Source organism: Narcine bancroftii, chromosome 7, assembly GCF_036971445.1.
Source record: "Narcine bancroftii isolate sNarBan1 chromosome 7, sNarBan1.hap1, whole genome shotgun sequence".
Lineage (NCBI taxonomy): Eukaryota > Metazoa > Chordata > Chondrichthyes > Torpediniformes > Narcinidae > Narcine > Narcine bancroftii.
In genome coordinates, this window is record NC_091475.1 from 78,046,528 (window position 1) to 78,502,557 (window position 456,030).

General features: G+C 45.8%; 4 protein-coding genes across 9 annotated transcripts; 2 read left to right on the plus strand and 2 right to left on the minus strand.

The window, feature by feature from the left end:
- Nucleotides 1–30,097: 30,097 nt before the first annotated feature.
- Nucleotides 30,098–43,977, plus strand: LOC138740017 (ras-related protein Rab-20-like). Its single transcript, XM_069892468.1, is given in 4 exon segments — nt 30,098–30,113; nt 31,278–31,518; nt 31,520–31,575; nt 42,985–43,977. Coding segments are annotated over 4 exon segments (780 nt in total). The 3' UTR covers nt 43,452–43,977.
- A 2,049-nt stretch (nt 43,978–46,026) lies between these two features.
- Nucleotides 46,027–217,868, minus strand: LOC138739043 (collagen alpha-2(IV) chain-like). 5 transcript variants are annotated; one of them, XM_069890422.1, is made up of 48 exons: nt 217,640–217,868; nt 194,390–194,484; nt 193,918–193,972; nt 171,570–171,650; nt 135,147–135,281; nt 134,032–134,076; nt 133,130–133,246; nt 130,013–130,081; nt 129,485–129,520; nt 128,233–128,295; nt 128,073–128,108; nt 126,619–126,660; nt 125,865–125,954; nt 117,676–117,729; nt 116,159–116,221; nt 116,029–116,073; nt 114,123–114,176; nt 113,205–113,268; nt 111,751–111,861; nt 109,426–109,581; nt 109,261–109,332; nt 108,228–108,382; nt 107,155–107,236; nt 105,790–105,896; nt 104,914–105,106; nt 93,816–93,878; nt 91,077–91,133; nt 90,888–90,989; nt 87,916–88,137; nt 84,517–84,678; nt 83,512–83,682; nt 82,728–82,871; nt 81,888–82,013; nt 75,682–75,863; nt 73,714–73,777; nt 72,604–72,678; nt 72,417–72,524; nt 69,597–69,704; nt 62,345–62,416; nt 61,330–61,455; nt 61,073–61,189; nt 60,185–60,346; nt 56,004–56,102; nt 54,148–54,294; nt 53,210–53,326; nt 51,464–51,655; nt 49,576–49,862; nt 46,027–48,624 (listed from the first exon to the last, which is right to left on the minus strand). In XM_069890422.1, the coding sequence occupies exons 2-48, from the start codon at nt 194,392–194,394 to the stop codon at nt 48,364–48,366; spliced, it is 5,094 nt and encodes a 1,697-aa protein (XP_069746523.1). In that variant the 5' UTR covers nt 194,395–194,484; nt 217,640–217,868; the 3' UTR covers nt 46,027–48,363. The 5 variants fall into 5 exon arrangements, with proteins under 5 accessions (XP_069746523.1, XP_069746524.1, XP_069746525.1 ...); XM_069890423.1 differs by lacking the exon at nt 217,640–217,868 and adding an exon at nt 217,312–217,403; XM_069890424.1 differs by lacking the exons at nt 193,918–193,972; nt 194,390–194,484; nt 217,640–217,868 and adding an exon at nt 172,574–172,654.
- Nucleotides 217,869–218,372: 504 nt separating this feature from the next.
- LOC138739044 (collagen alpha-1(IV) chain-like) lies at nt 218,373–381,772 on the plus strand. The gene is made up of 52 exons (XM_069890427.1): nt 218,373–218,596; nt 286,001–286,060; nt 286,959–287,048; nt 287,132–287,176; nt 289,144–289,188; nt 289,283–289,345; nt 289,759–289,812; nt 289,912–289,938; nt 292,780–292,854; nt 292,938–293,000; nt 293,689–293,724; nt 293,812–293,853; nt 294,886–294,975; nt 296,326–296,379; nt 301,536–301,595; nt 302,058–302,102; nt 302,663–302,716; nt 303,210–303,251; nt 304,165–304,258; nt 304,353–304,388; nt 306,692–306,847; nt 318,785–318,868; nt 319,483–319,566; nt 320,412–320,482; nt 322,157–322,348; nt 324,172–324,340; nt 327,289–327,372; nt 328,687–328,791; nt 330,718–330,815; nt 331,559–331,709; nt 332,457–332,570; nt 334,070–334,237; nt 336,683–336,772; nt 336,864–337,016; nt 338,000–338,098; nt 339,089–339,178; nt 341,761–341,900; nt 343,143–343,269; nt 343,355–343,435; nt 344,616–344,714; nt 353,561–353,611; nt 356,136–356,321; nt 359,531–359,664; nt 360,770–360,842; nt 363,816–363,887; nt 364,003–364,131; nt 365,655–365,753; nt 368,538–368,750; nt 369,266–369,443; nt 370,766–370,880; nt 377,867–378,039; nt 379,581–381,772. The coding sequence occupies exons 1-52, from the start codon at nt 218,525–218,527 to the stop codon at nt 379,660–379,662; spliced, it is 5,007 nt and encodes a 1,668-aa protein (XP_069746528.1). The 5' UTR covers nt 218,373–218,524; the 3' UTR covers nt 379,663–381,772.
- Nucleotides 381,773–384,367: 2,595 nt separating this feature from the next.
- LOC138739045 (growth arrest-specific protein 6-like) lies at nt 384,368–440,697 on the minus strand. Of its 2 annotated transcripts, none has more exons than XM_069890430.1 (15): nt 440,570–440,697; nt 440,014–440,171; nt 437,667–437,691; nt 431,528–431,590; nt 423,341–423,463; nt 420,299–420,421; nt 419,091–419,216; nt 409,659–409,780; nt 404,901–405,019; nt 402,025–402,217; nt 400,184–400,345; nt 399,628–399,793; nt 397,996–398,147; nt 386,957–387,188; nt 384,368–385,008 (listed from the first exon to the last, which is right to left on the minus strand). In XM_069890430.1, exons 1-15 carry the CDS (start codon nt 440,655–440,657, stop codon nt 384,857–384,859), a joined length of 2,004 nt encoding a protein of 667 aa, XP_069746531.1. In that variant the 5' UTR covers nt 440,658–440,697; the 3' UTR covers nt 384,368–384,856. The 2 variants fall into 2 exon arrangements, with proteins under 2 accessions (XP_069746531.1, XP_069746530.1); XM_069890429.1 differs by having other exon boundaries at nt 397,987–398,147.
- Between the last annotated feature and the right edge of the window lie 15,333 nt (nt 440,698–456,030).

A 456,030-nucleotide genomic window follows, 5' to 3' on the forward strand; every position in this document is an offset into this window, starting at 1 on the left:
TCTCATCCTCACCATCAAACCTGCAGATAAGGGTGGTGCTGTTGTGGTCTGCTGCACTGACCTCTATCTGGCTGAAGTCAGAAGACAACTCTCAGGACACTTCTTACTCCCCACAACAGGACCCCATCAACAATCATCAAGCCACCGTATCACACATCATCTCTTAACTCATCATTTCTGGTCACCTCCCAGCACAGTCTTCAACCTTATAGTTTCCTAAACCTGTTTCTACCTCCTATCTAAGACTCACAAACCCAAATGTCCCAGCAGACCCATCATGTTCACGTACTAATGCCCCACTTACCTTGACTCCATTTTGTCCCCCCTCATCCAGTTCCTCTCCATCTATATCCAGGATACTTCACACACCATCCACCTCTTCTGCAACTTCCAGTCCCTGAACATGGTCACCTCATGTTTTCCATGGACATCCAATCACTACACACCTCCATCCCCCATGCTGAAGGTCTCAAAGCACCTCATTTCTTTCAAGATCCAATCAGCACCCTCCTCCAGCTGGCAGAACTTGTCCTCGCCTTCAATAACTTCTCCTTTGCTCATCCCACTTTCTCCAGGTCATACATGCATAGGCATATGGGTACACGCATAGGCCCCAGCTACACTTGTCTTTTTGTTGTCTACATGGAGCTATCCATGCCATAGGTAAGGACCCTCACCTCTTCCTCTGCTACATTGATGACTATTTTTGTGCAGGTCCATGCACTCATAATAAGCTCGTCAACCTCATCACTGCCAAATTCACCCCAACCTCAAATTGATCTATCTCTAGCAACAATCTTCCTTTCCTTAATTTCTCTGTCTCCATTTCGAGGAACAAACTCTCAACAGCCATCTACAAACTCACCAACTCCCACAGCTACCTCAACTACACCTCTTCACATCTTCTCCCCTGTAAGAATGAATTCAATTCCTATCCTTCTATTCCTCCATCTCTGTTGCATCTGCACCCAGGATGAGGACTTCCATGCTAGGTCATCAGAGAGGTCCTCCTTCAAACAACATGGCTTTCCTTCTACAAGCAACAATTCAAACCTCACCTCTATAACCTCCATTACCCACACATCTGGCCTGGCCCCTTCCGCCCCCGTGCACAATGACAGGATTCCCCCTGATATTACCTACCACCCCACCAACCTCCATGACCAGCGTATCTTCCACCACCTATTACGTGATCCCACCACTGGGCATGTATTCACCTCTCCTACTTCCACAGGGACTGCTCCCTCCGTGACTCCCTTCTCCACTCCTCCCTCCCCACCAATCGTCTCCTTCGCACTTCCCCCTATGACTGCAGGAGATGCTCCATGCTCCCACACCTCCTCCCTCACCACCCTTCGGGGCCCCAAACAGTCCTTCCAAGTGAAGCAACACTTCACTTGTGAATCTTCAGGGGTCATCTCCTTCATCCAATGCTCTCGTTGTGGTTTCTTCTACATCGCAGAGACTGGACTGAGAGTGGCTTTGTTGAGCACCTCAACTCTGTCCATCGCAATAGCATAGATCTCCCAGTGGCCACCTTTTTCAATTCCTCGTCCCATTCCCTTGCTGACATGCCTCTCCGTGGTCTTATGCACTGCCAGAATGAGACCACCGGCAAAGAAGGAACAACACCTCAATATCCATCTGTGCACCCTCCAACAAGATGGCATTAATGTTGACTTCTCTGTGGTCTGTTAATACCACTCCCCCACCACCACCCCCCCACTACTGTCTCCTTTCCCCAGCTCTGTCTCTAGCCCCTTTCACACTTGCATCTCAGTAAATTGGTCATTCATTGTCCCAGGAAAGACAAAACAGAAATATTATGAACTAGGAGAAAAAACGCACAAAATTCTACATGGCAGCTTAAGACAGAACAAACTAAGAGAATGGTATTGGCATCAAGGAAAAAAGACAAACAAATCACATATAATCCAATGGAGATTAATGAAAACTTAAGAGAATTCTACGAACAATTATACCAAACTGAAAACGAAGGGAAAGAAGACAAAATAGATGAATTTTTAACTAAAATTGAACTACCAAAATTACAAATAGAGAACAAAATAAATTAACAGAACCATTTGAAATAGTAGAAATACAAGAGATAATAAAAAAACTACCGAATAATAAAACACCAGGAGAGGATGGATTCCCAATAGAATTCTATAAAACATTTAAAGATTTATTAATTCCTCCCCTCCTGGAAGTAATCAACCAGATTGATAAAACACAAAGCTTACCAGATTCATGCAAAACAGCAATAATTACAGTAATACCAAAGGCAGGGAAAGATCCACTCGCACCAGCGTCATATAGACCAATATCTTTACTTAACACAGATTATAAGATCTTTTCTTTGGCTTGGCTTCGCGGACGAAGATTTATGGAGGGGGTAAATGTCCACGTCAGCTGCAGGCTCGTTTGTGGCTGACAAGTCCGATGCGGGACAGGCAGACACGGTTGCAGCGGTTGCAGGGGAAAATTGGTTGGTTGAGGTTGGGTGTTGGGTTTTTCCTCCTTTGCCTTTTGTCAGTGAGGTGGGCTCTGCAGTCTTCTTCAAAGGAGGTTGCTGCCCGCCAAACTGTGAGGCGCCAAGATGCACGGTTTGAGGCGATATCAGCCCACTGGCAGTGGTCAATGTGGCAGGCACCAAGAGATTTCTTTAGGCAGTCCTTGTATCTTTTCTTTGGTGCACCTCTGTCACAGTGGCCAGTGGAGAGCTCGCCATATAACACGATCTTGGGAAGGCGATGGTCCTCCATTCTGGCGACGTGACCCACCCAGCGCAGCTGGATCTTCAGCAGGGTGGACTCGATGCTGTCGACCTCTGCCATCTCGAGTACTTCGACGTTAGGGATGAAAGCGCTCCAATGATTGTTGAGGATGGAGCGGAGACAACGCTGGTGGAAGCGTTCTAGGAGCCGTAGGTGATGCCGGTAGAGGACCCATGATTCGGAGCCGAACAGGAGTGTGGGTATGACAACGGCTCTGTATACGCTTATCTTTGTGAGGTTTTTCAGTTGGTTGTTTTTCCAGACTCTTTTGTGTAGTCTTCCAAAGGCGCTATTTGCCTTGGCGAGTCTGTTGTCTATCTCGTTGTCGATCCTTGCATCTGATGAAATGGTGCAGCCGAGATAGGTAAACTCGTTGACCGTTTTGAGTTTTGTGTGCCCGATGGAGATGTGGGGGGGCTGGTAATCATGGTGGGGAGCTGGCTGATGTGATGGAGGACCTCAGTTTTCTTCAGGCTGACTTCCAGGCCAAATATTTTGGCAGTTTCCGCAAAACAGGACGTCAAGCGCTGAAGAGCTGGCTCTGAATGGGCAACTAAAGCGGCATCATCTGCAAAGAATAGTTCACGGACAAGTTTCTCTTGTGTCTTGATGTGAGCTTGCAGGCGCCTCAGATTGAAGAGACTGCCATCCATGCGGTACCGGATGTAAACAGCGTCTTCATTGTTGAGGTCTTTCATGGCTTGGTTCAGCATCATGCTGAAGAAGATTGAAAAGAGGATTGGTGCGAGAACACAGCCTTGCTTCACGCCATTGTTAATGGAGAAGGGTTCAGAGAGGTCATTGCTGTATCTGACCCGACCTTGTTGGTTTTCGTGCAGTTGGATAATCATGTTGAGGAACTTTGGGGGGCATCCGATGCGCTCTAGTATTTGCCAAAGCCCTTTCCTGCTCACGGTGTCGAAGGCTTTGGTGAGGTCAACAAAGGTGATGTAGAGTCCTTTGTTTTGTTCTCTGCACTTTTCTTGGAGCTGTCTGAGGGCAAAGACCATGTCAGTAGTTCCTCTGTTTGCGCGAAAGCCGCACTGTGATTCTGGGAGAATATTCTCGGCGACACGAGGTATTATTCTATTTAGGAGAATCCTAGCGAAGATTTTGCTAATAGCTAAATAATATATAAATAATAGCTAAAGTATTAGCAAACAGATTAGCCGACTATGTACCAAATATAGTAAATCTAGACCAAACTGGATTTGTTAAAAAATGACGAACAACAGACAATATTTGTAAATTTATTAACTTAATTCATGCAGTAGAAGGAAATAAAGCTCCAACAGTAGCGGTTGCTTCAGACGCAGAGAAGGCCTTTGACAGAGTAGAATGGAATTATTTATTCAAAGTACTACAAAAATTCAGTTTACCAGAGAAATATATTAATTGGATTAAAGCATTATATAAGGGGCTATTGGCAAAAGTGACAGTAAATGGATATATATCAAAACAATTTAACTTAAGCATATCAACAAGGCAGGGATGCCCACTATCGCCCTTATTGTTCGCGTTAGCCATAGAACCACTAGCAGAACTGATAAGAACAGAAAATAAAATAAAAGGGATAAAAATAAAAGACAAGGAATATAAAATCAGTTTATTTGCAGATGACGTTATAGTATACTTAACAGAACCAGAAATATCAATAAAAGAATTACATAAGAAATTGAAGGAATATGGAGAAGTGTCGGGATATAAGATTAACGCAAATAAAAGTGAAGCAATGCCAATGAATAATGCGGATTTCTCAAAATTTAAGAAAGAATCACCATTCAGATGGCAAATGCAAGCAATAAGATACCTAGGTATACAAATAAATAAAAACCTCGGCCATCTATATAAACTCAATTATTATCCACTAATGAAAAAATTACAGGACGACTTAGAGCATTGGAAAGACTTACCACTAACACTAATAGGAAGGATAAACTGTATTAAAATGAACATTTTCCCAAGGATACAATACCTATTTCAGGCATTGCCAGTACACTTGACGGAGAAATTCTTCAAGGAGTTAAAGAAAATAATAAGGAAATTTTTATGGAAAGGGGGGAAACCGAGGATAGCACTAGATAAATTAACAGAATGGTATAAACAAGGAGGCTTGCAACTGCCAAACTTTAAAAATTATTATAGAGCCACACAATTAAGATACCTATCAGATTTTTATCAAACAAGGGAAAAGCCAGATTGGACTAGATTAGAACTAGATAAAATAGGGGAGAAGATACCCGAACATATATTATATAAATGGGATGAAAAATTGGTATAACGTAGGAATTCTCCAGTATTACATCATTTGCTCAATATTTGGAAGAAGATTCATGTAGAAAGGAATAAAACAAATTACCAACTACCAAAACTAATACTGATGCAAAATCAGCTAATCCCTTTTACAATAGATAACCTTTCCTTTACAGAATGGGAGAAAAAAGGGAATCAAAAGAATAGAAAATTGCTTTTCAGGAAATAAATTATTATCCTTTGAACAAATGAAGGATAAATATAATATAACTCACGATTCAGTGTTGACATACTACCAACTGAAATCCTACTTGAAGGACAAATTGGGAAGCAGTCTGAGGTTACCAGAGGGAAGTAATTTTGAATATGTGATTACAGACACAATGATAATCAAAAAATTTATAACAAACATGTATATTAAACTGCAAGAAAAGGAGAATGAGGAAACAAATGGTAAAACTAAACAAAAATGGGAACAAGATCTAAACATAAAGATAAAGAAGAAAACATGGGAGAAGTTATGCTCAGGAACTATGAGAAATACAATAAATACGAGGTTACGTATGATACAATATAACTGGATACACAGGCTATATATTACACCTCAAAAGTTAAATAAATGGGACCCAACAGTATCTGACAGATGTTTTCGCTGTAAAAAGGAAATGGGAACAACAATTCATGCAATCTGGACATGTGAGAAAGTGAAAAAATTTTGGGAAGATCTAAACCAGATATTAAATAAAATCACAAAAAGCAATATACCAAAAAACCCAGAGATCTTCCTCCTAAGTAACATAAAAAAACAAAGAATTTGGACTTGATTTGGATGGTGCACAAAAAAGATTTGTTAGGATAGCCCTAGCTGTAGCAAAAAAATGTATTATGTCAGCCTGGAAATTAGAAGATAACTTGAGAATACAACAATGGTATATAGAAATGAATAAATGTATTCCATTAGAAAAAATAACATATAATTTAAGAAATAATATTACAATATTTGAACAAATATGGGAGCCATACATGAAACACATTAGAGAAAACCTACCGGGGACATCTTCCACCTAAAATGACAGAAGGAGAAGGGAATGAAAAGAATTGACTCAGTGGAATTTCTTGTTTATTTTTATTGAGTGACAACATTGTTTGACGGGTTTAATGTATCTTAGATTCTGAACTTTAAATGAATGGGAGGGGAGGTAGGGAGGGTGGGAGAAAACGACACTGTATATATTTGAAAAGGAAAATGTATGTATCTTGATCAATGTGGTTTATAGTGTGAAAAATAAAAAAATTTTTAAAAATCTAAAAAAATCAGTGTCCCAGGAATAGGAATGGCCTTTCACACTAGACCATTTATAACCGAGACACTGAACGCTTTCACATTTGCAAGGATTTATTCCCGGCATTTGGTCTGTTCTATCTTTAATAGGAAGTGCCTGCAATGTTGTTTCTCATTTCACACTTGTCCAATCTCAACGCTGGCATCTGCAGAAACCAGGGATTGTACTAGGGGTCGAGGCCAGTAATCCCCGGCGTGATATGACGTCATCTCACACCGGCGTTGAGCAGATTTTGCTTTCACAGTTGCCACTTTTAAGGCCAATTAGCTTTTGATTCCTGGGATCACTGGCAAATGTGAAAGGGGCTTCTCTCTCTCTCTCTCTCACTTCCCTTTTCCCTCGGCCTCCTTTCACAGAGCCATAATCAATTCTCACCTCTCATCATGTTCAACTAACACCTCTTGTTGGTCTGGATTCCTCCCTCTGCAAGTCGTCTTCAGTCTTTATTCTGGCACCTTCCTGTTCTTTTCTTTTACCTTGAGGAAGGGCTCAGGCCCGATATATCGGTCATATCTTTATGGACGCTGCCATTTCTGTGTGGTTTTACTATAATCTCAGCGTCTGCAGCCTTCAGTGTTTCACTCCAACTCATTTTGCAGGAGACCTTCAGGAACCTAAAGTTTTGCCCCCACATAATCTGCAATAGCAACAAGTTCTCCGATAACAATCTGGTTTAATCTTCCAATGGTTTACACAAAGGAGCAAGTGTACTGAAGCCAAGATTACAAGGAATAGGTGGAGGTGGGGGAGGCAAGCTGTTTACAGGGAGGTTGTGGGCAGGCGATACATTGACAAATAGAATATGGGAAAGTTGTTCATTTTAGATGAAGTGAATAATTATATAAATGGTGAAAGCTGCAGCCCCTGGGGATTGGAAGATGCTTCATGAAACAGAAACTGGTATGCAGGTCCAGTCAGTCATAGTCACACAGAACAGAACAAGCCCTATGGCCCATCTTGTCCATGCAGACCAAGGTCCCATTTGCCTGTATTTGGTCCATATCCTTCCAGGCCTGCCAATCCATAATTCTGTCAAAACATCTTTTGAATGGGTGATGGGAATTTGACACAAACAATGGCTCTGTGCCATCAATCAAAATCAGCCTCCATGGCCACAGTAATGCCCCAGTCCCCACCTGACAAGCCAATGTACTCTTGCTGTCTGTACCAGCCTTTACCATCACAACTGCCCTCTCCTCCCAATAGTTATCATCTCATCTGCCATTGCTGCAACCATGACCAACTGGCATGCAGTGCTATGTTTGAGTATGTCCCACCTGTATTATAGCTTGATAGGAAACTTTACAAGACACTGTCCTTTTGTGTACAGGCCTGGTTGCCACAGTACAGGAAGGTCCTGACCTGACCTCCCACTCCACACTCCCAGCTCTCAGCCCAAATGTCCCACTCCACACACCCCGGCCTCACACTGACACCTCCACTCCACACATGCCTCACTCCGAATGCACACACAACTCACACTTCAGATCCTGGCCCGCACCAGATTAAGGGGTGATCCAGATGCCGAGTGATTAGGATTTATGGAAAGAATAGCTATCAGATTATCGCTTTGCTCTGGAGGGAGATTCTTCAGGCTGGTTCCCAGGATTACAGATCTGACATGTGTGGAGAGATTATGGAAGAAGTTTGCCGGGTTTGACCTGGATTAGAAGGGATAGGGAAGACTGGATAAACCTGGATTGTTTACTTTGAAGCATCAGAGGCTGAGGGAAGTCCTGACTGAGGTTCATAAAATTATGAGAGCCATTGATGGGATGGATAGCCTGAATCTTTTTCCCTGGCTAAAAATGTCACACACTACACAGCATGTACTTAATGTGGGGTGGGGGAAATTTCAGAGACCAAATGTATTCACACAGAGAGCAGTAGGTGCCAGGAATAGGTTGCCAAGGTAGCGGTGGAAGCAGGTACAATTGTAGTGTTTAAGAGGCTTCTTGATGAATATCTGAATACACAAGGAATAGAGGGATGCAGTATGTATAGTTTTTATTTTAAGGTAAACACATGGCTGGAGAAGCTCTGGATCAGACAGCATCACATGATGGGACTAAGATGGGGAGAAATTGGTTCAGTTAGAGGAGATTGATGTTCTCTCCTGGGAGGCTGTGACACCTCAGTGTTTCTATTCAAGCAGTGGCAGAATGGCTGAATGATTGAGATGTTAAAATAATTGAATACCAAAGCAGGGTCAAGGGATTGAATGACCTACTCATGCACCAGTTCTTTTTGTTCTTATGTGAATGAAGTGAACACTGCACAATCTTGTCAAAATAAATGTCATCCCTCAATGTTTTGCTGCAATTTGACCAAGGGCTGAATTGGTAGTGATGTTAAACTTGGTGCATTGTACTTCCTTAAACCAAATTCTTCAACAGAGCATCAGCTGTCTGTGTTCCAGAAGAGGAAAGGTTGAACAGTAGTGTCAGGGATCAGTGCCAGTTCCTATCAGAATGAACTCATGTGAAGGACATTCACACATTTGCTCCCCCAAGGACACTGTATAAAGAGAAACGAAGTAAAAGCAGAAAGTGTTGGAGCTACTCAGCAGTGAAACAGCGGAGAGAAAAGTGAGTTGAGGTACATGACCCTCAGCGTAAGAGGATCACAGTGAAAGAGCATAGGTCAGAGTTACGTCCGCTCTCAATACCAGGCAGACGGGGAAATGGGCAATCTTGCCTGAATCCCTACTGGATGAGGGCATTTCTGCCCATTAATTTGGAGAGCACTACTGGTGTCCATGAGAAGAGTTGTGTCGGATTCCCTCCCTAAAATCCCGTTTTGGATAAAAATCTATTATGTACATCTGCGATACCCCGTCAAAGCCTTTTCCTGATCCCTCTTGACCTGCCATATGTCCATCCCTGTAGAAATGGATTGTATTTGTGAGTATTCGCTTGTCAAAGATTCTCCAAATTGGGGAGGGTGGGGGGTGGGGGGGAGGAGGTGGGGTGGGGAATGCAAGTTTGGACCTGGTGTCCCAGAGCAGATGTAACTTGATTGGCAATGACTTTGGATAGAATCTTGTTATCCAGGTAATTCCCGAGATGGGTGGCCATTTCCTGACTTCCACCCTCTCCCCCTTCTGCATGTAGATGAGCTATTGATGACCTTTCTAATATGCTGCCAGTTGGAAGCATGACATTGTACACTTTCAGCAGGTCTGGTCCCATCCAATCCCACTGAGCCAAGTGCAGCTTGACCAGCAGGTGTCGCACTTGGGAGTCTTACTTGACCAAGCATCTCCTGCTGATATCACCTAAAACCTCCATGACAGAGGACAAGGTTCTGTGTCACTGGGCTGAGGGCCATTATTCAGGTTGGCAGAGAAAAATTTGAGATCCTTAATGTATCAAGGACATTACTGAGCTCTTTAAGACTGTGGGTCACAAATCTCATTCTGTGAATCTTTTGAAAGAAAGATGGTCTCGAAGGATCCCAAAATAAGGAGTGACTCACTGGCTCCTTACCTCTTGGGTATTCTATTCTACACCCACTTTCATTGACCATAGAAGGAGTAGATTACACACTTTAAATGCCTCCCTCTTTATCTCTCTTCCTTTCTGTTCACTGTTGAGGGTGAACCTCTTCACACTTTCTTCTCACTAGTTCATTGGGGAATCCAAAAGGGCTTCTATCTTGCACAGTCCCTCCAGAGTTCCTGTTTTCGATGTTCAGTTTCCCTATCCCTCTGCCAGTCCTGGTCTCCCAGCAAGAGGCAGTGGACGGTGCCATCTGGTAGAAGGCATGATATAACTTTCAGTCGAGATTTTGGATTTGGGAGTGAGTTTATCAACATGCCTTCTAGTCACAAATTAGACCAGGAGGAGATCAGCAGTCTTTCATTCCTTGGAGCTGGAGCAGGCACATCTCAAAGTGCATCGGAGCATGGAAACACAGTGTAAAGAGCAGGAGAAAATGACCTCTTAAACTAGCACCCTCCCCATCTTCCCCATGCAACCCCATTTGCTGCAAAGTCTATGGAGCCAATATTGGCCTCATAATTCACAAAACCAAAGTGAAGCATTCCAAGTTATAACCTAAGACAATAGGTCCAAAATGTGCATTTTCCTTAATTGCAAATTCCACCATTAGTGTTCTCAAAACCCTGTATGGATCCATGGTTCAGAAGATGGAACCTCCCTGTGTTACTTGCTGCTTAGTGCTGGGGATGTAACGACCCATTCATCTACAATCACTTTATCCCTGTGAGCCCAGTGCATCAGCCTTTCAGGCGGCACGATTGGTGTAGCGGTTAGTATGACTTCTTTATAGCGCCCGCAATTGGGACCAGGGTTCAAATCCCTCACTGTATGTAAGGAGTTTGTACGTTCTCCCTGAGCCTGCGTGGGTTCCCCCCCCCCCCCCCCAACAAAGGGCTCCAGTTTCTTCCCACCATTCAAAACATACCGGGGGTTGAGCCAGCACCGCCATTTATCCAATCATGGGCTGATCTTTCTCTTTCAATAACCAATCCCAGCCTTATCCTTATACTTCTTAACTCCCCTGCCCAGAAGAGCCTTATCCAACTCTCTCTTAAATCTATCTAGCGAATCCACCCCCACTACCCTTTTTGGCAATGCATTCTACAGATCCACAACTCTCTGGGTAAAAAAAAAATTCTCCTCATTTCTGTCTTAAATGGCCTTCCCTGTCTTCTTAAACTATGCCCTCTAGTCCTTGTCTTTCCCATCATTGGGAACATGTACTCTGATTTCACCCTGTCAAGCCCTTTGATAATCCTAAATACCTCAATCATGTCTCCTCTCATCCTTCTCAACTCCATCGCATATAATCCCAGTCTTTCTAACCTATCCGCATATGACAATCCTGCCATCCCGGGAACTAACCTTGTAAATCTGCGGTACACTCCCTCTATAGCAAGTATGTCCTTTCTTAAATATGGGGACCAGAACTGGACACAATACTCCAGGTGAGGTTTCACCAGGGCCCTGTACAATTGTAGATTAATTGGGGGTAAATTGGGTGGCATGGACTCGTGAGCTGAAATGACTTGTTACCATGCTGTATAGCTAAATTTAAACTGTGGATATCTTCTTAAAATTACATGGACTGTTTTAGCTGAAGACACCTGGTGGAATGTGAGATTTGTAAGATCACAAAGCATTACAATGTTGTGGTAATTTCACTGAATATATTTCAGATTATTTCATATTGATGTCAACAAGACAAACATGCCCACTATCACCTTTCCATAACCATATAACCACTTACAGCACAGAACTAGTCCATGCCGTAGCAAATCCCCACCCTCCTCGTCCCACTGACCAGCACCCGGTCCATACCCCTCCAGTCCTCTCCTATCCATGTAACTATCCAGTCTTTCCTTAAATGTAACCAATGATCCCGCCTCGACCACGTCTGTCGGAAGCTCATTCCAGATCCCTACCACCCTTTGCGTAAAGAAATTTCCCCTCATGTTCCCCTTATAATTTTCCCCCTTCAATCTTAAACCATGCCCTCTAGTTTGAATCTCCCTGACTCTTAATCCACGTTTACTCTGTCTGTCCCTTTTAAAATCTTAAACACCTCTAAGTCCCCTCTCAATCTTCTACGCTCCAGAGAAAAAAGCCCCAGTCTGCACAACCTTTCCCTGTAACTCAAACCTTGAAATCCTGTCAACATTCTCGTGAACCTTCTCTGCACTCTCTCTATTTTGTTTATATATTTCCTACAATTTGGTGACCAAAACTGTACACAGTACTCCAAATTTGGCCTCACCAATGCCTTGTTCAATTTCATCATAACCTCCCTACTCTTGAATTCAATACTCCGATTTATGAAGGCCAACATTCCAAATGCCTTCTTCACCACACCATCTACCTGAGTATCAGCCTTGAGGGTACTATTTACCATAACTCCTAAATCCCTTTGTTGCTCTGCACATCTCAATAGCCTACCATTTAATGCATATGACCTATTTAGATTTGCCTTTCCAAAATGTAACACCTCACACTTATCTGTATTAAATTCCATCAGCCATTTTTCAGCCCACACATCCAGCCTTCCTAAATCACCTTTTAATCTTCGGTAATCTTCCTCACTGTCCACAACACCACCAATCTTTGTATCATCCGCAAACTTGCTTATCCAATTCTCCACCCCTACTTCCAGATCGTTAATATATATAACAAACAATAGTGGACCGAGAACCGATCCCTGAGGAACTCCACTAGTCACCGGCCTCCAATTGGACAAACAATTTTCTACCACTACTCTCTGACACCTCCCATCCAACCATTGCTGAATCCATTTCACTACCTCCTCATTTATACCTAATGCCTCCACCTTTTTTCCTAACCTCCTGTGAGGAACTTTGTCAAAAGCTTTACTAAAATCAAAATAGACAACATCCACAGCTTTCCTTTCATCAACCTTTTTTGTAACCCCCTCAAAAAACTCAATCAGGTTTGTCAAGCATGATCTACCCCTGACAAAACCATGCTGATTACTCCCTAGCAATCCCTGTACCTCCAAATCCCTGTCCCTCAGAACACTTTCTATCAACTTGCCCACCACAGACGTCAGACTCACGGGCCTATAATTCCCAGGTTTACATTTAGACCCTTTCTTAAACAGCGAAACCACATGCGCCACCCTCCAATCCTTTGGCACTAACCCGGTGGCCAGTGACATCCTAAATATCTCTGTTAATGGCCCCACTATCTGTCCACTAGCCTCCCTGAGTGTCCTTGGGAATATTTTGTCTGGTCCCGGAGATTTATCCACCTTTATCTTTTTCAACACAGCCATCACTACATTATTTTTTTCCCTAGTGAATACCAGGGCAAAGAAATCATTCAAAATTTCCCCCATTTCCTCTGACTTCTCACTCAGCCTACCCTCACTATCTACAAGGGGTCCAATTTTATCCCTCACTAATCTTTTACTTCTAATGTACTTATAGAAACCCTTTGGATTTATTTTTACTCTGTCTGCCAAAGCCTCTTCGTGCCTTTTTTTGGCCTTTCTAATTTCTTTCTTAAGATTCCTTCTACACTCCTTGTAGTCCTCCTTCAAATTGTCAGCTCCTTGTTCTTTATACCTCTTGTACACCTCCCTTTTTCTCCTAACCAAATTTCCAATATTCCTCGAAAACCAAGCCTCCCTATGACTTCCAGCCTTTCCTTTGATCCTCATTGGGACATAACTACTCTGTACCCTCAAAATTTCTTTTTTGAATATCCTCCATTTTTCATTTACACCCTCACCTGAAAATATCCTGTCCCACTCAATACTCCCCAAATCCCTTCTTATTCCTTCGAAATTTGCTCTTCTCCAATCCAGAACCTCAACTTTAGGCCCCTCCTTGCTCTTCCCTAAAACTATCTTAAAACTAACAGAATTATGATCACTAGACCCAATTGGATCTCCAACATTAATGTCTGATACCTGACCTAGCTCATTCCCTAACAGGAGATCCAGTATTACACTGTCCCAAGTCGGTTCTTCTACTAATTGATTCAGAAAACAATCTTGAACACATTTAACGAACTCTAGCCCATCCAACCCTCTAACTGTATGGGTATCCCAATCAATGTGAGGGAAGTTAAAATCTCCCATGATCACTACCTTATGATTCTCACACATATACACTATCTCTCTACACATTTGTTCCTCTAGTTTTCTTGACCCATTTGGTGGTCTGTAATACACCCCTATTAGCACCCTCATGCCTCCTTCACCCCTCAGTTCCACCCAAACATCCTCACTGGATGATCCCTCTAGACCATCTTGCCACCTCACGGCAGTAATGTCCTCCTTAACAAGCAGAGCAACTCCTCCCCCTTTTTTACCCCCTGATCTATCACATCTAAAACAAATGTATCCTGGAACGTTAAGTTGCCAGTCCTGCCCCTCTTGTAGCCAGGTCTCACTAATTGCCACAATATCGTGACCCCAAGTATCTGTCCATGCTCTAAGCTCATCTACCTTGTTCACTATACTTCTTGCATTAAAATATATGCATTTCAGAGAATGACCCTCATATACATTCTCTTTTCTACCTTCTACCCTAATCTCCATCCTACCTTTGTTATCATTTTTATTCTTATCTAGGTGTCCATGCTTCCTTGACACTGCTCTCACACTCTGTTCCCCACCCTCCTGCCAAACTAGTTTAAACCTTCCCCCACAGCTTTAGCAAATCTGCTTGCCAGCACATTGGTCCCCCTTCAGTTCAAGTGGAGTCCATCCCTTTTGTACAGGTCCGACCTTCCCCAGAAGAGATCTCAATGATCCAGAAATCTTATCCTTTTCCCCCTGCACCATCTCTTTAGCCACGCATTCATCCTCCACATCCTCCTATTTCTACCCTCACTAGCGCGTGGCACCGGGAGCAATCCAGAGATTACTACCTTGGAGGTCCTGTTTTTTAACTTCCTACCTAATTCCATATAATCCTGTTTCAGGACCTCATCCCCACTTCTAGCTAAGTCATTGGTCCCCACATGGACCACGACTTCTGGCTGTTCTCCTTCCCCTTGCAGAATGCTATGCACTCGATCAGAGATATCCCTGACCCTGGCACCAGGGAGGCAACATACCAACCTGGATCCCCGATCTCGTCCCACAAACCTTCTATCTGTCCCTCTGACTAACGAGTCTCCAACTACAAGTATCCTGTTCTTATCCCTCCTTCCCTTCTGAATCCCAGGGGCAGCCCCCGTGCCAGAGACCTGACCCCTACGACTCGTCCCTGATAGGCTGTTCCCCCCAGCAGTATCCAATGCAGAATACATGTTGCTGAGTGGCACTTCCACAGGGGTACTCTGCACTGGCACTCTCCCTCCTTTCCTCACAGTCACCCAATTCCCTGACTCCTGCCTTCTAGGGGTGACTGTCTCCCTGTAACTCCTCTCTATCACTGCCTCTGCTTCCCTTATGATCCTCAGTTCATCCAACTGCAGCTCAAGCTCCTTAACAGTCACTCATGAAATGCAATTGGATGCACCTTTTGCACCTTTTTGCCTTGGCAATAGAACCATTGGCAGAATTGATAAGAACAGACAGAATGATAAAGGGAATAAGGATTAAAGAGGAATAATTTAAAAATAGTTTATTTGCGAATGACATTATAGTATATTTAACCCATCCCGAAGAATCAATAAAGAGGTTACCTACCAAATTGAAAGAATATGGGGTGATTTCGGGGTACAAAGTTAACACTGATAAAAGTGAAATGATGCCAATGAATACAACAATGTAAAAAAGAACCCCCTTTTAAACGGCAGGTTCAGGCAATACATTATTTAGGCATCAGAATAAATAATAATTTAAATCATTTGTTTAAATTAAACTAACTGCTGTTAATGAAAAAAATACAGGAAGATTTAGAGAAATGGAAAGACTTGCTGATAACTCTAAAAGGGAGAGTAAACTGTATCAGAATGAATATATTTCCACGGTTACAATATTTATTTCAAACACTACCTATTCCTGTCACAGGGAATTTTTTCAAAAATTGAATAAATTGATAAGGAAATTTCTATGGAAAGATAAGAAATCAAGAATAGTCTTGGAAAAACTGTTGGGGACGTATAAACAAAGGGAATTGCAGTGGCCATATTTTAAAAACTACCATAGGGCTGCCCAATTAAGATTCTTGTCGGATTTTTATAACATTGGAGAAAAGCCAGCCTGGCTTAGGATGGAACTGTATAAACTTGGGGAAAGTGTGTTCAGAACATGTACTTTACAAGTGGAATGAGAAGTTAGTGCAACATCACAGTTTACCAAGACTACACCATATATTAAAAATAAGGAGTAGGATACATTTAGAATGAAAGTTAATAAACTATCAAATACCAAATATGTTTCTGCAACAAAACCAATTAATGCCTTTCACAATGAATAACATTTTTTTTTTAAGGAATGGTCAAGAAAAGGAATAGCAAGAATAAACAAAAACTTTTCTGGGCAATAACCTACTGACATTCGAACAGCTGAAAGATAAATATGGAATATCACATGGTTCAATATTTTCATATTATCAATTAAAACATACTTAGAATAAAAGCTGGGAAGTGATCTAAAGTTGCCGGAGGGTAGTAGCCTTGAATATATAATGACAAACACTATGATAATTAAAAAGTTTATTACAAATATGTATATTAAATTACAAGACAAAGGAAAAGATCAGGCAATATATGGACCCAAACGCTGTTGGGAAAATGATTTAAACATACAAATAAATAATGAAACCTGGAAGGAATTATGTGCGGGCACCATGACAAATACAATAAGTGCCCGGTATCAAATGATACAATTGATGGCAACTAGCATCAAATCACACGAAGCAGAGTGCTGGTAAAACGCTAGTTTTAATAGGCTAATATATACAGCTAGGTGTTTGAAGACTTGCCTCTGTGTAAGCCTAGGCCAGAATGAGGGGGATGGGTCTCCATCGGTTTATATATGCAAGGTCACCAGGAGAGCCACCTGGTGACCTTTTTTCTTTGGCTTGGCTTCGTGGACGAAGATTTATGGAGGGGTAATGTCCACGTCAGCTGCAGGCTCGTTTGTGGCTGACAAGTTCGATGCGGGACAGGCAGATACGGTTGCAGCGGTTGCAAGGGAAAATTGATTGGTTGGGGTTGGGTGTTGGGTTTTTCCTCCTTTATCTTTTGTCAGTGAGGTGGGCTCTGCGGTCTTCTTCAAAGGAGGTTGCTGCCCGCCGAACTGTGAGGAGCCAAGATGCACGGTTTGAGGCGATAACAGCCCACTGGCAATAGTCAATGTGGCAGGCACTAAGAGCTTTCTTTAGGCAGTCCTTGTACCTCTTCTTTGGTGCACCTCTGTCTCGGTGGCCAGTAGAGAGCTCACCATAAAACACGATCTTGGGAAGGCGATGGTCCTCCATTCTGGAGACGTGACCTACCCAGCGCAGTTTGATCTTCAGCAGCATGGATTCGATGCTGTTGGCCTCTGCCATCTCGAGTACTTCGATGTTGGAGATGAAGTCGCTCCAATGAATGTTGAGGATGGAGCGGAGACAATGCTGGTGGAAGCGTTCTAGGAGCCATAGGTGATGCCGGTAAAGGATCCATGATTCGGAGTCGAACAGGAGTGTGGGTATGACAACGGCTCTGTATACGCTAATCTTTGTGAGGTTTTTCAGTTGGTTGTTTTTCCAGACTCTTTTGTGTAGTCTTCCAAAGGCGCTATTTGCCTTGGCGAGTCTGTTGTCTATCTCATTGACGATCCTTGCATCCGATGAAATGGTGCAGCCAAGATAGGTAAACTGGTTGACTGTTTTGAGTTTTGTGTGCCCGATGGAGATGTGGGGGGGCTGGTAGTCATGGTGGGGAGCTGGCTGATGGAGGACCTCAGTTTTCTTCAGGCTGACTTCCAGGCCAAACATTTTGGCAGTTTCCGCAAAACAGGACGTCAAGCGCTGAAGAGCTGGCTCTGAATGGGCAACTAAAGCGGCATCGTCTGCAAAGAGTAGTTCACGGAAAAGTTGCTCTTGTGTCTTGGTGTGAGCTTGCAGGCGCCTCAGATTGAAGAGACTGCCATACGTGCGGTACTGGATGTAAACAGCGTCTAGTGGTGTAATAACATACCACCACAACAATATAATTAGCTTCTCACACACACACACACACACACACACACACACACACACACACACACACACACACACACACACACACACACACACACACACACACACACACACACACACTAAAAGAATGGAACCTGACATTATCTGACAAATGGTTCCACAGTAAACAAGAAATTGGTACATTGGTACATTCAATTTGGACATGTGCAAAGTGCAAAGGATTTAAATTCAATACTAGATCAAATTACAAAAAAAACAAGATACCAAAAGACCCAGAAATTTTTCTGTTAAGCAATATAAAAGACAAAAAGTTAAAATTAAATTTAAACAGATTAGCTGAAAAATGCATAACTTGGAAAATGGAAACATCACTGAGAATACAGTGGTGGCTCACAGAAACTAACAAGTGGATTCCATTAGAGAAAAATCACTTATAATTTAAGAGACAATTATACACAATATGAACAAATTTGGGACCCATATATAAACTTTACTGGTAACTGCAATCTTGGGCCTCCAGCTCTTTGTAAGGAAAAATGTGAATCACACAATATTTAAATGACCCACTCCCTTTTCTTATTTTTAAAATTTTCTTTACTCTTTCAGTTGTTTTTTTCTTCTCTATAGTTATTAGGGAGGTGGAAAGGAGGGGGGGGGGGGGCTGGGGAGAAAATGGAAAAAGTTAGTATATTGTTACAAGCCCAGAGGACCCATAAATCCAGCAATAGATATTCACCAAGACAAATGGTTAATAAAACAAAAGTTGATTTTAATGATCTTAACATGAAAACAGGATCAAACTTTAATCTAACTTAACCCCATTCTAATTCTAAGCACACGTGTATGTAATGTGTGTGTAAGTTCAGTAAAGTTCTTTGGTTCACAGTCCAATCTCACTGCTCATTCTTCCAAGTTCACTGGTTGCAGGCAATTCTTATACTATGCACAGAATTTAACATTTATAAAATCCACCAGGCTTTGGTGCTTGAAAGGTAAATGGTTACCACTCAGGAAGGTTCTTGATGGCTTTCAGAGAGAGATTTGTTGTTCCTTTTTAATCAGCCACTTCAGTGTCTTGCCAAAGAAACTTGCCCATCAGGGTTCTCCAGATGATAACCTCTTTCTTTCAGATCACCACAGAGTTCTTTCTTGTTTCCCTTATTCCAAATGAAACATTAGACAGACAGTCCTCTCCTCTTGCATGAACCACAAGGGCTTTGACCAGGCTGTCTTCAAAAATGGTGTTTTCCACAAGCTTGCCAGCTCATCCTGTTCCATTCCCAGCTACTTCTGCTGGTTGTAATACTGTGGAAGTGATCTCTGTATGCATCTCTCTCTCTCTGAGAGAAAGCCTGTTTGACTCTCTCTGCTTGAAAAACTACACATAATCCTCTTAGAACATCTCCAGACAGAAGGTGGCTCTGACAAGATCTTTCCTCTGTTGCTTTTAGTAAACAACAATCCATTAGTGAAGTCCCTTGAGCACTCTCCCAAGTTCTTGCAAAAGCTGTGGAGCTGATATATCTAGCATGGGACAGAGCTCCAGTATTTCAAATAAGATCTGTTTTAAAGTGTATTCTAACAAACCTTTCCCAATTTATCTCCCAAAAACATATCCATATCCAAACACAGATATCACAGGGTCATCAGCTTCTGCAAGGAATTTCATTAGTACCATAAAAGATGCAAAGAGGTGGAAGAGCCTGAAATCTTCAGTAACTTCATGCTCAGTAATAAATGAATGACCTGCAAATTTCTCACTGCTGGGGGTGAACAGAGAGAAAAGTGGAATATGCAGAGAGGAGCTGATCCACTTTTTTTTTGGCCAGAGGAACAATCAACCTTTCATTTCTGGAGTCAATCAAATTTATAATATATACATACAAAGTTTGTGTAAATATTGTTAGAGATTGGTTATATTGTGATGTAATAAACTTTAAAAAAATTTAAAAAGTGGTAGTGCATAATTTTAAAAAGGTACAGAGCATAGTGTTGCAGAGAAAAAAGGTTAAATTAATACAAGTGCAGCACCACTTCACTAATGAGAGCTCAGAATCAGAATTTATTGCCATGAACATGTCATGAAATTCAGTATTTTATGACAGCATTACAAGTGCAAATATTACTATACATTACATTTTAAAAATAAATAAATGCAAAAAGAAAAGAAAGTGAGGTAGCGTTTCTGTGCTTCATTGTCCATTCAGAAATCTGATGGAGGAGCTGTTTTGTGCCCCTGGGTCTTCGAGTGCTTGTACCTCCTTCCAGATGGTGTGAAGAAGGTATGGCCTGGGTGGTGAGGGTTTCTGAGGATAGAGGTTGCTTTCTTAAGACATAAATGTCCTTGATGGAGTGAAGACTGATGCCCATGATGGTGTAGTCTTTTCCTAGCTTGTGCATTGGCACTTCCACATCAGACAAATATGTATATTAAATTACAAGACTAAGGACAGTGTTGCTACTGATCAGAATGCTCTCCATGGAACATGTGTGGAAAGTCACAAGAGTAACCGCAAACTCCTCACAAAGAATAGCCATTGACCAGCCTGTTTTGTGATTGCATAGATAACGGAGGTCCCAGGACAGATCTTCAGAGATGTTGACACACAGGAATTTGAAGTTTTTAACCTTTTTCACTGCTGACCCCTTGATGAAGACTGCTTTGTGTTCTCCTGATTTCCTCCTCCTGAAGTCCACAATCAGTTCCTTAGTTTTGCTAACATTGTGTGCAGGGATGTTGTTTTGACACCACTCAACTCGCTGATCTGTCTCCCTCCTGTACGCTTCTTCATTGCTGCTTGCCAACAACCACGGTGTCGTTAGAAAATTTGTAGATAGCATTTGAATCATGCCTGGCCACACAGTCATGAGTGAAGTGAGAGTAGAGCAGTGGGCTAAGCACTCATTTTTGAGGCATGCCTGAGTCGATTGTCCATGAGGAGGAGACATTGTTTCCAATTTGCACTGATGATGATCTCCCGATGAGGAAGTCAAGGATCCAGTTGCAGAGGAGGAGGATGCAGATGCCCAGGTTTTTGAGCTTGTTGACCAACACTGAGGGCTTAATGGTGTTGAAAGCCGAGCTGTAGTTGATGAAGAGAAGCCTGATGTACTTGTTGCTGAGTGGAGTGCTAGTGATATTGTGTCCTGCTGTGGAGCAATTGTGATGGTAGCCAAATTGCAGTGGGTCCAGATCTTTATTAGGTATGGGTTAATTCTGGGCACAACTGACCTCTGAAAGCATTTCATCACAGTAGATGTGAGTAGTACTTGGTGATATTCATGGAGGTAGCTCACTCTTCGTGGGCACCAGATGATTGATGCCCTTTTGAAGCAGATGGTAACCTCCAAATGCAGTGATGAGAGATTGAAGATGCCTTGAACACTCTGGCTAGTTGGATGGCACAGATTTTCAGTTCCTCCCAGATACACCATCAAGGCCTGATGCCTTGCGAGGATTCACATTCTTTTAAAAAATTTTTATAATTTTTTATTTTTCACACTATAAACCATATCAACCAAAATATGTACAAAAGCTTCTCATTAAATTTACACAGTGGTCTTTTCTCCCTTTTTTTCCCCTTTCTCTCCTTCCCCTCTACCCACCCCCCTCCAAAATCCATAAATATTCAACATATACAATACAATAAAACCATAAAACAATATCTTCACACAAAGGAAAATAAACAAGAAAATTGTGTCATCTACTTTTACACACTGGATCAAGTCGTTTTGTCTTCTTATCATTTTAAACATATCAATCCTTGAGTAAGTTTTGTGCTGACTCGAATAATATGAAAATTCCTTCTCTCTTGGGTGTTGCCTCCTCCACATATCCATAAGTTTCATTTCCTGCATTGATTTAACCATAAATTTGGCTACTTTCTTCTTTTTACTTGTCTTTTGGAGGATTCACCCTCTTGAAGGATGTTCTGACGTTGGCCTCAGACACAGATATCACAGGGTCATCAGCTTCTGCAAGGAATTTCATTAGTACCATGGAGTTCTCCTTTTCAAAGTGAGCATAAAAGATGCAGAGAGGTGGAAGAGCCTGAAATCTTCAGTAACTTCATGCTCAGTAATAAATGAATGACCTGCAAATTTCTCACTGCTGGGGGCGAACAGAGAGAAAAGTGGAATATGCAGAGAGGAGCTGATCCACTTTTTTTTTGGCCAGAGGAACAATTAACCTTTCATTTCTGGAGTCAATCAAATTTATAATTCTCTGCTTCTCTTTCAACTGCTGCAAGTCTGTAGGTTGATTCGGCAGAGGATGAGTTCACTCAGATCCCTTCTGAAAGTTGCTGAAGCTGTTGTTGTTTCCTTTATTTACTGATTCCTCCGATACAAACAGCTTGCCTCCCGCTGCACAAAACCTCCGTGTGGAAGGAGCCAGGTAGACTTCAAGGCATCAAAAGGCATGGGAAGAACGAAAAGATGTGGTACTGAGATGGAAGACTGAATCACAGATCAGGCTCTGACAGCTGCCATGTTATGTACATCAACACTGGGAGGGGCAGTAATGAGGCAGGGTCACACTGTGGGAGCGGCAGTGCAGAAGTTAGTCTGCACCGCGGGGAAGACGGAGAAAGAAAAGTGGTTTAAATGGCTGAAATGGGTTTTGAATTGAAAGGAGATTTTGTGTGTGTGGTGTGGAGTACTCGGGCAGACTCCTCTTTCAGAAGAAGTCTGCTGTCTCCAATAATGCAGTTCAAGGAATTAGCTGGCAGTTTGCCAGGGTGAATCTACTCCCCTGCAGAACCACTAACTTTCATCTGATATATTTGTTCAAAGTTTAACATCGGTGACTCCACCACTGATTAACTTGGAGGTCGGTTGTTGATGACTTTTTGATGGTGTCTCAAAGACCTGGGAGCTTCGGCCTCACCTTCAAGGAGTTCAGGAAACTTTGGCTACTTTGCCAGGGAGCCAGTTCATGAAGCATCTAGGGACTTCTGTTCATCGCTCGGCAATCTCATCATCCCGATAAAGGACTCGCATCACAAATTCTGGTTTCAATGTGGGGGATACGGGATGGTTGTCTCTGAGGAGGATTGAGTTTGCACGACTCCAATCAACGTGAGACTTGCCCTCTCCTGTTGTGGACTATTGTTTTATACAGTGGTCTAATTTGTTTGTCTTAAATATGCCAGATCCATTGTCTGAATGATCTGGACCCCACAGAGGTGGCCCTGGGCCAGCAACTTCAACATCCCCTGCAGCCAAGAATTCCTTTGCATCACTGGAAGACGAGAATGCAGTCATGATACTTGTCTCCAACTATCACAGTAGGAAAATGGCACCTTGACCATTACAGCAAATGTGAAAATGGATGGGAAATCTGTGATTTACCTATGAAACACAAAGGCAGTGGGCCTAATCATGGGTTGAGTCAATTCCTGGACTCACCAGTCATCTGTCACTTCAGCAGCTTGGTTGAGACCATGTTTCACGGAGATATGGAGTGTGAGAGGGAGCAACCCCTGTTTGCATGCTTGATCCTCAAGTCTGGCTGCATTTCAGCCCCACACTCATGATTTTTGGGCACCTGCTATGGAGAAGGGAATGTTGGTCGAGGGTTGTCCTCAATGGTCTGGTACTGGACCTGGCCAAGATAGCCATCCTTGGGTCAAGATAGTGGGCAGCTGAAGGTTCAGGTTACGTTGACTGCCTGCCCCTCTTCTGAGGACACCTGTGTATCCCTGCAGAAAGAGCTCTCAGTGATCATAGGCAGTTTGGAGGGTCCCCCGGTATGGTTGGCTCACCAAGGTTTTGATGGTATCAACAGAGATAATCATGCTTCTATTTGTAATGTTTTGTGTGAATAGCTGATCAGACTAATGCAGTACTTGTGATGTTCAGACGATGGACAATAAACAGGAGGTATTGATTTATTGCCAAAAAGGCAAAAAAGCTGTGCTGAGGGAGTGCTGCACCATGGGAGGGGCAGTACTACATCGTTAGGAAGGTACCAGCAGTAATGGGGGAGATGAACTGTAAGGGGGAAGGTTGCATCATTTGGAGTTCAGCCTGGACTCTTGTGTTTTTTTTAAAATTTTTTATTTTTCACACCATAAATCACATTATCCATGATATACACTATTTCTTTTTCACACATATACAGTGACTTTTTCTCCCCCCCACCCACTTCCTCCCAAGCCACCCCCCCCCCCCACTTCCCCCTCTCATCCATTTTAGGTATACAATCTAGGTTGCATTAAGCCAGTCAGACAATGTTGTCATTCAACAAAATTACACCAGAAATTCTACTGAGTCCATTCTTTTCTTTCCTTCTCCTTCCATCAACTTAGGTAATGTTTGTCCCCGGTAGGTTTTCGCTATTGTATTTAATGTAAGGCTCCTATACTTGTTCGAATATTTCAATATTATTTTTTAACCTATATGTTATTTTTTCTAATGGAATACATTTATTCATTTAAATTTAGTAGTTTCTTCCTTTTAATTTGGTTATGTATTCCATTAATATTTAAAGTCATATAGTTCAGCGTAGCCCTTTTATATTTTGTTTATCTTCTCTTTCCGTTTTTCCATCATTACCTTTCCTCCTTTTCCATTTCTGTTTTCTTATTTTCAACTCTTTATAAGACAACATTCCTACAACATCCAACATTTTCCTTATTCTCCTATTTCTATCTTATTTATCCCCAATCTCCCCTTCACCTCCTGAGTTGTCCTTTATCCCTTGTCGGACAACCACATCTCCCCTCTCCATTTGGATTTGCGAATCCACTCGCAAGCGTCAACTGATTTTGCAGTGACCGCTATTTCCCCCCACCCCGCCCCCCCCAGAAAAGATTTCACTTTTCATATGTCACAAAGGTCACTCTTTTAATTCCCTCCTTATTCTCTCTATTCCATTACCTTCCCTTATTAATTCTTGTCTATACTATCTATATTTTCCTCTAAGTACAGATACATTCACATATGCTCATTGTCTCTATTCACTCTTATACCTCTTTACCCGCATACATATCAATCGTGATCATTTTTACTCTCATTACCCGTCTTCATCCCTCAGTCTATTTTTGTCTTTACCCACATACATATCAATCGTGATCATTTTAACTCTCATTACCTGTCTTCCTCCCTCAGTCTATTTTTGTAATTGTTCTGCAAATTTTCGTGCTTCTTCTGGATCCGAGAATAGTCTGTTTTGTTGTCCTGGAATAAATATTTTCAATGCCGCTGGATGCTTTAGTATAAATTTATACCCTTTCTTCCATAAAATCGCCTTTGCTGTATTGAACTCTTTTCTCTTCTTTAGGAGTTCAAAACTTATATCTGGATAAATGAAGATTTTTTGCCCTTTATACTCCAGTGGTTTGTTGCCCTCTCTTACTTTTTCCATTGTCTTCTCCAGTACCTTTTCTCTTGTAGTATATCTTAGGAATTTTACTACAATAGATCTTGGTTTTTGTTGTGGTTGTGGTTTAGAGGCCAATCCTCTATGTGCCATTTCTATTTCCATTTCTTGCTGTAGTTCTGGACATCCTAGGATCTTAGGGATCCACTCTTTTATAAACTCCCTCATATTCTTACCTTCTTCATCTTCCTTAAGGCCCACTATCTTTATGTTATTTCTTCTGTTATGGTTTTCCATTGTATCTATTTTTTGAGCTAGTAGTCCTTGTGTCTCTTTAGTTTTTTTATTAGATTTCTCCAATTTCTTTTTTAAGTCTTCTACCTCCATTTCTGCTGCTACTGCCCGCTCTTCCATCTTGTCCATTTTCTTTCCCATTTCTGTTAAGGTCATCTCCATTTTATTTATTTTCTCTTCTGTGTTGTTTATTCTTTTTCTTAAATCCTTAAATTCCTGTGTTTCCCATTCTTTAAATGACTCCATGTATCCTTTAATAAGAGCAAGTATATCCTTTACCTTGCCTTTCTTTTCTTCTTCTATTTCACTGTACTCTTCCTCTTCCTCTTCTTCTTCCTCTGGGTATCTGTTGTTTCTTTGGTGCCCTTTCCTCCTCTTCTTTCTTGTTTCTATTGTCTTCTGTGGTCTCTTCTTGCTGCAGGTGTTCTGCAGCTGTCGTTGCCGGCTGTGGAGATCGACTCCCCAGCTGGTCCCCCCTCCCGTCGGTGTGTTTTTTTTCATTCGCATCGCACATGCGCGGTTGCGCACTTTTACTCGGCTCTGCGAGCCATTTTTGTAGTCCATTATTTACCGACCTGAGGGAGCGGGTTTCTCTCTCCGCAGCGGGCCTCTTCGGACAGGTAAGGCCTTCACCTTTTTCCTCCTTTGTCTTCTATTCCTCTCTTCTTACCGTTGCTTTCGATTTTTCTTTTTTTGTCGCCATCTTCTTTCCACCTTTATACTCACTTTTCTGTAACTTTTATTTCTGTGCCTTTGTGTTTTCCTTTGTTTTTCCTGACTTTTCTGGAGAGGGCTGGAGTTCACCGTCCGGCCACTACTCCATCACGTGACTCCTCAGCCTGGACTCTTGTGTGAGGGAGGATCGACTGCTTGTCTCTACCCAGAGCTGATGGGCACATTCCTTTGACCTCGGCCATGGGAGTCTGAAACAAAACAAAATGAGCACATTGCTTCATGTGTCAGTCACTTCCCTAAGCTGGAGTGAGAAGCAATAACCACAAACAGCTCGACGAGGGGAGGGAGGGAAAAGCTGTCCCCTTTTCTGGAGGTCACAATGAAGGAGGCAGAGGGAGAGAGGGGAGAGGGAGAGAGAGAGAGAGAGAGAGAGAGAGAGAGAGAGAGAGAGAGAGGGGAGAAGGGGAAAAGTTATGGAAGAGATAAGGAGGGGAAAGGAAGGAGAGAAGGAGGGACAATAAGAGGAGAGAGAGAGAAGGGAGGGAGGAGGAGGTTAGGGGGAAGTGACGGTAAAGAGTGAAGGGGTGGTGGGGAGAGTGAATCTAAGGAAAACACCGGCCGGCACAGTTAGGGTAGCATTTAGCAAAAAACTATTACAGCACCAGCGGATGGGACCGAAGCTTGAATGCCGTGCTGGCTGTAAAGAGTTTGTACAGGTTCTCCCCAAGTCTGCATGGTTTATCCCCCAGGGGTTCCTGTATCCTCCCACCCTTCAAAACATACCAGGGGTTGTCGGTCAATTGGGTATAATTGGGTGGCACATGCTCGTGGGCTGAAAGGGCCTGTTACTGTGCTAAATTTTTTTGAGCACCCGGCCAAGTACTAAAAACCCGCACTGACCAACTGGCCAATGTTCTCATTTGCACAGTGCATTATACCCACCGTTTCAAACAGACCTCAATTGTGCTGTTGCCCAGGAAGAAGGTAGTAACCTCCCTAAATGACTCGACCAGTGGCACTTACATCCACCATGCTGAAGTGTTTTGAAGCCGATCAGCTTGTGTCTGAGCAGCGACATGGATCCATTCCAATTTGCCTACATCAGCAACAAGTCTACAGCTGATGCTACCTTACTGGCTCTACACAAAGTCCTGGAACACCTAAGCAGCAAAGATGCTCTTTATTAACTACAGTTCAATAATCAACACCATCATCGTCTCAAAACTGATCAGCAAATTGGACTTTAATACCCCACTGTGTAATTGGATCCTGGATTTCCTCACCTCCAGACCCTAATTGGTATGGATTCGCAAGGATAGCTTCTCCTCAATCTCCATCAGTACAAGAGCACCACAGGCCTGTGTTCTTAATCCCCTGCTCTACTCACTTTACACCTATGAATGTTTTGCTTAGTATGACAAAAAACCCATTTACAAATTTGTTGACAGTAGTGGGCTGTATAAACAACAATGAGTCAGCATACAGGAGGGAGATTGAAATCTTGCCTGAAAGGTGTATGAACAACAACTTCTCACTCAATGTCACCAAGACCAAGCTTGTGGACCTTAGGAAGAGAGGACCAGAGGTGTAGGATCCAGGGATCATTAGGGGATCAGAGGCGGAGAGGGTGAGCAAATTCAAATTCCCGGGAGTCCCTATCTCGGAAGATGTTTCTTGGACCCAACACACTAATGGTATTGTGAGGGAACTGCATCAGTGCCTCTACTTTCTCAGGAGTTTGTGGAGGTTTGGTATGACATCAGAAACAGATGAGCAGTGGAAAGTGTGCTGAACAGCTGCATTATGGCCTGGTATGGGGGTACCAGTACCCCTGAGCAGAAAGCCCTGCAAATGATAGAGGACACCACCTAGTATATCACAGGCAAAACTCTCCCTACCATAGAGAAAATCTACATTGAACGCTGAAGTCGGAGAGCAGCAGCAATTACCAAGGGGAAAAGCTGTGGAAGAGATGAGGAGAGGAAAGGAAAGTGAGAGAGTAGAGAAGGGAGGGGTCTGGGTAAAAAGCAGTGAAAAGAGAGAGAAGGGGAGGGAAGGGGTAGAGGATGAGATTAGGGGTGATGGTAGAGGGTGCGGGGGTGGGAGGAGGAAAGTGAATTCAAGAGGGAGATGGGGTGGGAGGGGGAGAGTGAGGACAGAGTGCTCAACTGAGTACTGAAAACCTGTGCTGACCAACTGGCCAGTGTTTTCATGGATATCTTCAATATCTCACTCTGACAGGTCATGGTACCCATCTGTTTCAAACAGGACCCAATTGTCCCAGTGCTCAAGAAGACAGGGGTAATCTGCCTGAATGAATGCCAATCAGTGGCACTCACATCCACAGTGAAGATGTGTTTCGAGAGGCTGGTGTTGAAGCACATCAGCTCCTGCAATAAGGAAAGAGGTACAATAAGACTTGTACTACCAGGTTCAGGAACAGTTACTACCCTTCCACCATCAGAATTTAGACATACAGCACAGTACAGGCCATTTCGGCCCACGAGTCCATGCCACCCAATTTACACCCAATGTACTAGACCCCAGTACGTTTTGAATGGTGGGAGAAAACCCACATAGACACGGAGAGAACATAGAAACTCCTTACAGACAGCGCCAGATTAAAACCAGGTCCTGATCGCTGGTCCCTTAAAGGGTTGCACTAACCGCTACACCAAAAATGTGGCCCAAAATGTCTAAACAACAAACTCAATCAGTGACTCATTTAAAGACTCTTATTTTGCACATCATTTATTAGCGAATATTTTGCGGGGGTATTTGCACACTCAATTTGTTTATATTTCTTTCTTTACTTACAGTTGTCTCTTTTTGTACAAGAATCTTTTTTTTCCTGAAGAGTTTACACTGCCATCAAGTAGGAATTCTGCCTAGCCTGCAGGATCAAGAATCTCAGGGTTGTATGTGCTCTGACAATAAATTTAAACTTTGAACTTGGAAGACAGAGGAAGAAGTGAGGGGATGGGAGAAGGGAGAAGAAGGTCAGAGGTGAGGGAGAGAGTGGAAAGGAAAAGGAGTGGGAGAGACGAAGGGGAGGGGAAAAGTTGTAGGAGAAATAAGGAGGGGAAAGGAAAGGGAGGAGAGGGGAGCAAAAGGATGAAGGGAAAGAATGGGAGGGTGGGCAGAGGGTGAGGGAGAAGGGAAATGTTGGAGAGATAAGGAAAGAGAGAGGAGAGGTTAGAGGAGGAGGTTGCAACTTTTAGGTGAGGGGGGTGAGTGGGAGGAAAAGGAGACAGAGTGAGAGGACGTGAGGGGAGGGTGGGACAAGGAGAGGAGGAAGAGGGGAAGATGGGGAAGAAGAGGAGAGGGTGTGGAAGGATGAGGTAGGAGAAGGAGGGTAGGATGGGGAGAGGAGAGGAACAGGAGAGAGGGAGGGTGGGAAATGAGGAGGGAGGGTAGGTAGGAGGAAGAATGTGGGGAGGGGGGTGGGAGATTGGGCCAGGGAGGGGAGTGTGGGGAAGGGAAGTGGAGGGAATCAGGGTGGGAGAGGAGGAAGTGGGGCAAAGTAGAGGAGGGAGTTATGATGAGGGAAGTGGGGTAGGGGAGGTGGAGTGAGAGGGGAGGGAGGAGGAGGAAGGGGAGAGAGAGGGAGACGGAACTGAGGAAGGGAGGGGAGGAGAATGGGGAGGGAGGTTAGGGCCATGAGAAAGGAGGAAGGAGAGGGAGAGAGAGCGGGAGGGGTGGAAAAGGGGATGGGTGGGGGAGAGAGAAAAAGAGGGGAGGAACAGGGAGAGGGGGAGAAGGATGAGAGGGGAGGGGGTTGGTGAGGAAGGGAGAGAGGGATGTGTGGAGCAGGGGGAAGGAGAGGATGGGACAGCGGGAGGGTGAGGGAGGGAGGAAGAAGATGGGGAAGGTGGGGGAGGGGGTTGGGGAGGGTGGGGAAAAGTGAGGGAAAGGGATGAGGTGAGAGAAGGGGACAGGATGGGTGGAGAGGAGGAAGGGAGCTAGCAGGAATAGGAGAGAGTGAAAGGGAGGAAAGAGTCAGGATGGGGGAGGTTGGGGTGGGAGGGAAGATAAAGAGAAGGGAGGGAGCACCAGCAGGGAGAGGGGATGAGAATGGGGAGGGAGGGTGGGGGAGAGGTAGAGGGGAGGGAGGATAGAGAGGAGGGGAAGAGCTAGAGAGGAGAGGGGAAGAGGTAGAGGGGAGGGAGAAATAGAGAGGGGAGAGAGATGGGGAAGAGGTAGCGAAGGAGGGAGAGAGAGAGGGGTAGAGGGGAGGGGAGAGATAGAAAGGGAAGAGGTAGATTTGGGAAGGAAAGTTAGAGAGGGGAAGAGGTTGAGAGGGTAAGAGGTAGAGTTGGTATGGGAGAGAGAGAGGGGGGAAGAGGTAGAAATGGTGAGGGAGAGATAGATAGGAGGGGAAGAGGTAGGGGAGGGGAGAGATAGTGAGGAGGGGAAGAGTAGAGTGGGGGAGGGAGAGATAGTGAGGAGGGGAAGAGGTAGAGGGAGGGAGAGATAGTGAGGAGGGGAAGAGGTAGAGGGGAGGGAGAGATAGTGAGGAGGGGAAGAGGTAGAGAGGGGAGGGAGAGATAGTGAGGAGGGGAAGAGGTAGAGGGGAAGAGGTAGAGGGGAAGAGGTAGAGGGGGAGGGAGAGATAGTGAGGAGGGGAAGAGGTAGAGAGGGGAGGGAGAGATAGTGAGAGGGGAAGAGGTAGAGGGAAGAGGGTAGAGGGGAAGAGGTAGAGGGGGGAGGGAGAGATAGTGAGGAGGGGAAGAGGTAGATGGGAAGAGGTAGAGGGGAGGGAGAGATAGTGAGGAGGGGAAGAGGTAGAGAGGGGAGGGGATAGTGATGAGAGGAAGAAGTAGAGAGAGGAGGGAGAGATAGTGAGGAGGGAAGAGGTAGAGAGGGGAGGGAGAGATAGAGAGGGAGGGGAAGAGGTAGAGAGGGAGACACAGAGGGAGGGAGAGGAAATCGGGGAAGGAGCAAGAAAGCGGAGGGAGAGAAGGTGGGAGCAGAGAGGGGGAGGGGTGTGGCGACGGAGATATGAGTGGGCCGAAAATCGCGGAGAATTAGTTGCGAACTTTGGGAAGACTTTGTTCCGGCCTGTTTCCGTTTTTCTGACCACGGAAACTCGGCGAAGAGTGAGCAGCACCGATCCCGGACCGGGCGGCCGCACCATGATGAAGCGGACGGCAAGGTCGTAATCCTGGGCGCGGTGAACGTGGGCAAGAGCTCGCTGCTCCAGCGCTACATCGAGCGGCGCTTCCAAGACACCCTCAGCACAGTGGCGCCGCCTTCTTCTCAAGCACTGGGGCCCCCACAGCATCTCCATCTGGGATACGGCGGGTGAGTCGGGGTGGGGGGGTGCGGGCAGGTATTTGGAGAGCGAGGAGCTGCCCAAAGGGACATGTGAATATCCATCCAGCTCTAAATGTGTTCCATCCCCTTTTAGAAGCCCAGAACATGTTTCGGTCAGGTGCTATACAGATGCAATTTCTTAACACCCAAACAAGAGAAGAACACTTGGCCAATAAATGGGCCGCCACAAGACAGCAGAGAGTACCGACAGAACTACAGTGCTACATAAGGCACTCTGCCCCGTGTGGGATGAGTCCCACATCATCCTCTCTATGGTAGCTATCCCCACCACAGGAAATTCTCTCCCCCCCCTTCTTCCCTCCTCTCTCTATCCCCCTCTGCATCTCCCCTTTCTTCCCCCTCCCTCTCTTTCTCTCTTCCTTCCCCATCCCTCTCCCTCTGCATTTCCCACTCACTTTCTCCTTCTGCATCTTCCCCTCTTTCTCTCCCTTCCTTCCCCTCCCTCCCCTCTCTTTCTCCCTCTGCATCTCCACCTCTTTCTCTCCCTTCCTTCCCCCCCCCCCAACCTTAACTGCGATCTCTATCAGTGCCCTTTCATGGAACTTGACTCTCACCTTTGCTGATATTGGAAATGATAGTTTGAAAGCAAGTTGTGCAGTGCTTGGGAGGGCGAAGGGTCCTAACAAGAAACCCCTGCCTTGTACTGCAGCAAGTAGTGGTCACACCTTTGTTTAAGGTGATCTCTGTCCCTTTCAACCCTGTGCTGATGTCTGTGGTTGGAGTGGATGGGAGGAGTGCGGAGTTGGGCAGCAGGGTAACTTTTCATTGGGCCTATGCTCGACTGACTTCCCATGGCTGGAGTTGAAACGGTAAAAGTTTGCATAAGCCACTCTCCGTGATTGAAATGACTAAGCAAGTTTCCATTTGCTGCCCCACAAGTGACTTTGGCTGCTCACAACCACTTTTTGTAAATACATCTGATTTGGTTTTGAGTCATGGTTGAAAAGTTATTTTGCAATTTTCTGTCTAGTAGAGTGTGTGTTTATACGTTGTTTAAACGCTGTTTCTCCACCTTTGCACCAGTCACAAGACCTAGCTGGGCTGGCAGCATATTACAACATCTTCACAAGACGCCTGGTCCCATGTGGCTTCTTGCTAAAAAAAATAGTCCCCGCCCCCTATCATCACGGCCAGCAGAAATAAGCTGGGGAATGTGAACCCCAAAGCTTTAGAAATCATTCAGAAAGGAATAAGCCATGTATCAAGGGGCTGCAACACAGACGCTATAGCTCAGCAAAGGTGTGGTCAGTCCCAACTTGCCCCAGGCCCTCATCGCATGAGCCCCAATCCATGTCATCCTCTCTACTGCATTGCTGCCATTGAGGGCTCAAAGTGCTGCCATTGGCTGTCAGGAGAAAGGTACTGTCCAAATCATGCTGGATGTCGAACTGCTCAGCCTAGCAACGGACATGTCTCTACTGAACATGATGTCAAATCAAACTAAAACTGCTGCTCGCATCTGATTGACCTCCCTCCATCCCTTTCATATTCATGTCTAGAAGCCTCTTAAACTATACTGCTCCTGCTGGCAGCCTGTTCCAGGCACCCATTACTCTCTGTAAACATTTGGTCATACATCTCCCTCGAACTTCCCTCCTCTCACCACCCCCCCCCCCCCCCCCATCCACCTTAAACACGTCATCCAGTGTGTGTAATGCTTGGCCCTTGGAGAAATGATGCTGACTGCTCTGTCTTCCTTTCACCATGGATTGTCACTGCGTCGCTGTGTTGGCCATTTCTGGCAGACCAAGTCCTAACTCTGCCATTACGCCCGACTGATAATATGAAGGCACACTCCATTGACTCCTGGATCATCACCTGTCCTCTTACCACCTTGTGACTCCACTGTGGCTCTTGGTCTCATATTGTGCCACCATTTTGCACTCTCTGCCTCTGCCAGCATCAGCCTTCCTCCCATCTCACCTTGTTCTGCAGACGTCTCAGCTTTCGCTTTTCTGCTTCTTCATGGGTGCTAATCCTGCCATGAAGTCATAAAGGATGGGAAAGCCCCTTTGGCCCAAATTGCTCACCTACACTGGTCCCAACTGCCTGCATTTGGCCCATATCCTTCTAAACCCATTCTATCCATGTGTCCATCTAAATGTCTCTTAAACATTGGAATAGTTCCTGCCTCAACTACTCCTCCTACAGCTAGTCCCATATACCTACCACCCTCTGTGTAGAAAAGAAAAACTTCCCCTCAGGGTCCTGTGAAATCTCTCCCTCCTCACCTTAAACCGATGTCCTCTGGTTCTCAGTTCCCCTACTCTGTGCCTTCTCCCAATCTATTTTTCTCATTATTTTGTACTCGTGGAGATGATTGCTATCTTCACCGTGCTCTCTACGGTGGATACTGGAGCCATCAGCCTTATTCTGCAGTCTGTCATGAGGCTGGCAGAGTCTGAGAGCAGCCACAAGCCCTGTTTCACTGGGACCATTGTGAACATTTCATGGAGCTGTCACAGCCCAGTGCCATGATTCTTTGGAACACTCTCACTCTCTCCCAGTCACTTCGTGTCCACAAAACATGACGCTGGCCCATTATCACGAAAAATGGGCATCCACCTGTCCCCACAGCCAACCAATGGTTCTTCAAGTCCATGTGCCAGAGAGTTCCTCTACAGGGGTCCAACACCTCCTTGCTCCATCCACAGAGTGCTCAAGGTGTTTCCAATCTAGTACCTGGCCAATAGCAGACAGGCAGTGGAATCAGTGGGCAGGCTGGAACCAGTGGCTGCCAGGGCTCTGTTATTAAATCTTGTGACGTGCCAGTGAATTCACTCAACATCCACTTTCACTCTGCTAGATCTCTGTGGAGCTCAAGAAAAAGGAACCAGTCATCTGACCCATCAAGTCTGCTCTGCCATTCAATAAGAATGGTTGGTGGAGCAGTTAGCACAGTGCCAGCGATCGAGACCAGGGTTTGAATCCTGTGCTGTCTGTCAAGAGTTTGTATGCTCTCCTCATGTCTGCGTGGGTTTTCCCTGGGTGCTCCGGTTTCCTCCCATTGTTTGAAATGTACTGGGGGTATAAGTTAATAGGGTGCAAATTGGGACTCGTGGGCCGAAATGGCCTGTTACCGTGCTGTATGTCTAAATTTTAAAATAAATTTAAATTTAAGATCATGGCTGATCTGGTTGTGGACTTAGCTCCACTTACCTGCATTTCCTGTAACCTTTAATTCCCTTTCCATGCAAATATTGGTCTGTCTATCTCATCTCTAATGCATTTAATGAGGCAGATTCTATTGCTTCCTTGGGCAGATAATTCCAGATACACAACTCTCTGGGAAAAGCAGTTCCTTCTCATTCCCATCCTAAATCTCCTGAATCTTGAGGCCATGACCCCTTGTTCTAGACTCACCTGCCATTGGAAACACATTCCTGCCTCTATCTTATCTATCCTTTTCATAATTTTATATTTCTATAAGATGTCATCTCATTCTTCTGAATACCTACTAGTCCTGGGTGACTCAATCTCTCCTCATCAGCTGACTCCCCCCCCCCCCCCCACCTCATCTCTAGCATCAACCAAGTGAACCTTCTCTGCCTGCCTCCTAAGCCAGTTCATGCACAGGCACTCCCAAATCTCTCAGCAATTTTTCATTATGTAATTTATCATATGATTTCTATTTTTCCTTCCAAAGTGGATGATCTTGTATTTACCAACAGACTCAAGTTTTTTCTTTGGCTTGGCTTCGCGGACGAAGATTTATGGAGGGGATAAATGTCCACGTCAGCTGCAGGCTTGTTTGTGGCTGACAAGTCCGATGCGGGACAGGCAGACACGGTTGCAGCGGTTGCAGGGGAAAATTGGTTGGTTGGGGTTGGGTGTTGGGTTTTTCCTCCTTTGCCTTTTGTCAGTGAGGTGGGCTCTGCGGTCTTCTTCAAAGGAGGTTGCTGCCCGCCAAACTGTGAGGCGCCAAGATGCACGGTTTGAGGCGATATCAGCCCACTGGCGGTGGTCAATGTGGCAGGCACCAAGAGATTTCTTTAGGCAGTCCTTGTACCTCTTCTTTGGTGCACCTCTGTCACGGTGGCCAGTGGAGAGCTCGCCATATAACACGATCTTGGGAAGGCGATGGACCTCCATTCTGGCGACATGACCCACCCAGCGCAGCTGGATCTTCAGCAGCGTGGACTCGATGCTGTCGACCTCTGTCATCTCGAGTACTTCGACGTTAGGGATGAAAGCGCTCCAATGAATGTTGAGGATGGAGCGGAGACAACGCTGGTGGAAGCGTTCTAGGAGCCGTAGGTGATGCCGGTAGAGGACCCATGATTCGGAGCCGAACAGGAGTGTGGGTATGACAACGGCTCTGTATACGCTTATCTTTGTGAGGTTTTTCAGTTGGTTGTTTTTCCAGACTCTTTTGTGTAGTCTTCCAAAGGCGCTATTTGCCTTGGTGAGTCTGTTGTCTATCTCATTGTCTATCCTTGCATCTGATGAAATGGTGCAGCCAAGATAGGTAAACTGGTTGACTGTTTTGAGTTTTGTGTGCCCGATGGAGATGTGAGGGGGCTGGTAGTCATGGTGGGGAGCTGGCTGATGGAGGACCTCAGTTTTCTTCAGGCTGACTTCCAGGCCAAACATTTTGGCAGTTTTCGCAAAACAGGACATCAAGCGCTGAAGAGCTGGCTCTGAATGGGCAACTAAAGCGGCATCGTCTGCAAAGAGTAGTTCACGGACAAGTTTCTCTTGTGTCTTGGTGTGAGCTTGCAGGCGCCTCAGATTGAAGAGACTGCCATCCGTGCAGTACCAGATGTAAACAGCGTCTTCATTGTTGAGGTCTTTCATGGCTTGTTTCAGCATCATCCTGAAGAAGATTGAAAAGAGGGTTGGTGTGAAAACACAGCCTTGCTTCACGCCATTGTTAATGGAGAAGGGTTCAGAGAGGTCATTGCTGTATCTGACCCGACCTTGTTGGTTTTCGTGCAGTTGGATAATCATGTTGAGGAACTTTGGGGGGCATCCGATGCGCTCTAGTATTTGCCAAAGCCCTTTCCTGCTCACGGTGTCGAAGGCTTTGGTGAGGTCAACAAAGGTGATGTAGAGTCCTTTGTTTTGTTCTCTGCACTTTTCTTGGAGCTGTCTGAGGGCAAAGACCATGTCAGTAGTTCCTCTGTTTGCGCGAAAGCCGCACTGTGATTCTGGGAGAATATTCTCGGCGACACTAGTTATTATTTTATTTAGGAGAATCCTAGCGAAGATTTTGCCTGCAATGGAGAGCAGCGTGATTCCCCTGTAGTTTGAGCAGTCTGATTTCTCGCCTTTGTTTTTGTACAGGGTGATGGTGGTGGCATCACGAAGGTCCTGAGGCAGTTTTCCTTGGTCCCAACAAAGCTTGAAAAACTCATGCAGTGTGGCATGCAGAGTTTTGCCGCCAGCCTTCCAGACCTCTGGGGGGGATTCCATCCATACCTGCTGCTTTGCCACTTTTCAGTTGTTCGATTGCCTAATATGTCTCATCCTGGGTGAGGACCTCATCCAACTCTAGCCTTAGGGGCTGTTGAGGGAGCTGGAGCAGGGCGGAATCTTGGACTGAGCGGTTGGCACTGAAAAGAGATTGGAAGTGTTCTGACCATCGGTTGAGGATGGAGATCTTGTCGCTGAGGAGGACTTTGCCGTCTGACCTGCGCAGCGGGCTTTGGACTTGGGGTGAGGGGCCGTACACAGCCTTTAGAGCCTCGTAGAAACCCCTGAAGTCGCCAATGTCCACGCTGAGCTGGGTTCGTTTGGCGAGGCTAGTCCACCACTCATTTTGGATCTCCCGGAGTTTGCGCTGAAGATGGCTGCATGCGCGACGGAAGGCTTGTTTCTTCTCTGGACAGGACGGCTTTGTAAGGTGAGCCTGGTGGGCAGCTCACTTCTTTGCCAGCAGCTCCTGGATTTCCTGGCTGTTTTCGTCGAACCAGTCCTTGTTTTTCCTGGAGGAGGAGCCCAGTACCTCTTCAGTGGATTGCAGTATGGTAGTCTTCAACTGATCCCAGTGGGTTTCAGGGGACGGGTCCGTGAGGCGGATTGCATCGTCGAGCTTTGCTTTGAGGTTTGCCTGGAAGTTTCCTCTCGCTTCGTCTGACTGCAGGTTTCCAACATTGAACCTCTTTCTGGGGGCTTTACTGTTCCTGGGCTTTGGCTTGAAGTGAAGGTTGAGCTTGCAGCGAACCAGCCGGTGGTCAGTGTGGCATTCCGCGCTGGGCATGACCCTGGTGTGGAGCACATCTCGTTTGTCACTTTCTCGCACCAGGATGTAGTCCAGGAGGTGCCAGTGTTTGGATCGGGGATGCATCCAGGTAGTCTTAAGGCTGTCCCTCTGCTGAAAAAGGGTGTTTGTAATGACAAGCCGCTGTTCTGCGCAGAGCTCCAACAGGAGGCGCCCATTGTCGTTGCACTTGCCGACGCCATGCTTGCCCAGGATTCCTGGCCAGGTTTCTGAGTCTTTGCCGACGCGAGCGTTGAAGTCGCCAAGGATGACAACCTTGTCGGCTGTAGGGGTGCGTTGGATGAGGTTGCGCAGGTCAGTGTAGAACTTGTCCTTTTCTGCTGGTTCCGCCTGGAGGGTTGGAGCATAGACACTGATGAGGGTGATGCAACGCGTGTTTTGAAGGGGGAGTCGCATGGACATGATTCGGTCCGAGTGGCCTGTCGGAAGGTTTTCGAGTTTGGAGGCAATGAAGTTCTTGACCATGAAGCCTACACCAGATAGGCGTCGTTCATCCGAAGGCTTGCCAGACCAGTAGAGTGTGTAGCCCGCGCCGCGTTCTTGGAGGCTGCCTACATCTGCCAGGCAGACTTCACTGAGAGCGGCTATGTCGATGTCAAGTCTGAGGAGTTCATGTGCAATGAGGGCAGACCGACATTCAGGTCGGTGGCTGTCAGCCTTGTCTAGCATGGTTCTGATGTTCCAGCATGCTAGCTTGAGTTTGTGAGCATCTTTTGAGGAGAGGACATGGAGGGGGAGGACGTGGACCTGTCCTCGGGCCTGTGCAAAGGAGCTTTTAGGTGGAGTGCAGTGCGCGCAGTACTGGCCCCACCCTTTACACCCATGGTTCGTGTGCCGTGGCCAAGCAAGCTGGGACGTGGCAGCGAGGTCCTTGGGTCGTAGGTTTTATATCGGAGACAAGAACTGCACACAGTACTCCAGGTGCGGCCTCACCAGTGCCCTGTACAATTGCAGCAGAACCTTCCTACTCTTGAAATTCAATCCCTCCAGCAATGAAGGCCAACATCCTATTTGCCTTCTTGATAACCTGTTACACCTGCAAACCAACCTTTTGTAATTCATGCACAGGCACTCCCAAATCTCTCAGCAATTTTTCATTATGTAATTTATCATATGATTTCTATTTTTCCTTCCAAAGTGGATGATCTTGTATTTACCAACAGACTCAAGATCTTTGACCACTCCTTTCATATACCCATAATTCTCTGCAGATTGACATCCTCTGCACAATTGGTTCTCTTTCCCTCACACTCCAAACTGTTATGAGCCAAGAGGACCTCAAAACCCAGCAGCAATAGATATTCACCAAGACAAATGGTTACTTAAACAAAAGTTCCTTTTAATCATCTTTAAACATGGAAATGGAATCAAACTTTAACATCTCTATTCACTTACTTAACCGCCTTCTAATTCTCAGCACACGTGTGTGTAAGTTCAGAAAAGTTTTCTTTGGTTCACAGTCCAATCTCACTTCTCATTCTTCCAAGGCCTCTGGTTATAGGCAATCCTTATACTGTGCACAGAATTTAACATGTATAAAGTTCACCAGGCTTTGGTGCTCAAAAGGTAAATGGTTACTGCTCAGGAAGGTTCTTGTTGGTTTTTAGAGAGATATTTGTTGTTCCAGGCCATCCACAACTTCACTCCAGTGTCTTGCTGACAAAACTTGCCCCGTTGGGGTTCTCCAGATGATAATCTCTTTCTTTCAGGTCATCACAGAGTTCCTTCTTGTTTCCCTTATTCCAAGTGAAACATTAGACAGACAGTCCTCTCCTCTTGCATGAGCCACAAAGGCTTCGACCAGGCTGTCTTCCACAAGCTTGCCAGCTTGTCCTGTTTCAGTCCCAGCAACTTCTGCTGGCTGACACTGTCAAGTGATCGCTGCTTCTCTCTCTCTCTCTCTCACACACACACCGAGACTGAGAGAAAGGCTGTTTGACTCTCTCCGCTTACAAAACCATACGACCCTTTTACAACAGCGAATTCTCCTTTCAGACAGCATGCTCTTTCATCTGTTGCCTTGATAAACAATAATCCATTAGTAACGTCCTTTGAGCACTCTTCAAAACTCTTGCAAAAAGATGTGAGAAGCCACTGTCTCCAGTATTTCAAATAAGATCTGTTTTAAAATGTTTGCATGTGACCTACTCTAACAAACTTTTCCCAATCTATCTCCCAGAAGCAAATCCATCTATATATCTATATATATATATATATATATACTCTGTCACAGTACTGCCTTGCTGGTCCCTTGTCACAGGCCTTTTGACATGTTCTTTTGTAAGTTAGGTAGGGATGTTACAGCACTGAGCTTTCACTCAACTGATGGCAATGCCTATACAAAACCAATTCCTTAGCTACACAGCATTTAAAGTCCAACTTGTGGGACAATCGAGGCTTGAGGTGGTGCAGATTGTTCAGGAATGTTCACTTCTGAGGACTAGACTGCTTCACCTTGGGCTTGTAAGATTAAGGGTAGATCTGTAATGATTCATGGAGGCTGATGACATGATGGAGTAAAAACACAGAAATGCTGGTGTATTCGGGTGCAAAATGCCGGTAATATATCTTTACCTCGTATGGACACTGTGAGACCTTCTGTGTTCCTCCAACATTTCTGCATTTTTAACTACAATCAAAGCATCTGGAGACTTTTGTGTTTTATGCCTCCAGGAGAGAGGCTTGGAAAGGGGGAAGAGAACCTTCAAATTAGTGCCTGGACATTTAGGGGTGACTGGGACAAGGGGAAGTGGGATAATGGCAGTGTTAGGACTTAGTCTGCCAGAAATGGTCAACGCAGCAATGCAGTGACAATCCATGGTGAAAGGCAAATAGTGAAAGTCAGCATAATTTCTCTAAGCGCCAAGCACTTCTCCCCAACAAAGCTGTTGTTGTAATTCACAGGAGGCCATCCTGCCCATCGTGGTGGTGATGCAGATGATAAAAGAGCTGCCAGTTTATTCTTGGCTCCCAGCACTGGGTCTGCAGTCTGCAGTTCATGAATCATCAGGTTCTGTTTAAATGTGGAGAATATTTCTCCCTCTCCTGCCTGCCATCTGAGTGAGCGAGTTCTGGACACCAACACCTTTTGGTAAAACATTTTCTAACATCTCCTCTCTAATTCTTCTAATTCCTTAAAAGTTATGCCCACCAACCCCCCCCCCCCCCCCGGTCCTCACTTTCCTTCCATCACTAATTCTCCATCACTTCTACAAATGCAATCCTATTCTTCCCCTCTCCACCTGATCTGCTTTTCATGGGGGTGTCTCTCTGAGATTCCCTAGTCTGCTCTTCCCCTCCCACCCATCCTTCCATCCACCTTAGATACTTCCCATTGGAATTACAAAAAGTGCAAAACATCCCTACATCACTTCCATCCAGGACAACATAGATTGGGTGACCACTTTGCCAAACACCTACATGCTGAGACTGGGGATTCATTGGCAATATCAGAGCTAGGATTGCTGGACCTGGATTAAGGTTAAGAGATAGGGTGAGTGGGTGGTAATGGTACAGATTAGTCATGATGTCATTCTAGAGCACACATGTCAAACTCTGGCCCGTGGGCCAAATTTGGCCCGCGATATAATTATATTTGGCCAGCAAGATCATTTCAAAAATGTATTAGAGGTGGCCCACCCTGCAGCGAGAGCCGATGCTGTTTTTTGGTAATGTCACCCCCACCATCCTCCCCCTTCATTGCACATCCTTCCCCACCCCCTAACTATCCCCTCCCCCCTAAAACCACCCCCCTTAAAAGATGGCCAGAATATTCTCAAAAAGGAATCCAGAATGGTAAAGTTCCACAAACCTTCTGCTGGGAATCCTAACAACACCCAGGCATCAGATCCACGGGACGCGGAGGGAGCAAGAGTGTTGCAGGTTGACCGTGCAAACTTTGAGAATGGGGAAAACAAAATTGTAACACGAGAAGTCTGTCGATGTCATCAGCCGGCAAGCCAGTTGGAAGGCTCCCCGCACAACCAGTCACTTCTCCCACCTGTCGAGCGGTGCGGCGGATTGGCGAGCGCCTGTGATTTCCTGTCGGCGCGACGGACATGGCAGGCTGCGCACGGCTCCCACTGTTCCGCAAAGGCTGATCAGCAGCGCGCTGGGCCTGAGTGGGTGGGTAAGCAGGGGTGGGCAGAGGGTGTAGGTGAGGAGTAATGGGCAGGGGAAGTTATGGTGGTGCGAGGGGCAGTTAGAGGGAGGGATGAGTAGAAGGAGGGTTGGATAGGGAAGAGGTAAAAGGGGAGGGGCAGGGCGAGTAGGGGAGGGGTGATTAGAGGGTGAGAGACGGGTAGAGGGAGGAACAGGTTGAGGGGAGAGGCAGTAGAGGGGCGTGCATAGGATGGGGTGGGTAGAGGCAGAGCGAGTGGAGTGAGGGGTGAGTAGAGGTTGGGTAAAGAACTGGTCAGGTAGAGGGATGGTGGGTCGAGGGTGAATAGAGGCCTAGAGCCTGAGGAGTGAGCAGGAAATGCTGAGTCCTGATGCAGGCCAAAATGGACACAGCCTGTGAATGCTGACTACATCTCCACAGGAACCAAATATGTTTCCCTCAGGTCAAGCAAAGGGTGAACTTGAACTACCTACTCCTGACCTGTAACATTATCCTCCTAAAGTTATATCCTAAAGTTTAACGTTACATATGTTGAAAGAAGAGAAAACATGCAAATGTTGTTGAAAATTTTCAATAAATATTTAGTTCGGCCCTCGACTTAGTCCAAGTTTTTAATTTTGGCCCTCCGTGAATTTGAGTTTGACACCCCTGCCATAGAGGCTCCGGCTGAACCTGCATTTGACGGGTGCCCTCAGCAGATCTGGGGAGGAAGGGTTGCAGGCGCCCTGCATCCACCCAGAACATCAGGCATTGGTGAACCCGCAGTATGCGCGTGCACGGTTTGCTGTCCTTGTAGTAACGGGAGCGCGGACAGTGTGCACAACAAGATCCCAATGGAACGCTGAGCAGGTTATAGAGGTGACTCTTGCTCAGGGTACCGCCGGGACTCTTTCCGCTGCCGCCCCCCCCCCCCCCCCCCCTTTTCCGCCTAAAGACCCACTCTTCTCCTCCCCTCCGGCGGACTTGCGCTCCCATCCCTGCTGGGACTAATCCCTACTGCGTTAGCGGCACTAACGCTGGCTTCTTTCGCCAGGCCGAGAGGAGTACCACGGGCTCGGCTCCATGTACTGCCGGGGAGCGGCCGCCGTCATCCTCACCTACGACGTGACGAGCCGGCAGAGCCTGCGGGAGCTGGAGAACCGCTTCCTGACGTTGACCGACTCGGCGCAGCCCGACTGCATCTTCGCCGTGGCCGGCAATAAATGCGACCTGACCGACGAGTGCGCGCCGCCGCAGGCTGCAGCGCGGAGGGAAGACGCCATCCGCCTGTACGAACAGCTGGTTCGGTATCGGATGCTGGCGGAGCAGGAGGTGCCCGCCGCCGAGACCATGTGCTTCGAGACCAGCGCCAAGACCGGCCACAACGTTGACCTGCTGTTCGAGACCGTCCTGGAGCAGGTGGCGGCAGGGATCGCCAGGAACTCGAGGCAGCGGTCCCAGACCGTGGAGCTGAGGCACAGCGCCGAGCCGGAGCGGCCCCGAACGGCCTGCTGCACCTAGCGGGCATGGTCGGCAGGTGACCGCGGTGGGTGGGAGAGCGTGGCCAGAGGCGGGGGCTTGGTGAGCTGGGCGGGACGGTCCGGCCTCGCTGCGCAACATCGCAGGATGACGCGGACAAGTGGAACAGACCCGCTCTGGAATGCGATCTGGTGCAAGAGGCTGTGCCCTTGGGTGTTACGCGCTCCGGCCGCTTGCTGTGACCTGGTGTCCCGCTGACGGTGCTCTGGGACTCGTTGCCCAACCCAAAGGGTCCGAGGTTAATGTACGAACGCCCCTGTTGCTGCATGTGATTGTTTGCCCTGGGAGTGGATATGCATTGAATTTTTCCATCATGCGTTCAATGGGCAGATCATTTTAATTTATCAAAGTATCTTCCTGTAACTTAATTACTTTAAAATGAATGAAAACACAACTTTAATGTGATACTGTTAATGTGATGTTCCTTAACCGATTCCCAGCACATTTCTAAATCGTGTTTAAATGTCTGTACCAGAGCTGTGAGAATTAAATTCCTCTTTTGTGAAAACCAATGCTCACTCATCCTTGGTGTGTCAGACTGTAGTTTCTGAAAGCAACTTGTGCTCCTTTTCTCATTTATCATTTTTGGGACAGTTTCTGACATGTTTCTACCCATCCTGGAATACTCAGGAGACAAACTATTTGTCAACTCCCACATCTACTGGAACTACACCTCCTCCCACACTCTCTTGCAAGCCCCCCACCCCACACCTGTCTCTACTACATCTGTTCTCTAGGAGATGTTTTCCATTCAGAAAAAGGTAAAGATTCCATTACATGAAATTCTTTGACTTTTGTCTACAATAAGGTTGCAGAGGGTCAACACTTTATCCTCACGGAAACCTACAGCACCTGTGGTGCTCCAAGGTGGTCTCCCCTCCAAGTACTGACCAGGTCTGAGCCTGTTTAGCTTCCAAGATCGGACAATCTCATGCATATTCAGGCTTCTGCAAATGTCCTCCCATTTTTAACATCATTCCTGCACTGTGATATTTATCCAAGCACTGCTAAACTGAGGCTACCCACAAATTGGAGGGACATCTAATGGTCCATCTGGGTACTCTCCAACCAGACTGTATTAACATTGACTTCTCCTGTTTCCATTAAACCCCTCCCCCAAGTCTCCCTCTTTTCCCCATCCCTCAGTCTCCTTTCCTCCATTTCCCCACCCCCTTTCCTTCCATCTCCATTCAGAGAGCTACCCTCTCCCCCCCTCATATTTTTTTCTCATTTCTGTCCCTCCCATATCCACAGATTACCATTTATCTGTTGGACTATGTTCCTCTCCCTGCCCCTTCTCTCTCCTCCCCTCTTCCCCATGTTTTTATTCAGGCACCTGTCTGCTATTTGCCCAGGCCTAACTTTGGTAATTCTTTACTTCCTAAAGATGCTGCATGACCTGTTGATTCTCCAGCACTTTTGTGCCTTGCACTACAACCCCAGACTTTCCTGTTTATCTCCGCAACTTGCATCCCCTCCATTTCCCACATGTTTGCTCTCAGGAGGGAAGGGCAGTGCTGAAGATACTCGCTCCCCCAAAAAGAGTTCCTTCAGTCTTCACCTTTCACTCACCAGATTCTGCAGACAGCACTCCCTTCTTCAACATTTCCACCAGCTGCAATGTGATCCCACCATCAGTCACATCTTCCCTCTCCCACAGGAACCACTGTGTGATTTCCCCATCCCTCTCTGCCCTCAGGTATTTTAACCAGGTGTGACACCTCCTCCCTCCTAAACAGCCCTTTCCGTTGAGTGCACCTCCTCCAACCTTGTCTATGGCATTGCAATGCTCTCAATATGGCCTCCTTTCCAATGGTGAGTCCTAATACAGACTAGATGATTGCCTGAGCTCTGTCTACAATGGCCAACTTGAGCTCCCAGCTTCTGGTCATTTTAACTTACCTCCCTATTCTCACACCACCTTTCACCTTGTCCACCTGTGCATAAACTGAATGAATGCTCCATGTGCAAAGAAATAAACAATCTGCTGGAGGAACTCGGCAGGTCACGCAGCATCAGTGGGGATAAAAGAGGATAATGGGTGTGAGGTAGGGATGGTTTAGATTCTTGAGTCAGTTTTTATATAGGTTGGCACAATTGAGCTGTACTGCACTGTAATGTTCTATGTTCTATGTTTCAGGCCAAACCCATTAACCTCCCACTGATGCTGTTCAACCTCCTGAGTTTCTCCAGCAGATTTTTTTCCCCAGTAGCCGCAGTCTCTCTTGCGTGTGATTCACCTGAGCCAAAGTCAGACTTTGCCAAGGCGTGGACAATGCAGCTGGTACTGGGAATCTTCCTGAATTCAGAGCAGCTCCATTGGCCCTCCTATTGGCTGAATCTGTGGGGCCACAATTATAATGGAAGCTGCCTATGCAAATATAACATGCTGAGGCGATGCCTTTACTCCCTGTGGCAGTCAGAGAGTTTGAGGCAGTTTACCAATGGGGACAAGTTGGACATTATGTTTGGTGTAGATACATGAGCCCAGGGCCTGTTCTTGAGTTGCGCTGTTCCTGTGTATGTTCTGTGTTAAAACCACATGAAAGGAGTTACATCTGGTAAAATATTTTTAATTTGGATAATTACATCGATGGAGCCTCATGTCTTACAGCACAAATAAAAAAGGAGCATTTGTACAAATGTCTTTTGAACAAGCAGAGCTTCTATTTGGTTGTGACCTACAGGAAGACAGTTGTGTTGCTTTGCTGTCTAATATTGCAGAGTTTGCTGCAGTAAACCATTCAATTTATGAAGGTAGAAATCATTCCGACCAGGCTGCCAAATCTAGTGTTGAAAGGATTAGTCACTTCTAGTGAAGTGAATTTCAACTGTAGAAGCCCAGTGGTCCTACTCTAGCATTGTGCACTAGCACTGTGGCCCTACCCTGGTTGTGTGTGCAGGCAGTGCAGTGATCCCCTGGGCTGGCATTGCAACAGCGGCCCTGCAGTGACGCAGTACAGCAGTGGCCCACTGGAGCAGTGCAGTTGTGCCGCTCCCTGCCACTCACAGTGACCTTGCACTGGTATGATGCCACAGTGTCCCCACACTGCAACAGCAACCTTATTGGCATGGGGCAGATTTAACACCTGCTTTGGGACTCGTCTCTCTGTCCTTGCACCAAAATTTCTGGAAACCCTGCAGAACCCTTGACTGTGTTAGGCCTTTCAAATATCTGTGTTACACACTCATGCTTATTGCCTGATAGCAAATCATTTGTTAAACAGTCATAAATTAGTGGTGAGATATGTGGCACTGAGCACATTAAAGCAGCTAATAACCTGCACAGATTCAAGTACAAAAACAAGATGCACAATAAAGGAGCTCAGGGAGAGGATTTACATTTACATAGCACCATTTGACAATGCACTGTAGCCAGTAGGTTGGATTTGCAGTCATGTTCTACCACAGGTAAATCAAAATTTCCCTCTCCCAACAAAGCTGCCCAGAGGGAAATGATCTGTTCTGATTGGCGTAAGATTGAGAATGGAACATGGGCCAGGAGTAATGCTGTGCAACAGATATATGGAGACCTAGTTTTACTTTATTATCTGACAGCCCCAATCTGCTGAGATGAGCACCCTCAGCACCTGCCTCTCCCTCAGTACTACAGGATTGAACTCTATGTAATCAGAGTGAAACTTGATCAGAAACTTCCAGAAAGTAAATGCATTTCAGAACTAACATGTAGTTAATATTTTTAATCAACTTTAATGTGGAGGAAGAGAGCGGTGGCAGGAACTGTCCCATAAACCTCAGCCACAACTAATATTTTATTTCAGTAGAAAAGATACAATTTGGAAGAATTTGTCTGGGCTGTTATAGGCAAAAAAAATGAATTGCCTTTATTACAACAGCTCTTTGCTGTTATAGACATGGGTTCCTTGCCTGTAACATCAGAAGTTAAACAAGAGAGTCTGTAGATGGGGTAGGGGCAAACACATTTGTAAACTCACCCCAGCACCTACAGACTTTCTTGTTAACTCCATAATGTCAGGGGCCTGGTGTTCCCTAGTAGTCAAACCTTTTGTCCCAGTGATATAGTGTGTGTATTTATCTGGCCAGAATGTCCCAGTTAGAGAACATTGGGAGATCCTGACTATATTCACCCACAGTGTGATGATGTTCCTGAATTCTGGAATTGTGTGTCCTGTTATCAAATCTCAGACTGGGAGCTCTTAGTCCCACAAATCTTTCTCAAGGTCCAAGAGTTGCCAAACTCTGTTCAGGAGCAAGGATGCATCTTGAATTTCTGTAGCACCTTGTCCTCCTTTGGGGAACCTTCCAGGACTCAAGTCAATCTGCACACGGCAAGATCCCGCACACAAAGCAAAGGATGATCTTTGAAAAGTTATTGGTAATGAATAAATATTTTCTTTAGCTCGAGAGAACCTCATCCTCAGAGGGATCCTTGACTACAACCCAGCACAAAGGCCAACTATCCCTCAGTCTGGACTCCAAACTCCCCCTTGGCCATTGACCCTCCATCCTTCCTTGGGAAGTGTGATCCTCCCACACTGACCCTCCTTAGGCTATGACTCTCTCACTGACCCTCCCCAGGCACTATGACATTCCTTCATTGACCCTCCTCAGAGAGGATGACACTTTCTCAGCTTGGAGAGTGTGTTGAGGTGTCTGGGCTGGCGTGCAGTTGAAGAGCTGGGTGTGAGGGGAGTTGGTGCAGTGTGTGGGAGCAGTCCGAGGATACAGAACTGGATTACAACAGTGGGGGCTCACCAACAGGTGTGGAGGGTCAGGTGACAATGATCAGAGACTCTCCAGTGTATAGAGGCTCCCCAGGGTTTGGTGTTGAGTGGCAAGGTAAATCCAAGGACATCTGGTAGAGTACGCCTCACTGTGGTGGGCAGCTGGGAGTGGTTGACCTATGGCCTTGTTACAAATTCTTCATGCAGACCTGACAACGGCTCACTCGTGTCAGGAGTTGCCCGGCCTTCAGAGTGTCAGCTGCTGGCTGGTCCTCAAACTGCTGCTCCCGGTCAATGGTGGAGAGCCAGAAGCTGTGCTTGTTGGCAAAGTAGTGGCAGGTTCCCCGGGCCCCGTTGCACTCCACAAAGGGGCTGGTGCGGAAGTCTTCCAGGCAGCTCCCGGGTGAGACCAGCGACTGGCCACCTCCCTCACTGCCTGCTCCTGTGTGCTGAAGGAGAAAGCACCGAGAGTCAGGACCAAAACAATAATGACATAAAAACAGCTGCCCTGCCCCTGGAGAACCAATGGAGTTCTCAGCATCAAAGTACGGGCTGGCCAATTCTTAATCCAAACTCTCATTCGCCATGGATCCCATGCAACTTGTACCTTCTGGATCATATCATGAGGGACCTGGCCAAATGCCTTACTAAAGTCCATGTAGACAGCATCCAGCTCCCTATTCCCATCAACCTTTGATACCTCAGAAAGAGTTGGTAAGACATGACCAGCCCTGAACAAAGCTAGGAGACTGGCCCTAATTTGACCATGCCTTTCCAAATGTGCATAAATTCTACCTCTCCATCTGTTTCTCTACCACTGAAGTGAGGCTTGCTGGCCAAAATTTCTTGGATTATCACCATTTCCCCTTTTGAACAAAGGGACAACACTGGCTACTCTCCAGTTATCTGGGACCTTGCCTATTGAGGAGCAAAGATCTTCAAGTCCCTAGCCGCCTCCTCCCTTCCCTCTTTCAATAAAGAGATATATCCTATCAGGCCCTGCAGACTTATCTATCATAATGGTCTTCAAAAGAACCAACACCTTGATCTCAAAATGCCCCAACACATGAGCATTCTCCACACTCAGCTCCCTATCACTATCCTCCAGGTCCTTCCTTCTCCTTGGTGAATACCGATGCAAAGTACTCATTTAGTACCTCACCCTCTTCCTCTGAGACCAAGTATAAATTCCTTCATTGTTCTTTCATGATGCTATCTCTAATTATCCTCTTGTTCTTAATGTAGAAACAAATGCCTTAGGATGCTCCCAAGGACATATCATGAACACCTTTTGGCCATCCTGATGCATTGTTTGGGCTCTTTCCATGAAATAGCATGATCTCAAACACAAGAGAGAGAGAGAGAGAGGTACTGCTGCATTAAACATTCAGAATTATTACCATGAGGAATGAATAACCGATCCACAGGCTTCGCCAGCCCAGGGGACACATGGGGATGGTAATGTCCTGGCTGTGGACAGCCACAGCAAGAGAGGGAGCTTCGCACACTGAGCACCGGCTGATGTACTGCTTGATGTCTTCATCGGCAACCGGCATCATGGGGATGGGAGCGTTGGTGGACAGCCAATGGGATTTGTCGTTTCTGCTGGCGTAGTAGCACACCTCGTTGATGTTGCAGTAGATGAAGGGCATGGTGGTGAATCGAGGAATGCAGGAACCAGCTAATCCTGGGGCAGAAGACAATGCAGTCAGTGCAGCGGGCAACAGCTATCAACACACTCAGAGGTGGGTGGTTAGCCCCATGCACCCACCAATAGGTGGGCACCCCTTACAGGTGCAATACCCCCACAGGTGCTCCCACACCACCCCGTCCACAGCCATATTTGCACCATCTCTCCACATTTCTCATAGGACACGCAACATCACACTGGAGATCTGTGGGAGGGGCAGCATCTGTTGTAGGAGACAGAGGCACCAGCGTGGAAACAGGCCTTTTGGTCTAACTTTTCTATGCCTTCCAACAGCCCCACCCACATTTATTTTACCTGCCTGTGTTTGGCCCCTATCCCTTCAAATCCATCCAATTCTTTCTTAAACATTGCAATAGTATCTGCCTCAAGACCTCCACTGGCTGACCATTCCATACACCCACCACCCTCTGGGAAAAATCATCACCCTTCAGTTTCCTGTTAAATCTATTCACCCCCCCCCCAACCACACATTCACTTTAAACATATATTCTCCGGTTACTGATTTCCCTCTGGGCAAAATACTCTGGGTGTTCACCCAATCTATTCCTCTCATCATTTTGTATATCACCAAGAGAGTGCCACACTGTGTGTAGGGGGCAGTCCCAAGGGTGTATTGTGCTGCAGAAGGGGTGGTCCATTGGACTTTAAACTGAGGGCAAGTCACACTGACTCCATGCTTTATCCTTCCTGTTGCAAGTCATGACATTCCCATCATACTCTGGTTTGCTGGGTGAGGCTGTGGGTCCCACTTCCTGCCCCATACTGCCCCTCTCCAAAGTTGTGCACTAGGGCAGTGCATCAGTGCCCATGTGGAGGAGGAAGGGCCTCGTTTGGAAGCCACTGTTTATATTTGGTTTAAATCTCATTTTAATTTGCCTGTTGTGTTCATGTTAATGCCAAATTTTAGTAGGTTGTGATTAATCTTGTTACTGTTTTCTGTGAATTGCTCTTGTGGATCCAAAATATTTCGAGCTGCCTGGATGGCATGCTTTTCACCATATCTCTGTACTCGTGCCAATAAACTGTTCAGTATTCTCCTAAGATGCTCCCACAATCTGATTGTGACTCCAACCCTTTTACCATGCAGCAGCCACAAGTGGCTGGAGGGCATCCTGGGAGCCCTCAGGTGCTGTTGCCCATGAACCATGTGGTGGCCTAGGGAGTTTCTGAGATTTCAAGGCCTGTGTGTGAACACTGGGTGCAGGAGGAGAAGGAGCAGACTGGTGCTGGTGCCATGGATGAGGGGGTTGACCTGACAGGGGACCGACGGCCTTTGGCCCAGGTTGGACATCAGGTGCAGGAGGTGATCTCACTGGGAGATTCCAATTCTGAGGAGTGGAGGGAGTTCATTGATGGATCTGGATCTGGGAGCAAAGTTTGCATACAGGGTCCAACCTACAGGAGTAAGAGCAGGAATTCTTTCCTTTAGAGGTTGTAAATTTCTGGAATATTCTCTCCAGAATGGCAGAGACTTCAGGAGTTAAATGGCCTTCTCCTCCACCTTTCCCAGTGGGCTGGCTGTGAAATTAAGGATGGTATGTACTTGGCTCAAGAAACACACACAGGAACCAACGTACCCAGGTCTTGGTTGTGGGATTTTTCCTGTCCTTCCACATACAGGAGGCTGTATCCATCCCAGAGCTTGTTCATCCCCAAGGGACATGGTGGGACTTGTTCCGACTGGCTGTGCTTGACCAGGAGATATCCCACACTTACGCTGCGGCCCGGCATTCCCGACATGCCTCGGGCACCTGGCAGTCCTGAAGGTCCTGTGGAGCAAGGGGTGAAATCAGACCCATCCCACTGGTTATTGAGGAATGCAGCTTTTCAATAACATTGTACAAATTCAGAACAATTGCTGGAGCTTTTGTTGCTCAAAGTAGCAAATAACCTCATCAGAATCTCTCTACCCACATAGACAGAATCATACATTTATGCACTGAAAGACACTCAGTGAAACATGAAAGTCTACTGTAAAAACACACAGTGGCTACACTTTGTGAGGTGTCTTGAGGAGATTCAGTATGTCACCAAAAACTCTTTAAAAACTTCTACAGGTGTAGTGTGGAGAGCATTCTGGCTGGTTGCATCATTGTCTGGTACTGATGTGCCAATGCTCAGGACAGGAAAAAACTCCAGAGGGTTGTTAACTCAGCCTCAGGCACCAGACTTCACTCCATCGAGGACATCTACATGAGGCAGTGTCAAGAAAGCAACCTCTATCCTCAAGGACCCCCCACCACCCAGGCCATGCCCTCTTCACTCTGCTACCATCAGGAAAAAGGTACAGGAGCCTGAAGATGAGCATTCAGTGGCGCAAGGACAGCTTCTTCCCCGCTGCCATCGGATTCCTGAATGATCAATGAACCAAAGACACGGCCTGACTTTTTGTGCACTATTATTTTTACTTTTTATTTATAGTACTGTCGTAATGTGGCAGCGCACATAGTTTATGGTCGGGTGAACCGGCTCCACGTGTTACGTATGTGTTAGCGGAGCAGCCGCATCAAAGATGGTGCAGCACGATTCTTCTTTTCCAACAGAGGCTCGGGGGCCACTTGCACTTGTTTGCAACACGATGATGCATTTTCTGGTGCATGGGGAGGGGGGGGGGGGGGCAGGAGCTTTGAAGGCCTTAAAACGGTAGCACGCTAGACTCTAAACCTTGCTAGTTCTAATGAGTTAACTGACTGCTGGTCTCGTTTGTTCATTCAGTTAGGTCGCACGCTACAGTGAGATGATCTGAATGTTTGCTCCATGAGGCTGCTGTAAAACACCGAATCTCATGATTTGTTCATGACCATAAATTCTGATTCTCATATGCCAGAGGAACTCAGCCAGTCTTTTCAATGTCTATAGGAGACAGATATATTGCTGACATTTCAGGCCTGAGCCCTTCTTTATATTCCTTGAATAAAGGCTCAGGCCCAAAACGTTGGCAACATATCTTTGTCTCCTATAGACGCTGAAAAGACTGCCTGAGTTCCTCCAGCATTTCAGTGTGTTTTTACAGACACTCCCCCTACAGTCACAGGCACACACACACACACAGACACCCACCCACACACACCCACACACACACCCACACACACCCACACACACCCACACACACCCACACACACCCACACACACCCACACACACCCACACACACCCACACACACCCACACACACGTTCTCTCATAATTCTGAAAACTATTACCTGTTGTGTTTTGATTTTGTGTGGGTGTGTGTGTGTGCGTGTATAAGTAAGTGGGAGTCCAGGCTGGAGAGCTGAAGATGTGCTAATGGGAGAGGGGACTGTGTTGTTGGGGAGGTTTTATACCTTGAAATCCAAGAGGACCCCTTTGTCCCAGAAGACCTGGATCTCCTCGTGGGCCTGCCACGCCTGGTGTGTTGCTGTGGCCGGGGAGTCCTTTTTGACCCTTTGGGCCCTTGAGACCTGTTGGGAGAGACACACTGATGTCAGAGGGTGTTAAATAGAATCTCCAGCTGCGATACAGCCCAGCAGTGAGCGAGAGCTGTTACAAACGAGCAAAACCCTCCCCTCACATCTCAGCTAGTCTGCAGCCCACTTACAAGGGCTAGATTGCATTTTTATAGCACCATGCTCCAAAGCCAATTATTCCAGTGCTTCACAACCAAAGTCCTATGGTCACAGTTGCAGCCAATTTCTGATCAGGAAGATCCCAAAATGGCAATCTGAGAATTACCATCTGCTCCTCATGGTGGTTTTGGTTGACACCATCTGCTGCTCACGGTTGTGGTTGAGATGGCTGGGGCAAATTATCCTTCATTCTAGGAGCTCCATGAGGCAGCTGGATGGCAATCCCTGGCTAGAAGAGTAGGCCTTGTTTGTCTATGGTAAGACTTACTGGGAGCACAGGAGAATGTCTGACTGACCGTAGAGACAAGGCAGTGTGTGGTGCCACTGGATCGATTCTTGGGACATATTGAGGAGAGAGTGACTAAGGTTGGCAGATTCTGACCAAGGTTCAGGAGGGTGTGAGGTGATTCTGTGCCTCAGAAGTATAGTTTAACCTCTAGAACTGAGGGAAGGAATGTTTCTCATTGGGAATTATAACATTTTGGAATTTTTTCCACAGAAACCATCTATGGTGGGATTGGTTGGCTTGTGGACACAGATCAGAGCAGCTGTGGTGAGTCACTAATGCAGAAAGACCTCTGTATGCATATTTTTCTCTTTCTGCAATACCGTGCAAGTTCTCAACTCTTTGCAGAAAATTTAGTTAACAATCTCACCTGGATCACCACGAGATCCCTTCGGACCATGATCTCCAGGAGGACCACGGCGACCAGGGTTTCCGGGTAACCCCTGAGAACCTTCTGGACCCACGAAGTTTTGGGGACCAGGGACTGGGCCATGAGGACCTGGCAGTCCCACCAAACCTGCAACCCAACCAGAGGAGGACAGCATTGGGCAACAGGCAAAGCAATGGGAGCATCTATCTCATCTTTTCTCCTGCTAAGCTGGCCTTCTACCTCCTTCCCAACTCCATCCTCACCTCTACCATCACCCTTATCCCCACCTCCACTTTTATCCTCACCCCTTCTCAACTCCATCCCCACTCCCAGCCCAACTTCAACCTTACCTCCATCCTCACCCCCCCCATCCTCACCTCCATCATCACCTTCATCCCCACCTCCACCCAATCCTCACCTTCATCCCCGCCCATGGGTGCCCAGTGAGGGGTTGGACATTGTAATCTTTGGAATTAACCGAGAGACCCCTGAGCCATTGTGGGGATGTCAAGGATGGAGACAAATGGGAAATCAAACTTGCAAGCATGAAGGACACAACTGTCAAAATCCTTAATCCACATAGAGAATGGTCAAACTAAATTAGCTCTATTAAGCAAAAAGACATCCACTGGAAAACTCAGTGGGATTGAGCAGCATCAGTGGGAGAAAAAGAAGGGTTGATGTATCGAGCTGCAATCCCTAATCAAAAATGGATCCTGAAGCAGTATTTGATGAAAGGTTCTGTCCCAAAACAGCGACCCTTCTTTTTCTCCCACTATTGCTGCTCAACCCACTGAGCTCTCCGGAGGATGTGTTTTTGCTCCAGTTTCCAGCATCCATGGTTTCTTGTGAGTCCCTAAATTAACTATAATATTGTGGAGTGTGTATGTGACAGTGAAGCTGGAGATTCCAGAACTGGGGGGGGGGGTCACAACTTCAGGATATTTAGAACAGGTTATGAGACATTTCTGCACCCAGAGAGTGGTGAAGGTGGAGTTTTAATTTAATTTTTAAAATTTAATTTAAACATACAGCACAGTAACAGGCCCTTTCAGTCCACAAGTCCATGCCACCCAATTTACACCCAATCAACCTGCAACCCCCTGGTACATTTTGAAGGGTGGGAGGAAACTGGACCCCCCCAGAGAAAACCCATGCAGACATGGGGAGAACGTACAAACTCCTTATGGACAGCACAGGATTCAAATCCCAGTCCAAATTATTGGCTGACCATTACGCTAACTGTACCTCCCCAAGGCATCAACACAATTGTTACCTCTTCAAAAGGAATGGAGAGAAATGTATATGTACAGTCAGATGATAATGAACTTGAGAAGAAGGTGGGAATAGTCGGAAGGCAATGATCACCCATTGTGGTGTTGATGTGCAACAGGCTCAAAGTATTCAATAGGCTTCTCTCACTCTCTCTGCTTCGCTGAAAAAAAGAGGCCATTCAGTTCCTTGAGTCTATTCCCAAAGGCCAATTCATGGCATTGGTACAAACCTTCAGCTTTGTCTCTTGCCCTGCAGTGAAGTTTACTCAGGTCTTTCATGGGGATCCCAACATGTTATGTTCAGGATGTTCACCCAGGAGAACAGAGGAGAATGGTGCCCAAGGGAGCTCAGCAAAGCCTTGAGAGCCCATCCTCTTGCAGCACCCCGGGCCTGGTGAGGGCACAACTATCTCTGCCTGGGTGGAACCATTCGAAACCATGCTCCTCCCAGGGCTGGTGCTGTTCTTCTCAGCCAGTCTGGCACATTGATAAGGTCAGGGACATGGGAGCAAGTGGGAATACAGCATCCAGTGTTTATCACCCAGTGTGCATCAGAGGAACAGGAGAAGGTGTTTCACTCACCTGGCAGCCCCACAAATCCTTTTGCACCGGGCGCTCCCTGATCTCCAGGCTTGCCGCTACCTCCAGGGAAACCCATCATACCCTGTTCACCCTTTTGGCCTGTCAATGAATAAAGTGGTGACCAGTTACAACAGTTTTAGAAGTATAGCATTCAACTAGCACCCTAGGATATGACCGCCAGAATTAAATTAATTGGGAAAAGGGGGGGGGGGGGGATGAAAAGAGTGATTCCCTCACCCAGTGAGGCAACACCACTGGACAGTCCCACTATGAACAGTCCTGTCCCAGCACAGTCCCAATATTGGACATTCCTGTTACTGGAGAGTTCAGTCCATCACCAACTGACAGTCCCACCACTGGTCCGTTGCACCAGTGGACAGTCCTGTTGTTCCACATTCCCACTACTGGGTTGTCCTACCAATGTACTGGACATTCCCACTGTGTAATTATGCATGTAAACAAGAACTACATTTCCCAGCATGCAATGTGTGCTGTTGTCCAGAAACCGGAAGTGGTATGTGATGGGGATTGTCGGTTGAAGCAGCTAAGGGAAATAAAGTCAGTAAAGAGTTAAACCCATGTAAAGTCTTTCTTCTTGAAAGAACAAGCATAACATGGTGTCAGAAGTGTCTGAGTGAGAAAGCATAGATAAGTTATGTCCTCCACACTGATGCATTTTACTGGCAATCGAGCAGAAAATTGGAAACGCTTCAAACAGCGATTTAACATTTATTTAGAAGCTGGTGGAATGGGAGAGACCGATGGGAAATGGAAAGCGTCTGTTTCTGCATGTGATGGTTGAAGATGCCTTGGACCCCTATAACAGTTTTCAAATTGATGAGACAGCTTTCACGTTGAACACTCTGATGACAAAATTTGAGGAGTATTTTGTTCCAAGTAAAAACGTCACGTTTGGGAAATTTAAGTTTTTCTCCTGTGACCAGAAACAAGATGAGCTTTGACCAAAATTTAATTGAGCTTCACACACTGAGCAAGTCCTGTGAATTTGGAGATTTGAAAAATTCACTCATTAAACACAGAGCAGTTTGTGGAATGCCAGATAATGGACTTAAAGAAAGAATTTGAATGAAAAAGTTTAGACTTTGGAAAAGGCTATGGATATGTGTAGGGCAATAGAGACCACACGAGCACAAGCTAAGGAGCTGCACGGGATAGACACAACAGGGCATGCAATGAAAACAGAGAAACAGAGCACTAGGAGTTTCCCAAAGCAACAACAAAGCAATGTGGTCGGCTCAAACAGTAAATGCAGCAGGTGTGGAGGTCGACATATTCCAAAGATGTGTCCTGCCTATGGAAAGTCCTGCTATAAATGTGGGAAGAAGAATCAGTTTGCAGAGAGCTGCAAAGCAAAGGCAACCAAGAGAAAGGTGTATATTGTGGATGAAGAAGTGGAGGAATTCTTCATGGATTCACTACAGACTGATGGTGGCAAAAAGGAATGGATCGTTCCAATGACTGAATGAGACAATAATTCCATTTAAAATCAACATCAGAGCCCAGGTGAATCTGTTATCTATGGACAATTACAAGATCCTCACTGTAAAGAGCAAGATCTATCCTGTGAAATTAAAAGTGACAGGATACACTGGAGAGAACATTCTAGTAAAAGGGGGCTCTATGGCGACAACTACTGAAAGTAGTCACAATTATTGAAAGGAGAGTACAGCCAATATTAGGTCTGGGTACATGTAAAGAGCTCGACCTGGTGAAAAGAGCTTTTTTAGTGGCTTCACAGACCAAAGGTAAGCACACAACCCTCACAGGAGAAAGGATAACTACCTTGGAGAAGCGATGCCTTAATGTACTGAGAGAATCAACTTCATTACATGACATGAAAGACAAACTGGAAAAAGAGTTGGCAAATAAAGATGCCTTCTTACTCTAGCGAGAAGACAAAAATAGACAGTTACAGGAATGTCTGGAACTGGCTGAAATTGCCCAGTGAATTGGAGTTTTGACAAAGGCTGAAGAGCAGCCTGGCAGCATAGAAGAACGTTTGAGACACTTAGCGACTCAGCTTGACTCTAATGAGCGACTTCAGCTGCGTCTAAAAGAAAGAAAGAATGGCTGCATTAGAAGATAAGAATACATCAGACAAGAATCTGAACCCTTAAGAAAACACCTGAAGAGTCTTCTTGATAAGGAATTGGAAAATGCAAACCACCTTCTTTCAACTACAAAGCTTAAAGGAGCTTCCACCTCAGAAGAGGAACTGACAGCTACGTCACCCATTGCAGCAGCTGTGGCCAAGATGGTGAAGCCTAGAATGAAGCTCACAGAGTTGTATAATGGATATGTTGAAGCCCAAGATCAACTGCTATTGGCAAAACAGAACAATAAGAGAGTGAATAATCATTTGGATGAAATTGTGAAAGAAGTGGAGATGAAAGCTCTGCTTCTGAAGCCCCAGTGTGATGTGACAGAGTGTTTAGAGATGGTTTGGGAGGAATTGCTAGAGCAGCTTGAACACACACATTTTAAAACACTGAATTTTTGCAGAGTGCTTTTTTGCAAAAATGCAACAAAGTATTGACAGCAGCTTGCTTGGGAGAGCATGTGATTTTTGCAGACAGGGAGAACAGTTTTGATCTCAGAGAGGAAGGGAGTGAAACAGAGAGAGAGGAGACAGAAATCAGTTCTGACTGGCAAACTTTGGAAGGCTGCCTGGTCAAAGGAGAAGGCTGTCTGTCTGAAAGGTGACCTGAAAGAAAGAGGATCATCTGGAGAACCCTGAAGGGGGCAAGTTTCATCAGCAAGACTGATTGAGAAGGAATCAGGTGCGGATAGTCTGGAACAAAAGGAATTCCTCTCTGAAGACCAACAAGAACTCTCCTGAGTGGTAACTATTTGTCTGTTAAGCACCAAAGACTGGTGAACTTTGTTAATGCTAACTTCTGTACGCAGTACAAGAATTGCCTGCAACCAGTGAGATTGAACTGGATCCAAAGAACTTTTCTAATCTTAAATACACATTACACACACCTCCACTTAGTATTAGAGGGGGGATTAAATAGGTTAAATAATAAGTTAGTTTAATTTTGTTTTCTTGTTCAAATATAATTAAAAACTACTTTTGTTTAAATAACCCCGTGTTGTGGTGAATATCTCTTGCTGCTGGTTTTTGGGATCCTCTGGACTCTGTAACAGTGAAGAATATGAACATGTGCAAAAACCTGTGGCCAATCTCTCAGCTACATTAGAAGATGCCATGTAGGAAATTTGCCATTTACAAAAACGCACTGATCAGGCGAATAGGCGTGCTTCATTACTCAACAGGGAGAATCAGAGATACAAAATGCAAGTGTCAGATCTTTTACAACAGAATAGGGTGCTTTTGATGGAACTAGAAGATGCATGAGGAAATTATATTTTGCCTGAAGATGAAGAGTTCTGCTGACATGCAGTTCTTCTGAAGTGATTTCTCAGTATTTGGTGATCTATTGCAATGTTGAGGAACTGCTACTGCAAAATCAACAGCTACTGGTGACTGTTCGCAAATTTGCTGATAAACAGGAAAGGAACGAGCAGGAAAAGAAACCTCTTCATGGATTTCTGAACTTCAGTGAACCTTGCAGATGCCCTGAATGAACTTGAATGACTTCGTGAAACCAGAAGTCATCAGATGCAACTGGTGGAAAGAGACTGGTCACAGAATGTAGATAGTTTTGTTATGTAGACATAGCTCTGTGTTAGTGTTTTTTTTTTAAAAAGGTGAAAGATGTTATTATGCATGTAAATAAGAAGTAGATTTCCCAGGATGCAATGCGCTCAGTTGGGCAGAAACCGGAAGTGACATATGACAGGGTTGTCAGTTGGAAGTCGTCTGAAGCAGCTCAGTGAAAATAAAGTTGGTTAAGTGTTAAACACTTAAGTGTAAAAGTTGTTCTTCTTGTCAAAACAAGCATAACGCCCACCACCAGCTGTTTCTTTCATCGTTCTTTCATCGAACATTCCTGTCACTGGACGTGGATAATGGGCAGAGAAAACCCATCAAAGTCACCCCACAATCTCCTGGAATCCTGTGTTTTTAAGTGGGAATTGGCAAAGACAGTATTCATTGAGATGGTGGGGATATCCACCTGCTTGAATCACTGCAAGTCTGTATGCTGTTCCTATCCTGTGCGTTCTTAATACCACATCACTCTGTCATGACTTGCCTTTGTCGCCAGGAATACCATTGATCCCGGGAAGTCCAGGTAGTCCCTCATCACCCTTCTGTCCATGTAGTCCAGGAGGTCCTGGTATTCCTTGATCTCCTGTCTCACCCTTGAACCCTTGAATGCTTGATCTGCCAGATGGACCTGGTTGGCCACGATAGCCTGTGGTGATGCAAAGCACAATTATTCATCTCATTGCATACTGATTTTTTCCCAAGCCCCACTGTGTAAGACAGTCAGATGCATCTGTCCAAATCTGGAGACATGAGCAGTTCTCTACTGGCCATCCCAACACTAGTAACCATGGAGATGTGAATCATTGCTCAGCTGGCCATCCCAATGCAGGTAACCATGAAGATATGAGCAACCCTCAATTGGCCATTCCAACACTGGTAACCATGAGATGAGAGCAGTACTCAGATGGCCATCCAACACTGGGAATCACAGCCATCTATGAGCTGCAACAGATTTCATTGATTCCTGATGCACAATACACATGGTCAATGCTTTATGACCAATCACAATCACAGTCTGTCCTCTGACCAATCACAGCTGATTGATTTGACCTCTGAGGAATCGTAGCCAGTCAATCTGACTTCAGACCAATCACAGCCGGTCAGTATGACCTCTAACCTATCACAAGCAGTCAGTACGAACTCTGTCCAATCACAGGCAGTTAATACAATCTCTGAACAATCACAAGTTTAAAAAAAATGCTGGAAACACTCAGCACGTCAGAAAGCATCTGCGGTGAGAGAAAGTGTTCAATTTCAGCCTGATGATGTTTGATTGGACATTTCCATGACTAGTCAGGTCATTCGATGAGAAACCCAGAGCAGCTATGGTCACTCAGCAACAAGCAGCAGGGAGCAATGAGAACTCCTTTACCTTGGGCTCCATCCAACCCCCTTGCTCCAGGGTCGCCCGGTTTTCCTGGCTTGTCTGATGGGAACAGAGGCCCTGGAAGCCCTGGTGGTCCAGATGCACCAACAGAACCCTGTTGACCTAATGCAAATCGTACAGAAGAGCGTTAACATCTGGCTTTGGCAACATTAGGTTTATGCAGGGTTGAACGTGGCTGGGCTGGGGATGGGATTAAGGTGGCGTGGGCAAAGGTTAGTGTGGAATAGTGTGTGCTAATTTACCCATCTCGCCTCTGGGTCCAGGCTCCCCTGGAAGGCCAGGCTCTCCCAGCTGTGTGTTCGGTGCTCCCCTCACTCCTTTCTCACCCGCTTGGCCAGGATGGCCTTCAATTCCTTTCCCGCTCACGCCTGTTGGCAAAACAACATGGTCACCTCAGTCCATTGGGAAGTAACTGTCCATTCTTTAAAAAAAAATTTAAGACATATAGCACGGTAACAGGCCATTTTGGCCCACGTGTCCATGGTGCCCAAAGTTACACCAAATCAGCCAACACCCCCGGTACATATCGAGTGGTGGGAAGAAACCGGAGCCCCCAAGGAAAACCCACGCAGACATGGGAAGAACATACAAACTCCTGACAGACAGCGCAGGATTCAAACCCCGGCCCCGATCAGTGGCGCTGTAAAGGTGTCGCGCTAACTGGGACGCCAACTGCGCTGTTCATTCCCTGCCCCTTTGAAGATCGAGGTTTAACTAGGGGTGGAACTGTGAAGGAGCGCAGCATTGTTGGAGGAGCCACCTTTGACTGAGAGCTAAACGAAGGCTCATCTGCACTGAGCTTCAAAGACCCCATGGAATTTTGTGAAGGAGAGCAGCCTGTTGAATCTAGGGGAAGTTTGCCAGGATTTTGGGCTGCTGACCTTTCTAAACTCTCTAGCAAAGGGCGGAAGGGGAGTGGGTGGGGAGGGAGGGGAAGGAGGGGAATGTTCCTCTGTAGAGAGTCACTGTGATCTGGGTCTTGCTGTCTGAAAGGGCAGGTGACGAGGAGTCAACAGGAACTCAGCAGAGCTGATGAGAAACTTTCACAGAACCAGCAAAGGCACAGGGAGATGGGGGAGGGGGCTGTAACTGTCATTATTTGAACTCGACCCCTGACATTGAGGAGCACAGGACACCTAGTCCCTGCAGTGATGCCTACACTGTAGGAACGTGCTCAGTGACAGCCAGGATTAATCAATCAGTTGCTCAGTATTCCTTCTGATGGGGAAACGATTCAGTAAAACATCAGCACAATACCTGGAGATCCCACGAAACCTTTTGATCCTTTCAACCCATTCAATCCCGGCAAACCATCAGGGCCCCGGACACCTGTGGCGAGATTCACAATGAACATTGATTACTATGTTACCCAGAACCTGAAGCTTATGGAGGATGATAACCTTGATGAAGCTTGATCAGGATCAGCCCCTGTCCTGCTGCAGGGGAGCCTTGGAGAAGGATAAGACATCTTCAGAGACGTGGACCCTCGTCTCTGGGTGGGAGATTGGATGGAAGGACTCGCCTAGCCTGGGATTGGAGGATTCCCTCATCTCAGTAGAGTCTGGGGTCTCGGTTGTTTAGTCTAGAGGCCAAAATTTTTTATAACTTTTAAAGTGGTACCTTCCTTTGTCCCGAAAATATTTTTTGACAAGGTTGAATCTAAGATATATTTGGAATAATAAAAATCCTAGATTGAGCAAATCTTTATTGCAGAAATAAATGAAAGATGGAGGAATGACTCTCCTTTATTTTAGATTTTATTATTTGGCTATTAATATCTGATAGATTACCTTTTGGATTTATTATTCAGGCATATATGAATGTCCTTTATGGGTAGATTTGGAGAGGAATTCAGTTAGGGTGTACTTGTTGACTTCACTGCTGGGAGCTCCTTTACCCTTTGCATTATCAAAAATTAATAGACCAGATCTTAAGCCAGTTTTTAAGTATAGAATAAGGATTTGGTTCCAGTTTCGTAAATTTTTTGGGGTTTAATAATTTTGTTCTATCTAGTTAAATACATCATGCTTTCTTTTTTAAAGCATCAATGACTGATTGGACTTTTTCAATATGGAAAATTAAAGGAGTAATAACCTTTTCAGACCTATTTGCAGGAGACTGCTTGATTGTCTTTCAATCAGTTAGCAGACAAATATGATTTGAGCAAGGCACAATTTTTTAGGTATTTGCAAATTAGGGACTTTCTGTGTACTTGACTTCCAAACTATCCTTCTGCTACCCATCGTATGTGATGGACAACCTTTTTCAGGTGTATCCACTTCAAAAAGGGTAAATAGGTAAAATATATAATTTTAAAAAAATTTGTGGCTGATATCCAACGATAAAATTAAAGCTGCTTGGAAATTGAAATTCCAAGAATTGCTTCCATACAATCAATGTATTCAACTAATGAATACTTCATCATTTTGTGCCCGTCATTCCTTGATTCAGTTCAAGGTGGTACACCAGACACGCATGTCTAAAGACAAGTTAGCCTGTATTTTTCCCAATGTAAACCCTACTTGTGATAGGTGCAAAGTTGAAGAAGCTACTTTCACAAAGCTAGATAATGTCTGGAAAGGTGTCTTTGAAACCCTGACAGAAGTTCTCAGATTAGACTTACAACCAAATCTATTTTTAAAAAAATTTTTCACACTATGAACCATATCAACCAAATTATATACAAACATTTCTTATTAAATATTCACAGTGGCATTTTCTCCCTTTTTTCCCCCTACCCCCTTCCCACCCCCCTCCAAAACCAATAAATATTCAACATATACAATACAATAAAACCATAAAACAATGTCTTCACACAATGAAAAATAAACAAGAAAAATGTGTCATCTACTTTTACACACTGAATCAAGTCGTTTCGTCTTCTTATCATTTTAGGGGGTGGAGGTCCCAGGCAACTCCTCTCTGTTATGTTCCATGTATGGTTCCCAAATTTGTTCAAACAATGTGACTTTATTTTTTAAATTATATGTTATTTTTTCCAATCCTAGGTATTGGATTGCTTGTGCTTGCCATTTAAATGGTGATTCTTTTTTAAATTCTGTATAATCCACATTACTCATTGGCATCGCTTCACTTTTATTTGCATTAATCTTGTACCCCGATATTTCTCCATACTCCTTCAATTTCTTATGTAATTCTTTTATTGATATTTCTGATTCTGTTAGGTATTCTATGATGACATCTGCAAATAAGCTGATTTTATACTCCGTCTCCTTTATTTTTATCCCTTTTATCTTATTTTCTGTTCTTATCAGTTCTGCCAATGGTTCTATTGCTAAGGCGAACAATGAGGGGGAAAATGGACATCCCTGTCTAGTTGACCTACTTAATTTAAATTGGCTCGATACACATCCATTTACTGTTACCTTCGCCAACGGTCTATTATACAATGCTTTAATATAATTAATATATTTTTCTGGTAGATTGAACCTCTGTAATACTTTAAATAAATAGTTCCACTCTACTCTGTCAAAGGCTTTTTCTGCATCCAAATCAACAGCCACTGTTGGCTTCTTATTTCTTTGAACTGCATGAATTAGATTATTAAGTTTACAGACATTATCCACTGTTTGTCTTTTCTTAATAAATCCAGTTTGATCTTGTTTTACTATTTTTGGTACACAATCGGCCAATCTGTTTGCTAATAATTTCGCTATTATCTTATAGTCTGAGTTAAGTAGAGATATTGGTCTATATGATGCTGGTTTTAATGGATCCTTCCCCGTCTTTGGTATTATTGTAATTATTGCTATCTTACATGAATCTGGCAAGTTTTGTGTTTCTTTTATCTGGTTCATTACTTCCATGAGAGGAGGAATGAATAATTCTTGAAATGTTTTATAGAATTCTATTGGGAATCCATCCTCTCCTGGTGGTTTATTGTTCGGCAGCTTTTTAAATATATCCTGTACTTCCTGTATTTCAAATGGTTTTATCAGTTTGTTTTGTTCCTCTTCTTGCAATTTTGGCATTTCATTTTTAGCTAAAAACTCTTCTATTTTATCATCTTTCCCCTCGTTCTCAGTTTGGTATAATTGTTCATAAAATTCATTAAAGTTTTCATTAATCTCTTGGGTTATATGTAATTTGTTTGTCCTTTTTCCTTGATGCCAATACAGTTCTTTTAGCTTGTTCTGTTTTAAGTTGCCAGGCTAATATTTTATGATTTTTTCTCCCAGTTCGTAATACTTTTGCTTTGTTTTCATTATGTTCTTTTCCACATTGTACGTTTGTAATGTTTCGTATTTTATTTTTTTGTCCGCTAATTCTCTCTTTTCCGTTATAGCATCCCTTTTTACTAGTTATTTTTCTGTACTTACTATCTCCTTTTCCAAATGCTCCATTTCCCGATTGTAGTCCTTTTTCATCTTAGTTACATAACTTATTATCTGTCCTCTAATGAAGGCTTTCATTGCATCCCATAATATAAATTTGTCTTTCACTGATTCCATGTTTATTTCAAAAAATGTTTTAATTTGGAATTCAATAAACTCTCTAAATTCCTGCCTTTTAAGTAGCATGGAGTTTAACCTCCATCTATATGTTCTTGGTGGGATGTCCTCCAGTTCTGTTGCTAATAACAGGGGTGAATGATCAGACAGTAGTGTAGCTTTTTACTCAGTTTTCCTGACTCCCCCTTGAATATGGGACGACAACAAAAACATATCAATCCTTGAGTATGTTTTATGCCTACTCTCTTGGGTGCTGCCTCCTCCATATATCCTAAGTTTCATTTCCTGCACTGATTTAACCATAAATTTGGCTGCTTTATTCTTTTTGCTTGTCTTTTGTCCAGTTTTATCCAACATTGGATCCAAACTAAGGTTAATTAAGGTTAATCCTCCTCATTAGGTGTATATATATTGAGCAAATTCCAAAATTCTGAGTATATCTGATACTTTATCATTACATACCTCCCTGCTGGATCTATTATTTCTTCCTCTATTTTGATTGGTACATTTTTATTGATTAATATGGCTACAACTCTGGCTTTTGATTATATGATGCTGTCGCTACATGTCCTACCCTTTAATTTGTTATGTTCCACTTCAGTTTAGATGCGTTTCCTGCACAAATGCTATATCTATTTTTTTTCTTTTTTCAGTAAATTTAATAGCCTCTTCCTTTTAATTTGGTTATGTATTCCATTAATGTTAATAGTCATATAGCTCAACATGGCTATCTTATATCTTGTTTATACCTCATTTCCACTTCATCACCACCTCCATCCCCCTTTTCCCCATTTTCATCTCTCATTTTTTCCTTTTTAAACTCAATGTATGACAACACATTTAAAACATAAAATACTCCCAACAATTCCCACACCCAATATTACCTTAACCCCAAATACCCCACCTCCCTTTCTGAGTTGCCCCTTATCCCTTGCTGGACAACCACAAGTCCCCCTTCCATTTGGATTGCTATCTTGCTCGCAAGCGTCAACTGATTTTGCAGTGATGGTTATTCTCTCACCCCCCAACCCCCCCCCCAGAAAACAACTTTTTAATTTTTTTTTTTTTTTTTTTTTTTTTTTTTTTTTACACATATAACAAAGCTCTCCCTTTTTTTTATCCCCTTATTTCCTTCCTTCCCTATCTTTTCCCTCTTTAGTTCTTTACATATACATTGATTTTACATCTTAATATATACTTTATCACCATTCTTCATTCTTATTATATCTCTTCATCTCTCCTTCTGTCCTACAGATGTTCTGCAAATTCTTGTGCCTCCTCCGGATCTGAGAACAATCTGTTTTGCTCCCTGGGTATAAATATTTTAAGCATGGCTGGATGTCTTAACATGAATTTATAACCTTTTTTCCATAGGATCGATTTTGCTGTATTAAACTCCTTCCTCTTATTTAGGAGTTCAAAACTTATGTCTGGGTAAAAAAATATTTTTTGACCCTTGTATTCCAATGATTTATTATCTTCTCTAATTTTATTCCTTGCCTGCTCCAGTATATTTTCTCTTGCTGTATATCTCAAAAGTTTTACTAAGATGGATCTTGGTTTTTGATGTGTCTGTGCTTTTGGAGCTGGTGCTCTGTGTGCCCTTTCTATTTCCATTCCTTCTTGCATTTCTGTCATTCCCAGGACCTTTGGGATCCATTCTTTTATAAATTCCTTCATGTCTGTGCCTTCTTCATATTCCTTCAGGTCCACTATTTTTATGTTGTTTCGCCTACTATAATTTTCCAACATATCAATTTTCTGAGCTAACAACTCTTGTGTCTCTTTAATTTTTTTCTCATTTTCTTCCAATTTTACTCTTAAGTCGTTTACTTCCATTTCTATAGCCGTTTCTCGTTCTTCCACATTTTCTACTCTTTTCCCTATTTCTGTCATGACTAGTTCTAATCTTTGTATTTTATCTTCTGTTCTTTTCATTTTTCTTTTGATTGCACTAAATTCTAATGACAACCATTCTTTTAATGCTCTCGTTTTTTCTACAAAAAAAGCTTTATCTATATTCTGTTCATCAGTTTTACCTTCTATTTGTGAAGATCTTGGTCTTCTCCTACCTCCTCTTCTGTGTATGTACCTATGTTTGTGTCTTCTTTTTTTCTTCTTTGTATCTGTATCTATTCTGATTTTCCTGATGAGTTGCTTGTACCACTTTGTCGGGCCTCTTGCTGTTGGTCCTCCCCTTCTGGGCTGCTCATCTGTCAGGCTTCCTGTGCCTGCTCCTTCTTGCCATTTACCCCGTTGACTTTCTTCCTCGCCTGGTACCTCACTCCCTCTCCTGCTGCCTTCCTCATCTTCCAGCTGAGAGCCTTGGTGTCGGGCGTCCCTCAGTTGGTCATGCCATATTTGCCCGCTCCTTGGCTGATGCCCCCCCTCCCGTCGGTATTTTCTTTTACCTTTGATTATGCGTTGCTCATGCGCAACTCATCGCGCACTTTTGTTTGGCTTAGAGAGCCATTTTTGCAGTCCAGCAGTCAGGACTGCTCCAACCTTTGAGATCGGACGTTCTTCGCCACCACGGCTCCTTGTTCCTTCGTGCAGGTAAGGCCTTCTTTCTTTTCCGGTGACTTTTTTTTTTCCCCTTTTTACTTTTTCCTTCTCTGGTGCCATCTTCTTTCTCTTCTCTGCAACTTTATCTTCTATTTCTTATATTTTATATTTGTTGAACTTTGTCTTTTCTTGACTTTTTTTCTGGAGAAGGCTGGTTTTACCCTACCGGCCACTACTCCATCACGTGACTCCTCACAACCAAATCTAGTAACAGCTATTTTTGGAATCATACCAGGAGACTGGGCCTATGCCTGTCTCCACACAACAAATAGTTGCCTTTTCAACATTATGAGCGAGAAAAGCCATATTACTTAAATGGAAGGATCAAACCCACTGACTCTACTTCAATGGCTCTCTGCTGTCTTGTCACATTTAAGTTTGGAGAAAATGAGGAGTCTGACATTTGATACCTCTTAAATTTGAAGAAGTTTGGTGACCGCTTATTCAATATTTCCATATAGTGTAAGAATCATAATTTTATACTGGGATTCTCTCCGAGTTCCTTAGGGCAAATTTGGTTTTAACCAAGAAACCCTTTGTTTTCCCTCTTTACTCTCAGAATGGAAGTCCCAGTCCCGCTTTCATTTTTTTTCTGGATAAGTTAGAGGGGATTTTGTAATAAAAATTAATTTTTTTCTCTCCTTTTTCTTTTGGTTTAATAAAATGAGAAGAAATTTATGGTTAATATATATTTGTTAAATATTACTGTTCTTTTTCTTATACCCTTGTAAATACATGAGTGTACTGTAACTCTCCTCTTGTATATAAGTTCGACATAATTCATAAACAGTTTGGAAAAAGAAAGAAAAAGGATCCAGAGTGTACAGCATGCAGCTTGTGTATGCGTGATATTCATTGAATGCAGGTGTCTGACACTGCAACCTCAGCCACTGCACCTTCCCCTGTCCCAGCCCCAAACTAACCCCAGCTCGCTGATCCAGCCCTTGCCCCTGTTGTTACCCAAGGCCTCACTCTAACCTTCTCCCCTGCTCCAGCCCCTGCCCTGTCCCTGCTCACATCCCCGCCCCCACTCACGCACAAGGCATTGATCCAATCCTCTCCCCTGCTCCAGCTCCTTCCCCCACTTCCAGCCAAGGCCTTGATCCAACCCTCTCCCCTGCTCATATCCCTGCCCCCACTCCCACTCAAAGCCTTACTCCAACCCTCTCCCCTGGTCATATCCCTGCCCCCATTCCCACCCAAGGCCTTGCTCCAACCCTTTCCCCTGCTCACATCCCTATCCCCATTCCCACCCAAAGCCTTCCTTAAACCAGAGCCCTGGCTGAAGACCTACACTGCTCCACCGCAGCTCTTGCCCACTCCACACGTGCCCCAAGAAACATGCAGTGGGTAACAGGGGTGAGCAGCCAGTCTCTTTGCTGGTTTTCTGCTGCGCTTCCACCAGTTCCTGATCAGGACTGGGAGGAGGAATGCTGGGGGTGTCAGTCACCGTCACACACAGTCACTCATACCTTTTTCCCCTCGGTATCCTGGGAACCCTGGAAATCCCAGTGGTCCGGGAGAGCCTTTAGGACCTCGCAGTCCCTTGTCTCCTGGTGGGCCTGGCAATCCAGGAGAACCTACAGAGCAGAGGACAAACAAATCACCCAGATTCTGAATCAGTACACACACAAAACAAGGCTGCGGAGAAATAGCAGGGGAGTGTGGATTCAAGATTCCTTCACGTACATAAAACGCAACATTGGTTAACTTTTGCTTGCCATAAAGGCACACAAAGAGGCTTCACTGTCCTCCATCAGCAAGAGAAAGAGAAACAAAGGAGAATCCCTTCTGAGAGACTGAGTGCCTGGAAATGTTCTTCTTGTGCTCCTACGGCTGCATGGCCTCCTGTCTATTCCAGCAGTGAACGCTCCATTCACAAGATCATATGATCAGGAAGCTGCTAACAGCCAAGACCCTTTGGGAGCCCTTCTATGGGCTGTTTAATGCTTGTACGGGGCTGTTGGCATTGCAACTACGCAATAGGGCCCTGTGGAGGAGCACTGTACGTGTATGTCTCTCTCTCTCTCTGTGGTATACGACCACCAGCCTAATGCAGGGGGCGATCTCTTTACCTGCAGGAAGACCACCTAAGGGCTGACTCCACCTGGCCAGCTGTCAATCAGCCGACCCAAATATAGACCTGAGCTGGCCCTTCCTGAGCCAGTCACAACACGGGAACCACCGAAGCATGAACTGGTGTTCAGACTTTTACTGGAATAAAGCCTGTGGTACAGTCTTTGAGTGTTGTGCTTGCTCACTGCTACCTCAGTGCCCTGCTCACCAGGTCCACAACAGCAGCAGGGCTGCCAATACCTCAGTTCCAGCAGTGCCAAAGTTAACCAATGTACTGTTCCTCTCATTCACATCATAGTCCCATCTACTCAAGGTCAAAATCTCTTCACCAGACAGTCAACCAACAAAGTCCAACACAGGGCAGTGGGGAATGCTGCTGCCTCACAGCTCCAGTTCAATCCAGAGCTCTAGTCTGCCTTCTGGAGTCTGCAGCTTCTCCCTGTGACATTGGTGCTATGATTCCTTACCACGTCCAAAGGCCGATGGGTAATTTGTGCAGATGAGTGGTAAAATAATGAGGTGGGGTTGATAGGTAGGTGTGAGAGAGAATATGTTGGAGAGCGACAAGGAAAGAAGGAGAGGCAATTGGTCCTACCACATTATCAAAAGGTCTGGATAGAGTGGACGTGGAGAAGATGTTTCCAGCAATGGAAATGTGTAGGGCAAGGTCTCTGAATAAAAGGTTATCCATTTGGAACTGACATGACGAGAAAGAGGAGTGAAACAAGAAAGTCTGCACACACTGTGATTTTACTTAATAAGTAAAGGCGCTAGAGAAACACAGCAGGACCCACACCATCATTTGGAGGAAAGATATATAACAATTTCAGGCCAGATCTCTTCATCAAAGTATGTAACAAGGTGAAGTTTCCTTAGGCAGAGGGACCTGAATCTGTGGAATGCATTGCCACAGATGGCTGTGGAGGTCAAGTCATTGGGTACAATTAAAGTGGTTCCTGAGCGTCTCAGTTTATGGGGAGAAGGCAAGACAATGGGGTTGAAAGGGAATAATTCAGCTGAGATTTGTGTTTAGTTTGGTTACCATACTACAGGAAAGCAGTGTGGGCTGCCTCAAAAACTACCAGTAGCACTAACTTCTACTGTGATGAAATGCTTTGAGAGGCTGGGCATGGCCAGAATTAATATTTGCCTCTTGTCAAAATCGCTCCAGAGCAGATGCAATATTGCTGGCTCTCCACTCAGCCCTGGATCACCTCGAAAACAGCAACTCATACATATGGCGGCTCTTCATCGACTACAGCTTGGCCTTCAATACCACTAGTCCCTCAGTGCTGGTCAAGAAGCTACAAGCTCCAGGCCTCTGCACCCCACTCTGTCACTGGATCCTTGACTTACTGATCGGAAGACCACAGTCAGTATGAATTGGAAACAACGTCTCTTCCTCACTGTTTATCAATGCAGGTGCACCCCAAGGTTATGTTCTTAGCCCACTGCTCTACTCATTATACACCCATGACTGTGTGGCCAGGCACAATTCCAATGCTATCTACAAGTTTGCAGATGACGACACAGTTGTTGGCAGAATCACAAATGGCAATGAGGAAGCGTACAGGAGGGAGATAGATCAGCTCATTGAATGGTGTAACAAGAACAACCTTGAGCTCAGCATCAGCAAAACCAAGGAGATGATTGTGGACTTCAAGAGGAAGTTAGGGAAGCACAACCCAGTCCTCATCGTGGGGGTCAGTGGTGGAGAGGGTCAAGAACTTCAAATTCCTGGTTGTGAACATCTCCAAGGATCTGTCCTGGAGCCTCCATGTTGAAGAAGGCTCGCCAGCAGCTATACTTGGTGAGGTGTCTGAGGTGATTTGGTATGTCACTAAAAACTCTCGTAAACTTCTACTGGTGCACAGTGGAGGGGGGGGGGGGGGGGTTGCTACTTGCTGAGCTGTTGTTTATGTCTGGCCAATTCCCAGAGAACAGCTTTATGAAACACTGCAAGCAGCTTCTATTTCTGGAGACCCAGGAAGAGAGTGAGAGAAAGATCAAAGAGGGCAGATTGGTTGACCCAGGGGAATGTGTAACACTCCTCCCTCATTTATGAACCAGGGGAGAGTTTAACCCTTCTCGATCATGGGGTGTCCTAGAGGAGTGTATAACCTCCTCCTCAATGGGTGTTCCAGCTGAGTATATAATACCCCTACCCCATCACAGAGGTGCTATTGGCCACAGCCCCCTCCCCAAGGGGCACTTACCCTGCTGCCCTGACAGGCCATGGCTGCCCCTATTCCCTTTCATTCCTTCGATACCAGGATTTCCAGGTTCTCCAGGTTTTCCGTGTGGACCTGCCAGGCCTGGAGTGCCTGTAATGAAACACACAGTCAGTGGAGGCAATGATAGGTGTGGTTGGTGGAGTAGCTCGGCACATGATGGGCTGCTTACCTTTGACCCCTACTGATCCCCTTTCACCTGTGAATCCAGGGACTCCGAGCATGTTTATTGTGTTTCCCACTTCACCTGAAGGGTGGGCACAACAGCTGTTACTTGAAATCTGTCTATCCCACTGTTCCCAAAACACACAAATCTGTCCATCCCACTGTTCCCAAACCATGCACATCTGTCCACCCCACTGTTCCTAAAACACACACATCTGTCCATGCCACTGTTCCCAAAACATGCGCATCTGTCCATCTCACTGTTCCCAAAACACGCGCATCTGTCCATCTCACTGTTCCCAAAACACAAGCATCTGTCCATCTCACTGTTCCCAAAACACGCGCATCTGTCCATCTCACTGTTCCCAAACCATGCACATCTGTCCACCCCACTGTTCCTAAAACACACACATCTGTCCATGCCACTGTTCCCAAAACAGGCGCATCTGTCCATCTCACTGTTCCCAAAACACGCGCATCTGTCCATCTCACTGTTCCCAAAACACAAGCATCTGTCCATCCCACTGTTCCAAAAACACACACATCTGCCCATCTCACTGTTACTGAAACACACCCAAATCTATACTCCTGTTACCTAAAAAATCATTTGTTCATCCTACTCTTACCAGACGCACATCTGCCCATCTTGCTGTTAACAAAGCACAGATACTGTACCTGCCAATCTCCCTGCTGAACAGTCAATGCAAGGCAATGCAGTCCATGTAGACCACTGATTGACACAACCTGATTAAAATTTGTTCTGGTGTAGACCATCCCCATCTTTCAGTGAGGCCAGAATATCTAAATCCCATCTCCCACCATGTTCACTCATCCCATTCTCCCACCCAACAGAACGCTATCATTCTCAGTGTGCAACCTCAAGCTGACCCCTGACCTCATCCAATTTTGTGGTGGGACTCCAGAATTTTAGCATTCTGTGGGTGCTGAGGACCCTTGCTCTGGATTCTCTATCGGTCCCGCTTTCTCTATCCACCTTTCAAATTGTTCAGTGCTTGAAGTCAAACCTACAATGCTGACCCCCAACACACAGATGCCGCTCCCTCACTTTGTGCCAGGGAGTGGGCTTCAAGTCTCCCTGTGGCATGGTACTTCTCACCTTTAGATCCAATGGGTCCCCAGGGACCTAGGGGTCCTGGCAATCCTGGGACTCCCACTGGACCCTGCAAAGTAACAGGCAGACATTAGAAAGGATCCTTCCTCCACACACCTGGTGCCAGACATTCAATACCAAGGTAGCCTTGTGGTTCAGTCACAGTCTGCACAGGGAGACAAATTATGTATCGTAAGGTCCCAGAATCAGCACTTTCAATAAATCCTGGGGAGACTGTTCAACGGAGCCCACAAACTCAATAAAAACCCACAGCTCCTCACAGGACTCTTGGTACCTACACTTGCACCAGGGCAGTTTAACAGTACAGCACATAGAACATTGATCATAAAACACACCCTTCAGGCTACCATATCCGTGCAGAGCATGACACCATTCTCCCTGCATGGGGTCTGAATCATTCTATTCCTTGTCTGTTCATGTACCCATCTCAGAGTCAGAATTTATTGTCACGAACAAGTCACGAGATTTGTTATTTTGCAGCAGCGTCATATTTACATAAACCATCTTACAAAATAAATAAAAATAGTGCAAGAAAAAATCAAAGTAAGGCAGTGTCTGTGGTTTATTGATCATTCAGGCAATCTGAGGGCAGCACAAGCTGTCCTTGTGCCTCGACTTCAGGCTCCTGTACCCTTTTGAAGAGGGCATGGCCTGGGTGGTGAGGGACCCTGAGGATAGAAGGTGGTTTCTTATTATACCACCTCTTGTACATGTCCACGAAGGAGTGAAGACTGGTGCCTGTGAAGTCACAGGCCGAATTAACAACCCTCTGGTGTTTTTTTTTTCTTTGTCCTGGGCATTGGCATCTTCGTAGCAGACAGCGATGCAACCAGCATGAATGCTGTCCTCAGTACAACTGTAGGCATTTTCGAGAGTTTCGGTGACATACCAAATCTCCTCAGATTCCTTACAAAGTGTAGCCACCGGCGAACCTCCTTCATGATTGCATCGACATAGAGGCTCCCGGAGACACCCAGGAATTCTTGACCCTCTCCACTGCTAAGCCCTCGACGAGGACTGGGACTTCCTCCTGAAGCCCACAATCATTACTTTGGTTTTGCTAACATCGGGGAGAAGGTTGTTGGTGTGACACCACTCAACGAGCTGATCTATCCAAATGCCTTTTAAATGTTTTCACCACCTGCCCAGGGAGCTTGTTCTAGCCGCGTACCACTCTGAGTGAAAAAGCACATCCCACACATCTCCTTCAAACACTGTCCTCGCATGTTAAACTGCTGCCCTCCTGCTTTTGATATTTTGTCCCTGGGAGAAAGACTCTGTCCACCGTATTACAGCCTCTCATAATTTTATACTTCTATCTGGTCTCTCCTCAGCCCCTTTATTTTTTAAACAAAAATCATTTATTTCAACAAACAACATGACAAAACAAACTATATTCAGAACTATATCAAATAAACCACTTAAATTAATAGAGAGAAATTTTTTTTGCAATCGGCAGTAAATCAATACCATCCCTCTAATACATGCACTTCACATTTTAAATTAAAATCCTATTAATCTTATTAATGATGCCCCAAGGTGGCCCCCTCAGCCCCTGACATAACAGAGAAAACTATCCAGGTTTGTCCAACAGAGCCATAGCCCTCTAAAACAGACTAATTCCAGGTGATCATTTTCTACACCCTCTCCAAAGTCTCTACGTCCTGTTCCAAATTTGGCTGCACCCAAGTTTTACAGCTGCAATGTGACTTGCCAACTTCTATACTCATTTACGCTCAATGAAGGCAAGTATGTCCAACATCTTCTTTACCACACGATCCATTTGTGCTGCCCTTTGCAGGGAGCTATGGAGGTGCGTGTGGCCCTCCCTCAGTATGCTACCTTCCACAGGGCAACAGTCCCTCAGCCCCAGTCCAGCCTCTTGTCGAGCGAGGCAGAGCCTCTGGGCAGAGTGCTCCAGTTCACCGTAAGAATGTTTCTGGTCACACTCACCTTCTCACCAGTCATCCCAGGAAAGCCACTGATCCCTGGAGGGCCTGATGCCCCTGGCATTCCTTTGCTTCCAGGTTCTCCTGGGAATCCTGCTGGTCCTGATTTTCCTTTCTGTAGTCCTGGATTTCCGGGCAATCCAGGTTGCCCTCGCTGGCCTGGATAACCATGTATTCCTTTATCACCTGACAGAGGAAAGCAAATAAATGTTTCTCAACAACAGTCAGCTGCATTTATATAACTGCCTTCAGCTGGAAGAACCTCACTCCCATCAACTGCCCGAGTATTCCCACACCACACATGAAACCTCCTTTCAATTTAATTCATCTTATTTAAATCATCTATCCTTCTCCATCTTCCCAGTGGTGCAGACCATGACTCCTGCACCACTGTTCCCAGAGTGTGGCATTCCCTCAGTACTGCACCTCCCACAGCAGCAGTGTATGCTGCAATCGTCCAGTTCAGATAAGATTTTACCCGGGGAGAAACATTATACCTGAACATTCCACAGTTTCCTCCACTCCCTGCTCAGTGTGGTGGAATGGGGCACTTAGATCATAACCACTGAAAAGAAGGAACAAAATATTTCACTATTAGGTAGGAAAACTGGGAATGTTAGGCCAGATGACTTCAGATCAGTAATTAGGAAAAGATGGAATTAATTAAGAAAATGATAGCAGGTACTTAGAAAATATTAAAAGGAATATTGAACTGCACATTTCACAAACATTTCTACAACTGATTCCACCTGCATTGAATTCGTCCATCGTTATTGAATGAAGATCTACCGGGACCAATGCCTGAAGAGGGTGCACAAAATCAGTGAACCGGTGCGGACTCGAAAGGCTAACATGGTCTGTTTCCGCTCCGTAAATGGTTATATGGTTATATGGTTAACGAATGACTCGGAATGTCCCTCAATCCAAACCTCACTACTGGATCATATGAGAAGAACCTTCAGCTTTACCAATGGGCATGTTTTAGCACTTTCTGAAGTATTCCACTTATTGATTTATCTACAGTCTTTCAAAATGGCAAATTGTTTGAATCATCCCAGACGAGTAACATGAATCTGTGCTCATCTCTAACATATAGGATGTTCTCCACCATTGACCTGAGGTTGGCGTACCACCAACTCCCCCTTCGCCCTGGAGACCACCGGTATACCGTGTTCGAAGCGGATGGCAGGCTCTACCACTTCCTCCGGGTACCCTTCGGAGTCACCAATGGTGTCTCCGTATTTCAGACGGAAATGGATTGGATGATGGACAAGCACAAACTGATGGCCACGTTCCCCTACCTAGATATCGTCACCATCTGTGGCCACATCCAGCAGAGACACAACGTGAACCTTGCCGAATTTCTCCACATTGCTAAATACCTCAATCTGACCTACAACGAGGACAAGTGTGTGTTTAGCACAACTCGCCTGGCCCTCCTCGGATGCATCGTAGTACATGGTTTCATTGCCCCCTGACCCCGACTGCATGCGTCCCCTTACAGAACTCCTGATCCTGCACAACCTCAAGGGGTGAAAAAGGTGCCTGGGGATCTTTTCCTTATCCTATTATGTCCAGTGGGTGCCCAATCATGCCAATAAACTTACCCCCTGGTAAAATCTACAATCTTCCCCTTATTGGCAGAAGCCCAGGCATTCTTCACCCAGACCAAGGGAGACATCACCAAAGCCATGATGCATGCTATGGACGAATCCATTCTGTTCCAGGTGGAAAGCAATGCCTCAGATTTTGCGCTGGCCACCACTCTCAACCAGGCAGGCAGGCCAGTACCATTTTTTTCCCAATATCCTTCATGGTCCTGAGACATGGCACTCCTCTGTCGAGGAGGCGCAGGCCATCAAAGAGATTTACTCTGCTAATGAACCAACTAGCCATTGTGTTCATGTTCAATACCAAATTGTGGGGTAAGATCAAAAACGACAAAATCCTGAGGTGGAGAATCAAGCTCTCCATTTACAACTACGGTATCCTATACTGGCCGGGTAAGTTCAATGACCCCACCAGATTCCCAATCCTGGGGGACGTGACCAGCGTGCATCTTGGCTGTCTCCAGTCCCTCCACGATGACCTTTGCCGTCCCGGAGTCACAAGGTTGTTCCACTTCATGAAAGCCCGGAACCTTCCCTACTCCATCGAGGATGTTAGGTTGTTGAGCAGTCACTGTTGGGTCTGTACAGTGTGACAGATATTATCTTTTATATTGTATATAGATATGTTTTAAAGGAGATAAATTTGGCAAGGTTTTAGTGTAGGTCACATACAAACACTTCAAATGGTGGAGCTCTGCTCAAGCCAGTCTAGGCTCCAAGTGCTTTTGCAAAAACCACAGTGTTACAGCCAGCAGAAGTAGCTGGGACTGGAACAGGACAAGCTGGGAAGCTTGTGGAAAATCCCCATTTTGAAGATGGGTTGTGAGTTCTTAGTTCAGCCAGGTCAAAGCCCTTGTGATGGGGTAAGTTTCTTCGGCAATACACTGAAGTGGCTGATCAGAAGGAATTAGTTGTGGGTGTCCAACGAGCAACAAATCTCTCCCTGAAAACCAACAATAACCTTCCTGAGTGGTAACCATTTACCTTTCAAGCACTAAAGCCTGGTGAACTTTATAAACGTTAAATTCTGTCCAGAGTATAAGAATTGCCTGCAACCAGTTAACTTGGAGGAATGAGAAGTGAGATTGGACTGTTAATCAAATAACTTTTCTGAACTTATATACACATTACATACAGATGTGCTTAGAATTAGAAGGGAGTTAAGTTAGGATAAGTTAAGTTAAATAGTAGTAAGATAAAGTTTGATCCTGTTTTCATGTTTAAAGATAATTAAAATAAACTTTTGTTTAAATAACCATTTGTCTTGGTGAATTTCTATTGTTGCTTGGTTTTGGGGTCCTCTGGGCTCATAACAGTGGAATGTAAACCACAGTTCTTTCCGCCTGACAAGTTGCACCACATAAAGGCCACACGCCCCTTTGAATGACTCAGTATCGATTTCAAAGGGCCCCTGCCCTCGTCCCACATGAACATACACTTTCTGAATGTCATTGATGAGTACTCCAGGTTCCCTTTTGCCATCCCCTGTCCCAACATGATCTCAGCCACTGTCATAAAGGCACCCCTCAGCAATATTTCCCAAATTTGGGTTCCCAATTGGGGATCCTTTTCTATGAGTGATGAACTGTGGCAGTACCTGTTGGCTAGAGGCATTGCCACTAGTAGGACGACCAGTTACAACCTCCGGAAGAACGGCCAGGTAGAGAGTCAATACACCATAATTTGGAAAGCTGTCCTCCTGGCTCTTAAATCAAAAGGTCTGGCAGTGTCCTATTGGCAGGACATCCTGCCAGAAGCACTCCGTACCATCTGATCTCTGTTATGCTCTGCTACCAATGCAACCCCACATGAACTCATGTTTTCCATCCCCTGGCTCTTAACACCCAAGATGCGTCCTGCTGCAGAAACGTGAGGGGTCACAAGTCTGACCTGTTGGTCAAAGAGGTGCAACTCCTGCATACTAACCCTCAGTATGCCTTCATGGTGTACCCGGACGGCCAGGAGGACACAGTACCCCTCCGGTACCTGGCACGTGCCGGAGTTCCCTACCCACTCCCCACCTCCTTCAACCCAGGCCCTACATACACCCATATTTCTCCCATCAAGGATCAGTGACTCACCCCCACCCATACGCCATACACCCTGGACCCTTCTCCAGCTGCCACGACTGCCTCCACATACAACCAAGCCCCACCTCTGACGGAGCCAGCCCTCCCTCCCCAGCCTCAGGACACACAACTGGCAATGGAGTTGACCATTATACCACTGGCAGAACAGCGCCAGCCACAGAGGCAAAGGAGACCACCTGACCGACTGAACCTCTAGGACTTTTAACCCAGTGGGGTTTTTGTTTTAAAAGGAGCTGAATGTGGTGATACGACTATGTAACTGCCGATGGATAGCTGGCTCGGCTTCCACTGGTGACTCGCCTCCTGGTAACTCCTCCCCTTGTGACCTCCCTCTCCCTGTCTTCAGTCGAGCACGTGGAATCAGGCCAGCTACAAGTCTAAAGCCTATTGTTCCTCATTCCACAGCGTTGGAGTCATTGATAGAGCCTCTCATACTTTGATGTGATTTCCTGTTGAATCAACATCCACTGTCTTTGCAGTCAGTGACCAGATTGCACCGTTAAAACAAAACAACCTGTCCACCAGTGCGTGGAATGTGGTGGAAGCTCAAACCAAACAAAGGACAAGAGTTTTCATTGTTCAAACTTTAAAGGAACAAATCTGTGGAGTTCCTTGGTTTGCATATAATGGATGACCCACAACACCTCCTCATTAGTCAGGAATGCGTGTCAGCACCTACACTTCCTAAGGAGGTTGGGAAGGGCAAGGCTACCAGCTCCTGAACAGGAAACCGAGAAGATCACTGGGCTCTCCCTTTCCTCTATTGATGACATTCACCAGGAGCAATGCTCAAAGAATTATTGAGAGCCCTTTCCATCCAGCTCACAGGATCTTTGACCCTCTGCCATCAAGGAGGAGGTACAGGAGCATCAAAATCAGGACTGCCAGGCTGGGAAACAGGATCTCCCCACAGGCCGTGAGACTGATGAACAGTATCTTGTAACCGAGTAAATTATTCCAAAATATTTATATATATTTACTTTTTATTATATCTTTAGGTATATAGAGAAATGGATAGGAGGTCAATCCACAGTGGCAGAGAGAATCACTGGAGTCTCCTTCCCCCACCCCCCCCAACCACCCCAACCATTGACGTGATCTACTGGGATCGTTGTCTGAGAGGGTGCGCAAAATCATTGAGGACCCCTTCCACCCTGCACACAGCATCTTTCAGCTACTCCCGTCAAGGAAGAGATAAGGGAGTATCAGGGTCAGCTCCACCAGGCTGAGAAACAGCTTCTTCCCACTGTTCCCACTAACCATATGTACAAAACAATATCTATTTATTTATTTGTATAGATAAAATACTTGTCCTGCATATGTATTGTTTGTCTGTATGTGTATTATATCTGGTTGTGTGTCTGTATGTTTTGCACCAAGGACCAGAGAATGCTGTTTCATCAGGTTGTACTTGTACAATCAGATGACAATAAACTTGACTTAATTATATAGTAAAACATGTATGGTAAAACATGAAAGTCTGCAGACATCGTGCTTCATGTAAAAACATAATACTAGAGAAACTCAGCTGATCAAACAGTGTACTTTATGTAGCAAAGATAAAAATACATAACCAATGTTTCAGGCTTGAGTCTTTCATCAAAGTATGAAAAAAATGTGGGCAGGCACCCAAACAAAATGGTGGGGGGGGGGGGGGGAAAGGGGCAGGGGGAGGAGAACGGTCCTAAAGGCAGGTGGTAATAGGTGGAGAAGGGAGGGATGGCACAGCACCAAGCAGGAAGAGGAGGGATGGAGAGAGAAGGGAGTGGAGAGCTGGAGGAAAGAAGACAAAGGGAAAGGGAAGGAAGGGCTATCAGAAACTGGAGACGTCAATTTTAATGTCATCCAGTTGGAGGGTGCCCAGATGGAAAATCAAGTGTTGTTCCTCCAATTTATGGGTGGACTTGGTGGGACAGTACATGAGGTCATGGACAGACACATGATTATGGAAGGGGAACATGGAATTGCAGTGGTTGGCTACTGGGAGATCCTTGTCACTGATGTGGAGAGAGCAAAGGTGCTCAGCGAAGTGATCTCCCAATCTGTGTCCAGTCTCTCTGATGTAGAGAAGGCCACAAAGGGAACACCGGATCACTCTTCTCTTGAAAGGCCTGTTTGGGACCCAAATGGTGGTAAGGAAGGAGGTATGGGCACGCGTGGCCCTTTCTGCAACCAGAGGGGAAGGTGCCAAGGTGGAGGGTACAATTGATGGGGAGGGATGAGTGGACAAAAGAATCACGGAGGGACCGGTCCCTACAGAAGGCGGAGAGGGGATGATGTGTCTAGTGGTAGGATTTTGTTGTAGGTGGTGGAAATTAGAGAGAATAATGTGTTGTATGCGGAGACTAGTGGGATGATAGGTGATTGGTGAATGTGATTATTATGTGCTGTGCATTGTGTGTGTAAGTGTGCTGACTGTGATCTGGACAAATGCTGTTTCAGTCAGATGATAATGAACTTTCCCAAGCAATCTCATCAATTGCCATTGTCAAATTGACAAAACGTCTTACCTCTGGGGCCACTAAAGCCAGCATCACCAGAGGAGCCAACATCACCCTTGTCCCCCTTCACTTTCACCATCATGGCTGGTTCAATGGGAGGTGCTGGTCCAGGAGGCCCCTTCTCTCCTCGGTGTCCTGCCAGTATTAATAAAACACCGTCACTCTACAGATCACTGTCACAGCAGCAAATGTTGGTGTGGCCGGCAAAGACTTGCTTTTGTTACCCTTCCTGAATGATCCTTGCAGAGGTGAGCCGCATCCTGACTCACTTTAGTCCTTCAGATGAATGTGCTCCCACAGAACCGTGGGGATTGTGATCACATTATTTCCAGGTCCAGGTGGTGCGTGATTTGGAGGGGAACCTTCAGGTGGTGGTGATCCACCCCACCCCACCCCCCTTGTTCTTTCTGGAATTGCCTTGGACATTAACATGTCTGAATCCGACGATCAATCTGGTTTTACTCTTGGTTTTTAAGATTGAGGGTTTGAAACTGGAAGTCTTCCTGTCCATTCAGACCTTACTGTGTACTTGGACTTATAGATAACACAGACAAGGTCAGGCCAGTGATTGCACACCCTTCCAAAGGTATGAGGGTCACCACTGCCTTTTGTACCAGATTCTCTAGTCTGGTACACAGGAGGATTTGAACAGGAAATGGCCATTCAGCCCTTCAAGTCTGTACATTTAGATCATGGGTTTTTTTTGTTCTAACTCTAGATTCCACTGATAATTGTCAGGTATTTACATTGTACAAAGTATATTACAATAAACTCATTACTCAACAGTTTCTATCCTCGTGGGAGTCTCGCAGACACTGATGACAAGGAGGTGATAGTGCATCCACACACCTTTGAGCCCTGGCTCCCCTGGGAGACCTCTAATTCCTTTGAATCCAGGAAATCCTCTTTCCCCCTTCAGTCCTTTAATTCCAGGTTGTCCTTTGAAGCCGTTGACACCAGGGAATCCCGTGATTCCTTGAGAACCTTTCACACCTGCAGGGATAAATAGAAAGCACTTGGATCAGTTGACTACAAGGCAGAATTGCAGAATGCTAGGTGTGTGCTAATCATTGCTGGATGCACAGCTATAGCTCCAGAGGGGCATCGAATCCCCCTCACATGCTGGAGCACCTCCAAGAGACCAGATCTTGGGCACAATCACCTTCAGCTCATTAACTGCAATCTCCAACTGTGCAAACACCTCCCCCCTCCCCCCTCCCCGTTTGCTTCTCTATCTCTCCCATGCCTGCTCTCTCTCTCTCTTTCTCAGCCCCCCTCTCTCTGTCCCTCTCTCTCATGTTTCATCTTTCACTCCTCTCTCTCTCTCTCCCTCCCTCTCTCTCTCCCTCCCTCTCCCTCTCCCTCCCTCTCCCTCTCCCTCTCCCTCCCTCTCCCTCTCCCTCCCTCTCCCTCTCCCTCTCCCTCCCTCTCCCTCTCCCTCTCCCTCCCTCTCCCTCTCCCTCCCTCTCCCTCTCCCTCCCTCTCCCTCTCCCTCTCCCTCTCCCTCTCCCTCTCCCTCTCTCTCAGTTTCTCTCATTCCCTCGCTCTGCTGACCCTTTCTCAAATTGCCATGGCCCTGTTGAGGGCATATGTGTGTTTGGGAGTGCAAGGTGCATACAATTTATACACGTACCTTTCAAGCCATCGAGACCTGGCAGCCCGTCCACACCAGCAGGAGCACTTGGCCCAGGGAACCCTTGGTCTCCAGAGAGGCCCACCTCACCAGGAAACCCGGGCAGTCCTTTCATACCTGCCGGACCTGGGGGGCCGCGGTCACCATGAATTCCTTTGTTACCCTGACGACCTGAAACCAAACATCCAATCAGAATCAGGAGGGGAGAGAGGGTGAGGGATAGGTGAGAGGGCAGAGGGAGAGAGGGACAGGGTTGGGGTACAGTGGAGGATTAGAGGGAGAGAGAGAAGGATGAGCAGGAGAGAAGGAGGGATGAGTGGAAGTCGAGACAAAGATGAGGGGAACAGAGGGAGAGGGACGAGAGAGATAATTGGTTTGGAAAGGGAGAGATGAGGGGGAGAGGAGGAGGGATGAGGGGAGAGAAGGAGAGATAGGGAGAGAGGAGGGAGAGATGGGGAGGAAGGAAAGAAAATTAGGGAGAAGGGTGATGTGGAGGAGAAATGAGGAAGGGTGCGGCCATGGAGGGAGTGATGGGAGAGGAGGGCAAGGGTTAGGTGCACTGGTAGGGGGCAGATGAAGAGAGAGTGGAGGGTGATATAGGGCTCCAGCAGAATGAGGATCGAGTTTGGAGAACAGAACTCGTGACTAGGGGTGACCTGGATGAGATTGTAGGACCCAGAGAGAGAGAATGGAGCTCACTGCTTCCAACACTGAGCCCCTGAACAATAGGAAATAGACCAGTAGGTGGAACAGACCTTCCCCTCCCCACCCTGACACCAGCCCCGAGCCCATCTTCTGGATCCCAGGGCCTGATGTTTGGCCAGCTTGACTCTAAGCTTTGGGCTTGGGTCAGATTCGGAGTCAGGCAAGGGTTGGGGGTTAAGGTCAGATTGCAGTAGTTGGACACCAGTGCTTCCACAAGGACACAGGTCCAGGCATGTGCCCACTGCTGGAATCACTTCTTATTCACAGGGTCCAGAGTGAGAGCGAGGAGTTTCTGCTTACCTGTGGGTCCAGGGACTCCTGGATATCCTTGTTCTCCAGGCAGTCCTGGTCTCCCAACAGCTCCAGGCAGACCCTGAGGTCCGGAGAATCCTTTGGACCCGGGTGGGCCTGGCTGACCTTGCTCCCCTTGATGACCTGGTGCCCCTGGGACTCCGTCCACTCCTGAGAAAGATAAAACCCGTCACTCAAGAAACACCCCTTCACTGAGCGTCAGATTGGTGGGTCAGTCAGACCCACACCAGTGTCAGACTGGCCAGTCCCCCACCAATGGGTCAGTCAGTCCCACACCAGAGTCCCACACTGGCCAGTCCCCCTCCAGTGGGTCAGTCAGTCCCACACCATAGTCCCACACTGGCCAATCCCCCACCAGTGGGTTGGTTAGTCCCACACCAGTGTCCCACACAGGTCAATCCCACACTGGTCAGTCACACACCGGCCAGTCCCACACCAGTCAGCTTTTCCATTCCTGCCAATCCCACTCCAGTCAGCTTTTCCATTCCTGTCAATCACAAAAGTCTTTGAGTGGTGTCGAAAGGACCACTGTAAACAGGCTGAAGTGGTTTGCAAACAGCATCATGCCAAAGGAACACACGAGTACAATGTTGTAAATCATTTAGCAAATACACTGCAGGTGACGCCTGCTGCGTAGGAGTAGGTTGGAGTAATCTCATGTTTTCCCGAAGATGATCAACGTAACTAGCTGGATCAGAGAGCATTCTGCTTGGACTTGGATTCATAAACTTTCCTGACAAGGTTAACATAGTGCCATATAACAGTTCTGCCTCTGAACATGCCTTAACAGCAGTACACACGCCAAGGAGAACCATGGGCAAATGTTTGCTCCACATAGACGCATCACCACCTGCTGTTAATGCTGCCTTCAACTGTTGATGTAAATGCTCAATGAGGCCATTGGTCCATGTTAGGAAAGCCATAGTGTGAATATGGGTAGTGCCCGGAAGATCAGTGAGAGCTTGGAACAACACCGACTTGAACTGAGACCCTTGATCCATTGTAATAGTGACTGCAACCCCGAAAGATGGAATCCGACAATCCACAAAAGCCCTAGTAACTGTCTGCGCAGAGATATCAGTGATAGGAATGGCTTCCTACCACCTGGCAGTCCAGTCTGTACATGTAAACAGTTAAGAATATCCCTGAGATGGCGGAAGCAGGCCTGCCAAGTCTAGGTGCACATGCTGGAAACGGGAATCCGGAACAACAAAATTCCCCCAGCTTGGATTTTGTGTCTGGAGACTTTAGAGCATTAACACAGAAAGCAGGTCCTTGCCCATAATCCAACATCCCATTTAACATGAGGCCAGGTAAAATGTTCCGTAACTGGTATGATTGATGCTCTTCTACCAGGATGCGATAGATTGTGGAGAGAATCAAAAATCTCCCACCTCATAGTCACCAGCACAAAAGGCCTAGGGCTTCCTGCATAAAAACTGCAGACTAATTCTTCCACCCAATTCATCCAAGGTTACATCTTGAAGGTGCATACCAGAGTTGATCTGGTGTTACCAGATGAGATCAGGATCAATGAGCTGTGCACGAGCCATGGTGGTGAAATCGATGGCAGTAGTTGTATGTAAGGCATCAATGTCATGCCTGGACAGGGAGCCGGCCATGGTATTTGCTTTTCCTCAGATGTGCAGTATTCTGAAGAAACCTGGAAGGATAAAGTCCAAGTGCTGAATCTCTCTGGGCAAGTAGAGATGTTGCAGTATGCATAAGAGGCTGGTGATCTGTATAAATGGTGAAAGGACGACCTTCCGATAAAAAGCAGAAATGTTTCACAGCCAGATAGATGGCCAAGAGTCCTCGACTAAATGTACTATACTTTGCTTGAGCCGGTGACAGCTTGGCTAAAAAAAATGCCAGAGGTTCCAATTGCCCACAGGCTCGTTGCTCTAACACTGCTCCCACAGCACTGACAGTTGCATCTGTGGTAAGAGAGAGCAAAGCGTTGACATTTTGATGTACAAGCATCGTGGCATTCGCAAAAGCAGTCTTCACATTGTTGAAAGCACTTACGGCATCATCTCTCATAGTTAATGGTCTTTTGGACATGGGCTAATCAGATCCTTTTAGTAGTTCAGTTAGGGGTAATAGATATGTTGCAGTATTTGCCAGGAATCAGATAAAAATTCATCATGGTTAAAGAACGTCGCAACTGGCCAAATGTAATGGGTGTAGGAAATTCTCAAATCACTTGCATTTTCGATTCATCGGGCAAAATACCACGTTGTGTAAAAGTGTAAGATCAGCGGCACCAAACATACATTTACTGGGATTGATCACAATGCCAAACTCAACAGGTCTCTGAAACAATGAGATAAGGTGGCGTTTATGCTCCATGCGACCAGAATATTGTCATTGTAAACAAACACAAAATCGATGCCACTGAGTACGTGGTCCATAAACCGCTGGAAATTCTGAGCTGCATTCCATAGACCGAATGGCATTCGCAGAAACTCGAATGTGCTGAAGGGGGTATTACTCCCATCTTAGTGACATCATAAGGTTCAACTGGAATCTGATAGTAAGCACGTATTTGATCTATTTTTGCGAATACACATTTACCATGGAGGTTTGTTGAAAATCTTGTAAATTGGGGATGTTATAATGGTCAGACGTGTTCAAGGCCGCCAAACCCAGATTTTTTTGGAACCATATACAATGGTGAAGCCCAGCAGCCGTCAGATCTGCGGACTATGCCCAACCCATGTATGTGGTCGATTTTCAATTTTGTGATTTTTAAGGGGTCATCTATGAATCCATACTACTACTGGAGGACCCCGAGTCTCTATATGGTGGGTTACTGTATGTTTAATATCTGTATGATGATACGGTGAGATCACTAGGTGAGGGAAACATTTGAGCGAGATTCAGAAAGGGCAGGAGCCAGGTTGAAGGCTCGTCAGGTGGCTGATGTCGTTGGAGGGACAACAGATGCAGCTCACTTGCAATACAAAAGCTGTGGTCCATGACAACAATTTTTCAAATCCATCAACAAAGAACAATGTGACAAGTAACCCGCTCCCAAAATGGAATTGATACCGAAATCTAACGTGACTGACCTCTGGCCGTATGTTTGAAAATGAGAATCATTAATGGCAGATCTATAGTACGGCCGACCCTGAAGAAATTGTCAGCCTCTATAAGGAACCTACTCAAAATTTAATCCATGTTGATCCAGGGATACACATGCTCCCTCCTCCCAAGGCCTTCATACTCCAAATAAACCTCCCCTTAAGCTTCTCTGAGCTGAGGAAATCCCAGCCTTCCAACATCCAGATAGGGTTTAAATTATCCCCACACCTCTCTAGGGTTGAGACTTGGTGGGGGGAGGGGGTGTCCCAGAAATGAGTGACTGGCCTGGCTGGTTCTTACCTGGGAGTCCTGTCCCACCTTCATCTCCAGGACTTCCTTTGGCTCCAGGCTGTCCCCAGAGGCCTGGCTCACCCGGGGCTCCAGGCTGCGCTCCAATTGCTTTCCCAGGCCAACCTCTGGCACCGACAGGGCCTGGCTCTCCTGCCCTCCCCTGCAAACCTGCCACTCCAGGCTGCCCAGGCAATCCTCGAGCTCCCTTGCTGCCGCGGGGTCCGATGAAACCTGTGGGAGAGGGAGAAGTTCTTCAGCTCCGAATGGAGAGGTGGAGAAAAGGGATAGGGAAGAAGAGGGCACTGAAAGGAGAGGAGAGGGCAGTGGACGAGGGAGAAGCATAATTTCTAGCATGAAGGTCTTGCCACCTTCCCCTCTACATGGAGAGATGCACCAGACAGTCTGGCACTAACCTGGGGAGGGAGGGGAAATATTCTGGTCAGGAAGCGGGAGACTGAGAGAGAAAAATTGAGGGCAGTCTTAGTGCTTGGAAATGAGGGCAGAAAAATTGCACCTCAGAGACCTTGGAGGGACTGCAAGGGTTTGAGAATAAGGGATCACGGACTCATAGAGGTTGGAAGCAGGCCATTCAGCCCATTGTGTTCAGGCTGACCAGTGGGCATAAGTGAAACTTTATAATCTCCAGAGTCGGGCCTTGCATGTCTGGGCAGATACTACCACTGCCTCAGTCCCTGGGATATCAGAGCCTCGAACAGATCAAGACGGGGAGATGGAAGTCATTCAGTCTACAGGCTCATGGAGGGAGATTACATGGATCTTCATAATGTTGAATAGCCAGACTGTGTCAGGAGTGCATTGTCCTTGCAGGTTTTAAGGCATCTACCATCATCCCAGTACCAAAGAAGGCGACAGCAACAGGCTCGATGACCACTGCTCAGTGGCACTGACCTCCACCACTATGAAATGCTCTGAGCATCTGGTGATAGAACATATCAAAGTGCACATCCTAGAGATGCTGGACTCATTTCAATGCACCTATAGTCTGACCCATTCCACTAACGATGCTATAGCCTTGTCCCTCCACTCCATCCTGACCCACCTGGAGAACAAAGTCTCATCTGCCAGGCTTTACCTGTCCTCACTGGGACTCAACACCTTTTTCTGTAACTGGAAAGGCCACAGTCCATCTGGGTTGGCAGCAGAACATTTGAGCCCTGTCACGCTGAGGTATCTGTTGGACCTTGGGGGCTGCACACAACCCACTCCTGTTCATGCTACTGACACACAACGGCATCGCCAGCTCCAACAGTGTCATCAAGTTTGCAAGTGACACAACAAGTTTCTCATCAGCAACAACTATGATACAGAGAAGAGGTAGAAATAGCCATAAAATGGTGAGAGAATAACAACCTGAATCTCAATGCGCACAGAGGAAATGATCATGGGCTTCAGGAAGTCCAGAGACAAACACCTTGCCTACACATTAATGGTTCGGTAGTGGAGAGAGTGGAGAGCACCAAGTTGATCAGAGTCCACTTAAGAAATGATCTATCCTGGACGCACATCTCCTCATTTATCAGGAAGGCGCAACTGCGAATGCACTTCCTTAAGAAGGCTGAGGTGGGCAAGCCCATCGGCCACCATTATGTCAACTTTCTATAGGAGCTCTATCGAGTACGTCCTGACTGGCCTCATCACAGTGTGGTACAGTTGCTATAAAGCATTGGATTGGAGGTCAATCCACAGGACCATTAAAGTGACAGAGAGGATCACTTAGGACTCTCTCCTGCCACCTCCCATTGGTGTAATTTACTGGGATTGCTGTTTAAAGGGTGCTCACAAAATCTGTAAGAGCCCCTACATCTGCATACAGCATCTTCCAGCTACTCCTGTCAGGGAAGAGCCATATCCACCAGGCTGAGGAACAGCTTCTGCCCATGGGCAGGGAGACTGCTGAAGGACTGTTGAACTGCTAAAACAACTCCCCGTGACCCTAATTATTAATAATATTTATTTTTAAATACACGAATATAAGACATGATGATAGGTTCTGTGTATCTGTGTATATACTTGTGCAATAGTCAAGTTTTGGGGACCAATTTTTTTCGATCAAAATTGCAGGGGGTGGGGAGGGGGTCAACATTTACACAGATACTACTTTTGACTGCGGTAAGTATCTGCGTCGTTCAAGGCATTGGGAAATCGGATGTCCAGGACCAGATGGTAAGTCTGCGTTCAGGGTATTGGGAGCTCGGATGGGCAGGCGTCCAAGGTGAGAATCTGCAATCAGGGCATCGGGAGCTCAGATGGGCAGGAGATCGGGGCATCAGAAGCTTGGATGAGTGGGTGATCAGGGCATCAGAAGCTTGGATGGATTGGTAGCCAGGGTAAGGTTCTGTAGTTGAGAGGTTGGATGGGCAGATGGTTGGGCATCGGGAGCTCGGATGGGCAGGTGGCTAGGGTGAGAGTTTGCGATCGGGGCATTGAGAGCTTGGATGGGTAGGTTATCAGGGCCAAAAATAGGGGTGTTGACTTTTTCACAGGATATATGGAAACTACATGATTTTAGGACCAAAAAAAAAAGTGGGTTGACTTTGACATGTGATCAATTATTAAATGAATATATATAGTAAGTATAGTTTGTCTGTATATATGTTATGTTTATGTGTGTGTTTGCACTGTGGACTGAAGAACATTGTTTCATTAGATTGTACTGGTACGAATGGATGATAATTAAACGTGAACTTGAACTATCTCAGGATTGATCTGTTCAAATTAGGAGACTGTCTGGAGGTGCTGTTTAATCTAATTCTGCCCTACCCCATCATATACTAGGCCTGAGGGCATAACAGCTTCTGCTTGTCCCTATGTATCAGGGTGGAGAGGGGTTGAATGGCCTTCTCCAGTCCATGTGTATTGGACTGGAGAGAAGCTCAATAGCTTCCTCCTTTCCAGGACTATCAGACTGGAGAGGGGCTGAACAGTCTCCTGTGAGATGCAGCTATGCCAGAGAAACTTACCTGGTGGGCTGGGAATTCCTGGTCCTGGGGCTCCAATGGATCCTTTCCATCCTGGCACTCCTCTCCTGGACAATCCTGGAAATCCCTCCTGACCTTTAGGACCTGTAATGGGACAGTTTTAGATGAGGTGACCACAGAACGGCACTTACCGGGTTACGTCTTGGCTTCGCCGACAACAGGTAGTCATACCTGGCTCTCCTGGTGCTCCTGTTGCTCCTGGGGGCCCTCGGCTGCCACAGCGAACTCCTGTGAAGATTAACAAATGAAATAGTCAAGGACAAGGCAAATCTCCAGAAATAAAAGTTAGCCAAACATAAACATTTTAATGACTGCATCTGAGTTTTGTTCTCATCTCTGCATCAGGTGCAAGTCCAGCATCACTGCCCTCCCATAAATGCCCCTGAGGAGTCTTAGGGGGGTGGGGTGACCTGTCACCTTGACCCACTCCAGCCCTTCTGGGGAATGAGCTCCCACACTGGAATATAGACCCAGTGAAGGACTGCCAGCAAATTTCCAAGTGCAGAGGATTTGGCGAGGAAACCTTCAACTTAACACCTCCTTACTAGTCAGGAACATGCAGCATCGCCTGCACTTCCTGGGGAGAGAGAGGAGGGTGAGGCTATTAGCACTCACCTCAACAACATTTTATAGGAGTGGGACTGAGAGTGTCCTGTACGACTGCATCACTGTTGGGAAAGTAGATGCAAAGTGTGGGACTGGAAGCCTATATAGAAAATCACACAAATGGCTGAGAAGATTACTAGGGTCTCCATCTTCTCTTTTGACAATATTCACCCAGGAACATTACCAAGGAGCCTTTCTATCCAGCACACAGTATATTTGATCTGCTACCATCAGGAAGGATGTACAGGAGCATCAAAATCAGCCTGGGAAATAACTTCTTCCTTCAGTCTATGAGACTAATGAACTGTGACTGAATAAATTATCCCAAAATATTTATGTCTAATTACTTTAAATTTTATCTGAATATATGGGTATCTGTGTGATTAGTATGTGCTGCGTATTGTGTTTGTATATGTATGCACCGTAGTCCGGAGAAACGCTGTTTCATCTGGTTGTAAATGTACAGTCAGATGATAATAAACTTGAACAGGGTCTCAGAGTGACACAGCTTCCCTGCTCTTGCTGTCTTTGGTGGTACAGGTGGTAGGCTTGGAAGACAGTGTGGGGGTGGTCTGGGTGAGTAACCACATCTGGAGAGGGGGCACCCTCTCCATGGCCACAGAGCATTGGTGGTGGAGGGAGGGAATACTTGAGGTGGTGGACGGACTGCAGGATGCTGAGTTTCTTTAACACTGGGGCTCAGCTCATCCAGAGGATGTCCATCATACTCCTTGTCGATAGTGGAAAGTAGAGTCAGCCCCTGACCTGCTCGTCACCACATTGGCTCTTTGGCTGCACCTTCTGTTTGTGACCCTCAGGGCATTGACAGTGGGAGGTGGAGTCCTGGAGACCAGATTGACATTGGGGGTGGGGTCGAGACGCCATTGACAGTGGGAAGGGGTAGGGCTCTTGGTGACCCCAGGCCATTGATAGTGGGAGGGAGATTGTTGGTGACTCCATTGACAGTTGTGGGGGAAGGGGTGTTGATAACCCCAGGACATTGATTGTGGTGAACCTGGTTCCCCAAGGTCATTGACAGTGGGAGTTTGGTGACCCCAGGTCATGGGCTTGGAGTGGGGTTCTTGGCCACCAGGCAGTTCAGATTCCCTATGGACCATTGTTGCTGCAGAGGAGTCAGTCATAGTCAGTTTTTAGTTCAGTTCCATATGGAGTAGCTGTGGTGAGTTCGTGAGCTTCAGGCTAAGAAACAGAACAGGTACTGGGAGTCACAGTCTCAGATTCACCAGCTGTCATGCCCTACAAACCAACATCCTGCAAGGCTGGTGGTCCCGTCAGTCCCATAACTGCCCCCTTCATCCTGCGAAGAACATCTGGGGACATCAAAACTGCAGAAACTCACCACCCCAGTATGTTAAAATGCAGGAACCACTCAAAGTAGCGATGAATGCCTCACATATCAAACTCAACCAAGCAAGACATTGCCATGGGTAGAGCAGGTTGGATAATTTGGCCCATTTGCAATGAGGCTGTCTCTCTCAGCTCCATTAACCCCTTTTACATGTATTTTGTTTCTGCCTTTTCTGCTCCACCTCATCTATCAATAGTGTTTGATGTCCCCATGTCCTATAGGGAATTCTTTCCTGTTTCCAGTGAACAAATATGAAAGTGTTTCCCTTTCTCCTTCTCCCAGTGGGAATCCTTTCTGTCACCTTGTTACATTCTAGCCTGCCGATCTCTACATCTGTAAAACTACATGAATGTGAGATGAAATAGTTGGGGACAGGTACAGTTCCCAGGCACCTTATGAGTGAGTGAGCCCCTCGATGTAAGATAGTATGAGATAGCTGTAATGGAGTGGATGATTGATGAGCACACACCATTGGGTTGAGCATCTCTGAGAGACTGGTATAATCACAAGATAAACGAACAGAGGTCGGCCATTTGTCCCATTGAGTCTGCTCCACAACTCCACCCTAAGCTAAGCCGTTCGTAATTTGTTGCATCAGCTTCGGGGGAAGCCCTTGTGAAATGTTGATTTCTGATGCTCCAGGCAACAGCTGAGACTCAGACACAGTTGTGGGCACTTGCTCCCAAGCAGATTTTCTTAATGGAACTGCTCGCCTTTCTGAAGATTTTCCAACCATCATCTTTCTTTCCTTTGGGAACTGAGCCAAACTCTAGTTATGTCCTTGTAAGCCAGAACTTGGTTTCCTCTTCAAATCTGTTGATGTTGAAGGGTTTAATCTTTCCACATGAAAGATAACTTCCCATACATTCTAAGGTACAATGCGCTTGGATGTTCAACAGTGTTAGCTACAAAAGGCAAAGTCAATCCATCTCTACCTGCTGGGGAATCTCCACGGTCTCTTTCTCTCACCAATCCTTCATGCTGCTCGTTGCACACACCTGTCATTCAAACAGAAGGAGACTTTTTAAATATTTTATTTTGAAAGACTCAAGCAAAATATATATGAACAATATAAGACATTTTCTTTATCACACAATATTATATACAGGGTCCAGTATATATTTTACCTTTTCCCGGATATTAAATGAACTATATAAGTTAAAGGAACAAAAAAAAACAAAATAAAATTAAAAATTAAAACTAAAAATCAGAATGTACATCTTCTGTGCCAGAACCTTAATTCAGTCTCTTCTTTGTATCTGTCAGGATGGTTTATATCTTAATTTATTTTTCATTAAAGGGGCAGGGGGAGGGGGCTATAGATCATGTCTGCACACCTATGTGCATTAGGTACAGCTGCCACACTGTAATGAACGTGTCATGCTTCTTCCACAAGTTAGAAGTGATCCAGGGGAATGCAACTCTGCATTTCTGTATTCCATCTTGCAATGCTAAGTTGAGAGTCGACTTCTCCGCCACTGTGATACATTTCCTGGTTATCGACATAGCAACCTTCACAAATTGAATTTGGTGCTTGGATAGTCTAAACTGCCCTTCACCTATATCTCCCAGAAGGAACAATTCTGGATCTTGTGGAAAACCCACTTTTGTAATTTTTTTTTAGAATGTTCCTCGGGTCTACCCAGAAAGATTTCACTTTCATACATAGCCAGGTGGAGTGGATAAAGATTTCAACCTCTACACCGCATCTGAAATTTCTGACTGATTTTTATTTTTGTGGTGTGAGGTACAACTGATGCAGGAGATTGTACTGCACCAGCATGTATCTAACATTGACAATCCCTGTCATGCTGTTCAGACGTGTTTTCCCACCAATTTTCAATAATTGTTGTACCCAAGTCCGACTCCCATCTTTCCCTCAATCAGTGTAGTCCCGGCTTCAGGCCCTCACTCTGGAGTACGAAATACATTCTAGAAATATGTCATACTACACTCTGGCAGAGATATTGTTTGTCTTGTCTCTTAAGAAAGATCTCAATTATAGGAAGCAGAAGAATGTTCTATCAGATAACCCAAATTTAATCCTCATTTGTTCGAATAACATTAGTTGCCCTCATCATAACAATCCTTGATACTCCTGATCCCTTTCTGGCACCAGGTGTCCAGGATCCTGTTGCCCAGTGTCATGGGTATTAAATTATTCTGGGTCAAGGATGTATTAGGAGACAGCCCCACCTTCAATCCAATACATTGATGTATTTTTTGCTATGTTTGATATATATGTTTTAATATGGGGTTATCCATTTTTTGGTAATTAATTTGATGTTCCATTTGTATATAAACTCTCTTGCTATCCTTTCCCCTATCATGTGTAGTCTAATTTGTGCCCAGGAAGGGGCACCCCTCCCTCAAACAGTGAGGCGATAAACCTTGTCTGGGACCCCAATAATATTTTTTGAAATCTGGCAGTTTTAGACCCCTTAATTTATACTCCCATGTTAATTTTTCCATGGAGACTCTAGCCACCTCCCCACTCCACAAAAAGTTTCTGACACGTTCATTGAGCATCTTGAAGAAGCACTGGGGTAATGGAATGGGCAGCGTTTGAAAAAGATATTGCAGTCTTGGTGTCACCTTCATTCTTGTACAATTCACTCTGCCCACTAATGTTATGGGCAGAGCTCTCCATCTAACCAAGTCCTCCTCAATCTTCCAGAGCAAGGGGAGATAATTTAACATATACATTTCTTGTATTTTTCTACTCTTACCCCTAAATATATGATGCCTTCCAGTTCCCACTTAAATTGGCTTCCTTGTTGATAGGGTCTGTAGTCTCCTTTAGTCTCTTCTTTCTTTTCACTCCCTTTCCTGTTGCTTTCCTCTTCTTCCAGCTGAGAGCCCTGGTGTCGGGCATCCCTCAGCTGGTCACGTTGTGTTTGCCCGCTCCTCAGCTGAGTCCCCCTCCTGTCGGTGTTCTCCTTCTCCTTAGTAAGTGCACTTTTGTTTGGGTCAAAGAGCCATTTTTGCAGTCCAGCGGACAGGTGGTCGCAACTCTGCGGGGACGTCACCAACCTTGGAGAATGGGCTCTCTTCTCCACAATGGCTCCCTGTTTCTTCATGCAGGTAAGGCCTCTCCTTTCTCTTCCGGCGTCTTTTATTTTTTTCCCCATTGTTTTTACTTTTTCCTTCTTGGGTGCCATTTTCTTTCTTTTCTCTACAACTTTATCTTTTAGTGGTTATGTTTTGTATTTCTTGAACTTTGTATTTTCTTCACTTTATTTCTTCTTTTCTGGAGAGGGCTGGTATTCTCCTGCCAGCCACTACTCCATCACGTGACTCCTCCCCTAGTCTCTTTTAGTTAAAGGCATAATTTAACTTTTGTCTAAATTTATTTTAAATCCCAGACCATCCCATAATCTTCCAATGTTGTCTTTAGCCTGGTCAACAACACCCCCCACCCCCCCCCCCCCCCCCACCACTGGCTGTCAAATACATTAACACATCATCAGCAAATAGATTGATGTGTTTCACCTGGTCCACCTTGTACCCCTTACATCTGGATCTCATCCAATGGTTTCTGCCAGTGACTCAATGGCCAACAGAGCTAGTGACGAAGGACAGCTCTGTCTACTAGATCTACTCAACAGAAATATCAGAAATATTTGTCCATTTGTGATCATTTTAGCTTGGGGTTTATCATACAATGTCTTCACCCTATTTATAAATGTTTGTCCCAATCCAAATTTCTCCAGTACCTTAAACAAGGAGTCCCATTCCAATCTATCAAAGGCATTCTCCGCATCTAGAGATACAGCCACCCCCATGTCCACCCTTGACTGTGCCAGATGTATTATATTAAATAATCTAGCTACCTTATCTGCAGTTTGCCTTTCTTTTTAAAATGAAGCCAACTTAATCTGGATTTGTCAATTTTGGAAAATATTTTGTCAACATACTGGCCAACACTTTTCTATAATTTTATAATCTGCGTTCAATAGTGATATAGGCCTATAGGAGGTGGGTTTCAATGGATCCCTAAATTTTTTGGGATCACCCACAACAATTGCTGTCAAAAAAGACTTCAGGAGAGGAGTCACGTGATGGAGTAGTGGCCGGACAGTGAACTCCAGCCCTCTCCAGAAAAGTCGGGAAAAACAAAGGAAAACACAAAGGCACAGAAATAAAAGTGAAAAAAAAGTGAGTATAAAGGTGGAAAGAAGATGGCGACAAAAAAAGAAAAATCGAAAGCAACGGTAAGAAGAGAGGAAGAGAAGACAACGGAGGAAGAAGGTGAAGGCCTTACCTGTTCGAAGAGGCCCGTGGTGGAGAGAGAAATCCGCTCCCTCAGGTCGGTAGATAATGGACTACAAAAATGGCGATGCGCATGAAAAAAAACACACCGACGGGAGGGGGGACCAGCTGGGGAGTCGATCTCCACAGCCGGCAACGACAGCTGCAGAACACCTGCAGCAAGAAGAGACCACAGAAGACAATGGAAACAAGAAAGAAGAGAAGAAAAGGACAACAAAGAAACAACAGATGGCCAACCCAGAGGAAGAAGAAGAGGAAGAGTACAGTGAAATAGAAGAAGAAGAGAAAGGCAAGATAAAGGAGGTACTTTCTCTTATTAAAGGATACATGGAGTCATTTAAAGAATGGCAAACACAGGAATTTAATGATTTAAGAAAAAGAATAAACAACATAGAAGAGAAAATGAATAAAATAGATATGACCTTAACAGAAATGGGAAAGAAAATGGACAAGATGGAAGAGCGGGCAGTAGCAGCAGAAATGGAGGTAGAAGACTTAAAAAAGAAATTGGAGGAATCTAATAAAAAAGCGATAGAGACATAAGAACTGTTAGCTCAAAAAATAGATATAATGGAAAATTATAACAGAAGAAATAACATAAAGATAGTGGGCCTTAAGGAAGATGAAGAAGGCAAGAATATGAGGGAGTTTATAAAAGATTGGATCCCTAAGACCCTAGGATGTCCAGAACTACAGCAAAAAATGGAAATAGAAAGGGCACATAGAGCATTGGCCTCTAAACCACAACCACAACAAAAACCAAGATCTATTGTAGTAAAATTCCTAAGATATACTACAAGAGAAAAGGTACTGGAGAAGACAATGGAAAAAGTAAGAGAGGGCAACAAACCACTGGAGTATAAAGGGCAAAAAATCTTCATTTATCCAGATATAAGTTTTGAACTCCTAAAGAAGAGAAAAGAGTTCAATACAGCAAAGGCGATTTTATGGAAGAAAGGGTATAAATTTATACTAAAGCATCCAGCGGTATTGAAAATATTTATTCCAGGACAACAAAACAGACTATTCTCGGACCCAGAAGAAGCACGAAAATTTGCAGAACAATTACAAAAATAGACTGAGGGATGAAGACGGGTAATGAGAGTAAAAATGATCACGATTGATATGTATGTGGGTAAAGAGGTATAAGAGTGAATAGATAAAATGTGCATATGTGAAGGTATCTGTACTTCGAGGAAAATATAGATAGTATAGACAAGAATGAATAAGGGAAGGAAATGGAATAGAGAGAATAAGGAGGGAATTAAAAGAGTGACCTTTGTTACATATGAAAAGTGAAATCTTTTCTGGGGAGGGCTGGGTGGGGAGAAATAGCGGTCACTGCAAAATCAGTTGATGCTAGCGAGTGAATTCGCAAAGCAAAATGGAGAGGGGAGATGTGGTTGTCCGACAAGGGATAAAGGACAACTCAGGAGGGGAAGGGGAGATTGGGGATAAAGAAGATAGAAATAGGAGAATAAGGAAAATGTTGGATGTTGTAGGAATGTTGTCTTATAAAGAGTTGAAAATAAGAAAACAGAAATGGAAAAGGAGGAAAGGTAATGATGGAAAAACGGAAGGAGAAGATAAACAAAGTATAAAATGGCTACGCTGAACTATATGACTTTAAATATTAATGGAATACATAACCAAATTAAAAGGAAGAAACTACTAAATTTACTGAAAAAGGAAAAAATTGATATAGCATTTGTCCAAGAAACACACTTAACTGAATTAGAGCACAAGAAATTAAAGAGAGATTGGGTAGGACACGTAACAGCAGCATCATATAATTCAAAAGCAAGAGGAGTGGCTATATTAATTAGTAAAAATGTGCCATTTAAAATAGAAGAGGAAATAATAGATCCAGCAGGGAGATATGTTTTGATAAAATGTCAGATATATTCGGAGTTTTGGAATCTACTTAATGTATATTCACCTAACGAAGAAGATCAAAAGTTTATGCAAGATATCTTTTTGAAGGTAGCTAATACACAAGGGAACATACTAATAGGAGGGGATTTCAACCTGAATTTGGATCCAAATATGGATAAAACGGGGAAAAAAATTAACAGGAAGAACAAAGTAACCAAATTTATAATTAAATCAATGCAAGAAATGAAACTTTTGGATATATGGAGGAAACAAAACCCAAAAGAAAAGGAATACTCATACTACTCGGCTAGACATAAAACATACTCAAGAATAGACCTATTTTTGTTATCAGCTAGTATGCAGGATAGAGTAAGAAAAACAGAATATAAAGCGAGAATGCTATCGGACCATTCACCCTTAATATTGACAGTAAAGCTAGAGGACATCCCTCCAAGAATGTATAGATGGAGATTAAACCCCATGCTACTTAAAAGACAGGATTTTAGAGAATTTATTGAAAAACAATTAAAAATGTATTTTGAAGTAAATATGGAATCAGTGGAAGATAAGTTTATACTATGGGATGCAATGAAAGCATTCATTAGAGGGCAAATAATAAGCTATGTAACCAAGATGAAGAAGGACTATAATCAGGAAACAGAGCAGTTGGAAAGGGAAATAGTAAACATAGAAAAAAAATTAGCAATGAAGGAAGATACAACTAAAAGAAGAGAATTGGCAGATAAAAAAATAAAATATGAAACATTACAAACATATAAGGTAGAGAAGAATATAATGAAGACAAAACAGAAATATTATGAACTAGGGGAAAAAACGCACAAAATCCTAGCATGGCAGCTTAAGACAGAACAAGCTAAGAAAATGGTATTGGCATCAAGGAAAAAAGACAAACAAATTACATATAATCCAAAAGAAATTAAGGAAAACTTTAGAGAATTCTATGAACAATTATACCGAACTGAAAACGAAGGGAAAGAAGGGAAAATAGAGGTTTTTTGACTAAAATTGAACTACCAAAACTACAAATAGAGGAACAAAATAAATTAACAGAACCATTTGGAATAGTAGAAATACAAGAGATAATTAAAAAATTACCAAATAATAAGACACCAGGAGAGGATGGATTTCCAATAGAATTCTACAAAGCATTTAAAGACTTATTAATACCGCCCCTCCTGGATGTAATCAACCAGATTGATGAAACACAAAGCTTACCAGATTCATGTAAAACAACAATAATTACAGTAATACTAAAACAAGGGAAAGATCCACTCTTACCAGCGTCATATAGACCAATATCTTTGCTAAACACAGACTATAAGATAATAGCTAAACTATTAGCAAACAGATTAGCAGAACAGGTACCGAAAATGGTAAATTTAGACCAAACTGGATTTATCAAAAAAAGACGCACAACAGACAATATTTGTAAATTTATTAACTTAATTCATGCAGTAGAAGGAAATAAAGCACCTGCAGTAGCAGTTGCTTTAGACGCAGAGAAGGCCTTTGACAGAGTAGAATGGAATTATTTGTTCAAAGTATTGCAAAAATTCAGTTTACCGGAGAAGTATATTAATTGGATTAAAGCATTATATAAGGGACCGTTAGCGAAAGTGACAGTAAATGGACATGTATCAAAACAATTTAACTTAAGCAGGTCAACGCAGCAGGGATGCCCACTATCACCTTTATTGTTTGCGCTAGCTATAGAACCACTAGCAGAATTGATAAGAATAGATAATAATATAAAAGGAATAAAAGTAAAAGACAGGGAATATAAAATCAGTCTATTTGCAGATGATGTTATAGTGTACTTAACAGAACCAGAACTATCAATAAAACAATTATATAAGAAATTGAAGGAATATGGAGAAGTGTCGGGCTACAAGATAAACGTAAATAAAAGTGAAGCAATGCCTATGAATAATGCGGATTTCTCAAAATTTAAGAAGGAATCTCCATTCAGATGGCAAATGCAGGCAATAAGATACCTAGGTGTACAAATAAACAAAAATCTAGGCCAATTATATAAACTCAATTATAATCCACTAATGAAAAAATTACAGGACGATTTAGAGCATTGGAAAGATCTACCACTAACACTGATAGGAAGGATAAACTGTATTAAAATGAACATTTTTCCAAGGATATTATACTTATTTCAGGCATTGCCAATACAACTGACAGAAAAATTCTTCAAAGAGTTAAAGAAAATAATAAGGAAATTTTTATGGAGAGGGGGGAAACCGAGGATAGCACTAGATAAATTAACAGAATGGTATAAACAAGGAGGCTTACAATTGCCAAACTTTAAAAATTATTATAGAGCCGCACAATTAAGATACCTATCAGATTTTTATCAAACAAGGGAAAAACCAGACTGGACGAGATTAGAATTAGATAAAATAGGGAAAAAGATACCTGAACACATATTATATAAATGGGACGAAAAATTGGTACAACATAGAACTTCTCCAGTATTACATCATCTCCTCAATATTTGGAAGAAGATCCATGTAGAAAGAAATAAAACAAATTATCAATTACCAAAACTAATATTGACGCAAAATAAGCTACTCCCTTTTACAATAGACAACCTTTCCTTTAGAGAATGGGAAAAAAAAGGGATTAAAAGAATAGAAAATTGTTTCTCAGGAAGTAGATTCTTATCCTTTGAACAAATGAGAGATAAGTACAATATAACTGGAGATACAGCGCTGGCATATTACCAACTGAGATCCTACTTGAAGGATAAATTAGGAAGCAATTTGAGTTTACCAGAGGGAAGTAACCTTGAATATGTGATTACAGATACAATGTTAATCAAAAGATTTATAACAAATATGTATATTAAACTGCAAGAAAAGGAGAATGAGGAAACAAATGGTAAAACTAAACAAAAATGGGAACAAGATTTAAATATAAAGATAAAAAAGGAAACATGGGAGAAATTATGTTCTGGAATGATGAGAAATACAATAAATACGAGGCTACGTATGATACAATATAATTGGTTACACAGACTATACATTACACCGCTAAAGTTAAATAAATGGGACCCAACAGTATCTGATAGATGTTTTCGATGTAAAAAAGGAATGGGAACAACAATTCATGCAATCTGGACATGTGAGAGAGTAGAAAAATTTTGGGATGATCTCAATCAGATATTAAATAAAATAACAGAAAACAATATACCAAAGAATCCAGAGATCTTTCTCCTAAGTAACATAAAAAACAAAGAATTTGGAATTGATTTGGAGGATGCACAAAAAAGATTTGTTAAGATAGCCCTAGCCGTAGCAAAAAAATGTATTATGTCAACCTGGAAATTGGAAGATAATTTGAAAATACAACAATGGTATATAGAAATGAATAAATGTATTCCATTAGAAAAAATAACATATAATTTAAGAAATAATATTGAAATATTCGAACAAGTATGGGAGCCTTACATTAAATACAATAGCGAAAACCTACCGGGGACAAACATTACCTAAGTTGATGGAAGGAGAAGGAAAGAAAAGAATGGACCCTGTAGAATTTCTGGTGTATTTTTGTTGAATGACAACATTGTCTGACTGAATTAATGCAACCTAGATTGTATACCTAAAATGGATGAGGGGTGGGGGTGGGGGGTGGCTTGGGAGGAGGGGGGGGGGGGGAGAAAAAGTCACTGTAAATGTGTGAAAAAGAAAAAGTGTATATCATGGCTAATGTGATTTATGGTGTGAAAAATAAAAAATTAAAAAATAAATAAATAAATAAAAAAGACTTCAGGAGAGTTTATGTTTATGCCACCTGATCTACCACCTTCATAGGAAGGGGCATTAAAAGGTCCTTAATTCTCTATAAAATTCAACTGGGAACCCATCTTCTCTTGGGGATTTGCCCACCTGTAGAGAGCTCAGAGTTTGCTCAATTTCTTCTCTTGAGAAAGGGGCATCCAGCTCCTCTTTCTCTTCCTGATCCAAATTTGGTAGCTTCAACGTATGCAAGAAGTTGTCTATTTTAGTAGGGTCCCCTTCTGATTCTGATTTATACAGAAATCCACACTGGCCTTCAAGAAAGATCTGAACTTTATAGATATTTGGAGAAGGCTAAATCCAAGAGAAAGAGATTATTCCTTTTACTCAAGACAATACGATTCCCACACTAACCCCAGTTGGAAGGTAGGATAGTGGAATCCAAGTAAAAGGCTCGGCACCCTCTGGATCATTCACCCAAACCTTGTCAATTATAATGCCAGATAAGCAGGCTATGACATATAGATGACAACTAAATTCACTGTTGTTGCAAAATTGGATTTTTGTAGCTTTATTAGAACTCAGGTGGAATTGTACTGTGAGATGAACTTCCCCTCTATTTATAATCTTTTAAATTTGGGATAGGGTGAAGGCTTATTTAAGGGGCTAGATAATTGAAAGAGGGAGAGGGATGGGAGCGATTGCATGGAGGTTTGGAGAAAATGTGGAGAGGAGTGGAAGCCAGAGGAAATGGAGAAATTCTGTTAACCACACTCAGCAGTGATGATGGCCTGGCTTTGTAGAGAACGTGGGAGAGATTCATCAGAATGTCTCCCAGAATGGAGGGCTGGAGAGGTGGGACAGACTGGAATTGTTCACATTGAAACATCAGGCTGAGGGGTGTCGTGAGAGAGTTTTATAAAGTTATGAGGAACATATATAGAATAGATATTTTTTCCCCATTATAAGGTGCTGTAAAACTGGAGGAAAGGGGGAAAGTTTAAAGAGAACATGAAAGGGAATTTTTTTCCAAATAGGGTGGTAGGTTTGCGGAACACGAAGCAGGGTGCCAGGCTGCTGCTTCCCTGGCTGGGATGCCTCGATCAAAATAAGGGATCAGCCATTCAGAGCAGATTTGAGGGGAAATTTCTCCCCTAATATGTGGTGATTTTTGGACCTCAGGAGGTCAGTCATAGGTGCCATAGGGTTGGATGAGCTGTTGTCTGTGGCAGTGTGGTGAGTCACTGTCACCAGCGAAGCTCCACATCTAGTGGGAGACCCTTCTGGGAATCCAATCCCAGCCGGAACAGCTTGCCAGAGAGGGGAGTTAAACAAGAAGGTCTGCAGATGCTGGGGTTGAGTGCTATACATCAATATGTTAGAGAAACTCAGCAAAAAATAGGAACCAATGTTTCAGGCCTGGGACCTTTGTCAGGCATTTGACTGTTTCTGCTTATACCGGAAGATGGGCCCAGGCCTGAAACATTGGTTACCCTTTACTTCCCATGGATGCTGTGTGAACTGCTGAGTTTCTCCAGTACATTTGTATTCCTGTACTACCAGGAAGGGGACACTGACCCTGGGTGGTAGGGTGGGTGGGGGGTCAGGGGTGGCAGTTGGAGTGCAGGGGCCAAATGGGTATGTCACAGGATACCTAACTAGGGCTTCATCCCCTATTTACTCTACTGAGAGATTAAGACGTGGGCATTTGATCGGGTAGTGAGCCGGGGAAGCAACTTCCTCTGATGAGTGGCTTTTCCAGAATGGGGCTAGAGTGTGGTAACTTGAGCCCAAGTTCACAGGTGACGTTAGGAAGCACCTGGTCACATAGAGGGTGGGAACGAAGGGCTTCAGCGACCCAGGGTCTGTCGGGTTGTCTGAGAAAGGGGACGAGACTGTCTGGTTTGGGCGAGGAGATGTAGAACTGTGGATGATAAAGAACACAGCTCTCCTGCATCAAGCCCACGGCACTTGACATCTTTGGCTGGGAGAGGTGGCCTTGCCTTCTTTCACCAACTTTTCCACAATGCAATCACAGCAGGAACAAGCAGCTCCTTACAGCCAGTTTGCCCAGGAACACACAGCAACAGGCTCGAAGGTAGAGGTGGAGCTTTACCTGGTTCACCAGGAGACCCTGGAACACCTGCAAATCCTGGGGAACCATCAACTCCAAAGTCCCCAGGTAGCCCAGGATTCCCGACAGGTCCACGTATTCCCTTGCCCGGTGGACCAGGTAGTCCACGGAAACCTTTCCAACCAGGGGTTCCTGGGACGCCGTCATCACCAGGGGGACCTCTCTGTGCGTCGCCCTGCAACACAAGACATGTGACTGGAGAGAGTCAGGCACCTCCCACTTCACCAACCACAACGCACATTTCTGCAGCACCTGTAACTGACAAAAGGCCATACACAGAGAGAGGCACCCTGTAACCTTATTCATTGGGCAGAGGGAGGAATGTTTACAGGAAGGGAACAGGGTTTAATCAGCAGAGAGGGAGGCAGAGGGTGGGACAGAGATCCACAAGCCAGGATCTCAAGGACAATGAATGGCAGGCATGGACAAACATCCAGAAGGGAGAGGTATGGGCAGCATTAGTATCCCAGCTGCTCATCAGCACCACACCGCATATATGGGCATTGTGAGACAGCCGACAGCCTGTGGTAGAACCCAGAGCAGAGGATGGGTATACTCATGGGGAGTCCAAGTGTTCAACCCAGTACAGGGGACAGTTATATGTGGGGACCTGGGGTGGAACCCAGTGTAGGGGATGGTTATACATGGGAATCAGGGGTGGAACCCAGTGTAGGGGACCGTTATACATGGGGTCCTGGAGTGGAACCCAGTGTAGGGGACAGTTATATATGGGGACCTGGGGTGGAACCCAGTGTAGGGGACCATTTTACATGGGGACCTGGGGTGGGACTCAGTGTAGGGGACAGTTATACATAGGGATCTGGGGTGGGACCCAGTGTAGGGGACAGTTATACTCACGGAGGGTCCTGGTTCTCCCTGCTCCCCTGATTTGCCATTTTTTCCAGGAACTCCTGGCTTTCCATTAATTCCAGTCAGACCAGGATCTCCCACATCTCCTTTGGAACCTAGCTCAACAAACAGAAGTCAGGTCTTAGCATTCTGATAATGACAGATCATAAACTGATGCAACGACTCCTGTTTCTCTTCTGACTAGGGCACGGCGAACAGGAGCAGAAGGCCAGTCAGCCCCTCAAACCTGTTCCGATAATGTCTAATTTACCTCGGATGCACTTCACTGCTCCACCCCCAGTCAATGCCTTTTAAGGGAGTTCTGTGTATTATACTCTTCGCCCTAGAGCCCTGGTGTCACACATTTCAACCTCCCAAGGGGAATGCCTTCCCTGAATCCATCCTGGTTGATCAATCTCTCACGTGGGACATTCTCAAAGTCCTTCCCAAAATCCACTAATTCTCCCTCATCTTTTATACTGTCACCTCCTCAAAATAGACGCATTCCAGAAATGTACAGGGTGAGTAGGTCACATGGGTGCATTTGGGCAGCATGGGTTCATGGGCCAGAAGGGCCTGTTACCGTGCTGTATCTCCAATTTACATTAATTTGGTCAAATAGCATTTTTTTCTTTCTGAAGTCCTTGCCGCCTCTGGTGTAGATTTTTCTTATTTTCGTCTACCTGAAAAATTTCAGAATTTCCCTCTTACTGACCTTGGTCTAATGGTTACGTCAACGGCGCTGCCTGATCTGCTGAGTACTTTTGTTCCAGCATTATGGGTTTTAGTTTTCCTTGCTTACACTGTGCCCAGGATTCTGACTGGGCTCTGCGCCGGAAGTTGAAGGCGCGTTGAATTACCCCACAGCTGATCCCAGCCTGACCCAGAGGTTGTGTCAGGGCTGCTGATTGGATTCACAGTCAGGCCATGGTCACGCAGCATGGAAACAAGCCCTTTGGCCCACTGGCTCCACGCTACCTCAAACACCCATAATGGTCCACTTTTCTTTCTCAGCCCACTCAAAGGGTTGATAAAATCTTTGATTAACCCAGCAGCTCTCTCCAGAGCTCTTCTTCACTGTCTCACCAAGTACCTTCTGCCTGCTCCACCCCATCACTACACCTACCTTCCCTCACCCACCTCCCCGCCCTCGTCTCCATCCACTATTCCACACTCATCCCTCCCTTGCCTACCTGCCCATGTGTGCTCTTCTTCCCCATTTCCAATGTCCTCCACCTTGCCTCTCACCTCACATCAGCTACTCCTCCAATTCCCCCACACTCCTACCCGCCCACTGCTAGTGTTCCGTCTGGCCACGGTTGGCTCTCTGCTACCCAAGAAGGCCCAGCTGGTGCCCACTAATTCTGTACGTACCTTTAGTGCTGATGAAGGAAAGGAAGATGGTATCACCTTTCCGCCCCTTTGGGCCTTGAACTCCAGTTGCCCCAGCCACTCCCTGTGGGCAGGACAAACAGCAGCCTGTAACTTCACATTCTGGTCAGTGCAAGGAGATACCAACCACAATGGTTTATGACCCACTGATGTTTATACCCAATGCTTCAAGAAAGCAGCAATTTGTGAAAAAGGATTAAAAAGTTAAAAAAGTGCAGTAACTTCTCTACTCGCTTGGAACACCAAGTCCCCGTTGTCCCTCCACAACTTCTATTGGGAGCATACTTCCTGGGTGCATCACAGCGTGGTATGAGAGGTGCTCTGCTCAAGATCAAGAGAAGGTGCTGAAGGTGGTGAATGCAGCTCACAACATCACCAAACCTTTCTCCCCTCCAAGGACTCCATCTGCATCTCCCGCTGCCTAGGAAAGGCAGCCATCATATTAAAGGACTCATCACACCCCGGACACACTCTCTTCTCCTACCTCCCATCAGGGAGATGATTTAAGAGTGTGAAAACATATACCAACAAGCTTAAAGGCAGCTTTCTGCCCTGCAGCTATCAGGCTCCTGAACGAACCCCACAACCATGCCCTCATGCTGCCTTTGATGCTAATTGATCTTTCTTTCATTTGTAATCCTTTACTCTGTAAATTGTGCTGTTCTACTTTATTCAGCTACAAGAGCTAACCCCCTCCCACCCCCCCCCCCCCCATCTCGAGACCCCAATTGCCCAATTGTCACCTTCTCCAGTTATCAGATTCCAGTACTGGTAGCATTTGTCTCTCGTCACCCACCCCACCTTGTGTGCACCTGACCCCTTTGTTTTTCTTGGCTCCCTCTCCTCTTGTCTGGCATCTGCCAATCATCTACTCCTGTCCATCATGTTTCACCTCTGCTTCTCCTGCTCAGCCCACTCTGTCCACTTTACACTGCCTTCTCCTACATCTCTCTAGTCTCGATAAAGAGCTCTGGCTCAAAATGTCGGCCGTTCTCTTTCTCCCAAAAATACTGCTCGACCTGTGACTTCTTCCAGCTGGCTACATTGATACTCACAGGATATCCAGGAGTTCCAATTGGTCCAGTGGCCCCTTCATCTCCCAATGGACCAGGTGTGCCAGAAATCCCAGGGAAACCAGGCAGTCCAGCCGGTCCAGGAGATCCAGGGGATCCGATGCCATCACTGATGCAGGAACAGAGCCCATTGTCTCCTGTGGAGAGAGTGTGGCCAACGCTGAAGTCTTGCCATGATGGGCAGCAGTCCAGCGAGCAGGTATTGACGTCTCAGGTCAATAGCGTGAGGCCCAGCAGTTTGGTGCTGAGCAGCCCCTTCCAACCCCAGGCTGAGCCACTCAGTGAGAAGGCATCAGGATGATGGGTGAGGATGTCAGGATCCTACACACTACTCCCCTATCCTGGGCCTATGCTTCAGGTAGGTATCACAGCCTGGGTCAGAGTTTCTGGGCCAGAGAATGTAGTTTGACCACTCAGAGAGGCCAAGAGACAGGAGTCATTGCCACCAAGGCCGGAGAGGCTGATTTCATTGTCCATGGAGTCATTGCTCTCTGAAGCCAGAAAGAGGCTGGAGAGACGCTGCCCTCCAAGACAAGAGGCTGGGGATTTTTCCTTGGAGACTGGAGGAAATGGAGGTGTCCATCTCAGAGACTGGAGAAGCTAGGGTTATTGGCCTCCAAGACCAGAGGTTAGGGTTGTTGCCTCGGAGACCAGTGGGACTGGGCCCAATGTCCTAGGGGACCAGAGAGGTTAGACTTATTGCCATTCAAAACCAAAGACGCCATGGTCATCACCCTCTGAGACAGAAGGGGCTAGAGTCATAGCCCTCCAAGACCAGAGAGGCTAGGGTTGGGTCGTTTCCCTTGGAAATCAGCTTGGCTGGCATTTTCGCCTTGGATACCAGAGAGGTAGGGGGTGTAATTGCCTTCGGAGCAGAGTAGGCTGAGGGAAGATAACCATGTTGGCTTTTAGTTGAAGGAGAAACTGCATTGAAATCATCTCGTTAATGAGGGAGGTACCCATTTATAGTATTTGATTTGAAGGCCTCCCCTTACCTGGTGTCACCTCATCTTACCTTTGCTTCCAGTCAGTCCCCTCTGACCAGGGTACCCATGTTCTCCTGGCTTCCCTGGATCACCAACCAACACTGGGAGGGCAAAACAGAGAACACATCTCCATTTTAATTACGGGATGACCAGTTTCGAGAACCATCACTGTAGAGACCAGAACAATGACTGACCTGCAGATGCCGCTGAACCTGGGGGTCCAGGTAAACCTGAGAGCCCTGGAACTCCCGGAAAGCCTCTGTATCCTTGCTCAGTGGCCGGCTGGCCCTCTTCGCCCTTGTATCCTTTTGGACCGGCGATCCCTGGGAAACCCGGCAGTCCAGGGAGTCCTAGGGATTGTGACGAGATCAAGAACATGAGAAGCTGAAGGAGTCGCACTTTCCTGCCCTCTCCTCTCTGTGTCCCAAGACCCATTGATCTCAGTCTTGAATAAATCCACTGAGCAAACATCCTCTGCCCCAGGATTGAGGAGCTGCAAGATTCTATCACCCTCCCAGGAGCATAATTTCCCTGCTGCCAAGCACAGCCTGTCTCTCTCACAGCTGAACAGAGTCACCAATAATTAGTATCTGCAGAGAGCACTGCTGCTAAAACCTTCCAAATATAATTAGTAGGTGTGATTAAATCCAAGGACCAGGTTCTCCGATATTTTGAGCTTCGAACACTTAAACCAAATCTTTAGAAGTATTTTACACAACTACATTGACTATCTAATTGATTTTTGCATTTTTAATGTTTAATGGAATAGGCGATTAGAAAGCATTTACCACTCCAAGTTGAGGTTGAAGTTGATAATGTTAGCTCATTGGGTCGTTAACCCTGTGTGTGACCATTCCAAACATGTGTATTCTGGACTTCTGGGAGGCTTCTCTCATCTGGCTCTTAAACGAGCTCAATTAAATGATATTTGAATTTTAAAGTAAAATAAAAACTGTGTCACTTTTAACAGAGAGAAGAGTCCATTGAACATACCTGAGACAGTGAGAAAGCAATAGGGGGGCGGGGGTGGGGGGAAATAAGATGAGAGCAAGTAAGCTGGAGAGAATGGGATGCAGGGATTAAAGTGGGGGGGGGGGAGGAAGAAAGAGAAGAGAGTAAAGAGAGAGAGAACTAGAGAGAAGGGGTGGTGAGGGAGAGAGAAAAACAAGAAAATCTGCAGGTGTTGGATAAAGTGCAACAGTGGGGATGTGGGTGTGTGTGTGGGTGGAGGTGTGTGTGAGTGAGAGTGAGAGTGTATGTGGGTGGGGGTGAGTGTGGCTGTGGGTGTTCGTGTGTGTAGGTGTTTGTATGTGGGGGTGTGTGGGTGGGCATGGGTGGGGGTGTGTGTGGGTGTTTGTGTGTGTAGGTGTTTGTGTGTGGGGGTGTGTGGGTGAAGGGGTGTGGGTGTGTGTGTGTGGGTGGGTGGAGAGGTGTGGGAGTGTGTGTGGATGGGTGGAGAGGTGTGGGAGTGTGTGTGTGAGTGAGGGTGTGGGAGTGGGTGTTTGTGTGGGTGGGTGGCTGTGTAGGTGTGGGTGGGTGTGTGGGTGTTTGTGTGTGTGGGTGTATGTAGGTGTATGGATGGGTGGGTGTGTGTGAGGGTGCATGTGAGTGTGGGAGAGGGTGTGTGTGGGTGTGGGGAGTGTGGGTGTGGGGTGGGTGTGTGGGTGTTTGTGTGCGTAGATATTTGTATGTGGGTGTATGTAGGTGTGGGTGGGTTGTGGGTGGGTGTGTGTGAGGGTGTGTGTGGGTGTGGGGATGTGGGTGGGTGTTTGTGTGGGTGGGTGTGTGTGGGCGGGGGATGTGTGTGAGGGTGTGTGGGTGGTTATTTGTGTGTGGGTGGGTGGGGATATGTATGGGTGTGGGGATGTGGATGGGTTGGTGTGTGTGTGTGGGTGCATGAGGGTGTGTGTGGGTGCATGAGGGTGTGTGTGGGTGCATGTGGGTGTGGGTGTGTGGGTGGGTATTTGTGTGTGGGTGTGGGTGAGGGTGTGTGTGGGTGGATGTGGTTGTGGGTGTGGGGAGTGTGAATGAGTGTTTGTGTGGGTGTGTAGGTGTGTGTGGGTGTGTGGGTGAGTTGTGGGTGTGTTTGTGTGAGGGTGAGTGTGGGTGCATGTGGCTGTGGGTGTGGTTGGGTGGGTGTGGGTGGGTGTTTGTGTGGGTGGGTGTTTGTGTGGGTGGGTGTTTGTGTGGGTGGGTGTTTGTGTGGGTGGGTGTTTGTGTGGGTGGGTGTTTGTGTGGGTGGGTGTTTGTGTGGGTGGGTGGGGATGTGTGTGGGTGTGGTGTGTGTGGGTGGGGATGTGTGTGTGAGTACACATGTGCGAGAGAGAGAGATATGAGGGAGAGCAGCAAAGCATGGAAGAGAAACACAAAAAGCAAGATTTTATGTTGTTACTGACAGTTTTATCTCAGAAAGAAGAAAAATGAATGAGTAAACTCTGGAGGAGTGGATGGATTGAGGTGTACACATCTCTGCAATGAGCCAGTTGTATTGGCCAGGTTTGAAAGCACCATTTCCCTACCTGGATAGTAGCTGGTCTCGCCAGGAGGACCCTGAGGCCCTGGCTGCCCAGGAGGACCCTCATCTCCCCGCTCTCCTTGATTTCCTTCTGGACCAAGTTGGCCCTTCGGACCTTGAAGAGGGATTAGAAATATTACCAACAATGTCTTCCACAGCGGGTGTGGAACTTAGAGAGATCAGCTTCAACACACCCACTGCTCCAAAACCAACTCTTTTGAGTCCACATACATTAAACAGATGGTCCTCTGGTATTTTCTATTGTTGCCCTGGGAAAAATGTTGCTGGGGCTGTCCACCCTATAATCTTATTAAATCACCTCTATTAAATCACCTCTCATCTTTCACTGAATCAAAGTGAAAAACCCTAGCTTTGTCAATGTGTAACAATTCATGATGTCAACACATTTAGTGCAAATGGGGAATCATGCGGGAAAAATAGTATTTACAAAACTCAGCTCCATTGCTTGTCTCACTGGTGAGTAAACACAGTGCAAAGTACGTCAGGCACCAGCTGAGAGAACGGTGGCATTTACAGCTGGAGGATTCAAGTATAGGAGTTGGGACATGTTAGTACAATCACAGAGATGTTAGGGCAGACAATGCAGGAATGTTGATCCAGATGTTACAGGGAGAGGATGCAAAAATGTTGATCCAGATGTTACAGAGAGAGAGGATGCAGAAGTGTTGATCCAGATGTTACAGGGAGAGGATGCAGGAATATTGATTCAGATGTTACAGAGAGAGGGAGGATGCAGAAGTGTTGATCCAGATGTGACAGGAAGAGGATGCAGGAATGTTGATCCAGAAATTACAGGGAGAGGATGCAGGAATGTTGATCCAGATGTTACAGGGAGAGGATGCAGGATGTTACAGGGAGAGATGCAAGAATGTTGATCCAGAAGTTACAGGGAGAGGATGCAGGATGTTACAGGGAGAGGATGCAGGAATGTTGATCCAGATGTTACAGGGAGAGGATGCAGGAATGTTGATCCAGATGTTACAGGGAGAGGATGCAGGAATGTTGATCCAGATGTTACAGGGAGAGGATGCAGGATGTTACAGGGAGAGGATGCAGGAATATATTTCTGATGTTTGGGAATTACACAGTAATGGATTAGAATGTTAGGACAATGGGTTGATCATTTGGGTCTGATGAGAGATTTCATCTCCAAATGGGTAGTGGCTCTATGAAATTTCACATAAGGATATAGTTAAAGACAAATAGTTGAGTATATTCGAGGGGAAAGCTGAATGGGCTGCTGAGATATGGGGAGGAAGCTGGATTAGGGGACCAGAGCTGAATGCCAACATCATTGTCAATATTAAACTGGATTGAGGGGCTGAATGACCTCCAGTTCCGTGTCCTTGTATATAAACTAACCAGTGACTTGCTGTCCATTCCACCCACATTCTGCCCACCCCACCCGCCGATTCTGTCATGTGAAAGATGACGTACCTTTGGGAATTAGTCCAGAAAAAACGGTCGGTCTGCCAGGAAGCCCAACATCACCTCGGTCACCCTGGGGAGTGAGGGGAGCCAGTGGTCAAGGTTGGGGCCACAAAACAGCAGATCCCTGCCACTAAAACCAGAAGCCCATGATTGAGGGGCTAGTTCATTCAGAGACCATCGCTGTGATCCAGTTTTGCTCGGGCACAGACACAGACCTCCATCGTGCTCCTGGGGAAACTTGCAGGAAATTGTGAGCTCTGGAACTGGAGTGGGACAGAGGGGAAAAGGGAAGCAGGTGATGGGGTTAGGGGAATGAGGGTCAAGGGGACATTCTGAGGAAGTGTGGCTAAAAGAGTGGTTTCCAGGGGTGGATCCCAGTACCAGTTGCCACATCAGTACCTGATAGTTCACACACCCATCTCTGTGAACTCAGCCCCAGAACCAAGAGATTACAGAGGAACTGAGGATGCACACACTGCTGGAGCACAGGCCCACACAACTCCGGGACAACACAGCCTAATGATTACACAGACTTCTAGCTGTGCATCCTATTGGTTACACAGTTGTCTGGTTGCGCAATCCATGGTTGTACAGATGGCTGGTTACCCAGCTTCTGGGCTCCCAGTGCACTGGTTAGACAGTTTTCTGGCACACTGGTTACACAGACCTCAGTCTGTGTAGCATGCTGATTATGCAGCCCCTGGATTGCACAGTACACCAGCAAATTGGACATATCGGCACCCTGCCAGTATAGAGGTTTGGAGGTGCAGGCTCTAGTGAAATCCGGCTGAAACACTGCTCAACTTCATGGTGAGTAACCATGTGATAAGACTCAGTGATGAGTATCAAGTAGTTATCCTCTGAATTAGGACTGCATGCTGGAAATAAACACGGATTTTAGTAGATGATCAGGAAAGGGAATACCTTCATTCCGGGCCATCCGGCACCTCCTGGAATACCCGGTTTACCTGGAAAACCCTGGTCAAAAAGACAGTCAGAAAAGACAGTTAGACACACATAGCTTCAATGGAATTTCTCCCTGCTGCCTCAATCACCGAGCCTATCTGTTTAATGGAGCCTTCCCTTGAATCTGAACAGCAGACTCATTGCAGCAGACGTTGCTGCAGAGAGGAGGTGCAGATCTGTGCACTTTCAGAACACTAGATATTTTTCTGCAGAACAATGCAAGGATACTGTTGGACTGAGCCAAAATTAAAAAAAAACACACAGGGATCCGGATCTGCCTGGAGATTGAAATATAACACCATAAACTTGGAAACAGAATTTGGCGATTCGAGGCTTCTCTGCCATTCAAATCATGGCTGATGTACCTTCCTTTCAGTTCCATTCTCCTGTCTTCTCCCCATAACCTCTGACAGTCTTATTAAACAAGAACCTATCAACCTTCGCTTTAAATCTCCCCAATGACTTGGCCTCCGCAGCCGAACGTGGCAATAAATTTCACCCTCATAAGTGTTAATTCTGAGGCTGTGCCCTCTCGTCCTAGAATCTTCCTGTAAGACCGACGTGGGTTGGAGAAGATGGAAATGGTTTCATCTCTTCCCTCAAAGCTTGGAGCAACTGCAAATGCTTGGGCATAATTGCTTGCCCAGGAGGAGCTGGACCTGGTCCTGTCGGGAAGTGGGGGTGGAGGGGTTGGTGGTGGGGGAGGTTGGGATGGGAGTGAAGGGTGAGAAACATTGAAGCTGAAGAGACTCTAGTGATCTCATTACTTTCAAGGTGGATCAGAGGATAGTCCCAGTGTTTTTTCCCCCCCACCTGGAAATTCCACTGCAATTTTCTGCTGTTACCCCTCCTGTTGTTTTGCAATGGGCTGGTGTATCCCCATTGAGTTGCATGCTGTTTCACCATCATTAAGCTACCCAGGGCCCTCTCTCACTATCTGTCCATTTATAATGTGCACCAGGTTCTTAATAAGCTACTAACCTCCCAAAGGATGCCACAATCTATATTCTAGATGCAGTACAGGTACCTTTATCCGGACATCTAAAATCCGGAAAGCTCCAAAATCTGGCAAGTGGGGAGAGAGACGGCAGTGTGAGTTGGGCGGGCGAGGGTGAGAGACCGGCAATGTGAGTCGGGCAGGCGAGAGACCAGCAGTGCGAGTCGGGCAGGCGAGGTGGTGGGGGGGGGGGGGGCGGGATGGCAGCGTGACTGGAAGGGGGTGGGGGTGGATACGGCAGCACAATTTGGGTGGGCTTAAATCTGGCTTTCTGAAATCCAGAAAAATTGGAAATTCGGAACACTCTGTCCCCCAAGGGTTCCGGATATCAGGGAGTCCAGATATCAGGTATTGAAGTTTACCAATACACTTTTAATTTATGTTTTTCTTTCAGATGCTATGTCACAGAACAATGCACTTTCCAGTGAACCAGGGAAGTTTCAAAGAAGTCTGGGATGTTTATAATGGAACCGTTACCTTTACTTTTTTTAAACAAAAGGGAGTAGGAACCAGTAGCTGGTGAGCAGATGCTGATACATCAGGATTTCAAAATAATCAGAGAATGGAATATCTGAGTTTGATAGGAACAGTAAAGTTCCTTCATCAATAATAACATTTGAGAGAAAACTTTTACTCAAAATCTTTTCTGACAAACTGTCTCATCCAAGCTCTGAAAGTTCTAGAGGAGTTCCTGGACAGTTCCCAAGCAAACAAACATCAGATGTGTCGCTAGGTGCTTCACAATCGGCGAGGGTTGGATGAGACCAAGGCATAAATCTGTTCTGTGCAACTCCATGATTCGAGCTTGTACAAGTAGGTGCGAGAAGAAGGTGACTCATTGGGTTTCACAGACGGTCTGATACTCACTCTTTCCCCATCAAGACCTGGGAGTCCATCCAAGCCGCTGACACCCTGGAATCACATAGAAAGTCTGGGCATGACTTCAGTGACAAGGTGAGGCTTCAGAAAGCATTCTTTCTATGCCAGTTCAACTTACCCTTGGGCCTGGTAATCCCATCACTCCCATTTCGCCCTTCTCACCCTGTGGTCCTGGGTTTCCCTAGACAAAGCAATGAACCAGATGTTTCATGTAACCTTAGACAATAGGTGCAGAAGGCCATTCAGCCCTTCAAGCCTGCTCCACCATTCAATATGATCATGGAAAATCAGTGACCTCAGTACCTTATTCCTGCTTTCCCTCAGTATGTCTCGATCCCATCAGCCAAAAGAACCATATCCAACTCACAATGAACTGGGCTCTACAAATCTCTGTGGCAGGGAATTCCATAAGTTTACAACTCCTGAAATGAAGATGTTTCTCCTCATCCCAGTCCTTGGCTTCTTACTTATTCTTAGACTGTGACCCCTTGTCCTGGATTTTCCTGACATCCAGAATATTTTTCCTGCATTTAACCCGTTTAATATTGTCAGAATATTATATGTCACAATGATATCCCCTCTCATTTTTCTAAATCCCACTGAGTATCACCCTGGTCTATCCTGTCCCAATTCATACGTCAATCCTGCCATCCCAGGGATCAGTCTGATGAGCCTTTGCTGTGTTCCCTCAATGGCAAGAAAGTCCTTCCTCAGATTAGGAGAACAAAACTGTACACAATACCTAAGGTGTGCTCTCACCAAGACCCTAAACAACTGCAGTAAAATCAGCTTGCTTCTACATTCCAAACCTCTTGCTATGAAGACCACCACGCCGTTTGCTGGCTTCACCACCTACTGTACCTACATTCCACCCTTCAGTGACTGATGCACCACGTCACCCAGGTCTCATTGCACCGCCCCTTCTCCTAACATCACCATTTTGATAATCTGCCTCCCTGTTATTGCCACCAGAGTGGATCACCTCACATTTATCTACATTATACTGCATCTGCCATACATTTGCTCTTTCTCCTCATCTGTCCAGGTCATCCTGCAGCCTCTCGGAATCTTCGTCTCTCCTCGCACTGCTATCCAGCTTAGAGTCAACTGCAGACACAGAGATATTACAAACAATCCCCTTGACTAGATCATCAATCTACATTGTAAATAGGTGGGGTCACAGCACTGAACCTTGTGGTACTCCACTGGTAACTGTCTGCTGATTTGGAAAGGACAACTGCCAATCAGTTTTCTATCCTTGCCCCTACATTTTCTCTGACCCCTTATTCTCTAATTGTATGCACCAATCTCTTGTGTGGGATCTTATTAAAAGCCTTTCAAAAGTCTAAATGACATCAGCTGGTTCATCATTGTCTAATCTTCTTGTCACAGCCCCAACAAATTTGAAAATATTTGTTAAAGCATATTTCCCTTTCATAAATCCATGTTGACCAGGACTAATCCTGTCACTCCTCTAAACGGAAATACTCCAGATCCTGCCCTCCTTCTGAGTAGACTCTGCAAAGTGACAGAGCTGGTGCGGGAAGAGGGGAAGGGGTGGAAAGTCTCCCATCCCAGCCAAAAAGTTCAATGTTTTACTTTGAACAATCCTCATTGTTGGCAATTCAGACTCACCGGGCTCCCGGGGCTTCCAATTTCCCCCTCGAATCCTTGAATTCCTCTTTCACCCTGTGAAGGAAGAGGAACAGTAATAAGGATACAGTTGCGAGTCTTTCAGAAATGAGTGCATCTTCTATTGCTGAGATTTAGTCCTGGGGGAGGGACAGAATGCCCTGGAGAAGGTGTGGGCCCAGTTTATCCATTCCCCACTGTGATAGTATAGGACACGATCACCATATATTTGTATATATTTACATATAGTAGTAGTGATTGGCTGAGAGCCATAGTCACACCTTCTGGCAAGTCATAAAGGGGTGCTCCTAACCAGACCCAGCTCAGTCTGGACTGGTCGACCTTGATGTAATACGCTCCAGTCTTTTGTTAATAAAAGGCTTGGTTTGAGTCAACAAGTCTTTGAGTCATTCGATGCGCTACACCCACCTTTTACCTTGGACCCCCCCCTGCACCACTGGAGCACAATTACTGTTGTGTGACTATCTACAAAGCACATTCAAGTTACTCACCCAGCCTTCTTGAACAGCATCCCCCAAATGCTCAACTTCTCCCACCAATGAAAGACAAGAGGAGGGAGCTCTCTCCTGATCCTCAGCAGAATTTTGCCATGGGATCTGATACATCACTCCAGGGTTACACAAGTCTTCAGTTTAATGTCCACGTGAAAACCAGTAGATACACTGTGGCACTCCCTCACTACTCCGTCACTGCGGCACTCCCTTAGTACTACCCCTCCAACTGTGTGCCATCCCCTCAGGACTGCCCCTCCTACAGGCCTTGTGCAGAACCAGACCTGTCAGCCTCTTCCAGAAAAGGCAAAGGAACAGATCTACGCAGATTGCCCAACATGGGGCACCCTGATGCACCCCCTGCAAAAGCAAAAAGGCGCCGTTAAGCTTGATGAGACACTCTGTCGCAGCTTACATCAATCAGATGTGGGACTTGAAACATGGCCCCAGTCCAAACGCGTGTAGGGTCCTGAGAAAGTAATCGTGATCCACCCTGTCGAATGCCTTCTCCTGCTCAAGAGAGAGAAAGGCACCCGACAGACCGGCATCACGGAACAGTTTGACCAGGTCCCGGATGAGGTGGATGTCATCCTGAATGGATTGGCCCAGGACCGTGACAGGGTGGATCACTTGAGCCAGTACAGAGCCTAGGCAATTGGCTGCCTGTAGATTTCTCTAATGAAAACAAAAACGGTGAGGCACAGTCCATATCCCTCAGCATCTGAACCAGTGACCTCACAATATGCGCCTTGGGACGTCTCAAGCTGCAGATTCCTCAGCACCTCCTTCTCCTGGTAGCTCTGCCAAAGGAGTGAATCTTCAGTGGTCGGCCCCAGCTGGGACTCCAAGTCAAGCAGCTTCTGCTCATGCCGCTCGATCTTGGACACGCGCTCCTCATTTGACCTTTGTAATCCTGGCAAAACAACCTTATGTGAGCCTTGCCCACATCTCACCGGAGCCTGAGGGAGGTGAACCTCCCCCCACTTCCCACTCCAAGTCACCCAGAAATGACTAAATGAATCTTGTAATTGGTGGTTGTCCAACAGCTAGTTGTTAAAATGCCAGTACGCCGACCCTGGCTAAGCGGGCAGCGGACTGAGCGCCGCCCACACCAGATGATGGTCTGAGCATGTTACTGGCCACATGGAGGCAGCCAACACCCAGGTCACCCTTCTTCACAGAATGTGCTGGTGATCCATGAACAGAGTGGACTGGTGATCCAGGGGCCGGATGTCCCTCAACAGGAACTTTTGCCTCAATAGAGGCCTCCATCTGGGAAACCACCTCACAAGGTGACCCTCCTCCCTCAGGTAACCCCCTGGTTTCTGGGACCATCTACCTCACTGGGAGATGTACACTCTTGGAGCAAAGCTGCACCAGAGGGTAGATCCCCGCCCTCCTGCGCAGCGGAATCTCTCAGATGTTTGCTCGGGGAACGCAGCCCCGATGGAGGGAAGATCACCATTCTCAAGTGGCTCTAATGCAACTGGGTCACCCTCCAGCTCCAGGAAGGCACACCCCGTGCATGCAGCCTTTACTAGTGGTAAATCCTCTTCTTCAGATAACCCCTTTCCCTCTTCTGTGGACACGCGTCTCCTGTGTTTTTGTTCTGCCTGCTTCCTGAGGCACAGAGACTTCCATCTCCAAGGAATCCTCAGCCTTGGATACCCCATCACTCTCCCCAACTCCCTCAGGCCCCTGTTGACCCCCAGAGACTATCAGCTCCTGCTTCTCCGTGCCTTCCTTCCCTTAGCAGGAATCCACCCCCTGCACTTTCCACCTCATGCTCTTCCCTGGCAACATTTGTCCCATCACAGTGGGCAGGGGGGGGGGGGAAACAGCTGGAGGGGGGACAGAAGAAGAAAAACTAGCTGTACCTCTCCACAGTGTCAAGGTGGAGTCAACAGCTTGCCGGTTAGGGAAATCCCTCTGAATGCGCCCAGCACCTCGGACACCCCTTGACCCAGTACAGGTGGTAATTATTTTCCCTTAAAGTCCACCTGGAACTGCCCCTTAGCATCCCCACCCTGAGCTAACTGCAAAAAAACCCCCGAGCCATTTAAAGCCATACAGTGACTTATTGCCAGGTGCAGCAGGCTTTAAAGCAGCATCTGATTTCACCTCCCCCAGAGATCGCAGGTGAGGGAAAAGGGCCGCATCAGGCTTGTGGGTATACACGGCAGACAGGACCACCTTCTACATGGGCCAGGGGGGTGTCACTGGCTCCACCGGGTTGACGAGCCCACCGTCATCCCCTTACTCAGGGCCAGGGTCACCTCTTTAGTGGACTGCAAGAAAAACAAAATCTTCTGTGAAATTTATCTACCGCGAAAATACCCTTCTTCCCACCCAGCTTCTGAGGCAAGCTTTTAAATCTCCTTCCAGACTGATGGACAATTATATGGCATTGTGCAGAGGCCAACGCCTCTGCAGGAGCCCTACCTCCAGGAGCTGCAACTGCTGCGTAGGACCGAGGGGCTGCCATCTTAGAGCTGCAGCTCGCCATGATGAAAATCCTACGCAGTCAGTAATTACCGCACCTGCTGATATGAAACACTGTCTTCCTACAAGCAGAACACACACTGAATCCAGAGTTTCCACAGGAATATCTATGCAATGAGAACTACAGCACTATTCTTCTCAAGCGCAGGGAAAAATATCTGCCTCTGGGTCAGCTAGATACTCCTCCAGCCTCATGAGACCAAGGTGCCATCAATAATCTTCTTCTCCCATTCATCCTGAGCAGAAGTCTTTGGTTGGGAGTGGGCTTTCTGATGGTAACAACCCAACTCTCACCGAAGTCCAGAGACAGCCTTGGCAACGTGCTAACTGTGATGTTTCTTTTATTACAATAAAGAAACTTAGAATCTTTTTAAACAACTAGATTTATGAACTAAAGCAAACAGCGCTAAGACAAGGACACACACAGACCAGGCCTCATGTGGAGGCTTCCATCGTGAATATCCCAAAGATGCAACAGCATTCCCAAGATTCAACACTCAGACACCACACACTCCATCTGTGTCTCCTCCTGGTGGTAGCACTCTATCATCCCCTTTCCTTGAGATGTTTAATCAATAAACCAGAAAGTAATTCTTTTCAATCATGTGGAACAGATCAGTCCCAGCTTTCTGCCATGGTAAGTCAGTTATTATCATGGGTTCCTTTGGCTGCTTTGTGTGATGTTTCAGACAGGTCTCACAGCTGGAAACCATCCTGTCAAGGTCAGCATTTATCCCTGGCCAATAAACAGCAGTTCTGGCCCTCCCCTTGCATTTTTCCATTCCTAGGTGCCCCTCATGCACTTTTTTCAGCATCTCTTGTCACAGTGACTGAGGAATGACAATCTGCTCTGTTGGAGTAGAAGCCAATTGAGAACACTCAACTCAGCTCTGATGTTGAAGTATGGCTAACATTCTCCTCTAGGCCAATGGTTCTCAACCTTTGTCTTTCCACTCACAACCCACTTTAAGTAATCCCTTTGCCATCAGTGGTCTGTGATTAGTAAAGGATTGCTTATGGTGGTAGGAAAAGATGGGTGGAAAGGTTTGAAAACCATTGTTTTAATTGTACCTAATTGACTCGTTATGTGCACGGTTTCATAACCCCAGAGGAAATGGGCCAATGACAATTTTTCTCAAGCAAAATATTTCAGTAACAATTGGGTCTAGAGCAGTGATTCTCAACCTTCCCTTCCCACTCACATATAGTTAGAATGGTCTTCTGTTGTCCCCATTCTTCCTCGTGGTTGTCTGTCCACTTGAATTCACATCTGTCCTGTAATAACTTCCTCAGGTACATTGTTTTGGAAGACAGGTTTGGTATGAACTTACCAATGAAATTGATCATTCCCTGAACTCTCAATACACATTTTTTGTCAGTGGGTCTGAGCATCTCTAAAATTGCTTTCCCCTTGCTCTTTTCTGCCTCTGCACCTGCCTCTGACAGTTTATCTCCCAGAAAGGTGATTTCCTTCACACCAAACTGACATTTTTCTCTGTTTTTAACTTCAATCATACTTCTGGATGTGTTGTAGCACTTTAACGGTGTTGCTTTTATGTGGATCCCCATAGGATCATGTCATCAATGTACACTCTACCCCATTTATGCCTTCCATGATGTGCTCCACTGTCCTGTGGAACACTTCTGGAGCTGAGGAAATTCCAAAAGTCATCCTCAGACAGGAGTATCAGCCAAATGGTGAATTAAAAGTACACAATTTTGTGCTATCATGCAGTTTTATTTGCCAGAAGCCCTGGGATGCATCCAATTTAGTGAAAAACTTTGCACCGGCCATCTCACTTGTAATTCCATCTCTGGTTGGAATTTGATAATATTCCCTCTTTATATTGGCATTCAAGTCTTTTGGGTCCATGCACACGTGTAGGTCACCGATCTTTTTGACACACACCGCTGAATTCTCCCATCCTCTGGGCTCGTCCACTTTCTTTATGGCCCCCAAGTGACGTCATTCGGTTGAGTTCCATCTTGAGCTTTTCTTTTAGTGGCGCTGGAACCCACCTTGGGGCCTGCACTACTGGCTGTGTGTCCTCTTTAATCTTATAGGTGAATGGTAGAACTCCAAAGCCTTCGAAGATGACTGGAAATTGATCCAGTATTTCCTCTACGCTGTTCTATGTATGGTCCTTGTTAATGTGATACATCCTCTTGACTAGGCTTAAGTTTTCACATGCTTTGTCACCGAGCAGTGATTAATGTCCACCTGAGATCATGCTCTTTATTTTTAACTTTCACCTTGAGTTTACATGTATCTTCAAGTCGATGCTCTGTCCACTGTAGGCATTGAGCAGTACAGGATTTGCATGGATGGATGGCTTTATCTTCATTGCCCCGATGTTGTGCTCACAGATCAATTGACTTTTGCCCGTGTCCAGCTTGAAAGGAATATTTTGTTCCATTTGTATGCAGTGGCACAGTCCATTTAACCAGCTTGACACTATTCACTTCCTGCACAATCACGCCCACAAAAAGTGTATCACGGAGAGTGATATCTTCTATAGCGTATACACTTTTACTTCTATCTTGCTTCCTTTTGGGAAAACATTGCTTTGCATAGTGATTCTGCCTTTTGCACTTGTTACAGATTTTCCCATAGGCTGGGCATTGTTTGGGTTCTCGTTTAATGGCACATCATTTACAATTGAATGTCTCTCCATTTTTTTGTTGATTCCTGTGTCTCATATTTTATTTGTGTATGTGTCTAGATACCATGGCTATGACTATGCCTTCATTTTCACTGGCTTTTACACAATCACCTTCACTGGCGTGGTATATTTTCACAGCTCCAAGTAAGGTAAGCTCTGTCTCTCACAGCAAACACTCTCTCATTTTATTAGCATTAATTCTGAACACAATTTGATCATGGATCATTGAATCTTGCAGCAGTCCAAAATTGCATCCTCTTGCTTTTAATGTCAAGTCTATTAAAAAAGTATCAAAGCTCTCTCCCTGCAGCTGCATGTGCGAGTGAAACACATACCTCTCGAAGGTTTCATTTTACTTTGGTGAACAGTGTTCATCCAACATCTCGATAACCTTGTTGAATTTGCTCTGGTCTTCTGCCTCAGCAAAAATAAATGTGTTGAAAACCTCTAGAGCTTTAGGTCCTGCCACGGCAAGTAGCTTCCATGTATCCAGTTTGCTATCGATTCCATTGGCTTGCAGGAACAGCATGAAATTTTGTTTAAACAGCCTTCGCTCATGGTTGGTATTTCCAGTCCATTTTACAGTGTGAGGAATTTTTATACTCTCCATATTTTCTTTGCTGATATTGACTGTTACTCATTATGCACACTGTGGTGTTTCTTTCACTCCTTTGCACAGCAGCACATTCCTGGTGTTTCTTCCACTCCTGGTGATATTTCTTTCATTACAATCAAGAGACTTGGGTTCTTTTTAAACAATTAGATTTATGAACTAAAGCAAACAGCACTAAGACAGAACACACACACACCAGACCTCATGTGGAGGCTTCCATCTTGAATCTTCCCAAGATGCAATATTCCCCAGGTTCCACACACCTGGTGGTAGCATACCTGGTGGTACACCAACCACTGTCTGAGTGCTCCAACAGCACTCAAACTGTCAAAGACCTTGCAGTCCAAAATCTTCTTTCTTCCTCCAAAAATGACCACTACCGAGATGAGAATGCACTCCCACGCTTTTCAGTGACCTCTGCACTAGCACGAAACAATTTTTAAAACAACAAATTATTGGTTAACGGCAGAGCTCATGCAGTACCACTGCTCCCGCGATTTGTCTCTCCCTCAGGTCTGCCCCTCTCACAGTGTAGGATTCCATCAGTTCTGCTTCTCCTAAATGGGCCCCTTAAATTGGATTCGCAGCCTGGAATATGTCAGTTGCCAGCATCTTTGTTTGCTGAAAGACCAACAAGATTTGGGCAGACCAAAGGCCACCTTTCACCAAGTTAATATCTTCCAGCAGTTTGTCCTCTGTCATTCTGCTGCAGGGGATGAACCATGACAAGGACCCTTGCATCCTTCTCCAGACACACTTAGCAAATCCACAGTCTACAAAGAGGTGGGTGACTGTCTCCACTCTATTGTAGTTGTCTTGAGGGTAACAAGCCTTGTGGGTGATACTCTGGTTGTACAGAAAGGATCTGATTGGGATGGCTTCTCTCACTACCAGCCAGGCCAAGTCCTAGTGCATATCAGTATGCACTGGCAATGAGGCCTTTTACCAGATGACCTGGACAGACTGCTCAGGGAACTAACCCACTTGTATCCATCGAATCCTCGTTTCTTGGTGTTTGCAGGACATTACCTGCTAACCACTACCTGATGGACTTGAGGTCAGAGGTGTCCATCTATAAAAACTTTTCCACAAAGGATAGTCAAACTGACTGGGCTATCGTGTGGCCCATCCTTTGCAACACCTGGAACAGGAAGAACCTCAGCACATGGTGTCACTTACTGCCCTCATACCATGATTCCATGCACAGCCTGATGCAGCCAACAATGAAGGTGGTCATCAGGATGAGGGCCATGCTGGATACCCCCTTGCTCCTGTTGTCTGAGACTTGTACTTGGCGACCCTTCAGATCCTTTCCATCTTGGATCCCCATATGAACCAGAAGACTGCTCTGGTGATCGCCAGGGCAGAGGTGCGGACGTTGGATCACCTCAGTCTCGCACCTGATGACCAGATTCTACCCTGGTGATCGCTGTTCCCACAGTATCAGTTTCTGATGGATCTTTGTGATCCACACCAACCTATTTTTATTGCACGCCTTGACCCCTCAAAACAAGATCCCCAATTTCTACAGGTAGTCATATCTGACTGTGAAGGGGATGGCAGACTGGTCGGTGCCTTGCTCTTCTTTCAGTTTATCCTGGTACCAGATGCAGACTCAGATTGGTTGTAGATGCTGATCAATGTGCGGACCGATTATATGTCTGAACAGAAGACGGTGATGTCGTCACTATAAAGGTAGACTTTGACCTGAGTGCCTCCAGTGCCTGGCAACATCACCCCTCTTCTGCTCTCATCCCTCAAGATGGATTCAGCAATGGGCTCTCTCAGTGCACAAACAAGTCAGGAGAGAGCAGGCTACCCTAATGGGGAAGCTCTCCGTTTCCCACCCATTGGGCCAGTTTAGTCCTGGCACGATGACATTTGCTGGCTCTGATTCTTTACCTTTTCTCCTGCATCTCCTTTTATGTAAGTGGTGACTGCACTTCCAGAGCTTGCTCCGGGCCCAGGGTTTCCCGGAAGTCCTGGATCTCCCTGTGGTCAAAAGGTGGAAGCAAGTATTATGAATGTAGAGACCCCAAAGTGCCCGCTCCATACTTCCAACTCACCACCACCCGGGAGCATTGGTCAGAATCCTTGGCTGCACTGGAAATCTAATAACCCCTGTTTGGTTTGCCACAAATGGCTTCTCATCAAGGACAGAAAATTGCTGGGATCTTTATATCTCAAGTGAATGTGAGTGAGAGAAAGAGAGAAAGAGAAAGGATGAGAGAGAAAGAAAGGGGGAGAGAGAGAAAGGGGGAGAGAGAGAAAGAGGTAGAGAGAGAAAGAGGTTATCAGAGAGAAATTCAGAATAAATGAGACAGGTAGACAATTCTTGTTTTGAATTGAGAGCTTACTTTGCATTGATTCCATTCCCCTTTCTCTGCCACTCAGCCTCTGATCATTCCCAGTCTGCACCTTATATTCTCCACACCCCTTCATTACTAATCCCTTGGCCTGTAGACCTTCTGCCCTCCTCCCATCTCATGTCCCACCATTGGTAAAGGTGGTTTGACTGGTTTTGTGGGTGAAGTTCTGCAGTGAGTGGACTGATGAAGATCCCAGCTCCATGCCCGGCATAGTGCATTGGGTCAAGCTTGCGCTCACCAAACCAGCCGCGGCCCTCTGCTCGACAGGAAGGAAGAAATTCACCAACCTTGTCCCCCTTCTGTCCCTGGAAACTGACTGCGTCATTCCCCTGTGGATCAACCAGTTAGAATGTCGTTAACATTACTGCCACCATTTCAACAGAGCCTTTCATCAGTCATCGCACTGCTGGGCTGCATTCCCTCACCAACATCTTTGTTTACTGAAAGACCAACAAGTTTTGGGCAGACCAAAGGCCGCCTTTCACCAAGTTAATGATCTAGCAGTTTGTCCTCTGTCATTCTGATGCAGGGGATGAACCATGACAAGGACCCTTGCATCCTTCTCCAGACACACTTAATAAATTCACAGTCTACAAAGAGGTGGGCGACTGTCTGCTCTCTGCCCAGACAGAAAACACAGAGGGATTCCACACAAAGAGATCTGATAAAGATCTAACCTGTTTTAGTGTTACTGTGCAGGGACATCAGAGGGATTTCCTACACTTCCTGTGAACTGCTGCTGGATCTTCGCCCCTTCTCCAGCAGAGTGGTGTGCTGGCCTCTCGTCACAGGTCTCTGATGCCCCTGACATGTAGTTCCAGAGGAGCGGAGGACAGAGAGGGGTGATTGGTGGAAGGAGACGTGGGGTAGAGTGCACCATGTCTCAGATCTCAGGGATCTAGGGCTCTTGCCCATGCCTAGCCAGGGCTACCCCCAGTGTTGGTGCCTGATCAGAACCCCAAGGAGACATCATCGCCTAAGTCTCTCTGACCATTGGGCAGGGCTTGAGTGTTGAATCAGGAGGGGTCTTTAAATCACACAATGAGATGGTGTGGCTGCTTCATGATGCATGATGCCTGTTGCATTACACCTCACTCAGGCAGGTGCTGCATATGGTTGGGAGTACCCTGTGGAATTCCTGGTGAGATCTGACTAACTGGAGGAAGCAGATGTTACCAAAATGCACTCCAGGGAGTACCATCCACATATGCACCAGTGGGCACAAGTGCAGTGGTACATGCGCAGGTTTTGCAGCCCCCCCAACAAATCAGGTGAGAAGTTAATACTCATTGTTAGAAGAGGAGGGTAGAAGGAGTTGGAAGTGGAGGGAGAGGTGGAAGGGTCTTCTGAGGGGAGGGGTATGTGTTGAAGCAGGAGGGAGGGGGAATTGGAAGCAGAGGGAGAGATGGGGAGAAAGGGAAAGGGAGGGGGAGAGGGAGATGGATGGAGGGAGAGGGAACAAGGGAGAGGAAAAGAGGAGAGAGAAGGAAATGGAGAGGGAGGTGGAGGAGAGGGAGGGAGGGGTAAGGGAGGGAGAATGAAGGAGAAAAATAAAGAGGGAGGGAAGGAGATGAAAAGGGAGGGAGAGGAAATTGGAGAGGGAGAGGGATGGGAAGTGATTATAACTGAAATGGAAGATGACAATGCTTTATCAACAAGCACATGCAAGATAGGCAGAGTGGCCTCGGGTCTGTAATGTAAATATCTGGAGGGTTAATGGAAGATCAATGGACAATGTTACCTTGGGTCCTTGAACACCTGGAGGTCCAGGAGCTCCCTGTGAACAAAGGTGCAAGTGGTGAGCTCCAAAAAAGCACAGTAAACAGACAACAATCACGGGACGCGTCCCAGAAAATCACCACGGCCTCAGGGTGCAGGACCATCCCAAATATGCTACATACCGGTGGTCCTCGCATGCCTGGGGGACCTCTTTGGCCATTCTGTCCAGAAGGACCAGTTGCACCCTGAGAAAAAAGCAAAGTTATTACCATGAGGAGTATGTCCTGTTGTACTGAGGAGACACAGCGGCATATCAGTGCAGAGTGAACTCCCTCAGCACAGCCATGACTAAATTATGTTACAGTGCAGGGAAGGGAAGGGGTTGGAGAAGGGAGATTGGTAGAAGGGAAGGGATGGAGAGGGGTGATTGGTGGAAGGGATTGGAGAGGGGTAATTGGTGGAAAGGAAGGGATTGGAGAGGGGTGATTGGTGGAAGGGAAGGGATGGAGAGGGGTGATTGGTGGAAAGGAAGGGGTTGGAGTGGGGTGATTGGTGGAAGGGAAGGGGTTGGAGAGGGGTGATTGGTGGAAGGGAAGGGGTTGGAGAGGGGTGATTGGTGGAAGGGAAGGGGTTGGAGAGGGGTGATCAATGGAAAGGAAAGGGTTGGAGAGGGGTGATTGGTGGAAGGGAAGGGGTTGGAGAGGGGTGATTGGTGGGAGGGAAGGGGTTGGGGGGTGATTGGTGGAAGGCAAGAGGTTGGAGAGGGGTGATTGGTGGAAGGAAAGTGGTTGGCAAAGGGTGATTGGTGGAAGGGAAGGGGTTGGAGAGGGGTGATTGGTGGAAGGGAAGGGGTTGGTGAGGGGTGATTGGTGGAAGGGAAGGAGTTGGTGAGGGGTGATTGGTGGAAGGGAAGGAATGACAAGAGGAGTTGGTAAGTAGGTAAGACAAATTTCAGAAAAGGTGGGGGGAGGGAGGGTTGGTGGGATGGGATGATGGAGGGTGGGAAGGTTTGGTGGGAAGGATTTGGGAAATATTAGAGGAGGTAGTTGTGGAGGAATGTTTAGTGAAGGGAATGGGTTGGTGAAGAGAGGAGAGTTGACTGATGTGAGGCAAGGTTGATGGAAGGGTTGGGAAGAAGTTAGAGGAGGGATGGATTGGTGGGCAGGAAGATTGGTGGCAGGGAGGGATGGGTGTGTGGGGGAATTGTGGGACCCTGCCTTGGGTACTTCCTGCTTATTGGGCAGGTTACTGAGGACACCATCAATACCCAAAACTGGATTGAGTTCATGCTTCAGGCGAAGAAGCCTCAGCAGAAGTAGTTTCCCTTGGTGGTTGGCGGTGGGCTTGCGTAGATCCTGTGGACACAGGACAGGAAAGCACACTCCTCCCTCCCACTTAGAACATGTAGACCCCCACCCAAAGTTAAACACTTACCGGAAGCCCAGGAAGGCCCGGAGCTCCAGGATGACCCTGTGGAGACAAGGAGGACATTACCACATCTTCGCAATGTCTCACACTCTGCTCCTGCCCCAAGTGTAAAAGGGTCAAGGATCGGACTCACATCTTGACTGGTACCTGGGCTACGTGCTACCGTCACACTGAATGACCAGGTCAAAGTCAGACCCAGGGTGTTCTGAAGGGACTGACAGGGTTACTGAGTCAGTGATGGGCCATCCCTGGCCACCGAAAGAATGAGCTGTAATGAAGGACAGGATTCACGAAGGCCCTCACTTCAAGGATAACGAGCAGTGGGTTAAAACAGTTCAGGCTATTTTTGAAATCCCAAACTTCTAGGTGTTTGCTTTCCATAGATTTTCTAATCGAATCCCATTCTGTAAGCACACGTTAACTTGGCATTGGGGAGCTGCCCAGCTGTGGATGAGTGGCCGAGAAGGAGTGAGTTGTGAGCAACGGTAGCCTAACTGCTGGAGTTCATACCAGTACAATGACAATGGAACTCACCCTGTGGCTCTTTCCCTCCGCTGTAACCAGGAAAGGTTCACCCTTCTGGCCCTTCTCTCCAGGCACGCCCTGTAGACACAACACCAAATGAAAGCATTCTGCCCTCATCGTTTGTCTTTTTGCTCCATCCCAGACACTGCTATTATTCACCATCTCCTGTCCCGGGATCTACAATTCCTGATGGGATCTTCTGCTCTTTCCCGAGAAGTGCCCCTGTCCTGGCATCCAGTATTTCTGATCAGATCTATCTTCCTTGTAGTGGAGGTAATCCCACCAACACTTGCACCTTCTTCCTTCACGTCCCCATACTGTAGTCAGTGGGTCTGCTCCATCCTTCACCTCCCTCTTCCCATCACCCTCATCCCCACCTCTTACATTCTCAAGCCTCCTCTCCCCACACCTTGTCAACCCTGCGCAGCCCAACAGAAAGCTCTCCAAAGCATAGCAACCTCGAAGTGTCACCTGGTGCGCAAACTCCACATATACCTCCATAAGCTTGAAGTAACATTACCTTATCTTCCTTAATTAAAGCCTGGGTATGATTAACCTCATAAGCTGTCACTCCCCAAGGTTTGCCCTGGGACAGGTACAATATATTTCACTTGCCAATGGCTGGGGCTTTCAGAAGCTTCAGACATTGTGGTAAGAGATAAAGAGAAACTGCAAACATTGACACAGATCGGAAGGCAAGATGTGGAGTGGGCAGAATGTTTCCCCACTGAGAGACTGCATTGTAATGTGGACAAATTAGGGGTAGCACAGTTGGTGTGGGATTTCATGGCTGGCGTGGGGTGTCACGGTTGGCGGAAAGGCAGCATGGTTGAGGAGGGGCAGCACAGTGGCAGCATGGTGGGAGTTGTGGTTAGCACAATGCCTTTACAGTGCCAGCAATTGGGACTGGGGTTCCAATTCCGCACTGACTGTATGTTTTCCCCATGTCTATGTGGGTTTTCCCCAGGGGCTCTAGTTTCCTCCCACCGTTCAAAATGTACTGGGGGGTGTAGGTAAATTGGGTGTAAATTGGGCGGCACAGATTTGTGGGCCAAAATGGCCTGTATGTCTACGTTTTTTAAAAATTTAAATATTTAAAATTGCTCTTTCCCGGGAACATGCTGTGAACAGGTGGTGGAAGCAGATCCAATAAGAACCAGAGAAATACTGGGTCAGAAGGAGCCACCAGGATTGTGGGAGTGAGCCAGGGAAGGGAAAAGTTGGAATAACACTATAGAAAGGGAAACATTTCTGGTCCAAAACGCTTTGTCAGAACTGGGTAAGAGAGAAGTTCATTTTCCATGGCAGAGAAGGGAAGAGAGAGATGGTGGGAGAAAAGGAATATCTCACATATGATGAGGCTGTGTGGATATTCTTGTTTACTGGAAAATCCTGCGCTGTCTGTAAGGAGCTTGTACATTCTCCCCGTGTCTGCATGGGTTTTCCCCAGGGGCTCCAGTTTCCTCACACCATTCGAAACGTACCAGGAGTATAAATTGGGTGGCAAGGACTCGTGGGCTGAAATGACCTGTTATGTACAGTACATTTAAGTTTTTAAAATATTTAAAGAATTTTAAAAAACCGACAGATTGGGTCATGGATTTGCAGAGCTCTTATATCCCAACCTGCTGCCCCCTCTTCCACCCCATTCTAACCTCAACCACAACGAGATTGAATGCAAGCTTGAGAAACACCACCTTATCTTTTGTCTTGGATTCTCCAGCTGAGTTGCTCTCTCCTTCCATCTGGCCCAGAATTGGCCATTTCTGCCCCTTATCATTTTCAATGAGCTTTTCTCATTCCATTTGTGTTGTGTGTCTTTTGGTCATGTCCCTCAGTCTCGTTCATTATAGCACATAATATAAGCAAATAAGCTTAATGTGTTTCTAACTGGTATTGAGCTGCTTATTCTCACCCTATCACAGATATTCCCCTTGCTCTACCCCTCATCCATCTTCTCTGCTGCTTGTTTTCTCTTATTTCCATTTCTCACAAAACGTTACCTGTTCCCCTTTCCACAAATGCTGCCTGGCCTGCTGAGTGTTTCTAGCATTTCCTGTGGGTTTTTTTTTTAAATTTCGGCTTTTCATCATCTGCAGTTTTAAAAAAAAAAATCTTCCAGCACATGAAGCTTCTTTGTCTGCATCACGTGTGACAAAGAGAAAGGCTGCAGAACAGGGCCAGCAGACCAGACCATACGGAGGGACCAAAGAGAAACAGGAAAGACAGGCAGAAATGACCAGTCCACGACCTGACGGAAAGCCAGAGGGGAGTGGAGAAGTGTTGGAGAGTTGAGTCCAGAAAGCTGCTACATTACCCAGATGGAAGATGAGGCATGTGCCACAGCTTTGTGCTGGGCTTTGTTGTGACAGTGTTGTAGGTGACCAATAGAAAGGTCAGTGTGGGAGTGGGTGGGAGAATTAAAGTGACGGGCAATAGGAAGGTCAGGGTCACTCCTATGGACAGATGCTCCACAAAATCGATTACCCAAATCTACATTGGTACCTCCAGTGCCGAGGAGACTACATTGTGAACATTGAAAAGTAGTACACTGGATCAGGGGAAGTACAAGTGAATCTTTGCTTCACCTGGAGAGGGGTACAAAATCGTGAGAGGCATAGATCAGGTGAACGCACAGGGTAATTAGCAACAAGAGGATGTAGGTTTAAGGTGGGGGGGGGGGGAGAGGAGAGATTTAACAGGAACCCGAGGAGTAACTTTTTTTTTTACACAGAGGGTAGTGGGTGTATGGAACGGGCGGCCAGAGGAAGTGGTTGAGGCAGGTACCGTTGCAATGTTTAAGATTGGACAAATTCATGGATAGGAGGGTTTAGAGGGAAATGGGCCAAACAGAGGCAGGTGGGACTTGTATGGGCAGGACATTTACAACTACGTGACTCGATAACTGTTTGGCACACTTGTGTATCACACTCAACCCCAGCATCTGCAGCTTTTCCTGTTCATTCCGGGTGAGCAGAAGGGTGGTCATGAAGAGTTGGAACCTCTCTTGCAAAGCCGGCACAGGGGCAATGGGCTGAATGACCTCATGTGTGCCGTGTTAACCCCCGATGCAATGAAGGTCTTGCTTGTCCTGGCAAGGTTTCTTAACAGAGGACCTATACTTACAGGAGGACCGACCAAAGCTGGTATGCCGGGCACTCCTCGTTCACCAGCATCTCCCCTGGTCCCATTGCAGCCGTCTTGTCCAGCTGGTCCTCGAGAACCAGGCTGCCCTGGGTGGCCCTATAACCAAGATTCATCAGAGGCATTATTGAGTTATACAGACAGCCTCAGGGACCACTTCCCACCTACCAAAGAGGATGACACTAATAGTGACCCAGTGACTCTGACCTTCCCCATTATGAAATGCTTCCAGTACCTGGTGATGGAATGCATAAAAGTACACCTCCAGAGACACTGGACCCATTTCACTTGGAACTGTTCCACTGACGATACTATAGCCTTGACGTCGTTCCCCCCCACTCCATCTTGACCCACCTGGAGAACGAACGATGCCTCATACCCCAGGCTGCTGTTCATTGATCAACTCGGCGTTTAATACAACCATGATGCTGGTGGAGAAGCAGTCCTCACTGGGTCTCAACACTGCTCCCTGTAACTGGATTCTGGACTTCCTAACGGAACTTGTCCAGGTTGGCAGTAGGATACCGTCATGCTGAACATTGCCGCCCCTCAGGGCCGTGTGCTCAGCCGCTCCTGCTTACGCTACTGGCCCATGACTGGATCGCCAGATCACGCTCCAACAGTGTCAACAAGTTTTCAGATGGCATGGCAGTAGTTGGCCTCATCAGCAACAAACCCAGTGTTGGGGAATTGATCGACGCCTGCCCCGCCATCTACCTGCCACTCCCACCCTCCCCAATCATCCCCAGAGGGTCAGTGCTGCATGACACAGCCTCCCAAACCTCAATCCACGCTCACCATTCCCAGACTCTACTTCCCTTCCCTCCCCCCAACTCCCCCCAGTCCTGCTATTGCCCTGATGGATCCAAAGATCAGGAACTCACCGGAATCCCGTCATTCCCTGGAAATCCTGGCACGCCCATTGGTCCCTATTTTTAAAAAAAGTATATAGATTGAATAAGAGAGAGGGAACATTAACCTTGAGGCCTGACTCTTCCCTTTGACCACATGCCCAGGACAGGGTTGTGGACCCCTTGCTCTCATCTTCCTTTCAATATGGGGGGGGGCTGGTGAGGAGGGGGCATAGGCCTGCTCCAGCCCTTGCCACTGCCTGTTCCTGACGTCTTCCCGATGTCCTGTTGAGGTGGGCTTTGGCAGCGTCACACTGAGGACATGCCAGCCTTTCGGAGATCCCAGCGTATTCCCAAGGGAAGGTCATGAGAGTGAGGGAATGAGAGTGCAGTTTAGGGGAGGGCGAAGTGAGGTTTCACTTCTTTGAGCAGTGGCGGGGGGGGGGGTGGGGTGGGGTGGGGAGGTGTGCTCCCGTTTCTCATGGGAGCCCAAATCAGGCAAGGTCAGAGTTCATCCATCCTCATGAACCCCCTATGTGGGCGCAGAGGTGGCAATCCGGCCTTCCTGAGTTCCGGGGAGGGCAGGAGGAGTTTCAGGCTTGGTGGAGTTTGGGGTGGTTGGTGCACACTATTGGATCGGGTCAGGGGAGGTTGGATGAGCTCCAATGCTACTGAAACTAGGCTTCGATCCAGGACTATTCTGTGGTCTAAAGGCATGGAAGGACATTCTGAAGGATGCCCCAGAATAATATGAGGTGTGGAGAGTGTGATTTGGGGGAAAAGACAGGAGTGTGGGGGGGAACCCTCTGACACAAGGTCCTCAGGTTGTTGCTGGGATAGGTCAATGTAAGCCAGGGTCAGCGGTGGGGTCAGAAATCAGCTGGGTGGAGCTTCTCCTGCCTCAAGGAGAGGTCTGAGAGATAGATATCCTTCTAAGGGTTAGTCAGTGAGTGAAGTGCCACAGATCTGGAGACATCCATGACTGGAGAGGACATTTCAATTGGTAATTGTATCGGTGAGGCCGTAGCACGCCACGATTTTCTCTTCAGGTTACATGGAGATCCGACTCACCTTATCACAGGGACCAGGTTACACATGGGTCTGACCCACCTGGTCCTAGGGGTCAGGTTACACGCGATCCGACCCACCTTGTCTCCAGCTGGTCCGCTGAACCCCTCAGCTCCTTGGTGTCCTTTCGCTCCTTTGTGTCCAGGCTCCCCATGACGACCATGCGGTCCCTGTGGACCCTGTTCTCCTCGCACTCCTGGAGCTCCTGGACGACCCTGCAAAAACAGAACTGGAAATGACCATTGGCCACACATCCTGCAGCAGTAATAGTTGAAACCTGCTAGGGATACAGTCTCACACTGGATATAGCCTCACTCCAGATACAGTCTTGCTTCATGTACAGTCTCACTTTGGATACAGTCTTGCTCCAGGTACAGTCTCACTTCAGATACCGTGTCGCTCTGGATACAGTTCGCTCTGGATATAGTTAGATACAGTTTCCCTCCCAACAGGGCTACAAGATAGTTTCATTCTGAATACAGTCTCAATCTGGATACAGTTTCACTCTGGATACAGTCTCAATCTATAAACAGCCTCACTCTGGATACAATCTCAAACTGGATATAGTTTCATTCTGAATACAGTCTCAATCTGGATACAGTTTCACTCTGGATACAGTCTCAATCTATAAACAGCCTCACTCTGGATACAATCTCAAACTGGATATAGTTTCAATCTGGATACAGTCTCGCTCCGGATACAGTCTCACTCCCAACAGGATAGTTTGACTCCAGATTCAGTTTCACTCAACAAGGTCTCTCCAGGAGTACAATTTCACTCCCACCCTAGGATACAGTGCAGTACTGATTGGATCAGTTCTGATGCAACCAGCCTCCAGATAAGAGTAATTCCGAAACAACCTAATTTCTGATTGGCAGTTGAGATATTCACATGCACTCTCACTCCTCGAAAGGTCATTTGTGGCTGGTAGGCTTAATCCTTAATCCTGATACAGTCTGCTCTATCTGAGTCTCTGTAAGTGGAGTTAGATCAGATACAGCCTTAGTAGGTTGCACGCAGAAAGCACAGAAACAACTTCTCAAAGAACAAGTTAAACATCTGCCTAAATTTCTTCAGATTGTTTTCAGTGAAAATATATGATCAATAAAATACACTGTTATATTCCAACTCATAACCTTTGACGTAGTTCCATCATGGAGGGTAGAGAAGAGAGGAAGGAGGAGAGAGAGAGAGAGAGGTCATAAGGGAGGGGAGGGAGTGGGAGATGGAGGGAGGGGAGGGGAGAGAGGCAGGGTGTAGGGAGAGGACAGAGTGAAGCAATTCCCCAATCAGCATTCCTGATGCAAAGTAGCAGGACTGGGAACCCCACACTTTAACAGGAGGGCCTGAGTCTCCCACTCAGTGTGACAGAGGGGTGGTTGTTGGTGCAGTTATTGAAGGATCCACTAGATGGCAGAGAAAGGCCAGGAATGAACACAAGGCCACACTAGTAACCATGCCTATGTACTGAATCCAACAGACGCAAGTTACAGGGAGAGTCTGCAGCTCTTGGTCCGAGATGCAAGCACCATTCCTGAACCCCAGGCACCATGGTCCAGACAATGTCCAGGACCCAGCGTTGAGGGAGTGTCACACAATATTTATACAGGCTGCTCCTGCACATTTTTAACTTCCTCGCATTCGTCAGTCATCTGGACACACCATGATGGGTGGTTTTACCACCTGGCAATATGGGGGGGAGGGGGGGTTCCCAGTGGAGGTCCCTGTATGGAGGACTCCTGTCCCTTTACATCGCGGGCCTGGGGTAGAGACTGCTGTGCCGAGCAGTACCGTCCAACTGTTTCCTGAAACGGTTCACCAACACCCCGGCCGCCTATCATTTCTGCAGCCGGGAGGAGATGGTGCCCCACATCTTTGTGGAGTGTGTGAGGTCGCAGCCCCTCTTTTCCTATCTGAAGGGGTGGCTCCTCAAATTCTGCTTGCTCTTCAGGCCCACCCTCCTGATCTACATAATCTACGATCACCCGGTGCAGTCGATCTCCTTGTGGGGTTGTTGCTGGGCTTGGTGAAATTGGCTATTTACAGGTTGAGGGGGTGGGCGGTCAAGGGGGTGAGTGGGGTGAGCTGACTGCCTGCCTGTCTTTTGGGGTTACGTCTGGGCCCATGCAGGGTTGGAGATGGAACGTGCAGTGTCCAAGGGGATGGTGGCCGAGTTTGCGGAACGGCAGGCCTTCCCAGGGGATCGTGTGTGTGGTTGATGATGAATATCGTGTTTTAATTTGATGTGTAATAGAGAGGTGGTCGTAATTACCTCTTCTCATGGTTTGTTGCCACATGTTATGGTGGTTTTTGGTTATAGTTGTAGTTCTATGAGTGTCTTGTGTTTGTAATGTTGTCGTTTGAATAACATTTGTATGCTTATAAAAGAAAGGGGCACCACTGAGGAAACCGGGCTGCACTGAGTGAGATTCCCTGTACTCACCCCACAGCCCAACACGCCCCCCCCCCACCCCCAGGCATTTGGGATGCTGATTCCTGGTTGGGGGTGTGGGCTTGGGAAGAGCATTGGAATTGTGAGCAGGGATCAGAGGCATTTAGGATTCTGATTCCTGGTTGGGGGTGGGGGGGGGGCTGTTGGGCTGTGGGGGGATGGGGAGAAGAGGATGTCGCCTGGTGCAACTTCTCACTGACTGGAACATCTGTGCATTTCAGGTGGCAACATCTGGTAGTGATTAAATTCCAACAGCTGTTTAAGGTCATTTTAGCAAAAGTCCCCTGGTGCAGGATTCCCGGAAGAATTTCTGGTCTGCTATCATGGAATAGTTTGCTTTTCCCTGTGAATTAACTCTTCAACCAGAGAACTCCAGGTGAAGATAGGACACAGTGAGCATGGTCACCTCTGATGGCGAGTCCTGTGTGGGATTCTGAGGGACACAGGCAGACAAGCGAGCCTCCAATGGGATCATGCTGTTCTCTCTCCCCACTGTCTCCCACCCAGCGTCTCTCCTCTCTTCCTTTCCACTCTCCCTTCTCTTCAGACCCTTTCTCTCTCCTTCTTCCCTCCCCCTCTCACCTTTAAGGCATAGAGCACGGTAAAACAGGCCCATTTTGGCCCACGAGTCTGTGCTGCCCAATTTACACCCAATTAACCTACACCCCCGGTGCGTTTCGAATGGTGGGAGGAAACCGGAGCCCCCGGGGAAAACCCACACAGAGAAGGGTAGGAATGTACAAACTCCTTACAGACAGCGGAGGACTTGAACCCCGGTCCCCATCGCTAGCACAGTAAAGGCGTTGCACTAATTTCTACACCAACCATACAGCCTCAGGCCTTTCTTTTTCTCTGCTTTCTCTCCTCCCATCTCATCTCCATTTCCTCCCCCCTTCTCTCCATTTATGTCAGTAAGAACTGGGGCACAAATGCCTCTGTTGTAAAGACAAATTCTTGGCCAGGCTGATTACCACAGTCTACATTTTGCCTTCGGCTAATCAGTGTGAAGCCATGGAGGAGCTTTACGGTGCCACCGACAGTACTATGATTGTAGCTGGTGACTTGTAACACGCCAAACTGAAAATAGTCTTACCATGGTTTCAACAGCATGCCCACTTCGTCACTTGGAGAGAGAACACCCTAGATATGGTGTACACCAATGTCCTTGGTGCGTAAAAGGTTGCCCCCTTTCCCCACTATGGACACGCTGATCACATATCCGTCCTGCTAACACCGGCATACAGGCCACTGTGTTACGAGCCAAAGGACCCATAAACCCAGCCCCAAGACAAATGGTTACTTAAACAAAAGTTGCTTTTAATTATCTTTAAACATGAAAACAGGATCAAACTTTAACTTATTACTATTAACTTAACTCCCTTCTAATTCTAAGTGTACATGTATGTAATGTGTGTATAAGTTCAGAAATGTTTTTTACTTCACAGTCCAATCTCACTTCTCACTCCTTAAAGTTCACCGGTATCAGGCAATTCTTTTACTGTGCACAGAATTTAACATTTATGAATTTCACCATGCTTTGGTGCTTGAGAGGTAAATGGTTACTGCTCAGGAAGGTTTTTATCGGTTTTCAGAGAGAGATTTGTTGTTCACTGGACACAAATTATCCCTTTTAATCAGCCACATTAGTGTCTTGTCGAAGAAACTTGCCCCATCAGGGTTTTCCAGATAACCTCTTTCTTTCAGGTCACCACAGAGTTCCTTTTTGTTTCCCTTATTTTAAGTGAAACATTAGAAAGCCGGTTCTCTCCTCTTGTATGAACCACAAGGGCTTTGACCAGGCTGAACTAAGAACTCACAACCATCTGCAAAACGGGGTTTTCCATAAAATTGCCAGCTTGTCCTGTTCCATTCCCACCTGCTGCTGAACTGTAAAACTGCAGAACTCATCTCTCTCTCTCTCTCTCTCTCTCTCTCTCACACACACACACAGAGAAACAGACTGTTTTTTTTTCTCTTAGAACAGCAAGCTGCACTCCAGATAGCCTGTGGCTCCGAACTACTCCTCCAAGTTCTTTCATCTGTCGCATTTCAAAACAACAATCCATTAGTGAAGTCCCTTGGGCATTCTTCAAAACTTTTGCAAAGACTTTCGGAGCCGGGCCTGTCTAGCTTGAACAGAGCTCCAGTATTTTAAATGAGATCTGTCACACTTTATCTCCCAAAATCATATTGATATACAATATAAAACACAACATATTCGTCACAACTGGCAAAACAAATGAAGGCAGTTCGCAGGGAGACGTGGTCACGGGCGAGTGGCTACAGCAGCACTGTAAGACTGCTTTGTGTCATGGATTGGAGTTGTTTTAGGGAGACAGCCACCTATAACATTGAGCAGTGCATGAGCTCAGTGACTGGCTACATCAGCAAGTGCATTGAAGATGTCACTGAGATCAAATGTTTCACAACCAGGACTAACCAGAAACCATGGTTGGACTCAACACCCCTCTCTGCAACTAGATTCTGAATCTCCTAATGGGAAGACCACACTCTATCCAGGTTGGCAGCAGAACGTCAAATGCCATTACACCGAGCACTGGCGCACTTCAGGGCTGTGAGCTCATCTCGCATCTTGCTCATATTCACACTACTGGCCCACAAATGCATCACAAGATCCAGGTCCAACAGAGTCATTAAGTTTGCAGATGATACAACAGCAGTTTGTCTCATCAGCAACAACGATGTCACACTACAGAGAAGAGATGGAAAACCTCATGAAATGGTGCAAGAGTAACAACCTGAGTCTCAAAGTGAACAAGTCAAAGGAGATGATCGTGCTCCTCAGGAGGACCAGCAATGACCATTCTCCCCTACACATTAATAACTTGGTAGTGGAGCGAGTAGAGAGCACCAAGTTCCTCAGGGTCCACTTAACAAGTGGCCAATCATGGACACACAACATCACCTCACAACTTCTTGAGAAGACTACCGGCCACCATCTTGTCAACTTTCTATAGGACCTCCATGGAGAGCGCCCTGGCTGACTTCTTCACAGTGTGGTATGATGGCTGCAGAGAAATGGATCGGAGGTCAACCCACAGGACCATAAGAGTGGCAGAGAGGATCACTGGAGTCTCCTACCACAACCCCCCCCCCCCATCCGCCGTTGAGGACCCTCCCACCTCAGCTAGTCCTGTTGGGAAAGGGATACATGAGTATCAGAGCCAGAACCACCAGGCAGTGAGACAGCTGAACGAACTGCTCACGCTAACCCTCTTGACTCTACTATTTATTAAACAATAGTTATTTTTATATCTGGGTATAGAGTAGTGCACATTGTACAATTGGATGATAATAAACTTAAATGTGAAAAACCTTCCCTTATCCATCTCTTTATTCTCTCTTCCTCTCCCCTCTCCCTCTTCCCTCCCCTTTCTCCCTCTCTTTTTCTCTTTCCTTTTAGAAAGTTTTACAACATGGAAACATACCTAACTTGTTCATGCAATCAAATTGTCTACTTGGCCCATAAACCTTTCCTATATATTTATGAAATTGGGGTTATGCCCTTCTCTTAAATCTTTCCCTTCTCACCTTAAACCTATGGCCTCAAGTTTTCAACTCGCTGACCCTGGGCAAAGATAAACCATGAATCGCAGTTTTATAAAGCTCAACAGTATTTATCGAGTTCTCCCCTCAGTCTCCTTGGTTCCTGAGAGAACAGTCTCAGCAAATACAAACTCTCTTTATACCATCCTTGCGAATCTGCACTCTTTCCAGCCAAATGGCCTCCTTTCCATTAATTAGACACAATACATTAAATGTGGTCTCATCAACAATGTGCTCAGCTCATGTACTCAATGCAATGCTCAGATGTCTTGGACAGGTTCAACAGGTCATGCAGCATCCAGAGGAAGCAAAGGGTATTGAACATTTCAGGCCTCTCACATGGCATAAGCAATAAATAGGCAAGTTAAAAAAAAATGTAGGGGAAGGAGGAGAGGAGAGAAAGGAGGGAGGAAGGAGCAGAGGTTAACAAGCAAGAAGGTCACAGCTGGGTACAGGTCAGGGAGTTGAAGAAAAAAGGAGAAAGGGAGAAGGAAGGCTGTTGGGGTGAAGGAAAGGAGGCAGAGGGATAGGGAAAGGGAGAGGCTCCAGGGAAGGATTGAGCAAGCCCAGCATCTGTAGACTTTCTTGTTTAACTACATGATCACCTCACTCCCAGCCAGTCATCACTCACTGGGAACTATGAATCTGTACCCTTCTGTTCGACAATGCTCTCTAGGACCCGACTGTTTACCCTGGTTTCAATTGCCAAAATGCATCACCTCACACTTATCGGAGTTACATTCTACCTGAGGTTCTGAGGCTCACTTCTCCTGCTGATCCAGATCCCATTGTGATCTCAGTTCCTCTCTGATCACTGCACCACCAATTTTGGTGTCATCCACAAAATTACTAAAAATGTTAACTATATTGTCATTCCCATTGTTAATATACGTGACAAAACAAATATGGTCCCCGCATCACAATCAGAGAAGCGATCCTTACTACTGTCCTCTGCCTCCTACCATTAAGCCAAATATGTATCCAACTGGTCAGCTCACCTTGGATCATATACATTCTAACCTTCCAGACCAGACTTTGTCAAAGTCCACCTCGACAACACCCTGGGAAGGGTGAAGGTGGAAGCAGCTACTGAAGGAAGGAAATTGCGGACAGGCAGGATGTCTTGGTACGACAGGTAGGACAGGTGGGTTTGCATCCAATGGAGTTTTGAATCAGGAAGGCACATGAATGCAACAGTGAGGATGGAGAGGATGGTTCCTCTCAGAAACTCAAGCTCACTAGTCAGAGTAAGATGACACCCACTTAAAACAGAGATGATGGAAATTTCTTTCAGAAATTTGTGAATCTCTGGAACTCTCTTCTCAAAGGTGGTGAAAGCAGTCTTCTTTCTATTCTTAAGGTAGTGGTCGGGGTCAGTGTCTGGGCAGCCAAGGGAGAAGAGAGCAGCAGGGAGGTGTGAGGGAGTTCGAAAGTTCAGGGTCCAGACAGCTGAAAGAGGAGAGGAAAAGGTGGGTGAGTTCCAGAGCTCAGGGTCTGGACAGCTGGTGGAGGGGAGGGAGATGGGTGGGTTCAGAGCACAGTGTCTAGACAGCTGAAGGAGCAGAGGGAGTGATTTCCAGAGCTCAGGGATCAGGCAGATGAAGGAGGAATGGGTTCCACAGCTCAAGGTCTGGACAGCTGGTGGAGGGGCGAGAGAGAGAAAGAGAGAGAGAGAGAGAGAGAGAAAGAGAGAGAGATGGGTGGCTTCCAGAGCTCGGGACCTGGAAGGAGAGGGAGATGGATGGGTTCAGAGCTTAGTGTCTAGACAGCTGAAGGCCTAGCCACTCTTGCTGAAGTAAAGGAAGTTGGGTGATTGCAGGAGAATGGAATTGGAGGAGGGTTCCAGGTAAGCTCAGGTTCACACTGGACAGGTGGACAAATGGAAGATGATTCTTGGCAGCAGCGCATTGGAAAATTGATGAGGTGGGAGCTGGGTGATATGTGCAGTTTTAGTGGAGGTGAAGGTTTAGGTTACCCAAAGCTGTGTGAAATGATGCAGAGGGCAGAGAAAGCTTTGTGTCTCTGGTCTTCAAACAGGAGATCATTTTGGCCCCATCCCCTGTGCCTGTCCTGTCTCCGTACCACAAGCCCACATACTACAAACAGGCCTGTGTGATTTAAACACTGGGCTCTATGATCAACAGGAGACAAAGTCATTAATGTTTGGGAAACGGAACCCAACGCCAATGACAAGGAAAATTCCAAATGACCAACGCAGCTGGAGGCAAACACTAAATTTCAAAACATCTGCCTTCTGCAATCATTTTTAAATTGCTGCAGTATCTATTAAAAAGCTGGACAGGTCCTTCCTCTACACTCCCACACTCCCTCATCAATTCTTTCAAGGAGCCTGCAGCATTCTGATGACCTGAATGGCCTTGTGTGCTCAAACATTCCTCATTTCCTGGAGGGGAAGAACGTTTAAAAGGAGGGCCTCACCTGGAAGGGTTGTTTAGGAGAAGGTGCAAGAACAAGTGTGGCATCTCCAGCTGTGGCAGTGTGAAATGCCAGAGGTCAGGCGGGAAAGGGTGGGGAGGAGGAGAGTGGGCCAGGGAGTCGCCCACTTGCAATTGCTGGAAACGATGAAGGATTATGGTGTTGAATGTGGAGGCTGGTGGGTGAATGAGGAATTAGGGGAACTCTACCTCTAATCTGTTTTGAGGAGGGAGTAGGTGAGCTCAGAAGTCTGACCAACAGATGAAATTGTGGTGATACAACCACCAGCCGACTGCAGGGGGTGATTTCTGTACCTGCAGGAAGACCACCTAAGGGGCTGACTCCATCTGGCTGGCTGTCAATCAGCTGACCCAAATACAGACCTGAGCTGGCCCATCCTGAGCCAGTCATGCGGGGAGCTACCAAAGCATGAACTGGTGTTCAGACTTTTACCTGAATAAAGCCTGTTTTGAGTTTTGTACTTGCTTGCTGCTACCTCAATGCACCACAGAAACGTGAGGGAAAGCTCCATTAATCCCTGTAGAGGGGAAGCCACGTCTCCTGAAATAGGAGGACATTACAGATGACTGAGAATGGAAGGCCTCATCTTGAGAGTAGATGCCCTGGAGATGGAGAAAATGGGAGAAAGGGGTGGTGTTCTTATGGGGACAGGGTGGGAAGATATACAGTGGGAGTCAGTGGATAGTTTCTCTCTTGGGATTGAGACAGAGAGATCAATATAAGGAAGAGAAGAGTTAGAAATGGTCTGAAAATTTGAAAGTGGGGTGGAAGTTATTGTAAGATCATAAAATGTGTACGTCTGTCTGTTCTGCATGAGTGCAGGAAGCAGAAAATGCAGTAATCAACGTGAAGGAGGAAGAGTTAGGGTAAGGTACGACAGCAGGTTTGGAACAAGGACCGTTCCATATGGCCAATGAAAAGGCAGACGTAGCTGGGACCTATGTGGGTATCCGTGGCTACACCTTAGATTTAGAAGAGTCAAAAGAGGAGTTGTTCAGGATAAGAACAAGTTCTGCCAGCTGGATGAGAGAGCTCCTGGTTGGATCTTTATTTCAGAAAGAAACAGAGGGCTTTAAGACCTTCCTGATGGAAGACAGCAGGTTATGAAGACTGGATGTCCATTGTGAAGATGAAGTAGTGGTCCCCAGGAAATTTGAAGTTGTTGATATGATGGAGGATATGTGAGGTGCCCTGGGTGATGGTGGAAAGGACTGGACAAAGGGAGACAGGATGGAGTTAATCTAGGAGGAGATAGGTTTGCTGGGCCAAGACGAGGTAGGAACAATGGGCCTCTCAAGACCGTCCTGGTTGTGGATCTTGGGTAAGAGGTGGAAGTGGGAAATGTGGGGTTGGGGTACAATCGGGTTGGAGGCTGTGGAGAGAAGATCCTCTTCATGTGACAGTGTGTGAAACAGTGGCCTGGTGTTGGTTAATGGGGTCCTGGTCCATCAGGAGGAATGTCCAAAACCTGCCATCTACCTGCCAGACCACAATGGGCTTGATGGAATTGAGCGGAGAGCTGTATTTTCAGAGGGGCCGGGAGGAGCGGAGGTCCAGATGGTTGATGTTTCCTCGGCAGTTGGAAATAATGTGTAAAAGACCTAAAGGAGGTATCCAAGAGGAGCAGGAGTGTTGGAGACAGGAGGTTAGGTCATCAAAGGGGGAAAAGAGCACAACCTGGACAAAGGCATGAAGGCAGAGGTGACGGAAGAAGAGGACTCAAAGGTGAACCTTCTCCTGACAAATATAGAACATATAGTATAGAACATCTCTGCCCTGTTTTGTATTGGTGAGAAGAACTGAAAAAAAAAGAATTTTTTTTATATCAACCAGTTTCAGTCTCCAGTGACCTAGTCACTGCGGGCAGTGAGGAAATGTGTTTGTATCTCTGTTCACTTAATGTTCACCTTGGATTAGCACATGCCCAAAATGTGTATCTTAGCACGTGTCCAAAATGTGTATCTGGGGATCAATGAACATGTAACCTGGATCTGCAATTTACAAAAGTGTTGGAGAAACTCAGCAGGTCACTCAGCACCCATACAAAGTAAGAAGTTCAGGTCTGAGACCTTCCTCAGGGGTGCTGTAAATCAGACAGAGGCCTGACTGAAAAGGTGGGGAGAGTGGAAAGGGAGAGGGGGAGCAGCACAGGCAGGTGACAGGTTGATACAGGTGAGAAGAGGAAAGAAAATAGTGGGAGAGCGCAGAGGGCTGAGAAAGGTAACTCTCTGATAGGAGAAGGAAGGAAGGGAGGGGAGTGACTGCCTGATTTTTGGAACTCCTGAAGAACGGCTCAGGCCAACAAACGCTGACTGTGTTTTGATTTCCATGGATGCGGCGTGATCTGCCAAATTTCTTCAGAATTTCTCCTTGCTTCACGAGACCCCAGCTTCTGCAGGCTTTTTGTTCACCTCCTCTGCTAGTTTGCTGTCAATGTGTGATGGAGGTCAGTGCGATTTCTCCATCTGCAGTGTAGTGGGGATTAGCCTGTGGATACTTCATGTGACCTGGGTTCTGGCATGTGCTGTGACTGTGTTGTGGGGTTCAGTGCACAGAAACAAGCTTTTCTGGATAGAGTTAAGCTGGAGTTAAACTCACTTTAACTGCAGTCAAAGGCTGGTATCTTTCCTCGCCCACATCATTCCTTAGCATTACCTCTGGAATTTCTTTCACAAAAGCCCTCCGTTAATGACAAATCCAGTTGTCTGGGATTTTCCCAGCCGTGTTGATTTTAAACATTCATACATTTTCCTCTCATCATTAACTTGTATGCAAACAAGTGTCTGATAGCTGAGGTCCCCTGCTGGCTTGTGTCAGGACTTGTCCGCCCACGCTCTCATTTAATCCTTGATCCCAAGTCTCCTGGCCTAGATTTTGTAGACTTACTCAACTGAGGCACAGCGCAAAAGGGCAGAGACTGAAATCAGAGTGTCCTAGCGTCTGTCCTCGGCCGCACCACCACACTTCCTCTCCCACAGTCAATGAGTCTTCCCCCATCTCCCTCCACGGGGAAGCCAAAAGATGTCAAAGAGGGAAAAAAAAACTCACTCAGATCTGGGTTTAAACAAGAAAGACTGGAAACATGTTTTATCGTGCAGACTGAGCCACTAATTGAATGCAAATCCCTAAAATAAATTTGATTCTCCCTGAACCCTGAGCTTTGTTCAAGGCTCTGAGGATGGAAGAGAGTTTGATTTTTAAAAAAAGAGGCTCCGATAACTGCTCGTTATCAGCAGGGAGAGGCAGAGACTCCCAGTTGTTGCACTGCCATTCACAAGAGTGGAATTGTGCACATTTGCAAGTGCGTGTATTTGTGTCAGTGTGTGGATATTTGCGTGTGTCGGTGACTGTCTCCACTTGCGTGTGCAGGTCTGTGCATTCATATTTATGTATGTGTGCACATGTATGAGTAAATGGGTATACTTGTTTGTGTGTGCCTGTGCTGAGAACTACCAGCACAAATACCCATGTGGGTGTGAACATCTGCAGGAGACCCTTTTCACTAGTCATCTTAGACCCTGTTTGGTTCCCTCAGTCTCAAATTTGAAGTGTAAACCCGAGATCTTCGAGCCCATCCAAATCCAAGCATCTGCTAGCTCCTCCTCATCCATTCTCAAAGAATTGCAACAAACTTCCCTTTTATAAAACCACGTGGAATCTGCTTTATGATTATTTGAAGGACCTGAGATCGTTTGCTTCATATATTCCTGGTATGTTCGCAATAGCAGAGGTTAGGGTTACAGCAAGAGACTGGACAAAATAATTCACGGAATTGTACCAGGGTAGTGCAAGCACAGCTGGGTGTGGAAGGAAGGGAGAAGAAGTAGATGTTCTCAACCCATGATGATGCAGAATAAATACAGTCAAGGAGGAGAAATGACTGGGTCTGAGAGCATAGATGGCTGGGAAAAGGAGGTGGGGTGTGAGGGGAGAGTGAATTTGGACTGGGTGGATCCTTGGTGAAAATAAACACCAGACATTTTGCTGAGACTCAGGGCTCAGTAAATTCCGCAATTACTCAGAGTCCACTTCCTAATTACCTAGTGTCCACTCCCCAATTACCCAGTATCCACTCCCTAATTACCAAGTGTCTACCCTAATTATCCAGTCCACTCCCCAATTACCAAGTGTCCACTCTCATTACCCAGTGTCCACTCTCACATTACCATGTCCATTCCCCAATTACACAGTGTCCACTTCCCAATTGCCCAGTGTCCACATTCCCTAATTACCCAGTGCCCACACTCCCTAATTACCCAGTGCCCACTCCCCAATTATCCAGAGTCCATTCCCCAATTACCCAATGTCTACCCTAATTATACAGTTCACTCCCTAATTACCTAGTGTCCACTCCCCAATTACCATATCCATTCCCCAATTACCCAGTGTCCACTCCCCAATTATCCAGTGTCCACTCCCTAATTACCCAGTGTCCACACTCCCTGGTTATCCTGTGATAAGAGGGCCAGAGATATTATATTGGCATAGTCTTTTCCCCAAGCATAGGGGATATTAAAGCTGGAGGGAAAAGATTTAAAGTGAGTGAGAAAGATTTAATGCGGACCTGAGGGTGAACTTTTTTCCACCCAGATGGAATGAACAGTTAGAAGAAGCAGTAAGGGTAGGTACAATTGTAGCATTTAAAAGATATTTAGACAGGTTGTTTGGCTTGGCTTTGCGGACGAAGATTTATGGAGGGGGTAAAAGTCCACGTCAGCTGCAGGCTCGATTGTGGCTGACAAGTCCGATGCGGGACAGGCAGACACGGTTGCAGTGGTTGCAGGGGAAAATTGGTTGGTTGAGGTTGGGTGTTGGGTTTTTCCTCCTTTGTCTTTTGTCAGTGAGGTGGGCTCTGCGGTCTTCTTCAAAGGAGGTTGCTGCCCGCCGAACTGTGAGGCGCCAAGATGCACGGTTTGAGGCGATATCAGCCCACTGGCGGTGGTCAATGTGGCAGGCACCAAGAGATTTCTTTAGGCAGTCCTTGTACCTCTTCTTTGGTGCACCTCTGTCACGGTGGCCAGTGGAGAGCTCGCCATATAACACGATCTTGGGAAGGCGATGGTCCTCCATTCTGGAGACATGACCCACCCAGCGCAGCTGGATCTTCAGCAGCGTGGACTCGATGCTGTCGGCCTCTGCCATCTCGAGTACTTCGATGTTAGGGATGAAGTCGCTCCAATGAATGTTGAGGATGGAGCGGAGACAACGCTGGTGGAAGCGTTCTAGGAGCCGTAGGTGATGCCGGTAGAGGACCCATGATTCGGAGCCGAACAGGAGTGTGGGTATGACAACGGCTCTGTATACGCTAATCTTTGTGAGGTTTTTCAGTTGGTTGTTTTTCCAGACTCTTTTGTGTAGTCTTCCAAAGGCGCTATTTGCCTTGGAGAGTCTGTTGTCTATCTCGTTGTCGATCCTTGCATCTGATGAAATGGTACAGCCAAGATAGGTAAACTGGTTGACCGTTTTGAGTTCTGTGTGCCCAATGGAGATGTTGGGGGGCTGGTAGTCATGGTGGGGAGCTGGCTGATGGAGGACCTCAGTTTTCTTCAGGCTGACTTCCAGGCCAAACATTTTGGCAGTTTCCGCAAAACAGGACGTCAAGCGCTGAAGAGCTGGCTCTGAATGGGCAACTAAAGCGGCATCGTCTGCAAAGAGTAGTTCACGGACAAGTTTCTCTTGTGTCTTGGTGTGAGCTTGCAGGCGCCTCAGATTGAAGAGACTGCCATCCGTGCGGTACCGGATGTAAACAGCGTCTTCATTGTTGAGGTCTTTCATGGCTTGGTTCAGCATCATGCTGAAGAAGATTGAAAAGAGGGTTGGTGCGAGAACACAGCCTTGCTTCACGCCATTGTTAATGGAGAAGGGTTCAGAGAGCTCATTGCTGTATCTGACCCGACCTTGTTGGTTTTCGTGCAGTTGGACAGAGGCAAATGAAAGCAGCCTAGGTAGACAACTTGGTCTGCATGGATGAGTTGGCCTAATGGGCTTGTTTCTGTGTAGAACTCAATAAATGTTACCCATAGCCTTACACTCCATGGCTCATCAATTTATCTGTAACCATACACTTCCAAACCAACTGATGCAATCTTTTTTATTTGCATTGGCTTTGAATTTACAGTCCAATCCTCATCACATAACCAAGCTGTCAGATTCCCATGATGATGGCCAGAATTTCAAACCAGGATCCTTTGAATTGGATCCCAGGGAAAAGCATGTGTTCATTTTCCAACATATAAATCCAAAAATATTATGGAGTGGGTGGTAATCCTCTAGCCATCCAAGGAATATACCCCAAGCCACACTTACTCATCCCTACTTAGTTCTTCCACTGTGGCGGTGGGAATTAACAATCCCAATTCCTCGTGAGGAGAAGATTTTCTTGACGAAATAGCAGAATCCTGGCTGTGGCTGTACAATTCTCCCATCCCATCCTCCCTCGAGGTGATTTCCCCCTCCTCACCATCTCCCTGGGTGACTAATTCCTCTCCCCAGCTTTCCTCTGGATGACTAAATCCCCTCCCCCACTCTTCCTCTGATGTGGAGAGCCATGTGGGTCACTTTGACCTGACCCCACATTTTTACCAAATTCCTGTAAAACTGTGGAGAGACCAAGGGCATGGGATTGGTCGGAGGGAGAGAGGAAGGAGGAATGGTGGACCTAACCAAAGATATTGGCGGAAGTAAAATTGATCAGAATGAGCAGGTAAGTGGTTTTATTGCAGAACTCCTTTTAGGTTAGCTCATCTCTTTTGTGTGGGAAACAAAAATCTCTGAAGAAAGAGACTGGTCTGGGCAATGATCAGCTTTTGCAGCCAACTTGCTAACTCTAATTGTGAAAATGCCTGTGGACACAGGACCACTGATGGTACATAGGAGTACACAGGCCCTGCTCCATCCCCTTGGGAACCCCCACCACATAAACCCTGAGCATATGGGCATGTTGAGGGTTGGGTGATTTAAGGGCAGTGAAAAGTCTCCCTGCTCCTCAAACCAAACCCAATGATCAATGTTGATGTGACTGTAATTTCAATACCAGGTGAACTTTTCATCTCCTCACTTATCAAGAAGTTAACTACCCATGTCTTTAAAAAACTCAAAGTCTCTGTTTCCTTTGTCCTTTGATACTTTCAAAGACTCACAATCTTATGAAATGTTTTGATTCATCTCTGACTTAAAGAAGTGACCCTTTATTTTCAAACAGTGGCCTGAGTCCTGCCCTTTGCCACAGAGTGAGTGTTCTCTCCCATCCTATTTCATCCTCCCCCTGTTTTTGAAATCTCTGTTGGATGAGAGACCAGCTGTCTCCCTTTCCACAGAAAGCAACACTCAGTCCATTGGTCTCCTCTACATTGGAGAGACTGGATGCAGACTGAGAGATCACTTTGCTGAGCCCCTCAGCTCTATCCGCAGCAATAACGTGGATCTCCCAGCAGCCATCCATTTTAATTTTCCGCCCCATTCCCTTGTCGATATCTCTGTCTATGGCTGCATCCACTTCAAGAATGAGACTACCTGCATCTTCTGACTGGGCACCCTCCAATCAGATGGCATTAACATCGACTTCTCTGGCTTTCATTAAAAACCCCCATTACCTTCCCCCAGCTCTGCCTATCCCTTCCCTGTCTCCTTTCGCACAGACATGATCAGTTCTCACCTCTCCTCTTGTCATATCCAATTAACACCTTTTGTGGGTCTGTATTCCTCCCCCAGTCCGCATTGTCTGAATTCGGAGATTTCCAGCTTCAGGCTCACTCTGCCTATTCCTTGAAGAAGGGCTTAGGCCCGAAATGTCGGCAACATATCTTTGCTTTTAATGGATGCTCAAAGACCATCTGGGTTCCTCCAGCATTTTGGTGTTTTTTAGTATAATCAAAGCAGATATGCTGTCCAAACTGATTCCATCATATTTAGGGTGGAATTAACAATCCTGAATTGGCCAATGCACAGGCCATAGACCCCGATATTCAGGCATACACAGCCATTACTAACCTGGACATACAACGGGTGGCACCACAACGGTGGCCCAACCTTTCTTTGTGACGTGTCTTTGGGCTACCCTTGACCATTGATTCCGGCATCATGGAGGTGACGCCTTTTCAACCAGATACACGGCTTGTCTCATCCGTCCATCAGAACGTCAGTCAAGCTCATGTCAAGTAAATATGTATGGCATGGACTAAGAAAAAATGTCGCTCAATGGGCAAGTACATGCGCCTCCTGCCAGACGGCCAAAATTCAGCGCCCCACCAAGGCACCTCTTCAGACTTTTCCAGCTGTACACAGGAGGTTCAAACACATGCATTTGGACCTGGTCAGACCATTGTCAGTATCTCAAAACATGAGATACATTTTAACAGCGGTGGACCATTCCACGCGCTGGCCAGAGGCCATCCTGTTGCCATCCAGTGACACTGAAACATGTGCTGTGTCCCAGTGCACATAACTTTGGACCGCAGAGCACATTATGGTCTGCCTTTGCGTGCTTTTGTGGCACAACCTGCAGCACACCATGGCATACCATCCACATTCCAACGGCCTTATGGAACGTTTCCACCGGCAACTAAAGTCCGCGCTTAAGGCCCAACTCACCGGTCCCAATTGGGTTGATGAGTTGCCATGGGTTCTACTGGGTGTATGCATGGCCCCAAAGGAAGATTTGTCTGTATCATCTGCAGAAATGGTTTATGGCACTATCCTTACAGTTCTAGGGGATATTCATTTCACAATCAACTCTGACCTGGATGCCCTTCAGCAGCTTCGACGTGGTTTCACTAGCAGCAAACCTGTTCCTACCAACTGGCACATGTGCCCCACTGCTCCTGAATGCTGATTTTGTTTTTGTACGCAGACAGGTCCCAGGAGTGCTGTTTCAATGACCACATGAGGGCCCTTTCCGCGTGATGAAGAGGGACGGGATTGCGTATACTTTGGATATTGGGGGACATTTGCAGCTGTTTAGTGTAGACAGACTCAAGCCTGCCCATGTGGATCCCACTGCACCCATTCAATGCCCCCAGCCCAGACGGCGTGGGCGTCCTCCTAAGGCACACGCAACTGGTGTTTTAGTTTCCAGCAACAATTCTGGGGGGTTGATGTAGCGGCCATGTAGTGGGCTTAGCGAGGGCGATGTTGCGAACCATTGCCGGCATGGTCCTGCAGGCCGTGGAACAAATAAACAAACAGGTGAATACTCACCTAACAGAGCGGTACTGCGTGCTGGAGAACGGCGCGTTATCCTGCTGAGTATCCTGCCAGATGGTGCGGGACACTTACAAGGATCAACTTAAATCTGCTGGTCCCGTGGATCGAAAGCATTCCAATAGCAATGCCCCACCTTGTCCCGTGGTGTATAAAAGAACATTGTAAAACCTGAATAAAGTCACTCTTGAGTTGACTAATCCAGCGTGTGTGTTTGTATTGCTCCTAGTAGCTCTACCGTAGTAGCCGCTACATCTTCCCCTCTCTGCCTTCCATAAGGACCGCTCCCTCTGTAACTCCCTCGTACACTCACTCATCCCACCCCACAAAATTTCAGATTTATTGTCAGAGTACATATATATGATATAACATACAACCCTGAGGTTCTTTTTTCTGTGGGTGGGGCAGAATGATCACATATTGGTAGTGCACAAAAAACTGTACACAGCGTTTACATGTAGACAAATAAAGAAACAGATAATGAATGTAAACAAACTGACTGTGCATTAAAGAGAATTTAAAAATTCAATAACGTGCACAAATAAGAGTCCTTAAATGAGGCCCTGATTGACTGTGTCATTGAGGAGTCTGATGGTAGAGGGTAGCAGCTGTTCCTGAACCTGACAGTACGAGTCTTTTGGCACCTAGACCTCTTTCCTGATGGGAGCAGTAAGAACAGAGCATATGCTGGGTGGCATGGATCCTTGACAATTGTCGCTGCTCACTGACAGCAGAGTTCCCAGGAGATGTTCTTGATAGAGGGGATGGTTTTGCCTGTGATGTCCTGGACTGTGTTCACAACCTTTTGGAGAGCTTTATGCTCAAGGGTATTGGTATTCCCATATCAGACTGTGATGCAGCCGGTCAGCACACTTTCCACCACACCTCTGTAGAAATTTGCCAGGGTTTCTGGAGTCATACCAAATCTCCACAAACTCCTGAAGAAGTAGAAGCACTGATGTACTTTCTTCATGATGCCATTAGTGTGTTGGGACCAGGAAAGATCATCCCATATAGTGACTCCCAAGAACTTAAATGTGCTTGCCCTCTCCACCTCTGATCCCCCAATGATCACTGGATTGTACATCTCTGTTTTTCCTTTCCTGAAGTCAACAATCAGGTTCTTAGTATCGGTGACATCGAGTGTAAGGTTGGTGCACCATTCAGCCAAGTTTTCAATCTCACTCCTATAAATTGACTCATCATCTTTCTTTATACAACCCTCTATCATGGTATCGTTGACAGATTTGTAGATGGTGTCATTGTTGTACTGATCCACTCAGTCGTAGGTGTAAAGTAAGTAGACCAGGGGCTAAGAATGCAGCCCTGTTGTATTCCAGAACTGATGGAGATTGTGGTGATGCTCCCCTCCATTTCCCTCCCTGTCACCTTCTCCTGTGGCTGCAGGAAGTGCCACACTTGCACCCACATCCCCCTCCCTCACCCCCATTCAGGACCACAAACAGACATGTGTATCCACAGGAGTCATTTACCGCATCCAGTGCTCCCTTTGGGGCCTTCTCTACATCGGAGAGACTGATCGCGGCCTGGGAGATCGCTTCACTGAGCCCTTTGCTCTATCCGCACTAGTGGCCAACCATTTCAGTTTTGTATCCCACTCCTGCACTCACTTGTCTGTCCATGGCCTCATGTACTAGCCCACCAAGACCACCCGTAATTTGGAGGCACAGCACCTGATATTCTGCCTGGCCACTCTCCAACCAGAATGCATTAACATCGACTTCTCCTATTTCTGCTAACCAACTCTCCATTTTCTCCCTCCTTTCCCTTTGTCTTCTTTGCCTTAGCTCTCCACCCCCATCCCTCTCTATAGACAGAGCAATTCCTCCTCTACCTGCTTCATGCTGTGTCCTTCCTCCCTTACCCTTCTGCCTTGGGCCCATGCCTCCTCTCCCTACCCCTTCCCCTACCATTTTGTTCAGATGCCTGCTGACATTTTTTCACATTTCAAGCCCAAAATATTGGTGGTGTATCTTCATCTTTGACTGTTTGACCTGCTCAGTTTCTCCAGCATTGCGTTTTTACTTCAATCACAATGTCTGCAGACTTTTGAGTTTTAATAAAGGACTCACATTTTTCATTTCGACCTGGGGGATATGGGATGGTGGGCTCTGAGGACTGAGTGTGCACAGCTTCAATCAACTGCCCTCTCCTGTTGTGGACTATTGTTTTATACAGTGATCAGTTTTATACAGTTTGTTTGTTTTTTGTAAATACGCCAGACCCATCTTCTGAAAGACCTGGGCTTGACAGGAGTTGCACTGGGCCAGTGACTTCAACGACCACTCTGGCCAGAAATTCTTTCGCATCACTGGAAGATGAGAATATGGTCATGAGACTTGTCCCCAACTATCACAGTTGGAAAATGCACAGAGGAACTGGTGGAGAGTGACGGCATCCCAGCCATTACAGTGTGTAGGAAAATGGAGGGGAAATACAAAGGCGGTAGGTCTAGTGATGAGTTGAGTCGATTCACAGACTCACCAGCCATCTGTCACTTCAACGAATTGGTTAAGACCATGTTTCATGGAGCTATGGAGTGTGAGAGGGTGCAGCCCCTGCTCGCCTGCTTGAAGGGGGTCGCTCCTCAAGTTCTGGCTGCATTTCAGCCCCACGCTCATGATCTTTGGGCACAGGATAAAGAGGAAGGAGGGTCGGTCGAGGTTTGGCTTCATTGGTCTGGTACTGGGCCTTGTCATCCATGGGTCCAGGTTCAGCTCGATTGCCCGTCCCTCTTCTGAGGAAACGTGTGTGTCTATGGATCCCTGGAGAAGGAGCAGTTTGGAAGGTCTCCAGGAATGGTTGTTTCCCCCCCCCCCCACCCCACAAGGGTTTCATAGTATTGACTGAGATAATCATGTTGCAATTTGTAACATGTTTTGTGTGAACAGCCTGAATTGTAGACGTATTTAGTACCTTGTAGACATATGTAGTACATGTAACTTTTGGGTTAAAAATAATATGATTTTATGCCAAAAAGGCAAATAAAAGGGGCAGTAATGAGGGAAATATAACCTCTAGTCTTTTAGGTGAAGGGCATCTCTGAACAAAATGACAAGTTAAAGTGTCAAATCCAGGGGCGAGCAACCATATCAATGAGTCAAGTTTGGGTCTCAGGTAAATGTGGAGCTACAGTATTCTCCCAAATGCCAGCCTGTTCCCTCCTCTCTGCTGAGAAGCTAGTACTGAGCACATCCTCCAGCCTTGCTGTGTGACAAGAAGAAACAGCAGAGAGCTTGGCTGGAGATCCTGGCATGTGACAGCCCTTCTCTGGCCTGCCCACCACTGATCACAGCTGGGGACCTCTGTTTCCACTCACACACCTCCAACTTGGGGACAATAGCCAAACAGGAGCTGGATTCTATCTGATTATTTTCAGCATTAGGAATGATGGGGAAGGCTTTTCCCACAACTCACTGAAACTACACTTGGCAGCATTGCAGAGCAGATGCGCTTTAGCTGAGCCCAAAACAAGCTGCCAACAAGATCCCTCCCGAGAGGCAGACAAAATGACACTCCATCACTCGAATCCAAGCAGCTGAGTTCATTGCTGGGGGTGGGGGTTGGTGTCCCTGTGATCCCACTTAGAACTGGTTCACTCAGAAACTCAGAACTGCAGTATGACTTCCACAGAATTCTGCTCACTATCTAAATGCAGCAATCTGAAATAGAATGTAACTGGCCTATTTCTCAGCAGCGTAGAACACGGCCCCTCGAGCAGTGGAGTTTGTGGGGCTGGAACAATGGGGTTTGAACGAGAATCATGCGGAATGCTCTCCTGATAAAGGAGCTACAGTGAACTCTGGTAGATCAGCAGGAAGTTTGTTCTGAATTTACATTTCATTTTCCTGCAATCCTAATGTCAACCCTTACTCTCACTCCCTCTAATCTCACTCTTCAAGATAACCCCCTCTTTCCCATCCCTTTACCATCTCATCACATCATTATCACTCCCACTCAATCTCAACCCTCTAACCTTAAACCCTCTAATCTCACCCCCTTCCAATTTCATCCCCTCATTCTCACCTCATCTTAATCTTCAAGGGCAGCCACATCATGAGGAACAGTACTGAGGGAGTGTTCCACTGTGGGAGGGGCAGTACTGAGGGAATGTCCCACTGTGGGAGGGGCAGTTCTGAGGGAACATTGCAATGTTGGTGGGTGGGGGGGAGAGGCAGAACTGAGAGAACATCCCACTGTGGGACGGACAGTATTGAGGGATTAGAGACTGTGGGGGGAGGGGGAGTTATCTCTCTAATGCTAAAGGAGCATCCCACTTATCAAGATTTGTTTCTTCACTAGCATGTAACTGTGGGATCCTGCTGTGCCTTTGAGGTGTAGGGTCCAGTGGTTCTCAACCTATTTCTTTCCACTCACATCCCACTTTAAGTAATCCCTATGGTATGTGATTAGCAAGGGATTGTTTAACGTGGGATGTGAGTGGGAAAGGAAGGTTGAGAATCACTGCTCTAGGCCCAATTGTTACTGAAATATTTTGCTTGAGAAAAATTGTCATTGGCCCATTTCCTTTGGCGTTACGAAACCGTGCACATAACGAGTCAATTAGGGACGATTCAAAGTGGTGTTCAAACTTTTTCTTCCCACCCACATCCCACTTTAAGCAATCCCTTATTAATCACCGATGGCAATACGGATTAATTAAAGTGGGATGTGGGTGGGAAGAAAAAGGTTGAGAACCACTAGTGTAGCCGGAGCAGAGCGATCCGCCCGGCTCTTGCCGGCCCCTCGGCTGCTCTCCCGAGACACAGGACGCAGTTTTGTCCAAGTTGACGGAGTGTTGAAACCTCGGTCGTTGCCACTGAAGAAAGTTCACTGAATCCCCTGTCGGCGTCTTTCAGCAGTGGGGGTTTGATTTCAGTTACTGACCCCACTTCTCCCAGCCCCCTCCCCTCCTCAGGGAGGAGCGAGGGGCCATCCCAAACCTCTCCACAGCCTGAGCTGCCGACACAGAGATAGTCTGGAGAAAGCAGCACACAACGTGCTGGGCGGGGGAGAGAGGTCAGCAAACTTTCTGCAGAGCCTGTGCGTCCTGCACCAGACCCCCGGCATCTCCAGATTTCCTGGTTTCTCTCCAGTCTGGAGAAGGCAGAAGGTCGCTGTTTTAACTCTAGCTGCCTGCCCTGAGCCCCTCCCCTCCTCTCTCTCCTTGCCTGTTCAGTGCGGAGTGCTGACTCGTTATAACCTTCCGGGACCTCCACCCCGAGTACTCACTGGTGATCTTCCCTGGACCTGCACCCCAGTGTGCCGAGAACCGCCGACCTCACCCCCAGAAAAGTAACTCCGGGCAGGGCTGGATTTGGGGAGAGCTCAGCCCTGAGGTGTGGGGACCCGCTGGTGATTCGACTGCAGCTCACGGAAGGAAGCAATGCGGTTAGCTCCGATTCCACGAGCATTCCCCGACCTCGAGAGCATGTCCCACACCCTAAGCGAGGTTCCAGCTAAAACCCCTCGCCTGCCGAGGGTCCCGGCGGGTCCTGGGCGTCTGTGTCTCCGGGGATGATGATTCTGCATCATTCCCGTGTGAAACCACAATAGAAATCTGACCCTGGGACGGAAAGGACCATCCAGCATATCAGCGTGCTTGTGGGAACCAGCATGTGTCTGCGAGCGAAACCAGCTGCAGCATTGAGAGAAAGCAGGCAGAAAGTCTTGCATTTGCACGATACCAGAGCCGAGACGCAACTGTTAAACCGCAGGAGCCGTTTTGTGCACAGCAGATAAATACAGCCCAGTCCAGGCCTTTCAGCCCTCAATGTTGTGACCCTTGCTTAGGTCACACCCCGATATTCACTGGCTGTATAAGTCTTCTGAATGTTCCTATTGTAGCAGCTTCCACCATCTACCCCACCACTCTCTTTGAAAAAAAATCTTAGTTCTGAGGTCTCCCCTAAATTTTCTTCCACTCACCTTAAACCGATGCCCCCTAGTATTTGTTATTGTCACGCCAGGAAAAAGGTGCTGGCTGCCCACCCTATGGAGGCTGTATACTGTATACCTCTATTCAGTCACCTCTCATTTTTCATTGCTTCATGAGACACATTCTGCAATCCAGGCAACATCCTGGTAAATCTCTCCTGCACCCTTGCCAAATCATCCGCATCCTTTCTGAGGCAACTACAACTGAATACAATATTGGTCAGGACAGAGAGGAAACTCCCCTTCCACTATTACATCGTGCCAACTCTGAGACTTAGGGTGCTGTCTCTGTGAGTTTGCAAGTTCTCCCCGTAACTGTGTGGGTTCCCTCTGAGTGCTCTGGTTTCCACCCACTTCCCACCTGCAAGATTGGTGGGTTAATCTGCTGGCAAATCACGCACACACCTCGTTTTTGGGGGCACTTTGTGCTGCATTTGATGGTCCATCCCCTCCTCTGGATAATGCAATGGGAAGGTCCAGCACCTCCGCAAGCCACAACCAGTCTCATCCTTGGGCGACGCTTCAGGCAACAAGAGTATTTTGGGAAAATGGGCAGAGAAGGTAAGTGAGAGACCTGGGGGAAGATGACACCCATTTACCCCTGTTCCCAGGATCCCAGAACACACACTTGCTGCCCTCAGCGCTCTGCTGAGAGTTGATCTCTGATAGGTATCCCGGAGAGTAATGTGGATACAATTGTGAGAGTTTCCTCTGCATAAACTGGTTGCTGTGTTCTGAACATATGATACGTATTGCAGCCTGTGAGAGCTTCTGTTTAACCGTGATCAGGCTGCACGCTAACTAAAAACAACCCTGGAAGAGGCCCAAGCAACAAGATTGGTTTGTTTTCATCACAGACATCGCTTGGCCTCTGAGACAGTTGATTAATTTTTTTTTAAAGACTTTGATTATCTGTTTGGAGTTAAGAACATCTGTAGATGCTGGGGCTGAGTGCAATACAAAAATGAGCTAGATAAACTCAGCAGGTCATACAGCAACCGTAGGAAGTAAAGACCAACTAATGTTTGGGCTGGAACCCTTCGTCAGATAATACGTTCGTGTACTGTGGTTGAGCATCTGTGATGCCCAGAGGTTGCATCAATGCAAGAGCCTCTTTCAGCTGTGATTTTGTCCACAATTCCCAAGGAGTGCCCATCATTCCCCACCAACTGGCAGCTGAACATGAAATTCCAACACAGCAAATCATCCCAAGCTTTGGAGTAGGTCCATGTGCTTACTTGCTGATGTCTTTGTTTACTGTCCTGTCAGTTTGAGTAGTATGATCATTCCCTCTTAATGCAATTTGTAATTGACCAGATTGTTTAATGAATGGATTATTTTAGAATGCATCACATGACAAATAGTTAAAGATGTTCCCTTTCAGCTCCCACAGTAGACTCCACATATTTAGTCTGAAATGTTCCTGTGCATAGTTTATCCAACTTGCTATTATTCAGTTGCATGTATTGAAGGGGAGATTGGACACTCTTTGTCCTTGTTTATAAACACACAAATCATCAGGTTGGCCTCTGGTTCCATTTCCACAACCCAGAGTTCCTTCTAAATAATCCTGTCCCCTTCTGAAGCCTTCACTCAACAGATGAACAAGCCACTTGTTGAACCCCTCCTCCCTATTCGCAGTCACAGCCATAGAATTGTAGAGTCATTCAGCCCATCACATCCATTCTGACCCGTGGGCATGCCTTGATTAATCACATATTCCAGCATTTGCCTTCAATGCTTGGGCAATGCATGAGTTCACTTTTTTTAAATGTTATCAGTGCCTCTCCTTCCTCCACTTCCTCTGGCGAAGTGTTCAAAATATTCACCACTCTCTGGGTGAAACAGGTCCCCTCAAATACCCTCTACATCTCTCCCCCCCCCCATGCTAAATCTAAATCAAGCTTTATTTACCTCCAACATAAGCTAAGATTTCCTGCAGTCTTTCCTACCTATATCTAAATTTAGACCCTTCCATCATGTCCCCTAACCTTCTCATTCCAGGAAAACAGACTCAGCCTCTCTAGCCTCTCCTCAGAATTGAACCGCTCCTTCCCCAGGCATCATCCTGGTGAATCTCCTTTGTACCCTCTCCAGTGCTTTTGCATCCTTCTTCATCATGTGGTGACTAGAAATGCACACAGGACTCCAGCAGAGGATTGACTTATGTTTTATAAAGTTGAGCATAACCAACTTTTCCTCTGCTACATCGACTACTGCATTGGTGCTGGCTTCTGCACCCATGATGAGCTAGTCAACTTCATCCACTTTGCTGCTTTGACCCTGACCTCAAATTCACTTGGTCCATCTCTGGCAGCCCTCTCCCCTCTCTAGACCTCTCTCTCTCTCTCCATCTCAGCAGACAAACTCTCTACAGACAAAATGACCCTAGTGTGGCGATGCACATAATTGATGGACAGGCAAACCGGCCCGCATTTTAGGCACGTGCCAGAGGAACAGCTGCATCAAAGATGGCGCCATGCGGTCTTACTTTCCCAGCAGCTCGGGGCCCGGATGCGTGCGGGCAGCATGCTTGCGTCATGATGACGTCATTTCTGCCACGTGGGGGCGGGAGCTGGGAATGCAAAACTGCTATGCGCTAGCCATAATAAACTTCACGAGTTCTGACAAGCCCACTGATTGCTGGTTTCGTTCTTTCACTCAGTCAGCTCGCTCGTTACACCAGCATAATCTCCCTGCTCTTGTATTCAACATTGTAACTAAAGGATGTCAGTATTCCATACACCCCCTAACCACTTTGCCTATCTGCACTGCCACCTTTAAGGTTCTTTGGACGTCCACATCAAGGCCTCTCTGTTTCACAATATTCCCGATGTCCTGTCCAGTATGGTGAATGTCATATTCATTAAAACTCTTCCCCCACCTCCCTCTGGGGTTTCAGCTCAATGCTAGTAGATCACTGGCTCAACCAAGCCCCAAGTCTCCACTCTTTTATTCCTGAATGTAATACCTTAATCCCTGGACCTCCTCTGTACACCACCCCTCCCCATTTCTCCTCGAGATACACCCTCTTTAAGTTTTCAACCACTCTACCTTTCTATGTTCAGGGACAGTACTTGTTACAGCCCCTCTCTCTTCTCTCTCCCTCTCCAGGTCCAAACTGCACACTGCAATAGCACACTGGCAGAACTGACTTTGGGAGGGGATCCTGTGAGTTGGCACGAGAAGATGGCAGGTGCTGGTGTGCAACCCTCCCCTCTCACGCCCACCAACAGCTGTGGTAGAGCAGCCAGATGTTGAGTGAGGGCCCATAAATTGATTCACCCTCGGGTAAATATACTAAGAGGAAGCAAAGCCAACTCCTCCCAACTGGAACAGCCCCATGGGGGCAATATTGGCCAGGTGGCCATTCGCTCTGTCCAATTCATCTGTGCGATCTTGCCAAGGCAGATGCCAGAGCAGACTTCCAATTTGCTGGATTCTCAAACGGACCGCAGTCATTCAGAGGACAGTTTTCTTTTTGGAACAACAGAGAGAGAGGGGGATGAGCAGAACTGGAGCACGAGGGGCAGGTTGAAATTTCAGTCATGGTTTCAGTTTGTGGGGTTAGGGTTAAGCCTGCGACTTTGTCCCATGTTCCATGTGGATCTGAGGAACAGAACAGTCTCAGTTTGACACAGGAGACTCCAGCAGACTTCTGCAGGAATGTGTCAACTATTCCCATCCACAGGCTTCCTGCTTGGTTGAGGCAGGGTCCAATTGCCTTGCCCTTGAGCCTCGCGGGTCCCAGGAAAGATGGCAAACACAGGAGAAGAGACTGCAGATGCTGGAATCTGGAGTTAACAGACTTTTGGAAAAACTCGAGGGTCGGGAGGCGTCTGTTGGAGGAAAGGGATGATCGAAACTCTGCATCAGACCCATGGCAGGGTCTTGACCCGAATGTCAGAGATCCCTCTGCCTCTACCCATGCTGCTCAAACCACTGACTTCCTCCTGCAGCTGGATTTTAGTTCCAGGAGAGATGAGAGAAGCTGCAACCCATACTTTCGCCATGAACCTCCCACTGTGACTCCAAGTCTCAGGGGAGGAGGGAGTAGATCAGCAAATTCATGGATCTACTGCAGAATGACGCAGCACCCGTCATGATTGCTGTGCCCAGTTCACCCCTTCTCTCTGTCTCACTTCCTTCCAATTATCCAACGTCTCCCCAAATCCTCACTCCCCCTCCTCTATCTCAGGCACCCTCAGTCCCTTGCAATCCCTCCTTCAATGCTCCCTCCTACCTTTGCCTATCAGTTTCCCCCCCACCGTCCCTCTCAGTTGCCCCCTTCCCCTCCCAATACAGCTAAATGCTCTATACTAGTAGCTTGGTTTGGGGCTCACTCCTTGACCTCCCCTAGCCCCTTTGCGTGAACCATGGCTGGTAGGAGGAATTGCAGCTTTTGTATGGAGGAAGAGACTGAAAGGCTTCTGTCAGTGAGATTCCTGGGGTGGGCCACAGTTCTCAGAATTCCTGGAAAGGTTAGGCCTGAGCAGATGCGAACATGGCCCCATAGCTACTTCAGATGTGCCAACTGCTGGCAGGCACACTCTGCGGTTCCTGAACCAGGAAGATCAGCCAAGGTGGGTGAAAGCAGCCTTCTTGGCCCATCCAGAACAGCCCCAGCACCTCACCACACTGCACCAATGCAATGTTTCACCGACAAGGGGAATTAGAGCTACACTGCAGGAGAAACATCACTGATACGAAGTCAGAAGGAGCGCCCCACTGTGGGAGGGGCAGTACTGAGGGAGCATCCCATTGTAGGAGAGGCAGTGCTGAGGGAGTGTCCCACTACGGGAGGGGCAGTACTGAGGGAGCACCCCAATGTGGGAGGAGCAGTACTGAGGGAGCAGTAGTGCTGAGGGAGCCCTGCACTGTAGGAGGGGCAGTACTGAAGGAGTGCAACATTGTGGTTTAGTGCCAAGGAACTGCCACTGTAGTGATGCCTTCAGTCCCCAGATCTGGACCATTCACCACAAGTATCTCAAGGTGCGGGAATTACACTAACAATGTTAACTCCATGAAATTCTCCTGATCCTTTGTAAATTAAGTGAATCAAAATTAATTGTCCTCACTCATATCAAACAATAGATCCCAATTACACTGGCTGTGTGGGGCAGGCCCATGTATCTAGAATCAGATGCTCTGTGATAAATTAGATTGTGGGCAGAGGGTACCAGGAACCACGATCTGCAGCAACTGCTTTCACCCAAGTGAACAGGCTGCAGAGGACATCCTTGCTGATCAGCTCTCAATGCAAGTGCTTGGGAATAACCTTTCTTCACCACCTCTCTGTAACGTAAGCAGGTCTTGGCAGTCATCTGGATCTCTTGATCCTATTGCTTCGTTGATCATATAATGCCATGAGCTGAGTTCCTTGCACATTAATTTGTTTATCTGTCCTTGAAGATTGGCCACTTAATTGGCTTCCTTTTGCTTTTCATGCAGTTACCAACGCAAGAACTCCCTTCCTTCTCTTACTCATAGTTTCTTCCTTAAGCTGATTAGGCAAAGTTACAGTGACAGGGCAGAAACATGCAAATACATACATGAGCACCCCTCACACCCCCCCACCCCCCACCCACTGGACCAGACGTCTCCTGGCAGGATCTCTTCCCTTGTCTAATCATCACTCCCCATCCAATCCCTTCGCTGAGTCAAATGTCATCTTAGCCGTGAATGCACAAAGACAGCCTTTGGGCCTCTCAGCTCTAGGTTAGTTGTTATCACCTGTACCTTGTTGTAAACTACATTCTGTAATCACACTGCCACAGGAGTTATACGCCCGGCCGAGCAGCATCAGTGGGAGAAAAAAAAGAATCAAAGTTTCAGGTCAGAACATTTATCAGGGTGAGGGGCTCAGATTCTAGAAAATATCTATTCTCCCACTAATGTGCATGAGCACTCAGTTCCTCCCGCAGATTGTGGGTTTTCTTTGCTGTGGATTCCAGCATCATCAGAATCATGTGTCTCGTGTTATTCGAGCTGATACTCGTTCTATTTTTAAAAAAACTCCAATGAGTTCCATTCTCCTGGTCTTTTCTTGCTCTCCCAAATGCACATCTTCCAGTAGTCCTCCATATTCTCAGTTGAACCTATTTCCATCTCCCTCCACCACTATCCTCACCCACATCTCCTCCATTTCCCACTCATTTGCCTTGGCCCCCTCTGCCCCCAGATGCAACAAACATTTTTTTTTTGCATTGAACTAATGTTTTATTCCCCCCATTTTGAAGTGTCTCCTTACCTTCTGTATCACACCGTGAGTTTAGACAGAATATCTGAAGTGCAGTATTTACGTCCTATTCATTAGCCTGTTGTTCGCAGATCACCTGCTGCTCAGTTTAGACTGCAGGCCATCTGTGAAAATGTCTAGGGATCACGGAGGTAAAATTTCTTAACGGGAATTGCGATCTCTTTAGACTGTGTTCTGGAAAATCGTGAATAATTTCATCCTCACCTACCACCCTCCACATCCAATACATTATCTGCTGGAATTTCTGGCACAAACTACAGGATCCCACCACCAGACACATTTTTCCTTCTCCTTCTCGCTTGGCCTTCCGAAGGGACCGCTCCTTCCATGATTCCCTCGTGGACTCATCCCTCCCCACCGATCTTCCCCCCGGCACCTTCCCCTGTGGCTGCAGAAGATGCCACACTTGAGCCCACACACCTTCTCCCTCACCATGGTCTGGGACCCCCAACAGGCCTTTTGAGTGAAGCTACACTTCACTTGTGCATCCACAGGACTGATTTACTGCATCCGGTGCTCCCTTTGTGGCCTTCTCTACATCGGAGAGACCGGGCGCAGATTGGGAGATCACTTCGCTGAGCACCCCCTCTCAGCCTGCAACCACTTCAATTCTGAGTCACACTCCCGCGCTCACATGTCTGTCCCTGGCCTTGTGTACTATCCCACACTGACCACGTGCAAATTGGAGGAACAACACTCGGGCCCTGTCAAGCCAGATGGCATTAACATCGATTGCTTTCTGCTAAATGTGCTTGCCTTCTTTCCCCTCCCCCTTTTCAGTTCTCCCCTCCCTTCCCTCCTCCCCCGATTGCTGCTGGCCCCTCCCTCCTTTCTCCACCTATCATCTCCTGCCTTTACCTCCCACCACCTTTTGTTCAGACACCTGCTAGCATTCCCTCATACTTTGATGAAGGGCTCAAGCCCGAAACATCAGTTCTGTATTTTTACCTTTGCTGCATAAAGGCTCTGTTTGACCAGCATTTTGTGTCTTTACTTCAACCACGATAGATTTTTGTGATTTTGCTGATCACTGCAACGAAATGTTCCCCATCTCTCCTCTCCTTCACTCGATCACTGAGCTCTTTTCGAACTGGCTGTTTCTTTTAAAAACCTGTTACTGCACAGTGCAGGAATAATTTAGAATATCAGTGTGATTAATATTGCCCACAGGATAAGGGCAAGGAGCCCCAGGCCAACTATTTTACCTAACCTTCATTGGCTTTCAACATGCATCCTGTGAAATGGGCTTCAACAGTGATGTATTCATGTGACCTAATCTATCCCCAGCCAGAATAAGGAATTTTGAGAAAGCTCTCCTCAGTCACATTAATTGTGGAGCTGTGGACGGGTGTAAAGATGAATGGAAGTTCTTTAGAGAAGGATATCTGCTGTCCCTGCACAGTTAGGCCCTCCTCTGAGCTCAGAGCCATCAACAAGGCTTGGCTCCTGTCAGGGATGGGTCAGTTTTTAAAAGGCACCAATTTTCACAAACCTTGTGCACATGCCCAAGCCAACATAGCCAGCGATTATGTTCCCCAGACTGAGGTTGTGTTGGCTTTGTGTGGCAGTTTGGAATGTCAGGGCAAGTTAACCTGCTTCATTTGCCTCACTCCAATCCATTCAGGGTGCGGTTCCTGCCTCTACACTGCAGCTGGGCATCAGCTGGGATTTGTGCTGGTCTCCCCCTCTCAACTGACCCCCTTCGTTGTGTGCCCTCTGTAGTGGCGTCACTTTGGGTTTGTGTCACCCAGTAGGGTAACTCATGTTGTCAGTCCCTACCCCAGGGACCTCCTCCCATACCATCCTTAGTAATGTTTCTTGCACTAAAATGTTACTCGTAAATCGCAATTCCCACATATCACTGAAGGTGGTGGGAATAGTAGTGAGATAAAACACCAGAAAATTTGACAAAAGCAGTGACTATAAAAACACCAGCAGCAAAGAAAACAACAGCGCGTGTAGGTGAAACCTGGTTGGCAGAGAGTGGTAAGTGGGGTGCCGCAGGGGTCAGTGTTAGGCCCACAACTGTTCATCATTTACATTGATGACTTGGAGGAGGGGACAAAATGTGGTGTTGCCAAGTTTGCGGATGACACCAAATTGAGTGGAAGAGCAAATTGTAATGAGGATGTGGAGAGTCTGCAGAGGGATAGAGTTAAGCTGGATGAGTGGGCAAAGGTCTGGCAGATGGAGTACAATGTTAGTAAGTGTGAGGTTATCCACTTTGGCAAGAAAAATAAAAGAGCTGAATATTATTCAAAGGGTGAAAAACTACATCATGCTGTTGAGCAGAGGGACTTGGGAGTGCTTGTGCATGAATCGCAAAAAGTTAGGTTGCAGGTGCAGCAGGTTATTAAGAAAGCAAATGGAATGTTGGCCTTCATCGCTAGAGGAACTGAATTCAGGAGTATGGAGGTAATGTTGCAACTGTATAAGGTACTGGTGAGACCGCACCTGGAGTACTGTGTCCAGTTCTGGTCTCCATATTTGAGGAAGGATATACTGGCTTTGGAAATGGTCCAGAGGAGGTTTACTAGGTTGATCCCTGGGATGAAGGGGTTGACTTATGATGAAAGATTAAATCGTCTAGGATTGTATTCACTTGAGTTCAGAAGAATGAGAGATCTTATAGAAATATATAGGATTTTGAAGGGTATGGATAGGATAGATGTAGGAAGGTTTTTTGAGCTGGCCGGGGAAACTAAAACGAGAGGACACAGTCTCAAGATTCGGGGGAGTAGATTTAGGACAGAGATGAGGAAAAATAGTTTTTCCCAGAGAGTAGTGAATGTTTGGAATTCTCTAACCAGGGAAGTGGTTGAGGCTGCCTCATTAAACATATTTAAAATTCGGTTAGATAAATTTTTACATGATAGAGGAATTAGGGGATATGGGGAGAAGGCAGGTAGGTGGAGTTAGGTCATAAATTAGATCAGCCATGATCGTATTGAATGGCGGAGCAGGCTCGATGGGCCATTTTTGGCCTACTCCTGTTCCTACTTCCTATGTTCCTATGAAACCACGCGATCCAAAGCATCATTGTAACTGGGTTATAATGACGGCCCTGATGGGAGCATTTAAAGGTTCAAAAAGTAAATTAGCATTGAGATTTAGCCTTGGATGTATATTGATACATGTAAGCTGGGCTTACAAAAAATGTTTTTGTTATTACAACTAACTGCAGGGATATTTTTTATAAAATAATAAACTTCTGCTGAAACTCTGCACAAAAAAAATTCTAGGTGGTCATTTTGATGTCACCTGGTGCAGAATTAAACCCCCCTAGTAACACCTGTGGCCCTCTGCACACTCCCCTCCTGCCCCCTGAGTAATTTCACCTCATTTACTCCCATTAGGATCCCTCCTGATTTTGAACAGCTCCATATAATCCCTTTACATCCTCTACTTAAATTAAAAAAAACTAACAGGAATAAAAATTGACACAAATAATAATTTTGAGGCAAATTGCAGTTGACATATTGAAGGTGAACAGATTTGGGGGGGGGGGGATGTTTTCTCAATAATTTCGGAAACTGGAGGGTTCGCTATCTCTCCCTCCTGCTGACATCCTGCTGCAGGTCGAAGGTCACAAAGCAGCCTCACTGAACAAACAGTTAAAAGTAAAACAAGGCCCCTTCAATAACATTGGGCACTGTTATCAGCATGGCTCCTCTGCAGAGACAAGAGACCCAGTAGCTGGGTAAGTACCTGGAGATAAGTGTCTCTCCCCAACCCCCACCCACCCACCCAACGCAAGTTCTCCAACATTTACAACAGGATGTTCAAAATTTTATTTGATCTGACATCTGTTTCAAATCAAAAGGAGAAGCAGAAACATTGCAGTAACCTCAGTGCAGCATTAGTCAGATTCCCACATCCCAATGCATGCTACAGATCAGGGACATAATGAGTTCTGCCAACTAACCCCTCCTTCACAAATGCAGCCTCCTGCTTTCTTCAAAAGCAAAATGAAGGCACCCCCAGAATTAACTTTATCCAAGGGTATTCCCTCACTGCTTCAAAGGCTGACTGTTAACCCGTTCATTCACATACTTCTTCACCCCTTCAGCATACCCCTCCTTCCCTTGTTCCTGACTCCCACCATTTCCTCCACGGGAGAGAACTGGGGGAAGGTGAAACCTGGGGGGGGGGGGTGTATGGAGAGGAGGATGGGGCTGTGGAGAGGGGGGAGGGCGTGTGGGGAGGGAGGAGGGAAGGGGGAGGGGGGGGGATGCTGCTCTAAACACTCGGCCTCCTTGAAACTTTAACTGTGTGGCCTTAGTTCACCAACCTATTGTCTGACATGGCTCTGATCCAAATTCTGCCAGATCACTGCAGCAAAGCACCTTCGGATGTGTCACTGAACCTTTAATGTTCCCTGCAGTCCCCATCTTAATGGCATGAAGGATGTTCCCTATTCTGGAACAAACTTGATACAATCTCATCTCCAAAGGAAGACAGGTTGAGCCCACTCAGGCCTTTCAATGGAGTGGGCTACAACAGTGTTCCAGGCCCTGTGATTGATGCTGAAAGGCCAGTGGAGTTCCTCTAGCATTTTGGTGTGTCCTTACTATCTTCACAGCATCTGCAGACTTTCATGTTTCAAACAATGTTTCAGGCCTACGACCTTTGTCAGGTTTCCCTTCATTTCTTACGGGTTGCTGGCTGACCTGCTAAGTTTCTCCAGCACCTTTGTGTAACTGCTGAATAATCCCGACTCTTGCCAAACAGAAGTATCTGAGTAACAGGATTAAATGATCAAATTTTAATGGGAGTTCAGCCTAGTGGCAGACTAATTCTCCAAGTTAGTAGATGGTGAGTCTGGAGAAATCGAGAGCAAATCCCTCAAAAGCTGACATTATTAGGTGCCAGTCATGTTTAGTTCCATGGAGTGGAGTTCTCATGGAGTTGAGTAATGAATGCTTACGTTCTCAGTGAGAAGAGGTCTGGAATGCAGCTGACATATTTCATAATAGAGTTTGTAACCAGTTTAAACCAAATGACACATTGAAGAGCTTTTCACCTAAACTCTTGGATTCTCAAGGACAGAATATCCTGCAAGAGCAATGCCTCCATTCCTGATGGTATCGTACAGAGTCAGCTTAGAAAGGGGCCCTTCAGCCCAACTGGTCCATTCCATCGCAATAGTCCCCCCAAGTTAGTTCCCTGACTCTCTAAACTGATCCTATTCACATAATTATCCAAATGGCTTTTACATGTTACAATTATAACCACCTCAACTACTTCGTCTGGCAGCTCATCACCCTTCAGCTTTGGACACTCCGGGGAACAAAGTCCAAGGTCATCCAGCCTCACCTTCTAACAAATCCTCAAGACATGATGAATCTTTTCTGCACCCTTTCCGGCTTCATGATGTCCCTCCGCCAAGTGAGCAACCAGAACTATACTTAATAACCCAAATATGGTCCCTCCTCCTCTAGTCTTTGTCCTGGCCAATGAAGGCAAAGAATTATCTTCCTCAACACCCTGTCTACCTTGCGCTTACAGAGAACTATGTACCCCCCGATCTCTGTTCCACAACACTCTCTGGCACCCTACCTACCATTTACTGCGCAAACCCTTACTTACCAAAATGCATCACCAGACACATATCCAAGTTAACCTTCATCTGCCATTTCATAACCCACTTCCCCAGTGATCTAGATCAGCCATTCTCAACCCTTTTTTTTCGGCTATGGCCCCCTTTGGACTCTGGTCTACGTTTATGGGCCCCCTCCCCTGTGAAGCAGACTTTTTTGGTTTCTACATTAAAAAAATATATTTATGTTATGGGAGGTGAAATGTGCTGTGGCCCCCATGGAGGGGGTGGGGGATAGGGCCCCATTGAGAATGGCTGATCTAGACTTTGCTGTAATTTAGACAAATTTCCTCAATGACCGAAATGGCCTGTTACCGTGCTGTATGTCTAAATTTAAACATTAAAAAAAATTTATACCACCAATTTTATTGTTATGTCTTTGCCACATTGAGTACCTATTACCTGAAATTATCCTCTGTTCCCAAACAGGCACAATGTTTGCCAATGTGAGCTCTAGCTCCAGGATAACCCGAATCATTGGTGGCCCCAAGCCACAGAATGATTGACAACCCAAGCCAAGTCTGGAAGCACGCAGACACTGTTATCCATTCTAAAATCAGCTTCCAACATGCCATTCCCCAACTACATTCTCCATGGTCTTTTGCAAAGCTGCACACTACTTTAGCCTTCCTGATTTGAGTTTGCTTCAGGAAGGAAATGTCTGTCCTGTTTGTCCTTGTATCAATGGTCTGGTATGGCCATTAATTACACTTGTCAGATGCCCCCTGTTGTGAGGAGGAGTCCACTCCGACAGGGAAAATACACCTCATTATGAGGAGTCCACCCCCACAGAGAGAATACACCTCATCACGAAGGGCCCATCCCTCCCCCGTTGTGAGGGGTCTACCCAATCCAGCAGGATGCAGTACATTCCCTGCGTAACTGGGCTGCTGAGGTCACTGTGCAGTTTGGGCTGCCCTCACACTGTCATTTACTGCCACGAGGAACAGAGCAAAGCATGTGTGACTCCAGATCCATCGGTGACCAGGTTGAGACTGAGTCTGTGTACTCACCCTTGCTCCTTTCTCTGGGAAGCATTGGCATCCTGCTGAACAGTCTCTGCCGTTACAGGGTCCCAAGTAAGATTTGCCACCCTGCAGAAGAGAAAAAGTTTAGAAACAGGATGTGATTCAAGAGCAGTTGGTCCTGGAAAGGACACATTGCATTTTTACAGACTTGACGCATTCTGTAATCAAAGTCAAATGCCATGGTGTTTGGGGTAATTCAGACATAGAATAGTGAAGCATGAAGTGGAGTACACGTTAGGATGGCTACAACCGAAATCAGGGGTTTGATGCAGCAAGAACAAGTATTATCATCCAAGGCCCAAACGCACCTCGTACAATAACCCCTCCACAGAACCGTCACCTCCACTTCACTGATCACTTTACATTACTCGACAATACAATGCCAATCCACTCTATCCCTATCTACTCACATTGTGATTTGGCTGGAAAGGGGACAGAAAAGATACTGGGACTGGTGGGGTGGGGATTGGGCGGGGGGGGGGGGTTGTGGGGTGGTTGGTGGCTCAAGTTATAAGGAACATCTGGGTAGCTGAGGAATTTTCTCTCTCAAACATAGCAGCCTGAGGGAGGGACATTGTGGAGGTTGATACAATAATGAGCAACACGGATAAGGTCAGTCTTTTCCAGGATAGGGGGATGTAAAACTAGATCTAGGGGGAGAGAGGGAAAATATTTAAAGGTACCTGAGGGGTACCTTTTTCACACAGAGGGTGGTGTCAGAGGAAGTGGTAAAGATAGTTGTAGTATTCCAAAGATATTCAGACAGGTACATCAATAGGAAAGTTTTAGAGCTACAAGGGCCAAAGTGCAGGCAAGTAGGATTCACTTGGACAAGATGAGCTGAAGGACATGTTCCTTGCTATGAAAAACTATGATGCTAAAGAGAATTATAATTAAGTTGTTGCAGAAAAGACAAATCAATAGTATGGAGTACATCTTCATCACATCCACACCATTTAAACCCTGTGGTGAATTTCCTTGAGACCCACATTTTGGGGAGAGGGTCCTGATTTGCACATCCCTGTGTGGAGAGGTGAACGGGCCACCGCACTCCCTGTATCAGAGCTGATCGAGGCTGCTTGGGTGGCTGTGGAAGGTAACCATCACACTAGTACACATTATGTTGCCGTGACGAGGTCATCAATTACCCCCGCCCCCACCACCACCACAAGCTTGTAGGAAAGGCCTAGATGTGGCCCCAATAAACCAACACTTAGTAATGATTACCAAAGAGGCAAGGTATTGGAGTGGAGTGCCATGATAATCACTACCATTAGAATCAATCCCTCCACTCTTTGGGAGTGAAGAGTTTGTTCGTCTGAGCTGTCACATTGCGTGCAGAGTGTGTAGTCCTCAGCATCTGTGGGCGTAGGGAACACGTCGCTGCTTCAGATCGAAATACTGTATCAGGAATCAGAGAGTGCGGTGCTGGAGGAGGGGCAATCTTGAGGGAATGTCGCAGCACTGGGGCACTGACGGAGGGGTGGTATCAAGGCAGTGCTATCAGCAGATGGAGAGGGAAGGTTTGATTGTAGTATATAAAATGATTTTAGCCTGCTCCCTTTCGAGGAGGAGTGGAGCTCAGTGATACAAAATAAAGGGTCAGAGGCTGTACAGTTCTGCATTAGGAGTGAATGGGGAGAAACATTTTGTATATCGTGTGGTTGGAACCTGGATCACTCTGTAGCTATACGATGTGTTTATTGCCATGTACACAACTACAATGTAGAGATGCACTGAAATTCTTACTTGCTGCAGCCACACACAGAATCAAGATAACACCAACAAAAATAGTATACAATAAATTATCACAACACACAAGACAAAAAAAAGGATAATAAATATAGAGGATAGATAATTAGTGCAAAAATAAAGCAATGTTTCAGCAAATCTTGTGCTCAATTGTGGCCTTCAAAGGAATTTGATTAATATTTGGCGAGGAAAACTTTGCAAGGCTACACAAAAAGGGCTAGGGTTGAAACTAGTGGGGTACTCTCAGGCACGATCGGCTGAGTGACCTCCTGTGCTGTGCACACTAAATGGATCCATCAATGACATGTGCTGAGTGTTTATGGCACAGTACCAACAGCTGGGGTTTGGGAAACCAAAGTGGAGGACCACGAGGGAGAACCACAAAACCCCAGCTGGTTCTCTCTGGGGAAGGGAGAATTCCGTCTGGCCCACACGATTCTTGTCCCACACTGCCAAATTGATGTGTAAACCTCATTGACCAAGCTCTGTGGCTTTATGCAAAGAATTTCCTGACCAAAATTTTATTTAGATGTGGCTGAGAGAGAAAATTCAGTCAGGAGGTCTTGCCAAGGCCACACTATCAGAAAATTTCAGTAGATCGTCTAATGTATATGGCCATAAACTCCATCATTAACATCTTAGCAACATGATAAAGCCTCTCCACTTGATCAGCAACCTGGGAATTCCAGCTCTAGAGGAATATATTCAACTAATCACTCTGCTCTGAATGAGATTCAGTCCTGTTCCTGGCTACCTTTACTATTAACTGAAGTTGGAGAAAGTATTTCCTTTGTTTTGAGAGCAGCAGGACCCACAGTGTCAGTCTCCCCTGTACTGGGGAAGGGATGTTAAACTGTGTGTGTCCTTGAACATCCACAAAAGCTCACCAACATGTGTGTTGCATGCCCTACACAGACGTTTTGTCTCACATGGCTTACAGTTCACCTTAAATGGTTACAAGATTGCAGGAGTGAGTCTAGCTTCCAAGAACCCAGGCGAGAGGTCAGAGTCGGTATTCTGCTGAGCTCAGGCCAAGTTCAGGAAGAAGAAGAAGAAGAAATGTGGGAATTTTTAAAAGGGCATTCTTTATCCATGTTGGTGTGGAGGGTTAGGATGCTGCATACCAACCATTTCCAGTGGCCCTGTGCAGATATCAGTGGGACATTAACCACGCCTGTTAATTAATGCTGTGTCATTTCCAACACCCAGCTCTTAAATTTAATTCCTGGTAATGGCTTTTGCTGATTGTGCAAGGATCACGGAGGGACTGAGTAGAGAAACATCCCTGCAACCAATTTGCTAACATTCTCCAGCATTTCCATGTTTGAAATCTAATTATTCGTTGAGCTGCAGTGACTGCATGTTAACACACTATCCATAAGCTTCTTTCTTCTTGGCACAGCCTGTCTATTGAGTATCAAAGCTCAATGTACAAAGTGCTTTTGACAACCACTGAAGACAAAACTTCATAGATCAAGCTCTGAGGCGGCTCTGTTACAGTGACAGGGCCTCCTTTATTCCAATATTCTGCAATAAAATGTGGGAGAGGAAAGAGTAGCCTCAAGATTCCTGACAATCAGATGGTTTCAATAAGTTATTTCCAAAGTGGAAGTGTAAATGAAGAAGCAACTAAAACTGAAGCTCAGACAGCTTAGAAACACAGGACACTTTCTCCCAGAACGGGAGGGGTGTATAGATGGACTGAGGGTGGGGCAGGAGGTATAAATGTCAGTTGATCACTCATGAAAAGCAGAATTCTGGAGAAGCTTCACTGCCCAGAGATGGGAAGGTGGGTGGTCACAGGAAGGGATGGGAGAGGGGGACGGTGGATGATCACAGGAGTGGGTGGGAGAGGGGGGACGGTAGATGGTCACAGAAGGGGGAGGAAGAGGGGAAGGTGGATAAACACAAGAGGGGAGAAGAGATAGATAGAGGCTGGCATATAGGAACACCAGTGTGGAGCAGGGGGACCCTATGGCCCATTTTTGAGCTGAGTATGCTGTTCAACGTATCCTTAACGAGAAGGCATTCAGCCCATTGAGTCTGTGCTGGGTTTTGGAACAATCCCATCAGTTCTGTTCTCCCAATTATTTCTGATCTGGCTCACATGCCCATCAACAAACTACCACACCACCAGTCTCTACTCCCCCGTCTTGGTAACACGCCTCCAGTGTCTTCTCCCCCGTCTTGGTAACATGTCTCCAGTGTCTACTCCCCCGTCTTGGTAATGCACTTCCAGTCTCTACTCCAGTGGTTCTCAATCTTTTTATTTCCACCCACATCCCACTTTAAGTAATCCCTATGCCATTGGTGCTCTGCGATTAGTCATGGATTGCTTAAGGTGGGACGTGGGTGGAAAGAAAAAGGTTGAAAACCACTGGTCTACTCCATCTCATTGTCTCTGTAGCACCCCTCTAGTCCCTATCCTCTTCACTCCCTATAACTCCCTCCAACCCTGACACCCCTCCAGTCTCTACTCCCCCTCATTGTCACTGTAAACCCCTCCAGTCCCCACCCTATCACTCTCTCTGTTGGTCCTATCCCCTATTGAGATATGTTGATCTTGCAGGAAGACTGGTCACAAAACTAGAAAATGTTAGAAATGTTTGAACCTAATAAAGTAGCCACCTCCAGCCCCTACATTCCTCCCCATCTCTTCAACTCCCTCTGACCCCTGTACTCCTCCCTATCCTTATAATCCCCTCTGACATTTGCATCTGTCCCTATCTCTAACTACTTCTGGCCCCTACATCTCTCCCTATCTCCGTAACCCCCTTCCAGCCCCTACACCCCTGTGTGATCTTCGCTCCCATTCCAATTCCTCACTTTCCTCTCTTTGCTCCTGGTGGACCGTGCCTTCGTCTGCTCAACTCGTACATCCAAGATTTCTCCTCTGAACCCTTTGATAAATTCTTCTCCCTAAAACCCACCACTCTGAGCTGGTTTGTGAGCCCTTCGTCCCATCTCCATCTTTTGCACTTGTTTATTTCTATCTAACTCTGTTTTCCAGATGCATTGACCTCTGGTGTCATTGTTATTTGCCATTCTCCCTTCAGCCAATGTAACCACAGGAGACTGAATGTCCTGGTGTTTCAGGACAGTTGCGACCCTAGCCCATTCTGCACACAAACTGTAACACAGAGCAACTGCAGACTGATGCAAGAAGGAAGCCAAGTCACACTTCAAGCTAAATTCACAGAGACCAGGAAGACCACATTTCATCGCCTTGTTCTCACTGTCTGGAATCAATTGGAGCCTGACCATTAAAGGAGATGCAACCAAAGGCAACATCTTGAAAGTTGTGTCGATTTGGAAGCCTCATCCTGAAATGCGACCAATCAGAACAAACCACTGCCATTAAATATTTATATCCGCAATACATTCTTTCCCTGCCAGAATCTTTCAGCTTCAGACTGTTGACACAGCTCCACTCAATCTGTAGACTGAACCTACGCAAGCTGTGAAGTGAAAGCAATTTTTACCCCTGCCCTCTCATTTGTTAGGGCACGTTGAATCGCTCTGTTTTAGGAAATGTTACAGCTCTGACCTGTCACGATGCACATGCAATCTCTCACAGTGAAAAATCTCAGAAGGGATCTAATCAACCGTTACCTACATTTGTAAGAGTTAAAGCGCTACATGAATAGAAAGCATTAGGCACAGTGTTGAGGCACACCCAGCTCTTTCTGCAGCCTACAAGACAGTGAAATGTTTCTGAAAATTCCAGAACAGGATGATCAGTGAAAGGAATCCAGAGAAATGCCAGGGTCATCAGCAAAAGAATGGACATTTAAAACACATAAGACCAAACATGAGAATAGGCATGCGGTAGAATGCCTGTGTGATGAATAATTATTTCAGTTTGAGATTAGAAAAATGGGTTGATCTAGCAGGAAGACTGGTCACAAAGCAAAAAAATGCTAGAAATGTTTGAAGCTAATACAGTATTTCCCCAAAATTATCTGAGTTCCGTTCTGACCAACCAGCTGGATCTCAAAGAGGACACAAGTCAGACACTATCAGTCCCCACACTGATCCCACTGCCCCAAACACTCCTGACATCCCACTATCAGTCCCCACACTGATCCCACTGCCCCAAGCACTCCTGACATCCCACTATCAGTCCCCACACTGATCCTACTGGCCCACTCTCCCGACAGCCCGCTATCAGTCCCCACACTGGTCCCACTGCCCCGCACTCTCCTGCAACCCTCTGTACCTGTACAGAATCCTTTTATCCTGAGAACTGTGACAGATGCTGTGATGTACACAATGTCTGGATACTGTCTGACAGTCACCAACATACACATGCAGCCCTTAGTACTGGTTAACATATGACTAAGCATTCCCCCCACCGCACAACAGACAGAACTTTTCGCCCTTACTTGTGTCTGCATTCCAGCCAAGGACATGAACATTTATACTGACTGTTGCTATGTTCTTGGAATCGTCCATGATTTCAGGGCATCGTGGCAACATCGCGGTTTTCTCTGCCAGCACCCCGATCAAAACGCCTCGTGTCCAGAAACTTCTAAAATTCCTCCAATTGCCCCCAAAAATCTGGCTATTATTAAATGCACTGTCCATATCACAGGATAAGACCCATAACTAAAGGGAATGCATTGGCTGATACAGTGGCCAAACAGACAGCTTGTGGCTCGTTAAAATCGGTACCCCTGCGGATGGGGTCCTAGTGGGACAACTGGTCATTCCAGACATGGATACGGTAAGACAATTGCAGAGGGACACCTCTGCTGTTGAAATACAATTCTTGGACCAAGAGGACTGCAGTCAGGCCTCCTCAACAGGTCTTTGGCCCATCCCTCTGGGTCAGGTTTGTGTACCTGATGTATTCTTACCTAGAGTTTTGACATACCCGCACTCCCTCGCCCATGCTGGAAGGGATGGAATAGTGAGAATGGTAAGAGACATGGTGGCACCCTAAAATTTACCAGGAAGCATTACAGCAGGTCTCCGAGTGCAGAATTTGTCAATCTTGGTAAAGCCATCCAAGCGCCAGTTGGAAGTACACCTATGCCATCACGACCATTTGAATGCATTCAGATAGATTTTATTGAAATGTCGTGGGCCCATTGCTATAAACTCTGCTTGGTAATAATAGATTTGTTTAGTAGGTGGATTGAAGCCTTGCCAACGACTAATTGTGCCTGCTGGAACAGCGGTCCCATTAATATTACAGGAGGTTTGGCCTCACCACAATTATTAGTTCGGACAATGGTCCACATTTTATTGCCCCTATTAACAAAGAACTACGTGATTACTTTAAGATAAATGGAGTATTGAAAAATAACAAAGTTAATGGGAGAAATGGGACAAAGTTGGATCAAGGTGTTTCCCCTAGCACTGTTTGAAATGAGGATAACCCCTCACAGCGTAACAAAATTATCTCTGGCCGAAATTATGTATGGCAGGCCAATGAGAACCCCTGGGGGGGGGGCGCAAGTAAGGAGAGGCAAGTAACCTTGGACCTACATGCTCTAAATGATGAAATTTTAACCCATGTTCAATGACTCTCTGCTGTAGTCAGTTTTGCATTCACAGGTAAAGGAATGTTTACCTATCGGAAGGAAAAAGATGGCCGATGGATGGAAAGGACCATTCCAAGTACTGCTTACTACGGCTTTAAAGGTCGAAGGGCACCCTGCTGGGTATACTTGACAGACTATAAAAGAGTTGGTGCCAGAGTGCCCCCTCAATCCCTTCAAGGGTGAAGATGCTTATCCAATATTGACTGGCTTTGATGTTTTCTTGGACTCTTGCTTTGCATCTCAATTTGTTTATTTCAAATGCATAATTTGTTGATTGGTAATCATACTGTAGGCTATCCAGTGTCAAGATCAGCAAGGTCTCTGTTTTCGAGAAGTAGTTGAAGAACTAAAGGAAGCTGCAGGGGACCCAAGGGGTTCTTCTTGGTGGGAGGCAGGGGGCATTGTTGGGTTTTTGGTTAGCCTCACTCTAATCGCTTGCCAAAAACATGTGAATTAGAGGGTAGAAGTAATGAACAGTAAAGCATAGTAATGGGAATGTAATTTTGGGAAATCAGTTAAAGCAGGGACTTAATAGGACTATCCAAAGGGTTGATAAATGTCAAGGCTATAGAGAAATTTATCATTGATAATATTTATTCAACATACTTGGGGAGATCAAGGATTCCATGAAGAGGTCGATGGATTAAAATGTTTGGCGACCCTAGTCAAAGGAAAATAAGAGTTGCCAATGTGACCATGGCACTAGTTGCCCTGCTTGCCATGATGGTACGGGCTGGGCCTGCATGAGGGTAAATATAACTCACACTTATCCTTGCATAGAAAAGACTGGTCAGGCTAGAGAGTGTAAGGTCTGACAAAGTAGGTTACACTGCAAGTGTCTGAAGCAGAGTTTCTCAACCTTTTTACCCTTGTGGAACCCTTGAAATAGTTTTCATGTCTCACGAACCCCTGCATAAAAATTATTATATGCCATTGTTAATATATATCTTTTTTATTTTATCGTAGTTCACGAGGTAAACATTATATTTTCTTTCGGATAAAATTTTTAAGGGAAAAAATGACCCCTTTTTTTGTCAACTTTATTGGTAATGCAAAGTAAATTATACTGCTCATTTATGAGACCTCATACCGAGGTTTTCATTTTAAATAATGAAGCCTTTATTATAATAACCAAGGATTTTCCAACAATATGCAGTCTGTGTATAGTAAAATTATGAATATAAAATTAAACAAAAATTACTCAAAAATGCATGAGCCCATTTATCACTATTTCTCACGGAACCCCTAGCGGCCTCTTGCGGAACCCTGGTTGAGAAATACTGGTCTAAAGGAAAGCTACCTATCCCTGACTCAAGGGCATCAGCTGGTTTGTGGGTTCAGTAACAGAACCCACCTGACCAGGGGAAATGCTACTTTTACATCAACACAAGGACCCAATTATTCTTTTGAGTTTTAATTTGTCCACAAATTCCCAAGAAATGACAAAGTCACCTGTTATTGGTTATGTGTTTCTCCTTAATGGTACCTACACCACAGCCCTACTGCAACTGCCAACGTATGTGGCTGTTGGAATTATTGGTCCTCCTACCGTACCATGCCCTATTGATGCCCCTGTTAAACATTAAGGAGTTGCCCTCTCTGTGAGTGCTGAGTTTTGTGAGGATTGGAAGACCCTGGGATCACCAATTGAGCACATAAGCTTGAGTGCCTTGACTTTTGGCAGAACTGCTGGTATGGTAGCTACGAACAACTGTAATGATCTTATGTGTGGCTTAACACTTCTGGGTAATGAAACGTCCAGGGAGAAGGGTGGAGTCTGCACCATTGTAGGTGACAAGTACTTTTCTGGGATACAGGTCCATTCCCACAACATCACCGAGCACTCAGATAATATCAAGGAGTATGTTGATAATCTGTGGTCTTTCAGGTGGCTAGGAGGAACTGTTCTCTATGGCTCTATACTCCTGATTATTATTGTACTTTTGCTCTTGCTCCATTGTTTACTACCCATATGTAGGGACTTTTGTTCCATTTATTTATTATTCATAATCATCATTCACATAGTTAAAAGGAGGGAATGAAAGAGTTTAAAAACATGTTGTGGTAGAGGTTGCTGATGTCGCTAAATGTCAAGGGAAATTAAATGCCCAAGAACCATCGTGCAAGTTGCCTGAAGCCACTTAGATAAGGAATGAGATGTGGCCAGTGTGCACATCCTGCAATTGTACCTACATCCTTGTAACTTTCTGCTAATCAATGAATTTCTCTTAAAATGTGAAAAACAATTCCGTGTATGGGCAAGGTGTGTGACAAAAACAATCTAAAAGATGTGAAATTTTAACTGTGAATTGAGTGGGTGTTCAGGATGGACATGATGTAGGCAGTGCACTGTGCAATCTGTTCTGCCACTCCCATCTAGACGCAAGTTGATTTTGCAAGTCATGTGTAGTTTGTCTGTTAGACTTTTAGATCACCACATTATTAAAAACACCTTAACACCCCTTTTATTTGATGCACTTATTTGGAATTGGGCATCACAACAAAGCCAGCCTTTATTGCTCAAGAAGTCGGGGGCGAACAGCAACCTTGATGTACTGCATCTCCAGTGAAAGTTCTCTTGTGATGCTGTTGGAGATACTTCCGTGGTTTGTGGTCCCAATGACGATTATGCATTTCCAAGAGTAGGACTTAGGAACCAGCAGGTGATGTACTCATATACCTGTTTCCCTTGTCTTTGGTAGTAGAGGTCATAATGTTGGGAAGAGCCTAGGTAAGTAACTGGCAGGCATTAATTAGGCAGTATTCATTTCTGCCACTATGAGCAATGGTAGAGTGTGTGACTGTTTAACATGATGAATGGGGTGTCAATCAGGGGCTACTTTGTCCTAGATGGTGTCAAGTATCATTGGAGCTGCACTCATCCGAGAACATTCCACCACATTCTCACCACCCTCTGAGTGAGGAATTTCTCCCTAATGCTCCCCTTCACCATTCACTTTTCACCCTTAACCCATGTCCTCTAATTCTTGTCTCACCTAATCTCAGTGGAGAAGCCATGTTTACAGTTACCTATCATACCCCTTATAATTTCATATGCTTCTATCAAATCACCCCTCCTTCTTTGATGCTCCAGGGAACAATGTCCTAACCTGTTTAACCTTTCCCTATGACATCTCAAGTCCCAGCAACATCCTTGTAAATCTTCTCTTCACCCTTTCAATCTTATTGATACACCAAACCTGCATGCAATACTTCAAATTTGGCCTCACCAATGCCTTATACAACTTCAGCATAACATCCCAGCTCCTGTACTTAATATTTTGATTCATGAATGTGCCATAAGATCTCTTTACAACCTTATATACATATGACACCCAATTTCACACAATGATAATTCTGCATTCCCTCGGTTCTACCACACTCCACAGCGCCCTACCATTTACCATCCAAGTTCTATGCTGATTTCTGCTCCAAAAGAGCAACTCCTCACTTGCCTGCATTAAATTCCACCCGTTTTCAGCCCATTTTTCTAGCTGGTCCAGATACCTCTGCAAGTGTTGAAAGCCCTTCTTGCTGACCATGACACCTCTAACATTTGTGCAAACTGCAAATTCGCTGATCTAATTTTCCACATAGGGCAGCACGGTTGGTGTAGCGGTTAGTGCAACGCCTTTACAGCGCCAGCAATCGGAACTGGACTGGGGTTCGAATCCTGCACTCTCTTTAAGGAGTTTGTACGTTCTCCCTGTGTCTGTGTGGGTTTTCTCTGGGGGCTCCGGTTTATTCCCTCCATTCAAAATGTACTGAGTGTGTAGACTAATGGGATGTAAATTGGATGATACGAACTCATGGGCCGAATTGGCCTTTTACCAGCTGTACTGTATGTCTAACTCTAAATCATCTAGATCATTGCTATAGATGACAAACAACAATGGATCCAGCCCCGATCCCTGAGGCATACCACTAGTCACAGGCATCCAGTTAGGGAGGCAATCCTCTCCTACAACTCTCTGGATTTATCTCTCAAAGCCAATGACTGATCTAATTTTCTACCTCATCCTCTATACCAAATGACTGAACCTTCTTGAACAACCCACCATGTGGGGCCTTCTCATAGGCCTTAAAAAGTCCCTGTAGACAACATCCACCATCTTTCCTTCATCAACTTTCCTGGTGACATCCTTGAAAAACTTTAAGATTGGCTAGCTATAACCTACTAGGCAGAAAGCCACATTGACTATTCCTATTTTGTCCCTGTCTATCCAAGTACTTGTATATCCAGCCTCTTAAAATACCTTTCGGCAACTTACCATCACTGATGTCAAGCTCACAGGCTTATCATTTCCAAATTTATCCTTAGAGCCTTTCTCAATCAACAGAACAACATTAGCTATCCTCCAATTCTCTGGCACCTCACCCATGGCCAAAGATATTTGAAATACCTCTACTAGGGGCCTTGCAATTTCTGCACCCTCATGGTCCAAGGAAGTATCTTGTCAGGCCTTGGGGATTTATCCACCTTTATTTACCTCAAAACAGCAAGAACCTCATCCTCTGCTGTCTGAACATGGTCCTCGATTTCACTGTAGTTTTGCCTTATTCTATAGACACTGTGTCCATGTCCTGAGTAAATATAGATATAAAAAATCTATACAAGATCTCTTCAACTCTTTTGGCTGTAAACACAAATGACCACCCTAATCTTCAAGAGGACCATTTTTTCCCTTGCTATCCTTTTGCTCTTAACATCTTTATATTTAAATAAATTTAGACAGAGTAACAGTCCATTTCAGCCACCCCAATTACACCCCAATGACCTACAACGCTGGTGCATTTCGAACAGTGGGAGGAAACTGGAGCCCCCGGGGAAAACCCACACAGACACAGGAAGAACGTGCAAACTCCTTATGGACAGTGCTAGATTCGAACCCCTATTCCAGTCACTGGCACTATAACGGCATTGCACTAACCGCTACGCCAAACCTACTGCCCTTCTCATATAAGCCCTTGGGATTTTCTGTCAACTTGACTGCCAGAGTAACCTCACACCTTTTTGCTCCCGATTCCCTTCTCAAATGTTTTCTTGCATTTCTTAAGCTCCTCAAGAGTCTCATTTCCCCCTTGTGCTTAAACCTGCAGTACATCTCCTCCTTCTTAACTAAGGTCTCAATATCTCTTGAAAACTAAGGTTCTCTATACCTCTTAATCTTGCCTTTAATTCTGACAAATACTCTCAAAATTTCATTTTTGAAGACCTCTGACTTGCCAAACATACCTTTGCCAGTAAACAACCTGTCCCAATCCATACATACCAGACCCTTTTTCATTCCATTAAAATTGGCCTTTATCCAATTTAGAATCTTAATCTGAGGACCAGACTCTGCCCCTATCCAAATTATTTTGAAACTAATGGGAAACACAGTTAGGGCAACAGTTAGTGCAATACAGTTACAGAGCCATTGATGTTCTGTGGGATTCTCTCTCTCTGCTCCCCATCTGTAATCCCTGCTGCTCTCAAGCTCTACAACCATATTTCTTCAACCGCGGGGTCTACAGATTTTCGTATTTCACTACTGTTACAGCATCGGTGATCCAGCTTCAAATCCAGCGCTGTCTGTAAGGAGTTTGCACGTTCTCCCTGTGACCTGCATGGGTTTTCTCCAGGTGCTTCTGTTTCCTCCCAACCTCCAAAATGGACCAGGTTAGTAGGTTAAATGGGAGGCACTGATTGGATGGGCCTTCTGCTGTGCTGAATTTCTGAAATTTAAATTATGATCACGAGATCCAAAGTGTTCCCTTATAAACACCAGAGAGAAGTGGGTGATATCATTTATATAAAGGGATACAAGCAGCGGGAGGTGATAGGATAGAAGATGTGAGAGGCGGAGAGACAGGAAGCGGGAAAACCATTCATAAATGGGGAGGGGGAAAAAAAAGAGGGTCAACAAAATTATTGATGATGAAAAATTACGACCTGTCTGCTTCTTGCCACATCTCAGCCCATTCCTGAACGTTACCTGTGTTTAACCCCATGCAAATATGTGGCTGTTTAATCATCAGTGAAGGTCTCCACTTCTAAACCTACGTTGGTCAAAGGAGAGACACTGAGGTGACAGAGTCCTGGACACTGCTCAGAGCATCTCTTGCAGTGATGTTCTGGAGTTAGTATGTGTGACATCAGACAATCACAACTGTATTACTTTGTGTGAGGTCTGACCACAACCACTCAAATGTTTCCCCTCTTGCTGCTAATTGACCTCAGTTTCACCAGAAGTCTTTGATAGCACTAAAATTTGGGTGGCTTGTTTAACATAGTGGTTAGCACAGCACTATTCCAGCTGGTGCTGCCTGCAAAGAGTTTATACATTCTCCTAGTGAACTCGTGGGTTTCCTTGGGGTGCTCCGGCTTCCTCCCATGTTCCAGTGCCATATGGATGTATTTTGGAAGCGCAGGCATGTGAACCGGAAGGGCCTGTTACCGTGATTTGTACATTAAGTTAAATACAGAAAAAGTTGGGAGCACTCTGCAGGTCAGGCAGCATTGTGAAGGGAGAGGAAACAGGTGTGCCTCAAATTATAGAGTTTGCAGAGAGAGCAGACATAATGTCCTGTGTGGTGGAGCACAATAATGCAGGTGGGGGACCTCGCTGGTCTGCCCGCCTCCAACCCAGTAACTCCTCCCTGTAGTTTCCCAATAAAGGCTTAGAGACCTAGTCTCCTCCCTCAATCCCAGCCTTGGATCTGGGCCAGGAGCATATAGCTGTATGCTGGAGGGTTCAAGACGTACTTCACATCTGTGCGTGGTTATTGATCATGAAACAATTTAATGTCCTGATTACTTTTCCATGGAAATGGTGATATGAGTGGAAAAGTTGGAGACTGACCCCAAGCAACGAGTGGAAAAGTTGGAGACTGACCCCAAGCAACCAGTGGCCTCTGTTAAATTCTATATGTGGCTACACTATCTGAAGGCCTTTATGAGGAACCCGAGATCTCAGCCAAAGGCGATAAGCATTATTTGCTTTTTGCATCAGTGGGCCACCGAGTCTACCAGGGGTCCTCCTTCATGAGTGAGGAGTTGCACCTGTACTTCCTGTCCAAGGGCATAGCCATGAGTAGAACCACCAGCTACAACCCATGCAGGAACAGGCAGGTGGAAAGGGAGAACAGCACTATCTGGAGGGCAATCCTCTTGGCCATCATCAAAGGAACGTCCATCTCCCAGTGGCAAGAGGTCCACCTGGAAGCACTGCACACCACCAGGACCCTACTCTGTACAGCCACCCCACCAGAAACTGTTCTCCTTCCCTAGGAGGTCGGTGTCGAGAACCATGCTGCCTGTTTGGCTGATGCCCCCTAGGCTTGTGCTTCTCCACAAATACGTTAGGACCCACAAGGCAGACCCGCTGGTCGAGGAGGTGCATCTCTTGCATGCTAATCCCCAGTACACCCACAGACAATATCTTTGCATCTGGGTACCGTAGGGGAAGATAGTGTCCATCGGGGACCTGGCATGTGAGGAACACCCAGAAGCCCTCATCAGTGACCAGCTGGCCCCAGGAATCATCCAGGTAATTGATCTCTTACAACACCCACCACCACCAAGTCCCCTCAGATCCCTACAACTTCCAACAGAACAACCCCCTTGGAACTGGTTCACACTGCCACAGCTCAGCCCACCAGACGGGTCACCGCACCGCAGGAGTCAATGACAATACCACCAGTGCTGTGGCAATTGCATCAGCAGATAAAGCCACCAGATCTGCTGAATCCATGAATTGGTATAGACTATATGAACAGAGACAATGATAATGGACATTGTGCCACTTCACCCCACAGGGCTTTATCCGAGAAAGGAAGGGGTGAATGTACAGGAACACCGTAATGCAGGTGGGAAACCTCTTTGGTCTGCCCACATCCGACCTTGTAACTCCTCCCCATAGTTTACCAATAAAGGCTGAGAGCCTAGTCTCATCCCTCAATTCCAGCTTTGGATCTGGGCCAGAGGCATGTAGTTGTATGCTTGAGCTTTCAGGACATTAAAACCTTTGACCATGTGCTTCGTGTGGTTATTGATCATGCTACATCATGCTAGATTGCAGGCCTACTTTGTCAAGGTGACAGCGTCTTTGAAGTCTCTCAGTTGGAGACAGAAAAGAAAGACAGGAATAAAATCGATTTGAATCTACATGCCCAGACTGAAGAGGAGACTGTTCCTTGAGCTGATGTTGGGCACCTTTTTCCTCAGTCTCAAGTCATTCTTTTGTTACTTTTCTCTTCTGTTTCTTTGTAGAAATAAATTGTTGGCAACTTTGGCCGCGCCCCCGCCCCCCCCCGCCCCCTGCCCCCCCGCCCCCGGCCCCCTCTCCTTCCCGCGCCCTTTTCCCCGTCCCCTTCCCGCGCCCTTTTCCCCGCCCCCTTCCCGCGCCCTTTTCCCCGCCCCCTTCCCGCGCCCTTTTCCCCGCCCCCTTCCCGCGCCCTTTTCCCCGCCCCCTTCCCGCGCCCTTTTCCCCGCCCCCTTCCCGCGCCCTTTTCCCCGCCCCCTTCCCGCGCCCTTTTCCCCGCCCCCTTCCCGCGCCCTTTTTCCCCGCCCCCTTCCCGCGCCCTCTCCCTGCCCCCTTCTCGCACTCTCATGATTTTCTTGGATTTTTAGTATCTGTCACTTAATTGTAATGATACAGCACAGTAGAAGCCCCTCCCAGCCCATGAAACCCATGCTGCCCAATTACACCCAATTAAACTACCTGGAGGTATCTCTTGGAGAATGGTCAGACTCCAAACTGAAAGCACTAGATTCAAACCTGGGTCACTGGCATTGTGTTGGGTCATGCTAACCGCTACACAAACTGAGCTGCCATGTTCTTTGAGATCAGTTTGATCAAATGCTAAGAGCAGCCATTTTCTCCTCATCATTGGAATTCAGCACTTTGGACCAAGACAAAGGAGGTGTAGAAAGATTACAGTTCTGGAGAAGCCTTCTCTGAATATCAGTGATTTGAGTAACTGTACTGGATCAGCCTGGCCAGAGGTGCCACTGGTTTCAGGATGCAGGTCCTCAGACCTAGAACTGGGAAGTTGCCTCATAACTGTTGTTCTATTGAGTGCTCTTGGCCATTTCTGGATTTTCTGGTGACTAGATTCTGTGAGGGTGGGGATCTCTGAAGACAGCAGAGATGGATCACCATGTTCCCGGATAAGTGTTGCTTCAGCTCATCTCTAGCTCTCATGTGCTGACCATCGTTTTGGTTGGGGGGGGGGGGGGAAGAGAGTAAGAGATGTTCTAGCAGCTGCTTCCTCCCACCAGTTAAACAACCCCCATTCATGTCTGGACGTGCTGAACTTCAGACTGTTAGTTGCATTTTCATGTCATTATCTGTTGTCCACTGTTTAAATGCATGCCCCGTCTCATCTGCAGTGTCTCCAGACTGACACCTAACTTTTTGGATTCTTGGAATGCCCTAATGCCCTAACCCTCATTCTGGGGTTCCTACCCCTCATCAGTCTCCTCCCCTCTCATTTCTTCCTTTCCTCTGTGTATTTATCCAGCTTCCCCTTAGGATCCCCTCTGCTCCTATGGAAGAGATTTCCAATCTGCCCTGCTCTCTGGATGAACTGCAACATTCCTGATGGAGCATGTCAGTGGTACACTAATGTGAAGGGTGTTTCTGACCTTTCCTATGTGGAAACATTTCCTCTCTTGAGGTTCTAAAGCACTCTTGGGACATCTCTCTCTTCCACAGTGGAGACCCCCAGCTGGCTTGCCTTTCCCAATAGTTCTCACAACACAGTCTTGATGTCAGTCCCATGAACTTTGGGATTTTCCCTTGCGTCTCCACATCCTTTTCCATCGAGTGGAGACCGGAACAGGAGACAATGCTCCATTTGTTGTTTGATGTCTTTAACATAACACGGATTATTCTTGGGCAGTCCCTCAGGATGAAGGATGACGTTACTTCCCCAGTTCTATGGGTTTGAATGAGGCCAATGTGAACTCAGCAGATTCTTCCAGTGGTGGGGCTGGAAGCTGCTAATGGGACAGATGGATTAGCTGTTTGGGAGGCCCCGAGTTTCTTTAGCTTATTGTCTCTGTACTCCTGAACACCTGAGATCCCAGACACCTAATCTACTTTGAGCAGAGGTTGGTGTTATGACTTGCACACTGGAGTCTGCTAGATCAGAGTCAATACACTGGTGACTTTGGCCCAAGAGAAAAAACCAGTCTATCCATCTTGCCAGTTCACTTGAAGGATTTGCAGAAAAAAACTGGAATTACATATCCCCAGAAGTGAATAGTCAAGGATTTATTTTCAGTTTTTAACATCTAGCTAGCCAGTATGACTTATTTTTACTGTTGGGTATCAGTAACCTGCTTAGATCATCCACCTGATCAGCCTTTTACTTGCTAAGCCTCTCTGTTCCAATAGTGTCAGATCCAGAGAGTGAGTGGCAGCATGGAGGTCCAGGGCTATTAACAAGTCAGTTTGACTCTCCTCCTTGGATTTGGAGTGACTGCAGCTGTTGAATTTCTGACAGAAACTTGGCATTATCACCATCCTCAGGACTAAAAATCTACGCCAGGTATATCTAGGGGAAAGCTCCAGGCTGGAGGTGCTCTGGGATTCTATTAACAGGATTATCCCTATACTTAGGGATGGACAATAAATGTCTCTGTGGCCTCTGTTTGACTGCAGGTGGGCTCAACCCTTGTCATTCTTTGGCACAGTTTACCTGCTTGCCTTGAGTAGCAGTTCCTAACTCTGGTGCAGATCTAGCAGTTTAATCTCACAACCTCCAGACCTAACCATAAGCCCTTACTGGTCTTTTAATCAATACTGACTCATTTGAAGTGAACATGCTTTTTTTCATTTGGAAAGAACATCGAACATTACAGCACAGTACAGGCCCTTTGGTCCAGGATGTTGTCCCGACCTACTCCATATCAATCCAATCCTTCCCTTTCTCACAGTCCATAATGCTCCATTTTTCTGACATCCATGTGCCTATCTAAGAGTCTTTTGAATGTCCCTATTATACCAGCTTCCACCAACCCTCGCACCAAGGCATTCTAGACACCCAACACGGTATGTAAAAAAATACTTGCATCTGACATCTCCCCTATACTTTCCTCCACTTACTTTTAACAGATGTCCTCTGGTAGATTCAAGATTCCTTTATTTTCATGTAATAAAACAGAACAAATACTATTACACAAAATTGCCTGGTAAGGCAAGCAAAGAGTCGCTGTTAGCATCACCTAGTGCCCCTTACAGTACGAGGCCAAAAAAAGTAGAGTCCATTCAGAGTTACAGAGTCCTGTTCAATCTATCAGCAGTCCAAGCTCCATATCTAAACCTTCACTGTTGCCCTGGGAAAAAATAATGGTGGCTGTCCACCCTATCCAAGCCCCTCATAAGAGGGCAGTGAATCTCTGGAATTCAGTACCCAAGGAGTTGTGGAAGCTGGATCACTGTGTTGGGGGGAGGGGAAGAGGAATGGAGGATTTAAAGGAGAGGTCAATAAATGCTCACAAGTTGAGGCCTGGGGCACAGTCCTGATAAGATTGAATGGCAGGGAAGATGATTGGCTGTGGCCCATCCTGTTTTCCTGTCTTGACAGGCACATCATAATTTCTGTTATTTCAGCCAATCAGTAAGCAAACAAGCTGGTTACCCAATTGGCTCTCATATACTCAAAGACTAATTATAACAGAGTAATTACAGAGCAGATGAATGATACAATAGGACAGATTCCTTCATCATCCTCGGGAGGATGCGATTTCTCCCAATATTCAACTGGAAAAGTCGAATTATCATGGCACCTGGAGGTAATGCAAAGCCAAAAACTTCCTTCTTAATATCCAAAGTCTAGGGCAACTATAAAGCCCTGGATTTTTTTTTTAATAAGAGGTGAGATCGCACAACAAGAAATATATAATGACCAAATCATTTGATTATTAGTAACTCTGAATGCAGTAAAGTTCCTGTAATACCCTCAGGGTGACACTACGACGCTATTCTGAGGTAAGCAGGAATATTTCCGTTTATTTATTTTAAATAAAAATCCCAGATCTGATCCAAAGACAGTACCCGTGGCAGACTAGCATTCCCTTAGTATTGCACTGCATCATCTGCATTACAGACTGGAGTTTCAGCAAGTGTAGCTTGAACTCAGAGAATTCAGAATGAGGCAAGAGTGCAGCTACTGAGAAATACTAAGAAACAATGTCAACTGGCAAAGGAATTTTCCTTATCTACTGTTCTTGCGCACATAACAACAGTGAGAGCAGCCCAGAGTTAGCTCATTCCCATCAGTGGCATCCAGATAGAATGGCCACGCGGCACACTGCATAAACAGGAAACTTCCACACACTGATAACTAAGTGCTTTTCCAGACCCGCACGTGACACTCTGCAAGTCCAATGCTCGGAAGTTGGGAGACAGATGGGAGCTGCAAAGTTCCCCACAGGAAGGAATGGAACGTCTGGTGCAGTGTAGCCTCCAGACACCTCCTTCCTCTCAGGGTCTATGGCATGTCCCACAGTCTGCAGCTCCTTTGTGGTCTCTTGCCACTTTGTAGGACACCACAGTGTTCAGTGAGAGATGCCTTCCAACCATTCCAGCCTCTTAACTGTATTCAAGTGGGTTTAAGTGGGAAGGGGGACTGTTAATTCTATGAATGAAAGTCCTGGGACCACTCCCACTTCACATCTAAAAGGGACCTAATGGAAGCAAACAAATTTATGAAAGGGATAGGTAATATAGAAGCAGGAAAGTAGTTTACACTGGTAGGTGAGGCAAGAACTAGGTGACATCGTTTCAAGATTCAGGAGAATAGATTTAGAACCATAGAAAAAGACAGCATGGAAACAGCCCCCTCTAGTCTGTGCCAAACAATCTATTCCACTTTGTCCCAACCCTGCACGTGAACAGTACCTATCCAATCTGCCCTTAAATGTCAAAATCAAACCTGCATCCACCACATCCACTGGCAGCTCTTTCTACACTCTCCCCATCATCTGAGTGAAGAAGATCCCCCTAATGTTCTTTTTCAATGTTTCACCTTTCACCACATTCTCACCTAACCTCATTGGAGAAGACCTGCTTGCATTTACCCCATCTATACCCCTTATAATTTTATATACTTTTATTTAGCAACTGTTTTTCCCAGAGCTTAGTGAATTTTTGGAATTCTCTGCCCAAAGAAGCAGTAAAATCTGCCTCATTTAATACATTTAAGATGCAGTTAGATAGCTTTTTGTATTGTAGGATAATTAGGCATTATGGGGGAAAAAGCAGGGAGATGGAGCTGAATCCACGGCTAGATCATTAATGATCTATGGAATGGTGGAGCAGATTTCTCATGTTCTATTGTTCTTTAGATATAGCCAAGAGATTGTTTTTTTTCCACATTCTACATGGTCATGTCCAAAATTGAGGCCATTCTGGATAGAGTTAGGAACTTTTTGGAACAAGTCCCTGGAGTTAAATTTCCACAGGATCCCATATTATTTTTATTGAGCAATATTTCAGGGAAAAGACCAAAATTGAAATTGAATTTACATCAAAAGGAATTTATAAAAATGGCATTAGCAGTTGCAAGAAAATGTATAGCAGTGACATGGGAATTGGATTCTTGTTTAGGTCTGGAAAGATGGCACGTAGAAATTCATAGCTGTATACCTCTTGAGAAAATTACATATAACCCAAGAAATAAATGATACTTTTTTTTGAAAATTTGGTCCCCATATTTACATACTGTAAGTATAAATTTATAAATAGCTTTCCCTAAACCTCTTGAAACCTTGTTAACTAATCAGAATAAATAAACAAATAAAATTGAATAAGGTTAGAATCCAGTGAAAGACAACCAGGTTTACTTTTTTTCTCTCTTCACTAATTGTATCCTTTTTCTTTTCTATCTTTATTGGGGTTTTATAAAGCCATCGTGTATAATGGATTGATATAACATTCTGTATTTTGACATGAATACATGTATGGAAAATTTAAATAAAATATTCAAAAAAGTAACTCAAACCCAAATTGCATGGAACATAGACCATTACTGTATAGCACAGAAACAGGCCCTTCAACCCACATCTCTGCGTAGAACATAATGCCCACATTAAACTAAAACTCCGCTACTTTCACCTGATACACATTCTCCGTTCCCCGCAGATTCATGAGCTTATCAAATGCAGAGAGAGAGAGAGAGAGAGAGAGAAATCAGTAGGTCAACCAGGAAGTCAAAGCTGAACAACCTGATCGAAATGTTGCTTATCCTTTTGTCATCCTTTGGATGTCCTGTGACCTGCTAGGTTTCTCCAGTACATTTGTGTACTGGACTCAACCCCAGCATCTGCAGATTTTCAAGATTCACTTTATTGCCACAGTAATAAAACAGTGTCCTATGACATGAAGTTTCATTTTGCCTGCTGCAAGGCAGACTGACTCGCCACCAGCAGGAATAGCCAAGGCGCCTCTTGCAGTCAAATGCAACAGGGGATTTTCGGAGCTGGAGATTATACCTACAGGAGAAGGGTTAGGTAGGTAAACCTCCTGGTCGGGTTCTCCACTGTCAGGTGGCCACCCAACAGCTGCATTGGAGTACAATAGGTGGCTTTACCGTCAGATATTGTGGCCATCTGAAAGTCGCTAGCCTCTCTCCCGGCCAGGCGGTTTACCTACCTAACCCTTCTCCTATAGGTATAATCTCCGGCTTCTAGAATCCCCCGTGGCACCTGAAAGCAGCAAGACTTACAGTCAGAGAGACTTTCCTTATTTAACTCCTGATTCGATCTAGAAGCCAATGCATTTCCTTCCACCCCCTTTCCCCAACAGCCAACGCTAGGCACCTACCACTCTGAGTAAGAGAAATCCCACCCCACCGCTTCACCTATAATGCCTGTCTCAGTGTGGGACGCTTTTAGCCTGATTTGAGAGGGTGGGTGGGGTTAGGGAAGGTTCTAATCATCTCCCCATCCCAGAGGCAAGGGTGTTAAATGTCATCACCGCCGAGGGAATGGCCCACAGCCCTAAAGCGTGCGGGAAGGGAGGGGGGGGGGGGGTACTCACCGCCAGGATGGCCTCGGCCAGCCACAGGAAGCCGAACAGCTGGATCAGCCGCCACCTGTGAAGCGAGGAAACAAGTTCAGTTGCAGCCACTGGATCTGGGGAGATGCCTCACTGCATCCAACCTCCCAGACTTGGACGCGTTGGGGCGGTGGGGAGGGGGGCCTGTGTCCCGGATTTGATCCAGCTCATTCAAAGTACGTGGGCAGGGCTTGGGGTACAAAGGGTTGGGCAACATTCAGAGCACCCATCCCTGAAGACCGCCCTCACCCAAGTTCCGCGTGAACAGGATGGGCAGCCGGAGGCTCCAGGCAGCAGCGACGGTAAACGATGTGTCTTGACCCCTCCATCTCGGGCCAGAAATTCCCCCACGACCTCATCCCCTCATGGGCTGGAGTTACCGCGGCTTTTTTTTTTTAAAAAAAAACATATTTTCTTTCGTTCAAGTCAGGAAAGTTTTCGCGAGAAAGCTCACCTCATGGTTGTGCCCTGGAAAAGTTGCAACGTGTTCTGGCCAACAGTCCGTGAGATGCGAGCCCCGCTGGCACTACGGCAGATGCTTCATTACACCTGTCAGCGAATCAAACGAGGGTCAATCTGACTGAAGCCGGTCCCAAAGATCAAAGCCCTGACTAAATCCCAGACTGGAAGTGCAGCGCACATTATGTGCTCGAGAAGTTCAGTGGGTCCACGCAGCATCTATGGGGAGGGAAGGGGGACCCAACATTCCAATGTTGTGTGACTTTTCTCCAGCACGTTTCTGTCTTGCCCTTGACCCCAGCAGCTGCACACTTTCTTCTTTAACCACCGCAACCGCAGCTCCACCTCGGCGGCTGGTATCTTGGCAGCTTCAAAAGAGCTCATCACTGTTTCCCCCCCCCCCCCCCCCCCGGCACCCCATCAATCCACCCCATTCCCACTCACCCTTCCCTGTACCCCCAATTGCCCCAACCTCTCTGCATCACCACCGTGCCCCCACCTCCTGACCGGCACCCGATACATGCCGCCCCACCACCCCCCCAACCCTCCATCCACCCTCCCAGGCATCCCCAGTGTCGCCACACAGGGAGGCTCACAATCGTACCAGTTGTGCTGTGTTTTGTGTTGAATGCGGCTGAGGGCCAGACTATTGATAACTCAGTGCTGAGATGGGTTTCTGCATCTCTGGGAGAGGCCAACCTGCCTGTGCTGGGCATTTTCCACTGCCAGAATGTGTCCCACCATAAAGTAGAGAAACAACACCTTGTATTCTGCCTGGGCAGTCTACAGCCCAATGGTAAGAACAAAGAATTTTCTAATTTCAGGTAACGAGCCCCCTTCTCTCTTTCACTGATTTACTTCTCTGCTTCCCCTTCCTCAGCCAACACCCTTTCTCTCTAGCTCCCAACTGCATTTCCTTTAGATTCATCCCTCTTCTTCCATAACAGCTCTCACTAGACCTCTAGCAGCATCTTATCACATTCCAACTCTGGCAGCTTATGTCTCCACTCATCACCCAGCACCAGTTTGAATACTTAATCTTCCACCTGATCCTTTTTCTTTACTCTTGCCCGTTACACCACAAACCAGCAACAATAGAAGACACAATTCAAAAGGGTTAAATTTTAACTCTAAATTTATTAATGATTATTAACAATTGATCTTAACCCAATGAACCCCTTTATAAGTATCTATACAGATATCACATTTATAAACAGTGTGTATGTGGAAAACCCAGACCATTAGAAGCTGTGCTCAATCCAAATAAAAATCCAGGTCAGTCAGTCAAAACGTCAGTCTGAAAACAATCCACAGAATTCATTCTCAAAACTCACTGTCCAAATTCTGTTCTTTAACTGGATAACAAAAAGACATTGTAGTGAACGTTGGAGATAAATGATTGATGTTGCATTGCCGTAAACTTATGAATCCTTTTTCAAGGTTTCCTTAGATAACTTCCCTCAGTTCTCAAATTGTGCTTTTTAATCCTTCATCAACGTTTCACACAGCTCTCCAGTTGGTCTGCGCTGCTCCAACTGCTGATCCATTCTCTCTCTATCTGCACAGCTCGACCCAGCTGCACCACAAGTCACACAGTTCCCAGCAGAATTCCATCCTTTACAATGACAGTCCACAGTCCAAGCAGTCAGTCCATGGACCTCCCACCCAGAAAGAACAAAATTTTAGTAATTAAGGTGTTACTATGGTGGCAATCAAACCAGCGCTCTGGGCGGCGGGCGCACCTAAAAGCCAGCAGACCGCGCAGCGGAACTGGTCCTAGCAAGAGAACTGGTGGACAAACAGCAAGGGCAGCGCAAGGGCCAGTTACCCCAAAATGGCACTGGCCCCACTGCACAACCAACAGACAAGGACACTACACAGGGAAGAAGGGATTGTCGTACAAGGCACCCGCAGGCGGGAAACCCACTTTTGTTATGTGGGTTGTTACATCAGAAATTCGGGCAAACAGCGGGAAAGTTTAAAAGTCGGGGTTGAACCCCAATAAAACACAGACCTTAACCTGACCACACTTGTGAGTGTCATTCTTTCGTGTAGCACGCAGCTACAATTGGTGATCCTGATGGTTTAGATGGCATCTAAACCCAATGATGAGCGAACCAGCAGCAGTTCACACAGTCGTCCTCAAGCAGCCGAACTTCTGGACAAATCAGCCATGCATCTGGGTCGACCTGGCTGAGGCACAGTTTCAGGTCCGACAGATCAAAGTCCACCCAATACTACAAGTGGTGAGCACCCTGGACCAGGACACAGTGAACCAGGTGGCCAACTTCATCCAGGAGCCCCTGTTGGAAGGCATGTACACCACCTTCAGGGACTTGTTAATTGAGACCTTCAGGCTCTCATGGCGTGAGAGAGGGCCATGTCTGCTCTACCTGAACAGGTTAGGGGACAAACCCAGCTCTCTTGACCGAGATTCTGGCCCTCTTGGGCAAATACGAGCCCTGCATCATGTACGAGCATGCATTCCTGGAGCCAATGCCAGAGGACATCCAACTGCTCCTGGCAGACGTTGACTTCAGCGACCGTCAGAAAGTTGCAACACGAGTGGATGTTCTGTGGAAGCAGAAAAGAGAGTGCTCAGCACCGGTGGGGCTCGTCGCTAAACCCTGAAGCCAGACCCATGCAGACCCCTGAAGGAACAGCAGCCACAGAGGAGAGAACCCCAACGTGCTTCTTCCGGTGCAGGCCGCATGCACGTTCCATGGAAACGCCGGGGTCAGTCGTCACTAATGGCCTCGACTGCTGGTCAACAAGATAGTCTCCTGTACATTTGGGACCATCAGTCCGGATGAGGTTTCCTCATGGACACAGGAGCAGATGTTAGCATCTTGCGCCTGTCAGGACAGGACACCAGGAATAAGCTCAAGCTCAGGGTTGCCAACAACAGCACGATCTGGACCCACGGCACCAGCAAGATCCAACTGCAGTTGGGAAGTGTCCTTTTCTTGTGGGTGTTCACACTGGCTGCAGTGGAACAGCCACTCCTCGGAGCAGACTTCCTGCGCGCCCATAGCCTATTCTTGGATCTGAAGGGTTGGTGACTGGTCCACACTAAGATTTTCCAAAGCTTCCCCTCAAAGACACCAAGCTCCTAGCATTCCACCCGAACTCCGTGCAGCAATCCACAGACAAATCACCAAGGTCCTGGCTGAGTTCCCGGCAGTGCTCACCCCCCCAATTCACTACATCGATGCCCTGGCATGCAGTACAGCACCATACCCTGACCCAGGGCCTGTCGCTCCACACAAGAGCAAGATGCCTTCCTCCAGAGAAGCTCCAGATGGTGAAGGAGGAATTCAGGAAGCTGGAGGAGCTCGACATCATACAATGGTCAGACAGCCCATGGGCTTCTCCCCTGCATATGGTGCCTAAAGGGGCTGGAGATCATGTGGCAACAACTGCTGACTCAATGAGGCCACAACAGCCAATCGCTATCCTGTGCCGTACATCCAGAACTTTGCAACTAATCTGCATGGGGCAAAGATCTTTTCCAAAATGGACCTTGTGCAGGGATATCATCAGATCCTGGTACACCCTGATGATAACCCAAAACAGCCATCATCATCCTGTTCAGCCTCTTCAAATTCCTGCAAATACTGTTTGGGTTAAAGAACGCCACATAGACCATCCAAAGGTTGATGCACGTAGTGGGCCGAGACCTGGACAGCATCTTTGTCTACTTATTCAACATCCTCATGGTGACCAGGAACTGACAGAAACACCTGACGCACCTCTGCAACCTCGACACCCGGCTGAACGAGTTCGGACTGACGATCAACCCAGCCAAATGCCAGTTCAGATTGGAGGTCATTGACTTCCTGCGCCATAAGATAACCAGGGAAGGAGCCACACCGCTACCCAGCAAGGTGGAGGCCATCTGGAAGTTTCCTAGACCCAGCACAACCAGGGGATGATCAGCTTCTACCACAGTTTCATCCCCTCGGCGGCCCTTGTTCTCCTGGATGACAGGCAAGGCAAAGGACATCACAATGGGGAAGGAGTCAGCAGAGGTCTTTATGAAGGCAAGGAAGCCCTGGTGGGAGCAACTCTTTTGGCACATCCCAGGGCAGATGCTCTAATGGCCCTGACAGTGGATGCCTTAGGAACAGCGATCGGTAGAGTTCTAGACCAGCAGATCGAAGAAAGTTGGGTTTCTTCAGTAAACATCTGCGGCCTTCAGAACTGAAGTACTGGGCTTTCGTCAGAGAGCTACTGGCATTGTACTTGGTCATCCGCCACTTCAGATACTTCCTAGAGGACAGGTTTGTGAAAGCTGTAAAACTACAAGCCCCTGACTTTCACCTTGGCAAAGATCTCGGCCCCCGGGTCAGCCCACCAGCACCATCACCTGTCTTACCTCTCAGATGTAAGGCACATCTCTGGCAAGGACAATGTGGTGGCCAACGTATTGTCTCAACAAAATATCCATCTGCTATCAAGGGAAGTGGACCTTGTGGCACTGGCAGAGGTGCAGCAGGCCAACAAGGAGATACCCCAATGGAGGGCAGCCATATTGGGACTGCAGCTCCAGGACATCCCAGTCGGCACAGGTAACACCATCCTCCTGTGCGTCGTGGCTACTGGGCAGGTCAGACCTGTTGTCCTGGTGGCTTGGAGATGACAGGCTTTAGATTCCATCCACGGGTTGGTTCGCCCGTCAATCAGGACCACAATCCGTCTGGAGGCCAGCAAATATATATGGCATGGATTGCATAAACAGTCAGCAGGTAGGTGAAGGCATGCATGCAGTGCCAAACAGCCAAGGCACAGCAGCATACCAAGACCCCACCTCAGCACTTCAACCACATCCATGCGGACATAGTAGGACCTGTACCAGTATTCCAAGTTTTCCAGTACTTCTTCACAATGGTCGACCGCTTCACCAGGTGGCCGGAAGCAGTCCCACTGGTGGACACGTCCATAACCTCATGTGCCAGGGCCCTCATCTCATCCTGGGTGGTATGGTTCGGGTTTCCCTCCCACATTATATTGAACAGAGGGGCCCAGTTCGCGGGCACCTAGATGTACCACACAATGGACTACATCCCATACTCAAATGGGCTGGTGGAGTGCTTCCACAGGCACCTCATGACCAGACTCCAAGGACCTAAATGGGTAGACGAGCTACCAGGGGCACTGTTAGGTATCCGCATGGTACCCAAGGAGGACCTCAACACCTCTTTGACTGAACTCTTCTACAGGGCTCTACTGGTGGTCCCGGGGGAATTTGTACCATCACCAGATGGACAGCAGGATGATGTGGCAGCTCTCCTCTGCAAGTTGAGGGTAAGAGTCGACAACCTGGCCCCGACTCCACCTTCCAGGCATGGACACGTGAGGACCAACATACCTAAAGACCTACAACACTGAGTAGGTTTTCATTCACAGGGGTCCACACCATCCACTGCTGCAGAGGCCGTACAAGGGTCCATTCCAGGTCATTTGTAACAATGGAGTCATGTTCGAGCTGGAGGTCGGAGGCAAGACAGAGGTCTTCACCATAGACAGACTAAAGATGGCATACCTGAATCAGGCGAGCCCAGTTGAGACACCAGCACCACACAAAAGAGACAGGCCACTAAAGCCTACAGAGACTCTGCCTCTGGGCACGATGGATAATACCGCTGATTCTGGAGGGGGAAGAGGGGTCATGTGGCAGCCCACCGCCACGGCGATCAAGCCAGTGCTCTGGGCATTGAGTGCACCTAAAAGCCACTGGTGGATGAACGGCAAAGGCAGCAAAAGGGCTGGCGACCCCAAAATGGCACTGGCCTCACTGCATAGCCAAAAGACAGGGACAGCAAGCGGGGAAGAAGGCATTGTCATGCAAGGGAACCCCACTTTTGTAATGTGGCCATGATGTCAGGAAATTGGGACAAATGGCAGGAATGTGTGAGGTATAAAAGTCAGGCTTGAGCCCCAATAAAACAGAGCTTAACCGTACTACACACTTGAGTAGCACATAGCACATTGCAATATAAAGCAAAACATTATGTTCATCAACAAGCACACACACTAACTAATTTCATTTACAAAGTTTAGGATCTAGAAAGATGATCAGCAATCACATTATACTTTCCCTTAATGTGTTATCATCAAATCATACTCTTGTAAAATCAGACTCCAATTTAAGTGTCAATTCTTATTCTTCATTTTACACAAAAAATTCAATGGATTATGATTATACACCATAGGTGGTTTTTGAGCTGTACAAAAGCAAACATCAAAATGTTGTAGGGCCAACACAAAAGCTAACAACTCTTTCTCAGTGAAATAATTCTAATAATCATTAAATATCTTCAAGAAGTATTAAATAAAATCACAAAAAGCAACATACCAAAAAAATCCAGAGATCTTTCTTCTAAGTAATATAAGTAGTAAAGAATTAGGCCTCAAACTGGATGAAGCACAAAAAAGATTTATTATGATAGCCTTAGCTGTAGCAAAAAAATGTATAACGTCAACCTGAAAATCAGAAGAGAGCCTGAGAGTACAGCAATGGTACATAAAAATGAATAAATGTATTCCATTGTAAAAAATAACAATTTAAAAAATAAAGTCACATTATTCGAACAAATTTGGGAACCGTACATGGAACACAACAGAGAGGGCCTACCGCGGACCTCCATCCCCTCAAATGAAAAAATGATAGAATGAGAAGAAGACAAAATGAACTGACCCAATGTGTAAAAGTAGATGATACAAATTTTTTGTTTATTTTCATTGTGTGATGACATTGTTTAATGTATCATATATGTTGAGTGGATGGGGAGGGGGGGGTGGGAAGGAGGGAAGGGAGGGGGGAAAGGGGAGAAAATAACACTGTGTATATTCAAGGGGGAAATGTTTGTGTGTATTTTGGTCAATATGGTTCATAGTGTGAAAAATAAAAAAAACTTTTTTTAAAAAGTAGGATACAGGATGGTCAATATAATTATTGTTCTTCTCCTGTTACTGCACCACACTGGCATTCACAGCTAAAAAAAAGGTTTCTCTAAGAGAGCTGACTTAAGCACAGGTTGGTGCCAATACAATGGCTTTCAATCTTACAAGAGCTTCTTGGCAACATTTTGACCGGACATATTTTTCTCCCCTTTTAAACAGTTTTGTTAGAGGCAGTGTAATATCTGCAAAGTTTTACAAAACTTGTGATAGTAGCCAATCATTCCCAGGAACCTTCAAAGAATTTTCTTACTAATTGGAACAGGGAACTTTGAAATAGTCAAAAGTCTTTGCCTCATCTGGCACCTACTGCCTTGTCCTACAACATAACCCAGATAAGTAACAGTCACATGAACAAACTCACTTTTACTTAAATTAACTGTGAGATTTGCTTTTGAAAGTCGATTAAACAATTCTTCTAACTCAAGGACATGCTCTTCCCACGTATCATTACTTGTAGCTAAACCATCAGTGTAAGCACCTGTGGGCTTCAACCCCTGAATTACAGAATTAATCATTCTTTGAAATGTCCCCAGAGCATTCTTCATTCCAAAGAGCATGACAGTGTACTCATACAGCCCAAAGATGTAACAAATGCAGAAATCTCATTACCCTAACTGTTAAAGGAAGTCAATTTTGGTAAGAAATTTTGCCATCCCCACCTTGTCTATACAATCATCTACTCTAGGAATAGGATAAGCATCTGTCTTTGTCACAGCATTTACCTTCCTATAGTCAGTGCAAAACCTAACAATTCCATCTGGCTTAGGCACTAAAGCACAAGGTGAACTCCAATTTGAAATAGACTTTCTAATTATACCATTCTTCAACACGTAGATCAGGAAATTGACTACTAAGCCACTTTTCCATATTTGTCTGATAGGGATGCTGTTTAATAGGTCTAGCTCAGTGGCTCTCAACCTTTTTCTTTCCACTCACATCCCACTTTAAGTAATCCCTATGCCATTGGTGCTCTGTCATTAGTAAGGGATTGCTCAAGTGGTCTGTGAGTGGCAAAGAAAGGTTGAGAATCACTACTCTAGACCCAATTGTTATTGAAATATTTTGCTTGAGAAAAGTTGTCATTGGCCCATTTCCTTTGGAGTTCTGAAACTGTGCACATAACAAGTCAATTAGGTACGATTTAAACAGTGGTTTTCAAACTTTCTCTTTCTACATGTGAATGGAAAGAAAAAGGTTGAGAACAACTGGTCTAACATCAACATCAGGGTAAGTTAGGGAAATTTTCAAAGGTAACATCTGGAAATAAATTCTCAAACTTTAAAAGTAAGTAATTTTCCTTTCCTTTCTGAAGTTTGGAGATGAGCTTACTTTGTTTCCAAGTTCTACAAAACCATAGAATTTTTCAACCTCAGGCTTATCAATTTTTGTGTCCTATGACCTTCTCTGAAACATGTTTGACCTGTTTCCTCATTATCCTGGTCAATAACCATCACCTCTGATGAAAGTTTAGTCGCACTGTGAAGCACCCGCTCGGAAATTGTTGCCACGAGACGTGGCTTAATGATGGATGTGATTGGGAGCTGATTGTCCAAGGGTACACAATAGGAAAGGTAGGCAGGTAGGTAGAGGGGGTGGAGTAGCCCTGATGGTAAGTAATGATATTAAATCATTAGAAAGAAGAGACATAGGGTCAGAAGTGGCTGAATCCTTATGGGTTGAGTTAAGAAATCCTTACGAGTTTGAGTTGGCAAAGGTAAAAGGACCCTATTGGCAATTATATACAGGACCCCAAATAGCCAGGGAAGTGACTTATGAGATACAGCAAGAAATAGAAATAGTATGTCAGAAGGAAATTGTCAAAATGATTATGGGGGATTTTAACATTAAAAGTCAGGAAGGTACTGGATCTCAGGAGAGAGAGTTTGGAGAATATCTACTGGATAGCCTTTGGGAGCAACTTGTCGATAGGCCCACCAGGGGACTGGCGGTTTTGAATTGGGTGCTGTGTAATGAACTGGAGGTGATTAGGGAACTAAAGGTAATGGAACCCTTAGGAAGCAGGGTTCATAATATTTTTGAGTTCAGTTTCCAATTTGAAAAGGAGAAGCTGATACTAGGTGTGTCAATGTTTCAGTGGAACAAAAGGAATTACAGTGGTATGAGAGAAGAACTGACGCAGGTTGACTGGAAAAGTAAGCTAGGTGGGAGGGATGGCAGAGCAGAATTGGATGATAGTTCCACAAGAAATAAGGAAAATGCAATATAGATATATTCCAAGAAAAAAAAGAAAGTTATTAATGGAAAAGTGGCCCAATTTTAGGCATTAAGAGAAGTTAAGGTTAAAATAGAAGCAAAAGGGAGGGCATGCAAGGAAGCAAAAATTAGTGGGAAACTTTTAAAAACTTAGAAAAAAGTAATTAGGAAAGATTAATTTTGAAAGGAAGTTGGAAAATAACATACAAAAGGATATTAAGAGTTTTAAAAAATATATATAAAAAGAGACACACTATAGGACCCATTGAAAATTATGCTGGAGAAATTATGATGCTGGATAACAAGGAGATGGCAGAGGAACTAAATGAGTATTTTGTGTCAGCCTTCCCCGAAGTCAGAGATCTCAGGGAATAGAATTAAGTACAGTCAGGATTACGAGAGATAATGCTAAGTAAGTTAAATGCAATAAAGATAGATAAGTTTCCCGGACTGGATAAGGTTCTGAAGGAGGTGACTTTAGAGATTGTGGAGGCATTGAAATTGATTTTCCAGAAATCAATAGACTCTGGCATGGTTCCAAAGGATTGGAAAAATCGCAAATGTAGTTCCACTGTTTAAGAAAGGTGGGAGGCAGAAAAAAAAATGAAATTATAGGCCTATTAGTCTGACTTCGGTAGTTGGAAAGTTATTGGCGTCGATCCTCAAGGACAAGGTTATGAAATACCTCAAGCTGCATGACATGATAGGTCCATGATAGGTTTCATGAAGGGAAGATCCTGCATGATCAACCTATTAGAACTTTTTTTTTGAGGATATCTCAAGTAGGATGGACAAGGGAGAGGCTATGGATGTCATGTATTTGAATTTTCAAAAGGTCTTTGATGAGTTGCTGCATAAGAGGCTGCTTTAATAAGATGAGAGTCCATGGAATTACAGGAAAGATATTAGAATGGGTCAAGCATTGGCTGATGGGCAGAAAGCAAAGGGTGAGAATAAAGGGATCTTGTTCTAGTTGGTTGCCGGTTACTCGTAGAGTTCTGCAGGGGTCAGTGTTGGGGCCTCTTCTTTTTGCAATGTATATTGATGATGATTTAGATTGTGAATTGAATGGTTTTGTGGCCAAGTTTGCAGATGACACCAAGATAGGTAGTGGAGTATGACGTGCTGAAGAAACTAAAGGTTGCAGGGAGATTTGGGCAGCTTAGAAGTGGGCAAAGAAATGCCAGATGAGATACAATGTTGAGAAATGTATAGTTGTACATTTTGGAAGAGGAAATAAACAGGCAGATTATTATTTGGATGGGGAGAAATTTCAAAAGAGCAAAGGGACTTGGGGGTGCTTGTGTAGGGTACCCTGAAGGTTAACCACTAGGTTGGATTGGCATTCATTCAAGAGGAATAGTGTACAAGAGTAAAGAGGTGTTGATGAGGATCTTTGAGGCAATGGGGAGTCCTCACTTGGAGAACTGTATGCAGTTTTGGGCCCCTTAGAAGGGCTACAGAGAAGTAGAGAGAGTACAGAGAAGATTTACCAGGATGTTAGCAAGAGCTAACATATGAGGAATGTTTATTGGCTCTTGGACTGTATTCATTGGAGTATAGAAGAATGAGAGGGGATCTCATAGAAGTATTTCAAATGCTGAATGGATTGGACAGAATAGATGTGAATAAAATGTTTCCCTTAGTGGGTGAATCCAGGACAAGAGGCCGCACTCTTAGAATTAGAAGGTACCCACTTAAAACAAAGATGAGGAGAAATTTCTTTAGCCAGAGGGTCGTGGATTTGTGGAATTCTTTGTCACATACAGCTGTAGAGGCCCAATCATTGGGAGAGTTTAAGGGAGAGATTGATAAGTATCTAATTAGTCAGGGTATCAATGGATATGGGGGAAACAGGGCAGAATTTGGAACTAGGTGTGAGAACTGTTTAGCTCAGGGTGGATTTGCAGAGCAGACTCAATGGATTTCTTAAGTTCCTTTATTTTGTGATCTTGTAATTTTGTGAATACGGCTTAATCAAATTTACATGCCAGACCTGAATTTCTCATCTGCAATTGGAGGTGTTTCAATAACATAAGTGATCTCATTAATTTTAGATTTAACTTTATACGGTCCTGAAAACCAAGCCCCAAGAGGATTTGAATGTGTCAAAAACAGAACAAACACTGTCACCAGGTTTAAAATTTCTCATCTTTCCCCTGTGATTACACCAAACCCCACCTTCTATTGAGTGGCCTTTAAATTCTCCTTTGCCATTTAACAAACTTTATTCAACCAATCCTTACATTTAAATCCATAATCCAACAAATTTAAATGCACATTATTATTAACCCACCATTCCTTTAATAACATTAAAGGACCTCTCACCTCATGTCCAAACACCAACTTGAATGAATAAAAACCAAGTTATTCTTGGACAGACTCCCTCACTGCAAATAAAAGCAAATTAACCCCTTCATCCCAATCCTTTTCATTCTCAAAACTAAGATCTCATCATGTTTTTAAGGGTCAAATGGAACCTCTCTGAGGCCCCTTGACTCTCTGGACTGTATGCAGAAAATACAATCTACTTAACTCTCAATTCATAAACCACTTGTGGAATAAGCCTGACATAAAATTACTCCCTTGATCTGACTTAATTTCTCTAGGCAGACCAACCAAGGTGAAAAAACTTTAACAAAGCCGTCACAATTTCCTTTGTTTTAATGTTTCTCAGAGGAATGGCCTCCAGAAACCTTATGGCTGCACACATAATTGTTCATAGATACTTATTCCCAGCTTTGGTTTTGGACAATGGGCCAACACAGTCCTTCTCTTTTAGCCATGGTGGGGTTCAACTATTTTCTTCAGAAGAGACTTTCCTTGGCCACCATGGGATTCAACAAGCTTGTTGAGCTTTTCCTTTAATTACTCTCTCTCTCTCCTTTCCCATTTATGGTTCTACTGAAGCAATTGCCAATTTATTGGCTATAGTCACCAACTCCCAAGCAAAAATTCTCAAGCAAGAGTAATGCCAAAAACCCCTGTATCCATGGCTGGTTTGTTGCTGTTGATTTCACACCCACACACACTTTTAATTATCTTTACCAAAGGAATTTCCTAGACTAAACTGGAATTCCAATCACCAAGCTCCATCTTGATTCAGACTCAGACGATTGATCATTAATAAAGTGTGTATGTGGAAAAACCCAGACCATTATAGTCTGTGTCCAATATTCAAAGAAAGAAAAATGCCCCAAACCCCCCACGTCAGTCAGTCAGTCCAAAAGCAGTTCATAGAATTCAATCTCAAAGCTCATTGTTCAAATTCAGGTCCTTAACTGAATAATAAAAGGACATTGTATTGAACATTGGAGAGAAATGACTGATGTTCCATTGCCGTAAACTTATGAATTAATTTTCAAGGCTTCCTTTGATAACTTCCCTCTGTTCTCAAATTGTGGTTTTTAAACCCTTCATTAACTTATGGGGCATGTGCCTGCCACAGAGCTCTCCAGTTGGTCTCCGCCGCTCCAACTGTTGTTCTGCTGCTCCAACTGTTGTTCCAATTGCCGTTCTGAACGTTCCATTCTCTATCTCTGTCTGCACAGCTCAACCCCGCTGCACCATAAGTCACACAGAGATCCCAGCAGAATTCCATCCTTTGTGATGACAATCCACAGTCCAAAACGTCAGTCCACAGTCTATAACATGCCTCTTTTTCCTTTCCTTCTAAAATATTGTTATTAAGTTTAACATATAGGGATAACTGATATCTCGCCTTTGTTTTTGTACAGGGTGATGATGATGGTATCACGAAGGTCCTGAGGCATCTTTCCTTGGTCCCAGAAGAGCTTGAAAAACTCATGTAGTTTGGCATGCAGAGTTTTGCCGCCAGCCTTCCAGACCTCTGGGGGGATTCCATCCATACCTGCTGCTTTGCCATTTTTCAGTTGTTCAATTGCCTTATATGTCTCTTCCCAGGTGGGGACTTCATCCAGCTCTAGCCTTAAGGGCTGTTGAGGGAGCTGGAGCAGGGCGGATTCTTGGACTGAGCGGTTGGCACTGAAAAGAGATTGGAAGTGTTCTGACCATCGGTTGAGGATGGAGATCTTGTCGCTGAGGAGGACTTACAAGTAAATCTTTGGCTTGGCTTCGCGGACGAAGATTTATGGAGGGGGTAAAAGTCCACGTCAGCTGCAGGCTCGTTTGTGGCTGACAAGTCCGATGCGGGACAGGCAGACACAGTTGCAGCGGCTGCAGGGGAAAATTGGTTGGTTTGGGTTGGGTGTTGGGTTTTTCCTCCTTTGCCTTTTGTCAGTGAGGTGGGCTCTGCGGTCTTCTTCAAAGGAGGTTGCTGCCCGCCAAACTGTGAGGCGCCACAGAAAAGCTCACTGTAATTTCCTGGCTTATCCCTGCTTATCTTCCTAAACAAGGCCCAACATTACCCACCTCCATTCATCAGGTGACTAATGCACCAGAAAAATCTCTCAGCCCGACTAATGTACCAGAAAAATCTCTCAGCCCCTACCCACCCACCCCCACCCCACCTCCGACATCATCCCAGAATGCATCTGGTCAGGTGCTGGGTTTATCCACTTTCATGTGTTTCCATCCTCCTTCCTAGTGTTGTTATAGAAAATCATGGATCCCTCCCCTGAACTCATGAACTTCCATGTCTTTCTCCATGATAGATACACATGAGAAGTATTCATTTATACCTTGCTCATGTCCCAAGGCTTTAGATAGCTACACTGATCCTCAAGGATATCTACTCTCTCCCTAACTAATTGTTTAAATATACTTAAAGAATCTTTTAGGATTCTGTTATTTTATCTGCCAGGAATATCTCATAGCAACTTTTTGCCCTCCTAATGTCTTTCTTGAGTGTACTCCTCTGTCCAAGCTGCACTTCTCACATGCCTCCCTCTTCCTAACCAGACCCTCAATATCCCTCTAACTAAAGTTCCCTAATCCTGCCAGCTTTACTCTTCATTCTAATAGGAACATTTTGAAAACTTCCCATCTCATTTGTGAATAAAACTACACTACCACCAGACATCCCTTTGTTTTGAAACAGCCCAGGTTTCTCTCTAATGAAATCAAGATTAGCCTCCCCTCAATTTTGGACTCCATCTCAAGAACCACTTAATTTTTTTCCCACCACTGTCATGAACCCGTTAGTGCTCCCCAACTGGACATCAACCTCATTTCCCAATTACATAGAAACATAGAAGATAGGAGCAGGAGTAGGTCATTCGACCCTTCGAGCCTGCTCCGCATTCAACGAGATCATGGCTGATCTTAAAGTTCAGTACCCCATCCCCGCCTTGTCTCCGTAACCTTTAATACCCTCATACTGAAGAAATATATCTAATTCCCTCTTAAATACATTTAATGAACCTGCCTCTACTGCCCTCTGTGGCAATGAATTCCACAGATTCATCACCCTCTGGGTAAAGAAATTCCTCCTCATCTCAGTCCTAAATGGTTTGCCTATTATCCTCAAATTTTCCCATAATTGGAAACATCCCATCTGCATCCATTCTGTCCAGTCCTGTCAGAATTTTATACGTCTCTATGAGATCCCCTCTCAATCTTTTAAACTCCAGGGAGTACAATCCCAATTTGCGCAATCTTTCCTCACAAGTCATTCCTGCCATTCCAGGTATCAGCCTGGTGAATCGCCTCTGCACTCCCTCCATTGCAAGAACATCCTTCCTTAGATAAGGTGACCAAAACTGCACACAATACTCCAGGTGTGGTCTCACCAAGGCCCTGTACAGCTGCAGTAAGGTATCCTTGTTCCTATACTCAAATCCTCTTGATATGAAGGCCAACATACCATTTGCCTTTTTAACCGCCTGCTGTACCTGCATGCTCGCCTTCAGAGACTGGTGTACAAGTACCCCTAGGTCTCTCTGCACTTCCCCATCTCTTAATCTATTGCCATTCAAATAGTAATCTGCCCTCCGGTTTGTATTACCAAAGTGGATAACCTCACATTTATCCACATTGTAGTGCATTTGCCATGTACCTCAATTTATCCAAATCACATTGGAGCTTCCTGACCCCCTCTTCCGTGCACACAACCCCTCCTAGCTTAGTGTCATCTGCAAATTTGGAAATATTACATCCAATCCCCTCATCCAGATCATTAATGTAAATTGTGAACAGCTGGGGTCCCAGTACAGATCCCTGTGGTACCCCATTGGTCACCACCTGCCACTCAGAAAATGAGCCATTTATCCCAACTCTCTGTCTTCTACCTGCCAGCCAGTTCTCAATCCACATCAATACTTTTCCCCCAATCCCATGAGCCTTGATTTTGGAAGCCAGTCGTTTATGCGGGACCTTTTCGAAGGCCTTTTGGAAGTCCAGGTACACCACATCCACTGGCTCTCCCCCATCTATTTTACCTGTCACCATCTCAAAGAATTCCAATAGATTTGTCAAGCACGATTTACCTTTTGTAAATCCATGTTGACTCCGTCCGATCCCTTCTCTGCGAGTCATATGCTCCACTATTACATCCTTAATAATGGATTCCATCATTTTGAAATCTGTAAGGCTCACCGGCCGATAATTCCCCGCTTTTTCTCTACCCCCTTTTTTAAATAGTGGGGTAACATTAGCTACCCTCCAATCCATGGGTACTGATCCTGAGTCTATCGAGTTCTGGAAAATAATTCTTAAAGCATCTGCTATCTGAATGGCCACTTCCATGAGTACCCTAGGATGTAGATTATCAGGCCCTTGGGATTTATCTGTCTTCAATCCCATCAATTTCCCCAAGACCATGTCCTTAGAGATACTGATTTCTTTCAGTTCCTCCCTTGCATTAGTCTCTATGTTTCCCAACATCCTTGGGAGGTTATTTGTATCCTCTCTTGTAAAAACAAAACTAAAGTAAGAATTTAATTGTTCTGCCATTTCCTTATTCCCCATTATATATTCCCCTGATTCCGACTGCAAAGGACCTACTCTGGATTTCACCAATCTTTTCCTCTTGACATATTTATAAAAGCTTTTGCAGTCAGTTTTTATATTTGCCGCAAGCTTACTTTCGTAATTTATTTTTGCTCTCTTGATTAATCCCTTTGTCCTCCTTTGCTGCATCTTGAACTGCTCCCAGTCTTCGGTTGCAGTCCTTTTTTTGCCAATTGATATGCTCTCTCTTTGGACCCAATGCTGTCCCTAATTTCCCTTGTTATCCACGGTTGAGTCACCTTTTTTGGTTTATTTTTATGCCAAACCGATATAAACGATTTTTGCAATTTCTCCATTAGATCTGTGAATGCTTTCCATTGTCTATCCACAGTCAACTCCCCCATAAACACCACCCAATCAATCTTACTCAACTCCCGTCTCATACCATCATAATTCCCTTTATTTAAATTCAGGACCTTAGTCTCGGTTTTAATTTCATCACTCTCCATGTCTGTAGGGAAATCTACATATTGCTTGAGAAAATCTTTGTGGACATACTTAAATTGTCACATTCTAATCTTTTAAGTCAGTCCTAATCAATATTAGAGGTTAAAAATCACCCCCCACTATGTTGTATTTCCAGTGAAATTTTCCCTGTACACTGAAATATACCTGATGCCAAGAATTTCCTGGGAGTTGCATTCATGATGCTGTGTTTATTGTTGTACACATTGTACAATGTACATCTGCTCTGAAATTCCTACTTGCTGCAACTGAACATGGACAGTTTGTGGGAAAGAAGGGACAAAATTAGAAAAAAATGACTGACAGTTTCAGCCCAAGAATATTACCTGACCTGTTAAGTCCCTCCAGATTCTTGCTTCCCTTTAAACCCATCTCTGTTCCTCATCCCCGTCACTTCCATGATCCCCTCAGTCTGGCAAAGAGTTACTCCAGAAACCCTCCACTGATGCTATTAATGACTGTCAAAATTTGTTGTCCCCAAGTTCTGAAGTTCCCCACAAATGAAAACATTCTCTCCAGCATCATCATCCTGAACACATTGTATGATTTTGAAGTCTCGTTTTCCCGGAGAAAACTTCCAGGCAGTTCAAATACAAGAACTTTCCAGTTTTAACCTGAGTAAATCTTATCCACCCCTTTGTAGATGCCCCAACAGGATGGTGAAGGCCAGAATTTGCCATGCCTGCCTTCGTCAGATGGGTCACTGAGGACCAAGTTGGGACACTTGATGATACAGAATCTGAATTACTGTGTGCGGTTCTGGTTGCCATAGCATCTATCTGAATCTTAATTACTGTGCTGTATTTCGAAATAATAAATTATGGTAAGGTTTGAGACTTATTTATACAGGGAATGGAGAGATAGAGATCATGTACAGGCAGGTGGAATTAATTAGATTAGCATCATGGTTGGCACAGGTGGGTTGGGCTGAGGTACCCATTCCTGTGCTGTTCAATATTCTATTGCATGGAGAAAGTTGTAGACTAGCTTCTGTGCTGGTGGGGATCTCAGGAGGAAGCAGAAAGGGATTAAGATAGATAGGATGCAGAAAAGATTTACAATGACGTTGACTCAATTAGTGGGCTTGAATTATGAAGAGACATTGGATAGATGGGGGATGCTTTCCTTTGAGGAAAAGAGGCTGAGGGTTGTCCATTCAGGGTCATAGAAAAGTTGAATGTATCTTTTCCTAGGTTAAGGGAGTCCAAAACTAGAAGGTATAGGTTCAAGGTGAAAGAGGAAACATTAAAAGGTGAACTGAAGGATTTTTTTTCCCCACACAGGAAGTGGTGGGTATAAGCTGCCAGAGGAAATTCAGGGTGCGTACAACTATAGGTTTCAAAAGACATTTAGACTGGTAGGTGAACAGGAATGTGATAGAGTGATTGATATGGGCCAAATGCAGAGAAACATGACCAACTTGGTGAACTTGGGCTGAGGAAGGTATTCCAGCCTGATATGTTGACTGTCCCTTTCTCTTCGTGGATGGTCCCTCCAACTTCTCATTGTTTGCTCAATGTTTCAGCACCTGCAGATTCAGACAGGCACCTTGCACAGCATGGATGAAATGGGCTGAAAGGTTCCTTTCCACAGGGCTGTGTAACATCTATATTTCAGTATGGAAACCAGCAGCATACCCATGTTGAGGTTGGCTCGTTGCCTGTTGCTGCAGTCACATCTGGAAACTGGCACATTGTTTTCTTGCTATCTTTGTATTCTGAACCAAATAAACTCATTAGATAATCCCTTTCTGCTTTCTCCTGAGATCCCCACCAGCACAGAAGCTAGTCTACAATTTTCTCCATGCAATAGAATATTGAACAGCACAGGAATGGGTACCTCAGCCCAACCCACTTGTGCCAACCATGATGCTAATCTAATTAATTCCACCTGCCTGTACATGATCTCTATCTCTCCATTCCCTGTATAAATAAGTCTCAAACCTTGCCATAATTTATTATTTAGAGATACAGCACAATAAGAGAACCTCTTGGCTCATGAGCCCACATTGCCCAATTATACCCATGCAACCAATTAACCCTCTAACCCGATATGACTTTGGAACATGGGAGGAAACCAGAGCACCTGGTGGAAACCCACACAGTCACAGGGAGAAAGTACACAGATTTGAACCCAAGACTCATATAGAATATTACATACATCATATAAATAGTACTTTAAAATTACAGTCCAAATCTCATCCCCCAACTGTTAACCAAAAAAAACATCCATTGTCCTAAAACAAGAGGGGTGTTTGAGCTGCCTTCATTAATTAGTCCATAACTTGATCTTCAGGAATTCAACGCTATTAACATAACTATATTATTTAAACCTTTTTGGGAAAGTTAATTATATCCTTAAGCCAGTACGATTCAAATAAGGTTTTCATATTTTAACAAACACATCATATTTTTTTCTAAGATTACAAGTGATCTTTTCTGGTGGGGGTGGGGGGGGGGGGCGGCACAACTTTGCATTTCTATATTCCAGCCAGTAATAAGTAGGGGGGAGTCGGACTTCCCTGTAACAGCGATACATTTCCTGGCTACCACTAGTGCAGTCCTCACAAACTGGATTTGATAATTTTGTGCCAATAACCATAAGATTGCTGAATAAACACAGTTCTGGTTCCAATGGAAAATCCACTTCTAGGATTTTTGTCAAAATTTCTTCCAACTCATATTAAAGGATCTTGCGTTCATGCGTAGCCAGGTTGAATATAAATATTCCAACCTCTAAACCACACCCAAAACACGAGTTTCAGATTTTAAACCATGTAATTTTTTACAGTGTAAGGTATAATTGATGAAGAAAATTGTATTGTACCAATCTATATCTGACATTAATAAATGATGCCATATTATCAGAGCACAATTTTGACCAATATCGTTCTTGAATCCTTTTCCCCAAAATCCATCTACCTTAAATTTATGTCCTCAAGTATTTCACATTTCTACTCTGGGAAAATGACTGTCTACCCCATCAATGCCTCTCAATTTTATAAACAACTAAATCTCCCCTCAGCCTTCGACTCTTCAGTAAAAACAATTGCAGTTTGTCTAAATCCTCCTAGCTAATACTCTCTAACCCAGGCAACATCCTGGTAAACATCTTCTGCACTCTTTGCTAATCATCTACATCCTTCCTGAACTGCAAGCAACATTCTGAATGAAACCTAATCAAAGTTTTATACAGCTGCAACACAACAGGCTCTTCCAGTCCATGAGGCCATGCTGCTTAAACACACCCATGTGACAATGAAGGCAAGTATGTCATACACCTTCCAATTCCCCAAACCACTTGAGTGCACCACTTTCAGGGAGCGATGAACTTGCACCCAAGATCCTTCTGTATATCAATGCTCCAAAAGGCCCTGCCATTTACTGTACAATTTCCTTTTACACAGATGGCACATTTAGCATAGCAGTGAACGCAATGTTATTACAGTACTACCAACCTGGCTTCTAGTCCAGTGCTGACTGTAAGGGGTTTGTCCATTCTCCTCATGTCTATGTTGGTTTCCTCCCATGTTTCAAAAACAGAGTTAGAAGGTTAATTTGTCACATGGGTGTATCTGAGCAGCCTAGACTCATGGACCGGAAGAGCCTGTTAGTGTTGTATCTCTAAATTAAATTATGACCTTCAAATTTCAACACCTCATCTATATTTGGATTAAATTCCAAATATCATTTCTCTAGCCATATTTCTAACTGTATCCTTTGACAAATCTTCCTTACTATCCACAGTGCCACCAATTTTTGTATTGTCTGCATTATTAACACCCAACTGACTGCAGAAGATATAGCACATGTCAATGGGCCAAACAATATCTCAACTGTGGTACTGAAGATGTGTGCTCTGGATCTGGCTGTGCCTCTTACCAAATTGTTCCAGTACAGTCACAACACTGACACTCATCTAACAATGTTACCCAGGTACATCTTGTTCACTAAAAGTAGTACAAACCTAATCTGGCCCAATCTACTCTCAACCATCAAAGTGATGGAAGCTGTCATCAGTCTTATGAGTAAATTTACTTCCAATCATCAATATCAATTTCTCCAATTTCCATTGAACCCCTTTCCTGGTCTTGCTCTTTCCATCATTCCTCTATCCCTTTCTCCATTCCCCCCCCCCCCCACCATCTTCCCTTCCTTCTATCAGGCATCCATATTCCTTTGGTCTCTGCCCTTTTCACCTCAATTTATCTTCTTTCTCTTCCACCCTCCCACCTGTATCCACCTATTATGCATTATCAGTCAGCATGTCTTCCTCCCCTACTCCTCCCCTCTCCAACTTGTTATTCAGGCATATGTCTGTTTTTTGGCACTCCTGAGGAAGGTCTCATTCCTGATATGTCCACTGCCTTTAACTTCCTGTAGATGGTGTGTGTCCTGCTGAGTTTCTCCAACACTCGTGTTGCTCCCCAATGCCAATTTTGAGTCTCACCATGACCATGGAGCTCCAGAGTCAAGGTAAGAGTAGCTGCCCTTGACATCAAGGCAGCATTTGACTGAGTGTGGCGTCAAAATCCGAAGTCAATAGGCATCAAGAGCAAACGTTCCAGTGTCCTGGAGTCATGGCTTGCATGAAGGAGGACTGTTATTATTGGAGGTCAAATATTCCTGTCCCAAAGCACATCAGTGCAGGAGTTCTGCCCAACCACCTTCTGCATCTTAATTCCATCATATTGTCAAATGTGGAGGTCTTCCTACCTCTTAAACCCCTTTCACAAGAATGAACAGGGCAAGTGAACAACCACACCTCATCCAGAGTGGGAACTCCCTCACAACATCTTCACCAGAGGACTGCAGAAGTTCAAGGCTAAAGTTCACTGTCATTGATATTTGTTTAGGGATAGGGAATAAATGCAAGCCTTTCCAGGAGTTTAAGCTGGATAAAACCATAAAGGAGGGGAAACTGATGAAGGCAAGGGAGAAACAGCAGTTCAAAGCAGACCGTGATTTCATGTAATTAGTGTCACACGATCACACTCATTATGCTACATGGTGAAAATGTGATACGTTTATCTGTCACTGGTCAGCGTTCACTTGGGTGACTGTCCTGTGATCAAACTTTTATTCAAATTTTGAAATGGCACCCATTGGCTCAAATCTAGTCATTAATAAGTGAGTGGGACACATTTTCCTCAGCCATTCTTGATCTCTGCCATGGGAGACCCTGGCCAGGGAGCAAAAAGCTGAATCAAATGGACTGGGAAGGGGATGGTCAGTAATGTTGCAAAATGAAGAAATTCTATCCAATAACATGAACCCAAACCTCAACTCCGGGATACAAGGATGTGGTGGCTTTAGAGAGGATGCAGAAGGAGTTCCCCGGAATGTTGCCTGGACTGGAGAGTATTAGCTACAAAGAGAAGTTAGAGAAACTTGGGATGTTTTTTTTCTGGGGCGCCAGAGACTGAGGGGAGACCTGATAGATGTTTATAAAAATTCTGATTGGCATTGAAAGTATTCTGGGGCAGAAATATGAAAAACTAGAGGACATAGGTGTAAAATGAGAGGGGGGAAAGGGTTAAAGAGCAACGGAGTGGCAAGTATTCTACGGTGAGTGGCGAGTAAAAGGAACAAGCTGCCAGAGGAAATGGAAAGTGGTGGGTACAGCACGGTTACGCTGCCGGGGAAGGGGTGGAAGCAGATACAATGCAACGTTTAAGGGTCATTGAAACAGGCACACGAACATACAGGGAATAGAGGGATATAGACCACTTTCAAGAAGATAGATTCGTTTTTGCACATGGTCGGGTTAGAGGGTGGGCCGAAGGACCTGTGTTCGATACTTTGTGGAAAGCTGTCACAGTGGACATTGAGGGAGATATCTGCGGAGGCAGCAGAAGGGAGGCTTTGTATAGGTGGGAAGACGGGGCTATTTAAATGATCCCGGTCCCATCCCCTTATCCGGAGTCGAATCCCTTCGCATTCCGGTTTCAGGTGAGAGAGCTGCTTCGATTCCCTACAAGACCTTCCCACCCGCACATCTATCAGTTTCCCACAGTCTCGCTGTGGCAGGAATCGAGGTTTGAAGCCCCTTTTCCTCTTCATTGCAGCGGGCTCATGGGTGTCTGGTGGTGACAACAACACTGGTACCAATTTCTCTGCAGAGTTACACGGAGTTCATTGCGGGCAAGGGGCGCTAAGGGTATATTGGGCTCTGTCCGTCACTGCCCGGACACCCGAGAATGCCGCAGCACCGATACAGGAAAACTCGCAACAAATTGGCGATGGTGCATTTCAGAAAATCACTCAGGAAATTTCGGTCAACCCTTTTCTTCCCTTTGTCATTGAAACAAAACAATAATGAAATTATATTGTGAATAAATACCCAGTCGCCGATCCCAGGATATCTGCGTTAATTCTCGTTCACTGAACGCATCGGCTACTTGGCCAGATTGGATTAGGGGAACCTCAAGATGAGGGTTCCGGGCAGCGGCTTCCACGGCAGACAGAGCCCCCGCCCCTCCATCAGCGCAGTGAAGCCCTTCGCCCACTAACATCCTGTGTGTATGTCTTTTCCCCAAGAAGACCGGGGCTCCCGGTCACCATACCCCGAAGGTTTGGTCTCCCTCTCCCTGATGCACTTCCCCCCACCTCACCCCACCCCACCCCACCAACCAAACACTCGCCAGTACAATTTTGGACCGAGTTCTCACCGCTGCCTCCAAGCTCGGAGCGTGAGCCAGGAACGGGATTGCCGCGAGCAGCCCGCAAACCCGAGGGAACATCAGCCGGACTCCACCGATGTCAGCACTTTACATCCAAGGCAAGGGCGAGCCACACGAGAGGAACGGGTGCCGAGTCTCCCCTCTGTGCACAAGGACCTTGGTGTGGAGTCGCAGAACGGTTCGCCAGTGGGTCTCAAAACAGATTTGCAGGAGTTGGGATCAGCTCTCTATTCCCAATTTGCACGCCCCTCCCACCTCGCTGACCCGAAAAGAGCGTTTAACCCTTGCCTGTACTGCCCATCGCTCACTTGAGGGAGAGGGGTCCCCACTTTCAGGACTCTCCCCGGATGTGCAGGAAAATTGATTCTGCCCAGGTAGACATGCCCTTGCCTTGATACACAAACACAAGCCAATACCGCTTTCTCCCAGGAGATCCAGGGAAAAGGATGGAAGGAACTGGGAAAGTTTTCCATCTGGATCTGAACTTTGCAACGGGCAAAGCTTGTATCCTGGCGCCCGTGCAGCGTTCAAGCTGGATGGGTTACTGCCCGCACTGATCCCGGCTAACGTACACGGGCTCCTTGTTCTTTGACGTTATTTCAAAGTCGACATGGGGGTCCCGTCTCCCTCAAGAGATCGTCGGGAAGTGCAGCCAAGGGTTAAACGTCCGTTTCGGGATAGCGTGGGAGGGGCGTGCAAATTGGGAACAGAGATCTGATCCCAACTCCCGCAATTTGCGTTCAGACACATGGGAGAGTCGTTCCACTCCGCACCAAAGTCCCGGCGCACAGGGGGGAGACTCGGCACCCGTTCCTCTCGTGTGGCTCGCCCTTGCTTCTGATGTAAAGTGCTGACATCGGGAGAGTCGGGCTGATGTTCCCTCGGGTTTGCGGGCTGCTCGCGGCCATCCTGTTCCTGGCTCACACTCCGAGCTTGGAGGCAGCGGTGAGTAACTCGAACTGAAGTTGTATTGGCGAGTGTTCTGTCAGAGTGTGTGTGAGGGGCGGGTGTTGGGGTAGAGGGAGCCTGTGCCCTCTGGGTTATAGTAACCGGGAACTCCAGCCCGGGCTTCAGATGGGAAATGCAATAATTGTTGAACACACAAGCGCGCACATCCGACTTCGGGACCATCGGCACTCTGGAAGTTCTGGCAGGCAGCTGGGCGGCGGGTTCTTCAGGGTGTGACTGCACCGATGTATTTGAGCGAGGTGGGAGGCAGAATTAACCCCGTTAGCTTTGTTACGGATGAAGAGAGGCTGGTGTGGTGACTCTGGGTTGTTTATTCAGTTAAAGGTTAATGGGAGGGGGTGTTCTGGGGTGACGGGTGTCCCCTTGTGTGCTGGGTGGGTGAATAGGATGAACATCACCCTCCGGATTTGATCGCTCAAGTGGACTGAATGAATACGTGTGCTTCCTGTGTTCCAAGAGGGGGGTCCAGGCTCGTACTCGGGGTGATGGTCAGTATTCCCGGGCGGTGGGGGGGGGGGGGGTGGGGGCAGTCTCAGCAGGGAGTGTGACCACAGAGTCCTGACACATTGGAGTCACAGCCGAGATACCCCTCACACACTCTCCCGATCCCACACTCATCCTGTACTGGAGTTCTTGTGTAAACGAGAAGCTGAAGGACTCGGCGGGCCAGGCAGCATCCATGGGGACAACGCGTGGAGTCTTAAAGGGTCCCGGGCTGAAACGCCCACTGACCATTTCAACTCGCGGACTCTCCTTGACTTGCTGAGTCCCTCCTGCAACTCCATTTAGATTCCAAACTCTGCAGTTCTTGGGTTTTTTATCCCCCATGAAGTCTTTGCCGTGTCGGGATCAGGGAGAAGAGATTCCTTCCGCTGTAGACAGCACCCCCTCTCCCCATCAAAAGCAGGGGATGGGTGACCGTCTCCCCAGTGTCGTTCCATGACCGCCACCTCCTCTGCGCCAGGAAATCTCTCCCTGGCTGCCTGGGAATTGATTAATAATTCACGTTTTGGGCTTGAGCCGTTCATCAAGCGTTGCGTCTCTGCTCCGAATCCTCTTCATAAATCTATCCCCAGCCTCGTTCTCCAGACAATTCGCTCCTGCATTCACCACCCCCACCCCCTCTCTCCGCCCGATTCCTCCTCACCTTCTCGCTGTCCAATTTGACTCTTGTGCATATCAGGCCGTGAGTCGTCACCTTAAAGATGCGGTGGAGATGGGACACATCACTGGTAAACTCGTGGCCTTGTACGAGGAGTGAGGATGAGTGTGAGAAAAGTTGTGCAGGAACTCTCCCACCCTCGCAGGGGGGACTTGCTGTGGTCACATATCGATATCCCAGATCGAATAAAAAATTGGAATAAAATCTCCCATTGGATGTAGAGAGCGCCCCTTGTCCCCCAGTCTGCAGTGTGCGAAGCCTGGTCTGGCTTGCTAATCGTCCGTTGCTGGAAGTGGATAGATTGGCCCTGATCCGATGTTACACGATCCACGGAATGTTGTTGTAGGGCCACTCTGGGAGTGAGTAAAGGCTTTTGTAGTTTCCATTGCTCCTGCAGAGGTCCGGGCGGGAGGTGAAGAAGGGAGAGGCTGGGAGTGTGAGGGCGCCGAGAGGGGATGGAGACGGGAGACAAGTGGTACAAGTGCTGGAATCTGGAGCCCAAACAAATTGGTGGGAGAACTGGGTCGGGCAGCATCCGTGGAGGGAAATGGGCACTCGATGTTTTGGGTCGAGACCCTGTATCAGGATTAAGCGGGGTGAGTTGATGCCGGGGATAGTCGGATTCAGGCGAGAAGGGGTTTATTGGCAGATCGGGTCAATTGGGGAGGGAAATATGACATTGTTTATTGTCACGTACCGAGACACAGTGAAAAGCTTTGTGTGGAATCCAGTCAGGTCAACCCATCCTCCAATAGGTCATGCAACATAAAACACAAATGGAAAGTATAGTCTTGAAGAGAACAGTTCAGTTCGAAGAATGCAAGGACAGCGTTTTTTTAACCAACGAGAGGTTTGTTCGAAAGGTTGATAAAAGCAGGTGAAAAAAGAAAGGTCTTTGAAACTGGGGGCGCGTGTTGTGTATCTTATGCCTGAAGGAAGGAGGGAAAAGATTGTGTGTCCGGGCTTTCCTGAAGCATCGCTTGGTATAGAGGGTGGGGTAGGTGTGTGATGGCCTGAGCTGTGTTCATAACTCTCTAGAGTTACTTGTGGTTTTTGGGCAGAGCGTCCCAAATTGTGATAGATCTGTACAGGATATTCTGTGTGGTGGATCCACTTTAAAAAAAAAACTACCAAGGAAAACTGGGGTCATGCTGAATTTCATTAAAGCTTCTCGGGAAGTCGAGGCGTTGGTGCATCTGTTTGACTGAAGAAGATTGATGATATTTGTACTGAAAATCTCTGCACCTTCTCCAATACAGATAAGGGCGTCTGCTCCACTGTTTCCTGAAATCAATTCGTTTTGCTGACATTGAGGGAGACGTAGTGGTCTTGACACCATGCCACTAGATTCTCCATCTCCTTCCTGTATCCGACATGTCCTTGTTTGTGCTCTGGTCTCTAACAGTAGTGTTGGCTGCAAATTTATAGATGGAGTTAGAGAAGTGTCTGGCTGTACAGTTATGGTGGTGACATCACGGGAGAGTAAGAGAAAAGACCACAATGAGTGGCAAATGATGGAATCTTGTAAGAAACTCCACTCAGCTCTGGATCACCTCAAAAACAGCAACTTGTACATACAGCTGCTCTTCATCGACTACAGCTTGGCCTTCAACACCATCAACTGGATCCTTGACTTACTCATTGGAAAATCACAGTAAGTACGAATTGGAAACAATGCCTCCTCCTCACTGATCATTAACACAGGCACAGCCCAAGGATGTGTGCTTAGTCCACTGCTCTACTCACTCTACACCCATGACTATGTGGCCAGACACAATTCCAATGCTATTTACAAGTTTGCTGATGACATCACAGTTGTCGGCAGAATCACAAGTGGCAATGAGGAAGTGTACAGGTGGGAGGTAGATCAGCTCATTGAATGGTGTCTCGCCACCAACCTTGTGCTCAACGTCTGCAAAACCAAGGAAATGATTGTGGTCTTCAGGAGAGAGTCAGGGAACCTGACCCAGTCCTCGCTGAGGGCTCAGTAGTAGAGAGGGTCAAGAACTTCAAATTCCTGGAGGTTGACATCTCCAGGATCTGTCAGTGCAATCACGAAGAAGGCTCAGCACAGGCAATACTTTGTGTGGGTTGAAGTAAAATCTCTTGAAAACTTCGACAATGTACTGTGGAGAGCATTCTGGCTGGTTGTATCACTGCCTGGTATGGAGGCACCAACTCTCTGGACAATAATAAGCTCCAGAGGGTTGTTAACTCAGCCTGTGACATCACGGACACCAAACTTCACACCTACAAGGACAATTACATGAAGCGGTGTCTTATTAGCCCCTTCTCCTCTGGCACCCTGTCCAAGGAACTAACTTGGAATTTACACTGTCTGAACACCGGTGTCAAATGATGTTGGGAATTAACCACCTCTACACCTACTCCTATCCCTGGAGTTTGTTGATGCCGGTGTGCTGGTAAAACCAGTGGAAAGGAGACAGCAGAAAGTCACATGTTTCCAGTTGAAGGTAGAACACGACAATCCCTGGGGATGTGTGTTCAGTGAAAAGCAATTAATATCCCAGATAAGGGTGGCCCAGTGGAAATGAGACAAAGGGCTTCCTATCCCGGGACACAACACAGCCAATTAACTGGGATGCCAATGAAGAAGAAGCTTTAAAACAAGCAGTCTCTCTCCTCAAAGACCTCCACTGTCCAGCCCATGCCCTCTTCCCTCTGCTACCATCGGGAAGGAAGTACAGGAACACTTAACGGCACAGGGACGGCTTCTTCTCTGCTGCCCTCAGATTCCTGAATGATCAATAAACCAAAGACACTACCTTACTTTTCATGCACGATTATTTTTATTTTTCATGTTATTGTTGTGAGATGTTTATAATATGAACATTTGCTGCTGCAAACACTGAATTTCATGACATGTTCATGACAATAAATTCTGATTCTGAAGAAAGGTGATGAGTAGATCACTGGTGGGCAGATGAGGAAAGTAAAGGGGAGGGGTTATGGGAGCCAAGTGGAAGAATGTGTGCATGGTGGGCAGATGGTGCGAGGTGAGGGAGGGGAAGTAAACTTGGTACCTGGAGGTGGGATGAAGGAAGTGTGAGAGGACCTGGATGGATCAGAAGGAGAGAGGAAGGAACTGAAGGAGTGCAGGGTAGCAGAATTTGGAAGAAACTGATAAGAGAGTGAAATTTCCAGTTGTTCCCATTTGTTGCAACAAATGTTCAGGAACAGAAGGAGCGCCTGAGTTCATGTCATTTCTATTCCTGGGGATGTCTTCTGTACTGACTGGATGAGGAATCCTTTCCTAGCTGTGCCACTGGACAGGCAGTGAGGTGGATATGAGAGTGGATCTGAAAGGATTCAGGTGAAGAAGATAGGATGGTGCTTGGAACTTAGTCTGTTATAGATTCCGATCCCCAGTAGAGTCTCCCAAGGCTAAGCTGCCAATTCGATCCAATACCATCAACCTATTCAATGCTCAGGCAATGGAAAGCTGGGGAAAGACACCTAGGAGGTGCCAATACTTAGCCCAGAGACCCAGCAGAGTGCCCCTTGTTCAGTTACAATGGCATCACCAATGCTAAGGAAGATTAATGCACTCCCTGTCCCATGGATAGTGAGCTCATGATGTGCCTTATCTACCACACCAGCTTGATTGTTTATTCGACACATTATATCAGATCGGTGTGATGGGTTATTCTGCGAACAGTCTAATAGGATAACACTAACATTCCTGCAGCCACATAAAGTAGAAGAGCACAATTATAGACTTGCAATGAAAAAGATGATCGATGCAAATCAAGGGCAGCATGACCTTGTGGGATTCATTCACAAGCCTGATGGCTCTGGGGAAGAAACTTTCATTAAGTGTATTGGTTCATGGTTTCACCCGCTTAAGCTTTTCCCTAGTAGGAGAAGAATGTCTGTGGGGTTTGATGGACCCTTCAGTACATTGGCTGCCTTTCCTAGGCAATCAGAGATGTAATTGGACTCCATGGAGAGGAGGGAAGTTTGTGCTAAGTTCTGAGCTGCATTCACAACATTGTGTAGTTTCTTTTGAACTTGAGAGGAGCAGCTCCAGTACCACACTGTGATATACCCAGTAAATATGCTTATGTAGAATTAAATGTGAGACATGCTGAACTTTCTTTGATTTTGAAGAAAGCTAAGCTGTTGGTGAGCTTTCATGGCTGTTGCTTCAACTAGGTCATTGGAAATATTTACTCCCAGGAACATCAAGCCTCCACTTCAGTGTTACAGATGTGGACTAGAGTGTACTTTCTGCATCCTTTCCTGAAGGCAATCATCATCTCTTTACTGACTGAGAGAGAGCTTGTTATCTTGGCTCCATCCCACCAGACTTTAGATTACTTTCTTCCCTTCATTATTTCAATACCTGGCCTGTGACTGTGTTGCCAGCAAATTTGAAGGCAGAATTGGAATAGTTTTGCTGTGCAGTGTAGAGGGGGTGTAGTAGGGGCTGAGTAAACTTTGAGGAGCATTGGTGCAGTACGATTTTTGGACATGATGCTAGCCAGCTTCAGTAATTACAATCCCCAACTTTCATGTGAGAAAGTAGAAGAGTTGGGCACAAACAGAACATTTTAAATAGAATTGGACAAGCATGTGGATAGGGAAGGTTCTGAGAGGTGAGCACCAAATGTAGACAAATGAGACCAGGCTGAGCAGGCACCATGGTTAACATGGGTGCGAGGGGCCGAAGAGCTTGTTTTCAATGCGGCAGTCCCCCTCCCTCTTGCCCCGCCACTCCCTCTTTCCCCATCCCACCACCCCCTCACCCTGCTGCCCCCCACCTACCCTGCCGTGCCCCCTCCTTGCCCCACCCTCTCACCCATTTCCCCCCCCCATGTTCCCGCTGACCTTTATACTCTCATTTGCACTAATCCTACCCTGCATTTGATCTTCAGATTTTCACATGCTCGCCTTGAGATTTTTACTGATCTGTAACCAGGGTGGAATTAGCAAAAAGTCAATTAGCTTAGAAATCCACACACTTTTTGGACATGGGAGGAAAATGGAAATCCAAGAGGAAACTCATGTTACCTGTTGCACAACCATGTCACCAATCTGGTTCAGTGAAAGCAAACAGCAAATGAAATTTATCTGGAATAGAAATATTTTCCCTGAGTTAACAAGTCCGACCTAACTAGCTCCTTGGAACTTCACCAAACCTATCCAAATTGAGGTGAATTGGCTGTTCTAAATTTCTTAGTCACTGGACGTAGCTCCACAACTTCATGCACATTGGGTATCTGGGGTTGTTAATCGTCTGGGAGTGCTCTGAAGTTTCCCAGGAATATTAGTTGGTCTGTTTTCTCAGGAATATTAAAAGCTGCAAGTTGAAGAGATGTTCAATGAATTGACAATGATTTGTTATAAAAATATTCAAAATGTTGCAAAGGATTTATTATTGTCTAAGATTCACCAATGTTGGTAGCAAAGAGTTTGTTTCTACTCCTTTTGCCTGTAGGATGAATATCCTAAGTTACCAATGGTATGAGCCATGCTAGCCAAAATAACATGTGGTGGTGACACATTGAGGCTTAAAAGTGTACATTCATGAGGAGCTCCCTCATCTCCCACCTACCAATCTTTGATTGGGGAGAACATCACTACAGTACTTAAAATATTCTTGGGGGAATTGTCGAGTGAGGCAATATGTGTGGATCTTGGAGTCGAGGGGTTGTATTTAGGCCCCATGAATTAGAGGAGCAAATATGTAAGGAGATTGCAGATGGCTTGTGGTGGTACCACTATGTACATAAATATATGTATGGGCTGGCCCGTCCCCTGAACCAGTGACTTCTCCCTCCCAGATATCCCCATAAAGGCTGTTACCCCTCAGCCCCTCCCTCAGTACTTTCCTTGGAACCGGGCTGGCAGCATGCAAGCTGCACTGACACTTTGAGGAGATTAAAGCCTATTAATCACAATGCTCCATCTGATAGTACATAGCTACAGGAATAATAGGATGGAAATAGTAGGTCATTTCAGTTTCCCTTGTGTTCCACAGAGACTCTTGCGTGCAAAGGACTTGGAAGGTTTGGAATTTATTCAATGTGGCGGCCAGAATACCCCAACGTAAAGCCGCCTAAAATACCCGAATGTGGCTGTTGGGAGGCCACCTGAAAGCGGAGAACCCTGACTCAAGGAGTACTTATCCAACCCTCCTCGGGTTGGTGTATTCTCCGTTTCCGAGCGCCCCCTCTTGGTACCTGAAAATGGGCGGGACTATGACAACAGTCGACAGGAGCCGGCGTTTGCTCTGCGGCGCCTATCCCTGCTACGGACCTTTCAGGTGCCAGAACAGTGCCTTCTGCGCTGCCACCTGAATGTTGCTTTGCACACACACGCAGCCAGCTCTGGAGCCACATTCTCCCAGCTATTCCACCTGAAAGTGGCTAATATACAAGTGGCCAGGCTAATGAGGATACAACAGTGGACCTCCTTTTGGGAAACAAGTAACTAAAGGGTCAGTAGGAGAGTACTTTAGGACCAGTAATCACAACATGAGTTTTTCAGTTGCTATAGAAAAAAATAGGATAGGGCCTCAATTTGGGACAAAATTGGAGCAAGATTTATTTTCAAGGCATTAGACAGGAACTTGCAGGGTGAATCAGGAGAGAATGGTTGCAGATAAATGGCCATCCAGCAAGTGGGAAATTTTGAAAAGAAAGGTGGAGAGAGTTCAGGGCATATTCTTGTTAGAGTGAAGGGCAAGACTGGCAGGAGTTGCGAACCCTAGATGGCCAGAGAAATTGAAGTTCAGGTCAAGAAAATAAAGGAGACAAATGACCGTTATGGACAGGTGAGATCAAAGGATCACTTTGAGAAGTAGAAATTCACTGAAGAGGCAATTCAGGAGGTCAAAGACATATGAGGTGGTTCTGGAAGATGAGGTTAAAGAGAACCTGAAGAGGTTCTACATTAAAGGTAAAAGAGTAACTAAGGAGAGAATAGGTCAACAAGGTTACCTATGTGTGGAGGTGGGAATGGTCCTGAATGAGCATTTCTCGTTGTATTTACTGTGGAGAAAGACGTGGAGTGAACTCGGGTATAAATGGTGATGTATTTGTACAGAAGAGGAGCTGATGAAGGTTGAAGAACCTGTTTCCATGCTGTAAAGAAAAATACAAATCCTCTGTTTCGATTGTTCCATCATTGGTTGCTGACCTTCCAACTGGCCCCAAGCTCGGCAATTTCCTTTCCTCTCTCTCCTGTTTCAAGATGTGCAGCTGAGGCTGACCTCTGTACCCACTCCAGAGCTCATCTACACTATGTCTGATCTTATCCAAACTCTGGAAAAGTCTACAGGTGCCACCATTTTTATTAAAAAAATGATTTTTCCCTGACATTTTCCATTAGCCTTTACCAAAGGTTGTTTGGAATTTTCAGCACGGAAACCATCCATCCCTTTGACCCTGGACCCACTGTGAGTTCCAACATTTACACGCTTCGCATTTAACTTGCAGAGGTCTCTGCCTCTTGTACTCAACCAGATAAACTCTTCCATGCCCCAGCAACTCTTAGCGTAACATAATTTCTCTCCTCCTAAGCCCCCTACATGATGTGAATCGGCATTTTTATTTCTAAGCATGCACACACTGGTCTGATCCTCCACTCTGAGCTCCCACCTGAATTCCATCTCTCTTCCTCTCATCCTTCTCCCTCAATCCCCCAACATGACCTCGGTGTTGATGGTCCCTGTTGACCCCTGACCTTTTGCAGATTTTTGGGGTGGGGGGATGACAGCTCCAGATTCTCCCAGTCTTGTGAGTGAGAATGAGCTTCCTGACAGCACCCCTGAATAGACCCCAACCACACCCAGCCGATCTCTGCTGCATCACCTGGTGCTCGTCAGGAGTGATCTCACCTAGGCCAAAGCTTGGCAAGCTGTCACAAAGCGAGCTCCCACAAAAACCAAGGAGGCAAATAATAACTGGAGCACGGTTAACGATTGGCCCCAAGATGAACAGAATGTCACTATTCTTCCCTCAGAAAAGTCCATTCAACCTTTGTCATTCATGTAAAAGGTAGATGTGACCTTGGACAACTGATCTATTGGTGGAGTAATCCCTCATCACCTCACCCTCTCCACCTCCACCCAAACAGTGTGGCATTCTCTGCATCAATCATTGTTCAGACAATCCAATTTAATTTAATTTAAAAAAAATTTAGACATGCAGCACGGTAACAAGCCATTTCGGCCCACATGTCCGTTGCACCCAATTTACATCCAATTGCCCTACACCCCAGTACATTGTGAATGGTGGGAGGAAACCAGAGCCCCCAGAGAAAACCCACAGAGAGAACCCCTTACAGACAGTGCAGGATTTGAACCCCAGTCCAATCCTGATTGCTGGCTCTGTAAAGGTGCTGCACTAACCACTATTCCTGCTGCCCAAGAATAAGGGCCAGCGAGGAATGAACTCCCCACCCCTGGTTTACAAGACCTGTACTCTATCCACTGCGCTATAGAGTGGATTTATCAATGAAAGAAATGACTATTGGTGAATTTGGATCAGCCTCTAGTCCAAATGAAGACAATGTTGGGATGTGGATGGAAGATCCGAGTGAGGGTGTAAGCAGCACTGCAGAGTCCTCTCTGGGAGCACTGGTGCAGTTTTGAAGTCAACACTCGTGAAGGATAATACCCTGGTCAGAATTTTAAAAGAAACTATGGGAACAAGATATTCAGCAGACATTTTCTGAAACTACATGGAATTCCATTCTGAAACAAGTTAATTCTTCCTCCCTTTGTGCTAGACCACACATGTCAAACTCTGGCCCGCGGGCCAAATTTGGCCCGCGATATAATTATATTTGGCCCGCAAGATCATATTAAATATATATTAGAGTTGGCTCGCTGGCCGCCGCGTCAGTATAGCGCATGCCCACTGAAGGTGAAAATGAAGACGCCGGAGGTGTGGAGGGATCTCAGAGTCCTGAATCCCGGGGATCGGAGCGCCGCACTCAGCCCGCCCGGCTCCCGGACACACAGACGCGGCTGGAGTTGGGGACCATCCTCGCTGGGCCTGCGCTTCAGCGGCGACGCCGGACCGAACGTCTCGTTGCCGATGCTTTCCCCCTCGCTCCGTGCGCGGCGGACCCTGCCTCCTGCTCCTTTTGTTGGAGACAAGCCCAGCGTCGTGAGATCGCAGTTTAATCCTTCTCCAACCATGGGAGGGGGGTGGGAGCAACGCGCTCTTCTCAGCCAATTCCTCCACCGCCCCGGACGCCGGTGTTTCAACGGGGGGTTCGGGTGCCTTCGTCAGGCGACTGACCTGTTGGTCCAAGACAAGGGGAGAGCGTACAAACTCCACACAGACAGCACCTAAACTCGGGTGAACGTGGAGCTGCGACCCCACATTCAACATCAGGACTGTGTGTAAGATTGGGAGCAGTGAGACGGAAGCTTATTTTGTTCCTGTGATTTATGCCTTCCTTGGGGTGGGGGGGGGTCCTTCTCTGACCACTTGCCTAACAATTAACCTAATCAGATGTGGAGTTACCACAATACAACAGTTCTCAACCTTTTTCTTTCCACTCGCGTCCCTGTGCCATTGGTGCTCTGTGATTAGTAAAGGATTGCTTAAGGTGGTCTGTGGGTGGAAAGAAAAAGTTTGAAGATCAGTGCTTTAATCATCCCGCATTGACTCGTCATGTGCACGGTTTCAGAGCTCCAAAGGAAATGGGCCAATGACAATGAAAGAGTTTATCCAAAACTATTATTAAACATTTATTTTAATAAGAAAAAGTTTAACATTACATATGTTGAAAGAAGAGAAAACATGCAGATGTTGTTGAAAATTTTCAATAAATATTTAGTTCGGCCCTCGACTTAGTCCAAGTTTTTAATTTTGGCCCTCTGTGAATTTGTGTTTGACACCCTTGTGCTAGACATTCATTATTACAATTTAAGGTAGTACATCAGGCCCACTCTTCCAAAGTTGAAGTGGCTGAATTCTAATCTCTTTTCTAAATGTGATAAATGTATAACTGAAGAAGTTGCACTGTTCTGGTAACGTTCTTCCCTTTCCAATTTTTGGGAAGGGTTATTCCGTACCTTGTCTTTAGTTCTTTTGACTCCAAATCCTTTTGTTGCTCTCTTTGGAATAAGTGAGCCGCCTGGTTTAATTCTGACCACTTCACAATCCCATGTGGTTGCTTGCCTCCCTTGTACAAGAAGGGCCATTTTAATGAGATGGAAAGGAGTTGTCCCTCCCACTCGTGATCAATGGTTGTCCGATGTAATGGCATATCTGACTATGGAAAAAATTAGATGCTTCACTACTGAAATTAATCCTAACTTTGTTTCCTTATGGGGTTCCGCTCTTAATTATTTTCAAAATTTGTAAGATTAATTAGTTCTGGTTTTTGAACCCAAAGTTTATCTTCCTTTTTTTAATTATTAGTAGTGGACTGTTTATGTTAGTCAGTAGCCTCTGAAGAGAGGATTAAATTAGATATTTAGTATAGTGTTTTTCTTTTTATCTTTCTTTTTAATGTAACATATGTCTCAGTACTATTTGTGTTGCTAGACGAGATTTGTTAATATTTATTTTATTATGTGCCTATGGAACATTGATTTGATAAAACTAATAAAAATATTTGAAAAAGAACCCTCATGAAGGATAAGTTGGCCTTGAAGTCCGTGCAATGTTGATCGCTAATTGATTGATTCTCAGAATGGGTTCTGTCTCTGAGAGTGGATGATGTGTACTGAAGAACACATTGTTTTAGTAATCTCATCAAGAGCTTCTGAGAGGAAGGGGGAGGGAGGGCATTAGACACTAACTCCTTTTAAATTGCTGCACCTGGGTAGCTCTCCTGGGACCCGGGTGCGATTACTGGGGCAAAGGTGTTGGAAGCACCTTTTAAATTACAGGAGAAATTGACCCATTAAATTGCCAACCCGGCATTTTGAGGGGGATCCCACCCCCGCAATGGTGCATCACGCACTCTTTGAAAGTACTGCCGGATATTCAGATGCTGGCTGTCCGGTGACGCACGCAAGCATAAGTAGGTCGGCCATTTTAAGTTTTAAATTGCCTGTGGACGTAACTTAGGTAAGTTTAAATGGGTTCCCTACCTCTGAAGTAGGTCAGGGATCCGGTTGGGTACCAGTGAGGTTGACCTAGTTGGACCTTTTCTAACTGCTATGTAACTCGGCAAATTGCCCGGTTAACCCCATTTTACAAGGCAGTTTGAAAAGACCTACTACATCAGTGGGCTGGAGAGATTGGAACTGGGGAGTTTCAGGATAAATCATCAGATACTCAGGGTGGGGAGCAATACAGAAACGTGCTGGAGAAACACAGAAAGACATACAGCATCCATAGGAAGTAAAGGGTAACCACTGTCTCACGCCTGGGCCCTTTGTCAGGTAGAAGCAAAACCAGACAGGCACTTGAATTAAAGAGAAAATAAATCACAAAAATCTGTAGACATCATGGTTCAAGACAAAACACAAAATGCTGGAGAAGCTCAGCAGGTCAAACAGGGTCCTTTATGCAGCATAGGTAAAAATACAGAACCAACATTTCTGGCTTGAGCCCTTCATCAAGGTGTGGGGGAATGTCAGCAAGCGTCCAAACAAAAGGGTATGGTGGGGTACGAGGACGGGGTGGAGGGGGAGGGGGGTTGGCAAAAGCAGGAGATGATAGGTGGATGAGGGGAGGAGACCCCAGCAATGAGACGGAAGGGGGGTGGCTGGGTGGGTAAGGGAGGGGAGAACTGGAAAGAAAGGAAAGGGGAGGGGAAGGAAGACAAACAAGTTTAGCAGAAAGCAGAGAAATCAATGATAATGCTATTTAGCTGGAGAGTGCCTAGATGGAAGATGAGGTGTTGTTTCTCCAAACTGCGGGTGGTCAGGGTGGGACAGTGCAAAAAGTCATAGACGTTCATGTGAGCCTGGGGAGTGCGACTCAGAATTGAAATGGTTGACTCTCAGCAAAATGATCTCCCAATCTGTGACCAATCTCTCCAATGTGGAGAAGGCCACAAAGGGAGCACTGGATAGAGTAAATAAGTCTTGCAGATGGCAAGTGAAGTGTGCCTTCGCTTGAAAGGCCTGTTTAGGGCCCCGGACCGTGGTGAGGGAGGAGATTTGGGCGCAAGTATTGCACCTTCTTCAACCACCGGGGGGAGGGAGGGGGTGCAATTGGTGGGAAAGGATGAGTGCACGAGGAAATCACAGAGGGAGTGGACCCTATGGAAGGCCAAGAGGGGAGGAGAAAGAAAAATGTGTCTGGAAGTGGGATTCTACCAATTCAATTTGGAGACACATTCCCATTCTCTCAATCCTTGATGAAGGGCTCAAGCCTGAAACATTGAGTTTCTCCAGCATTTTGTGTTTTATGTCTGAATTGAAAAGGTGGAGAGAAGGGGGGAAGAGGGAGGGAGGGATGGAGGGAGGGAAGGAAGGGGCAGGGGGTGGAGCAGAGTCTAACAGGTAAGAGGTCCGAGATGGATACAGGTGTGAGGGCAGAAGCGAAAGAAGCTGAGAAGTGATGGGGCCGAGGGTGGCTCACTGATGGAAGGATGGGAGGTGGTGGGAAGCTGGAAGAAAGGAAATGACAGGATAGGGAAACAGAGCTAGGGGAAGGGTTAATGGAACTGGAGAAGTTGATGTCTGAAAACTGCCAAAACAGAGTACAAGGTATCGTCCTTCCAATTTTTGGGTCATTTCTGTCTCCCCTTTGGGTGAGGATGAGATTTTATCACCAGGAGATTGAATGTTTGGATGCTCAGGGGTGGGGGGATTGGGGTTGTCACTGGGTGCTTCCATGGCTGAGAACAGGTGGGGAGGGGGATTTTTGGTGGCCATTGAATAGATGGAGCAGAAAGCACCAAATGTCGGAACAGCTGTGACCTTAGGAAATAGTGGAACTAACTCAAGGGGCTGTATCCTCCTAGTTCTTGTGTTTTCCTGTGATGAGATATCCATCACAGTGAGGGCTGGTATTGGATGAGGTGGTGGGGGGGGGGGGGGGGGGTAAGAGCCAGTTTAAGGGAAAGCAAGAGAGTGGGGCTGGGAGATGGAGATGGGTGGGGGCAGGGGCAGCAGCTTGAGCTGGAGTGTCTGAATGACCTGTTTCTGCACTAGGGAAATGGTTCAAGTGGCTTAACTTGAATTAGTTGCACGAACTGGAGGTCAGGGCCCTGACCCAGGCATCCCGAGAATTTCCAGTCACTGATGCCATAAACATTACTGTATAAGATGCAATGTGTAACAAGTGGGCAGAGAACCCAGATCAGAATGGCTGCTGCATTCCCTGCATTGCCTAAATACCTAACTTCAAATGTAACCCTTTAGGGCACCTTAAACTGCTTTACATTTGCTTGTTGTCTACTTATCTGAGATTTGATTGTCTGCCATTTTAACAGTGGCACCGATCTGTTTTCTGTCTGCAATGGTGACAGGTCTTTCTGCAACCCCCAGCAAGGCAGATGGAAACTGACTCTCTAGCGAGGGGTGGCTTTGGGGGCTCATTGGGCTGCTAGGGGAATGTTTTAGTCTCTGCCTGGGGTCAAATACTATGAATGGTAAGTGGTGCTAATTTTCCCAAGCACAATCTGCTGGAGCAGCATCAGTGGGGGTGGATGAAAGTAAGGGGCTAATGTTTCAAGCTGAAGCCCTTTAACACGTCACTCTTTATCTGTAGTCTCCTGTGTGTTTCTTGCTGCTAGTTAAAACAGAAATGCTGAGCAGGTCTCGTAGCGTCCAGAGGAGCTAACGATGTACTGTATAACCGACATTTCAGGCCTGAGCCTTTTTTTTTTCAAGCTATGCCTATGGACGCTGTGAGACCTGTTGAGTTCCTCCAGCATTTCGGCATTTTTTTTAATCTACAATCACAGCGTCTGCAGATTCCATGTTTCACTCTCTTGCGTTAGTTGTGGGGTAATGCTGCAGGGATTGGAATGGTGGTCGATGGTGAGGCACATTTTGTCCACCCATTTACTTTACCCATTCCTGGGCTGCAGGTGTTGATTTAAAAATAAGGAACTTAATGTCAGGTAGATGGTGCACATGCACCAAAATTCTTGTTAGCTGCAGCAGAACAAGTATTTGTGGGGGGTGGGGGTGGGGGAAAACAACTGTAATAACAAAAATAGTTTTCAATATATCCAACAATCTTTTTGCACAGATTACAGAGACTATTATGCAAAAAGCCCTTTTATGCTATCAGAGCAGTACGATTGGTGTAACAAGAGGAGGTTCAAGGGTCTGATACCTGTTGTTGAACTGAGAGGTGCTGGTCTTCAGGCTTCTGTATCTTCTGCCCGAAGGTAACAGTGAGAAGAGGTTGTGGGCATGGTGATGGGTTTCCTTTATGATACTGGTTGCCTCCACTGTCTTGAGTGGATTGGAAATCTGAGGCAGTGATGGATTTCTGTGTTCCTGGGCATTTGAGTTTCCAGATCGGGTTGTGATACAACCAGCCGGTAGACTTTCCACAGTGCACATGTAGAAGTTTGATAAGAGTATTTGATGATGTGCCACGCTGCCACTGGTAATCCAGCGTTTACTTATTTTCTTGAAGCTGGTGCAGAGATGCCCTTAGAAGGACCCAGAGAGCTGGGAGTGGCAGATATTCACAAACCAGCTGGGGAGTTTGTGGCGACTCTTTCTGAGATCAGATTTTATTTCCAGAGCATCAGATCCCCACAACAGAATCTTATCTCTTGGCATGGTGTTCAACCACAAGTCCACGCCTGCCCCAACTGCGGCGCAGGGCCCCGGCTGCGGCGCAGGGCCCCGGCCGCGGCGCAGGGCCCCGGCCGCGGCGCAGGGCCCCGGCCGCGGCGCAGGGCCCCGGCCGCGGCGCAGGGCCCCGGCCGCGGCGCAGGGCCCCGGCCGCGGCGCAGGGCCCCGGCCGCGGCGCAGGGCCCCGGCCGCGGCGCAGGGCCCCGGCCGCGGCGCAGGGCCCCGGCCGCGGCGCAGGGCCCCGGCCGCGGCGCAGGGCCCCGGCCGCGGCGCAGGGCCCCGGCCGCGGCGCAGGGCCCCGGCCGCGGCGCAGGGCCCCGGCCGCGGCGCAGGGCCCCGGCCGCGGCGCAGGGCCCCGGCCGCGGCGCAGGGCCCCGGCCGCGGCGCAGGGCCCCGGCCGCGGCGCAGGGCCCCGGCCGCGGCGCAGGGCCCCGGCCGCGGCGCAGGGCCCCGGCCGCGGCGCAGGGCCCCGGCCGCGGCGCAGGGCCCCGGCCGCGGCGCAGGGCCCCGGCCGCGGCGCAGGGCCCCGGCCGCGGCGCAGGGCCCCGGCTGCGGCGCAGCAGCTTATCGTCATTATAAAACCTCGTGGTAAAACCACTATTGTACATATTTAAATAAAATGACCATTCCTGGTTTACCCTGCTCTCACTTGCCGGCTCGTGACTCCTCCCCTTTCTTCCCTATAAAGGCTATCATGCCACAAGCCTGCCCTCAGTTCAAGTCCGGGTCAGTGTGTGTGACCAACTCAGGGATGCTGTCCATCCCTTGCAAATAAAAACCTTCAGTTTCGGAAACGTCAGCCTTTGTGTAATTGATTGTGCATCAACCTCCAAGTCCCAACTTCCTGTTCTACCAATGTCCTGGCATTCTCTCTCTGGCATTGATGAGTGGTCAAAGGTTTTTTTTAATCCAAGTTGACACATCCACTCTGCCTGGATATGACACAAACCTGCGCTGAACACAACCAGCCCAAGTCCATTCTGTGCCCAATGAGTAATCATGTTCTCTTTTCCCACCCAAGCAACCATCGTAGTAAATTTAACAATCTCAATGCAGAGAGTTACATGTCTCTGTCCTTGAGAACAAGGAGACCAGAACAATATCCAGTCAACACTGCAGTTGGTGGAATCTGAACCTAAATACAATCTGCTGGAGCAACTCGTTGGGTTGAGTAGAATCAGTGGGAGTCAAAGAATGGTCAATGGTTCGGGCCCAAATCCTTCATCAAGACTAAGCACGTGACGTCATTGCAGGTTTAGCATAACATCCCCCCTCTTTACCCTCTCTCTACCGATGAAGCCCAAACGTGGTTTTGGAGCTTCCGACATCAGCATTACAACATTCCCCGCCCCTTTTGCCTTTCATGGGGACATTTATCCCTCCCCCACCCACCTCTCTGTGAACTTCGGTACTTTCCCTTGCAACTGAAGAAGGAGGAACACCTGCTCTCATATTCCCTCCCTTGCCACCTTCCAGAGACATAAACAGCCCTTCCATGTGAGGCAAAGATTCACCTGCACCTTCTCCATACTCATCTCAATATGACCTCCTCTACATCGGTGAGACAAAGCACAGACTTGGAGGCTTTTTCACAGCTCTGTGGCAATGGCCATCCTAAGATCCTGGGTGCATGCCATTCCCACACTGACCTCTCCACCTTTTGTTTTCTCCATTGTCAGAGTGAGGTCCACCATAAATTAGATGAACACCACCTCATGTCCCACTTGGGCAGTCTGTTGCCCAATAGTTCGAACAGTGAATTTTCCAATTTTGGGAAAAGAGTTCTCTCTCTCTCTTCTGATTACTTCTGTTCTTCCCTTTTTCCATGAGTTCCTATTCATTCACATTCCCCCTTCTGGTTACATCCACCCACATTTCATGAACAGGAATACCCTCCCCCTTTCACTCACTCAGATCCCTTTGGCCCAATTTCCCTGAAAACATAGGAACATAGGAAGTAGGAACAGGAGTAGGCCAAAAATGGCCCATCGAGCCTGCTCCGCCATTCAATACGATCATGGCTGATAACCTTCTGTTATCTCACGATTATCACCCTCTTTAGTGATCAGATTCCAGCACTGGTTATCTCAGTCTCTGCTAATCAACACCCACACACACCCCACTCTTCTCCTCCCATCTCCCCCCCTCCCACTGTTTTGTTTCACCTGGCCCCCTGGTTTTTTCCCCTCCATCTCCCTTTGACTGGCACTTGCCAGTCAACTGGCTTTAATTCCTATATGTCCGTCAACCTTCACCCCTCTCGGTTTACCAATCCCTACTGGCCCCTGTCCAACTTTTCCCACCCTGTCCTCATTGTACTGAAGGATCCAACCCAAAAACAGTAACTTCTTATTTCTCCCATTGGTGCTGCTCAACCTTCTGATTTCCTCGCACATCTAGTCTAGTGTGTCTCTTGATTTATTTTGTTATGGCTTCCGAGTCTGTGGCACATTTCTAGATTATTTGTGCTCTGCCAAATCCTTATTACTCAGTGACACCTATATAGTAAATTAATTGTGTCATCCTAATCTAGAGGACTGAGGCAGACCAGCAGGGCACAGGGGAAGAAGAAAGGTTTAAATAAAAGGCACAGTAAAAGCAGGTAAAGGCTAGGTAAGCCTTTTTCCAATTACCTAGAGCAAGCAGTGGCAACGGCAGTCAGGCCAACACATGTCCCTATCTCTGTAACTTCCTCTTTTCCCCTCTACCCCTCCCCCCCAAGTAAACAGCACCCTTTCCAGTCTCTGTAACCTTCTCCAGTCCCCAAGCATCTCTCCCTGTCAGTATCATCGTCTCTCCACTCCCAGTCTCCAACACCTCTCCCCATCTCTAACCCTCCCCCCCCCCCCCAACCAATCAGTCAAGCTCTGCTTGTAGAATGTGCGAAATCATGGAAGTAACCAGTGTCGCTGATGACACTTCAAATAAGTTCATCCAACTGCAGCTCCCTACGGATGGTGTTAGGGAACTGGAGCTGGATGAACTTTGGATCATTCAGGAGACAGAGAAGATGATAGGAGTTACTGAGAGGCAATCGCACCGAAGAGCCAGGAGGCAGGTAGCTGGGTGATCGTTGGCAAAGAGAAAGGGAAGAGCCATCAGTTCAGGGTACCTCTGGCTGTTTTCCTCAATATTGAGTCCACTGTTCTGGATGCTGCTTTATCCAAATAAGCACTCAGCCTGAGTTGAATGTGTCATAGATCTGTTGAGATTTTGGGTTGTTGTAGCCCTGGGCCGGTGGTCAGTGTTGGCCTGAATCATCACTAGAATCCTTCCTCTGACTGCTCCGCACACACCACCGACTGGGGACCAGGTGAAGAGAGCACAGGCAGCAGAGTCTTCACATGGTTAAGCTATTCCTCTGTCAGATCTGTGCTGAGTAAATAGAAACAATTGGAATATATTCCAGCAAATGTTCCCGAGACTTGCCCGCTGGGAATGGTGGCTGATTTTCCACTCATTTATTTTGGTGGATGGTCTTGAGGTGAGACTTTGTGATATGGACTTGTGACAAGGATAGCCCACATCTTGAATGTTTTCCCCTATGGTGAGGCCCAGGGACATGGCCTGTCTGTGACTCGATGAGTTATCTGATGTACTCATGCATGCATGATCAATCAGATCTTACTGGTGTGCTCTTCAGGCTTGTGACCTTCTGTCTTCTAATGTTTTTCTTGGAAAATGCATCTAATTTTTAGCTGTTGTTCTTTAATCCTCCAAGGCTTTACAGCCAGTGAAGGTGGAATTGTAACTTTAAGCAAATGTACAAAACCTATGGGTTCATCATTTTGCAGTTGGAAAACAGGCCTTTGAACTCAACTCATCTCTGTCAACCAAGACATGTGTCTACACTAATCCCATTTATCTGCATTTGGCCAAAACCTCTCCCATACGTGTATCTGTTCAAATGACTTTTAAACATTGTAATTGTACCAACCTCTAACACTTCCTCAAGCAGCTTGTTCCATTTATCTTTAAGGTGAAAAATTTGCTCCTTAGATCTGCTTTAAATATTTCCCCTTTCACCCTAAATCCATAATCTTCTAGTCTTAGACTGAGTATCGTACCTATGAACATAATTTTATCAACTTCCAGAAGTTCACTCCACTCCAGGAAGTCCAAGCCTATCCCATTGTTCCTTACCACTCATATTCTCCAGTCCATGCAACATTCTAACGAATCTCTTCTGCTTCTGCATTAGCTCATCTGTTTATGGAGTGACAACCACATGTGCCGAGATTCAGTATTTTTAATAACTGTATTATGATGTTCCAACTCCTATACTCCATGCCCTGAAGGGGAGCATATCATATGCCTTCATCACCATTCTGTCCACCTGTATTGCCACTTTCAGTGAACTTAGCACTTGTAACCCAAGATCTTGCTTTTCAGCAAAACTCCCCAGGGCAACGATGTTCTAGCTTGGTTCAACTTCCCAAATGACATTGTTTCACATTTTCCAAGTTAAATTTCATCTGCCATCCCTTGGCCCTTCACACTATAAAAATTCGTACAAATTACCACCCCTCGCCAAATCCACCACCCCCCACCCCCCCGTCATCGGCAAATCTTGTGGCACTGACATTCCCACCAACCGACCCTAACTTCACCATCTAAAACTATCACCCCTCCAAGTGAAACTCCCTTCCTTACCAGAGACTTGAAACAAACCTCCACCCCCACATTCAACCTCATTCACCCCAGCCATCTCACATCCCTTCCAGACCACCTCATCAGCTACACAGCATCTAGCTTCAGCACCTACAGCTATCACAAATCAGACACAATGAAACATACTACTGATCACTAACCTTCAGTTTATTCCTGATCACTGAATGACACGTGGTCCTGGGTTGTGATCGAGTCGTGAGTTGAGGCTACAAAACCAATGATCTAAGTAGTGAGAGTTCAGGTTTATCCTAAGAAAGGAGAAGGGAAGGGTATTTCCAAGGCCTAGGTAGCAAAAGGTCTGCCACTGGTACAAAGCACATAATCTTAGATCACACATCTGGCAGTATGTTTCAAACAAGGCAGCTGACGCATCCAATTGGCCAATAGATAGCAATAGACTGACTGTGCCAACTACACCCTGATTGTAACCTCTGTGGGAGGCTTGACTCTGCCAGTGGGGGTTTGGGCCACTGATTAGTGTGCCACACTTCAGCCTGAGAAATTCTGATATCAAACATTGAGCGGAGATCTTGGACGATTGTGGGTTTGAAGAGGAATGGAAGGGAGAAATTGAACAAGGTGTTGGGAAGATGTGAGCTGGTATGACCTTGTAGGACAGTGGTTGAGCTAGTGAGGATATGTGGTAAGGCATGTCAGTAAGGGCACTGGATACTGGGGATTCATTTATGAGGATTACCATTCCATCTGCCGTGTAAAATGGGGTTAACCGGGCAATTTGCCTGGTTAGCGCCCCAGTTACGCTGCAATTAGAAAGGGTCTGACCCGGTCAAACCTATCGGAATCCAACTGAGTCCCTGACCTACCTCAGAGGTGGCCAGGGAACCCAGTTAAACTTATCTAGGTCACATCAACAGTCGATTTGAAAATGAAAATGGCCGACCCATCTATTCCGGTGCCGTCGGTGCTTGCGTGCGTCAGTGTGCAGCCAGCATTGAACATCTGGCGGTACCTCTGGTGAGTACGTGTCATTGCGGGGGCGGGATCCCCTTAAATTACCAGGTTGGCAATTTAATGCGTAGATTCCCCCTGCAATTTAAAAGGTGCTTCTAGCACCTTTGCCCCAGTCATGGCACCCGGGTCCCAGGAGGACTACCCAGATGTTGCACTTTAAGAGGTTACAGATACCTGGCAGGACAAATTGTTTAGACTGTTGGTTTTGCTTATTTAATATAGCAGTGCTCTTCACACAGGATGTGACCACCACATACAAACAATTAATATTTGTTTGAATTTAAATAAAGAGTAATTCTTTTTGGTTTTACAATGCTAAAAGCTACACAGATGATGCCTTGCTGAACAGATGATGACTTGACACCTGCATTCTAGTATTCATATCTTATAACAGTTGAGGCCTTGAGAACAGACTAGACCAATGGTTCTAGTAGAGAGCCTTGCATTCCCAGCCTTGCACATATCATACATAGGTGTTGGACTGGTGCTGAATGACACATGAGGTTGCCAGTATCCAGGGCAGGACTTGTAACCTTACTGCAGATCATCAGATGAACAACAACCTTGAAGTTGCTGATTGACTTCTCTTCCCCACATGTCTCCGCCTTGATATTGTATGAGAACACACAATAAAAGCATTTTCTCAGCCATCTGTGATCCACTGCGCAATTGTCTTAGTCAGAAGGTTGTTCATTCAAGTCTCACTCAGCGACTTTGGCACCTTCAGTGCTGCGTCACAGGGAGTGGCCTGACTCCGAGGGAGCACTGCAGCGTGGGGAGGGGGCTGATGCTGAGGAAGCACCACATTGTGGAGAGGGTGCTAATGTGGAGAGCTTGTCATACGTGGGTCTCGTTGCCGGCCTCCTGTGTCAGTTTTGAGGTCACTCTGGATCACTACAGAATATGTTTCTCAATAACATGTTTTGGTCTTTAGGACCTTACAGAGGGTAAACAGAGTGTAGTGACTTCTTCTGAAGTCAGGACATTCTCAGGTAGTGACATGCTCTGTAGGATTCAGTCTTCCGTTCCCGGTCTTGGAGGGTATTGTGGTCACTGGTGTCACTGAGACACTCCTCTCCCCATTTTTGTGCATCCCTTTTAGCTGGGTATTGAGTGCGGAGGTGTTCAGCATTCCTGTCTTCACCAGATTGATTCGGAGGGGTACACGCCAACCCTGACTGGGATATCAGGGCCTTTGGCTCAGCCACCAATCCTGTCGATTGCTCAGTGACCTGGGAATGTGGTGGGCAGATACTTTCTCCCACGTCAGCTACATCTGGCTCTCTGGATTACCAATCTATCAGTGTAACCAGTGCTCCTCCTTCCTGCAGTTACCAAGGCTCTTTGTTTGCCTTGCAGCTGCAGAGTTCTACACATCTGGCAGTGTGTTTATACAAGGCAGCTGACACATCCAATTGGCCAATAGATAGCAGTAGACTGACTGCGCCAACTACACCCTGATTGTGGCCTCAGTGTGAGATTCGACTCTGCCAGTGGGGGTTTGGGGGCATTGATTAGTGTGCCACGCTTCAGCCTGAGAAATTCTGATATCAAACCTTGTGCCCAATAGCAGATTAGCTCTATGAGTAGGTCACTGGAGATTCCTGAACCCTCACAGGCAGAAGAGTGGAATCACAAATTCAGCGGCATAAATGCTAGATTAAGGACTGGGGCTGGGGCTGGCCAGCTGTCAGAGGGCACCTAGAGCTCCACTCTCCATGGATTTACATGATTGGCCCACACTATTGCTCTGGACCGATTATAAGCAAGTGTGTAATCTGCGATCCAAAACAATCAGAGACCTACAACACAGAAAGAAGCCCTTCAGCCCACCACATCCTGGCTGACCACTCCATCCATCTATACTATCCCAGTTAATCACATTAGGTTCATATCTTTGTAAGCTTTGTAGCCAGGCACATGGTTGCGGTAGATCGATTGGTCACAGTGGTGGGATCTGATGCTGACGTCGGACTTGTTTTTGGAATTAGACTTTTTGGGCTGTTCCGCGTGCTTGCAATTTCATGGACATGCACATTTAACAATGAATCCTTTTCCTCTGCATTAAGCTCTGCATCATTTTAATTCACTCAGTCTTGGTGATTAAATGGTGTTCTGTGAGGAACTATTTGTAATCTTTGATCTCTGAATCCAGGCTTTCAGGTTTAAGGTTTCACTTTGAAAGAAGTTTGATTAAAAACACTTCCAAACCATTTCCCCTGTGAAAACAAGGCCATTCCTGATATTGCTCAGATATTACTTTGAAGAATATCAGTGAGGCTTAAGAAAGGTTATGACTTTCCGTATTTGGTCTCGTGAATTTCTCCATCCTCCCCCACAGCACTAGGTGCCTTCTCAAGCACATCAGCATTTGCTGGGTTTAAATCCTGGAACTGCCTCCAAGGGAGTGCTGTGGTAGTCCTTCACCACACACAGAGCAAGTGACTCTCTCCCACCTTGTCAAGGGCGATTAGAGGTGGCAATAAATGTTGGCCTTGCCAGCAATACCCACCAGCTGTAAATGAATAAAATATGGTTCCTTCAGTTAAACAGCATTAATCAGGCAGTTCAGTCTGAACAAAAGTTCAGTTTGGTTCATTAACTCTCAAACTTCAGCCTTTATTAAACATAGCTCCATTACCAACTGCCATAAATCACAATGTTAGCAGGCCTGAGGCAAAATGTAAATATATAAGGTAATGTCCAGCAGTGTAGCACCTGGTCCTGCCAGTGTAGGGGAGTGAATAAAGCTATGTTGAGCAGTGAGCTGTGGTAAGAGGAGTTCTCACCCCTTGTCTCTCACACAGCTTCCCATCCAGGACGGGACACTAGAGAATGATTGATCCGTAATGCAAATAATTGAGTTTTCTATTCAAGTAGAGCGAGGTAAATGATTAGTAACTGAGACTTGGATGGTTTCATGGAGCATTCCTTTTATGTCTATAGTTCACCTCGGATGAAAGACCAAGCTTCCACTGTGCTAATGAATGGGACATTTGAGGAAGGTTATGATTTTCCATAGGCTCTGCTTTAGGGGATTAAAACCTGCTGGATTCTAGTTAGAGGTGTGAGTGAGGTGGGTGCCCAGTGGCTGACCAGACTCAATCCATCTATAGCAGCCACAATATTAGCAGCATAGCAATTGATGGACAGGTATGGAGATGCAGAGTGAACTGCTGCCACTGTGAACACACCCCAGAGCTGGGCATTGCCCATTCCCTGCTACATGCAAACCTTTGTGTGCAGACAAGATGCATGGTGCCCCTCATTCTGCAACTCCAGTTACAAAGGCAAAAAAATAGCTGGCCGTCGTTGCACAGCAAGATCCCACGCACAGCAATGCTAATATTGCCTACTTGGAGTAATGCCAGCAAACAACAAGGAGATGATTGGCTTTACACTTCATTGAGAGACGGTAACTAGCACTGAAGGTTTAGAATCTGTTTTAATGTACACGTTCCAATGAGGTGAATATAAGGATAGAAAGAAGACAAAAGGTGAATGGTTAAAACTAGGAGAAACTGGGTTATTCTCTTGGTAAAATAATGAACAGTAATTCCTTAACAAATCGGGATATTAGAGATATTTCACGGTGAGTTGAATGAAGGGGTTCAATCATTGTTGTAATGGAAGGGTTACAGTAACTAATTGCACAGATTAACAATCCACTTCTAACAATGGGATAGATCATTCTCTTTAATAGTGACTGAAGGGAAATCTTGGCCAGGATTCTAGGAGATCTTCCCTGCCAGTCTTCCAAAATTAACTGTGGATCAGTTAACGTCTGCCCGAGAAAGCAAACTGGGGTCAGTTTGACATGTTGACTGAAATGTTTGAGGAGATGAGAAGGAAGGTGGTCGAGGGTGGTATACTTGATGCAGTTTATGTGGATTTTAGCAATTGTTTTGAAAAGTCGCGCGTAATAGATAGGCCGGTCCAAACGATGGGATCAAAGGGTGAATGGATCTGAATTTGGCTCAGAGGCTAATAGTTAACAGGTGTGGTTGTGACAAGAAACTGTTACTCAGCCCCTTGCTTCATGTCAGAGATGGTCTTAATTTTGATATCGATATAGCAGGGTGAAGATGAGCTTGCAGATGGTAGAACAATTCCCCGTTTAGGTGATGGTAAGAAGGGAAGTATTGTGCTGCAGAAGGGTGGCGAGTTGGAATGAAAGCGACAGCTGCGGTTTAGTGCAAGGAGGAGTGAGGTGTGGCATGTGGGATTTGCATCGGCCAAGGAAACGTGAAACAAATGGCAGGTGCCGGGGCCACGGGAGCTGTGGGATATTCCACCACAGATGCGCTGGAGTACAAACCAGACCGGCGCTTTCAAAGCCAGACAGGATGAACATTCACAATCGCTGACACCGAGACCAGCTCGAGCAGCAAAGGTTTATTAATGGGGGGGGGGGGGGGGGGAGGAGGAGGAAAGACTCTCAGCTATGCGGATCTGACCCACGTCCTCTAGATAGTATCCCAGAAGTTAAAACAGTACAATTTAAAAAAAACATCCGCAGACTGGGGTCGTTTAACCTTGAGGTGACGGCAAAAAAAAACTTCACAGAAGCAGATTCCTATTGAGTCGAGTTTAAATGCAACAGCCTGAGGTTCGTGTCCCAGGTGGGTGCTCCAACCATCGTGCCTGGGACAGTTCCCCCTGGCGTCCACTTCCAATCCCGCTGCTGCCCAAATAAGGAGCAAAGTGGATCTGGGCTACCGGTTACATTTTCCACAACATTCCACGGAGCTTGCTCATACTGTGTGACATATGTTGGCCAGAGGGGTTCCAGCTGATTCTCAGGTTGATGGCGTTACGGCTTTCCCTTCACTAGCCCTTTATATGGTCAAAAGAAGTAAAATGCTGCACCGCTATTCAACCTGCAACTTTCACCAATCACCACCCCCCACCCCCGGCAGATATCCTGAGTATCCACCGCTCCAATCATACCAACCTCCGTGCTTCTGGTGAGTTCGCCACCCTCCAACTCAGCAGAGGACTCCCAACCCCCCCCCCCCCCCCCCAACTCCATCCGAGACTGTCAGGAAAGGACCGTTCACACCCCAGCCTCAGACATTGATGGGCAGAGCGGCCGCTGACCAATGGGATAGATCATTTGGAGTGAGGGGTGAGGCTCATTTCTTCAATTGGTTTCATTTATGGGGGATGGGGGGGGGGGGAATGGGGAGACGTGTAATGGGTCCCTGCTGCAGGACCGTGGCTTGGGCACCACTAATGCAGTAACGTGTCAGAAGCTGCCTTTCAGCAGGTGAGGTGCCAGGGGACACAGCGGCAGGTGGAGCCGGGGGGAGCGCCCGGCACAGGAGTAACCTCCCGCTACACTGCCAACTCTCGAAATAGGTGAGAAAACGACCCATGTTGCAGTACCCAGTGAGCGTTCACACTGGACCATGCGGATATCGCGGATCTGGGGGACAACCTCCACTAATGGTACCCTGTAGAGCGGGTTGGCCGTTCACACTACAGCCGAGTCCATTCGGCCGGGCTCTGATGCAACCCCCCTCCCCCCACCCCCACCTATCAAGTATCAGAGCCTGGTTGATTTTTACACCCTGACCCGGTTGGGAACGTTCGCACTACCAGGTGACCCGGTAAATTGCACGGTTCAACCCACGTTCTTTGGCAGTGTGATAGGAGCTTCACTCCCATTGGAAGCTGTCGGGTTGAAGAGCAGGGGTCTTCTGGACGAAGGAGAAGGACTTGGAGGCTTGGCTGGGTTGCCCCAGCACGTCCACGTGTTTGGTTCCTGGTCGCCGTCACGGCCCCTCAGAACCCCCACTACCTGAGGTACCTTGCGACCCTGTACAGTCGGGGAGGTTCCCGTGGCCCACGCCGGTGGTCCCGGCTCGAGAGGTCGGGTTCGAGCGCTGAGGTGCAGGAATGTTGACTCCACCAGTTCGGGTCATGGCCTTTCCTTCCTTCCCGATGTTCTGCTTCCAGCAGCGGCCTCTTCCAGTGTGTTTCACAGTGAGCTGCCGTCTCAGGTGGCACCGGGCTGAGAGTTCCTCGGCAAATACTCGAGGCGCGCTCTGAGCTTCGGAGGGCTACCGCTGGGACCTGCACTCCATTGGAAAGCCATCACTCTGACAGCCGAGGCAGGGCTGAAGCCCTACTCCTTTGTGTATGGAAGCACACCCGGGGGAGTTCAGTCAGGCGGCCGCACTGTTGCAGCCACCCACGCCTTACTCCCGTTTTGCGGGGATGCGCACAGCCTCTTTGGAAAGCGGTGTGGATTTCGCCTGACGCTCGGACATCGTCCACACCCTAGCCTGCACTCACTTCACTTCTTCTTCCCCCACCCCGGGGTGCTCTGGATGGGGCTGAAGGGGAGCGGCAACTGGGGACGAGGGGAAGATGCGAAACATATCTTCAGTTTGCACAGGTTAAACTCCCTGCTGGCAACTGCACAACACTAAACGCGTGTGATGGCACCTCCGTCTCAGGGAAGAGGCCCCTTCCCACCGATGGCAACTACGCCATCAGGACACCTTGCATTTACATCGCGCCTTGGGGACCATAGCCTCCATAGTGAGCGATGTACTTTTTGAAGGTTGATCTCAGTTCTGGTATAGGGAGCACAGCAAGATCCTACAGATTGCACCATGGTTACGAGGTAGAGGGGTTAAGGCGGTTGATTGTCCCTGGACTCGGCGGTCAGCCTGGGGGTGTGGATCAGGATGCAGTGTCCCTCGGGCAGAGGGAGAGGATGGTCGGGTGAGCCACAGCGGCAGTGAGGGCTGAAGGGACGTTCGGTTCCATGACTGAGATGACAGGTCGGCTACGACGGGGCTAATCGTGAAAGTGGATAGAAGCAGTTGAGCACCATCTGCCACGATCAGTTGTGGTCAGCCTGGGATGAGCTGTCAGTCCCTGAGACTCTGGGAACTGGTTTAATGTTTGTGCCCAAGCAAAGTGACGTTTATAAATAAGGGGATTTGGATAAATAGTTGAGAGGAGACATGGGAAGGCGGCAGGATCCTGGGAACAGACTTCACCAACAAATAGACCCTTCCTCAATGCAACAGCGCTGTGACGGGAAGCAGCTTGAGCCTAGCGTTTAAGAATGATTTCCCCTCCCTGGAAAAACCGTGGGGCAGGCTCCAGCTGTTGCTTTTTGTCAGGAACAAATTCTTTCCTCAACGTTCCCCCCCCCCCCCCCCACTCTGAAAGGAGATAAGGACTGGAGAGTTTGCAATGATTTACTTGTTACTGTCTGGACCAGCTGCCAAAAGAATAGATTGGGTCTGGTTTACTAATTAACTTCTAAAGAAGTCTCTGACATTTCCACCCAGTCAGACAATACACTCAACAACGATGGAAAATCAGTTAGCCACATTCCAAGAGAGAAGGAACACATTCCTCTGGGATTCACATCCCACCAGTGGATCTACACTCACTGCCATGCTGAATTTCCACCAGGTGGATTTCAGTGACCAGTTGCAGTTAAAACCATAAGAGGCCATTCTCTGACTTGGAGAATGTCAAAGGGCAACATTTAACCCCTCTCTCCTGATATTGAAGAGGGAGGGGAAGATAATGGAAATCTATGAAGTGGGAGAAGTGTGAACAGGAACTGGAGGTCAACATTGATGCTGGAATGGAAAACCAAACCACTTTCCTAATGAAGGCCTCAGGCCAGAAACCTTGACTGCCTTTTACTTTCTGTGGATGCTCTGTGACCTGCTGTGTTTCTCCTGCACCTTTGTGTACTGCATAAATCCCAGCATCTGCTGATTATCTTGTTTATAACTTCCCAGATCATCACCACACCAGCTTTTCATCCCACTTATAAAGTATATGTTCCAGTACCTTCTCCCCTATTTTATCTAACTCTATCTTAGTCCATTCCGGTTTTTCCCTTGTCTGGTAAAAATCTGATAAATACCTTAATTGTGCTGCTCTATAATAATTTTTAAAGTTTGGTAACTGCAAACCACCTTGGTTGCCCCCCTTTCTATTAAAAAAATCCTTATTATTTTCTTTAGTTCAGATCATCACCACACTAGATCTAAAGGATCTTACTTTAGGAACCCATTGACTCAAGAGTGAGTACAATGGGTACTGGTGGGCCAGAGGAGTGAAAATCTTACAAGAACCAGTAGGGTGAAACTCAAATGTTAATAAGAGTTGATTCTAAGGGAAAATCAAGTAATCTCAAAACAAACTGCAAGGGTTTGTATGGATATATGTAAAGAAAGAGGATAATTGGTGTAGCAATGTTTTTGAAGAGTGAGCAGGGGAATTAATTACAGGAAGCAAGGCAATGGCAGCTACTTCTCTTCATTGGAGTTCTCCATGGAGTACTCATCATGGTTTCAAGTACTATCACTTTTACATGACTATTGAGCGGGACAAGGTCTTGGAAAAACTAATGGCAGATAAGTCACATGGCCTGTATCCTGAGATTTAACAGGGGAGGTTGCAGAGAGAGTAAAACCATTGGCTGAGGATTCTCACTGACTTCTGGGAGGGTACCTGTGGAATGCAGATCTGGAAAAATGACTTCTTCAGTTGAGAGGAAGACAAAAAGTAGAAAACTGTTAGTATAAATAGCTAGTTATTTAAAGAAGTAATTTTAAATAATCAAATCTTAGTTTCACAAAAGGTAAATATGGCACAGCTCTGATGATGAAACAAGTAGAAGAGAACTGTAGAGGTAGTGTATTTAGATTTCCCAAAGGCATTGGAAAAGATGCCACATAAAAGGCTGATAAACAAGCTAAGAGCTTATGGTATTGGGAAACATGTTAACATGGATTGAAGACTGATGTCAAGGGCTCTTTTTCCAGGATATAACTAATGGTGTGCCCCCAAGGATTGGTTCTTGCCCCTCGATTGTGTATACAGTAGTAATCCCCTGGAGGAGGGGGCAGATATCCAGGCTTGATATTGACGTGAAAATAAGCAGGACATGTGTTGAGGATGTTTGGACTCATGAACAGGCTACCCAGTAGGTTAAGTGGACAGGTGAAAATGGCAGTGATTGTAATGTGGGAAAGTGTGATGTCATGCATTTCAGTCAGAAGAATCTTAAAGCAGACTATCTAAATGGGGAATAATTGCAGATGAGTGGAGTAAAGAGAGTGCACGAGCCACCAGGGGCAGCAAATAGGAAGGCAAATGGCATATTGGCCTTTGTTGTAAGAAGGCTACTCCCAAGATGTGTGTGCATACAGGTTTGTGTCTAGTGTGCACAGCTGTTCGTGCACATTGGCCTGTACCTGGTGATCACTGCTGTCTGTGGCCCCACCCCAACAACCACTTTCTCACCAACATCTCTGAATCCAACAGTCAAGAGGTTGGGGAGATGTGTAGTTGCCTGTGCGTTTTGATGTTAAAAGCCTGATGAGCACATTTCATCCAATGCAGGTCTATTATCTTCAATATCCCTGTGATTTTACTCTGTGTACTGGGAAGTTCATCTGAGATTCTGAGAGAATCCAGTATAATCCCAGCAGATTGGTAAGGCTAATTCACCATATGCCACCATATCACCCACACACAGAGATTGAGGACAGACTCTACTTTGTTGGTATGAGGAATGAATCTGGAGTCCTTCCATGCAGTTGGAACAAAGGGGTGAGGGTAGGAACAAACTCGCCCATCATGTTTCTCTCAGTGACACCAATGCCTGGAGCAGCTGAAGTTGCAGAGATTTTATGTGGAAGTGGACCAGCTGGTGTTGTACCCCGCAGAGAAATGCACTCTATTCCCAGGCACAGGCTTGCTTCCTGCACAGCTCGTCCCAAGTGTCCGAGTCTCCGAGTCATTCACAAACCCAGGTCCAGCTGTTCGCATTAGTGTTAATAGTCTATATCTGCTTGGCCGTGTGACTGGCAGAGCGTTTCAGCACCCAAATCAGTATGTGACAGCATTAAACCTCCCGGGATGTGACCCACTGGACATTGAGGAACTGGGCATGACTGAGAGCATCGCTCCGTGCCTGACACGATACTGAGGGAGTGTTGCTCTGTGCTTGAGACGATAAGCACTGTGGGCCCCAGAGCAGGACAATTCAGTGGTCCCTGGGAACAGCTGCATTGCTAGAGGCTTGATCACAATACCTCACACCCAACCCTGTGCCGATAACCCATTGGCCAGCAGTGAAAATCTCTCCCTCGATAATTGGAAAGCAAGGAGAAACTTTGACAATTTATAGATTAATTCAGTGGTTATCAACCTTTTTCTTTCCACTCACATTCCACTTTAAGTAATCCCTATGCCATCGATGCTCTGTGATTAGTAAGGGATTGCTTAAGGTGGTGTGTGAGTGGGAAGGGAAGGTTGAGAATCACTGGTCCAGACCCAATTGTTACTGAAATATTTAGCTTGTGAAAAATTGTCATTGGCCCTTTTCCTTTGGAGTTATGAAACTATTCACATAACAAGTCAATGAGGTACAATTCAAACAGTGGTTTTCAAACTTTTTCTTTCCACCCACATTCCACCTTAAGCAATCCCATACTAATCACAGAGCACTGATGACATAGGGAATACTTAAAGTGGTATGTGAGTGGAAAGAAAAAGGTTGAGAACCACTTGTCAAAGCAATTTTTTGCCCAATGCCAGATGTTTTCCAACAGATAAATGAAGCGTCCAAGAGCGTGGGATGTAAGGGGTTGACACTTGTTATGGAGGAATGCTGCCAGGACAATACAGAGAGAGGAAACCCACAGCTTTCCAAAGGAAGTAACTCATTGTGTTTCTGTAAATGAGCCATAGAGAGTGGCCATGGAAATCAATCAGCCCCACTTGTGCAGTGTAGACACTGGGGCCACAGGCTTCAACCAAGCCCATGCAAGAGAGAAAGGAGCACTGTACTGTAGGAGGAGCAGTACTGAGGGAGTGCTGCATTGAGGGAGAGGCATCGTTCGATGGTGTGCAGGTTCCATCTCACCTCTTGGACTGAAAAAGCTGTGCCTGTGTGCTACATGGTCAACAGGAGATTCTGTGGAAACCGAAGCATTGGAGGCTTCTGATGTCTGGAATTATTTCCAAAGATGGGGATATTCAACAGTAAATAACCAAATCTTTGGAATGTTTTATAGTGAATCATTGGCCCTAGGGATCGATTCTGTGGCGAGAAACAAGCTGCTGGAGGAACTCGGCGTGTTTTTAGTTTTCTTCAGCTTCAAGCGTCTGTAGTCTATTTTGTCCCAGAAATTTGTCCCTGGATTGTTTTTATAGGCATCTGTGTGACCTACTGCAGTCATTTGGGAACTTTGCAGATTGTAATGTATCCCTGGACTGGTCTGGCTATGATGTCTGGCCAGCTGACCTCCAGTCGCTGGAAGTCCGGCCAGCTGACCTCCAGTCGCTGGAAGTCCGGCCAGCTGACCTTCAGTCGCTGGAAGTCCGGCCAGCTGACCTCCAGTCGCTGGAAGTCCGGCCAGCTGACCTCCAGTCGCTGGAAGTCCGGCCAGCTGACCTCCAGTCGCTGGAAGTCCGGCCAGCTGACCTCCAGTCGCTGGAAGTCCGGCCAGCTGACCTCCAGTCGCTGGAAGTCCGGCCAGCTGACCTCCAGTCGCTGGAAGTCCGGCCAGCTGACCTCCAGTCGCTGGAAGTCCGGCCAGCTGACCTCCAGTCGCTGGAAGTCCGGCCAGCTGACCTCCAGTCGCTGGAAGTCCGGCCAGCTGACCTCCAGTCGCTGGAAGTCTGGCCAGCTGACTACTGGTCCCTAGACTGGTCTGTCCTATCCCATTCCTTTCATGTTCCTTTCATAACTTGTGTAATTCCCCTTCCCCCAATCTGCAATCCCCTGGTGTATCTGGGCAATCTCCCTGCCAGGGAACATCACATGATGCTGTGTGAGGAGAAGCACGCAACCTTACAGCTCCCGTGGGAATAATTTAAAATGTACTTATTTAGAAAATATTTTTATTAAAAATTACTTTAAAGTTAATATAAAGTGTTTAACTAAAGATAGAAGATGTCACCTAAGAAGGAGAAGTCACTTAAATTAACTTCTACTAAAAAGTCCGAAAAGAAAAAGAAAGCAGAAACTGGGCCTACCTTAGCGATGAAGCAGGCCGTTGAAGTTCTCTCTGGATCTGCCCACAAGGACCCAAGAGAGGAACCTTCCTCCAGAGCCTTCTTCACGGCGACCCGTAGCGATGGCACCAGAGGAAAAACTAAAACTGCATCATGCATGTGTGAAAAGTCAGGTGTGCGTGGTACAGAAGAAAAAGAAGTTGGAAAAAATGTAAGGTCTCTTAAAGGGGCAGTTCGGCATTTCAACATCAGAACATGAAGAGAATCATCTTCAGTGGAAGAGGCTTCAGAAGAACATAAAAGGAAAGAAGAGACGTCAAGTTCAGAAGAGGAGCAGACTAGAGGCAAGAAAAAGACTTTTAAGAAGGAAATAAGTAAGATTGAGTCAAAAATAGATGATCTTCAAATAGAAACTAATTTGTCTTTGGAAATTAATTTTAAATTGAAGAATTGAAACAAGTTAAAACAGATTTGACAGTTAAAGAGGATAATGCATTAAAGGTGAGAAATAGCGCTTCACGAAGCGTGGATAAGTTGGAAAGCAAGGATCAAGATGTTCGAGAAGAGGTGCAATGTATTGAAGAGAAATCTAACATGTCTGAAGACACGATGACTAGTTTGATCTCGATGAATGAAAAACTGTTGGAGAAAGTTGATATTTTGGGAAAATTACAGTAGAGGAAATAATGTTAAAACTAAAGAAGGAAAAGATGAGATTTGCTCTTTTTTCCAAGAATGGATACTGAAGAAATTTGGAAAGGAACAGTTTGAAGACAAGATTCTAATTGAAAGAGCTCAGAGGTCCAAGCCAGAGTCCTCCATCTATCCTGGTTAGATTTTTGAACTACCAGGATAGAGAGTGGTTCCTAGGTGTGATGATGATGAGAATATGGACCTTTGAATTATGAAGGAGATAAGATCGTTTTTTTATCCAACTTGAGCCAAACATTTTTAAAGAAAAGGAGAGAATTTAACCCGTTTGAGAAAGTTCTATATGTTGCAGATTTGTGTTGTTATCCTGCCACTTTGAAAATATTTGTACCAAGTCAACAGAATATGTTTTTTTTTACAAATTATGTTTGAACTGAAGAATATGCTCAGAGTTTGTCTAAAATTCAAGCAACAGAAGATTGCAATGAATTTAATATTCAGGGAGGGGAGGTTTCCCCCCCCCCCTTTTTTTTCCTCTTTCTGATGCTGATGGCAATCTCCCTGTCCACTGTCATCTTGTATCTTGCAATTAATTCTGGCAGCCCTCCCTAGTTCTGAGATGGGGAATTTCACTTGAAATTTCACTTGAGCTTCAAGGGAAGCAGCTTTAGGACGGGAATGAGGAAGAAGTGATTTTCCCAGAGAGTGGTGAATCTGTGGAATTATCTGACTAGAGAACTCATGGAGGCTGCCTCATTGAATGCATTTAAACTGAGATAGATTTTTTTGCAAAGTAGGGGAATTAAATGTTATGGGACAAAGACAATAGATAGAGTGGAGTTCATGGCCAGATCAGCCCTAATCATTAAATGGAGAGCAGACTCTATGTGCTGAGTGAACTGCATCTGCTCGTATTGTCGTCTTATCAGAAAAGGTTTGCAAGAGTTCGGACTATCCTCCCTAGGGGAAGAGAAGTCTGAGAGGGCTGGAAATAACGTTTTCAAGACAGAAGACCTGGATAGACAAACCATTCCATCTGGTTTATGAGTCGATTAAATGGACCTTGTTGCTGTAAACATCACTGGCAAAAGTTCCAGAGAGAGATGAGAAAAAATATTTTTCACCCTGAGTCCAGGTTTTGGAGTGCTGTCTTGGAAAAGGTTCATCCCTTCGTGGATGGAAATGACCATAGAATGTTCTGGAATAGCCAGTAATCAACATCTAAGAATAACTCGAGACTTTAGGACCAAGGTCAGAGAAATTCTCATTTTGGAGAGTGGAGAATTTTCAATTCTCTGCCACAGAAAGTGTTTGAAGGCAAATCATTATATTCAATAAGAAGTTAGATATTTTCCCCAATGTCAAGAAATGTGTGGAGAAGGCTTGAAGTGAGGCAGAATTTAATCACTCTAAATGGTAAAATAGGTTTCTATAAAAGGGAGTTTGACTGGAAGATTAGGATCTCAAAGACCTGTGAGACGATGTGTGATCTTTCAATGAGCCAGAGATAATACAACACCCCCACCACTTAAATACACCCATGTAACCAATTAACCTACTAAACCTGTACATTTATGTGCAAAGAAACTGGAGCGCCCAGAGGAAACCAATGGAAGAATGTACAAATTTACAGACAGTGGCAGATTTGAGCTCGGGTCACTGGCGCTGTAATAGGGTTGCACCAACTGCTAACGCTAGCTGTATCATCTCTGGAAGATGCATCTCAAAGATTCATCTTGATAAAAGGCCCCCACCCGAAATGTTGACAGACCATTTCTCTCCGAGGATGCTAAGTCCTTTCAGCTTCTTTTTGTTCTCTGACAGATGTTTACTCCAGTCAATTTCACAGAGCAGCTTGCTTCATAAACACCGGCAGAAGGAGATGCCCAAAATTGTTCACCTCTAATTTATTGCACTATCTCACTGCTTGATGTGTAATTTATTTAAACTTAGAGCCATAAGCCTTTGACCAGGTGTACAACTTTAGTAATAGCATTTTGTATTAGTGGTCATTACATCGGCAAGGCCAGTATTTATTGCCCTTTGCTAACGAGTGCTTTGTTCTATGGAAAATGTTCTTCCACGATATTTCCACTGATTATCACTCTACACGGTGTGCTGAGCAACATTAAATCAGTCCCTTTTGCCCTTATTTGGGGGCAACACTGTTGGCATTGAGCAATAGATCATCACTGAAAAACCAGTAATGAAGCTTCAAGTCAAACTCTTCTCAGCTGAAAGAGAAATGGCGAGGTCAGTCATGGGTCCAGACCATCTTCCATTGAAACATTTTCTCCTGTCAGTAAATTCAATCCCATTTTGATTAATAGAGCTTCATGAATTAAATGTGAAGGGATCTTTCATAATCACCAAAGGTTCAGCTTCTTCTCTCATCTAACTGAGTGATAGTCCCTCAGGAGTGGTCCTCCCATATGTGCTCGGCCGCATTGTGAGCAGGAACCTCAGTTTTACCCATTAGGGAAGAAGAAGAGGGACTCTAGAACATGGGGGCAGAATACCTGTCTTTAGAGTGAGATCAGGAGCTCATCCTGCAGTTAAAAATGCTCTAATTCACCCCTCAGAAAATTGTGATGGATAAATATTTCAAGTCATGGAGATCAAAAGTTCCTTAGAGTTAAGATATAAATCCAGTAAAATCTTACTGAATAGGTAGATAGGTTTCAAGGTCTAAGTGGCCCACTGTCCTCAAGCAGGTGTTTGCGCTTCTCTGTGAAACCAGTGCTCAGTCTGACTGGGGAATGTTCTTCTATAGTGCTATTGGGATGTGAGTTTCACTCACATTCTCTGTTGCACACCCAGAATCAAAATTTATTGTCATGAACAAGTCATGAAATTCAGCGTTTTGTGGCAGCAACACAGTGCAGGAATTCCGATTATAACCATCTTACAACATTACTATTAAAAAAAATAGTGTGTCAAAAGTAAGGCAGTGTCTTTGGTTTATTGGTCATTCAGGAATCTGATGGCAGTGGGGAAGAAGCTGTCCTTGTGCCATTGAGTGCTCATCTTTAGGCTCCAGGATCCAGGTTGGATGGCTCCAACTGAAGGGTTTCAACGTGTAAAGTTCAAATGGTGTTTCTTGCTGCTGTTGCATGGCACCTAAAGCTTACTAAGTGACTACTGAAATGTTAATTTGGTGTGAGATGACCATTCTCAGCCTGAAATGGATCCGTGAGTGTTTTCAGAGAGAGTTCGGCTTCACTGCTAGGCGTGGCACAAAAGATAATTCACAACCTCTATATAAGGCTAGGAAAACCAATCACAAAGTTTATTTAACTAGCAATGACACCCTGCATCAGGATTGGTGAGTAATGGTTAAAACAGCATAATATAACTGAGCAACTGGTAAAGGCTAAAACATAGTTTGATTTAGGATTGAAATTTGGCTCTGCACATTCTCCATAGCTGTATAATGGAGGAAATATTTCAGTGATGACAGAGTTGCGGGTCGAATGCTTTATTAGCATACCATGTAGTTGGCAAGTGACAATCTGTTCCCATTCTCAGATAACTTTGTAACAGCTGTCTGACATTCACTGCCAGATGCTCCATTCTCACCTGTCACTTGCATTCCAGTGCAGTTCTGCAACAGATAATAGTCTAGGTGAGCATCCAAGTACACAGCTGTACTGCACATCCTTAAAACCATGCATTCCAGTCTTTTAGAATAAATACATTTCTGCATTTCATCCAACATCCAAAAGTGCTTCACTGCCTCCAAGAACTTTTGAAGTGGAAATACAGCAGTATCTGCACAGCAAGATCAAATCATCCAGGGCACTGGTGGGCCGCTAACATCAATCATATAGTTGCTTGAAATGCTAAAGAGAAGATAAGTACTTATGGGCCAACTTGTTTAACTTCATTAGTGGTCAAATTGTTGAAATCCATTTTGACGGATGGATTAAACCTTAATTTGGAAAGGCAAAGATTAACTGGGGGTTGGGGGTGGGGGGGGGGGGGGGGAGTGGTTAATGGATCTGTTAAAGGAATGAGAACATTTGACTAACTTGATAGAATTATTGAACAAAGTAAGGTCTTTGAAGATTAAGTGTTTGGTGTAATCGACATGAATACCAGTAAGCGTCTCACACACGGGATCTGATTGGATCTGTGCTCAAGAAAGAAATAGAAGGCCCCCAGGAGGGAGGAATAGAGGCGTACAACATCCATGGAGGAGATTAGATGGGGACTGGGGAATTGGAAGTTGTTAAAGTGGTGTACAACATGAGAGGTACACTAGATAAAGGGGGGAAGGAACTGGACAAGGAGTGGTCAAGATAGAGTTGAGGTGTGAGGAGATAAGTTCATTTGGACAAGAGCAGAAGGAAACAATGGGTCTATCAGGATAAGTTCTATTTGGGTCATAGATAGAAGAGGGCAGTATATGTGACTGAGGAACTAATAGGTGTCCAAGAGCTGCCATTCACCCTCCTCAAGGTAAAGGTCAGTCCACCTGACAACCAAAGCCCTACCCTTTTCTGTGGGTTTGATGACAAGGTTGGAGTTGATATAGTGAGGTTGGAGAGGGTGAGGGAGTGCTGTGCTTTGCAGGAGGTGAGAGGAATGCTGCATGATGGGTGGGGAGAGGATAGAGTGGGTGGGGGAGTGCTGCCCATTGGAAGGGGTTAGGTTGCGGTGGGTGAAGGAAATGTTGCCTGTGTTAGGATGGGGTGAGGTTAGAGTGATTGAAGGGAGTGCTGCCTGTTGGGGAGCTGAGGTTTCAGTGGGTGAGGGGAGTGCAGCAAGTTTGGGGGGGGGGGGGAGAGATGTTGGAGTGGGTGAGGGAGGTGGGGAAGTCAAGGCTGTTGATGTCATAGCAGCATTTGGGTAATGGAAAGGTCAAAAGAGGATAAAAGGCTAGAAGAAAGTGTCCAAAGGAACCAGTCTTGAAGCAGGAATCAACCTGAAATATAAATCCATGGATGCTTCTTGGTCCATAGAGTTGCAGACTCCAGGGGGATAGAGGACTGGCACAGGACACCAGATAATGGGGAGACCATTCCCCATCTGAGAAAGAGAGCAGAGAGATGACCTACGCGGATGAAGACCACAGTGGCGGACCAGTGAGGGGACTCTGCGGCTGAAAGACCCACGTATGCGGTGGGCTGCTGGTGACTCGAGGCGAGGAAACAACGGAGGCTGTGGGCTGCTGGAGACTGCTGTTGGGGGACTCGAGCCGGGTTGCAGGCTGCTGGAGAGTGGCTCAAAACAGGCTGAAGGAGTACCAGGTATCAGAACTGATATGTGAGGAGGTGCTGGAAGGGTTCCTGACCGAGTCGGAGGTTGGGATCTGGACTTGGATAGCCAGTGGTTTGGACTGGACTCTGTGCTGGGGGGGGGGGGGGGGGGAGAAATCCCTGCTTCTCTTTCTCCGACTGTAGGAGTCAATTTCTGCTGATGGAAAATCTGTCGGCCTTGCAGGAGGCAAAAAAAATTCATGTAATATGACACTGTTTTATGACAATGAGAATAAATTGAATCTTGAGTTCCTCCAAACTCATTTGTTTTTGCTCTTGAATTTTAGAAAGATTTCTGACAAAGTGTCTCAGAATGATAAAGAGAAAGGGCGTGGCATCAGAAAGGGAAATTTGGACCTGACCCTGCTCTGTGTCAGGAACGGTTGATGTGTGTTTGTGTCAGGTCCTGGAGAGGCAGTTCCATCTGTGATGGCTGTACACACCAAATGTGGGGCATGAGAAAGACATCTGCAAATGATTCAATAATTAGCCTTGTAGTTGTAGGCAGAGTTAGTATAGTGTAATGCTCTTACAGCGCCAGCAACCGGGACCGGGGTTTGAATCCCTCACTGTCTGTAAGGAGTGTGTATGTTCTCCCCTGTGTCTGCATGGGTTTTCCATGGGGGGTCGAGTTTCCTCGCACCACTTGAAACATACCAGAGGTTGGAGGTCAAATGGGTTTAAATGGGCTCATGGGCTGAAAGCACCTGTTACTGTGCTGCAAGTCTAAATTAAAAAAAATCTGTGATGAGGAGAACTTGCAGAGTAGGAGGACATTGGGCAGAAATGTGGCAAATGGAGTTTGATGCCGACAAGATAGACGTGAGAGGCCTGCAGGTGCAGAAATGTGGAGCAAGAGTCCACTGGAGGATCTCAATGGGTCAAGCAGCAGCACTGAAGGGAAAGAAAGGTTGACATTTCAGGTCAGAACCTGAAGAACCTTCTTCAAACTATTTTGTTTCTCTCCCTGCTGCTCCAGCAGTAGTTAATGCAGATGTGTGAGGTGATGTATATGGGGAAATTATGCTGGAACAGTATACAATATTCTTGTCTCAGGACAAGAATAAACTCCTGAAGGTTGTTAACTCAGCCTGCAGCATCACAGGCATCAGACTTCACTCCATTGAGGACATCGGCATGAATCAGTGTCTTAAAAAAGCAGCCTCTATCCTCAAAGACCCCCACCCCCCAGGCCATGCCCTCCAATCTGCTACCATCGGGAAACAAGGTACGGGAGCTTAAAGATGAGCACTCAGCACCACGAGGACAGCTTCTGCCATCAGTTTACTGAATAATCAATGAACCAAAGAACTTGCCTCACTTTTCATGCTCTACTATTTTTATTTTTAATAGTAATATTTTTAATAGTTGTGGAATAAAATTCATTATCAGATAGGCGGGAAAGGAAAAATAGCAGTGAAAATGCCTTTATATCAGAATAAACTTTTTCCCTTTATTGTCAATAATCAGTTTTTGGAAATATAGAGTCCAATGGGGATTTAAAACGTTGAAGATTGTTTTGAAGCAGGGAGATTTTTATCTTTTAATCGAATGAAAGAAATTTCAATTTCCTTTGAATACTTTTTTTTGTTATTACCAGGTTAAAAACTTCCCATTGGAGAAATTAAGCCATATCATAAGATTACCTTGGAAATCTGCTTTAGAATTGTTACTTACTAAGGAAGATTCAAGTAAATTTATTTCTGAGATGCATAAATTATTACGAAATAAAAAGCCTAAACTGGATGTTCATAAATTGAGTGAAATGGGAATTGGATTTGAGTAGAAAGATAGATGAAAGTGTTTGGAAGAATTTGTGTAAAGACAGTATGACTAAGGTTATAAATGTACGATATACATAATTTTTTTACATCAATTGTATTTAATGCCTCAGAAATTAAAAAAGAATTAGAACTTACTTCTTCAGATTTGTGTTTTAGGTGTGGACAGGAATAGATTTTTTTTTCATTTGATTTGGACTTGTTTTAAGGTTAAAAAATTTTGGTTACATATCAAATCGTTTTTAGAGCAGGTATTAAAAGTAAATTTACCATTTGATCCAATGTTATTTTTATTAGGGGATATTAAGTCGATTGCCTTACCGTTGAGATTGACTATGTATCAAGATCATGTATGCCAGGACTGGCCTGGCATCGTGCCTTCCTCAGCTGAGATGCAGATGGTCCGAAGACCGATAAACAATATTAGGCTTTGGCAGTTTCTAAAAAAATGTTTAGACTGGACTATTACTTAGAAATCTGATTTGGTTTTTAAATATGGCATTGAAATGAACTCTTGTATTCCTTTAGAAAAGATGACGTATAATCTGAGAGATAATTTTTTTGGTAAAAGTGTGGAGCCCATATTTAAAAATTCTTGGTATTAAAATTTGATCTCTCAATTTACTCTGGTGGATGTCTCCATCTCCACGGCTAAAAAGTTGATTATTGAAGATCTCATTCTTTCTTTCTTTGTAGGTGGGTAGGGGAGGAGGGAGGGTGTTAGTGGGGTGGTTTCATTTAATCATGTGATGTATCAATATATTCTAATCAATGTTACATGATTTAAAATTGTAAATAAAATAGTAATGTTGTAAGATGGTTAGAATATGAATTTTGCACCAAATTTCATGACTTGTTCATGACAATAAATTCTGATTCTGATTAATAGTTGGGCTACAGTTTGAACATTGTATCCCTCTAATCCTAGAGTCAATTTGACAATGTTGCCAGTTCTGTAAAATTGAAGCTGTAAGGAAATATTGGAGAGGCTGGGTTGTCTTCCTTGGAAGAGAGGGTGCATTGGTTAACTGAGGTATAATTAATGCGAGGTACCTTGATAGGATAAATTGAATGACCTTTTTCACTTGAGCAAGAGTGTTGGAGATGTAAGGATTAAAGGGGAGATGAGGGACAGGATCTCCCATCTTTGCAGAGGATGGTGGGGATCTGGAACTCAGTCCATGAAAGGCTGGGGGAAGGCAGTGACTGGGTGTACTTTAATATCCTTAATATGCTGAGAGATAGGATGAGACTGGATAGCATACTTACCATGGGCCAAATAGCCCCCATCTGAGCAGATTTAAAATTTATTCCATTGAATGCAATTGTATGAAAAATATCAGGTAATTAGCATTTCCTGAAGACTATGGGGATTTTATGCAGCTGAGAGGAGGCGGTGAGATTTAGGAGCGAGACTCCAGAGCTCTCCGCAAGGCAGCTGAAGGCACTGCCGCCAGTGATGGAGCCATGGGTGATGTGCAAAAGGCAGGAGATGGAAGGGAGTGAGATCTTGCCATATTAGTCGAGCGAGGGCAAGCAGAAAATGTGGCACTGAATGGGGTGGGCCCGTGGGGAGGGGACGATCAGGGCGGTGCGAGTTCATTTCTGTACAGACTCGAGTTTGGAGGGCAATTGCCACACTTTGACTCTCGCTCTCTGTTCCACATGTGGTGGGAAACATTCGGCTTGTGATTTTCTTTTCTCAAAATCTTTGCTGTTGGAGTTCACTTGGTAACAGGCTGCAGAGCAGAAGGCGCCAGTGAGCAGTCAGGCTACTGATGGATAATGGACCATGCGTGCCTTGAGGAATGTTGCTCACGTTACATGAAGTGCGATAGATAGAGAGTTAGTGTTTGGAGCTCCTTCGGCCAGCTGAAATGTTCGCGTCTTGTTTGTCTGCTGGTGCTTTAGTACAAACATCCTCTCGGGACTGGCCTGGCATCGTGCCTTCCTCAGCTGAGATGCAGATGGTCCGAAGACCGATAAACAATATTCCCATCCTTAAGGGTAGACGATTTACAAATGCAAACAGAAAATACCGCTAATATTCAGCAGGCCACATAGCAACTGGGGGAGAGGAACGCTTAATGTTCCAGCTCTGAAAAAACCTTTGACACCTGCTCACTCATTTCACATCTCATTCTGTTGAAGGCGCAGTGAACCCAACTCAACGGTGTCCTTGTAGATCCAGCTAAATAGCACAATTTAGGAACTGAAGAGAGGGGTGAAGATGGAGACTCGATGCCCCAGAGAGAACTAGAGGAACATAGTAGTTCTCAACCTTTTTCTTTCCACTCACATACCACTTTAAGTAATCCCTATGCCGTAGTGATCAGTAAGGGATTGCTTCAGGTGGGACGTGGTGGAAAGAAAAAGTTTGAAAACCTCTGTTTTAATCGAACCTAATTGACTCGTTATGTGCACGGTTTCATAAGTCCAAAGGAACTGGGCCAATGGCAATTTTTTTTTTAATTTTTATTTTTTATTTTTTATTTTTCACACCATAAATCACATTAGCCATGATATACACTATTTCTTTTTCACACATATACAGTGACTTTTTCTCCCCCCACCCCCTTTCCTCCCAAACCACCCCCCCCCCACCCCCCCCCTCATCCATTTTAGGTATACAATCTAGGTTGCATTAAGCCAGTCAGACAATGTTGTCATTCAACAAAATTACACCAGAAATTCTACTGAGTCCATTCTTTTCTTTCCTTCTCCTTCCATCAACTTAGGTAATGTTTGTCCCCGGTAGGTTTTCGCTATTGTATTTAATGTAAGGCTCCTATACTTGTTCGAATATTTCAATATTATTTCTTAACCTCTATGTTATTTTTTCTAATGGAATACATTTATTCATTTAAATTTAGTAGTTTCTTCCTTTTAATTTGGTTATGTATTCCATTAGTATTTAAAGACATATAGTTCAGTGTAGCCCTTTTATATTTTGTTTATCTTCTCTTTCCGTTTTTCCATCATTACCTTTCCTCCTTTTCCATTTCTGTTTTCTTATTTTCAACTCTTTATAAGACAACATTCCTACAACATCCAACATTTTCCTTATTCTCCTATTTCTATCTTATTTATCCCCAATCTCCCCTTCACCTCCTGAGTTGTTCTTTATCCCTTGTCGGACAACCACATCTCCCCTCTCCATTTGGATTTGCGAATCCACTCGCAAGCGTCAACTGATTTTGCAGTGACCGCTATTTCCCCCCACCCTGCCTCCCCCAGAAAAGATTTCACTTTTCATATGTCACAAAGGTCACTCTTTTAATTCCCTCCTTATTCTCTCTATTCCATTACCTTCCCTTATTAATTCTTGTCTATACTATCTATATTTTCCTCTAAGTACAGATACATTCATGTATGCTCATTGTCTCTATTCACTCTTATACCTCTTTACCCGCATACATATCAATCGTGATCATTTTTACTCTCATTACCCGTCTTCATCCCTCAGTCTATTTTTGTCTTTACCCACATACATATCAATCGTGATCATTTTAACTCTCATTACCCGTCTTCCTCCCTCAGTCTATTTTTGTAATTGTTCTGCAAATTTTCGTGCTTCTTCTGGATCCGAGAATAGTCTGTTTTGTTGTCCTGGAATAAATATTTTCAATACCGCTGGATGCTTTAGTATAAATTTATACCCTTTCTTCCATAAAATCGCCTTTGCTGTATTGAACTCTTTTCTCTTCTTTAGGAGTTCAAAACTTATATCTGGATAAATGAAGATTTTTTGCCCTTTATACTCCAGTGGTTTGTTGCCCTCTCTTACTTTTTCCATTGTCTTCTCCAGTACCTTTTCTCTTGTAGTATATCTTAGGAGTTTTACTACAATAGATCTTGGTTTTTGTTGTGGTTGTGGTTTAGAGGCCAATACTCTATGTGCCCTTTCTATTTCCATTGCGTATACAGAGCCGTTGTCATACCCACACTCCTGTTCGGCTCCGAATCATGGGTCCTCTACCGGCACCACCTACGGCTCCTAGAACGCTTCCACCAGCGTTGTCTCCGCTCCATCCTCAACATCCATTGGAGCGCTCACACCCCTAACGTCGAGGTACTCGAGATGGCAGAGGTCGACAGCATCGAGTCCACGCTGCTGAAGATCCAGCTGCGCTGGATGGGTCACGTCTCCAGAATGGAAGACCATCGCCTTCCCAAGATCGTATTATATGGCGAGCTCTCCACTGGCCACCGTGACAGAGGTGCACCAAAGAAAAGGTACAAGGACTGCCTAAAGAAATCTCTTGGTGCCTGCCACATTGACCACCGCCAGTGGGCTGATAACGCCTCAAACCGTGCATCTTGGCGCCTCACAGTTTGGCGGGCAGCAGCCTCCTTTGAAGAAGACCGCAGAGCCCACCTCACTGACAAAAGGCAAAGGAGGAAAAACCCAACACCCAACCCCAACCAACCAATTTTCCCTTGCAACCGCTGCAATCGTGTCTGCCTGTCCCGCATCGGACTGGTCAGCCACAAACGAGCCTGCAGCTGACGTGGACTTTTTACCCCCTCCATAAATCTTCGTCCGCGAAGCCAAGCCAAAGACAAAGACAAGGGTCTTAGGGATCCACTCTTTTATAAACTCCCTCATATTCTTGCCTACTTCATCTTCCTTAAGGCCCACTATCTTTATGTTATTTCTTCTGTTATGGTTTTCCATTGTATCTATTTTTTGAGCTAGTAGTTCTTGTGTCTCTTTAGTTTTTTTATTAGATTTCTCCAATTTCTTTTTTAAGTCTTCTACCTCCATTTCTGCTGCTACTGCCCGCTCTTCCATCTTGTCCATTTTCTTTCCCATTTCTGTTAAGGTCATCTCCATTTTATTTATTTTCTCTTCTGTGTTGTTTATTCTTCTTCTTAAATCATTAAATTCCTGTGTTTGCCATTCTTTAAATGACTCCATGTATCCTTTAATAAGAGCAAGTATATCCTTTATCTTGCCTTTCTTTTCTTCTTCTATTTCACTGTACTCTTCCTCTTCCTCTTCTTCTTCCTCTGGGTTGGCCATCTGTTGTTTCTTTGGTGCCCTTTCCTCCTCTTCTTTCTTGTTTCTATTGTCTTCTGTGGTCTCTTCTTGCTGCAGGTGTTCTGCAGCTGTCGTTGCCGGCTGTGGAGATCGACTCCCCAGCTGGTCCCCCCTCCCGTCGGTGTGTTTTTTTTCATTCGCGTCGCGCATGCGCGAAGTATCGCGCATGCGCGGTTGCGCACTTTTACTCGGCTCTGCGAGCCATTTTTGTAGTCCATTATTTACCGACCTGAGGGAGCGGGTTTCTCTCTCCGCTGCGGGCCTCTTCGGACAGGTAAGGCCTTCACCTTTTTCCTCCTTTGTCTTCTCTTCCTCTCTTCTTACCGTTGCTTTCGATTTTTCTTTTTTTGTCGCCATCTTCTTTCCACCTTTATACTCACTTTTTTTTCACTTTTATTTCTGTGCCTTTGTGTTTTCCTTTGTTTTTCCCGACTTTTCTGGAGAGGGCTGGAGTTCACCGTCCGGCCACTACTCCATCACGTGACTCCCCTCAATGGCAATTTTTCTCAAGCAAAATATTTCAGTAACAATTGGGTCTAGAGCAGTGATTCTCAACATTCCCTTCCCACTCACATCCCACCTTAAGCAATACCTTACTAATCACAGAGCACCCATGGCATAGGGATTACTTAAAGTGGGATGTGAGTGGAAAGAAAAAGGTTGAGAACCACTAGGTTAAAAGGAGGGTCGATAAACATGAGGCATTGCAGTTCTGTATATTCAATGTAATTCAGTGGTGGCAGAGATTGCACAGGTGCTATGGGCTGAATGGTCTCCTGTGGGCTGAAAATGACTTGCAGCTCAGAAAGAGTTAACTATCCACCTATCTCACATGTTACATCTGACTGCGGTCATACAGTGACCCACTCGCCACACTAGCTGGACACCATAATGCTTGACCAATTCATGCCATCTCATACCACCAGGTCTCCAGTTTCAGTCCTGACCTCAGGTGATGTTGGTGCGCAGCATGGATTTCCTCCACCTCCGCTTCTTGCCAGTTGGCCGGTGAAATGACTGCCATTGGGCCTGTTTCTATGCTGAATGACCCTGACCATAGAGATTTCCAGATGCACTCCCATTTCACACTCCTCTCTCTGCCAGATTCCCAGCATTGGATGGGAAGGGTTGGCAGTAATAATGCTCCAAACCCTAAACTATTTAATTAGACTAGTCCCTTGAACCGATTCTCAGTTCTATTCTCTATCCTTCCTCACCTCGCCCATTGAGATTTCCACTGGACCCTGGTTTGGGTTGGGGTGGGCGGGGTAAAGAGTTCCAAATTCTTGTCTTGTGATGTGATGGAAAAGCTCCCCCTGACTGGACACCCATCCCCTGTCCCAACCCTCCTTCAAAGGTGGGCAGTGTGGCTCAGAAGGCGCAACTGAGGGTGGAGGCACAGACTGATGGACTTCTGGTGCAGTGATTGGGTGCAGTGGGCGGATTAACCATTAAGTTGAGCAGGCTTAAGCCTAGGGTTCCGGAAGGGAGGGGGGCTCAAGAGCAAACATTAGGCTCCAAACATATAAATGTTTAGAAGTGATTCATTTAGGACTTGGTACTGCAGCCATGAGACTGTGTTGACCGTGATGACATTATTACGTCACAAGTTGGTGTTAACGTGGGTGCATACTGGTTAAAGTCAGGGAGCAAAGCCTATTGGAACACGAATGCCAATTTTGTGAAATCTATGAAATATGATGGTAAACAGAAACGTAACTGTTTTACTGCTCCCTTACAAATGGTGAGAAAATCAGAAAGTGTTGGCTGTGCTTTTCTCCAAGCACAGGTAAGGAATTCTGTTTTAACGGCAAACTGTTTTCCAGTGATTACTCGACAATACCAGTCAGAATGTGATTACATGAAAGCACTTCTGGAAAGGGTTGTTGCTACAGTTAAATTTCTTGCTTATACATGTAGTGCATTATATATAGACGATGCCGCTTTAGTTGTCCATTCAGAGTCAGCTCTTCAGCGCTTGCCATATTGACCACCGCCAGTGGGCTGATATCGCCTCAAACCGTGCATCTTGGCGCCTCACAGTTCGGCGGGCAGCAACCTCCTTTGAAGAAGACCACAGAGCCCACCTCACTGACAAAAGACAAAGGAGGAAAAACCCAACACCCAACCCCAACCAACCAATTTTCCTTGGACTACGTCCTGGTGCGAGAAAGAGACAAACGAGATGTGCTCCACACCAGGGTCATGCCCAGTGCGGAATGCCACACTGACCACCGGCTTGTTCGCTGCAAGCTCAACTTTCACTTCAAGCCAAAGTCCAGGAACAGTAAAGCCCCCAGAAAGAGGTTCAATGTTGGAAAATTGCAGTCAGACGAAGTGAGAGGAAACTTCCAGGCAAACCTTAAAGCAAAGCTCGAGGATGCAATCCGCCTCACGGACTCGTCACCTGAAACCCACTGGGATCAGCTGAAGACTACTATACTGCAATCCACTGAAGAGGTACTGGGCTTCTCCTCCAGGAAAAACAAGGACTGGTTTGACGAAAACAACCCAGGAAATCCAGGAGCTGCTGGCAAAGAAGCGAGCTGCCCACCAGGCTCACCTTGCAAAGCCATCCTGGCCAGAGAAGAAACAAGCCTTCCGTCGCGCATGCAGCCATCTTCAGCGCAAACTCCGGGAGATACAAAATGAGTGGTGGACTAGCCTCGCCAAACGAACCCAGCTCAGCGCGGACATTGGCGACTTCAGGGGTTTTTACGAGGCTCTAAAGGCTGTGTATGGCCCCTCACCCCAAGTCCAAAGCCCGCTGCGCAGCTCAGACGGCAAAGTCCTCCTCAGCGACAAGATCTCCATCCTCAGAACACTTCCAATCTTTTTTCAGTGCTAACCGCTCAGTCCAAGAATCCACCCTGCTCCAGCTCCCTCAACAGCCCCTAAGGCTAGAGCTGGATGAGGTCCTCACCTGGGAAGAGACATATAAGGCAAATGAACAACTGAAAAGTGGCAAAGCAGCAGGTATGGATGGAATCCCCCCCAGAGGTCTGGAAGGCTGGCGGCAAAACTCATGCAGTTTGGCATGCAGAGTTTTTCAAGCTCTGCTGGGACCAAGGAAAACTGCCTCAGGACCTTCGTGATGCCATCATCATCACCCTGTACAAAAACAAAGGCTAGAAATCAGACTGCTCAAACTACAGGGGAATCACGCTGCTCTCCATTGTAGGCAAAATCTTCGCTAGGATTCTCCTAAATAGAATAATACCTAGTGTCGCCGAGAATATTCTCCCAGAATCACAGTGTGGCTTTTGTGCAAACAGAGGAACTACTGACATGGTCTTTGCCCTCAGACAGCTCCAAGAAAAGTGCAGAGAACAAAACAAAGGACTCTACATCACCTTTGTTGACCTCACCAAAGCCTTCGACACCGTGAGCAGGAAAGGACTTTGGCAAATACTAGAGCGCCTCGGATACCCCCATAGTAAAACAATGCAAGTTATGTAATGTAACATCACTTTATTCTAATCAACGAAGAGTGAATCCGGGAGAGGGCAAGGTCGGGGGTGTGGGGGGGCTTACTAAGGCTCAGCTTAGGGACCCAGGTAGTAGTTAATCCACCATTGATCAGGTGGAAATTCTGTTCACCAACAGGAGACTCCGAAATGTGAGGAGGGACCCTTAACATCAAAGAATTTGGTCATTCAGTGTGGGGGAGGTGTGAACGGGTCACTCAGGAAGTTGGCCCTTGCACCAGGAGAGTAGGGATCTGGAACGTTCTCCCATTGAGTCCAGTAAGCCAAGATTAAATCAATATTCGAGGTGAATGTTCTAGAACAGCCCTGGGTAGTTTAAGCCCATTTTTACAATGTTTTTCTCTTATTTTTGCACAAATGATTTATTTAAAAAAATGTCATTTTACAGTAAGATTTGCGCAGCAAAAGCTGCCATAAAACAACAAATTTCATGAGAAATACTGATTCTGAGAGCAGTTGTGCTCAAAATAGACTTGAGCCCTGAATGACCTTCTCCCTATCCTGTTAGACGGTGGCAGCCACATCACACCATCAAGACACGCTCAGTGCAAGCAAATTGGGTTCATCTTTTTGGATTTTTCATGTGTCTACGTTTGTGAGCTCATTTCGAGGCCATCTAGGCCTATAGCTCTGCCCCCAGAAGATGTTTGCTGTTATGATCACGGAAGTGTCTTGTGGATGTAATTATGTAATTCTATGCCAGTCTCATGTGCCATCAATTCGTTAGTTAAGAGTGATTCTGGTAAGATTCACTCTGGTGCTTGACCCCCTCCCTGAAACAGCTCCACGGCAGGGCAGTTGGATCTGATCCCATGTGTCACCACCTTTCTACTTGCATTTGCCAACCTACAGCTCTTCTAGCCTTTAACCAGCTGGCAATTTACCAAGACACATTCCTTTAACTCTTAGGTCCTGTTTAGGAACTGTCTCCTTGTCCAGTAACCGGGCGAGCAAACTGTAATAGCAATAATGTAGATCAGAAGGTGCCTTAAACCTAGTGACACGCTGTGGGGGACTCGTCCAATACTGAGTCAAAGGGAGAGACTGTGGGGCAGGTGGCCTGAGAGGTTTGATGGAGAGGCGATACTTGAGGTCACTGAAGGCAGAATTGAGCGAAGGGAGTCAGGTGACACGAGGCAAGCTATGACAGGGGTTAGAGGGAGAACTTGCCAGATGGGTTAAGAATGTAAAATATGGTTTAGAATGTCTGAGTGGTTCTGGATATTTGAAAGGAGAAGAAAGTGTCTTGTATATAAATAGGTCTGTCCATGAAACTTTGGTTGTGTACAAGCTGTCCCAGGAGCTCACGCTCAATAATTAAAACTATTACTTGTTAATTTTCAACATTCTTTTATTATAGATCCTTTATTCTGGTTTTACTCATTCCCAGATGCATTCCGTGGATCATCTTAATCGTCCATATTCTGGGATCATCTTACATTCCACCATCCATCTCCTACCACAGGTTACTGGTTCAGACACCAGCACTCCATGGCTGACAATCCTTGGCTGGGCAGGTATTTCAGAGATTGCTGGGTAGAATACGATTGGTGTCCAGTGATAGACTGCAGAACAGATCCCACTGGACAAAGCTCCTTTATCAATTGTGAGGGTGCCTGGCAGCATCAGAAACCCAGTGATGTTGACGTGCTGGAGCATTGGGCTGTGCCATGAGTTGGTGTTCACTGATTGAATTCTTAAAGTGATTTATTTTGGAGAAATGTTGCTGGTCTTATGATGGACATGAGACTTTGGGCCTTGAAGACATGTGGTGAACTTTAGTAAGCCTTCAGGCTTGTTCTGAGTCTTCCACTGAAGCAAAAATTGTGAACCCTTTTAGGTCCTCATTTTCCAGGATCTTAGCATTTATCACCCACACTTGGTTAACACTGAATTTTACTGGGACTTGTCAGAGAAGCAGATAATGGGGCTCAAGCTAGGCAGGTGACAACGGAGCTTTCCTTCCGGAGTGAACGGTAATCAACAAGATGGGATTTCTAACACAATAGTCTGATTGTTGCTATTTCTGTTATTCCTGGTTATTAAGGGAATGAAATTTCCATAGCAGCTGTCATGGGGTTGGATCTCATCCCAAGTTCAGATTGAAGTTTATTGTCACATGTACCGAGGTCCAGCGAGGTTTGTTTTGTGAGCATTCCAGCTTGTCAACCCTAAACTCAGTGGTTCTCAACCTTTTTCTTTCCACACCCACAATACCACTTTAAGTAATCCCTATGCCATAGGGGCTCTGTGATTAGTAAGGGATTGCTTAAGGTGGGATGTGGGTGGGAAGAAAAAGTTTGAAAACCACTGAATCATTTGATTCGTTATGTGCAGTTTCGTAACTCCAAAGGAAATGGACCAGTGACAACTTTTCTCAAGCAAAATATTTCATTATCAAACTCCTTAAAGAACCTCACACGAGTTGCCTTTGCCCTGTGCTAACCAATTTCTCTCGACAACTCTACACTCTGGAGAAGTGGTTTTCAACCTTCCCTTCCCACTCACACACCACCCTAAGCAATCCCTTACTAATCACATGGCATAGAGATTACTTGAAATGGTGTGTAAGTGGAAATAAAAAGTTTGAAAACCACTGCTCCACATAGAGTGTAGAGTTGTCGAGAGAAATTGGTTAGCACAGGGCAAAGGCAACTCGTGTGAGGTTCTTTTAGGAGTTTGATAATGGCGGAAAAGAAACTGTCCTTGAAATTAGTGGTACCAGATCTCACAGGGATGGATTTTCTTCCCGATAGTAGGGGGAAGAGGGGCAAAAGGAGTGTGACTGGGATGAGATGTTGGCTGTTTTGCTGAGGCAGCGGGAAGTTGGGGTGGTTTGTGTGGTTGTCTGAGCTGCGTTGACAGCCCTCTGCAGTTTCGGGTGGGACAGTTCCCATAACACACATGTAACATGATAGGACTGTGTACCTATAGAAATTGTCGAAGGACACAGCGGTCATTTCAAATTTTCTCAGACTTCTGATAAATTAGAGGCATAAGGTGTGCCTTCTTGGTCATTACATGGACATGAGTGGACCCAGACATCTCACGGGAAATTCTTAAGCCGCTTTCAAGTGCATTCTCCGCCAAGAATGCGCTTGCAGAAGCAGATTCAGACCTGTGGAATGGTCGTTCAGGTGGCAGCGCTGAAAGCGCAGTGCTGGCCATCTGAAAGGGACAACTGCACGGGAGGTGCCTCGGAGCGCACTGTTCCTTCGGGCTGTCAGTGCTGGGGTGGCCGGCGTGGGCCATGAATCTCCTAGGAACTTGTTAACCCTCAACCCTGTTAATGTGAACCAAAAACTGAGCCCTGCTCCTTTTCCAGACTTCCATGACCAGTTCTTCAAGTCTTTAATTTAATTTTACTGTAATTGATTTTGTTATTTTAAAATTTAGACAGTGATGGGCCGTTTCGGCTCACGCTGCCTAATTATACTCAATTCACCTACAACCCTGATATGTTTTTGAAGGGTGGGTGGAAACCTGAGCATAGTTTTTGTGGCCACATTCACAATTGTCCCATGAGGAAACCCACATGGGGAGAATGAGCAAACTCCTTACAGACAGCGCTGGATTTGAAACCCCGTCGCTGGCACTATAACAGTGTTGTTCTAACCACGGCATTCACTGTGCCGACATTGAGGGAGAGGTTGCTGTCCTGACTGTGGGATTGTTACTCTGGCTGCAGTTGCCACACCACCATTTCACTCTCTCACATTTGTTTCTCGCTGAGTTTAGCTCGGCTGCTCTGAGATATCTGCTGGCCGAGTGCCTGTGATCTCCTTGTGAGCAAGGGATGACTCTCAGGACTCCGATCAGCTTTACAAACAGGAATGGTTGGTGGAGGCAGACACTCTAACAACGTTTAAACATTTGGCCAAGCATTAGATCAGCTGAGAAGGCGAGGTTGCCAGATTTGTCGCCAGATAAAAAAAATTAAATGTTTATAAGTTGTAAGAAGCGCCAACAGAGCTAAAAAGAGTCAAAAAATCTTCTAAAACTGCCAAAATTCATCAAATGGTGCTTCCTTCCCCCAAACGATTCAAGAAAACACCAAATTTCTGCTGTTTGGTGCCAAAGGAACCAAATCTGACAACCGTGCGAGAACGAGCGGACCAAGTGCTCGTAAATGGAATTAGTACAGATGGTTAGTATGGACATGATGGGGTGAGATTTGCTGCATGACTCTGACAGTCCTGTCATCTTTATACAGCAAAGTGGAAGATATTAATTTTGTACCAAGATTACCAGTGAACAGGAACTTTAATCTCTGTATTCTATCTGGCTTATAAACCGCCCACCCCCAACCTATCTCAGGACCTCCAGCTGAATGGTAAACTCTTGCAACTTTCATTCTGGAAAACAGCTTCCCTCACCACAATGACTTTACCCCACTCATCCTCTACTTGATGATCACATTTTTGTTTGTTACTGGGGGCCCACAGATCATCCAGGGGTTTAGTCCAAGACCATCACAGCCTGTCCCTGCTCTATGTGCACTTGCCGATTCCTTCTTTGGTGATTGTTATCTGATGTGCGCCCACAGGATTTGGGGACCCTTCAATGTGCACCCTCTCTGTTCTTCTCCTCTTCCCGCTCTTTGTCCTCTAATAAAGGCTTGAGGTCTACTGTCAACTTTCTGGAGACATCAGAATCCTGATGCCCATACCTCTATATCCCATCACCCAGGCTCACTGTCTCATTCAAGCTTCTAACAGCTGGATCTCCTCTCTGTTCTAGTAGGCTTTTGTAGACTGCATAATGTTCTTCAATAGAGTTGCTGATAGTTTGCAAAGGTAAATTTGCTTTGATCATTATTTGTATGAGGATACTTTGTAATCTCAGTGACTGGAATGGGATGAAATACTAGGACTAGCGACATTTAATTATTTAATCAAACAATGATAGCAGATGCTCAAAAGTCCTTTTTTTCTTTTGTTGGAGGTTTGAGATGAGATTCTGCAAGAGAGCGGCACTAGGTCCCTGTCTGACCTCGTGGGTTAATCTTGGTTGACTCTCTCCAGTACCATACTGGTGGAATGTCTATGTGTGTGTGTCTTCCAGAGGAGACTCCAGCCAGAAGAGACGCTTGGTCCATCTCTTCATCGCAAGTCGATATTTAGAAAGGACTGTATTCTTGAACATTACCTCCAGTCAGTGGGGTTGCAGTCAGTGTAGATGGCTCTCAATGGAGGCAGCAAGATATAGATCAGATCAAGATATGGATACAGAAATGGCAAATGAAGTTTAATCTGGGCAAGGGAGAGGCATTGAGCATTGCCTCTGGGAGCTGAAATGTAAGTGGAAAGTACACAGTAAATGGCAAGATCTTAGCAGCATTTATGTGCGGTGGGATCTGGGGGTCCTGATCCATAGTTTTTGTGGCCACATTCACAATTGTCCAGATTAAATTTCATCTGCCATTCCTCTATCCATATCTTAACCTGAAAGGGGTTTTGAAATCTCGGAGCCCTCTGATGTGGAATCTACCTGACTCCATGGATCTGTATTGATTATCACTCATCCCAGCTAAGGCCACTGACCTAGAGTATCTGGTGCTGCCGAACAGGGATCTGCCCCGACAAGCAACAATGGTGACAACAAAAAAAAATCCATGTATTGGAAACTCCACGGGTCCTAGCATCAGGGGAGACGCAGTCGAAGCCTAAGCTGTTCCTACTGTCCAATAGGAACAACTACCCTTGTTTGCTTCCTGCAACATGTATTTGCAGGAATGTTTCAGGGATAATTTCTGCAGGGATCACACATACACAGGTAATACCCTCACAATGTAGCAGAAGAGCCAGCCCAATGTTACTGTGGGGGATGTTGAGGCGGGAGATTAGGTCGAGGGGAATTCTGAGCTTTGTTGCTACAGAGTATGGTGGAGTGGTCAGGGAGGACAAGGGGAACCCTGTCCTTGTTACTGCGAAGTCTGGTGGTGTGGTCGGTAAGGACGAAGGGAACCAATCTGGTCTGGACAAGAGCTCACTGTTTCATACACATTCAGACGGTGACGGTGGCTGGGTGAAGCGCAGTGAACTTCTTGTTCAGGGTTCATTGGGGCCAGAGCCCCAACATAATTTTGGAACATTGAGCATTTCACCCCCTCTTTCCATGAGCTGAGTTCTTTAAATGTTAAGTTAAAGCAGTAGGAGTTCATGCAAGAAGACAGGAGTTGTAACTTTCCATTCACTGCCTCTGACAATGGAATCTTACAGGATCCCGGCAGTTGAAAAGGACGTTGGAATTTCTGGGACAAGTTCAGAGCTAAGTGAAGAGAAAAGGCACATTGTGTGTAAAATGGCACCAAAGGACTTGTTACTGGATATCTGATTATGTGTGAAGTAGACAGAAGAAGAGAGCTTTATATTAAGTGGACAGAGATGCTATCTGTTTAGATTTAAGGTTCAGGAATACGTTTTATGAGAGATGGTGTGAGGGCTCCGGATGTGCCTGTCTGTTCTACGGCCGTCGGTGGAGATCTGAGTTGATCGCTTACGTCATAGGTCTGCTAATGAGACGGGGTTATTTTTATCAAAATCAGAAACAATACGGGTTGGAGTAAATAAAATTGCGGGGGTGCGAGCAGAACACCAAGACAACATTTCTATTCAGAGCAGGGCCATATAGGAGGGATGCCAGGCAGTTTCGCCTACAAACCATCCCTCACGCAGTCACGCAAACACCAGTAAGATTGGGAACTGACTCCTCACACACACACACACACACACACACACACACACACACACACACACACACACACACACACACACACAGTAACAGGGATAGTTAACTGTCACACACACACACACACACACACACACACACACACACATACACAATGTAATAGGGATCAGGAACTACCTCCTTACACACACAGACACACACACACAGTAACAGGGATAGTGAACTGTCTCTCACACACACACACACACACACACACACACACACACACACACACAGAATTAACAGGGATTGGGAACTGACACCTTACATACACACTCACTGTCACACACACAAACACACACAATGTAATAGAGATCAGGAACTACCTCCTTACGCACAAACACTGAAAATGTAACAGGGATCAGGAACTGCCTCCTTACACACTCACACACACACACACAGAGTAACAGGGATAGTGAACTGACACACACATCACACGCACACGATATTATAGGGATCAGGAACTGCCTCCTTACACACTCACACACACACACACAGAGTAACAGGGATAGTGAACTGACACACACATCACACGCACACGATATTATAGGGATCAGGAACTGCCTCCTTACACACTCACACACACACACACAGAGTAACAGGGATAGTGAACTGACACACACATCACACGCACACGATATTATAGGGATCAGGAACTGCCTCCTTACACACTCACACACACACACACAGAGTAACAGGGATAGTGAACTGACACACACATCACACGCACACGATATTATAGGGATCAGGAACTGCCTCCTTACACACTCACACACACACACACAGAGTAACAGGGATAGTGAACTGACACACACATCACACGCACACGATATTATAGGGATCAGGAACTGCCTCCTTACACACTCACACACACACACACAGAGTAACAGGGATAGTGAACTGACACACACATCACACGCACACGATATTATAGGGATCAGGAACTGCCTCCTTACACACTCACACACACACACACAGAGTAACAGGGATAGTGAACTGACACACACATCACACGCACACGATATTATAGGGATCAGGAACTGCCTCCTTACACACTCACACACACACACACAGAGTAACAGGGATAGTGAACTGACACACACATCACACGCACACGATATTATAGGGATCAGGAACTGCCTCCTTACACACTCACACACACACACACAGAGTAACAGGGATAGTGAACTGACACACACATCACACGCACACGATATTATAGGGATCAGGAACTGCCTCCTTACACACTCACACACACACACACACACAGAGTAACAGGGATAGTGAACTGACACACACATCACACGCACACAATATTATAGGGATCAGGAACTGCCTCCTTACACACTCTCTCTCACACACACACACACACACACACACACACACACACACACACACACACACACACACACACACACACATTGTAACAAGGATAGTGAACTGCCTCTCTCTCTCTCTCACACACACACACACACACTGTAACAGGGATCGGGTACTGTCTTCTTATACACACACACACACACACACACACACACACACACATACGTGCACAAACCCCAGTTGGAATCGGGAACATCCCTTTCTCAAACATATGTTGGATCGGGTTGAGTTGAGAGTCACAGATCAGATATTCATGCTGGCTGCAAGGACAACATTTCCCTGGCCACTGGGAGCTGACCCTTTGCCAGCTAGCACTGGGCCAAGAGGCTGAATAGCCTTCTCCTGTTCTTGTGTTGAAGGCTCTGCAGGTCAAGGTACAAGCACTAAATGCTGGAAAGATGAAACACAGAATCTTCTATCTGAAATGTGAACTTCGTCCCACTCTCCACAGAGGCCGACTGAAACGATGGTGTTCCCAGCAAGGCCTAATCGTACGCCAAATTTTCAGTTACATGCTAACTTGCATTGGGTTGGTTGAGTGTCTACTTGGTTTGAGGATAGATTGTGCTGTCAGTCAAATGGGAAGCCCAGCTATCATGGCAGCCAAATTGTACATAATAACTTCCCACCTGACGAAGATAATCAGTGTTACCGCATTTTATTACAGAGGGAAGAATTAGTTCTTCTTCAGGTTTCAGAAGCAGCTGAGGGGTTAATATAAAATGCCCCTCATACTCATCACTACGGGAGCCTGCAGTGCTGGGAAACCAAGGCAAATGCTTCCCCTAAAGTTGTGTAATCTTGCTGTGCATACTAGCTGCTCCAAATCTCTGGGCTTAGGTTATTTTGTTCAGAGTGTGTAGATGGTGGACTCTGGACACAAGGTGTGTCTTAGGGTTTACCTTTAGGTCTAAGCCCCTGTGGTTTCAGAATTTGGCTTCTGGCAATTGCCACAAATGTGATCGTCACGGGTCTATCTCTAGCTTCTGCCCGTGTGATGGTGGGACATAGAGCTGGGTGGGTATCTGCTGCCCTCTATTGAAAAGCTCAGCTATTACAGTCTTTGCCCACACAGATATGCACACCTCTCTGTGTACATTTTCACCACCGTGTGCTCGAAGAAACCTCATCTGTGTCCTAAAGAGATGTTCTTTTATTCTGAGGCTGAGCTCTCTGGTCTTGGACTCTCCTACTACTAGAAAAATCATCTCCACATCCAGTCTATTCAGCCCTTTTGATATTTTGTACATTTCAATGAAATTCCACCCCTCCGCCCCCCACCCCCCCCCCCCCCACCCCTCTTAACTCTGGCGAGTACAGTCCCTGAGCCACCCATCCTTTCTTAGTTATGGGATCCAAAACTGCTCACGAAACTCCAAATGTGGTCTGATATACACACATCTCTATGCCCACACCTCACAACCCTTGAGTTGTAAATGTACCCTTCATGTCCCCATTAGTCTTTTTTGCACACCCCATTGTGCCATTGCTCACATTAGGAACTCCAACGTTGGGGATGCCGTCCTGTCTGTGGTGCTGTATTTTGGATGGAATCTTATTTCCCCCACCCACAATGTAAAAATGCACACTTTGATTTCCCTCAGCTCTCCACCCCCTTGCCTCTCTATTCACCCAGCTATCCCTCTTCCCCTATCACCTCCTGCCTTTGCAACCATGACACCCTCCCATACCTTTTAATTCAGACACCTGCCAACATTTTTCCATACCTTGATGAAGGGCTCAAGCCTGAAACATCAGTTATGTTATTTTTATCTTTACTATAAGCTCTTTAAGGGTGAAAGCACAGAAATAATGTGGAGGGAGTTTAGGGACCACTCGTACAGGGTTCAAGATAGGTTTGTCCCACTGGGTCAGGGAAAAGATGGTAGGAATGGGAACCGTGGCCGACGAAACAGGTCAGGCAACTAGTCAAGAAGAAGAAGGAAGCATACGTTAGATATAGGAAACAGGAAACCCAAAAGGCTCAAGAGAAATATATAGTAGCCAGGAAGGAGTTTAAGAAAGGACTTAGGAGAGCTTAAAGGAGACATGAGAAGGCCTTGGCCTATAGGATTAAGGAGAACCCCAAGGAGTTCTGTGCTTACATGATGAACAGAAGGACAACGAGAATGAAGGTGAGGCTGGTAAAGGATAAAAGGGAGCAACATCCCTGGAGGGAGAGGAGGTTGGCTAGGTCCTAAATTAATACTTTGCGTCACTATTCGCAAGGGAAAAGGACCTTGATCAGGGTGAGGTTGAAATTGAACAGGCCTGTGTACCTCTATTGTGTGCCAATGTGGAGATTAAGGAAGCGGAAGCATTGGATCTTCTTAAAAACATCAAGATTGATAAGTCCCTGGGGCTGGATGTGGTATTCCCCAGGCTGCTGTGGGAAGTGAAAGAAGAGATAGCTGGGGTACAGGGGAGATGCCGGAGGATTAGTGAATGGCAAATGTAGTCCCCTTGTTTAAAGAAGGTAATGGGAAGAATCCTGGGAATTATAGACATCAGTGATGTGCAAACTAACAGAGATAATTCTTAAGGAGAGGATCTGTGAGCATTTCGACAAATAAAGCCTACTCAAAGACAGTCAGCATGGCTTTGTGAAGGAAAGGTTGTGCCTCATGAGTCTGAATGAGTTTTATGAGGGGTTAACAAATGGAATTGATGAGGGTAGGGCGGTAGATGTGGTCTACATGGATTTTAGCAAGGTCCCCCACAAGAGACTCATCCAGAAAGTCACGAGGCATAGGATCAGAGGAACCTTGGCTGTGAGGCTCCGATAGCTTAGAGGTTAGAGCACTGGTCTTGTAAACCAGGGGTTGGAAGTTCATTTCTCACTGGGGCCTCATTTCTGTGAGGGGCGCTGGACAGTGGTGACTCTCTGTCTTCCTCAAGTTAGACAAAAGTTAAAGAATTTCATGTATGTTACATTCTAAATGTAGTATTATGGAACACGCTGACTCTTGCAGGGACATTTCATTGAAATTGTGCACTTCACATGGGCCGCCAGGCTCCACATCCTGTACATTATCCTCAACTTCCGGACTGCGGCTTTGCCCCATGCTGAGTGTCTCCAAGGATACCGCTAGCTGAGGACATACCTGCGGGTGCTGGTGCTGGTTCGTGTGGGTGAGCTGGCGATGGGAGGGGTGAGAACTGTTACCTGTATACTGTCCATTTGGCGTGGTCGGCCTGTCTCCTGGAAGGTGATGCAACAACCTGTCGTTCAATGTCCAGGTGTGCTGGTTTGAGACAGTCAATGGTCAATGTCTCCTCCCAGTCCCCAGTGTCCAAAACACAGGTTGTTCCATTGTGTTGCACTACCCTGAAGGGTCCCAGGGCAGGAATGGCAAAGACCAGAGGGGATGTGTACAAAGTAAGGGGAGGGAAGTTTAGGGGAGAGACCAGGGTTAAGTTTTTTTACACAGAGAGTGTGGGTGTCTGGAATGCCTTGCTGAGAATGGTGATGGAGGCTGAAACATTGGGGGCATTTAAGAGTCTCTTAGACAGACACATGAATGAAAGAAAAATAGAGGGTTATGAGGTAAAGAGGATTTAGTTCTTTTTTTGGGAAGGAATATATGGATCAGCACAACATGGAGAGCCGAAAGGCCTGAACTATTTGATGTTCTATGTGAAGGACACTGTTTGACCTGTTGAGTTTCTCCAGCATTGTGTTTTAACTTCAACCACAGTGTCTGCAGACTTCCATGTTTTACCTCTTGTTTTTGGTGCATCTATCGTGGGGAAATCTGACGGTCTATACTTCATAATTCCATATAGCTCTGTCAGCCTCCGCCTCCTTTGCTCTGGGGAAAACAAGCACAGCCTATCCCCATAACTAGAGTTCTCTGGGCAACATCCAAGACAAACGCTTCCTTCCCGTCGTGTCGTGAAAGTGCAACTCTGAACAGATCGCGCTGGAGGTCAGGATCAAACCCGGATCTCTGGTGCTGTGAGGCAGCAGCCTGACCACCGCCCTACTGAAGTTGAGCTCTGAGAACGTCTGGGTAGGGTTGGCATGGTATCCCTTGGCTAGCTTATTTTACAACCCCCTCCTTGAGCTGCTCCGCAGCTGGGGTGGTGGTCTGGGGAAAATCTACAGGATTTGATGCTAATTCAGGAGCACAGAAGGATGTTTATATAGATCTATTAATGTACATCCACGCAAGTCTCCCGATTCTTGTTCAACTCTTCCTGTTTACGAAAGAAGTGCTATTTTTTTTATCTGCATCTATTCTGGTCCCCTGTGTTTTGCTGAACAGTGCAGATCTTAACTAATCCTGATGAAATTGTTCCTCAGATTTCAGTAGAGAAAGAACAAGAGGAGAGAGAGGAGGAGGAGGAGGAGGAGAGAGAGAGAGAGCAGGAGAGAAAGGCAGAAGGGAGGAGAGAGAGAGATATCAAGGAGAGGCGAAGGCCACAGTGCAGTTGAGAGAAACCCGGCCTTTGTGCCAGAGATCTGGGTTCACTCCTGACCTTGGGTGTTGTCTGTGTGGAGATTGCACACTGTTCCTGTGCCTGCGTGTGCTTCCTCTAGATGCTCCAGTTTCACTCCACATCACAAAACCATGCAAAAATGAAATAGAAAATCTGCAGTTTCTGGAACTCAAAAGTGAAAGCAGAAAATGCCGGAATAGTCATGATGCATGTGTAGAAAGAGAAATATTTAACCCTTCAGGTCAAAGACCTAGAGTCAGGAGGTTAATCTGTCACTGTAAATTGCCCCAATTGTGTGGGCGAGGGTGGATGCCGGGGGAGTTGATATTGATATAAGTTTAGTGTGGATAGGTGGTTGATGGTCGACATTGACCCTTGCCATGCTGTACCTCTCTGTGACTAGAGGGAGAGTGCAGGGAATAAGATGGAGGGACAGAAAGAGGGAGGTTTAGAGAGTGACGGGGAAGAGAGTGAAAGGATGGAGGGTCGAGAGTGATGGAGAAAGTAAGGCAAGTGTGGATCCGGGAGAGCAGAGAGCGTGGACACAGCGCTCCTCTGAAGATTCGGTTGCAAGGTCCTAATGCTGGTGGCTCTGCACAGGCATTGAATGGCCTGTAAAGGAGCCGATGGTGTGTTTTTTTAAATCCTGCAACCACTGGTCTGTGCCCAAGATGGTGGTGCCAGCCTCAGCAGTGGCCATGATGGTTTGCAGACTCTGGGCAGCAGCGAACTGGTGCAGGGTACCAGGAATGGAGAGATCAGCCTCTGTAGAGAGGGAGAAGCAGATGAGACAGGACAATGACCACGAGGGGGTGGTGGACCAGCCACGGGCTCAAAGGCTGAGGGACTCACACAGGCTGTGGTTGACTTGGGATCAGGAGACCTGCATGGGCTGAGGGCTGTTGGAGCTTGGCTCGTGGGAAACAGATGTAGGGGTGGGGATTCGAAAGGGTGCTGAGGGCGAGAAGGACTCTCTAAGTGGCCTTGAGCGCTGAAGGCTCCCTGATCGTGTCGGAGGTTTAGATCTGGAGCTCAAGTTACCATTGGATTGAACAGGAGTCTTTGTGGCTGCAGAAACTGCGGGAGGTGACTCCTCAGACAAACAAATCTCTGGAGGGACCCTCTTTTGCTTCTCTTTCTCTCTTACTGTAAGGGGTGTCAGGCAACTCTAATGGCAACTCTTTAGTAAAACATGAAAATCTGAAGACACTAGGGTTGAAGTAAAACACAACGCTGGAGAAACTCAGCAGGTCCTTTATCCAGCAAAGGTAAAAATACATAGCTGATGTTTCTGGCTTGAGCCCTTCATCAAGGTATGGAAAATGGTCAGCAGGCATCCGAACAAAAGAGAAGTGAAGGGGGGAGGGGTAGTTGCAAAGGCAGGAGATGTTAGGTGGAGAAGGGAGGGAGGAGGCAGCAGTGAGCAAGGGGAGGAGGGATGGCTGGGTGAAGGGTGGAGGGAGGAGAGCCAGAAGGTGGAGGGAAGTGGTGGGAGAGAGGAGAGCAGGTTAGAAGAAACTGTAAAAGTCAACGTTAATGCCATCTGGCTGGAGAAGGTCCAGACAGAAAATCAGATGTTGTTCCTCCAATCTGCAGATTATCTTGATGGGACAGTACACAAGGCCATGGATAGGTGTGAGTGTGGGAGTGTGACACAGAACTGAAATGGTTGGTTATTGGAAGGTCTTTATCACTGTGGCGGATGGAGCAAAGATGCTTAGCGAGGTATTCTCCAGAGTGTGCCCAGTCTCTCTGATGTAGAGGAGGCCACAAAGGGAGCACCAGATGCAGTCCTGTGTTGCTTCACTTGAAAGGCCTGTTTGGGGCCCTGGACCGTGGTGAGGGAGGAGGTGTGAGGGTGCACATGTTGCACCTCCAGCGGCCACAGGGGAAGGTGCTGGGGTAGGAGTGCGATTGGTGGGGAGGGATGAGTGCCCAAGGGAGTCACGGAGGGAGGGGTCTCTATGGAAGGCAGAGAGGAGAGGAGAGGAGAGGGGAAGATGTGTCTGGTAATTCGATCCTGTTGTAAGTGCTGGTAATTCTGGAGGATAAGGTGCTGGATGTGGAGTCTGGTGGGGTGGTAGGTGAGGACGAGGGGCATTCTGTGTTTGTTGCATCTGGGGGTGGGGGGGTGCAAGGCAGATGAGCAGGAAATGGAGGAGATGCAGGTGAGGGCTAATTTGATGGTGGTGGAGGGGAAGCAAAGCGATCACCGTCATCACCACCAACTCAGCCCTTCACCCTAACAGCCTCCTCATACAACACATTATCCTTCAGAATTTCCGGCACTTTCAACAGGATCCCACTGCCAGAGACATCTTCCCCTCTCCTCCCTTTTTTGCTTCCCATAGGGACCGTTTCCTCCGTTACTCCCTCGTGCACTCATTCCTCCCCATCAATTGCACCCCCCGCTCCCCAGCACCTTCCCGTGACTGCAGGAGGTGCCACACGTGCCCATACCACCTCCTTCACCACAGTCCAGGGCCCCAAACAGGCCTTTCAAGTGAAGCAACACTTCATTTGTATATCTGCAGGAGTGATTTACTGCATCCGGTGTTCTCTTTGTGGCCTTCTCTGCATCAGAGAGACTGGGTACAGATTGGGAGATCTCTTCACTGAGCATTTTCCTCCATCTGCACCAGTGACAGGGACCTCCCAGTAGCCAACCATTTCAGATCTGTGTCCAACTCCCACATTCAAATGTCTGTCCATGGCCTTAGGTACTGTCCCACCAAGACACCTGCAAATTGGAGGAGCAACACCTGATTTTCCATCTGGGCCCTCTCCAGCCAGATGGCCTTAACATCGACTTCTCCGGTTTCTGCTAGCCTGCTCTCCTCTATTCCCCCCCCCCCTTCTCTTCCCCCTTCCAGTTCTCCTTCCCCCCCCCCCCACTTCCCTTGCCCTTCACCCAGCCATCCCTCCTCCACTTGCTTGGTACTGACCACCCCCCCTCCCTTTTCCACCTATGACCCCCTGCCTTTGCAACCACCCCTCCCCCCACCCTTACTCTTTTATTCGGACATCTGCTGACCATTTTCCATACCTTGATGAAGGGCTCAAGCCCAAATGCCAGTTATGAATTTTTAATTTTGCTCTATATAAAGGGCACTATTTGACCTGCTGAGTTTTTTTTTACTTGAATGGAAACTCTTTGACTGCTGAAGGCAGGTAGAATGCAGTTTGGTGTAATATTACATGTTCTGTAGCATTACATGACAATAAAGGAATCGATACCTTCTTGATACTTTCTAGAAGAAAGAATGAGTGAGACAGAGGGCAAAGAAAAAGAGAAAGGAAAGAAGGGAGAGAGGTGCTGAGGCTCAATCATACTTATGAAGAACTGCATAGGTCAGTTAGTCACACTTGGGATAAGGGGCAGAGGATGTTGATTCGTTCTGTATTTGGGCAGAATGGTTAGCACAGCAGTCAGCAAAATATAGTGCCAGCGACCTGTGTTGCCTCCTGTGTATGTCCTGTGTTTGTATGTCCTGCATGTGTTGCCTCCTGTGTATGTCCTGTGTTTGTATGTCCTGCATGTGTTGCCTCCTGTGTATGTCCTGTGTTTGTATGTCCTGCATGTGTTGCCTCCTGTGTTTGTCCTGTGTTTGTATGTCCTGCATGTGTTGCCTCCTGTGTATGTCCTGTGTTTGTATGTCCTGCATGTGTTGCCTCCTGTGCATGTCCTGTGTTTGTATGTCCTGCATGTGTTGCCTCCTGTGTATGTCCTGTGTTTGTATGTCCTGCATGTGTTGCCTCCTGTGTATGTCCTGTGTTTGTATGTCCTGCATGTGTTGCCTCCTGTGTATGTCCTGTGTTTGTATGTCCTGCATGTGTTGCCTCCTGTGTTTGTCCTGTGTTTGTATGTCCTGCATGTGTTGCCTCCTGTGTATGTCCTGTGTTTGTATGTCCTGCATGTGTTGCCTCCTGTGTTTGTCCTGTGTTTGTATGTCCTGCATGTGTTGCCTCCTGTGTTTGTCCTGTGTTTGTATGTCCTGCATGTGTTGCCTCCTGTGTATGTCCTGTGTTTGTATGTCCTGCATGTGTTGCCTCCTGTGTTTGTCCTGTGTTTGTATGTCCTGCATGTGTTGCCTACTGTGTATGTCCTGTGTTTGTATGTCCTGCATGTGTTGCCTCCTGTGTTTGTCCTGTGTTTGTATGTCCTGCATGTGTTGCCTCCTGTGTATGTCCTGTGTTTGTATGTCCTGCATGTGTTGCCTCCTGTGTTTGTCCTGTGTTTGTATGTCCTGCATGTGTTGCCTCCTGTGTATGTCCTGTGTTTGTATGTCCTGCATGTGTTGCCTCCTGTGTTTGTCCTGTGTTTGTATGTCCTGCATGTGTTGCCTCCTGTGTATGTCCTGTGTTTGTATGTCCTGCATGTGTTGCCTCCTGTGTATGTCCTGTGTTTGTATGTCCTGCATGTGTTGCCTCCTGTGCTCCAGTTTCCTCCAACGTTCCAAAGGCAGACGGAGTTGTTAGGTTAATAGGTGGATTTTGGCAGCACAGGGCTCTTGGGCCAGAAGGGCCTGTTACTGCACTGTATCCCTGGGGCAGTTAGTGGACAAGGCACGAAATCCAGCTGCGAAAGGAACTGAAGAACCGGACTGCAGACAAGCTCATCCATCTCACACACAGGCCCTTGCAGAGGGGCCGGGGGCTGGACTGACTGAATTTGGTGGACTCCCGAGCCCATTCATTCACCAGCAGTCGGACAATTTATGGATGGGTCTTGCCAAGGCTGTTCTCAGGACAGCGGTGGGCGGGGGAGGATGAAGAGTGGTTATCCCCCCCCACCCCCCATTAACTGCTGGGGTGAATACAGTTCCCAGTCTCACCTTATCTCTGCTGGGATGGAGGCAGCTATAGTCGTTAGCACGGAGTCCCATCCAGCCAGGCTGGAGCCTTTGGAAGGTTGGTGCTTGGAGCAGGACCTGCTCTGTGAGGGTGTTATAATCGGGTTCAGGGATGCTGGGGGGGGGCAAGAGGGGTTGAAGGGGTCCCTGTGCAGAGTGCGTATAATCTGTGCGAGGATGTGTGCAGGCTCTGACAACAGTTGCCCCTTTCTCTCTCTCTCCTCCGCAGGCCTGCCATGGATGCACGTCCAGCAACAAATGTGACTGCAGCGGTGTCAAAGGGGAAAAGGTGGGTGAAATCCTGAGTGGGGGAGGGGGTGTGGTTTGGTCCATGAGTGAGTTCTGGGTCACTGGTCTCAAGGGAGGGAAGGGATGAGGTCCCTGGAAGTGGGTCCATCCGTCCCTCGTCAGGGTCCTCCCCGTACACACTCTCCTGTTCTGTCAAGACTCTCTTCTCACTCCCCACCCCCCAACCCACCCTTTAGAACCCTTCCCTGTAGGGTACTTTCCCCAGCTCTCCTTGCTCGAGCAGCTTCTCTACACCTAATAAAGCCCCATGGTCCACACCGCCTGTCCCCATCATGAGGTGGTGATGTTCCTCTCCTCACCAATTTGGATGTGGGGACTGACACTGTTCCTCTGATCCTCCCACTGCAGGGGCCAGCACGACACTGAGATCCTAAGGAAAGGTGTCTGGGGAGGGACGAGGGAGAGGGTGTGGATGGATGGGTGGGAAAATGAAAGAGGAGGGTGAGGTTGGGTCCAAAACGTCCTTCCACATTGGGTCCCTGTGCACCGTTCCGGTGAGACAGTGTAGCCACATTCCTTGTGAACCATTTCCCAGCTCTGAGCAATTAGAGAAGATAGTGAGAGGAAGAAGAGGCTTCACTGACTTGGGCGCAGCTGTCACTGATCCAAACACCTGGAGCTGAGCAATCAGACTGGGAACATCTCTCTTCTCCCTGCAGACTATTCACCAGTAAACATCCACAGGTTGGGTCAGAGTTAACAGCAGCCCACTCCAATAGGTGGACCGCTCTGGCAGAAAGCCCCCTCCAACAGTCTATTCCAACCTGTGGCCACTCCAACTGGAAGCCTGCTCTGTCAGGCAGTGGAAAGGAGTGCCAACGTCTAAACGCTCCTCCCAAACTTTGACCACTTGCTGAAATATTGTGCTTTGATTTTAGGGCGCAATGGGATTTCCTGGTTTTGCAGGCCCCTTAGGAATGCCGGGATTCCCGGGAGTAGAGGGGCCAATTGGAGCTCCTGGACTGAAGGTAAGTCTGGTGACATCATCAGTGCTTCTGCTCTGAGCCACGGATTGGCTGTTTGGTGTAATAGGTTCCTCTTTCTCTTTCAGGGAGACACAGGAGAGCCAGGGCTAATGGGGAAGAAGGGAATGCGGGTAAGTACTGCTTGTGATTGGTGGCCAGACCACAGTGTAGGTTCCAATGCTGGGCAAATAGCTCAGATCACTCGTGATGTCATTGTCATGTGACTACATCAAATATTGCAGATGGTATAACCCAAAACAAAAATTGAGTGTGCGTACCAGGGAAAACATCAGGGAAAGTACTGACTGGTGAAAAGAATTTGAGAGGAAACAAATGGTGGAGAAGACACACACACATATACAAATACACATGGACACCCACACACACACATACGCACATGGGCACACAGCACAGAAAAACACACACACACACATGGACACAAAGCACAGATAGACACATACACACACACACATGGACATACAGCACAGATAGACACAAACCCACATGTACACAGACACACACACACACACATATGCACACACACTCATACATAGATACACACACACACACACACACACACACGCAGAGACAGACAGACACATACAAGTGGAGTCACATTCACACACAGAGACACACACAGATGCAAACACACTCATACACAGATACATACACACATGCAGAGAAAGACAGACACACACACACGCAGAGTCACATACATACAGGGACACACACACAAGGATACAGACACAGACACACACATGGGGTCACACACAGACACAAACAGAGAGAGAGACACACACACACACACGGATACAGACATGTATGGATAGACACACACACACACACACACACACACACACACACACACACATCTATAAACCACTGAGTCTTACACAAACAGGTGTTGTTGTCTATAGACATGTCCTACTGTTCCAAGGGCACCTGTCCATAGTCAGGCTGAGAGACATACTGTTAATTTTGTCAGGGAGCTGAGGAGTGACTTTTAACAACATAAGAAACAGCATTTGGAGGGGGTAATTCAGCCCCTCAAGGCTGCCCCACCATTCACTGGATCACGGCCAATTTGTTTTCCTGTACTATCTCCTTATCCCTCATTTTCTGTGATATCGTGAATTAATCCATCTCTGTTTTGATTGAGCTCAATGATTGATCCTCTAACAGAGTGAATTTCAAAGATTGTTGTCTCGGAGTGAGGAAACCTCACCAAGGCCATGACAAGCTGCAGTCAGACCCCGAGACTTCGGATTTCATTTGGCTTCCACATCGCTTACTGTTCCTTTAGATTGGCCTTCAATGACTGGTATACAAGCGCACCTCGGCCTCTGGAATTTGTCTTTCTTACAACAATCTTTTCTAAATTTTTTTGTTTTAAATTCAATGATTAATTGGAGTACCAGGGTCAGTCAGAATCATCACATCTATTTGACAGATGGTTAAGCCTGGGGTTGGGTCTTCTCCATGCATCAAATACTCTTCAGTGGTTGCATGGGTGGGATTGACCTCTCCACCAACCCCTGTAGCACAGCTTCTCACCCTCATTCCTGGCTGCATTTCTGATTACGGGAAAGAGCAGTGGTGGAGAGGGATGTGGGGTGGTGTGGATGGGGAGGGGAGGAAGGGGGTGGGAGTGTGGGAGGAGCTGCGGTGGGAGGGAAGAGGAGGGGGGGAGGTGTAGTGGAAGATGAATGAGAAGGAATGTGTGGAAGGAGATGTGGTGGAAGGGAAGGGGCAAGGAGGTGGGAATGTGGGAGGAGCAGTGGTGTGTAGTTGGAAGAGAGGGAGTGGGAGTGTGGGAGGACGTGGTGGGGGGAGAGGAGGAATTGGGTGTAAGAGGAGTTGTAGGGGGGCAATAGGAATGGGAGGAGGTGTGGTGGGAGGGGGAAAGGAAGAGTGAAACTAGTTCTGGCCCAGAGTGCACCAATGGTACAGCAGCACACGGAGGGACCATACACAGTGGATCCCCCCCGGAGGTTGGAGCGTTGAGGAAAATGGTGTTCGCTCACAGGAACCTTAGCTGTCAGAAATGAGAGAATGCGACCACTGTTCAATCATGATTCCTTCTCATGTTAACTCACAGGGACCTGCTGGAGCCCCCGGATTCCCAGGAACACCAGGGTTACCTGTAAGTGAACACCAACAGTTGTCCAAAAATTCTCATTTAAAGTTCTGAACTCATTCAGGCAGAGAGAAACTCTTTGGAATTTCTCTTCTTTCAGGGATTGCCAGGTCAGGATGGTCCTCCTGGTCCACATGGTATCCCAGGATGCAATGGCACAAAGGTAATACAATCAGAATTAAACACATCTGCATTTTTGACATATTTACAGTATTTTTGAGCACATAAAGTGGGCCTTTCATCCTATCTAAACCATTGAAGAGTCTCCTAGCCTGATAACTATTCTGACACTCCACCCAGTAATCCATCACATTTCCCACAGCCTTTAATACCCACCCAGTCTAATCCCACACTCTCCACAATAATACCCACCCAGTCTAATGCCACTCTCCCCTTACACCTACATCTCTTAATATCTCATCCATTTTAAGCTCACCTTCCCTCACTCTCCACATGCTTCAACTGACCATTCACTCACTTGGATGTATTTGAGAGCTGGGTGTTGGGTGAGGAGGGGAGGGCGAGTGTGCCAGAGGACTGGGCTGTTCATGGGACTGAAGTACTTGTTTTCTGCAGGGTGAACGAGGTCCCCTAGGGCCACCAGGACTGCCAGGACTGCAAGGCTTCCCAGTAAGTACAGTGCTTCTTCATCACCTTGGAATCCCATTTTCCTGGAGTGGTGTGCATTTGTGTGCTGGGCCTAAACAATCTTCTCATGTTGTTTTCCAGGGTCATCCAGGCATTCCCGGAGAAAAGGTCAGAAGCAAGCAGACTGCGCAAAATTTTTTCAGTCATTGAATCCAGAGTGTTGATCCTGTCAGCATGGTGTCGAGCTGTGACCCAGTCCCTTCATCTTGGGTGACCCCGAGCTGTGACCCAGTGCCTTCACCCTGGGTGACCCTGAGCTGTGACCAGTGCCTTCACCCCGGGTGACCCCGAGCTGGATCTCAATCCCTTCATTCCAGGAGACCCTGAGTTGTTCCCCAGTCCCTTCATCCCAGGTGACCCCGAGCTGTGACCCAGTGCCTTCATCCCAGGTGACCCCGAGCTGCATCCCAATCCCTTCATTCCAGGAGACCCTGAGCTGTTCCCTAGAACCTTCACCCCGGGTGACCCCGAGCTGGATCTCAATCCCTTCATTCCGGGAGACCCTGAGTTGTTCCCCAGTCCCTTCATCCCAGGTGACCCCGAGCTGTGACCCAGTGCCTTCATCCCAGGTGACCCCGAGCTGCATCCCAATCCCTTCATTCCGGGAGACCCTGAGCTGTTCCCTAGAACCTTCATCCCGGGTGACCCTGAACTGCATCCCATTCCCTTCACTCTGGGTGACGCTGAGCTGTTCCCCAGTCCCTTCATCCCAGGTGACTCTGAGCTGTGACCACAGTGGATGGGGGCTTGAAGCCTTTAATGGATCTGGCTATGACTACTACCTTCTGCAATCTTCTTCATTTCTGGGCACTGGAATTTTCAAACCAGGGTGTGATATAAGCAGTCTTTGCAGACGATAACTACTCTTTGCAGACGATGCCGCTTTAGTTGCCCATTCAGAGCCAGCTCTTCAGCGCTTTCCTGTTTTGCGGAAACTGCCAAAATGTTTGGCCTGGAAGTCAGCCTGAAGAAAACTGAGGTCCTCCATCAGCCAGCTCCCCACCATGACTATCAGCCCCCCCACATCTCCATCGGGCACACAAAACTCAAAACGGTCAACCAGTTTACCTATCTCGGCTGCACCATTTCATCAGATGCAAGGATCGACAACGAGATAGAAAACAGACTCGCCAAGGCAAATAGCGCCTTTGGAAGACTACACAAAAGAGTCTGGAAAAACAACCAAATGAAAAACCTCACAAAGATAAGTGTATACAGAGCCGTTGTCATACCCACACTCCTGTTCGGCTCCGAATCATGGGTCCTCTACCGGCATCACCTACGGCTCCTAGAACGCTTCCTCCAGCGTTGTCTCTGCTCCATCCTCAACATTCATTGGAGCGCTTTCATCCCTAACGTCGAAGTACTCGAGATGGCAGAGGTCGACAGCATCGAGTCCACGTTGCTGAAGATCCAGCTGCGCTGGGTTGGTCACGTCTCCAGAATGGAGGACCATCGCCTTCCCAAGATTGTGTTATATGGCGAGCTCTCCACTGGCCACCGTGACAGAGGTGCACCAAAGAAAAGGTACAAGGACTGCCTAAAGAAATCTCTTGGTGCCTGCCACATTGACCACCGCCAGTGGGCTGATATCGCCTCAAACCGTGCATCTTGGCGCCTCACAGTTCGGCGGGCAGCAACCTCCTTTGAAGAAGACCGCAGAGCCCACCTCACTGACAAAAGGCAAAGGAAGAAAAACCCAATACCCAACCCCAACCAACCAATTTTCCCCTGCAACCGCTGCAACCGTGTCTGCCTGTCCCTCATCGGACTTGTCAGCCACAAACGAGCCTGCAGCTGATGTGGACATTTACCCCCTCCATAAATCTTCATCCGCGAAGCCAAGCCAAAGAAAAAAGATACTTTCCACAGTGCTCCTGCAGAAATTCAATAGGGGTTTCATCATCGTGGAATATTCCCTGAGGATCTCAGATGCAAGGGAAACTCCTGTTCCTATGAACTCCCAGATAACAAGTACTTTCTGATTTAGGATCCATTGGTCTGTCAGCCCAATGGTTCGCATCTCACACAGGACAGATCAGCAAATACAGGCAATGATCAAGCAGGGAGTATGGGCTTGAAGCAGAAGTCAGGTCTCTGCTGGGAATAAGGGTTGGTTTAAACAGTCCACAGAAGGGGTGGGAGTGCCATAGAGACTGCAGTCCAACGGGCTGCCTTGTGAACATCGCAGGTTGACATCGGGAGACCATATGGCCCATCAGTGCTATGTCACCTCTTGAGAAGAAGTTTGCAGTTGGAGCCATCCTGCCCCCCCCCCCACCTCTGCCACTTGTCCCCCACAGCTGTGACAACATGTGCATGAATCTCCTTCATCTGGATTTCTAGCTGGCGTCATCAATCTGTGTGCCCAGCTCGTTGACCCTCTTTGTATTCGAGGCACTTCCCATTTACTTACTCCAAGTAAACCTTCCATGTCTCCATTAAATCTCCCTTAATCTTTGCTGCTCAAGGAAAAGAGCCTCAGCCTCTCTGACCTTTCACACCACAGAACTGCCTCATCCCTGGAAGTGCTCCAGTAATACTCCTGTAATCCTCTCACCAAGGTCAGTAGAGTTAGACTCCTGTTTTAATTTTTAAAAGTTATTTAAAAAATAAATTAGGCATACAGCACTGTAACAGGCCAATTTGGCCCTACGAATCCGTGCCGCCCAAATTACACCCCATTAACCTACGTACTAGTATGTTTTTGAAGGGTGGGAGGAAACCAGAGCCACCCTGGGAAAACCCACTCAGTCACGGGGAGAACATACAAACTCCCGACACACAGCGTGGGATTCAATTCCAGGTCCGGTCCTGATCGCTGGCGCTGTAAAGATGTTGGGTTAACTGTTACGCCAACCATGACATCTGACGAGAAGCAAGCAAGCCTTAGAAGCATGGATCCCAGGATTGGTTTGTTAACCCTCTTGATGGTTTGTCTTCAAATAGGGAGATCCAGGGGACATGATTGGTACTCTGGTACTGAAGGGTGACACGGGCCTCCCAGGTCTCCCAGGGAAAAAGGTGAGTTGTAGATTTCACTCGTGCCCCCACATCCAAGCTCATGGTTTGGATTTCCCCCTAAACCAATGTCTTTCTGATTTCAGGGCGCTCCTGGTTTTTCAGGGCCCATTGGACCTCCCGGACCCCCAGGCTACCCAGGACCTGCGGTAAGTTCCCTTCTTGCATCTCCCTCACAAGACACAGAGGAGACGGCAGATGCTGAAATCCAAATACAATCTGCGGGGGGGGGGGGCGGGGGGGGGGGGAACTCAACAGGTTGAGCAGTTTCAATGGAAGAGAAAGAATGGTCAATGTTTTGGGCCAGAACTCTTCTTCAGGACTGAGGAAAGTTAGGACTGAAGCAGTGTAGAGAGGACAGTTTGGGAGGGGCAGGACAGTGGCCCATGTGGGATTGGAGTACAGGGCTGAGGTGAAATATGAAGGACAGAGGCAGATGATTGGCAGATGCCAGACAAGAGGAGAGAGGCAAGAAAATCCAAGGGGTCAAGTGGAGCAAAATTAGGGGTTGGGGGTCAGAGTTGGGATGAATGATTAGGCTGGCACTGTGGGAATCTGATAAGTAGAGAAGTTGAGGGTGGTGGTATAAAGAGAGACCAAATGGAACTGGAATAGAAAAAAATAATGGGGATATGATGGTGGAGGATGGAAAAGGAGAGAAGGCTGGGTGTAGGGGTGATTGTGAAGAGGGGACAAAACAGGGGGTTTCTCTTTATACTTGATACAGGGTTTGTTGATTGACTGTTCCTGCCCATGGATGCTTTTTGAGCTGTTGAGTTCCTGTCTCCTCAAATTAAAATCATTGTTGATAATCATCTGCTTGTTTTGTTGTTCCAGGGTCCACCAGGAATCCCAGGTCTTCCCGGACCAAAGGTAAACCTGTTCCATCTGTAGCAGGATTAATATTTCTGCTTCTACAGCCAGCCACTCAAATAATTCTTCTCTCTATTTTGCAAACAGGGCAACATGGGAGTGCAGTTTTATGGACAGAAGGGTCAGAAGGTGAGATCAATTTATAAACGGGCAGATTAACTCAAATCAAAGGATATCCACCAATCAACACATTATTACACATGTTGACCTTGCAAGTACGATATATCCTGTTCAACTTTGTCAATACTCTTGTAAATTAAGCAAAGTGACAGATTATTCAGCATGCATTTGAGAATTCAATAGATTTCCTTCAGTGTGAATGGCCAGTTCCCTGATGTAAAAAGGATATATATTGATTGGGCCATAGTCTCTGGCTGCCAAATGTACACAGTGTAAACATGTAAGGAAAGAAAAAAAAATCTGTCAAGCAACAAAGTGCATAAGTAAGAGCCCTTAAATGAGTCCCTGATGGAGTTTGATGTTGAGGAGTCTGATGGTGGGGAGGGAGCAGTTGTTTCTGAACCTGGTGATGTGAGTCTTGTGGCACCTACATCTCTTTCCTGATGGCAGTAGCAAGAGCAGAGCATGTGCTGGGTGGTGTGGGTCTTTGATGATTGCTGATGCCTTCCTATGACAGCATTCCCTGTAGATGTACTCGTTAGTGGGGAGGATTTTGCCTGGGCTGTGTCCACTACCTTCTGAAAGGCTTTACACTCAGGGGTATTGGTGTCCCCATACCAGACCATGATGCAGCCAGTCATCGCACTTTCCACCACACTTCTGAAGAAATTTGCCAGGGTTTCTGGTGTCATATCAAACCTCCGCAAACTCCTGAGGAAGTAGAGGCGCAGGCGTGCTTTCTTCATGAAGCCATTGGCGTGTTGGGTCCAGGAAAGATCCTCCGAAATAGTGACTCCTAAGAACTTAAATGTGCTCACCCTCACCACCCCTCATTTCCCCAGTGATCACTGAATTGTATACCTCTGGCCTTCCTTTCCTGAAGTCAACAATTAGCTCCTTAGCTTTGGTGACGTTGAGTGCAAAGTTGTGGTTGGTGCACCATTCAGCCAAGTTTTCAATCTCCATCCTGTTTGCTAACTCATCCCCTTCCTTTATATAACCTACTACTCGGTTGTTCTAACAGATGTTGGTATTTCACAGGGTGATCAAGGGGTTCAAGGACCCCCAGGGGAGCCTGGTCATGGGGAACATATTGGACCACCAGAATCAAAAGTCCAGAAAGGAGAGAAGGTTTGATTATTTTGTTGCTTTGGATCATTTATTTGCTTCTTCTGAAATTTAGATCAGAGATTCGGAGATCTCTGGAAAGTTAGCAGCCCTGGAATTCTTTGCAGAGATTGAAAGAATGGCCTCAACCTCCCATCCCATACGCTGCCCACCCATTCACTGACAGAGTCAAATACTGTGCTGCACCAGCACTGGAGTGAAGTTACAGTTAAAAAAACTCAGCCCAACAGTGGGTAAGATTTCCAAGGGATAGTCCCTGGAATCTGCCTGTCTATTAATTTTGCTCAGCTGAGTGACTGTACTGAAGATAATATGAGCTTTGGCATCCCACCAACCATCAGATGACTTGAATCCAATGAAATCAAGCAAAGGTTGGGACTGGTGATTGGTCGAGAAGCCCCTGTTTAATGATGTTACATCTGTTCATGGCACCTACTGCTACATGAAAACATTAAACACTGGCCCCCTTACTATAGGTAGTCAAATGTTGGCATTACAAAAATATACCATAACATTCTGCCTAATTTTTCTATCTCAACTCATTTGCTCTTTCTCACTCTCAAACAATTCAGAACGATTCTGAAGTGAGCCACTCGGCCCATGGAGTTCATGCCAGCTCCCCCTGAAGCAAACTAATTATTGCAGCCTCCTCATCCATTAGCTCCCTATCAGTTACACACACTGTCCCCATCCCCATCACCTTTCCATCTGTACCCCCTCCCCATCCTCCATCACCTCTCCATTTGTATCCCCCTCTCCATCCTCCATTACCTCTCCATCTGTACCCCCTTCCCATCCCCAAATTCTCCATCTGTACCCCCTCCCCATCACTTCTCCATCTGTACCCCCCTCCTCCTCCTCCATCACCTCTCTATCTATACCCCTTCCCCATCATCCATCTTCCCCCCCTCTGGTCATTTGTACATCCTTGGTAGTAATCACTGCCCTTGGAAGCTACATTTTTATTTGCAAAAGTCCTGGCCTCGAGAAATCATTCCCACCCCCCACTATGTGTGCACCTCTCTCTCCTTCATGAATGCACTGGTTAAACCTCACTTTGCTCTATCCTCAGTCACTTACTTCAACAAATTAGTTGATGTCTGGCACATTTTAGTGCATTTGTGATAAAGCAGTGAGAAAGGTCGACTTGCATCTTGCACTCCAAGGATAATGAAGAACTTGTAATGCGGTCACAGAAGCAGATATTGTGGAAATGAATTCTGATCAGACAAAGAATTGCTCCAGGAATTCAGCAGGTCAGATAGCATCTATGGGTCAAAATGGTTAGTTAATGTTTGGGAACTGAAATTTTACCAAGTTTATTCTGATATCCTCCCATTGATTTTCTTTCAGGGTCAAAAAGGAGATCACGGGGAGGTGGGACCCAGAGGTTTCCCTGGTAACCCAGTAAGTGGATCGTCTTCTTCCGCTAATCTCTCGGTGCATTCGTAAGCCTGTGTGTATATCTGTTCAGAGACTTCTATATGCTAATGCTTTCTGCATCCACATGAGCATTTTAATCACTAGGCATGGGTAGTAGACGTCTTTGGACCTTCTATGGCTTCAGTCCGCATTGAACTGAGAAAGGAGTGAGGGGACAGCAGCAATGAGGGGGAGGAGGGATGGCTGGGTGGGTAAGGGGGAAGGGAGGGGAGAACTGGATTGGAGGAGGGGAAGTTTAGCAGAAATTTTACACTGCCAACCCCCCCCCCCAAAACAAAAGGCGAGTAAATGACCCGGGTGGCAGTCGTTCACACTGGGCTGTGAATTACCTGGTCCTCTGAATATCTCGAATCTAAGCGGGGAGGGTCCAACCTCCTGTGATGATGTCTGGTAGAGCCGGATGCCCATTTACACTGTATTCTACCAGGTACCAAATCAAATCCGAGTTAATTCAGCTGGGCTAAACTATAGTAGGCGAAATAATATAAAGATAGTGGGCCTTCAGGTAGATGAAGAAGGCAAAGATATGAAAGAATTTATAAAGGAATGGATCCCAAAGGTCCTGGGAATGCCAGAAATGCAGGAAGGAATGGCACACAGAACACTAGCCCTGAAACCACAGTCACAACAAAAACCAAGATCCGTTTTAGTAAAATTCCTGAGATATACGACAAGAGAAAATATATTGGAGATGGCAATTAATAAAATAAGAGAAGGTCAAAAAAATTTTTTCTACCCAGACATAAGTTTTGAGCTCCTGAAGAAGAGGAAAGAGCTTAACGCAGCAAAATCGATCCTATGGAAGAAAGGCTATAAATTTATGTTAAGATATCCAGCGGTTCTTAAAATAGTTATCCCGGGGCAGCAAAACAGACTGTTCTCGGATCCAGAAAAAGCACGAGAATTTGCAGAACGCCTGCAAGACAGAAAGAGAGATGAAGAGATGTAACAAGAACAAAGAACGACGACAAACTACATATAAAGAAGTAAAAATAATGTATAAGTAAGAACTAAAGGAGGGAAGAAAAGGGAAGTAAGGGAGAAGGGGGAAAGAGGAGGGGTTAAAAAATTTTTACATAATAAATAAATAAAACATAAAAAGAAAAAGAGAAGAAACGAAGTGGAGCTTTGTTGTAATGCAAATATAAAAGTATTTTCTGGAGGGGGTTGGGTGGGAGAGAATAACAGTCACTGCGAAATCAGTTGACACTTGCGAACGGGTTCACAGTCCGAATGGAGAGGCGAGTTGTGGTTGCCCGGCAAGAGACAAGGGGCGACTCAGAGAGGAGGGGGGACACTTGGGGTTAAGGGAATTTTAGATGTGGGAATGGTTGAAATATTTTATGTTTTAGAAGTGTTGTCATACAGTGCGTTCAAAAAAAGAAAACTGAGAAATGGAAATGGGGAAAAGTGGTGGTGAGGAAACGGAAATGAGATGTAAACAAAGTATGAAATGGCCATGTTGAACTATATGACTATAAATATTAACGGAATACATAACCAAATCAAAAGGAAGAGGCTGTTAAATTTACTGAAGAAAGAAAAAATTGATATAGCATTCGTGCAGGAAACACATCTAACGGAAGTGGAACACAAGAAATTAAGGAGAGACTGGGTAGGGCATGTAACGGCAGCATCATATAATTCAAAAGCCAGAGGTGTAGCTATATTAATCAATAAAAATGTACCAATCAAAACAGAGGAGGAAATAATAGATCCACCAGGGAGGTATGTAATGATAAAGTGTCAGAATTAAAAAAGCTACCGAACAATAAAAAGCCTCGAGAGGATGGACTCCCAATAGAATTCTATAAAACATTTAAAGACTTATTAATTCCTCCTCTCCTGGAAATAATGAACCAGATTGAAGAAACACAAAACATGCCAGATTCATGTAAAACAGCAATAATTACAGTAATATCAAAGACGGGGAAAGATCCACTAACACCAGCATCGTATAGACCAATATCTCTACTTAATTCAGATTATAAGATAATAGCAAAACTATTAGCAAACAGATTAGCCAACTGGGTACCAAAAATAGTAAAACTAGATCAAACTGGATTTATTAAGAAAAGACGAACAACGGACAATATCTTAAGTTCATTAACTTAATCCATGCAGTACAAGGAAATAAGACGCCAACAGTGGCAGTTGCTTTAGACGCAGAGAAAGCCTTTGACAGGGTAGAATGGAAGTATTTATTCAAAGTACTACAGAGGTTCATCCTTCCAGAGAAATATATCAATTGGATTAAAGCATTATATAAGGAACTTTTGGCAAAGGTGACAGTAAATGAATATATATCAAGCCAATTTAAATTAAGCAGGTCAACTAGGCAGGGATGTCCACTATCTCCCTCACTGTTCGCTTTAGCTATAGAACCCTTGGCAGAACTGATAAGAACAGAAAATAAAATAAAAGGGATAAAAATAAAAGAGTAGGAATATAAAATCAGTCTATTTGCAGATGACATCATAGTATACTTTACAGAACTAGAATTATTAATAAAAGAATTACATAAGAAATTGAAGGAATATGGAGAAATATCGGGGTACAAGATCAACACAAATAAAAGTGAAGCGATGCCAATGAATAAGGCGGATTTCACAAAGTTTAAGAAAGAATCACCATTTAAATGGTAAACACAAGCAATCCAATACCTAGGTATTAGACCAGATAATAATCTAGGCCATCTATACAAATTAAATTATCAGCCATTAATGAAGAAATTACAAGAGGACTTAGAACATTGGAAAGATTTACCATTAACACTGATAGGAAGGGTAAATTGCATTAAAATGAATGTCTTCCCAAGGATACAATACCTATTTCAATCGTTACCAATTCCTTTAACAGAGAAATTCTTCAATGAGCTAAAGAAAATAATAAGGAAATTCTTATGGAAAGGGGGGAAACCGAGGATAGCGCTAGAGAAATTAACAGAATGGTACAAACAAAGGAGCTTACAGCTACCAAACTTTAAGAATTATTATAGAGCAGGACAATTAAGATACCTATCAGATTTTTATCAAACAAGGGAAAAACCAGATTGGACCAGGCTAGAGCTAGATAAAATAGGGGAGAAGGTACCAGAACATATACTTTATAAGTGGGATGAAAAACTGGTGCAACATAGGAATTCACCAGTACTGCACCATCTGCTCAACATTTGGAAGAAGATTCATGTAGAAAGGAAAAAAACAAATTACCAACTACCAAAATTATTATTGATGCAAAATCAACTAATCCCTTTCACAATAGATAACTTTTCCTTTAGAGAATGAGAGAGAAAACAGATCAAAAGAATAGAAAATTGTTTTTTGGGAAATAATTCATTATCTTTTGAACAAATGAAGTACAAATATGGTATAACTCACGGTACAATGTTTGCATACCACCAACTGAAACCCTACTTGAAGGACAAATTGGGAAGCAGGCTGAGGTTACCAGAAGGAAGCAGTTTTGAATATGTGATTATAGACACAATGATAATTAAAAGATTTATAACAAACATGTACATCAAACTGCAAGAGAAAAAGAACAATGAAATAAGCTGTAAACCCAAACAAAAGTGGGAACAAGATCTAAACTTAAAGATAAAAAATGAAAAATGGGAAAAGTTATGCTCTGGAACTATGAGAAATACAATAAACACGAGGTTATGCATGATACAATATAATTGGTTACACAGGCTATGTATCACGCCCCAAAAGTTAAATAAATGGGACCGAACAGTATCAGATAGATGTTTTCGCTGTAAGAAGGAAACGGGAACAACAGTACATGCAATTTGGGCATGTGAGAAAGTGAAAAAGTTTTGGGAAGATCTAAATCAGGTATTAAATAAAATCACAAAAAGCCACAAACCAAAAAATCCAGAGATCTTTCTTCTAAGTAATATAAGAAGTAAAGAATTAGGCCTCAAATTGAATGAAGCACAAAAAAGTTTTATTATGACAGCCTAAGCTGTAGCAAAAAAATGTATAATGTCAACCTGGAAATCAGAAGAGAGCCTGAGAGAACAGCAATGGTACATAGAAATGAATAAATGTATTCCACTGGAAAAAATAACATATAATTAAAAAAATGAAGTCACAGTATTCAAACAAATTTGGGAACCGTACATGGAGCACAACAGAGAGGGCCTACACCCCCTAAAATGATAGAATGAGAAGAAGACGAAATGAACTGACCCAGTGTGTAAAAGTAGATGACACAATTTTCTTGTTTATTTTCATTGTGTGATGACATTGTTTAATGGGTTTATTGTATTTTATATGTTGAATGTTCAGTGGGTAGGGAGGGGGGGTGGGAAGAAGGGAGTGAAGGGAGGGGGGGGAAAGGGGAGAAAATGACACTGTGTATATTCAAGAGGGAAATGTTGGTGTGTATTTTGGTTAATATGGTTCATAGGGTGAAAAATAAAAAAAATTTCAGCCAGGCTCTGACACAACCCCCCACCCAAGATTCAGAGCCCGGTTGACTTTTACTCGCCCTGCCCATTTGGGTCCTTTTATCCACTAAATTGCCCAGTTCAACCCACTTTATTTGGGACCGTGAAAGGGGCTTATAAGGCCATCTGGCTGGAGAGTGCCCAGACAGAAAGTACTCGCTCTCCTTCTCTTTCCCCTCCTCCTATCCAGTCTTCCCAGTACTTCCCTCTCTTCCCCCTTACCCACCCAACCATCCCTCCTCCCCCTCATTGCTGCTGTCCTCTCCCTACCTATCATCTCCTGCCTTTGCCACCTTCCCCCTTCCCCCCCCCCCCCCCGGCTTTTCGTTCGGATGCCTACTGGCATTTTCTCATACCTTGATGAAGGGCTTAAGCCCAAAATGTTGGTTCTGTATTTTTAACTTGCTACTGTAAGGGCACTGTTTACCAGCTGAGCTGCTCCAGCATTTTGTGTTTTTACTACAACCAGGGTGTCCACAGATTTTTGTGATTTACAGTTAACTTTTAGTACTTGCCAGCCTCCTGACAGTCGGAATTTGCCTCCACTGATGTGTTGAGGTGATCCAGAGTGAGTGAGGCTGGCAAACTGAAGCTCAAGAGAGAGAATGAGTGGCATCTGATCTGATATGGAGTCATAAGTTGACCAATGTCTCAAACACTGCAGGGGCGTTCACAACCTGGAATCAAGGGTGATAAAGGAGAGATGGGTGACCCAGGGAAACGGGTGAGTCCAATGCAAGCTCCTTCTTTATTCTTCATTTATTCCTGGGAGCTGGGTGTTGCTAGCAGTAGACATGCCCATTCCTCCTACCATGCCAGCAGAGAGGGTGACTTTGGTTGTCTTTGGCAATTTTTCCCTCAGGACGGTTCACATTAACCTCATGCACGTGGCACTGATCCAGACTGGGAATGGGCGGTGGGTTTCAATCTGGTGGGAATTTTCTAATGGTGGGGATTTTCTAAAGCTGGGTTGGTGGAGAATTGCCCTTCAGGGAGCTCTGCCCCATGAAGAGGGAGAGGGTGAGGGACTGTATTGCATGCACGGATAAAGCGGTTGTGCTGAGTGGGCATAAGGGGACTGAACCTCCCTCCCAAGCCAACGATCCTCCCTGTGTAATGGGGGTCCGAGTAGTAGTTGTGAGTACAGAGACCTGCACTGAATCATTCTGGTTTTGCTGATTCACAGGGAAAACCCGGCAAGGATGGAAATCCAGGGATCCCGGGCCAGAACGTGAGTACCCTGTCCACTGCGACTGGATCTCAGTACGGATTGTCTGGAGTAGACTGTTGACAGGGCACCATCATCTTGATGTAAGGGAGAGAAGTGGGATGTGTAAGTGAGATACATGCCCACCAGTGGGCGGAGAGGTGCACCCCATCCTCTGTCTCAGATTTTGGAAGCAGCCGCTAACCAAGGTGGCTCATTCCACTACGATGTGGGAGAGGCTCATTCTGCAGAGCTAGGCAGTGGCTGACTGCACAGAAGATGGTGGGTGTGGGGCAAGGTGGGATCAAATAGACTGGAAGACACTCTACCAACACCTTAAACACCAGAACAAACCCACAGAGGGAAACTTAGGGAAGCCTGGGCTCCTGGCTTCGTTTCAAGGCTCATAGCTAAATATGCTCCAGAGCTCAGCAGATGACCAGAGTCTCTGTTCCCTTCCATTTCCCAGCACTCTGACTGGGGAATTTGTAAGTGAAGCTAACGAAACCAACTGGCAGACTTTGTCCTGAATGTTAATTGGGCAATGAGTGAGAAAGTAATCCTGTGATCTTTTTAACTTGTAGGGTCCAATAGGTTACCCTGGTGAGCCAGGCTTGAATGGGCAGGATGGTCCTAAGGTAACTCCTCTTCCTGCTGGAGAGTTTCATCATATGTTGGTTCTGGGAAGGCAGGGAGGTGATGGGAGAGATTGAGAGATGCATGGATGAAGTAAAGAATTGGTGGGTGGAGAGAGAGGAGGATGGATGGAGGGGGAGGGGGAGGAGGATGGGTGGAAGGAGAGCGGGTAGAGGAGGAAGTGGATGGGTGGAGAGGAGGGTGGATGGAGGGAGAGGAGGGTGGATGGAGGGAGAAGAGGGTGGATGGAGGGAGAGGAGGGTGGATGGAGGGAGAGAAGGGTTGATGGAGGGAGAGGAGGATGGTGAGTGGGAGGAAAGTAATCAGGTGAATTTATGAAGAGCATTGGGGGTGTGATCCATGGGAGTTTTCCGAGTTCTGTTTTGGATTGGTGTCAGGCTGGTGGAAACTTAGGGATGCTGGTAAGATTAGGCCAAGAATTTAGGGAACTCGTATGTTCTTCTGGGGAGTAACAACTGAATATATTCTCTGTAGGGAGAAAAAGGCAGTCAAGGACTTGATGGGCCCCCCGGAGTCGTAAGTATCTTGGAAAAAAAATTGTGATCAGAGTTAGAAGGAGATTTCACCAGAAATGGTTCAGATTTCTTTTGTCAAAGTGATGAAATCTCACTGCACAGGAGACCATCTGACCCAGTCAGTCTGTGCCAGATAAATGGACAAACTCTTTCCCTCCAGCGCAGTTTTGTCTTGGATCTCAACCTTCATCCAAAAACACAACAGCCATCTCAGTGGCCTGAGATCCTCAGCTTCTGAGGCACTGTCTTTGACTGAATCCAGAAAGGTCCCTCAAAGCAACACCAGGAACACATAGTGAGGTCTGCTGTCCTGACATGCACCATCTTGGTTACCCCCCACCCCCCCCACTCTGCAGTCACTGACCCTCACGAGCCTCACTGGTCTTGGTTCCCCATCATCATTCTTTTACAAAACTCATTATTGTTCCCTCCCCTCTGATCAGCTCGGACCTTACAACCCTTTAAGATCTTCCCACCCCTCTGTCACATCTGACCGGTTAGCACAGCACCTGGGTTTGAATCCAGCGCTGTCTGTGAGGAGTATGTATGTTCTCCCTGTGACCTGCATGGGTTTTCCTCAGTACTCTGTCTTCCTCCCAAAACTTATGGAGATAGTAGGTTAATTGGGTGTAATTGGGAAGGACTGATTACATTGGCCAGAATTGGCTTCCACTATGTGGCATCATTTAAAAGAAAATGAAAGACAATCACTGGACCTTTTCATTTCTGGCCTTCTGCTCATCCCACTTTCCATAGCTCTGCCATTAATGACCTTTGGCCACCTGAGCCCTGAGTTTCAGAATCCTGCCCAAAACACCTCTCCAGCTGTCACTTTGGGTCCGATCGGGCCTGTCATGTTTGTGTGCTGTGCTCCGGAAGTCACTTTTTCAAAGGATCATGCCTTCCCCTTGCAGATTATTGATAAACATGGAAAGGTTATTTATGGCACGCAAGGAGATCCAGGAAGCCCAGGATGGCCTGGAGAGAAAGGTGAAAGAGGCCCTGCAGGTGAGTGCAGCAGGATCCCATCACCTATTAAACACCACATTCAAACTTGAATCGTATCAAACTCACTAAAACTCTCCTTCTTCCCTCAATCCAGGGCCCCAAGGACTTGAAGGAATACCGGGTCCTCCAGGTAAAGGCTTGTAATATTCTTTTGAGGCAAAATAGTGAGTAGGTAATGATAATTTTATTGTAATATACAGTATATACTGTACTTAATCCACATATGCACCAAAATTTATATTTGCCGCCACTAAACAGGTAGTTCGTAAAAAGAAAAGACAACAAAAGTGTACATAATTTGAATTAAATAGAGACAGTGAATGCAAAAGATGTAGATTAAAAAAATTATTGTGGAAAAAAAAAGTGGCGGGCAATAGTGCAGACTGTCCTTCTGTCTTGTCGGTGTTCTAAATGAACGATAGTGTGGGTCCCTCAGGTTAAGAACCAGACTGATATCGAGGTACAAAACACAAGTTTATTCTCAGGAGATGCAGAGGAAACAACAGAATCTAAACGCTAAATTAACTTAAACACACAGTCCGCAAGGGGATGGATATGCACGAGGGAAAACCGACAAAACTTAGGAATGGCACAAAGACACATACAATAAACAATCAGATGAAGGTAACCCTACGTGCCCCCATCCCTTGACCCGTATGGACACAGCTCTAATTAACTGGCCTGGGCACTCACCCAAACCCAATACAGAAGGTGATACTCACGGGCCACGAGGAGTCAAGAGAGAGAGAGAGCACGAGCAAAGGAAAACATGGTCCTTTATAATGCTAGAGGGTCCAGCGCAGATCATTTGCAGGGTAAAATGGCTCGGTGGCAGGAGGATTAATCCAATTACAACAGCCAATGGCCCAAGGACAAGTACAGGCAGGCTGGAGAGTCAGTCCAGGTAATTTAAATGATGCCAACAGCAAGGTGGGCACTAGTGGGTGGAGTGGAACCAAAGCCTTAATTGGCAGCTGGTGTGTCCTCCGAGTAGGTGGAGGGGGGGGCAGTGCTGTCACATGACAACCGCAACCCTTCCCAATACAGTCGGAGGTGTCTCTGATTGGTGTACCAGGAGGAGACTCAAGAGCTTGATAGCTGTGGGTTAGAAACTGCTCTTGGACCTTGAGGTGCTGATCTTCAGGCTTTTGAACCTTCTGTCTGAAGGTAGCAGTAAGAAGAGGTTGTGACCAGGGTGATGGGGATTCTTTAAGATTCTGACTGCCTTCATGAGGAGAACCTCACATACATGCATTCAGGGGATGGGAAGTCACCACCTGTGATGGACTTGGCTTTGTTTGCTGCAATCTGCACCCTTCCGTATTGAGGGGCACTTGAATGACCTGCCAGTGTCCTCTCCTGTCAAGGTTTTATGGAGTATCCAATATGCTTGATCCTCTGACAAAGTAGACGTGTTGGTGCACCTTTGTCATTGTTGCCTTGGTAGTGCTGGCTCCAGTAAAGGGTAATTGGTTGAGCTTCTTTGGAATTCTGGAGGAGGCTTGCAGCAAATGGACAGGACTCCCACAACCTTAACTCTCTAATTTCTTTTCTCTTTGAGAAACCTAGTGCCCATTACTTGGGTGAATGAGACAACCAATGAATTTGAATCAAAATTTATTGTCATGAACAAGTAATCAAATTAGATGTTTTATGGCAGTATCATAGGGCAAACATACATATTATGACCAAAGTACGACATTACTACATAAAACAAATACCAACAATAGTGCCCAAAAGTAAGGCAGGGTCTTTGGCTCATTGATTATTCAGGAATCTGATGGCAGCGGGAAAGAAGCTGTCCCTGTGCCACTAAGTGCTCATCTTTAGGCTCCCGTATCTTTTCTCCGATGGCAGCAGAGTGAAGAGGGCATGGCCTGGGTGGTGGGGGGTCTTTGAGGATAGAGGCTGCCTTTTTAAGACACCGCTTTATATAGATGTCCTCAATGGAGTGAAGTCTGGTGCCTGTGATGTCGCCGGCCTAGCTAACAACCCTCTGGAGTTTATTCTTGTCCCGAGAGTTGGTGCCTCCATACCCGGCAGTGATACACCTGTAGAAGTTTATGACCATGTTCAGTGACATACCAAATCTCCTCAGGCACCTCACAAAGTGTAGCCTTCTTCATGATTACATCAACGTGGAGACTCCAGGACAGACCCTCGGAGATATTGATACCCAGGAATTTGAAATTCTTGACCCTCTCCACTACTAAGCTCTCAATGAGGAGTGGGCCATGTTCCCCTAACTTCCTCTAGAAGTCCACAATCTTCTCCTTGGTTTTGCTGGTTTTGTTAAGGTCAAAGATGTCATTCAACAAACTGGTTTCTAACTTCACTGGCTGCCTCTTGCCCACATTCTCCTGCCAAAGGGGTTTTTTACATCCCAAAACATCATTAGCTACCAACTAATTAATTTCTTCAAATTTCACCCAGGTTTACCACTGCAAGGTGAGAGGGGCCTTCCAGGATTCACTGGGGAACGGGGCCAGAAAGGCAACAAAGGGGAGCCAGGATTATCGAAGCCGGGCTTGCCAGGAAGTGCCGGTGCCAGGGGGTTCCCTGGACCACCTGGTCCCCCCGGACCTCCAGGTACGTTGATTATTGGTTCAGAATATTCACTGCCCCTGGAGATTGCTCGACAGACTTTGTTGGTCTTGTGGGAGGTAGGAGGTGCCATCACTGGTGAGGCCAGTGTTTATTGCCCACCCCTTATTGCCCTCAAGAAGCTGAGGATGAAATGCCACTTTGAACCACTGCAGTCCGTGTGGTGAGGGTGCCATTGGGGAGTGAAATTCAGCATATTGTTCCAAGTCAGGATGCCATGTGACTTGGAGGGGATCCAGCCGGTTGTGGTGTTCTTGGGTGCTGCTGCCTTTGGCCTTATTGGTGGGAGAAGTTGAAAATGCTGTGGGAGTAGCCTGGGTGAATTACAGGGGCAATTTGTAGACAGTGCACCTTGGAGCTAGAGTGCAGCTGTGATAGGGGAGGGTTTGGGTGTTGAGCATTGCTTAAGTTTAAGTTCATTGTCATCTGACTGTACATGTACCACCAGACAAAACAGCAGATCTCCAGACCATGGTGCACTCACATACATACTCAATAGAAAGCACATAATAATCACATATATACATAAAGATATAATTTCTGTTGGTGTAGCAGTTAGCACAACGTCTTTATAGCGCTAGCGATTGGGACTGGGGTTTGAATCCCACGTGACTGCGTGGGTTTCCTCCAGGTTCTCCAGTTTCCTCCCACCATTCAAAATGTACCCAGTTTGTAGGTTAATTGGGTGTAATTGAGCAGCATGGGCTCATGGGCTGAAATAGCCTGTTACCGAGCTGTATTTGTAAATATTTTGGAATTCTTTACTTGGTTACAGGATTCTGTTCATCAATCTCACAGCCTGTGGGAAGAAGCTATTCCCCAGCCTGGCAGTCCTGATTTTGATGTTCCTATACCACTTTCTTGATGTTAGTGGGTCAGAGACTCTGTGTGCTGGATGGAAAAGGGCCCTGTACAATTCTTTGAGCCCTTTTTTAAGCGGCACTGCCGTTGAATGTTGTCAATAGAGGAAACGGAGACACCAGTGATCTTCTTGGCCATTTTGATAATCCTCTGTTTTGACATCTGGTCCAATGCTACCGTCCCACACAATGATGCAGCCAGACAGGACACCCTCAATTGTGCTCCTATAAAATGTTGTCAAGATAGGGGCCTTGTACTCCTTGACCCCCCCCCCACCTTAAGAAGTATAGGCATTGCTGCACTTTCCTGACTAATGAGAAGGTGTTGAAGGTCTAGGATAAGTTGTCCGTTACATGCACGCCAAGGAACTCCATGATGGAACCATTGATATGTTGTAGATGGTAGACCTTCGACCTCCTGAAGTCCACATCATCTCCTTTGCCTTGTCCACATTGAGACTCAAGTTGTTCTCGCACCATTTGACAAGCCTCCCAACCTCCTCTCCGTACGCCAACTCAATTGCTAACAAGGTTAATTACAGTTGTATTATCCACAAACTTGATGATTCTGTTTGAACTGAATCTGGCAGCGCTGTCATGACTCAGCAGCTGCACTCACCCAGGCAAGCAGAGTACCTCTTATTTTCTAGGTGTGTGCCTCAGAGATGGTTTAAAGTCCTCAGGGTGTCTGGAGGAGAGTTACTTGCACAGGATGTCCTGCCTCTGCCTGCCCCTATCTCTGTGATGTTTATACAGCTGGTGCAGTAAAGGGGAATTCTCATTTAGAAACAGAATATTCATTCATATTTTGGGAAAAATTAAGACGTTTCAGAAGTGAGGTCAAGAAATATTCCATCTGACCATCGGTTTCAAAGACCCCCAGCCCAGCTCACAGGGCCATAGATCAGAGACAGAGGGAAACCACACCACCTCCATACATGGGACTTTGAGACTCTCACCCCCACCCTGACTCCAATGGGCTGGGGAAGCAGAAGTGGGAGTGCAGCAGCTCTGGGTGGCAGTTCCCTCCCTGACCAGGGCAGCTGCAAAGCAGTAATGATAGGCCTATCAGACCTGACAATATGCTGTAATTGCACTAACCCTGGGATTTTGTGCTTCCATTTGTGCTAACTGCCTTAATTTCAAACTCAAAGCCTGGTTTATGTTCCATGGTGTAACAATGAACATCAGTTAAAGTGGGGAGTTTCATTGACTTCTCCATTTTCCGTTTCCCCTGAACTTCTCTCTTTCCCTATCCCTCTGTCTCCCTTCCTCCAGCTTCCCACCCCCTTTACTTCAATCTCCATTCAGAGACCTATGCCTTCTATCACCTCAGCTTTTTTTTTCTGCTCTCCCATCCATATCCACCTTGGTCCTCTTATCTATTGGCCTGTGCTCCTCCATCTGCCACCTCTCCTCTCCCATTCCCTCTCCACCTATTTGTTTGGACGCCTGTCTGCTTTTCGCTCATACCTTGATGAAGGCCTCAGACCCAAAACATTGGTTGTCTTTACTTCCTATAGATGCTGAGTGACCTGCTGACTTTCTCCACCACACTTGCGCATTGCTCGGTTTCACTGTGAGTCTTGGTTCATGGTGGAGTCATATGTCTGTGGGCAGTGCCGGATTAAGATACTGCGGGGCCTGTAGCATTTATTTTAAGGAGGCCCTAAATAATGCCAACTGGCACACGCACAATGAGGGGGAAGTGTAAATGTGGCACTCTTCCCCACCCCCCCACCCCAGAGAGAGATTCTGAAGCTTACCCTACATGTTCATTTTGATAAGTTTGAAATAGTCTTAATTATTCTTAACAAAATGATGCTAGCTTTCTCAGATCATCATATATTCAGTGATTACCAGTGCTGCATCTAGGGAACATCGCGCCTATGGCAAGCTCTGAAATTCCGCCCCTTCTCCCCTGTTAAAACTTACACATCTTGCACTTACACTTCACTGAAATTTCCCTCCCCTCTTCTCCCCTGTTAAAACTTACTTACACATTTTGTTAAAACTTACATACGGCAGCAGCGGCTGGCAGCTGGCTCAATGCGGGGTCAATGGCTCTTTTTATTACCCATAATCCCCCGCGCAGCTGGAACTTCACTGTGTTTCCCATTGCTATCTGCAGCATGCAGCTCCCCTGACATGTAAATGAATGAAATCAGCCAGCTGACTCTGGGGCTGAAGTGAGGATTTTTGTTTTGTTCCGCTAAGGCACGTTTCTGTTTATAATTTCATTTTCATCTTTGTGCAGTGGCGATGAGATACTGATTGAAAGTGATAATTGGCTAAAATCACTAACAAATTTAATAAACCTTCCATTTTTTTTCTTCTCTTTCTGATGGATGAAGATTTCTTACATTAGATGGGATTTTTTGATTAGATCAAGGCTTTTTTTTCCTGTGGGGGTCAGGGGATGTATTAAATTGATTTCTGGTGGCTGCATGTGTTTTCGTAGCTTGGCCGTGACCCATAAAATGGATGATGCTCAGTATCAAATTATTTTGTGGGAATTCTTCCTGAATAGGAGGGATGAAAAGGGGTTTTATAAATTAGGAAAATGAATAAAACAATAAGATTATGAGTTTTAATATTAATGGGATTCTGTCTTATATTGAGAAATTGGGGGTATATATTGTTTTTTTTTACAAGAGACTCATTAAACTGAAAAAAAAACACCTAAAACTGAAAAGAGATTGTAGTTTTTCCTTCATTTCATTCTAAAGCCGGAGGAGTGGTAATTTTATTGATGAAAAAAGTTACCAATTAAAGTTCAAAATATGACTACAGACCCAGCAGGTAGATATATAATGGTAAATTGTCAAATATTTTCAGAGGAATGGACTTTGTTAAATATATATCGACTGAATATAGATGATGAAACATTTATACAAGATACTTTTTTTGAATCTGGCAGATGTTTATGAAAATATTTTAGTAGGAGGTGATTTCAATTTTTGTTTGGATCCTTTATTAGATAGATAATCAAGAACAATAGTTAAATCTAAGGAAGCTAAAGCCATGTTATTTTTAATGAAGGATTTAAATTTAATCAATATATGGAGAAGGAAACATCCTAGAGATAGAGACTATACTTTTTATTCTAACAGATTTGATAAATACTCTAAAAAGGGAAGATTTTTGTGCTTTTATAAGACAACATGTTGAATTATTTTGTGATACAAATTTACATTCTATACAGGAATGCTTATTATTTGTGAAAAAAATTTAAAAGGACTACATGAAAGATACAAAGAAAAAGAAATAACACTATTGGGAAAAGATACTCAAATTACCTTCAGACCTATAGATAAGATCTAACCAGAAATATTATCAATTAGGAGAAAGATCTCAAGGTTTTAGCTTGGCAATTAAAAGCAGAACAGACTTCAAGAATGATTAATGTAATACAAGATAATAATAAAGTGACATTTAAACCACAAGAAATAAATGAAAGGGAATTTTATGAAAAATTATATACATTAGAATGTTACAGGATGAAACTATTATAGATAATTATCTGTCACAAATAACATTGCCTAGATTAACTGAAATAGATAAAGATGATTTGGAGAGACCTTTTACTGAGCAAGAAGTTTATGAAGTACTTAATTGTTAACAAAATAATAAGAGACTCCTGGAGAAGAAGGATTTCCAGTTGAATTTTATAAAGAATTTAAAGATTTAATAATTCCTTTATATATGAAGGAAATAGAACAAGCTTTTAGATTGCATATTCTTCCAGAAACTTCCCACAGCGCTAATTATGGTTATTCCTACAAAAGGCTGAGACCCATTAAAACTAGCCTCATATAGACCTATTTCATGGTTACATGTTGATTATAAAATTGTAGCAAAGGTATTAGCAAATAGAATGAACGATTGTCTTCCTGAATTAATAAATATGGATAAAACTAGTTTTGTTAAAAATAGACAAACTTCTGAAAATATAGGAAGATTATGATGTATAATTCATTTAGCACAAAAGAAAAATGATTTTAGTGTTGCAGTAGCATTGGATGCAGAAAAAGCCTTTGATAGATTAGAATGGGATTTTTTAATTTAAGATTTTAAAGAAGTTTGGTTTTGGATTTAATTTTGTAATTTGGATTAGAGCTCTCCATAAAAATCCTATAGATAAGATTGTGTGGTGGCACACATCTCTGTGAACAAACCGGCCCCACTTGTACTGCTATGCTGGTGGGGCAGCTGCAGAAAGATGGCTCCATCAGTACTTGCTCTTGCCTGGTGGCTTAGGCCACAGCTTACACCTCAGGCAATGTGGTGACATCACCGCTGCGTGGGGAAGAACTCCAGTTCGCCTTAAGGGGTACGTGCAAAATTCAAAAAAACAGTTCAACTGGAATCTCCCTCCCCCCAAATCGAGTTCAGTGGTGTGTTTCTGTGTTGTAGCAGCTGCTACAGTAATAATTAATGGGCAGATATCACAATCATTTAATTTGACTAGATCAAGTAGGCAGGGATGTCCCATATCTCCAGCTTTGTTTGCTTTGGCTATAGAATCTCTTGCACAAATAATTCTCATGGATCAACAATTGTAAGGGTTTGTGCTAAATCAAACTGAGCATAAGATTAGTTTATTCGCAGATAATGTGTTGGCATATTTAACTCAAACACAGTCCGCATTACCTAGATTTTATAAACAATTGATAGATTATGAAAGAGTTTCAGGCTATAAAATAAATTGGGATAAAAGTGAGGTAATGGAATTAGTACAGGGTGATTAGTCACAATGCCAAAAAGACATTCAATTTAAGTGGGCTGATACTTAGGAATACATGCAGATAATTATTTGAAAAATTTGTATAAATTAAATTATATACCATTTTACAAGAAAATAAATGAAGATGTTAAAATGGGGCGAAATTCACCTATAACTTTAATTGGAAGGATTAATTGTATTAAAATGAATATGTTTCCAAGAATTCAATATTTGTTTCAGACTTTACCAATCTCTCTACCTCAAAAAAATTGCAGGATTTAAATAAGAAATTTAGGAAATTTCTTTGGAAAGGTAAAATGGAAAGAGTATCTTTAGAAAAACTAACATGGAAATATGAATTAGGTGGATTACATCTTCCTAATTTTAAGAATGAATATAAAGCAGCACAATTAGGCTTCTTGTTTCTTTATTTGGGAATATTAAACCATCATGGGTAGAAATTGAATTAAATAAGATTAGAGAAACTATACCTGAGGAATTTCTTTATAAATGGGAACCAAGGTTAATGGTTACTGACAGAGATACTCCATTATTGAAACATTTGATTAACGTTTGGAATAAAGTTAAGTTAGAAAATGATGGAAATCTTTGTCATTAACAGTGCCATTAATTAATGATCTTATAATTGGGGTTGGGGTTTGGGTTTGGGAGGGATGAATTAGTTGGGGTTTACATGGTGTTTTTCCTTTGTAGTCTTTTTTTCTTTTATATAAATTAACATGTATTTAATTAAGTTTTAAATTATATGATATATATTTTATTCATTGTTATATGTGTTGACTTTAAATAACATATTAAAAAAAATATCTTATATTTGCCTCTGCTCCAGCGACTGAATGTATTCTTTCATTGAATGCTGAGAAAGTGTTTGACCAGGTGGAATGGGATTATTTATTTGCTACTCCTAGATGGTGCGTTGCCTCCTGGTTGCAAGGGTCAAGGATGTCTCAGAGTGGCTGCAGAGCATTCTGTAAGGGGAGGGTGAACAAGCAGCTGTCATGGTCCATATTGATACTAATGTTATAGGAATAAAATGGCATGAGGCCTACAAGATGAATTTATGGAGCTAGGAAATAAATTAGGAGTAGGACCTCAAGGGTAAAGAACTCTGGATTATTCCTAGTGCCACAAGCTCGCCAAAGTAGAAATAACAGGATAGTTATAATGAATATGTGGCTTGAACAATGGTGTAGGAGAGAAGGTTTCAGATTCTTGGGACATTAGAATTGGTTCAAGGGCAGATGGGACTGGTACAAACAGGACAGTCTGCATCTGGGCAGGGGCAGGACCAATGTCATAGGGACTTTGTTTGCTAGCGCTGTTGGGGAAGGTTTAAACTAATGTGGCAGGGGGGTGGGAGCAAGTACAGAGAGATAGAAGGGTGTAATATGAGGTTGGAAGCAAAAGATAGCAAGGTGCAAAGCAAAAGTGGCAAACAGGTAAACCTGGGGTAAAAAGCAAAAAAAGGCCATTTTCAACATAATGGTAGGGGGACTGTGGCAAAAGAAAGCCTGAAGGCTTTGTGTCTCAATGCAAGGAACATTCATAATAAGCTGAATGAATTAAATGTGGAGATAGCTATTAATGAATATGATATAGTTGGGATCACAGAGACATGGCTTCAGGGGGACCAAGATTGGGAGTTTAACATCCAGGGATATTCAATATTCAGGAGGGATAGTCAGAAAGGAAAAGGAGGTGGGGTAGTTTTTTTTTGGCTAGAGAGGAGGTAAACACAATAGAAAGGAAGGACATTAGCTTGGAGGATGTGGAATTGATATGGATAGAGCTGCAAAACACTAGGGGCAGAAGACATTACTGGGAGTTGTCTACAGGCCACCTAATAGTAGCAATGAGGTTAGGGATGGCATTAAGCATGAAATTGGAAATGCGTGCAACAAAGGTACAGCAGTTATAATGAGTGACTTGAATCTACATGGGTGAACCAAATGAGGAAGAGGATTTCTTAGAATGTATGCGGGATTGTTTTCTAAACCAGCATGTTGAGGAACCAACAAGGGAACAGGCCATTCTAGACTGGGTATTGAGGAAGGGTTAATTAGCAATCTTGTTGTGTGAAGCCACTTGGGCAAGAGTGACCACAATATGGTAGAATTTTTCATTAAGATGGAGAGTGACAGAGTTAGTTCAGGTACAAAGGTTCTGATCTTAAAGAAGGGTAACTTTGATGGTATGAGATGTGAATTGGCTAAGATAGATTGGCAAATGATACTTAAAGGACTAACGATGGAAATACAATGGCAATCATTTAAAGATAGCTTGGATAAAATACAACAATTGTACATCTCAGTTTGGAAAAATAATAAATCAAGGAAGGTAGTGCATCCATGGCTAACAAGGGAAATCAGAGAGAGGATCAAATCTGAAGAAGCAGCATATAAATTAGCCAGAAAAACAGGACTCCTGAGGACTGGGAGAAATTAAGACTTCAACAGAGGATGACAAAAGGATTAATTAGGAAAAGTAAAAGGGATTATGAGAGAAAGATGGCAGGGAACATAAAAATGACTGCAAAAGCTTTTATAGATAAGTAAAGAGAAAGAAATTAGTTAAGACAAATGTAGGTCTGTTACAGTCAGAAACAGGAGAATTGATCATGGGGACAAGGAAATGGCAAACCAATTGAATAATTACTTTAGTTTTGTCTTCGCTAAGGAAATCATAAATAATCTTCAGGAAATAGTAGGGGACCGAGGATCTAATGTGAGGGAAAGACTGAAGGAAATAAATGTAAGTCGAGAGGTCATGTTAGGCAAATTGAAGGGATTAAAGGCAGATAAACCCCCAGGGCCAGGTAATCTGCATCCCAGAGTGCTTAAGGAAGTAGCCAAAGAAATAGTGGATTCCCTTCATTTTATGAAGGGAAAATCACATCTGACGAATCATATAGAATTTTTTGAGGATGTAACTAGGAGAGTGGATAAAGGAGAACCAGTGGATGTGGTATATCTGGACTTTCAGAAGGCTTTTGATAAGGTCCCGCACAGGAGATTAGTGTACAAACTTAAAGCACATGGTATAGGAAGGATGGTATTGAGGTGGATAGAGAATTGGTTGACAGACAGGAAGCTAAGAGTAGGAAAAATTGATTCTTTTCAGAATGGCAGCCAATGACGAGTGGGGTACCACAAGGCTCAGTGCTTGGACCACAGTTATTTACAATATATATCAATGACTTAGATGAGGGAATAGAAAGCAGCATCTCCAAGTTTGCAGATGACATGAAACTGGGTGGCAGGGTTAGCTGTGTAGAAGATGTTAAAAGGATGCAGGGTGACTTAGACAAGTTAGGTGAGTAGGGCAATGCAAGGCAGATACAAAATAATGTGGATAAATGTGAGGTTATCCACTTTGGATGCAAGAACAGGAGAGAAGATTATTAACTAAGTGGTGTCTGATTAGGAAAACAAGACCTGGGTGTCTCTGTGCATCAGTCATTGAAAGTAGGCATGCAGGTACACCAGGCAGTGAGGAAGGTGAATGGTATATTGGCATTCATAGCAAGAAGATTCAAGTACAGGATCAGAGAGATTCTATTGCCATTGTACAGGGACCTGGTGAGACCACACCTGGAGTATTGTGTACAGTTTTGGTCTCCTTATCTGAGGAAAGACTTCCTTGCCATAGAGGGAGTGCAAAGAAGGTTCACTAGATTGATACCAGGGATGGTAGGACTTACATATGAAGAGATTATAAGGCTAGATCGACTAGGAATTTACAAGATTGTGGGGGGATCTTATAGAATCGTATAAAATTCTTAAGGGAATTGGACAGGTTGGATGCGGTGGATGCAGGAAGGTTGTTCCCAATGTTGGGGAAAACCAGAACCAGGGGTCACAGTTTAAGGGTAAGGGGACTTTTAGGACTGAGATGAGAAAAAATATTCTCTCAAAGAATGGTGAATCTGTGAAATTCTTTGCCACAGGAAGTAGTTGAAGCCAGTTCTTTATCTATATTTAAGAGGGAGTCCTTTGCTCTTCGACCTGGTATTGGAACCCCTAGCAGTTGTTCTCTGCGAGACCAAAGATATCACAGGAATAATTAGAAATGGAGTTGATCATAGAGTTTCCCTCTATGCGGATGATCTTTATTTCAAATCCTGAGGTTTCTGTACCACATATATTAACTTCAGATTATGAACTAAATTTGCATAAGAGTGAACTATTACCCCTAAAGGGATCTTGTTCAAGATACTCTAATTTCCTTTTTAAGAAAGTGGAAGACCTATTTAGATATCTGGGAATTACAATTACTAGGAGTTATAAAAACCTATTGAAAGAAAATTTCTCGGAAATATTGAATCTAAAATATTACTATCGAGATGGTCACCTTTATCTATTACACAATGATTGGATGTATTAATCCTAAATTTCTGTGTCTTTTTTAAGCTTTATCAACTTTCATTCCTAAATCTTTTTTTAAATTCATTGGATTTGGTTATTTCTTATGTATGGCAAGGAAAACAATCTCGTATAAATAAGGCTCATCTTTACAAGACTAAATGCGGGATTATCCCGTCCAAATTTAAATGTTATTAATGGGTGATTAATAACTACCATTATTGTTACATTTTGATAAGTTAGAGGACTGCCCTTCTTGGGTAGACATGGAATTGAATTTTTCTAAAAACTCATCTATGTTGGCAATTTTAGGTTCCAACTTACCTTTCTCCTTTTCTAGATTGACACATAATTTGATGATGAGACATAGGTTAAGAATATTGGCACAATTTAGGAAATTTTTTGGAGTTAACAATTTTTCCCTTTTGCCAGCCCTATTATAGATGATAATCCTTTTCAACCTTCTTTATTAGACATAGGTTTTAAGGAGTGATATAGATTAGGTATTAAAAATTTTAAATATCTTTTTTTTATTTGAGGTAAATTTGCTTCTTTTGAACAATTGTCAGCAAAATATCAACTTTCCAATCGGCATTTTTTAAAGATATTTACAAATTAGGCATTTTGTTCATCCCAAACTTCCTGATTTTCTGCAAATTTCCAATACAAATTCTCGATTTACTCTTTGATCAACGGTTTTACCATGGTGGATTAATATCAATTATTTGTCATAACTTAATGGATTTAAGAATAGCTTCAATGACTGGGATTAAGAATGATTGGGAACGAGATTTGAAAATATCTTTTTTTTTAGTTGAAGACTGGGAGACCACTCTTAATTTGACTAGCTATTTCTCATTTTGTGACATGTTTGTTACAATTTAAGGTGGCGCATAGAATACACATGTCTTAAATTATCTTGTTTTTATTCTGATGTTGATCCACTATATGATGTGTAAAATCTTTGAAGCTTCTTTGATTAATATGTTCAGAGTGTGCCACGATTTAGTTACATTTTGGAAAAATATTTTCCAAACTTTACCAATGATTTTTAAGATCAAATTAGGAGCATGCTCTTTAATTGCTTTATTTGGTTCCTCCCAAGAAGAGGACATATCCTGGACCTCAGTTCAAAAAGAAATCCTAGCTTTTACCTCGCTGATAGCCAAATGAGCAATTCTATTGAAATGCAAAGATAACTCTTCACCTACTCTTATCCAATGGTTACACGATATCATGTCTTATTTAAGTTTTGAAAAAAAATTGATACAGTATTAAAAATACAAAGTTTGAATTTGATAAGATATGGGGCTCATTCACAGATTGTTATCATAAAATTCAGTTTAAGTGTGAGTTATTTTTGATCATATCTGAATAAGATGATAAAACCTTATATATATATATAAATATATATATGTATATAACAAGAATTTTAATTGTATCATCTATTTTCTATTCAAAACTAATTTTATTATATTATGAAAATGGATTAACTGTTAATTCAATATAATTATAGAATTTGATGTTTTGAAAGAAGCAAGCCTAAGTAAACAATTATGGATATATTTATGATTTACAATTTACCTGCGTTATGTATATAACATGACCTGCTGTATCCTATTAACTAGAAGACTATGTTCGGGGTGGGGGGAGGGTTATCTATTAAACAATAAAAATATTTTTAAAATAAAGACATTTGTGAGGCCAAATATCAGCAGAATGGTGAATCTCCAGTGGGATCTTGCTGTGTGTTAGACTATTGTTCAGTTCCTTACAATGCAAAATTACATTGTTCCAGAAAATGATTCCAAGAGCTCTGGGGCTCTTTAGGACGTGCTGAGGTGGGGAAACGTGGAGATGCTAAGATCTCCTCAAGAAAGGTAGCTCTACCTACTGTTGAACCAGGTGTAGTGGGTACAAGATGAGCTTCTAATTGTTTTATTTTGTGTCTCAGTATCTCCAGAAGATTGCACGAGCCTCCCTGGGCCAAAAGGTGTCATTGGACCTCGCGGGTACAAGGGAGAGGTAGGACTGAAAGGTGAGTTAGCGTGAGGTGACCTGGTGCATTGTATGCAATGCCTGGAGACTAGGATGGCTAGAAGAGTGGCATGTGGGGACGACTGAGTGGCACAAACCTATGACCCTGATGGTCCTTCCTGCTCACATGATCCACTTGTGAGGGTAACTCTCTCACCCACAGTTCTTGAGCAAACTGAATCCCATAGCTCATGAGGTCCTTTCAGCCTCATGTTCTGATCTCCCTTCCTTTTCCAGGGTTAGAATCTGGGACTGTCTGTAAGGAGTTTGTACATTCTCCCTGTGACTGCGTGGGCTTTCCCTGTGTACTTCGGTTTCTCCCACCCTCCAAAACCTATGGGGTTGGAGGTTAATTTGGGTGTAATTGGGTTGCCTGGGTTTAAATGGCTTGAATCAGCTATAAATAACTTTTTAAAAAAATGATTCCAGTGGAAAACTGTTGCTGGATTTGGTGAGTGAAGAAATGAGGGATATGAAATGAGAAGGACAGGTGGAAGGAATTGGTCCAGATTAGGCCTGATCTGACAGGCTCCAGGGGCTGACTGTTCTCTGCATGTTACAGGAGAGAGCAGGACTGATGTAGAGACAACATTGATGATCTGGTTTTGCTCCTAGGGGCCAAGGGTGATACCTGCTTTCATTGCAACGCAACTGTGACATCTGGACCACCGGGTCCCCAAGGTCCACCTGGCAGAATAGGTGAGCGAAGACGCAAAGCCCAGCACAGCACAACGATGGGCCGCGGGGATTGGGCCCTTGTCCGCGTTGCTGGTGAAGGTTGTACACTGTCCAGGGCCAGGCTTGCATCCAGGGCAGGCATGTTGGAGCAAAACCACTGGAGCCAAACATCCATTGATGACAGAGCAGACATATTCTACATGATGACAGATTGATGATGATTAAGAGTTTAACAGCTTTCCTTTTGGTTGATGATGGCCATTGGCTGTGGATCACGCGGCTCTAACATTTCTTACCATATGCCTTTGGACAACTAAAATGAAAGAAGCAGAAACCATGAAGAACACTCAGAGGATCAGGCAGTATCTATAATAACAGAGTCAGGGTGCTTCAGGTCTGGGAAAGAGAGGAAACAAGATGGTTTTAAATTGTAGGTAGAATAGGACAAAGGGAATGTTTCCGATCAGATGCGGCCAAGGTTGCTGAATGGATAAGTTGAAATGGAGCTGGCCTGAAGGTAAGACCACGACAAAAGAGTGAATTCGGTGGAAATGTGCGCCCAGCAGCCTGGGCTGTGCTAATGGAGAGAGAATCAGTCCCACAGAAAGAGTGACCAGTTCTAAACCGAAGAAAACACGTTACCTGAGGTCGTTTAACATTGAGCCTGCGAGGCTGCAACATGCGCAGGTGGAGAAGTTTGGTTCCTCACTCTTCAATTGGGAATTGTTGCAGCAGTGCAGGTCTGAGCGGGAGGGGTAGCTCACTGGGAGTCTGGGCATAGTTGCACCTTTGAAAGCTCGCTGCTCGCAGGCTCAGTTTTCTACTGCTACAGTTTGTCCCAAATCTTTTCCACTGGGATTTTGCAGGTGATCCCGGGATTCCAGGGACTAAGGGAGAACCAGGACCACCAGGACATGTGGGATTCCCAGGCCAACCCGTAAGTATTGTGGATGAGGGCACAGAAGGCTAGTGATTCTGCAGAGAGTACCAGGTGCCGGACACACTGTACTGAAGGACAGTACTGAAGGGGTGTTCTACTGTGGGAGGGGCAGTATTGAGGGGGTGTCCCACTGTGGGAGGGGCAATACTGAGGGAGGGTCCCACTGTGGGAAGGGTAGTACTGAGGGAGTGTCCCATTGTGGGAGGGATAGTACTGAGGAAGCATCCCACTGTGGGAGGGGCAGTACTGAGGGAGCATCCCACTGTGGGAGGTACAGTACTGAGGGAGCATCCCACTGTGGGAGTAGTGGTGAAGAAGCCACAGTCTGCACCACCAAGAAGACAAGGAAAGATGAATGATTTAAATGGCTGAAATGGGATTTGAATTGAAAGGGGTTTTGTATGTGAGGTGTGGGCATTCTCGGCAGACCTGTTGTTCAGAAATCTCCTGCTTGTGAGTAAAGTTCTGATGTTTCCAACAATGCAGTTCGAGTAATTAGCTGGCAGTTTGCCAGGGTGGAGAAACTTCACTGTGGAACTACTAGCATTCACCTGATTTGCTCGTTAAAAGATTAACATCAGTAACTCCACTAATGAGTTTGGCAATCGATTGTTGATGAGCTTTCAATGAGCCTTGAAGGCCTAGAAGCCTCGGCCTCACCTTTGAGGAGTTCAGGAGACTTTGGCAGATTGCCGGGGAGCCAGTTCACGAAACATCTGCGGATTTCTGTTCATCGCTCTGCGATCTCATCATCCAGATAAAGGATTCACGTCTTGGACTCTCACTTTCAACATGGGGGATACGGGATGGAGGACTGAGTTTGCACAATAGAGTTGCCTCACCTGTTGTGGGCTATTGTTTAATACAGTGGTCTAGTTTGTTTTCGTAAATATGTCAGACCAGTCTTCTGAAAGACCTGGACTTTACAGGAGTGATGTTGGGCCAACGACTTCAACGAATCCTATGGCCAGTAATTTTTTTGCATCACTGGAAGATGAGAATGTGATCATGAGACTTGTCCCCAACTATCACAGTTGGAAAATGCACAAAGGTAACGGTGGGGAGCGACAGCACCTCGACCATTACAACGAGTGTGAAAATAGAGGGGAAATCCATGATTTGCCGATGAAACGCAAAGGCATTGGGCCTAGTCAAAAGCTGAATTGAATCCTGGACTCACCAGTCGTCTGTCATTTCAGCGACTTGGTTGAAACCGTGTTTCACAGAGATATGGAGTTTGTGAGGTTGTATCTCCTGCTCACATGCTTGGAAGTGTTACGCCTGGTTGCATTTCAGCCCCACGCTGACATCTTTGGGCACCTGGTATGGAGGAGGGAAGGTCAGTCGAGAGTTGTTCTCATTGGTCTGGTACTGGATCTGGCCAAGATGGCCATCCATGGGTCCAGGCAGCGGGCGGTTGATGGCTCAGCTCAGGCTCATCAGCTGTTCCCCTTCTGACTTGGGGAACAGTTGGCTCCTAAGGGTTTGAAGGTGTCCACAGAGATAATCATGTTTCAATTTGTAACTTGTGTTTTGTGTGAATAGTCTGAATTATAGTCTAATGTAGTACTTTGACTTTTGTACTGGGAATAGCAAAGGGGCTGTACTGAGGGGATGCTGTGCTGTGCAGGGATGTTCTGGAAGGTCACTGACAAACTCCCATTTACACAGGGTGCTGCCGGAATTCCGGGGGCGATGGGAGTTCCTGGACAAAAAGGTGACCCTGGTGACATCCATACTTTACCAGGTCTGAAAGGACAGAAGGGTGAAACAGGTTTGCCAGGTCTTCCAGGAGCACCAGGAGTGGATGGTATTCCCGGGAGAGATGGAGCCCCTGGCCAAATTGGGCTGAAGGGCGAACCGGTAAGTATGGAGGGACTGGGAGCTTGGGCCTGAAAACTTGGCTGGATCTGATACAGGGCCCCTTGATATAGGCCCAGTGAGGGTGGGCAGGGCTGGATCTGATGCAGGGCCCCTGGATACAGACACAGTGTGGGTGGGCAGGGCTGGATCTGATGCAGGGCCACTGGTTGTCGTGCCAGTGTGGGTGGGCAGGGTTGGATCTGATACAGGGCCCCTAGATATAGGCCCAGTATGGGTGTGCAGGGCTGTATCTGATGCAGGGCCACTGGTTACCGTGCCAGTGTGGATGGGCAGGGCTGGATTGGATGCAGGGCCCCTGGATACAGGCCCAGTTTGGGTGAGCAGTGCTGGTTCTGATACAAGGCCCCTGGATGCAGGCCCAGTGTGGATGGCAGGGCTGGATCTGATACAGGGCCACTGGTTACCGTGCTAATGCAGGTGGGCAGGGCTGGATCTGATACAGGGCCTCTGAATACAGACCCAGTGTGGGTTGGCAGGGCTGGATCTGATACAGGGCCACTGGATACCACCCAAGGTACTATAGCCCATAATCTACAGAGCCCCTCGATTTTCACACGCATTGAGAACTGAGGCAGAGAGGCTCAGCCAAGCGGAAAGCATTGCTTCACTACAGATCCTGTTTGGGAGAGGGGTAACCTCCCCTTGCCCCTCTGAAGACCCTCCATCCCACCCTGTCCTGCTGATTGATAACAGCTATTTGTCATAATATAGCTGGCACTATGGGAATGATTCTTCTCCCATCAAAGAAAAGGTTGCCAGGGCCGGCACTGTTTTGGGACAGCACTGACTCAGTCATGATGGGCTGAAAGGCCTCCTTGGGGGAATTAATCCTCGAAGTACCATAATCCCAGTCAGTGATATATTAATTGTGTATTAACTGAGGCACAGCACAAAAACAGGCCCTTTGGCCCAACTCTTCCATGCTGGCCTTTCCCCCCCCCCCCCCCCACCAACCTTGGACCTGGCCCCCATTTACCTCCATTCAGCCTCTAAACCAGTGGTTCTCAACCTTTTTCTTTCCACTCACATCCCACTTTAAGTATTCCCATGCCATTGGTGCTCTGTAATTAGTAAAGGATTGCTTAAGGTGGGATGTGGGTGGAAGGAAAAAGGTTTGAAAACCACTGTTTTAATCGTCCCTAATTGACTTGTTATGTGTACGGTTTCATAACTCCAAAGGAAATGGGCCAATGACAATTTTTCTCAAGCAAAATATTTTAGTAACAATTGGGCCTAGAGCAGTGATTCTCAACTTTCCATTCCCACTCACATCCGACTTTAAGCAATCCCTTACTTATCAGAGAGCAACAATGACATAGGGATTACTTAAATGGGTATGTGAGCGGAAAGAAAAAGTTAAAAGTTTGAAAAGCTCTGATCTTAACCTTTCATGTCCATGTACCAGTCTGAATGTACTTTAAATGATGTAATTGTTCCCACCTCCATCACTTTCTCAGGCAGCTTGGTCCACACACCAACCAACCTTGCCCCTTGATTCCCTTTTAAATCCCTCTCCTTAAATTTCTGCCTTCTGATGTTAGATTCCCCTACTCTGGAGAAATTAATGTGATTGTTATCTTTATCCTTTGGCAACTACAGGTCAGGGACCATGCTGAGAATTGAATTGTCTCAGTGAGCAGCCTCCTCACTGCCCAGCACGGACCTTGTGACGTTGCCCACTGCCCTCAGAGCCCCAGTTCCTCTCTCACTTCTGGGCAGCATGGGAGGGAGGGGTCCCTCCAGCTAGGGTCAGAAGGGCAAGGATCCATCTCCAGCTGTTAACTGTCCTCTCTAACTGTTAGGCAACAGTCGGCTTCAAGGGAGAACCAGGTGCGCCCGGATCCCAGGGTATTCCGGGGCTACCAGGTGACCAGGGTTTTCCGGGCACTCCAGGAGTGGGAGAACCAGGCTTACCGGGAGAGAAAGGCAACCAGGGCTTCCCAGGACGACCAGGTTTACCTGGGGCACCAGGTGAGTTCAGGTCCAATATCTTCACTTGCCCTTCCTGCTGGGTGGGTCCTGGCAACCATGGTGATGTCCACTGGCGGACTGATCATCCACCTCCATTCCCAATGCTCCATCGGCTTTAGGCATGGCACAGCCAGGGCAGGGGAGTGGGGGCATGGTAGCACAAGCTAGCAGAGGAATTGTACTAGTGAGGGGAAAAGGTGTAGCCCAGCATCAAGGGCAATGCTGGCCAACAGCGGTCACCTGTGGGTGCGTGCCCAGCCCACAACTGCATTAGATCGAACACGATAAACACCTGGTTGGCTGATAGGGAAGCCATTTCCAAATGTCCAAAATGGAGGGACATCCCTTTAAGCTGTGCGCATATAGGAGCACAAAGTGGAAATGCTGTGCCCACATTTGTGCATGTGTGTGTGTGGGCACACACTGCACTTGCCTTGGTTACATTGTTAACTCTCCTATTTACATAATTTGCTTGTTCCGCAAATATCGATAAAAGTCTTGTTTTTCTAATGTGTTTCTCTTTAAGCATTTCAAAAGTAAAGAGGAACACCTAATATAAATTTTTTTTTAAATTGAATCAAAACTGAGTTACTCACCTTCCTTCAAAGATCACAGTCCACACACTCCATTCAACGACATCATTTAAGATAATTCACATCACAAGTACGCCCTGCGATAAACGTTCCTGACCCAAATCCTCCCCGTCTGTGTGCGGGACCACCACTCAATGCTGGCCGGCCCCGGCACTCAAATCCACTGCACATTCACGAATGCTGGCCGGCACATGCGGTCAAGAAGAAACATGGCCGTGCACGGCCTTCGGACCCCTGGTCGCCACAAATTGATAGATGAGAACTGTGTCCCTTCCCTTTTTGCGGATTCTGACCCTTAACTTGCCCTCCATTTTGGGGGGGTGTGGCCTACACCCACAAACAGAGGACAAATTAATGTCCGGCTTAAGGTGGCTCGGGACAGAGACCTCCAAAGCCTAAATCAGGACATCTGGCCACCCTACTGATGGGCACGGCTGTCCATGCCCAACCCAGATATTATGTGCAATATTGGTCACCTACCAGTTGGAAAGATATCAATAAGAGTGAATGAGTGCAGAGAAAATATCCAAGGATGTTGCCAGCACCTGAGAAGCTGACAAAGGGAAAGGTTAAACAGGTTAGGGCTTTATTCCATGGAGAATGAAGGGAGATTTGATGCAGCTATACAAAATTATGAGGGGTATAGATAGAGTCAGTGCACTCAGGGCTTTTCCACCAAGGTTGGATGAGACATGGGTTCAGGGTGAACGGTGAAATGTTTAAACGCAGCATTAGGGTGAACTTCATCATGTCGAGAGTGGTTAGAGTGTGGAATGTAGATGGAATGTAGTGGAGGTGGTGAATGCGGGCTTGATTTTGACATTTATGAGGTGTATGGATACGAGATGTGTGGAGGGCAATGATCCATATGCAAATCAATGGGAAGTCGCAGAATAATAGTTTGACGTGGACTCAATGGGGCGAAGGGCCTGTTTCTGTGCTGTAGTGTTCTATGCTTCAGACAGTGGGGGTGTGGTGTGCCGGGCTGAGAGGCAGTGAAGAGCTAGCCCAGAATGGGATGTTCCTTCCCTTCTCCTGTGGAACAGAAGCAGTTCACCATAGATTCCACCACCCCCTCCCACCCCCCAGCCACAGCAGCCACCAGCACTCGTGGGTAGATGCTCCCCACTCTAGCCTTTCACAGGACCAAACCTTGGCCCGGGACAGTTCTGGGCCATCTGCTCTGAAGCAGCACAGAGTAAGGTTTTGAGGAGGAAGAGGGTGACGTGGGGTGGTTCAGGGGTCTGAGCAGATGACCACCAGGTGATCGAGGGAAGTGAACTCAGAGAGCTCTAGAGGATAACGGAGGGCAGGAGGGGTGAGGTTGAAAGCCAAATGAGCATTCTGTCATCCTGGTGTTGTGTCGGTGAAGCGAGAGCATGGTCAGAGAGGGCAGCAGAGCAGAGCTTGAGGGAGCTTGGGAGAGGGAAATAAAAGGCAGAGCTGCCATTGGTGTGCACCTGCAGGTAGTGGAATAGCATTTCCCCCATGGGGTCCAACTGCACAGTCCGACTGCCGACAGCTCTGTGCAGACATTAACTGGCCTGTTAAAGGAGCCAACGGTGTTTTGTTTTCTCCAAATCTCGCGACCGCAGGGTCTGGCCCAAGATGGCGGTGCCTATGACCAGCAGTGGCCACAAGGGGAGGACTGGCAGAGGGCACCATAAAGCAGGGAGAACAAGCCACGCTTGGGAAGCAGCAACATAGGAGTTGTGCCATGAAGCAGTGACCACAGTGGAGAACCAGCGAGGGGCTCTACGGCTGAAGGACACCCAGGCGGCGGTGGACTGCTGGTGGCTTGAAGCAAGGAACCCATGCAGGCTACGGGCTGCTGGTAACTGCAGCCAAAGGACTCGATCCAGGCTGTGGGTTGCTGGAGACTGCTGGAGACTGGCTGAAGGTGTACCAGGTGTGGGAACCAGAGGGGAAGAGGGTGCTGAGACTTCCTGATCATTTCAGAGGTTTGAATCTGGAGTGCAGGTTGCCAGTGGTTTGGACTAAAGGCTGTGATGCTGTGGAAGCTGCAAGAGCATAAGAGATGAATCTACAGACACTCAGTGACACTGGGGGAACTCTCCTTGGCTTCTCTTTCTCTGACTCGGGCAATTGGTGTTGATGGTGATCTTCGTCTACTTTATGGTAGCCTAAAGGAAATTTGGTGTAATATTACACCTGTTTTATTACATGGCAATAATAGAATCTTGAAGCTTTCCAGGGCTTGGGTAGAAGAAGGGGTTCTCACTTTCTCTTCAAGCATGGCAAGACTTGGCCCAATAACCCAGCATCAAAATCACAGCCAATCTCCAATCTCAGCCTTTTCACTGCTCCTTCTTCTATTAACCTTCTTTGCCACAGGTCTGAAAGGTGAAATGGGACAGTCCATTGGAGTACCAGGCCCTCCAGGATCCAAGGGGGAGAAGGGCCAGCTCGGGAGCAGAGGTAAGTCACCCTCTCCAGTCTATCTGTCAGTGGATGCCACAGCATAAATAGAGAAAAATCCATTGGATTAATCTGACCAAAAATACAGAGAGTATGCCAACAGGGTGCAACACTGTTGTGCTTCAACACTGTATAACACCATTGTGTGTCACTACTGAGTAACATTATTGTGTGTTAGTGGTGTGTAATGTTGTTGTACATCAGCAGTGTGTAACACTTGTGTGTCAATGCATATGGTATATACTCATGTCATAGTCAATCTCGTGTAATTCTTGACCCCACCTTTGTTGGCCCAAAGATTGTGTATTTTCGATATGACCTGTGTAAATGTTGACTCCCTTATTTTTGGCCCCAACCACCCACCCATCTGAGCTCCTGATGCCTTGAACGACGCAGGTAAATATGACCCGTGTAAAAGTTTACCCCCCAATTTGACCCAAATAAATTGTTCAAAAAAACTTGACTATTACACAAGTATATACACTATCAGCGGTATGTCTATGGTGTGCAACATTGTTGTGCATCAGCAGTATGTACATTACATTATTGCCCATCAGTGGCAGTCAAAGGTGTAACGCTATTATGTATCAGTGATGTGTAACATTGTGCTGTATCAGTGATGTGTAACATTGTTCAGCAAATGGCGTGAATGAGGGGTGTGTAACATAGTTGTATGGGAGATGAGTAACCATATAACCACTTACAGCACAGAACAGGCCAGTTCGGCCCTACTAGTCCATGCTGTAACAAATTCCCACCCTCCTAGTCCCACTGACCAGCACACGGTCCATACCCCTCCAGTTCTCTCCTCTCCATGTAACAATCCAGTCTATCCTTAAATGTAACCAATGATCCCGCCTCGACCACGTCTGACGGAAGCTCATTCCACATCCCTACCACCCTTTGCTTAAAGAAATTTTCCCTCATGTTCCCCTTATAATTTTCCCCCTTCAATATGTGATTGGCCTGTAGCAGTTGTATGAGATGAGTAACAACATATGTGTGCGGTGAGCTGTCGTGTTTTATGTTTCAGACGGTGAGAGATGAGTAACATTTGAATGTGAAATGTGAACAGTGTGTAGCACTGTTAGGTGGTTTTATGAGAGGTGTGTAACACTGTTTTACGTGGGATGAGTAATGACGTATGATTGATATGTAACACGTGTGAGAGGTGAGTAATGGTGTGTCTGTGCAAAGCTGTTTTGTGACAGGTGAGTAACAACGTGTGAGATTGGTCTGTAGCACTGTGTAACAGGTGAATAATGCTGTTGTTGGCTGGACTGATGCTGAAATGTTTGTTGACACTCTTAACAGGTGACCCTGGGCAGCCGGGGTTCCCTGGCCCTCAGGGAGCCACTGGACCAAAAGGAGATCCCGGCCTGCCTGGGATAGGATTTCCAGGCCCAACTGGGCCTAAAGGTAATGCCTGGCACAATGCTACACTCAGCACTGCAATGGTACACTCTGTGTTGCGACAGTATACAGCATCCTGTGCTATATGATGGCACACACTACACCATGAAAGTATACCCTGCACCGCGGCAGTACACCCTGCACCATGATGTACACACTCCGCCATGATGGTACACGGTACATCACAACAGTACACACTCCACCACGACGGTACACAGTACATCACAACAGTACACACTCCACCATGCTGCGATGGTACATGGTACACCATGATGGTAGACATCACATCACAACGGTACACGGTGCACCATGATGGTACACAGTACACCATGACAGTATACGATACTCCACGAGGGTACATGTTACTTCCACATCAGTACACAGTACACCATGACAGTACATGGTATACCACAATGATTTTCATCACACCATGACAGTACACGGTACACCACGATGGTACAGAGTACACCACAACGGTTTACATCACACCACAACAGGACATGGTACACCATGGTGATACACATCACACTATGACAGTACACAGTACACTCCAACAGTGAAACTGTATTCCCCAACACTGTAAAGTGCTTATAACTATCTTCAATGTGTCCCTGATGTCTTGTGATATTTCCACCAGCCCATGCTTTTCCTGCTGGCAAGCCCCGGAACCAAATCAATGACTAGACCGTCTGGTTTCCTTGCACACAGTATCTGATGGATCTCATCCACGTTTTATTCATTTTAACTTCATCCAACCTAAATTATGACAGGACCACCAGATAATGTTGCTTCAATGAAATTGGAGCTTTCAGTTCAGATCACCCTACTTTGGTTCCCCCAATTATCAAACCAAATATACATGGTGTCGAGTACTTTGGAGTATCTTCTTAAAAAATATTTCACTTACCCTGCACCAAATTGTAATCTCATTCCATAGCCACAAAACTTGGATGGTAACCACACCAGAATCCATAAACACAACACATCCCCTGTATTGTACCTTCATATCAGAACACTAACCATGTGAACACAATATCATTATCATGTAACCTGCTGCAATATCGTAACTGAATGCACACTGCATCTGCTCCCTGCACCGTAACCACTCACGTCTCATGCATGTATCAGGCACGATGCACCAAAACTGCATACCCTCTACACTGTAGCCATGCATGCCTGTCCTGTAACTGCACTATCAGCACGCACAAACCCACCACACAGTCACTGCACTCCCAGTACAAATACCCATTGCAGCTACACATGCCACGTTGCCCAAACATGCATCTCCCCATGCACGGCAATGCACACGGACCTCCCACACTATAACCGTGCACTTGAAAACACGGTGCTGGAGAAACTCAGCAAGTCAAACAGTGTCCTTTATATAGCACAGATAAAGATATATAACCAATGTTTCCAGCCTGAGCCCTTCATCGAGGAATGACAAAATATCGGCAGGCGTACGTGCATTCCCCAAATCTTAATTATGTACAGTGGATTTGCAGTGTGGAGAGGGATGCAAAAGTCCTAGTCATAGTTCCTCTCAGGGCACCACATCCAAAAAAAGGTTGAGAATAGCTGGCCTAGAGCCTTGACATTACTGGGCATTGAGGGATTGAGATTGATGGTTAAGTCCCTCAGACAACAGAAGAGGGCTAACCTTGTGGGAGCCAGGTTAGTGGCAATGATGCTATAAATGGTTAACACTATAAGATAGAATAACAGAATAGATAAATCAGTATGACACCATGAATTTCAAAACACTGTGAAAACACACACATGTACAGTTTATACACACACACACACACACACACACACACACACACACACACACACACACACACACACACACACACACACACACACACACACACACACACACACACACACACGTACGTACATTCTGGTCTCACTCTCCCTTCACTTCTGCAGGTGTGGAAGGAATTCGGGGAGAGCCAGGACCTCCCGGACTTACTGGACAGCCTGGAAATGATGGGCTACCTGGGCCAGTCGGACCCCCGGGAGAGAAGGTCAGCCGTCCACTAGTTCCACCCTCCCTGTTACCAAGGAATCTTTGATTCCTACCCCTATGACCATGCTCTGTGGTGGGATTCTCCCTCCAGCAGCATAGCACCACCTCCTTCCCTCCCCTTCATTGTCCCCCTGCCTAGAAACCAAAGCTCTGTACCATCTTCCCAGCACCTCTCTTTTCCTCCCCCTATCCACCCTTCCCCAAGACCTGCTCCATCACTCAGGTTCAGCACTGCCCCTCATACCTCTATCCTCATTCCCCTTTCTTTCTATCCTTCCCTCTTCCTCACACACTCCCCACCACATCTGTCTGCCTCCCCCTTGTTCTCACCATCCCTCAGCCCTCTGCCTCTCTCTCCCACTCTCACTCCCCCTCACCCCTCTGCCTCTCCCTTATTCTCCCTCACCTCTGCCTCTCCCTCACACCCTCATTCCCCCGCCTCTCCCTCGCACCCTCACTTCCCCTCACCCCTCTGCCTCTCCTTCCCACCCTCTGCCTCTCCCTCCCACCCTCATTCTCCCTCACCCCTCTGCCTCTCCCTCCCACCCTCACTCCCCTACCTCTCCCTCCCACCCACACTCCCCCTCAACCCTCTGACTCTCCCTCTCACCTTCATTCCCCAACCTTCTCACACTCCCTCCTCCTTTATTAAATACCCCAACACCACAGCTCTCTCTCTCCCCCCTCACCCCCCCACCGCATTGTCTGACATTAGCTGTCCAACTCTCTCTCTGAGTGCAGGGAGTGCCAGGAATGGGACTACCTGGCCCTCAGGGGCTTCCAGGCACCCCAGGGCTGAACGGCGTTGCAGGACCCAAAGGGGACACAGGACTTCCTGGGTTTCCGGGCGGACCAGGAAGACCGGGACATCCTGGCTTGCAAGGCAGTAAAGGTAAGTGAGGGGTGGTGAAGGAGAGCTCGAGGGAGCTGGGGAGGAGAAAGGGGTGGGGGTGTCTCTTGAACAGCCAGCAAGCCGAAACCCTGTCACCCCTGCCCTGTAATTATCACCCCTCCACATTGTCATCCCTACGGGATACTGTCACCCTCCCCCAGACACTGACATCCCTCCCCAGAATCTTATCGCCCCTCCCCAAGACACTGTCACCCCCTTCCCCGACACTGTCACCCCTCCGCCAGATACTGTCACCTTCCCCAGACATTGTCACCTTCCCCGAGAGACTGTCACCCCTCCCCCAGACACAGTCACCTGCCCCCAGACGCTGTCACCCCTTCCCCAGACTCTATTATCCCTCCACAGGACACTGTCACCCCTTCCCCCAGATACTGTCACCCCTCCCCAGACACTTTCACTCCTCCTCAAGACACTGTCACTCTTCCCCCAGACACTGTCACCTGCCCCCAGACACTGTCACCCCTACCCCCAGACACTGTCACCCCTTCCCCCAGACACTGTCACCCTTCCCCCAGACACTGTCACCCCTCACCTGGACACTGTCACCCCTCCCCCCCCGGACACTGTCACCCTCTGGACTCTGTCTCCCCCACCCCGCCAGGTCACTGTAACCATTCCAGATGCTGTCACCCCCAGATGGTCACGTCTAGTCTTTGTCACCCCACTCCACCTTCCCCACCACCATAAGCCACTTCATGTCTCTGTTTGGCCTCTTTCTTCTTTCAGGCAATGTGGGTCCAGCAGGTTCCCCAGGTGAACCTGGATCCCCTGGACCACCAGGAATTGGGGCACCAGGTCAGCCCGGCAAGCCAGGACCTCGAGGACCACCAGGGCCAGGCGGTAGGTCCAAGTGGGTGACCCATCTGTGGCATCGATGGCATCAGCTCAGCAGGTCACCTGTGTCTCTTGTGCAAGCGGTTCTGACACAACAAAGTCATTACATGCAGCAAGCACCTCCTGCCCCTCCCTGAGGTCTGCTGAGAGACAAATATTCACTAGGGTTGATGGAGAACTTACCAGCTCCTCCTCGCTGAGGTGCTGGGGGAAGGGTGGGAGGGCAAGGCCTCAGTTTGGCACCTTCCTTCCTCAGTTCTCCAGTGGGACTGTTGGACATTTGAGTTCAGGACCCTAGATCAGGATGTGAACTGGCAACAGTCTGCTGGAATACAATCCCGTGGAGAGAGGAGCAGACATAATCATTGAGTCGTAAAGTCAAACAGCACAGAAACAGCTTCTTCTCATCCACGCTGACCATTCACACTAATCCCATTTGCCCAAATCTCTTTATTCCTTTCTTATACACGTATTGGGTCAAAAAACATTGGAAATGCTCTGATGATAGCCGCCTCTACCAGTTTGTCCTTGGCTCCTGAAAAATGGTTACTCTTCAGGTCCACTTTCAACCTTTCCCCTCTCACCTTGAACCTATACCCTCTAGTTTTAGTGCAATACACAAAAGTGCTAGAGAAACTCTGCAAGTCACACCGCATCCATGGCAAGTAATAGGTCTGGGCCCTTCTTTCAGCAATGCCGAAAATCAGGCAGACGCATCTGTCCCTTCCCTTTTCCCTTTTCCCTTCCCCTTCTCCTTTCTGCCCCACCTTTTCCTTCAGGCATCTGTCTCTCTGATTGTCAGCACTACTGAATGCCCAAAACATTGCTCTTTTCTTCCTACGGAGTCTACATGACCTGCTGAGTTTCTATGGCACATTTGTGTACAGTGCTGGACCCTGGCGTCTGCAGATTTCCTTGTTTACCTCTATTTTTAGACTTCACTCCCTGGGAATATCTATCCCCTCATAATTAAAATAAAAAAACCCTCAGTGTCCTGTACTCCAGTGAGAATAATCCCAGGCTATCGAATCTCTCCTTAGAACAATTACTCTCCTGGTGAAGCTCTTCTGCACTCATTCTAATGCTACCACATCCTTCCTGTAGTGTGGGGATCAGAACCATACACAATAGTGGCTAAACCACATCCAAACTCTTTTCCCCAGATTCTGAACACAACAAGCTAAATGTCTTCTTCACATTTCTCTTCATTAAGCAGAGAGCTATGAACTTGGACTCCCAAGATCTCTCTCTAAATCACTGCCATTGGTTACATATGTTCAATCAGTATTTCAAGACCCAAAGTGCAAGGAAAGCAAGAGAATAGTTGGAGGAAATCAGACCAGATCAAGAAGGGACAGGGAATGAATGAAAGAATAATACATGAAGGATTGAGAAAGAGGGATGAGATGGAGGACAATAAATTGTGACAACTGTTAATTTTTATCCATGCAAAACTGTGAGGAAAGTTAATGATTGATGCTAATAATTATTCTTTCTATTCAAAGGACACATGGGACCCCATGGAACCAAAGGAGATCCTGGTTTCCCAGGACTGGACATTCCAGGTCCACAGGGAGAGAAGGGGTTGATGGGGCCAAAGGGTCTCCCTGGCCCCCCAGGTTTTCCAGGCCAGGTTGGGCTGCCAGGTAGAGATGGCACTCCAGGATTACAAGGTAAGTTCTGGCTTGCAATGCACATCAACCCCAAGTCAAATCCAAGATACCGGAAACTGACAACAGCAAGGGGTGTCCATTTGGCTGCAGAGCTTGTGCTGGCTTTGTGAAAGAGTCTTCTATCAGACTCTCATTCCTTGCTTTTTCCAGTATTTTTTTTCCCCAGTTCCCTCTGAATGTTGCTGTTGAATCCACTTTCTCCCTTTCAGACAGCTTCTTCCAGATCATAGCCATTCCCATCCTCTGGACACTTACCCTCCCCTTCCCAGAAACAGCCATTCTTTATCTACTCCAGCAAAACCTTTCCTAATTTTGGACAACACCAATAAATCACCTTTCCTGTTCGAGGGAGAGATGATGATGGCAGCAATGATAATGATGAGAGTTTGTTGTCATATAAATGCTGTGAATGCCATCTACAGATGTACTGAAATTCAGACTAACTGCCATTGCACAAATACAAAAATACATCAACTACAATATTATATCTTAAATTACCACAATAAACCAACACAGAAAAAGAGATAATAAATAGAACTAAGTGCAAAATAAGTAATGTTTCAGTAGTGCAGCCAGATCTCTTGATGGTTCCAGAGTAGTTTATAGGTATGGTTAGGATTGTACCGGGAGGTTCACAAGCCTGATTGCTGTCTGAAATATGGCTCCTGGGAACTTGAAGGCTCTAACCCTCTCCACCTCCATCCCATCAGCAATAACAGTTGCATTGCACCTTGGCCACTCCTTCCTAAAATCAACAATAAGCTCTTTGTTCTTGGTGACGTTGAGAGCCAAGACTGTTGTTCTGGAGCCTGATTCTCGATCTCCATCTCTGACATCATTTTCAGTTATTCGGCCAACAACAGTGGTGCCATCGGGAAATTTATCGACTGAGTTGGAACCATAGTTGGGTACATGGTCCTGAGTGTACTGGGAATAGAGGTAGAGCCTTTGGGGTAGGTGATGTGGCGATTAACATTTCTTGGGTCTGAAATTAATGAAATCGAGGATCCAGTTGCAAAGGGAGGATCCCAGTTTCTCCAGTTGTCCTGTGATGTCTTGAGTAAACCTCTTCACATTTCATTCAGATTATAATATCCCAGCCCTCCAACTAGGGCCTGACCAGAGTTTTCTAGTGTTGATCTGCCCCATCCTCTTCAAAGACCTGTTAACCCACGTTCCCCAATCCCTAAAAGGGATCGGGGTGGGCGGGGAGGGGGTGGTCACACAGCATGGAGCAGATCCTTCAGCCCAACTCATCCAGTTGCATTCTGGACAAGTCCCATTCGCCTGATTTGGTTCATAACCTCTGAACCCTTTCAATCCATAAATGTCCAAATATAAGGATCACTATATTGTACCCATTTCTATAGCTTCCTCTGACAGCTTGTTCCAGATATGATCTGCTCCCTGGGTAAAAATGTCCTTCGATAAGAGATTTCTCTTTAATCTCTCCCCTCTCATCCGAAACCTATCCCTCTATTTCTAGAATCATCAACCTAGGGGAAAAAACTGTGATCTTTCACTTTATCCATGGTATTATAAACCTCTATAAAATCACCCCTCATCCTCCTATGTTCGAAGGAATAAAGACCCAGCCCAACTAACTTCACCCTTTAACTCAAGTCTTCCTGTCCTGGCAACATCCTGGTGTATTTCCTCTGCATTCATCCCAATTAATCAATATCCTTCCTATAACTTTAAACCAGAACGGCACACACTTCTCTAAGTGTGGTCTCACTAACACCTTGTACTGAATCACTGTTGTTCTCAGTGCCAAATGTCTTCTTCACCACGCTGATGCTATCTTCAGGGGGCCTATGTGCCTTTCTCTTCTCCAACACTATTCAAGGCCCTGCCATTCACATTGGACTGAGAGGTCTCTTGTCCTGTATCCCCATCTATTTTGTATTGGTTATTCTTCCTCCCAAAACAGTCCATCTTTCCATGAGAAGTCCCTGTGTAACCTTTCATCAGCCTGTTTGCTACCACCAGTGAGTTGGGAGTTTATCCCACTTTAACCAAGCTGATTTACTTTAATTTTTAATTTAGATATACAGCATGGTACATCCTATTAACCTACACCTCCGGTATGTTTTGAATGGTGGGAGAAAATCCACACAGACATGTGTTTTGACAATCTCCTCAAATCCTAAAAACATTAAGAGATGGGTTCCCAGAATGCTGGAGGCCTGCAGTTTGAGTCTCTGGAACCGGGAAAAGGACAAATCTCAACCCATGTTACTCTTCTGTCACCTTGGACCCTCTCTGTGGTTCCAACATTGAATGTTAGCCTGAATCTTCTCCCTAATGGCCACCAGGATGGTAAGTCTACAGTTGGGACCCTCCTATCATTGAGATGGAATATGGAACCCCTACCCCCATGTTTTTCTTGTCATTTGTAATGTTGCACATACTAACGTTCTGATCTCTCTCCACTTATTGTAGGTCTGAAAGGAGAGATGGGAGTCATGGGTTCCCCTGGGAGCCAAGGTTTCCCTGGAGTTCCAGGGAGTGTGGGAGGAACTGGTGCTAAAGGTCAGTGCTTGCCCTTATTGCAAGGGCTTCACACTAACTGGGTCAGCTGAGATATGATGGCGATGCTGACCAAAGTGCTTTGTCTCCGCAGGTGATCCAGGTTTGCCAGGAAACACTGGCGCCCGAGGGGACAGAGGTGAGACAGGCAGAAAGGGGGAAGTTGGTCTGATGGGAAAACCAGGTGTGCTGAACAAACATGAAATGGAGAAGATGAAAGGCCAGAAGGGGGAGTCTGGGGAACCAGGTAAGCACAGCACAGGACACGTTGGGCCGGACATATGGGCCACATATATTCGTGTGTGTAACTGGAATTATTCCCTCCACTTCAGAATTTGCAATGCTGATGTGTATCTATCTCCAGGCTGTACGCTGAAGGTTACAGAAACACTGAGCGATTGAGGTTGGTCCAAATGAGACAGGAGAGAAATGGGATCCTGATTCACATTCGACTGATTTTACTTAACAAATAAATGTAAACGACCATGAGATACATTGACAATGCTACTAGATGTCTGACATCCATCCCAGAGTGCTGATGGTCTAAATTAAATATTTATGTGAGATTCACTGTAACACTCCTTCATACACATTTTATTCAACTATAATACAGTTGTGTTACAAACATAAAACACATACAGAACTAAAACCAAAAACCACCATAGCATGTGGTAACAACCTCTCTATTACACATCAAATTAAAACGCATATTTTCGTCATTAACCACACACGCGATCCCCTGGGGGCTTGAACTTGGACACCATTCCCTCAGACACCGTGTGTTCCTGTTCCAACACTGCACAAGCCCAGACGTAACCCTGAAAGACGAGTAGGCAGACAGCTCTCCCCACCCCCTCGACCACCCTCCGCCTCGCCCCGTGAATGGCCAGTTTTGCCAACCCCAACTGCAACCCCACATCAGTGCTGCCCCTCCTCCAGCATGGCACTCCCTCAACATTCCATCAGCCTCAGCCTAGATTTCTGCGTTTGTGCCTGGAGTGGGATTTGAACTGTGGTCTGACTCAGAGGTGAGTGCATCAGCCACTGAACCACAAATGACAGCAGTCAAGGAAGCCATTAGTTCCACGTTGCTGACTCGGTGGAAGATTCTCCTGACTGACCAACTAACCTGCAATCCCTAGCTCTCTTGCCAGCGATTCCATGCACACAATAGCAACTTGTGCCCCTTCCTGGTCCCATCTTCTTGACCTCTGACCATTTTATCCCCAGGGAGGTCTGGCGTTCCAGGAAGCAAGGGGCACCAAGGTGTCCCTGGTGAACCCGGGTTGCCAGGAAAAGATGGTGAGCCAGGATTACCAGGAAAGCCAGGTAAGGAGTAGAATGTGAAATGGACGAGTGGTTGGGCAGGATTCTCACTGGACCCTCATCCTCATCCCTGGAATCTTGCACTCAGAATTGGTTCCAGCAGTAGCAGCATTCAATTTTACTTTAAGAAAGATTTTTTTCTTTTAAAAATATTTTTATTGAAATTTATTCAATAAATAATGAACAATACAATTATAATATGACAGAACTAGTAAAAAAATTATAATGATCATATGTAGAAATTCAAAAGTACAATAGCACAAACATCATCATACAATATAACTGGGGGGAAAAGGATAAATTCTAAGCCCCTTCCCCTAAGCAAGGCTGAAAGTTGACATTTAAAAAGTTCAAGTGGTATAATCTTGGAGAGAGACAGCACCATGCCAGAAGAGAAAGGGGAAAACCGAAAGAGGGCAGAAAGAGAAAGGAGAGGTCGAAGAAAAAGAGGGGCAGAAGAAGGGAGGCAGGAGAAGGGGAAAAACAGAGGGGTAAGGAGTAGAATAAGATGGGGAACAGGGCGAGGGGGAAGGAAAGAGGAGGAGAGATGGGGCAAAAAGGAACCTGGACTGTTTCTCTTGGCTGTTACCTCACAGGATATCCCAATGTGTAGAGGAGAAAGTTTGGTGCATGACTGTGGTGGGGGGAACAGGCAGTGCACGTGCTGGTAAGTGGTGGGAGCCAACCCTCATCATGGAGAGTCTTCAACCATCCAGAGCCCAAACCTGCTGGATATGCCCACTGTGGGAACTTGCTGACCTGACCGATTGATCCAAGGCCTCTTTCTCTGACCACTGGGTCAGAGAGGGGATGACAGAAAGGGTTCCAGTGCAGGTCCTCTCCTCTGTTGAAAGGTTTGAGCCACAAGACCCACAAATGGACTGTGGCAATGCAATGAGAAGCCAGATCTTGCCCAGTGGTGGCCTAGAAAGAGTGAACACAGCCAGAAGTAAAGGTTCCATAAGTAATGATAAAAAATTTATCCTTGGATAGGGCCTGTGGGCGATCCTGGAATCCCAGGACAACCAGGATCCATCGGTGTCCCTGGAGAGAAAGGATCAATTGGAGAAATGGGCCTCCCAGGTAATTCTGCCAGATGTTGACATTCAAGAGACTCAGGCTCCTTCCCCTATCTCTGGTCACTTTTCAGCTCTGGAGTTCTGCCCAACTGTTCTGTACTAGCACAAAGAAACATCCACAATTATTGCCTTCTACCAATGCAAAGGACATGCCCAAGAAGGAAACATTGCAATTGATGAAACATTTTGCCACGTGCAGAGATAGATCCCACAACAGTTTACAGACCAGATTTGATATAAGCTCCAAACAATGACCATGTTAGTGGTGGGAACTTCCCTTGGTCACTTCAACTCAGTATTGTGGCACCTTGGTTCTAAAGAGGTGTTTCCAACAATGCAGCCTCTCCTTCATCCCACAGTGTGACACTCCCTCAGTACTGCCCCTCCCACATTGTGGCACTTCCTCAGTGCCTTTTCACAGAGGATGCTGCTTTGTTGATCACCTACTTGGGTCCTAGAACAGGGACATCATCCATAAGCTGCAGTAGGAATGGGTCCATGTGGTGCAGAAGGCTATTCAGCCTTTTGAGACTGATCATCTGATTTCAGTACCTTGTTCCTGATTTCTCTCCCTTCCCCGAGATCCCTTTACTATTAAAGATCATATTCCACTCCCTTTTGAATATATCTGATGAAATGGCCTCAACAACTTTCTGTGGCAGGGAGTTCCACAAGTTCACGGCTCCCTGAATGAAGATTTTTCTCCTCAGCTCACTCCTAAATGGCTTCCCTTTTATCCTTGGACCCATGATCTGGACTTCCCCAAAATCAGTAACATTCTTCCTGCATCTAACATGTCAATATTTCTCAATGAATCCCCTCTCATTCCTCAAAATTCCAATGATTATAACACTGATCGATCCAGTCGTTCTTCATCCAACAGTCCTGCCATCCCAGAAATCAGCCTGGTGAAGCCTCGATGCATCCCCTCAATAGCAAGAAAGTCCTTCCTCAGATTAGGAGACCGCACTGTACACAATTCACATGGTGTGACCTCATCCAAGGCCCTAAACAACTGCAGTAAAACCTCCCTGCTTCTACATTCCAAACCTCTCGCTAAGAAGGCCAACACACTGTTTGCTAGCTTCTCCAGCTGATGTACCTGTATTCCACCCTTCAATGACTGGTGCACCACAACACCCAGGTCTCATTGATTGCACCTCCCCTTCTCCTAAAGTCACCATTCAGATAATAATTTGCCTTCCTATTATTTGCATCAAAATGGATCTCCTCATTGGACTGCATCTGCCATATAATTGTCCATTCTCCTAATCCTTCCAAGTCACCCTGCATCCTCTTAGAATCTTCCTCACAGCTCACACTGTCACCCAGCTTAGTGTCATTAGAAAACAGAAATATTACCTTCAATTCTTTGTTGAGGTCAACAAAATATATGATACATATAACCATAACCATATAACAATTACAGTATGGCAACAGGCCATCTCGGCCCCTCTAGTCCCTTCTGATTTAAGTGATCTCCTTACCTGCACCCTGCCCATAACCCTCCAAGTCCCTCCCATCCATGCACCTATCCAATTTTTTCTTAAATGACAAAATTGACCCTGCTGCAACCACCTCTTCCGGAAGGTCATTCCACTCAGCCACCATTCTCTAAGTGAAGAAGCTCCCTTTCATGTTACTTCTAAACTTTTGCCCCTAACCCTCACCTCATGACCCCTCGTTCCAATCTCACCTACTCTCAAGGGGAAGAGCCTATTTACAACTACTCTATCTACACCCCTCAATCAAATCCCCCCTCAACCTTCTATGCTCCAATGAATAAAGACCCAGTCTACTATTTCTTTCTTTGTATTCTAGATACTGCAATCCAGGCAACATTTTAGTAAATCTTCTCTGCACCCTCTCTACCTTATTGATATCCTTCCTATAATTTGGGGGCCAGAACTGCACACAGTATTCCAAATTAGGTCTCACCAATGCCTTGAACAGTCTCAACATCACATCCCAGCTCCTATATTCTATTCTTTGATTTATAAAGGCCAGCATTACCAAAAGCCTTCTTTACCACCACCACCTACATGGGAATCCACTTTCAAAGGACCCATTTATTACCATGTTCTGCTTCCTGCCTACCAACCAGTTTTCTTTGAAATGATGTCAGTACATCACTTCCAATGATAACAAGGGTATTGTCATGCACCAGAAAAATTATAACTGTAAATTAAATTAAAATTGAATTAAATTAAAAGATTATAATTGCACAAGGTGGATAATATTCACTAATAATATACCTTGTTTTATAATCCTATGTCATGTTCTTTAACCAATTTCTTACGTGGGGCCTTATTAAAAGTTTTTTGAAAGTTCAAATACCCCACAACAACTGAGTCAATCCACAGGCAGAGTGAGGGAAGGGTCTGTGGTCCTCCCTGATCAGAGAAGGTCCATCTCCTGAGCTTAGGAGCTCTGGTCTCCTGCCATGACTTCAGCTCCCAAACCAGGCCAAACAGGAGCAAGGAGATTAACTGGAGAATAGGAATTCTATCAGAAGAGTGGCAGAGTTCTGAGATCTCACATATGCCAGACCATTGAGATGCTCACATTTTGGTGTTCCCTTCTCAGGTGTCTCAGGACATCCTGGTCAATCTGGATCTCCAGGTCGGCCGGGGAATATTGGCTTTACTGGCCCACGTGGTGACAAGGGTGAAAAGGGAGATCCGGGCCCACCAGGATATGGGATCCCAGGTGACCAGGGTCAAAAGGTGAGTGTGCCCCCATGATGGTTGAGAGAGGGAAGACCTGATGCCTCTGCCAGCCCAGAGGAGCATGGAGGAGCCTCTCCATCAGTGGTCTTGACTGTTTGATCCTATTGTTCCCAGGAAACCTCCACCTATGGTTCCTAATCATAGTCACCACTCAGTGTAGTTCTGTCCTGACCTGTGGATGGGTATGGGAGCTGCATAATGGTGCTCCTCCCCACCCCCTCTTCCCAACCCTCTGCACTACCCCCTCACCTGCTCACCACCTCTCTTTAACACCCCCTAACCCTCCACAATACCCCCCCCACCCATTCACCACCCCCTTCCAAATAACCCTACTCCCTAAACCCCACTCCCTCATTACCCCCACCACCTCTTTCACCAACCCTTTACTTCCTCTCCTTCCTATCTCCTCTCAACAACCCTCCATCCTCACCACCATCTCTCACTGACCCCCTCACGACCCACCAACACACCAATCACTATGTCTACCCCTCATCAACCATCCTCACTGACCTCTATCCCCTCTCCACGCCTCTCACTGACATCCTCATCACCCCTCCTCACCAGCCTCCTCACCCACCTGCTGCTCTCTCCACCTCTTCAGCCCCCTTACCTATCCTCACACCAGCCTCTTTCATCACCCCACTTCAGACTTCTCCACCCCATTACCAACACCATCTCTCTCCACCTCTGTACAACCCCCATGCCCATCACTTACTCCCATCTCCCTTCACCTCCTCACCACTGCCTCTCTCCAATCATCTCACCTACCCTTACCTCTCCACCCACCTCAGGTACCCCCTCAACCACTCTCACCTCTCTACCCCCCACAGCTACCCTACCCCTCCACCCACTTCAACTACTTCCAATCTACCCACTCTCCACTCCCTCTTCCCTACCCTCACCTCACCGCCTCCTTCTCCACCATTCTCACCTACCCCACCCCACCACCCTCTCCTCTCCACTCCCTTTCACCAACTCCAACCTCACTGCACTCCTCCCTGCACTCCATCTTACCTACCCCACCTCACAACCCCCTTCTCACCTACTCCCCACATCACCACCCTCTCCTCTCCAACCTCTTTCATCCATCCCCTCACCTACCTGCACCTCACTACCCTCCCCTCTCCACTCATTTCACCTCCACCACCTCACCACCCTCCTCTCCATCCCAGCTCACCATCCATCCCTCTACAAACCTCTTGTTGCCCATGACTGACTGGGTTCTCTGTGTGTGTCCAGGGACATCCAGGTCTGCCAGGTTTTTCAGGTGACCCTGGAGAGAAAGGTGAACCCGGCATGCCAGGTTTTCCAGGCCCGATGGGGCCCAAGGGGACAAAGGGGATTGCAGGCATACCAGGAATCCCAGGTAAGCTGAGGGCTTCAGATATGTGGGGAAGGGGGTCTATGGCAGTGAGTGAAGGTGGGTCTTGACTCATTCTCTTGCTCTGCAGGTAATCCAGGACTGCCCGGCAGGAAAGGTGATGTTGGAGCCACAGGGGATCATGGCTTTAGCGGAAGTCCAGGACAACCAGGTACCTACACCATTCCACCCATAGGGTGACGCTAGTCTTCCCTTCCAAGCCCACAAGTAGGTCACTTGGCTCATTCAACCCGTGCTTGTTCCTTTATCCTAATCCATGGCTACCATATCATGGGTCCTTGAATTTGTTAGCTTTGGCCCTATTCCCATCTCAGTTGTTGGGAATGAACTTGGTCCATCCTTTGAGTGAATGCTAGAATTGGCTTGTGGGCCAAGTGGTCTACCATTCATGTAACCTTGCTGAAACCCACAGAAAAATGTGCCCCTTAGGCTAGGAGCTATGGTCAGGCCTTGGAGCTGATTCTCAGGTCTGAACGCAGTGGGGAACTGGGTGAGTAAAGAGATTGATTGCAGGATGGGATACCTGCAAGTCACATGACCCCTTCCCTTATTGCTCTGCTGGGTATTGTTAGGTCTGCTTTGTTCATGAATGAGTGAGACAAACACCAGGCTGAGTCGAAATCAGGGTTCTTTGTTCTTTATTACCGGATTGTAACACTTGCGACTAAACATGTTAGTCGGAGAATGCATTCTGCCGTTATCAGCAAAATGGTGATTTTTTATACCCTTGGATATGTGCTTAGAACATCATCATATCATTACTTGTCCAATGACTAAAACTGTTGCTATCCTTTCCCTGCTAGCTTCCTGCCTCTCAATCCATCAATGTCTCTCTTATCTTGTAAGTACAAGGATGCATTCACATCTTGTTACAGCCCTGTCCATCTCATGATGTTTTACCTAACAGGAGTACAAGGACACCTCCCCTTCTTGTTACAGCCTTGTACAGGGTAACTCCCTACACATTCCCATCTCATGATGTTTTACCTTACAGTATGCAAGTATACCATCTACAGCCATTTAAATGCAACTTTCCATGCACCTCACACTGGAGACACTACAAATACCTTTGGCTTGGAAAATGGGAAGGACTAATTCAGGAATATCCCCCAACCCTTCTCCATGACTACCTTCTGGATAACATGCACTCCACTTTCAAAATCCTGAAGCGCTGGAGACCCCTGATGCCTAGAAGACCACTCCTGTGCTTATGGCCAATTTCAGAAGAGCAAAGTGGAGGTCTACATTGGCTTGCACCTTCAGAGCATCCTGGCTATCTTCCGCTGCATTGTTCTCAGGTGTCATTGGATGCATCCCTTGTTTTGCTGCAGGTTCAACAGGGCTGGCAGGAGGTCCAGGGATTCCCGGAGACAAAGGCTCTAGAGGTCTTGATGGAATTCCCGGTGCCATTGGTGAGAAAGGCGATTCAGGTAGGGATGGCTGGTGCATGCAAAGCAACCCAGGGATACAATATCTGTGGTCAGATTCTGAGTCAATGTTAAAGTAGACCAATAATTTCAGTCATCCACAAAGGCTGGCTAGGAACTGCTCAAAAGTGCTGGAAAAACTTAACAGGTCACACAGCATTCATGAGAAGTAAAAGGCCATTGACGTTTCAGGCCTTCTTTAGGATGATCAGAAATCAGGCAGATACTCCAATAAAAAGATGGGGAGAGGGAGAGGAAGGGGAAGGGGGAGGAGCTCAGGCTAACAGGTAAACAGTAATAGGTAGATACAGGTAGGGGGATAGAAGTGAGAGAAGCTGAGAAGTGATAGGGAGAGAGCAGAGGGCTGAAAGGTAGCTCTCAGATAGGAGGAAAGGGTGGGGAGTTGGAGGAAGGAAGACAGAGGGATGAGGGAGAAAATGAGACTCGTGGTGGTGGGCAGTGTTAATGGAAATTAGACGTCAACTTCATGTTGGCGACAGGAGTGAATTACACAGAGAGTTGTGGGTGCTTGGAATGCCTTGTCAGAGATGGTGGTGGAGGCTGAATTGTTCTATGGAATATTTGGTGTGTTCCACCACTTTGGCAGTACATGAATTCACAGACAGGCATGACAGTGTGGCAGTGGGGTGTGGAATTGGTTGTGGGCAACTAGGAGGTCCTTGGCTGTTGTCTCCATGTCTCGTGGACAGAGCAGATCACAGTCTCCCAATGCTGAGAGATCTCCATGTTCCAATGGTGAGGGGTCCCATAGTCCCTATACTAAGACATCTTGGTGTCCTAATGCTGAAAGATGTCCATGTCTTAATGCTGAGTGATCTGTGCCCAGTACTGAAGAATCTTAGTTCCCAATGCTGAGGGATCTGTGTTCAAATGGTGAGGGATCTGTGTCCGAATGCTGAGGGATCTGCATCCCAATGCTGAGGGATATGCTTCCCAAAGCTGAAGGATCTGCGTCCCAATGCTGAGGGATCAGTTTCCCAATGCTGAGGGATCTGCGTTCCAATCCTGAAGGATCAGTGTCCCAGTGCTGAGGTATCTTCGTCGCAATGCTGAGGGATCTGCGTCCCAATGCTGAAGGATCTGCGTCCCAATGCTAAGGGATCTGCGTCCCAATGCTGAGGGATCTGCTTCCCAATGCTGAAGGATCTGCATCCCAATGCTGAAGGATCTGCGTCCCAATGTTGAAGGATGTGCGTCCCAATGCTGAGGGATCGGCTTCCCAATGCTGAGGGAATCGGTGTCCCAATGCTGAGGGATCTGTGTCCCAATGCTGAGGGATCTGCTTCCCAAAGCTGAAGGATCTGTGTCCCAATGCTGAGGGATCGGCTTCCCAATGCTGAGGGATCTGCGTTCCAATCCTGAAGGATCAGTGTCCCAATGCTGAGGTATCTTCGTCGCAATGCTAAGGGATCTGCATCCCAATGCTGAAGGATCTGCGTCCCAATGCTGAGGGATCTGCATCCCAATGCTGAGGGAATCAGTGTCCCAATGCTGAGGGATCTGTGTCCCAATGCTGAGGGATCTGCTTCCCAAAGCTGAAGGATCTGTGTCCCAATGCTGAGGGATCAGCTTCCCAATGCTGAAGATGTCACTATTCCAGTGCTGAGGTCTGTCAGTGTCCCAATTCAGAATCAGAATTTATTGTTATGAACAGTCACAAAATTCCTTGTTTTGTAGCAGCGTATCACAGTGCCACATTCATATAAACCACCTTGCAAAAATTTTTTTTTAATTGTGCACGAAAAGTTTCATCAATCATTTAGGAATCTGAAGGCAGTGTGGAAGAAACCATCCTTGTGCCACTGAGTACTTATCTTTAGACTCCTGTAACTTTTCACGGTGGTAGCAGAGTGGAGAGCATGGCCTTGGGGTTGGGGGTCTTTCAGAATAGAGTAAAAACACAAAATGCTGGAGAAGTTCAGCGAGTCTTTCTCAGCAGCTTCCTTTCTCCACTTATGGCAACCCCTCTTCCTCCCTCCCAACTCTTTTGTTCAGACGCCTGTTGGCATTTTCCCACACTTTGATGAAGGGCTCAAGTCCGAAATGTCGGTTATGTAGCCTTTGCTGCATAAAGGACACTGTTTGACCTGTTGAGTCTCTCCAGCATTGTATGTTTTTACTTCATCCACGGTGTCCACAGAATTTTGTGATTTACTCCTTGAGACACCGCCTCTTGTAGATGTCCTTGATGGAGTGAAGTCTGGTACCTGTGATGTCACAGGTTGAGTTAACAACCCTCTGGAGTTTATTTTTGTCCTGAGCATTGGCACTGCCATACAAGACAGTGATGCAAACGGCCAGAATGCTCTCCACGATCACCTGTAGAAGTTTACGAGAGTCTTTGGGGACATACCAAATCTTAAACCACACAAAGTATAGCCAGTGCTGAGGATTCACGATTGCTTCGACATGGAGGCTCCAGGACAGATCCTCGGAGATGTTGACACCCAGGAATTTTAAGTTCTTGACCCTCTCTTCTACTGAGCCCTCGATGAGGACTGGATTGTATTCTCCTGATTTACTTCTGAAGTCCACAGTCATCTTAGTTTTGTTAACATTGAGCGCAATTGGACTAAAAGTGAAATTTTATCAATTAGTAAAGATGATTATTCAATGTTTAGAAATATTACGAATTTGAAGTGGATGAAACAAATTAAATATTTGGGAATTAATGTTAATACTGATTACCAAAACTTATATTCACTTAATTATCTTCCTTTAATGAAGAAGATTAAGGCAGATTTAGTTAAATGGAAAGATTTACCTTTGGGTTTATTAGGAAGAATTAATATTATAAAAATGAATATTTTTCCTCGTATACAATATTTATTCCAATCAATTCCCTGTTGTTTACAAAAAAGATTTTTTAAGGACTTATATAAGATAATTAGGGACTTATATAAGGTAATTAGGGATTTTTTGTGGAAAGGAAAATTCCCTAGGGTGGCGTTGAAAAAATTGATGTGGGATTTTCAATTTGGAGGGTTACGACTACCTAATTTTCAATTTTATTATGAAGCAGCTCAATTTAGATTTCTTAGCGTATTAATGGCCACACAAGAAACGCCTAGTTGGGCACAGATAGAATTGGCAGTTATTTCTGAAAAATTTTCGAATGAATTTTTATTTTGATGGAATAAAAATTTGTTACGAACTTATGATGTACCAATATTGAAACATTTAATGAATTTATGGACAAGTAAATTACATAAAATGGGATTGAAAAATAAGTGGTCGGGAAGATTACCATTATTTAATAATCAACTTGTTCCTTTCACGGTATCTAATATTATTTTGAAACAATGGGAGGAGAAAGGAATACATAATTTATCTGACTGTTTTTTAGAACCTCCTGTACACTTCCTCATTGCCATTTGTGATTCTGCTGACAACTGTGGTGTCATCGGCAAATTTGTAAATGGCACTGGAATTGTGCTTGGCCAGTCATGGGTTTATAGTGAATAGAGCAGTGGGCTAAGCACGCATCATTGAGGTGCACCTCTGTGGATAGTCAGTGAGGAGGAGATGATGTTTTCAATTCATACTAACTGTGGTCGTCTGATGAGGAAATCAAGAATCCAGTTTTAGAGGGGAATGCAGAGGATCAGGGATTGTAGCTTCTTGACCTGCACTGAGGGAATAATGGTGGTGAAGGCTGAGCTTTGGTCTATAGTCTATGAAGAGCAGCCATAAGTAGGAGTTCCTGTTTTTGAGGTTATCCAAACCCGAGTGGAGGGTCAGTGATAATGCATCTTAATCGCTCCACAAAAGATAGATAGATGAATTGCAGTGGATCCAAACCTCTATTTAGGTAAAAGTTCATTCTGGCCATGACCAACCTCTCAAAGCATTTCACCACAGTAGCTGGTAGTGCTACTGGGTGGTAGTCATTGAGGCAACTCTCTCTGGGATCCCAAAATCTGGGGTCCCAGAGGGATCTGTATCACAAGCTGAGGGATCCCAGAGGCCCAATGCAGAGGGATCTTGGTGTCCCAATGCTGAGGGTCCTCAGTGTCAAAATGTGGAGGGGTCTCAGTGTCCCAGTGCTGAAGGATCTCAGCGGCACAATGCTGTGAAATCTGTGTCCCCACTCTTGATAGGTTTGAATTATAGACCGCCCAATAGTCAGACAAAATTGGAGGAGCAAATCTGTAGAAATAGCAGACCGATGTAAGAAACAGAAAGTTGTGATAGTAGGAAACTTTAACTTTCCGCATATTGACTGGGATTCCCATACTGTAAAAGGGCTGGATGGCTTGGAGTTTTAAAAATCAATATATAGAGGTACCAACGAGAGAGGATGCAGTTCAGGATCTCCTATTGGGGAACCAGACTGGTCAGGTGACAGATGTATGTATATGCAAACATTTTGGGTCCAGTGACCATAATGTCATTGTTTCAGATTAATTATGGATAGGTCTGGTCCTAGATTTCAGAATCTAATTTGGAGAAAGGCCAATTTTGTGGAAACTGGAAGGGATGTAGGAAGAGTGGATTGGGATAAGTTGTGTTCAGTAAGTGTAAGGCCTTCAGAGGTGAAATTTTGAGAGTGCAGAGTTTGCATGTTCCTGTAAGGATTAAAGGCAAAGTTAACAGGCATAGGGAATCTTGGTTTTCAAGGGATATTGGCAGTCTGGTTAAGAAGAAGAGAGAGGTGCATAGCAGGTATAGGCAACAAGGAGCAAAATAGGTACCAGAAGAGTATAGAAAATGTAAGGTAAAGGTTCCATTATTGTCACATAATACTACATTCAGAATGTAACATGTATGAAATTCTTTAAATTTGTCTACTGTAAGGAAGGCAGAGAGTCACCATTTTGTCCAGTGCCCCTCACAGGGGTGAGGCCCCAACAAGGAACGATCTTGCAACCCCTGATTTACAAGACCAGTGCACTAACCACTGAACTATAGATGTAACAAAATACTTAAGGAGGAAGTCAGGAAGGCAAAAAAAAGACATGGGGTTGCTTTGGCAGATAACGTGAAGGTAAACCTGAAGGGTTACTACAAGTACATTAAGAGTAAAAGGATAGTAAGGGACAAAATTGATCTGTTAGAAGATCAGAATCGTATGGAGCTTCACAAGAACGGGGAGATCTCAAACAGTTTTTTTGCATCAGTATTTACTCAGGAAACTGATAGTGTATAAGGAAGGAAGGGGAACAAGCAGTAGTCTCATGGAACATATAGAGATTAAAGAGGAGGAGGTGCTTGAATAATGGCAGATAAATTCCCCCAGGCCTGATGTGATATTCCCTCCAATCTTGAGAGAGATTGGTGTAGAAATTGCACGGGCCCTGTTAGAAATATTTAAAATGTCCTTAGCCAAAGGTGAGATGCTGGAGGATTGGGGGGTAGCTGTTGTTCTGTTGTTTAAAAAAGGCTCCAAGAGTAAACCAGGAAATTACAGGCTGGTGACCCTGGCATCAGTAGTGGGTAAATTATTGGAGGGTGTTATGAAAGATTGGATATATAAGTATTTGGACAGCCAGGGGCTGATTAAGGATAATGAGGATGGCTTTATGCAAGGTAGGTCATGTTAGAGTTTTTTGAGTTGGTTACCAAGAAAGTAGATGAAGGAAAGGCTGTGGATGTTGTCTACATGGACTTTAGTAAAGCCTTTTTTGGCAAGGTCTCACATGAGAGGCTAGTTCAGAAGGTTCAAACACTAGGTATCCATGGAGAGGTTGTAAAGTGGATTTGAAATTGGCTGAATGGGAGAAGACCCAGAGTAGTAGTGGATGATTGCTTCTCAGCGTGGAGGCCTGTGACGAGTGGTGTGCCTCAGGGATCAGTGCTGGGACTATTGTTGTTTGTCATCTATATCAATGATCTGGATGATAAATGTGGTAAATTGGATCAGCAAGTTTGCCGATGACACTAACATTGGAAGCATTGTGGACAGCAAGAAGGGATTCAAAGCTTACAGAAGGATCTGGACCAACTGGAAAAGTGGGACAGAAAATGGCAGATGAAATTTAATGCAGACAAGTGTGAGGTATTGCATTTTGGAAGGACAAACCAGAGTAGGACATACACAGTAAATGAGAGGGCACTGAGGAGTGCAGAGGAACAAAGGGATTTGGGAATACAGATACATAATTCCCTGAAAGTGGAGTCACAGGTAGACAGAATTGTAAAGAAAGCTTTTGGCATCTTGGCATTCATAAATAAAAGTATTGAGTATAGTAGCTGGGATGTTATGGTGAGGTCGTGAAAGACATTGGTGAGGCCAAATTTAGGGTATTGTGTACAGTTCTAGTATCCTAACTACAGGAAGAATATCAGTAAGATTGAAAAAGTTCAGAGAAAATTTATGAAGATGTTTCCGGGTCTTCAGGAGTTGAGTTACTGGGAAAGATTAAAGAGGTTAGGACTTCATTCCCTGGAATGTAGAAGAATGAGGGGAGATTTGATAGGTTTAAAAAATTATAAGGGGTATGGACAGAGTAAATGTGAGCAGGCTCTTAGATTGGGAGAGATAAATATGAGAGGACATGGCTTTAGGGTGAAAGGCAAAAGATTTAGAAAGAACATTAGGGAGAACTTCTTGACTCAGAAATGGTGGTGGGAGGGTGGAACGAGCTCCATCTGACATGGTAAATATGGGTTTATTCTTATGCTTTAAGAATAAATTGGATAGGTACATGGATGGGGGAGGACTGGAGCATTATGGACTGGGTGCAGGTCAATGGGAATAGCAGAATAATATTTTAGCACAGACTAGAAAGGCTGCCTCTGCGTCGTGTTCTATGGTTCCCAATGCTGAGGAATCTGCCTTCCAATGTTGAGGGATCTGTTCCTTTGCTGAGGGGTCTCAATGACCCGATTCTGAGGGATATCAGTGTCCCAATGTTGATGGGTCTGTGCCCCAATACTGAGTGTTTTTTCCCCAATGCTGAGGGACCTCAATGTCCTAATGCTGAGGGACCTGTGTCCCAATGTTGAAGGATCACTGTTTCCCAATGCTGAAGGATCTCGGTATCCAAATGCTGAAGGATCTCGGCATCCCAATGCTGAAGGATCTCGGTGTTCCAATGCTGAAGGATCTCGGCATCCCAATGCTGAAGGATCTCGGTGTCCCAATGCTGAAGGATTTTTGCATTCCAATGCTGAAGGATCTCGGCGTCCCAATGCTGAGGGACCTGTGACCCAATGTTGTAGGTTTCCTAAATCCTAATGGTGATGGTTTTGTGCCCCACTGCATGATCAGTCAAAAAGGGACTCGAGGTAATTAGGACAGCTAACAGAATGTTACTATTGTGGTGCTTCAGTTATACAGGACGTTGGAGAGATCAAGCTGTGTAGATTCTTGGTCTCCTTATTTAAGCAAGAATGTTCATGCACCGGAGTAGTTCAGGGGGTGTTTAAAAGACAAATGCAAATTAAAATATTGCAGATGCTGAAAATCTGAACTAAAACTGAAAATACAGGAAACAGCTTTTATCAGATTAATCAAACAATGAGAAGCTGGTGGGACTGAGGTCAGCTATCTGAAGACCATCAACATTTAGATTGGGGCCCAGTTTTTGTATTAATTCCTGGAACAGAGATCAACTTCTGTGGAGATGTTGAAGAGTGTGAGCTTGTATCTGAATTCGGCAGAAGTATTTTATTGAACAGGATCATGAAGGTTCTTGACAGTGTATGTATGTGGAGATTAGGTTTCATCTCATGAGAGAATCTAGGACAAGTTGTTAGGTTTTACTCATTTGGGATGCCTATTAAAAATTGAAATGGTAAATCTTGTTCTCAGAGGATGGTGAGTCTTTAGAATTCTTTACTCACAGGGTAGGGGAAGCAGAATATTTGACTATTTTTAGGGCAGAGGAGGTTGGCAAAGAGGGGCTGGGGTAGACGTGGGGTCTCATATCATAATGATATCAGATATGATATCATTAAATGGTGGTGTGGCTCAGAGGGGCCCAAATGGACTCTTGTTCCTCACCTCGTGCTCCTCACCTCCCCCACTTCCTCACCTCCAGCTCCTGACCTATCTGTTCTTGTATCTAACTGAGACCTGCTGTGAACCTGAACTGTGTGAAGGCAAGAATATTCCCAAGTGGGTGGACATTGTGATGTAAAGACAAGTTGATTCAATGAATTTTGTTTGAATTTTGTGGGTTATTTTGAGAAGAATTTAGAAGTTTGAAGAGACCTGACTGTCCTTCCCAAACTACCCTATCTCTATTCTATCTCCACTATCCCAGGAGGTGCATGCTGTTAGAAGCATCAAGTTGTTATAGTACATTCACAAGATGTTATTAATCATGGAGAACTGTACTTCCACCCTGACTGTAATCAGCTACTAACGTCAAGGTGTATGTGGCCCTACAGATATGTGGGCTGTAATCAGCAGTGAGAAGCTGTTACAGCACCAGCACCCTGGATCGTTCAAGCTTATTGTCATGTACCAAGATGCAGTGAGGAAGTTTGTTTTGCGAGCAGTCTAGTTAGACATACATAACACAGTAAGAATTACAGAGAGAGTTTAATACTGAGGAATTTTATTTTTGTGAGGTTCATTCAAGAGTCTGATAATAGGAAAGGAAACTGTCATCGAATCTGGCTATTCATGATATCACAATCATGAATCTTCCTTCTGATGGGTTGGGGGGGGGGTGAAAATAAGATGGTGGGATGAGTCTTTCAATACGTTGGCTGCTTTTCCAAGATAGTGGGAGGTCTAGATCGGGTGTCTGGAAAGGAGGGGGGAATATGTGATCGTCTGGCCATGTTCACAACCCTCTGGAGTTTTTTGTGGTCTGGACTGGTGTCACTTCAGGTACTCCTGCTGATATCCATTCTGTTCATTGGTGAATTTCCAGGTTTTCCCGGAAGAGACATGCCTGGGCCACCAGGCCATCCCGGACCAACGGGTAAGCTCCAGCCTCAGCTAATTATTCTACCTTCTCCATCTCCTCCATCATTTCTTCCTCCACCACCTCCGACATCTCCTCCTCCATCTCATCCACCACTTCCTCCACCATCATCACTTCCTTCATCTCCTTCACTATCTCCTCTTCCATCACCTAATTTCCATCTCCTCCAGCACCTCTTCTCCATCTCCTCCACCCATCACCTCCTCTAACACCTCCCTCCTGCTCCTCCATCATCTCTATCATCTACATGACCTCCTACTCCCTCAACTCCCCTCCACATCCTCTTCCACTATCTCCTCCCAACACCTCCTCCATCTCTCCTCCACCCCATCCTCCATCATCTCCCTCTCCATTGCCTTCCCTTCACCTCCTCCACCCTCTCCCATCATCTCCTACCACTCTCCTCCACCTCCGCCTCTACCTCCCCTCCATCTACATCTTGTCCATCTCTTCCTCTATCCACTCCATCACTTCCATCATCTTCTCCACCGCCTCCTCCTCCATCACCACCCCCTCCATCATCTCCTTCATTATTTTCCCACTGCCCCCTCCACTGCACTTAAACTTCCGTTTAAAATCTGTCAAAGGTCCATATCTCTCAAACCCTTCCCATCTGTCCAAATGCCTTTTGAACATTGTTATTGTGCCCATTTCTACAGTTCCCTCTAGCATCTTATTCCAGATGTGGACCACACTCTCAGGTCCCTAGATCTTTCCCCTCTCACCTTAAACCTATGCCCTCCAGTTCTAGAATCATCTACCCTGGTCAAAAGTCTGTGAGCGTTCATTTTATCCGTACCCTTCATGTTATAGAAGTTTATAAAATCATCACCCCTCAGCCTCCTTCACTGAACCCCTCCAGTCCCGGCAGCATCCTGGTGCATCTCCTCTGCACCCCATTAAGTGTATTGATGTCCTTCCTCCAGCTGGGTGACTGGAACTGCACACAGTTCTCTCAACGTGGTCCTTATGAATCAGCTGAATCACAATTCCCAACTTTTGTACGCAATACCCTTCCCAATGAAGGGCAGTGTGCCAAACATCTTCTTCACAATCTTACCACCTGAATTTCCACCTTCAAGGAATTATACACCTGTACCTCTAGGTCTCTCTGTTCCGCAGCACTTTCCAGAGACTTTCCAGTCAAGTACTCATCCTGCCCTGGTTTGACTTATCAAGGTGTAACACCTCACACTTGTCAGAGTTAAGTTCCATTTGCCACTCATTGTTCCATTTTCCCATATCCTGTTGTAAACTTGGTATCTATCTTCACTGTCCACTTATCCGCCAATTTTGGTCATCTGCAAATCTATGAATCATGTTAACTATACTGTCATCCAAATTTTAAATGTAGATGTCAAACAACAGTAGCAAAACACACTGAAATGCTGGAGGAGCTTGGCTGGTCTTTCAGCGTCCATAGGAGACAAAGATAGATTGCCAATGTTTCAGGCCTGAACCCTTCTCCAAGACCTTGAAGAAAAGCTCAGGCCTGAAATGCCAGAAATCTATCTTTGTCTCCTATGGACGCTGAAAGACCAGCCGAGCTCCTCCAGCATTTCAGTGTGTTTTTACTGCAATCACAGAGTGCAGAACTTCCATGTTTCAGCAAAACAACAGAAGACCCGATACAGAACCCTGCGCCACTCTACTGGTAACAGGCTTCCAATCGGAAAACCATCCTTCCAATACGACCCTTTGTCTTCTTCCACTTTATTATTTGCATCACCTTTCTCCCTGTCTGTCCCTCATAAGATCCAATGGTTTAATGCTCTTTTCTCAAGATGAAAAACACAACCTTGCTTACTTTCCCAGTGTTCAATCATTCAGTAACGTGGACACCACTGAGGGTGGCCAGTGACACTATCAGTTAAGGTGCTATGTGTAGGGAAGGTTCCCCCCCTCCCCCCCAGACAAAAATTTCTTTCATCAAACAGAGACTGAATAGTGCATTAAATAGACAACAGATTCCATTAAGAGACTCCAAGCAGAACTACAGCTACACCATTCGATAGAAGTTGGATAATTTCTCTAACACAACACATTGGATGAAAAATGCTTCTTCAATGCTTTTAATGCATGTAAATGAATCCCATTCACTAAGACCAACCTGATCTCCTGGAGTAATGTTCTGCAATTAGTGTAATGGTTAGCACAATGGTATTACAGTACCAAAAGCCCAAGTTCAAATCTGGTGCTGTTTGTCACGAGTTTGTACATTCTACCCATGTTTGCATGGGTTTCCTCTGGGTATACCAGTTGCCTCCCACATTCCAAAGAGGTACAGGATCAGAGGGTTAATTAGTCAAATGGGTATGAATGGGTGGCACAAGCTCATAGCCAGAAGGGCCGGTAATTGTGTTGTACCTGTATCTCTTAAGTTAAAATAAAAATTTAAAGAGGAATTGTCCAACCATTTCCCTTTCCTCAGGGAATTCCAGTCATTATCTAACTGGGCCAGGACAAGGCTCACCATTGGGTCCGATCGAGGATTAAATGACTGACAGCTCCGTCTTAACAGGTGTGAAAGGTGACATTGGCTTACCGGGCTTCCCTGGATCACCGGGAATTCCAGGAAGGAAAGGAGAGAAAGGATTCACAGGCAGCAAAGGTCTCAAAGGAAACCTGGGACCACCTGGCCCACCCAGCATTGCCCTGGAAGGGCCAAAAGGGGAAAAAGGAGCTCAAGGAAACCAGGGCCTGCCAGGTAAGGATGTGATTTCATTGGTCAGATGAAAGTTGCTGCGATGATGAATGATCACAAATAGGCATTTTGCAAGTTATCATCACACAGCAACCATTCGGCCCATTGCCCCCCCCCCCACACACAGTGGGGTGCTCCCTCAGTACTGCCCCTCCCTGGCTTCAGAACCCTTAGCTATTGCTTTTGAAGAATCTACCTTTGATATTACTAGTATTTTAAGGAAGGACACAGCCCACAAAGTTTTGCTTTATGATGATGATTTGTTGTTACTTACTTCTAATCTTGAGACTTTTTTGCCTTCTATGCTTTCTTTAAATTCTCATTTTAGTCAATTTTCAGGTTATAAGTTAAATTTACATAAGAGTGAACTTTTTCCTTTGAATAATCTGGCACCAATAAATACTAACCTTCCCTTTAAAATTGTAAGAAATCATTTCCCCTTTTGGGTGCAACAATTACTAAAATTATTTAAAAAACGTATTCAAAGAAAATGTTCTCATTTTAATCAAACATGTGAGAGGGGTGTTATCAAATTGGTCGCCCTTTCTTTATCATTCGTTGATCGAATCAACTCTATTAAAATGAACATATTACCTAAATTTATATACCTTTATCAGGTTTCGCCTATTTTTATTCCTAAAGTCTATTTTTAACTCCCTCGACTCAAACTTATCCTCTTATATATGGAAGAATAAAAATCCTCGCCTAAACCAAGTCCATTTACAAAAACTTAAAAAGAATGGAGGTTTAGCCTTGCCAAATTTGAGGTTCTATTATGGGGCAGTCAATACATTAATTCTTACATTTTGGTTCTATTATATTAATCGTGAAGTCTTTCCAATGTGGGTCTCTTTGGAATCTAATTCTGTTACAGAATTTTCTATTATTTCCCTTCTTGGATCCTCACTTCCTACATCTTTAAATAAATTATCTGATACCTCAGTGGTTTAACATACTTTGAGGATCTGAATACAATTTAGAAAACATTTTGCTTTATTGAGATTTTCTCTTTCTAGTCCTATTTTTTCTAATTATTTCTTTAAACCTTCCATGATTGATGTAACTTTTAAACAATGGTATAGATTAGGCATTAAATGTTTTAAAGATTTATTTCTTCATTTGAACAAGTGTCAGTTAAATATAGATTACCAAATACTCATTTTTATGGTGATTTACAGATTAGAGATTTTTAGCAAACTCAATCACATACATTCCCTATGAGCACTGATAAGAATTTAATAGATGCAATTTTCATGTTGTTGGGAATAAGAGAGGCTCCTTTAGATAAAATTTAAGAAACCTGGGAACTGGACCTACAGTTTTTAAACTCTCAAGAAACTTAAAGTGCAATTTTCAAATTGGTTAATACCTCATCCCTCCTTCAATTTAAAGAAGTCCACAGACCTCACATGTCCAAAGTCAAATGATCTAATTGTCATTGATACAACAATGGAGGTGCTTCAGTAATTTTCTTTGGCTTGGCTTCGCGGACGAAGATTTATGGAGGGGGTAAAAAGTCCACGTCAGCTGCAGGCTCGTTTGTGGCTGACAAGTCCAATGCGGGACAGGCAGACACGATTGCAGCGGTTGCAAGGGAAAATTGGTTGGTTGGGGTTGGGTGTTGGGTTTTTCCTCCTTTGCCTTTTGTCAGTGAGGTGGGCTCTGCGGTCTTCTTCAAAGGAGGTTGCTGGCAGTTTCAGTAATACATGTTTTGGAAATGCCAGAGCCTTGAGAAATACTGGAATGAAATAGCTCAAACTTTTTCTGTACTTTTTAAAGTTAATTTTAAGCCTATCCCTTCAACAGCCTTATTTGACATTGTTGGAGAGAGTGTCATAACTCTAATGGCATCTCATTTGCATGTATTAGTTTTTATTTCTCTTATGACTAGGTGGGCGGAGTTACTCAGATGGAGGGACGTTGCTCTGCCAATGTGACTCATGTCACGTTTAAATTTAGAGAAGATTAGATGCTCAATTTCCGATTTGAATTGAAATTTTCAAACTGGGGACCTTTTATGAATTATTTTCAAAATCTCTGGTTTGGTATGAATGCAGAAGTGTTAGCTAATGAGGTAGTTTCTTACATTGGTGAGGAATTAATTTTTATCTCCTTGCAAAACAGTTTCATTATTGGTAGTGGGTTTAGATTTATTTTTATATTAAAATATTACTGTATTATAATTTGTTTAAGTGAGAATGTGGGATACCTTGGATGAACTGATAATGTAGTTTTTAAACTTTTAAACTTTTAAACTTTTAATATGTATTCTTAAGTGCTCTGTATTTTTGAAAAGGTACTGTCCTTCCCACAGTGGGGCACTCCCTCAGTACACCCCTCCCACAGTGGGGCACTCCCTCAGTACTACCCCTCCCACAGTGGGATACTCCCTCAGTACTGCCCCTCCCACAGTGGGACGCTCCTTCAGTACTACCCCGCCCACAGTGGGATACTCCCTCAGTACTGCCCCTCCCACAGTGGGACGCTCCTTCAGTACTACCCCTCCCACAGTGGGATACTCTCTCAGTACTGCCCCTCCCACTGTCTGATTCTGTTTCCACACTGTTGACCTTTACCTGCCTCTCAGGAAGGGCAGGGTTAACAATGTTTACTCACACTGCTGTTCTTTCATTGCAGCTTGAATGGGCATTGAGTGTTGAATGCTTTTTGTATCTGTAATATGTGGTCTTTGCACCCCAATAGAAATACACATCCTTAGCTCTTAAGATTTTGGCTTCAGATCAAGAAGGGTATATGATTCCTGGCCATCAATATTCCCCTTGTTTCCTCAATTTGATGGTGTCTTTGAGAGGATGCAGCATCTTTTGGGACAAAAGAGAAAAGGTGTTTGTTGACCAAGAGTTGGCTCCAACGTAGGCATCACTAGCTGTAACCATCACCCATGCCTTTAGCTGCTCTGCATCCACTCTAGGGTTTGCCAAACTTTTGACTATCTCTCTCTATTTTTGCTATGATGAATTCCTGTTCTGGAGATTCCACATCTTGCCCTGATGTGCTGTTGTTTAGCCACTGGTGGTTATGGACTGATGATTCTGATCCACTTCTGTTTTATCTTGGCTGAAATGGGACCCAAAACAAGTGCTCGCCATGCTGTCTGGTTAATGATTTTGTGTGGAAGGTGGTCCCCATACCATTGAAGGGCAGGGACAGTGAATAGATGGTCAATGATGGCAGGCACCTTCTTTTTGCAGGGCCCCCTGGTATACAGGGGCTGCCAGGAGCTCCAGGACTGAATGGCCTCAAAGGTGACAGAGGAGAGCATGGGTCTCCAGGATTCCAAGGCTTTCCTGGGCCCAAGGGAGAGCCAGGTATCCAAGGATCGCCTGTAAGTTAAAGCTACACAGTCTAATCCAACTCATCAATGGGCTTTACCAACACATTGAAGAAGAGGCAGGGAAAAGTGCAAGAGAGAAAGGGGAAGGAGGGAAAAAGATCAGGAGGGAGAACGTCAGCAGAGACCTGTGAGCCAAAGGGTTAACTGAAGTACAAAAGAACATCTGGCTCATCGAGACTAGTCCGCTATACAATAAGATCACGACTGATCTGGCGATGAGCTCAGCTCCACTTGCCCCCCTGTTCCCCATAATCCTTTAATTGCCGTACTATTCAAAAATCTATCTGTGCCTTTAAAAGCATTAATTGAGGCAACCTCTGCTCCCTCCTTGGGCAGAGAATTCTACAGATTCACGACAATTCAGGAAAAGTAGTTCCTCCTCATCACTGTCTGAAATCTGAATCATAAGTCTATGTCTCCTAGTTCTAGTCTCAAGCCAGTAAAAGCAATCTCTCTATTTCTCACTTTTCTATTCTGTTCATTATTTTAGATGTTTCTGTAATAGTCTCCCCTCTTCCTTCTAAATTCCATTGAGTATAGTGCCAGGTGACTCAATCTCTTCTCCTAAGATAAGCCCTTCATTTTCAAAGTCAACCTGGAGAACCTCTTCTGCAGCACCTCCAAAGACTACATTTTTTTTTTCATTGTTTTTGGCCCCATGCTCTGTGGAATTCAATCTGTTCACTTTAATGAGCAAATAAATCAGACACAAAGAATTCCTTGTCCAAATACACGATCCCAAGCCTTTCGCTTTACATTGAGACCACAGAATCCTTTTATATCTTTCTAAGCTAGTGTCAAAATTGAATAAAACTCCTATTCAATTGGCCAATCAATCAAAAGTAGCAAATTTCTTATCTTTGGGCAATCAGAATCAGTAGTTAATTGAACCAGGTGGTGCAGCAAGGAGAATATGTACCCCCTTCAAATCCTCTCTCCCACCACCACTGAGGAATTCCAGGATGATGAAATGTCGCTGGATCAGTCCTCAGGGAAAATAAGCTTATAATCGGAATGTAAGTGCCATGATTTGAAATGTGGTCAAGTTGGAGTTAGGCGTGTGCAGTGTGAGTTAACATGGATTGTGTCCCCACAGGGTATTGCAGGGCGCCCTGGTGCCTCTGGACAGAAAGGTGACTCAGGACCTTCTGGAGTTACAGGCTTTGCTGGTTAGTTATTCACTCAACTGATGAAGCACTGTTACCACCAATAATTGGATTGGTGTAAAAAATGAGCTGGTGGGGTTGTATGGTAAACAGAGGCTCGGACATGACAGCATGTGACTGGAGGTGCAATCCCTACTCTAACACAAGCATAACATCCACTTTTCAGACTTTCTTCAGATAGATGGGTTCAGTGATATTGGACACAGAGGGGGTATCATTTCTGCTCTTCCATAAATAATGCCATGGGATCTTTTGCATCCACATGGGAGGTCATATGGCTCAGAAATGGGTCATTCAGCCCCTCCCATTCATACTGACACATTTACATGAACCCACTCTCAGCACTTGATCTGTGGCATTCTCTGCCTTGGCAATTCAAGTGATCATTTGAATCAGTTTAAATAATCTGAGACAATGTATCATCTGAAAACTGGCACGTCTGAGTCAGGCATCCGTCCGTACCATACTGATCAGCCTGGATCCTCATACACCATAGAATCACAGGAGGAGAATCACAAGATACTCGACCCGTCAGAGCAGTCCCACCATTCAGTAAAATCAAGGCTGATTTGTCCCAGGCCTCATTTCCACATATGTGTCTGTTCCACAAAGCCCCTCAGTATCTAGAGCAGATCTTGAAACCTCAACTCCTAACTCATGAGTGTGACCCACAGATGGACAGCTTTGCACACATAAGATGAGGCAATTTGAAGCTCCTAGCTAGTTGGGAATGAGTTCTCCTTTCAACAGTGGTAGATGCCAGAGAGTCATGGTGGATAACTGTCTGCCAGGTTGGAGGCTGATGACGTCAGGGTCAGGGCTCAGTGTTAGGTCCCTTGTTGTTTGTCATTTACATTAATGATTGGGATGATGGAGTGGTAAATTGGGTTAGTAAATATGCAGACGATACAAAAATAGGGGGAGCTGTGGATAGTGAAGATGGTTTTCAGGGATTGCAGGAGAGTGGGATGAAAGATGGCAGATGGAGTTTAATACCGATAAGTGCAAAGTGCTTCATTTTGGGAAGAATAATCAAAACAGGACATGTGCAGTGAAGGGGAGGGTATTGAGGAATGCAGAAGAACAGAGAGATCTTAGAATAATGGTTCATTGTTCTTTGAAAGTGGATTCTAATGTAGATAGGATGATAAAAAAGGCTTTTGGTTATACTGGCTTTTATAAATCACAGCATATAATATAGGAGCTAGGAGGTGATGTTGAGACTGTTCAAGGCATTGGTGAGGCCAAATTTGGAATACTGTGTGCAGTTCTCATCCCCAAATTATAGGAAGGCTATCAATTGGGGGGTAATAAATAATAGAGTTGTCCATCAAGATGGGGTCAAGCGGAAGGTGAGATGTGGGAAATCTCTGAAATGCGTTTACTTTAATGCTTGGAGTATTGTAAGGAAGGTGGACAAGCTGAAGGTGTAGATAAACACTTGGCAGTATGACGTGGTGGTGATTAATGAGACGTGGTTGCAGGAGGGATGTGATTGGCAGCTAAATATTCCAGGATTTTGCTGCTTTAGGTGTGATAGAATTGGGGGTAAGAGAGGGGTGGTGCAGCATTGCTTGTTAGGGAAAATATTACAGCGGTGCTGATGCAAGATAGATGGATGGAATTTAAAAATGGAAAAGGAGAGGTTACAATTATAGGGGTGAATTATAGACCACCTAGTGAGGAATGAGAAATAGAGGAGCAAATGTGTAAGGAAATAGCTGAGATTTGTAATAAGCACAGGGTTGTGTTTTTGGGGGATTTTAATATTCCTAATATAGATTGGGAAATACATTCTGTGAAGGGGCTGGATGGATTAGAATTTGTAAAATGTGTGCAGGATAGTTTTTTTGCAGCAATATGTTGAGGTAGAGATGGGGCAGTGGTGGATCTACTGTTGGGGAATGAGATAAGGTAGGCGACTGAGGTGTGTGTTGGGGAGCACTTCGGGTCCAGTGATCACAGTACCATTAGTTTCAATATAATTATGGAAATAGAAAGGTCTGGCCGATGATGGTTTGTGAGTGGGGGAAAGCCAGATTTGATGAAATGAGAAGGGATTTGCAAGGAGTGGTTTGGGGCTGATTTGTTTTATGGGAAGGAGGTAGAGGAGAATCATGGAATTACACTGGTACTCAGCTGATGGAATCTGAGCAGATTTTTTCCCCATTTCTATCAATCCCTCCACACTGCTCCATGTATCAGGAGTGGCTGCTTTATCCTATCCGCACACTCAGTGGGGTCACTGAACCAATTCCACCTCTAAAGGTCCTTGCTCATCAGATCCTGTCCTGGTCTAGCTGGCCATTGTCAGCTACAGGCCGGAGACTGAGAAGAAGCCACACTGGATCTCCTCCTCATCAGCCTTCTTGGGGGGTTCCCCTGATAGTGATTTATATCCAACAATCAGGAATGGGTCACCTGCCTTCTTCTGTGCAAAGAAACCAGGCAGCAATGACTGCACCCATGGGCTCATAAAGACTCCATTTCAAATCCCAGACTTTTTCAGGAAAAGTGCAGGGGCTGTGGGACACAAGAATACCCTCATGCTCTGTTTCTGGAATGCACACACAGCTCCATTGTCCTGAGAGGGTCTGCAGAATGCGAGATTTCTAGTGGTTGAGAGGAGGAATCTCCATATGTCCCTGGCTCCCCACACACACATGCTCAACTACCACAGCCTGGGTGTAGATACATGCCATCAACACTGCAAGAAGCACCAAGCCAACATGGAAAGCTCCAGGCTAAGAAAGGAGCATCAACACAATGAGCCTTCTCACCAGGCCAGTTGTCAGGGCGAAGGTAGACAACTAGCCACAATCTACTAATGTTCAGGCTGGACAAGCAGGCAAGGGGAAAAAGGAATAAAGGGTCAAGCTGATGGAGCTAGATGGGAAAAGCCAGATGAAGGCACAGGCTTGTTGGGTGGAATAATGTGTGCTGTAAGTAAGATAATGTTCACAAATATGTTTCCAGGGTTGAAAGGATCCGTGGGCCCCCCTGGATTACTAGGCACACAGGGTGACAGAGGATCACCTGGGCAGCCAGGTAAGCCCCTATCTCTCCTCCCCTATCCCTTCCTCACCTGACCTCCACTGCTCTGTGACAAATGGACACCTGGGCACTGAATGCTCCACCCACAAATGCACTGCTTCATTGACAGGTCCACCAGGGCCCCCTGGACCTCAAGGCCCATTGCAGATCGTGAAGGGAATCGCTGGATTGCCTGGCCAGCCAGGACAAGATGGACTCAAGGGATATCCTGGCTTTCCAGGAATCAAGGGTGACATGGGTAAGCTGGGAAAAACATCTGCCCCACACCTGGCGGGATCCCCAAGGTCTATAGGACCCACATGGGCAGTAGTCAACAGATCAGGCCTTCAGTTGATATTTTTCGTACACAATTTCGGACCTGGAAGGCAGCCAACATTTGGGGCCAGAACCCATCAGCAGGGTGTCCTGCTTAGTCCCTCCAGCACTTTTGTGTATTGTACTGGTTTCACAGCATCTGTAGAATCCTCGTTTGTTGGACTCAGTGTTAAATCTCCTCATAGGTGTTAAGAATTCCAAAGATTCCAAAGATTTCTTGCCAAGAAATTCCTCCTCACCTCTGTCCTAAAGATCAACCCCCTCATTGATACTGATTCCAGCTCAGGGCCCACCTTCTCCATCCCAGACAGGGACCTGTGTCCCAAAGGCACAAGAGATGAAGAGCACAGAATCAGGCTCTGAGTCTGCTCCGACCCCCTGACCACTCATTACACGGATGCCATGATCTACTCTTCTTCATTCCCATCTCTCCACTCCTCACCCATGCCCAGGGAGTAATTCACGGCATTCAATTAACTTGCTTTTCACCAGTCTTTGGGACGAGGGAGGAAATTGGAGCACCCAAGGGAACTCCACACAGTGCTGGATGTTGGGATTGAACTTGGTTTCTGGAACTGATCCATGGCACTGCCCCCCCCCCCCCCCATTTTTGTTCCCCAGCAAAATTGCAATGGGATCACATCTTGCTCACCTCATCTCCGTTAAAGGCCAAGTTTCCATTTTCTTCTGGTAGGACGATCTCTGCATGAGCAGGAATCCACCCACGGCCCTCCTGTTTGCCTTGGGTTTGGGGGGGATACAGCTGGGTTATGTACGTCCTATTATTCAAAGTGAATATGTGGATTTTTTATATGTGTTCCCAATGGATGGGCAAACTCATTATCGTCTGACCATACATAATCAACCAGATAATCTAACCAGTGTTTCTCTGGACCACAGCGCATACACAGCGCTAATACGTGTATAGACACACATTCCACATAATAATCGCACACGTACACAAACATACCATTTCAAATTTAAAAAAAAATATATATATATATAAATATTTTGGAACAATTTACTCACAACCCGTGGAAAGAAGCTAGTTCCAAGCCTGGCATCCCTTATTCTGATGCTCCCTGATGGGCCAAAGATACTGGTTAGAAAAGGTCTACAGTAGTTCTCTGAGCCATATTTAAGCTTTGTTCCTGGTGAGTGTCATCAATCAAGGAACAGGAGACACCAGTAATCTTCTCGGCCATTTTGGTAATCCTCTGTATTGACCTCTGGTCCAATGCTACTATACGTCCCAATGATGCAGCCAGACAGGACACTTCTCAATGGTCCTCCTGTAAAAGGTTGCCACATTGAAGGGCTCAATTTGAAGAGGTTTCAGTTATAATCTCTGTGGCCTCCGAGTGGTCCATGGGAACTGTGTGTCACTAAAATAAGGGGAACTGTGGAGAAATGAGAAAACCAGTGGTCACTCCATTGCCTCCTCAGGTTTCCCTGGCCTGACCGGAGACACTGGTGATACAGGACCTCCGGGCTTTGAAGGCAGACCTGGACTGAAAGGGGAAATTGGACCAACAGGACCAGGAGGTAAGAATCCTTGCCCGTAAGTATTTGCTGTGCATGTATGATATAATGGATCAATCCCTGCACCAATATTACGACCTCTTCCCCATTAACAAGTTCCTTCCCAAGAATAAGGAACTTCACTTGCTTAAAAATAATTTTGTTTTTATTTCAATGTGTGGTCCTTGATGATTCTGAGAGTTGTCATTGGCCCAATGGTTCACAGGGTCCTCAGGGAGAGAATTCCCAGGCCAGTTTGCATCTCCTTATCTAACTTGTAAGCTGCTTATCTCCATCGGAGCAGAGAAATCTACCATTTCTGTGTTCAGGAAACTCCACGTATCATTCCCGTCAGCCCAGAGATTCTCTCTCTGGGAGAACGGCAGCGGGTGCCTATGAATCTCCTCAGCTGGACAAGAAAGGGAGGATGGCTCCATCCATGTGGTTGAGCCAGAAGAGGAATTATTTTCTCCAGGAATCTGTTAGGAATTATTTCAGTTTTTAATTGCTTTAGTTTTTCCCCCTCGATTAAATTGAAGTTATTGAATTTACACTGGGATATTCAGTCAGCTGAGAGAGTCCTTTGGAAATGACCCAAATTCTATTTATTGCAGTTTGATGGATTTTTAAAAGTTTCATTCTCAGTATCCAGGCACCATTGGCTGGGCCAGTATTTATCGCCCATAAGTTCCACCCCCCACATTCCGAAGGTGCAGATGAGTCACTGTGGTGATACACCACTAGCCTACTGCAGGGGGCGATCTCTGTACCCGCAGGAAGATCACTGGAGGACAGACCACACCTGGCCAGCTGTCAATCAACCGCCCGGGATGTAATCCTGAACCAGCCCCTCTCGAGCCAGTCACTCGGGAGCCACCAGTACAGTTACCACTGTAGCAGAGACTTTTAACTGAATAAAGCCTGTTGTACAGTCTTTCTCGAGTTTTGTTTCTGCTCACTGCTGCTACAGTGTATCACAGTCACCCCCTCAAACCGCTGCGGTCCTTGCAGCGAAGTTGCTCACACAGTGGTGTTGGGGAGGGATTTTCAGGATTCAGACCTGGTGAAGTGCAGGAATAGTGGTCCATTTCACAGTTGGAATGGTGGGTAACGTTGAAGGAAACCTGCGATAGTGGTGTGTTGGCGTGCCTACTGCTCTTATTCCTCTCAAAGGTAAGGAACTGGGCTTGGGAGGTGCCTGGGGGAGGAACTTCTGTGCTTCTTGTAGACAGTGCACACTAAAGCGCTGGAACATTTACACTGGAGGGATGAAGTGCTGCAGCTGATGTGTTGCCAACCAGATGCTGGTCCCCTGCAATTAGCTTCACAAGATAAAGTGAGCTTTTGGCACGTTGGTCTTCATTTAATCAAACTATTGAGTCTAGGAGTTGGGATATTATGGTGACGTTATATAGGACATTGGTGAGGCAAATTTTGGAGTATTGTGTGCAATCTTGGTCACCCAACTACAGGAAAGGTATTAACAAGATTGAAAGAGTGCAGGGAAGATTTATAAGGATGTTGTTGGGCCTTGAGGAACTGACTTACATAGAATATAGAAACCTACAGCACAGCACAGGCCCTGTGGCCCATAGTGTCGTGCTGATCTAATAGTGTCTTCTCTAACAATTGCCTTTAACGTCCCTGCTGCATATCCCTGCATTTTACTCAGCTCCATAAATTCGGAACCATAGAAAATTACAGCACAGAAACAGGCCCCTTTGGCCCTGCTAGTCTGTGCCAAAAGGACCTGTTTATCTAATAGTAATTTAAAAGATCATATTGCCCCTCCCTCCCCCACCATTGTCAGCAGTGCATTCCTTCCACTCTCTGTGAAAAACCTATCTGTTATATAAGCCTCCCCCCCCCCACCATACTTGTTCCAAAACACTTTAAATCTATGTCAGCCCTGGGATGAAAGCCTCTGTCCAAGCACATGATCAATGCTTCTCATCAGGGAAACATTAAGCAGGTTAGGATTTTATTCCTTGGAGAATGAGGGGAGAGTTGATGGAGGTGTGCAAAATTATGAAAAAATGAAAACAGGCTTTTTTCCTGAGGTTGGGTGAGACAAGAATAAAAGGGCATGGATTAAGAATGAAACGTAAAATGTTTAAAGGGAACATTGGGAGAACTTCTTCACACAGAAAGTGGAGAGAGTGTGGAATGAGCTGCCAGCTGAAGTGATGAATATGGAGTCAATTTTGACACCTAAAGAAAATTTGGGCAGGCGCGTGGATAGGATGGGTAAAGATGGTTATGGTCTGGGTAAAGGTCAAATGGGACTGAGCAGAATAATAGTTTGGCAAGGAGCAGATGGGCTGAAGGTTCAGTTTCGGTGCTGTCATGTTCTATGGCTCTACGAGCAAGAGAACTGGAGGGAGGTATACTGCAGTGTGTGAAAGAGGTGCACACCTCAAAGGCTGGGGTAAAATACCTAAAGGATGAAAGATAAACCATATTCCTCCCTGTGCATTTAGCCTGGAGTCTGACAATTGACTCCAGTTACTTGTAAACATGATCAGAAGGCCATTCAGCCTCTCTAGACTGTTCGTGAGATATTAGCTGATTCATCTCCCTGCCTTTCTCCAGATCAGTCTCTGCCTCTGGTTTACAAAACTCCCTTCACTTACCCATTGGCACCAAATCCAGCTGTTCATGGTAGGAAGTTCTGACACACCCACCTCCCAGCCTATGATCCATGGGAGTGGAACCTACCCATGCTTCATCTCCCCGGATATTTCCAATACTGAGGCCAGGTTTGTGCAATCTCGCCTGCTCGTAACTGCTTGTTGCCTTTGCTTCAAGGTCCACGAGGATACCCTGGCCCAGCGGGACCAGTAGGAACACCTGGACCTCGGGGATTCCCCGGTCCTGGGTCCATCGCTCACGGTTTCCTTGTTACGCGACACAGCCAGACGACGGAGATTCCCAGCTGTCCTCTCGGAACGTCAGAAATCTACAATGGGTTCTCCCTGCTCTACATACAGGGCAATGAGAGGGCCCATGGCCAGGACTTGGGTGAGATGCCGAAGCCAAGAGAGTCTTAAACATGCGCTGTCCCCCTCAGATGTACGCTACCCCCTTGGGCACACACCCCGTTCCTTAGACAAACATTGTCCTCAGGCACACACTGCCCCTCAGATACACTCTGCCCCTTGAGAGCATGCTCTATCCTTCAGACAAACATTTCCCCTCAAGCACACTCTGCCCCTTAGTCACACACTGACCCTCAGGCATGTGCCTTGTCCTTCAGCTATTCATCATACCTTGCGCATGCGCCCTGCCCCTTGGGCCCCTTGGGCACGAACTACTCTTCAGACACGCACTACTCCTTCGGCACGCATTCTGTCTTTGGGACGTACTTCCATTACAAGTATACATCCTCCACCAGGCAAATGCAGTTCACTTTGAGTATGTGTTTTTCTCAGGTACCCGCCTTATATCCCGTACATTTCCTGTGCTGGTGCCCTAATCCCCAATTCCAATCATGACCTATGGGCTTCACCAACACTGTCTCCCTTTGCACCCTGCAGGTACCGCTGGCAGCTGCCTGCGAAGGTTCAGCACCATGCCGTTCCTTTTCTGCAACATCAACAATGTCTGCAACTTTGCTTCAAGAAATGACTACTCCTATTGGCTGGCTACCCCCGAACCAATGCCAATGAGTATGGCTCCTGTGACTGGCCAAACCATCAAGCCATTTATCAGCAGGTGAGGCCCCAGGGACTGAACTCCAATACCAAGGGATGGGTGTCCCATTCCCCTGCTCTCTGTTCATGGCCCCATAGGCCAATTCTTTACCTCTTACAACTCATGGAGCCCATGCACCTTCTGGATCAGCTCACCTTGTTAAATGATCACTGAAGTCCATGGAGACAACATCCACTCCCCTCTTGAACTGCCTTCAGTGCCTCCTCTGAACCTCAGTGAAATTGAAAAGCCACACTGACTATCTGTAATCTGACCTTTCCAAATCCTATCCCTAATTCCCTAATTATCCTTTGCAATAATTTCCCCACCATTGATGTGAGGTTCACTGGCTGACAATTTCCTGAATTATCCTCATGTCTCTTCTTGAACCAAGGGACAACATTGGGGATTCTCCAGTCATCCAGGATCTCACCTTCTGCTAATGAGGATATAAAGAGCTTCTTCAAGTCCCTCTTTCAATAACTGAGGATAGATTCCATCAGGCCCCGGGGACTTTCCCACTTTAAGGCTCTTTAAAAGAACCAGCACCAACACACGAGCGTTCTCCACACTCAGCTCCCTGTCACTGTCCTCCAGATCCTTCTCCTCAACATACTCATTTAGTACCTCACCCACTTCCTCTGACCCTCCTTTGTCCTTGAGTGGACCTATCCTTTCCCTAGACATCCTTTTGTTTTAATGGAATTATAGATGTTTTGATTCTCTTTAATCCTGCTCACCAAGGACATTCCTTGGCACATTTAGCCCTTCCGAGGGCCCTGCTTGATCTTTTTTCATAATCTTTATGTTCCTCCAGGGTCCTGTCTGATTTTACCCCCTCAACATTCCATATGCTTCCTTTTTCTTGTTAAATTCACGACCTCTCTCGGCATTCAAGTTTCTGTTACCTTGCCTACCCTGTGCTTCTTACTTACTGCAACATGCTGGTCCAGTACTCCAGTCCCAGTTAACTAGCTTCTTCCTAATAGTGGCATAGCTTTCCCTCCCTCTATTAGGCATTCTCCCACAAGGGCCAGGCTTAGCCTGATGGCTAACTTGAAACTTGTATTGTGATAGGACAATGTACCCAGATCAGAGGTTATAGAACTAGTACAAGTTCTACAACTCTGGACAATGAACCACAGACATGGCCTCACTTTTGCTCTTCTTTTGCACTCATTTATCTATTTATTAAATAGTGTATTTACAGAAATAAAATTTTGCACAATAATACTGCCACAAAACAACAAATTTCATAGCACATGTTCATGACGATAATTTCTGATTGGGATTTAGATTTAGGTTGTACCTTGAGTAACCTGTGATACGCTGCCCCTCCACAGATGCTCCGTTTGCGAAGCTCCAGCCATGGTGATTGCTGTTCACAGCCAAACAATTCAAATCCCACTCTGCCCCAATGGCTGGCAGTCCCTCTGGATTGGATACTCCTTCATGATGGTAAGTGTCTGACCATTTGCTTCAACACTGAGTACATTTACAAAATGGGCAGGTTGGGGTTAAATAAGAAAATCTGCAGATGCTGGGATCCTGTGCAGTGCTGGAGAAACCCAACAGGTCACATAGCATCCATAGGAAGTAAAAGGCAGTCAACATTTTGGGCCTGATCCCTTCATCGGGATTCTGAACAAACAGGTATATGCCTGAATGAAAGGGTGTGGGGAAGAGGGAGGTGTGACAGATTACTTTGGGTTTGTATTGTATATAGATATGTTTTTGGAAGATAAATTGGGGAAGGTTTTTTAGTGTAGGTCACATAAAAACACTTCAAAACAGATCTCGTTTAAAATACTGGAGCTCTGCTCAAGCCAGACATTGTGGCACCTGGGAGCCTTTGCAAAAAACTTTGGGGAGTGCCCAAGAGACATCACTAATTGATTGTTGTTTCAAAAAGCAACAGATGAAAGAGATTGGAGGAGTAGTTCGGAGCCACAGGCTGTCTGGGAGTGCAGCTTGCTGTTCTAAGAGGGTCATGTGGTTTTTGCAAGCAGAGAGAGTTGAACAGCTTTTTCTTTGAGAGAGAGAGAGATCAGTTTTGCAGTGCTACAGTCGGCAGCAGCAGATGGGACTGGAACAGGACAAGCTGGCAAGCTTGTGGAAAAACCCCATTTGGAAGATGGGTTGTGAGTGCTTAGTTCATCCTGGTCAAAGCTCTTGTGGTTCATGCAAGAGGAGAGGACTGGCTGTCTAATGTTTCACTTGAAATAAGAGAAACAGAAAGGAACTCTGTGGTGACCTGAAAGAAAGAGGTTATCATCTGAGGGGCCAAGTTTCTTCGGCAAGACACTGACGTGGCTGATTAAAAGGGATCAGTTTGTGTCTAGGAATAACAAATCTCTCTCTGAAAACAGACAAGAGCCTTCCTGAGCAGTAACCATTTACCTTTCAAGCTCCAAATCCTGGTGAACTTCATAAATGTTTAATTCTGTGCACAGTATAAGAATTGCTTGCAACCAGTGAACTTGGAGGAATGATAAATGGGATTGGACTGTGAATTAAAAAACTTTTCTGAACTTACACACACATTACACACACGCGCGCTTAGAATTAGAAGGGGGCTATGTTAGGTTAGTTAATAGTGATAAGTTAAAGTTTGATTCTATTTTCATGTTTAAAGATAATTAAAAACAACTTTTGTTTAAGTAACCATTTGTCTTGGTGAATATCTATTGCTGCTGAGTGTTGGGGTCCTTTGGCCTCATAACAGAGGAAGAAGAAAGGGGAGGAGCACAGGCCAAAAGAGCAGAGGTAATGGGTAGGAGGTAGAGAGAAAGAAACTGAGAGGTAATGAGGGAGAGGGCAGAGGGTGAAAAAAGGTAGCTCTCTGTGGTAGGAGAAGGAAAGTTGGCATCAGTTCCAGACTCCACACACTGACGCAGTGCAGTTAAACCCAAATGTAGGACTGCTTCTGGTTCAAGAAACCCAACCTTTAACGGGATCTTGTAGTCAGGTTGTTGTTAGTTTCCAGCCTATAATTACCTGGTTTATCCTCGCTGTCCTCTTGGATAAAAGTTTACATTCATTCTTCGCCACTCACCTGGCACCTCTTCTATGAGTAATAATTTGAATATTTCTGTCTAACCCCCAATAATCTTGTGTCATGCCTCCCACAACAGCCTACGACACACACCAACAAGTTCTGTTGATTGATCCCACCTTTATGTCTGCTAAGATATCTATTACTTCTCCTTTTTCTTTGGTGCTCTCTCACTTGCGCCCACGTTGTTTTGCCTTTTTGGCGGGAAATCAATTCTGCCCCTTTATTATTCATCACCTAAAAGTTACAAGTACTATATACGTCTACAATTCAGGCCGTTTACACAAAACAGGAGTTAAAAATTGAAACACTATAATCTCTGTCAATACTGGCAAACCTTTTTGGGGGGGGGGGGGGGGAGGAGGAGGGAACCATTCCCGAAGATCCTCCAAACTGCGCTTGAGCATTGAGTGCTCCTTCTCCAGGGATACACAGTCAGTTTGGAGTGCTCTCGGTAGAAGGACAGGCAGTCAGGCCAAGTTGAACCCTCGACTGCCTGCTGCCTAGATCCATGGATGGCCATTTTGGCCAGGCCCATTACCAACCAAACCGATGAGGACAACCCTCGACTGCCCCTTCCAAAAATCAGGAGCATGACTGAAAGGCAGCCAGAACTTGAGAAGCAACCCCTACAAGCATGTGAGAAGGAGCTTCTCCCTCACACACTCAATATCTCCATGAAATGTAGTCACAACCAAGCCACTGAAGTGATAGATGGCTGGTGAGTCTATGAATTGACTCAACCCATGACTAGACCCATCGCCTTCGTGTTTTCTAGGCAAAGTACAGATTTGCACTCCATTTTCACACTCGCTGTAATGGCCAGGGTGCCATCACTCCTCACCAGTGCTTTTGTGCATTTTCTAACCGCAATGTTGGTGTCAAGTATCATGACCACATTCCAGTGATGCGAAAGAATTCCTGGCCACAGGGGTCATTGAAGTCGCTGGTCCAGGGCGACTCCTGTCAGGCCCAGGCATTTCAGAAGATGGTTCTGGCATATTTATGAAAGACAAACAGATTCGACCACTGTATAAAACAAAAGTCCACAAAAGGAGAGGGCAAATCTCACATTCATTGTCATCATGCTAACTCAGTCCTCCTTACAGCACACCATCCCGTATCCCCATGTAGAAACCAGAGACTGTGATGTGAGTCCTTTATCGGGACAATGAGATCGCAGAGCGATGAACAGAAATCCCTAGATGCTTCACAAACTGGTTCCCTGGCAATTAACCAAAGCCTCCTGAACTCCTTGAAGGTGAGCCCAAAGCTTCGAGGTCTTCAAGATGCAATTGAAAAGTCATCAATAATCGATCGTTGAGCTAATCAGTGATGAATTGGCGGTGGAGTCACTGAAGTTAAACTTTTAACACGCATATTAGGGAAAAGATAATAGTTCTGCGGTGGAGTAAATCCACCCTGGCAGACTGCCAGCTGATTGCTCGAACTGCGTAGTTGGAGACAGCAGAGCTTTACTCACAAGCAGCAGACTTCTTCTGAACGACAGGTCTACCTCAGCGTACGCACACTCACACGCACAAAAAACCTCCTTTCAATTCAAACCCCATTTTAATCATTTATTTGTCTCCATCTTCCCAGCAGTGCAGGCGGTGACTTCTGCCCCACTTCTCCCACAGTGTGGCACTCCCTCAATACTGCCCCTCCAAAAGTGTTAACACTCCCTCAGTATTCCCCATCCCAATGTGCGCCGCTCTTGTAATACTTCACTATTGAAGGCTTTGGATTGAGTTGTACGGATCATAAGGATTCTTACTTGTGCACTTTATTGATTTTCTTTTTGTTCTCTCTGTATTGCACAGTCAGTTTGTTTACATTTGTTATCTGTTTGCATTCTTTGTTTTGTTTTTTTAAATTTTTAATTTTTTTAAATTTTTCACACTGTGAACCATATCAACCAAAATACATACAAACATTTCCCTCTTAAATATACACAGTGGCATTTTCTCCCCTTTTATCCCCCCTACCTTCCCGCCCCTGTTCCCACCCCCCTCCAAAACCAATAAACATTCAACATATACAATACAATAAACCCATTAAACAATGTCATCAGACAATGAAAATAAACAAGAAAAATGTGTCATCTACTTTTACCCACTGGATCAAGTCATTTTATCTTCTTATCATTTTAGGGGGTGGAGGTCCGCGGTAGGCCCTCTCTGTTGTGTTCCATCTACGGCTCCCAAATTTGTTCAAATAATGTGACTTTATTTTTTAAATTATATGTTATTTTTTCCAATGGAATACATTTGTTCATTTCCATGTACCATTGCTGTACTCTCAGGCTCTCTTCTGATTTCCAGGTTGACGTTATACATTTTTTTGCTACAGCTAAGGCTATCATAATAAATCTTTTTTGCACTTCATCCAGTTTGAGGCCTAATTCTTTACTTCTTATATTACTTAGAACGATCTCTGGATTTTTTGGTATGTTGCTTTTTGTGATTTTATTTAATACCTGATTTAGATCTTCCCAAAACTTTTTCACTTTCTCACATGCCCAAATTGCATGTACTGTTATTCCCATTTCCTTCTTACAGCGAAAACATCTATCTGATAATGTTGGATCCCTTTTTTTTAAACTTTTGAGGCGTGATATATAATCTGTGTAACCAATTATACTGTATCATGCATAATCTTGTGTTTATTATATTCTTCATAGTTCCAGAATATAACTTTTCCCATGTTTCATTTTTTATCTTTATGTTTAAATATTTTTCCCACTTTTGTTTTGGTTTATAGCTTATTTCATAATTTTCCTTCTCTTACAGCTTGATGTACATGTTTGTTATAAATCTTTTAATTATCATTGTGTCTGTAATCACATATTCAAAACTGCTTCCTTCTGGTAATCTCAGTCTGTTTCCAATTTATCCTTTAAGTAGGCTTTCAGTTGGTGGTATGCAAACATTGTACCATGAGTTATTCCATATTTGTACTTCATTTGTTCCAATGTTAATAAATTATTTCCCAAAAAACAATTTTCTATTCTTTTAATTCCTTTTCTCTCCCATTCTCTAGGTTTATGTAAAATTGATGAATAGAAAACCTGGAAAGAGTGAGAAGCTTGCCTAAGGGAAGAGGGTGGGGGTAGGGCTGGATTAGATAGAGATTTGGGCAGAGCAGTGGTTTTAATCTGGTCAAGTCTGATGTCACCTACCTACAGGATATATAAAGTTAAGATTCCTTATATTGTAATGTAATACATGAAAAATGTAATACACATGATATGCTTCAGCATTGGTCCTCAACCTTTCTCTTTTCACTCACATACCACTTTAAGTATTCCCCATCCCAAGGGATTGCTTAAGGTGGTATGTGAGTGGGAAGGGAAGGTTGAGAATCACTGCTCTAGACCCAATTGTTACTGAAATATTTTGCTTGAGAAAAATAGTCTTTGGCCCATTTCCTTTGGAGTTATGAAACCGTGCAAATAACGAGTCAATAAGGGACGATTAAAACAATGGTTTTCAAACTTTTTCTTTCCACCCAGATCCCTCCTTAAGCAATGCCTTACTAATAACAGAGCACCAAGGGCATAGGGTATACTTAAAGGGGTTTGTGAGTGGAAAGAAAAAGATTGAGACCCACTGGTCTACTGTAAAGCAAACGAAGAGTCACCACGAACATTGCCCGATGCCCCTAACAAAAGGAAAAAAGAGAAGCCAATGAGGGTCCCCTCTGAGACACTGAGAGGCCGTGGATTCACCTCCAGCACTCCTGCAGCCTCTGCAGCTGTGCGCACACCAGCTCAAACCATCCAAGCTCCAGATCCAAACCTCTGATACAATCAGGAAGCTTTCAGCGCCCGAGGCGCAAGAAGCCATTCTTGCCCTCGGCATTCTCTTGAATCCCGGTTCCCATGAGCTAATCTCCAACAGCCCACAGCCTGCGTGGGCTCTTCAGCCACTGAGCTGCTCGCTGATTCACTGCCAAGGTCACCATCCTATAGGAGTCATCTCCTATGTTTCTTCTTCTCAAATGGGGGTGTTCTCTTTTCTGGTGCCCTGCACTGGTCCGCTGCTCTCCGGTGCCAGCAACCTCTCATGATATGCTGCCCAGCACACAAGCCGCCATCTTGGGCACAGACCCCATGGTTGCAGGATCTTTAAAAAATACACAATTGTTCCTTTAACAGGCCATTTAAAGCCTGTGTGGCCCCATCGACATTAAAACTTGGTTTTAGGACCCGGTGGAGCAGTGCTTTGTCTCTGCTCCTTGCACTCCCAGGTCTGCACCAGTGATATAACCACTATTTTTGTTAGGGATTGTCATGGTATTGAGCAACAGGGGGATATTGGGGCACATCTCTAATAGTGGTGACACCAGTGAAGTGAAGAAGCCATTAGATATGCCAGTCTTCATTCACTGAGGCATTGAGTTGTAATGTCCTGTTGCAGCTGTACAAACCATTGGTAAAGCTGCACTTGGAGCATTGTGTCTAGTTTTGGTCGCCACTTTCTAGGAAGGATGCAGAGGTAATAGAGAGTGCAGAAGAGCTTTGCCAGGATGTCTGAAATGGAGCACTGTAGGGTTGGAAATTGGACGGGCTGAGTTTATTCTCACTGAAATGTAGGACGCCGAGGAATGACCTTGATAAAGGTTATACAATTATAAAGGCAAAAACAGGATGAATAGTCCTCTCTTTTTCCCAGAGGAGGCTGGAACTAAAGGGCACAGCTTTCAGGTGAGGGGGAGAATTTTAAAAGTAGATTTGAAGGGTACGTTTTTCGTCCAGAGGGTGGTGATTGTATGGAACAAGGAGTTAGATGCAACTACAATGTTCAAAGGGCATTTGGACAGAGACATGAATGGGAAAGCACCTAATTATAATGGGTCGGGTGTTCAGAGGACCTCCTCGTGGGGTTGTTGGTGGACTTGGCAAACTGGCAATTCATGGGTCGTGGCAGAGGGCGGTTGAGGGTGAGCTGACTGCCTGCCCATCTTTTGGGGTTACGTCCAGGCCTCTGCGGTGTTGGAGCAGGAGCACGTGGTGTCCGAGAGGACGGTGGTTGACATCTGGGAACAGTGCGGGGGATCGCGTGTGTTGCTGAGGATGAAAGTCTTGTCTTAATTTGATGTGAAGTACAATGTAATAGTATGGCAGTAGAGATGACTGCTTCTTGTGGGGTTTTTTGCCATGTTAATGGTGGTTTTTAGTTGAGGCTCAATGTGTTTTTGTGTCTTGTAATGTCGTTTTAAATAAAGTTTGTATGTTCAAAAAGGAATTATGATGGGTGTAGATGGGGTGTCCAGGCATGTAGTGGTACATCACAGCTCCTTGACTCACTGTGGTGCGGGAATCTTTGTGTGATGATTTGCATTGCTTTGGTGTGAGGATCATTAGGGCCTGTTCTTCCTCATCTAGCACACCAGCTCCGGTGCCGAGGGCTCGGGACAGGCTTTATCATCGCCCGGTTCGTGCCTGGAATCCTTCCGCACTGCCCCTTTCATCGAGTGCCACGGCCGGGGAACTTGTAACTACTATGCAAACTCCTACAGCTTCTGGTTGGCCACGGTGGAGACTAAGGAAATGTTCAGGTTTGTGTGACAGAGGTAGGGGCAGCTCCTGGGCCTGACCCAGATGGAGCACGTGTTTCACTGACCTATAATCCTGTGATCTGTGAGCTCTCTGAAGCTGCCTTACCTGACCTGCTCCCAGCTGACAAATGGGAAGCATCTGCTGCATCTGGCAGCAGAGGCTCTTGGTTGGTGTAAAACAAGAACCTCTGACAGCTGGGTTTGATGATGTTCACATGAACAACTGCAGACACAGGCACCTGGAGTAAAACCACACAGCTTTGCTATCTTCCCTCTCCATTCTCCATCCTGATACACCACCCCAGCTGTGGACATTTCCTTCCCTTCTCCCCAGACAGAGAAGATTGTTGCCAGGATTAGGGAAGTGGAGTGAAAAAATTCATCCTGTTTTCATAAATGTAGGAGATTGAGAGGGAATCTTATTGGAGTCAATTTAACCATGAGGAACATAGATAAGGTGAATGGTGATAGTCTGTTTCTTGGAGTGGGAGTATCTAAGGCAAGAGGGTATAACTCTCAGGTGGGATTTAGAAGGGACATGAAGGGCCAGTTTTTCTCTCAGAGGGCAGTGGGCACATGGAATGAGCTGCCAGATGCAGTGATGGAGGCAGATACGTTCACTTCCTTTAAGAAACACATGGATATTGACATAGATGGGAGGAGTCTGAGGCTAATTTAGGCAAGCAAGACAATAGCAGGAGGGCACATTGTTTGGCATGGACAAGCTGGGCCTGTGGAGCTCTTTCCTTGCCAGGGGACTCTATGACTGGAGGCCACAGGTGCTGGAATCTGAAGCCAAACATAATCTGCTGGAAGAACTCATCAGGTGAAGCAGAGGCAGTGGGGGTAAAAGCCTGGTCAGCAATAGAAACGACAACCATTTTTCTCTCACCAAGTTCCTCCAGCACTTTGCATTTTGGGCATAAAGTTGAGAAAACTATATTAGTCACATCCCTCTCTTTTGCCAAGAGTAGGGGAAATCAGTAACCAGAACATAGAGGGGTGGGGAGGTTGGAGATTTAACAGGAATCTCTGGGATTAATGTTTTTTACACATAGGGTAGTGGGTGTCTGGAATATGCTACCAGAAAATGTGGATGAGGCAGGTACTATTGCAATGTTTAAGAAAAAGTTGGATGAACAGATATGTGGATTGAATGGGTTTAGAAGAAGGATGTGGGCAGGTGGGACTAGTGTGGGTGGGTCACCTAACGTGTTACTCTGCCTCTCTCTATACGTGGAAGCACATCACCACTTTCTCTTCAGAAAAGTAGACACACTTACGGTTTCAGGGCATCAAAGCTATTTTTTCATAGCATTGCAAGGTAGGGGACTAGGATGCGTTGTGGGTCAGGTACAGCATTACCACATTCAAGATGCAACAACCAATGTTCAGATAGCTTTTTTTTGGTGCAACATGGATGTAAAGGGCCAAAGGACCGTTCTCGGTGACTCCAATGACCCACTAATTCTCCCTCGGCTACCATGACCAGGCTGGGAGAAGAGGCACCCAGTGGGTTTCTAATCTCTTCTGTGTTGCAGGAAACCGGAATCGGAGACACTGAAGGCAGGGGAACTGCGAACGCGAATAAGCCGCTGTCAAGTCTGCATGAAGAAAACGTAGAGGACTTGGAGCCCTCTCAGCGAGTTAAGTGGCTCACAATCCTCCCGGACTATGGTGCTAATTATAATAAAGCAATATGACAATATCCTGTGTACCTCACCTCTATTATCCCAAAAGAAAGCAAGTGCATAGCAGTAGGAACGGAGAAATGGAAGCGAAAGCTTAATCCTGCATTGTCTTGGTATCCTCCACCCTCAGAACAATGATAGAAGCTTCCCGCTATTGGCATACTAAGTGGCACCTTGTTCATTCAAACAATGCACTGAATATTAACGGAAAATAAATTAGTTTGGCAAAGAGATGGCAGCGAGTTAAAAGGCTGACAAATGGGACGTGGGTTTTGTGGAGGGGGAGGCGCTATTAAGGGGAGCTGACCCTTGGGTGCACAGATGTGATTTATCTGGGATTTGCAGTTATGGGGCAATTGGATTGGGGTAAGAACTGGATCTTCCCAATCTCCAGCCTCTCCCAGAAGCTGATTTGGGGCAGATGCCATTTAACTCGTGCCTGTCTGTTTGCTGTGCCTGTATAATATATACTAAATAGTTTATATTTAAGATATGCTGATTCGTGGCTGTGAAGTTGAACTCAGATGTAAGCGAGGTCAGGTCCTGTGTGACAGAAAGGTATGCTGGTATACAGTGATGTATTAACAGTGGGGGTTCTTGTCTCCACACCATGTAAGAGGGCTGAATTTACAAAGTGCAATATCCCATCAGAAACTCTAGGGCCCGGGGAGGGGGGGGTGAATCTGTGCAATCCATTGCAGCAGATGGCTGGGGAGCCAAAGTCAGTGGGTATATTTAAGATTAGGAAGGGAATCAAGGGTTATGGGGAGAAAGCATTGAAAGGGATAGTAAATCAGTCATGATGGAATGGCGGGGCTGACTTGATGGGCCGAATGGTCCGGTTTCACTCCTATGTCTGATGGTAAATCAGGCTTCATGTTGGCGCTGTTGAGGCTTTGTGACGTCAGCCCTGTTATTTAGTATATATTATGAAATTGTACACTTAAGGGTGCTATGGATTATACACTGTATTTAACCTCTCCTGCTCTCCAATGGCAGAACCTCTGCTGGCTTCCAAACTTCACCATAGCTGCTAACTACCATTTAACTGCATTACTTTAAGAAAGGTTTACTAATACCTGTTTGGGCTCTGCAATGCATTTATCTTCGTACACCAGTGTTCTGTCTGTGCTCAATGGGAATGTTCCTCTGCACAGCTGCCATCCCCCTAAGATGTGGGAATGGAAGGCAGGAACGGAATGGTCCTGAGGGTGATTCTCCCTGGCACGCCCTCACAACAGGAGTGCTTCTGGCAGCAACTCACGTAGCTGGTCTAGTTACACCAGCCCTCGCCCTGGCTTCCACTGGATCCTGCCAATAATGCACACCTAGTGGTGTGTGTGTGCGCGCGCGCACACAGCTTAACGCGGACAGTATCCCGCTTGGTAACTGGAAGCGGATGGCGTTGCTTACTTGAATGCAGTTTCATTGGCTATGGTCTGACAAGATTCAGCTGGTAGATTGTTCCCCAGGGATCTCGTAACCATTTTGGGTGTGTTCCTTAACCTAGCGGGCGCGCTTAAAAATGCCTGCAGTAGTTGTAGCAACGGTCTCAACATGGTGGTGTCAGTACTCGCGAGGGAGGTGCAGAAGGGGATTTTGGAATTTGGTGACAGGATTGTGGGCCTTTGCTCTGATACTGCAGGTGAGGAGGTCCCACCCCCCCCCCCCCTCAAAATGAGATCAGGGCAGGATCCTACAGTTGCCAGGTTATCCTGTTCCAGAACGAATTGCTGCAGGTCTCCCTGCCACAATGTTGTAGCCCCTTCACCTGTGACAATGTTATTCAGGGGATGTGATAACACTGACACACTAATGACTTGACCCTCTGCTCATCTAAGAGTCTTTTCTATATTTTTGTAATTTTTTACTGTTTGTTTCAAAATGCTTCATGTGGCTGTTACTTGCGAGGATGGTTTGATGGCAAACACGCGATGGCGAGGTCATCCCTTCTGGGAGCTGGGTTTTGTGCCGAGTCTGATTCCCCTGGACTCTGTTGTACATTATAAAAAGGATTAAAATGAATAATTTTGTGTTTGGAACAGTGTGTCTGTCTGGACTTCATTTCCTTTGACCTGCCGAGACTCTACCAAGGTTCTCCAACTCAAATCCACGCCCTTACAGGGATGGGGAGCCAGGGGTTTAGGGCGCGACCGTGGACCCATTGGTCGGTGTTCTTGTTTTTGTCTTCTGAAGCCTCTGGATTCCCATTAGATTGTAATGGCATCAGTTCCCACAGGTCAAGTAAGGGACCTTCAGAGTTGAGGGAACACTGGAGGTTGGGGGAACTCACGCAATGGTAGTACTGAGGGAGCACCACCGTGCGAAGGGAAAGATAGTGGGAGCACCATGATGGGAGGTGCCGCTTCGGGAGAGTTGCAGCAAATCTCTGGAAGGCTATTGCTCATTCCTGCCTCGGAGAGATGGGATTCCTGTCAGAACCATAGAGCACGACAGCACAGAAACAGGCCCTTTGGCCCATCTTAATCTCTGCTGAACTGTTATTCTATCCTAATCCCATGGATCTGCACCTAGACCACAGCCTTCCATACCCATCTCATCCATTGCACCTGCCCAATTGTTTATTAACTTTCAAAATTGAGTCCATATTCACCTCTTCATTTGGCAACTCATTCCATTTTGTATTTGGCAACTGATTCTATTTTGTCAGCACTCTTTGCATGAAGAGGTTTCCATATTACCATAACCATATAACCATTTACGGAGCAGAAACAGGCCATGTCAGCCTTTCAAGTCTGCACCAGTTCACTAGAACTCCACTCCGCCAATAACCCTCCAAGCCCCTCACCTCCATGTACACATCCCGCTGCAAAAGGATTCACTCTGCAGGCCTCAGCCGGCTCTCGGGTCTCTCTTCCCGGTCACACTGCTTGCAATGATATCCAAATGCCATTTTCTGTTCAGATGACCAAAACATTTATGTTTCAATTTTCTCATATTCTCATTGCAACAGACGGAGCCGGATGTTCATGGACATGTCCCCTGAATGTTTCCCTTAAACATCTCATCTTTCACCCTTATCCCATGACTTCCACTCAATTTGATGGGAAAAGCCTTCTTTCATTTACTCTAACCCTCATAGTTTCATACACCTCTATCAAACTTGCCCTCATTCTTGGACACTCCAGAGAACAAGGTCCTCACCTGTTTAACATTTCCCTGTAACTCAGTTCCTCAAGTTCCAGAAACATATTGGTAAATCTTCTCTATCTTATGATATTTTTCCTGTAGTTCAGTGACCAAAATGACAATACTCCAAATTTGGCCTCTCTAATATCTTGTACAACTTCACCATACCATCCCAACTCCAATACTTAAATACATTGATTTTGGCCAATATGCCAAAAGCTCTCTTTACATAACTATCTACCTGTCACTACTATCCAGGAACTATGTATCTGTGTTCCCAGATCCCTCTGTTCTACCACTCTCCTCAGTACCCTATCGTTTACCATGTATGTCTCACCTTGGTTGGTCCTCCCAAAGTGCAACACCTCACACATTAAATTCCCAACTGCCATTTTGCAGCCCACTTTCCAGCTGATCTAGACACCTTGCAAAAATTAAAAACCTTCCTCGTTTTCTAGCTATCACTCTTCCCTCAGCATTTCCCGCCCATGGAGTGGCACCTCCTCAGTATTTCCCATTGTGCTTCGGTACTTCTGACAGGAAGGGCTTTCTGTAATCTGTTCCCTTTTAGATATTGAATGCATCAACCCTAGGTATATTGGGGAATTTATGTGTCCTCACAATCTAGCCTCAGTTCACTGCATGACTCTGTGCCAAGACTCACCCAGCCTCAGTTTCATTAAGATAAACTTTTTCTTGAATCCCATTATGAGATTTTGGAAGTGGGTTTTTTGTTTAATCTGGCAAATCTACATCAGAATCATCCTGGTGATGGGTTTAACTGCTGAGCATTGTGCACTTGCAGGCACAATCGCAATCCTGGACTCACCCTGACACCTGTTGTCAGGAGGCTACCTCTGCAACTTGCACACAGAAGCCCATTGCATTCAACCCACAGAGCTTGTGCTGGTTTATGAGTCTCCCATCAGTCCTAGAGTCCCCTGCTCTCTCCTTATGCGATTCCTCTTTTTTTCCAACTGTTGTCTGAAAGTTTCTGTTGAACCTATTTTCCTGCCAAATCTCAGCAACTCACTGCTTAACACCATTCCCCCTCTCTCGGCAACCACCATCCCATCCCTGGAAACAGTTTCTTCTGACACCAGCAACATCCCTACTGCTTTTGAACCCCTATATTAAATTTCGCTTTAACCTTCTCGGCACCAGGATCAGCCTCAGATTCTCCATTAACTGAATCCTGTTTCGTGTGAACCAGTTCCCAAAAAATTACTCCTGCCACACTGAGACAGTTCCACACATACTGCCCCTCCCACAGTGTGAAACTCCCTCCGTGGCTCCTTGTTACATGGAATGAGCCGGACCAATGAGCACCGATGATCTGAATCTCACACTTGCAATCTGCGTGTGGTGATCATATACGGTGTTGACAGAGAACGCAGTGATCAATAGGAAATCACTACAGACTGTGATCCTGAAACTAAACAAATCTATATGTAAAACAGTTAACCAATACTCTGAACACACACACAAACTGTTACATTTTCATTAAGTCATTAAGTGAAGGTCCTTTCCATACATGTTGTAATTACCATACAATATAAACTGTGGAGATATAACAAAGTATTGTATACAAGTTGCATCTGAAAAGCATTCAGCTGAGCCAATCCTTGAGATCAACGTGCAGATATTTTGATGAGTATCCCTGCCCACCAAATCCTGCCCAGTGTTAATCTTCACCCTCCTCACTCAGCTTACCAGCTAAGTGGGCATGCTTTCCATGTTGCCTGTAATTAAACAGGTGCCCACACAATTAGAGATGGAGCCTGCAAAGATGCGAACCTGGTCAGACACGAGGGCACTTCACTGCCAATCTCTGTTTTACTTCTCCTCCCCCACCTCCCAGCAAGACAAAGAGAAAAGTGCAGTCAGTGGAGAACAGGAAACTAGTTGGAGACATCCAGGACCTACAGTATCACTGGTGTGGCAAATTCTGAGGTTGAGGGCACTGCCTCTCTTGCCTAAGTTGCTGCAGACGGCATAGGGCAGGAGTGGGATCTGATGTCATTGTTCTTGTCCACAGCCTCATCCAGGTCCAGGTTGTGGTTGTTGATGCGGACATCCAGGCAGCCCTGGTAGAAAGCAGTCACGGGCGCGGCTGTTATGGGAACATCTGGAAACAAAATATCAAGAGATTGGCATTAACAATTCCATGCAGCAGCATTGTGCTGTGAGCACCAGGCCAGGATGAAACACTTCGTGCTTGACCAAAGTGGAGGGGTGGGTCAGTACGTTTGCAGATGGTTGGAGATGTTGTGGATAGTGCAAAAGTTTGTCATGGATTACAACAGGATATGGACAGAATGGGTAGAGAAGTGGCAGATAAAGTTCAATCAGGATAAATGTGAATGGATGCACTTTTGAAGGTCAAACTAAAGCAAAGCATGTGGTTGCTAGAAGGATTCTAAACAGTGTGGAGGAACAGAGATCTTGGGGTCCCAGTCCATAGATCCCTTGATGCTATCATTCAAGTTGACAGGGTGGTTAAGAAGGCGTATGGTGTCTTGGCCCTCACTAGTCCGAGAAATTGGTTCAAGAGCCCTGAGGAAACCTTGCAGCTCTACAACACTCTGGTTAAACCACACTTGGAAGTACTGCCTTCAGTTCTGGGCACCCTATGGAGAGGGTGCAAACGAGCTTTAACAGAATGTTATCTGGATTGGAGAAAGTGTCTTATGAAGTAAGGCTTTTCTCTTTGGAGTGACGGAGGATGAAAGGTGCCTTAATAGAGGTATAAAAGATTATGAGGGTTTAAATCGGGTATGCAGCCAGCATCTTTTTCCCAGGGCAATAATAGCAAACACCAGAGGACATTGGTTGAAGGTGAGGGGAGGAAAGTTTAGGGGAGATGACAGAGGTGCATCTTTTTTACTTAGAGAGTGGTGGGCGCCTGGAATGCTTTGCCAGAGGTGGTAGTGGACGCTGGTACATTAGGGATATTGAAATTTCTTGGATAGGCACATGGATGTAAGAAAAATAGAGGGTTATGCGTGTGAGGTATGGAAAAATTAAATTGTTGTGGAGGGTTCCAGAGTATTGGGAAACAATTGCCACAAAGTCCAGAATTGTTTCTCCTAGGAAATATTGTGGACAGAAGACCTAAAATGAAGATGTTCAAGTAACAATTAGAATTTCTTAAAGTTGTATTGGCAGTAGCCAGGAAATGTGCTGCGGTTACTTGGAAGTCTGACTCCCTTCTGGACATGGGCTGATGGAATGTGGAAATGCAGTGGTGTTCCCCTGGAGAAAATTACTTGTAATCTATGGCAGTCATATTTGCATAATGTATGGTTGAATATTTAAGATTCTTATTCCGTCCCTGAGTTTTACGTCCTTGTTCTTTCCCTTATTTCAGGCCCAGGCATGAAGAATTAGATCTTTTGAAATGGATCCCAAACCCCGACAGTTCCTTCTTCTTTCTTTCCTCTTTTCCTGCTTCTCTCCCTTTTATTCACTCACTTTTTCTTTCTCTCTACTTTCTACCTTGGGGTTTTATTTGGGAGGGGAGGAGGGATGTTTAGAAATATGGTCGACTTGTATCATTGATTTTTTTTTCCATTTCATTTCGTGTATTTGCAATGGTTAATTCTTGATACTTGTTTGACCACCAAAGTAAAATATTTTTAAAAAAACAAGGTTTCCAGAGGTTGGCAGAAAATTGTGGACTGAAGGGCCTGTAACTCTACTGCTTTAATGTGTGTTCTAAGTGGACATTACTCAACACTCAGACAATAGCCCTGGTTATTCATCTTTCAGAAAATAGCTGACTGCCTCTAGCACAGTACCGGTTACTGTGCAACATATTCATTTGCTCACCAAAACCCTGGAAATACCTGCAGCCAGGAGGGACTCCAAATTGTCCTTTTATATCAATTGGTGCCTCCTTTACTTTGATTTGCCAGAGGAATGAAAGGATCCTGCGTAGTGGTACCAGCTGAAGTGCAAAGACCTCACATGGCAGTGGAAGGATTGTGACAGGAAAGTGATGACTTTTCCATCTTGACCCAGCCTTGCTGGATTTACATGAAGCTTTGAGCAGATTAGAGGTGCAGAAGTTTTACCTGGTACTCCACCCAAATAGGTCAACACCGATCCATGCATGTAGCGGTCTAGAGTGCTAAGACGCTCTGCAAGCTGTGACGTCTCCAGAGGACTGCTGGCCATCACACCCATCGACTTTAAGATGATCCACCCCTCTGCGGCAGAGAGCTGGATGGCTGTCTTGTCACCGGCGCACAGTGGTGACAAGTCCAGTTGGTAAGCCACCACATTCTCAATAGCCAACACTACACCCTGAAGAGATGAGGAACAAGTGACAATCATGCAGGAGAAGTATAACAGCCTTGTCAGGCATGGTTAGCGTACTGGTTAATGCCATCCTATTACAGTTCCGGGGACCCAGGCTCCAATCCAACCCTGCCTCTAATGAGTTTGAATGTGGGTTTCCTACAGGAGCTCCCAGTTCCTCCCACCCTCCAAAAATATACGGGGTCGGCCAGTTAATTGGGTGGCATTTGTTTCTACCATGTTGTATTGCTAAAAAAATACATAAATTAGTCCTGTTGATCATTTGCACAGTCGTGCCTTTGATAACCTGGGCCACTGAGTGCGGGTTTCATGGGCTGGCAGGGCAGGGCCTACTACTGTGCTGTACCATTAAAATTCACATTACATTAAAAGTTTGGTCAGTGGGTTTTAAAAGCACCTGAAATGGGGAGAGGCTCAGGAATGTTCCAGAACCAGGAGGGGACTGACAGTGGGGGAGTGATTGAATTCATGGACATAAAGGACATGAAGGAGGAGACAGAGTTTTCAGGGGAGTTCTCAGGTGGAGATGGACACAACAGAGAATTTGAGAAAGGAGGTCAAGGGTGTTTACGTTCATGAGGAAGTGCTTGGGCCAATGGTTGCCAGGGTGCTGGGTAAAAGGACAGTTTGTTAGAACTTGCAGGGTTCAGATTTAGGAGTCTTGTAACTGTTGCATGGATGGACAAGCCCCTAACCCTCCTTATCAGTTCAACAGCACAGAATGGCTATACAAGGCACAAGGGCCATAGACTCACTTCAAACCAGCACTGCATGAGGGATGGGCCCTTGTCCAGGACTCACACTAATTGCAAAAGCTAATAGATATAATGCATACTGCAGAGAGAACATTCGTTTTCAAAATCAGTGTGTTCCTGTCTGAACATATCCCTTCCCAACCAATCCATTCACTCTGATTCCTTACTAATTACAGCCTCAAACCATGTCCAAAAACCTCTCAGGGAGATACAATTTCTCATTATCTCAGGTTGGACCTTTATTGTAGGTGTTACAGAGTTCTGTGTTGTGTATTGACCTATGTGTTGTGTGGTTTTATGTTAAAAAGTGACAGTTTGCCTTAGAGAGCCAAGGTGAAGGTGGACTGCTGAGAGAGTGGGAGACGGACTGAGCATGTGCAGAAAATGATCAAAAAATTTCTGGACTTGGACAATAAACCACCACTGGGTGGTGCTGTGGAGTGGAAGGAGGCCCAGAGCAGGAGTCATGGTCTGGAGGACAGTTTAGAATGTTGGGATTTCAAAAAAGGATGAACATTCCAAAAGCAGCCAGAAGGATCTGGACCAAGCCAGTGGTTCCTCTCTCTGCAAGCAACACAAGACAACTTCGAATTTTGTGCTCTCTCTCTCTCTCAAAGATCTTTGGCTTCAATTTACTAAACAAACTGAATTTTGTTTATGATCTTTGCTTCATTTAAGATCGAAGTTTTGTGAGTCTTGTGTGTTTGTTTTGTGTCTAAATTTTTTTTGTGGGCTGGTTGAAAGTGTAGCTTAGACTTTGATCATGTATGTTATATTTAGGCTGGGGAATTTATTAGTTTTACACTGTTATAGAAATTTGCATAGTAACCAGTGGGCATTGTTATAAAAGGGGGGATTTTGAATTAAAGTTTGAAGGTGATTTTTTGTTCATAAAGTAATTGTTCATCTTTACCCCTATGTGATATGCCTTCTTTGTGGTTGCTGGTTTGATCTTGTAACATAATTTGGGGACATCGTCCGGGATCACACCAATTTGGAAGCTTTAGGGACGATTGACTTGTGCTTAGTTATGAGTTGTCTGAGTTTGACTCAACCTCCAGCTTGAAATTAAAAATAAACGGTGAGTATATAAATCACCAGCAGAAAAACCAGCAACTATGAATATTGACCAGTTCATAGCGAACCCTTCAGTGGTTAATTTAAAAATGGCTAAAAAGTCAGAACTGATGGTTATAGTTCGCAAGTTAAAACTTCTTACAGTAAGAACTGGGATGAAATAAAAGGAAATTGCCTGAAAGATTGTTAAGCACTATGTAGGAAAGGGGTTATTTGAAGAAGCTGCATTAGAACAGTTTCCAAAGGAGAAAACTTGAGGAAGTACAGTTGGCTTTGAGAAAACTAGAGAAAAAAGAGAGGCAGAAAGGAAAGCCGAACGGGAAGCAGTAAGGCAGACAGAAATGGAGGAAAGGGTAGCCACAAGGGAGGAGAGAGAAAAAGAATGGAAGCATGAGCTAGAACTAGCTAAATTAAAGCTGACCCTAATGCAAGGAGAGGGAGAAGCCCAAAACTCACATGCTGGTCAGAAAGAGAGGTTTCTAGTCAGTACAGAAGTGAGGTTAGTTCCTCCATTTGAGGAAGCTGAAATAGAACTATTTTCAGCATTTTGAGAAAGTAGCTGTAAATTTAAAATGGCCACCAGACCAGTGGTCACTCCTGCTGCAAAGTGTTCTTAAAAGGAAAGCCCAACAGTGGTACTCGTGTCTCACTGTACAACAAGCAGCTGATTATGAATTTGTAAAGCAAGCTATACTCCAATCTTATGAACTAGTCCCAGAGGCTTATAGACAAAAGTTCAGGAATTTAAAAAAAGCAGCAACCCAATCTTACCTGGATTTTGCTGATAGCAAGGTTTTGTGTTTTGATTGGTGGTGTGCCGCAATGAAAGTAGAAAATAACTTTGATTTATTGAGGGAAATCATTCTGATTGAGGAGATTAAAAATTGTGTTCCTGACAATATTCAAGTGTACTTGGCAGAGAAAAATATTAAAACTTGGCAAAAATTGGCTAAATTCGCAGAGGAATATGCTTTAACCCACAAGTCTAAGTGGACACCAGGGAAAACCTTTCAAAGGAATACTGCTGATAATCCAGGTAGAGTAGAAAGAAAATCTAGAAGTGAGGTTAAAGGAAGAGAGGAAGAGAAATGGGTGAAGGAAAAATTTTCGAATGTTATTTGCCACTATTGCAAGAAGCCAGGGCACATAATAGCAAATTGTCCTGTACTGAAAAGGAAGAAAGAGAAAGGGGTGGTACCAACTGTCTGTGTTCAGAGTGAGAAAGTTTAGGATATTTTTAAACCATTCATGACTGAAGGTTTCATTTCAGTTAAAGAAAGATCCAATCAAGTGCCAGTTAAAATCTTGCAGGATACTGGAGCAGCCCAATCACTTGTATTAAGCAACGTTTTGAATTTTGGTGAGGAGACCAATACTGGAGATGCGAATTTAATTTGCTTCAGTTTACCAAACAAACTCAGTTGAGATTGAAGTTTTGAGTCTTGTGTGTTTTGTGTCTAAGTTTTTATGTGGGCTGGTTGGAAATATAACTTAGACTTTAATTACATATGTTATATTTAGGCCGTGGAATTTATTAGTTTTACACTGTTATAGAAATTTGCATAGTAACCAGTGGGCATTGTTATAAAAGGGGGATTTTGAATTAAAGTTTGAAGGTGAATTTTTGTTAAAGTAATTGTTCATCTTTACCCCTGTGTGATATGCCCCCTTTGTGGTTGCTGGTTTGATCTTGTAACATAAGAACATACCCATGCCTTTCAAGATCTTGTCAGATTCAACCAGATGCTTCACGACAGATGAATCAGTACAGGCCCACTAGCCTCACAATGGAGGATCATCACAGGTCCTCTAGACTTACACTGATGAATCATTACGGGTCCACTGGACTTACATTGGTGAATCAGTACGGGTCCACTGGACTTACACTGGTGAATCAGTACGGGTCCACTGGACTTACACTGATGAATCAGTACGGGTCCACTGGACTTACATTGATGAATCAGTACGGGTCCACTGGACTTACATTGGTGAATCAGTACGGGTCCACTGGACTTACATTGGTGAATCAGTACGGGTCCACTGGACTTACATTGGTGAATCAGTACGGGTCCACTGGACTTACATTGGTGAATCAGTACGGGTCCACTGGACTCACATTGGTGAATCAGTACGGGTCCACTGGACTCACATTGGTGAATCAGTACGGGTCCACTGGACTTACATTGGTGAATCAGTACGGGTCCACTGGACTTACATTGGTGAATCAGTACGGGTCCACTGGACTCACATTGGTGAATCAGTACGGGTCCACTGGACTTACATTGGTGAATCAGTATGGGTCCACTGGACTCACAATGGTGAATCAGTACGGGTCCACTGGACTCACATTGGTGAATCAGTACGGGTCCACTGGACTTACATTGGTGAATCAGTACGGGTCCACTGGACTCACATTGGTGAATCAGTACGGGTCCACTGGACATACATTGGTGAATCAGTACAGGTCCACTGGACATACATTGGTGAATCAGTACGGGTCCACTGGACTCACATTGGTGAATCAGTACGGGTCCACTGGACTTACATTGGTGAATCAGTACGGATCCACTGGACTTACATTGGTGAATCAGTACGGGTTCACTGGACTTACATTGGTGAATCAGTACGGATCCACTGGACTTACATTGGTGAATCAGTACGGGTTCACTGGACTTACATTGGTGAATCAGTACGGATCCACTGGACTCACATTGGCGAATCAGTACGGATCCACTGGACTTACATTGGTGAATCAGTACGGGTTCACTGGACTCACATTGGTGAATCAGTACGGGTCCACTGGACTCACAATGGTGAATCAGTACGGATCCACTGGACTCACATTGGTGAATCAGTACGGGTCCACTGGACTTACATTGGTGAATCAGTACGGGTTCACTGGACTTACATTGGTGAATCAGTACGGGTCCACTGGACTCACAATGGTGAATCAGTACGGGTCCACTGGTCTCACATTGGTGAATCAGTACGGGTCCACAGGACTTACATTGGTGAATCAGTACGGGTTCACTGGACTCACATTGGTGAATCAGTACGGGTTCACTGGACTTACATTGGTGAATCAGTACGGATCCACTGGACTCACATTGGTGAATCAGTACGGATCCACTGGACTTACATTGGTGAATCAGTACTGGTTCACTGGACTTACATTGGTGAATCAGTACGGGTCCACTGGACTCACAATGGTGAATCAGTACGGATCCACTGGACTCACATTGGTGAATCAGTACGGGTCCACTGGACTTACATTGGTGAATCAGTACGGGTTCACTGGACTTACATTGGTGAATCAGTACGGGTTCACTGGACTTACATTGGTGATTCAGTACGGATCCACTGGACTTACATTGGTGAATCAGTACGGGTTCACTGGACTTACATTGGTGAATCAGTACGGATCCACTGGACTCACATTGGTGAATCAGTACGGATCCACTGGACTTACATTGGTGAATCAGTACGGGTTCACTGGACTTACTTTGGTGAATCAGTACGGATCCACTGGACTCACATTGGTGAATCAGTACGGATCCACTGGACTTACATTGGTGAATCAGTACGGGTTCACCGGACTTACATTGGTGAATCAGTACGGGTTCACTGGACTTACATTGGTGAATCAGTACGGATCCACTGGACTCACATTGGTGAATCAGTACGGATCCACTGGACTTACATTGGTGAATCAGTACGGGTTCACTGGACTTACATTGGTGAATCAGTACGGATCCACTGGACTCACATTGGTGAATCAGTACGGATCCACTGGACTTACATTGGTGAATCAGTACGGGTTCACCGGACTTACATTGGTGAATCAGTACGGGTTCACTGGACTTACATTGGTGAATCAGTACGGATCCACTGGACTCACATTGGTGAATCAGTACGGATCCACTGGACTTACATTGGTGAATCAGTACGGGTTCACTGGACTTACATTGGTGAATCAGTACGGATCCACTGGACTCACATTGGTGAATCAGTACGGATCCACTGGACTTACATTGGTGAATCAGTACTGGTTCACTGGACTTACATTGGTGAATCAGTACGGGTTCACTGGACTCACAATGGTGAATCAGTACGGATCAACTGGACTCACATTGGTGAATCAGTACGGGTCCACTGGACTTACATTGGTGAATCAGTACGGGTCCACTGGACTCACATTGGTGAATCAGTACGGGTCCACTGGACTCACATTGGTGAATCAGTACGGATCCACTGGACTTACATTGGTGAATCAGTACGGGTTCACTGGACTTACATTGGTGAATCAGTACGGATCCACTGGACTTACATTGGTGAATCAGTACGGGTTCACTGGACTTACATTGGTGAATCAGTACGGATCCACTGGACTCACATTGGCGAATCAGTACGGATCCACTGGACTTACATTGGTGAATCAGTACGGGTTCACTGGACTTACATTGGTGAATCAGTACGGGTCCACTGGACTCACATTGGTGAATCAGTACGGGTCCACTGGACTTACATTGGTGAATCAGTGCGGGTTCACTGGACTTACATTGGTGAATCATTGCGGGTCCACTGGACTCACAATGGTGAATCAGTACGGGTCCACTGGTCTCACATTGGTGAATCAGTACGGGTCCACTGGACTTACATTGGTGAATCAGTACGGGTCCACTGGACTCACATTGGTGAATCAGTACGGGTTCACTGGACTTACATTGGTGAATCAGTACGGATCCACTGGACTCACATTGGTGAATCAGTACGGATCCACTGGACTTACATTGGTGAATCAGTACGGGTTCACTGGACTTACATTGGTGAATCAGTACGGGTTCACTGGACTTACATTGGTGAATCAGTACGGATCCACTGGACTTACATTGGTGAATCAGTACGGGTTCACTGGACTTACATTGGTGAATCAGTACGGATCCACTGGACTCACATTGGTGAATCAGTACAGATCCACTGGACTTACATTGGTGAATCAGTACGGGTTCACTGGACTTACATTGGTGAATCAGTACGGGTTCACTGGACTTACATTGGTGAATCAGTACGGATCCACTGGACTCACATTGGCGAATCAGTACGGATCCACTGGACTTACATTGGTGAATCAGTACGGGTTCACTGGACTTACATTGGTGAATCAGTACGGGTCCACTGGACTCACATTGGTGAATCAGTACGGGTCCACTGGACTTACATTGGTGAATCAGTACGGGTTCACTGGACTTACATTGGTGAATCATTGCGGGTCCACTGGACTCACAATGGTGAATCAGTACGGGTCCACTGGTCTCACATTGGTGAATCAGTACGGGTCCACTGGACTTACATTGGTGAATCAGTACGGGTCCACTGGACTCACATTGGTGAATCAGTACGGGTTCACTGGACTTACATTGGTGAATCAGTACGGATCCACTGGACTCACATTGGTGAATCAGTACGGATCCACTGGACTTACATTGGTGAATCAGTACTGGTTCACTGGACTTACATTGGTGAATCAGTACGGGTCCACTGGACTCACAATGGTGAATCAGTACGGATCCACTGGACTCACATTGGTGAATCAGTACGGGTCCACTGGACTTACATTGGTGAATCAGTACGGGTTCACTGGACTTACATTGGTGAATCAGTACGGGTTCACTGGACTTACATTGGTGAATCAGTACGGATCCACTGGACTTACATTGGTGAATCAGTACGGGTTCACTGGACTTACATTGGTGAATCAGTACGGATCCACTGGACTCACATTGGTGAATCAGTACGGATCCACTGGACTTACATTGGTGAATCAGTACGGGTTCACTGGACTTACATTGGTGAATCAGTACGGATCCACTGGACTCACATTGGTGAATCAGTACGGATCCACTGGACTTACATTGGTGAATCAGTACGGGTTCACCGGACTTCCATTGGTGAATCAGTACGGGTTCACTGGACTTACATTGGTGAATCAGTACGGATCCACTGGACTCACATTGGTGAATCAGTACGGATCCACTGGACTTACATTGGTGAATCAGTACGGGTTCACTGGACTTACATTGGTGAATCAGTACGGATCCACTGGACTCACATTGGTGAATCAGTACGGATCCACTTGACTTACATTGGTGAATCAGTACGGGTTCACCGGACTTACATTGGTGAATCAGTACGGGTTCACTGGACTTACATTGGTGAATCAGTACGGATGCACTGGACTCACATTGGTGAATCAGTACGGATCCACTGGACTTACATTGGTGAATCAGTACGGGTTCACTGGACTTACATTGGTGAATCAGTACGGGTCCACTGGACTCACATTGGTGAATCAGTACGGGTTCACTGGACTCACATTGGTGAATCAGTACGGGTTCACTCGACTCACAATGGTGAATCAGTATGGATCCACTGGACTCACATTGGTGAATCAGTACGGGTCCACTGGACTCATATTGGTGAATCAGTACGGGTCCACTGGACTCACATTGGTGAATCAGTACGGGTCCACTGGACTCACATTGGTGAATCAGTACGGGTCCACTGGACTCACATTGGTGAATCAGTACGGGTCCACTGGACTCACATTGGTGAATCAGTACGGGTCCACTGGACTCACATTGGTGAATCAGTACGGGTCCACTGGACTCACATTGGTGAATCAGTACGGGTCCACTGGACTCACATTGGTGAATCAGTACGGGTCCACTGGACTCACATTGGTGAATCAGTACGGGTCCACTGGACTCACATTGGTGAATCAGTACGGGTCCACTGGACTCACATTGGTGAATCAGTACGGGTCCACTGGACTCACATTGGTGAATCAGTACGGGTCCACTGGACTCACATTGGTGAATCAGTACGGGTCCACTGGACTCACATTGGTGAATCAGTACGGGTCCACTGGACTCACATTGGTGAATCAGTACGGGTCCACTGGACTCACATTGGTGAATCAGTACGGGTCCACTGGACTCACATTGGTGAATCAGTACGGGTCCACTGGACTCACATTGGTGAATCAGTACGGGTCCACTGGACTCACATTGGTGAATCAGTACGGGTCCACTGGACTCACATTGGTGAATCAGTACGGGTCCACTGGACTCACATTGGTGAATCAGTACGGGTCCACTGGACTCACATTGGTGAATCAGTACGGGTCCACTGGACTCACATTGGTGAATCAGTACGGGTCCACTGGACTCACATTGGTGAATCAGTACGGGTCCACTGGACTCACATTGGTGAATCAGTACGGGTCCACTGGACTCACATTGGTGAATCAGTACGGGTCCACTGGACTCACATTGGTGAATCAGTACGGGTCCACTGGACTCACATTGGTGAATCAGTACGGGTCCACTGGACTCACATTGGTGAATCAGTACGGGTCCACTGGACTCACATTGGTGAATCAGTACGGGTCCACTGGACTCACATTGGTGAATCAGTACGGGTCCACTGGACTCACATTGGTGAATCAGTACGGGTCCACTGGACTCACATTGGTGAATCAGTACGGGTCCACTGGACTCACATTGGTGAATCAGTACGGGTCCACTGGACTCACATTGGTGAATCAGTACGGGTCCACTGGACTCACATTGGTGAATCAGTACGGGTCCACTGGACTCACATTGGTGAATCAGTACGGGTCCACTGGACTCACATTGGTGAATCAGTACGGGTCCACTGGACTCACATTGGTGAATCAGTACGGGTCCACTGGACTCACATTGGTGAATCAGTACGGGTCCACTGGACTCACATTGGTGAATCAGTACGGGTCCACTGGACTCACATTGGTGAATCAGTACGGGTCCACTGGACTCACATTGGTGAATCAGTACGGGTCCACTGGACTCACATTGGTGAATCAGTACGGGTCCACTGGACTCACATTGGTGAATCAGTACGGGTCCACTGGACTCACATTGGTGAATCAGTACGGGTCCACTGGACTCACATTGGTGAATCAGTACGGGTCCACTGGACTCACATTGGTGAATCAGTACGGGTCCACTGGACTCACATTGGTGAATCAGTACGGGTCCACTGGACTCACATTGGTGAATCAGTACGGGTCCACTGGACTCACATTGGTGAATCAGTACGGGTCCACTGGACTCACATTGGTGAATCAGTACGGGTCCACTGGACTCACATTGGTGAATCAGTACGGGTCCACTGGACTCACATTGGTGAATCAGTACGGGTCCACTGGACTCACATTGGTGAATCAGTACGGGTCCACTGGACTCACATTGGTGAATCAGTACGGGTCCACTGGACTTACATTGGTGAATCAGCAGCTACTCCACCCTCTACAAACACTAGTACATATTGTGAAGTTGAGAAGGGTATCACACAGATGTTTTAGATCCTGTGACGGACTCCTTCACCTGTTCCTTGGTGCGTCAATTTGAGCGTTTGTTCCCAATGTCAGGTGCACCTTGCATCGTCAGTCCATGAAGGTGCGCACTAGATCCAGGGTTGTGTCCTGCTCCAGACATGCCCTCCACAGAATCTTATGTTCATACTGCACCAGTGGGTCCAGAGCTTCTGATCTATACTAAGGAACAACAAGGAATGTGCTGCTTGGTTGGCACTGCCCATGTCCCAAAACCATCTCACAGGATCCCCAAAGCAACTGAAAAAGTAGTCTCTTTGCCAATCATCTGTGATGGGCCAAGCCTCAGGTCTGAGGGATTAGCAGCAGGATGCTACCTCATTGCCTCTCTCAACTCTTCCTGCTTAGTGGCTGTCTGGACTTTCTTCTCTGGCAGATATCCAATGGTCTCCCACCATTTCGGCGTCCAGCTGGCACTCCAGTCTCAGCATCAGCTGGGAAACATTATTAAGTGACTGGAAGCCCATGACCTGGGCTGAGCTTTGACCTTTGCACCCCAGCTGGATTCTATCATCACCTTGGTTACCTTTGCAGTCCTATTCAGATCCGTGATGGCCAGTGACAATGGGACACTGCTTCCGTTCACCAAAGCAACTAACACCCCTGTGTCCCAAGATGGGCGGATGGAGAGATCGATGTTCAACGCCCAGCTCCAAACCTCTGCGTCTATTTGGGTACCTAAGTTTTAAAAAAAAATTGTCACTCATTTCAAGTAAAAATACTTCCATCCACATTTGCAGGCTGCAGATGTGACTTTTGAAAGGAAGGTTTAAATCTGAGATTGAAAATTGGATTGAGCCCTGAAAGTGTCACACCACATGGAAACAGGTCCTTCAGCCAAATTTGCCCACACTAGCCAAAATGTCACACCCACACTGGTCCCTCCTGCCCATACCCCTCTAAACCCATCCTATCCATGTGCAAATGTCTCTTGAATGTTGTAATAGTACCTGCTCACCAGCTCCTCTAGCGGCCCTCTCCATACACCCACTACCCTCTGTTTAATAATGTTACCCCTTAGGTTCCTGTTGAATCTCTCCCCTCTCATCTAAAGCCTATGTTGTCTGATTAACAATTCCCCTATTTTGGGCAATAGAGTTTCTGCATTCACCCAACCTATTCCTCTCATGATTTTATACCTCTATGAGATCACCCCTACATCCTCCTATGCTCCAAGGAATAAAGCCCCAGCCTGCTCTAGCTCTCCCTAAACCTCCCTCCCCCTCCACCCTGCAAGTCCTGACCACATACTCTGCACCTGCTCAAGCTTAACAACATCTCTCCTGCAGCACAGTGGCCAAACCTGAACACTATCCTCCAAATGAGGCTTCACCTGCATCTTATACAACTGCAGCTTGTACCTGAGACACAAAATGGGAGAGAAACCAATTTCATTCAGTAACGTTCAAGATGAACCGAGTACCTGTGCATTACCAACCCGGCTCTGCTAGCATGAAGCTTCATGGGCAAAGGAGAATTCTTAATGGAGGTCACAATTAGCCACAATTAGACTGAATGGTGAATACACACCAGAGGTTTGTATGTAGGTGTGATATTGAAATCCAGAATCATCAGCTCAGTCTCCAGAAGCTTTCAGTCCCGCAAACGTGGAGATCTACAGTACAGTAAGGGCCCTTCAGCCCATAGTGTTGGAACTGTCTAGAACTTACCCAATGTAAAATTTTCACTTCCATGTACTTAAAAGATCCTATTGTACCTGTCTCCACCTTTGTTACCGGCAGCACATCCCATCACTGTCTGTGTGAAGAACTTGTCTTTTACATCCTCCCTGTATTTACTCTCGAGCTCCTTTCAACTATGCCCCCTGGTGTTAGGCATATCAGCCCTGGGATAAATCCTTTGGCCATCCACATGATCAATGCCCCTCATCGTCTTGTGCACCTCTATCACGTCATCCCTCATCCCCCTAAAAGGACCGAGTTCGCTCGACCTATTTTCATAAGGCAGGCTCTCCAATCCTGGAAGCATCCTTGTCAATCTCCTCTCCAATAGCATTCACATCTTTCTGGTATTGAAGCTAGCAGAACGGAGCACAATATTCCAAGTGGGATCTAACTAAGAGCTTGATCCCTCAGTTAATGAATGCCAACGCACCTTATGCCTTTTTAACAATACTTTCAAGTTTGAATGTGCCTACCGTAACTCAGATCAAATAAGGCTCCACCATATCCAGGGTAGTAGGAGCCCCTCTCTAGCTGGGAGAAGCACTGCATTCTGTCCTCATGTTCAATCGTCTCTCTTATCGTATCCTCACTCTGCATCCAATTCCATCCTCGGAGGCAAGCATCTAGTCTAGGGTTAATCTGGAGGGAGATGAATCAGATGGGAATCGGTCCATGCTCAAAGGTGACATCCTTTCCTAACGCAAATTGCCCCAAAAAACCCCATCCACATCTGCACAGGGAGAGGTCCGCACCCAGAAAGTATTTGGACAAAACTGCCACGGCACACGAAGATACCTCAGAACGCATGAGCGGCGACATTCCCCCCCCCCCCCCCCACCGAGCCCCCCCAAAGGCAGTACACCATCTCCCCCCCAACACGGCAGCACTTCGGAATGCCCCAGACAGCATGGTGGTCGTAACTTCCCACAAAGGACATGCAACCTTCTCCAGGAGCAACACTTGGAGCCACTGGCTGAAAATGACCAACAACGGTCTGATGATCAGCAAACAGCGAGTGAAGTAATTTACCGGTTTAACAAGTTGGGCACTGTTAAAGAGGCCTCCTACGGTGATGTCTATCTGAAACATTCCCAGAATCTTCACAAACAGCTCATGGGGAATGTTAATATTCATCACTGCTTCTCGAGCAACTTTCACAATCAAACTGTTGGTTGATTCTTCCACAGAAATCTGGAACAGAACAGGTTTCAGTGTGAAACACAGCCCACATGGACACTTTGACAGAAGGGCAGTGGGCGTTTACATCTGTAATAGACCTGTCTCATAGCCAATGACAATAGTTAGATATGATCAGCAATCAGCGGCCCAAATAAAGGACCTGCATTTCTAAGACACCGATCTCAATGCACTTTATAACTTATGAAACATTGGGATCGTCATTTGACATAGAGACCATATGGATCCATTGGAGCCATTGCTCCATAACCTACTTTCTCACATTCCCACAACTCCCCCCCCCCCCCCACCCCGCACCTCCAATTTATACTCTGCACCTACACCAAGGAGAATTTTACATTTCCTGTTTTATAGGACCTCCTGTGGGAGGGAAGCTGGAGCAATCGGGGGGGGGTGGGGGGGTGGGGGGAGTGGGGAGAAACCTACACTGTCACAGGGAGATTATGCAAAGACCACACAGACAAGCGTCAGAGTTTGCCATCAAACTGGGGTTATTGGAATTGAGGGGCACTGCCATACATAGAAAAAACAGCATGGTAAGAGCCCAGGATGAGATCATCAATATCAGTGATGTTAGGATGGTAGCCTCAAGACACAAGGGAGAATGTTCTCAGTCTTCTTTGGAATGGTGTCCATGTAATCACAGGTCTAAAGCAAGGGGAACTGAGAGGGCTCCATAACTCTCCAGGTTGCTCCACAATTCTACCAGACTGAATGCTGTGAATGAACTGAGAGATCTTGTGCTTCATGTATATGGGGCACTCAAAGATGCAGTGCAGGTTGATAGTGTTGTTAAGAAGGTGCGTAGTTGTGTTGGCCTTCATTAACCGTGGGATCAAGATCGAGAGCAGTGAGGTAATGTTACAAATATGCAAGATCTTCATTAGATCCCACTTGGAATATTGTGTTCATTTCTGGTAACCTCATTACAGGAAAGATGTCAATGCTATAGAGAGGATGCAGAGTAGGTTTATGAGGATGTTGCCTGAATTGGAGAGTCTGCCTTAAGAGGATAGGTTGAGTAAACGTGGTCTTTTCTTCATGGAGTGATGGAGGATGAGGGGGTAACCTGAGCAAGGTGTTCAAGGAACATTGACCATGTGGATGGCCAGAGAATTTTTCCCAGGGCTGAAATGGCTAACACCAGGGGGAATAGTTGTAAGGTGTTTGGAACTAAGTATGGGGAGGTGGGGGGGCGACGTCAGAGGTGAGTTCTTCACACAGAGAATGGTGGCTGTATGCAATGCTCTGCCAGCAATGATGTTGGAGCAGGTACAATAGTTTTCTTTTAATTATCTATTAGATAATTAGATACATGGAACAGAGAAAAGTGGAGGGAAATTCTTGGCAGTTGGTAATGAAGGTTATTATGTTGGCAGAGCCTTGTGGATGAAGAGTCTGTACTGTGTTGGAAATTTCTGTGTTCCATGTTTTAAGCCCATGGTGTTCCTCTCCCAATCTACGCTCCCACCTCATCCCCATATCCCTAGTTCACCCAGTATGTAATGACCCATCAACCTCAGCCAAGACTCCAAGGGAGAGAGGCCTGAGATTTACGACCCACTGACAACACTTTCTCTCAAATGCTCCCTGATTCAGAGTGTGACACCCGAGATCCACCAATTGAAATCATATGAGATTAGTGCAGCCTTTGAAAGAAGGTTGGAGCTTACGGTGTGCCATCGCCCGTCATTCAGGTAAGGGCCTCCAGTCGTCAATCCTGTGGCTTTATTGGCACTGCAGTACTGGACCTGAAGCTTCCCTTTGTACAGAGCTAGCATGATCCACTCATTATTCTGACGATGTCCAGCCTGAAATATCGTGCCCTCAGTGTCAAATGTTCGCAAGTCAAATTCTACTGAGAACCTGCTCATGAGAAACACGATTCAGAAGGTATGTACAATATAACACTGGGACAGCTCCAACTGGATGCCCTCTTGGTTCCCATTATTCCACCCACACCCCACCTATGTCCATGCACCTAGATGATCTTTGGGTTTAGATACTTCCCTTGCCAAATATTTTCATTTAGATAGCACCTTTAACCTGATGAATAGACTCAAGGAACTCTACAGGGGACCGGTTACAGGGGACATTTTTTCCCCCTCGAGGGTGGTGGGCCTATGGAACAAGCTATCAAAGTGGTGGAGGCAGGCATTTTAGCAGTAGAGACGAGGTTTTCAGGATTATTGTCAGGATTAGGAGAGTTGAGTTATTGTGAGAGACTGGAAACACTGGGGCATTTTACCTTAGAGCAGAGATTGAGAGGGGATATTACTGAGGTCAATAAAATCAAGACGGACAGAGATGAGGTGAATAGTGACAGTCTGTTTCCTAGAACAGCCATTTTCAACGTTTTTTTGGCTATGGGATCCTTAGGACTCTGCTCAAAGTTTATGGGCCCCCTTCCCTGTAAAGGAGTCAAGTCTAATTGGTTTCTTCTGTACTTTTCAGAATTCAATTTATTGTCATGTAATTAAGAAGTGTCATATTACATGAAATTGCCTTTTGTCTGCTGTAAGGCAAACAGATTCGCCATCGGCAGAAATTGCCTGAAGTGCCTCTTATAGTCAGTCCTACCGACTACATAAAACATTAAAAATGTATGATTTCAATCCGTGCTCACCCCCCCCTTAAATGTGCTGTTGTTCCCTGGGGGTAGGGGAGTGGAAGATGAGGCTAATGACCCTATTGAGAATGGCTGTCATAGAGTGTGACAATCTAATACAAGAGAGACAATATTGAGGGGAGTAGGATTTAGAAGGGACATGAAGAGAGAACAGTTCTTCATTCAGAGGGCAGTGGGTACCTGGATCAAGCTGCCAGACAAAGTGGTGGAGGTAGGTCCGTAAGCTTCCTTTAAGAAACATGTGAATAACTCCATGGATAGAAGGAGATTGGGGGCATCTGGGCCTAATGCAGATAAGTGGGACTAAAGCAGGAGCACACGATGTTCAACATGAACAAGCTCAGCCTGTTTCCGTGCCGCAGGCCTCGCACAAGAAACTATTGCCATGCAACTCGAGTCCAAGAACCTCGGCCAAGAGCGAGGTTTTCAGGAGGCATAGTTAAGGGAAGGAATTCCAGAGCTAGACTCCAGCCAGCAGTGAAGCCTAGGGAATTGGCCGTAATGTAGAGATTGGCGAAGTATGGCTGTGTCGGTGTAGAGTAGGGATAGTGAGAGGGAAAGGAATGTGGAAACAATTAAACTAATCCAAGTCAAGATGTCGTCTAACTGGGACCTGGGTCAGCATGCCCAGGAGGGGACACGGTCCAAGTTAGGACACAAGCTTCAGATTAACTGAGGTTCATTGTTTCAAATTCAGACAATCATAGGTTTTGTTGAGTGAAACTATCAAGAGGCACAGTTAGCATAGCGCCTAGCACAACCCTGTAACAGTGCTAGTGTCTCAGGTTAAAGCCTGACTCTGCCTGTAAGGAGTTGGTACGTTCTCCCCGTGTCTCCGTTTACTCCCATGTTCCAAAAGACATTCAGGGTTCATAGTTTAATTGATCACATGGGTGTATTTGGCCAGCATGGGCTCGTGGGCTGGAAGGGCCTATTATCGTGTTACATCTCTGCATTAAAATTAAATTTAAAATCAGCCAAAATTTAAAAAAATAGAATAATCACAAGAGGCAAAAAAAACCTCCTGTTTCTGCATTCATCTTCACTTGGAGAAACTTCCTGAGCAGGCAAATGGCTTAGAAAGAAGGAGCTGCTGCCAAAGTACCCTGGATTCCAGCCCAATGGAACTGGGCCCAGGGCTACAACTTCGTGTAACTACAGATCTGAAGAGGTGCTGGGCACTTTGATTGGATCTCATTAGTGCGATTTGGAGTCAGGCCATCTGAGGCTGGCCAGAAGTCAATGTTCCCACTCCTTATGCCAGGAAGGCCTCACACGGGGGTGGGGAGGGAAATCAAAATAAATTATTTGGTGACCGTGTCTAAAGGCTCATTCAACATGATTCTGCCTCCAGGAATTGAGCAACTTGTTGACATTTTTGTGCTTTGCGAAAAACTATGTCCAAATCTTACACAACACAGCTTATGAAACTGCAACAAGGATCACTTGATCTTAACGAAGTGATTGAGAGCTTCCCCAAAGAGGGATGATATGCTTTCCCTATCTCACGATGTATCTTCACAACAACTGGTTTTGGCAGTGAGTAAATGTCCCAGGAGGGTTACTCAACACTACATGAATCCATGGACAATAAGGAGCAGCCTGTTTAAAAGGGCTAACTCTTAAGGAATGCCTTGAGAGGAGCAAAAAGAATCACAGTGTAAAATTCTCACACTATTTACTGAATTCGAAGGTGACATGTCCCTGACCTCATTGTCCCACATTAACACCATGGCCCCTTACCTACTCAAACTCCTCACTCATCAAACCCCTGACCACAGATGAGAGGGACTGAGACTTTCCGTGTCCTCATGTGAAGGGAAGAGGTTCCTAACATCGCCATGAGCAGGTGGGCTCAAATGTCAGATGCTGCACCCTCCCCAAAAGCCCACCATCGGATTGCTTAACTTAAAGTCTCACCTTGTCTGCTGCTTCCTTTTGAAGTTAAAATGCAACACAGGAATTCCTTGGAAAAACCTTCCCAGGTACAGTGATCCCTCATTCTTCACCGTGTTCAGTGAGACACAAGGCAAAATAGCCTGAAAATGGGAACAAAATCTGAGTTTGCTCAGAACACAAAATCATACAGAATCTACTAAGATGCACACTAAGATGTCATTCCTGGGTTCTTGGACTGGAGATCGGAGCTTCAGGCAGCAGCTCTTTCATCTCTGGGTGCTTGAGGCAGTGTTCTACACCATGTGTCCAGTAACCACACCTCAGTTCAGTGGTGCTCAGCATTATCAGCTTTATGGTGGACTCCCCAGGAATGGTCGGAGGGGTGGCGGTGGCAGGGTTCTTGAAGGGAGGTGGACACCTGTGAGGGAGGGATAGTGTTCCTGTGAGGAAGGTAGAAGGGATACCTGTAAAGGAGAGGACTGGAAGCCTTCTCTCAGAGTTCACAAAGGCAACTGGAGAGAGAAGAATCAGCAGGAATGCGGCTTTGACAGTGTCACAATTACACCACGTTACAAAACACTTGTTGATGGCTACAGAATTTATAGTAGTGAAATTAATTAAATTGGGAATTAGTTCATAATGATGAATGATCAGAAAACTCTACAAGTTATCTCTGGTTAACTGCGTACTGTCAGGACCACGTGTGGCAAAAGTGAAAACACATTGCTGGAGAAACTCAGCAGTTCAAACAGCGAACTTTATATAGCAAAGATAAAGATACAGAACTAATGCTTCAGGCCTGAGCTCTTCAACAAGGTATGAAAAAATGTAGGCAGGTGTCCGAAGGAAAAGGTAGGGGGAAGGGGTGGGGGGAGGACAATGGTCCCAAAGGCAGAAGGCAATAGGTGGAGAAGGGAGGGAGGGCACAGTAGCAAGCAAGGGGAGGAGGGATGGCTCGGTGAGGGTGGAGAGCGGAGGGACAGAAGACAAGGGGAAAGGGGAAGGGAGGGGGAGAGGTGAGCAGATGTTAATGCCATCCAGCTGGAGAGTGCCCAGACGGAAAATCAGATGCTATTCCTCCAATTTACAGGTGGTCTTGGTGGGAGAGTACACAAGGCCATGGACAGACATGTGAGTATAGGAGTGGGTGGGATACAGAATTGAAATGGTTGGCTTCTGGAAGATCTCTATTACAGATGTAGACGGAGCAAAGGTGCTCAGCGAAGCGATCTCCCAATCTAAGTCTGGTCTCTCTGATGTAGAGAAGACACCAAATGGAGCACTGGATGCAGTCGATCACTTGTGTAATTACACAATGAAGTGTTGCTGCAGTTTGGGGCCCCAGACTGTGGTGAGGGAGAAGGAGTGGGCACATGCATTGCACTTTCTATGGCCACAGGGGAAGGTGCTGGAGGGGGGGGCGATTGGTGGGGAGAGATGAGTGCATGAGGGAGTCATGGAGGGAACAGTCCCTACAGAAGGTGGAGAGGGGAAGACACGCCTGGTTGTGGAATCATGAGTAAGTGCCAGAAATTACATATGTGGAGGCTGTTGGGGTGGTAGGTAAGGACAAAGGAAATCCTGTGTTTGTTGCATTTGGGGGCAGAGGAGTCCTGGGCTGATGAACGGGAAATAGAGCCAATGAGGGTGAGGTCTAAGTTGATGGTGGTGTGGGGGAAGCCATATTTGTGGAAAAAAGCAGACATTTCAGATGATCTGGACTGGAAGACCTCATCTTAGGAACAGGTGCGGCAGAGATAGAGACATTGCAAGAAGGGAACAGAATCCTTACAGAGGGATAGGTGTGAGGAAAAGTAGTTGAGGTAGTTGTGGGAGATAGTGGGTTTGTCAGAGATGTTGGTGGAAAGCTTATCTCCCGAGATGGAGTCAGAGAGATCCAGAAAGGGATGAGAGTTGTCGGAGATGGACCAGGTGAATGAGATCGGGGTAGAAATTGGCAGCAAAGTGAAAGAAGTTGATGAGCTCATCGCAGGTCCATGATGAAGCCCCAATGTCGTCATCAGTATAGCGGAGGAAGAATTGAGAAGCCACGCGGGTACCCATGGCTACTCCTTTGCTTTGAAAGAAGTGAGATGAATCAAAGTAGAAATTATTAAGAGTGAGGACGTTTTGTCAGGTGGAGGAGGGTGGTGGTGTAGTGTGACTGATCAGGTTTCTTGTCCAGAAAGAAACAAAGTGCTTTGAGACCTTCTGTATTGAAGATGGAAGTGTAAAGGGATTGAATATCCATAGTAAAAATGAGATGGTCCAGTTCAGGGAATTTGAGGTCATTGAAGATGGCTTGTGAGGTATCGCAGATGTAGGTGGAGAGGGATTGGACTAGGCGAGAAAAGGAAGAGTCAAGGTAAGACAAAACTAGTTAGCTGGGGCAAGGGCAAGCAGAAACAATGGGTCGGCCCGGATGATTGGGTTTATGTATCTTGGGTAGAAGGTAGAACCAAGCAGAGTGGGGATGGGAAACAATGAGGTGGGAGGCTGTGGAAGGGACATGACCCAAGGTGATGAGGTTGGAGATGATGTTGGAGGTGGAGGCTGGATATGCCGTGGTGGGATCCTGTGGAAAGGGTAAGTAGAGGTGTCTGGCCTTGGCAAGGTAGAGGTCAGTGCGCCAGACCAGAATAGCTCCACTTTTATCTGCGGGTTTGATGGTGAAGTTGGGATTGTTGTAGAGAGAGTGGAGGGCAGAGCATTCAGAGGAGGTAAGATTAGAATAAGTGAGGGGAGTTGTGAAGTTCAGATGGTCGATGTCTTGGCTCCAATTGGAAATAAAAAGATCCACAGCAGGCAGCTGGCCAGAACAAGGTGTCCAAGAGGAGGAAGAAGGCTTAAAGTTGGAAAATGAATGTTGTGTGTGTGTGTGTGTGTTTGGGGGGGGGGGGGGGGGGGGGTGGAGAGCGGAGAGTCATAGATTGTGGAAGTAGGCCTGGAAACAGAGGCGACGGATGACAAGTTCAGCATTGTGGGGTGCCTGGAACTCATTAGGGTATGGGTGGAGCCACTTGTGTGTGGATCCTGACGACAGAAATCTGACAGACGCCTTTGCCTTCTTGATGTGGCCCAGTGAGCAAATCAGATGAAGGAGCAATTAGGGAGGGGAATGCACGTTGTGTCAAACAGAAACAGTAAGATCCCCTGCAGGGAAAACTTAAACCTGCAATTTGAGGAAATGTCAGTGGGCCCCACTGCTCTGGAGCCTGGGAACTCAATGACACAAACAAGCCTCGAAGGTCTGGCATAGATTTAACATCCATTCTCCAACCACAGAACCACCTCTCTCAAGAACAGGGTCATCAACCACCTCAAGCCCGATCCCTGGCCCTTTCCCTCTGATCGTTGACCTCACTGATATGTGAATGGCCAAGCTGCACCTTGAAGCTGCTCCTTCTTTCAACAAAAGAGTGCTCCCTCGCTCCTGGAAAGACTCTGAAGTGTCTGGGAGTGGGTCACATTTCTTTTCCCAAAAATAGACTTTATTCCCAATAAATTAATTACAAAAAAAAGAAAAACATTCACCATCTTTTTGCATCCAGAGCGCCATGCCCATGCATTCCCATAATTGCACATTCTCGTATACGCTCTCTATTTACACCATGTGGCACTTGTCATTATTCCCTCCCTCTCTGTTGTTTGAGGGGCTTCCCCTTGGACTCAGCCTTTCAATGACTGGTAATGGAAGGACTCTAGGCTGTGGTCCTTCCCCACAGTACACTCACATTGCCTGCACCAAGCCTCAGTGTGTCCCTCAGCACGTACCCCTGCAGCCTGGAATGTGCCAGTCGGCAGCATTCCCAGACAGAAATCTCTGTGTGCTGAAAGACCAATAAGTTTTCAGTAGACCAAAGTGCGTTTTTTACCAAGTTAATGGTCTTCCAGCTGCTGGGGATGGACCATGACACCGACCCTTGCATCCTTCTCCATACGCTCTGAGCAAATCAGCATTCTGCAAAGAGGTGGGCTACTGTCTTCAATCCACTGCAGTCAACTCAAGGACAACGTGGTTCCTATTTTACAGGAAGGACCTCTCTGGGAGGGCTCCTCTCACTATCAGTCAGGCCAGGTCCTGGTGCTTGTTTGTGAGTATTAGCAATGAAACATTCCACCAGATGACCAGGATGGCCTTCTCAAGACACCATCCCACAATAATCGTCTTGTCTGCGGGATATCCTGTGCTGACCACTTCCTGATGGACATATGGTCAAAAGTGTTAGCCTGGAAAAGCTTTTCCATGAAGGATAGGTGGTGTGGCAAAGTCCAGCTGACTAGGACGCTGAGCAGCAATGGGGCCAGGCCTATCCTTCGCTACACCTGGGACAGGTAGAACCTCAGCAGATAGTGCACTTGGTGCCCCCATACCTTGGTTCCCCGTATAGCTTGATATAGGGGGTGAGTCACATGCTACACAACTCCCAATCTCTTCAGGCTTGTCAGTTGCTGTTTAATGTTGACCACATCACCCCCACCCCACCCCACATCAAGATCAGTGATTGTGCAAATTGAGTGCTACCACTGTGAAAAGGAGGAATTATTACACTCTTTCCTTGGAGATGGCAATTGCCTGGGACTTTTGTAGTACAGATCCGACATGCCAGCTCATTCTCAAGCTTTGCCCAGGTCTTGCTAAATGCAGGCATTGGTTATCTGAGGAACTGAACATATATTTATGAACATAAACGCACATATAGATGATTGACAGTAATTGATTTGTGGAGCATAGACCCCATGGCAATTTTGAGATGGAACAAAGTCTAAACAACTGACCAAACAGTTCTGTAAGTCTGCAGCCAGCTTTAACTCTTGCTTTCCATCACAGTAACACGAATATCGGCCGGGTGTATTGACACATTCCCCTGCACAGAGATGGTCCTCACATTCATTGATATCTGTGAGGGGCAAAAGAAAGATTTAGAACATAGAACAGTACAGGCTCTTCAGACCACAATGTGGTGCCAATCTATATAAACCTACTCTATATCAATCAATCCCACCCTCCCCCACACCCATAACCCTTTATTTTACACCCATGTGCCTATCTGATTTTTGAATGTCCCCTCTGTACCAGCCTCCACTGCCACCCCTGCCAATGCATTCCAGGAACCCACTAATCTGTGTCAAAAAAAAAGTACTTTTGACGACTCCCCTAAACTTTGCTCCCCTCATTTTAAACAGATGTCCACTGGTATTGGCTATTGTCGCCCTGGAGAAAAGGTGCTGGCTGCCCACCCTGTCTTTGTCTCTCATAATCTTCTACACCTCTATTAAGTCACATGCAAGTTGCCAGAAAATGGAGGTAAGGGCATACCCAATGTGCCCCCATTCTGATGACCACCTTCATGTGTGGCTGCATCAGGCTGTGCGTGGAACCAAAGTACAAGGGCACCAAGTGCTGCTATCTTCTGATGTTCTACCTGTTCCAGGTGTAGTGAAGGATAGGCCTGGCCCTGGCGCCATGCAATGTCCCAATCAGCTGGACTTTGCCACACCACCGATCCTTTGTGGAAATTTTTTTCCAGACCAGAAGGCTATCAGGCACAGAAAGTTGTACAGAAACTGAGAGATGAGGACTCGATGGATCCAGTGGGGTGGTTCCCTGAACAGGTCATCCAGGTCATCTGGTGGAATGCCTTATCACCAGAGGTCACAAACAGGACTTGGCCTGGCTGGTGGTGAGAGGAGCCCTCCCAGTGAGATCCTTCTTGTACAACTGGAACATCACCCTCCACACACATTGTCCTCGGGTTGGCTGTGGTGGGGTGAAGACTGTCGCCCACCTCTCTGCTGAATGCAGATTCACTCAAGAGTGTGTGGAGAAGGTCCTTGCCATGGTTCATCCCCAGCAGCAGCATGAGAAAGGATTCTCTGATCTAAGGGCTGTTCCCGGGAACACACTCAGAGTCTGACATCCAGAACTGCTGGAAGATCATCAATTCAGTGAAAGACACTCCTTGGTCTGCCTGTAACCTGTTGGTCATCAGAACATAGCAGCACTTGGTGCCCTTGTACTTTGGTTCCACGCACGTGGAGATGTTGGTGCGGGAATGCTGCTGACAGGAGTAAGAGCTGAGGCTTAGTGCAGCCTACCTGTGGGTGCTGTGGGGAAGGACCACCGTCTAGAATTGCCCCTTTACCAGGCGTTGAGGGGCTGACACTGAGGGGAAGCCCCTCAACCAACAGAGGGAGGAAAAACGACAAGGTGCCACAGTGGTGGTAATGGAGTATTGAGCGAACAATGTAAAATGACATTGATAAAAATGTATCCATATTTGACACTATGAATGTAAAAAGTCTTGAACAGCTTTCTTTTTTTGAATATTTTATTTATTTTTCATAAGCATAGTAAAATCTTCAACATCACAATATTAAATTTTTTCATACAAAAAAACAAAGAAAAACCCTTCCCCCTCCTACAAAATATAAAACCACACACCATCAGAGCTCATGCTTACATTATCCATATAAAAATCTATGCGGGGAAATCATTATATTCTTATTTTCTTTCTTCTTTGGCTTGGCTTCGCGGACGAAGATTTATGGAGGGGGTAAAAAGTCCACGTCAGCTGCAGGCTCGTTTGTGGCTGACCAGTCCGATGCGGGACAGGCAGACACGATTGCAGCGGTTGCAAGGGAAAATTGGTTGGTTGGGGTTGGGTGTTAGGTTTTTCCTCCTTTGCCTTTTGTCAGTGAGGTGGGCTCTGCGGTCTTCTTCAAAGGAGGCTGCTGCCCGCCAAACTGTGAGGCGCCAAGATGCACGGTTTGAGGCGTTATCAGCCCACTGGCGGTGGTCAATGTGGCAGGCACCAAGAGATTTCTTTAGGCAGTCCTTGTACCTTTTCTTTGGTGCACCTCTGTCACGGTGGCCAGTGGAGAGCTCGCCATATAATACGATCTTGGGAAGGCGATGGTCCTCCATTCTGGAGACGTGACCCATCCAGCGCAGCTGGATCTTCAGCAGCGTGGACTCGATGCTGTCGACCTCTGCCATCTCGAGTACCTCGACGTTAGGGGTGTGAGCGCTCCAATGGATGTTGAGGATGGAGCGGAGACAACGCTGGTGGAAGCGTTCTAGGAGCCATAGGTGGTGCCGGTAGAGGACCCATGATTCGGAGCCGAACAGGAGTGTGGGTATGACAACGGCTCTGTATACGCTTATCTTTGTGAGGTTTTTCAGTTGGTTGTTTTTCCAGACTCTTTTGTGAAGTCTTCCAAAGGCGCTATTTGCCTTGGCGAGTCTGTTGTCTATCTCATTGTCGATCCTTGCATCTGATGAAATGGTGCAGCCGAGATAGGTAAACTGGTTGACCGTTTTGAGTTTTGTGTGCCCGATGGAGATGTGGGGGGGCTGGTAGTCATGGTGGGGAGCTGGCTGATGGAGGACCTCAGTTTTCTTCAGGCTGACTTCCAGGCCAAACATTTTGGCAGTTTCCGCAAAGCAGGACGTCAAGCGCTGAAGAGCTGGCTCTGAATGGGCAACTAAAGCGGCATCATCTGCAAAGAGTAGTTCACGGACAAGTTTCTCTTGTGTCTTGGTGTGAGCTTGCAGGCGCCTCAGATTGAAGAGACTGCCATCCGTGCGGTACCGGATGTAAACAGCGTCTTCATTGTTGGGGTCTTTCATGGCTTGGTTCAGCATCATGCTGAAGAAGATTGAAAAGAGGGTTGGTGCGAGAACACAGCCTTGCTTCACGCCATTGTTAATGGAGAAGGGTTCAGAGAGCTCATTGCTGTATCTGACCCGACCTTGTTGGTTTTCGTGCAGTTGGATAATCATGTTGAGGAACTTTGGGGGACATCCGATGCGCTCTAGTATTTGCCAAAGCCCTTTCCTGCTCACGGTGTCGAAGGCTTTGGTGAGGTCAACAAAGGTGATGTAGAGTCCTTTGTTTTGTTCTCTGCACTTTTCTTGGAGCTGTCTGAGGGCAAAGACCTTATACTATAACAGCATCTGTTATAATCATTATTATTATAATTGGGCCCCTATATGGTCCAAATATGGTTGCCTCATTGTTACAAATGTGTCATAATTGTTTTTTAGATTGTATGACATTTTCTCCATAGGTATCCAACTATGGAGTCATTGCAATGACTCATCTCTGTAGTCCATCGTGCTATGGGTAAGGGAGAATTGGACTTCCAAGTCATTGCAATGCTCTTTTTAGCCTCTTGATCTACTCAAAGGGAAGACCGCTGACATCTGACAATTTGTTATTTTAGCTTGTGGCTTATGATTGAAAGTTTTTATCCAATTTATAAATATTTTACCTATACCAAATTTCTCCAATGTTTTCAATAAAAAAGGCCATTCTAACCAGTTGAATGTCTTTTCAGCATCCAGAGACTGTTATACTAGAATTCCATTTTGATTTAGCTGTATCTATTATGTTACGTAGCCCACCCAGACTATTTGCAGAGTGTCTTCCTTTAACAAATCCCACCTGATATTGGTAAATATTGCCCCAGCCTGTTGACTAAAACCTTTGCCAATGTCTTATAATCAGCCCTCAGAGCGAGATGGGCCTATATGATAAAGTTTTTAATGGGTCCCTATTCTTCTTCAGTAACAGTAATAATAACTGTTGAAAAAGAGTCTGAACACATCCATTATAAGGGCATCAGCAAATCTTTAAATTGTCTATAGAAATCAGGTGGGAACCCATCCTCCCCCAGGGACTTGTTAGCCTGCAAAGTGCTCAGAGTCTTCTCAATTTCCTCTCTTGTGAAAGGGGTATTTAGCTCCATCTGATCTCTTGCCAATTTTGGAAGCTCAACGGTCACAAGGACTCTTCCATCTCATTACCACTTCCTAATAATTCTGATTAATACAGCTTTGTATAATACTGTTTAAAAAAAATAATTGATTTCTTTCTGATTGTGGGTTAACATGTCTACATCTGTTTTCATTGTAATTACGACTCCTCTACCTTCCCTTGACAGGACAAAACCTTATATGCTCATTCTCCTAAATCGTAATATTTTTGCTTCGCTTTTAAAATAGATTTTTTCTGTTCTGTATGTTTGCAACATATTGTATCTCAATGTTTTATTTTCCAAGAGTCTATACTTTTCTTGTAAACCCGTCCTTTAATATTCTTTCTTCAATTTTGTTATTTCCTTCTCCAAACCATCCACTTCTGCAGTATACTCTTTTAAATTTTTTTGTATACAAAATAATTTGCCCTCTCAGATAAGCCTTAAGCGTATCCTATATCAAAAAACTGTTATCGGTGGAAGAGAGATTTGTCTCTCAAAACAGCTCTAACTATCTCCTAATAAGCTCACAAAAGTCTGTCCTTTTCAACAACATGGCATTAAGATGCCATTTATACACACTTTCTTCTTTTTCCAATATCAAAATGGTTAAGGTTAATGGAAAATGGTCTGAGAGTAGTCTCCATTTTTATCAATCTGTTTTTTCACCGTGCAGACATTAAAAATAAATCAATCCTTGTGAACGAGTCATGGACCCTTGAGTAGAACGAGTAGTCTCTTTCTGCGGGGTTGAGCTGTCTCCAGACATTAATCAAATTTAAATCCTTCATAAATGATAGCGTCACTTTTGACCTTTTCCCCTTATTACCATGCCCGTTGATTTATCCAATATCAGATCCAAAAAAAATTAAAGTCCTCCCCAACCAGTATATTTTGCCTTCCCTCTGCCATTTTTAAAAATACATCCTTCATAAAAGTTTTGTCTTCATAATTTGGAGCATAAATATTCATAAACTGCCAGGATTCTGCGTAAATCTTGACACGTGCCATTACAAACCTTTCCGCTTGGTCAATCGATATATCTTCTACTTTTACCCCTATATTTTTATTAAATAAGATTGTTACCCCTCACACTTTTGAACTAAGACAATATTACTTGCCCCATCCATCCTATTTAGTAAGATACATTTCCTGCAGAAAACCACGTCTGCCTTTAGTTTTTTTAAGTGTGCCAAGACCTTTTTTCTTTTCACTGCCCCATCCAGCCTGTTCGCATTAAGACGAATAAACTTTAACGTTCTATCCATACCAGCTCTTAAACAAATGTTGTTCAGCAATAAAACCTTTTTGATTATTTAAATAAAAGTGATCTTTGCCCTTTAAAAAAACACACATCGTGCCTGTTCTCTGATGGTGACGTAAACAACAAACCCCAGAAGCCCGTGAAAAAAAGCCCATGGAATTTCTGAGGAAGAACACCTCCTTTTAATACCATCTTGTGAAAATGCTCCTCTCCAGGTGCCATTGTCCTCCTTAGACCAGAGTATTCACCCTGCTACTACCTTTGCCAAGTTTTTGCTCTTTTTTGAGCTCTCCGTGCAAATTGCAATAACATTCACATTTAGTAATAACTAAAAGAAGCTTCAAAAAAATACAACTTTTACTTAGTCCCATTATAAACATTATTTTCAGTCTTCTTATTTAATGTCTTCAATCTTCTCATAATCTTCGTAGAAATTCTTCTGCATCTTTCTTGTACTTGAAAAAATGCCAATTTCCCTCTGCTTCTTCAACCCTCAGTGTCGTAGGGTATACCGCTGAATATCTCATATTTATTGAACGCAATCGTCCTTTCACATCAATAAACTCCTTCCTTTGCTTGATCAAACTTAGCTAAAGTCTTGAAAGAAAAGCACCTTTCCACCACCAATCTCAAGTGGGCCACTATGTTGTTTAGAATAATCAAATGTTGCTCCAAAATTCGCCTCCCAGCCTCGGTGACTCAAAGGTCACTGGCCATGGTCGCTGCTCCTCAGGTCTTCTGGGTCCAATGAGCCCTTTCCACATATAGCTTCTCATAAAATTTATTTTCTCCAAACACTCGTGGGATCAACGATTCAAAGAAGCTCACTGGATCGTTCCCTTTGGTTCCCTCCTTCAATTTAATAATCTGAACGTTGTTCTGTTGTGTCTGCTAAAATTTTCCACGTGGTCAACTTTTTCCACCAACATTTGCCTGTCAACATCCCACTTTTTCACGTCATCTTCCACTTGGCCCATTCAATTCATTAAGTCATCAATTAGCTCTGAAAGTTCACCTATCTTCTCTGACATATTTTCCACACTCGTAAAACGTGTGAATAAGAGCTCCATCTTATCCAAGATTTTACTTAAATCTTGCACCGATGCCCAGCATTGCAGGGTCTTGAGGCAGCTCTTGTGTCGTTCCCTTTCAGGCTTTCACTTGCCAATGCCGGTGGACTGGGTACTGTCCAGAGGACCCCTAAACCCAGCAGCAATAGATATTCACCAAGACAAATGGCTACTTAAACAAAAGTTGCTTTTAATTATCTTTAAACATGAAAACCGGATCAAACTCTAACTTATTACTATTAACTTAACCCCCTTCTAATTCTAAGCGCACGTGTATATTATGTGTATGTAAGTTCAGAAAAGTTCTTTGGTTAACAGTCCAATCTCACTTCACTCCTCCATGTTCACTGGTTGCAGGCAATTCTTATACTGTGCACAGAATTTAACATTCATGAATTTCACCAGGCTTTGGTGCTTGAAAGGCAAATGGTTACTGCTCAGGAAAGTTCTTGTCAGTTTTCAGAGAGATTTGTTGCTCATTGGACACAAACTGATTCCTTCCAAACAAGTGTCTTGCCGAAGAAATTTGCCCCATGAGAGTTTTCCAGATGATAAAAATTCCCCTTTGTTCCCTTTATTTCAGTGAAATATTATACAGCCAGCCATCTCCTCTTGCAAGAACCACAAGGGCTTTGACCCAGCTGAACTAAGAACTCACAACCCGTCTTCAAAATGGGGTTTTTCTACAAGTTTGCCTGTTCCAGTCCCAGCTCCTGCTGCTGAACTTTAGAACTGAATTCTCCCTCTCTCTCCCAGCTCTGGTTGCAAAACCACATGACCCTCTTAGAACAACAAACTGCCCTCAGACACCCTGTGGCTCCGGACCTAATACTCAAAGTTCTTTCATCTGTTGCTTTTCAAAACAACAATCCATTAGTGAAGTCCCTTGGGCACTCTTCGAAGTTTTTGCAAAGGCACTTGGAGCTGGGCCTGTCTGGCTAGAGCAGAGTTCCAGTATTTTAAATGAGATCTATTTTGAAGTGTTTGTATGTGACCTACACTTACCCACACTGTATCTTCTTTAAAACATATCTTTGGCTTGGCTTCGCGGACAAAGATTCATGGAGGGGTAATGTCCACGTCAGCTGCAGGCTCGTTTGTTGCTGACAAGTCCGATGCGGGACAGGCAGACACGGTTGCAGCGATTGCAAGGGAAAATTGGTTGGTTGGGGTTGGGTGTTGGGTTTTTCCTCCTTTGTCTTTTGTCAATGAGGTGGGCTTTGCGGTCTTCTTCAAAGGAGGTTGCTGCCCGCCGAACTGTGAAGCGCCAAGATGCACGGTTTGAGGCGATATCAGCCCACTGGCGGTGGTCAATATGGCAGGCACCAAGAGATTTCTTTAGGCAGTCCTTGTACCTCTTCTTTGGAGCACCTCTGTCACGGTGGCCAGTGGAGAGCTCGCCATATAACACGATCTTGGGAAGGCGATGGTCCTCCATTCTGGAGACGTGACCCACCCAGCGCATTTGGATCTTCAGCAGCGTGGATTCGATGCTGTCAGTCTCTGCCATCTCGAGTACTTCGATGTTAAGGATGAAGTCGCTCCAATGAATGTTGAGGATGGAGCGGAGACAACGCTGGTGGAAGCGTTCTAGGAGCCGTAGGTGATGCCGGTAGAGGACCCATGATTCGGAGCCGAACAGGAGTGTGGGTATGACAACGGCTCTGTATACGCTAATCTTTGTGAGGTTTTTCAGTTGGTTGTTTTTCCAGACTCTTTTGTGTAGTCTTCCAAAGGCGCTATTTGCCTTGGCGAGCCTGTTGTCTATCTTGTTGTCGATCCTTGCATCCGATGAAATGGTGCAGCTGAGATAGGTAAACTGGTTGACCATATCTATAGGCAACATATAACACAACATAATCTGGCACCATACCTCTTCAGATTTTGTTTATTGCAGTCTTGGTGTTATTGCTGGTCATTCTGTATATCCATGGTGGGAAAAATTCTTGAATTTAAACTTTTAAACTGCCTTTTTATCACTCTTAACAGAGAGCTCGTTCAAGACAAATCTGCCTAGATCTTTCACATGGCCACACCCCATTTGAATGGTTTTTTCGTATTGCAAATACATTATTGTGAATAAAGTATATTTTAGGAAAATAATACACCTCTATTAAGTCACCACGTTAAGAAAAAAAGCTAACAGCTAAAAGAAACTACAACCAGCCTTGAGCATTTTACAGCCTGAACCTTCTACCATTTTACAGACACTCTCTTAATTGTGGACATTGTCATGTTCATGCTTGTACTGCAAGATCCCACGAGCAGCAATTGGTCATCTGCTCCAGTGTGCTGGATAAGAGAGATTGTAGGGAAGGCCACCCAAGACCTTTTATACAAACCTGGAACTCAGTTAACATCTGAAATTAAAATTGCAGTACTTCTGGCGATATTAAACACTCTCATTAGGACAGAGTTTTGTTTGTTGGACAGGAACGAGCTATCGTCCAATCAGAGCAGAGAATATGAAGGAGGGACCTGATGAAGCGGCGCTGAGCAACAGCCGCAGCTTTAACTGGCCATTAATTCCAGCCTGCAGAGACCACATCTGCCCAGCGGAATCTTTAAACCTTTCCAGACACCCTCCTGGATCCAACTAGTCAGTGAGGGAGAGGGCAGGGAGGTGCCAGGTAAATTCAGACATATATGCTAGATTACAAGGGTTAGAGATAGTCTTTCAGCTCATCGAGTCCACACCCATTTAACCTAATCCCCCTCATTCCCATCAACTCCTCCCCTAGATTCTGCTCTTCACCTATACACTAGGGACAATTAACCCACCAACCCTTTAGGAAGTGGATGGAAATTGAAGCACCCGGTGAGGGTAACCTACAGGGAGAATGTACAAGCTCCACACAGACAACGCCAGAAGTTGGGATGTAACCTGGATGACTGAAACCATGAGAATGAGCAACTGCACTGCCCCTGAGGTCCTCTTACATCTATTAAGGTATTGGTCCTGAAAATCCTTAGGGTCCCCTGAAACTACAAGTTCTTGTTGCTTGAACATTGCCACAGTCCACATTCTCTCCAGACTTGTTCTAACCAAGAGCATGAATGACCTGGTTTGGTGTCAGTTCCCTCATTTGAGTACCATGTTTGCAAAATCTTTACCTTGGCAACTCTTCAATGAAGTGTTATACTTGTATCCAGAATCACAACGGCATACATAAGAGCCCAGTGTGTTCACACATTGGACTGATCCACAGAGCCCACTGTCCAATGCACACTCATTTATGTCTGGAGATCAGATATTGTCATTAGATTTACAGATAATAAAATGACCAATCACAATTACTAAAAATCAATGACATTGCCCTTCAGGATTATAAGGAGGTAAATAATGACCTGCTCTTTATCAGTTACACCCAACACCACCCTCACTAACCAACAGGCACTGCCTGGAACCATGACCTGGGCAGCAAATGTACACCAGCTCAGCTTGGAAATGTAGCCCCTTTCCCACATTAGTGGGTATAAATCTGAAACAGAATCTCGCACTTCTGATGCGAAGTTACTGATGTAAAACTTCAACTGGTTCCCACTTGACAGATGTTGACATACCTGTATTTCTGTTCTTTATTTTAGCTTTCCAACATTTGTAGCTTTTTTTTCCAAAAGAAAACCTTTACTTTGCCAGCATAAATACTGGGAGAAGGGATGGGAGGATGGGTCCAAGAAGGGAAGAGGGGTCAGATGTTGGCTGCCTTCTTGAGGCCGCGCCTCACAAGAATGTCCAGCAGTGGGGAGGTTGGAGCCTGATGTAGACCTGGTTATGTTTACTACCTTCTGCACTCCTGGGCTCTCAAATTCCCAGACCAGGCTGTGATGCAATCAGGTAGTTGCATCAATGCAGAGGTGGATTGGGGGATATACTGAAAGGGAGAGAGGGAAGCAGTAAAGAGCATGACTGATTGGAGAGAAGTGGGATGAAGATAGATGGGCTGAATGACCTTCTGCTCAGTGACATTCAATAATTCTCTGTATTTGGAAGTAGCTTTGCCAGCTGATGGCAACTCCAGTCCCAAATGGCTGCGCTGTGGGGGAGGTGGTGGGGGGGGTGGAGAAGAGAGAGAGCTCGCTGAACCATGCAAGGGATGGATTCCAGGCTCACTAGTGATATCACACCAGGCACAGGAGCCAGGCAGCAGAAAATCCATCCTCACAGTGTTCCCTTCCTCTGTCCCTCAGTGCCAATGGACTAAGTAACAAAGCGTTTGGAATGCCCAAATTTCCTGACTGCCAGTTCACCTAGCCACAACAAACCCCCCCCCCCCCCACGCCTCGGCATACAAACTCATGTTGCACCAACGACAACCTACCCATGCACCGGTGTTTGTCATGAAGCAGGTCAAAGCCTGTCCTGCAGGCACACTGGTAACTGCCCACCACATTGGAGCAGATGTGCTCACAGCCACCATTGTTCAGCTGGCATTCATCAACATCTGGAGGAGAGAAGAGCAATAGTTAGAACAGCTATAGAGAGAAAGCTCTAGAGAGAGAGAGAGAGAGAGAGAGAGAGAGAGAGAGAGAGAGAGGATCGGGGTGGAGGGAGAGAGATGGAAGGCTACTAAAAAGGTTGATGAGGGGAAGGCGATGAATGTGGTCTCTTTGGACTTTAGTCAGGCTTTTGATAAAGTTCCCCATAAGTGGAAGGTGGAAGTATTAGGTATTGATGATGAAATAGTGAAATGGATTCAGCAATGGTTGGATGGGAGATGCCAGAGAGTAGTGGTGGAAAATTGTTTGTCGAATTGGAGGCCGGTGATGAGTGGAGTGCCTCAGGGATCGGTACTGAGTCCACTGCTGTTTGTCATATATATTAACAATCCAGATGATAGGGTAGCAAATTGGATTAGTAAATTTGCAGATGATACAAAGATTGGCAGTGTTGTGGACAGTGAGGAAGATTATCAAAGCTTACAGGGTGATGTAGGACAGTTAGAAGAGTGGCTGAAAGATGGCAAATGAAGTTTAATACTGATCAATTTGCGGTGCTATATTTTGGTAGGACTAATCAAAATAGGTCATACACGTTAAATGGTAGCCAATTGAGGAGTGCAGTGGAACAAAGGGATTTAGGAGTCATGGTATATAATTCTCTGATGTTGAATCACATGTGGATAAGGTGGTGAAGAAGGCATTTATTATGTTGGCTTTCATAAATCAGAGTATAGAATACAGGAGTTGGGATGTTATGTTGAAATTATATAAGGCATTAATGAAGCCAAATTTGGAATATTGTGTGCAGTTTTGATCACCAAATTACAGGAAGGATATAAACAATATAGAGAGCGTGCAGAGGAGGTTTACGAGAATGTTGCCAAGGTTTCAGGGTTTGAGTTACAGGGAAAGGTTGAGCAGGCTGGGACTTTATTCCCTGGAGCGTAGAAGGTTGAGGGGTGATTTGATAGAGGTATTCAAAATTATAATGGGGACAGAATGAGTCGATGTGGACAGACAAGAGGGCATGGATTGAGAGTAAAAGGGGAAAAGTTTAAGGGAAACATAAGAAGGAATTTCTTCACACAGGCGGTAGTGGAGGTGTGGATTGAACTTCTAGCAGAGGTGTAAGAAGCGAGATCGATGTTAATATTCAAGAAAAGGTTGGGCAAGAGAGGTGTGGAGGGTTATGGGCCAAATGTGGGTCAGTGGGACTAGATGGAAGATGTGTGGCACAGACTTGTAGGGCCAAACTGGTCTGTTTCTGTGCTGTATATGGTTATATGGGACAGGGGCACAGAGAGAGAGGGAACAGGGGGACTGGAGAGGGAGGGCCACAGGGAGAGAGAGAGAGAGAGAGAGAGAGAGAGAGAGAGAGAGAGAGAGAGAGAGAGAGAGAGGGTTGGGGAGAGAGAGGACCAGAGACTGGAGAGAGTGTTGGGCCTAAAGGGGAGAGCATGTGGACCAGGGGGAAGAACGTGGAGACCAGGGAGAGATGAGAAGGGGAGGAGGTAAGACAGGGGATATGTGGGAAGAGTGTGGGAGAAGAGGGGGATCAAATCACAGAGCAAAACACTGCACTGGTGTTTGGAGCAAGCAGCAGGGGAGAGGTGGTGGAGGAGGAAACAGAAGATCAAGAGGAAGGGTGGGAAAATTAGAGAGTAAGCAGTTCAGAAGTTTACTTGACTAACACCTGCAAGGGGAAGGTTGTCATGAGGAAACACATTTGAAACAAATTAGATCCACAGGCATCAGGGTGGTAGAGAGGATATTTGCAGAGAATCTGGAACTTGGGGGTTACTGGTTAGAAATAAGGGGTTTTCAAAAACACAAACGTGTCTAAATGAGGAGCTCTCTTCCTCAGAGGTTGTGGGAATAGGAGTCATGAAGGCAGAGGTTGATAGATGCAAGGTGACGGCAAGAGAAGGATAATCCCAGACAGGGATCTACTCCTGCTGCAGATGCTCAAGCATTAGATGATATCTGACCATCTTCGACCCTTGCAGGAGAGGTAGAGCAGGTGCACAACTGACCAATGAGCAGCTGAAACTCTCAAGAAGTCAGGCTACTATGACCAGGAGTTATGGTGCAACAGGTGGCTGTGATCTGATACGTGAACAGAACAAGCAGATTTCTGGTCAAACCACACTTGGGAGTCTTTTGTTCATTTCTGGTCACCCCAGTATAGGAAGGATGTGGAAGCTATGGAGAGGGTGCAGAGGACATTTACTAGGATCTTGCCTGGATTGGAAAATAAGCTTATGAGGGAAGGTTAGTAGAGCTGAGACTTTTCTCTTTGCAGCGCATGAAGGATGAGAGGAAATTTAATAGAGGTCTACAAGATTCTGAGAGGCATAAATAAGGTTGACAGCCAGTGTCTTTTCTCCAGGGCAGGATCAGCAAACACCAGTGGACATTTGTACAAAATGAAAGGAGGGAAATTTAGGGGAGACATCAGGGGCAAGTATTTTTACTCAGAGAGTTGTGGGTGCTTGGAAAGGCTTGCCAGGGATGATGGTGGAGGCTGAAGCATGAAGGGCATTAAAGAGACTCTTAGATGGATGGAAGAAAAAAAAAGAGGGTTATGGGGTAGGGAGGGATTTTTTTAAGGAATATAAGGGTTGGCACAACATTGAGGGCTGAAGGGCCTGTACTGTGCTGCAGTGTTCTATGTAAGGGGCTGGATGTCCTCTCTCCTATCTTGTGGATAATATTCACAGTGATCTCCCTCCAAAACCATCAAATAGCTGTATCAGATGCAAGGAAAGTAACCTGAGAATGAGCAATGGCGCAATGACATGGTCTCAAAGCACAAAAGGACATTCAGCCCAGTAAACACATGATAACCCGCCAGAGCCTTGGAGATTAACGGTGATCAATTCACACACCCCCATCCCATCGGAGAGGGACATGCATCATACCTAGATGACACGTGACACCACTCCAGCCCTGTTTACACACGCACTTAAAGGCTCCCTTCCGATCTTCACAACGCTCAAAGCCAGCAGAATAGCAGGGCAGAGGGGAACACTGATTTGGAATATCTGGAGAGAGGAAATAGGAGATGAGTGAGAAATCATGATTTCACGATTCAGGAATAATACAGCCCAAGATTCTCACCAGTAGAGAGTCCACCAACTCACATAACCTGAAGCTTTGTAACATGAACTAACCCACAGGTCTCAGCAGAATGCTGAGAATGTAGCAGGAACTGAGATGTAAACACCAGAGAATGATCCTTTAGAATAAAGATAAAACTGTGGGAGGAGCACAGAGTTATCAAAGGGGCTGTGCTGAGGTGGAGGGGCAGTACTGAGGGAGTGTCCCACTGTGGGAGGGGCATTACTGAGGGACTGTTAATCTGTGGGAAGGGCAGTACTGAGGGAGACCTATCGTCAACTACGAATTTATGGATTTCAAAATTGATAAGTTCAGTGCAGAGGTCGCAGAAAAGTGTGGGAGCAAATTCTCATCCCTGCGGTGGTCACTTCTGGTCGGAGAAGGAAGATTTTGCACTGCAAGGTCTTTGGGCCTGAGTGCTGTGGGAACAGTATTGGCTGCCAGATTGCCAAAGCCGTTTCTGGACTTCAGCAGGAGTTGGGTCATTAGCATCGGAGATCCCACTCCCAACCGAGGAATCTCGCTCAGAATGACTGGCGGATGAAGATTGTCATCAGTTCCTGGGACTCATGAGGCCGGAGAAGAACTGGGCTGACCTGGAGGAAGACATTCTCCCTGCACTCAGGAAGAACAACATTACAGTCGTTAGTACACAGACATTCCTATAGAAACACCTTCCACACTCCCTTCACTGCACTGCACTTTGTAGAACTGATTCATCGTGTGCTCTGCTGGTAGAACAAGAACGACAGTGTTTCGTATCAGCAGAATGTCTGCAGTCTGCAATGGAACTTAGAATATGTAAATGAATTAAATCACTTACAGATTGAAGGAAATTAATCTTACATTGTCCTTGTACCTGTCTTCAAGGAAAGCCTCATAATGGCTTCTTTGACTTTCATTGGCACAACACTGATCTGCGTCCCACTGTGGGAGGGGTAGTACTGAGAGAGTGTCCCACTGTGGGAGGGGTAGTACTTAGGGAGTGTCCCACTGTGGGAGGGGTAGTACTTAGGGAGTGTCCCACTGTGGGAGGGGTAGTACTGAGGGAGTGTCCCACTGTGGGAGGGGCAGTACTGAGGGAGTGTCCCACTGTGGGAGGGGCAGTACTGAGGGAGTGTCCCACTGTGGGAGGGGCAGTACCGAGGGAGTGTCCCACTGTGGGAGGGGCAGTACCGAGGGAGTGTCCCACTGTGGGAGGGGCAGTACCGAGGGAGTGTCCCACTGTGGGAGGGGCAGTACCGAGGGAGTGTCCCACTGTGGGAGGGGCAGTACCGAGGGAGTGTCCCACTGTGGGAGGGGTAGTACCGAGGGAGTGTCCCACTGTGGGAGGGGCAGTACCGAGGGAGTGTCCCACTGTGGGAGGGGCAGTACCGAGGGTGTGTCCCACTGTGGGAGGGGCAGTACCGAGGGAGTGTCCCACTGTGGGAGGGGCAGTACCGAGGGAGTGTCCCACTGTGGGAGGGGCAGTACCGAGGGAGTGTCCCACTGTGGGAGGGGCAGTACCGAGGGATTGTCCCACTGTGGGAGGGGTAGTACCGAGGGAGTGTCCCACTGTGGGAGGGGCAGTACCGAGGGAGTGTCCCACTGTGGGAGGGGTAGTACCGAGGGAATATCCCACTGTGGGAGCGGTAGTACTGAGGGAGTGTCCACTGTGGGAGGGGCAGTACTGAGGGAGTGTCCCACTGTGGGAGGGGTAGTACTGAGGGAGTGTCCCTCTGTGGGAAGGGCAGTACTGAGGGAGTGTCCCACTGTGGGAGGGGTAGTACTGAGGGAGTGTCCCACTGTGGGAGGGGTAGAACTGAGGGAGTGTCCCACTGTGGGAGGGGTAGTACTGAGGGAGTGTCCCACTGTGGGAGGGGTATTACTGAGGGAGTGTCCCTCTGTGGGAGGGGCAGTACCGAGGGAGTGTCCCACTGTGGGAGGGGTAGTACCGAGGGAGTGTCCCACTGTGGGAGGGGTAGTACCGAGGGAGTGTCCCTCTGTAGGAGGGGTAATACCGAGGGAGTGTCCCACTGTGGGAGGGGTAGTACTGAGGGAGTGTCCCACTGTGGGATGGGCAGTACTGAGGGAGTGTCCCACTGTGGGAGGGGCAGTACTGAGGGAGTGTCCTACTGTGGGAGGGGTAGTACTGAGGGAGTGTCCCTCTGTGGGAAGGGCAGTACTGAGGGAGTGTCCCACTGTGGGAGGGGCAGTACTGAGGGAATGTCCCACTGTGGGAGGGACAGTTCTAAGTGAGCTCTCTTGTCACCTGTGAATTTATAGATCAAAGTTAAACAGTGAATGTGCAGAGGTCACTGAAAGGTGTGGGAATACATTCTCATCTTGGCAGTGGTCATTTTCAGAAGAGGAAGGTAGATTTTGTCCTGCAATATCTTTGACTGGGCCTGAATGCTGTGGAAGTAGTGGCTGGCAGATTGCCAAGGCCGTTTCTGGACTTCATTGGGAGCTGGGTTGTTACCCTCAGAAAGACCCACCCAAATGAGAATCTTCGCACAGGACAACTGGGAGATGAGGAATACCAACTGCTCCTGAGACTCATGAGGCTGACGGAAGAATGAGCTGACCCAGAGGTGAGCGTCTTTCTCAGCAGGCTGTCGGCAGGAATGGTACTGCAATTCTAATCACATTGACATTCCTGCAATGACTCCCACCATCTATGCTCTCTTCCCTGCTCTACAAGGTCAAAAACTAAACTCTGCTGGTTGTAAGGCAGTACATCATCTCAGCTGGTGCGATAACTACTAACTGTACAGGTTTCTCATCATGGCGAGCTGCAGCTCTAAGGTGACGCCCCTCACTCTGACACAGCAGTTGCTGCTCCTGGAGATGGGGCTCCTGCAAAGTCACCAGATTACTGATGCCTTTGCAGGCTACTGAATTCAAATTACTGCATTTGGACAATGCCGTGCAATGCAATACACCTCCCTCCATCAGGCTGAATGGTGGTTTTAAAGCTCTGTCTCAGACTCTGGGTGGGAAGGAGGGTCTTGTTGTTTTAGCGGGTAAGATGATGTTTTACTTGTGGTCCACAAACAAGGTGTACCTCGCCCTAAGTAAGGGGCTGATGGTGGATGGGCTCTTCATAACAGTGATGGCACCACCCCCACCGTGTCCTCTCCACCCTCCATCCCCATAATCCTGTATGATAGTATAGACCTATCACCAATGTATATAGTTACAGTATCAAGAGTGTAATGACTGTGCGTACAGCGATTGGCTGAGAGCTTAGCCACGCCTACTGTCTGGGCCTTAAAGGGTTGTGTCCCTAGCCAGGTCGGATCATTCCGGACTGGTCGGCCATCTGAGAAGAGCTCCTGTCTTTTGCTAATAAAAGCCTTGGTTTGGATCAACAAGTCTTTGGTTCTTTCGACGAGCTCTACATCTTGACAGTGCCATTGTCCCTTACAACTGGGTGAGGTGAAGTCGGAGATCACCCTGATGCTGCTTAATATCTGGTTCTGGCAGTGTATGGATTTAAACAACACGTGCTTATGCAGTTGCCGCAGGGTGGGGATGTTGAGGGTCAGTTCCAGGTGGACTTTGAAGGGAATGACTACCGTGTGTTCTGGGCGATGGTGCTTCCGAGGTGCCAGGAACATAAGGGGTAAGAACATATTTGGAAAACTGCCTCAACTAGCAACCTGCTGTTATGTGGATTGTGGAAGATCATGTGGCCTCTCTGTCTGGAACTTAGTCTTAAGTTGCACCATCTATCAATCAAGAGTGGACTCTGCCCACCCATTAGTGCACACCTTACCACTGCCTCCTTTAATCACCTAGTGATTACTGCATTTTAAAAGCCTACCACATGCACCAACCCATTCTGTTTGCTCCTTGGTCCTGACTATGAACACTGGTCTATGCCAGGCTGTCAACTGTGGACATTGCTGGAGGAGTCATTGGTAAGGTGTGCGCTACACTGAGAATGGGACTGTAGTATTGTGTTTGAATACTTAGCATTGGCCCATACCCCGTTGAAACAGGGAACCAGGAGTGCATGTTGAAGTCCCTGTCTTGTAAGAGTGTGCTAATAACTGAATATTACTGTACATGTGTAATAAAGGGAAAGGGAGAGTAGGCAGTTATTGGTATCGGAGATCGTTGTATCCGATGTGAATGCTCACATTGTTTTAGTATCAAGTGTTGTTTTGTGTCTTCCCATTACTATTTCCTCACTTGTGCAATAAATATCATCTTTTGTTTGTTTAGCCTGTGTCTGGGCTCTTTTCTCTATGAACCCACCGAACCTGATTCAATCTCATATAACACCTGCTAACTCCCCCTCAATTGCACAGGTGGTAGGGGTTGCAGCTGGCCCTTCTTCTGCTCTCCCTCCTCCAGCTGTTCCTCCCTCAGGGAAGATGTCCCTCCTGTGGCAGGCATTGGGGAAGAGCATAGGCCAGAATGGGGGGAGGGGTGGGTTCCTGCTGAGGGCAAGAAGAAACCTCTTAAGGCTTCTCCTTTGGATGAGCAGAAACAGGCAGTTTCCTTTAGACCCAACCCTGAAGTATCTGGGGCTCAAGAAGGGCTGGAGGGAGTTGAGGGGTAGCAATGAGCAATGGAGTGCCAGTGGGAGTTGAGGGGTAACAGTGCCAGTGGCCAAGGTCACCATGCCTTCGCACCCCAGTGGGATGATACGCAGGAGGCATGTGTCCACAGAGTCCAATGGACAGGAGTCACCAGATTTGGGGGGTGGGGTATTTACCGCAGTAAATGCCATGTGTTTGCAGTGTGCTGTCCCGGAGTTGGAGGGTGGTCCTGTTCTACTGTGGCCTTTTGATGGGGGCTGATGCCCTCTGTAGGGGCTGCATCCCATAAGCACATTTCCTCTGAGTCAGTGGGCGATCATGCTGTGGCAGGGAGTGGGGAAAGACTTGCCCTCCGTTGAGGCTGCGCACCCAGTGTGTGCATCATCCAGGGAGGGAGTTGACCTGAATACTATGGATTTTGGTGGTGGTGAGGGGGAGTTGCCTGACAGGATGGTCTCCGTTAAGTGTCCAGCCAAGGGATATCAAGCCACTGGATCAGTAACTGGTTGGGTCCATGAAGGAGGATGAGGGTTCTCCAGTGGCTGGGGAGGGCCCAGAACCTTCTAGTGTTTCTAGGGTGGGTGACCAGGTGTACTGTGAAGGGGCATGTGACCTCTTCAACAGAAACCTGGTCAGAAGCCACCACATCTGTCCACCAAGGACAAGACCATCCCTGCTGAGCAGTCACCTTATAATGGCATCTTTAAACACACACACACACACACACACACACACACACACACACATTGAGACATTGAGCAGCTGGATCTCGTTTCCCTGAGGAATGAATCCGAGCTCCACTCCAGATCACGAGCTAGAGAGGACGCTGGTGAATCAATCCCAAGGTGGGGGCCAGTGACAGGTAGGGGGGCTTTTGTGGTGCAAACCTTGGTTTTACTGCTTCTTCTTTGCAATTCATCTTTGTCGCATCTTGTCTCAATCCTAAATACTAGGTGTGGTTTGTAGTGATTACCAGTTTAGTTGCATCCAGTGCCGTGGTACAGTATGTGCCTTGTGTGAGTGTGTGTAATTCCCTGTGGCAAATACCCTCTCAGGCAAACATAGACATTTGTTACAACTAATTGATGTCCAGATTCACGACTTCTCGGACCCATTGAACTTGTTCCTTTGGACCTGTTGACCAAAGAGTCTGAGGTGGGAAAGTTGTGGGTAATGTTTTGGAGATGTAAGAAGGAATCCCCACCTAGTGAGGATAATGTCCCAGGGTGGACTGATGGTAGTGCCAGGTTAGACAACTTGGCCAGTGTGGTGCTACCAACTATGTGTATAGATGTATATATATGGGCTGGCCTGCCCCCTGAACCTGTGACTCCTCCCTCCCAGATATCCCCATAAAGGATGTAATGCCTAAACCCCTCCCTCAGTACCTACCTTGGAACTGGGCCAGCATCACACAAGCTGTGCTGACCCTTTAAGGTGATTAAAGCCTATTAATCACAAATCTCTGTCTGATTGTGGTTGATTGGTAGTACAGCCAGGCTACTCGCCCACCATGGGAGACCAGTGAATTGGTCTGAGCGTTTGGATCCCTGTGAGGAGAAAGTGGGCGATCTCATGGTCTCCCTCCTTAAAAAGGGGAGCCAGAGAAGCTTTTTGGTCATTAACAGCCCGCCTGCCACACCTACGAGTCATGCTGGCAGCATAAGTGGGAAAACACCCGCTTAAAAATCAAGTTAAGTGCCCTGCAACTCCATGGCATCACATTGGGAGAAGCTGGCCAAAGTGCATAGACCCGGACATTAGAGTCTGAACAGAAAGGGACAGAGGCAACAACCCTTCTAATTAAATGACAACAACTGCATTCTGCCTGCCGGGCTGATTGGCAACTGGACCCAGTCAATGTGCATGCCATGATATGGCAGGGGCTGAGGGATCCAACCTATGGTGGGGGGAAGGGGACATGTGGATGGACAGCGACAACTGTGAAGACGCTGAGCCATTTTAGGCACATCCCTCCCTCTATGCGTCCGATCCCGTGCAAGCCAGACCAGTGAACGCACTGTCCCGGACCAGGCATGGACCATCCAGCGAAGATACAGATGAGGAGTAAGGAGCTGAGTGTAACCTCACCCGTTGCCCCTGCGAAACCACCACCAAAACCCAGGAGTTCTCAGCCAAAGAGCTGATGGGGCTGGGGGAGCTCCTGTTCACAAGGCTGCTCCAACTCTGGGAATGAGAGCAGTGTTAGGGTGAGCCTGTACCACAAGGAGGCAAGCACCTTGGGGTATCCAGCACGTGTTAAAGAATGCCCTGAGAGAATTCCTACGAGCTGGGTGGTGGGACTGGGACCATGTGATAGTGGCGGTCTGGGCCACCTTCCTTTCCCTGCTATAGTGGAACCTACAGACATGGGCAGTGTGGACCACCCTAGAGTAAGGGACTAGAGCAGGAAGGGAATGGGCCCTCATCACTGGGCTCTACGACGGTGCCCCTGACCACGAATGGCCAGAAAGCTCCTGGGTCACCACAGCGCTAATTAAACATCTGGTCACTACGGTCACCCCTCACTTAAAAGGAGTGGCCCTGAGCCCGGCAGCCAGGAAGGTGGTGGGGGAGACTGTCCTTTTCCTTAATGAGATCAACTATGTCAATCAGAGCAGCCCCCTCGTGCAAGTCCGCGGGAGCAATAAGGGCTTGTACACTGTGTTACTAGAGGTGACCATCAGCTCCATGGGATCCCGCCCTCGACTCAGTCTGGAACAGTGGTTCTCAACCTTTTCTTTCCACTCACATACCACTTCAAATAATCCCTATTTCATAGGTGCTCTGTTTGGTACTGGGCCTGGCCAAGATGGTCCAGGCAGTAGGTAGTCATGGGTTCATCACTGGCTGACTGCCTGCCCTTCTTCTGAGGTCACCTGGGTGCCCATGTATCCCTGGAGAAGGAGCATTCAATGCTCACAGGCAGTTTGGAGGGTCTTAGGGAATGGGTGCCTCCCCAAGGGTTTGACAGGATCGATTGAAATAATCGTGCTTAAATTTATAACTTGTGATTTGAGTGTTTAGCCTGAATTGTAGACTAATGTGGTACTTGCAACTTTTGGATTAAGAATAATAAAGGAGGTATTGATTTACTGCCAAAAGGCAACAAAAAAGGCATTACTGAGGGGGTGCTGCATTGCCTAAACTTTCACATGAGGAATTAAACTAGGTCTTTATTTCATTTTTATAAAGTTGAGTCCAGTGTCCTGGTCTGCTATTTATTTTTGACTAATTTTTTCATTAAGTGTGCCTGGTGTTCGATCTTAGTATTCAGAAATTGTTTGCCATACACTGTGGCCACACTAGGATAAGTGCACAGGCTGCAAACGCCTCTGTGCAATCTTCCCTTCACCCAAGACTGTGTTTGGAAAATCCAGGAGTCGAATAAACACTGCAGAACATGCAGGGACTTTCTGCTGTTGTTTCAGAATGGGAATGTAGCTAGTCACTTACTGTGCACACAGGTCACCAGGTCTGGGCTCTTTTTGGTATTGGGTCCATACAGAGAGAGGCATTCTGAAAATGAGAAGGAGAGGTGGGAATGGATGAATGAGCACAGGATTCTACAGTCACCTCTACAATCAGCCTTTTCCACCGATTTTCCCACCCCCTTTAACATGGGATCTACAATAATTTACAAATCTGTGCCTTGTCAGAGGATACACTGCTGCTGAGAATCGAAAGTATGTGGCACTTTGTAAATTACATAGGAACATAGGAAGTAGGAACAGGAGTAGGCCAAAAATGGCCCATCGAGCCTGCTCCGCCATTCAATACGATCATGGCTGATCGAATTTATGACCTAACTCCACCTACCTGCCTTCTCCCCATATCCCCTAAATCCTCTATCATGTAAAAATTTATCTAACCGAATTTTAAATATGTTTAATGAGGCAGCCTCAACCACTTCCCTGGTTAGAGAATTCCAAACATTCACTACTCTCTGGGAAAAACTATTTTTCCTCATCTCTGTCCTAAATCTACTCCCCTGCATCTTGAGACTGCGTCCTCTCGTTTTAGTTTCCCCGGCCAGCTCAAAAAAACCTTCCTACATCTATCCTATCCATACCCTTCATAATCCTATATGTTTCTATAAGATCTCCTCTCATTCTTCTGAACTCGAGCAAATACAATCCTAGACGATTTAATCTTTCATCCCTTTATCCCAGGGATCAACCTAGCAAACCTCCTCTGGACTGTCTCCAAAGCCAGTATATCCTTCCTCAAATATGGAGACCAGAACTGGACACAGTACTCCAGGTGCGGTCTCACCAGTACCTTATACAGTTGCAACATTACCTCCCTACTCCTGAATTCAATTCCTCTCGTGATAAAGGCCAACATTCCATTTGCCTTCTTAATAACCTGCTGCACCTGCAACCTAACTTTTTGCGATTCATGCACAAGCACTCCCAAGTCCCTCTGCACAACAGCATGCTGTAGTTTTTCACCCTTTAAATAATATTCAGCTCTTTTATTTTTCTTGCCAAAGTGGATAACCTCACACTTACTAACATTGTACTCCATCTGCCAGACCTTTGCCCACTCATCCAGCTTAACTATATCCCTCTGCAGACTCTCCACATCCTCATTACAATTTGCTCTTCCACTCAATTTGGTGTCATCCGCAAACTTGGCTACACCACATTTTGTCCCCTCCTCCAAGTCATCAATGTAAATGATGAACAGTTGTGGGCCTAACACTGACCCCTGTGGCACCCTACTTACCACTCTCTGCCAACCTGAAAAACTCCCATTTATCCCGACTCTCTGCCTCCTGTCAGACAACCAATTTTCAATCCAGGCCAATATACTTCCCCAGACTCCACTTTCCTGTAACTCACTGAGAAGTCTCTTGTGCGGCACCTTATCAAACGCTTTCTGGAAATCCAAATATACAACATCAACCTGTTCCCCTCTATCCACCACACCCATTGATGCGGATTCCTCAAAGAATCCTAACAAGTTTGTCAAACAAGATCTTCCCTTTCTAAAACCATGCTGCGTCTGCCTGATTGAACCCTTACATTCCAAAAGTTTCACTATTTCATCTTTAATGACAGCTTCAAGCATTTTTCCAAACACAGACGTCAAGCTAATTGGCCGATAATTTCCAGTCTTCTGCCTACATCCCTTCTTAAAAAGTGGCGTGACATTTGCTGTCTTCCAGTCTGCCGGGACCTGCCCAGAATCCAAGGAATTTTGGTATATGACCACCAATGCATCAACTATAACTTCTGCCATTTCCTTCAGAACCCTTGGATGCATATCATCAGGACCAGGTGATTTGTCTGGCTTTAGTCCCATTAGTTTCTCCATCACTACTTCCTTTGTAACAACTATTTTATCAAGGCCCTCCCCAACATTCGCATCCTTAACTCCGCACTTGGGCATGCTGGACATGTCTTCCACCGTGAAGACTGACACAAAATATTTGTTTAATGCCTGGGCCATTTCCTCATTTTTTGCTACCAGTTTTCCTTCCTCATCCTCCAAGGGTCCTATGTTAACTCTGGCCACCCTCTTCCATTTTATATATTTATAAAAATTTTTTCTTTCTGTTTTTATATTTTGTGCCAATTTATTTTCATAATCTTTTTCCCCATTTCTTATTACCCGCTTTGTAACCCCTTGTTGTCTCTTAAAGTTTTCCCAATCTTCCAGTTTTCCACTACTCTTTGCAGCTTTGTACACCTGCGCCTTCAATTTTATACTTTCCTTTGTTAACCACAGTTGATTTTTTCCTCTCTAGCTGCCCTTTTTCCTGACCAGAATATATTTTTGTTGAGCATTACAAAATATTTCTTTGAAAATCTTCCACTGTTCCTCAACTGTTTCATCAATTAGCCTGTGCTCCCAGTCCACTCTGCCCAATTCCTCCCTCATCCTATGGTAGTCACCCCTGTTTAAGCATAATATATTAGTTTTCGATCTAACTATTTCCCCTTCAATCTGAATGAGAAATTCAATCATACTATGATCGCTATTTCCCAGATGGTCTCTGACTATTACATCATTTACTCTACCTATCTCATTGCACAACACTAGATCCAGGAGAGCATTTTCTCTTGTGGGTTCCTTAACATGCTGCTCAAGAAAGCTATCGCGGATGCATTCTATGAAGTCCTCTTCCAGACTCCCACGACCAACTTGATTTTCCCAATCTATGTGGAAGTTAAAGTCCCCCGTGACGACTGCCATATCATTATTACATGCCTCACTTATCTCTCTATTTATTTCCTGTGCCACTAAACTATTGTTATATGGTGGGCAATAGATAACACCCACCAATAATTTTTTCCCTTTGTTATTCTTTATCTCTACCCAAATGGACTCAACATTATGCTCTTTAGATCTTATATCATTCCTCACTACTGCCTGGAGCTCATCTTTGATTAAGAGTGCAACTCCACCTCCTTTACCATCCTGCCTATCCCTTTGCACCACCTGATACCCTTAAAAGTTTAATTCCCATTTAGGGTCACCTTGTAGCCATGTTTCTGTGATGGCTACCAAATCATAGGCATGGGAACCGATTTGCGCCTCAAGTTCACTAACCTTATTTCTAATACTGCCTGCATTCAGATAAAGTGCCCTTATGCTCCTTGTCCTTTTAATATCTAGTGTCTTCTGTAACCTTTTCTTTTGATTTTTCTGCCCACTATTTTTCTTTGTAATTTTCTTAACACTATCATTGACCCGAAAACTCACTGCACCATCTGATTTTTTACTTTCTCCTCCCAACATTACTTTTCCTGGCCATTACTTTACCTTCCCTACCCTTTTTCCTATCACTCTGGTTCCAAGGTCTTTCTTATTTATGCAGAGGAGGTGGGGAAGTGGAAGAAAACAGATTAAGGAATGGGTAATACAACAGAGGGGTGAACAGGATACACATCCACATGGGGAATGAGCTGTTAATGGAGGTGATGGATGAGGATTTGATTTCTACATTTAAGAGAAGATTAAATAGGTACATGGATAGAAGGCTTATGGAGGGCAATGTTCCAGGTGTGTGTCGATAAGATAAGGCAAAATAATAGTTAAGCTCGGATTAGATGGGCCAAATGGCCTCTGTGATGTGGTGTTCTATTGATCTACCTGCTGAAGGTGCTGGAATCCTCTCAAGAGAGCACAGCCTTATGGGATGTTAAAAGGTCCAGGGTTAAAGAGGGGTCTTCATGCAATGTGCTCATTTACCTGGAAAATGTGTAAGAGCACAGGCTGACAAGAGGCACAGGTCAGAAGAGTGAGGGTAAACTGACAAGTCTGTGACATGAAAGGGGCAACAGGATGGTCAGAGGGAGTGTTCCCACCTACAGGAAATGCCAGAACTAGAAACCACAGATAAATCTGACTGTGAAATCAGGGATGCTTGAGAGTGAGAAGAACATGGAACTCTCTCCCTTGCGGAGAGCTCAGGGTAAAGAGCAGTGATGGGTTTACGAGTAATCTGGATAAATAGACGGAGAGAGAATATGGATTGAGGGACATGAAGAGGGATGGAACAAGGCTGATGTGGAACAGTTACTCTAGTCTGTGAATTTGTCATTCCCTGTACCAATCATTTTCCTGGCAGCATTGATTGGCTTGATCCAGACAGGTAGAAGCATTGCCACTTAATACAGTGGAATTGTCATCCATTATTCTTTCTTTCTTTCTTCTTTGGCTTGGCTTCGCGGACGAAGATTTATGGAGGGATATGTCTACGTCTGCTACAGGCTCGTTGGTGACTGACAAGTCCGATGCGGGACAGGCAGGCACGGTTGCAGCGGTTGCAAGGGAAAATTGGTTGGTTGGGGTTGGGTGTTGGGTTTTTCCTCCTTTGTCTTTTGTCAGTGAAGTGGGCTCTGCGGTTTTCTTCAAAGGAGGTTGCTGCCCGCCGAACTGTGAGGCGCCAAGATGCACGGTTGGAGGCGATATCAGCCCACTGGCAGTGGTCAATGTGGCAGGCACCAAGAGATTTCTTTAGGCAGTCCTTGTACCTCTTCTTTGGTGCACCTCTGTCTCGGTGGCCAGTGGAGAGCTCGCCATATAATACGATCTTGGGAAGGCGATGGTCCTCCATTCTGGAGACGTGACCCATCCAGCGCAGATGGGTCTTCAGCAGCATGGATTCAATGCTTGCGGACTTGGACTCTGCCAGCTTGAGTACTTCGATGTTGGTGATGAAGTCATTCCAATGAATGTTGAGGATGGAGCAGAGACAGCACTGATGGAAGCGTTCTAGGAGCTGTAGGTGATGCCAGTAGAGGACCCATGATTCGGAGCCGAACAGGAGCATGGGTATGACAACGGCTCTGTACACGTTGATCTTTGTGTGTTTCTTCAGGTGGTTGTTTTTCCAGACTCTTTTGTGTAGTCTTCCAAAGGCACTATTTGCCTTGGCGAGTCTGTTGTCTATCTCTTTGTCGATCCTTGCATCAAATGAAATGGTACAGCCGAGGTAGACCGTTTTGAGTTCTGTGTGCCCGATGGAGATGTGGGGGGGGGGGGGGCTGGTAGTCATGGTGGGGAGCTGGGTGATGGAGGACCTCAGTTTTCTTCAGGCTGACTTCCAGGCCAAACATTTTGGCAGTTTCCGCAAAACGGGACGTCATGCGCTGGAGAGCTGGCTCTGAATGGGCAACTAAAGCTGCATCGTCTGCAAAGAGTAGTTCACGGACAAGTTGCTCTTGTGTCTTGGTGTGAGATTGCAGGCGCCTCAGATTGAAGAGACTGCCATCCGTGCGGTACCAGATGTAAACAGCGTCTTCATTGTTGAGGTCTTTCATGGCTTGTTTCAGCATCATGCTGAAGAGGATAGTAAAGAGGGTTGGTGCGAGGACGCAGCCTTGCTTCACGCCGTTGTCAATTGAGAAGGGTTCGGAGAGCTCATTGCTGTATCTGACCCGACCTTGTTGGTTTCGTGCAGTTGGATAACCATGTTGAGGAACTTGGGGGGGGGGGGGGCATCCGAGGCGCCCTAGTATTTGCCAAAGCGCTTTCCTGCTCACGGTGTCGAAGGCTTTGGTGAGGTCAACAAAGGTGATGTAGAGTCCTTTCTTTTGTTCTCTGCACTTTTCTTGGAGCTGTCTGAGGGCAAAGACCATGTCAGTAGTTCCTCTGTTTGCGCGAAAGCCGCACTGTGATTCTGGGAGAATATTCTCGGCGACACTAGGTATTATTCTATTTAGGAGAATCTTAGCAAAGATTTTGCCTGCAATGGAGAGCAGCGTGATTCCCCTGTAGTTTGAGCAGTCTGATTTCTCGCCTTTATTTTTGTACAGGGTGATGATGATGGCATCACGAAGGTCCTGAGGCAGCTTTCCTTGGTCCCAGCAGAGCAATAAAATCCACAAGATTCTACAGACCAATAAAATCTATAAATCTGATACTGATCAGCTCCTCCTGGGCTGCACTCAGGATGAGGATAAGCTTGCTCTGCTGGAGAAAGTTTGATCAAATCAGCATCAGTTGACTTCAATAAAAAAATAACTTCCATTGACCAGCAAAATCAAAAAATGTTGAGAGTTAATTTGGACTGAGGTAAAAAATTACCACAAGAGAGTAGCAGGCAGAAAATGTTATTCATTGCAAAGACTCTACTCACCTCGGTATTTTGGGTAGAAGTAATTCTGTAGAGAGAAGGAAGATCCAGTTTAGGTAATTCATTGCACATCTTTAGTACAGCATTACAGTGGCATTGCTTGGCTTCCTCTCACAACATCCATACACAATAAACCAAGTGTGTTGCTGCCGTACTTCAACAAATCATAGGTTTGGCAATGAAGCAAATACTTTAGAGGGTTAGTCACTGTTCTGATGTCAAAAAGGACAGATGAAGAGTGCACACAGGATTCCACAGGAGATATGTACTTTAAAGATAATCATTAATCAGTGAACTTGGCCAAAGGACACATGAACTTCAGAGGTTCACGGAGTTTTGGCTCAACGGCTCCATCCAAATAACAACACAGGGCTTCCTCAGTCCTGCCCTTCTCATAGTGCACACTCCCCCAGCGCTGGCCCTCCAATGTTGCACACTCCCTCACTACTGCCCCTCCCACAGTGCAACACTCTTTGGGACCACAGTGGGCTTTCTGTGCTTGTTTCGATTGTGAGGATAGAGGAGAAAGGAAGTGGTTGAGTGGGGAGAGTGGAATGAGATGAAGGACTGATGAAGGAGAGTGTGGACAGGGGACTAGGGAAAGGGAAATGGTGATGAAGAGAGTGAATGAAGAGTTGTAGGGATGGTGGTAGAGGATGAGGAAGGGGGACAGAAGAGATTGCATACCCACCATCACCTCAACACTGGTGTAAACCCAGCAAAATGCTCCATGTCTTCAGGGCCTGTTTCCCAAATGCCAACAATGTGGCCATCAAAACATGGGGTGAGGCAGAACACCCAAGCTTCCGAGAAACCACTACTAACCTGAAATATTAATTTCTCTCTCCATAGACACATCCTTCCCTGCTTTGTATTTTCAGCACATTTTATTAACAGCTTTGAAGCACCTGCAATATTTTATTCTATGATTTATTTAGGATTTATCAACCATGTTAAATCACAATAATCCAAGGTGTCTTACCCATTTTGGCCAATTACTGACTCCCATAGTGCATGGTTTGCCTAGTTCAGGCCTCCACCAGGATGATAATTCCAACCATTTCTTTGCAAAGTCACCAAATATTAAAGGGTGATTTTGTGGAGACACGAGAAGAGAGGGCAGTTCTTGGAATCTGCAGCAAGCAAAGTACTGGAGGAACTCCATGGGTCAGACAACATCCATGGAGGCAGAGGGATGGTCGACGTTTCAAAGTGAGACCCCACACAAGGGATGCGTAATCAAAAGAGAAGTTGTTCAGGGTCAGAAGTAACTCTGTACCCTGATCAACAATAATCACAGAAGTACAATCTCCATCTGTTGAATTTAAAGTTCCACCTGTGAGACAACACCAGAGGTACAGATGTGGTTGCAGTAATGGGGCCCTGAAACTAAACCATTCTCAAAATCATCTGGATAGTATTTTGGGGAAGGAAGACTCCCCTCCACACAAACACCTCTCCCATACCCTGAACCCTCCTTCAAGCTGCATCTGGCGCAACCTTCTTCTCAGCTCCCCAACCATCGGATCTCTTCCCAGTCCTCAGGCACAGAATCACTGCCTCTTCAATTATTTCAATTGGAGTGGCAAATGATAATGACTGTATGTGAGTGGCTGGGTGTTGCCTGCAGTACATTCAGTCCTTTTAGCCCATACTCCTCCAGTACATTCGGCCCTTCTAACCCACTCCTCCAGGATATTTGGTTCTTCTAGCCCATAGTCCTCCAAGACATTCGGCCCTTCTAACCCACACTCCTCCAAGACATTTGGCCCTTCTAACCCACATTCCTCCAAGACATTGTTCCCTTCTCACCCACACCTCTTGTACATTCGACCAATCTAATCCATGTTCCTCCAGGATATTCAGCCCTTCCAACCCACACTCCTCCAGGATATTTGGCACATCTAGCCCATTCGCCTCCAATATATTCAGCCCATTTCACCCACACCCTGTCAGGACATTGGCCTAGTCAAACCCATACCATGTCAGGACATTGGACCAGTCTAACCCATACCATGTCAGGACATTAGACCAATCTAACCGATATCCTGTCAGGACATTAGACCAATCTAACCCATAGGCACTCAGGAGATTTTTCCCTTCTAATGCATATTCATCAGGACATTCAGCCCCTCTAATGCATTCTCCGTTGGAGCCACCCACCTCCAAATGGGGATGTGACAGATAAACACTGGAACTCAGAGAATTAATCTTCGTGTTCCTGAGGGAGGAATTCTGATTAATCGTCCACTGTTGCTCTGCCCAAGGACAGCAGGGATGTGGCAAGCGGCAACTGGACGTAGATGTTCCACATTAAGGCGGCATCTGCCCTCCCAGCAGAGAGTCCTACCGTTTCTGGGTCGTTCTCGAAGACCTCCCGAGCCTCCTCCTTGCTGCAGAATTCCTCCACACACTCGCGCTCCAGGTGGCCCTGGCGCGTCTCCTCAAAGACATGGTTCGCCCTCCGGCTGCGCAACAGGAAGCTGGAGGCAGATCTCCGGGATACAACTGCAGGGTAGGGGGTAGAGGTGAGATGGGAGTAGAGGACGGGAACGTGGGAGGATTAAGAGAGGCAGGGAGAGAAAAGGGGAAAGGGGCAGAGAGAGAGAGAGAGAGAAAGGGGGGGGAAGGGACAGGGAGAAGGAGGGGGAAGGGACAGGGAGAAGGAGGGGGAAGGGACAGGGAGGGGGAAGGGACAGGGAGAAGGAGGGGGAAGGGACAGGGAGGGGGAAGGAGGATGGGGCAGAGAGGCTCATCAGGGGGTTGGAAATGAAGGTAGTGGGAGGAAGGAGTGTTTACGAGAAAGGAGAGAATGAAAGAAAGTGAGAACGCGGGGGTAAAGTGAGGACAACAGAGCGAAGGCAGGGCAGGAGTGCGAGAGAGGGAGGGTGGGGGCAGCAGCTTACATTGCTTGGTCCCCGGCACGCCGAGCAGCAGCAGCAGAGCGAGGACGCCCAGCATCCCGGCGGTCCGAGAGCCTCCGAGAGCGGACATCCCGAGAACGCGATCTGTTCCTCCGCCCACCCCGCGGCCAACCCCTCCCCTCCTCGACTGCTTCCCCTGCCCCGTTGTCCCACCCCTTGCTTCTCACCGTCCTCAGCCCAGAATCCCCTCCGCACCCCTTCCATTTCCACCACTGCTTCCCCCCTCCCCCATTCCTTCTCACCTTATCTGGACTCTCCACCCCTTTCTGCGGAACGACGACCCCTCTACGCCCTACTCCCCCACTATTTCCATTCACTCCTCTTTCCCTCTCTCCTCATAAATTCTTGCCCTCGATTTCTCCGTCCCTATCTCCTTGAACAATGTCCTTAACCCTTGGACTGTACTCGAATCTCAGATCTGTTGTGAGCCACCCTGGGATGTTTCACTACCGATGCGTTGAGTGGCTCTGGCAAAGTGTTTCTAGGATGAATTCCGAAGGGGATCATTTTCACTCTGTTTAGGGATTGAGAGGAAAAATGCATCCGCTATGTCAGAAATAAAACTTCTCACACATGAGTCTCTTTAAAACTGATGACAGGACAAGCTTTATTTACAAGTCTGCAGAGTTGGACTCAACTGGTTTCTCACCAGTTAAGCCCCGATACATACAGTGCATTGATTTTTATACCTTTATTATTTGCCCTTCCCCTTCTTATTAATACTGTTTTAATTGGTTAGTATTACAAAAACATTCTAAGTATAACTGCATTATTAATTATCACGTTCGTTACGTACGCTGTGAACTCTACATTCACTGAATTCTGTTTCTCACACTTCTTATCAATCCTTTGTCTCCTGCATGTCTCTCACTATGACCATGAAAAGATAGGTTTAAAAAAACATATTCAGCAGCTCCTTCTGTCCTTGACTGCTAGTAAACTCTCTGTCCGTTCTGGCTTCCCTGTTTATGATTAATCATCACATTTTAACTTAAGTCTTTTTAACCTAAATTCTCTATATCACAATCCACCCCTTTCTCTCTTTAAAATGTGTTGAATATATGTATAGATATGAATGGGGATTCTAAGCTAGGGAAGAGAAATGTTTTATGATACATTAATCTCACGCTGAAATAAAAGTCTTACAGGGTCTCCCATCCCCCCTGGTTGCATAGCTTGTCCGACCATGGAAATCACCAGGCTGCGTAGACAGGGAATAATATAGGGCAAAATAAGTAGGAGGAATAAAATACCTCCGATGACCCACAAGAAGGTACGCCACCAGGTTCCTCCAAACCATTTGTCCATCCAATTAAATTGTGGGAAAGGATGCCAGGTTTGAACCGGTACATGGGACAATGTACGAATATTATCAGCGATTTCACGAACGGCTTTTCCATTATCATCAATCTGTAAGCAGCAGTTAGTCAAATTAAGTTTGCCACATACACCTCCTTCCGTGGCTAGGAGATAGTCTAGGGCTAGACGGTTCTGATATATAGCAGAGCGCATTTGACCTTGCTGGGACGCAAGTAATTGCAGGGCTATAGCTGTTTGATTTGTAACAATTTCAAGCACTGCTTGTAAGCGAATTATGCGATTTAACATATATATAGGAGTACGATAACCCCAAGATCCATCTTGAGCCCATGTAGCGGGACCATAATATTGAATTATGCGCACTGGAGGCCAATCATCTCTCCATTCTCCCAAATGTACCGTGGTAGAGCGGGGTTCACGATGTAATGTATCAAAGACCTTTACGCCTAATTTATGACCGTGATCGTGGGGTAGAAGGAAAAATTCTGGGCGGATTATTCCTAGGAAACAAGTTCCACTCCACTGTGAGGGAAGACGAGTATAAGCTTTATTACCACATACCCAGAATAATCCATTTGGGGATACTCCATACCCCCTTTCCCAAACTCTTTTAAGAACAGGATTTGATTGGTATGGTCCTGTGATGGTGGAAGTGGTACAATTCCAAAACTGAATACTGCTATTAGACAGGGGTAGGCAATTAGTTTTAAAAACAGTGGATAAGAACCAAGTCTGAGGTTTAGGAAACCAAGTGAAAACACCAGGCGAAATGCGAATCCATACAGCCTTGCAGGGACTTTCTCCTACTGGGTATTTGCCGGCTCGTGAGAGACAATAAAAACCAGAGGGGACGTTAGAGAGAGACCAGGTTTCTCTTGATCTCGTTCGGTTAGTTGTCCAAATGCGGGAAATCATGGTCAATGAATTGAGAGGTTCTCCCCACCAAGGCCATTGTTCTGACATCCGTGGACCCCCGCAGACCCAACAATTAGTTACATTAAAAGTTCCTGCAATTTTAGTTGCCAGATCTACAAAAAGGTTATCTCCCCCAATTGCATTACCGAAACTTACATGGTTATTTGGATGGACTCGAACTAAGTCCGGCTGTCTTAAAGGGACAGGCAATTTCGAGTGTGGAGTGTAACTTCTCATTGGAACAGTACGTTGGTGTATGCAAAACCAGAGTCCATCAGGGCATGGTGGGCTTGAGTCACCTTTCCAACCGTTAAGAGGGAAAGGAGTGGTATTAGGAATCTGTATATAATGACCCATATTATTTCCTTCTTTTTCCACACAAGGGGTATATGGATGTTGGGTGGTATTTTCTGCCCAGCATTTTTCAGGAACTGAGGTATGGGAAATGAAATTACCTTCCTTTCTTCCCCAAATGTGGTCCTGAAATAGGACCACTGTATCTCTGCATTTCTTACATTTCACACCTGATAAAGACATAGGCAAACTAAGAAAAATCAAAGAACATAACAATAACATTGTGAATTAAGTCTTTTTGCGAAATCGTAAGGTAAGAGGTTTTTCTCCAGGAATACAAGTCCAATCTGAATTCGTATCAGGGTCCTGTGGCGCCTCTACAGGTCCCTTAAATCTGGATGCGTGTGTCCACCCCTTCTCTCTTGTTCGTGCTGCAGCTTCTGTAGTTAAGAGAACTTGGTATGGACCTTCCCACTGGGGCTGGAGCTTTTCAGTCTTCCAGGTCTTGATAAGAATCCAGTCTCCTGGTTCCACTTTGTGTAAAGAAAAGTCTAGAGGCGGTGTTTGTGCCAATAGTCCTCTCTTTCGTAAATCTGTAAGAGAGCGTGACAGTGCCTGTAAATAGTTCCTAACAAATATATCCCCTTCCCCCAAGGTGGGACACCCCTCAACTGTACTCCAGAAGGGAAGCCCAAACATCATTTCATAAGGGGACAGCCCTACATCTTTTCGTGGGGCAGTACGAATTCTTAATAAGGCTAGGGGCAGACACTTTATCCAAGGCATTTTAGTTTCCACCATTAACTTTGTCAATTGGATTTTTAGTGTTCCATTCATACGTTCGACCTTCCCTGAGCTTTGTGGATGCCAAGGGGTATGTAATTTCCAAGAGACCTGTAATGCATCACAAATCAATTGCTGGATTTTTGAAGAAAAATGTGGACCCCTGTCTGAGTCTATAGAATCCATTATACCATATCTGGGGATTATCTGCTCTAGGAGGAGGCGAGCTACTGTAGAGGCTGTAGTATTTATTGTTGGGAAGGCTTCTACCCATCGGGTAAAGTGATCTATTATCACCAACAGATATTTCCATCTTTGAACTTGAGGTAACTCTGTGAAGTCGATCTGGATACGTTGAAAAGGGCGTATGGCTAATGGTTGACCTCCCATGGTCCCTGTCTTCATTATCTTCTTATTAATTTTTGTGCATAGGTAACAATTTTGCACATCTTGTTGGGCCAAGGTGTAGATTCCCTTACACACATATTCTCGAAGCACTGTGTCACATAAGGCTTGGGTGCCCCAGTGGCTCTGTTGATGCAGGTGTTTTAAAATATTGCGAGTTATTTCTTTATTTAGAACAATTCTTCCATCTGGTGTTTTCCATGTTCCATCAGGTAACTGGCTTGCGCCCAGCTGATCCATGTTCTTTTCTTCCTTAGCAGTGAAAATGGGAGCTGTCTTTATGCCTTGTCTTATTGGGATTAAAGTCAGCAAACGGACTTCTTGTTGCATGGCTGCTCTTTTGGCTTCTTCATCAGCCAGTCTGTTTCCAATTGCTGTCGGGTTATCTCCCCTTTTATGGCTTGGTATGTAGACTACTGCTATTTCTTGGGGTAATGTTAAGGCTTCTAAAGTCAGAGTAATCATCTGTTCGTGTGCCAATTCCTTTCCTCTTGATGTAATTAGACCACGCTCCTTCCAGATCTTACCAAAGGTATGCACTACCCCGTATGCGTATTTGGAATCTGTGCAAATCGTTCCAATTTTCTTTGCCAGTATTCTGAGGGCTCTCTGCAAGGCATATAGTTCACAGGATTGTGCTGACCAGCTTCCGGGTAGTCTCGTGGATTCTACTACTTTCCAAGTATTTCCTTCTATTATAGCATACCCATTTCTTCTCATTCCGTCAACACATCTGGCGGAGCCGTCAATGTAGAATTCATATCCTTCTCCCAGCGGAGTATCGCAAAGGTCTTCTCGGGTCTTGGTCTGAAGATCTGTCAACTCGACACAGTCATGCTCCACCTCTTTCTCTGTTTCACTGCCGTATAAAAATTGAGCTGGGTTGCAGCTATTAATTTTTGCAAACTGTAAATCTTCTCCAACCATTAAAATGGTTTCATACTTTAATATGCGAGAATCAGTCAGCCATCGATGGGCAGTTTGTGTTAATAAAACACTTACAGAATGGGAGGTGTACACAGTCATCTTTCCTCCAAAAGTAAGTTTACGTGCTTCCTCTACTAACAGAGCAGCAGCCGCTACTCCCTGGATACACGTCGGCCATCCGCGAGACACTGGGTCCATCATTTTGGAAAGGAAAGCTACTGGGTGTCGCTGACCGCCTTTTTCCTGTGTTAAAACTCCCACAGCTGTTCCTTGGTTATGAGTGACAAATAGCTGGAAGGGCTGTTTTAAAGAGGGCAGAGTGAGTACTGGGGCTCGTGTTAGGCAATGTTTCAAGTCCTCGAACCATCCCTCCCCCTCCTGGGTCCATTTCAATGGATAGTCATTTTCATTTGTCAGTTTATCATACATAAACTTCACCAAAGCTGAGTAGTCCTCTATCCATAACCTACAGTATCCTAAGAGTCCCAGGAATTGTCTTATTTCCTTCTTATTACGGGGTAAAGGCATTCTAGTGATTCCCGCAATTCGTTCAGGGGTAATTCGTTTCTGTCCTTTACTTATATGGTGTCCCAGATATATCACAGTTTTCTCAACAAACTGTAACTTGTTTCTGGACACCCGTAGACCCTTTTTCCCCAGATAATTCAAGAGTCTAATGGTCTCTCCCCTCATTTCTTGTTCCTTGGGTCCTGATAATAGTAAATCATCCACATACTGCATTAGTTGGGAATCATCAGATTGTGGATAGTCCATCAGGATTTGTTCTAGCATTTGTCCAAACAGGTTTGGAGATTCAGTGAACCCTTGGGGCAATACAGTCCACCGAAACTGTCTCCGTCTACCTGTCCATGGATTTTCCCATTCAAACGCAAACATATCTCTACTTTCCTCTTCTAATGGACATGTCCAGAAGGCATCCTTCAAGTCGATAACACTAAACCACTCATGGTCTGGGGGAATCCGACTCATAATAGTATAGGGATTAGGCACCACTGGGTGGCGGGTCTGAACAATAGCATTCAAACTTCTTAGATCCTGAACTAGGCGATAGGATCCATCTGACTTTTTTACTGGGAGTATAGGGGTGTTATAAGGTGACATGCATTCTTCTAATAGTCCGTCTCGTATTAAAGTCTCAATTACCGGCTGTAGCCCTTTTCTCCCTTCCAAAGAAATAGGATACTGACGTTTCCTTACCGGCTGATGACCTGGTATTAATGTGACATGTAAAGGTGGGATGTCCAGACCTCCTCGATTTCCCTCCTTATACCAGACTCTCTCGTCAATCTGCCGTTCATCCTCTTCCTTTAAAGCGCAGAGGTGGACTCGCACTTCTCCGTCCACAGGGAGAGCACCCAAACCTAGGAGAGCCTGTAAGTCCCTTCCTAGGAGGTTAAATCCAGCCGAAGGTAATAACAAGAGGTCTTGTACCCCTTCTCTTTCTTCCAGTTTCACTGTTACTTGGGGAATTATTGATACCATTCTGGGAGCCCCTTCTATCCCAGAAATTGTCAAATTACTTTTTATAGGCTCAGTTCCGATTGGCACAGTTATTACACTACTTCGTTCCGCTCCTGTGTCCACCATAAACACCACCTCTTCTCCCTTGGGACCAATTTTAAGTTTTACCAGGGGTTCCCTCTTATATTTGGTCCCTAACATTTGGAACCCCTGACACCCCTAATCTTCTTCCATAAGTTCGAGGGCACGCAATTCCCTCTTGTATCGGGGGCATTCCCTCTTAAAGTGTCCTTCCTCATTGCAGTAATAGCACTTAACGAACCTCCGGGGTCTTCCCTCTCTTGGATATTTTGGATTGTTTAGAGGAAGGTTTTGTTTTCTTTCCCCTCTAGATTCAGCATTCATCTGTCGGATAGTCTGTACCATAACCTTTGTCGCCTTCTTTTGATCTTCTTCTTCTCTCTGCACATATACTTTTTGTGCCTTTTTTAACAGTTCACTTAGGGGTTTTTCACTCCAGTCCTCCTCCTTTTCTAGTTTCTTTCTAATGTCTTGCCATGATTTGGAAACAAATTCAATTCGAATAAGCTGTTCACCCATTGGTGTACTAGGGTCCACACCAGCATACTGTTGGACATTCTTTCTCACCCTCTCCAAAAAATCAGTAGGGGATTCATCTTTCCCCTCGTGGTTCCCAAATGCCTTGGTAAAATTGTGACCCTTTGGCACAGCCTCCCGTATCCCTTTAATTGTCCACTCTCTATATTGTCTCATACTTGCCAATCCCTCGGGTGTTCGTTTGTCCCACCTGGGTTCATTTAAGGGATATTTTTGTTCATGGGGTCTAGGGTCCCCAGGTTGTTCATATTCCCACATGAGGAGGGCAGCCCGTCGAATCATCTGCCTCTCCTGGGGTGAAAATAATGTTCCCATTATTGCCTGCATCTCTTCCCACGTATATGTGTTTGGTCCCAAGAATTGGTCAAGCTGTTCAGCCAGTCCTATAGGATCTTCCAATAACTTTTTCATTTCTTTCTTAAATCCCCGCACCTCTGTACTAGTTAGGGGAACATTCACATATCCCGTTCCCCCTCCCGGTCCTCCCATAGGAACTTCTCTCAGGGGATTTAGGTTTATTGAAAACTTTGATGATCCTGGACCAGTCTGGGATCTTGTCCAGGGTCGGTTTACCGGTGGAAGTTTAGGGTCCGACTCCCTTAATTCATCCTTTTTATCCCGGCCCCCTTCGGGGCAATCAGATTCATCACCTTTCCCCTCCGGTAATAAGCTTTCCTCGGGCGCAGTAGGCACCGGGGGAATATAAGGAGGGGGAAGGTTGTCCAGAGGTTCCCATTTCTTTTCTCCTGCCACTCTCAATTTAAAACATTCTGTTAAGGATCCTGGCCAGGGAACCCAACAAAATGCATATGCTGACTCTTCTTGATTCACCTTTGGTCTCGAATTTACATATATGTTTAATGCTTGTCTAACCCAATCCTCATCAGATCCAAATTTCGGCCACCAGACCGAGGAACCTTTAATAGGTTGTTTTGACCAAAGGAGACAATATTGGACCATCTTTTTCTTGTTTTTGTCCCGATATCTTTTACTATCCCAATTTTCAAACATTCTCCCCAAAGGGCTGTCAAGGGGTACTCCCAGGAATTGTCCTGAATTTTCAGACGAGCCCTTAGATTTTGATCCTCCCATTTTCCCACCTAGATCTGTTTATCGTTGCTGAGGACCCTCTCGCTCTGGACCCTACTCCCTTCCTCTCAGACGCCTCGTCGGAGGTGCTGTCCCTCCTTCGGTTACCGCTGAGGTTTTCCTGGGGTTGACCCCTCTCTTCTCGGCACTTCGTCGGAGGTGCTGTCCCTCCTTCGGTTACCGCCGAGGTTTCCCTGGGGTCTATCCTAGAGTCCCGCGACAGGGTCCTCACACAACGACAAAAGATCTATACTTAATCTATTCCGTTAGGTTTTTATCCAAACAGGTGTATCCCGTTACACCTGTTACCCAATCCCCACACCACAATCGTAAGTCGTCACTTACCGGTGTCTTCCCGGGGATTGAACCGTCACCCTTCTCCTCTCCGTCTTGTCGTGTCACCCTGTCCGGATACCACTCGCTCAAGCCGCCCGAAGCGACGAGCAAGGGACTAGGAGCCGCTGAACTCAGCGGGGTGCACCGCCTCCGATGTCCCTCTTCTCGCCTCCCCTCACGGCCGGAGTGTAGATCCCGGACGAGCCCCCATTTGTCAGAAATAAAACTTCTCACACATGAGTCTCTTTAAAACTGATGACACGACAAGCTTTATTTACAAGTCTGCAGAGTTGGACTCAACTGGTTTCTCACCAGTTAAGCCCCGATACATACAGTGCATTGATTTTTATACCTTTATTATTTGCCCTTCCCCTTCTTATTAATACTGTTTTAATTGGTTAGTATTACAAAAACATTCTAAGTATAACTGCATTATTAATTATCACGTTCGTTACGTACGCTGTGAACTCTACATTCACTGAATTCTGTTTCTCACACTTCTTATCAATCCTTTGTCTCCTGCATGACTCTCACTATGACCATGAAAAGATAGGTTTAAAAAAACATATTCAGCAGCTCCTTCTGTCCTTGACTGCTAGTAAACTCTCTGTCCGTTCTGGCTTCCCTGTTTATGATTAATCATCACATTTTAACTTAAGTCTTTTTAACCTAAATTCTCTATATCACACGCTATGATTCAAATCGTGGAACAGACTTGAAGGGTCGCATGGCCTAAATCTGTTCCGAGGTAGGTCTTATAAATTCCTCATCTTCTCATCCCGTCAATATGCAAGAGCCTCTATAATCGCTGAGATATCCCTCTTGGGTAAATAATTCTCAAGGACCGGTGGCTTGCAACAACGTATTTCCACGCAATGACACTGGATTGTTGAGTTCAAGAAAGAGAAAGTCAGAGGTGTACTTATCCAGTGATCACTGGGGGATCAGAGGTGGAGAGGGTGAGCACATTTAAGACCTTGGGAGTCACTATCCCCGGGGGATCTTTCTTGGACCCAACACACCAACGGTGTCATGAAGAAAGCACGTCAGTGTCTCTACTTCCTCAGGAGGTTTGGTACAACATCTAAAACGCTGGCAAATTTCTACAGTGTGGTGGCCGGCTGCATCACAGTCAGGTATGGGGACACCAATACTCCTGAGTGTAAAGCGCTGCAAAAGGTGTGGACACAACCCAGGACATCTCAGGTAAAACCCTCCTGACTATTGAGGGCATCTACAGGGAACGCTGTCACAAGAAGCCATCAGCAATCATTAAGGATCCACACCACCCAGCAGATGCTTTGTTCTCACTGCTGCCATCAGGAAAGAGGTCTAGGGGCCACAAGACTCACCCTACCAGGTTCAGGAACAGCTGCTACCCCTCCACCGTGAAGAGTTGTGCATGCACAGTGCGCAAGTAAAAGAAAAGGTTAACGCCAACGGGAGGCGGACTCAGCTGAGGAGCGACCAGTATTGGGGCGTTCAGCTGGGGGAAGTAAACAAGAAAGAAGAAAAGAAGAGTGGTGAGAAAGAGAATGAAGGGCTGGAAGAGGTTGAGCGGCAATGGGGCAACAGGGGGCCCAGGAGCAGGTCGACATGCAGCAGGGGGCCCAGCAATGGTCGACCTGCAGCGGGATGCCCAACAACGGGTCGACCTGCAGCAGGAGGCCCAACAACAGGAGATACAGCAGCTGGAGGACAAGCAAGGATACAGAAGCAGCTCACCAGAGAAGGATGAAGATACAGAGAAGAGGATGACACAGACATAGATACAGACACTGAAGAAGAGGAGGAAGAAGACCAAGAATTTTAAAGGAAAAAAGGTGGTAAAATAGAAGGACAAAGTTTAGATAAAGCCTTTTTCGAAGAACAAATGAGGTCATTAAAAGAATGGCTATCATTAGAATTTAGTTCAATCAAAAGAAAAATGAAAAGAGCTGAAGATAGAATGCAAAGCTTAGAGCTGGTCATGACTGAAATAGAGAAAAGAGTAGAAAATGTGGAGGAATGAGAAGCTGCTGTAGAAATGGAGATAAATGATTTAAGAGGGAAGTTAGAAGAGAGCGGAAAAAAAATTAAAGAGACAAGATTTATTATCACAAAAATTGACATATTGGAAAACAACATAAAAATAGTGGGCCTGAAAGAAGGCAAAGAAGGGTCAGATATGAAGGAATTTATAAAAGGATGGATCCCGAAGGTGCTGGGAACAACAGATTCATATGAAGAAATAGAAATTGAACGGGCGCATAGAGCGCTAGTACCGAAACTGTCACCACATCAAAAACCGAGATCCATATTGGTAAAATTTCTAAGATATACAACAAGAGAAAACATACTGGAGCAGGCAAAAAAGGTTAAAGAAGACAATAAGCCATTGGAATATAAGGGACAAAAAATATTTTTTTACCTTGACATAAGCTTCGAACTTTTAAAGAGGAGGAAGGAATTCAACATGGTGAAAACAATCTTATGGAAGAATGGTATAACTTTATATTAAGACATCCAATATTTATTTCTGGGGAATGGAATAGACTGTTCTCAGACCCAAAGAAAGCCCAAGAATTTGCTGAACATTTGCAGGAGGAGGAGTGACAAGAAGGATGACCGGCAAGAAAATATACGTAAAAATATAAAGATAATGTATATATAAAGATTTAAAGATGGATAAGAGAAAGGGAAGAAGAAGAAGAAGAAGAAAAAAAAGAGAGAGCTTTGTTATAACTATAGAAATAGTGTTCTCTGGGGGAGGGGAGAATAATGGTCACTGCGAAATTGGTTGACATTTGCGAGTAAGTTCGCAAACCGAATGGAAAGGGGAGTTGTGGTTGCTGTCAAGGGACAGGAGGCAATCCAAGGAGAGGGGGTTCATTGGGGTTAAAGGGTTATTGCTTGTGGGGATTGTTGGGATATTTCATGTCTGAAATGCGTTGTCATATATTGAGATTAAAAATGAAAACTTAAAAAACAGTAATGGAAAAATGGGATGGAGGTGGTGAAGAGGCGGAAAAGAAGTGAAAATAAAGATATAAGATGGCCACGTTGGACCATATGACTATAAACATTATTGGAATATATAACCACGTTTAAGTGTATCCCATTGGGGAAAAAAAATCACATATAATTTAAAAAACAAAGTTACAATGATTGAAAAAACCTGGGAACCATAAATGGAACAAAACAGAAAGAACAGGCCCAGGACCACCACCACCTAAAACGATAACACGATCAGATTTAATGTGAATAAGTAGATGATACGTCTTTTTTGTTTGTATTCCTTTTGTATAAAGATATTGTTTTATTGTATTTTATATGTCCAATATTTACTGTTTTTGGAGGGGGGTGGGAAGGGAGGGATGGGGGAAAAAAAAGAGAAAATGTCACTGTGAATATTTAAAGAGATGCATCTGTAAATATATTGGTTGATATGGTTCATAGTGCGATAAATAAAGAATTACAAAAAAAAACTTTATGGATCGAATGGCCCCCTGTACAGTAAAACATAATCCCATGTTCCTAAGAACTGTGGACGCACCCTGTCGAGAAGAATCCCCAGCCAAACAAGGAAAGGGCTTACCTAATACACAGGACCTCAGTGCTGCTCCTCCCACAGCTTGACGCTCCTTCAGAACTGCCCCTCCCACAGGGCGGAGCTCCCCCAGTACTGCCCCTCCTACAGTGGATACTTTTTTTTAACTAAAGCATAAACTTTATTTCACAAAGCCATCATTTCACAAATACATCCAAATAAAACAAATTATAAAACATGAAACACAAGACAACTATACAGTTATAATAAAATATTACCATCCCTGTCAAGGATGACATGCACATCCCACTGTGCCCAGCACTCCTGAAAACTGCTCCCCCCCCCCCCCATGGCTCCGGTGGACAGAGCATGCTCCCTTTCTAATGACACCCGGGCGCGAACGTACCCCTGAAAGATGTCCAGCGCTTCATTTCTGGGGGGGCACTGAGTCGCTCGCTTCCATGAGCCATGGATAGATGGCTAGGCCATCTATCAAGACAACCAGAACATCACCCTCCCTTCCCACCCCCTTCCTCACTGGGTGTCCAAAGATAAAGAGGGTGGGGTTAAAGTGCAACCAGAATGCGAGGAGCGGAGGGGCACGTGATGTGGGAGGGAATAAGAGGTGGAATCTCAGAACTCCCAAGCCAGGACAAAAATTAGCGTAAGAAAACTTCTGAAGAATCGCCTGAACACTATTAAAAGACATGGGAACTTGTGCAGAATATAAATATGACAAAAAAAGGAAAGTCCATGTTCAAAAATGGGAGAGAAAAGCCTTTGAAGCTGGGACCTGGTGTGGAGGCACCTCATGGCAAAGAAAATGGCAGGACCACGAAGAGGCCCACTGAAAGAGTGCATCCTTCCATTGGATGTTCTGTTGAACAGGAGTACCCCCTCCTGGATGAAAATGCCACCCCAGGCTGTCAGACTACAGCAGACAGCCCTGGATCGAGTGATGGAGGATGAGAGAGGTCCAGTATTCACCCGCCCCCCTCCTACAGCGTGGGTATCAGAGTGAGCAGCGGGAGCAGAGCGGCAATCCTGGCAGGCATGAAGATTGTGGGTTGGGGAGTGGAGCAACGTGGGAAAGGATGCTAGTCAGCGCACAAAGAGGTCAGGGGAGGCCATTGCCAAACCCAACCTTGAGAAGAGCGGCGCTTGCATGAATCCCAGTGCGCAGGATCTGAGCGGCAGTACAGATGAGAAGAGCACCATGGAGAGAGGCGTGAGTTGGCACAAAAAGAGATCAGGGGGGTAATGCTACCAATCCTGACCCTGAGGGAAGCAACACTTACCTGGGTCCTGACGACAGGTCCGTCCCCAAGCCAAGGGGAACAGTGAGTTGGGAGGCACTAGGCAGAGTCGGGCATGGCGTGAAGAGGAATTCAAGCAACATCAGGATGGCTGCAGGGAAGAGGTGCAGTGGAGGGTCCAGCACTGGATCTTCTGGAGAAGACAGCAGCAACAGTGACAGTGAGGAGGTTGGGGACTGTGGGGGGGGGGGGGGGTGGCCTGGGAGTCTGCAAAGAGCCTTTAGGGCTCAAGAGGAGAGCCTCGGTGAGGCAAAACTCACAGGGAGGCTTAGAGCCTTCCCTGTGTGATGTTATGCAGGCATTTCCTCTCATGGAGAGCAGCCTATTCTTGGCCATGGATAAAAAGGCTGACGTTATGGGTACAAAATTGGATAAGATACAGAGGCCCTCACAGGATTAATGGGAAGGGTATCAGAAGTTGGGGAAGAGAGTGGGAGGTAACAGAGGACTCTATTAATAGCATGGGGAGGAAAATTGACTCTTTAATGAAAGAAAGTGATCGGATATAGGGAAAGCTAGATTCCCTGGAAAATTTCAGCAGGAGGAACAACGTCAAAATAGTGGGGTTGAAGGAGGGGGCCGAGGGTCAGAACCCCATAAGTTTTTTTCATACATGGATCCCCAAGTTGCTGGGCGGAGGTGCACTGGGGGAGAGGATGGAAGTCAAAAGGGCGCACAGGTCCCTCCTCCCGAAGCCGGGTCCTGGACAGAGATCACGCTCTGTCTTGGTAAAATTATTACAATACCAGAAGAAGGAAGAGATACCGAGAGCAGTGGCAATTGGGGTGAAACAGAGAGGGGTTCACATGGAAATAGATGGGAACAAGATCTCTTTCTACCCCGATATTAGTGCAACACTCTTAAAGAGGAGGAAGACACTGGAGCCAGCGAAAAGGGCAATTAAACAGAAGAGCAAGGAGTTCGGACTGAGGTACCCGGCCACTTGAAAAGTGGTTTTGCTGGGGGTGGGGGGGGGGAATTCGTTACAGATCCCGAGAGAGCACGCCAAATGGCAGAGGATTTACCCACACGTGGGTAAAAAGAAGAGCCCAAACCAAAAAGACAAGTAATCCGCAGAAATATACGGGCTCACTGTGAGTTGTAAGATACTTGGGTGTTTAAATGAAAACAGAAAAGAGAACAGAAGACAAATGGAAGTAAATGTTATAATTGTATTTTAATTTTTGTTTGGGAGTGTGGGAGTTGGAGGGAGGAGATAAAAGGTGCAAACTGCCTAACCCATTGTTGGGGGGTGATGGTGGCAGATGGAAAGTTGTCGCTGACCAAGGAGGGGGTGGATATGGTATGAAGAAGGAGCTATTGTGGAAGGGTAATTTGGGGATTTAATGAGTGTATGGTGACAGATGGTAAGTATGTTTGTCTTTACTTTTTTTGGCCTGTTCCCTTAGTTTTTACTTGCATGGTTATTACTGTCCTTGTCCTTTACTAATGAAGTGTTGTGAGCGAATGGGTGTGTGATGTTTCTATTTCTTTTCGAAGGCGTGTCGTGGTTTGGATTGGGGGTGCAGAGGGGGTGTAGTGGTGGAGGGGAAAGCATTTAGGGGAGGAACCCAGGAGTAATAGATAAGAATGTAAAGTTTGATACTTTTAATGTCAATGGCTTAAATGGTCCTGTAAAGTGGAAAAGAGTCTTGGCCCTCATTTAAAAAAGGGATAGATCTGGCCTTCCTTCAAAGCTAAAAAAGGTGGGTCAGGTTTTGTCCTCCTCGTTCAGCTCAAAGGCAAGAGGAGTGGCAATTTTAGTGGGCAAGAGTGTTCCTGTGCAGGTGCAGAAGGTGATCACAGACAAAGTTATGGTGCACTGTCAGATATATTCAGAATCCTGGACCCTAATGAATGTCTATGCCCCCAACTATGATGATGAAAAATTTATGCAGGACATTTCCCTATGATTGGCGGAGGGGAATGAAAATATTCAAATAGAGGGTGACTTTAATCTATGTCTGGATCCTGTGCTGGATGAATCCACAAAATGGATAACGAAAACCAGGATGGCAAAAGCCACCATTGACTGCATGAGGGAGCTGAATTTGATAGTTGTGTGGCGGAGAAAACATCTGAGAGAGGGATTACTCATTTTACTTGAGGCAATCTATTCATTAGTAATTTTGCTATTAATTTATAATCTGTATTTAGCAAAGATATTGGTCTACATGACACTGGTAACAGCGGTACTTTTCCTGTTTTTGGAATTACTGTAATTATTGCCATTTTACATGAGTCAGGCAAATTCTGGGTCTCTTCCACCTGTTTCATTACCTTTAAGAGGGATTATTGAATACCTTATAAAACTTTGCATGGAATCCATCTTCACCTGGTGCTTTATCATTTGGTAATGTCATTAATGTTTCCTGTATTTCTGTAATTGTCAGCGATTTTAGTAATTTAGTTTGATCTTCCAATTGTAA

Bases quoted from the DNA above. Each gene is read 5' to 3' on its own strand.
- LOC138739043 (XM_069890422.1), bottom strand. The intron at 130,082-133,129 runs GTAAGTATAGGT...TTGTGTCTACAG, and splicing joins CAGCTTTGGTCGGTCCTCCT to GGCGTGCCTGGAGAGAAGGG. The intron at 73,778-75,681 runs GTGAGTGTGACC...GTTACTTTGCAG, and splicing joins CTGGGATGACTGGTGAGAAG to GGTCCAGTGGGAGTCCCAGG.
- LOC138739044 (XM_069890427.1), top strand. From the start codon at position 218,525: ATGTTCCCTCGGGTTTGCGGGCTGCTCGCGGCCATCCTGTTCCTGGCT. The intron at 294,976-296,325 runs GTTTGATTATTT...ATTTTCTTTCAG, and splicing joins AAGTCCAGAAAGGAGAGAAG to GGTCAAAAAGGAGATCACGG. The intron at 356,322-359,530 runs GTAAGGATGTGA...TTCTTTTTGCAG, and splicing joins AGGAAACCAGGGCCTGCCAG to GGCCCCCTGGTATACAGGGG.
- LOC138739045 (XM_069890429.1), bottom strand. From the start codon at position 440,657: ATGTCCGCTCTCGGAGGCTCTCGGACCGCCGGGATGCTGGGCGTCCTC. The intron at 409,781-419,090 runs GTAAAGATTTTG...TGCCCCTCACAG, and splicing joins TTCATTGAAGAGTTGCCAAG to ATATCAATGAATGTGAGGAC. The intron at 402,218-404,900 runs GTGAGACTTTAA...TCTCATGAGCAG, and splicing joins AAAAGGAAGCAGCAGACAAG to GTTCTCAGTAGAATTTGACT.